Consider the following 576,716-nt stretch of genomic DNA (forward strand, 5'->3'; position numbering starts at 1 on the left):
TTCTTCGGGCGCGGGGTTCAGGCGCGACCCCAGTTCTCATGACTCTCCCAGGGAGCGGGTGCTGCTGTTTCGCAGGGAGCGCGTTCTGCGGCGACGGCCGAGCCACTCGCGCCCCGGGGCGCGCCTGGTCCCAGCCCGGCCTGCAGGCCCCACCGCGCCCGCGCTCCCAGAGACGGCGCCAGAGGGAGGCAGACGGGCCAGAGTCCTGGTCTCCGGCAGGCGGGCGAGGAGAGAGTGGGTTTTTAGATGCAAAAGCAGGAAACAAAGCAAACTTGTAGAAGCCCCAGATCCTGGAGCGCGCCAGCCACGCCTGGGGCCGCGGGAAGAGGGACCCGCGGCTCCGGGGTCACGCCCTGCCTTCCGGGGAAGGAGCCCTGTGCTCCTAGGTTCAGCTCCTCCCGAAATGCCCTCGTCAGCGATTCTCCGCCCGCCCGGGGCCCTCTGCCCGCCGCCACTTTTCGCTCAGTTTCCTCCCTTAGCTCAGCCCGACCTGGCGCTGCGGCGCCGTCCTCGCGGCCCTCCGGCGCGGCCTCTCCTAGAGCTGGGCTGCGGGTGGGCCCCGGGCCTCGGCACTCGGCGGGTGGCGGTGTCGCCGCTGCGGGACTGTGGGGCTCCCAGCCCGGGCCGTGTGGCCGCCCTTCCTCGCCCCGCTTCCTGGCCGCCTCAGGCTCCCCAGGCCCCCGAAGCCCGGCGCTGGCAGACGCGGAGGCGCGGCGCCGCCTCTCCCGGGGAGGAGAGAACACAAAGAAAAGCTCTCTCCAATCCGGTGAGAGCCGTGGCGGCGCAGGCGGGCGACAGTAATCCACCTCCTGTTTGCTTAAAAAGTCGAGCAGGCTGGTGAGAAAGGAACAATCGGGCCTGCGATCCGCCCGCAGGGGGTGGGAGATTAAAATTGTTGCTTCGTGGCCGAGCCCGCGTCCCGAGAATCGCCGGCAGCTCGCGCTTTCTCAACTTTGAAATTTCTCATTGGAGAAAAAACAAAGCAAAACAAAGCAAAAAACAACCACAAAACAAAAGCACAGCACACACGACTCCCCGGAGGCCGCCAGGAAGCCTGGCACCCCCGCGTGCGCAGCCCCCGGCCCCTCTGCGGCCCTCGGCGCCTTTGAAGCTGCAGGTTTCTGACCTCTCTCCCTTCCCTTCTTTCCCTTTGTCCCGCCCGGCGCCCTCCGGGGCTCGGGAGGCGACGGCCAGGGCTGGAGGCCCCCACATCCCTAGTCCGGCCCGGGCAGCCCCTGCCCTGACCCCAGCGCTCGCAGCCCCCTCGCCAGAGCACTCTCCGGGCCCTGGCGGCCGGGCGCTCGCTTTGCAGGCCGGGCTCGGGGCTTGGAAGCCGAGCTATTTGTTAGACCCTGGAAGAGAGCTGGCGATCCCCAGAGGGAAGGGAGCCCCAAACGCCTTTGTATGTAGTTGCCAGACAAAGAGAACTCTTTGTGTAGACCCATTTATTTACAATGCAAAAGCTCTCCGAATAAATATTTAAAAAGCTTATCAGCTGAGCAAATATGTATTCACTTAATACATTATGTTTTCGGTTATAGATTAAATCAGACACAAAATAGTCTGCAAATAAGACGTTTTAGAACCCGAATCATAAAATATCGCAATTTAAAAAGGTATTCAGTAGATGGAAAACATCTTAATCGCTTTGTTGTCATGGTGGGATGGTTACAAAAACACAAGGTTTTCTGCAAAGTTCCTAATTAGGAATATCAAGCCTATCCATCTCCCTCTTGTTGGAGGTGATAAACATTAAAACAATACGTGTTTAGAAGATGAGGAGTAATATGTGAAGTGCGTCCAGGGAGCGCCTTCGGGGGGACGCCTGGGAGCACGGTGGTGCACGCAGCTTCTATCACTGGCTCCGACCCTCCGCACCCAGAGTCTGAAATTGTCCCCACTTTCGCCCGAGTGGATGCTCCGCGTTGGGTGGGGGTGGAAGAAAATGGAGGTGAGGGTCATTTTTGGTGGCCCTGCCGGAGGTCCGGGCGGGGTCTGCTGGCAGAAGGTTGTGCTGGGCCGGACCCACCTTCCCTGGCTAGAGGGCCGAGCTGGGCGCCGCAGACCCCGCGTACTCAGGCCGCCCGGCCATGCAGAGACCGGCCTCTGCTCGCGGTCCCCGGCAGGCGCTGAAGGAAGAAATCCCAGGGCCGATTTGGGCCGTTGAGAGAGAGCATTCTGACTCTGAAAGCATCTCTCCCCCCACCCCCAAGCCCCCAATCCGCAGAGGAAGATCCTGGGCGAATTTGATTGGGGGGCGGGGTGATTGTTACAGCCTCAACAGGAAGCTCCCGGCTTCGGGCCAGCAGGCCGGGCACTGCGGCGTGGCGGCCCAGGTGATGCCGGTGGCGGTTGCGGGGCGCCCGTGGCTCTTAGGAGCCGGCCGGGGGTCCTAGCGCAATGCGGGGGACAGGAGCGGGTCCCGCTGGGGCTGGGGAGAGGGGACGACGGCGGATTCAGAAGAATGGGCCGAAAGATGCATGAGGGGGATGGGAGTGGGGAGAAAAGAAAGGTTATTAAAAAAAAAAAAAAAAAACTCTTGAGTTACAATCAATAAAATTACTCTCTTAATTAGCATGGTTATTCGGTTAAGCGGAATGCAGTAAAAGCTGGACCTCGGCATGAGGTGGGGAGAGGTAGAGAGCGAGTATGGACCCCAGGCCTTTTCCTCCGAGACACCTTTGGGCAGCGGGGGAGGGGAGAGGGTGTGCGTGTGAGTGTGTGCGAGTGTGCGTGATGGCTTCGCAGATTTGGGTTTTTATCACCCAGCAGAGCCAGCAGCCTCGTCGCCGCGGCGCCCTAGCTGCAGGGACCGGCGGGGGCGAGAACGGGAGGCGGCGAGCAGTGCGGCTGGGTTCCCCCGGCTGCCTCGGGCCAAGCGTGGCCGGGACGGTGCATGCGCGCGCGGGGCCCCGGTGCTGGGCTGCACGCGCGTGCGGCGGGGAGACACCGAGCGCCCCGGCCCCGCCACCCGGCCTGGCCGCCGCTCGCTCGGGCCGGCGGGAGTGGGGGGTGGGGGAGAGTGGGCGAGCGGGCAGGGCGGGGACCCCCGGGAGAGCCAAGCCCCCCAGTGACCCGTGTCTCCTCTGCTTTTGCCTCCACAGACCATGGGCCCGCACAGCGGCCGCCGGCTGGGTGCGCAGCCACCCGCCGAGAAGCCCAGTCCCCCGCGTGCTGACCGGCCCCGCCACCACCACCCCTGTGACCCCGGACGCCGCCGCCTCTGCGCCGCCCGCGCGCCGAGTCGCCCCCGGGCCCCGGCCGCGCTGCTCCGAGGAAGCGGCGGCGGACCGGTGCCGGGGCCCGGCATGGATTGCCGCGACTTTGCGCCGCCGCCGCATTTGCTGTCGGAGCGCGGGAGCCTGGGCCAGGTGCCGCCTGGGCAGGGCTCCTGCCTGCAGACCAGACCCAGAGCTGGCCAGTCCACTTTGGGAGAGTCAGGGTCGGGGAAGCAGGAGGGGGATCCGCAAGCTGGAAGGGTCTCGGGGCTGGCCAGGCTGAGGTCGCGCAGCCTGTGATGAAGGGGGCCGTGAGGGGCTCTCTTCTCCTGAAAGAATTCTAGAACCAATGGGTGCCTCAGGCCTTGAGGCTGGGTATACTGGGGTGTGTCCATCTGGGACCCAACATGGCAGCCTCCCAGGCCTCAGGAGCTCTCTGGCCTGTGCCACGTGTCCCCAGTGCCCTGGTGGCCTCTGCCCTTACACAGCAGCTTCTTGGGTGGTGGGTGGGCTGCAAAGGGATGTCTGAGTTGGGGGTCAGGGGCTGCAGCGACTTGAGCTCAGCCCAGGTGCATGGCGTGAGGAAGCTGTCCCTCTAGACGGTTTGGGGCCCTGAGCTCAGTGCTCCAGGCCTGTCCCCATGGTCCCTAGAGGGAGGCAGGCGGACAGGACAGAGCCTGGGCTGGCAAACACGGAGGGAGCTGGGGCTCCCGCCTGCCTTTCTCCAGCACCGTCTCAGCACAGGCGAGCAGAGAAACCAGACCCTCCCCCTCAGCCTGTTGGAGGGCAGAAGTGAACACCCTTGTCCCCCAAATCCCTGTCATGCTTTTTTGAGCCCCAGGAGTAGACACGGCATTGTCCTGGAGTCATAGCATTGGTCTGACTCTGACTCGCATTCGATGATGGTGGAACCGTGGGCAGGTCACGCTCCTCCCTGGGCCTCAGGAGCCGCCCAGTGGCAGAGCCGGGGGCACAGCATGGCAAATGTCATTCCCAGCCTGCCTGGCTGCCTGGCAGCTCTTGAGAGAAGCCCACAGGCCCGCTCCTGTCTCCCTGCTTCAAGTGAGGCCTGGCCTGGTCCTCTGCCGTGTTCAGGGTACCAGCACTGGCTGCACAGCCAGCGCCCACCAGAGTTCACTCCTTCGGCCTCCGAGCACCTTCCCACTGCCTGGAGTGGCCGGCTGACCAGTGTCCATGCACTGCTTTCCCCACCCGGAGGCATCTCTCTGTCATTGTTGAGTGCGCAGTTCCCAGCTAGCAATCACCTCCCCATCCTCACGTGTGCTGGGCATGGTCCCGTGACTACAACCTGAGCAACATAAGCAGAAGGGCTGGGCCGACTTCCTGACTTGCCAAAAGACCCTCCCCCTCCCCCTCCTCCTTCTCTTTCTCTTTCCCCTTTCCCTTCCCCTTCTCCTCCCCTTCCCCTCCTCTTCCCCTCCCCTTCCCCTTCTCCTCCCCTTCCACTCCTCTTCCCCTCCCCTTCCCCTCCCCTTCCCCTTCCCTTTCTTCTCCCCCTTCCCCTTCCCCTTCCCCTCCCCCTTCTCTGAATCAGGGTCTCTGTCACCCAGGCTGAGGTACAGTGGTGAGATCATACCTGGGACCACAGGTGCACATGGCTAATTTTTGTATTTTTTGTAGAGACAGGGTTTCACCATGTTGGCCAGGCTGGTCTCAGACTCCTGGGCTCAAGTGATCCACCAGCCTCGGCTTCCCAAAGTGTTGGGATTACAGGTGTGAGCTACCATGCCCGGCCCCAGCTGAAAGCTTTTCAATAGCCTTTACCTTCCCTCCTTTCTCCTTCCTGCTGCCTGGAATGCAGATGCAATAGCTGGAGCTCCTGCCACTGCTACGGAACCATCTTTGACGTCTCCCTTTCAGTCACACCCCTCATCCAATCTGTCAGGAAATTCTGTTGAGTCCATGTTCAGATATCCACAGCTTGGACCACTTCTCCCCACTTCCTGTGTCTCCACTGAGATCCGGGTTATCTCACCTCTCTCCGGGATTGTGATGTTCTCCTCACTTCCGCCCTGGCCTCCCCATGGTCTGTTCCCACCCAGCAGCCAGAGGGTGAGACCATGTCAGCCTCTGCTCAAACCCACCCTCAGCCCAGGTCCTCACAGGCACCCTGCAGAATGCGCCCTGCCTCCCCTCGGGCCCTCCCAGCACCCCCTAGCTCACTGCCTGGCAGCCCCACTCCTGCTGGTGGGCCTACAAAAGCTCTGTAGCATTTGCTGAGGAACAAATGAAACCTGGACCCCAGGGATGGAGGCCGTGTTGGGGGAGCACCATGGAGAGGGGGAGGCACCGTAGAGGGGGAGGCACTGTAGAGGTGGGGGCACCGTGGAGGGGGGAGGCACTGTCCCAGCCTGACTGCCTGCCCACCACCCATTGAGCAAGCCTCTGGTATTTAAGCCACTGTTTGGTTTAGGGCCCAATGAACGAAGCCAGCCAATAGCAATCTCTCATGTTACCCTCTCCATTTTATAAATGGAGAAACCGAGGCTCAGAGAGGCAACGCAGTATGCTCAAGGCCACAAGACTTCTAGGTGTGGGCCTGGGCTGCATGCAGGGTGAAGATCCCCAAGCTCAGGGCACCCCAGGGATGTAGCTCTGACCCCTGCCCTGAGGATGGAACACCCCAACTCTTACTTTTTTTTTTTTTTTTTGAGACGGAGTCTCGCTTTGTTACCCAGGCTGGAATGCAATGGCAAGATCTCGGCTCACTGCAAACTCCACCATCCGGGTTCAAGTGATTCTCCTGCTTCAGCCTCCTGAGTAGCTGGGATTACCGGCGCCCACCACCACACCCAGCTAATGTTTGTATTTTTAGTAAAGATGGGGTTTTGCCATGTTGACCAGGCTGGTCTCCAACTCCTGACCTCAGGTGATCCACCCGCCTCAGCCTCCCAAAGTTCTGGGATTACAGGCGTGAGCCACCGCGCCAGGGCGGGGCCCCTGAGAGCTGGGGTGGTTCAGACCCCGTCCCCACTCCTGGAGCAACGTCAGAGCGGGGTGGGGCTGGACAGACAATGTGACCTTTGCGATGTCCCAGAACAAGAACTGCAGATGATAATCACGGCCACCTAGAGGAAACTTCCTTTGAATCTTCCACCACCGTGGTGTAGCGAGTGAGGGTGTTGGAGCATTCAACGAGATAAAAAGCCGGCTTTCGTCTACATTTTTTCCCTTTTCTAAAAATTCCAGACACAAGGGGAGAGCTGCCCAAACACAGAGGTGGAGAGGAGCCTGTCCGGACCCAGGGACACAGGCAACGCCGGCAGTGACCACTTGGGCCCCAGAGAAACTCACAGGTGGCCACCCCTCCTGTTTGGAGCTGGAGGCAGATCATCTGGGAAGCCTTGGGGTAGGGAGGGGTCCGGTGGGCAGCACCCCCCACTTCTTCCCCAGCCTCTCCAGGGGGAGCTGCCATTCCGCAGCTGGTCCACCCAGCCCCAGGAAGGGGGAGGCGCCCCAGGAAGGGGGAGGCTCTCCAGGACAGTAGCCCAAAGAGCAGAGGGTCTCCCCGAGAAGGTGCACCCCAGACAGGGCTTGTCCAGATACCACTAGGCTGGGGGCCCTGCTCCAGGGGGTTGGGGTCACTGGAACCTTAGATGGTCCCATCCTGTGGGGGGCTTCCTGGGCCACTTCGCTGCTCCCAACTGTGGAAGGTTCCCTCTTGCCTTCCCTTCCCTGCTGTTAGAAGCACCCGAGCCCCTCCAGGCACCCCCAGGGTCCGAGTGATGAATCACTGACTTCTTGCCAGGCTCCGGTGATGATGCAAGGTGGCAGAGGGATGTGGGCAATGCAGCTGGGAGTCCCGGGGCACAGCCGGGCTCTCACCAGGCTCCCCATCCAGCAGCTGTGCACCCCCCTCCTGCCGCACACACACCGGGCTCCCTGCACCCCGAGGCTGCCCGCAACAGGCAGGGCAGGTCGGTGGGCCCCGGGAAGGAATGCAGGAATGCTGCGTGCCCAGGCAAGGGGCCCTGCACCTGCCCAAGAGGCTCTCCAGCTGCGCAGGGGCGGGGGCGGATGGAGCCGGGGTAATTAAAGCTGGTGACAGCTGAGGAGGGATAGAGACAGGAACACAGTTGGGGTCCCAGGCCCCTCCGCTTGCTCCCCAGGCAGAGGGCTGGAGCGGCCCCCAGGAGAGTGCCACCTTCGTGGGGGCAGGAAGAGAAGGCTGCAGGGGCATTGGGTGTCAGTGGACAGCAAGGTCTAGGAGAGGCCAGCTCTCAGCTGCAAAGGGCAGGCAGAGCCACCATGTGCTGGGCCTGGCCCGGCCCTCCCATTTCCCACCCAGACACCCAGACGCTGGTCTCGTCCAGGCCATCACATGGTCAGGAATGGTGTCTGCCTTTGACAGGTGAGGACGTGGGTGCTGTAGGATCTGCTGCTCTAAATGAAGGCAGGCGGTGCTGCCCCGGCAGGAGGACAGCAGCTCCAGGCCTGACAAGGCTCTAGACCTCAGCTTCTTCATCTCTCCCTAGCCCAGGTTGACATCCCTTCCCCACCTTCCACAGCCAGAGGACTGGACAAGTGTCTTCACCAGAGCCTCGTTTCCTTATCTGAAATACAGCGCTAACCACCCCTCCCTCCCGTGGCTGTGGCAATAAATTAAATGAAGCCCACAAAGGACCTAGCACACAGTAGGCACTTAATCAATACAGAACCCCTCCTCCAGCACTGCCCGCCCTTCCCCTGGAAGCAGCCACGCTTACCTCCACCACCTCCTCTTCATGGTCATCAAACACTCGTGACAGGCCGGCCTCCCACTGCTGAGACCCTTAGAGGTCCAGGCCTCTGCTCCTCGTCCCCGTCTCTGCCACGCCTGGTGTCATGACGGTGAAATAGGCCCTGGGGGGCAGCAGGCATGTTCAGACTGGCTTCCTGTGATGGCCGCCAGCATTAGTAGCGTTGTTACTGTTGCCTGGACACACACAGACACCTCACAGAGCGATGCAACATGTGGGTGAAGTTTTCAGATAAAATCGGAGATTTAATAGAATTTCCGTGGGGTGCTGAGCTCCAAATCCAGGGTCAAGGAGATCCAAGGGCCCTCCAGCTCTCTCCCAGCCTCCTGATGTGGAGGGGAGGGAACTCCTGCTCACCTCCAGAGAGAAGGGAGTCCACACACACTGCATCTGAGCTGGCAGTGGGCAGGGTACCCACCTCGGTGAGCAGCCTGGGGTGGGCCTGGGGTCAGGCTGAGGTCCCAGTGACAAAGGCTGGGTAGGTGGATGCAGGCAGCCTCCACTTTCACTGTGGCCTCCTTGCTCTGAGGCCAGGCCTGGGATGCTTCTGCCCCATGGCTCCGGCCCACCTGCCAGGCCTGTCCGTCCTTGGATGAGGGCAGGGAGAGGTGGGGTGGCCACTGGCAAGTAGAGGCTTCAAAAGTGCATGGTGGCCCTTCCATGCCCTTTGCTTCTTAGCCCCCAACCCTCTGCCAGGCTTTCTCCCTTTCCCACGCCCTGCACAGACAAGTATCCTGCTCTCAGCATCTCACAGGGGTGGGTGGCAGCCAGGAGCAGCAGCAGATGCCTGGGGGGAGATGAGATGCCCTCAGCTCCCATGCCCCGCTCCTGGGGAAGAACAGAGCCCCAGGAAGCTGCTCCAACCCTTCTTGGGGGCCCTAGCCCCGAACAGGGAGTCTTGAAAGGGACCTGTTGTGTGGTGAGTGCCCCCTGAGGGCTGAGCCACATGGTCACCTTGATTTCTCAGCAGACGGAGGCTGAGCTGGCTAGGGTTCCAGGCTGGGTGTGGGAGGGTCACCCCAACAGGCGATGCCCAAGAGGTGACCAGGCCTGGCTTTCCACAAGGAAGAATCAGTCCCCTGTGCCATCTGCAGGGCCTGCCACACAATCTGGGGAGCCAGTGCAGGAGGAGAATTCCTGGCCACTTGTTTAGAAGGCAGGAAAAGGGCCGGGCCTGGTGGCTCACGCCTGTAATCCCAGCACTTTGGGAGGCCGAGGTGGGTGGATCACTTGAGGTCAGGAGTTCTAGACCGGCCCAAACAACATGGAGAAACCTGGTCTCTACTAAAAATCCAAAAAAAAAAAAAAAAATTAGCTGGGTGTGGTGGCACATGCCTGTAATCCCAGCTACTCGGGAGGCTGAGGCAGGAGAATCGCTGGAGCCCAGATCGCACCATTGCACTCCAGCCTGGGCAACAAGAGCGAAACAGGGCAGGAAAAGGCTCCGTGAAGGTGCTGGCAGGGGAGGCGCTTCCTTTTCTTTCACAGCCACACGAATTGCCACGGTGTTTATTTACTATTAAATGTCCTTCTAAAATAAAGAAAAATGTTAAATTTTAAATTATTGGCCGGGCACGGTGGCTCACACCTGTAATCCCAGTGCTTTGAAAGGCCGAGGCGGGTGGATCAGGAGTTTGAGATCAGCCTGGCCGACATGGTGAAACCCCGTCTCTACTAAACATACAAAAATTGGCCGTGTGTGGTGGTGCACTCCTGTAATCCCAGCTTCTCAGGAGGCTGAGGCAGGAGAATCGCTTGAACCTGGGAGTCGGAAGTTGCAGTGATCCGAGATCGTGCCACTGCACTCCAGCCTGGGTGACAGAGTGAGACTCTGCCTCAGAAAACAACAAAAACCCGCAAGTTCAGGGGTAAAATGATTAAGAATTTCAGGACAGCCTTAGCCACAGGCCCCTCTGATTCCAGGCCCTGGCCAACTGCACTCCTCGCCACCCATGCAGCTGGTCCATTTCTCGGTAAAGACTTTTCTAGATGTGTCAGCTATGGGTCAAGGCTTGGGAGAGGGGCCAAGAGAAGACCTAGGGGATGGCAGGAAGAGGCACCTGCAGGGAGAGGTGGGGTGGCCACTGGCAAGTAGAAGCTTCAAAAGTGCATGGTGGCTCTTCCATGCCCTTTGCTTCTTAGCCCCTACCCTCTGCCAGGCTTTCTCCCTTTCCCACGCCCCACACAGACAGGTATCTTGCTCTCAGCATAAGGGAACTTTGGGAAGTTCCCTTAGGGCTGATGTGGGGGCTTCCCTGCTGGGCAGCAGAGACCACATAGCTGTGCAGGTCCTTCTTCAGCCAAGAATCATGCATGGCTCCTGCCACTGTGTGGGACAGAACCCCGTGACCGGGAGTGGGGTCTCCTGGCAGGCAGCGCACCCCACGATGCCCCCTAGGAAGCCGAGTTTGTAACCCCTCCTGTCAAGGGAGCCCTGTGGTCAGGGCCAGGACCCTCTCTCTTCTTGAAGATGCCAGCAGAGCCCTGGCTTGCAAGAACTTGATGTGTGCGTTCGCCTGACCGGGAGTCAGGCGACTGGTGTGTCCTGGGCACCAGCGAACCAGGCAGACGCTTCTTCACCCGGAGCTCCGGCCCCAGTGGGGCTGGGGCTGGGGCTGGGGCTGGCCTCCCACCTGTTTTGTAGTGGTAGCATCATCTCAGCCAGCACTCAAGTACATGACAAAGTCGTGCAGAGCTGGCAGGGGAGGCACAGGAAGACCCTGTGGTCCCAGGTTCCCAGAATTCTGTTTGAGGGATATGGGGTCGCTCCTGGCAGAGGTAGGGGGCACGGGAAGCTGAGCTGTTTTCCCTCGAACGTCTGCTGAAAGTTTTCTGAACACTTCCATACCTCGTTATAAGATCAGAGCTTGTCAGCTGAAAACAAAGGACATTCACTATTTCAGGAGGTGGCCAGGATGGCTGCCGAGGCCTCCAGCCTCCCTCCTGCAGAGGCCACAGGCTGAGTGGGTCCCCACACTGGCCCTGTCTGGCCCTGTCTGCACCGGTGATCTGAGGACCCCGCCACCGTCAGAAGAGGACTCTGAGTCCGAGAAACCAAAGTTGACTTAACAGGTGAAAAACACGATGAGGAGGAAGAGATGGCAGTCACCTCCTTCTAATCCCTGCCCCCCCGGCCCCACAGCGCCTTCATCCTCACCACCCCGCAGGCTGCTGGCAAGAGGGAGGAGGGAGCCAGGGGCAGCCCCTCTGCGAGAAAGCCAGACTGCCCCCAGGCAGGCCTTTCATGTCTTCACCTTCTTATCGTCATCACAGTCCCCCGAAGGAGATCGAGGTGGGGACCCCTGGGGAGACGTCCTCGGGCCCTGCAGCAGGGTGGGGGGCCAGAGCTAGGCTGTGAACAAAGACCAGGCAAGGAGATAAATCAGCTGACCGATCACATTTCCTGCCCTGAAAGCTACTGTAAAACACTGGAGAAAATCGACCTGTCAGGGGGATGGATGGGCCCAGATAGTGGCCGCCTGTCCGGGGCCAGCTTCCCTCCACCCATCCCACCTGCACAGAGCACCCCTGCCTGGCCTGGGCAACCCCAGAGGGAACCCAGGCTCGGGAAGAGGTGGTCCCCATCCAGACCTCCTGCGGGGGTTCTGCTCCCAGCCCCCGCCCTTTGCACACCCCTGACGGACGAGGCCCAGCTGCTCAAGCCGGTCAGGCTCTAAAACGGATGGAGACCAGGGGCGGTGTCAGCAGACAGCTAGAGTACCTTTTAAAAAATGTAATCTCTTTTTTTTTTTTTTTTTTTTGAGACAGAGTCTCGCTCTGTCGCCCAGGCTGGAGTGCAGTGGCGCAATCTCGGCTCACTGCAAGCTCCGCCTCCCGGGTTCACGCCATTCTCCTAACTCAGCCTCTGCGAGTAGCTGGGACTACAGGCGCCCGCCACCACGCCCGGCTAATTTTTTTGTATTTTTAGTAGAGACGGGGTTTCACCGTGGTCTCGATCTCCTGACCTCGTGATCCACCCGCCTCGGCTTCCCAAAGTGCTGGGATTACAAGCGTGAGCCACCGCGCCCGGCCTGTAATCTCTTTTTATTTCCCTCCCCTGCCCTCCCTCCTCCCTCCGGACCATAACCTCCCCGCCACCCCTCCCCTCTTCCTGCGCAGCCATGACCTTGGTGCACAGACCTTGGTGTGGGGCGACCGGAGGCTTCAAGGACGCCCTCCTCACCTTGAGAAGCGCCGGGCTCAGCCAAGCCAGCCTGTGGGGGCAGGGAGAGAGGGAAGCAGAGCTGATGTGGACGGGCTGCACCCCCTCCAAGGTGACCCCACCACCTGCAACTCCCCCACCACCAGGGTGGCCTGGGAATGCCAGACGGGGCCCCTGCCTGAGGAACAGGATGGGAGGCCTCTGCAGTCGGCTCCTCCAGATGACGGAGGGGCACCTCTGGCCTCCCGGGGCCGCGCAGAGACAGGCTGGCCTCTGGCTCAAATGTTCCTCACCCAATCCTGCCGCAGAGCCTCCGCTCTCTCTCAGCCCATCTTATGGCTGAGGCCAGGGAGGCCGGCAGGCTCGGGAGACTACCTGGTGTCCTGCTAGTGGACAGCATGCAGGGCCTGGGACCCCAGCTCTGCCTGGCCCCCATGCCCAGGCTCTGCCAGCCCCACAGCACTGCGTTAGAGCCCCGGCCTGCAGGGCCCATGTTGTGCCGGCGGCTCCTCAAGCACAGGGCTCCCAGCAGCCATCAGCCAGAGGCATCAGGCTGCCTCAGGGAAGTCCCTTCTCCAGTGCCTCTTTGGCCGCACAGGAAGCCCCCGTGTGTCCCCCGTCCCCCAGGGTCTCTGCTGGACAAGAGGCTGCAGCAGCTGACCAGGGCAAAATGCATCTTCTTCAGCCTCCCTCAGGCTCAGCTGGGAAGGAAGGTGCTGAGAGGAGGGGAGGTGGCCTCTGAGCTCACTCAGGCCTCCCCAGCAGCCCGACACTGCCTCCAGGTCCCATGGGCTGCCCAGCTGGCTCCAGGGGACAGCCGAGTCCATCCACTGGCACACTCTGGAGTCTGACTGGTACCCAGGCCTGACCAGCCGGCCCTTCCCCTCCATCCCCTCCTGAACAATGGCTCTTTCAGCACATGGGCAAGAGGCCACTGGCCGGCAGGAGCAGGCAGATGACTGACAGGGCCTGAGGGAGTCGGAAAGAGGCTGGAGCTCCAGCCCAGGTGTGGCGGGCAGCCAGGGAGGGCAGCCACACGCCATCCTTAGGGCTGGGGGCTGAGAGGGGGTCCCTGAGGGTTGGGAGAGTAGGGAGGACCCGGAGCCTGGGGTGGTGACAAGGCACGGGTTGAGAAGCATTGCTCAGGCAGGGCTGGGTTGCACCCACACTCTCCCTAGCACCTGGCAGCTCCCCCAGGCTGAGGCCTCTGGGGCCCCAGAGCTGCCCAGGTCTCCTTGGCTTCCCGGCCTCAGCCTCCCCTCACCCTGCCCTGCCCTGCCCCGGGCATCACTCCCTCTCCTGGGACCTCCCAGACCTTCCTCTGGGCCCCACACATGGCACCGACTCTCCCGCCCAGGATCCTCCCCAGGCATTGCTTGGAGTTAGGACTGTTCTAAGCAGCCTCGCCATCCACCTGGGAGCACAGGCTGGGGTCCGGAGCCTCCCCTGAGGGTCTGGTGCGGGGGACAGTAAGAGTTGAGGGTATATCCTTGTCTCTTACATGTGTGTGTAGACATATACACAAACGTACTCACGTGCACACATCATGCATGTGGTCTTTTCCCACCTGCCCCCATCAGTCTGCTGTCCCAGACCCTCACACTGAGTCTGAGGGTGTGCCTGGCTGCGAGGGGAAGGGGGGACTGTCTGGCAGCTGCATGGGCTCTGCCAGTCTGGGGCGCTGTGCGAGGGATGGAGGCTACAGGGGCTGGAGGACAGGCAAGTGGCAACGCAGAGCCATAGCCCTGCAGGAGCTGGCCGGAGGGGGTCCCTCTGCCTCGGCTGCCTTCTCCGTCCTCCCTCACTGCTGCTCCCACAGCCCCTGGCAGGGCCAGCGGCCTAGGGACCCTGAAGGGCAGCCCCGCAGGACTGGTCTGCACACTCTGCCCGGGGCAGCCCCACCCCCTGAGTCCTGTCCTGTGCAGCCCCCTTGCCGCGTGGGTGAGACTTCCCGGAAGGCAGAATGGGGCAGATTTGCTTTCTTCTGTTTTGTGGTTTAAGCTTCATCATGCCAGCCCTGGCTCCCTGGCCCTGAGCCCTGGAGGGGCCCTGGCTCCTGCCTCAGGGTCCCCCCAGCCCCACTGCTCAGCCCAATTCTGTACCCTCTGTTTGCCCATCGCCGTTGGGTTTATAGTCTCTGGTCGCTGACCCTGGCCAGGTGGCCCTTGGCATTCTGCCCAGGACACCTGTCTGAGGGTCCCCTCCACACCCCAGCCCTTCCTCCACCTCCACTCTGCCTGAAATCCATGATATTAACTGCTCAGTCCCGTGCAGCCCAGGTGCAGACTTATGTAGGGCAGGCCTGGGCTCCCCAGGGCCCGGCTGACGGGGAAAAGCAGGTTACAGTCACCACGCCTCAGGGCTGGGCACATTTATAGAAGCAGCCAGGAGCTGTGCATGGACTCTGGGATTTCAAGGCCTCCCCGGCATGGGCAGGGTGATCCACGCTTGAATAAGTGAGTCATGCCCAGTGTCACTTCAAAGACCCGAGTTCCAGGGACTCACTCTATGCCTGCAAAGGGTGGTATGAAGAATAGGCATCAGGCCGGGCGTGGTGGCTCACGCCTGTAATCCCAGCACTTTGGGAGGCTGAGGCAGGTAGATCACCTGAGGTCAAGAGTTTGAAACCAGCCTGGCCAACATGGTGAAACCCTGTCTCTACTAAAAATAAAAAATTAGCCAGGCATGGTGGTGGGCGCCTGTAATCCCAGCTACTTGGGAAGCACGAGAATGGTTTGAACCCAGGAGGCGGAGTTTGCAGTGAGCCGCAACTGTGCTACTGCACTCCAGCCTGGGCGACAGAGTGAGACTCCGTCTCAAAAAAAAAGAAAAAAAAAAAAAGGATAGGCTTCAAACATCCCCTAGTTAGTCCCCCATTCTGATGTGTTTTCATACAACTTTATTTTTCCATATCTCCAAAAAATTATGTTTTCTAACTCTAATGGAACAAAGAGAAACTCATGAAGCCAGCAAGGTTAGGCGCCCACATGTGGACTGGCATATTCGGGGCCACCCGTCTGGGGGTGTGGATGGAGTAGGGAACCATCTGGAGATGAATATGTCATGGGGACTTAGGAGCTTGGGAACAACCAAATCCCTTGCTGTCCCTGGCTGGGCCCTGGTCTTGCCACACCTGGGAGATCCCATGGCTCCTCTTCCTCTCACCCCTCAGGACTGGCTTGCCGGAGCCCGCCCCTGGACCGACCCTCGTGGGGGCTCCCTGCCTGCCTACCCCTGAACCCCATCCCCCGAGTGGAGCTGGACAGGGCTGCCTGCAGCTCTGTCTTCCGAAACACACCTCTCTCTCCCACAAAATAATTTAATGCAATTTAATGGCTTGAAGTTGATGTAAAAATTACAGGCATGTGCGGGTGGGGTGGGGTGGGGGCCTCGTAAGAAATCCTTTTGAAAATATAATTGAGTTAATGGAGCCATAACTATGTCTCATTTTGGGGGTAATTGGCCTGCTTTTTGTCACCCTGTTCATTTACATACTCCTGTTTTCTTTTTGCTATTGATTTTTTCTTTATAAAGTGGGCCACTTTACTGCAATTTTTTTTTTTTTTTGAGACGGAGTCTCGCTCTGTCACCCAGGCTGGAGTGCAGTGGCGCGATCTCGGCTCACTGCAAGCTCCGCCTCCCAGGTTCACGCCATTCTCCTGCCTCAGCCTCTCCGAGTAGCTGGGACTACAGGCGCCCGCCACCACGCCCAGCTAATTTTCTGTATTTTTAGTAGAGACGGGGTTTCACCATGGTCTCGATCTCCTGACCTCGTGATCCACCCGCCTCGGCCTCCCAAAGTGCTGGGATTACAAGCGTGAGCCACCGCGCCCGGCCCTTTACTGCAATTTTTAAAGGCCCAGTGATGAATAAAACCTCATCTTCCCACTCATTAAGACACAAGAATTAGCCGGGCTCAGGGTCCAGCCAGTTAATTTGTTTAACAATCCCAGGCTGACCGTGTTTTGGTGGAGACCAGGGGCTGCTTGCCACAAGAGGGGCTAGAGCCTCTGCCAGAAGGTGGCCCCAGGCGAGGGGTCTCGCTCAGGGGAGGAGTCTGCTGCCTCTGCCTGCCCCGGGACCTTGACCTTGGGACACCCCTCCCTCTCCCCATCTCCCTCCCTTGCTAAAGGCTTCAGCAGCCTTGGACCCCGCGGAGTTGGCCTTACTGCGGCTGTGATCCAGAGGCCCCACCCACCTGCCTTTCAATGCAGATCAAGGTCACACTTCCTATAGAAAATATTTTTTTAATTATAAAATCCATGCACACACAAAGTAAATGAAGCCAATGGCACAATGCGATTTAAAGCAAAAAGTAGCAAACCCCTCCCACGGCAGGCTCCAGAGAGACGTGTATGAATGGCTGGCTCCTTGTTCCCCTCCCAGGCACTGTGCATGCGGAGAGGTCCATTCTACACACATCAAATCCTCACACAATTCAAATCCTGCCATACCTGCCACTCGCAACTTGGCATTCAGTTTAATTTCACTTACTGTCACATGGACATCTTCCATAGTAGTACCGAGACCCATAGGCCATTTTTCATGACTATGTAGTATTTCTCTGCCTGTCCACACTGTAGTGTATTTGGAGCCACCAGCTGCCTGAGGGCTCTAGGGGATTAAAGAGTTTCCCAGTGCCAGCTGGGCACAGTGGTGGGTGCCTGTAGTCCCAGCTACTCGGGAGGCTGAGGCGGGAGAATGGCGTGAACTCGGGAGGCGGAGCTTGCAGTGAGCCGAGATCACGCCACTGCACTCCAGCCTGGGTGACAGAGCGAGACTCCATCTCAAAAAAAAAGAAAAAGAAAAAGAAAAAAAGTTTCCCAGGGCCTAGGGTTTTCAGTACTAATACCGGGATCGCCCTGGGCAAACTGGGATGGTTGACAGTTTATATGTATTTGGCCAGTTGTACTGTTGGACATTTAGGTTGCTTCTAATTTTTCAACGTAACAAAATGTCACTGCAACGCACATCTCTGTTCATGTAGTTTTGTGACCTTATGCAAGTATATCTGGAAGATGAAATTCCTAGAAGAACAAATTACCAGGTGAAAGTTATGCGGATTTCAAATTGTGATTGATATTGCCAAATGGCCCAGCAAATGTGTGCCAATGTGCACATCCCTCCTGCCCAGGGATGAGAACCTGCCTGTTTCCCTGCATCTATGGCAAAGCAGTATATTGTTGGTCATTTCGATCCTTGTCATCTGATAGGTAACAAATAGAATCTTGGATTTTAATTTTAATCGGCTTTATTGAGATATACTTTATTTTTTAATTTTTAAATTTATTTTTATTTTTATTTTTTGACACAGAGTCTCGCTCTGTCACCCAAGCTGGAGTGCAATGATGCAACCGTTGCCTCCCGGGTTCAAGCAATTCTCCCTGCCTCAGCCTCCTGAGTAGCTGGGATTACAAGTGCCTGCCACCATGCCCAGCTAATTTTTTGTATTTTTAGTAGAGATGGGGTTTTGCCATGTTGGCCAGGGTGGTCTCGAACTCCTGACCTCAGGTAATCCACCCCACCCCAGCCGCCGAAAGTGCTGGGATGACAGGCGTGAGCCACTGTGCCCAGCCAAGATGACATTTTAGATACAAGAAAATGCACCCATTTTAAGTGTACAGTTGGATGAGTTTTGACGAATGTTTACATTTGTGGAACCACCACCACAATCAAGACATAGAACACTAGCTACTTGGGAGGCTGAGGGGGGAGAATCACTTGAGCCCAGGAGTTTGAGGCTGCAGTGAGCTGTGATCGCACCATTGCACTCCAGCCTGGGTAACAGAGCAAGATCCCATCTCTAAAAAAGAAAAGAAAAGAAAAGAAAAGTAAAACACACAGAACATACTCAGCACCTCAGAAACTCAGAAAGTTCCTCCAGGCTCCTTTTCAATCTCCCACCTAATTTCAGTTCCAGGCAACCATGGGTCTACTTTCTGTTACTATAGGTTCGTTTTGCCCTTTCTAGAATTTCATAGAAATGGAGTTAGGCAGCACGCTCTGGCTTCATTGGCTCAGCATGGCGATTTGAGATTCACCCGTGCTGTTTCATGCACCGACAGTTCTACCTCCTAGCTGCCAAGCAGCCCCCACAGTCTGGGTGCCCCGCATGTGGCAGCCCCCGCAGTCTGGGTGCCCAGCATGTGGCAGCCCCCACAGTCTGGGTGCCCAGCATGTGCACCCCTCACCTGCTGGTGGGCATTTGGCTTGTTTCTTCCAGTTCATAACGTAGAGCTGTTATGAACACTTGTGTATAAGGCTTTGTGTGAATCGTGTTTTCACTTTGGGGTAAACACCTAGGAGTGGAGTGGCTGGGTCACACGGTAGGTGGATGTTTAATTTTTTCTCTCACTGCCAAACTGCCTTCCAAAGTGGTTGCACCACTTACATTCCCACCGTAGTATGAGAGTTCCAGTTCTTCCACATTCTCGCTAACAGACAGTGTCTGCCCTACCGATGTTAGTTACACTGGAAGGGGTGTGGTGGTATCTCTCTGTGATTCTAATTTGCATTTCCCTGATCAGTGTGTTGTGTTTTGACATTTGCTAAGAGTGATCTCTTTTGGCAGGGTGTGGTGGCTCACACCTGTAATTCCAGCTCTTTGGGAGGCCGAGGTGGGCAGATCACCCGAGGTCAGGAGTTTGAGACCAGCCTGACCAACATGGTGAAACCCCATCTCGACTAACAATACAAAAAAATTAGCTGGGCATGGTGGCATGCACCTGTAATCCCAGCTACTCAGGAGGCTGAGGCAGGAGAATCCCTTGAACCCGGGAGGCGGAGGTTGCTGTGAGCCGAGATCACACCACTGCACTCCAGCCTGGGCAACAGAGCAAGACTCTGTTTCAAAAAATAAAATAAAGGATGATGTCTTTATCATGCAGAAATGTCAAACATTTTGTGTAATACATTTATTTCTGGTTATGGCTTTTGGATTTCATCACAGTTTCCTTTAGTACCCCAGTGATGGCCGGGTGTGGTGGCTCATGCCTGTAATCCCAGCACTGTGGGAGGCCAAGGCGGGCAGATCATGAGGTCAGGAGATCGAGACCATCCTGGCTAACACGGTGAAACCTCGTCTCTACTAAAAATACAAAAAAAAAAAAAATTAGCCGGACATGGTGGCTGGCGTCTGTAGCCCCAGCTACTCGGGAGGCTGAGGCAGGAGAATGGCGTGAACCTGGGAGGCGGAGCTTGCAGTGAGCCAAGTGAGACTTGGAGAGAGTGAGACTCCGTCTCAAAAAAAAAAAAAATACCCCAGTGACACTGGCTTAAGTCCCCCATTTACTTTTAGGAGTTTCCAATGTGATGGAACTGGTGCCCAGGCTCACAACCCCCACCCCAGCTTTCTTCACTCTGGCCACATGGCTTGTCTTCAGAGCTTTGTGGAAAGCTGTGCAGACAGACACTTCTGTCCACCTGGGTCACTGATGCCATGCCAGGGCCTGTCCTGCAGCTAACTGGGGTCACAGCCCTCCAGGAGTCTGGGCCGAAGACAGTGTTTATGCTGCACCTGAAACCGTTTTGCCTGTTTCTCACTCTCAGAGCTCCCCTCCAGTCAAAAGCTCTGGAACCCAAGGCAGGAGCCCACATGCAGGAAGCTAGGGCCCAAAGGGGAGAGAGCTGGCTGCAGGGAGAGGCCAAGGCCGCCCAGCAGGGAGGCAGAGCGGCGTCTCACCCTGACCAGTGAGCCCAAGCTACCTGTCCCACCGGGACTCAGGGAACCCCATTCATTGTCCTTCTTCCTGGGCACAGGGCTGCGTTTCCCAGCACCCCCTGTGGCCCAGTGCCTAAGTTATGGACGGCTGATTGCAAACCAGTGTGGTGGGAAAGGGGACCACAGGAGCCATCTTGGAGGCTGCTTGAGCCCCCGGCCAGCCTGGACACCCAGGAACTGACAAAAGTGAGGGAAGGGCACCAGCAAAGCCAGGACACTATGGGCTTCTTAGAAATGATTTGATATTTGATGGTTCCAAACAGCATCAAAGTAATCAATGTGGGAGCAGCTCAGACCTGTGCCGAGGGGGTGGGCACCAGTCGGCACTCCCCACCACCCTTGCTGGGACCACTCCCCGCAGCCTGGCTCCCGGTGCCCACCTGCCTTCTGGAGGCCCCAGTCCCGCCTCGCTTCTGCCCATCGCTCTCACCACAACTCTCCCCGCCCCGGTGTCTCAACTCATGCTTCACACCTGGACTCCCCAGTGGGGCACACCTTAGAGGGTCTCACGTGGGAAGCCCCATGGCGGGCCCAGCCCGAGTTCCGCACGTGGGCCTCCTGGGAGCAGCCCCACACCTGCGCTTCTCAGGGGCGCCCGCTGTGGGTCCTGCCGTGGGTCTGCAGACCACACTTGGAGAGCGGGATCCCCGGGTGGTGGCCGACGCCTGTCACCTGTGGCCCCGCTTAACCTACCCTTCACCGGCACTGAGTCCCCCGGCACAGACCCCAGGATCCAACCCCCACTACGCAGAAAGGGAAGCTGCACTTGGGGTGACAGGAGCAGGTCAGGGGCCCTGCACCAGCTGCTGCCACCGGCCCCTCCGCCTCATCCTAGCTGCCCATGGCGGGAATCCCCCGAGTCCGGCCCTGACTCTGACCCCCATCCTCACCCCCATCCCCATCCCCATCCCCACTGGACTCCCCAAAGACCACAGCGCCCTCTGCTGACACCAGAGTCCCACTGCTGAGAAGGCTGATTGGCTCAGCTCTGTCAAACCCAATCACGTGATCAGAGCAGGTCCTCCTCTGATTGGCCATCCTGGGGGCACTGTGAGTGGCAGCCTGCCAGGCCTTGTTTTGGGTGGCAGCCGGGTTCCTTCAGCCCCTGCATGCCAGGTGCAAGCCCCGATTCCCGCTGCAGGGGATTCCGGGTGGCGCTGGCGCCGGGCCTCCCGGGAGCCCTGGACCGAGCCCTCTGTGGTTGAGCTGGGCCCAGAACACCTGGCCTTAGCTGTCCCCTCTCACTCTGAGGTCATTGGGCCAGGCTCTCCCTTCTACAGGATGCAGTGGACGCAGAGGGGGCTGTTGGCTGAGGAGGGGGTACTTGAGGGACTCTTCCTTGAGGGTAGAGACAGAGACGTGCTGAGACTATCTTGAGGGTCGTCCATCCTCAAAATCCCACATGGGCCCCCCAGGTCGCCCCCTCCCCACCTGCCCCGGGAAATCTCCCAGCAGCTGTTTTCTGGAACAACTGACAGCTGAGGTCAGCTGGAGGTCAGAAGGAGGGTTTGGAGCCCGGGTGGGGGTGAGGATGGGGAGGGGTGGAGGTGGCCCGGCCAGCCGGGAGCCACAAAGGGCAGAGAGAGTGCAGCGCCGCGGCCAGCCGCCAACGAGGCTGCGAGCAAAAAAGCTTTCAATGCTGAACCCTGTTCCACATGTGGCTGGACCACGACTTGTGTGTCTGTCCACTCATGGGTCAACGGCACTTGGGTGCTTCCACCTCCTGCTGGCTGTGACCAGGGCTGCTGTGGACTCTGGTGCTCTCGTGTCTGCACCAGGCGCTGCCTTCAGTTCTCTGGGGTCTGTAGCCGGAGTGGCATCGTTGAGTCATGTGGGAATCCTGTGCTCTGCTCTTTTTTTTTTTTTTTTTTTGATACAGAGTCTTGCTCTGTCGCCCAGGCTGGAGTGCAGTGGCATGATCTTGGCTCACTGCAACCTCCACCTCCCGGGTTCAAGCAACTCTCCTGCCTCAGCCTCCCGAGTAGCTGGGATTACAGGTGCCCGCCACCATGCCCAGCTAACTTTTGTCTTTTTAGTAGAGATGGGGTTTCACCATATTGGCCAGGCTGGTCTCAAACTTCTGACCTCAGGCGATCCGCCCACCTTGACCTCCCAAAGTGCTGGCGTTACAGGCGTGAGCCACCGCACCCAGCCTATGCTCCACTTTTTGAGAGGCCGTCAAACCTCACTTGCTTTTTCAATCCAGATTTTAACCTTTGGGGGAAAAGAAAGATTTTTTTTGTTACAGGCATGAGCCACCGCGCCCGGCCAACTCCGTCTCTTAAAAAAAAAAAAACTGTGATAAGGTCGGGCGTGGTGGCTCACGCCTGTAATCCCAGCACTTTGGGAGGCAGAGGTGGGCGGATCACGAGGTCAGGAGATCGAGACCATCCTGGCTAACACGGTGAAACCCCGTCTCTACTAAAAATACAAAAAATTAGCCGGGGATGGTTGTGGGCACCTGTAGTCCCAGCTACTGGGGAGGCTGAGGCAGGAGAATGGCGTGAACCCGGGAGGCGGAACTTGCAGTGGGCGGAGATCGTGCCACTGCACTCCAGCCTGGGCGACGAGCGAGACTCTGTCTCAAAAAAAAAAAAAAAAGAAAAAGAAAAAGAAAAATACAAAAATTAGCCAGGCATGATGGCAAGTGCCTGTAATACCAGCTACTCCGGAGGCTGAGGCATCAGAATAGCTTGAATCCGGGAGGCGGAGCTTGCAGTGAGCCGAGATCACACCACTGCACTCCAGCCTGAGGGACAAAGTGAGACTCAGTCTCAAAAAAATAAAAAAAAAAGGAAGCAAGCTGGGTATGTGCGTTTAGAGGTGCTGTACATTTTCAGCATTATAAATGAATAGAGATGAGTGGCAACAGTTACTTTGGTCCATAGATTTTCGGTATCTTAACCAGTTTTGGATCTCTTCCACTAAAGGGATTGCCTGTTGAACGTTGTTAGGAATGTAAGTACTGAAGGCAAACTGCCTGGGTTTGAATTTTGTTCTGTCCCTTGCACCCTGCCTGGGTTCAAATCCTAGCTCTGCTTATTAAGTTCTTTTAAGGTGATGATCTTTGAGCAAATGTCTTAGCTTCTGCTTTCCCAAGTAAATGGACACAATAGTTGCTACCTTGTGAAAGATTCGTGTAATTGACCAGCATTTACCAAGTAGCATCAGTGTTTAGTTTTAGTCATTGGTGATTCTGTAGTTGGACTGTGAGGTGGTGCTGGGGTGGGAGGTGGTGTGTGTGTGTAGCACTTAATTGCATGCAGAAAGGAAAAGATACTTTTGATAACCGAGAGGCAGCTTTTCTCTGCTTTTGTGTCAAAAGGGAAGAAGGGAGTTTGGAGAGGGAAACCAATTCTCTTTAATACTAAGCTCTCTTCCTCAAAATCAGAGGTAGATAGAATGTGCAATAATTTACAGAATTTCTAGACTTCAACAATCTGATTTTTTAAATGTATTTTTATTTTTTCAGGTTGAGACTGAGCTAAAGTTAATCCGTGGCAATGTGCTGGATGCACTGGACAAACACCTCATTCCAGCAGCTAACACTGGCAAGTCCAAGGTTTTCTATTATGAAATGTAGGTTCTATACTAGAAAGGAAAATGTAAGATTAAAAGTTGGCCTTTTTAGAATCATGACTTTCTTCTATATAGGTTTCCAATTTTTATTTAAAAATAATTGTTTAATGTTAGAAGGACAATGTTGGAATAAAAAGATGATCAGGCTATTATAAAAATGCATTAGCTTTTGCTTTACTTATTTATATTCTTTTGCTTTCATGGGACCTATCTCATTCCCCTCCCCTAAACGGCCACACATTTCACAGTGCTGGCTGAATGTTTCATGTAGAAATTTTATTTTACGATTAATACACTTGTGCCATTTCTTGGAACCACTTGCTTGTTTAATTCTAGTCTATCAAGTGATAATTTTGTTGATATTTAGAGGCTCCTCAGTTAATTTCTGTGGGATTTTTGGTTATATTTAATAAGGAAAATAATAGGAAATATCTAATAAAAAAAGAAACAAAGGAAATTATTCCTGAGCGTGTTTAAAATTATTGAAGTACACTTGTTAATTTTTAGTATAGAACCTACATTTCATAATAGAAAACCTTGGACTTGCCAGTGTTAGCTGCTGGAATGAGGTGTTTGTCCAGTACATCCAGAATGTCGCCACAGCTTAGCTTTAGCTCAATCTCAACCTGAAAAAACAAAAATACATTTAAAAAAATTCAGATTATTGAAGTCTAGAAATTCTGTAAGTTATTACACATTCTATGTACCTCTGATTTGAGGAAGAGAGCTTAGTATTGAACAGATTGTTTCCCTCTCCAAACTCCCTTCTTCCCTTTTGACACAAAAGCAGAGAAAAGCTGCCTCTTAGTTATCAAAAATATCTTTTCCTTTCTGCATGCAATTAAGTGCTACACACACACCATCCCCCACCCCAGCACCCCCTCACAGTCCAACTGCAGAATCACCAATGACTGAAACTGACCACTGATGCTACTTGGTAAATGCTGGTCAATTACACGAATCTTTCACAAGGTAGCAACTATTGTGTTCATTTACTTGGGAAAACAGAAGCTAAGACATTTGCTCAAAGATCATCACCTTAAAAGAACTTAATAATAAGCAGAGCTAGGATTTGAACCCAGGCAGGGTGCAAGGGACAGAACAAAATTCAAACCCAGGCAGTTTGCCTTCAGTACTTACATTCCTAACAACGTTCAACAGGCAATTCCTTTAGTGGAAGAGATCCAAAACCAGTTAAGATACCAAAAATCTGTGGACCAAAGTAAATATTGCCACATACCCAGTTTACTTCTTTTTTTTTTTTTTGAGAGGGGGTCTCGCTTTGTCACCCAGGCTGGAGTGCAGTGGTGTGATCTCAGCTCACTGCAATCTCCACCTCCCGGGTTCACGCCATTTTCCTGCCTCAGCCTCCCGAGGAGCTGGGACCGCAGGCGCCTGCCACCATGCCCAGCTAATTTTTTGTATTTTTAGTAGAGATGGGTTTCACCATGTTAGCCAGGATGGTCTCGATCTCCTGACCTTGTGATCTGCCCACCTTGGCCTCCCAAAGTGCTGGGATTACAGGCATGAGCCACCCCGCCCAGCCTATTTTTTGGTTTTTAGACAGAGTCTTGCCCTGTCACCCAGGCTGGAGTGCAGTAGCCCTATCTCGGCTCACTGCAGCCTCTGCCTTCCAGGTTCAAGCAGTTCTCATGCCTCAGCTCCCTGAATAGCTGGGATTACAGGGGCGTGGCATTATATCTGGTTAATTTTTGTATTTTTAGTAGAGATGGGATTTCACCACGTTGGCTATGCTGGTCTTGAATTCCTGGCCTCAAGAGATCCACCTACCTCGGCCTCCCAAACTGCTGGATTATAGGTGTGGGCCACAGGTTCAAGCAATTCTCCCTGCCTCAGCCTCCTGAGTAGCTGGTCATCACTGACCAAATAATAACTCAAAGTTTTAAATGTGCAGAATATAAAAAGGAAAAACCCTCATTCCTAAAAAAAAAAAAAAAGCCTCATTTCCTCAGAAACAACAGTTAGCTATTTGATGTGTATCTTTCCAAATATTTGCCTATGTAAATATATATGTGTATATGGCTTTTAAAAATAAGAACAAAATAATATCCTTTACAGATAGTTCTGTAGCATATGTAGAGAATATATATGCATATACTGAATGTAAATAGATATGCCTTTTACATATAATATTATGGACACTTTCCACAGATACAGATGTGTGCTGCTTTTTTTACTGACTGCAGAATATTCCATTGATGGACATCTTAATCCTCTGCTGATTTATCCTCTACTAATGACGGTTTGCATTTGTTTGCTCTTTATCAACCATACTGCAAAGAATATCCTCATGTCTACATAGTCTTATCTTTTGGCAGTGTTTCTATTAAGCAGATTCCTAGAAATGGGATCAGGTCAAATGGGATGTAGGTCACATAGTATGTGCATTTTAATATTTGCTAAGTAGTAGTGTTTAATTACACTTTAAAGAGTTTGAACACTACAATTCTAAACATGTTTGGACAGAAAAATTAGATTATTTTAAACAAAATGAAATAAGCATATCTCATAAAAATTAACACGTTTGATTTTCACACAAACATTTTGAATTTCTCTTTCTTCTGCAAAAAGGGCCCTACCTTAGTATGCACTTCTTATACATATAATGCAAGCAATCCATCTATTAAAGAACTTACCTTTCACAGTAAACCTATAGACAGCATCCTGCTCCACACAGAAGCTGGTTGTCTTTTCCTTCTCTGACATTAGCTATTTATTTTGTAGAGTGTAGATTCTAGAGAAATAATGTATAATACACCTGTTGCCATATGAAGATACTCACCACATTTAGAAAACAGTGGTGAATTCTATTGACAGTGGCTCTCAGTCATTAACAGGCTGTGGAACACCTCATGAGCTTGATAAAAATATCAGTTCCCAGTTCTACACCTAAAGATCCTGATGTAAGTGGCTTAAACAATCACTGCTCAAATACTCTACGTCAACTCAGAATCCTGATCAGAAAGTGGTTGCAATGGATGAAATATCATCTGTTAAAGAATAGGGTAAGATTTGAGTATAGGTGGATCATGTTTTGGGAAATACCTTGGTCAGTGGTTAAGAGTATAGTCTGTAGTTCAATAAAAGTCCAGTTTTGGAACGCAATTGACCATTTACATGCTGTGTAACCTCAGCAAAGTTGCCTAACCTTTCTGAGCTCTGGGTTACTTTTCTGTCAAATGGAGATATTAATAGTACCTAAGCTGTACTGTTGCATTGGTAAGATTAAACAAACAATGTATAAAAAGCACTCAGTAGGAGTAAGCCTCAACAATGTAAGTAATTGCTATTAACAGCTTGATTCATCATGAATATGCACTACAGAATACTCTGCTTAATGGTGTCCATTCAAGTAGTGAATTATCCTAGAGCATGCATATTATGATTTGAGTTATAACATATTCGTAGTTTCAGTGTTCCAGAACTGTGTCTCCGTTGTAAAGTGGTTAACTCTGTGGTAGTCCTCCCGATCTCCCCCAATTTCCCTCCATTTCACCTCTTCCTAATCTTTGCCTATGATTCCTCTTAACCAGTGATTTTGATTTGCCAGAAAAACAAAACCAAACTCAATACTGGTTTACCTTTTAAAAGAGCATCTTTATTATTTCCCCAGGCCGATCACAGTCCTGAACAAAAGCAGCCGATATACATTTGTTGGTCTGGTGGCTTTGGTACCATGACTGTCTACAGCAGGCCAATGACAGCCACTCGGTTGTCACCAAACACAGTGTGAGGGAAGGCGGAGGGGACAGGGGGAACTCTCAGAGCAAACAATCACAAACACACTGTGAAATCCAAAATAAATTACAAAAACTAAATAGTATAAATAAATTAAAATTTAAGTTAAGGAGAGTCCCACAGTGTGGCTGTTTGGCAACAACCAGTCCATAGAAGAGGTGGCTGTGGAGGTCACAGGGATGTTCCCAAGGCTCAGGCTCCTACTCCCCACTGGGCCCACCGAGGTCACTGGGCCTCGAAGCTTCTGGACCCCTCAGGCACTCAGCTCCAGGTCGCTGATGTATTTCTGGACCCACTCCTCACTGGGGTCAGCATGGACCTGCCGGCCTCTCTTGGTTAGGAAGCTGTGGAGAAGGGAGGAAGGGTTAAGCACTGGGGAATCCAGCAGGGGAACCCTGGGCCCACCATGGCCCCACCATCCCACTGTCTGTGCTGGGCAGCTCAGGGCCTGCTCCTCTCTCAGGGGCCCCCTGCCTATCTCCGTCTAGAGAGCTTCTCTCAGGGACTCGGGGGAGTGGCCCTGCTGCCTCCTTCTTCCTGTCCCTTTCCTCTGGGCTGGTGCAACCCTTCCTGACTCTGTAACACCTGCCCCACTCCAGCCCCAAGTCAGGTCACACCTCAGAGCCCTGGCTCTGGAAGACTGAGCCTTTCCAGGATGGCCTTCTGGCCTGTCTCTGCCCCCACCCCAACCCTCCCTACCTCCCTAGAGGTGGGCAGGAAGACTGGCACTTACATGACACTGGGCTTGGAGCACTGGCTGCTGGTCTCAAAGTAGTCAGCTATGAAATTCTGTGGAATCTGCCGGGAGATGTAGCTGAAGCAGCAGGCGGTCGGCGTGTCGGCAGCAACTGCGGAGAAAGGAGAGAATGAGCCCGAGTCACAGCTCAGAAGAAAAGGCCAGTCAGCTTCTGATCCCCGAGCAGGTGAGGAAGGCAGCCTTGCTCAGACCAAGTAACTGGGAGGCATTTGGGCGTTTTTGCCGAGAAATGTCTCTTTGTTTCTGTCTATATCCTTCTTTCTCCTTGACTCTACATGGTGGGTTCTCTGTTTCTCTGTGTGATCCAGATACCTGGACGGACTGTTCTCTTATCTCAGCTCTCTTCAGGGAATTTTGTCTGGTTCAAGAAGTCATACCCCAGCCCAAGAGAAGTCTTGGACATCTCTCATAAGACATCCAAGGGACAGACCTAGGGTGAGCTGGAGAGTGAACAACAGATCCCACTGGGAAGTAACCAGCCCTGGATTCTGCCTCTTGCCAACTGATTTGTTTTGAACCCTGTTTTTCTATCTGTACAAGGGACTGTAACTCCCCTGCCCCTACCTAGCTTCTCATACCTGGAGACTAGGAGGGATAAGACCCCTTCTAGAGATAAAAATAAAAGTCTTGAAGAGAAAGACCAAGATGTTTGGCAGCCCTTTAAGAAGTTCTCTTTTTTCTCTTGGGGGCTCCCAGGCCACAAGAAAAGACTGATGTGGTCTAACCATGGCCAGAGAGTGGTGATACCCACAATGACAACTCGGACTCACGTGGTACAGAGAAGACCTGGTTGCAGAGAGCCACGGTGCAGAGGAGGACAGCAAGGGCAGCAGTGGAGACCTGAATGATTCTGAGCAGGTGATGGAATCTGGGCTCGAGTGTCGGCAGAGCCAAGAAGGGACTGACCACTCTGTGTTGCCTGTGTCCTTCTGAAGTCTGAAGCCATCTTTCCTTCTCTTTATAGGCAGCCCTGGAGGATGGGGAAATGGAATCTTGGGGTGAGGAGGGAAATTGTTAAGCATAGTGATGCTGTCATGCTGAGTGGTCCCTGGTGACCACGGGGGCTCAGGATATCCAAGAATAGCATCTCTGAGCTATTCTAGCTTCATGGGGAAATGGTTTCATCTCTAGCTTCATGGGGAAATGGTTTCTCCTGTGAGTGTGAAGAGGCGTGTGTGTCGACCCAAGGCTGTTCTTAGCTGATCCCTTCTCATAAGAACTGGTCTATGTGGCTGGGGCAGGATGGTTCATGCCAGTAATCCCAGCACTTTGGGAGGCCGAGGTGGCAGATCACCTGAGGTCAGGAGTTCAAGACCAACCTGACCAAGATGGAAAAACCCACTCTACTAAAAATACAAAATTAGCCGGGCATTGTGGCACATGCCTGTAATCCCAGCTACTCGGGAGGCTGAGGCAGGAGAATTGCTTGAACCCAGGAGACGGAAGTTGTGGTGAGCCGAGATCATGCCATTGCACTCCAACCTGGACAACAAGAGTGAAACTCCGTCCCCCCACCAAATAATAAAGTAAAATAAATAAATAAATAAATAAATAAAAATAAAAAACTGGTCTATGCATGAACTCTCCAGCCCCATTCCTTTCCACAGAGCTGCAGTTCTGCTTCCTCAACCGCTCTAACCACAGGGATAGGGTCGATGGGCTGCTTCTGTGGAGGGCTGGACAACACCCACTGCTCCCAGAGGAAAGGAACTCAATGAAAGCTGGAGGAATAGAAAGCATGAGGTCACGTTTCAGTCATTCGTCTATTTATTAGTCACGGAGCGAGTAGGGTGCTGTGTTAAATGCTAGTTGTGGATGATAAAAATGCTTTAGAAGTGGGTGTCAGTATGTCAAGTGCCTAGAAATATTTGTAGCCATTAACCTAGAAAAAACATTTCTAGGAAAGAGTTCCGTGGAAGCAACCAAAATATGGAGCCATCTTCAAACATAAAGATACCTGACCCAGCATCATTTATAACTCTAAAATAAGCAAAGCTAAATTTTTCTCTATCAAGGAATGATAAATTATGATATATCCACTAGATCATTTACTATTAAGTCCCTAAAATGAATGAAGTAGCATAAATATGCTTATAACATCAGTGGTTAAAAAAAAAAGCAAGATACAGGCCGGGCGCGGTGGCTCACGCTTGTAATCCCAGCACTTTGGGAGGCCGAGGCAGGCGGATCACAAGGTCAGGAGATCGAGACCACGGTGAAACCCTGTCTCTACTAAAAATACAAAAAATTAGCTGGGCGTGGTGGCGGGCGCCTGTAGTCCCAGCTACTCGGAGAGGCTGAGGCAGGAGAATGGTGTGAACCCGGGAGGCGGAGCTTGCAGTGAGCCGAGATTGTGCCACTGCACTCCAGCCTGGGCGACAGAGCGAGACTCCGTCTCAAAAAAAAAAAAAAAAAGCAAGATACAACATTATACAAATTCTACAAAATTTGAAGAATTGTACAAATATATATATATATTCCATGCCAACCCTAGGCATGGAAAAAATAAAAATGCTTGGAAATATATGCTTTAAAGAATGAATAGTGCTTATATTTGTGTAATAGGTCCATGGGTGATTTATTATTTTTTTCTTTTTCTGAATTTTTCTCATTTTATTTAGTGAGATTTTATTATCTTCTTGGTCAGCCCACAAATTTATGAACTAATTTTGTTTTAATTTAATTTTTTTAATTTAACTTAGAACATCACTGGTTGAAAAGTGGGTTGTGGTCAGTTGTTTAATCTGAAAGAAATTATTGATAAATATGCTAAAGTTTCTGTTCAATGGCCTTTGCCAAAAAATGAAGTCTGATTTTCCATTTCTTTGAACTATTTTAGGGATCCTATACTATACTTACATAAATCATGCCAACTGATGCAGTTTTTTCCTTGTTCTTTTCAATACATAATTTCAGTGGTGTGGAAGGGGCTCTATCTTCTCTGCCAGATCTATATGCTTTTTAAAAATTTTCCATACTTTATTATTTTATTCTATCACAGTCAATCAGCATACCTCATTTTATAATGAGAAATAGATTTAGTTGGTTTTAATGATCTTTGTTTCTGAGATGCCCCTGGTCTTGTGGGGGCAGGTACAGTATGTGAACAGGTAATTGTAGCATTTAGCAGAAAGCGCTAAGACTCTTAGTAGAGAAAGAAATGAAAGCTCAGAACCCCACGAGGGGAAGAAGTGACCTTCCACCAGAGGGTTGGGGAAGGGTTCATGGAAGGGATGGAACTTTAGTTGTGTCTGCATAACTACCCGGCATTTAGGCATCTATAGAGGGGTGGGTAGTGGAGGCCCAGCTGAGGCAGAATCCTGGGTATGCCACTGTGGGCTCAGAGGAAAGAGGGGGTGCTTCAGTGGAGCTGCAGAGCAGTGGGGGCAAATATGGATGATAAAGCTAAATTGGGACCAAACTAGGACTGGCCTTGAAATCCCCCCAATGGCGTTACAGTTGACACGCTTGATGCTGGAGAACAGCGGAGGACAGAAGCAAGTGCGACCATGCCTTTGGAACTCTGTCCTTCCTAAATGTCTGCAGAATTAGGTCTTTTAATACACATGGGCTCTGTTTCCATCCCACCCCAATGATGGCTAGTGCCAGTCTTGAGGGAGGAGAAGCAGAGACAAGATCAGGGGCTATGGTAGGTTTCACCAGAGCTTTGGCATCCACGTATCTTCCCATATTGCTACCAATTCCAAATAAAGGTATCTCTGCCACTTGTTTTGTTAGAAACCTACATCACAGGCAATGACTCCTTCTTACCCCACCCTCTGCCTCCCAGCTCTCATTGATACCCCGAATTGCATTCCCTCACTCACTTCTTAGGGGAACCCCCTCCATACTCGTGATTCCGTTTCTGAGAGCTGGCTTCTGTGAGTTGCGGATGGCAAGAAAAGGAAATGGAAACTGCCGAATCAGTCAGTGTTCTGATAAGGGGCATCCTCTACCTCTGTGATTACAGCGCAGTATGTTATGATTAGTTATCTATGTAATTTGCTCTTCAAAAATCTAGACCATGTCCTGTTGATTTTATTTTAGTTTCTTGTTCTCAAGAAATTTATAGTTTAGGCCGGGCGCGGTGGCTCACGCTTGTAATCCCAGCACTGTGGGAGGCCGAGGCGGGCGGATCACGAGGTCAGGAGATCGAGACCACGGTGAAACCCCATCTCTACTAAAAATACAAAAAAAAATTAGCCGGGCGTGGTGGCGGGCGCCTGTAGTCCCAGCTACTCGGAGAGGCTGAGGCAGGAGAATGGCGTGAACCCTGGGGGACGGAGCCTGCAGTGAGCCAAGATCGCGCCACTGCACTCCAGCCTGGGTGAAAGAGCGAGACTCCTTCTCAAAAAAAAAAAAAAAAAAAGAAAAAGAAAATTTATAGTTTAATAAAGGCAATGTGGGAGTTTGAAAACAAACTTTTATTTCATGCTAATGATAGATTAGCAACTACACAAATTTTAGTTCACAATAAGTAATATTTATTGAGTGGTCACCATGTGCCAATTTCCATAACAGGGATTTACATGTTTGGACTGTTACTCTTCAAAACAGCCCTAGGATTTAGTTACCACTATACTTTCTCAGTAGAACAGGTGAAGAAACCAAAGTAAATAGAGGTTAAGCAATTTTCCTAAGGCCATAAAGCTGATGACTACCAGAGCAGGGATTCAAATCCAGGTAGTCTGACTCTAGGTATCACACACGACACGTCCTGTACCCCAACTTATATTTGATCCCCACAACAATCCTATCATGGCAGATTTTTTAGAGTGTCTTCTCAGATTGTAAACCAACTTCACACCATGTCTTGTTGGTTGATTTAAACCAAATCCTAGCAAATGATGATTATAACATGATGAGCCTCCTGACCTAGTCTGTATTTCTTAACATTGTGTTCTTTTTAATAAAGATGATTTCTTGAATATATAATTCTATCTCAGTGTTTATATATTTGTAAGACTTTCTCTATCAATCGGTTGAGTTGGGAGGGTCTTAGACATTTCCTAGGTGGTAAATTGATGTTCCCAGTTGAAATGACGTGCCCAGGGTCATGCAGATGGAATTGGTCAGTTTTATATTCCACTGTCTGTGTTAGTTACCAGTGTGTCTCCAGTGATAATCACAATGCCTGACATATAGTGAAGCATAATCTCTATTTGATGAATAAATAAATCACTGATTTGACTAACAATATGTGTTATGCCTGAACTCTCACTATGCAGTCGAAATACTAATGGGAAGGGTAGGATAAGAAAGGCCATGGTGAGTGGGAGGATCAGGAAAAATAACTAATGGGTACTAGGCTTAATACCCGGGTGATGAAATCATTAGTGCACCAAACCCCCCATGACACGAGTTTACCTATGTAACAAATATGTTAACCCCCCCCCACACACACACACAAAGAGAATCAGGAGAATCAGGAGTGTGACAGGTCTCCAGAGCCAAGGAAGAATCTTTAAATAAAATGAGAATTGAAGCCAGTCACAGTGGCTCATGCCTGTAATCCCAGCACTTTGGGAGGCGAGACAGGTGGATCACCAGAGGCCAGGAGTTTGAGACCAGCTTGGACAACATGGTGAAACCTTGTCTCTACTAAAAATACAAAAAATTATCCAGGCATGGTGGCACATGTCTGGAGTCCCAGCTACTCGGGAGGCTGAGGCAAGAGAATCGCCTGAACCCAGGAGGTTGCAGTGAGCCGAGATCACACTACGGCACTCCAGCCTAGGTGACAGAGAGAGACTCTGTCTCAGAAAAAAAAAAAAAGAATTGATGGTCCCAATAAAGACACAATTTGAAAGAGAAGTGTAAATTAAACTTGCATAAAGAAGTTTTCAGTAACTTGGATCTAAAAGGTTATGCTTTGCTTTAAAAAGAAAGGAAAGAAAGAAGAAAGAATCTTTAGGATGTCTCTGCCTTACGCAGTCAGACCCAGGGAGAGCCACCCTGGCCAGGTGATCTCGGCTTTCAGTGAAGACACCTTCCTTGTGTCACCAGATTGTTGGGAGCCTTTAGGATGTCTCTCCTGAGGGTCCCACAGGAGCCCAGGGCTGACCCCCAGAACCCAAGTCAGACACCTTTCATCTTCACCAGCAGAGGGCATCGCATCCTCCCCGTGGCCGCCCTCGGTATCATGGAGCCACGCCCTCCGGCTCTGATTCTGTGCAGCTGACTCTCCCCTCCCTGAGAGTCCTCCTGCCCTTCAGCTGCCCAGGCTCTAGCTTCCCTTGGTACCCACAAACGGGCCAGCCAAGCCCAGATGGCAGCATCTCCCCATCCCGTGTCCCTTGGCCCCACGCCACTTGCAGGAGATGACCATGAAGCCCAGCACCCACCCTGTTCTGGCCGCCCCCTGTCATGGCCTCAAAGTCAGGCTTGCCCTTTTTGCACCCTGGCCCAGGAGACCTTCAGGAGAACCTCCAGCCAGGCTCCAGGGGATGTTCCCACCCCTCCTCCCCAGTGCCAAGGCCACATGGTGGGGTTACCAGATGGAAGGGTGGGAGGCCTTGGGGTTTGGGGGGCTCTGCAGCTGCCCAGCTCTTCCAGCTGATGGCTCCACAACTTGGGAGAGGGCTCTGATTTCATGATGGGCTGAGGGCTTCTCAGGGTTCCACAGCCCAAATGGTGGGACAGTCTAGGGGCTCCAAGACCATCAGGAGCATGTGGTACCCACGTCACAACCCGAGACCATGTGGCATCTGGTGAGTTTATGGTCCCCTCGGCTCTTCCCCAGAGGCCCTGCATCCTGGGGGGCTGGAGGAGCAGCGGGGGCTGGAGCCCCTCGTGGGGCTGGTGACAGGCTGGGTCCCAGCCAGGGCCTGACCTGGGATGTCGGGTTCCTCATGGGCTGGGAGTTGGGTTTCCTTTCCAGCCCTGGAGGAGACAGAGGCACAGGGATGGGGTCCCAGCTCCCGCAGAGCAGGGCTAAGAGCAGTGTGTCCACCAGGAGTGCCGGAAGGGGAAGATGTTGGGGGGAGCCTGGGACACTGCCCAGTGTTCTGCACTTGGGGAAGGATCTTCAGAGGGCCCTGGAAGAGGGAGGTTTTTAGGGCAGCCCAGGGGGCCCTGAGCACCTCTGTTCCTCCCATTAGGACAAGGAAGGTCTATGCACACAGGGTTCCTCATTCAGCTGGCTTCTCCGGATGCTGAATGATGGGGTAAGAAGGCACAGGGAGACCCTGGCTCAGGGACCCTCCTTGCCCTGCAGTGTCCTGCTTCCCCAGCCCAGGGGTCCAACTCACCTCCAGCCCACAGGAGGCTCAGGCAGATCCCCACAGGACACACGAGCAAGACCCTCTGCCCTGAGATGGCTCATCTCAGGGCAGGGGGGGGCGCTCAGGCCCAGCCTCATGGACAGACTGGGTCAGGACCGACTTGGGAGGGCTCAGGGGAGCCTCAAGTCCAGGGGCCCCTGGGGAAGCCCCTCTCTCCACTGAAATGAGTGCCCCCCACAAGAAGCTGCAAGACCTTGTCTGACCCAGCCTCCTGGAGGGGTCGGGTGACCCTCATGGGGAGGGTCACTGAAGCCCCAACGGGCTAGCTCGAGCCACCAGCCCCAGCCTGGAAGGGCCAGGTCATCCCATGCCTACTTTCCCCACAGATCTGTCTCGGGCTCACCCTGCGCCTGTGGGACATGTATTTGCTGGAAGGGGAACAGATGTTGATGCCGATAACAAGCACTGCCTTTAAGGTTCAGAGGAGTAAGTCCACGTGTGCCCAGTGGGGCCTGGGGATCACTGGGGTCAAACCCCGACTAGCCTAAGGGCAGCTTCCTCACACTGTCCTCATGATCCTCTGTTCTGGCCCACAGGGAGGTCTGGCCAGGTGGGCTGGGCAGGGCACAGTGACACCGACCCCATCCCTCACATGACCCAGATGAAAGTCAGGAGTGTGGTGAGCACTTCCCTGCCCAGGCTGCACCCCCAGCCACAGCGTTCTGTGCACATCTGGACCCCCGGGGTGGCCACAAAAGGATCTGGCACTGCCCAGTGGGAGACTGAAGTGGCCATGGGGTGTAGGCTCTGACTCTTCCCAGGGAACTCTCCTGGCCTGATGCCCACTTTGTCCCTAGAGCACCACATGAAGATGTCCAGGTCTGGCCTGTGGGCACGTTTTCAAGACCAGTTCTTCCATACCTGGGCCCTGGATGATGACACTGTTCTTTTTTTCTTTTTTTTTATACTTTAAGTTCTAGGGTACATGTGCACAACATGCAGGTTTGTTACATATGTATACATGTGTCATGTTGGTGTGCTGCACCCATTAACTCATCATTTACATTAGGTATATCTCCTAAGGCTATCCCTCCCCCCTCCCCCCACCCCACAACAGGCCCGGGTGTGTGATGTCCCTCACCCTGTGTCCAAGTGTTCTCATTGTTCAATTCCCACCTATGAGTGAGAACATGTGGTGTTTGGTTTTTTGTCCTTGCAATAGTTTGCTGAGAATGATGGTTTCCAGCTTCATCCATGTCCCTACAAAGGACATGAACTCATCATTTTTTATGGCTGCATAGTATTCCATGGTGTATATGTGCCACATTTTCTTAATTCAGTCTATCGTTGATGGACATTTGGGTTGGTTCCAAGTCTTTGCTATTGTGAATAGTGCCGCAGTAAACATACGTGTGCATGTGTCTTTATAACAGCATGATTTATAATCTTTTGGGTATATACCCAGTAATGGGATGGCTGGGTCAAATGGTATTTCTAGTTCTAGATCCCTGAGGAATCGCCACACTGACTTCCACAATGGTTGAACTAGTTTACAGTCCCACCAACAGTGTTAAAGTGTTCCTATTTCTCCACATCCTCTCCAGCACCTGTTGTTTCCTGATTTTTTAATGATGGCCATTCTAACTGGTGTGAGATGGTATCTCATTGAGGTTTTGATTTGCATTTCTCTGATGGCCAGTGATGATGAGCATTTTTTCATGTGTCTTTGGCTGCATAAATGTCTTCTTTTGAGAAGTGTCTGTTCATATCCTTCACCCACTTGTTGATGGGGTTGTTTGGTTTTTTCTTGTAAATTTGTTTGAGTTCTTTGTAGATTCTGGATATTAGCCCTTTGTCGGTGAGTAGATTGCAAAAATTTTCTCCCATTCTGTAGGTTGCCTGTTCACTCTGATGGTAGTTTCTTTTGCTGTGCAGAAGCCCTTTAGTTTAATTAGATCCCATTTGTCAATTTTGGCTTTTGTTGCCATTGCTTTTGGTGTTTTAGACATGAAGTCCTTGCCCATGCCTATGTCCTGAATGGTATTGCCTAGGTTTTCTTCTAGGGTTTTTATGGTTTTAGGTCTAATGTTTAAGTCTTTAATCCATCTTGAATTAATTTTTGTATAAGGTGTAAGGAAGGGATCCAGTTTCAGCTTTCTACATATGGCTAGCCAGTTTTCCCAGCACCATTTATTAAATATGGAATCCTTTCCCCATTTCTTGTTTTTGTCAGGTTTGTCAAAGATCAGATGGTTGTAGATGTGTGGTGTTATTTCTGAGGGCTCTGTTCTGTTCCATTGGTCTATATCTCTGTTTTGGTACCAGTACCATGCTGTTTGGTTACTACAGCCTTGTAGTATAGTTTGAAGTCAGGTAGCGTGATGCCTCCAGCTTTGTTCTTTTGGCTTAGGATTGTCTTGGAACCATTTTGATTCCATATGGACTTTAAAGTAGTTTTTTCCAATTCTGTGAAGAAAGTCATTGGTAGCTTGATGGGGATGGCATTGAATCTATAAATTACCTCGCGCAGTATGGCCATTTTCATGATATTGATTCTTCCTGTCCATATGCATGGAATGTTCTTCCATTTGTTTGTGGATGACACTGTTCTTAATCATCTTCGGGCCTCTAGGAAGAAACTAACAAGGAAGCATTGGGACCTGCCACCCCCAGGTGGGCTCCAGTACCAGGTCCCCTCCTGAGTCACCCTGTGGGGCAGTCAATACTGGGGGAGTGCCCAGGACCCCTAACCCTACTACCTGGGTCTTCCTCTTCACCTTTTCTTCCTCCTCTTCCTCCTGGACTCTAAGAAAGTACAGGAGGCCCACCATTCCTCAGGGCAGGCGCTCAGTGCGTGTGTACTGGACGTGCTGTGCACACAGGAGGGGGATGTGGGCAGGACCCTCCAACGAGCCCCCTCCCACTTTCCACAGTAGCCTGTTCTCCCCCTCACAGGGCCCTCAAGGGCACTGGAGGAGCCAGACCCATTTGTGAGAGCCTCCGCTCCTCCCTGCAAGTACTGACCGCCTCAGAGAGCAGCAGAGGCCCCTCACTCCTGCAGATTCCTCCAAGGATGCCAGGACAACAAGCCTTGAGCCAGGGAGACAAGGGAATCAGTGTCTCATTATCTCTACCATCTCTACCATCTGGGAGAGGGGGATGTGGCAGGACAGTAGGGTAATAGTGGGGAGAGGGTCAGCAGGAAAACATGTGAACAAATGTCTCTGTGTCATAAACAAGGTTAAGGAAAAGGTGCTGTGCTTTGATGTGCACATACATAAATATCCCCGTGCATTAAAGAGCAGTATTGCCTCCAGCATGTCTCACCTCCCGCCCTAAGGCGGTTTTCTCCTATCTCAGTAGATGGAATATACAATCCGGTTTTACACTGAGACATTCCATTGCCCAGAGATGAGCGGGAGAGAGATGCCTTCCTCTTATCTCAACTGCAAAGAGGCCTTCCTCTTTTACTAATCCTCGTCAGCACAGATCCTTTACGGGTGTCGGGCTAGGGGAGGGTCAGGTCTCTCCCTTCCCACGAGGCCATATTTCAGACTGTCACATGGGGAGAAACCTTGGACAATTCCTGGCTTTCCTAGGCAGAGGTCCCTGCGGCCTTCCGAAGTGTTTTGTGTCTCTGGGTACTTGAGATTAGGGAGTGGTGATGAGTTTTAACAAGCATGCTGCCTTCAAGCATTTGTTTAACAAAGCACATACTGCATAGCCCTAAAGCCATTAAACCTTGAGTGGACACAGCACATGTTTCTGCGAGCAGAGGGTTGGGGTAGGGTTACAGATTAACAGCATCTCAAGGCAGAAGAATTTTTCTTAGTACAGAACAAAATGGAGTCTCTTATGTCTACTTCTTTCTATATAGACACAGTAATAGTCTGATCTCTCTTTCTTTTCCCCACACCCACCCCCACCCCAAAGAGGGGCAAAGGGGACCCCGGAATCTTGGACAAAAACCTCAGTGTTCAGGTGTCAGGGTGGGCCTGGAGTTCCAGTCCAACCACAGACCCATCACCCTCAGAACTGAAAATGGTCTTCAAGGTCACCAAAGGCTATCAATACCCCAACCGGAGAGGGCAAAAGCCTTATCCAGGTTAAGCAGCACAAAAGTGAGAGGGCAGAGACTCGAGCCAGCTCTAACTCCCAAGCCAGGATTCACACCGACTCTCGCAGTGGAGTCTCTGAGAACTCTTCACTCTCTGCCCCCACCGTGTGTGCGTGCACACACACCCCTTTCTCATTGGCTCACTGCCCCCCGCCAAGTTCCCCATACCAGGAGGTGTCAGGGCGAGATTATACACAAGCCCAGATACCTGAGGATCTGCGTGGGCTGAGAAGCTGCAGGAAGTTGCTGACCAACGCGCCAAACTGCTCAGCCAACTCCATAGATCATGCCCCTGCCTGCCGTGTGCACAGCTCTCGGGGTCTGGGGGTGAAGAGGGAGGTGATGACATAGTCTCTGACCTTAGAAGAACTTATCATTTGACCCTGGAGGGAAAACTAACGCTGGAAAATACAGAACCTGGCTAGAAACCCTGGGATGCTGGGCTTGTCTGCCATGCCCACACCACAGGAGGCAGCTGGGGTAAGCATTGCCCCGCTGAGCCTCAGCAGTAGAGGAGGGGGCTGCCCTCCTGGCCTTGATCCCTGAAAGGGTCCTAGCAGAGGGAGGCACCAGCAGGACCTCAGAGGATCTGAGTTGACAGAGGAGAAGGAGGCGTTATCTCTGGACCAGTGATTGCACACCTGCCCCAAGGTGGCCAAGAGCCAGGCCCACTAAGCCTGGTGAGCACAGAGAAGCCCAGTGGGCATCCTCCAGGCAGAGGATTCCTCCCCGCACCCTGCCTCCTTCCTCCCTCCTTCGTCCTGCCCATGTCAAGCACGAGGCATGAGATCACGGCATGCCTGAGGCAGCCGGGAAACACCATTGGCCAATGCCACCCCTTGGCTTGCAGTGATTCTCCAACCAGACAAATCATCAGAGTCCCCAGGAAGATTCGCAGCCCTGCTCCAACTCCCACATCAGCACCGCTCAGGACAAGCCTGTTGGTGGGGCTGTTTTACAAGCTCCCCAGCCAACTCAGGCTGGGAAGGCAGGAGGCAGTTTAGGGGGCTGAGGAGGGGGGCAGAGAAGCTGAGGGGAGAGAGGGGGCTGCTGCAGGGCCCCCAGCCCCGAGGGGACCAGCCAGAGCCACAGGCTTCAGGGCAGGAGGAAGGAAAAGTAGAGCCCCACTGAGCCAGGACAGAGCAGCCTGGAATCGGGGCAAGCAGGGGCAAAACCTTGGGCACGACGTTCAGCCTCTCTGAGCCTCAGTTTCCTTCTCTGGGAAATGAGAATAACAGCCCTGCCTCACAGGCATATTAGGGGATTAGAGGCCAAATAAATAAAGCACCTGGCAAAGGCTGGTGGCTAGCGTTATGTTTATGAGCAGGTGTTTATAAAGCACCTACTATGTGCCTGGCACTGTGCTGGGCACTCAGACTCAAAGAACAAGACAGAGAAGCCCTGGAGACATAGTCTTCTGGGGGAGAAGGTGGCAAAGACAATCCCAATACACTAAAGCCAGGCCACGATGGGGTACTGGGGCCCTGCAGAGAAACAGAGGGAGCAAGGTTCCTGGGGGAAAACGATTATCCAGGCCCAGGCTCTGCTCCTGTGATGGCTTCCGGGACCTGGGGAAATCTGTGAGTGCGAGGCCCACCTTTGGGGGTCCTCTCCCCTCCTGCATGTTTGACACCCCCTTCTGAAGGTGGGGCTGTCATAGCCCTTCACAATCCAACCACAGATCTGCAGCTTCTGCCTTGATGACGGAGGTGAACCATTCTGTGCAGTGGGCAGGGTGGGTGTGGACGAACTGTGAGTCCCTCCATGAGTCCCATAGCTGGGTCCCCAGTCCAGCCCAGGCACATGTCCCCAGCATCCTGGGCCCACTTGGGGTCCTTGCACAAAGTCACTCAAGTCTCCCCACCAGCCCCTGGCAGCCACTGCCTCTACTGGCTCAGCTCTCTGGGCACACTGGGGGCTCCCCCTCTTCTGGCCTCCTGAGCCTCCCACCCACTCACTTTGTGGAGAAGGGCTTCTTCCCCAGCAGAGGGACACAGTCTGGGGCTGTCACTGGTTCTTCCCACACTCTGACCCCTCCTCACTCTTGCCATCAGTAATTGTGGACGCCAGGCTCTACAGGAGGGAGAGATAGCACTGCCTGGAGCCTGAGGTGAGGGAGGAGGGGGGGCTTGGCTCCTCTTCCTAGCACGGAAGCAGGGCCCACTCACCTCCCGTGCCCGTCTCCGCTACTGACCCCTCAGGCTCTGGGACAAGGGCTGAGTCACTGCTCCTTGGAGCCTCAGTGTCCCCATCCACACAACAAGGCGCCTTCCCCCAGACCCTCCCTGCTTCCGGGGACTATTCAGACAAATGAAGTCACCCTCCAGAATGAGGCATCTGCAGCCCAGGGCTGGTTCTTCTGGTTGTGGCAGGATGTGTGGTGGGGCCTGGTGCAAACAGTGCCTTCCTCCTGCCCTCCATGGCACCACCTTTGCTGCCAGACAGCAGGGAGACGTCAGCCTCCGATGGAGCAGAGCCTGCCTTTGCTTTGAGTCGTGCAGATGCCGCTGCAGGTGAAAGTCCCCGACTCCAGGCAGCCATCTCCCCTGCAGAGAGAAACACTTTCCCAGGATGTCATAGCTCTGAGGTCCAGGGAGGGCCTGTGACCAGCCCAAAGTCACCCATACCCCAGTGGTCAGTACCCATCCCCATCCCTGGCCTCTGCCAGTCCCAAACCCCCACCAACCCAGGCTCAGAGGGCTCTGGTCACTCCCATTTTCCTCGGGCCTGGGCACCACCCCCAGCCTCCAGGCACCAGGAGAGAGAGGGTGTTTGGGGGCCCTGGTCTGATTCTGCAGCAGCAGAGACACCACAGTTCCAGCAGTGATGAGGTGGAGGCACCCTCCTCCCACAAACCCCTGCTTGAAGAAAACCAGGAAAGCAGGCCAACCCGCCTGGCAGTTTCCGGATTTACTAGAAGGAAGATTTCCAGGTGTCAGGCTCACCTCCCACAGACTGCTCCCCACAGCCACATTTGCTGCCACCAGCAAGAGCTGGGGCTGGTGCTCAGAGGGTGCCGAGAGTGGCTGGAGCAGGACTGTTCCTTCTCATTTTCCTAGGAGGCAGTTTCTACCCTCCCTCACGCCACACCTGTCCCTAGTGGGGAACCAAAGAGGATCCAGACCACCAGGGAGAGTGGCACTGCTCCCTGGGCACAGCCACCCTATCTGCAGTGCCCTCACTCCACCCCATCCGCATCCTGAGCAACAGCCGAGCATGTGAGGAAACATCCCTGAGAGAGGCCCCACCCTTTCTCCCATACCTGCCTGGGGTCCGTAGCCTTCACTGAAAACACCAGCCTCCTGCTCACATTCCCAGGGCGGAGGCAATGGGAGCCCCTCTTGGGGATTTCCTGAGACTCACACAGGAGTCGGGGCCCCAACCACCCAGCCTGCTTCCCCCACCCACCCTCCCTTTGTGCTTATCCCAGCCCTTGACCACCTTGTGCCCCATCTAGGGGGAGGGCACAGCCCACAAGACCTGGAGGAGCAACTGATTGAGTGAGTCATCTCTGCGGATTCGGGCTCGCACACCTGAGATCTTCGCATCCATTTATGGATGGGAAAGCAAGGCTCAGTGAGGGGAAGTGACTGCCTAACTTCCCGAGGTCACAGAGCTACTCACAGGGCAAGCAGTGGCGACCTAGGACCACACCTGATACACCGACTCCACCCCGGGTCTAGTGCAGCCTGGACCACCCCCTGAAAATCTCCAGCCCTTGGGAGATGTGAGCGCCCCCCTCCAAACTCTCCCCAGACTTACCCTTTATGCTAGTCTAAGCTGCCCCCTGACCTGCCAGTCAACAACAGGGGGTATCCAAGCACCATCTCCCCTCACCCTCACTCCTTCCCATTTCACCCTTTTGTCCCTAGTGCCCACTTCAGGGGCCAGAACAAGGACACATTTCATAGCTGAGTCAACGAGCTTTATTGTCATCAGGCAGGGAAGCATGGGGAAGGGACTGAAGCAGGGCGCTGAGGCTGGAGAGGCCGAAGACTGCGGGGCAGATGGGGCAGCTGCCTCCCTGCCTCTTGGGGGACTGGCCGGGGAAGCTGAGTCCTCAGCGGGTGGTCTGGTGGACCTGCTCACGGGAGGAGATGACCTTGCCATCCTGGACCTCTTCCACAATGCTACACACCTGACGGGTGGTAACCGCTGCAGAAGAAGCAGGCACTTTAAAGTGGGTAGGGGCCAGGAGACCCTCGCTTGCCCCCTAGCCCTCATGGACAGGAGCCGGCTCTCTCCCTCGTCCTCCCCCAGGTGCTGTGAGTGCCTCCACTGGCACCTCGACATCACACTGCACACAAATCCCTCCTGTCCCTGCCACCGCCTCCCTTCCATCCCATCCCTCTGTCGGTGGCCCTGTGTGAGTCTTGCCTCCCCAGATGGGTTATTTGATTCTGACCCAGTGTGTCCTGCCAGAAGGAGCCATGTAGACTCCACGAAATCCGTCTCCATTTCTCTGCAGTCTCCAGGACATAGACTTGCTCCCATCTCCCCCATCAGACTGCGATCACCAAGACAAAAACCAGGCCCCTATCTCCTCCGTTAGACTAGGAACCCTGGGGCTAGGATCATATCTTCTCCATCAGACTGGAATTTGGAGGACAAGGAACCATGTCCCTATTTCCCATCAGGCTAGAGTCCCCAGAGACAGGACTGCTTTTGCTCATCCAAAAGCTGTCAAGAGGAAAGATCATGAGACCGTGTACCTATCTTCCCATCAGATGACAATCTCCAGAGCTGGGACTTGTCTCCTCCATCAGACTAGGCTCTCCAAGGTAAGGACCAGTTCCCTGGCCCACCCCCATCAGACCAGACAGTGTCTCTCTCATTTGATCTTTTTCTGAGTATCAATCCTCAGTGCTAATAGGTCACTTCTCCCACCCCAGCTGAGGGACAGCCATCAACTCCTGGAGCTCCTGGGGACCCTGCCACAGCAATGTGCAGGTGGGCTGCCTGTCCCATGCACCCAATCCCCAAGGCCTCAGCCACGAAGATGCTTATGTTCTTTCTTGTACTGGGTCAAGCTGAAAGAAAGAAAGAAAAAAAAACAGAGTAAATTAGATGTGAGTCTGAGAGCCCCACCCCTGCCAAGAGGCCCCCAGCTCTGACCCCAGGCTCCCCCCACTCACTGGGCATCCTCGCCCTCCAGCAGGTGGCGGTAGGTGGCAATCTCCTGCTCCAGCCGCGTCTTCACGTCCAGCAGGATCTTGTATTCCTGGTTCTGCTGCTCCATATCGCAGCAAAGCTGGGCCAGCTGCTCCTCCATGCTGCCGATCAGCCCCTGGATCTGGGACAGCTGCAGGCAGTAGCGGTTCCCTGTCTCCACCAGGTTGCCCTCCAGGGATGCTTTCTGCAGGACGGCAGGAAGACCAGGGGTCAGTGAGGGTTGTCAGGGTCCTCTTCTGGGCCCACCCCCATGCACAGGACTGTTCCTACCATGCTGAGCTGGGACTGCAGCTCGATCTCCAAGGCCTGCATGGTGCGCCGGAGCTCCAAAATCTCGCTCTTGCCACTCTGCACCAGCTCGCTATTGGTAGCCACCTTGCAGTTCAGCTCCTCTGTCTGCAGACAGGACACAGGACAGGGTGGTGTGAGCCTGGATCCCTCTCCCAAGTCAGGCCTCCTCCCAAATCTAACTGTGGAGAGAGTGGTGCCTTCTCACCAGCTTCCCACGTCCCAAAGCCCAGAAACATGCCATTTGAAATGTTAACTTGTTATGGTTAATCCCTGCGTGTGGGAGGCACAGACTGGAAACTTGAGAACCAGCCAGAACATGTAGCCTGGCTCTTGGTGCTAGTTCCTGACTTCTTGAGAGAGAGGTGGGGACTCCCAAGGTCTTTATCCTCTGCCTTTATTCTGTGGAGGCTCCCTACCTCCCTACCCACCCCCCAGATTCCAGCTTGAGCTCAGCTCCAGGTCTGTTGATGCAGCGGGTGACCCTGTGGTCCATGCAGCTTGCTGAGGAGGGGCACCTCCAAGACACCTGGCTGTGGGCTTACTGTCAGTGCTAAGGCCCCTGAGCCCCAGCCCCTAAGAGAGACCTCTGGCCTGCAGCAGCCCCCACCTTGCTGAAGAACCAATCCTCGGCAACCTTGTGGTTCTTCTCTGCCATCTTCTCATACTGGTCACGCATCTCATTCAGGATGTGGCTGAGGTCCACGCCTGGGGCAGCGTCCATCTCCACATTGATCTCACCGCCCACCTGGCCTCACAGGGCGTTCATCTCCTGTGGAAAAAGGGGATGTGGATGTGCGCATCTGGACCCATCCTGACCTCTCACTCCCAAGCCTTCCCCCACGAGGGGACCCCACTCCCCACAAGGACCCCTCCTTTGTTCTCCCTCTGCTCTATCTGACCCTCTAAATGATTTTTATTCATCTGCTTGTATTGCCTCCACCATCAGACTCTATCTCCCCCATTAGACCAAGGGCTCTCCAAAATAAAATCTAATTATTAGGCCTATGCCCCAAAAATTTCCCCTCTAATTTCCAAGCTTCTGTGTAGATGTTGAGCTTTGAGAGTTTGAAATGGGACAAGAAGGAGGCTTCCTTACTTATCCCCGCCCTTGTGAGGGAGGCCAGGGCAGGTAGAGGGAATCTCTGCCGGACCCTGGGAGGTTCCTTGGGTACAGAGAAGCAGTGTGGGACAAAGAGGAGTCTGCCCTGCACGCTGGACCCCAAGGATCAGGGCTCTGTAGACAGGGAAGCCCTCTAAGGTGACTAATCCCAGTGCACCTGCTCTGCTCTCTCCCATGGCCTCAGCCATGGCCCAGCCCCAGGGCTCTGCCACCCACTCCTCAGCATCTTTCACCTTCTGCCCCAGCCACCTCACCTCCTCATGGTTCTTCTTCAGGTAGGCCAGCTCCTCCTTGAGGTTCTCAATGTGCATCTCCAGGTCGGCTCTGGCCAGGGTCAGCTCATCCAGCACCCTGCGCAGGCCATTGATGTCGGCCTCCACACTCAGGCGCAGGGCCTGCTCTGTCTCAAACCTGCCGTGGGAATCAGGGACTTCAGCCCAGGCTGCTTGGACCTGCAGGTCCAGGTCCTGGCTGCTCACCTGCCTTCATTTTGCCAGGACTCTAAGGGGTTGGAACGGCTGACGAGAGGGTTGAGTGGAGACAAATTCCAGCCCCGGGCCCTGGGACCATCACAAGGCCAGATCCCATGCCCACCAGCTTCCTTACTTCTCTCTGCCTCCCGCCTCCCCTCCCTCTCTTCTATTCCCCGCCTAAGCCCAGCAACCTTCAGAACTGGCTGCCTTTACTGCATCCTGGACTAAGGAGTGGGGCTCCTAGGACTGCCCCACCCTGAGCTCCTGGGCCTTGCCACAAGCAACCAAGGAGTCCTGGGGTCAGGAGGGGTACCCTGAGATCCTCCCCCAGCTGGCCCAAGGCTGCCCAAGCTCACAGCTAGGACTCACTTGGGGCGGAAGTCAGCAGCAGCCAGATGGGCATTGTCAATCTGTTGCAGGATGTTGGCATTGTCCACGGTGGCTGTGAGGATCTGAGGAGATGGGAGAGTAGTCAGGTCACTGGATGGGGGTGGCTGAGCCCACACCAGGGTTCTGAGCAGATCTTCCTGCCTGGGGGCCTCTCTTCCCGCCCAGCCCCTCCCTTGCCCCGTGCTGTATTATTGGCAGAGGAGGAGCCAGCAGGAGTCTGAAGGGCTGAAATGTGCCTCTTCTTCCCCTGCTACTCAGTACCCCACCAGACCCCCATGCCAGGCTCATCCTTAAAGGAGAAGAGACAGCTGGCTGGGAGTATGAGGCAACCAGAAAATAAAGGGAAAATGTCCCCAGGGCAGAAGCTGTCCCAGAATTCTGGAACAAGGGAGGGGATGTGGGCAACCCCCTCATTTTACAGTCAGCTAGAGGGTGCCCCTGATAGGCTCCCCCAAAAGGAGGCTAAAGGAGCCCTCACCAAAGAGTGGTTCCAAATCAGAATCCTCCCAATCCCTAACCATGGGCTCCAGCCAGCAGCCCCGCCCCCTGGGGTTTGCTGAGCCCGTCTTAAGGGACAGCAGGAGGAAAGGAGAAACCAGAAAAGTCCCCAAATAAGGCACATCAGAGGCCTTCCCCACCCTGAGGTCCCACCCCCTCCTTTCTGCCTCCCCCCGAAGCAGGTGCTATGGGGAGCTCACTCAGACACCCCCACTCCACATCTCCCCAAATCCCCTCCTGCTGACCCCTGCTCCAAAGGAGCAAGACACCACGCATCCAGCGGCCCACGGGCCCAGCCCTCCATCTGCATCCTCCTGCCTCATCCTATAACCTCTCCAGGTGGAGGAGCTCCACGAGGGAGAAACTGAGGCTCCAAGGGGCTCCACGAGGCCTGTTTGTTCCTGACTCAGCCTGCTGCCCCCAGAAAAGGGGTATGTGGGCCACACAGGGGCCCCAAGGCAGGTTCCCAGAAGCTAAGCCACAGCCAAACCACCCTTGGCTCCCTGAGACCCTATGGCTGGACTCCAGGCCTTTGGCCAGGGCAGGAGTTGGGGGGAAGAAGTCATGCCCCCCAGAGACCCCTCCCACCAGCAGGACCTACCTTGTTCTGCAGCTCCTGGATTGTCCTGTAGTACTGGCTGTAGTCATGGGCGGGCCCCGGGGCCTGCCTCTGGTACCAGTCACGGATCTTCACCTCCAGCTCAGTGTTGGCTCCTCCAGGGCGCGCACCTTGTCCAGGTAGGAGGCCAGGCGGTCATTGAGGTTCTGCATGGTGGCCTTCTCACCTCCGGCCAGCAGCCCATCAACGCCCCCAAAGCTGCTGCCATAGCAACCGCCAGAGCCAAAGCTGTAGCAGCTGGAGTAGCTGCTACCCCCGAGGGCGCTGCCCAGGCTGCCAGCAGATCCCAGCCTACAGGAGCCGGCACCCAGGCTGCCAGACAGCCGGCAGGAGGTGTGGGACGCGCCGCCCCCCGGGCTGGAGGAGCCCTTGATGGAGCTGGAGGAGGTGAACTGGCAGATGGTGGTGGTCATGGTGGCGGCGGCAGGAGGTAGGCACACAGGAGAAGGGCTGGAGAGGAGCTAGGGGCCCCAAGTTGTGTAGGGCTGCCAGGGTTCACACGCTTTTTATAGGCCACCAAGTGGGTGTAGCGATTACAACAGGCTTGCTCCTCTGTTTCCATTCCCCTGGGCTTTCATCACCATGGGCCACCTGCCAACTCCCAGGTGGCTGGGGACCCCCTCCCCACCCATCATCAGGAATTTGCCTCATTTCTCCAAATCCTCGTGCTGGGTGCCGTGCGTGTGCGTGTGCATGCCACTGCTCTCAGGCCCGTCACCTGTGATTCGGGTGGGCCTTCCAGCTATGCTTTCCCATGACCTAATATGGAGAACAGGAGAAGGCAGAACTTCACCGTCCCCAGGCCCTCCCAGGCAGCCACCACCCCAGCCCGGCCTGCCTCAACCCTGTCTGGTGGGGAAATGGGTTGCAGTGTCAGGTGACCCCCCCGAAGTCGCTGTCTTTCACCCCACACTGCTCAACCCATGGTGCTGGCCCGGAGCTGGGTGCTGAAGAGAAAGAGGGGACCAAGAGCCTATCCTGCCTTGGAAACTGAGCCCAAACCCACCAGGCCCACCTCACAGCACAGAAATGCCATCAAGCCTCAGAGGCCAACCCACGTGGCAGATAAAGAAATTGGGGCTCCAGAGGGGTGCAGTGTCCACACTGGCCCCTTCTGCAGAGCCTGACACCCAGGAATGCACTCTAGGGGCTACAGTTCCATCCAGTCAGCTTCTGTCCCTGCCCCATCCCTAGAAGCCCTTGATAATCCAGTCTCCTCGTGTAAACCTTTGCCCAGGTTTACACTCCAGGCTGGGGTGGGCAAACAGGGGTTCAGCTATAGGATGGGGAAATGGTGGTCTGTGCTAAGAGAGGATCTAAACCAACTGAGAGGGGGATGCCCCCTTCCACTCCTCTCACCCTTCTGTACCCCAAGAGACCTCAGGGTCAGGTGAGGGGCATTTATCTCAGGTTTCAGCCCACAGGAAACCTAAAGGACATTGCCTAAGAAGAGGCTTTTACAGAGACCCCAGCCAGCCCCCTCCCCACTCCAGGCTCCCCAAGAAGTGGCTCCTCGGGTGGGCCATGTGCCCCACCACACAGCCCCACCCTGCCCTGCCCACCACCCCAAGCCCGGCCCTGGGTCCCTGGCCGGCATCTCCCTTGCACTGGAGCAGGGGTGCCTGGTGAAACGGGCAACCTGGTGCTCTCTGGGCCCTGCCCACGTTCCCCTTCCATCCACCCTCCTTTGCATCTTTCTGTGCCTGGGGCCCCCATAGGAAGCGGTCACATCCAGACTCACCAGGCCTGAGATGCTGGAGGATGGAGAAGTGCTTGCCACGGGAAAAATCCTCCAGGAACACATGAACAAAACTTTGCCTGCACCTGGGACATTCTTCTCTACGGCTGGCCTACGAGGCAAGTGTTCTGCACACGCTCCTTGGCTAACTCCAATGCAGAGGAGCACATGAGCCCAACCTCCACGGCAGGTGCAGAGCTTTGCCTCCCTTTTATAATGTCTGTATTCAAAGGACATATCCTGGAAGCCTCTTTCTGATACGATGAGAGCAGACTCTGTACTCCAACACAGATTGGATAAGTCTCCAACTCTGATTAGTTAAGATTATCCAGTCAGAGATGGAGACTATTATCCAATAAGAGTTGTCGAAAAAAGTTCCTTCTCACCCAATCAGAACCAAGCTTCCAAGATGCAGCGGTTGAGTACAGCCATGATAAAAGGGGGGCGAAGGCCCATTCCGCCATTTTCTCTTCGTGGAGGCTGGGTTCGCGTGCTCCTCTGTGGTGTGGTCGTCATGGACCGGAAGCGTGTGCGGTGCACCTGCCTTGAGGCCAGCATCAGGGAAGGGTGTCCCAGGTGCAGGCGAAGCTTCCTTCAGGTGTTCCTGGAGGACTTTCGGCTCGCAAGCGCTTCTCCATTCTCCCAGCGTCTCGGGCCTGGTGAGTCTGGATGTGAGCGCATCCCACGGGGCCCAAGGCACAGAGAGAGAGAGAGGAACGGGGTGGAGGGAGGGAAACGTGTGCAGGGGCCAGGAGCGCCAGGCTGCTCAGGCTTCCCGGCCCCGGCAGCCCGCCCGGAGCTGTGGCCTGGCTGGGGCCAAGGCAGAGGCCCCACCTCCTGCTGCTGGCGCTGTCACCTCCCTGTGGTCCTGCCTCCTGGGTCCCTGAGGGCCTCCTGTCATCTGGAACTGGAAATAAGTTAGTGAAGTGACGTTTCGTGAATATTTATTGGCCTTTGCGTCTTTGTCTTCATTTTCAGTGCTGGCTTTTCTGTTGGGTCATTTGTGTTCTTACGTTGATTTGAAGAATTTAAAAAGGTATTCTATAAATTAATCCTTTATGGGGTCATTTCTAGTGCAGATAGTTGTTTCTTAGTCTGGTCATTGTACCTTAATTTTATTTCACATTTCTTTCTTGCTGGTAAATCAGAAACTAATTGATTTTATAGATTGATTTTGTATCGTGTTACCTGGTTTAATTCACATATTCATAGTCGTCATTTTTGGATTGTGGTGGGTTTTTCATGTACTTATGTACATGTAGTTATGTACTTACGTACTTACGTACTTACTTATGTACTTAGTGTCAGCCACGTATGATAACAGCTATATTGCTTAAATGTTGGTTCTTACACCTTTATTTTTCTTTATTTTCTTCTTTTATTGTCCCGATCGCACCTCCTGAGCACGGTGTGTCTGGTTCTGATTCCAGGGAAAAGGTTTCAGTGATCCTGTATTCCTTATGTAATTTGCTATAATTTCATTTTAGACAAACTTAATCGGATTAAGGAAGCTGCCTTCTTTTACATATGCTAAGAGTTAGTTATGACTAATTGTTGAATTTGAATAAATGCTTTTTTTACATATACTGTAAATAATCATATGTTTTTCTCCTATTTTTCTGAAAATAGGATATTTTACGCGAACTATTTTTGGATGTTAAGCAATCCTGCATTTTTTAGTATATCTCACTTGGTATCCATGTGTTACGTATCCATGTGTTACATATCCATATGTGGTTTAATTCATATGATATGATTGTTTTAGAATATTTGTATTTCTGTTAATGAAAGAGAGGACCTATAATTTTTTTTTCTAATGTCCTATTCAGATTGTGGTGTCGACGTAATGCTGGCTTCACAAAAAAAAGGCACTGAAAAATATTTCCTATATTTCTTCTGTTTGGAAGAGTCTGAGAAATTTAGGTGTTTTCTTCCTTAAATATTTGGAATATTTCTTTAGGTGTGGAATTTTCCATGTGGAACAGTATTTTTGTTGGCTGGTTTGACTTCTAATAATTCAAATCCTTTGGTATATGTAGGAGTTTTTTTGTTTTATGTTATTTCTGTGTCCATTTTAGTAAGTTTATTTTTATTTTTATTTTTTGGGAGACAGAGTCTCGTTCTGTCTCCCAGGCTAGAATGCAGTGGCGGCGCGATCTTGGCTCACTGTAACTTCCGCCTCCCGGATTCAAGCAATTCTCCAGCCTCAGCCTCCTGAGTAGCTGGAATTACAGGTGTGTGCCACCACGCCCGGCTAATTTTTGTGTTTCTAGTAGACACGGGGTTTCACTGTGTTGGCCAGGCTGGTCTCGAACTTCTGACCTCGTGATCCACCTGCCTCGGCCTCCCAAAGTGCTGGGATTACAGGTGTGAGCCACAGTGCCCAGCTGTATTTTTTAGTAGAGACGGGTTTTCGGCATGTTGGCTAGGCTTGGTCTCGAACTCCTGGCCTCAGGCGATCCACCTGCCTCGACCTCCCAAAGTGCTGGGATTACAGGCATGAGCCACCATGTCCAGCCTAGTAAGTTTATTTTTCAGTGTGATGTTATTTGAATCTCTGTTGTCAAACTTGTAGTCCTAAGTATTTCACAGAACCCTCCTAGTGTCTTAATACATTACTCTATAGAGCAGGCTTCTGTTTTGATTCCTGATACTGTTTTTTTGTGTCTTTTCTCTTTGCCTTAGTTAGTTTCACTAGTGATTTATTAAGTGTATTAATATTTATAAACCAACTTTTTTTTTTGAGACGGAGTCTCACTCTGTCGCCCATGCTGGAGTGCAGTGGTGCCATCTCGGCTCACTGCAAGTTCCGCCTCCCAGGTTCAGGCCATTCTCCTGCCTCAGCCTCCCGAGTAGCTGGGACTACAGGTACCCTCCACCCTGCCTGGCTAATTTTTTGTATTTTTTAGTAGAGACGGGGTTTCACTGTGTTAGCCAGGGTGGTCTTGATCTCCTGACCTCGTGATCCGCCCGCCTCGGCCTCTCAAAGTGCTGGGATTACAGGTGTGAGCCACCGCTCCGACCGTATAAACCAACTTTTATCCTTGATTTGTTTCTGTTGCATTTTTTTTCCTATTTCATTGATGTCTGCTCTTTATTACTTTAATTCTGCATTCTTTCATTTTGATTGTTTTTAATTCTTGAGAAGGGAGTTTATATGATTGATTGTCAATCTTTTTTTCTATTCTAACACATTCCTTTAAGGCTGTAAATTTCTCTCTAAGCAGGGATTTATCTGACAGCCCACATTTTCTGTCAGGTGTTTCCAAACCCTGTGTCTGCAGCCACGTTGACCTCCCAGTGTCTCCACCCTGTATTGCCTACAGCCATGCCAGGCCTTGTGTGTCTCCATCCTTGCACCTGAAGCCTGTATCTTCTCGCCAATATCACCATCCTGTAATGACTGAAGCCCACGTCTGCCCTTGTGCATTGTCACCTGGTCTGTCCTCTGCCTGCACTTTATGCCACCTGCCAGAAGTCTCCATTTCTTGCTCCTGCAGCCCATGCCAGCCATGTGAGTCTCCATCCTGTGTGCTTGCAGGACATTGCTTGCCTTGAATGTTGCCATCTCCTTAGCCTTCAGGCAGTAGCAGTCCTCCAGTGCCTCAATCCCTGTGTTTGCAGCCCATTCTGATGTTTTTGTCTGTCTGTCCCCTGAGCTTCTGCCCATGCCAGCTTATGTTTGCTACATTCTCTGTCCCCCTAATCCATGTTCACAGTCAGTGTTTTCATCCATGCTTTTTGGGCCATCATTCTCCCAGGAGACTGTGCCCAAAACTCCTATCCCCAGTGTTTGTACCTGCAGCCAGTCTCTTTCGTTGAGTGTCTCCATCTGTTGTTACTGCAGCAGAGGCCTGTCATTGAGTGTGCCTGCTTCCCATGCTTGTCTTCCTGTGTCTCCAGCCCTTGTCCATGCAGCCCACATTAGGACTCTTGTGACTCCACCCTTCAGCCTACAGCCACATCTACCTTTGGGTGTCTTTATCTCTGTGCCCCCTGCCCACGCCAACCTTCACCTACTCCTCTGTCCTGCACCTCTACCAATGTCTGTCCCTGGTGTGCCTCTCTGCCGTGCAGCTGTAGCCAGCGAGCTCCCTTTTTGTCTGGATCCCCTGTGACTGTAGTCCAGGTCTTCTCTCCTGTGCCTACAGTCCGTGTCTGCCCTTGAATGTCCCCATCCTCTGTGATTGTCACCTGTCGGCCAGGCCTAGCATGTTTCCACTCTGTGCCTATACCCATGTCTGCCTCCAGGGTCTCCACTCATGGTGCCACAGTTTGGTTCCCAGTCCCTATCCTCCTGGGGTGGATTCTGGCATTGTGTTGGGAGGGAGAAGGTGACCCATGAAAGGGAAGCCTGGAATGATGTAATGGGCAAGGAGGCTGCCATTCAGCAGGCTGCACAGTGGCAGAGAAGACATGGCCAGTCAGAATCCTCCCTGCATCGGGGCACTCACGTGGGGCTGTGCCTGGTGTGGGGAGTAAGGGGAGGCTGCAGCAGGAGGTCTGGAGCCACCTGGCCTTCTTGGGCCTGAGACCCTCCCCACTGCAAGGGCTCCATCACTTCCCCGGTGGTCCTGCCTCCTGGGATCCTGCCCTGCAGTGTTTCTGCAGGGATCCTCTTACCTGGAACTTGCAGTGGCGGGTTTCATGTGAGGTAGAGTTTAGCAAATGTTTATTGGCTTCTGTGCCTTTTCTTCATATGCTTTGCTCATTTTGTGCATGTTTTTGTAGGGCCCTTTTTTTATATTGATGGATTTATCTTAAATCTGCAAATTGATCCTTTATTGGCTCGTTTTGTCATAGATACTTGTTCTCTAGTTTGATCATTATTTTCTATTGGTTTCATACTAGTATATAGTAATCTGATTGTAACAATAATGTATCCAATAAGTTATTAATTGTAACAGTTTTGGGGTTTTCAGGGATTGTCCAGGCGTGTAATAGTGTCATATACACATAATGACAATTTTTTTGGCTTAAAAATTAATCCTAATGCCTTTTTCTTACTGTATTGTTTCTCCACTACAATGCTGATTAAAGAGTGATAGCAGGCATCCTCATCTGGTCCTGCACTGGGGGAAAAGCTTCCCATAATTCTCTGTTGATTATGTTATTTGTTATTGGCTAGTATTAGACTTTATCAGATTTCATCAAATTAAGGAAGTTTTTTTTTTTTTTTTTTTTTTTTTGAGATGGAGTCTTGCTCTTGTTGCCCTGGCTGGAGTGCAATGGCTTGATCTCAGCTCACTGTAACCTCCACCTCCCAGGTTCAAGCGATTCTCCTGCCTCAGCCTCCCGAGTAGCTGGGATTACAGGCATGTGCCACAACGCCCAGCTAATTTTGTATTTTTAGTAGAGATGGGGTTTCACCATGTTGGCCAGGGTGGTCTCGAACTCCCGACCTCAAGTGATCCGCCTGCTTCGACCTCCCAAGGTGCTGGGATTACAGGTCTGAGCCACCGCGCCTGGCCTGTCCTCTTTTTATATTTTACTCAAGTTTTTTTTTGTGTGTTTGTGGTTCAATTTTAAATTTTATTAAATGCTTTGAAAAACTTTTCAGCTAAATGATCTTACTATTTTCACCTGTATTTTTCTGCTAATGGGATGACTACATGATTTATTTTGAATGTTAAGGACCTTGCATTTTGGTGTATATTCCATTTAGTATTGATCTACTGTGTTTTCATAGGTGGCTTCATTCATATAATATTTTGCTTAGAATATTTGTAGCTCTGTTTATTTATTTATTTTTATTTATTTATTTTTTTTGAGATGAACTCTTGCTCTGTTGCCCAGGCTGGAGAGCAGTGGTGTGATCTTGGCTCACGGCAAGCTCTGCCTCCCAGGTTCATGCCATTCTCCTGCCTCAGCATCCCAAGTAGCTGGGACTATAGGCGCCCGCCACCACGGCCGGGTAGTTTTTTTTTTTTTGTATTTTTAGTAGAGACGAGGTTTCATTTGTTAGCCAGGATGGTCTCGATCTCCTGACCGCGTGATCCGCCCACCTCGGCCTCCTGAAGTGCTGGGATTACAGGCGTGAGCCACTGCGCCCGGCCCCAGCTCTGTTTATTAAAAAGGAGATACATACTGTTTATGAAAGAAGTGACATAATTTTATTCATTTGTGTTCCATAATGCATCCTGGTCCAATTGTGTCCTCAATGTAATGCCAGCTACACAAAAAATTTTAAAAATATTATCTTTATTTTCATTTTAGTGTTTTTCTTTGTATGGACTGTTCCATAATTATGAGCTGTGAGTTTTACTTGTGGAACCTTTTTGTTTCTTGGTTTGATTTTTTTTTTTCCAAGAATGTATTCAATTTGTTTAGTAGACTAGGAGTTTTTCTGTTTCATGTTATGTTTGGGTCAGTTTGGGTAAGTTGGTTTTTAAATGTGGTGCATTTTGTTCTCTGTTGAATTTTTAGACCCACATATTTCACAAAGTCCTCTTAAGTTCTTGTTAAGGTCCACAGGCGCAGTGAAGAATGTGTCTGTGTTGATTTCTGATACTGATGGTTTGTGTTAACTTCTCTTTTTCTTAATCACATTGACTAATGGTTTATTGATGTTATTTGTTGATTTGTTTTTTTGTTTTGTTTTGTTTTTTGAGACGGAGTCTTGCTCTGTCACCCAGGCTGGAGTGCAGTGGCGCGATCTCGGCTCACTGCAAGCTCTGCCTCCCGGGTTCACGCCATTCTCCTGCCTCAGGCTCTCCGAGTAGCTGGGACTACAGGCGCCCGCCACCACGCCCGGTTAATTTTTTTGTATTTTTAGTAGAGATGGGGTTTCACCGTGGTCTCGATCTCCTGACCTCGTGATCCGCCCGCCTCGGCCTCCCAAAGTGCTGGAATTACAAGCATGAGCCACCGCACCCGGCCTGTTGATTTTTTGTTGTGCTTTATTTTTTATGTATTTATTGATGTCTGCTGTTATGTTTTTTATTGCCTTTATTCGGTATACCTCCAGTTTGATTGTTCCTTAGCTTTGATCCCTGAGAAGGAGCTGAGATGATTGATTTTCAGTCTCTCTCTGTTCTGACATCCTCACTTAGGGTGTACGTTTCCACTAAGCTCTGATCTAAGCATCTCCTGTATGCACTCAGCTGTTTCCAACCCCTGTGCCTGCAGCACTGTCTGTCTCCCAATGTCTTCACCCCTGTGCCCCTGCAAACATGCCATGCTTTGTGCATCTCCATCCCAGTGCCTGAATTCTGCAGGTTCTCTCCATGTCTGCCCTTGTGTGTTGTCAGGTTTTGCCGTCCTCTCAGCCTGCAGTACAGATCTTGCCTAGATTGTCTCCTTCCCCCGCGCCTGCCTCCCATGCCAGTCTTCATTTGTCTTTGGTCCCTCTGCACGTAGCCCATGTCTTCCCTCACATGTATCCATTCCTTGTCCATATGGCCCATGTCAGGATACCTGGGTCTTCACTCATCACCTAGAGGTCCATATCCATCCTCACGTGTCTTCATTCCCCAGCTGCCCTGTGCCTGCAGACATATCTGTCCTCGAGTGCTGCCATACCATGTGCCTGTGGTCAGTGTCTTCCTTTTGTATCTGAAATCCTTGTGGCTGCAGTGCTGCCTTCTCATGTGTCTGTCCCCATTTCCTCTGCTGCACCCTAAAGGTCTCGTGTCTCCATCACCTGTTCCTGCCTCGGGTTACAAGCGACACAGTTTGGTTATGTGTTCGCTGAAGGACGATTTGATTCCTTCCAGGTTTTCGTCATTGTGAATAAAGCTGCTGTGTGTATCCTCTTGTTGGTTTGTATGTGGATGTGTTTTCACACCAGTTGGGTAGATGTGTAGGGGCACGGTTGCTGCATACTATGTGATGCTGCAGTTTCCTTTGCAATAACATGCCATGCTATCTTGTGAAGTGGCTATGCCATTACGCAGTCTCCCCAGTAATGAAGGAGAGTTCCTGTTCTGTATTCTCGCCAAGGATTGGTAGTGCTGGCTTTTGCTTGTTTGTTGTTTATGTAACTGTCTTAATCGATGTATAGGCTTTCTATCTCGTTGCTGTTTTACTTTGCTTTCCTTAGTGTGCAGTGCATTACTTTTTTCTCCTAATTCCCTAGTGTTCACCATGTCTTCATATGCTTATTTTCCATCAGAATATCTACTATTGGGAGGTATGGCTACATATATTTGTCCATTTGTTAAATGTAGTTTATTTTCTTACTTTTGAATTTCGCAAGTTTTTGGTATATTTTGCATGCAAGTTCTTCTTCAGATATGTGTTTTGTAAATACTTTCTTTAAAGATAAGTCTGGCGAGGATGCCCTCTCTCACTACCCCTATTTAACATAGTATTGGAAGTTCTGGCCAGGGCAATCAGGCAAAAGAAAGAAACAAAGGGTATTCAAATAGGAAGAGCGGAAGTCAGAGTGTCTCTGTTTGCAGATGACATGATTCTGTATTTAGAAAACCCCATCATCTCAGCCCCAAAACTCCTTAAGCTGATAAGCAACTTCAGCAAAGTGTCAGGATACAACATCAATGTGCAGCAATCACAGGCATTCCTATACACCAACAATAGACGAGCGGAGAGCCAAATCATGAATGAACTCCCATTCACAATTGCTACAAAGAGAATAAAATACCCAGGAATACAACTTACAAGGGACTTGAAGGACCTCCTCAATGAGAACTACAAACCACTGCTCGAGGAAATAAGAGAAGACACAAACAAATGGAAAAACATTCCATCATAGATAGGAAGAATCAATATCGTGAAACTGGTCATACATTGGACATAAATCCCAAGAAAAAAACTACTTTAAATTTCATATGGAACCAAAAAAGAACCTGTATAGCCAAGACAATCCTAAGCAAAAAGAACAAAGCTGGAGGCATCATGCTACCTGACTTCAAACTATACTACAAGGCTACAGTAGCCAAAACAGCATGACACTGGTATCAAAACTGAGATACAGACCAATGGAACAGAACAGAGACCTCAAAAATAACAAGACACATCTATAAAAATCTGATCTTCAACAAACCTGGCAAAAACAAGCAATGGGGAAAGGATTCCCTCTTTAATAAATGGTGCTGGGAAAACTGGCTAGCCATATGCAGAAAACTGAAACTGCACCGCTTCCTTACACCTTATAAAAAAATTAACTCAAGATGGATTAAAGACTTAAATGTAAAACCCCAAACCACAAAAACCCTAGAAGAAAACCTAGGCAATACCATTCAGGACATAGGCATGGGCAAAGACTTCGTGACTAAAACACCAAAAGCAATTTCTACAGAAGCCAAAATTGACAAATGGGATCCAATTAAACTGAAGAGCTTCTGCACAGCAAAAGAAACTACCGTCAGAGTGAACAGGCAACCTACAGAATGGGAGAAAATTTTTGCAATCCATTCATCTGACAAAGGTCTAATTTCCAGACTCTACAAGAAACTTAAACAAATTTACAAGACAAAACAACCCCATCAAAAAGTGGGCAAAGGATACGAACAGACACTTCTCAAAAGAAGACATTTATGTGTCCAAAAAACATATGAGAAAAAGCTCAACATCACTGATAGTTAGAGAAATGCACATCAAAACCTCAGTGAGATAACGTCTCACACCAGTGACAATGACAATTATTAAAAAGTCAAGAAACAATAGATGCTGATGAGGCTGTGGAGAAATAGGAATGCTTTTACACTGTTGGTGGGAATGTAAATTAGTTCAACCATTGTGGAAGACAGTGTGGTGATTCCTCAAGGATCTAGAACCAGAAACACCATTTGACCCAGCAATCTCATTACTGGGTATATACCCAAAGGAATATAAATCATTCTACTATAGAGACACATGTACCTGTATGTTTATTACAGCACTATTTACAATAGCAAAGACATAGAACCAACCCAAATGCCCATCAATGATAGACTCACTGCAGCTTTGATTTCCCAGGCTCAAGTGATCCTACTGCCTCAGCCTCCTAAGTAGATGGGACTACAGGTGCATGCCATCACACCAGCTACTTTTTAGTTTTTGTAGAGATAGGGTCTCGCCATGTTGCCCAGGCTGATCTTGAACTCCTGGGCTCTCATGATCCTCCCGCCTTGGCCTCCCGAAGTGTTGGGATTACAGGTGTGAGCCACCACGCCTGGCTGAGAAAAGTATTTTTAAGAAGAGGGAGTGATCAGCCAGGTCAAATTCTGCTGAAACACTGATGAATAAAATTAAGAACTGAACATTGACCATTGGATGTGGCAGTGCAGAGGTCATTTCATGGAGTGACTGGGGAGAGAGTCTGTGGGAAGGACTCAGCAGAGAACGGGAGAAGATAAATGGAGTCAGCACATAGACACAACGCTTTGAGAAGTTTTGCAGAGAATGGAAAGAAACAAATAGGATAGTAGCTGGGGGAGGAGTGAGGCTAAGTGACTTTACCACATGGGAGAAACATCACTAAATTTATATATTGTTGGGAGTGACCCAGTGAGGGGAGGGACTGATGGTGCAAGGGAGCAGGGGAGCTGCTGGGGCCCTGCCTGAGAAGCTGCGGGTGGTGGATCCAGAGTTCCAGGGGAGGCCTGGCTTTGGCTCGGAGCCTGGACTGTCCATCCATGTTGAGAGGAGAGGACACAGAATTGGGACACAAACATAGGGAGGTGGGTGGTTTTGCCCATGTGGGGAGGCGGAGGTTCACTCTTAAATGCTTCTCCTGGTTTCTCAATGATGAGAAGTGAGGTCAGCAGCCGAGGCTAAGAATGGAGGAGGAAGTGTTGGAGGTTTGAGGAAAGAGGAGAAAGTCTGAATAGCTTTTCTGGAGAGAAAGCAAGAGAGAGAAAGAGGGAGAATGGTCAACAGCAACATAGTAGGATTTTTAGGAAGCATAAAGGGCTGCATGATCATGAATTTTGAAGCGAGATTGTTTTTTCTGCAGACACACTGAGCTGAATGGGTGCAGGCTCCAGCTTGTAAACGTTTGCTCTTTTTATTGACCTTTTGCACAGAACCAATATTCTGCTTTAGGCCAGGCGCGGTGGCGCCTGCCTGTAATCCCAGCACTTTGGGAGGCCGAGGTGGGTGGATCACCTGAGATTAGGAGTTTGAGACCAGCCTAACCAATATGGTGAAACCCCGTCTCTAATAAAAATACAAAAATTAGCTGGGCCTGGTGGTGTGCACCTGTAGTACCAGCTACTCAGGAGGCTGAGGCAGGAGAATTGCCTGAACCCCGGAGGCAGAAGTTGCAGTGAGCTGAGATCGCATCACACTGCGCTCCAGCCTGGGCGACAGAGCAATACTCCATCTCAAAAAAAAACAACAACAACAAAAATTGCTTTATTGACCAGGTCAAACATCCTCCCTTTAACTTCTGCCTTTATTAATTATTTCTTTAAAGTCTCCCAGCTTTGAGAGTTGAACATTTGGTTTATTATCAGGGGTTTCTTTTCTTTTTTTTTTCTTTTTTTTGAGACGGAGTCTTGCTCTGTCACCCAGGCTGGAGTGCAGTGGCGCGATCTCAGCTCACTGCAAGCTCTGCTGCCTGGGTTCAAGCGATTCTCCTGTGTAAGCCTCCCGAGTAGCTGGGACTACAGGCGCAGGCCGCCACACTCAGCCAATTTTTTTGTATTTTTTTTTTTTTTTGAGATGGAGTCTCACTGTGTCACCCAGGCTGTTGTCCAGGCTGGAGTGCAGTGGTACGATCTCGGCTCACCGCAACCTCCGCGTCGCAGGTTCAAGCGATTCTCCTGCCTCAGCCTCTGAGTAGCTGGGATTATAGGTGCCCACCAACACGCCCAGCTAATTTTTGTATTTGTAGAAGAGACGAGGTTTCACCATGTAGGCCAGGCTGGTCTTGAACCCCTGACCTCAGGTGATCCATCTGCCTAGGCCTCCCAAAGTGCTGGGATTACATGCATGAGCCACTGTGCCTAGCCAATTTTTTGTATTTTTAGTAGAGACAGGGTTTCACCATGTTAGCCAGGATGGTCTCGATCTCCTGACCTCGTGATCCACTTGCTTCGGACTCCCAAAGGGTCGGGATTACAGGTGTTAGCCACCACACCCAGCCTCTTTCTTATTTTCAAGTAAATTCACATACAGTAATACATTTTCCTTTGAGTCACTTTTTGCCAACATCTCGAAGGGTTTGAGAGATACTTTTCATGTTGAAATTTCTTTCTTTTTTTTTTAAATAGAGACAGGGTCTGTCTCTGTCACCCATGCTGGTCCTGAACTCCTGGGCCCAAGTGATCCTCCCATGCCTCAGCCTCCTGAAGTGCTGAGATTATAGGCGTGAGCCATTGTGCCCAGCCTCATGTTGAAATTTCTATCTAGGTGGGGTACAGTGGCTCACGCCTGTAATCTGAGCACTTTGGGAGGCTGAGGCAGGTGGATCACCTGAGGTCAGGAGTTTGAGACCAGCCTGGCCAACATGTTGAAACATCATCTCTACTAAAAATATAAAAACTAGCTGGGTCTGGTGGTGGGCGCCTGTAATCCTAGCTACTTGGGAGGCTGAGGCACGAGAATTGCTTGAATCCAGGAGACAGACGGAGGTTGCAGAGAGCTGACACAGTCCCACTGCACTCCAGCCTTGGCGACAGAGTGAGACTCCATCTCAAAAAAACCCACGAACTTTCTATCTAAAGAGTTTGTAATTTTTTTTTTTTTTGAAATGGAGTCTCGCTTTGTCACCCAGGCTGAAGTGCAGTGACACGATTTTGGCTCACTGCAATCTTCGTCTCCCTGGGTTCAGCGATTCTCCTGCCTCAGCCTCCCAAGTGGCTGGATTACATAGCACACGTCACCATGCCTGGCTAATTTTTGTATTTTTAGTGGAAACGGGGTTTCACCATGTTGGCCAGGCTGATCTCGAACTCCTGACCTTGTGATCCGCCCGCCTTGGCCTCCCAAAGTGCTGGGATTACAGGTGTGAGCCACCACCTAGACTTTGTAATTTTGATGTTTATTTCCTCTTTCCTCTCTGACTTGAGTACTTTATTTTGTTAAGTTGTGGTTAATTTCTAATTTTATTTTATTGGGGGTCAGTGAGTATGGTCTGTGAGATTGTTGCTTTTTGGTATTTTTTGAGATTTTTTGGATTTTCTTTCTAATTTTTTGGAGATTTTTTGGTCTAATATTTTGGAATGCATATTGCACTGTAAACTTATCCTCTAAACATATAGGAATGAAATATAAAAAGAGCAAAATTGGCTGGGCACAGTGGCTCACACCTGTAATCTCAGCACTTTGGGAGGCCGAGGCGGGCAGATCGCGAGGTCAGGAGTTCGAGACCAGCCTGGCCAACATGGTGAAACCCTGTCTCTACTAAAAGATACAAAAAATTAGCTGGGCCTGGTGGTGCCTGTCTGTAATCCCAGCTACTTGGGAGGCTGAGGCAGATGAATCGCTTGAACCCAGGAGACGGAGGTTGCAGTGAGCCAAGATGGCATCATTGCACTACAGCCTGGGTGACAGGGCAAGACTCCATCTCAAAAAAAAATTAAAAAATTAAAAAAAGTTAAAAAAGAGCAAAATTTACTTTGTAAGTAGACTCAAAGACATGAAATGTATCTCCATGGACTAAGATACAGGGACAGAAACGCAAAGTGAGGAGTTGGCATGAAGAGGTTAAAGCTCTGGACTCCAAGTCTGGAATCAGGTAGGGAATGCTGGGAGTTTGACTCTGGGTAATAGGAACTAAAACATCCCACAGAAGACAGCAGTAGACCTGAGGCAGGATTCCTGGTTAGGCTTTTGGGGAGTGGGAGGATGGGGAACTGAGCTAAGTATAGTGACTGAAGGGGTCCCAGAGACCTGGTGAAGAGAACGGTAGCATTGCTGGGCAGGGTGGATCAAGGCTGCCCAGTTGAAATAAGCCTGCAAATAGAAACTCCAAATTCAACAATCCAAAGATAAGCACACTATAAGTAGGGTGACCATATCTCCTGCTTTCCCAGAAATAATCTCAGTACACAATGCTAGTCCCAGCATCGTACTACTGTCAGCCTCTTTCATTCTTACAGTATCCTGGTTTGGATGATCAATTACATGGTCACCTAACATATGAAATTAAAATAGTAGAACAAGGCTGGGCATGGTGGTTCACGCTTATAATCCTAGTACTTTGGGAGGCTGAGGTGGGAGGATTACTTGAGGCCAGGAGTAGGAGGCCAGCCTGGGCAACATATGGAGACCCTGTCTCTACAAAAAAATTAAAATTAACCGGGCGTGGTGGCATGTGCCTGTAGTCCCAGCTACTCAGGAGGCTGAGGCAGGAGGATCACTTGAGCCCAGGAGTTGGAGGCTATAGTCAGCCATGATTGCACCACTGTACTCCAGCCTGGTCAACAAAGCGAGACTCTGTCTCTAAAAAAATTAAAAAGTGGCAGGTGCCTGTAATCCCAGCTACTCGGGAGGCTGAGGCAGGAGAACTGCTTGAACCCAGGAGATGGAGGTTGCAGTGACCTGAGATCACGCCACTGCACTCCAGCCTCCAGAAGTGACACAGCAAGACTCCATCTCAAACATAAAAATAAAATAAAATAAAATAAAATAAACAGCCTGAAGAAAAGAATTGAAAATGGACTTCTTGTGTAGATGCGGGGATCTTACAAATTACCCAAGAGTACCAAGAAATACAAGAAACATAAACATAAGCACTATCTTTATTAAAACTAAAGATTAAAACTCCAAACCATGCCAGGCATGGTAGCTCACGCCTGTAATCCCAGCACTTTGGGAGGCTGAGGCAGGTGGGTTACCTGAGGTCAGGAGTTCGAGACCACCCTAGCCAACATGGTGAAACCCCATCTCTACTAAAAATACAAAAATTAGCCGGGTGTGGTGGCATGCCCCTGTAATCCCAGCTACTCAGTAGGCTGAGGCAGGAGAATCGCTTGAACCTGGGAGACAGAGGTTGCAGTGAGCTGAGATGATGCCACTGCACTCCAGCCTGGGTGACAGAGCAAGACTGTCAAAAACAAAAAACAAAAAAACTCCAAATCATAAACCAGGTGGAGGCTGACAGAGGCACTTGAGATTAAGCAGGAGAAAACCAGAGATCTTGTGAAGAGCCAGCTGAGCTCACTAGCAAGGTGGGGGCCAACCTGGGAATAGGGTGCTTTATGCATCTTAGAAGAACACTGAAATAACATATTAGAACAAATGTTTTTAACTTACGAAAAATTACCAGATAGAAAGAGGAATTGAGGCTGGGCATGGTGGCTCACGCCTGTAATCCCAGCACTTTGGGAGGCTGAGGCGGGTGGATCACTTGAGGTTAGGTGTTCAAGACCAGCCTGGCCAACATGGTGAAAACCCGTCTCTACTAAAAATACAAAAATTAGCCAGGCATGGTGCCACGCGCCTGTAGTCCCAGCTACTTGGGAGGCTGAGGCAGGAGAATTGCTTGAACCCAGGAGGCAGAGGTTGCAGTAAGCTGAGATTGCAGTGAGACTCTCTCTCAAAAAAAAAAAAAAAAAAGAATTAAATCTATAGAGTCAATCTATTGTGTCCCAGGAAATATTGGCCCAGAATCATAATTCCAAAATGTATAACAGTGAGATTTCTGGATTTCATAGACAAAGAGATAATTCTTGGAGCATCATGGCAATTACTTCACTTCTTTTTTTGTTTTTTTTTTTTTTGAGATGGAGTCTTGCTCTGTCGCCCAGGCTGGAGTGCAGTGGCGTGATCTCGGCTCACTGCTAGCTCCTCCTCCCGGGTTCACGCCATTCTCCTGCCTCAGCCTCCCGGGTAGCTGGGACTACAGTCATCTGCCACCAGCCCGGCTAATTTTTTGTACTTTTAGTAGAGCTGGGGTTTCACCATGTTAGCCAGGATGATCTCGATCTCCTAACCTCGTGATCCACCCGTCTCGGCCTCCCAAAGTGTTGGGATTACAGGCATGAGCCATGGTGCCCAGCTGGCAATTACTTCACTTCTAAGGAAAAATAAACCAGGCTGACTTCTGGTTTCATTACAGCAACACTCAATTCTAGAAGACAATACTTATACGTTCTTTAATAAATAAAGTATAACCCAAGAATTTATACTCAAACTTTTACAGGGTGAAGGCAATAAATATTTTTAAACATGAAAAACTCAGGGAATATAATTTTCATAAGTTATTATTGTTATTTTAAAGAGATAGGGTCTCACTTTCTTGCCCAGACTGGAGTGCAGTGGCACAATCAGAGCTCACTGCAGCCTCAAACTTCTGGGCTTTAGCAATCCTCCTGCCTCAGCCTCCTGAGTAGCTGGGACTATAGGCACACGCCACTACGTCTGGCTAAATTTTAAAATTTTTTAGAGACAAGGTCTCACTATGTTGCTCTGGGTGGTCTTGAACTGCTGACTTCAAGCGATCCTTCTACCTCTTGTCTCCCAAAGTGCTGGGATTACAAGCATGAGCCACCACACTCTGCTCTACAAATTATTCTTAAAGAAACTAAAGCAGGATCATAACTTACCACAAAATGGGTTGGGGAAAAAACTGTGGCAAAGTAACTGTTAATAATACTTCTGAATCTGTTTAACTGTAGGAGTGGAACTAAAACAAATGTGGGATTATGGTTACACAGCAGAATCTATGGTTTTATAAACCTACTAATGTGGAAATGGTATAATTAACATCTTTTATATCTAGGAATCCAAATATCTCATCCAAAGCTGATTTAAAAATCAGGTGATAAAGATATTTATAAATGTAGTTAATTAAAAAAGCAAATACTAAAGAAGGATAAAATCATTTACATTAGGTGAGGAGAAGAAAAGGGGTAAAGAAAAAAGAGGGAAATTATAATGTCATTTTTATTCAGAATAGGGAGTTAACAGACAGTCTGAAGAAACTGAGGATGATGTGTATTGCAGATTATGATTATAAGGCAACTCCTTGAATAAAAATACAAACCTTCCAAATTATCAGAAGAAACAGAAAACACAATAAACACAAACTATGCAATGCAAGAGTGAAAAAAGAACCAAAAGGGCTATGAAACAGCATAATATAGCTGTCACATGAATAAGGCTCAACTCATCTATGGCAAGATACAGATTTTCAGATTTAATCACAAAGCAAAACTTAGCGCTCTAATTCAAGGGATTACCTAAAATAAAGGGTTCAGAAAAGATGAAAACAGCAAAGGTTGTTTGGGGTAACAAACAAAATTCAGCAGGGTTGTTATAATATCGGACAAAGTTAAATTCAGGGCAAAGCTTGAATACATTAAATGAGACAAGGAAGGTCATTTTATGATGAAATGGGAAAATTCCCAAGAATATAAGACAAATGAATATTTATGCACAAGTAACATGCTATTTATAAAGCAGGACTTCAGAGAAATAAGGAGAAATAAAAACACAATAGTAACAAAAGATTCTAATTTACTTTCTTCAGATTATGTTAGATCAAAATACGTCTAAGGTCACAGAAGACATAAATAATATAATTGACAAATTATATCTCATTGATACATATCAAAATCTGTATGTTGAAAACAAAGAGTACATATTACTCTTGAGTGCCCATCAAACATTCACAAAAATTGACCCCATTTTATGTCGCAAAGAAAACTCAAGTATTTCAAAAGTAAAAAGTGTTACAGGCTGGGCACAGTGGCTCATGCCTGTAATGCCAGTGCTTTTGGAGGCCAAGTTGGGAGGATCACGAGATCAGAAGTTGAAGACCAGCCTGGGTGACATAGTGAGACACTGTCTCTATAAAAAATTTACAAAAATAAAAAAAATTAGCCTTACATGGTGATTCACACCTGTAGTCCCAGCTGTTTGGAAGGCTGAGGCAGGAGAATCACTTGGGCCCAGGAGGTCGAGGCTGCAGTGAGCTATAATGGTGCCACTGCACCTCAGCCTGGGTAACAGAGCAAGACTCTATCTCTTGGAAAAAAAAAAAAAAGTGGTACCGAAAACACCGATCTCTGATCACAATGAAATAAAACTAAAAATTAATAACCAGAAACAAAAGCCTCTACCACCTGGATATTTTAAAACTCTGGGCCGGGTGCGGTGTCTCATGCCTGTAATCCCAGCACCTTTGGAGGCCAAGATGGGCAGATAATGAGGTCAGGAGTTCGAGACAAGCCTGGCCAACATGGTGAAACCCCATTTCTACTAAGAGTACAAACATTAACCGGGTGTGGTGGCACGTGCCTGTAATCCCAGCCACTCAGGAAGCTGAGGCAGGAGTATTGCTTGAACCTGGGAGGCAGAGGTTGCAGTGAGCTGAGATTGAGCCACCACTGCACTCCAGCCTGGGTGACAAAGCAAGACTCCATCTTGGGGGAAAAAATAAAATAAATAAATAAATATATAAAACTCTCGTACTTCCACTTCAAATTTTAAAACTACATTAAGACAAATCAAAACCAAAATTTTAGAATATCTATAAAAATAGTGAACATGCTTTATGTCAAATTATGAGCTATATCTAAAGCAGTACATACCTAATCTACATCTAAATGCTAAGTCAGCCCGCACCTCTTGGTTTTTTTTTGAGACAGGGCCTCCCTCTGTCATCCTGGCATGATCTCAGTTCACGGCAGCCTCGATCTCCTCTACTCAAGCAATCCTCACGCCTCAGTCCTGAGTGGCTGGGATTACAGGTGTGCACTGCCATGCCCAGTTAATTTTTTTATTTAGAAGTCAGCCTTAAATACTTATATTTACCAAGAAACTCAAGAAGTTAGAAAAAAAAAAAAAACCAACAAAAATACCCTGAAAGAAAGGAATACCCTGAAATACCCTGAAAAAAGGAATAAACATAAAAGCAGAAATTAATAATTAGAAATGTTAAATTAAGTTTAGCCTAAAGCTGCCTTCATAGTTGTTTTAAGTTCACCCTCTAGGTTCCTCCATACATAGTGAACTGTAACCTAACAATGTGCAAACAGATCGCATGTAACCTACTCTTCTGCCAGTCACTGAGTTTCAGCCAATCACAGGCATCAACTGTTTAAACCCTGTTCAAATAAGGCAAAAGCTGAGCTGTAACCCATCTGGCTGTTTCTGCACCTCACTTCCATTTTCTGTATGTACTTTCTTTTTTCTGTCCATAAATCCTCTCTGACCACGTGACAGTGCTGGAGTCATTCTTAATCTGTTCCGCTTAGGGCAGCTACCAGATTTAGGAATCAAATCATTCTATGTTCAAACTGTGTCTTAAGTTTTTCTTTTAACAAGGAACAACAACAACAAAAATAGTAGATGAGCTTCAAGTTAGGCTAAAAAGAGGAAAAAAAGAAAAAATAAAGGAGAAAAAATATTTTAAAAAGAAGAAAAAAGCTCCAGTATAACCAAAAACATAAACCTAAGAGCTGGTTCTTTTAAAAAAAAAATACAATTTTAAAACTTAACAAAATAAAGAAGCAAAAATACACAAAATAAGATATTTGGGAGAAGTTAAAAGATTCACAAAAGACTACTTTCCTCAACTTTATGGAAATACACTTGAAAATCTGGAAAAAAAGGATAATTTGTTTTAAGAAATACATGCGTTATCAAAATTAACTCTAGAATAATTTTTAAAATGTTATAAAATTGCCACAGAAGAAACGTTTCTAGCCTTAAAAGATTTACCCTCCCCAAAGAAAGCATCAGGCTGGGAGGGACATTTTTAACTGGGAAATGATCAAACCTCAAAGAATAGATAATTTTAATGCTCCTTAAATTGTTCAGAGTAAAAGGAAAAAGCAAACACGCCCAATTTTTTTCTTTTTCTTTTTCTTTTTTTTTGGTAGAGATGGGGGGTCTGACTGTGTTTCCTAGACTGGTCTCAAACTTCTGGCCTCAAGCACTCCTCCTGCCTGAGTTCCAAATTCTTTATGATGTGAGCATAACATCGATTCTGAAACCAAACAACATTAGATATTCAAAAAGAAAATTATTGCCCATCTCATTTTTGCATATCAACGCAAAGCTTATAAATAAAATATTAGCAAACAGAATCAAGCTGTATATTTTAAAAAATATGACAAGTTTATTGCACGGACAAACTGGGTTTTTATTAGGAATTTATTATAACTAGGACTCATTACTTCAATATGAGGAAATCCGCTGTCACCCGGTTTGCTCGTCCTTACAGACATCTCCCTCCTCTTCCTCTCTTCCTTTCCAGTGAAAATGTCTTCAAGTTACCTCTACCAAACCAAAACTTCACCCCTCTTCTTTTATTCTTTCCTCCTCTCTTCTCAGAACAAAGGGGTTGTTGCTGACAAGCCCAGGGCTTCTTATTTGGGGCCAGATCATTCTTCCTTGTGGGGCAGTCTTGTCCTTCAAGTACGATGTTGAGGAGCACCCTCGTGTCTACCCACTTAGGTAACAGTAGCATCTCCCGCATCTTGACAACCAAAAATGTCTCCAGAGCTCCCCAGATGTCCGCAGGGCGGCGAGGAGGGGCAACACCGGCCCTGGTCGAGAACCACTGGTCTAGGCTCGCCCCTCTCTACCTGGGCACCGCCACTTGCCAGGGTTGGTTATTCTCCCTGGATCCTTTCCTTCCTCCTCATTTGATCTTCACGCCCTCAAATATGACCAAAGGTCCTGTCATTCCACTCCTGCAGCTTTCACTAAGGTCTTAGGCCGCTTCCATGTCAAGAAACACAGTGGCTCTTTCTAACCCCTGGCCATGAGGCACCCTGGAGGAGGAGCGGTGAGGGTAGGGAAGATGCTGAGTGGGATGTTGACCTTGCCGACTTCCAGGCGCCTCCACGGCATCCCAGAGGAGGCATTGGGCGGTGAGGGTGCAGCGGGTGGGGGGTGGGCGGGCCCCGCAGGATGAGGTGTCCGTGTGCGGCTAGCGCCACAGGCAAGACTGGGCCCCTTGCGGGGCGGAGGTGAGGCCGTGAGCATAGCTCTCAAACTGGAGGGCGCCTCAGAATCACTTGACGGGCTTGCGAGAATGTGGACTGCTGGGCCCCACCTTCATGGTTTTAGTGCAGGAAAAACCGAATAGCCTCGGTGGGACGGAGAATCTGCATTTTCTCGAGTTCCCAGATGAGGCTGAAGCTGCTGGTCCGGGCACCACCCTTAGAAAACCGCCAGTCTAGAGTGCGGAAATGGGGCCCATATCTGGCTTGGGGCGCCCAAACATCGATTATCTGCGACCAGAGGATGAGCAGATAGGGAGATGAGACACTGCGATCCGGGAGAGAGGGGGGCCCCCGGCCGCCGGCTGAAGGAGGACGGCGCAGGCGGCGGTCCGGGGACTACATCTCCCAGCGAGCCCCGCGCGGCTCGCGCTCGCTCCCCTGGCGGCGCTGGCGGGAGGCGCCGGCGGAGCGCGGGTCCCTCTCCTGAGCATCAGTGAGCGCCGGGAGCCGCGGCCGCTGCGGGCTGCGGCGGCGCTGAGCCAGCGGGGCAGGTGAGTAGGAGCCGCTCAGCCAGCGCTTCCGCCGGCCGGCTCTCTGCGCCTCAGCCGCGTGGTCTGAAGGGATGGGTGGGCGAGCGCGGGGGTCCGGCAGTCCGTCGCGGGGGCGCGGGATTGCCTTTCTGGGAAGGCGTGCTGCGTCTTCGCCGCGGGGGCCCCGGTCCCCTCGGCGCGTGTTCTTTCCCCAGCTCAGGAGGGACGTCCTGCCCTGTCCTGCCCGGCCCGGAGCGGCGGGACCGGTGCCGCAGGTGGCAGCGGTAGGTGGCCGCCTCCTCCCCTCCGGGCCCGAGGGTTGTCGCAGGGACCCGGCACTGAGAGCCAGGTGGCTCCCGACAGCTGCGGCCCTGGAGGCGACCCCAGCCCTCGCCGCGGTGGGACAGGTGCGCGGGCATGCCCGGCCCCGGCTCCTGGGTCTCGGGAGCCTCCCCCACCCTCCTTGTTGTGCCTTGGGGGTGCTGCGTGGTGCAGAGGACCGAGAAGCCCTTGGCCCTCGGCGTCCGCCGCGCTCCCGCCCCTTCCTGGCCGGGCTGACAGGGGAAAGGTTAGGGCTGCGCATCCCGGGTCAGCTGGGGCGCCGCGGCGCAGTGCACCTGGAAGGCTCGTGGGGAGCGCGCGGTGCCCGTGGGTGTCCCGGTGGTGCGGACCTGGCGGGCGTGCGGCAGTAACGACCTCCTTCCCCAGTGCCCGTGCAAGGAAATTAGTGTTATGTGCTTGCTTTTTTTTTTTTTCTAAGGAAGTTTGACTCTGAATATCTTATTTTACTGGAGCTCCATTTGCCAGCACGTAAGTTTATGTAATAAACGGCATACAGTTCGGAAAAAAATCTTCCTGTGAAGGTGCTCTTCCTTGCCCTCTGCAGGAAGAATTACGCAAAGCTGGTTGACAGGCTTATCCACCAGCAACTGTAGGAGCTGCAGGCAGCAGATAAAGTGTTTTTTGAGTAGGGGCACAAGTCAGCCCTTCAGGACAATTTTTGTTTTTGGAAGATTCTGTTATCCAGTTCCAAACACCGTGTTATTTCAGTGTTGAAGATGGGGGAGGAGGGAGGAGCAAAGGCTTGTCAATCCTAATACCTCAACAGAAATTAGCTTTGCAGGATTAACTCTCCAAGCAAGCGAGTTGAATTTGGTAGCCCAAACTACAGCTGAAGCTGAGCCTTCATACTAAAGCCTGTCTCAGTTTTAATAGTTTTTCGGTTGATTCGTTTGCCTCTTCCAAGTAGGTGATCTTAGTGGCTGTTAAACAACAGGTGTTTGTACTTTTAAACAAACTCGTGTTTGTACTTTTTTTCTTGTCTTCCATAGATTACTCTCGCTGCAGTGTTGACTATTAAGGTTAAATAGGAATCTTTGTCTTGGGCTTGGTTTTAGGGAGCATTCCCTCTGTATCTTCACCGAGTGTATTCTATCACATTAAGTACATTTCTATTTATGCCTAATTACTAAGAGTTTAAAAAGTCAAGGGTGGGTGTTGGGTTTTTTGCCCAAATGCTTTTGTGTAGCATGCATTGATATAATCATGTAGATTTTCGTCTTAAAATTGTTAACATAAGTGGTCACATTGCTAGATTTTCTTTCTCTAAAACCCTGGGCTAATTTAAAATGCACTTTTGGATTGTTCACATCAGTAAGCTAGCATCTTATTTAGGGTTTTGGTATGTGAGATTGGCATATAGTTTACCCCATTTTTGTCTGTGTTCGTAATAAGGATCAGGCTGTCCTCTCTGATTAAATTGGGAAGCTTTCCATCATTTTCTATGCTCTGAAATAGAAGAATTATCTGTTCCCTCAAGTTTGGCAGAACTTGACTGCAGACTGCCTGGGCTGCTGCTGGTGTTTTTTTCGGAAGTGAATATCAGTATTTAATTACCTTTTCATTTTTTTTTCACGATCATTTATGTTTCTGTTTTTCTGTTTCTTCAAAGTAAATTTAATATTTTCTATTTTCCTAGAAAATCATTAACATTATTGAAATTAATATATGCTAGCATAATGTTGTATATAGTATTCTGTTGTAAGAAAACAGACTCTTACATATCTGTATGTATCTGTATGTTCTCTTTCTGATACAGTACTTTTTTGGGTACCTTTTATCTTTTTTATTGATCAGACTTGCTTAATGATTATTTTATTAATCCTTTCAAAGAACCAGCTTTTATTAACCATAATTTATTGATTAATTCTATTATTTTTTATTTTTCTATGACATTAATTTCTGTTTTTTATCTTTCTACTTGAGTTTATTTTGTTCAAGTTTTAACTGTTTGAATGGAAAACTTGGCTCATTTATTTAATCAGTTAGTCCTGTGAACAAGGCAAGGACTTCTAATTCTTTCATTCCACTTACCTCACATTTGGCCTTAATTGTATTTTTACTTTAACCCTTCCAATGAGACATTATTGCTATTGTTTTTGTGATTTTCTAGGTCAACATTTATTAGCTTTATCTACCTGTTTACCATTTCTTCACTTTCCATTCCTTCTTGTATCACAGATATTTTTCTTTGGAACATTTTACTTCTCCCTCAAGTACATTCTTTAGAAATTACTTCAGTGATGATCAATTCTGTTTTTGTAATATCTGAAAATGACTTTATTCTCCCTGTATTCTAGAATTTTGGTTTCACCGTGTGTCTTCTGTTGATTTCAGGGTTATTTTTATATTTTTTATATTTTTAAAAAGATGTTTTGTAGCTGGAAGGTTTTTGGGATCTCTATTCTGCCACAGTGCTGAAAGAAAAACAAAGATTAAAAACAGATTAATTTGTAGTCCACAGTCAGTCACGACTGTTCCCTGAACTCTTAGTATATTGGGTATACAGTTCTATATTAATCTCAAGTTTATTGATTATAATTCAGGTTTTCTGCATCCTTAACTTATTTTTTTTCTCTGTTTGACCTGTTGATTTGGAGAGTTGTATTGATTCTTGTAGGGGTTTTTGTCTGCAGCTTCACTCCTGAAGCCAGCGAGACCACGAACCCATCGGGAGGAACGAACAACTCCGGACGCGCCGCCTTAAGAGCCGTAACACTCACCGCGAAGGTCTGCAGCTTCACTCCTGAGCCAGCGAGACCGCAAACTCACCAGAAGGAAGAAACTCCGAACACATCCAGACATCGGAAGGAACAAACTCCGGACACACCGCCTTTAAGAACTGTAACGCTCACCGCGAGGGTCCACGGCTTCATTCTTGAAGTCAGTGAGACCAAGAACCCACCGATTCCAGACACAAAAGGTGTCCCCACCATTCCTATCCTCTTACTTCTCTCGCCTTACAAGCAGGTAAACATTGTTATTAGTTTCTTATGTACCTTCCAAAGTTTCTTCATGCGAATACAAGCAAATATGAAACAGATTCTCCATTTCTCCTTTTTTGCACAAATAGTAGCATTATTCTCTATCTGGCCTCCACCCTGTGTTTTTATTTCACAGTATATCATAAACATTGTCACATACCAACTGCTTGCTCTTCATAGATATAATGTTCCCTCAGATCTTCCCAAGAATATCTAATAATTTCTTTTATGTGCTCTAGTAATTATCTTTGCTTGGGTGTGTGTTCTGTTGATTCAGTGTCCCTGTTTCATGATATTGAATAAAAACTTCATGATTCTTTATGTGTTCATCTTCGAAGTTTGAGAATTTCTTTTTTCCTGTCTCACTAGGCGTAGCCTGCCTCCTGTGATTGTTGAAGAGCTGTGGTGTGCTGCTGAGTGGCGTGTGTATTCCATGTGAGGGGAAGGGTCCAACAGTCCTGGCCATTCCGACTGCAGTTCCCCAGTTAATCACCTTGTCAGATTCTACCTCTGCTCTTCTGTCTGCTGTTAGAAGCCTGTTCCTGGAAAGCTGTTACCATTCCCTCTGCATAACAGCCTCCTCCCAAGCTTGTATCGGGCTATGGTTTGTTCAGGTAATCTGGTTCTGAGTACTTTTTACTTTTCAGAAATTTCCTAGACATTTTAGTTGGCCATGGGCACTCTTTCTTGTTTTCCAGGTTTCTTTTGATTTAGTGTTTTAAAAATATTTCTACCATTCCATTGAATTTTAAGACACTTGGAAGGCAGAAGTATGTGTTTTAATTTTAAGACACTTGGAAGGCAGAAGTATGTGTTTAGTTTATTATTTTGGAGACAGGGTCTTGCTGTGTCTCCCAGGTTGGAGTGCATTGGTGCAATCATAGGTAACTGTAACTTTGAACTTTTGGGCTTAACTGGTCCTCCTGCCTTGGCCTCCCAAAGCACTGAGATTACCGGCATAGGCCACCATGCCCAGTCCTTTCTTTTATAATTTATTTCTGTGTTGGGGGCCCCCAGGACCATGCTCAGATCAGGTGGTTCACTTGGAAGACTCAGCATGTGGTGTACTCGTGGCTGTAATTTATTACAGTGAAAGGATACAAAGCACAATCAGCAAAGGGAAAGGTGCGTGGGGCCAATCCTAAGAAAGCCAGGCACAAGCTTCCAAGCATCCCCTCCCAGTGCAGTCACACAGGATGTGCCTAACTCCCCCAGGAAGGAGCTGTGGCAACACATGTGAAATGCTGCCTACCAGGGAAACTCACTAGAGACCCAACACCCAGGGTTTTTATTGGGGGCTGGTCATGCAGGCCCCCTCTGCCCAGCACATACCACATTCCATGCTACCTGAAGAAAAGCAGGAGTTCAGCATAAACCACACAATAATTTAGGCACAGTGAGTCCCTCTTTCCAGCTTGGATGGTGGGAAGGAACTCTTCTGAAATCTAAGTTCCTGGGTGCCAACCAAGGGTTAACCATGCTTTTTATGAGACTTTTTAAGAATAACAGTCTTGGGCCAGGCACAATGGCTCATGTCTATAATCCCAACACTGTGGGAGGCCAAGGTGGGAGGATCTCGTGAAGCCAGGAATTTGAGACCAGCCTGGCCAACACAGGAAGACCCTATCTTTATCTATCTATCTATCTATTTATTTATTTATTTATTTATTTATTTTAAATAAATAGTGGGTTACCTTGTTTTCAAATGTTGAACCAGCCTTGCATTTCTGGAATAAGTCCCACTTGATCATGGTGTATAATTATTTTTATATATTGCTTCTACTTGCTAATATTTTGTTAAGGAATTTAAGGAGTTTTGTGTCTGTATTCATGAAGGATATTGGTCTGCAGTTGATTTTTGTTTTTTTCTTTTCATTTTCTCCACCACTCTGCCTGGCTAATTTTTGTATTTTAGTAGAGACAGGGTTTCACCATGTTGGCCAGGGTAGTCTCAAACTCCTGACCTCAGGTGATCCACTAACCTCAGCCTCCCAAAGTGCTGAGATTACAGGTGTGAGCCACTGCACCCGGCACAGTTTTCTTTTTTTATACTGCCCTTGTCCAGTTCTTCTTTATTTTTTCTGACTGCTCCTGCAGAGCAGAGCTACCCATAAGCAGTGTGTTGAGAGTAGCTGTCCTTATACGGTTCTAGTATCAGAGTAACACCAACTTCATAGAATGAACTGGGAGATGTTCCCTTCTCTTCAGTTTTCTCAAAGATGCTATGTAGAGTTGGTGGTAATTCTTCATTGAACATTTGGTAGAATTCTCCAGTGAAACCATCTGGGCCCAGATATTTGCTTCTTGAGAGTTAAAAACATTTTTAAAATCGTTATTTTCCAAACAAAGTTCTGTTTTTCTGAAGATATTTTTCACAGTACATACATCTCTTTAGCTGCAAAATAATTTGTCATTGTTTTTGTCAGGGAAGGGTATAATTTACCTTATCTAATATATATAACATTTTAAGTTTAGTGTTTCTGTTTTAAGAGTTTTCAAATTACAAATTCAGTTTTCTCAGTAGTTTTCAGGGTATCCCAATTATCTATTTCATATTGGGTGAGTTGTGGTAATTTGTGTTTTTTCAGTAATTAGTCCATTTCATCTACATTGTCAAATTTATAATGTGTAGAGTTGTTGGTAATTATGCTTTCATTCTAATAACTGGTAATCTGTGTCTTCTCTTTTTTCTTTGTTAGCCTTGCTAGAGGTTTGTCAGTTTTATTAATCTTTCGAAGAATCAGTACTTTGTTTCACTGATTTTCTTTATTGTGTTTCTGTTTTCAGTTTTACTGATTTATTTTTATAGTTTCTTTCTTTTGCTTGCTTTGGGTTTATTTTGCTCTTCGTCTTCTGTGTTCTTGAGTTGGGAGTGGAGACTATTGATTTGAAACTTTTTCTCTTTTCTAATGTGAACATTTAGTGTTATAAATTTCCCTCTCAGCATTGCTTTAACTATGTCCCACAAATTTTGATATTCTTTTTTTTTTGAAGCAGTCTCTGTCTGTTGTCCAGGCTGGAGTGCAATGGCGCAATCTCGGCCCACTGCAACCTCTGCCACCTGTGTTTAAGCAATTCTCCTGCCTCAGCCTCCTGAGTAGCTGGGACCACAGGCTCCCACCACCGCGCCTGGCTAATTTTTGTAGTTTTTTAGTTGAGACGGGGTTTCACCATCTTGGCCAGGCTGGTCTCGAACTCCTGACCTCATGATCCACCCGCCTCAGCCTCCCAAAGTGCTGGGATCACAGGCATGAGCCACCACATCCGGCCATATTCATTTTTATTCAGTTTATTTCCCTAAATAAATTTTAAAAAGTACATTAAACTAAATAAAAATGAATATCAGAAATGAGTATCTTTGACCCATGGATGATTTTAGAAATGTGTTGTCCAGTTTTCAAGTATTTGGAGACTTTTCTCGTTATCCTCCAGTTACTTCTTTCTAGTCTAATTCCAGTAGAGCACACTCTGTATGACTTCTATTCTTTCAAATGTGTTAAGTTTTTAAAGAGTGTTATTGAGATATAATCCACATACCATATGTTTCACCCACTTAAAACGTACAATTCAATGGCCTTTTTTATATTTGTAGAGTTGCGCAAACATCACCACAATCAATTTTGGAATATTTTCATTATCTCAAAAGGAAATCCTACACTCTTTAGCTGTCACCTTCTCCCTCCATCCAAGCCTTCGGCAATCACTGATGAGCTTTGTTTTATGGCCCAGGGAAGGGTCTAAGGATATGTTCAGTGAATACTTGAAAAGAATGTTTATTTTGCTATTGTTGGGTAGAGTGTTCTGTAAATGTCTATTAGATCCTGTTGTTCAGTGGTATTAAGTTCTTCTCAACTCCATGTTGATTTTTTTTGTCTAGTAGTTCTATCAGTTGTGAAGAGAGGGTGTTGAATCTCCAGGTAGAATGATTGATTTGCCTGTTTTTCTTTCAGGATCTTTTCTTGATCCTTTTATTCCTCTCTCTTGAAATTTTCTTTTCTCTGAAGTCTATTTTATGTGCTAATATAGCCACTCCTTTCTTTGATTAATGTTTTCATGATATATTTTATTCTTTTAATTTCAACCAACATATATTGGTATATTTAAAGCAGGTTTCTTTTTTGTTTTTCAACTGAGATGGAGTCTCACTCTGTGGTTCAGGCTGGAGTGGTACAATCTTGGCCCACTGCAACCTCTGCTGCCCGGGTTCAAGCAATTCTCGTGCCTCAGCCTCCTGAGTAGCTGGGACTACAGGCGTGTGCCACCATGCCTGGCTAATTTTTTTGTATTTTTAGTAGAGATGGGGTTTTACCATGTTGCCCAGGCTGGTCTGGAACTCCTGACCTCAGGTGATCCACCTGCCTCGGCCTCCCAAAGTGCTGGGATTACAGGCGTGAGTCACTGCGCCCGGTCTAAAGCAGGTTTCTTATAGCTATGTTTTTAAATTAACTCTGCTATCTCTGTCTTTTAATTGATATAATTAGAACATTTACATTTATGTAATTATTGATAGGTTAGGGCTTAAGTCTAACATTTTATTTATGTTTTTAAAAAATTTAGTTTGTCCTCCCTCTTTTTTTCGCTTTTTTTCTTGTCTTCCTATAGATTATTTGAATACTTTTTAGAATTCCATTTTGATTTATCTAAATTGTTTTGGTTATTCCCTTGTATAGTGTTGTTAGTGGTTGCTGTATTACATTATATGCGTATATATATACACACACACATACACATATATTTATATATATATATACACATATACACATATATTTATATATACTTATATGTGTGTATGTGTGTGTGTATACGTAACTTTTCACAGTGTTGTCATTTTACCACTTCAATGAAGTGTAGAAACCTATACTTTCCCCATTTATAATTCTCTACATACATTTAGAAGCACTTCAGACAGTTATAATTTTTGCTTCAACCATCAATATAATTTAGAAGTCTTAAGAGGAGATAGAAATTTTATTGTAATTACATGTATTTTTGCTTACTATGTTATTTCTTTCTTCCTGATGTTTCTGGATTCCTTCTTTCATCATTTTTCGGTCTGTGCTATGATCTTCCTTTTGCCATTCCTTTAGGGTAGATCTGCTGGCAACACGTTATCTTATTTTCCTTTATCTGAGAATGTCTTGATTTCCCATTGATTCTTGAAGGATATTTTTACTGAATCTAGAATTTTGTGTTGACACTTCTTTTCTTTCAGCACTTGAAAACTGTTGTGTCATTTCCTTCTGGCTTCCTTAATTTCTGATAAGAAATCTGTTATTTGAATTGTTCTTCCCTTATACATGAAGTGTTGTTTCACTTACTGCTTTCAAGACTTTTTGTCTTTTCGTCTTTTCAGAAGTTTGACTATGATGTATTTTGGTGTGGATTTTATTGGGCTTTTTATTTGGGGTTCAGCATTTCGAATCCGTAGGTTTATGTCTCTTGCCAAATTTGGAGAGTTTTCAGCTATTATTTTTTGAATACTTTTCCAGCTGTGCCCTCTTTGTCTCTTTCCTGGACCCTGATGACAAGAGTGTTAGATCTTTTATTTTAGTCTCAGAGGTCTTTGAGACTTTCTCCCTCACTCCTTCCCTCCCTCCTTCCCTCCCTCCTTCCCTTCCTTCCTTCCTTTCTCTTTTTCCATCATTCCTCCTGTTGCTCCTCTTTTTTCTTGTTTATTTTTTGGCCAGTCTATTTTCTTTCTGTTCTTCATATTGGGTAATTTCTATTGTTTTCTGTTGAAGTTCACTGATTATTTTGTCTGCTCCCTCCATTCTATGTTAAGTCTATCCATCCAATTTGGTTACTGTATTTTTCAATTCTAAAATTTCCATTAAAATATGTGTCTTTTTTTTTGAGAAGGAGTTTCGCTCTTGTTGCCCAGGCTGGAGTGCAATGTGCAGTAGCGGGATCTTGGCTCACTGCAACCTCTGCCTCTTGGGTTCAAGTGATTCTCCTGCCTCAGCCTCCTGAGTAACTGGGATTACAGGCATGCGCCACCATGCCTGGCTAATTTTGTATTTTTAGTAGAGACGGGGTTTCTCCATGTTGGTCAGGCTGGTCTCGAACTCTTGACCTCAGGTGATCTGCCTGCCTCAGCCTCCCAAAGTGCTGGGATTACAGGCCGTGAGCCACTGAACCCGGCCGAAATATATATCTTTTATTTCTTTGCCAAGATTTTTTTTTTCATTTGCTTGAAGCACATTTGTAGTTGTTTGTTGAGGCTTTTTTTTTTTTTTTTTTTTTTTTTGAAGACGAAGTCTTGCTTTGTCGCCGAGGCTGGAGTGCAGTGGCACCATCTCGGCTCACTGCAAGCTCCGCCTCCTGGGTTCACACCATTCTCCTGCCTCAGCCTCTCGAGTAGCTGGGACTACAGGCACCCACCACCATGCCTGGCTAATTTTTTTGTATTTTTAGTAGGGACAGGGTTTCACCATGTTAGCCAGGATGGTCTCCATCTCCTGACCTCATGATCTGCCCACCTCGGCCTCCTGAAGTGCTGGGATTACAGGCATGAGCCACTGCGCCCAGCCCATTGAGGCTTATGATATGTGCTTTAAAATCCTTTCAGGTAATTCTAATATCTGTGCTCTCTTAGTGCTAGTGTCTGTCAATTGTCTTTTCTCTTTCACTTTGGGATCTTCCTGGCTCTTAGTATAAGTGATCCTCAATGGAAACTTCAATGATTTCGATATTATGTTATCAGACTCTAGACCTTATTTAAACCTCCTGTTTTGGCAGGCTGTTTTGGACACCATTGTAGTAGAAGAAGGGGGACATCAGCTTGTTACTTCTAGATGGGGGTAAATATCCACGCTTTCTGCTCTGCTTCCATTGACACCCAATGGAGTGGGGGACCCCTGTTGCTGCTGAGTGGTTGTGGGTATTCTGGTTCCCTACTTGGTCTCCCTGATACCTCCCTGGCTGGGAGGGGTAGCAGTGCCTTGTGACTGCTTGCCACAGTGATTTCACTATTACCTTGGGGGAAGAGGGAGGAAAGGTGGCCTCGTTATCTCTGGGAAAAGGTTAAGTCACTGAATCTTCACTAGGTCTCCTCTGACATGACCCCAGCAGGGAGGGGAAGGAGGGCCTCATCACTCCTGGGTGGGAGTGGAAGTCCAGGTTCCCCTGACACTGCTGGGGGGTGAGGGATGGGCTCCTTATTACTGCCATGCAGGGGTAAAAGTCGCAGTCCTTACTCAGCCTTGGTGGGGGTGTTGGGTACCTTGGTATGTCCTCACAAGACTGGAAGTCTAGGCTCCCCGCTCAAGTTATTGCTGGTAAATGGGCAGTTACTGTCTAAATGTGTTCCATCTCATTAGACTGTCTCCTTCCTGGTCCTTTGGCTAGAGAGGGCAGGCTTTTCTTGGGGCTTTTCAGTCTGTGCCCCTTGGTGTTTTGAAGTTGCCTGCTTCTTCAGCTCCAAGTCTGAGATAATGAAGCAAAAAGAAGACCCAGTGAACCCATCACTGGGTTGTTCTGTGGGCCTCAAGGCACCTGGATAGTCTGCCTCCTCTTCTCCTTCCAAAACCTTCTTATATTTGTTTTATTTTTTGAGACGGAGTCTCGCTCTGTCGCCCAGGCTGGAGTGCAGTGGCGCAATCTCGGCTCACTGCAAGCTCCGCCTCCCAGGTTCACGCCATTCTCCTGCCTCAGCCTCTCCGAGTAGCTGGGACTACAGGCGTTCGCCACCGTGCCCGGCTAACTTTTTGTATTTTTTAGTAGAGACGGGGTTTCACCGTGGTCTCGATCTCCTGACCTCGTGATCCGCCCGCCTCGGCCTCTCAAAGTGCTGGGATTACAAGCGTGAGCCACCGCGCCCGGCCGTTATATTTGTTTTATATCTAGTGTTGAGGGTTTTTATCACCACTTAGTGGGAAGAACAGGGAAAAGTATGTCTGCTCTGTCCCTGGAGCTCAGGTCCACATCTTGCTTTTCGTTTGTTGTTTTTAAATAATTAGTTTTGTTTTTAAATGAAACTGAGTTTTCTTTGGAGAGGCCAAGCAGGTTGTCTGGTGGAGCGTCTCATGGTCAGAAGCTGTCCAGTTCTTCCCTTGTGATTAGCATCAAACAGTTTTGGCGAGAAGCTGTGTGGGTGATGCTGTATAGCTCCCACATCACAAGGAGGCATATAGTGTCAGGGGGCCCAGCTGGGGGTCACAGGAAGCGTGATCACATCTTCCTTCCTATATCTAATAAATTATCTGTGGTGTGAAACTCTGAGATCATGTGAGCATCCTCTTCCCAAGCAGCCTTTTACTCAGTGGTTTTAGCATGTCTAGTTGAACATATTAAGGTTTACAAAATAATTTTTCTAATTCTGTCGTTTCCTTTACATTTATTAGCTGGTATTCTTCCATGAAGAAGAGCTTTATCCAAAGCCACATCCTTTTATTCTCTTTTTAGTACCAATATGTATTTTAATTCATGTTTTATAATAATTACTGTCATATTTTTCTTGAAATTGTTCCACACAGGGCAAAGTGAGCTCCTTCTGGTTCACTCTTAGGTCCATTTAACATGACTTAATATTTGGGCAGTTCCTTGATTTCTGGGCAACATGAGATGTCCTAGACTCACCATGTTCATTTCATAGTCCACACCTAGAATCAGCTATTTCCCCAAGGAGCCCTGCTTCCTTTTAGTAAGGAATGGTATTGAGAAATGTAAATAAATTTCCAAGGGAGAAGAGTTTTCTAAGGGAAGATAAAGTATTGAATTATAGTAGTTACTCATAGTCACAACTGCTACTGTATTCTTGGTGACTTAGGCCCTCGTTTGAAGTTAGGGAGGTAGAGCTTCATGTGACAGTGATTTTTGTGCTTGTGTCTCTTCTACCTGGCTGACTTTCTTGGGAGCCAGGAGAGTATCTTTTCCATTTTTATATTCACAGTATTTAACACTGTTTCTGGAACAGAGGAGAATTTAGTAACTATTTGGACTTAAATTGTGCTAAACAGACTCCTAAGCTGTGCATCATAGAATCCAAGAATTTTTCTAATGTTCTGCCTGTGTGGAGAAGAGTAAGGATCTGGAAAGAAGTCACAGTGGAAATGTTCATAGGCTGTGGGCAAATTATTCAGTGTTTCAGAACTTGTTTCTCTTGCTGAATGGGAAGCATTTTACTGGCTTCAGCATGCTGAAAAAAAAAAAGGCTATAACAAGATCTGAGGCTGTTCTTACGAGGTAGTGGTAAAGTATAGGTACGGGATTTAGTTTGAACATTTAGGGAAGGTGACTTTCTAAGCTGTATATAGCTCACCCTAGAGGTGAATGGTACTGGATTTCAGCCTCTACTTGGGAGACGTGTGTTTCTTCTTTTGCTGACTCTGCTACTATATAGTTTTATGACCTTTAAGTCAGTCAGTTGCTCAATTTCTTTTCCTTATTTTCACCTGGAAAAGAGTGTGATGATGTTTTGAATTAAGACATAATAAGAAAAACATATAAAACCCTTTGATATGTAGCAATAAAATGAAAGAAGATGTATTATAAGCACAGAACTTGGCCATTATAAGTAGCAACAAAGGAAGCCTGGCGTCAGGTCCTAGGGTTTGTTTTTATTTGAAGGAGCTGTATGTCACATTTTAATAAGAGTTCCAAATGGTAGTTCCAGGCTGAGTCTAGCTTTGAGACTATAATGATAATGGGACTGTAAAGTTATGTTAAAATGGGTTTAGGCAGAAGGCACATGAAAAGTACATTTATTTATAACCGCATTTTGAGTGAAGGGATAGAACCTAAAAGGAAAGACTAAAATATTCAACGTGGTATTTATCAACTAAAGGGTGTGCTCACGCACGTGTGTGCATGTGTGCTGTGTGTGTTTATGATGAATAAGAACTCTTTTATTTCATCACCATTTGTTTAAACATGAAGTTTAAAGAAATTCTTTATTTCCTGAATTTTCTTTTTTCAAAAAGTAATTCTTGCTTGGGGTAAAAATTGCAAATAATATAGATACACAACTTAGTAAAACGTCTCAATATTCTGCTGACAGTTTTGTTTCTGTTCTTTCAGATGTTTTCTGTGCATACACTAGTCTTTTTTTTTTTTTTTTTTTGAGACGGAGTCTCGCTCTGTCACCCAGGCACCCAGGCTGGAGTGCAGTAGCGCGATCTCGGCTCACTGCAAGCTCTGCCTCCCGGGGTCACGCCATTCTCCTGCCTCAGCCTCTCCAAGTAGCTGGGACTACAGGTGCCTGCCACCACGCCCGGCTAATTTTTTGTATTTTTAGTAGAGACAGGGTTTCACCGTGGTCTCGATCTCCTGACCTCGTGATCCACCCGCCTCGGCCTCCCAAAGTGCTGGGATTACAAGCGTGAGCCACCGCGCCCGGCCTTAGATTTTTTTTTCCAGAAATTAGCTCATACTAACTATCATAAGCCCACCCTGCTGTTGCTTGAGTTTGTTTTCACGTAACACACAGCTTTTTATGTCCATCTGTGGACATCTGTATCACTCTTTTTGATGGTTGAATTCCTTGTATGTACCCTCATGTACCCAGTATCCTATTGAGAGGCATATTGATTATTTCTTGTTTTTTGCTATTATAAACAGTGCTGCAGTAAATATCATTTTGTGTGTATATCTGCTGTCTAATGTACTTTGGATTGATATCTAGGAGTGGAATTACTGAGACAAAAGTTGTGGATATTTATGTTTTGCCAGTTGTTCTAAAGAGTTGGTTAATTTGTAGGGCTGCGGATTCCTCATCTCAGATGACATAAGGTCCTTGTTACATTCTCTAGGTGCCCTGAGTTTCTCTCTCACATATGGTGGCTGTAATCAGTGGGCATTACAGGTGCCTTTGAGATGGTGTGACCCTTCCAGGGACATCTGTATCTTGCAGAATGTCTAAGTTGGTACATCCTAGCTCTCAGCACGTTCCTCTGACTGAGTCCAGACTTGGCAGGGTTGGCCAGGTGTGTGCTCATAGTTTGTGGTTTGAGACTGTGGCAGTTTTTCCTACTTTATCTGAGATGATGCTTTTATACCATGTTTATCAGTAATGTTTTTTGGGCTGGGGGTCACAGGTGAGGTGATGCAAAATAACTCCTACTCTCTTATTTTCAACTGGAAACTAATTTGTATCTTATTTTGTTTTGTCTGGCTTTTCCTCCCCTCCCTTAATTGGAAGATATGCTTATCTTTCTCAATTTATTGACTTGAGAAAGAAATCTTTTAGTTATACCTTTCTAAAAAAAAAAAACCATTAGCATAGTAATATTAATATCTTCACACTTCCTGTACCTTAATCTCCAGTTTTTGTGATGCTCTGAGAATTCTTTTTTTTTTTTTTAATTTTTTTTTTTTTGCACCCAAAAACAATAAACATTTTCTAAAAATACATACAAACAAAAAGATGCGTATCAAACATATTAGGAAGGTTACACATGGGAAGTCGGGGAATAGAAATGGGGGGTGGGAGTTAAAATAAGGTAGAGAGGGACTTTATGTGGATCAGTGATAATAACTCAATCCTCTATTTGACAAAGAAGAGGGAGAAGGAAGAGGAAGAAAAAGAAAGTGGGATAAAGGATCAGAAAGGGAGGAAAATAGAAAAAATTAGAGTATGACTCCAGGGTAGACCTGTTTTGTTGTCACTGAGTTGGTTGGTTGGTTTGTCTGTTGTATTTTTCATGTTTCGCCAAGTTGGCCAGACTGGTCTCGAACTCCTAGCCCGAAGTGATCAACCCACCTCGCCCCCCAGAGTGCCGGGACCACAGGCGTGAGCCACCACGTCCAGCCCCCACATTGCTTCTGGCCTCCATTGTAGACCTCCCAGACGGAGCGGCCGGGCAGAGGCGCTCCTCACTTCTTCCCAGACACGGGGCGGCCGGGCAGAGGCGCTCCTCACTTCCCAGACGGGGCAGCCAGGCAGAGACGCTCCTCACTTCTTCCCAGACGATAGGTGGCCGGGCAGAGGCGCCCCTCACTTCCCAGACAATGGGTGGCCGGGCAGAGGCGCTCCTCACTTCCCAGACGATGGGTGGCCGGGCAGAGGCGCTCCTCACTTCCCAGGCTATGGGTGGCCGGGCAGAGGCGCTCCTCACTTCCCAGGCGATGGGTGGCCGGGCAGAGGGGCTCCTCCCTTCCCGGACGGGGTGGCCGGGCAGAGGCGCTCCTCACTTCTTCCCGGATGGGGCGGCCAGGCAGAGGCGTTCCTCACTTCTTCCCGGATGGGGCGGCCGGGCAGAGGCGCTCCTCACTTCTTCCCGGACGTGGCGGCCGGGCAGAGGCGCTCCTCACTTCCCAGACGGGGCGGCCGGGCAGAGGCGCTCCTCACTTCTTCCCGGACGGGGCGGCCGGGCAGAGGCGCTCCTCACTTCCCGGACGGGGCGGCCGGGCAGAGGCGCTCCTCACTTCTTCCCGGACGTGGCGGCCGGGCAGAGGCGCTCCTCACTTCCCAGACGGGGCGGCCGGGCAGAGGCGCTCCTCACTTCTTCCCGGACGGGGCGGCCGGGCAGAGGCGCTCCTCACTTCTTCCCGGACGGGGCGGCCGGGCAGAGGCGCTCCTCACTTCTTCCCGGACGGGGCGGCCGGGCAGAGGCGCTCCTCACCTCCCAGACGATAGGTGGCCGGGCAGAGGCGCTCCTCATTTCACAGATGGGGCGGCCGGGCAGAGGCGCTCCTCACTTCCCAGACGGGGTGGCCGGGCAGAGGCGCTCCTCACTTCCCAGACGGTGGGTGGCCGGGCAGAGGCGCTCCTCACTTCCCAGAGGGGCGGCCGGGCAGAGGCGCTCCTCACTTCTTCCCGGATGGGGCGGCCGGGCAGAGGCGCTCCTCACTTCTTCCCGGACGGGGCGGCCGGGCAGAGGCGCCCCTCACTTCCCAGACGGGGCGGCCGGGCAGAGGCGCTCCTCACTTCTTCCCAGACGGGGCGGCCGGGCAGAGGCGCTCCTCACTTCTTCCCGGACGGGGCGGCCGGGCAGAGGCGCTCCTCACTTCTTCCCGGACGGGGCGGCCGGGCAGAGGCGCTCCTCACCTCCCAGACGATAGGTGGCTGGGCAGAGGCGCTCCTCATTTCACAGATGAGGTGGCCGGGCAGAGGCGCTCCTCACCTCCCAGACGGGGTGGCCGGGCAGAGGCGCTCCTCACTTCCCAGACGGTGGGTGGCCGGGCAGAGGCGCTCCTCACTTCCCTGACGGGGCGGCCGGGCAGAGGCGCTCCTCACTTCCCAGACGGTGGGTGGCCGGGCAGAGGCGCTCCTCACTTCTTCCCGGATGGGGCGGCCGGGCAGAGGCGCTCCTCACTTCTTCCCGGACGGGGCGGCTGGGCAGAGGCGCTCCTCACTTCCCAGACGGGGCGGCCGGGCAGAGGCGCTCCTCACTTCTTCCCGGATGGGGCGGCCGGGCAGAGGCGCTCCTCACTTCTTCCCGGACGGGGCGGCCGGGCAGAGGCGCTCCTCACTTCCCAGACGGGGCGGCCGGGCAGAGGCGCTCCTCACTTCTTCCCGGATGGGGCGGCCGGGCAGAGGCGCTCCTCACTTCTTCCCGGACGGGGCGGCCGGGCAGAGGCGCTCCTCTCTTCTTCCTGGACGGGGCGGCCGGGCAGAGGCGCTCCTCACCTCCCAGACGATAGGTGGCCGGGCAGAGGTGCTCCTCATTTCACAGATGAGGTGGCCGGGCAGAGGCGCTCCTCATTTCCCAGACGGGGTGGCCAGGCAGAGGCGCTCCTCACTTCCCAGACGGTGGGTGGCCGGGCAGAGGCGCTCCTCACTTCCCAGACGGTGGGTGGCGGGCAGAGGCTCTCCTCACTTCCCAGACGGGGTGGCCGGGCAGAGGCGCTCCTCACTTCCCAGACGGGGTGGCCGGGCAGAGGCGCTCCTCACTTCCCAGACGGTGGGTGGCCGGGCAGAGGCGCTCCTCACTTCCCAGACGGTGGGTGGCCGGGCAGAGGCGCTCCTCACTTCCCAGACGGTGGGTGGCCGGGCAGAGGCGCTCCTCACTTCCCAGACGGTGGGTGGCCGGGCAGAGGCGCTCCCCACTTCCCAGACAGGACGGCCGGGCAGAGGCGCTCCTCACTTCCCAGACGGGGCGGCCGGGCAGAGGCGCTCCTCACTTCCCAGACGGGGCGGCCGGGCAGAGGCGCTCCTCACTTCCCAGACGCGGCGGCCGGGCAGAGGCGCTCCTCACCTCCCAGACGATGGGTGGCCGGGCAGAGGTTCTCCTCACCTCCCAGACGGGGCAGCCGGGCAGAGGCGCTCCTCACTTCCCAGACGGGACGGCCGGGCAGAGGCGCTCCTCACTTCCCAGACGGGGCAGCCGGGCAGAGGCGCTCCTCACTTCTTCCCGGACGGGGCGGCCGGGCAGAGGCGCTCCTCACTTCTTCCCGGACGGGGCGGCCGGGCGGAGGCGCTCCTCACTTCTTCCCGGACGGGGCGGCCGGGCGGAGCTGCTCCTCACTTCCCAGACGGGGCGGCCGGGCAGAGGTGCTCCTCACTTCCCAGACGGGGCGGCCGGGCAGAGGTACCCCTCACCTCTTCCCAGACGGGGCGGCCAGGCAGAGGCGCTCCTCACTTCTTCCCGGACGGGGCGGCCGGGCAGAGGCGCTCCTCACTTCTTCCCGGACGGGGCGGCCGGGCAGAGGCGCTCCTCACTTCTTCCCGGACGGGGCGGCCGGGCAGAGGCGCTCCTCACTTCTTCCCGGACGGGGCGGCCGGGCAGAGGCGCTCCCCACGTCCCAGACGGGGCGGTGGCCGGGCAGGGGCTCGGGAGGCCGAGGCGGGCAGAGCACTTGGCGTCAGGAGCCGGCGAGCAGCGTGGCCAACATGGCGACCCTGCGCCTGCAGGCAAACGAGAAAAAGCAGGCAGCGGTGGCGTGCGGCGGCAGTCCCAGGCAGTCCGCGGCGTGGGCAGTAGCGAGCTGAGTAGATTGCAGCCTGGGCCACAGAGGGAAAGAAAGAAAGAAAGAAAGAAAGAAAGAAAGAGAGGAAGGGAGGAAGGGAGGAAGGGAGGAGAGAATTCTTTTTTAAAAATTTAAATTTAAATTTTTTTTTAGGGACAGTTTCTTGCCGTGTTGCCTAGGCTGGGTCTTGAACTCCGGTCTCCAGTGATCCTCCCACCTCAGCCTCCTGAGTAGCTGGGATTGCAGATTCGAGCCTCAGTGCCTGGCAGAATTTTTGTTATTGTTACGAATTAATATTATTTTTACATTGTTAATTTTTTCTTTCTAGGCTTCTTAAAATTATATCTAATTTTCTATCCATAGTTAACCCAGGCCATGAGATTTAATTCTGTGCCTAACTGGAACTGGTACTACTGTTAGTTCATTCATTGATAACATTGAATACCCTGAACTATGCACTGTTCTATGTGCTTGGGATAAAGAAATGAATAAATAGACAGAAATCCCTGCCCCTCTAGAGTTTATGTACTAGAGGGGATGGCAAACAATGAATGTAATGAATGAGTAAGTCTTACAATATGTTATAAGAGAACAAGTGCTAAATTGTAAGCATAAAAGTGGAATAGGGTGAGTGAGGTCCATGGGGTCAAGGGGAGTATGTAGAATTTAAATAGGGTGGTCAGGGAGGGCCCCATTGAGATGCTGACATTTGAGCAGTGACCTAGAGTAGGTAAGGGAGTTAACTCACTGCAGGTGAAGGAGGCAGCCAGAGCCAAGACTCAAGGAGTCGCCTTCCTGATGTGTAGGAGGGGCAGTGAGGAGGCCAGGGCTGGTAGGGTATGCAGGAGACATGTCACAAGGACCCAGAGGGCACGTGGGATGGGGGTTGGGAAGGGCTTTGTAGACCATTGTGCACTGGAGGGCTCTGACTTGGGTGTCGATGTGGTCACTCTGCCATGCTGAGAGCAGACTCCAGGAGACAAGACTGGGAGGAGGAAAAGGAGCTGACTATTGCAGGAAAGCCAGGCAAGAGATGTTGGTAGATGGGACCAGGCTGATTTGAAGTTGTGAAGTTCCCATTGATGAGCACATTAAGTACGTTTAACTTTCGGTCGGCTGGGTTAGGACTACATTTTTCTCAAGGATTCTTGAGTGTGAGAATGCTTGCGTTCTTTCATGTCATAAATGCTTGTGTTCTTTCATGTCTTTCATGGCTTTTGCTGCCTTTAAATAATGCATGACATTCTAACTTGGTAAAGATGTGTTGGGTCACTTCTCTCCCTTCTGGCTCAGTAGGCAGAAGTCTTTTGTCTTCAGACTCCAGTGTTCTGGAGAAGACTGCAGATGGTCTACCTTTTTCCGCGTTATGGGCCACCCACCTCTTTCTCTGTGTTGGTAGAATCTCCAGCCTTGCTAGATGTGTCTTGCCCTGGTTGGACTCTACTTATTTTTCTTGGCATATGCTGAACCCTTTCAAGCTATAGATTCAGTTACTCAATTTCAGGAAAGTTTTCCTGTATTATATCTTAAATTTTCTTTTCCTGTCCCATTTGTTTTGTTCTCTTCGGAATTAGCAGTTTTGTGTCTGTTGGATCTTTATCTCTTGTATCTAACATTTTTTTTTTTTTTTGAGATAGAGTCTCACTCTGTTGCCCAGGCTGGAGTGCGTGGCGTGATCTCGGCTCACTGCAAGCTCTGTCTCCCGGGTTCACGTCATTCTCCTGCCTAATCTCCCGAGTAGCTGGGACTACAGGTACCTGCCACCACGCCCATCTAACTTTTTGTATTTTTAGTAGAGATGGGGTTTCACCATGTTAGCCAGGATGGTCTCGATCTCCTGACCCTGTGGTCCCCCCGCCTCAACCTCTAACATCTTTTTAATCACTTTCATGGATTTCCTATATTCCATTTCCCCAAATGAATCTCCGCTTTCTCTGACTTCTTCAGCAATTCCACTTCACTTCTTACCCTTCTTCATGTAATGTTCTTCAGATAATGGTGTTAGTGCTTTTCTCCATTGGTGTCCTTGACTCATCCCTTATTTTCCTTCAGTAAGGAGCAGGGCCCACAGGGCAGGATATTCCTTGCTTTAACCTCTCACTAAGCTGAGATAAATTTGAAAACGGCTCAAGATCTAGAGAAGTGAGTCTTGATTCTTGTAGTCTTCCCTCAATTTTGTTCAGCAAATTCCTGTCTCAGAAATAGCCTTTGTGTCTGTTGCTCAGGGTTGAGGCCATTCTCTACTTTCATTATAGGTTGAATTTCCTTCTCTGTTTTGACTTTAACAGAAGGGGAGAGTAGATATTTTTTCTTTTGTAAGAATTCCCAGGGCCGGGCGTGGTGGCTCATGCCTGTAATCCCAGCACTTTGGAGCCTGAGGTTTGTGGATTGCTTGAGCCTGGAGTTTGAGATTAGCCTAGGCAACATAGTGAGACCCTGTATACACAAAAATACAAAAATTAGCATGATGGCATGTGCCTGTAGTCCCAGCTACTCAGGAGGCTGAGGTGGGAGGATTGCTTGAACCCAGGAGGTCGAGGCTGCAGTGAGCTGAGATCATACCACGGCATTCCAGCCTGGATGACAGAGTGAGACCCTGTCTCAGAAAAGAAAAAAAAAAAAAGAATTCCCAGACACATCGCTTAAAAACTATCTTTTGTGAAAAATAATATATTATAGTATTTAAAATTCAACATGTTTAACAGGAGGAAGGAGGGAAAAGAAGATTTTCTTCTGCCCCTGTCCCTTGGCTCCCAGTTCCCAGCCCTGGGAAGCGCAACCATATAGAACACATTCCTAGAGTGGAATTGCTTTGTCAAAGGATATATGCGTTTGTACATTTGATAGACACTGCCAAATTGCTGTCCATAGAAGCCATCAGTATATATATGCTATCAGCAAAAAATGAGAGTGCCAATTTCCTCACATTCTCACCAACATGATGACATTCGAAGCTTTTCAGATTTTTGCCATTCTAATAGGTAAAATAGATTTGAAAGTTTTATTTTGCATTTCCTGTTAATACAGGTGGTTGAGGAGCCAGGCGCGGTGGAGCACACCTGTAGTCCTGGTACTATCATTTGAGCCCAGGAGTTTGAGCCCAACCTGGGCAACATAGTGAGACCCCATCTCTCAAAAAATAAATAAGTAAAAGTCAGTCTGAGCATCTTATGTGCTGAAGAGCCATTTGTATTCTCTGTGAACTACCTGTTCATTACCTATCACATGTTTATTTTTGGTTAGTGGTGGTTTTTTTCTTTGGGTTTATATAGGTACTCTTTATATGTAGGAAAATTAACTCTGTCTGGATATGAGTCAGATTTTGTTTTCCCAGTTCGTTCAGCTATGATTATTTAGCTGTGTTTGTGCTATGTTTTAGGCATGTAGAAAGATTTGGTTTGTATGTAGGTGATTTTCTCTTTTATAACTTCGGGGTTTTTATATTATAGGCATCCTAAGAGTCCGAGGATTCTATGGTGTTTTCTTCTGCTAATTGTACTATTTTCATTTTTTTTCTTTTCTTTCTGTATTTTTATTTATTTATTTGTTTTGAGTTGGAGTTTTGCTCTTGTCGCCCAGGTTGGAGTGCAATATCTCAGCTCACCGCAACCTGTGCCTCCCTGATTCAAGCTATTCTCCTGCCTCAGCCCCCCGAGTAGCTGGCATTACAGGCATGTGCCACCATGCCTGGCTAATTTTGTATTTTTAGTAGAGATAGGGTTTCTCCATGTTGGTCAGGCTGGTCTCGAACTCCTGACCTCAGGTGATCTGCCCACCTTGGCCTCCCAAAGTGCTGGAATTACAGGTGTGAGCCACCGCGCCCAGCCAGTTTTTTTCTTTTAAATATTTGGTGCTCCTCACCAACATGGCACATGTATACATATGTAATAAACCTGCACATTGTGCACACGTACCCTAGAACTTAAAGTATAACTTAAAAATAAATAAATATTTGGTGCTCCTTCAGTTACTCCTGGTGTTAGGAGTAAAGTAGGGTGCCCGACTGTGTTTTTCCAGATGCCTATCCTGCTGTCTGAACACCATTTGTTGGTTCCTTTGGAACACCAGCTTTATCATATATTAAATTCCTGTATATGTTTGAACCTAATTCTTGGTCTAGTGCATGTCTGTCTACTCATGTACCAATATCAAACCTTCACTTACCTACTTTGAATTGATTTTGCTGAAAGAAGTAAGGATTCTTGGGTGGTCCTTCTATATTCTCCTACCCTGGCTCCTTGGTAATGTGGAAAATGAATTTTCAGGTAAAATTGGCAGAGGACAGTAGGATGGTTTTTGTTCTGGAGTATATTAACATGAACTGGCCCAACTTAGGCTCACATTTGATAGCTTCATCTTAGTAAGCATCCTCTTTTGGTTATATAAACTGGCTGTGGATATTCTCCAGGGAAAAAGTTACTACTAATTCTTAGAAAAGTAATGTATACATGAGCTGGTAAAGAGGAACTTCTTTAAGCACAGTTTTAGAGTTATAGAAGCATATATTTGTAGTTATAATCTTGCAAGTTTGCTAACTGCTTTACTGAAAATAGCGTGCATGGAAAAACATAGCACATTATGTCCCAAATAAGCATTTGGTTCTTTCTTTCTTTTTTTTTTTTTTCTTCAGACAGAGTCTTGCTTTGTTACTCAGGCTGGAGTGCAGTGGTGCAATCTTGGCCCACCGCAACCTCTGCCTTCTGGGTTTAAGCAGTTCTCCTGCCTCAGCTTCCTGAGTAGCTGGGGTTACAGGGACCTGCCACCATGCCTGGATAATTTCTGTATTTTCAGTAAAGACAGGTTTCACCATGTTGGCCAGGCTGGTCTTGAACCCATGACCTCAAGTGATCTGCCCGCCTCGGCCTCCCAAAGTGCTAGGATTACAGGTGTGAGCCACTGTGCCCAGCTAGCACTTGGTTATTTCTTTAAAAAATGTATTTGAATTCTGTCCTGAATTTGTTATATGCTTTCTTTTAAAATATATGTTTAGGTAAACATCTGTTTTAGTGCTTTTTCTTCCTTTGAATTTTTTTCATTTATTTGTTCATTCAACAAATATTTATTAATTACTTGCTCTGTGCTAGACAGCATTTTAGGTACTGATATTCAGCAGACAAGGATCTTGCTTTTATTGAGTTTATAATCTAGTGGGGGAGATCAGCAATAAATAAGTTGTCAGGATGTGATTAGTTTTATGGAGAAAATCAAGTAGGGTGGGGTGAAAGTGACTCACTTTGGGGGCAGCATCCAGTAGGAGGTCAATATAGTTATACTTAGCATTAGTTACCTTTTATTAGAAAGGCGGCATGGGAAAATAGGCGAATCATGGACTTCAGAGTTTGATATGCTCCTGGACAAATCTCAGATTTTCTACATGCAGGTTGTGTGGCCCTGAGGAAATTACCTAACCTCTCTGACCCCCATTTCCCCAACTGTCCAAAGGCAAAAAAAGAATACTTGACTCATAGTGGGTTATTAAGGATTAAATGTGACAACTTCAACAAAAAACCCTAGAAGAATGTTTGACCCGTAATAGTCACTTTATAAATAGCAGCTAAAATATTATCACTTCATCACTTTATTCATTAAAAGTTTTTAAAAAGTTTCCCCATTATTTCATTAGTTTTAATATCATGTGCCTAATAAGATGGTAGGTTTTAACAAAAGCACCGTTAAATAGCCATTTGTGCCAAATGTTGCCATGGTAACTGCTAAAATGGGGGAACTGCTGGTATTAGTGTATTCATTTCCATGAATTGTCATAGTTTAATGTTCATCTACAGTTGGTCATGTTTTGTTGAGGTCATAACAGAAAAGGAACTACATTTGTATTGAACATTGTATTAGAACAAATTTTAGTACCTCTGAAAAGTCATACATCAAAGAATCTAGACAAAAAACCAGAGTTCTAGCTCAGAAACACCAGCACTACCACTGTTTCATCTGTCCCACGTTGAGGAATATGACAGACTCTGGTTCAAAGATACTTTAACGCCTTATCCATACTACCAGAGGCCCAGGCTGAGATTCTACTAGACCACAGGCTGGGAGCAGTGACATCTCCAAGATACCAAGTCTGTCAGAGTCACTGATAGAGATTTCCATAGAGGAGGTTCTCAGGCCTAACTGAAGGCATCACTTCTTAGATAGGTGGCCCAATCAAACACTACCCAAGGAAGGAGCATGGGCTCTAGAGAGGTTTGGGAACAGGGTAGCAGATATGCCAGAATGCTGAAACCTGGAACAGGCCAGGAAGACAAAACAGCAGTCTGCACGTAGCAAAAAGAGAAGGTAGGAAGGTACAGGTAACAACAAAATGGATTTGAGATGAGAATCTCAATGTGAGGTCACATCTGTATTCCTGACACACACAGTTTGTTACCTATCCGTTTGCCGTAGAGACAGGGCCATACTAAATAGCACCCATTCTTATTTTCCTTATCCCTCAAACAAAGAAGTGTCCCTCCCTTGGCCCCAAGTCCATGGGTAAGGGATTCTGCCAAGACCTTTGTCAACTATCCCCTATCATTTATGTTTTTTACTTCTCCCTGTTTACTGATTTATTCTCCCTCTACCTCAAAACATGCTCATATGCTTCCTTTCTTTAAAAAAGAATTCCACCGAAATCTCCTACTCTGACCTCTAACTCAATAGTTAAAGTTCCTTTCATGGCTCACTTTTCAGGGGGAATCTGACTCCACTTCTTTTACCTTTCAATTCCTCCTTAATTCTGTGATCTCCTTAATTCCGTGATCTTCCTCTATTCTTGCTAAAGTCATGACCATCTACGGGTATGTTCCTTGCCTGTTGGACATTTGAATGTCTCAGGCATTTCAAGTTCAGCATTAATTGAACCCACTATCCACTTCCATAGTGTGATGATTTTTAAATATATCCACAAATTCTTTGACACTTCTTATTTCAAGAGGTGGAGCTTAGTTCCTTTTCTAATTAATAGAATAAGGCAGAAGTGAGAGTGTTAGGAGTAGGTCCATAGTGTTAGGAGTAGGAGTAGGAAGAACACTGTGGCTTCCTCCTTGCTGTCTCTCAGATCACTCGTGCTGAGAGAAGCCAGCTACCAGATGGGGAGGATGTTCCAGCAATGCTATAGAGAGGCTCACTTGGCAATGAATTGAGATCTCTTGCCAACAACCAGCACTGCCTTGTCAGGCAGGTGAGTGAACTCCTTGGAAGTGGACCCCCCAGCCCCAGTTGAGCCTTCAGATGATGCACCCCCAGCTGACATCTTGATTGCAACCTCATGAGAAACTCTGAGCCAGAACCAGCCAGCTAAGCCTATCTTAGATTCCTGACCCACAGAAACTGGGAGATAAGCCTTTGTGTTTTAAGCTGCTAAATGGTTGTCAGTGATTTGCTACACACCACTATATAACCAGTACACATGGCAAACCTTCCGTATTCCCAGTCCTAGGGAAAACAAGGAAACAACTCCTTCCTCTCCAAGATATAACTGGTGATCAAGTTCTGTTATTTTCATCTAGGTATCTGTTGATTCAGCCTGTTCTGATTTTCCTGGTCACTTTCTCAGTTCATTATTTATCATCTAGACTGTTTCAGTTGCCTCTTAACAAGTTTCTTGCCTCCAGCTTCACTCCCTTTTAATCTATTCCCCATACTGCCATAAAAAATCATTCTAAAATGTGAATTTGAGCATCTTTCTTCTTTGATCGAATTGTCCCCATTGACTAGAGTTAATCAAGCCCAGTCATCTTAAGCAATGCAGGCAAAGCTGTTTGAGGTTTGATCCCACCGTGCTTTCCAGCTCCTGTCTCTCCTGCAGCAGGGAGTTCAGCCATCAGAAATGGCCGGTGGGTCCCAGAATCTCCCAAGGCTTTTCTTCTTTCTGTGATTTGGCGTGTGCAGTTCTCTCTAGTTTTGGAAGGCTTTCACCGACTCTTTGATGCTTTCTCTATTTTCTGAAAGTTAGGCATTCTTCCTTTCTTCTGCAGTCCCCAGTGGATACCTGTGTAATTGCTGTGATCACATCACTGTCATTGTTTGTCTCCCGATGTCTGTTTTTCAGTTAGACCAAGAATCCCACTAGATGAGGGTTGATGCTCTGTTCATCTCTTTTTTGTTGGTGTTCTTGCATGTCTGATCTTTTAAAATGTTTTATATTCTTTACTTTTTCTTTTTTTTTGCGGGGGCGGGTGGTGGTGTCTTACTCTGTCATCTGGGCTGGAGTACAGTGGCGTAATCACGGCTCACTGCAGCCTTGACCTCCTGGGCTCAAGCAATCCTCCCACCTCAGCCTCCCTAGGAGCACACCTCCACAGCTGGCTAATTTTTGTATTTTCTGTAGAGACAGGGTTTCACCATGTTACTCAGGCTAGTCTTGAACTCCTGGGCTTGATATTCTTTTTTTATTTTACTGTGGTAAGAACACTTAACCACATTTGTGGATCTACTACATTTGTTGATCTACTCTCAATACATTTTTAAGTGTATAATACATTATTGTTGACTCTAGGTACAGTGTTGTACAGCTGATCTTGAGAGCTTATTCATCTTGCTTAACTGCAACGTTATGTTCGTTGATTAGTAACTCTGCGTTTCCCTCCCTGCAGCTCCAGGTAACCTCCATTGTACTCTTTGATTCTATGAATTTGTCTATTTTTGGTATCTCATATAAGTGGAATCGTGCAGTGTTTGTCTTTCTATGACTGCCTTATTTCATTAGCAAAATGTCCTCAAGATTCATCCATGCTGTTGCATGTTATAGAATTTCCTTTTTTTTTTAGAGGCTGAATAGTACTCCATGGTATGTATATACCACCTATTGTCTACCCCTTCATCCACTGATGGGCATTTAGTTGTTTCCACATCTTAGTTTTACTTCTTTGAGGAACCTGCATACTCTTTTCCACAGCAGCTGCTCCATTTTACATTCTCATAAACACTGCACAAAAGTTCCAGTTTCTCTACATCCTCACCAATACTTGTTGTCTTTTGATTTTTTGGTAATAGTCATCCTGGCAATGTGTGTTCTGTTCATTTTAAGTCTCTAGCAACTAATGGGATATTTGAACAGGGTGTCTGAAACTTTTAGTCTAGCAGATAGGGAATTTCACATTAGCAGAGTCAGAATATAAAAATGTGACTTTACCTCTCTATACATGATCATTACTTCACTCTCTAGCCATTGTTTTTCACTAAAGGCAGTGAAGATCTTTGGGGATGAGGGTTCTGGCCCCGTCACTGATGCTTTCATTGGCCATGAAGGCTTTGCTGGTTTTTGGTGCCATCCATTCCTCTGTGTTCCCTTTTCTCTTTATGTTAATCCCACTGGGCCCCCTTCCTTTCTGACTGTGAGAGTTCTCCAGGCTTGCAGGCTTGTGCTCAGCTGTTTCAGTGCCTCTCTGGGGCATGCACCCTGGGAAGTGCTGTGTGGGTCTCAGACCCACCCTCCTGGTGCGTGGGCCTGCTTAAGGCTGAGCCTCTTTAGGAGGACTGCACTCTGGGAGGTACCAGTGATGTGTCTGGGATTTCTGTTAGCTAGATCTCTCATAAATTGCAAGTCTTAGTTTGGGATGGAAAGAGGTAGAGGATCTGGACTTTTCAGAGACTTAGCAGCATCTTTAAAAGAAAAATACTTAGTTCTTCCAGTGGAAAGCTGTGGGTTCCAAGAGCTATCTGCTGTGCATTTATGGGCCTATTTTAGAGCAGAATACCAAAATATTCACCATAATTTTAAAAATAAATATTAAATAAGTACAAAATTGGTACAGCCTGCCAGGAGCTCAGTGTGCAATGGTGACATCCAGCCTGTGAGGCCACCTGGTGCGGCTTGGGAACCTGCAGAAGCCTGCACTGAAGCCCAGCAAATCCCTCGTCCTAGCTAACTGCAGCAAGGACTGGCGTCCGGAGAAGGGCGAGGCCGCTTGTATCACGGAGTGTCAGCTTGCTGGAAGCCGAATGAATTCCGCGATGATATGTGCGGAAAAGAGATCCAGGACTTTTTCGACGGTGCTTCAAGGACTTAGGAAGCCCAAAAAATGAGATCAATACAGGAGACCCTGGGAGAGTCTGGGAGTTTACCTCCCAATAAATTGAATAAGTTGTCACAGAGGTTTCCTAACAGACCTCACCTAAGCTTAAAATGGAGAAGCATTTTCGATGGTTTCTGGACTATAGCTTCTGACAATTATGCAGAGGCATTTTACAGACATTTGCATTGCTATGACCTCTTTGAAGGATAAGATGAGGAAAAACACTTTTTCTAACCTTTGGAATCATAGTATGGGTAGAAGTTATGTTTTATCTTGAAATAAAATCCTCTGAAGAGAAAAAAATAATTAAAAAATTAATTATACTTGTTTTATATTTATAGGAGAGATCACATTGTTTGTGATCTTTGATAGTATCTGTAGCCCAGGACAAATTTCCAAAGCCCTTCCATTTCTTTTCTTACTCTGTTTGCATTGAAATAGAAAGCCGAAACCAGAATTAGAGGTCATCAGGAATGATGGATGAGTGTTTTGACTCTAACGGATCAATCTGGATATGTGTTCAGATTACATATGGATGTAGAGATTATAGTGAAATTTTTTTTACTGAAGGCCACGTTCAGCATTCTTTCAGCTGCTGAGTTAACAAGCATGTCAAACTTAAAAACAGGAAGGTTGGTCGGGTGCGGTGGCTCATGCCTGTAATCCCAGCACCTTGGGAGGCTGAGGCAGGTGGATCACGAGGTCAGGAGATCGAGACCATCCTGGCTAACACGGTGAAACCCCATCTCTACTAAATTAGCTGGGCGTGGTGGCGGGCGCCTGTAGTACCAGCTGCTCAGGAGGCTGAGGCAGGAGAATGGCGTGAACCCGGGAGGCAGAGCTTGCAGTGAGCCGAGATCGTGCCACTGCACTCCAGCCTGGGCGAAAGTGTGAGACTCCATCTCAAAACAAACAACAACAACGAAAAAAAGGTTAAGAGTTTTTTGTTTGTTTTTGTTTTTGAGACAGGGTCTCTCTGTGTCACTCAGGCTGTAGTGCAGCATGACCACGGCTCACTGCAGCCTTGATCTCCTGGGCTCAAGCAGTCCTTCTACTTCAGCTTCCAGAGTAGCTGGGATTACAAGCAACTGCCACCATGCCTGGTTAATTAAATTTTTTTTTTTTTTTTTTTGGTAGAGACAGGGTCTTGCAGTGTTACTCAGGCTGGTCTCGCGCTCCTGGCCTCAACCGATCCACCTGCCTTGGCCTCCCAAAGTGCTGAGATTACAGATGTGAGCCACCACACCCAGTCCAAGTGTTTCTATTTAGTTGATAATGGTGAGTAGATTCCTAATCTACTCTTTGATTGCATTTGATTCTGGAAAATGTTTCTTTATATCATTTTGCAGCATTTCAGTGTAGTTTTTAAATATGCCAATCATGTATCAAAAAATGTATTTCTTTAATTTGTGAAGAAAACTGTCAACTCTCGGGGAAGTCAGACTCGTGGAGATTAGCTGCCTACATTGCAGTTTGGTCATATCATCAAGATATCATAACAGCATTAAAAAATCATGGTGTTTTGGCTAAGTTTCAGGCTGTTCCAGATAATGATTACTGAAATATACTACTTGAGTGAATTACCTGAGATCACAGAAACGGTCTTTATCAGCCTTATCAAAGTCATGAAGAAATAGTTTTTTCCTCATTTTAAATATTCCTCATTTTAAATATCCTTGCGAGCACCTTTCTCCTTAGCATCCCATGTATTTCAGTATGGAAAAGCAGACCGTGGAACTCACCGTCCATACTGCGTGTTGAAAAGGCTGATTGTCCGTGACTGTAGTGCGACTTAAAATGTTTATCCAGCTGGGTACAGTGGCTCATGCTTGTAATCCCAGCACTTTGGGAGGCCAAGGAGGGAGGATCACTTGAGTCCAGGAGTTTGAGGGAGGATCACTTGAGACCAGGGTTCAAGATCAGTCTGGGCAACATGGTGAGACCCCCATCTCTATAAAAAATTTAAAAATTAGCTGGGCATGGTGGTGCGTACCTGTAGTCCCAGCTACTCAGGAAGTTTAGGTGGGAGGATCGCTGGGGCCTGGGTGATTGAGGCTACAGTGAGCTGTGATCATGCCACTGTACTCCAGCCTGGGCAACAAAGTGAGACTGTGTATTTAAAAAAGTTTATTCATTTTGTAGCATTGAATGAAGATTAGATTATTTAGATTAGTGGTCCCCAACCTTTTTGGCACCAGGGACTGGTTTTGTGGGATAATTTTTCCATGGACTGGGGTAGGGGGATGGTTTTGGGGTGATTCAGCCACATTACATTTATTGTTCACTTTATTTCTTTTTTTTTTGAGACAGAGTATTGCTCTGTCGCCCAGGCTGGAGTGCAGTGGCACGATCTCGGCTTACCACAAGCTCTGCCTCCCAGGTTCACGCCATTCTCCTGCCTCAGCCTCTTGAGTAGCTGGGACTACAGGTGCCCGCCACCACACCCAGCTAATTTTTTTTTTTGTATTTTTAGTAGAGACGGGGTTTCACCGTTTTAGCTAGGATAGTCTCGATCTCCTGACCTTGTGATCTGCCTGCCTTGGCCTCCCAAAGTGCTGTGATTACAGGTGTGAGCCACCACGCCCAGCCTATTGTGCCTTTATTTCCATTATTATTACATTGTAATATAGAATGAAATAATGGTGCAACTCACCGTAATGTAGAATCAATGGGAGCCCTGAGGTTGTTTTGCTGCAACTAGGTGTTCCCATCTTAGGGTGATGGAAGACAGTGACAGATCATCTGGCATTAGATTCTCATAAAGAGCAGACAACCTACATCCCTTGCATGCTCAGTTCACAATAGGGTTCTTGTTCCTATAAGAATCTGATGACACCACTGATCTGACAGGAGGTGAAGCTCAGGTGGTAATGCTCGCTTGCCTATTGCTCACCTCTTGCTGTGTGGCCCGGTTCCTAACAGGCTATGAACTGGGGGTTGCAGACCCCTGATTTAGATCATCAACTCTGCTCTGAGGAAAACAGCAGTGTTGTATACTGGCATGAAGTGCAACTTCTTCTACTCTATGTAGCAACCCCTTTTCTTTCTGGTCCTCCTTCAGTTTAGATCCCTGAGACCCTTTTCCACATTGTACCTTGGTCATTGTATATGAACATCAAACATGAAAGGTGCTAGTGAGATCCCATCTCTACAGAAAATTTTAAAAATTAGCTGGTCATGGTGGGCCTGTAGTCCCAGCTACTTGGGAGGCTAAGGCAGGAGGATCCCTTGAGCCCAGGAGTTTGAGGTTGCAGTGAGCTCTGATGGTGCCACTGCACTCCAGCCTGTGTGACAGAGCAAGGGCCTGTCTCTAAAAACAGAACAAAACAAAGCAAAACAAACATGAAAAGTGCTGATTCATACCCTGCAAAGAGGTTTCGTTCGGCAGCAAGTTGAAATTATCTACTGGTTTGTACATGAGCTAGCACTTCCTCTTCCACATGGCATGCCATTGATGTTCCTTGATGTTCGGTGTTATTTGATAGAGGAATTTGCTAATACCTTGTTCTCTTTTCTCTTTGATGAAAACGTTTATCATTCACTTTGGGGCTGTTCTAAAGAATGTTCCATTAGTTTGTGTTTTGTACCTTTTTTTTTTTTTTTTTTTTTTTTTGGCCTCTGAAGAGTGCAGCTTTCAATGATGCCTCTATAGTTGTGGTCTTTTCCTTTTGGTAATGAAATGCATCAGTTTTGCACTGAGAAACGTTATTTTGCCCTTGAGGAATAACTTGGTTGGTTTACTAAAGAGACCATCAAACTTTGAAAGTGACATGGAAAGCTCATGCGGTTTGTGCAACTATTTCAGAAGCTTCATAAACGATAGAGTCTGGGCTGAGCGCAGTGGCTCATGTCTGTAATCCCAACGCTTTGGGAAGCTGAGGCAGGAGGTTTGTTTGAGGCCAGGAGTTCTAGACCAGCCCCGGTAACATAGTGAGACTCCGACTCTACAAAAAATAAAAAAAAAAAAAACCCACAAAAACAAACAAAAAAACAATAAAGGACTCTGGCTTTAGGAGCAGATGAATCCAGGGTCTGATAAATTCCAATTTTTTATTATTCACCATTGTGCTTTCTGTGTGCACTTCCCTTCTTTAACTGCCTGGGTGGTACATCACTGGACACATAGGACATGTGTCTTTCTAGCTTGCAGTTTAGTTCTAGTCAATAGTGAGCCTCCTAATTGTTCAGAGTTGTATTTATGCCACTCACCATGTGACTTTTATACTTCATCAAATCATTTTGCTCTATCAATCCTTCTGAACTGATGTGATGCTACAAAATAGAAACAGATGGAAACTGCTAATTTTAACAGATATAAACATAAACAGGTATATAAACACCAGTGCATACATACTATGAAAATATATTGTGTAAAAGCAGTAACTTGTAGGACTAAGATTAACTACAGTGTTAGTAGTGCAAGTATGCGTTTCAAACTTAATGATTATATAAAGAATGAAACAGGATATCAGTGACATAATACCTTTAACATTTCAAATTTGTGAAATATATGTGAACAAAATTGTTTCATTTGTTTCTTTGTTTCTTTTTGAGACAGAGTCTCACTCTGCCACCCAGGCTGGAGAGCAGTGACTCGATCTTGCCTCACTGCAACCTCCACCTCCCAGGTTCAAGCAATTCTCCTGCCTCAGCCTCCTGAGTAGCTGGGATTACAGGTGCCTGCCACCATGCCTGGCTAATTTTTGTATTTTTAGTAGAGACAGTGTTTCACCATGTTGGCCAGACTGGCCTGGAACTCCTGACCTCAAGGGACCCACCCACCTCGGCCTCCCAAAGTGCTGGGATTACAGGTATGAGCCACCACGCCCGGCCCATTTGTTTCTTTTGAAATAGGAATTCCCAGTGTAGCTTTTGATGAACTTCCATGGGCCTCCACATGTCCTCCATCTGCAGGTTGTGTGTGCATTAGGCTGTAGCCATTTGGTGACAAGGACCATGGTAGAGGCCAGTCTGAGAGTGCACCTGGTAGATCCTTAAAGATGGTAGATCCTTAAAGATGCAGCCTTTGGGAACCTTGAACCTTTGATTGCTATAAACAAGTAAATCCCCTAGTTGACCATCACTCAGGAATCTTGGCTAAGCAAGGCCTATGAGGAAATTGATTTCTTGACAGATACATTTGGAAGGTCTTTAAGTTATTCCCCTTACCAATCACATAAATTTTTTATTGTTTTCTGTATCTTACTGACTTCAGTCCCATTTTTCTTTCATTTATTCAACAAATATGTATTAAGGACTTGCTGTGTGCTAGGCACTCTGAAAGACAAGAAAGCACTTTTGCCCTCATGGAACTAATGCTTTGTATATATTATTTTCTCCTGTATCATATCCAGTCTATACTTTGCTACTTATTTTTCTATTTTTCCTTTTTCTTACCTATTGTGTTTCAGATCCATAAACTATTTTGTCTATATCCTTACTTCAAATTATTTTGTGGCTGGGCGCGGTGGCTCACGCCTGTAATCCCAGCAGTTTGGGAGGCTGAGGCGGGTGGATCACGAGGTCAGGAGATCGAGACCATCCTGGCTAGCACGGTGAAACCCCGTCTCTACTAAAAAAATACAAAAAATTAGCTGGGCATGGTGGTGGGCACCTGTAGTCCCAGCTACTCGGGAGGCTGAGGCAGGAGAATGGCATGAACCCAGGAGGTGGAGCTTGCAGTGAGCTGAGACCATGCCACTGCACTCCAGCCTGGGCGACAGAGCGAGACTTTGTCGCCAAAAAAAAAAAAAAAAAAAAAAATTATTTTGTTCTCCAGTCTAAACATACCGTAATAGTCGTAGCATTAACCTTTGTGCATTAAAAGGCTTAACATTTCCATCCAAAAAATTTCAGGTATTTTTATTTTAAAATTAAACAGGGTCTCCCTCTTTCATCCAGGCTGAAGTGTAGTGGTGTGATCATGGCTCACCACAGCCTTGAACTCCTGTGCTCACGTGATCCTCCCACCTCAGCCTCCCAAGTAGTTGGGATTACAGGCATGTGCCACTGTGCCCGGCTAATTTTTAAAAATTTTTTGTAGAGATGGGGCCTTGCTATGATGCCCAGGCTAGTTTCAAGCTCCTGAGCTCAAGTGATCCTCCTGCCTCAGCTTCCCAAAGTGCTTCCCCACTGGCATGAGCCACCATGCCAGGCCAAAATTTCAGGTATAACACAAGAAATACATTTTTTTTTTTTTTTTTTTTTTTTGAGACATAGTCTCACTGTGTCACCCAGGCTGGAGTGCAGTGGTGCGATCTCGGCTTACTGCAACCTCCGCCACCCGGGTTCAAGTGAGCCTCCTGCCTCAGCCTCCCAAGTAGCTGGGATTACAGGTGCACGCTACCATCTCGGCTAATTTTTGTATTTTTAGTGGGGACAGGGTTTCGTCATGTTGGCCAGGCTGGTCTCGAACTCCTGACCTCAAGTGATCTGCCCACCTCAGCCTCCTAAAGTGCTGGAATTACAGGCATAAGCCACTGTGCCCGGCCAAGAAACTAATTCTTATAAAAAGCCAAATATATAGATATAGAGTAAAAATGAAGTCACTCCTTATAATTCCCATCCCAACTGCCTCTCAAGAGCCATGAAAGAGCCTATTTTCTATATTTTTGCTAATAGTCTTATGTCTTTTTAAAATATTAGTCTGCAAGATGGGTTTAAAAATACCTCATTGCTTTAGCTCATATTTGTTGCTATTAGATGGGTTAAGCATCTTTTCTTATGTTTAGCAGTCATTTGTATTTTTCTTTTTGTGAATTGCCTTTTCATATCCTTTGCCTTTTTTCTGTTGGACTGTTTGTTTCTTCTTAATTTTGGTAACCTATGTTTTCCTAGAAAATGATCTGCTTTGCCTAGTTTACAAATCCTTATATGTAATTACGTCCTCTTTCTTGTTCCTAATTTGGGTACCTTCCTTTTTTCTTTCTTGATTAGATTTGCCAGAGGTTCTATCTTGTTAGTCCTTTCAAAACATCAGCTTTTCATTTTATTAATCTTCAAGGTCATTTAAAAAATGTTTTCTGTTTAATTAATTGCCTTTTTTATCTTTATTCATTTCTTCATCCTGCTTTCTGTGGACTCAGAGAAGACCCCTTCATGTAGAGGAAGGTGGGAACAAAGGTTCAAAGATAGTTGTCGAGGGTCAGGAAGACAATTGTTGGCATCATTCTCCTTCACCTCTTCACTCCCAACTGCCATCACAAATACAGGCAGTTCAGAATCCATCAAGAAATGAGTCAGGAATCAGGCAGACTGAATCAGACTATCAGCTTTGTTAATAAGGCTAAAGTAGAGAGTAGTGCTTGACCTAAGATCACAGTCGGGCTAGTAACCCTTCTCTCTGAGTTAAACTTAACCAACAGAATAAGGCATTTAGAATAAACGCTTTGAGAGGTTTGATAAGAAGACAGTTGGAAATGAATAAAACAATCACTTAGAGGTGCTGAGGGCCAAATGGCCTCAGGGCAGTTCAGTTTTTCAGTTCTGTTTGGAGACCTAGATCAGGAACAAAGAAAAATGAGTTGGCAGTCTCTGGCTGGTGGCTGAATAAGCAGGGCCAGAGTTGGCAGAAGGAGGTGATCTTGGGGTTTCAGACTAGTCAACGAGGCAAGTGAGACCAGCAGGGCATGGAAAAAACCAGGAAGAGGCAGGAGTCGGGGCTTCAGCTTCTTGTGAGCATGCTAACCCAGCTCGGAGGGAGTGTGATGCTGGCACAGCCAAAAGAGGAGCAGCTGGGGGCCAGAGAAGGGCATTGCACATCCAGAACCCTGATGGCAGGAGAGTCAGAGAACAGGCACACCACCAAGTGTGATGAAACTTGTGGGGGATTGACGATGAGTCATTCTTCAGACTCTCTGGGACTCTTGTTCTTTCCCCAAATTAGTTTAACATCTGCTTTGGAATCAAAAGGGTAACTGCTTTTCTCTTTCTGGCTAATTAAACAAATGCAAATGTATGCATAGCCGTACTGTATCCTCACACAGCCTGGGAGGGAAGCACAGTGTGGGTGGCAGGTACATGACGCTAGAAGCAGAGGATGTTTAGTGCTGGGGTGGGAGGACAGCAGGAGGATCTGTCCCGGCGCCAGACATCTTCCATCCCTACGGGACCTCTCAAGGTCATGCTACATGACCTTTGGCATATGAATTCACCTGGCATCACAGTATTGTTTTTAAAACTGAAAATGTACCAGCGTATTGTAACTTGTAAGCCCACAAACTTCTTGTTTCTAGCCATGTACTTAACAGAAAGCCCTTGTGTTTATGTTTTCACAGGGAGGGCATGATGAACCTTGTCTTACAGCTCATGAGAAGGCCAACTTCACTAACCACTCCTTGCCGGGTGTGGTATGTTTCCCTCTGTAATTAGTTCTCCCTGTGTACTTTCTTATGGTAAAATTTCATGCTTCAGAACAAAATTAAAAAGTCATCTAAAGAGATGGTTTGGTTATCATGGAAGTCAAGTTCCTCTTAGTAGAAATGAGCAGTTATAGTCAGACTTTATAGATATTACAAAGAAGAGCAATATATTTCTAAACTACTTGCTTGTGTCAAATTTCAGATTTTGTTTAACAATTTGTATATTAATTATGATCTGCTAACCCACCTGTTTTGGAAAAACCCTCTCAAACTGGGTTTTTCCTCTGCTCTCACACCACAACAACAGTCATCAACACGGAACAAGACTTCTGTGACCATATGTGTGGGGGTTTCTCTCCAGAAGCAGTGGACACCAGCTAGGTGTTCTCCAGTTCAACTCTGACGCTGTCTACCTGGAGAGAGCATCAGATCCCACATGGCGAGACTCAGGTCCTAAGGCTGCCCCCTCCTCCAGACACCAGTCTCAAGTCTGGGCCTCTGGAACTTCTGACCAACTGGCTTCAAGTTGGGGTTCCCATGACTCCTTCTTTGGGTTCAACTAATTTGCTGGAGCAGCTCACAAAACTCAGGGCAACGTAACTTCCATCGATCAGTTTATTATAAAGGATATCGCAAAGGATACAGATGAAGAGAAGCGTAGGACAAAGGCTGGGGAAGGGCATAGAGCTTCCACGTCCTCCCTGGGTGCACTACCCTCCAGAAACTTCCAGGTGTTCAGCTGTCCAGATGCTCTCTGAACTGTGACCTTTTGGGTTTTTATGGAGGCTTCATTGCATAGGCACCGCAACCATGTAGAAATGTGATTGGACAAAAAGTACATGATCTAAACCCAGCATGCTTGTCTCTTCAAGACTTTTCTTGGCCTCTGTGTAGCATTCCTTCCTTTAGGGTATGGGTAGGACTCTCTAGATTGAGGGACTTCTGACCCATAATTAGAGTAGGGTCCTGTCTTGGGCAGGTGAAAGGACGGGAGAAGTTCAGAGAGAGAGAGATTCTGAGGCCTAAAGTACCCTGAAATTATAAGAAGGACTATAGGCGTCAGGAGCCAGGAACCGGTTCCTAATGCCCACAGTCCTTGTTACAATTTGTTATCTATATCTGTATCTATCTATATCTGTATATCTATATATCTATATCTATATGTATATATCTATATATCTGTATCTATATCTGTCCGTCAATCAATCAATCATAACACCATACCATCAGATAAACAATTTCCATACCCATTTTCTGGTAATAAAAACTGGATCTGTTGCTGGCTAGGTGAAACTCAGAAACCCATGAAGCTTTTTACCTTTTTTACCCCTGGGTGTGTGCCCTTTCACCCAGAATCATTAGAGTCTCCTGGGTACCCCTCTCTGAGGACTCTTATTCTAACAGCCTTTGCAAAAATTAGCCAAACATCTGTTTGAAACTCACTCAGAATCATTTTCATCTTTGCCTTTCTCCTAGTTATTTTTAGGGTTGATAAATTTGTTTTCCAAGAGCAAACAGAGCATTTTTAAGCTTTGATTTTTGGCTAGCATTTAGGAATTCTTGTTCTGTGGAGAGCTGGCTGGATGCCCACTTAGGAACTTAGCCTGCACGGAGATTCCTTCAGCGGAAGAGCATTGGTCTGGAGTCATCCATCCGGCTCCTGGAGCTTGGCTACCCTGATACTGCCCGGTCTCCCTGCAAATGAACACCTCAACATGCCATTATAGTTGGTCATCTTACTCTGTTCTTACAGAATCCAGGAGGAGAGTCCCTGCAAAGGATGACTTGTGCAGGGTTTAATTATTTTCTACAATTAAGAAAGCCTTCCTCAGGTTGAATTGAATTTACTTTCTGCAATATAAGCCATGAATTTACAAATAGAGTCTGATACTCTCAGGATACGTAATTGTTGTTATGCTTAAGTAGAATTTTTTTTTTTTTTTTTTTTTTGAGATAGAGTTTTGCCCAGGCTGGAGTGCAGTGGCACAGTCACTGCTCACTGTAGCTTCAACCTCCTGGGCTCAAGCAGTTCTCCCATCTCAGCCTCCCAAGTAGGTGGGTCTGCAGGTGCCATACCACCACACCTGGCTAATCAAATTTTTTTTTTTTTTGGTAGAGATAAGGGCTTTTATGTTGCCCAGGCTGGTCTTGAGCTCTTGGACGCAAGTAATCTTCCTGCCTTGCCCTCCCAAAGTGCTGAGATTCCAGGTGTGAACCACTATGCCCAGCCTTAAATAGATTTTAAAAAATTACAAAACTGTTACATGTTCATAGCAGACAGTGTAGAAAAATTTAAAAAGCATAAAGAAAATTAAAATTTCCTATTATTCCACCACCTAGATAACCATTCTTTCTTTCTTCTTTTTTTTGGAGATGGAATCTCGCTTTGTTGCCCAGGCTGGAGTACAATGGTGTGATCTCACTGAAACCTCCACCTCCCAGGTTCAAGTGATCCTCCTGCCTCGGCCTCCCAAGTAGCTGGGACTACAGGTGCACACCACCACGCCCAGCTGATTTTTGTATTTTTAGTAGAGACAGGATTTCACCATGTTAACCAGACTGGTCTTGAACTCCTGACCTAAGGTGATCCATCCTCCTCGGCCTCCCAAAGTGCTGGGATTTCAGGTGTGAACTACCACGCCCAACCTAACCATTTTTTTTTTTTTTTTTTTTTTTGAGACGGAGTCTCGCTCTGTCACCCAGCCTGGAGTGCAGTGGCGCGATCTTGGCTCACTGCAAGCTCCACCTCCCGGGTTCACGCCATTCTCCTGCCTCAGCCTCCCGAGTAGCTGGGACTACAGGCACCCGCCACCATGCCCGGCTAATTTATTATAACCATTCTTAATATATAGATTTTTTTTTCAGTCTTTTTATGTGCCTAAATGTAAATATGAGCTCCTACTGTATACACTTTACAATTTGTATTTTCCACCAAAATATATTGTCATCATTGTTCCATATCACTGGATATTTTGTAGTGTCACTTTCTATATTAAGATGCCATAAATTCACATGTATTTACATTTATATGTTTACATATTTATAATATTTTTAACATATTTATAGTATATATCATATTTCTGTAGAGAGAACATGTATTCACTTATATTCACTGCCATAAAATTCATACTTTTAAAAGTGAACAATATGGTGATTTGTTTGTATCTTCACAAAGTTATACAATAGTCACTACTGTCAAATTCTAGAACATTACCCCCTGCCCCGAAAACCCAGGGCAATTACCACCCTTCCATCGCCCCTTCCCTCATCCTATGGCAGCCACTCAAGTACTTTCTGTTTGTGTGAATTCCCCTCTTCTGGACATTTTGTAGAAGTGGAATTGTACAATGGATGGTCTTCTGTGTGTGGCTTCTCTTTTTTTTTGAGACAGGTTCTTGCTCTGTCACCCAGGCTGGAGTGCAGTGCTGTAATCTCAGCTCACTGCAACCTCTGCGATCCTCCCACCTCAGCCTCCCAAGTAGGTGGGACCACAGATGTACACCACCACACCTGGTTTGTATTTTTGGTAGAGACAGGATTTTGCCATGTTGGCCAGGCTGGTTTCAAACTTCTGGGCTAAAGTGATCTGCCTGCTTCAGCCTCCCAAAGTGCTGGGATTATAGGCATGAGCTACCGTGCCCAGCCTGTGTGGCTTCTTTTGTTCAACATAAGGTTTTCAGGGTTCATCCATGTTTTGGTACATTATTCCTTTTTACTGATGGATAATATTTCACTGTGTGGATGTACACTTTATATTTATTCATTCATCAGCTGATGGCCACTGGGTTTTTTCTGCTTTATGGCTACTGTGAATAGTGCTATTGTGAACATTTGTCTGCAAGTTCTTGTTTGAACTTCTGTTTTCAATTCTTTTGGATATATAACAAGGACTGGAGTTACTGGGTCATAATGATAACTGTGTGTAACTTTTTGAGGGACTCCCCAAACTGTTTTTCACAGTGGCTGTACTTTTTCACATTTACATAAGCGATGTATGAGGGTTCCAGTGTCACCACATCCTCACCAGCACTTGTTAATGTCTGTCCTTTTGGCTAGAACCATCCCAGTTGATGTGGAGTGCTATCTCCCAGTGGCTTTGGTTTGCATAATGCCTAATGATTGATTTTTCTAATGTGGAGCTTCTTTTCACGTGCTTGTTGGCCACTTGTATAGTCTATTTGGAGAAATATCTGTTCAGATCCTTTGCAACCACTTTTCATTTGGGTTATTTTTCTTTTTTTTTTATTGAGTTTTAAGAGATCTTTACACATTCTAGATAGTAGACCCTTATCATATATAGGATTTGCAAATGATTTCTCCCATTCTGTGGGTTATCTTTTCATTTTCTTTTTTTAGCTTATTTTAGGTTCAGGGGTACATGTGAAGGTTTATCACATAAGTAAACTCATGTCACAGGGGTTTGTTATACAGATTATTTCATCACCCAGGAATTAAGCCCAGTACCCAATAGTTATCTTTTCTGCTCCCTCCTCCAAGCCTCCACCCTCAAGTGTCTGTTGTTTCTTTCTTTGTGTTTATGAGTTCTCATCATTTAGCTCTCACTAATAAGTGAGAACATGCAGTATTCGGTTTTCTGTTCCTGCATTAGCTGAAGGCTGAGGATAATGGACTCCAGCTCCATCCATGTCCCTGTAAAGGACATGATCTTGTTCTTTTTTATGGCTGCATGTCCTTTCATTTTCTTGATAGTATCTTTTGAAGCAAAAGGTTTTTAATTTTTATGAAGTCCACTTTATCTAGTTTGTCTTTGCTTACTTCTGCTTTTGATGTCATCTCTAAGAAAATACTGTCTAATATAGTCATGAAGTTTTACAGCTATGTTTTCTTCCAAGAGTTGTAAAGTTTTAGCTCTTGTACTTTGAGGTGATTTTTGTATATAGTATGAGGTAGGAGTCTAACTTTGTTCTTTTATATGTGGATATCCAGTTATTCCAGCATAAGTTGTTGAAAAGACTGTCTCCCACTGAATTGTGCTAGCATCCTAGTTGAAAATCAACTGCCCATAAATTTATGGGTTCACTTCTGGACTGCCAATTCTATTCCATTGGTCTATGTGACTGTCTTACATGAACATGGGATGTCTGTCTATTTACTTGACTTCTTTAGTTTTTTCAATGACATTTTGTAGTTTTCAGTGTGTAGATCTTCCACTTACTTATTCATACATATTTATAAATACTTTATAATTAAACATTTATAAATATTTTATAATTAAACATAAATATTTTATTCTTTTTGATGCTATTATAAATGGAATTGGTTTCTGAGTATATTTGGATTATTCACTGCAAGTAGATAGCAATACAATTGATTTTTGTAAGATCTTGTATTCTGTGGCCTTCCTGAACTCCTTTATTAGCCCTAAGAGGTTTTTTTGTTATAAATTCCTTATGATTTTATATATATAAGAGCATGTCATTTGTGATTAGAGATAGTTTTACTTTCTTACCAATCTGGATGCATTTTCTTTTTCTTGCCTAATTGCCCAGACTAAAACCTCTGGCGTAATGTTGATGAGAAGTGGTGAGAGCAGAGACACCCTTGTCTAGTTTCTGATCTTAGGAGAAAGCTATCAGATTTTCACATTAAGTACGATGTTAGTTGTGAGTGTTTTGAACTTGCCCTTTATCAAGTTGAGGAAGTTCCCGTTTATGTCTAGTTGTTCAGTGTTTATATTATGAAAATCTGTTGGATTTTATCTAATGCTTTTTCTGCATCTATTGAGATGATCATGTGGTTTTGTCCTTTATTCTATTACTAGGGCAAATTACATTGATTGATTTTGACCAACTTTGAATTTCTGGGATAAATTCCATTTGGTCATGGTATATAATCCTTTATATATGTTTTTAGGTTTGGTTTGCTAGTATTTTGTTGAGGATTTTTCTATATCTTATCTATATATTTTATCTGTACCACATCTATTATCACTTTTAATGGCTGCATAAGGCTTAATTATGTGGATATACCATAATCTAACCAATTAGACTTTAAATTATTTCTTTTCTTGCCATTGTTGTTATAATCAAGGATAAGCTCATCACTCTTGCTTAGATAGCTGTGTATTCAGGCTGGCTCTGAACTGCTCCTTACTGCACTCTGTCCATTCATGATTATTTTTGTAGGATACATTCCTACAAATGGAATAACGGAACCAAAGGTTATGCACAGATGTTTGTCTCATCTTGTCATTATTTTCAAGTTGTTTATAGTGGGGGTTTTTTTTCAGAGGTTTTTAATTTTCAAGTAAGTCACATCTGTTTTTTCTTTATGTATTCTGCCTTTGCCCATAGGCTCAGACAGGCCTCTCCTACCTTATTCAGGATAATCTCCTATATTTTCTTTCTTTTTTCTTTTTTAATTTTTCGAGACAAAATTTCACTACGTCACCCAGGTTGAAGTGTGGTCTTTTTTCTTTTTTAGTTTTTTGAGACAGGGCCTCACTGTGTTGCCCAGGCTAGAGTTCAGTGGCTATTTGCAAGCACAATCAGAGTGCACTACAGCCTTGATCTCCTGGGCTCAAGCAGTCCTCCCTCCTCAGTCTCCCAAGTAGCTGAGACTACAAGCTCACACCAGCTACTGTGCTCAGCTAAAACAATCCATTCTTTATCCTAGATTAGTCATGCCATCTTTGTCATAATCTAAATTCTTATTTCTGGGCTTTGCCATGATCCAGCGCTCTTCTTTCTATTCCTGAACCATGCCATTGTAATTTTTTATTTTTCTGATCTATTTTACTATCTGGTAGTACAAGTGGTTTGTGTGTGTGTGTGTGTGTGTGTGTGTGTGTGTGTGTATAATTTTCTCCTTTAGAGAAGAATCAAGTTATTTGATAGCTTCTATAGAGAATAATCAATTATTCTACCAGATGAATTTTAGGATAATTTTATAAATAATTTTCTTCATATTTTTAATCTGATTAGAATTTTTATTGGAATTACAACACATTTATAAAATTGCTTGCAGAAAATGAATATCCATTGGGAGAGCATGGTATGCTTTTCATCCAGTCTTCTTTTTTGTCATTCATTAAAGCATGAATTTTGGGGGGCGACTGTAACTTTCTTACTAGGTTTATTTATAGATGCTATTGTAAGTAGGATTTTTTTAACATGTGATAACTTACTTAGGTGTATTATTTTATTATATAGTTTAATACATACTTATTTTAGAAAATTTAGAACTACAATGTGAATTTAAAAAGTAAATGACCTTCAGTCTGAGAGATAAGCACTGTTAACATTTTGTGTGTATCTATTTATAGATTTACAGTCTAATGAGGGAAGTAAGACATGATCACATGAAAGGCTTAATAATCCGAGGCACTATTGAGTGACTAGCTTGTACTTTTTTTCTGCCTAGCCTTTTTTCTCCTTTTGGAAACTGCTTTTCCCATAACTAGTGGAGCTGCCAATCATCCAGGTCCCTCTCCACGGCCAATAGGTTGGACAATGTATCACCTCAGGCTCTTTTCTGGGAGAGACTCTCTAACCTGGAATCTCAAATGCTAAAGACCTCTAGTCCTGCAGTACTGCTGGGCAAGGCCTTCCTATTCTCAGAGCACCCGTGTTTGAATGACACCAGCTTAGGCGAGTGAAGCTAGGAGGTGATTCAAAACCATTCCTGATGACATCATCGGACCTCAAGGTCTAGCTGGCTTAAAGCCAGCCTGAATTCATCCTAGACTTTGCTAAATCAGTAAAGCCAACCAACTCACTATTTTGCTTAAGCAAAATTGAGTTAGGTGTCTGTCATTTGCAGAGTCCCAACCACTACCAACTCCTGTGTCTGTGCCATGGTGCCACATGGGGAATCACCAAGATGAGTTAGGACCCTGTATGCCCCTTGCCCCCCAGGAGAGTGGGTGTTCCTCAGTAAGAGCAGGTTCAGTGCATTGTGCCTGTTGTCTCCTTCAAGGCAAAGCTGGATGGCCATGAGAGACAGCCTTGGCCACGGGGGGCATGGGCTGCCGTGCCAAGCCAGGCTGGCTCTGAACTGCTCCTTACTGCACTCTGTCCATTAGAATGACAGAGTCTGAGTATGGAGGTTAGAATTATTGTGAACATGGGGGATTCTGTGTCACAGAGGCTCTGCAAACCCATGCCACCTGCTATATAAGAGCTCTCTGCCATGCAAGAGCAGACTGGCTGCCCTCCACACCTATTATCCAGTAAAATAGCAATTAAAATGCAGCTTGTGGCAATGACTAAGCTTAGCCCAGGCCCACTGATAGAGTTCTTGGTGCCTGTGGATGTAACACATGTTGCTTGTTTACCTTCACAACATTTCTTCGGTGTTTTTTTTCTGGGCAGTGTATTTGCTCCCTGTTGCAGTAGATCCCATTGTCACTGGGGCTTACTCTAGGTCATCTGTAGTAGCAGGGAATGTGGACCCCAGGCTTTGTGAGGATGCTCATATCATTTTGGAGCTCCCTGAATTCAAAATTAAGTATGAAAAGATTTATTTAGAATGAAAAAAAATTGCAACAAATTATTGGAGCCTAGGAGTTTCAGATGCCTACCTCTGAGATCCCTTTAGTTGGCTCACCAGAAGCCCCTGCTGCGATATGCTTCCTGGTTGTAGCCCGACTTCCCCTTCCCACCTAGAACTCAGTGCTCACAGGATCATGGCAAGGTGGTGGGGCGCGGCTGAAGCTTCAGGGTAAATCCATTTGTGAAGAGCAGACTGAGTTTTTGTTTTTGTTTTTAAATCTGATATCTCAGCAGTCAGCAGCTAGCCAGCCTACATCTTGAAACCCTTACATTTTGGAGAGGTACAAATTAAGCATTGAGGACCAAGTAGGATGGAAATATGATTTTGCACTTTGTGCATGTATGCGTGTAAGAAAGAGAAGAGAGAGAGAGATTGTGAGAGGCAGGAGAGAGAGGGGGAGAGGCCATCATAACTTGGGGAGAGCAGAGCCCGCCTGCTTCCTGAGTGAAGTGTTGCTCAAGTGGTCTCTGCCCGGCCCCCTCCGAGTGTGGTTTTCCTCCCAGGCCAGCACCAAACCCAGAATAGAGTAGCTGACTTGCTGATTGAGGTCGGCAGCTCCCGAGAAGCAGGAGAAGCAGAGTTTTGCAGTAAGTACATTGTTGGTTATTATTTAAGACGGAGATGGAAAATCTTACGATAGCTGGGGAAGAGGTGCTTCTGCTTTAGGTACAATGTCTTACAGACCCAGGGGATCTTGGTGTGACTAAGGCAGTGTGAATACATTCTCCCATGTTGCATGGACTGGATAAGTTAATGCCACATGCATGATTTTGGGGGGCTGAAAAAGGATTTGAAACCCATCTTTTGACGTGTTGAAGGAAAATGATCTTTTCTCACTGCTTGTCACTTGTTTCGTCTTGCAAGGAAAGGATGATTAATGCCAACTTCAAGTTAATATATGACGTTCTTTAGAAAAGAAGCCCTGTGGGTACTAATTAGTAGCAGTGTGGAGATTATTTTCCCATCCAGGGTGAATAGGGCTGCTTCTGTGCATTCTTTTTGCCAAGTGTGGGATGTCTAAGGTCCTGTGGAGAGAACCGCCCACTCGACTAGTGCTTAGCCCCTGGAACGTTCTCGAGTCATCTCCCCTTGGAGGAGATCAGCACTGTAGTGGGCCTTGTCATCTGGCAGAGGGTCTGACAATGTGCCAGTGTTCAACATCTGGGCAATACATAACATTGTGTTAGGGTCTGAAATGAGATGCTTGTGAAGCCCAGATGGCAGAGTTTCAAGCAATAATATGATAAAGTTGGTGGCTTTTCTGGGAAGTTATTTATTATATGGTTACTTGACACTATTTTCCCCCACACCCCATCACAGGGCTGAAGATACCTTAAAATGTCTCTTACGCACTCTATTTTCTAGAAATTAAGTTTCTGCTTTTTATTTCCTTGTCCCACTGACCCTAATTTCCTATTGGAATAAAATGTTTAGCTCAGCGGTGCAGGAGGTCCACACTAAGTTTTCTTGGGAAATGTGGCTTCCACCCCTTCTTGATAGAATGCAAAGGTGCTGCTCTTGCTGCAGAACTCACGGGTGTGGCTGCTTCTCCTCCTTTATAGCTCAGCTCTATGGACTCTGTGTCTCTGTGATTCTGTTTTAGAGTAGCCGTGTTTCACTTCCTTTAACCTTTCCTTTACCAAGTGAGTTAACATGGAAGCCTGTCTAAACAGAGGAGCCCCCAAGGCAGGAGAGGGGGTGCAAAATAAGCAGTACTAAACTTTCATTTGAAAACCTGGAATTTGAATTTGAAATAAACCACCACCTGTGAAGTATCATTCCTGATTCCAATTTTATTTTTCCAATATGTTAACTTTTTTTTTTTTTTTTTTTTTTTTTCCGGACGGAGCCTTGCTGTTGTCACCCAGGCTGGAGTGCAGTGGGTTGATCTTGGCTTACTGCAACCTCTGCCTCCTGGGTTCAAGTGATTCTCCTGTCATAGCCTCCCAAGTAGCTGGGACTACAGGCGCATGCCACCACACCCAGCTAATTTTTGTATTTTTAGTAAAGACAGGGTTTCACCATGTTGTCCAGGCTGGTCTCAAACTCCTGACCTCAGGTGATCCACCTGCCTTGGCCTCCCAAAGTGCTGGGATTATAGGCGTGAGCCCCCGCACCTGGCCCCAATACGTTAACATTTTTTTTTAAATGATCAAAGTAATTTTGAGCTCTCACTGTACAACATCTCATTTGATTCTCCCAGCAGCTCCATGAGGTAGCTACCTTTTTGGTCTTCACTTTATAGAAGAGGATGTGGAGGCCTAGAGAGGTCAGAGAGATGGGTGGACAGGTAGGTGAGTGGTGCAGCCAGGATGGGAACTCTAGTCTGTCTCAATCCAGAGCTCATGCTCTGATATGGCATTTCAGTAAATTCAGAAATTGGAGAAAACAGTGACTTAATCCCACACCCTGAAGCAACTGTTAAAATTTCTGTATTTTTTGCTGAGTGTGGTGGCTTGCACCTGAAATCCCAGCTACTTGGGAGGAGAAGAAGGAGGATTGCTTGAGACCAGGAGTTTGAGAACAGCCTGGGAAACATAGCAAGGCCACTGTCTCCAAAATTTTGTAAAAAAACTTAGCCAGGTCTGGGCGTGGTAGGTCATGCCTGTAATCCCAGCATTTTGAGAGGCTGAAGCAGGTGGATCGTTTGAGCTCAGGAGTTCAAGACCAGCCTGGGCAACATAGTGATACCCCATCTCTACAAAACAATCAAAACACAAGCTGGATATGGTGATGTGCACCTGTAGCACCAGCTACTCAGGAGGCTGATGTAAGAGGATCGCTTGAAATCAGGAGGTTGAGGCTGCAGTGAGCTGTGATCATGCCACTGCATTTCACCTTGGGCAACAGAGCAAGACCCTGTCTCAAAAAAATAAAAATTAAAATAAGTAAATAAATAATTAGCCAGGTGTGGTGTTGCATGCCTGTAGTCCCATCTACTCCAGAGGATCACTCGTGCCTAGGAATTCAAGGTTACAACGAACTATGATCTCACTACTGCATTTCATTCTGAGTGACAGAGTATGACCCTGTCTCTAAAAAAATTATGTATTTCTTTCTACCTGTACAACTAGATATTATAGCATAAGGCTTTAAAAATGTTATATAGTTTCACAATTATTACTATATTATTCTTTTGAGACAGAGTCTCGCTCTGTTGCCCAGGCTGGAGTGCAGTAGCGTGATCTCAGCTCACTGTGACTTCTGCCTCCCAGCCTCAAGCTATCCTCCCACCTCAGCCTCCCAGGTAGCTGGGATGACAGGCGTGTGCCACCATGCCCAGCTAATTTTCGTATTTTTGGTGAGATGGAGTTTCACTGTGGTTCCCAGGCTGGTCTTGAACTCCTGAGCTGAAGCGATCTGCCTGCCTTGGCCTCCTAAAGTGCTGGGGTTACAGGGATGAGCCACTGCACCCAGCCTGGTTTGACAATTATTTAATGGCATAAAATATTTTATTAAGTGATTGGTCCATAAGTTATTTAACTATTCCCTGTTTTTTAAAATTAGGTTGCTTTTCTTTTTTTGTTTTTTTGCTGTTATAAGTAATAGATTAGTAACTGTCTTTGTCCATGGAACTTTCCTTATGTTTTTGGGTTGTATCTGTAGGATAGATTTTCAGATGTGGGATTGCTGGGTAAAAGGGCATGACCATTTTAATGGTGCTTGGTATGTGTGGCTACATTACTTTCTGTCAACACAGTGTGTGGGAGCATTCGTTTAATTTCATCCATTCCACCAGCCGACAGTATCATGGGGAAAAAAGAGTAAGAAAAACAGAACCAGCTGACAGTATGACGGGGAAAAAAGTAAGAAAAACAGAACCTCTTTATGGTATTTTGCATTTCTTTTAATACAGCTAGGCTGAACATTTTTTACGTGCTTGTTTACAAGTTGTACTTTCTCTTTTGATCATTTTATGGGATCATAATGCTGGCTTTTTGGGGCTGATTTATATGGGTAAGGTTTATTTGCCATATTTTTGTCAGTTATTTTCCCCAGTCTATTGTTTACCTTTTTAAAATTTTTTAAAAACATGCAGTCATTTAACATTTTTATATAGTCAAATCGGTTCATTTTTTTCATAAGTCTTCTATGTTACAGATCTAAGTTCTCTGCTTTTAAGGCATTTATGTTCTTCTAGTATTTTCTTTCATGGATGATGTGAAAGTAAATTTAAACTGACTTTAAAAAATGCTAACCAGTTTTTCCAATATCATTGACAAGCAACTCTTATGTTTTCTAATATTTTATGATTTTTTCTTTTTATACCTCCAGCTTTTCTATTATATGATTTTTCTGGATTATTTGATTATTTATAGGAGCAATCTATTTCTACGCCATTATCGTACTGTGATAACTTTTGTGGCTTTTGTTTTGTTTTGTTTTTGAGATGGAGTTTTGCTCTGTGGCCCAGGCTGAAGTGCAGTGGTGCAATCTCGTCTCACCACAACCTCTGCCTCCCAGGTTCAAGCGATTCTCCTGCCTCAGCGTCTCGAGTAGCTGGGATTATAGGCGCCCGCCACCACACCTGGCTAAGTTTTGTATTTTTAGTAGAGGTGGGGTTTTGCCATGTTGGCCAGGCTGGTCTTGGACTCCTGACCTCAGGTGATCCACCTGTTTCGGCCTCCCAAAGTGCTGGGGTTACAAGCGTGAGCCACCGCACCTAGCCTGTTACTTTTATGATATGTAGAGAGAATGAGTTGTGTGGAGTAATACTGAGTCAACATAAGATTCTGGTCAAGCCCATGGGCACTGGAGGCAGATTGCTCAGCCTTATCTCTGTCCCTTAGTCTTATTATCTGTAAAATGGGGATAATATTAATAATAGTTTCTATTCCATAGGGTTGTTGGAGTGAGGAAACAAAAGCTAAATTAAAACGCACACACTGAAAAAGTATTTGATGTAGGTAGATGTGTAGAGAAAGTATTTGAAGCATATATAGATGACTTTATATACATGAGTATGGATTATATTACATATATACATAAAAATACGTATGTATTTTTATAGAGTCAAACATGTCATTCTTTCCTATGGCTTTTTTTTTTTTTTTTTTTTTTTTTTTTTTGAGACAGAGTCTCGCTCTGTCGCCCAGGCTGGAGTGCAGTGGTGCAATCTGGGCTCACTGCAAGCTCTGCCTCCCGGGTTCGTGCCATTCTCCTGCCTCAGCCTCTCCGAGTAGCTGGGACTACAGGCGCCCGCCACCACGCCCGGCTAGTTTTTTGTATTTTTAGTAGAGACGGGGTTTCACCGTGGTCTCGATCTCCTGACCTTGTGATCCGCCCGCCTCGGCCTACCAAAGTGCTGGGATTACAAGCGTGAGCCACCGCGCCCGGCGTATTGATTTATTATTTATGTATTTATTTTTAGAGACAGGGTCTCTTCTGTCACCCAGGCTGGAGTGCAGTGATGAGATTATAGCTCACTGCAGCCTCAACCTCCTGTGCTCAAGAGATCTTCCCACTTCAGCCTCCTGAGTAGCTGGGACTACAGGTGTGCACTACCATGCCTGGCTAATTTATTTATTTGTAGGTATAGAGGCTTACTACAGGCTGTTCTTGAGCTCCTGGGCTCAAGTGATCCTCCCACCTTGGCCTCTCAAAGTGCTGGAATTACAGGTGTGAACCACTGTGCCCGGCCTCTCTAGTTTAAAAAATTGTCACCTGAGGTTCAAAATAAGCCCTTCATCCATTATCCACCCAGCAGACATCCAGCACCCAGTCTGAGCTGGCAGTGTGCTAGGCCCTAGGGAGACAAGGGTGAGCAAGAGAGAACATGGCAGCCTCCAGGGACCTACGCATGGGTTGGGGAGGAGGGACAGTGAACACTGATGAATTATATCACTGACTGTGATGGTGGCTGCGAAGCTGCCACTGGGGGCTGTGGTGGAGAGTCACAGAGGAGGGATCCTTTCCCTGGGTGGGCAGGAGGTGCAAGGAAACTAGGGTCTTCTGAGGAGAGCCTGCATTGCTCCAGTCTCTCCCATTCCATCCCTTTCTCTGCACCCCTACCGCCATGTCTTCATTACTTTCGCTGGGACCACTGTTTCCCAGATTTTAGTTCTTTAATGCCTCTTTTCACAGTTGTTGGCGTTGTCAACTACCATTACTTATTACAGTTCCTAAAATTGACTTAACATTATTAATGTATCTTGAAAGGATTTAACCGTGAGAAACAATGAAAATGAAATGATGCTAAATTTAAAAGTTAGGATGATAAGTAATGAAGGCAGAACTCTTGAATGTGGTCTAGAAGGCATGCATGAGGTTGCTTTGATCACAAAGGGATGCTATTTATATGGGAGAAAGGGAATGTATTAGGATTAGATATTTAGCTGGTAGAGGGGGACTTTCTTGTCAGTTAACTCAGGGAGGACACTGTAGGAAAGAGATGACAGAAAGAGGGAGAGACTGCAGAGCATTTATTTATTTTCTTTAATTACAAGAGTGAGATAAGCCAGCAACACATTACAACCTGGGGGATTAGAGGGTCCCTCTGAGACAGACTGTGGGAGCCACATCTGGTTGCTACAGTAACGGGCCTCCTTATAATGAGAAGAGCCACAAGTGCCCAAAATAAATGGCTTGGGGCAGAGGAGCAACAAGCGGCCTACCTCGCTGCCTCTTAGGGAAGGCAGACTCGGGGAGGTTTCGCAGCAGGTAAAGAATGAGACCCTTGGGGGAGGGGGTCTTGGGTTGTCTTGAGTCTAGGAGCTTGAGGGCCTCTCCAGGTCTTACTGATGAGGTCTGAACATAGGGAAAGGAAGTCCTCCTGGCTTCACCTGTGCTGCCTGCGAGCCCTTGCTGCATGGGTGGAGCCTCAGGACAAGAAGCGGTACAACAGCTTTTGTGAACTGGCTTGGGATGCTGAGAGATTTGGGCATCCCCTTGGCCATCCTGAGGATGGCCAGGCCCACATGATGGGATCAGTGCAGGTGGGGGTGGTCACTGGGGCCCTCCTGTGGTCCTGCTTGCCGGCCTCACCCCTGTAGCTGCAGGAATTTGAAACCCCTGCCTCACACTTGCATTCTCCTTCCTGCCCCAGTATCCCTCCTCCTTGCTTTGCTGTTCCCTGTGCCTGTGGGTTTCTCTCCCTCTTGTCATCTAGTTCATGCTTATTATCCTGGAAGGGTCATCAAAGGGTCTTTTCCTCCCCGCTGGGTCATGTGCCCCTTGAATAAGCTCTTCTGTCACTATGTGACTTTTTAGTAGTGTTTTCCCAGTTGATATCTTGTATTTTCAAGGCCATTTGATAGTTCCCTACACTGGATGGTGAGCCCCAGGTGGGGAGGGGTGGTGTTTGGTTTTGCCCATCCTGTGTCCTGGTGCCTACTGCAGTGCCTAGATACAGGAGGTGCTCCCAGAATGATTCTTGAGCAAACAAATGAATGAGAAAGTCCCCAGCTGTTTGTGTAAATGAGTGAATTCCCACGACTCATTTTGGGCCTGGTTTTTCTTTCTCAGTGCAGCAGAGCACAGGGAATGAAGGGGAGAGGAGGGCCTGGGGAGCGGGGATGTGGGGTGTGCATGTGAACCATGGTAGGAAGCCTGGGTTTTATTCCAAGGGACACAGGGACCGACTGGAGGGCTTTGAGCAGAGGAGTGATGGGATCTGACCTACATTTCGAAAGGATCACTGTGGTTAGTGTGGAAAGATTAGCCAGGTGGAGGGAGAGGGCTGAGGAGAGGATGGAGGTGAATTAGAGGGGTGGTGGCATCTGGAAGATTGGGGTGGACTGGAATCTGTCCAGAATGTAGAGCCCACAGGTGCAGCGTTCTGGGCGTCAGGATCCCGTGATGTGTTTGTTGCTCTGATCCGTGCTCTAACTTTTCACAGGTGAGCCATGCTGTGGCCCTGAGTTTCCCACATTCCAACACACACACAACTTTTCTTTTTCTTTTTTTTTTTTGAGATGGAGTCTCGCTCTGTCTCTCAGGCTGGAGTGCAGTGGCGTGATTCACACACACAACTTTTCAATCAACAAATGTTTGCGGCCCCCAAAGCCGCCCCCAAAGCCACCCCAGGAGCCCCTGGGGCCCATGTGTGCCAGTTTAGGCCGCGGTGGCCCCACCTGCAGCTGGCCGGCCATTCAGACTCCTGCTGCTGCGCCTGCTGCCTCCCTCCATCACAGATGATACTGAGTTGCCACCAGTAAAAGGCACCCTCAAAGCCTCAGCTCTAATACCTGCCGTTCTGGGTCTCTGGCTTCCACTGCCACTCTGTTTTCCAGCGCCATTTTGCACAACTTCCACCGTGCTCGCGCGCTGTGGCCAAACAGCACTGCTCCTTGCCTGCTTTTGGGGGTGCTCCTTTTCTCACCCGGAATGCCCTCTCCTCCAGTTTTCACATGTCAACCTCCTACCCATCCTTCAGTGTTGTATTAGTCTGCTTGGTCGCTCACAACAAAGTACCACAGACTGTAGGTCTTAAACGAAAGACATTAATTTTCTCACAGTACTGGAAGCAGACATTGGAGTCAAAATCAAGGTGTTATTTTGGGAGGCTGAGGCAGGAGAATTGCTTCATCCCAGGAGTTTGAGACCAGCCTGGGCAGCACAGTGAGACCCCATTTCTCAAAAAAGAAAAAAATTAGCCAGGCGTGGTGGTGTGCACCTTGTCCCAGCTACTCAAGAGGCTGAGGTGGGAGGATTGCTTGAGTGTTGAGTTTCAGGCTTCAGTGAGGTATGATCATGCCACTGCTCTCCAGTCTTGGCAACAGAGCAAGACCCTGTCTCAAATATATATATATTCACCTTGTATCTTCACATGGTTATCTCTCTGTGTGTGCCTGTGTCCTAATCTTTTCTTATATGGACATCAGTCATATTGGATTAGGGCCCAACCATATGACCTCATTGCACCTTAATTACCAGTTTAAAGACATCTCTCCAAATACAGTTACATTCTGAGACATTAGGGGTTAGGGCTTCACCATAGGAAGGGGGTGGCAGGGAGGAACACAATTCAGCCCATGACTAGAGGCTCACTCAGATGCCACTTTACAGCACCCACTGTGCTCACGCACCATAGCCTGTTAGTGGGCTTCTTTCTAGCACTGGTTGCTGTGTCCTTTGGTGTTCGTTCGTTCATTCATTCATTCATTCATTCATTCATCTAAAATAGTACTAAGAGACATCTAGTCCAGACTACTGGGCTGTATTATTCTTTCTGAGTCCTGACCACACCAACTATATCTGACACAGGTCACCTGGGACATTTAATTTTTTGTTAATTCATCAAACAGAAAATTTCTGAACACTTCTCATATGTAAGGCATTGATCCAGATGCTAGGCAGCAGGCACAGCAGAAGGGGTCTGAATGCTGGCCAGCTGCTGGTGGGGCAACTGATTTGCCTTTGCTTTTAATGCAAAGGCGAATCAGAGTTGGCACTTCCAGTTAGTTGGAGAGACATGATAACTGTCATATACAGTCATACAAGAGAGGACATAGACAAAATGCTTGGAATTTAGAGCAACACCAAATCATGTTTGTCTTTTTGTAGGTGTGGGGAGATGGCAGATAAGACTACAAGGGAGAACTGACATTTGATCTGGGACTTAAGGATGGATAAGATTTGTGTAGATAGTAGGTAGCCTTTTGAGTTTAGGCTTTTCACTTAGCATAGTGCATTTGAAATATATCCTTTTTGTGTGTGTGCTATCCATTCACTTTTATTGCTGAGTTCATTCTTTCTATTGCTGAGTACTAGTCTAATGTGAGGATGCATCAGTTTATGTATCCACTCACTGTTGAGGGAGAGTTAGGTTGCTTGACTTTTGCTGTTAGAATCAAGCTGCCATGAACATTAGCGTTACAGATGTTTGTGTGAACACAAATTTTATTTCTCTTGGATAAATACTGAAGAGTGGGATTAATGGATTGTATATGTTTAATTTTTAAGAAACTTCATCACTCCAAAGTGGCAGTACCATTTTGCATTTCTGCCAGCAATGTATTAGAGTTCCAGTTGCTCCATATGCTTGCCAGCACTTGATACTGTTTCGTTTTGTTTTTAAATTTTTAGCCATTCTAGTAGGTGTGTAGCGATAGCTCTTATGGTTTCAATTTGCATTTTCTTAATGACTAATGATGTCAAGCATTTTTTCATGTGCTTATTTGCCATCCAAGTATCTTCTGTGGTGAAGTTTTTATTTAAATCTTTGGTCATTTTTTTATTGCCTTGTGCATTTTATTATTATTATTTGTTATTAATATGGACATCATTTGTTATTTTTAACAAAAATACCAAAGAGGCCAGGCACTATGGCTCATGCCTGTAATCCCAGCACTTTGGGAGGCCGAGGCGGGCAGATCACCTGAGGTCAGGAGTATGAGACCAACCTGACCAACATGGTGAAACCCTGTCTCTACTAAAAATACAAAAATTAGTTGGGCACGGTGGCGGGCACTTGTAATCCCAGCTACTCGGGAGGCTGAGGCAGGAGAATTGCTTGAACCTGGGAGGCAGAGGTTGCAGTGAGCCAAGACTGTGCCATTGCCATTGCACTCCAGCCTGGGCGACAAGAGGAAGACTCCGTCTCAATAAATAAATAAATAACAAATAAAAGTAACAAATAATAACAAAAATGATTATTATTCAAGAATTCAAGATTCAAGTCCTTTATCAGTTTTGTGTTTTGCAGATACAAAACTTCCAGTTGATGGCTTGTCTTTTCATTTTGTTGACAATGTCTTTTGAAGACCCTAAGTTTTAAATTTTGACAATATCCCATTAATCAGGTGGGTTTTTTTGTTTTTTTATCTTAGTTATTTTGTTGCTCATATTTTTGGTGGTGTAACTAAGAAATCTTTGCCTTACTCAAGGTCACAACAGTTTTCTCGTGTTTTCTTCTAGAGGTTTTCTAGTTTCAGGTTTTACCTTTAGGTCAATGAGCTATCTTTAATGTGGACCAGACACTGGGCTCACAGGTGTGGAACCACAGAGGAATGAGACAGACCCCTTCACTCAGGGACCGTCTGGGCAAGGGAGGTGGGGGTAGGAGTCACACAGGGAAACAGTCTTTGTCTGGTGTAAGGCCTGCTGATAAGCCTGGGTCCAAGGGTGCTGTGGACACACTGTGGTGTGGAAGGAGGTCTGTGCCCCAGACAGGGGCTGTGAACTGAGGTTTACCAGATAGTAGAGGGTAAGTAAAAAGCAGGAGTCCAGGCTGGGAAGCCTGTTTTGGGCTTGGCGTGGCCTTGGGCAGGCCTGGAGGCTGGATGATAGAACTCAGCATCCCTGCAGCTGCTGGTCATTTGCTGTGCCTGGGGTCAAAGTGCAAGACAGCTGGCAAGAGTGGGCAGAAGGGAGCAGGGGCCTGAGCACTCGGTGTGCCTTATCCTCAAACAAAGAGGAGGTGGAGTTGGCTTCATGGCATGGCTCAGGCTGTGCTCTTTGAGGGTCGGAGGTAACTGTCGCTCATTTTGAAAGTCAGATGTTTCTGTGTCATAAAGGGCCCATCCATAGGGGGCAGCGGAAGTGCTGTTACATAACCATTTCTGTCCCCCACGCTGGAAACAGATCACACAGCAGTTGCTGTACTTGCTGTTCCTTGTAGACTTACTCCTGTGCAAGGAACGTGTAATGAGAAGGTAATCCCAGGAGCAGCCTGCAAAATTATCCCTTGTATTTGTGGTTCCTGTGTATATTTAAAACACAATGCTAGAAGCAATTGATGCTGACGAAGGATAGGACATATTCCAAGCACTGAATAAATTAACCCTGCAAAGCACAGCAGTTGCTTTCATTAGCCAGCTGGCACTGCAGGAATATAGCTAAAGCCTGTGGGTTAGAAAAGAAAATCTCAGGAATGTGAGAACAAAAAGGAAATCAGCAGCATTCAGTGATTTAACTTAATCTGGCAACAATAAGGAAATCCAGAACTTCACGGTGCTTTGAGCAATAGTGGACTCCCACTGCATGTGCGAGTGGACGGACGTTCCCTGTTCAGTGGAGGGGATATCCACCACGACTCTGGGTATCCATGGCGGGATGCAGATATGAGTTAGGGCCATGCAGCGATGATCCAGGTTTTGTTCCTGCATCCTCTGCAACTGCAGAAGCTCCAGCAAAATTCTCTGTTCCCCTCCTTTGTTCCTGATGTCCCCAAGGAGTGAAGCAAATGAATAGACTTAGCTAATGTGCTGTCTCTCCCTTCTCTACCTGGCCAGGCACTTTCCGGGATGGCTGCTGCCATCATGTCCATGACACTGAAGGCCTCTGCTGCCTGCAGTCCCACTGCTGCCTCCGCCACCCTGGGCATCACTGCTGCCATGTTGCCCTGTGGCTGTGAGGTGCCATAGTGCCAAGTCTTCAGCACACCCAAGAAGGCCATGATGACTATGGTGGAAGCCTCAGAATTTCTTGGGGAAGTAGCTCTTTCTATGTTGCCTTGATGGCCCTGTTCCCACCTCCTCTCTGTCCCCCTAGGCCGAGCGTTATCCCAGGAGACCCTTCACTTCCACAGACAGACAGACAGACTGCCAGGGGCCCTCCTCAGCCAGCCTCATCACATGCCGAGGCCACAGCACTCAATGTGGTTGGGTCCAGTTGAGACCCTGCTGCTCATGACTTAAGGCTTCTGTGCATTGAATTAAGCCACTAGGGGACTTATGAGATCACCCTCTGGCTTCTTTTGTTGGGTCCCATACAGCCAGTATGTGTCACCAGGGGCATGTGGCATGTGTAGCCTGCCTCTCCTGAATTTGCAGAGCCGGGCTGGCTCCTCCTTGCTTTTATCTTCCTCTGGTCAGAAGGCCAGAGTGGCTGAAGTATAGTGAGCGGAGGGAGGGAGGGGCAGTGGACGTGGTGAGGGGCCAGACCTCTCCATCCATGGGTGGGGGCTCTCACTATGGAGGGTCCCTTTCTTGCATCTGTGCTCAGCAGTGCTGGGGAAGAGGGTTTGTCCCCTTCCTTCCAGGCCCTCATCATTCAGATGCACAGAAGCATGTTGGTAGAGCACACAGAGGTTTGCTGGGTGGGTGGGGCAGCATGCCCTGCAGTTCTTGTATTGTTTCTAGAGGAAATAGAACAGAATGAAACAGAACTGGCCTGCCTGTTGCCTGGGAAGCTGTTCCCCTGACATCACAGGGCTGTGCCCATATCCCCACTTGGCTTAGGGGCCCCTAGGTTAGGAACAAAGAAGCAGAAAAGGTTGGATAAAAGATAAGGTACTCAGACTTGATACTTTAAATTATCAGGTTCCTAAGTCTATGGTTACCATCAGTTCCTACTTTACAAAGCATTTACTAACATAAATTCATTTATTATGTTTCTGTGAAGATGCCTGGTTAAATCTGAAACCATAGAAATGTAAAGTGTTGTTTACTATTTCTGTGAAACTAGGATGTAAACCAAAAGTTTTAAAAGCCATCCCTTAGGAATAAATGTAGGAACTATTTCTCAAGCATGACTGTGAGTTAACAAGATTAAGTTTTATAACACGATGCTTACACATCAACATGAATGTTTTCAAGGTAGTAGTGCTGGAAGGCTCTATATCATATCCATGGGGCTCTCATCCTGAAAGCAGTCTGGGGACTTTATTATTTTTTTTCAACCATTGAGAGATATTTATAAGTGTTATGGGAGAAGGATTGTCATTGCCTTCCAGTTCTCTTTTGTGCTTGCCCGTTAATTCAACACCTATTTAGTGAGTGGCTCCTGCCTGCTGGGACCTGTGTACCTTTGTATGAGCTTCCTGGCTGGTGGGGCAGGGCCAGGGAGACACCCATATGCATGTCTTCAGTGAAAGCCAGAATCTAAGTATTCATTAACTAATATTTGTTGAGCACCTATTATGTGCCAGGAACTCAACAGTGAACAAGGGAAGTAAGGCCCTGCTATCACGGACCTTCCCTAGTAGCACAGGAAGGCAGATAACCCATGACAGATAATCAATGGCAGATAATCGATGGCAGTGAGAGTCTTCATTTGGTGATAAAGGCTCTGAAGAAATAAACCAGGGGCTGTTTGGTGGGGTGGGAGAGCTACTCTAGAGAGTGCAAGAAAGACGCCTCCTAGAGGAAGTACCTTGTAGCAGAGACTGACGGAGGAGAAAGGAGCCCACTGTGTGAGGAGCTGGGGAACATTCTGGGCAGAGGGAACAGCAGGGGCAGAGCTCCTCCTTGGGAACTAGCTGCACATGCTCAGGGAGCTGGGAGCGGCCCACATGAAGCGTAGTGAGCAGGGGAGAGTGATCAGAGCCAGGCGAGGAGGTGGGCAGGGCCAGGAAGCCTAGGAGCTTGAGGCCGGGACAAAGACCTTGGGCTTTCACTCCCAATGCAGTGAGAAGCCACTGGGGGCGGTTCTGTGTAGGGAGTGATGTGATCTGATTTTTGTATACATGTCTTAATTTTGAAACTTTAATTTTGGTGAAAAAAGGTCACATAACATGAAATTTACCATCTTAACCATTTTTTTTTTTTTTTTTTTTGAGACAGAGTCGCGCTCTGTCGCCCAGGCTAGAGTGCAATGGCACAATCTCGGCTCACTGCAAGCTCCGCCTCCCGGGTTCACGCCATTCTCCTGCCTCAGCCTCTCTGAGTAGCTAGGACTACAGGCGCCCGCCACCACGCTTGGCTAATTTTTTGTATTTTTAGTAGAGACAGGGTTTCACCGTGGTCTCGATCTCCTGACCACATGATCCGCCCGCCTCGGCCTCCCAAAGTGCTGGGATTACAAGCGTGAGCCACCGCGCCTGGCCCCATCTTAACCATTTTTAAGTGGACAGTTCATGATTTGTGTTTTGAAAAGACTCCTGTAGCTGCTGAGTGGGCATTAAATGGTGGGCTAGAAGGGGCAGGAGCAGAGGCCAAGAGCCGGTGAGGGGAGACTGCAGCACCCGGGTGAGAGGCAGGGCTGGCCCAAGGGGTGGGCAGTGGTCACAGACCTAGGAGTTCCAGAAGAGAGACGATTTTCTGGAGGTTTAGAGGTGGGAGTATCAGAAAGGTTTTTGCAAGAAAGTCTTGATTGGCATAAGCCTAAAAGGAGGGGATAAAACATTCATACAGGGAGGCCCTCAGATTGGTGAATACCCAAGATGAGAACCGCAAGTTTCATCGGAAGTGCAGAGAAGAGTCCTCTTTGGCTACGCTGCAGGGTGAGGGGTCAGTGTGGCTCAGCCGAGCTCAGGCAAGCTGTCATTTAATTTGGTGGATGCTATTGTCTGAATGTTGATGTACCCCCCCAAAATTTATCTGTTGGAAACTAAAACCCCATGTGATAGGATTAAGAGGTGGGGCCTTTGGGAAGTAGGCCATGAGGGTGGAGCCCTCATGAATGGGATTGTGCTTTTGCAAAACAGGCTTGAGGAGCTCCCTTGCCTCTTCTGCCATGTGAGGCGCAGCAGGAAGGCACCATCTGTGCAGCAGAGTGAGCCCTCACCAGACACTGAATCTGCTGGTGCCTTGCCTTGGACTTCCCAGCCTCCAAAACTGTAAGCAATGAGTTCACCTTGTTTATAAATTACCCAGTCTACGGTTTTTTGTTGTAGGAGCCCAAATGGCCTCAGACGGTGTGTAAGGGGAGCAGTAGGCCAGGGTTAGGCACACAGCCTGAAGTGGCATTGCCGAGGGTCCCGCTGGGGGAGTTAGCAAACCCCTTGACATTTCCTTGTTGCTGAACTGTAAAAGGGGATGACAGCAGCTACCTCACAGGGTAGTCAGAAACATGAAAAGATGAAGGAAAATGCTGAACATGGTGCCGGGCTCTTAGTTGGTGCTGCTAAATGTTAGCTTAAAAATACAGTAAAATGGGCTGAGTGCAGTGGCTCATGCCAGTAATCCCAGCACTTTGGGAGGCTTGAGGTGGGAGGATCACTTGAGCCCACGAGTTTGAGACCAGCCTAGGCAACAAGGTGAGATTTCGCCTCTTAAAAAAGCCAGGCGTGGTGATACGTCTGTTGTCCCAGCTACTTGGGAGGCTGAGGCAGGAGGATCCCTTAAGCCCAGGAGTTCGAGGCTGTAGTGAATTGTCATCATGCCACAGCAGTCCAGCTTGGGCAATGGAATAAGACCCCATCTCTAAAAAAATAAATGAGTAAGATAAAATGCAGGATTTTGAGCAGAAAATGACTGACCCCTGCTGAATTTTCAGAAATCTGTCTTGAATATGTGGAACGGATGAGCCCAGGAGGGCCTTAATGCCAATCTGTGCTGGAGAAAAAGGCAGGGCTCCTACAGGAAACATTGCAGGCATCTGATCTGCTGGCCTGGACAGCCGTGAATTTGAGAAATGGGAGCCCTAGAGAGGAGTCCAAGAAGACTGAGGTTTTGAGTCTGGAAGAGCAAGAGAAAGGCTGTGCCGATGACAGAAATAGGGAAGTCAGGGCTGAAGCTGGTTATTCAGGGTTCTGTGCCCCAGGCTGAGGCTGGCTGTACACAGGCAGATGCCAGGAGGCTGCCCCTGGGAAGGGCTTACCAACAAGGAGAGGCATACTTATGAGACCCTCTCAGACTAGGAGAAGATTTTCTGGAGGGGAGAGACTTGAGCACACTTTGGAAGGTGGTGTTGAAGTTAGCTGGGCCATGGGAGCTGAGCGGGCGTCCCGGGCCTCCTGTTTGCCGCGCCATATCTCTGTCTTCTTCCTCCAGCTCTGCACCAGGGCAGGCGACCATAGACACTGTACTCGTGTCCCATGCCTTCCCTGAGCCTTTGGGCAGCACTGGCTGTGAGGTTGGAGGGAGGGAGAGGATGTGTGTGAGGTGTTTCCTAGCTCTGGGGTGCTGCACTTTCCCTTTTGCTTCTCCCTTTTGTTACAAGCCCTGCCCACACCTTTGTAAACACTTCCTTTCTCAGCTCACCTCAGTTTCCCAGCTGGCGTCCCAGGCAGAGGCAGTTGCATGTGCAAAGACCTGGAGCCAGGACTTGATAAAGATGGCTCAAGATGCTGCAGCCTAGATAGATATGAAAGTCTCTGGTTCCCTCCTATACTGTAGTTTTTATTCTGTTTACACTAGACCATTTTACACTATTCCTAAAAAAAGGGCTCTTATTTTATTTCCATCTCCTTTTCCTACTGCCTTGGCTCATTCACTTTAATCCTTTGATGTGAAGCCATGTTATAGGTAAGGGAATAACTACTTGTTAGTGGTCATTTAGCTCTTTGGGATGCTGGTTGCTTGAGGCAGCTTTGGAGACGGAAGGACGTCACAGACCAGTGATTCTGAGCTCTTGGTCTCAATATAGCTGCCAGATTATAGCCTCTCTCTTGGGTCTGCATTTCATATTTTGGACCTGCCTCAGCCTCTGTTTCTTATTCCATATTACACCCTATTCCTTATGGGTCTCCAGATTACACCCTATTCTTTATGGGTCTCCGCCTTCTGGCAGGAGTCCATAGTTTCTTTCTCCACTATCAGAGTTTGTTTTCAGGTTTGAGGTGGTGTGGTTAGTGATGCACAAATGTTCTTTTCCATTTAGTTTTTGTTTTTATCACTTCTTTTTTTCCAGTGACTTCTGCTGATGGGATCAATGAATTTTAGTTTGGAATTTTTCTTCTGATGCTGTATGGAAATCTGTTCTTTTCCTTATTTACCGGGAAGGAATCTGAGGCTATTGGGATGATTTTTCATCTCAAGACTGTGGGAAATAATCAGCTTTGAAGCATTTCCTGTGGCCATTTGCTGAAGTCTGGGATTCCATCAGCTGCGCCCCAACCAGATTTTCAGTGTTAACGTTTACATATTAGGTGGGAGGCTAACCAGATACATCACGTGCCGGCTGGTCTAGGAGCCAGTGTCCGAGGGCTCTCATTCTTCTCTGGAAGTCTCTCCACCGTGGCACTGCTGACATTGTAGGCCAGATGCTTCCTTGTTGTGGGGCTCCCCTTTGGGTTACAGATGTCTAGCAGCATCTCTGGGCTCTGTCCAGTAGCACACCAAGTTGTGACACCATAAATGCCTCTGCACATTGCCATGTGCCCCTTGGGCTTAGAACTACTGCTGTAGAAGAGGTCAGGAGCAAATTCGACCCAAGTTCCAAAAAGCTCCAGCTCAGTATTTTCAACATGTGGTTCACTTACGTTCTATTTCCTGCTGAGTCCCCTGGCAATTGAGCTATGTGCACATTCTTATTTTGTTGGTTCTCAGACTTGAATGCTTTGGCCTCTTCCGCTTCCCAGTGCTTATTGTGCTTGTAGCCGAGCCCTGAATGCCCTCTCCCACTCCCGGAGACTCGTCATTATTTTCTGATCGTCCAGAATGGTTTCCCAATCGCCTTTCTGTTTCTTGCCTTAAAAGGATAATGAAGCTGAGGCCCGAGATAACCCCTCCAACGCAGGCTCCGAAGGCAGCGATTTAGTGGCAGAACAGCGTGTTTTCAGGGAGCAGGAGACGTGTGGAGTCTGACTTTTCCTGGTGCCCAGCACCTAATTGTATCCCTTAAATAGCGGTTCCCTCTCTCCTTTTCTCCCTCCCTCCTTTCTCTTATACTTTACACTGTGAAATTTAAGAGTTGCAGTTTAAGTCCTACACTGTTCTGGAGAGGAGAGAAACTTGGTAAGAAAATAAAATGTTTGACAAATTTAAAGAAAACACCCCTGGAACGACATCCCCCACCCCACCATGGGTGTGGGGTCCTAGATTTAACTGTAATTCCTTGATCGATGTGATCCTTTGTGGTGTTCATGAGGATTTTAGGAAATCATGAGATTAATAATAGAAACCTTTTTTTCACTGTCTTGTACTTGGTTGGAGCCTGTTTATTTTGTATGACTAATTCACATCCATAAGAGAACGATTACTCAGCTAGCATTCCCACCTGTGTTTATCTTTCAGCAGCCAGGATTTGTTAAGCCCTGGGCAATTTTAATTGCTGTGAAATGTCTTCCCTGCAGGTGTGTTTCCCTCGCTTCTTTCTCTCTTTCATATTTCCAAGTGAAAATAGTCTTCTCTGTGTAGAAGAGCATGTTCCTTGGATCTGATATGTCTCTCTCTGCCTCCTGCCCTGAACACATATTTAATTGACCCATCACTGTGTGCTGCTGAGTCAGAAGGCAGAGCAGTGCTCCGTTGAACACCATCAACAGTTTTTGTCGAGAGGGCGGCTCTTAGTTGTCAACAGCCTTCTGTGTGCCTGGCACCTGATGGACTTGTTCTCCTTTCGTCTCTACAGTTTTATGAAGTTGGCACTGGATAACTCCATCTTATTGGGTGAAGATATAGAGAATCATGTTCAAAAAGCATGGCCGAGTTCACAATGTCAACAGTGGAGCTGAATTTGGACCAGGTGCATTTGATCTACAGCCTTGGTGCTCTCCAGGGAGCAAAGATTATTCAGAGAGGCCATCCGTCCCTGGTGTTTAGGCATGTAGGTTTTGGGACCAATTTAAACTGTATCTGAATCTTGGCTCCATGATAAACTCTGAGATTTGGACAAGTTGCTTAACCTCCCTTGGGGAAATGAAGTTTCCCCACCTGTGAAATGGATATGTCTTAGTCTGTTCAGGCTGCTATAAGAGACGTACCATAAACTGGGTGGCTTATAAACAACAGAAATTTATTGCTCACAGTTCTGGAGGCTGCATAGTCCAAGATCAAGGTGCCACTAGATTTGGTGTCTGGCAAGGGCCTGCTGTCTGGTCCATAGATGGAGTCCTCTTGCAGTGCCCTCACTCAGTGGAAGGGGCAAACAAGCTCCCTCAGGCACTAATTGCATTGATGAGGGCTCCGCCTCCCAGATGCCATACCTCCTAATACCACAATGGGGGTTAGGTTCCAACATGTACATTCTGGGAGGACATTCAGATCATAGCAGGAGGTGACCCTTACCTCGTAGGGTTACTGAGCTATTTACATAGAGCATTTAGCAGTGCCTTGCCAGGCTCAGAATGAAATAGGATAGCTGCTCTCAGCTCATGACAGCGTTTATGTAAATGAACTGGTTTCAGAGAGCCAGGCTGAGGGGCTGGGATGACAGGAGGGTAGTAGAAATGGTGGGAAGTGGATTGGGAGGAAGCCTGAAGAAACTAGGAGTGGGCCTAGGGGTGCACCTACTCCCCTTCTGGTAGGAGTCCTTCCTGCAAGTGGACGGAGGGCACCATATTGTGGTTTTTTTTTTTTTTTTGGAGATGGAGTCTCCCTCTGTCACCCAGGCTGAAGTGCAGTAGCTCAATCTTGGTTCACTACAACCTCTGCCTCCTGGGTTCAAGCGATTCTCATGCCTCAGCTCCCCAGGTAGCTGGGGCTACAGGTGTGTGTCACCACGTCCGGCTAATTTTTTGTAGTTTTAGTGAGACAGGGTCTCACCATGTTGCCCAGGCTGGTCTCGAACTCCTGAGCGCAGGCAATCCACCCACCTTGGCCTCCCTAAAGTGCTAGGATTACAGGCGTGAGCCACTCCCAGCCTATATTGTGTATTTTAAATTTGAGAAGAAGTTGGGATTTGAGGAGCAGTGTATGGCTGATGGATGGGTACAAAATGGAAGGCCTTGCCCAGGAAAACAATGATGGGAGTGAAGCCGAAGATGCTCAGGAAAGGGAGTGTGGGCAGCAGGAGGGGGACGGATGAGGAGCATTTTCTGGGTGCAGTCATGTGGGAATAGTTGGGTTGAATTCAGAGGGTCCAAGAGAATAGGGAAAGAGGCCTGATGCAACAAACATGGGCCTGGAGAGCACTGCCTCAGAGCGGGCCACCCGCCAACCCTGGAAAGGCGGCTGCATGTTCGTCAGGGGCACTATCCACAGGATCGACACATTTGTTGCCAGAGATCAAGAGAGAAGTTTAGATATTTGAATTTTGACTGAGGTGGCTTTTCCTTCTTTTCTTTAACCGAGGACTTAGACTCCTGAAATGTTGGGGAAAAGGTTGACAGGGAAAACATCCACCCTCTTCCTGCTGCTTTTCATCTCTATATTTTTCTCTTTTGTGGTGGAGGTGGGCAGTAAATAAAAGGCATTTCATTTCAGGGGTAACCTGGGCAGATTTTGGAAAATGTAGACAGATTGCAAAATCATCCTATGTTTTCATAAAGTAAGCCCTGTAATATCCAGTCGTTTATTTTTTTTATTTAGAGAGAGGGTTTCACTCTGTCACCCAGGCTGGAGTGAAGTGGCACAATCACAGCTCACTGCAGCCTTGACCTCCTTAACTCATGCCATCTTCCCAGCTCAGCCTCCCGAGTAGCTGGGACTATAGGTGTGCACCACCATGCCTGGCTGTTTTTTGTAGAGACAGAGTCTTGCTGTGTTGCCCAGGCTGGTCTCAAACTCCTGGACTCAAGTGATCCTCCCACTTTGGCCTCCCAAAATATTGGAATTACAGGCATGAGCCACTGTGCCTGGCCTGTAATAGTCATTTCTAAGTAATTCTAATCATAACATAAAAGGGTGTCTTGATTAAACATATACTTTATTAAGTCATCTCCATGAGTCAGACTGACAGGTTGCTGGTTGATTCTGTAGTAATTGGTAAAATTCATCAGTAATTCTCTTCAAGAGTCACTCCAGCTCTGTTCATTCATTTTATATTGGGAGGAGGTCCTCATGAAATTAGTTACTGTATAGGTCTCAACCTATGCATTCTTTCATTGTTGCTGTGGAAACCAGCAATAAAAATCGTGGGTTGAAGAAGAAAAATAATCGGTGCCGAATAGCTGTAAAATACACGATAATTAAGTTGCTTTTTGTAATCCAGAATTTCAAAAAAATCATCCTACTTGGAACAAAGCTGAGACTCATAAGGTTCTGAACTAATTATGTAACTGAATCATTAATGGTTTTCCTTGGAAACACTATGGAAAACAAATTACGCCGCCTTTAAAGGAGTGTTTCCACCGGTGGCAGCATTCACAGAGCCGCTGCCATCAGCTCTGCAGCATGAGCTCAGTCAGGTGCATGCCTGGACACATGCCACCAGCTGGTCACTGTTTCAATAGGGTCGGGAAGTAGATGGCCTCGCAGAGAGACATTGTCAGGAGAAACACGGTCACAGACTGAGCAGGATGCTGCCTGTGGTTCTTCTCATGGCTGGCTAACAGGCCGTGAGGGGAGAGGCAGCCAGGGACGCTAGCACTGGCCGCCATCCCCCAGGGGCAGTTAATGAGACCCTCCCCCCACACTGTGCCCTGTGAGAGTGGCAGTTAGAAGTGGTTGTCACTTGTGGGTGTTTTGTAAAGTGCATTTCTGATGTTCTTTGAAAGGACAGAACATCATGGGTTTGGCGCCCTGTGTCACACCCTGAGTCCATGGGGACAGGCGGAGTCAGGGTTGGGGCTGGAAGAGAACCAAGAGGGCGTTTAATCCAGTCCTGTTATGTTATTGACAGAAGAAACAGAGGCTCTGAGAGGGTGAGGGATGGGCCAGGCCGCTCCTCGCTCAAGAATCACAGCGCCAGTCCCTGCTGGCCAGTCTCGGGCGGCCTTCCACATCTCTGTGTGGATTTTCCCCTGATGTCTTCAGCTGCATCTTGCTGGTTTGAACAATTTTCCTTTCATAAAATATTATAGTTAGGGCAGTCACTCTGCCCAACAATGTTGGGTCTGACCAATTAAAATATGCTTCATTAATTTTTTATGATACCCATTTTTATCCAAAAGAAGAAGAAGTCATTTTGTGCTTCTGTGAATTCTTTCAAGTAATTCATTTATATTTTAAAAATAAGTATATTGTTCCTTTGTCAACCCTAAAGCCACAAAGCTTATGGGCATTTTATTTGTTGACTCTGGCTGACCTGTTTTATCTGGATGTGAGATACAGATACATAATGTATGGGTATTTGGTGGAATGCTGTGCCAGGTCATTCTGCTGAAAAGTGATGTCACGACATCAGTAATGTGGATATGTTTCAGTAGTTTGGTAAAAGCTGTTGTGGAGTTGTAAAAATTAGCCTAGTATAAAGCCTATAAACCCATCTTAGAAATATTCTATTTCCAGCCAAATCATAGGTGCTCCTACTCTGTGATAGTCCATGGTAACGTGGTATGTGGGGTAAAGTGTGATGATGTCATGCAGCAGGTTCAAGTGATGGAGACATGTTTTTCTTTTCTGCTCTTTTGCAGGACAGACCCACGAAGTCAAACATGCGGAGTGCAGCCAAGCCCTGGAACCCAGCCATCAGAGCAGGGGGCCACGGCCCAGACCGGGTTCGGCCTCTGCCTGCAGCCTCTTGCGGCATGAAGAGTTCTAAGTCTTCAACTTCCTTGGCTTTTGAGTCCCGACTCAGCAGGGTATGGACCAAAATGCACAGGGCCAGGCAGGGCGCCTGGATACCCTGGGTTGGGAGGATTGAAGAGGGCAGTAGGCAAACCAGTGGCCTCTTGGGGCAGGGAAGGAGGCTGCCAAGGAAGGGTCGCAGGAGGACCAGCATGCCTGGACATGAAGGAATGGAGCTAGCGGGTGGGAGTGGGGGCCCTCTGGGGTCCAGAAAGGAGGTCTGCAAAGTGTTTAACACAGTAATTAAGGTCCTCTGCCCTGGGTTGCATGGATGTCCTGGCAGTTTTGCCCCAAGCACCACCCTGGATAGGGGTCGAGGTCATGCACGATCTTCACAGCCCCCCACAATCCAGTTGTAGTTCTTCAAGCCCCTCTTGCCGGACCCTGCAGCAGCATGGACACTGTTGATTACACCCTTCATCAGGGAGTGCGTTCTCCTCTGGTTTTCTCCTCCCCCCATCCCTTTGGTCTCTAAGGTTGGGTGGGCCCATGCCACGTTCCTAGACTCATCTCTTTTCTAGCTGCATTCATTTCTTTACATGAGAGGCTCTCACCATGCAACGCCTAGCGCCTCCTTAGCTGCCCTGAGATGAATTCATAGACAGTAGCACCTACCTCATGCAGTACTTCAGAAAAATTAATATGATCTTCTAATTCAGAAGGGAAGTATTAGATAGCATGCATTTTCATCTGCGCAGCTGTGCTAAAGGCCTTGAGATGCTCCTTAAAGCACCATGGGCGTGACAGCCACAATGCAGATGGATTTGAGATGCAGACTGATTTGAGTTGGGTTGATGACTCAACTATGGTGAAGGCTGCTGCAGAAGGAGTGATGGGATTGTTTTGAAATAGCAGACACTCTTGGTGAAGTTCTGAACCAAGCATGGTGCCGGCTCCCTTTGTTTTATGTATTTTTGGAAAGTTCAGGGTACCTTACAGCTAGGCAAGGGGCACATTGTTTTTATGAGTCAAATGGAGGGAGGCTCTAGGCTCAGATAATAATAAAAGGTGTTCCACCTGTGTCAGTGCCTGCGGCATATGTGAAAAGTGTGTGGGTCGTGGAGCAGTTCTTTGTGTAAGGTTGTCATGAGCATTTTAGGACATCTGAATTTCCTGTCTTCCTACCTGTTAAATATTAGTAACACATCCAGTCATAGTGACAACCAAAAATGTGCCCTCAGATTTTCAACACATTCCCTGAGGGACAGTCCTGTCCCCATCGAGAACCATTGTTCCAGGTGACAGGGTCCATTCTCATGGCTTTTAACACTCTTAAGTGGATAACGTCCAGATTTGCATCTCCAGCTGGGACCCCTCTAACTGCCTTTGTGACATCACCCTTGGATGTCCGAAAGCCCCCTCCAATGTAACATGTCCAAAACTGAATCTCAATGCCTTCCTCTCCATCTCTCTCACCACCCCCTAACCTGCTCCCCCGAATCTTCCCGTTTGTGTAAACAGCAACTCCATCCTTTTGGTTGCTCAGGCCACAGCCAGTGGCATCACCCTTAAACCCTCCTTTTCTCACGTCTCACAGTCCATCAGTGAAATGCCATCACTTCTACCTTAAAAACGTGTCAACTCCAATCAATTCCCACCGCCTCCCTTGTGACCAGTTGGGTCATGTCCCCACCCTTCTGTGCCCTGGTCCTGGTCCTTGGAACACCTGAGTCATGTCACTTCTCTGCGTCAACCCTCTAGTGGCTCTCCCCATTCACTCAGAGTGAAAAGCAAAGTCCTTGAAATGGCCAGCGATGCCCTCAGGTCCCATCCCTGTCCCCTCCCTCTCAGATGTGGTCTCGTTCCTCTGTGCCCTGGCTCCTGGAGCTCCAGCTGCACGGTCTGCTGGTGTCTGGTGACAGCTGTCCCTCAGATTGCCAGGAGCACTCCTGCGGCAGTGTGTTTGTGTTTGTATTTGCTGCTTCCTCTGCCTGGAAAGCACTTGGTGCCGCTATAGGAAGTGCCCTTGACCTCCATCCTCCTCCTCCTGCTGCCTTGTTTTCCTTCTCAGCTCTTGGTGCCATTGCACACACCTGCTGGTTTAAGGTCTGTCTTCTCATGGCTGGAAAGTAAGCCCCCTGGGGGCAGGGACTGTATGCTTTCTTTTTTGTCCTCAGCTCTGTCCCTAGTGCTTAGAAGAGGACCTGCTACCTGGTAGGCACTCAGTATTTATTGAAAGATGAGCACACCTGTTTTCTGGCGGTCTGATGGAACAGGAGGAGCTTGGGGGTATGGGGCCGGCCTGAGTTAGAATCCTGGCTCTGCCACTTCCCCACTGTGAAGCTGCAGGCAAGCTGTGTAGCTCCCCTGAGCTTGTGCTTCCTTGTCTTTCAGATGAAGGTAACACCTTTGCCATAAGGAGTAAATGTGGGTAAAGCATCCTATGTGTAATTTTGTTTATTATTCTATTATCCTGGATTCAAACATCATTTCCATTATTTTTGTTTTTATTATCTTCAACCCAATAGCACACTTTAAACTTAGATTTTTATGTTTATTATTATTTTTTCTATATCCAATAAGCCACATATAAACTTAGATTTTTAAATGAATACATACATTCCACAATAACAGACCATTAGAGCTGCTGGAATATGGAAATATTTTTAAAAGCAGTATTTAAAATAAGGCCTCGGCCGGGCAGGGTGGCTTATGCCACTTTGGGAGGCTGAGGTGGGTGGGTCACCTGAGGTCGGGAGTTCAAGACCAGCCTGACCAACATGGTGAAATCCTGTCTCTACCGAAAATAAATAAATAAATAAATAAAAATTAGCCTTAGCTGGGCGTGGTGGCATAGTCCTGTAGTCCCAGCTACTTGGGAGGCTGAGACAGGAGAATTGCTTGAACCCGGGAGGCAGAGGTTGCAGTCAGCCAAGATCGCACCACTGCACTCCAGCCTGGGTGACAGAGTGAGACTCTGTCTCAAAAAAATAATAAAAACAAAATATATAAAATAAGGCCGGAAGCATAGGAATGTTTCTAAAGGACAATGAATGAGATGCTGGGCACTTCTCCCATCGATAGGTTCATGTTTTGGAAACTTGTTCCACAGACAAAATGTCAGAAAAGCAAATACAGTCATTCCTTGGTATCCTTGGGGGATTGGTTCCAGGACCCACTGTGGATACCAAAATCCATGGATGCTCAAGTCCCTGATATAAAGGTGTTTGCATATAACCTACACACATCCTCCCATATACTTTAAGTCATCTCTAGATTACTTATGATACCTCATGCAATGTAACTGCCACATACATAGTTGTTATACTGTATCGTTTTACTTTTTTTATTGTATTGTTAATTTTTAAAATTAATGTTTTGAATAACTTTTTCTGCACTTGGTACCATGCGCATGTTAGGGGCCTTTTGCTCTCCTTCCTGATTCCTGTCCTCTCCAGGCCTGATTCTGTGCAGGAAAATGATAGGGCTTGAGGGAAGGAGCAGCAGAAAGAAATGTAGCCCGCTTGGCCTTTCCAGCCCTGGTTCTGTTCCTCTGATTTGACTTTAATCTTTCCACCTATGGTATGGGAAGAAGAAAAAGACTAAAAAGGAAGTCAGAGAACAGAAGAGAAAAAGAGGAAATGGTGGTGGACAAAAAAGCAAGTAATTTTCCCTCCCAATATTTTACTGTGACAATTTGTAAGCACACGGGGAGGTTCTACGGTAGTACCGGGGATCCCACAGCAGACACCATAGACCACCACCTAGGTCCTAGAGTTAGCATCTCACTATATTTGCTTTATAGTAAATGGATAGATAGAGTTTCACTGGTCAAAACAGGAACACTGAGACAAATCCACCCAAAGTAGAACTAAATACCTGACTTTCTTTTTTTAAATTTTAATTTGAATTATTATTATTTTTTATTTTACTTTAAGTTCTGGGATACATGTACAGAACATGCAGGTTTGTCACATAGGTATACATGTGCCATGGTGGTTTGCTGTGCCTATCAACCCGTCATCTAGGTTTTAAGCCCCACATGCGTTAGGTATTTGTCCTAATGTTCTCCCTCCCCTTGCCACCTACCCACCAACAGACCCGGGTGTGTGATGTTCCCCTCCATGTGTCCATGTGTTCTCATTGTTCAGCTCCCACTTACGAGTGAGAACATGCAGTGTCTGGTTTTCTGTTCCTGTGTTAGTTTGCTGAGAATGATGGCTTCCAGCTTCATCCATGTCCCTGCAGAGGACATGAGCTCATTCTTTTTTATGGCTGCATAGTATTCCATGGTGTATGTGTGACACATTTTCTTTATCCAGTCTATCATTGACGGACATTTAGGTTGGTTCCAAGTTATTGCTGTTGAGAATAGTGCTGCAGTAAACATACACGCGCATGTGTCTTTTTAGTGGAATGATTTATATTCCTTTGGGTATATATCCAGTAATGAGATTGCTGGGTCAAATGGTATTTCTGGTTCTAGATCCTTGAGGAATCACCACACTGTCTTCCACAATGGTTGAACTAATTTACACTCCCACCAACAGTGTAAAAGCATTCCTGTTTCTCCACAGCCTCGCCAGCATCTGTTGTTTCCTGACTTTTTAATGATCGCCATTCTAACTGGTGTGAGATGGTATCTCATTATGGTTTTGATTTGCATTTCTCTAATGACCAGTGATGATGAGCTTTTTTTCGTATGTTTGTTGGCTGCATAAATGTCTTCTTTTGAGAAGTGTCTAAATACCTGACTTTCAATATTGGCCTGAACTGAAGGAGCAGTGAAAGAAAGCAGGGCGCAGAGGCTGGGGACATGGGTGCCCAGGGAGGGTGCAGACACTCCTGTAAATCCTCCTTGTGGTATCTGAGCACAGCCCAGAAAGAAGAGAACCTGCAGTGCCATTTGCGAGGCCCAGGTCTATTAATTGGGGCCCTCTTGGTTGCAAATGATGAAACATTGGCTTAAGCTTGCTTCAGCAGAAAAGGAATGTGCTGAGCAGATCCTGAGGCTCCCATGTCACTATGAGCGGGACAAAGGTGCATTTTAACAAACCCTTCCTGTGACTCTGATGTCTGCTCAAATTTGAGAAGCAGTGTCCAACCATAACATGTTATCCACCAGTAATGACCAGATTATGTTAAATCTGACGATTTTAGGGCTATGGATTCTTTTCTGCATCTTTGTGGAATTGAGAGGAATTACTTAGTTATTTTAATCTGTGAGGTATTTAAACTTTTTGCTTTTATACGCTTTCTTATACAGGTGGTTGGCAGCTTAAATATCAGTGAAGCTGTTAGTGAAGATACATACTAAATAGCAAAGCAGCACCGAAATGCACACCTTCATAGAATCTTCTGGAGCAAGCCAGAAGTTTCAAGTGGTGCTGTGGCCAGGAAACAAAGCCAAAAATGCAGTGGTGAATAGAGAGGGAGCAAGAATTAGTAACTGAGACTGGTAGCTTTCCCTTTGATGTTGCATCCAAAAAGCAGTGACGAAGTAAGAGTAGCTACCTTCAGCTGTTTGTTTTGAAGGACACGTGGGATCAGTTTTTTGTCTTTATGTCCTACCCCCAGGAAACCTTTTAAGCTACCAGTCTTTTTCAAATGGAATTCCTTGTGGAAGGTGCAGGGGAAATGAAGTGCTCCCCTTTAAAGCTTTGCTGCTACCCAAACTCCATGCCCTATGGGAGCGAGGTGGCACAGCACTGGCCTGCAGCACATCATACTTATCCTGTTGCCTGGGAAGGACAGAACCACATCTACCCACAGTGCAGCGTAAAATCCCCCAGTCCAAGAGGAGACAGAGTCAGCTGGGTGTGGCCGGCTCACAAAATGGAACACAATAGCTGATATGTGTTATCCCTAGCTGTGCCTGGTGCATCACAGGGAGGCACACTATACATTTTTACTGAATATTGTTCTTGGATGGATTTACCAGAAGAAGAGCCTGAGGTTCAGAGAGGCTGATGACTTGCTTCATGTTCTATTGTACCCTCTGGAATCCCCGTTGCATTGCATTCATGTTTTCCTGAAAACTCTCCCCTCCTTCCTCCTCCTCCTTGCCTTAATTTGAATTTAGTTTTTACAGGATAACAATAGTAAAAACAATAATGATGATTTTCATTTCTTATTGTTATAGTTGGTGTTTGTTGAATGCATACTGTGTCAGACACTATTATCCTAAGCACACTGCATGGCTAACTTGTTTAATCCTCAGAGCAACACTGAAGTGGGTACCATGATTATACTTACTTTCTCGGTGAAGAAACCAAAGCACAGAGAGGTGATGTGATTTGCCCAAGGTCACACAGCTAAGCATTGGCAGAGCCAGGATTCAGACCCACGTGGTCTGTATTTGCAGCCCTTGGCCATTAAACTGTGCTGCCACATGACATGGCTTTTGTGCCAAACCCTGTGATGTGGGATGGGGGCCTCCTGGCTCCTGTTGGTCATTTCAGCCTGGTGGTGCTGTGGAAAACACCCGCCCCTCCAGAATGCCTCACTGCCCTCTCTGCCTGAGAAAAACCGAATCATGGCCTCTTCTGTGAGGTCTTGGGACTCCCCCAGCCCCTCCTGGGCTTTCTCCACATTTGTTTCTCTGCAGCTTAGTGCTGTCCTCAGTGTGTTCTGCGTGGTTGTATGGGAACCTCCTCTGTAGGTGGTTAACTCTGATCGGCAGGGCCTCCTGATTCACTTTGACATTCATGCCATATACAAAGCATACAGATCTTCTAAGTGGACATAGGCTAAAGATGTACGTCCAGCCTCTAGTGGGTTTTTGGTAAAGCTTAGCTGAGTTACAGTGTTCAGGATGGGGGAGGGACAGGAATGGAGAAGCCACAAGCCCGACAGAAGCAGCCCTAGCCCAGTGACAAGAAGGGAGGGAGGTTTTTGGAGCTGTTTCTCCTACCAATCATCCCCTCCCTCTCCCACATACATGTGGAGGGCCGCTGCAGTCTCCCTAGGAGCATGGCATCCCAGGAGGAGTGCCCCCCTCTCTCCCCAGGACGTCCGCATCCCCCGCCCGCTTCCTTCTGGCACTGAAATCTGGGCTTTATCTCACTGCAGGATTCATTGAAAGGCTGTTGGATGGCTGGAATCCCCTTCAGCCTTTACAGCTAACAGACTAGGTGGCCCCATATTCTAAGGGCTCTTTCGCTGTGGGTGAACTGGCTGGAGGAGAAGGGGAGAGGAGAAGGGGGGCGAGGAAGGGAGCCCCACCCTCTGCTCAGGACCCATTGTTCACATTCTTTCCCGTGTGAAATGTTGCTGCAGCCAGGCCCTAGGCTATGAGTAGTGGCATTTCCATGTTTGTGGAATGAATATAAAGACTGTTTTAGGATCAGTGGTCAAAAATCAGCATGTTTGAAGTGGAGGTTACAATCAGTTGGTTAGTATGATATTTGACATTTACCACGGGCCCTTGATGGTGCAGTTTTTCTGATGTAAGGAGGGTGAAAAAGCAGCCACTACTTGTACAAAACAGAAGGCGTGATGAGTACAGTCAGTGCAGGATCGTGAAGGCATCAGCACATTCCTTCTTCAGTTAATCAGCCCAGACAGCGTGGGGTATTTTTATTTTTGTATTCTCTGCTATTTGTGTTCTGAGTACATGTGCACAATATGCAGTGACACTGATCAATAAATTGTTTAAGCCTAATAAGCATATGCAGTCTCATAGCAATGAGGACATAAACAGGGAGAAGGATCTTAGGTGATTCAAATTCTTCTCTTTTGTGGCCAGGCACAGTGGCTCATGCCTGTAATCCCGCCACTTTGGGAGGCCGAGGCGGGTGGATCACCTGAGGTCAGGAGTTTGAGACCAGCCTGGCCAACATGGTGAAACCCCGTCTCTGCTAAAAATACAAAAATTAGCTGGGTGTGGGGGCACGTGCCTGTATTCCCAGCTACTCAGGAGGCTGAGACAGGAGAATCATTTAAATCTGGGAGGCAGAGGTTGCAGTGAGCTGAGATTGCGCCACTGCACTCCAGCTTGGGTGAAAGAGTGAGACTGTCTCAGAAAAAAAAAAAAAAATTCTTTTTTGGAGGTGAGTAAACTGAGCCACTAGATCCAGACTTTCCCAGGGCTCCATGGCTCACAAGTTGCCCAATTCCTAATACAGCATGATACTTCATGCCCTCCTTCCGAAGTTTTGTTTGTAAATCTAAAGATGCTTCCGTTGCTACCAGCCTGGAGAACCACCATGGAGGGGCACTAGGAAAATGGCTGCAATGACGATGATGAAGATGATGATAAGAGCCTCCAACGTTTATGTTCTTAATAAAATGCTTTAAGGGCACAACTCTAGAGATACACCAACTGCTTTCTCTCTTCTTTTTTTTTTTTTTTGGCGAGGGGAGCGGGAGACAGGGTCTTGCTCTGTTGCCCATACTGGAGTGCAATGGTGCGATCATGGCTCCCTGCAGTCTCGAACTCAAGTGATCCTCCCACCTCAGCCTCCTGAGTAGCTAGGACTACAGACACGCAGTGCCACGCCCCACTAATTTTTGAAAAATATTATTTGTAGAAATGGAGTCTTACTATGTTGCTTAGGCTAGTCTTGAACTCCTGGCCTCAAGTGATTCTCTTGCCTTGGCCTTGAAATGTTTTCTCCATTTTAGAATTGAGGAACTGCGACATCAGTCCCTGGGTCATATAGGTAGGAAGAAGGAGCACCGCTGTCTTCACCACCCCCTGGGCTGCCTCCTTCTTGTGTGATTGCTGGGAACCTCCTATATAGAGATCCCAGATCCCAAGTCTTCTTTCGCATTTCCCACTCCCTCCCCACCCTTGAAAACAAAAACAAACCCTGCGATGCAGCACTTACTGCTAACTCCCCACCAGAGACCCTCCAGCCCTGAGCGTGGTGCTGCAGCTACCTGTGCTTTCCCCCGGTCACGGCTACTGCTTCACCCCTGTTCTTACCATGACTGGCGCCACCTCTGTTGTCATGCCAGGTCCTCTTGCAGTGCCCCAAAGGCAAAACTCCCACTGCTTGCCCAATGCTGTCCTGTGTTGCCTCCAGCTGTCATCTCACCAAGACCTTGAGTCCCAGGAACCAACCCCTTATGGAAGGGGGCAGGGCAAGCTCTACCTCTGCTGCTCTGGGGTGGTGGCTGGGGACGGAGGCTGTGGTGGGATCTCTGAGGGGGTTTCACTTCTGTTCTAAGTAGGAGTGCTGTGATTTGTTGGATTTTATGGTTTATTGTGGGTTTCAAGAGAGCCTTTCCTCTCTTGGCCTTTGCTGTAGAGTTTGAAAATTCTGTACTTTGAGTCAGACTTGCAGATTTTAGAAATGTCAGAGAATCAGATAGGGGAAAAGCAGAATCCAGCATATATGGCTTGCATTATTGCATTAAGAATTCCCTTAACCACTGTGATTTCCCTTTTTCATTTGAGCTGTCATCTAGGGAGTTTTCAGAGTTTCAAACCAGCATTGATTTTCCTTTGGGGACCAGGGAGGCACCTGAGTGTGCTTCTTGGAAGTGTGAGTAATTGTTTTTCTCTATTGAGAAAAAGCTGCCGACATTATAGACTATGGTCGTTTAATATTAAACATGTATTATACAGGTGACCTGATGGATGGTTTGAGAGGTTGGAGAGCTTGAGTGAAGGGATGGTTTTTACTCTGAAATGGGAAGTGGAAAGACCATTACAGAGTTCCTCTAAGAAGGGCAGTAGTGTAACTTCTGGATTAACTCGAGTGTCATGTTTGGCCCATGATATGGTTTGGCTGTGTCCCCAACCAAAATTCATCTTGAATTTTAGCTCCCATAATCCCCACGTGTCACAGGAGGGATCTGGTGGGAGGTAATTGAATCATGCTGTTCTCATGATAGTGAATAAGTCTCAGGAGGTCTGATGGTTTTATAAAGGGGAGTTCCCCTGCACATGCTCTCTCTTGCCTACCAAGAGCAAAGTGAGATGTGACTTTGCTTCTCCTTTGCTTTCCACCATGGTTGTGAGGCCTCCCTAGCCATGTGGAACTGTGAGTCAACTAAACCTCTTTCCTTTGTAAATTACACAGCCTTGGGTATGTCTTTATTAGCAGCATGAGAACAGACTAATACAGTCCAGTTGCTAAATTAGGGGACTGTGCTGTTGTTCAGAAAACGTGATCATGGGCCAGGTGTGGTGGCCCACGCCTGTAATCCTAGCACTTTGGGAGGCTGAGGCAGGTGGATCACCCGAGATCAGGAGTTCGAGACCAGCCTGGGCAACATGATGAAACCTCCTCTCTACTAAAAATACAAAAATCAGCCAGGTGTGGAGGCACACACCTGTAGCCCCAACCACTTGGGAGGATGAGAATCACTTGAACCAGGAAGGCAGAGATTGCAGTGGGCTGAGATCGCATCATGGCACTCCAGCCTGGACGACAGAGTGAGACTCTGAAAAAAAAAAAAAAAAGAAAAGAAGAAGAAAGAAAATGTGATTATGCTGACATCTAGTAACTGGAGTTGCACACAAATCATCCTTTTAATGTGAATTATTTGTTTTTAAAGTTAATAATTTGTTTTAAAATCTTGACCAAGATTGCATGGCTAATATTAAGACATCTACCATCAGGCTGGGAGTGGTGGCTCATACCTATAATACCAGCATTTGGGAGGCTGAGGTGGAGGATTGCTTGAGGCCAGGAGTTCAAGACCAGCCTGGGCAACATAGTGAGATCCTGTCTCTTTTTCTTTTCCTTTTTTTTTTTTTTTTTTTTGAGATGGAGTCTTGCTCTGTCTGCCAGTCTAGAGTGCAGTGGCACCATCTCGGCTCACTGTAACCTCCACCTCCTGGGTTCAAGTGATTCTCCTGCCTCAGCCTCCCGAGTAGCTGGGATTACAGGCATGTGTCACCACACCTGGCTAATTTTTGTATTCTTAGCAGAGATGGGGTTTCACCATGTTGACCAGGCTCATCTCGAACTCACCTGGCTAATTTTTGTATTTTTAGTAGAGATAGAGTTTCACCATGTTGACAAGGTTTGTCTCAAACTCCTGACCTCAGGTGATCTGCCTGTCTTGGCCTCCCAAAGTGCTAGGATTATAGGCATGAGCCACTGCGCTCGGCCATGTGATCCCACCTCTCCAAAAATATTTTTAAAAAATTAGCCAGGCGTAGTGTTGTGCACCTGTAGTTCTAGCTACTTGGGAGGCTGAGGCAGGAAAGCCCAGGAATTCAAGGCTGCAGTGAGCCATGTTTGAACTACTACACTCCTGCCTGCGTAACAGAGCAAGACCTTGTCTCTAAAAAAATAAAAAGACTTCTACCATCATCCCTCTTGTTAAAAGGCAATGGTGAGTTACTGTTTAATGAGTAGACTTTATTTGTGATGGTAAAAATTTCTGGAGATGGATGGTGGTGATGGTTGTACAACATGGTGAATGTATTTAATACCACTGAATTGTGCACTTAAAATGGTGAATTTTATATTATGCTTATTTTAGCACAGTAAAATTTTAAAAATTACAAAAAAAAGAAAAAAAAAACCAGACGGCTAGTATTTGCAGGAGTGGAACTAGGACTTTGCCTAAATTGCAAACTTCTTTCACTCCAATTTTCTTTTTCTGTTTTAATGAAGCACAGCATATTTACAATAAAGTCCATAAAGTACACTAATCTTAGCTATAAAGCTCATTGCATGTTTATATTTTTTTATACTTGTGTAACCACCACCCTGTCAATATGTCGAACGTTCCGGCACCCCAGAAGGTTTCTTTTCGGTTGTAACTCCCCGAGAGGTAACCACCATTCTGACTTATATTACCATCATTTGATTGTGCAGCTTTTAAACTTAATACAAGTGGAATCAGGCAGTATATACTCTTTTGTGTCTGCTTTTTTCACTTAGCATAATACCTGGGACAGCCACCCATTTATTAGTATATCAGTAATTCATTTTTTTCCTATTTGCTGTGTAGTTCTCATTGCATTTATTCTTTCTGTTGAAGGACATTTGGGTTGTCCAGTTTTGGGCTGCTATAAAAAAGGTGCTATGAACATTCTTTTGAGGGACCTATATACTTGCTTCTCTTGGGTATGCATCTAGGAATGGGATTGCTGAGTCACAGGGGACTGTGCTGTGCTCACTTAGGAGTCTCCCTTCTTCGACTTAGTGCCTTTCAGCAAATGTTTGTCCTACCCATTTCATGACAGGGAAGAAAGCAAAGCAAGAGCAGAGGGTGTTGCTTTCTTCTATTTTCTAGCCTTAGCATTAGTAGATACTGCCACTTTCCAAAGCAGTTATGCTAGTTTACACTTCCACTCACAGGGCATGAGCATTCCAGTTGCTTCACAGCCTCACCAACACTTGGTATTGGTGTTTATTCACTTTCAAGCTATGATGGGGTGAGGGTAGTTACACCCTGAAATGTAAATGATGCAAAGATGGAAACTTTAAAAAATTGTGCAAATATTTAAACAACTAACTCTCAGTAAATGACCCCAAAGCCAGTGGAGTAGGATGGAGCAGGGCTTTTCCCTTCAGCCTGTGTGATGGGCGGGGCTCGCCCACCGCATGTCCACATTGATTTAAGGGCTTTTCCATACTGTGTGCTCTGGATGTCAGATACATTAGACAGCTCTGGACAGCTGCCTTCTCCAGTCTTCTGGCACTGTTCCTCTCCAGAGCCTTCTTTGATGAAGACTCAACAGTGGTTGAGAGAATTTAGTTGTGGTTTTTCTCATTAACATCGAATGTAATCTATCTGGGCCTGAAGTGTGGATCACTTAGGAGTCTCCTTTCTTAGACTTCAGCACCTTTTAGCAAATGTTTGTCCCATGACAGGGAAGAAAGCAAAGCCAGAACAGAGGGCGCTGCTTTCTTCTGTCTTCCAGCCTCCAAGAAAGTTCCTTTCTCACCTTTGAACACATTTTCTGTGTGAGATAATCTGCAGAATGCTTGGTGGTGAGGCCACAGCAGATACTCAGATTGTTTCTCTCCCTCCATCTCCTCCTGGCCTATGTCATGAGCCTTTTTTTGTTGTCCTTGAATTTCTTGTGCATTGCCCTATCCTGCCTTTTGCGCATCTCCCAGTTCTTTTTTAATTGGTTCCCATTCTTTTTTTCCCCCACCAGGAGAGCAGATTTTTTATTTAAAATTTTTGTTGAGAGACAAGGTTTCGCTTTGTCACCCAGGCTGGAGTGCAATGGCACAATCATAGCTTACTGCATCCTTGAACTTCTGGGCTCAAGCAGTCCTCTCACCTCAGCCTCCTGGGTGTCACCATGCCCAGCTAATTAAAAAAAAAACTAGTGAGACAGTCTCACTGTTGCCCAGGCTGGTCTTGAACTCCTGAGCTCCAGCAGTCCTCCCACCTCAGCCTCCCAAAGTTCTGGGACTACAGTCATGAGTCACTGTGCCCAGCCACATTTTTTTAGGCTCATTACTTGAAGTGTGACCTGATGGTATTCTTCACGCAGTCTTACACTGCTCTTTGAAACAGTCATGGGAGAGCATACTTGGACCTGTAATGACAGAAACAGGTTTGTGTAGCTTTGCATTTTTTCACTTCACTCTATCATGCTACTCAAAGTGCTGTTATTGTATCTTGACTGCTGGGCACATAGCCCAGCTCCCATGCTCTGCTTGTTTATAGCGCTCCTTCCTGAAAACCACCTCTTAATCCTCTCTGTTTTCCTCCAACTCTCTCAGCTCAAGAGGGCCAGCAGTGAGGACACGCTCAACAAGCCAGGAAGTAGCGCCGCATCGGGGGTGGTTCGCCTGAAGAAGACCGCCACTGCTGGAGCCATCTCGGAGCTCACGGAGAGCCGCCTGAGGAGCGGCACAGGTAGGAGGGACCGGGCAGGTGGGCTCGGCAGGTCATCAGTCCTGGCCGCATGGAAGCACTTCAGTGACCCATGACCCATTCATTCCTTCCCTTGTGAGATACTTCTTGACCACTTACCCTGGGCCGGAACTGTTTTAGGCAGACGATGTGCGCTGCCCACAGGAAGTTTACATCTAGAGTGGGGAGACCGATGAGAAACAAAAGGTAACGGGCATGCTGTGGTTTCTTTGGTCCCTTCAGAGGTCCATTTGTCACCATGCATGTGTGAAATCCTTCTGACATCCAGGCAGGGCGGCGTATGTTCTGGGGCTGTCTTGATACAGAATGCATTAGAGGAATGAATGAACCCTGTCGATCCCTTGCAGAGGTGGGTGTCTAATATTTGTACTGAACCCTATGGAAAGCTGGGAAGAGCCTCGCCCAGCAGCTGTGGAAGGCTGCTCAGAGTGGCTTGGATGGCAGTGGCAGCTGGAAGCTGTGAACCTTCTCAGTGTTACTCATTTTTTGAGAATCAGAAAAGCGTTTTTCAATCATTATATTTGAGTTCAGAGCATGTGAAACATGAAATATCAAAGAACTTATTTAATTTTCTCTGTGTGCATATAGATAATAACTCTAAGCTTTCATGGTCTAACTCTTACAGTGCAGCCCTCAGTGTATTGCTAAATTGTCTAAGATGGGAAAAATAACTGAAATACATCGTTATTAATTTTTAATGTGTTGAAGGGTAGTACACTTATAATTTTTGTGCTCTTAAAAGTTACATTCAGGCTAGATCTCAAAAGGTATATTTTAATTTATCGGTTTTCAAAAAGTTGAATCTGTGAAGACCATATGTGGCTTTCTTTTCTTGGATATAAGGGGAATGGCCTGGTTTTTCTATATAATGGCTTTACCATTGTAAATACTGATATTGTACTAAACGTACACACACACTTGGTTTTTAAAATACAATAAACAAAAGTACCATTTATTTTTATGAAGCCAGCCTAACAGTGATTCCAAAAGTTAATAAAGCCCCACTCAAAAAAAGACAGACTGGGGGGAGGAGCCTAGGGGCAGAGTGGGAATGAGGACCCCCTGAGTCCCGGGTGTGGGACAAGTTGCGTGTGTGTGGTGTGTCCCCAAAAGGAAGGTGGTGAAAGGAGGTGAATCCCAGTGGGTGGAGGGAGGGGAAGGGTGGAAGGAGAAAAAGGTGGGAGGAGGACCAGGTGGGAGGGTGGTGGCTCACTCAGGACCCAGTGGGGGCAGCACGATGAGGTGGGTGGCCCTGTTCCTGAACCGCAGCCCCAAGAACGGAAAGGTGGTTGCTGTATGTGGAACTTTATCTGATTTGCTTTCTGTGGCCAGCAGTAAACTCGGCGTAAAAGCCACCAGTGTGTATGATGGGAAAGGTGGACTGATTGATGATCTTGCTTTGATCAGGGATGATGATGTTTTGTTTGTGTGTGGAGAGCCATTTATTGATACTCAGACAGATTCTAAGTCACCTGAGGGATTGTCAGGATTCCACACAGACTGGCTAACATTAAATGTTGGAGGGCGGTACTTTACAACAACACAGAGCACTTTAGTGAATAAAGAACCTGATAGTATGCTGGCCCACATGTTTAAGGACAAAGATGTCTGGGAAATAAGATCACAGAGGAGATTTCTTAATTGACCAAAGTCCTGAGTACTTTGAACCCATTTTGAACTACTTGTGTCATGGACAGCTTGTTGTAAATGATGGCATTAATTTATTGGATATGTTAGAAGCAGCAAGATTTTTTGGTATTGACTCATTGATTGAACACCTAGAAGTGGCAATAAAGAATTCTAAACCACCGGAGGATCATTCACCAATATCCTGAAAGGAATTTGTCTGATTTTTGCTAGCAACTCCAATCAAGTCAGAACTGCGACGCCAAGGTTTGAACTTCAGTGGTGCTGATCTTTCTCATTTGGACCTTTGATACATTAACTTCAAAATGGCCAGTTTAAACCGCTGCAATCTTGCACATGCAAATCTTTGCTGTGCAAATCTTAAACAAGCTGATCTCTCTGGATCAGTGCTTGACTGCAAATCTCCAGGGAGTCAAGATGCTCTGTTCTAATATAGAAGGAGCATCCCTGAAACTGTAATTTTGAGGATCCTTCTGGTCTTAAAGCCAATTCAGAAGGTGCTAACCTGAAAGGTGTGGATATGGAAGGAAGTCAGATAACAGGAATTAACCTGAGAGTGACTACCTTAAAAAATGCAAAGTTGAAGAACTGTAACCTCAGAGGAGCAACTCTGGCAGGAACTGATTTAGGGAATTGTGATCTGTCTGGGTGTGATCTTCAAGAAGCCAACCTGAGAGGGTCCAACATGAAGGGAGCTAGATTTGAAGAGATGCTGACACGACTACACATGTCACAAAGTGTTAGATGAGAATTTTAGGGGCTGGAGGAAGATGTACAAGATGAAAATGTTTTCCTTATCACTTTTCTTTCTCCACCCACTCAGTTGTCCAGAAGAAATAACACTGTAAGAAAATTAAAAAAAAAAAAATCTAGGGGATTATGCTTGTTCTCAGTGGTGTATAAGGGAAAAAATTGACTTTTTTTTCCATATTCTGATTTTTAACAGAAAAGCACCCATTTAATAGATATAGGGAAACTAGATATTGCTGCCTTTTGAACAGGGTAGGGGGGTTTACCTGGTTTTATGACCAGGAATAGTATCTATTATATTTGCTTTTAAATAGGCATGATGTAGAAATACCATCTTGGTTTGAGATGCATTTGAGGATTTTAATTTATGGAAAGCACAGCATACGCAATTATATTTATTGAATACTAGATGCAGTGTGGATATTTAAATTGTAAAAACTTTATAAAAACTTGGAAAAGGTTGTTCAGGTTTATAAATAGCTTTAGTGATGCCTCCGTCTTAAATACTTGTCACACCATATGAATATGGTAAGATCACACTCCCTAAGACTCTTCAGGTTCATTTTTATAATGTTTACTTTTTAGAACAAAACAGTAGCTAAATTAAAGTAATATCCAGTTCTTACTGATTGAGACAGAGTGGAAAGAAAGACATCGTTGTACAACACTGTTATTCCAAAGGTACAGTGGAACTCCAGATGGAGGAAGAACTTACCTTATCACTACAACACTTATAAATGAGCATTTCTCAGAATTTCATTCTAGGCAAGTTCCACTCAACACCAGACCAAGCAATTCTGTCTATTCATACTATTAGCCTAGTTTTCTCATACAATCAGCACAAGCATAGGAAGATATTTCAAAACCAAAAAACCAAGGTGCATCATTAATATTCATTTAATTCAAATACCAAATAGTTTACATAGGGCCATCTTAGAAATAGATGTTAAATCCAGATCTACTGCAATCAAATCTTACACAATATGAATGAATATGGTAGAGTTGCCTGTCAAAAGGCAATGTAATATAATTGCAGCTAGAACCCTACAGTGGGGAATGAGGAATTTTAAACATACATTTGATTACAGCCACCAAAAAAAATATATAAAGTAAAAATAAAGGCATTTGGCTGGTCCAAGATGTAACACCAATCAGTCAGCACCTATGATTCTTTTACTTACATTTGTTACTTTTTGTTTTTTTTGAGACAGAGTATCAGTCTGTCGCCAGGCTGGAGTACAGTGGCGCAATCTTGGCTCACTGCAACCTCCGCTTCCCGGGTTCAAGCGATTCTCCTGCCTCAGCCTCCCAAGTAGCTGGGACTACAGGTGCACACCACCACGCCCAGCTAATTTTTGTATTTTTAGTAGAGACGGGGTTTCACCATGTTAGCCTGGATGGTCTTGATCTACTGACCTCGTGATCCACCCGCCTTGGCCTCCGAAAGTGCTGAGATTACAGGTATGAGTCATGGCGCCCAGCCTTTTTTTTTTTTTTTTTTTTTAAAATAAAATTTAGCCCAATTTTCTTGAGTCATTTTCTCCTGCAACAGTAGAGGAAGGGCCTGTACCTCCCTACCAATGACCTGGTGTCCTTACATCTACCCCAAGAGCAGGGATATTAGCTGTGTCCACAGGGTTCTGAATTCTACAGACTCATCAACATGAGGCAAGGCATCATTGAAAATCACTTTTGTCTCCTTTGGGAGAATAACACATCTTTAGTATTTATGTAGCCTATTCTTCTGTATCTACATATGGAAAGCTTTCCTTAACAGTAAAGGGCACATATGCATAGTGAGAGGAGATCACACCTTTACAAGTGAAGGAAAGCAACTTCAGAAATGAATTATTTTCTTTGCTTTATTATTTTTACCAAGACAGAGAAGTATTATATTGAGAGATTATCTATTTTCATAATCAACATGTGCCTAAATCATATTTAAATCATTTCACTCTGTACTAGATTTTCAGGAATTATAGGATATGTTATTCACTCACTTAAAGGTACCTCTGTAGAAATAACCTAAAACTGCAGAAGGATCTGAAAGATTTAACATGGTGTGTTTAGAAACTGCAGATTTTAGATCTAATGTATACTGCATTAATAAATGATATAAAGTATGGAAAAAGAAAAAAAGACTGATCCCATGATCAAATATTAATATAAAAATTTGAGATCAGCCGGGTGCAGTGGCTCACACCTGTAATCCCAGCACTTTGGGAGGCCAAGGCAGGTGGATCATGAGGTCAGGAGATCAAGACTAGCCTGGCCAATATGGTGAAAACCCATCTCTACTAAAAGTACAAAAATTAGCTGGGCACGGTGGTGGGTGCCTGTAATCCCAGCTACTCAGGAGGCTGAGGCAGGAGAATCACTTGAACCCGGGAAGTAGAGGTTGCAGTGAGCCCAGATCGTGTGACTACACTCCAGCCTGAGTGACAAAGGAAGATTCTGTCTCAAATAAATAAATAAATAAAAATAAAAAAATTAGAGATCAAAATATTAGCACATAGGATTCAACAATAAATTAAAAGAACAGTAGTGTACATCACAACTAAGTGAATTTATGCCACCCAAGAATGGATGAATATTAAGAAATTTCAGAATATAATCTATCATACCATATTAACAGGCCAAAGAAGAAAAACTGTACAGTTATCTCTAAAAATACAGAACATACACATGACACGATTAACAATCTTTCTGATGTAACAACAAACTCTTGATAGACTATACATGTGCGGAGACTTCTTTAATGATGTGTATGTGTCAACAAACAAAAGCCAGTGATTCCCATTAAAGTTAAAGATAATTCAAGGTTGCTTACTATCACCAGTCATCTAAAATTTTCTGTAGATACTAACCAAGGCAGTAAGATAAGAGAGATGTAGAAGTACATAAATATTGGAAATGAGGGAACAAAATGATGACTGTAATCAGATAATAACATTGTATGCTTTGAATTTCCTGAAAATTGTATCTTAGAATTTTCTGAAATTCTATTAGAGACAATAAGAGTTCTGTATGTGGCTAGCTGTAGTCTATAATATATCAATAGCTTTCTTTTTTTTATTTTATTTTTTATTTTTTGAGATGGAGTCTTGCTCTGTCGCCCAGGCTGGAGTGCAGTGGCGCGATCTCGGCTCACTGCAAGCTCCACCTCCCGGGTTCACGCCATTCTCCTGCCTCAGCCTCCCGAGTAGCTGGGACTACAGGTGCCCGCCACCACGCCCAGCTAATTTTTTGTATTTTGAGTAGAGATGGGGTTTCACCATGTTAGCCAGGATGGTCTCGATCTCCTGACCTCATGATCCACCCACCTTGGCCTCCCAAAGTGCTGGGATTACAGGCGTGAGCCACTGCGCCTGGCCATCAATAGCTTTCTTACCAGTGTCTAGAAAAGATAATAATGTAAGAAACAGTTCTATTTATAAAGGAATGAAAGGGCAAAATATTTAGAAATAAATAGTGTGAGCATCTATATAAAAATATCTTAAAACTCTCTTGAAGGAGAAGTCTTACGTCCTTCAAAGAAGACATAAATAAGTGAAAGCATATATGTGATTCTTAGATAGGAAGATTAAATAGAATTAAGATTAAACTTAATTAGTACAACATATAAAATGTAATAAGGATGTCTGAATTATTCTGAGAATTCATTTTCATCTTGATTATAATATCAGTGGGAATTTGGGAGTGGAAACATGAATAAAATAACTGGAATTGATCTAAAACCCGTTGTTCTCAATGGGGGACGATTTTGCGCCCCCAGTTCCAACCCAGGGAACGATTGGCAATGTCTGGAGACATTTTTTTTTTTTTTTTTTGGCTGTCATGACTTGGGGCTGCTACTGCCATCTAGTGGGTAGAAGCCAGAGATACTAAACATTCTAGGATGCACGGGACCGTCCCTGCAGCAGAGAGTGTCCTGCCCAAAAATGTCAACAATACTGCTGCTGAAAAATCCTGACCTAGCAGAATAAATATTCTAGAGTAACCAGGAAAATTCTGAAAGTAGTAATCAGGGGATTAACCTTAGGCATTCTGGAACTGAAGAGGCGCTAGGCAGCTCAGTGGAACGGTGGACAAAGTGCAGAATACACTGGAAGATTTAGTACAGGGGAAAGGTGGCATTTCATATCACAGTGGATAATTCACTCAAAAATGTGACCGAGTAAGTATTTAGGAAGGAATAAAGCTGGATCCCTATCTCATTCCTCCCATCAAAATAAATTCTAAGAGGATTAAATATTTAAATATTAAAAAATGAAACTGCAAACTACAAAGAGAAAGCATCAGAGAATTAATTTGTAGTCTTGGCCTTGGAGGAACCTTTCTAAGTAGGAACAAACACAGAAGCCATAAAGGAAAATATGAAAAATGTACTTACATAAATACAAGAAACTTCTTTGCAAAAAGAAGAAATTATTTGCAATACATGTAACAAAATGCTTATTTACAAAGAGTTTATACAAATCAATAAGAAAAAGAAAAATAGGCCAGATGTGGTGGCTCATGCCTATAATCCCAGCAATTTGGGAGGCCGAAGTGGGAGGACTGCTTGAGCCCAGGAGTTCAAGACCAGCCTGAGCAACATAGTGAGACCTCATCTCTACAAAAATAAATAAATAAAAATTAGCTGGGTGTGTGCCTGTAGTCCCAGCTACTTGGGAGGCTGAGGTGGGAAGATTGTCTCAAAAAAAAAAAAAAAAAAAAAAGAAAAGGAAAAATAATATAATAGAAATATATATAGCGCCCATGAAAAATACAGATGGCCAGTGGAAAGATACTAAGCCTTACTTAAGAAATGTAAAGCAAGGCTGGGTGCGGTGGCTCACGCCTGTAATCCTAGCACTTTGGGAGGCTGAGGCAGGCAGATCGCTTGAGCCCAGGAGTTCGAGACCAATCTGGGCAACATGGTGAAACCCCGTCTGTACAAAAAATACAAAAATTAGCCAAGCATGGAAGCGTGCACCTGTAGTCCCAGCAACTTGGGAGACAGAGGTGGGAGGATCACTTGAACCTGGGAAGTGAAGGTTGCAGTGAACTGAAATCGCGCCACTGCACTCTGGCCTGGGCAACAGTGAGACCCTGTCTCACAATAAATAAATAATAAATGAAAGCAAAGCAACAATTAGATATATAATTTCCCCTAATACATTAGCAAAAATTAAAACAGTTTATCATTTCTGGTGTCATTAAGGGTATAAGGAGCCACATATGGTTGATGCACAAGGACAATTTGGTAATATCTGTCTAAATCTTAATATAATCTTTGACTAAGCATTTCTATTATTTAGCACTTAACGGTTACTGATATTCTTGGAAAAGGATGCCAACATGTATGATCAAGTTCAGTTGCATGATTATTTATAATAGTATAATATGGGAAACAACCTAAGTATGTATTCATACAGGGCTGGTTGAACAATGTGATTTTGGTGCAGTAGAATAGTATACAGGCATGAAAATGAATACACTAGATTTGCGTGTACTGATAGGGAAAGATCTCCAAGATACATTACTAAGTGGGGAAAATAATATGGTGCATATGGTATAACCTTAATTTGGTTTTGGTTTTAGAAGTATATATTAATTATTAAAATCAACTTTTTTTTCCTGGAAGGATGTCAGAATGATTATCTTTGAGGAGAGTTACCAGAATTGGAAGTGGCAGAGGAAAATTTTTTCATTTTAGATTTTCCTGTGCTGTTTGAACATTTTAAACATATGCATACATTGCTATACAAAATTAAAAACAAGGTAAATACAACATAAATTTAGACAATATAAATATAAACTAAACTTTTTTTTCGCCTTCACAAAATCCTTCCTCTTCTACTTACCTTTTGTAGTGTTCTTTAGCCATTTGTTGGTGGATTTTTTTTTTTATTGTTTGCTTATAGCATCTGCTCCTTTGCCCAGGATTCTAGGAAAAGACCTTGGTTTCATATTGACTCCTACAGTAGACAAGTTCCCATGCCCCAGGGGGCATTGGCATCCTTTATTTGTCAAAGGAAGAAAATAACTACATATCTACTACACAGTGATGTTGGGAAAAAGTTCTGTGAATATATATATAGACTGTAATGAAATAAGTGACAGTTATTATTCTCCTAGTTATACAAATTGTTTGTCAATTCATTTAAGTGAAATTAAATTATTTGACTTAATAGGGTTGAATTTGAAAATTACATTTTGTTTCTGAAGCTTTTATTTTTTTAAATTTGTTTTATTTTTTGAGACTTAGTTTCGCTCTTGTTGCCCATGCTGGAGTGCAATGGCGCTCCACAACCTCCGCCTCCTGGGTTCAAGCGATTCTCCTGCCTCAGCCTCCTGAGTAGCTGGGATTACAGGCTTGCGCCACCACGCCCAGCTAATTTTGTACTTTTAGTAGAGATGGGGTTTCTCCATGTTGGTCAGGCTGGTCTCAAACTCCCGACCTCAGGTGATCCACCCGCCTCAGCCTCCCAAAGTGCTGGGATTACAGGCATGAGCCACCACACCCAGCCGAGAGCTTTTATTTTTAAATGTCAGTAGTCCTCAACATTTTTGTAGCACCTTTGGACAGCTGATACTTTTCTACGTTGTCATGCTGTCCCCAGACTGCCTCATTTGGAATAGGTGAATTCCAGTCTATTAGGATGGACCATTAGGAACAGTGGTATGCAGCGCCTCTCTGTTGTAGAGGTTATCACCTCTGCAGTTGTATAGTATTGTTTCGGTAATCATTTCAATATTTGATTGCATTTTGTCTATTTTACATGCGTGAAAACCAGGAAAATGAAAGTGCTGGTTGGGACTACAGCAACCAGTTGTACAGGTTGAACATCCCAAATCCAAAAATTCAAAATCCCAAATGCTGCAAAATCTGAAATGTTTTGAGCACTGACATGATGCTCAAAGGAAATGCTCACTGGGGCATTTTGGATTTTGGATTTTCGGATTAGAGATGCTCAGCTGGTAAGTATAATGCAAATATTCAAAAATAAAAAATCAGAAATCCAGAACACTTATGGCCCTGAGCATTTTGGATAAGGGATACTCACCCTGTAGTAATAAGCTTGGGTTTTAAAATCTCAATACTGCCGGGTGGGGTGGCTTATGCCTGTAATCCCAGCACTCTGGGAGGCCGAGGCAGGCAGATCACCTGAGATATTTGGAGACCAGCCTGGCCAACATGGCGAAACTCCTTCTTTACTAAAAATACAAAAAAATTAGCCAAATGTGGTGGTGGGTGCCTGTAATCCCAGTTACTTGGGAGGCTGAGGCAGGAGAATCTCTTGAACCTGGGAGGTGGAGGCTACAGTGAACCGAGATCGTACCACCGCACTCGAGCCTGGGCGACACAGTGAGACTCAGTCTCAAAAAAAAAAAAAAAATACAGTTGATACAAAGATGGAAATTATTTAATGTGTTAGAAATTATGATGCTCACTGGACTTAAAGCAATTTTCTATAGACTCAGCTGTGAAGAAAAAGAATAAAATTAAAGGAATTTGGGGGACTTTTGGCAATATATAGTTGATTTCCTTTCAGAGGAAATTTCCTTTCACAGGAAATTTCCTTTCAGAGGAAATCAACTATATATTAGACTTGTAGGGGGCAGAATTCTTTTTATGCCATGCAATACTTAGTTTTTGTACTTTTGACTAGGGGACAAGTTTTCTACGATGCATAGTATGGTATTATCTGTATTTTATTTCAATTGTATTAATTTTGAGAAAGATTTTTGTCATGAAATTTTAATACAGTATTGTGATTTTGAACTCACAAGAATTAAACCTATAGTCAGCCTGTATTTTATTGCACCCTTTCCTGGGAGCTGATCTGTCCTCAGGGAGAATCCCTGAAATCTACTCCAGGAGAAAACGTGTAATCTTTTGGTCGTAATAATTATATTATTGTCTCAGCCTTGCCTAGGGCGCCAACTTGCCATCTGTCATGGGTGGTATTGGAACTGCTTGAATAGGGAGGCGTGAGCTTCTTCATTCTTTTCAAGACTATTTCCAGTTTCTGGTTTCCAGGCTTTATGCTGTTCTCTGGGGCTATGCCAAAGTTTGTTCCAACAATAGCAAGAACACAGCAAAAATCACAAAAGGGACTACTATTTTTGAGCCCTGCCACCTGCCTGCACTGTGCCAGCTTCTCTGAGCTGCTGTCTCTATTCATGCTCACAATAGCCATAGGAAGAGCATGGTTATTTTATCTAGACCAGGAACCTTGGCTTTGGAAAGGTCAAACTAGTTTGACTTTTTCTCTCCCGTGCCCACCCCAGGTTTCCATATGGAACATCCACTTTTTCTAATTGGTTTTCTTTCATTAATATTATTCACTTATCTGAATTCCAAAAAAGAATTCTGAATTCTTTTTTTTTTTTTTTTTTTTTTTTTCCCTAGAGACAGAGTTTTGCTCTGTTGTCCAGGCTGGAGTGCAGTGGTGCAATCATAGCTCATTGCAGCCTCCAACTTCTGGGCTCAAGCAATCCTGCCCCAGCTCTCGAGTAGCTGGGACTACAGGTACACACCACCGGGGTCTCGCCCTGTTGCCCAGGCTGGTCTTGAACTCCTGGGCTCCTCCTGCCTTGGCCTCCCAAAGTGCTGGGATTACAGGCACGAGCCACTGCGCCTGGCCTGGATTCCAGTTCTTATTCTTCTTTTTCTCCCCGAGGTGTCCTTTGTGTATATCTCATGTTACACAGTGATGTGGCTTTTAGAGAATGAGGAGGTTCCTTGTGTGCAGGTGGTAGTCCTCCCTGCCTGCTCCAGGGTCAAGTGAAAGGTTATGGAACCCCCAGAAGGCTGTCAAGGAATGTAGCTACTAGGTGGCAGCCTTGTCAAAAGCACCCACCTGCTTTTGTTCTGCTACAAGTTCTAGTTCTGACAAATGTTTCTGACTTTAGAAACAATCCTTCTATTTATTGATTAATTCAACAAATATCTTTGAATGGCTACCATGTGCCTGGCACTGTTCTAGGCAAAAGGACTATATGAGTGAGCAGGACAAACATCCCTGCTTTCATAAAGGTACCTGAGCAAGATGTGGGAGAGATGAGAAAGCCAAGTGGACAGCTGGAGTGGTGGACATTCCAGGCAGAGATGACCTCTGGCCCGTGTCCCCCATGTCACGGGAGTGGTAGAAAGACCAGTGGGGCCGCAGCAGAGTGAACAAGCAGCTGGGGAGGAGGACAGAAAGATGGGGGAGCTTGCGAGTCACTGTCAGGACTTTGGATTTTTTACTCTGACTCCACCGGGGAACTTTCGCAAGTTTTTGCACAGAGCAGTGATATGACCCAACCTCATTTTAAAAGGCCTGCTATGGGATGCTTGTTGAGAGTAGACAGATGGAGTAAGCAGACCAGCTTGGAGGCTAGGGCTGTGGTCTAGGAAAGAAGTGACCTGGGCTGGGCTGGCAGCTGTGGCACCGGGGAACAGCAGCTGTGTCTGGATATATTCTGAAGGGGAGAGCCAGCTGGCTCTCAACTTTCCTGGTTTTTGAATTGTTGAAAAATACATATAATCATTTTTAAGTGTACAGTTCAGTGGCATTAAGTTCATTCACATTGTTGTACAACCATCACTGGTCTTCCATTTCCAGAACTGTTTCATCTTCCCGAAGTGAAACTCTGTCCCCATTAAACACTTGCTTCCCATTCCCCTTCCCTCAGCTCCCGGCAAGCACCATTCTGTTCTTTGTCTCTGAATCTGACTGCTCTCGATTCCTCATAGGAGTGGCATCATACAGTGTTTGTCCTTTTGCAACTGGCTTATTTCACTCAGCATAATATCCTCAAGGTACATCCACGCTGTAGCACGTGTCAGAATTTCCTTCCTTTTTGAGGCTAAATAATATTTCCTTGTATGGATATACCATATCTTATTTATCCATTCACCTGTTGAAGGACCCTTGGCCTATTTCTACCTTTTGGCTATTGTGAATAATGCTGCTCTGTACCCAGGTGTACAAATATCTCCTTGAGACACTGCTTTGACTTTTTGAGGGTATATATCTGGAAGTGGGATTGCTGGATTCTCCTGATAGATTGTAAAGTTGGTGTAGGGTAAGATTTCTGCTCATGTTAGTAGTGGGATGAGTGAGATGAAATCCGATGGGCCTTCCCAAGGGATGAGGAGTGAACATAGATCTCTTCTGGAGACAGCAGTCAGCTAAAAGGAGGTTCACATAGCCACATTTAAAACATTTTTAAAACGACGAGACATGGAAGTGCCCATTTAGGTGTTTCTTTATATAGCACACATGGGATCCAAAGACATGCACTATTTTAAACTGATATCAGTGTTTTCTAAAAGGCAAAATAAATGTGAAGGGCTAGTTTTACTGTGGCCAAACTCTAATGCTTGCAGAATCTCAGACATCTCAGATGGTGATCAGTAATAAGGGCAAGCAGTCGTGATTGGCTCACTGCCAAGAAGCTGTCTGTGTCCTCGCTGATACCTGGACCCCGGCATGCTCCCAGTTACCTGCATCACAGCCCGGTAATGCCTGAGGCTCCAACCTGAGACATCTGTCTTCTCTGACACAGGGAGGGAATAACTCTGGGCTCCTATCAGGGGAACTCGTCTAACATGGAAGGTAAGTATTCTTATCCCCATCTGACATGTGAAGAAGCCAAGGCTCCAGGATAGGTAGTGTTCCCAAATTCAAACCCAGGGTCCGACTCCAGAGTTCTTTTTTCTGCTACTCTGTTTGTCTCAGATAGGGAGACTTGTTTTCTTCCCCCATCATCTTTACCTGTTGTAGAATTACTATTACCAGTGACTAGCATTCTTTGCTCAGTATGTGCTAACCACTGTTCTCATATGCAATGAATATAGTCTCCTTTAGTCTTTACTACAACCCTATGAAGTAGTATCCTTATTATCATTCCCATTTATAGATCAGGAGACTGAGGCATAAAGAGATTAAGCAGACTGTCCAAGTCCATGCGAGATAAATATTGGTACCAGGATTTGCAGATTAGGAAACAGGGACTGAAAGAAAACCATGGATGGGTTGGCCTGCTGGGGTGAGAGTGGAGGAAGGGGATTTTGGAAGTCTTGGAACTGAGAGGCCAAAAGGTGGGTGGGTCAGTTTCTTGGATGCCAGAGAAGGAGGAGCGCCATGAGCCAGGGATGTCAGGGAATGGGGAGAATGGGGTGGGGGTGTGTAGATGGCAACAGGGAGGGGAAGAGGATGCCAGGTCGTGCTGTGTGAACTGCAGAAATGGAAGGTGTCTGTTTACAGTAGGGAGGGGAACAGACCGGGGAAGCAACAGTCGTAGGTATGAGGTACAGCGAGACCTTCAGTTTGGGAAATGTGAGAAAATGAACAGACTGGCTTGGGAAGGCAGTGGTGGGATTCATCCAGCTGTGGCAGTGAGGGGACATTCAGAGAGCTCAGCCTATGGGAAGTGTTGATTTCACTGTGAGTTCTGAAGGGCCATGAAGAAGTGTTGGGGACTCAAGGGAGGGGCCTGGGGCAGGTGGGGCCGAGTCTCTTTGGAGATGAGAACCTGCAAAATCACAGAATGCCAGGAATGAGTTTGTTCTTGTTTTCATAATTTTAGAGAGGTCATTTATCAATGAATATATTTTGTGATAAAAAAAAATTTCAGATTCAGTACAGATGCTCCTCCACTTACTTCATCGGTTACTTCCAGATAAACTCATCATAAGCTGAAAATATGCCAAGCTGAAAACACATTTAATGTGCCTAACCTTTTGAACATCATAGCTGAGCCCAGCCTGCCTTAAATGGGCTCCAAACACTCATATTAGCCTACATTTGGGCAAAATCATCTAACACAGAGCCTATTTTATGATAAAGTGTTGAATATCTTATATAATTTATTGTATTAGATTGGTGCAAAAAAGTAATTGTGATTTTTGCCATTTTAAAAATTGCAGGCCAGGCGCGGTGGCTCACGCCTGTAATCCCAGCACTTCGGGAGGCCGAGGTGGGCAGATCATGAGGTGAGAAGATCGAGACCATCCTGGCTAACATGGTAAAACCCTGTCTCTACTAAAAATACAAAAAACTAGCTGGGTGTAGTGGTGGGTGCCTGTAGTCCCAGCTACTTGGGAGGCTGAGGCAGGAGAATGGCATGAACCCGGGAGGCAGGAGAATGGCATGAACCCGGGAGGCAGAGCTTGCAGTGAGCCAAGATCACACCACTGCACTCCAGCCTGGGCGACAGAGCGAGACTCCGTCTCAAAAAAAAAAAAAAAACAAAAAAAAACTGCAATTACTTTTCCACCAACCTAATTTACTGGAAGTGAAAAGCAGAATGGTTGTCTGGGCACTTGAAGTACAGCTTCTACTGAATGCGTGTCATGTTTGCATCACCTTAAGGTCAAAAAGGGTAAGTCACACCATCGTAAGTTTGGAACTGTCTGTATTTTCATTTTCTTCTATTTTATTCTACATTTAATTCATTTTCACATTGTGGTAGGAGATCTACCCTCTGAACACATTTTTAAGTGTGTAATTCAGGGGAATGCTACATAGCAGGTCCCTCAAGCTTACGCATCTGTACCCACTGAACAACTCCCTGTCACCCTGTTCGCAGCCCTTGGCAGCCACCACTCGGCTTTCTGTTTCTGTGAGTTTGTTTGAGATTCTGCATCCAGGTGAGATCATACGGTATCCTTTTGTGACTGGCTCATTTCCCTTAGCATAGTATCCTTCAGGTTCATCCACAATGGGGCATGTGTCAGAATTTCCTTCCTTTTAAAGGCTGAATAATATTCCATCGTCTGGATAGCCATACTTTGTTTATCCATCATACGTGGATGGACCAGGAATGGCTTTCAGCTTCTGGTGGTGTCTGAGGTAAACCCAGTTGTGAGGATGTTATGAACTCCACACTAGTTAAGGTGCTGAATTCTAAGCTTGAGGACACACATGGTGGTGTCATGGCCCTGCGTTTCCCGGGAGTACATGATTTAGTCAGGGCTTTGGAGTGGGGCCAAGGGTTTTCTGTGACTTTCTGTGTTGGCACAAGGTGCAGTGCTGGTTTGGGGATGGCAGCTTTCCTGCGTCCTCCCTGGGTGCCTGTGGTATAGACAGCGGGGAGCTCTTCCTGCACCTCCCCCAAGAATACTGACATCTTTGCCAACTCTTTCCATCCAGGTCCTGGCAGTCTCTCCAGTTCTCCATGTCCTCTCTTCCTTTTATTTGGGCTCTTCCCCTAAAGTTTGCTATTTCCTTTCTCCCTCCTTCCCCGCTCTCCTCTCCTCCTTTCCTGTTTGTTGAGTTTATACCTTTGTTTATGCCTTCCCTCCCTCCCTCTGTTCTTCCCTCCCTTCATTCCTTCCTTCCTTTTTGTCGAGTTTCTGCCTTTGTTTTATACTTCTATTCCTATTGTGAATGGGATTCTTTATTCATTGTACTTTTTTCTTGTTTTTTAACATATGGACTATTTCACGACTTTGAATGTCATCCTTACACAGGAACCATGCTAATCTTCTCTGCATCATTCCAGTTTTGGTATTAGCACTGTCACTGACTATATTTTCTAATTCGATACTTTAAAAATATTTAGTTTGGAACTGGCTCCCTCCCTTACCATCCTCTCTTCTTAGCACTAATGGTTTTCAGTTGATTCTCAGGTGTCTTCCAAGCAGACAGTCATATCAGCTGCAGATAATAATGCCTTTGTCTCCTCCATTCCAGGAGTTATTCTTTTATTTCTGGTTCTTGCTGTTTTGTGCGTGTGTGATCCCAGTTGTGTTAAATGCTAATGACATCTCGACTTGCTCTCACTTTACTGTGGGTGATTTTGGTGTTTTCTGATTAAATATGATGCAGAAAGTTGGCTTGGGGCTTTGTTTTACATGTTAAGTCTTCTCCTCCTATATTCCTTTGAGTTATTAGGATTTGGTGATGGGTTTTATTAAATGTCTTCTAGGCATGCTGTTATTACTTTGATTATTGCTTCTCTTTTTACCCTGGAGTCTCCTCCAGGAAATTAAAGTATATGTGTATTTGGTCTCCTGGGTATTTCTTCCATGTCACATATGTTATCTCTGATTCTTGTGATCACTTTCATTCATGCTCTGATTTTTCAAAGTTTATCATCTAATGTGCCTTGCTTTGTATGCTTCTTTTCTTCAACTATTGTGTTTTTAATCTTTAGTCTGATTTCTCTGCTTTCAGATTATTTCTTCTTCATGACTTCTTGCTCAACTTTCATAGCTATCAAATCTTGAATTTCAAATGAGAATGCAAATTGCAGATTTTTTTGAAATCTCCCATTTCTACCAGTAACTTTGTTTCATAGGTGTGTATTTACTTGGAATCCTCAGCTGGTCCCCCTTTTGTGATCTGCCAGAGCTTTCCAGATAGATCTAGAGAGTTTTCTGTGATCACCTGTCTTTACAGAGGGAAGCTAGTGTTTGTCCAAAAATCAGAAATTGAAAGGAATACTACTGGAGAATGTGTGGTTATCAGGTCATTTTTTTTTTGAGACAGGTCTCACTCTTTTGCCCAGGCTGAAGTGTAGTGGCGTGATTATAGCTCACTGTAGCCTGGAGCTCCCGGGCTCCAGCAATCCTCTTGCCTCAGCCTCTCAAAGTGATGGGATTATAGGCGTAAGCCACAGCGCCCAGCCAGGTCATATCATTTACTCTCTGTTGAAGGAAGAGGAAAAATTTTTGCATTATCTGGGGTGAAAGTAAGGAGGGCACTAAAGCCTGATGTGCAATTTTGCCATTTTTTTCTTTTCTATGTATTTTGTTTTTGTTGTTCTCATTGTTACTTTAGTGCCTGCTAGAAGGTGGCCTTGTCCTCCCCTTCTGCTTGCATAATAGCCCCTGTTCTTATCAGCTGGCCATGGCTGTTTCCCTTGTGTGGCCTTCTGTGCATGCAGGCAAGGAGAAGGGAGCACTAGCAGGCCTTCTGAAGCTGTTCATGGCAGAGGCCTCAACTTAGTAGTCCAGTTACCCTTTTAAATGATGATTATTCTGTAATGTGCCCTTTAATATCCTAAAATGAAATTCACCAGTCCATATACATTACTGAAAAAAATCAATATAATGCTGTACCTATAATGTAGAGAAGAAATAAAAGGCAAATAATTTCTAATGAAGTGACATATCAGTGTGTAAATGCTGGAGCCTGACTCCACTAGAAGACAGTTAGATGCTTGTACATTAGTGGAGATTGCTGCCTTAAGCTTGAATGCTACAAATGAGACTGACTCATGGGTGCAATGTTGAGAATTCAAATACCAGGCAGTGTTGACATCAGTGACTTTGAAATGCTGACAGCTCAGGGTAAACATTTTGAATAAAGCAAAGTACTGTCTTTCCTTAAGTTACATGTTAGTTGCATTCCTAGAAAATTCGGTGTATAATAGCAATGCTGTGTGAAACTGTTTTGTGTTTCTTTGTAAAACAGAGTTAGATTCTGGGTGTAGGTATTTATAACAGTGTTCTCCCATTCAGGAGTGCTGTCAGATCACAAGGAGGGAGCGGGGAAGCAGGAAGCAGGCATGCCCCTCATATTTGCAAGGCTTGGGGCAAGAGTGCAGCGGGAGCCATCTGTTTATTCACAATATTCTGATATAATTAAATATGCTAGTAAAGGAGATCAAGTGTCAGGGATTTCAGATGATCTGGTAGCTTGTAGATCTAATGACAATAATTTTCTTACTCATTTTCATCTTTTTTTTTTATCAGTAATGGGTGAATTTTGTGTGGTGAATTTTAGTTTTTCTTCCCAGCTTCCCCCAAATTCTACTTCAGTATTTTCTCATTTTTATCACTTTGCAATTTGTAATTCTTCTCAAAGGTTAAAAAAATTAATGATATTCAAATATAATTTTAAAATAATTTTTCTTCAAAATATAAAGTCAATATAAAGGGTGAAATATATTTTATGTTTTTTAATTTTTTAATTTAATTTTTTATTTTTAGAGACAGCATCACACTTTGTCACACAGGCTGGAGTGCAATGGCATGATCATGGCTCACTGCAGCCTCAAACTCCTGGCCTCAAACGATCCTCCTGCCTCAGCCTCCAGAGTTGCTGGGACTACAGCCGTGCGCCACCATGCCTGGTTAATTTTTTAAATTTTTTTGTAGAGACAGGTGCTCACTATGTTCCTGGGCTGAAGCCATCCTTCCATCCTGGCCTCCCAAAGTGCTGGGATTATGGGTGTGAGCCACTGTGCCTGGCCTGTTTTTTTTGTTTTTGAGATGGAGTCTCACTCTGTCACCAGGCTGGAGTGCAGTGGCACGATCTCGGCCCACTGCAAGCTCTGCCTCCCGGGTTCAAGCCATTCTCCTGCCTCAGCCTCCCGAGTAGCTGGGACTACAGGTGCCTGCCACCACGCCCAGCTAATTTTTTTGTATTTTTAGTAGAGACGGGGTTTCACCCCGTGTTAGCCAGGATGGTCTCAATCTCCTGACCTCGTGACACACCTCCGCCTCCCAAAGTGCTGGGATTACAGGCGTGAACCACCGTGCCCGGCCAGATTTCTTTTTTTTTTTTAACTGTTGAATTCTGTGGGTTCTTTATATGTACTAGAAACTAGTTCTTTATTGCATATGTGGTCTGCAAATATGTTCTTCCAGTCTCTTATCTTTTCAACCTTATAACATGGGCTTTCACAGACCAAAAGTTTTAAATTTTGATGAAGTACAACTTATTAATTTTCCCTTATATAGATTGTGCTTTTGATGTCAAAATTCTTTGCCTAGAGCCGGTTTTTTGTTGTTGTTGTTTGTTTGTTTGTTTTGTTTTGAGACGGAGTCTAACTCTGTTGCCCAGGCTGGAGTGCAATGGCACAATCTTGGCTCACTGCAACCTCTGCCTCCTGGGTTCAAGCGATTCTCCTGCCTCAGCCTCCCAAGAAGCTGGGATTATAGGCACGTGCCACTGCACCCAGCTAATTTTTGTATTTTTAGTAGAAACTGGGTTTCACTATGTTGCCCAGGCTGGTTTTGAACTCCTGACCTCAGGTGATCCACCTGCCTCGGCCTCTCAAAGTACTGGGATTACAGGTGTGAGCCACTGCGCCCACCTGCCTAGAGCCAGTTCTTTAAGATTTTCTCTTATATTTTTCCCAAAAGTCTTATAGTTTTACATTTACATTTAAATGTGTGATCCATTTTGAGTTAATTTTTGCAAAAGTTGTGAGACTTGGTCAAGGTTACTTTTGTTGTGGATGTCCAGTTGCTCCATTGTTGGAAAGGGTATCCTTTCTCTATTGAATTGCTTTTCTACTTTTGTGAAAATCAGTTGGGGCTGGGCGTGGTGGCTCACACCTGTAAGCCCTACACTTTGGGAGGCTGAGGCCAGAGGATGGCAGCCTGGACAACATGGCAAGATCCCATCTCTACAAGAAATACAAAAATTAGCTGGGTATGGTGGTGCACACTTGTGGTCCCAGCTACTTGAGATGCTGAGGTGGGAGGATTGTTTGAGCCTGAGAGGTCAAGTCTGCAGTGATCTATAATAACGCCATTGCACTCCAGCCTAGGTGACAGAGCGAGACCCTGTCTCTATTAAAAAAGAAAACATCAGTTGGGCATACTTGTATTCTGGGTTGTCCATTTTGTGTTGTTGATCTATATGTCTCTCCCTCTGACAATGCCTCATACTGTTGATTATGGTAGCTTTGTAATGTCTTGAAATCAGGTAGACTGATTCTTCCTACTTTATTATTCTTTTTCAAAATTGTTTTAGCTAGTCTAGTTCCTTTGACTTCCCATATAAATACAACTACAAAGAAATCTTCTGGGATTTAATAGGAATTGTGTTAAACCTGTAAATCAATTTGGGGAGAATTGACATGTTTTTGTTGAATCTTCTAATCCATAAACATGGTATGGCTCTCCATTTATTTAGATCTTTGATTTATTTCATCAGCATTTTGTAGTTTGCAGCATACAAATCCTATACCTGTTTTGTTAGATTTGCACCTAAGTATTTATTTTTTATTTTTGAGCAATTGTAAATGATACTGTATTTTTAATTTTGGTGTTTGTATGTTCATTGCTAGTATATTGAAATGCAATTGATTTTCATATGTTTGCCTTATACCTTGCAACTTTGCTAAACTCATTTATTAGTTCTAGGAGGATTTTTTGTTTGTTTTAGATTCCTTGGGATTTTTCAATGTGAACAATCATGTCATCTACAAAAAGGGACAGTTTTATTTCTTTTTCTTTTGAGTCGTTGTCTTCCTCTGTTGCCCAGGCTGGAGTGCAGTGGCATGATCTCGGCTCACTGTAACCTCTGCCTCCCAGATTCAAGCGATTCTCCTGCCTTAGCCTCCTGAGTAGGTGGGATTACAGGCATGCTAATTTTTTTGTATTTTTAGTAGAGACGGGGTTTCACCATGTTGGCCAGGCTGGTTTTGAACAGCTGACCTCAAGTGATCCACCCACCTTGGCCTCCCAGAGTGCCAGGATTACAGGCGTGAGCCACTGTGCCCAGCCAGGACAGTTTTATTTCTTCATTTCTGATCTGTATGCCTTTTATTTCCTTTTCATGTCTTATTACACTGGCTAGAAATTCTAACACTATATTGAATAAAAGTGCTAAGAGTAGACATCTTTGCCTTGTTCCTGATCCTAGGTGGAAAACATTCAGTCTTTTTTTTTTTTTTTTTCCTTTTTTGAAGATGGAGTCTCACTCTGTCACCCAGGCTGGAGTGCAGTGGCACAATTTCGGCTCACTGCAACCTCCTCCTCCGGAGTTCAAGCAATTCTCCTGCCTCAGCCTCCCAAGTAGCTGGGATTACAGGTGCACACCGCCACGCCCGGCTAATTTTTTGTATTTTAGTAGAGATGGGGTTTCACTGTGTTGCCCAGGCTGGTCTTGAACTCCTGAGCTCAGGCAATCCTCCTGCCTCGGCCTCTCAAAGCACTAGGATTATAGGCGTGAGCCACTGCGCCTGGCCAAGCATTCAGCCTTTAACCATTAATTATATAATGTTAGCTTTCGGGAGTTTTTGTAGATGCTCTTTAGCAAGTTGAGGAATTTCTCCTCTATTCCAGTTTTTCTAAGATTTTTTTTCCTGAGAAATGTCCCTCTATTCCAATCTTTACCATGAGTGGATTTTGAATTTGTCTAATGTTTTCTCTGCATTGATAGATGTGATTATGTGACTTTTCTTAGCCTGTTAATATGGTAGATTACATTGACTGATTTTTCAGATCTTGAACCTGCCTTGTACCCTCTAAAGTCAACTTGGTCATGGTATATGATTATTTTTATATATTACTGAATTCTATTTGCTAGTATTTTGTTAAGAATTTAAAAATCTGTATTCATGAAGGTCTGTAGTTTGCATTTTTTGTACTGACATTTTCTGGTTTTGGTATCAGGATAATACTACTTCATAAATTGGGAAGTATTCCTAACTTTTCTTTTTTTCTGGAAGAAATTAGGTAAAGTTTGTGTTAATTCTTCATTAAATAATTGGTAGAATTCTGAGTGAAATATTCTCTACTTAGAAGTTTGTTTTTTTTTTCTTTTTTTTGGCTTTTTTTTTTGATGTGAAAGGGTGAGTTTAAAAAAATTTGAAATTCAAATTTCCCTAATTGTTATAGGGCTGCTCATATTACCTGCTTAATATTGAGTGAGTTGTATTTTTCAAGCAGTTGGTCCATGTCTTCTAAACTGTCAAATTTTATGTGTGTATAGTTATTTTTTTTTTTTATTTTTTTTGAGACGGAGTCTTGCTCCGTCACCCAGGCTGGAGTGCAGTGGCGCGATCTCGGCTCACTGCAAGCTCCACCTCCTGGGTTCAAGCCATTCTCCTGCCTCAGCCTCGCGAGTAGCTGGGACTACAGGCGCCCGCCACCACGCCCAGCTAATTTTTTATATTTTTAGTAGAGATGGGGTTTCACTGTGTTAGCCAGGATGGTCTCGATCTCCTCACCTCGTGATCAGCCCGCCTCAGCCTCCCAAAGTTCTGGGATTACAGGCGTGAGCCATCGTGCCTGGCCATGTGTATAATTATTCATAGTATATTCCCTTTTATCCTTTTTGAGTCTGTGGAGTCTGTAGTGATATCCCCAGTTTCATTCCTGCCATTGGTAATCTGTATATTCTTTCTCTTTTTTTGTCAGAAGTTTGTCAATTTTATAATTTTTTTTCCGAACCAGCTATTTGTCTTACTCATTTTTCTCTATTTTTTTTTCCCATTTCACTGAGTTCTGCTCTTATTATTTCCTTATCTGAAAAACAGAGCTAGTCTTACCCATCTCCTACAGTGTGAGAATTAAGTGAAATGACAAATACACGTACCTAGGACAGAAGTGGGTAGATTATTTTGTAAAATGTGATTTTTTTTCCCCCTCGAACTATCTCCCTTAATAGAATCTCCTACTTAGGAATCATGGCAGTTAAAAGAATCTACCTGCCTTACTGTGGAGTACTTTGCCCAGTGTTTCAGGCTTTGCATAAGATTTTTCTTTTTTTTCAAAATCACACTTGACTCATGTTATGTCTAGATTTACATATACTTAAATTTGAGAGGAATAAGAATAGTTTAGTATTGCAAACTACTGCTCGGCCACCATGGCTCCTGTTGCAAACACTGCAGGGATTCATGAATATTCCAGAACCACCTGCTGGGATGGAAAGAAAAAGAAAATGGAAAATGGAATTTGGCACCTCTGGCAAAGTGTAAGAATGTATTGTATTCATCCTATCTGAAACCAGTTTAACAGACTGAATCTTTTGTGTGATCTGTTATCAAAGCCCCTCCCGGCTTTGCACTCCATATTCCCAACCAGGCCAGTCTCCACTGTGGGCAGTGGTACAACCCACAAACCCTCACAGCGTTCAGATGCACTCTCTTTTGTTCCAAGGACAAGGAAAAGAGATGTGAAGTGTTTCTTGGGGCCCAGATGGTGTTATTCATAACAGTTGATGGTTAGAGTTACAAGATTATATATTCCCATATAGAATATTCACACATTATATGTAAGTATTACTTCATATACTGTTTATATGTTTAAATATAAACATATTACAAACATACATATATATTTATGTAATATAAGTATAACAAAATATATTATAAAATATATATTATATATTACCTGTGTATATATAATAAAGCCACACCTCCAGTTTCAATCCAACCACTCAGGGTTCTTTCTAGCCTTGCCCCTTTCTCTGTTTGTAACCATCATCTCTGGTAGTAGTGAGAAACATGGCTGTCATTATCCTCAATTTATGTGCCTATTTGCACAATATAGCCAGTCTCTCAAATCCTTCTGCCACCTGCCACCTGCACCCAACTCGCCATTCCCCACCCTCCAGCCTCACTGACCAACCCACCCCTCTGCATGACTCCATAACATCCTTTCACTGCCCCATACTCAGCTACCATGCTGACCCCTTGCCCTGGGAAGGGAAAAAAATTGGGCACAGGAGCTTTTTAAAAATGGTATATTATAAAGCCAATTAAATGTGGTTCTTCTAGTTGTTTGCATTACCAAATTTAATTGAGAAAGGTACTTCTTATTGCTTAGGAAAGTTGTGTTTTATTTTTTTGAGACAGGGTCTCACTATGTTGCTCAGGCTAGTCTCCAACTCCTGGGTTCAAGCCATCTTCCTGCCTCTGCCTCCAGAGTAGCTGGGAATATAGGTGTGAGCCACTGCACCTGGCATGTTGTCTAGAAATGCTAAAGTGGGAGCAAATGAGAAATGCTGTCTCTGCAGGTAACTTGGGCAGGTTCCAGTATCCCATACTCCCTTATGGAAGAGGAGAAAAGGGAAAGAATTGTAGGATCCCACCATATAACAAGTTTTATGTTCCAGAAGAAAGTTCTGCTTTTCTGGTTCTGTGTAATCATCACATTGGATGGAAGGGAAGCTGGAGGTCTTTCCACTGAATTCATGGAATATTAAAGTTCCAGTCCTTGAACTTGGGTGTGACCCTCTGAAATGTTCAAGTTTGTCAGTGGAAAACATGATCAGATCTCTTATGCTGCTTTTCCTGGCTGCTGACACACAGTAGATTCTCAGTGTTGTGTGTTCTCTTTTCCTGAAAGTTTGTACATGTTACTGAGTTTGCCATTGAATTGTCTTTGTTTGCATATTGATTTCCACTTCAAAAAGTAGTTTAATACTGTGAAAGTACTGTTCCTAAGCAAATTTCAGTACAGATGGTCAGAGTAGAAGTATGTACTCTTGATACTTCCCTCTTCCTCCTCAACAGTGGAATCTTGCTGGGATTTTCTCAGTGCTGTTTGGATGGGACATTTATCCTTATTTGATCAATACCAAAAGGCAGCCCCTTTGTGGTAGTTTTATGCTGTGGAAATTAGTTTTGGAACATTAAACCAAGAAGTTTACAATAAAATCAAATTTGTTTACGTATTCATTTGAGACAGGGTCTTGCTGTGTCACCCAGGATGCAGTGCAGTGGTATGATCATGGCCCACTGCAGCCTTGACCTCCTGGTCCCAAGTGATCCTCCCACCTCAGCCTCTTGAATAGTCTGGATGGACCACAGGCATGCACCACCATGCCTGGATAATTTCTTATTTTTGTAGAGACAGAGTCTTACTATGTTGCTCAGGCTGGTCTTGAACTCCTGGGCTCAAGCGATCCTCCTGCCTTGGCCTCCTAAAGTGCTGGGACTACAGGTGTGAGCCACTGTGCCCGATCCCAACATATATTTAATAATCTACATTGCAGGGAATTACATTAGGAACCATGTGTGGGGGACCAGAAGATAAGACTTGCACATAGTCAATGCAGTAATGAGAAGACCATAAGAAAAGTCTGTATAAGAGAGGGCATAGGCATGACTTTGTTCTGTCCTCTCGGCCACATCCTGGCTGTGTGACCTTAAGCAAATTAACCCACCAACTACAACCATTCCTTCTGTTGGGAGGAGCCAAGTCTGTGGGAATGGAAAAATCACTGAGAAGAAGCCAAACTCTAGGATGTTGCTGTAGAAAGGGCCTACACACTCTGCTGTAGAAAGGGTCCTAGAGTTTGGCTTATTTTGTGTCCTGGGGATCACTATGTCTCCTTGCAAACCATTGCGCTGGGCGCGGTGGCTCACATTTGTAATCCCTGCACTTTGGGAGGCCGAGGCGGGCAGATCATGAGGTCAGGAGTTCAAGACCATCCTGACCAATATAGTGAAACTCCGTCTCTACTGAAAATACAAAAATTAGCCGGGTGTAGTGGCGCACGTCTGTAATCCCAGCTACTCAGGAGGCTGAGGCAGGAGAATTGCTTGAACACGGGAGGCGGAGGTTGCAGTGAGCCAAGATCATGCCGCTGCACTCCAGCCTGGGTGGCAGAGCTAGACTCCATCTAAAAAAAAAAAAAATCTGTTTTTTCAAACTCTAGTCTTTTATCAGGTAAACATTTTCTAAGTTTTATTCATTTTTTTTTGGGAACAAGTAAGACAGTTTACTTATTCAAAATGTAAAGGGTTACAGTGAAAAGTTTTGCTCCTGCCCCTTTGCCCAACCACCAAGTTCACCCACCAGTGGCGGGGAATGTGGTATCTTTCTAGAGCTATTCAGTGTGTCTGGAAGCAAAGTGATATCCTCTTACCTTTCTGTACGCAAATAGTAACATAAATGGACACACCATTCTGCACGTGCGCATTTTCTCTTTTCAGTGTATTTTGGAGATCATTCCTATCATTCCATAAAGAGCCTCCTCGTTCTGGTCCCCATCTCTCTGGCACTTGTTTTATGATTTCTCAGTGGTTACTGATAGCAGTTCACAGCCTCATCCCCAAGTTATCTCAGTGTTTGGGGTTTAATTTCCCTGGGCCAGGATATTTACATTCATGAGATGGTTTCCTTGGGCTTTAGTTTCCTCCCACTAAGGTTTGAGCTACACTTTGCAAATGGGCAAAGACCATTTTTGGGTGTATATGCCTGAGGGAAGACAGAAAAACAAAGCTGAAAGAGCATCCAGAGGGTTTGCCTTCACCATCGGAAACCACCCAGCTCCTTTTCAGGGCTAGCTTTTCAGACTGCTTTCCGAGGTTTCTGCCCACTCCTGTTTGGCCATGGCCGTGTGTCCTATTTTCAGTTTCTATATGTGCCCTCATGTTTTCCTGAGCACATCAAGAACGCCTGCACAGTTACGCTGGCTTATTTAGGAACCGTTCCCTTTCTTCTTCAGTCTGTCAGTTACTCATTTGGGGTCAGACTCACAATTCTGCAAATGTCTTAGCCTCTTGGAGGAGCATCGTGTGTGACGTTGGGCAAGCTGCTTAGTGTCTCTCAGCTGGTTTCCTCATCCATAAGGTAGAGTTAATCGTGCCCATTACAGAGAATTGTGACAAGCAAATGAAATGACACATCTGAGGAACTAAGAGCAGAAACTGAAATATAGATATTTTTATGAAATGTGATTTTTCCCTCAAATCATCTTCCTTAACAGAATATCCTACTTAGGAATTATGGCAAAATAAAAACAAACTTAAAAAAATCCACCTGCCTTAGACTCTTGGGCATCTTCTAAGATTCTTCAAGTTTTACTTTCTTTTTTTATTTCCTTTAAAAGGTTTTCTTTTTTAATTCTTTATTTTATTTATTTATTATTTTGTTTTTTGAGACAGAGTCTCACTCCATTGCCCAGGCTGGAGTGCAGTGGCACAATCTTGGCTCACTGCAACCTCTGCCTCCCGGGTTCAAGCGATTCTCATACCTCAGCCTCCTGAGTATCTGGGATTACAGGTCCATGCCACCAAGCCCAGCTAATTTTTCTATTTTTTACTAGAGATGGGTTTTCGGCATGTTGACCAGGCTGGTCTCGAACTCCTGACCTCAAATAATCCGCCCTTCCACCTCCCAAAGTACTAGGATTACAGGCGTGAGCCACCGCACCCAGCCCTTTATTTTATCTGATTTTTCTGCAACAGGGTCTCACTCTGTCGCTCAGGCTTGAGTGCAGTGGTGCAATCATGGCTCACTGCAGCCTTGAACGCCTGGGCTCAAGCAGCCCTCCCACCCCAGCCTCCTGAGTAGCTGGGACTACAGGTGGGCAACTTCATGCCCAGCTAAATTTTGTTTGTAGAGATGGGGTGTCACTATGTTGCCCAGGGTGGTCTTGAACTCATGTTCAATCAGTCTTCCTGCTGTAGCCTCCCAAAGTGCTGGGATTACAGGTATGAGCCAGCAGGCCTAGCCTGAGTCTTTTTTTTTTTTTTTTTTTTTTTTCGAGACGGAGTCTCGCTCTGTCACCCAGGCTGGAGTGCAGTGGCGCAATCTCGGCTCACTGCAAGCTCCGCCTCCCGGGTTCCCGCCATTCTCCTGCCTCAGCCTCTCCGAGTAGCTGGGACTACAGGCGCCTGCCACTGCGCCCGGCTAATTTTTTGTATTTTTAGTAGAGACAGGGTTTCACCGTGGTCTCGATCTCCTGACCTCGTGATCCGCCCACCTCGGCCTCCCAAAGTGCTGGGATTACAGGCGTGAGCCACCGCGCCCGGCCCCTAGCCTGAGTCTTAATTTCTTTTTGGAGTTTCCATACACCCCCTGCCCCCACACATGTACAGCCTCTCCCATTATCAACATCCCCCACCAGAGTGGTACATTGACATGACAGATCATTATCACCCAAAATCCATAGTTTAAGTTTGGGTTCACTTTTGGTGGTGTACATTCTGTGGGTTTGAATGAATGTATAATGCCACGTATTGGCAATTGTGATATCACACAGAGTAGTTTCACTGCCCCCAAAATCCTCTGTGCTCTGCCCGTTCATCCCTCCCTCATCCCTAGTCCCTGGAAACCACTGATCTTTTTACTGTCCCATAGTTTTGCCTTTCCTAGAATGTCATATAGTTGGAATCATACAGTATGTCGCCCTTTATATTGGCTTATTTCACTTAGTAATACACATTTAAGGTTCTTCCATGTCTTTTCACGGCTTGATAGTTCATTTCTTTTTAGCACTGAATAATATTCCATTTTCTGGATGTACAACAGTTTATCCATTCTCCTACTGAAGGACATCTTGGTTGCTTCCAAGTCTTGGCAATTATGAATAAAGCTGCTATAAATATTCGTGAAGCTTTGCTTTAAGATGACATGTTTTTTTCTACCCAAGTTACCATCACTTATCAACCAGTTCTTTTTTGGTCAATATTAAATTTTTTCATTTTTGGCTCCAACTAGTAAAAATAGGGCCAGATTTTGACTTAATAGAAGAATATTCTGGTTAGCTGCAGAAGTTCAGAGACAAGCATGTTGCTCCAGGAAGTAAGGAACTCCATGTGATTGCTAGAGCGGTACTCATTCTCTACAAGTGGAGGAGCTATGGAGTGACAGGATTGGAAGATTTTCATCAAAGTCCTTTCCAACCCTGAAGGGGCTGCTATTAAGGTCAAAGATCTGTTCTTGGGTACATTTTCTTGTATCCTCCCATGTGGGAGGCTCTATTCCAGGCCTTTGGGTTACAAGATAGAGTCCCTGACGATTCCCAAACCTGCATCTGGGGTCCCAACTTGCCCCTTGTACTCCAGAAACACTTCTCCCAATGTTTGCTGAAAATGTCTGCGGAATATTCTGCATGTGTATTCATTCATTCCTTCAATACATATTTAGTGTCTACTATGTTCCAGGCATCTTTCTGGGTGCTAGGGATGCAGCAGTTAATGACAACAAAAAAAGTCCCTGCTCTCATGGATCTTACATTTCATTCTCAACATGTCTTAACCAAACCCATCATCCTCATTTCATTATGGAGTTCTTTAACTGCTTCCTCTAGCATCTGGATTTGTCCTAACTGAAGTGGCATTTCTCAGTCCTCCAGATACATTCTAGTGTTATCTTTATTAACTTCCTTTCTCTCAACATGTAATTGTCATCTACACTTGCATCTTACACTTCTTTTTCTTTCTTTCTTTCTTTTTTTTTTGAGATGAAATCTCGCTCTTGTCTCCCAGGCTGGGGTGCAATGGCGCAATCTCGGCTCACTGCAACCTCCGCCTCCCCGGTTGAAGCAATTCTCCTGCCTCAGCCTACCGAGTAGGTGGGATGACAGGTGCCCGTCACCACGCCTGGCTAATTTTTTGTATTTTTAGTAGAGACGGGGTTTCACTATGTTGGCCAGGCTGGTCTTGAACTCCTAACGTTGCAGTCCGCCTGCCTCGGCCTCCCAAAGTGCTGGGATTACAGGCGTGAGCCACCGCACCCAGCCCACTTCTTTTTATTTCTTTTGCATTCCCCTGACTTCACCCAACACAAGCATCTCTTACCTAAAGCACAGTGGCTTCCTGACTTGAGTTGCTGCTGGTGGTTAATGCTTACTCTCTCATCCTATGTTGAGTAGGATCATTTTTGGCCAATCAATTGAAAAAGTTGGCTAAACCAGGGAAACCTAAAAAAATTAAACATATACTTTTAAACATTTTATTTCCACCCAAAGCATATAACTGCACATTCGTTCACTCTTTAGTTATAGAGCCAAGACATTGTCTTACAGTGGTCTTGTTGATTGAAGTTTTTTTAAACATCTTTCCATTCTTATATCTCCTATGATTTCCAGTTTTAGTTTTTTTAAACATGAGAAAGAACAAAAATACTTAAGAGGAAGATTGGATACTGAATCCTTTCACGTGTTTGCAAATATTCACCTAAACTTTTATAATGGCTTCAGCCATTTTTAGTGACTCATCTTCAGTGAGTCTTTTCAAACCATTCAGCATGGCTTTTGAGGAAGCGATATCTCTCCCTCTTTGTACTCATATTTCATTAGTTTATGTACAAAGTTACGGAAATAAAATTGCAAGTACCACTAGCATAAATAGGTTTGGGAACAAATATGCCTGACTCTTACTACGAAGACAACCCACATGATGGGAGTAGAAGTGCCCAGGTGTCCCAGAGAGGATACTACCAGCCAAAAGTGTTCATCTTGCCAAGGGTGTGAGTCAGTGTGTCCTGTAAACATGGGGTGCATTGGTTATTTTGGTGAATTGATTATCTGTAAAATGTTCAGTAGAGGGTGCGTAAGAGAGCAACTTCTGTGTTACCAGAGTAATCTTCCTAAGCCACAGCTGTCATGAGATCACTTCTCTGCTCAAAAACCTTCAAGCACTCCTCACTGGTTGAGGGGCCAAGGGCAATGTCTTGCCTTGTGATTCAGTGTGATCTATGGCTGTCTTACCTCCCTGCCCCGTTGGTGCCCTGACTGTGACCTTTTCACAATCACTCTGGTGAACAACGACAGGGCCTGCTGCTGGGGCCTTGCTTGTCTAGGCTGTGCATGTCCAAGCCAAGCCCCTCCCTCCCTGCTGCCCCCTCCCCTCCTCCTGCCACTGCAGACCTTGATGGATATGCTGTTCACCTGGAAAAGACTGGCTCGTAGTAGCACCTCCTTCAAAAAGCCTTTCTTGAGCTGCTTTCAACAGGGCGTGCTTTTTCCTTTAAAAACCCTTCTGCAGCACCCCGTGTGTATTTCTGTTAAGTCACCCCCATATCCCACCTATACTGCTTCTCCTGCCTAATAACTCTGTTGCCGTGAGTTGAACCCAGCTCAGTGGACCTGCTCGCTGCTCATTCGGCAAGCAGGCAACTCCTGAGTATGCGCGATGCTGTCCCCTTTATCTCCTCTTCTTCAAAGACTGTGTCTTTGCGAGCTCACCAGGCTCCCCCAGGCTTCAGTCATGCTAACTGATGCAGAGCGAGGACATGGCTCTTTTGAGGTAAATAATACATCAAGTCTTGAAGGCTTATCTGCTTGTCTCCCTTGACTTCTCAAGAAACAGCTTTATTGATAATAATTTACATACCATAAAATTCACCCGTTTACAGTGTGCAATCCAGCGAATTTTAGTGAATTGACTGAGTTACAACCATCACCACAGATGAGTTTTAAGATATTCCTGTCACTCCAGAAATACACCGTGCTGCTGTTTCCAGTCACTATCTGTTTCTACCACCAGCTCCAGGCAACCACTAATTTCCTTTTTATCTGTGTAGCTCCTCCCTTGACTCTCCCTGCCACTTCCTCAGAATTGGAGTATTTTCTGGACTAATGTGTGTGCTATTTGCCTAAGGAACTTTTCTTCCGATTCAGTTACATTAGCTTTGTGATCTTCTCTTTCACTCATTCTCCCCATGTTCAAGTTTCTCTTGGTTTTCTTTGTTGTGTGAACCTAGTCTCTGTTCACCGAGTTGGCCTTTGGCTTATTAAGAAAACTGAGCTTTTTCCCCTCCTTTAGAATATGGAAAACTTGAATAGTGTCATGTAGAAATATTGTAGTGTCATGTACAAACCAGATGCTGAACATTATTTACCGAATGAAGGAATCTGAGCCCTGCTAAGGCATGGGAAATCTTGTCTTCTGTTATATTCAGCAGAGTGCATGTAAAGTCACTAAATTATTATTTTGGTTAATAAATAATTTTTATTTTTTGGTAAGGAAAATGACATTGTTTTTATTAAGATGATTCGTGTTTGATAGCTTAAAGAGTACAAACAAAGTAATACCTTAAAAAGAAAAGTATAATATGATCTAGTATTTCCACTTCTGGTTATATACCCAAAATAATTGAAAGCAGGGACTTGAAAAGACATTTGTGCGCCCATGTTTTTAGCAGCATTGTTTGCAGTAACTAAAAGGTGGAAGCAACCCAAGTGTCCATCAGCAGATGCATGGATCAACAAAAATGTGGTATATACATACAACAGAATGTTAGGCAGCCTTAAAAAGAAAGAATTTCTGACACGTGCTACAGCATGTGCTACCTCAAAGACATCATGCTGAGTAAAAGGACTGTGTGATCGTTCCTATGAGGGACCTAGAGTCACCAAATCCATAGAGACAGAAAGTTGAATGGTGATTGCCAGCGGCTGCGGGAGGAGGGAGTAGAGAGTTATTCTTTTATGGGTACCAAGTTTCGGTTGTGCAAGTTGAAAAGAGTTCTGGACATGGGGGTGGTGATGGTTGTACAACAATGTGAATGTACTTAACACCTCTGGACTGTACACTAAAAATAGTTGAGATGCAAGCCTGGCTGACACAGTGAAATCCTATCTTTACCAAAAAAGAACCAACAAAAATTAGCCAGGCATGGTGGCGTGTGCCTGTAGTCACAGCTACGCGAGAGGCTAAGGCAGGAGAATCACTTGAACCTGGGAGATGGAGGTTTCAGTGAGCTGAGATCGCGCCACTGTACTCTAGCCTTGGTTGACAGAGTGAGACCCTGTCTCAAAAAAATAATAATTATTGAGATGGTGAGTTTTATGTTATATATATTTTACCACAATTAAAAAATAAAAATAATAAAGGGAATAAAAAAAGAACAGAGAAGAAAGTTAAAGTACTATCTGAAACACCACGTCTTAGAAACAACCAGTGTTTGCCACAAGAATATTCTTTATAGGAAAAAAAAAAAAAGCCTGGGCAACGTGGCAAAACCCCATCTCTACCAAAAATACAAAACTTTAGCCAACTGTGGTGGTATGTGCCTGTGGTCCCGGCTACTCAGGAGGCTGAGGCAGGAGGATTGCTTGAGCCCAGGAAGTTGAGGCTGTAGTGACCTCTGATGGCACTACTGCACGCCAGCCTGGGTGACAGAGCAAGACCAAGTTTCAAAAAAAAAAAAAAAAGTCCGGGTGTGGTGGCTCATGCCTGTAATCCCAGCACTTTGGCAGGCCGAGGCGGGCAGATCACTTGAGGTGAGGTGTTTGAAACCAGCCTGGCCAACATGGTAAAACCCTGCCTCTACTAAAAATACAAAATTTAGCTGGGCATGATGGCGCGTGCCTGTAATCCCAGCTACTCGGGAGGCTGAGGCACGAGAATAGCTTGAACCTGGGAGGCGGAGATTGAGCCACTGCACTCCAGCCTGGGCAACAGAGTAAGACTCTGTCTCAAAAAAACCACAAAAAAACAACCAGTATTAAACTATGGGGATGGTTTTCTAAGCATCTCTTTCAGCGGTGATACCTTTGTAACGACAAATACCAGTACAGGTTCAGACTAGGGGGAATCCAGCCAGAGTCCTTGAGAGGAGGCCTGCAGCAGGGGTGGGGGGCTGATCACCCAAGGCAGGAAAGCTGTCCCTACCTGCAGCAGTGAGTGCCTGATAGGTCTGTGGGGCGGCTTCAGTGCCCACCACAGGGCGTGGGGGAGCCCAGGCAACAGGGAGCCTCCTTCTGCCATTGAGTGGAGGGAGGGGCCTAGGCTGCTGAGGTTGAGCTTCCCAAGGGGGTTCTGTAGAGGAGAGAATAAAGAGCACACGATGTGAGTTCACTGAGTCCTCGCTTTGAGAAAAGGTGACACACTACTGGGAATTCCAGAAATACTGGGGGAACTTTGCAGTGGGGACAATGGTTAGTTAAGTAAATGACTAGGGCCAGAAAAATATTATTTAATACTGTTTTTTTCTTTTTCTTTTTTCTTTTCCTTTTCCCTTTTCTTTTCTTTTTCTTTTTCTTTTTTTTTTTTTTTGAGGCAGGGTCTCTGTCTGTCACCCAGGCTGGAGTGTAGTGGTGCAATCACAGCTCACTGCTGCCTTGACCTCCTGGGCTCAAGCTCAAGTGATTCTCCTGCCTCAGCCTCCCAAGTAGCTGGGACTACAGGTGCATACCCTCATGCTCGGCTAATTTTTTTGCTTTTTGTAGAGATCGGGTCTCCCTGTGTTGCCCAGGCTGGTCTCGAACTACTGAGCTCAAGTGATCCTCCTGCCTTGGCCTCCCAAAGTGCTGGGATTGCAGGTGTGAGCCACTGTGCCCAGCCAGTACTGTTAACATGACCCCATTTGTACGCCTAGACTTGTTGGTCTAGGAAAACATGAGACACACAAAATACATAGGAAGGTGTTCAGCCTATGCTTTTCCTTTATATATAAGTGAACTTCAAAATCTTGAAGGCCAGTGATTACTTTGATTTTTCTGTTTTAGCAATAGGGTCTTGCTATGTTGCTCAGGCTAGACTGGAGCTCCTGGGCTCAGGCAATCCTCCTGCCTCAGCCTCCCAAATAGCTGGGGCTACTGGCATGCATTACTATGCCTGGCTCAGTGAAGATTTTTTATATTTGTACCAAGCTCTCAAAGAAGGCAGTGGGCAGATAATAGAGGTATCACAGGCTAGGAGGATGGATCACCTAATGAATCAGTGGCTGAGACAAGTACAGAGGTTTTTTTTGTGTGTATAGTTTTATAGTGATTGATATCAATCTTCTTTCATTTAGATTATAGCAAGGTTATTCATATTTAAGTTAAGCCCTATTAAGGCTAAAAACATTCTAATTCAAGAAGGATGCTCAAGATTCTCTCCTTAAAGTTATTCCATATTTTATAGTTTCCTGTTTTAAGAAACTGTTTTCTCTGAATCCTGAAATGTTGATATGTCTTTGAAGATTCTGTGTCCAGCTTCTACTGGAGACAAAGTGGTTTAGTGTAGGAAGAACGAGTGCTTCAGAGGCAACAGGCCTGCATTAAATTTCAGCTCCCTACTTTTAATCTATATGACCTTGGGCAAGATAGCATAATCTCTCTGAATCTCGGTCTCTTGCTTGTAAGTAGAGAAAAAGAATGGCTGCTGGGTCAGACCACACCTGATTCGCTGGATTGTAACACTGAGGAAGTGTGCCATCTGCATAACAGAACGGAAAGTAGGTAACTCAGAGGGTGTTTAATTCAGGGGTTCGGCATGCCAAAAAGGGTGCAGGTTCTTTCCATCTTTTTGGTTGGCCACCCTGAGTGTGCTGGCTTGGCCCTCTGGCCCGCTGCCCTCGTCATCACGAGATAACCACAAGAGTTCTGGCAACCTCAAACAGATGACAGAGTCCCATGGAAGAAAAAGGTTTCAGCATCTCTTTAAGAACAAGAGAACTTTCCCCAGCCCTCCTCCCAGCAGACCTCCCTTCAAATGTTTTTGGTCAGAACTGGGTCTCATAGTATCCTTGACCTAGTCACTAGCAAGGAAAATGGAATCACCAGGATTAACGTGGGCTGTGCATGAAGGATCTACTACTCAGCTAAGAACAGGCAACCTTCTCTCAGGGCCAGCTCCCTGGCAGGAAGGAAGGAAAGAAGATGTGGGAAATGGCTGATATGTAGATAGTCCACAGAGACTGCCACACCTGTTTTGTGGTGTTAATTTAAGCTCAAGTTTATTATTTGGATCAGGAATGTTTAAAAAATTAATGGGCTTTATCTTTTAGAGGTATTGTAGGTTTATAGAAAAATTAGTGGAAAGTATAGAAAGTTTCCATATATACCCACTCACCATCACCTCCAGATTCCCAGGTTACTAACTTCTTGTATTAGGGTGGTACATTTCTTGGAATTGATGAGCCAGTGTAGGTACATTGTTACTAACTGAAGTCCATAGTTTATGTTAGGGTTCACTTTTGGTGGTGTACATTTTATGGGTTTTGACACGTATCCACCATTACAGAGTCATACAGAGTAGTTTCCCTGCCCTAAAAATCCCCTGTGCTTCACCCATTCATCCTTCCTCCTAAGTACCTGGCAACCACTGATCTTACTGTCTCTACAGTTTTGCCTTTTTGTCAGATAGCTGGAATGATGTAGTGTGTGGCCTTTTCAGACTGGCTTCTTTCACTTAGTAGTATGCATTTAAGGTTCATCCATGTCTTTTTGTGTCTTGATCATTTCTTTTTAGTGCTGAATAATATTCCATTATATGGATGTACCACAGTTTATCATTCAACTATTGAAGGATATTTTGTTGCTTCCAAGTTTTGGCAATTATGAATAAAACTGCTATAAACATTCATGTGCAGGTTTTTGTGTAGACCTAAGTTTTCAGCTCATTTGGGTACATATCAAGAAGCTCAACTGCTGGATCTTATGATAAGAATATGTTTAGCTTTGTAAGAAACTGACGCTGGGCATGGTGGTTCACGCCTGTAATCCCGGAACTTTGGGAGGCTGAGGCGGGCAGAACACGAGGTCAGGAGTCCAAGACCAGCCTGGCCAACATGGCGAAACCCTGTCTCTACTAAAAATACAAAAAATTAGCTGGGCATGGTGGCGGGTGCCTATAATCCCAGCTACTTGGGAGGCTGAGGCAGGAGAATTGCTTGAACCCAGGAGGTGGAGGTTGCAATGAGCTGAGATTGCACAACTGCACTCCAGCCTGGGCAATAAGAGCGAAACTCCGTCTCAAAAAACAAAACAAAACTGACAAACTGTCTTTCAAAGTGGTTGTGCCATTTTGCATTTCCACCAGCAATGAATGAGAGTTTCTGTTGTTCTACATCCTTGCCAGCATTTGGTGTTGTTAGTCTTTTGGATTTTCACCATTCTAATAGGTGCATAATGGTATGGATCGTGATTTTTTTTTTTTTTTTGAGACAGAGTTTAGCTCGTTTCCCAGGCTGGAGTGCTCGGCTCACCGCAAGCTCTGCCTCCTGGGTTCAAGTGATTCTCCTGCCTCAGCCTCCTGAGTAGCTGGGATTACAGATAGCACCACCATGCCCGGCTAGTTTTGTATTTTTAGTAAAGACAGGGTTTCTCCGTGTTGGTCAGGCTGGTCTCGATCTCACAACCTCAGGTGATCTGCCTGCCTCGGCCTCCCATAGTGCTGGGATTACAGGTGTGAGCCATCACGTCCAGCCATGGATCATGATTTAAAAAAAAAAAAAAAAACTGGCACAAGGAAATTTGAACTCTGGCTATTTGGTAAAAAATTATTGTTAATATTTTTTAGTTGAGATAGTGGAATTGTGTGTTTTTTTTTTTTAAAGAGTTCTTATCTTTAGAAATCCATGCTGAAATATTTACCAATGAAATAGGATGTCTTGGATTTGCTTCAAAATAATTGAAGCTAGAGGAAGAAGTGGGTGATAGATGAAAAAAATTGGCTCTGAGTTGGAAACTATTAAAACTGAGTTGAGAGGCATATAGAGGGCCATTATATTAGTTCTCTTTAGTTTTGTATATGTTGCAGTTTTTCATAAAAGGTTTTTACTAATTAAAGTTTAATCATGTATTATTTAAAAATGATAGAGACAGGGTGCAATGGCTTATGCCTATAATCCCAACACTTCAGGAAACACTTCAAGTGGGGAAAATTGCTGGAGGCCTGGAGTTCAAGGCCAGTCTGGGCAACATAGTGAGATCCCATCTCTACAAAACATTTAAAAAAATTAGCTGGGTGTGATGACATGAGGCTATAATCCTGGCTACTTGGGAGGGAGGCTGAGGTGGGAGGATCATTTGAGTCCAGGAATTCGAGACTGCAGTGAGCTCTAATTGTGCCACTGTATTCAAGCCTGGGCAACAGAGCAAGACTTTGTCTCAAAATAAGAAAAAAGATGGACACTTTGGTGTTTAGTAAAAATTAGCAACTATCTTCTGGTCCTACCTTTGCTTAAGTTTAGTTCTTAACAGTATTATGAGGAATAAATAAATATTTGTTGAATATATATGTATTAGAGTTTATTATTCAAGGAATCTTCCTAGAAACTGAAGATTTTTGGTAATATGATAAATTTCACTTGAAATTATTATTTTTAGAGATAGGGTCTCACTCTGTGGCCCAGGCTGGAGTGTGGTAGTGCAATCATAGCTCACTGCAACCTTGAACTCCTGGGCTCAAGTGGGTCTCCCACCTCAGCCTCCCGAGTAACTGGGACTACAGGTGCACACTACCATACTTGGCTAATTTTTTATTTTTTCTAGAGATAGGGTTTTGTGCTGTTTCCCAGGCTGAATTTTACTTTAAATTATTTTAACATTTATGTATTTTTCCAAATAAATGTATTTTTAACTCATAAGCAAAAAGCAGTATGTGTGCACTAGAAAAAAATAAAAATATGGGCAAGCAATAAAAGAACTTATATAAAGGACATCATAATCTTGCCTACTCAGAGAGGGCCACTCTCAGTCAGCGCCTTGAGGTATAATTGTTGAAACCCTTTCCATCTTATCCGGGTATCTGTGTCTATATAGTTTTTGTTTATGTACAAAAATTTAGAATTGTATTCTTTTTTTTTTTTTTTTTGAGACAGAGTTTCGCTCTTGTTGCCCAGGCTGGAGAGCAATGGTGCGATCTCAGCTCACTGCAACCTCTGCCTCCCAGGTTCAAGCGATTCTCCTGCCTCAGGCTCCTGAGTAGCTGAGATTACAGGTGCCTGCCACCGCACCCAGCTATTTTTTTGTATTTTTAGTAGAGACGGGGTTTCACCATGTTGGCCAGGCTAGTCTCAAACTCCCGACCTCAGGCAATCCCACCTGCCTCGGCCTCCCAAAGTGCTGGGATTACAGGGGTAGGCCACCACCCCTAGCCCAGTGAATTACATTCTTAACGTATGTATTGTTTTGCTTTGTAACTTAGTATCTCTGACACATTGCTTTAGAGACTGTATAGGAAGCCATCATATAGCTGTATTATATTTTATTAAACTTGGACAATTGTGTTGAACATTGTAGGTTTTTCCAGCTTTTTGCTATTACAAACAGAAAGGAGGCAATGTGCAGTTGTTAAGAACACAAACTCGGGCCGGGCGCGGTGGCTCACGCCTGTAATCCCAGCACTTTGGGAGGCCGAGGCCAGTGGATCACGAGGTCAGGAGATCGAGACCATCCTGGCTAACACGGTGAAACCCCGACTCTACTAAAAATACAAAAAATTAGCCTGGTGCAGTAGCGGGCGCCTGTAGTCCCAGCTACTCGGGAGGCTGAGGCAGGAGAATGACGTGAACCCGGGAGGTGGAGCTTGCAGTGAGCCGAAATCACACCACTGCACTTCAGCCTGGGCTACAGAGTGAGACTCTGTCTCAAAAAAAAAAAAAAAAAAAAAAAAAGAACACAAACTCTGGAGTTAAATGGCATGGTTTCTCTGCAGAAAAGGGTGAATGTAGCAGGTCTGGGACTGCTGTCTTTAGATAGGCTGCTTCCAAGGTTGGCCCTTGGCTCGTGTCAGGGAACTTGGATTTTGGAAGGGTTCCTACCAGCCTAATTGGTAAGAGTGGCTCACTGCATAAACTGTGCAAACACTGTAGTTTATGCTGAACTCCTGTTTTCCTTCCAGGAGCCTACGTGATCCCCTGGTAAAAACCCTGGATGCTAAGTCTGTAGTGAATTTCCCTGGCAGACAACATTTCTCACGTGTTGTCACAGCTCATTGCTTGAAGAATTAAGCACACCCCGAATGACTACACTGGGAGGAAATTCATGGAAGCTTGCACCTAGTTTCCTCTGGACTTGGTCTTGTAGACCTTTTCCCTTTCTTTGTATCCTTTTGCTGTAACATATCATAGCTCTGAGTGCAACTGTGTGCTGAGTCTTGTGAGTCCTTCCAGTGAATCACCAAACCTTGGGGTGGACTTGGGGACACAGGATTAAATCCTGGCTCTGCTGTTTGCTGCTTTCTAGCAGAGTAAACTTAGGCAAGTTACCCTCTCAGTCATTTTCTAATCTTTGAGTTAAAAAACAGTTTTGTTTTATAAATCGAAATGTATAATATACTTAGAATAGTGCTGGCATGTAATTATTTCTCAACAAATGTTAAGAGTTATCTTGCAAGCTAGATGTTTGTGGATAGTTGTAACTATTTCTTATTTCTTTTCTTTTTTTTTTTTTTTTTTGAGACGGAGTCTCACTGTGTCTCCCAGCTCACTGCAAGCTCCACCTCCCGGCTTCACGCCATTCTCTTGCCTTAGCCTCCCGAGTAGCTGGGACTACAGGCGCCCGCCACCATGCCTGGCTAATTTTTTTGTATTTTATTTAGTATAGTAGAGACGGGGTTTCACCGTGTTAGCCAGGATGGTCTCGATCTCCTGACCTGGTGATCTGCCTGCCTCGGCTCCCAAAGTGCTGGGACTACAGGCGTGAGCCACCGTGCCTGGTCTTTTTTCTTTTTTTTTTTCCTCTGAGACGGAGTCTCAGCTCATCACAACCTCTGCCTCACAGGTTCAAGTGATTTTTCTGCCTCAGCCTCCCAAGTAGCTGGGATCATCCCTGCACTTTGGGAGGCCGAGGCGGGCGGATCACCTGAGGTTGGGAGTTCGAGACCAGCCTGACCAACATGGAGAAATCCCATCTCTACTAAAAATACGAAATTAGCCATTTGTGGTGGTGCATGCCTGTAATCCCAGCTACTCGGGAGGCTGAGGCAGGAGAATCGCTTGAACCTGGGAGGCGGAGCTTGCGGTGAGCCGAGATCGTGCCACTGCACTCCAGCCTGGGCAACAAGAGTGAAATTATGTCTCAAAAAAAAAAAAAAAAAAAAAGTGCTGGGATTATAGGTTTGAGCCACTGTGCCTGGCCTGTAACTATTTCTTTTGAATAAATTTCTGTAAGAATAACTGCTGAGCTTAAGAATATGTACTTTTTTTTATGTGTTCTGGTTATAGTAGTAAAATATATTTATTAAGACAGAGATATTTGGTATAGAAAAAAAGTCTTTCCTAATTCTGTATTTCAGATATAGTTATTTCTAATAATTTGCTATATATATGTCAAAATTTATTTCTACACATATTAATATGGACAGAATATAGAAATTTTTAATAAAAATGGGACCACATAAATATTATATTATTTTATTGTTTATGTCTGTATATAAGGGATCTTTATATTCAATGAAGTTCCATAAAAACATTTTTGTCTTCCTTAAAACACTTAGATTATAGGACAGTAATTTAGAAATTGCAGACAGTCCCTGACTTATGATGGTTTGACTTAGGATTTTTTGATTTTGTGATGGTACAAAAGCTATACTGTACTTCAAATTTTGAATTTTGATCTTTTACCAGGCTAGTGATATGTGGAGCTACACTTTTTTGTGATGCTGGGCAGTGGTTGTGAGACGCAGCTCCTAGTCAGCCCTGCAATCATAGGGGTAAACCTTCACAGTACTGCATTGTCAGCATTTTTTTGAATATTGTTTGCCAGCGTTTTTGCATCCATCCTGTCTACAAAGCCCATCTGGACTTAGGATATTTTCAGTTTACAATGGGTTATTGGGATGTAACCCATCATAAGTTGAGGAGTGTCTGTACACTGTTGCTTTTTTTATAGCCATCACAGGCATCTTTGACATGTCACCCTGTCACCATGATCATCAGAGCCACTTTTAAGGTTTACACCAGATACACAGCACATCAGCTTCACTTCCACCTGTTGCTTGATTCCACTGGACTCTTTGATTCCACAGGAAATTTTATCCTATTCATATAACATTCAGGCCGTTTGGTTTTTCATTTGCCCAGGATGTGTGACTGCCACAACCTGACTAATCCCTGAACTGCTTCTTAAAATTATCCATGGCTGGGCATGGTGGCTCATGCCTGTAATCCCAGCACTTTGGGAGGCTGAGGCAGGCAGATCACCTGAGGTTGTGAGATCGAGACCAGCCTGACCAACATGGTGAAACCCTGTCTGTACTAAAAATACAAAAATTAGCTGAGCATGGTGGCAGGCACCTGTAATCCCAGCTACTTGGGAGGCTGAGGCAGGAGAATCGCTTGAACCTGGGAGGCTCTTGTCTTTGACATGCTAGTTTTGTGGGAGAAACCCCAGCTGGGCCTGGTGGCTCATGCCTGTAATCCCAGCTACTCGGGAGGCAGAGGGAGGTGGATCACTTGAGGTCAGGAGTTTGAGACCAGCCTGGCCAACATGGTGAAACCCCATCTCCACAAAAATACAAAAATTAGCCAGGCATGGTAGCATGCACCTGTAATCCCAGCTACTCGGGAGGCTGAGGCATGAGAATCACCTAAACCCAGGAGGCGGAGATTGCAGTGAGCTGAGATCGCGCTATTGCACTCCAGCCTGGGCAACAGAGCAAGACTCTGTCTCAAAAAATAAAATAAAATAATACAAGCATTGACAGGGTACAGAAGTACCATGAGGAAGACAGCATTGAATTCTGTCTGAGATGTGCAGGCCCACCAAAGAGGGGTGATAACAGAGCAAGAATTTAAAAGATGATATATATTACTCTGCTTGGGCTGCCATAACCAAATAGCACAGACTGGATGGCTTAAACAGCAGAAATTTATTTCTTGGAGTGTTGGAGGCTGGAAGTCTGAGTTCAGAGTGCCAGCATGGCTGGGTTCTGGTGAGGAGTCTTCTTGGCTTATACATGCCACCGTCTCACTGTGACCTCACATAACAGAAAGAGAGAGAGAGAGAAAGATCTCTTCCTCTTCTTTTTTTATTTTTATTTTTATTTGTTTTATTTTGTTTTGTTTTTTGAGACGGAGTCTTGCTGTGTTGCCAGGCTGGAGTACAATGGTGCGATCTCGGCTCACTGCAACCTCTGCCTCCTGTAGAGAGAAGATCAAGTGATTTTCCTGCCTCAGCTGAGTAGCTGGGACTAGAGGCACGTGGTACCACGCCTAGCTAATTTTTGTATTTTTGGTAGAGATGGGGTTTCACCATGTTGGCCAGATGGTCTTGATCTCTTGACCTCATGATATGCCTACCTCAGCCTCCCAAAGTGCTGGGATTACAGGCGTGACCCTCGGCGCCAGCCTCTTCCTCTTCTTATAAGGCCACCTATCCTGCTAGATTAGGGCCTCACCCTTATGACCTCATTTAACCTTAATTACCTCCTAAAGGCCCTGTCTCCAAATACTATCACATTGTGGGGTAGGGCTTCAACATGAATTTAGGAAGGACACGACTCAGTTCACAGCAGATGAATAAGCATTTGCCAGGCAGCTCAGTTATGGAAGGGGTGTTGAAACCGAGGGAATATAGCAGATATGAAAGCATAGAGGCCTGAAACAATAGGGTGTGTTCAGGGAGCTACAGCTGGCTCAACATTGCTGTAATACAAGGTGGGAGGGAGAACTTCTGAAAGCTGAGGCTAGAACGATAGGGGTGGAGGTGGAGCACATGATTATGAAGGACCTTCGTATACTAAGCTTAGAAGGACTTCATCTTAAGGGTAGAGGGGAGCCACAGGAACTTCTAGGCAGAGGCATGGTGCAGTCAGATTTGCATTTTTGATAATTCAGGTGGAGGAGCAATTTGAGCAGCAGCAAAAGTGGAAGTAGTAAGTTAGTTGGGAAGCTAATGCAGTAGCCCTTGTGAATGAAAGATGCAGCAGAGAGGCAAAGTCTGGAAAATGTTAAGGTGATGAAATGTGCAGGACTTGACTGCATATTTTAAATGTGGGAGGTGAGAGAGCCACAGGAGTCCAGGTTGGGTTGGGGTCTTACTTGTCCAGTTTCCATAAAGAGACATGTTAATTACTTGACATGTTACAGAATTAGTAAATTGACTCATTGATTTCCAAAACTCTTTGAATAAGTATGTAACTGTTCTGTAAATTGAAATTGCGTCACTCTTACCATGATCACAAACTCAGGCTCTGCCTATCATTTTGGAACTATTTGGGGAAGTCGACCATCTTTTCTGGGCTAATTACCTTTTTAAAAGGGGAGGGAGTTGCACTTGGTGTCATATGCATTTCTGCTCTAACATTGTTTCCTGCTATTTATTTTCCTTAGTATATTTGCTTGTACATGCTCAATATTGTGCTATGTTTTATAGATTACAGAAATAAAACTGTGACTCTTGTCTTTGACACGCTAGTTTTGTGGGAGAAACCAACTCAGGGTACTATACTACCACTAAAAAGAAGTAATGTGTATTTAAGGGCTAATTTGTGTCTGCTGCCTGCAGCCTATACATTGGTTCATTCATTTGTTTTCATTCATTCGTTCTGAGTCTCCGTGTTTATAAAGTTTACACTCTAGTGGAAGAACAATAATTAGTAAACATGTAGTATATGGAATGGCGATCAGTGTCACAGAGGCCAGCAAAGTAGGAGAGGGTGTGTGCTGAGGGTCTGGCTTACTATTTAATGTGGTGTGATCAGAGAAGCCCCCTTAGTAGGGTGACATTTGAGCAAAGGCCCAGGGAGTGAGAGAGGGTGAGACATACGGTCTATGCAGTGTAGGTGTCGGGGGGGGAAGAATGTTGCAGGCGGGGGGGAAGAATGTTGCAGGCAGAGGGAACACCAAGTGCAAAGGCCCTGAGATGGGAACGTGCCCCGCTTATTTGAGGAACAGTGAGGAGGCCGGTGTAGCAAGAGCAATGTGAGAAGGGGAAGGTGAGTTCACTGATGGGGGGAGAGGAGGATTATTCAGGGCCTTGGAGGCCATTGTAAGGGCTTTGACTTTTCCTCCAAGTGAGACAGAAAGACACTGGAGCGTTCGTTGCAAGTGGAGGTGTGACATGATTTGACCTAGGCTTTAGAAGCATCACTCTCACTGTATGTGCAGAATGGACTATAAAGAGGCAAGGGCAGGAGAAGTGAAACTGGTTAGGAGGCAGTTGCAGTAATCCTGGCAGGAGATGACAGCAGCTTGGATCAGGGGGTAGCAGTGGAGGAGGTGAGAAGTGCTGAGATGTAGGGCTATTTATGATATACATATGACAGGCGTTGTTGAGGGACGAGATGTGGCGTGTGAAAGGAGTCGAGGTTTCTGGCCTGAGTCACTGGAAGAACGGAACTGCCACTTATGGAGATGGAGAGGACTATTAAAAAATCTAAGTGGAGGTGTCAAGAAAAGGTGTCAAGAAGGTAGTTGGATAAATGAGTCTGGAGTTGGAAGAGGGAACCAGCCTGGAGATATGTAGATGGCATTTAAAAGCCACAAGTTGGTAAATCAAAGACCAAGAGAGTATATAGGAAAGAGGTCTGTGGGCTGAGCTTTAGTACCCAGGCTGGGTCAAGATGAGGAGCAACCAACAAAGGGGACTGGGAAGAGGCTTCTAGGGGAGTGAGCAGAAAACTAGGAGAGTGTAGCATCCTGGAACCAAGTGAACACACTGTTTTGAGGCGTTAGGAGTAATCAGTGGTGTCCTACGATGTTGATGCATGACACCTGAGAATGGACCGTAGTGTTCAAGTGATGCACGAGATAGAACCAGTCATATCACTAATGGTTTTATTAGTCCTAAATATTTTTACTGCAAGATTTAGTTGTTCTAAGTGTTTTCACTGTCAGATGAAGGATGAAAGTCTTCAGGGTAATTTCCATTTTAGTAATTTCCGACAGCGGCAGAACAGTTTCTATTTATGATTGGTATGCATTTTTATTATTAGCCATAGTATTCATTTTGGATGAGTATGTCTTTGTTAGCGTTATTTTTCACCTCCTCCTCGAGTTGTTCATCCATTCATTCATTCACCCAAAAAAATGCTTATTAAGTGCCTGTCCTGCGCTAGTCCTAGGTTTCTCTTGTCCTGATAGGTCTAGCTTCACACGAGCAGGATTTTGCCTTTCCGGAGGCACTAGGCTCCCGCCTCCCCGCCGTGGGGTTTTTCCAGCCTACCTCGTGCAGCTGCGGTTCTCAGCGTCCGCGGGCGGAGGCCTGCAGCCGGTCAGCCGGTGCGTCCCACCCACGGCGCGGGGCCCTCTGGCAGCTGGGAAGGAAATGCAGATGAGGTGGGCGGACAGTATGCAGATGAGGGGGGCAGGCCGCGCCTGGCGGGCGGCGTGCAGTTGAGGTGGTTGGGCAGGATGCAGATGAAGGGGGCGGGCCGCATGCAGACGAGGGGGCGGGGCCCACGGGCGCGGGAGAGGAGCGGCTCCGCCGGCAACTGCTGGGAACTGGAAGGCGCCCGGCCCTTTCTTTGACTGGAGCGGACCCGCCGGACGCAACCGCCTCGCCAGCCGGAGCCGGCGCGAGCTAGGCACGGTGGACACCCCGTCCGAGGCCGGCAAGCCTGCCGCTGCCCGAGTCGACCAAGCATGGGCAACCACTCAGGACGGCCCGAAGATACGGAATCAGGTCTGTGCAGCTGGCGGGGGTCGCGCCGCACCCCGCCCCCGCCATCCGCCGGCCAGGCGCCCTTCCCCCACCGCCTCCGGCCCGCGGCGCCGACTGGGGCGAGCGAAAAGGCTAAGGTCCTGGGGTGTGATTCTTGCCATTGGAATGCGGCGCATGGGATTGTGAAATTACCTGTGCCCGCGCCGCGACCAGGAAACGCTGCTCGTCCTGAACGCGCACCTGGGAGCCGGGGCCGCCTGGCAGGCACCGCTGGGTCCCGGCCGCGGGGTTCCCCACTGCGCGCCTAGCCTGCGCCTAGACCAGGTCTCCTGAGCGCGCAGGCCGCCCGCAGACTTTCCGGGCGTTTGCGGGGAGGGCGTGCCCCGTGGCTGCTCCCTGTCGGCCGCCGGCCCGCACTTTGTGGCGCCTGCGGCTCTGCCCCTCATACTCACGCCGGGGCTGCCCGGCGACTGTTCCTAACCCAGAATAGTCCGTGCTTGTTCTGGGGTGTGGGGCGCGCCCCTGGTTCTCCCGTTTTTACTTCCTCAGTCCTGAGTGAGCTTCGTGGAGTCAGCTGGGCCGTTGTTTTCGTCCTCTGGTAGCTCATGCCGCCCCCAGCAGAGTTAGATGCCGATAAGCAGGGTTGCTTTTAAAAACAAAACGAAACATTTCTGGACTGTCACGTGAAGCAAAAGGGATTTAGTTTTGCCTGAAAAATGGTATCTTGGCTGATAGGAAAGAGGTGGTTGATCTGACTCTGGAGTCCTTGTGGGGGGCGGGGGGCAGGTGACAGGTATGTGTTTCTGTGGGAGAGTCAGAACTGTCAACATTTTCCAAAGGCGTAATATTTGAATTTTAATTTAAATGAGGACTTTGAGGCTCTGAGAGGTGAAGCGACTTGTCCGAGTGACCTTTTCCGGAGCTGGGTGCCAGGCTATAGGACGCTGGGTCGTCTTGGCCTGTGCGCATTGCTCCTCCTTCACCTCCCAGCTCCCCAGCCGCCCCTCCCTCGGCCCTATCCTCGGGGCGGGGTGGAGGCGGGTGCCTCCCTGACACTTGGGGTACATTGGACTGGTACCACAGCCAAGGTGGAAAACTTGGACAGCCACACAGGAATACTGTGAAGAAAAATTTCAGGGGCCAGCTTACTGCACAGAGGTGACTTTAATTACACAGCACTTGTTCAGACTATTTTTTGGGCAGAATAACCAATAATATGCATATTCATAAAATGAAATATGCATAAAATAAAAATAATATACTTGTTATAAATAACCATGTTGGTAAACTGTTCCGTAAAGGATTGGTAACAGTTACATGCCTGTCCAGGTATTGTGAAAAGACTTACTCTGGTTAGAGCTTTTAAGAGTGATTTGGGTGCCTGTGTTCCAATTTTTTTAGTGACCTTACTTTTTAAAGCACTCTGATGGATAGGACATAAAAAGAATATGTTTATGCTAGTGACTTATTTTATTGTATTTTTCAAAGAATTCATATCATTTCAGAATGGGAACTCTGATTTGCTGCAAATGAAGATACTGGATTAGGGCATTTTTAAGAGATGGTGTCTCACTGTGTTGCCCAGACTGGCCTTGAACTCCTGGGCTCCAGCAACTCTCCTCCCTCAGCCTCCCAAGTAGCTGAGACTACAGGCACATGCCACCTTGCCTGGCTAGCAATTCATGGTAAAAACTTTAAATGCTGGACTACTGGCTGAAAGTCTAATTTTAACTGGCCTTCTAATGCTGTGATGAAATGCTGTAGAGTTCATCACTGAGATCCTGGAAATTAGAGCTTTGTTAAAGATGCGTGGGTTTTCAGTTGGCTTTACCACAGGGACTGGGATGAGGTCGCATGGCCCCAACTGGCAGTTGTGGTACATTGGACTAGAATCTCAACAAGTGCTTCCAAGGGTCATCGGAGCAAGGAGACCAAAAGGATATAAAGGGGAAGCAGAAGGGAGGCTGGACGAGTGATAGCAGCACGCAAGCCTGAGTGTTGCGTGGTTCCCGTATTGTGTCAGTTTTGTCCGTGGAGAGCAGACATTTAGAATTAAGAATGTATCCAAGACAGACAGTAGGGATAGGAAGCAGAATTTGAGGAGTTCGAGACCAGCCTGAGCAAGGAAAGCTTTTGATCATGATGCAGACCCAACACCTATGAAAGGGAAGCGGGAGGCAGCAGGTTTGGGCTGGGAGAGCCTCAGATAATGACGCAGACCTGAAGTCTTGGCCACTTGATGGGGGAGCTCCAGAGCAAAGCCCACCCATTAGAGGGGTCTCAGGTTGGGCAGAAAGGACAGTCCCTAGTCTTTCTGTGGGTCAGTCATTGGCCAGAGGCTACTTTTGGAAGAATATGCCTTTAGCTCAGGAGCTAACACGAGTCCTAGGATCCTCGTGGTGCCAACAGCTGGAGGCTGTCAGCCCTCTGCAGTCCTTGCAGATGAATAGCAAGTTCATTTTTTTTTTTCTTTTTTGAGACAAGGTCTGACTCTGTCACCTGGGGGTGGAGTGCAGTGCTGTGATCATGGCTCACTGCAGCCTTGACCTTCCAAGCTCAGGCAGTCCTCCCACTTCAGCCACCCAAGTAGCTGGGACGACAGGCCCAGCTGTTTTGTTTTGTTTTGTTTTGTAGAGATGGGATTTTTTTTTTTTTTTTTTTTTTTTTGAGATGGAGGCTTGTTCTGCCACCCAGGCTAGAGTGCAATGGTGTGATCTTGGCTCACTGCAACCTCTGCCTCCTGATTTAAAGCGATCCTCCCGAGTAGCTGAGACTACAGGTGTGCACCACTATGCCCGGCTAATTTTTGTATTTTTAGTAGAGGTGGGATTTCACCATGTTGGCCAAGCTGGTCTTGAACTCCTGACCTCAAGTGATCTGCCTGACTCAGCCTCCCACAGTGCTGGGATTACAGGTGTGAGCCACCATGCCCGGCGTAGAGATGGGATCTTGCCATGTTGCCCAGGCTGGTCCCAAACTCCTGGGCTCAGGTGATCCTCCTGCTTCAGCCTCCCAAAGTGCTGGGATTACAGGTGTAAGCCACTGTACCTGGTCAAGTTCTTTCTTGAAAAAGAGATCCCAGTGGAACACCTCCATGGTTGACTGCCACAGGACCTCAGTTGGTTGGACAGGGAGAGTCTCTTGAAAGAGGTAAAATCCCCATCTGAGACCCACTCTAAGGGTTGAGATTGCACCCTCTTTTCCAGATGGAAGCTCCTCATCCCTTCTGGGGTGTTTCTAAGGCAGAAGGCAGCTTCTCAGCTGCTGCTGCTTTTCTAGCCCTGGAATTGGCTGTGGTGGCAGCAGGATTCCTCTGTTGTGGTATCTGCAATCCTCCGAGTTGGGACATCATGACTTAACATGGTATTACAGAATGGATAAGATAACTAGATCCAGTAAAAGATATGAAAATTTCATATCTGAAATTTTCAGCCTGGGCAGAGAAAGTTGGCGACCACATCTCATGCTTCCTAAAAGGTCCTAGTTAACAGTCCTTCAGTTTCCATCCAAGTCGTCATCACCTCATTGTCAGGGCTGCTGGGCATGGTTGTGCAATTTGTGTACTGTTCAAAGGCATCTGCTTAGAGAGCTGAGTGGGCCCAGCAGGGTTGTAGCAATGCAGAGGAAGGGGTGCCATTTTGCAATTTTGCCTTTTTGTATTCACACAAAGGTGCCCAAAGTGCTAAAGAAGTCTTAGAAAGTGAGTTTAGAAGGTTTTCCCCAGTCCCAGTACCAGCTTATTATTTGTTTTAAATTTGAATGTATGAATTTAAAAAGTTAATGCAAATTACATGAAATAAAAGCTCCTCAGGTGCACTCTGTATTAGTTATAGTTAATGCTAACTGTGGTTACAGATAAATTCCAAAAGAGCCACTTAAGACAGTGAAAGTTGATTTCTGCCTCATGTCACATCTAGTGTGAGTTGGGGGCCATCAGCAGGTGGTTGTTAGAGACTCAGGCTGGTGGATGCTCCTCTTCAACCTATGGCTCCCCAGTTGCCTCAATCTGCCAGCAGTCGGGAGAGGAGAAGGCATGTGGAGGACCCTGCCCAAGGTTTTAGGGGCCAGGCCTAGAAGTGGTGCACATCATTTCTACTTACGTTCCACTGGCCAGACTCAGTCACACAGCCCCACTGACATGCCAGGGGACTGTGCCAAGCAGAGAGCGGCATGCATATTGGTAAACATTAGTGTCTCTTTGTAGACATGATGACCATTCTCAACCACATTTGCATCAGTATTTTATTAAAAAAATTTTAATCCGAAAAATTAAGACTTACATAGTAAACACCCATGTACCAACCACCTAGATTCTAAATTAATATTTTGCTGTATTTGCTTTATTTGTACATCTCTATATTCATCCCTCTACCCACCCATTAGTCTGTCTTATTTTTTGATGCATTTCAATGAAATGGTAGTTATCTCTATAATTCTACATGCTATACTATACCCTTATTGTTTCTTGATTTGTTAGTTTTCAAGCCTCTCTACTACTAACTTGCAGTATGAAAGTTGAGGAATTAAGCACATTTTCCCTACTATATATTTCCCTCACCCCCCATTTCTGCAAGTCATACTTAAATTTTCCAAATCCATTGTTAGTATAAAAATGCTAATGGTAGAATACAAGTAGTGGTATACAGAAGTTTACTGTAAAATTCTTTCCACTTTGCTATATGAAATTTTCATTTTGAGACCAGCCTGGCCAACATGGTGAAACTCCATCTCTACTAAAAATACAAAAATTAGTCGGGTGCAGTGGTGGGCACCTGTAATCTGAGCTACTCGGGAGGCTGAGGCAGGAGAATCGCTTGAGCCCGGGAGGCGGAGGTTGCAATGAGCTGAGATCGTGCTACTGCATTCCAACCTGGGTGACAGAGTAAGACTGTCTCAAAAAAGAAAAAACTTTAAAATTCTAAGCCAATCTATTGTTTTCCACTTGTATTTCTTGACTCACCAGCTTTAAATAGTGTCCTAGGTTTCGTCACAGGTAAATGAGGATGTAGGGCCCCTAAACGTCTTCTGCCTTATTCTCAAGAGTCCCCCTCCTGCACTTATTCCCAGTCTGCCTCTGGACCTTTCATATGGCTAGAACATTTACATTCTGTTCCATAATTAGTATTAGTAAGTCTTCTGTGCATCATTTATAGGTTAATTCTAAAAATGGAAGGCCGATCAGCATTTAAAATATCAGGATCTCATGTATTATTTACTGGAGAACCAGGTAGTATGTTTAGATTTATAGAGAAGACAGTGGCATCTTAAATTGCATAACGCGTGATCTGTGAAGACAGGAGGAAGGAGTAAGGAGAATGGAAAGGAGTTGGTATGAGTATGCTCTTTACTTTTAAAATTAATATGCTTTTATTATTTTTAATATTCTTTCTTTTGCAGACTGTTAGAGGGAATTTCTTTTTTCTTAAAAACAAGAAGCACAGTGGTTAAGAGTTTGGGCTCTGGAGCTAGTCTGCCTTTTCATACTCAGTTCTGTCACTTCTTTTTTTCTTTTTTTTTTGAGACAGAGTCGTATTCTGTTGCTTAGGCTGGAGTGCAGTGGAGTGATCTCAGCTCACTGCAACGTCTGCCTCCCAGGTTCAAGAGATTCTCCTGCCTCAGCCTCCTGAGTACCTGGGACTACAGGTGCGTGCCACCACGCCTGGCTAATTTTTATATTTTTAGTAGAGACGGGGTTTCGCCATATTGGCCAGGTTGGTCTCCAATTCCTGACCTCAGGTGATCCGCCCACCTGGGCCTTCCAAATTGCTGGGATTACAGGCATGAGCCACCGTACCCTGCTCTCTTTTCTGTCACTTCTGCCCTCAGACTTCGGGCAAATAATTTTTTATTTTTATATATATATTTTTTGAGACAGAGTCTCGCTCTGTCATCCAGGCTGGAGTGCAGTGGCGCGATCTCGGCTCACTGCAAGCTCCACCTCCCAGGTTCACGCCATTCTCCTGCCTCAGCCTCCCGAGTAGCTGGGACTACGGGCACCCGCCACTGCGCCCGGCTACTTTTTTGTATTTTTTAGTAGAGATGGGGTTTCACTGTGTTAGCCAGGCTGGTCTCCATCTCCTGACATTGTGATCCGCCCGCCTCAGACTCCCAAAGTGCTGGGATTACAGACGTGAGCCACCGCGCCCGGCCCAGGCAAATAATTTTTCTTCGAGCTTCAAATTCTTTATGTAGGAAGGGGAAGAGTAATATAACCTACATTGTAGGATTGTTGTGGTGATTCATAGGTTAAAAGATATGAAAGCTTAAAATAGACACACACAGAAAGCACCTGATAAGCTTTAGCTGTTAATTCTTCTTAACCCTCCAACCTAATACTTTGGTTTGGACTGGTTGCTTTCTAGTCCTATCTCATTCTCAGGTTAGTTCATTACTTCTTGGATCCTTTTTCTCTTTTTTGGATTCTCTTTGCTTTTGTAAAAGTGAAGATGTGGCTGGGTGCAGTGGCTCACGCCTGTAATCGCAGCACTTTGGGAGGCCGACGTGGGCGGATCACCTGAAGTTGGGAGTTCGAGACCAGCCTGACCAACATGGAGAAACCTTGTCTCCACTGAAAAATACAAAATTAGCCAGGCGTGGTGGCACATGCCTGTAATCCCAGCTACTCGGGAGGCTGAGGCAGGAGAATCGCTTGAACCTGGGAGCGGAGGTTGCGGTGAGCCAAGATTGCACCATTGCACTCCAGCCTGGGCAACAAGAGCAAAACTCCATCTCAAAAACAAAAAACAAAGTGAAGATGCATACATCAAATATCAATGATAATACATAGTAAAAAATCTAAGAAGTAATGTCAAATATATCTGTTACTGTAATAAATGTCAATGGGTTAAGCTCTCCATTAAAGAGCTTCCCCTAATTAAGACAGAAAATCAAATATATATACTGCAGAAAAGCTTGTTTATGTAGTTACTTTGATTTTTAAAATTAAGTCATTTAAAGTTGTGGATAATAAAAAAGTAGCTCTTGAAACTTTCAAGTTCAATGTCTTATTCCATATATTCTATTTATAAATGCAGTAAAATTTAATAAGCACTCTTTAAGAGCATCTGGTTAAATTGAGTTCTGTTTACAAACTCTGCTAATAAAGTTAACATTTTAATTTGTGTTTATTAATTTAGTATATTTAGGTTCTTGTTAAAGTCTGACAAAAAATCCAGTTGTTAAAGTCTTATAAATTTAATAATTATTCTAATGAACTTAGTGATTCTTAAGTCCTCTTATACATTCCAAAAAATTTATATTCTCTCTCTCTCTCTTTTTTTTTTTTTTGAGACAGTTTCTGTCTCTGTCACACAGGCTGGAGTGCAGTGGCAGGGTCATAGCTCACTGCAGCCTTGACCTCCTGGGTGCAAGTGGTCCTCTCACCTCAGCCTCCCGAGTAGCTGCGACTACAGGAGCATGTCACCATACCTGGCTAATTTTTGTATTTTTTATAGAGATGGGGTCTTGCTATATTGCCCAGGCTAGTCTTGAACTCCTGGGCTCAAGCTTTCCTCCCACCTTGGCCTCCCAAAGTGCTGAGATTATAGGTGTGAGCCACAGTGCCCAGCCTATATTCTCTCTTTATATGTGTGTATATGTAGATGCACGCTTTCCAATTTAAAATTACAAATTAATTACTCAGTTACATATTTTGAATTGGAATCACAAGGTTGACCTGTAACTCTTTAATAGGTCTAATTCTCATAAACATTAAAAGTATAATTCTATAATGCAGATATTTCTTAATACGGAATTCTATTACTACTTGTCTGATTCTTTTGATTATTTCCCCACTTGTTCTAAATCTTTCTAGGATTAAAAGATGTTTACATAAGTGTTTTATTCCAAATAATATTGGGATTTCTTCCCATATAACCTTTTTTTTTTTTAAAGAGACAAGGTTTTGCTGTTGGCCAGGCTGGAGTGCAGTGGTGCGATGCTGGCTCACTGCAGCCTTGACCTTCCTCTCTGCCCCAGCCTCCTGAAGTAGCTGGGACTACAGGCAGTGCCACCATGCCCAGCTAATTAAAAAAACATTTTTTTTGTACAGATGGGGTCTCACTGTGTTGCCCAGGCTAGTCTCCAGCTCCTGGCCTTAAGCGGTCCTCTCACCTCAGCCTCCCAAAGTGTTGACATTTGCCACCATGCCTGACCCCATATAATTTTTGGGGTTGTCTTCTCAGTTTGCTGAGGTTTTTTTTTTTAATAAACAGAGATCTCTGACAGGGACAAGGTTGGGATTCTTACCCTACCCAGACTTCAGATATCAGCTTGAGCCACTTTTGCTTTGGTTGGAACATATTCTTGAACATATTTGGTTTGAGCACATTCAGGGATATTCTGTGCTTTTAAGTTTTCTCAACCTTCATCTGAGGATAGTGTTTTGCCCTTACCCTTTATATACTTTGCCTGGGTATAGAATTCTTATTCACCACCTTTGTAATCTTTATGTAGCATGGACTTCAAAATTTGAAGAAAGAGGTGTCATCATACTCGTGTGTCTTAGATTCAAGTCATATTTGATTTGCGTAGCTTCTAATAGGAGCCTGAGACCCCTATTCAAACGGCCATATCACTTGATTAGAGTTTGCACTTAAAATATATAAATATTTTCCCATTTAACTCCAAAGAACTTTGACTTGATAGAATACTGCCTGGTTTTTTTATACTTTCTGTCTCTTAAAGCAGTATCTTTTTAAAAAAAAAAAAATTTTATTTTAAGTAAAATTTATTTTATTTTAAGGATACATGTGCAGGACGTGCAGGTTTGTTACATAAGTAAACGTGTGCCATGGTGGTTTGCTGCACCGATCAACCCATCACCTAGGTATTAAAGCCCCACGTGCATTAGCTGTTTATCCTGATGCTCTCCCTCCTACCGCCCCCCCGCTGGCAGGCCACAGTGTGTGTTGTTCCCCCCATCCCCCGCACCGTTTCCGTGTGTTCTCATTGTTAAGCTCCCATTTATAAGCAAGAATGCGTGGTGTTTGGCTTTCTGTTCCTGTGTTAGTTTGCTGAGGATAATGGCTTCCAGCTCCATCCGTGTCTCTGCAGAGGACATGATCTTGTTCCTTTTTATGGCTGCATTCTATTCCATGGTGTATATGTACCACATTTTATTTATCCACTCTGTCATTGATGGACATTTGGATTGATTCCATGTCTTTGCTATTGTGAACAGTGCTGCAGTGAACATACAGGTGCATGTATCTTTATAACAGAATGATTTATATTCCTTTGGGTGTATATTCAGTAATGGAATTGCTGGGTCAAATGGCATTTCTGGTTCTAGGTCTTTGAGGAATCGCTGCACTGTCTTCCACAATGGTTGAACTAATTTGCATTCCCACCAACAGTGTATTTCTCCACAGCCTCACCAGCGTCTGTTGTTTCTTGACTTTTCGATAGTGGTCATTCTGACTGGCATGAGATGGTATCTCATTCTGGTTTTGATGCGCATTTCTCTAATAATCAGTGATGTTGACCTTTTTTTCATATGTTTGTTGGCTGCATAAATGTCTTCTTTAGAAAAGTATCTGTTCATGTCCTTTGCCCACTTTTTAATGGGGTAGTTTTTTTCTTGTAAATTTGTTTAAGTTCCTTGTAGATTCTGGATATTAGACCTTTGTCAAATGGATAGCTTGCAAAAATATTCTCCCATTCTGTAGGTAGCAGCGTCTTTCTTGACAGTAAAACAAAATGTGATTTAATTGTGGATATCTTTCTTGGCTTTGTCTATCTTACAAGATAATTCTACTGAAACAATAGTATCAGTTAAAGACACAATTCACCACAAAGTATCTTAAATGAGATAGGACCTTTTATATTGATAAAAGTACAATTCAAGAAGAAAAAATAGCAGTTACAAAGTACACTCACTAAATAGCAAAACACTGGAAATAACTGAAGCAAAACCTATTTGAAACACATGGAAAAACTCACAAGTAAAGTGGGAGAATTTAACTGTGTCTTACACAAACCATTTTTTCAAAATGATCATGGAATGGTTAATATATTGATCTATTCTAAGGCCAGAAAGAAAACCTCATTACTGTCATTCAAGGGAAATTTTACTGGTCACTCTGTGATCGTAATGCAATAAAACTGTAATGAAAGTTGACATTTTAAAAACTTAATCTATTTGGAAATTTTGACTCAAATAGGAATCGAAAACTACAATTATAGATCATTTAGAAAAATAATTATGACATACTAATAAAGTTACAAATAATAAGCAAATTTATTCCTCTGAAAGCTTTTATTATCAAAAAATAAAGAAGGAAAATAAAGTAAGTTCCACACAAAGGACATTCAAAAGAAAAGAAACAACAAAAGAAATCTGGGATAACCGGAGGGAGTTTTTAAAAGCGGCAGAAATTAATGAAGTAAGTTACGACCGTGTCTGTTTCACTCTTCCCTTTCCTCAGTACCTAGCCCAACCTTGTCCCTGTCAGAGATCTTTGTTTATTAAAAAAACCTCAGCAAACTGAGAAGACAACCCCAAAAATTATATGCAGCCAGGCATGGTGGCAAATGTCAACACTTTGGGAGGCTGAGGTGAGAGGACCGCTTGAGGCCAGGAGTTGGAGACTAGCCTGGGCAACACAGTGAGACCCCATCTGTACAAAAAAAATTTTTTAAATTAGCTGGGCATGGTGGCACTGCTTGTAGTCCCAGCTACTCAGGAGGCTGGGGCAGAAAAATCCTAAGAGTATGTTCTTTGTTAAACAATGAAGTAAAGTTTTAGTTAGACTCATCAAGAAATAAGATAACACAAATACCCCAAGTTAGCTATATATATAATATATAATATATATACAATGTATATATATTATATAACATATAGTGTATATTATAGATATGTTAGCTATATATATGTGTGTATATATATACTATATATATAATGTATGTAATCAGGGATGTTGGATATTTTTTAAAAACTAGAATAAAAAGTAGAAAATCTCAATGAAATTAGGAAAACAAAATTACCAAAATCAATTCATAAAGAAATGAAACACTTGGACAGAAAAATATTCTTGGAAGATGTCACAAAGTGACTTAAGAAAATAGCTCCCGGCTGGGCGCAGTGGCTCACGCCTGTAATCCTAGCACTTTGGGAGGCCGAGGCGGGCGGATCACCAAGGTCGGGAGTTCGAGACCAGCCTGACCAACGTGGAGAAACCCTGTCTCTACTAAAAACACAAAATTAGCCGGGCGTAGCGGTGCATGCCTGTAATCCCAGTTACTCGGGAGGCTGAGGCAGGAGAATCACTTGAAAACCCGGGAGGTGGAGGTTGCAGTGAGCTGAGATCGTGCCATTGCACTCCAGCCTGGGCAACGTGAGTGAAACTACGTCTCAAAAAAAAAAAAAAAAAAAAAACACCTCCCCAAATAATCCTGAATCCAGATGGTGTTATAGGTAAAGTTTTTCAAATATGAGAAAAATACAATTTCTGTGCTATTTAAAGTTATGTGGTATGTTTCCCAAAGATATTAGATATTACATATTACAGAGGATATAATGATATAAGATATGTACAGATGATTATTTCTTAATTTAATAATTAAAATATGCTAGAAAAACTGTAACTTGTACATTTAGTCTATGTCTGTTGCTTAGGACCAGGTTAAGTCAAAGAAGAAATTAGTCAATATTAAGTTTATGCAGAAAAATATTAAACACATAAGACAGCCAAATGCAAATATAGCCAAAATTATGAAGGTGATATTCAAATAATAGAAACTTGAATAATATTCCAAAGTACAGAAAAGATGGAAAGGATTCCGATTTGTTTTGATAAAAGTAGTACTAATACTGTTAATACTATTTCTGATACCAAAGCTTTTCAAAGATGGTATGAACAACGAAAGCCACAGTATATTCTTACTAATGTAGATGCTCTCCTTAACTGAAATTTCAGCCACATTTAATCCAACCATACATTTAAAAAAATATTACATCATTGGCTAAAAAGTGGCTTATTCTAAGAATGCAAAAATATTATTATATAAGCAGAATTGGAAATATCAGTACATTTAAAGATAAAAATTACTATCATACTGTATGTCAATAATGCATTTAATAAAATTTAACATCTACCTCATAAACATTTAATTCCTGTTGGAATAGTCTGGATCTTTTCTTAAGATAAATACTCTAAAAGCAGCACATACCATGCTTAACAGGAAACTAAAAACATCCCCATAAAGGTCAGGGAGGAAACAGTGGTGCCCATACAGGACTTTATGACACTGTTTTCAAATATGCTAGCCAAAGCAGTAAGATTTTTAAAAAAATGGTTATTAAAAAACGAGACAAAATTAGCATTATTTGTACATACTAGAATTTTCATGTTAGAATAGCCAAGGAGATCAACTGAAAAACCATGAGAACTTATGGCAATTTAGTAAGGTAACCAGCTTGGAAATGAGTATATAAATTCAGATATGTATGTGTGTGCATATATATGCTTATATGATGTAGATGTATATATAACATTAGTTTTATGTTAGTAATCAGAAACAATGGTTTATTTTATTTTATTTTTTTGAGGCAGGGTCTTGCTCTGTCACCCAGGCTGGAGTACAGTGGTGCTATCTCGACTCACTGCAACCTGTGCCTTCCAGGCCCAGGCAATCCTCCTACCTCAGCCTCCTGAGTAACTGGGACTACAGGCACGCGCTACCACACCCAGCTAATTTTTGTATTTTTTGTAGAGACGGGGTTTCACCATGTTGCCCAGGCTGGTCTTGAACTCCTGAGCTCAAGTGATCCACCCACCTCAGCCTCTCAAAGTACTGAGATTATAGGCATGAGCCACTGTGCCTGGCCACAGTAGTGTATTAAAAGTTTTCATTCACACTGTGAACAAAATGTATAAAACCTGAGGAAGAAATAAGAAATGTGCAAGGCCTCTGTGGGAGCTATAAACTATCTACTCAGAGGCATAGATATAAACTATCTCCTCAGAGGCACTAGTGATGATGTGGTAGGTGTCCTCTGAAAATCAGAAATAGCTGCTGAATTTTGTAAAATGCCTTTTGGGCATTCACAGAGATCTTACTATTTTTCTTTTTAGATATAACGATTTGATGGATTTAAATATCTTCACCTTATAATAAACTTTAAGTCAGGTTTTTCTAAATCTTCCTTTTGGAATTTTTTTTTTAACATGAAAGGTGAATTAATAGCATAAATTTTTCTTGTTCCCTTATTGTGTTATATATAAAATAAGGGTATGTGTGCATGGTTAGTTCTAAAGTTCCTGGTAACTTTAACATTCTGTGATTTTATGGTTTTAGACATTTTTTCCCAAGAGACAGGGGCTTGCTCTGTTGTTCAGGCTGGTCTCAAACTCCTGGCCTCAAGGGATCCTCCTGCCCTGGCCTCCCAAAATGCTGGTGTAACAGGCATGAGCCACCGCTCATGGCCAGACTTTTAAACATTTCTAACTCAGAGAAGTGTTTGGATTTTACCTCTTGAATATGTTGTGCAAATTTGCTTTAGGTATGGGATTTCTAGTTTGTTGAATTCTATTTTACTTAAAAAAATTTTTTATATGGCTCCAATCAGATCAAACCAGCCTATGTAGTATCATAGAAGTAACATTAAAATATTGAGAATTTTGAAGGGTTCCAGGTATCCTGAAGACTTTACTGTCACAGGATAAAAACACTTCTAGGGCTGTCCTTCACCAGACCCAGCCTCTGCTATTCCATTGCCCTTGCTGCCCTCCTCTGTCCGGTTTGTCTGCTACCTTTTTGCTTAGCCAGGGTGCGTGTTGTTTGGCATCTGCCTTCACATGGACGTTGTGCTGCAGTTGGTTGCTTCTCCAGCTAAGTAAGAACTGTCTGAGGATCCATGTTTATCTTTGTCATCTCCATGGTCTCCAACACTCTGCAGAGTCCTTAGCAAAATGTATGGTTTTAGTGAATTGATGGCAGCTGTCCCTTGTATTTCCAGGAAAGTTTTGAATTCTCAGGAGAAAGTAGGTTTGATATTTCAAAACGAATGTGGTTGGCCAAATGTTTTATATTGGGATTAAAGAAATTATTTTAGTGGCACAAACTTCCAGAAAGCTTGTGCATAAGAGTTTTTCCTCACCCCACACCACTACGAAGGTGACCCACAAATCCTGAGCCAGTGGAACTCCCAGGGGGGTGCAGGTATCACAGGGACCTTGCCCATGCCACTGTCTCCTTTCGTGTCTGTCCCAGAGACCTAACATCACCATGGTCTCCTTTCCCTCAGTCTTTCATAAGTATTTGTAAATATTCTTTTACCAATATCATTCTTTCTCTGTTCTTTTTCCTTTTTAACCCTTGCTCTTTTGCTTCAGAAAAATTTTTCTTTTTTCTTTTATGCTCTCCTCATTTCCAACTTCCTGTTCCAAATTAAGCCTAATTATGGTTGAGTGTTAAGATCAGGGTTTATGATAAACCTAGAAAGATAAAGTAATACATTTTGATGTGAAACTATATCTAGTAAAGAACTGGTGCCAGCCACCTCCAAAGCCCTTGAAAATCCCCTTTGTTTTATCTGCCAGAGAATTCATCTCTTTCTCTAATTGGTCCTGCTTTTCTCTCTAGCACAAGCAGCCAAATTTAAAAAAAAATCTTGGAAGGTTACATTATAAGCAGTCTAACCTTTTGATCTGTAAGCAGATAAACAAAGAGTCTATTCATAGTGGTAAAAAACTATTATGAAAATTATCTGTTTATAGTTATATTTTGGCCTCTTTTGCTCTCCCCTCAGTAGTACGTTATAGTATGCTGAAGTTACATGGAATTAATATGCTTCCAAACTGGACCAAAAATGTGATATAACAGCCTGTATTTGCAGGTTAACAAAATATGAGAGAGAGGGGTATATGGCTCTGAGTGCTTTGTTTGCCCATGCGTATTTGTGTTTCTGTGTTCCTCCTGCACAACTTCCCTGACAGCCTGTGCTTTATGCTTTCATAGGGATTTTGAATCATAAGGGAAAGAAGAAAGATTGCAAATCAAGAGATAACAGTAATCAGATCAATGATGAAATTTTAGTGTAAACTATACATTAAAATGACCTCTTCTGTAAATTTTGGTATCCAGAACCTTATGCTAACACTTTCATATAGAAAACAGGGCTTGAAGTATCACAAGCATGCCTTTTTCATTTACTGTTTTCTCATTACTCAAGTTATTCCTATTTTTTTTGAGACAGAGTCTTGTGTTGTCACCCAGGCTGGAGAGCAGTGGTGTAATCATGGCTCACTGCAGCCTTGACCCCCCCAGGCTCAAGTGATCCTCCTGCCTCAACCTCTCGAGTAGCTGGGACCACAGACGTGTGCCACCTCGCTTGGCTAATTTTTTAAATTTTTAGTAGAGGTGGGGTCTTGCTATGTTGCTCAGGCTTGTCTCATCCCTATTAATGTGAATTCTGGTACCAGCTTCGACTCTGGAGACGCTCTGGGGCTTCTTGATGGCTGTGGTCAGCCCACACCATGGTCATGTGCTTGCCAGCATTCTGGTCATTCCTCTCTTATCTGCTGCCTCTAATCTGTTCCTGTGTGCCTGGAGACTGGTAGCCAAACCTGCCAGAACTGTATACAGACCAGAAGTGCTTCTCCTAGTAGTATGCAGGTGTGGAGTTTAGGGCACAGTCATTTTGAGCTTCTCTGGAGCTCTCTTCCTTTTCCCACTGATGACATCTTCTCAGGTAGCTGAGTGGCCATAGAAATGAGTCTTAGATAAAGTGTCACTGCACAAGCATGTGGTCAGGTGCTGTTCCTGTGCCCTGGCACCTGTGGAAGATGCGTGGGCCTGCTTTCTTTCTTTTTTTTTTTTTTTTTTTTTTTTTTGAGACGGAGTCTCGCTCTATCGCCCAGGCTGGAGTGCAGTGGCGCAATCTCGGCTCACTGCAAGCTCTGCCTCCCGGGTTCACGCCATTCTCCTGCCTCAGCCTCTCCGAGTAGCTGGGACTACAGGCGCCCGCCACCACGCCCGGCTAATTTTTTGTATTTTTAGTAGAGACGGGGTTTCACTGTGGTCTCGATCTCCTGACCTCGTGATCCGCCCGCCTCGGCCTCCCAAAGTGCTGGGATTACAAGCGTGAGCCACTGCGCCTGGCCACGTGGGCCTGCTTTCTGTTGCTTTCTTGTACCATATCACACCCCTCCTGGCCTCAGGGCTCCTGCATGGGCTTCCCTGTGCCTGGATGCTCCTCTCTCAGCATGTTACGGCTGATCCTCCATGGGTTGACTGCAAGGCCCAGTTTGCACAGGATACTTCCAGTTAACACCTAATTGTGGATCAGTTTACTCCTGTTATTTTTACTCTCGAAAAGTGCCCTAATTTGGAAGATAAAATATACCATCTCCTACTTACCATTTCAGGTCTCAGTCCAGTGTCACCTCTTCAGATAGACCTTTCCCTTTCTCTCTCAGGGGGCAAGTTTCCTGGTTTGCTGTGGCTGCAGAATAAACCCCAGGGCTTGGTTGGGCTGAGCCAGGGTTTGCCAGCAGACAAATTCAGGCTTCTTTCTATGTGAGGGCCCATGGCAGGCCAGCATGGGAGGATGTGAGATGGGAGGGGCAGCCAGGTGCTGGGAGGGTTGGGAGAGACATGGGGAGGAAGAGTGAGGACTGAAGCCAGGGGGAAGAAACATGGAAGTGTGCTGTAAGCTTTGTGCACACCAGCCCTTGATGAGTTTTAATCTGCTTTACCCCTCAAGGCTGTAAGAGTCAGATCTGAGTGTTTTGAAAATGAGACGGTGTGTGCGATTACCTTGAAGAGAACTGATACAGGAGAGATCTCTGTTGAGGCCTGATTATAAGTGGATGACATTAAATAAACAAGCTTCATTTTTCCTAGGTGATAGGTTGGACTGTTAGACAAAAGTTTGGATTCAGAGAAAAGGCACTCTAGGTGCATTTCGCCACCTTTCTTTACCTTGATGGATTTTCATGTTGGTCAAATGAAGACTTGGGCTACATCTATGAAATCCCTTCCAATTTTTAGAAGTATATAATTCTGTTGTATGCTCTAGTGAGTCCAGACTATAAAGCATTTTCCCCTAATTGTGGGCCAGAAAGGAAAATTTCCAAATAAGGATGCACAATCCACTCTGGGAAAGACAGGGAAACAATAACTAGAATACACGTCTAGCCTTTGCCCTGGCATGAAAAGAATGTAGACTGTTAGCTGACCTAAAGGTTTCTGTTTTATTTCAAGTTTAGGTGAAATGGTCAGCTTCGACCATTACTCCCAAAGAAGTTTCTCTCCAGACTTTTAAGATATTTGTGCAATATTAAGATGGTTTTATTATCTGTGAGACAGCTGTGGTCACTTTTATTTATGAAACTGCCATGTTTATTGTATATGTATCAGGAGCAGTGCTGGAAAGCTAAATTTAGAGAAATAAACTTGGGCTCACAAATGATTATGGTGACATTCAGTATACCCCCCAGTGACACTATCACTAACATTGCTAGGTCGCCTCCCAGCAGTTTAGCCATCTCAACCATAAAGGAATGGCGAAGTAATGATGGCAACTTGCCTCATTGGAGAGTGTGCAGACCGCCGTTTTAAACTGTAATTGTCAGGATTAGACCTCGACCGTGGTGAAATGTTGGACATAAAGGTACGTGAACAAAGCTAAGTGCAAAGTTGTGTGAATGCTGATTCAATCTTTGTGAAAGTACTGTCCACAGGACACAAATTGGCAAAATTCATTTGCCTTACAGTGTTTAAAGTTTTTTGAATTATAACACTTTGGGCCTGAGTTCTCCACTTGCTGCAGTTTCTGCCAGCCCCTTTGTTCTTTACTTGGCTCTCGCAGACATTTATTTACCTATTTAGCTCTACAGACAGTTGAAGTTTTTGGTGTGTGTGTGTTTTTTTTTTTTTTTTTTGGTGGAGACGGAGTTTTGCTTTTGTTGCCCATGCTGGAGTGCAGTGGTGCGATCTCGGCTCACTGCACTCTCCACCTCCCAGATTGAAGCGATTCTCCTGCTCAGCCTCCCAAGTAGCTGGGATTTACAGGCATGTGCCACCATATTTGTCTAATTTGGTATTTTTAGTAGAGACAGGGTTTCACCACGTTGGTCAGGCTGGTTTTGAACTCCTGACCTCAGTTGATCCACCTGCCTCAGCCTCCAAAAGTGCTGGGTTTACATGCCTAAGCCACTATACCCGGCTGGCAGTTGAAGTTTTGACCCCTGATTAAAAAAAGAAAAGACTATTATAATATTGGAATTTAATTTAAATTACAATAAAGATGATTTTTAAATAAAATAAATTTTAAAAATTAAATTGATATACTGTAAATATGCAGTGAGGAGATAATTGATCTTCCTGGTTACTTCCCAGGGAAGCAGGACTCAAGACCAGATTTGTGTGCAGAATTTGTGGGGGCTGCCTTGGGAACAGTACCAATGAGGGGGTGAGGGAAGCCGGTTGGGCAGAGGGAGAAGCTCAGATGGATGTAGCTGCGACAGCTGCCTCTTCAGTCCCAGGGATTGAGCTGGAATGGGCCTTCACAGTGTCCCAAATGGAGACGAGGTAGTCACATCACTCTCTCCCCCTCATCAGTCTTGGAGGGGAGTCTGCAGAGAATCTGTTTCTTTGCCTTTTCCAGCAGTCTTGCCCTTCATTTCCTTTATACATCTCAAACACTCACTGAGTATTTTCTTCTTTCAAAAGTTTATTCTCGGGGAGGTGGCTCCCTGGCTGACCACAGGTCCCGCCTGCATTCAGCCTGGCTGACTCAGGAGGTCAGCGCCCAGACCTGACTCATTTTCTTCCACTCCTTGCTGACCTCACCAGGGCCTGCTTCCTGGCACCTCATTTGACCAAGCCCTCTGCCCACCTCCTCTTTGCCTGTGGTGGGTGGGCAGGCCAGGACAGGCTCACCCTGCAGTGTGGAGGGCGGGGTCAGAGGCCCCTGGACAGCCTGGGGCCGCCTCTGTGCTCCGCAGCTCAGTTTTGGCGGGAGAGCCCTGGGCAGTTGTCAAGAAAGTGCGCCTCTGTTTCCGGGGTAATGCTGTGGGCCCAGCACCTTCAGCCTGCAGCCCCCAGAGGGGATGTAGTCATGCCAAAGCTCCTGATGCCATCATCATCCCGTTAGAACCCCTCACCTCCTCCTCCACTCATAAGTCATTTGCCCTAAGCCAGCACAGCACTTCGAATTCAGACAGTTGATCATCATCTAAGTGTGAATCCCATTTCATTAATTTTTGCCTAGAAATTGGCAGTCCCTTTAAAATCTTTTAATGCTTTTGTTTACTGCAAGTTTTCTTCCATTACTTTTTCTTCTGTGTGTGCCCTCTCCTGGCTCTCTGGCTTTCCTGTTATACTTGTATTGGATCTTTTCAATACTCTATGTCTCTTAAATTTTTAAAACTTCTATTCATTTCAGTATTCTTTTATTCACAACTCTGAGTGAATTTTCTTAGTCTTCTCATTCATTGATTGGATTTTCTGTAGTATTCAGTATTGCTAGTGATCATTATTTTGCAAGTGACAGCAATATTTTCTGATGTGACATTTTCCCTTTTAACAAATATATTTTTCTTTAAAAATCTTACTGAAAATTGGATGACTTTCTGAAGGACTATTACTACACTGGCCTTGCTGGGTATGTGGGTACCCATGACTGTTCTGCTCCTGGAGATTAAGTACTGGGACTTCCGTAGCTCAGGTCCCAGGGGGCCTGGGCCTCTGTTGGGTGGGGCAGTGGGCTGGATGCACATTTAGGGTAGGCTTTAGTGCAGCATTCCTAGTTTGTGAACTTCTCCTGTGTCATGCCAAGGGATTTGAATCCAGGTGTGAATTCAACTACTCAGAAAAGAGAACCATACTGACTTATGGCACATTGAGTAGAGAGTATTTTTTAAATGAATTTGGCCTGATTTAAACTATATTCAGCCGCCTTGGCTTATGTAAATGCACAAATTTCTGCAGATTCTCTGCATAGAAGATTTTTTCTTCATGCTTTCTGGAGCGAAAATTCTTATCCTGGCTTCCTTTATTTACTAGCTGTAGGATCGCAGGCTAGTTTATTTCTTGCTTGCTTCATTCCTCTCCTGTGTAAAATGGGGCTGATAGTATTTCCTTAGGGAGTTCTTTGAACAAAGCCCAGAAGTTAATAAGTTCTCAATGAATGTTAATAAATGTTAAATAAATTAGCAGAAAATGTTAGTTTCAAAAAATCTTAACCCCTTCTCTTTTTCTTTTGTCTCCTCTGCCTCGTTTTCCTACTTTTCAGTCATTTTCCTTGAGGGTAGGCAACATTTCATTTCTCACCAAATGCAGACAGGTGCTTCTCCCTACTTCCGTGTCCCTCTCCTTCTTCCAGTACCCTTCTTGCCTTCTCTAAGTTATTCTTTATGTAGTCAGGGAGTGTATTGGTTCCTGTTGCTGTGATAACAAATAACTACAAATTTGGTGGCTTCAAAACCAATGCAGAATTATTTCCTGGCAGTTCTAGAGGTTAGAATTCTAAAGTCAAGGTACTGGCAGGGCTGTGTTCCTTCTGGAGGCTTCAGGGGAATATCAGTTTCCTTGCCTTCCCAGCTTCTAGAGGCCACAAGCATTCCTCAGCTTGTGGCCCCTTCTTCCCTCTTCAGAGTATATTGCTTCAACCTCTTGGGCTGTCATCACATCTCCTTTTTCCATCCCTGATTGTCCTGCATCCCTGTTGTAAAACCCTGGTGATTATATTGAGCCCAGCAGAGAATTCAGGATAAACTCTTTATCTCAATATCCTTAAGCACAACTGCAAAATCCCTTTGTTGTGTGACAAACTCACAGGTTCTAGGAATTAGGATGTGGACATATTTGGGGGATTGTTATTCAGTGTGCTGCAGAAAGGTAGATGTGTAAACCTTTCATCATAGCACAGTGCAGGTGGGACCTGCACACTGGTGCCCTGAGCAAAAGGTGTGGACCTCAGACAAGGAAGCAGTTATTTCTGAGGACATTGGGAAAAGTTTGACAGAAGAGAGATGTTTGAGCTGAGTCTTAAAGGATGAAGAGGCCAGGGAAGTTTGGAAGGCTTTTAGGCTGAGGAAACAACACTTGCTAAGAAATAGACTTGTAAAAAAAATCCAGCAATTTTGAAGAATAGTGAAATCTTTGATGTTGCTAAGACACAGGGTATATTGAGGAGAGTGGTAGGCAAAGAAAATTGTAGGTTAAAACTAGAATGTGCTGTGATAATGAGCTTCCAGTGTATCCTGTGAAGAGAGGGGAGCCAGTGGAGTTGTTTTGGTGGCTTTTCAAATATAAATTTTTGTCTGATTGTGTAAGTAGTTTTCTTCTTCTAGAAAATGAAGAAACCAAATAAATATATCAAGAAAATAAAATAGTTCAAAGCCCTGCCACTCAGAGATAATGACTGTTGACATTTCTGTGTAGTGTCATTATTGAGCCATTTGTGTGTCTGTTTACCCAGTTGAAACGTCACTGTATATTAAATTTCATATCTTGAATTCTTAATGGCATATCAACATTTCTTCATGTAATTAAATACTCTCAACTATCCTTAACATCTCCATAATATCCTATTGTATATATTACCATAACTTATTTAATTCTTCATTGTTAGATTCAATATTTTTCTATTTTATTTTATTTATTATTATTATTTTTTGAGACAGAGTCTCTCTCTGTCGCCCAGGCTGTAGTGCAGTGGTGCGATCTTGGCTCACCACAACCTCCGCCTCCTGGGTTTAAGCAATTCTTCTGCCTCAGCCTCCTGAGCAGCTGGGACCACAGGCATGTGCCACCATGCCCGGCTAATTTTTGTATTTTTACTAGAGACGGGGTTTCACCATGTTGGCCAGGATGGTCTTGAACTCCTGACCTCGTGATCCGCCTGCCTCGGCCTCCCAGAGTGCTGGGATTAACAGGCATGAGCCACCTCACCCAGCCATATTTTATTTCGACTTTATTTATTTTTGAGGCAGAGTCTGTCTTGCCCTATCACCCTGGCTGGGGTGCAGTGGTATGATCACTGCTCACTGCAGCCTTGACTTCTCAGGCTCAAGCAATCCTTCCACCTCAGTCTCCCTAGTAGCTGGGACTGCGGGCATGAGCCACCACTCCTGACTCCTCTCTGTTTTAAGTAATACTAACACATAGATCTGTGTTTAAGTTTTTGAGTGTTTCCTCAGGGCAGGAGTGCTTCTCCTCTGTTTATTCTCTTGAGACATGAGATCAGGTAGAAATGTTCCCGTGTCTAGGTGGAGGAGACCCCAGTGTGCCCTTTCATTCACTCCTGGGCTCTAGAGTGGAAACTTCTGTGTCTTTCTCTGTGTGATGATTTGTGTGGGTGCCAAGGGCCAAACCCATATTTAGCAAAGAAATAGTGTGATCCACTTAAAAGGGGATTTAATAACTTGAGATGGAGATATCAAGTTGAACATTCACAACAAGCATAACTAAATCAGAGAGGCAGAAGAAAGCATTAACCAGAAAAATAAGTACTAACTTTTAAAGAGTGATTACTCCTGATTTAAAACTTTTACTAGATGAAATACAAAGGGTAACAGTCTCTGTTGAGAACTGAATTAATTTTCTGGAAGGAGTGTCTTGTAAAACAAAGATATTGTGAGGTGAAAAATGTAAGATGCTTAAGGGATCTATGTAGGAGGCCTAATAATTGAACAATAGGATTCTTAGAAGGGGACAAAGTAACAGATGGAAAATACATATTATAAAAGAAGAAACCCGTCTGAGCTGAATAAAATTTTAGACTTCAGATTGAAAGGACTCATGGAATTCTTTTTTAAAAGACATAATTGCTGGACTGCAGCAATAAAGATAGAAATCCTGTCAACTTCTAGACAGGGAGATAGGTCAGTTTTGAGGGGAATTGGGTTGCCATTGGAATTCTTATCCACTTCACAAAGAAGCTACAATAGAGTCTGTATGGATTATTGACTCTAAAGAACTAATATAAATCTTCTGTATTCAACCATATCAGCCTAGGTTTTTACTTGCATGCCACAGAAGTTGATTTTGGTTGGCTTAGGAAGAAAAATAAATTTTTAAGGATGTTGAGTTGCTATGAAATTGTTAGAAGGGCTAGAGAGAGATGCCTGCAGGCACTGCAGCCAGGGACAGTGCATCAAATCTTACACAGATTTGGCCCAGGCCAGATGCTGCTGCTGTGTTCCTGGGCGTAGACAGTGTAGCTTGCACCAGATGCTGCAGGCACTAAAGTCTGCAGTGAGCACCTTGGCCACTGCTTTCCGGGATCTTGATCTTGCTGCAGCTACCGTTGCAGTGAGCATTTTCCATCATAGTCCTTGCTTTGCAGCATTAGTTCCTGAATCAAAGTCTGGGACAGGTGTAAATAATGGCAGGTTCAAGGGGCCTCCTAGCTGCAAGGGGGCACTGAGAAGGCAGGCAGCTGGCATTTTTAGCTTATTTAATGGGAGGTAGACCCTACCTTTTACTGGGACTAATAAGGTGGGAAAGTCCCCAGGCTTAGGAAAGAAGGGTTCAAAAGCTAGGTAGTCAGATAGAATGTCAGAGATCAAGTACTCTCGCCCAGTTATAATTCGGTGAACCAGGGCAAAAGAAGAATATTTTTAGCCATGAGGGATTCATCCATCTCATTTGAACAAAAAATTCAAATGTCCAATTGGATGCTGGTAATTGGCTCAGAATAGAAATATGAAGATAGAAGAAAATGAATAATATAAGAAACAGTAGAGAACAGTGAATGTTGCAGCAGGAGACACTGCATGCATAAATGGAAGATATTAACATGGCTGAAGATTCAGAATGTAAGTGTAAAGTACGAATTCTTGAAAGGAAGGATCGTACTGCCTTGGAACATCTAGGAAATAGCATGGAACTAAAAATTCTAGACCATATCAGCAAAATCCTGGACTAGGATTGCAGGCATTCAGATATAAAATTCCTCTAAAAATTTCATCTTTGTTGGTGAGGGACTGGGGGGCATGGTTATTTAGTTGGGATGAAGGTTTAATTAAGAGTGTTAGAAATGGCAGGTAACTACTAACCGAGTAGTAAAACATAGTATTCCCAAAATAACAGGGATCAAGGATGATAGTGAGCGCAGAGGTAAGCAGGCCAGGAAGGAATAAAGAGAAGTAATATCAAATTAGCAAAAGCGAGGAGAGGAAAAAGATGAAATGAGTTAACAAATAGTAAACAAAATCAAGTGGAAACAGTAAAGCCAAATGAGCAGCCCCACAAATACTCGTCAGCTAAATTCACCTATTAAAAAACAAAGGTCCAGAATATTAGTGTCAGAGCAAGATGCAAGAACAAAAGCATTGAACAGGACTAAGACGTACTATATATTGGTAGAAACCAAAAATATAAAGTATAACTGCCTTTAAGCGGCAAAATGCATAGAACAAACACCAGGAACAAAAGAATTTGATAAGAAACATACTATACTAAGAGATGTTAATTACGTCTCTTTTCTAATTTGATGGGTCAGCTAAGCGAAATTGCCAACTTGGATGCTCACAGGGGCCGGTGGGTAGCCTGAATATGTGAATTATATGGTGGGAGACCAGGGATGGTGGGAATTGCACAGTGAACTGGATAATGCATGTCTTGCCTAAAGGCATTGAAATTCATACATTTTAAAGCACTTTGCCAGCTAAACAAAATATATTTGTAGCTTGCTTGCAGCCTGCCAGTTTTCAACCTTTGAAACAAAAAAGCAAAAGTATAGAGGTTAGAAACAACATATGCAACAAATTTATTGCATATGTTGCAAACATATTTATTGCAAAAATGTACAGGGAATGTACATTTTTCCCTAGGTCTAGGGAGTATTTACAGAAGTTGATCATGTCCTTATCACAAAACAAAATGAAATATGAAAATTTTGATTTTTATACGCAATAATCTGTCCTGTCAGTCCAGTGAAATCAGTGGTAAAAAAAGATGATTCTAACAACAACAACAATAAAAACTACCTTGGAGTTAAGAGCCACTGTTGTAAAATAATCTCTGCACCAAAAGAAAATCTAGACAAATTATAAGTCATCTAGAAATAAAAGAAATAGAAGCATTTTGGTATCAAAATTTGTAGAATAGAACTGAATCTACAGTCAGGAAAAAGTATAATCGTAGATGCTTTCATTAGTATAAGAAAGACTGAAAATATAAGAGTGAAATATTCAACTTATGAAACTAGAAAAAAGTACAAAATAAAGAGAAATAAAGGTAAAAGCTGAAATGAATGAAATAGAAAATAAAATGGTAGAGAAGATAAAATAAGAACACTAGTTCTTTGAAAAGGCAAATAATGGAAATTATTCTTGATTAAAGGAAAAAGGAAAAAGTATTAACAAAGGAGAATCTATTGTTATAGGTATGGAATAAATGAAAAATTAAATCTCCAACAATACTTGTGAAGCCCTGGAGGAAGTGGGTAATTTCCCCTCAAAATATAAACTCACAAATTGTTTTCTGGAAAAAATATAAAACCTGAAGTATTATTGCTACTATTTAACGTTGTTTTGGTATTGATGCAATAAGGCAAAAACATTTTTTGTTTTAAATACTGAGAAAGAGAAAAATAAACTTGACCCTAAGAATAAGAGAGTTTGTGATTATATATAAGATAAATATAAAAACAAAATACCTTTTTTCTATGCCATCGATAACTGGTTAGCATTGAAACGTCAAAACAAAATTCAATTCACACATACCATAAAATATCTAGGAGTAATTTAAACTAGAAAATTATAGGACATAAAGTGAATAAATATTAAATCTTACTGTGGTTCATACAACAAGACCTGAAATAATGGAGAAACTGCACTATGTTTCAGGATGGGTAGACGTAATGTTATAAAATTATCCTTCCCAAGTAGCCTGGTTAAGAGTCTAATTCTCCCCAGAATTTTTCATTGGGAAAAAAGGAAGCTCCTTACATTTAAGTCTTAGAAAGAGTCTTTTTAAACTTGGCATGTTCTTAATAACTTTATTTTTGAATAACGAAGTAATACTTCAGAAAACCTCAATTTTTTTCTTTTTCTTTCTTTCTTTCTTTCTTTTTTTTTTTTTTTTGGAGACAGGGCCTCACTCCACTTTCCCAGGCTGGAGTGCAGTGGCATGACCTGCAACCTCTGTAGCCTCAACCTCCAGGGCCCAGGTGATTCTTTTACCTCAGCCTCCCAAGTAGCTAGAACTACAGGTGTGCACCACCATGTCCCGCTAAACTTTTTGTATTTTTAGTAGAGACAAGGTTTTGCCGTGTTGCTCAGGCTAGCTGCAAACTCTTGGACTCAAGTAATCCGCCTTCATTGGCCTCACAAAGTGCTAGGATTACAGGCATGAGCCACCACGCCCGACCTCTTCAATTTGTTTTAAATTGAGTTTTATAGAGGCCACCTGACAGAATTGGTTTAAAAAAAGGATAGACAATTTTTTTTATTTAGTACTTATTCCATTGGGTATGATCTCATAGTTACAAGTATTGTTGAATTGAGGCTTTGAAAGACTATATAACAGTGCAATAATTGGTTAGGTTGTAGAGATCACAAATGTATACTACAGGAAGAATGTTTTTAAAAAAACTGACCTAATGTCTTATAAATACGTATTTGTGACTTAGTATAACATTTTCAATGACAGCATAATACTATCACGGGATTCAGAAAGTACTGAGTCTCAAGTAGCTTAGAGGATAGAGGAAAGGGGTGAGGAAAGAGAGAACCAAGGTGACGCATGATACCTGCACTGCCTGTTAAAGAGAGCTTCCAGAAAATGCTTCATCCGCTTGGCCAGAACCTAGCCATCTGGCCACACCCAGCTGCAAAAGAGGTTGGAAGTGTTCTGGAACCACCAAGTGCCCAACCAAAAGTTGAGTTACTGAGGAAGAAAAGAGAAGAAATAATGGGGCACAACTAGCCTCTACTTGGACATACGTAGTATTCTGGGGGAAAACATTATAAAATATGCTGAAATATTAGTATGCTTGTAAACAAATAAAAGTAAATGCCAAAAGAGGTGGTGGTGGAGGTCAGTAGGTATAGGGTGATGAGCAATCAAGTGGCAAAAAAGAAAAGCAAAGGTGTTCAACATCAGTAGTAATCAGGAAATGCATATCAAAAGAAATCAGTTTTCAACCTTCAAAAATAATAACTTCCAGGGGTGGTAAGTGTACAGAGAAACAATTACTCCTATATCCCAGTGGTGTGTGAATGATTGCAATCTTTTTTTATAAAGCAATCCGGCAACAGTTTTGAGATTGAAAATATGTTTCTCTTGAGGAATCTAGGAATTCTGTCTTGTAGACATAAAAGCACAAGTACATACTTACATTGCAAATATAGGAAAAGTTTGTTAATTGCAGTACTTTTTTTGTTCTGGCCTGAATCTAGGAATACTGAATGTCCCTCAGTAGGAATTGGTTAAATAAATTATAGTACAGTCATCCTCAGTATCCTTGGGAGATTAATTCCAGGATCTCCTATGGATACTAAAATCCGCAGATACTCAAATCCCTGATATAAAATGCTATAAAATGGTATAGTATTTGCATTTAAACTACACACATTCTCCCATATAGTTTAAATCATCTCCAGATTACTTATACTACCTAATACAATGTAAATGCCATGTAATTTGTTGTTATACTGTATTGTTTAGGGAATAATAACAAGAAAAACGTGTCTATATACATTCAGATGTACCCATCCCTTTTTTCCCCAAATATTTTCTATCTGTGGTTGGTAGAATTCTGGGTGGGGAACCCACAAATAATGGAAGGCCGACTATATCATTCTTACGAAATTTTATTACGTAAGAATGTCGTTGACCAGGCGCGGTGGCTCACGCTTGTAATCCTAGTACTTTGGGAGGCCAAGGCAGGCGAATTGTCTGAGCTCAGGAGTTCAAGACCAGCCTGGGCAACATGGCAAAACCCCATCTCTCTACTAAAAAAAAAAAGACAAAAAATTAGCTGGGTGTGGTGGCACGTGCCTATCGTCCCAGCTACTCGGGAGGCTGAGGCATGAGAATCGCTTGAACCCGGGAAATGGAGGTTGCAGTGAGCTGAGATTGTGCCACTGCACTCCGGCCTGGGTGACAGAGCAAGACTCTTGTCTCAAAAAAAAAAAAAAAAAAGATGTAGACGTAAGAAATATTATTAAAAACGACAAGTGAGAGCTATTTCCTGGAAGCTATGACCAGGATATATTCTAAGGTGACAAGTATAACTCACAAGAGAGTGTTTACACCTTTATGTCATAGTGCCTATGCATGTTTGTGTCAACATGGGGAGAGTCTTGGAAGAATACATTCTTTCCAGGCTGTTCATAATAATTATCCCAGGCAAGTAGGGGATTTTGATTATTTTGCTCTTAGAAAGAGCATGTATTGTTTTTATATGTGAGGGCTTAGGGGAGTTTAGTGATTAAAAGTATGAACTTTGGAGCCCGCATTTCCTGAGTGTGAATTCCAGCTCAAGCTGTGTGATCTTGGGCAAGTTATCTCTACTGTGCCTCCGTTTCCTCCTTGGTAAAATATATGTAGAAACAGGACTTACTGTATATAGTTTCAAACAAGTCAATATATGTAAAGTATTTGATACCGTAGAAGTTCTACATAAGAGTTCTATATAAGAGAGGGCCGGCTTTATTATTTTTAAACATTTTAAGTATTATTATTAAAGTAAGTCAAGGGTAGAGGAAAGGTCATTGTATTCTTTCCGTGGTAAAGTGCTGAACATATTTTCATCAGTCCTAGAGCTTGATTTTGAAGAACATGGTGATGCAGCAAAATATTTCTTAATTATGCCTTTGCCTCGTTTTCAGTGGAGTGAAGAAACAGGATCAGCTGGCCTGAGAAAGTGCGAAGCATCTAGTTTTGTATTTAACAGAGAGTGGGCTTTATAGCTGTCTTCACTGTGTTTTTGGAATTGGCTGATTGTCCACAGAATTCACAATGGTTCAATGTCTGAACACTTCAGTGATGCAAAAATCAGTTTGGGAAATAGAGACGCTTGAATGAATGGGTTTTGAGATAAAAATCTGTCTTGTCATCCTCCTGAGGTGGAGCAGATTGCATTTTCCTGCTGAGGCTGTGACTCTCCCTTGTCCCACATGCCCTCCTATGGTGTGACTCTGCCACTTCCTCTGTCAAGGGATCTACATCTTGAATTTAGGCAGGCCTGGAACTGCTTCAGCTGGTAGAAGAGGGTGTAAGTGCTCCTCTGACTGCTGAGGCTAGATTATAAAAGGCCGTACAGGCCCCTCTTGTTTGCGGGGGCACTTGTGCTTGGAGCCATGAGCCATTCTGCAATAATTCCAACCACTCTGAGGCCACCATGCTGGGGAGACTACCACATGGTGCTCCAACCCACAGTCTGTGGAGCTCTCATCTCAGCCAGGGTTTTGGATGGCTGGAGCCACCTCCTAGTGTCTATGTGAGAATGGCCCAGCCAAGCTCTTCCCAAATTCCTGACCCGCAAAATGATCAGAAAATAAAATGGTTGTGTTAAATGATGAGGTTATGGGGAAATTTGCTCTGAAACAGTGGTGGCAGGAATGTAAGGGTTAGTAAACAGCAGCAACTCTGTGATGAAGGAATTCATTCGTTCATATTGGAAAGACCTTTGCAGAGCCAACCTCCACTGCTCCTTGCACCCAGATGGATGGTCCCATGAACCAGAAACATTTGTCTAGTGATAATCACAGGAGTCTTCAAGTGTGGTGTCCTGTTTTGTATTTTTATTTATTTATTTATTTTGAGGCACAGTCTCTCTCTGTTGCCCAGGCTGGAGTGCAATGGCGTGATCTTGGCTCACTGCAACCTCTGCCTCCTGGGTTCAAGTGATTCTTCTGCCTCAGCCTCCTGAGTAGCTGGGACTACAGGCGTGTGCCACCACACCCAGCTAATTTTGGTATTTTTAGTAGAGGCGGGGTTTCACCATGTTGGTCAGGCTGGTCTCGAACTCCTGACCTCAGGTGATCCACCCTCCTTGGCCTCCCAAAGTACTGGGATTACAGGCATGAGCCACTGCACCCAGCTTGTGTTTTGTATTTTTTATTTCACGTTGCATTTTAACTACAGACACACCTTGGTGATACTGTGATTTCAGTTTCAGACCACCACAATAAGATGAATTAACATGAGGTTTTTGGTTTCCTGGTGCATACAAAAATTATGTTTACACTATATTGTAGTCTAAGTGTGCAATAGCATTATGTCTTAATAAAAGCAATGTACATGCCTTAATTTAAAAAATATTGCTAAAAAATGCTCACAAAGTAAGCACATTCTGTTGGAGAAATGGTGCTGATAGACTTGCTTGATGCAGGGTTGCCACAAGCCTTCAATTTGTAGGAAATGTATTATCTGCAAAGCACAACAAAGCAAAGCTCAATAAAGCAAGTGCTTGTATTGTGTCTCATGTATACTAAAAGTATGCCAAATGATTTACGTGATTTTTGTATGTATGTATCTGCTTATGAGACAGGGTCTCACTCCCATTGCTCAGGCTGAAGTGCAGTGGTATAATCACAGCTTACTGCAGCCTTGACTTCCCAGGCTCAGGTGATCCTCCCACCTCAGCCTCCTGAGTAGCTAGAGCTGCAGGCACACACCACCACACCTGGTTATTTTTTTGTATTTTCAGTAGAGATGGGTGTCTCACTATGTTGCCCAGGCTGGTCTCAAACTTCTGGGCTCAAGCAGTCCTGCCTTGGCCTCCCAAAGTGCTGGGATTATAGATTATAGGTGTGAGCCACTGAGCCTGGCCAATTTTTGTTTTTAGTTGTTGCCTGATGTCCCCTGCTGGGGCCTGAAGTCTTTTGGGTTGGTTTGTTTTCAACTGGCACACTACACCAGTTCTGTGTGCTATATTAATTATACAGGTTTGAGTATCCCTTATCTGAAATGCTTGGGACCAGATGTGTTTTGGACTTTGGATTTTTTTTTGTATTTTGGAATACTTGCATTATACTTACCAATTGAGCATCCCTAATCTGGAAATCTGAAATACTCCAATGAGTGTTTCCTTTTATGGTCATGTCAGCACTCAGAATGTTTAGGGTTTTGGATTTTTTTCTTAATTAGGGATGCTCAACCCATACCAGTGTATACTACACCAGGGAACTGACTTGCATTGGTCAGACCACATTTTGAACACTTTTTCGTTGGCTTCCCAGCATTTAACCCTGTCTTCTCCCAGGAATTCTCTTTAGCTAATTCCCACTTTCAAGTGAGTCAGCATATCACCCTGGTCTCAGTGAGTCAAGGATGGCAGAGACTCAATCAGAATGAGTGTTGAGGAGACGTTTGTTGGGGTGCCTGGGAGAGAGTCCCCGCTCTTTGCTGGATTTGATGGTGTGCAGATATGAGCCCTGGAGCTGCCAGTACCGTCACATTGCCATGAGGGCAGGCAGCTTATTGATGAAAGTGATCTGTGGAGGAAGGGAGGAGCAGAAGATGGAGAGAAATTGACCTTGAGAGAGAACATCTTTCAATTGAGCCAGACCTGAAGTTGGACTTGATCCTAGACTTTCAGTTATGTGAGCCAAAACCTCTTTTTATTGTTGTAAGCTTGAGTTGGGTTTTCTGTTGCAACCAAGAGATTTTTAACTCACAGAAACCCACAGCTGCAGTGTTTCTGAGATTCTGGATAATATTTCAGAGGTACCTTGGTAAATCAGAAGCTCTCTTAGGCAGTTTATCCAGTGAATGGACCCCGGGACCTATGAGGCCTGGTCGGAAGTATTAGGAATGTTTTGAGTGAAGATTTAGAAGACCAATGGGGAAACAAAGCTGCCTGCAGACATTCAGATGTCACGTGGAAGAGGCAATAAATTTGTTCTTTGTGGTTCCAGAGTGTTTCAGAACTGGAACCAGTGTGTGCCATGTTAATGAAGATATAGAATTCAGCCTCATATAAAGAAGGATTGTCCAACTATTTGAGCTGCTCAACAGTGGAAGGGGAAGGGGCTGTCTAGTGGTGGGTTTCCTTTCACTGAAAATATTCAATGGTAACGGAACATGAGAGTTTAGTAGATGGCAACAGAAGTTGGATGCTATTGATGCCACTTTGAATGAAAAATTAGGTTATATGATTTCTGTTTCTTCCAGTTCTGAAATAACATGATTTTGTACTTCCTTAGGTATCAAAAGACATCCTTTTTTTTTTTTTTTTTTTTTTTTTTTGAGACAGAGTCTCACTTTGTCACCCAGGCTGGAGTGCAGTGGTATGATCTCAGCTCGCTGCAGCCTCTGCCTCCTGGGTTCAGGTGATTCTCCTGTCTCAGCCTTCAGAGTAGCTGGGATACAGGTGCACACCACCACGCCTGGCTAATTTTTGTATTTTTAGTAGAGACGGGGTTTCACCGTGTTGGCCAGGCTGATCTCGAATTCCTGACCTCAGGTGATCTGCCTGCCTTGGCCTCCCAAAGTGCTGAGATTACAGGTGTGAGCCACCGTGCCCAGCTTGTATTAGAAGACATACTTATGATGTGACCATTGGGCAAATTATGAAGTCTCTCAGACTTTGTTTCTTTATCTGTAAAATAACAATAATAATACTTTTATGAACTGAGTTTTGTGAGCCTCAAGTTAATGTATGTGAAAGTGCTTACAAAACCAAAGTGCTACACAAAGGTAAAGTGCTATTATCCTTCCTACATAGTAAACTCCGATTCAAAGGATATGGACGATTCCTTAAAGTTCTTCGTGTATTTTGACCCATGGGTGGTTTTAAAAAACAACTCCCACCCCCAAAGTGATATTAATGGAAATAAATAGGATTTTCATGCCCAGTCCATCTAATTCTCTAATTTCTCCAGTTACAAATTCAGATGAATTTATTATGTTTTCCTGGTGGAACTTGGAAGTTTCTCAGTGATCTCTGTGAGGTATAACTGAGGTACATCTGAGCCATAACTGTAGGAAGTCAGGGCCTGATTATGATCTAGACTAGACTAGGTGGTTCTCACTTGCATCGAGCCTCACTAACCTGGAAGTTAGCTTTTCCCATCTGTCCTGGAAGTAAGGCTGCACGTGAATATGTCAGATCTTTTAGTTCACTAAAGCCCGCACCCTCAGCTCCTCCTCATTCTCAGTGTTTGGTGCCTGGAGACTGTGGGCTTTATTTTCCCACAGTGCTGCTGGGAGATTTTTGTTCAGAGGTGCCAAGCTCTCTAGTTAGGCAATGAGATTTCATTTGGCCCACACAATGGGCAAGGAAGCTAAGGCAGTGTGCAGAGAGAATTCTGGGACCAAGCGCTCTTCCAGCCACTTCAGTTTCAATGGAAATTTGATGTCCCTGCCTGCTTTGCACTTTTCAAATGGCCTGTCAGGAGCTGCCCTCCCAGAGCTGCTTGGCATTCTGGCTTCTCCTGGAGATGACTAATGGCAGCCGGTTGTGTGGGCCGCCTGCTAGAAGCTAGTCAGACCATACCATTATCTCTCCTCAGAAACACTGAGGCTTTGTCTGCTGCCCTATCTCCCCTGCATCCTGACACAGAGCGGTCACTGTGTCCTCTCCAGGCCTGAGCCCCTTCTTAGTGTTAGGGGGGCTTTTGTTCAGAAGCTTTATTGTCCCCTCTTTCTGGAGTGCTGTTCATAGTGGCCGTGGTACAGCATGAGTATTTGGGAAACAGGAGGAGCAGATTTACAAGCATTTTGAATTCTAATCCAATTTGCTGAACAAGTGGAGTGTGAGGAAAATTAATTTTGCATTCTTCCAAAAAAAAGTAAAATGGAGATGAGATAGAAAATGTTTATCCCTTTACAAAAATCATCTTTACACATTGACACTGCTGTTTGCTTTTAACAAAGGAAGTAAAATGGGTGAGTAATTTGGTTCATTTGCATGAGTGTAGGACTCTTTTGTGTTTTTTTCCCTCCATTTGATTTGCAAAGACAATTTCTATTGACTTTTAATACAAGTTAGGTATGAATCTCTAGAAAGCACACCATTGAGATGACCCAAAAGACAGTCCAGCTGTGGAAAAAACTACTTTTCTGTAACAGTCAAGGTGGGGCCCCAAGATTTGATAACAGACTTAGTTCCTTATGGCTGTGCATCTGCTTTCTGAATTGCCTCAAACTTCTTTTATCTCATTTGTTCTAAGTCCAAAGGATCAGTGCTGCCTATAAAACCAACGGATTGCTAATTGCCTGTTTCCACACTGTGCTCATAAACATTCATATTTCTTTTTCCTAATTTTCATTATCAAAGTAGTATATACAAGGGTTAAAATAATGAACCAGGACAAGGAGCTTATTATGAAAAGCAAGACTGCTGCTGCCCTACCCCTTCCCATTTCTTGTCCCTCTTCTCAAAGGTAACCACTTTATTATGCTTTTACTGCCTTCTAAAAAAATAAACACTCTTTTTTAAAGAGCAGTTTTAGGCACAGCAAAATTGAGTGAAAAGTACAAGTTTTCCTATAGTGTACTCCTGTTCCCAAACACACTCAGCCTCCTCATTATCAACATCTCCCCCCAGAGTGGCACATTGTTACAATCAGTGAACCCACACGGATGTATAATGATACATGCTCAGAGTCCATGGTTTACATTGAGGTTGACTCTCGGCATTGTGCATTCTGTAGGTTTGGATAAATGTATAATGCCATGTATCCAAGTTCTTTGTAGAGACAGGGCCTTGCTGTCTTGCCCAGCCTGGTCTGGAACTCTTGGCCTCAAGCGATTCTCCCACCTTGCCTCCCTCCCTTGGGGGTGGGGGATGAATGGGCAGGCACAGTTGGCTCACCTGTGCCTGGCTCTACCTATTCATCTCTCCTTCCCCCCAACCCCTGGCAGCCATTGATCTTTTTGCTTTAGCAAGCAAAAGGACCATAGTTTTAGAAAACTACAGTCTCTCTAGTGTTGTCTTTTCCAGAATGTCATAGTTGGAATCATACTGTGTGTAGCTTTTTCAGACTGCTTCTTTAACTTAGTAAATGCTTCATTTAAGGTTCCTCCATGTCTTTTCATGGCTTGATAGTTATTTCATTTTAAGGCGTGGATGATACTAATATTCCATTGTCTGGGTGTACCACAGTTAGTTGCTTCCAAGTTTTGGCAGTTATGAGTAAAGCTGCTGTAAAGATCCATGTGCAGGTTTTTGTGTGGACATATGTTTTTGACTCATTTGGCTAAATACCAAGGAGTGCTATTGCTGGATCATAGAGAACAAGTATGTTTACTTTTCTAAGAAACTGCCAAACTGTCTTCCAACGTGGCTGAATTATTTTGCATTCCTACCAGCAATGAGAGTCCCTGTTGCTTCACATCCTCACCAGTATTTGCTGTTCTTACTGTTTTGGATTTTAGCCATTCTAATAGTTGTGTAGTGATATCTCACTCTTGTGTTAATTTGAAATTCCCTAGAGATGTATGATGTGGAGCAGCTTTTTTTTTTTTTTTAAATTGTACTTTAAGTTCTGTGGTACATGTGCAGAATGTGCAGGTTTGTTATGGAGGTATACACATACCATGATGGTTTGCTGCACCCATCATCAACCCGTCATCTACATTAGGTATTTCTCCTAATGCTATCCCTTCCCTAGCCCCCCACCCACTGACAGGCCCCAGTGTGTGATGTTCCCCTCCCTGTGTCCATGTGTTCTCATTGTTCAGCTTCCACTTATGAGAAAGAACATGCGGTGTTTGGTTTTCTGTTCTTGTGTTAGTTTGCTGAGAATGATGGTTTCCAGCTCCATCCATGTCCCTGCAAAGGACATGAACTCATCCTTTTTTATGGCTGCATAGTATTCCATGTGTATATGTGCCACATTTTCTTTACCCAGTCTATCATTGATGGGCATTTGGGTTCGTTCCAAGTCTTTGCTATTGTGAACAGTGCTGCAGTAAACATACATCTGCATGAGTCTTTATAGTAGAATGATTTATCATTCTTTGGGTATATACCCCTTAATGGGATTGCTGGGTCAAATGGTATTTCTAGTTCTAGATCCATGAGGAATTGCCACACTGTCTGATGTGGAGCAGCTTTTCATATGCTCATTTTCCATCCGTATTTCTTCTTTGGTGAGTTGTCTATTCAGATGTTTTTCCATTTTTAGTCAGGTGTTTCATTTTCCATTTTTTTTCTTTATTGAGACAGTGTCTCACTCTGTTGCACAGGCTGGAGCGCAGTGGTGCAATTATGACTCACTGCAGCCTTCACCTCCTGGGCTCAAGTGGTCCTTCTTCCTCAGTCTCCTGAGTAGCTGGGACTACAAATATAACCCACCATGCCCAACTAATTTTTGATTTTTTTGATGAGACAAGTCTCACTATGCAGGGAGACCCCTTGAGACAGGGGTCTCAAGACTGCCCAGACTGGTCTTGAACTCCTAGACACAGGTGATCCTCCCGCCCTGGCCTCCCAAAGTGCTGTGCTGGGATTACAGGTGTGAGCCACTGCACCCAGCCCTCATTTTCTTATTGTTGATTTTTGAGAATTCTTTGTATATTTTGGATAACAGTCCTTTATCAGATACGTCTTTTGCACATATTTTCTCCCAGCCCGTGGCTTGTGTTCTCATTCTTTTGATGTTGCTATTTTTTTCCCCAATTTTGTTGATTCCTCTTATGATAGATGAGGATTTAACACATAGCCCTGCAACCCCCTCCCAGTGTCGTAATATCACTGTTTTTAGTTTCTTTCTTGGTTATTGCTTTTATTTTAGTAATGTATTTCATCTTTATTTCTTGTCTTGTCAACTGTATATAGTATCTCTGACACCCTATTTGTAAGGTGAGGGTGGATATTATTGCTGCCATCCTTTTTGCCCACTCTCTCTGCTTTCTCTTCTACCTCCCAGTTTCTTTCATCTGTACTTTACCTTTTTCACTAGCAAGGATGACAGTATTCATATGTTCTAGAAAATAGTCTTGCATGTTCTGTGTGTAGTATGGATATTATTGTGACTACATATATGTTGTGCCCTGCAGAGAGAAGTTATGTGCTATGATTTTGTTATCTGTCTTATACAGCTTATTTTTATGAAGTTTCTTGTTTTGTGACTATTTTTGTTACAGGAAAGGGGGCCCGATCCAGACCTTAAGAGAGGATTCTTGAATCTCGCACAAGAAAGAATTCAGGGCAAGTCCACAGTGCAAAGTGAAAGCAAGTTTAGTAAGAAAGTAAAGGAATAAAAGAATAGCTACTCCATAGAGCAGCCCTGAGGGCTGCTGGTTGCCCATTTTTATGGTTATTTCTTGGTAATATGCTAAACAAGGGGTGGATTATTCATGCCTCCCCTTTTTAGACCATGTAGGGTAATTTCCTGACGTTGCCATGACATTTGTAAACTGTCATGGCGCTGGCAGGAGCGTAGTAGTGAGGACGACCAGAGGTCACTCTTGTGGCCATCTTGGTTTTGGTAGGATTTAGCCAGCTTCTTTACTGCAGCCTGTTTTATCAGCAAGGTCTTTATGACCTGTATCTTGTGTCAACCTCTTATCTCATCCTGTGACTTAGAATGTCTTAACTGGGAATGCAGCCCAGTAGGTTTCAGCCTCATTTTACCCAGCTCCTATTCAAGATGGAGTTGTTCTGGTTCACATGCCTCTGACATTTCCCCCCTCCCTTTTATAAGAGAACCCTTAATCCTAAGGGTTGCAGAGGGATGAAGATTCATCTTCTGTAACTCCTTCAGGCTGAATAGAGGTGATGATATTCCTACCTAACTATTAGGGTCTCTTACATTCAGAGTAGAGAGGAGCATAGTCAGAAAGCATCAGTATGTAAGGTCCATTCATAACTCTTGAGTTTCCACAAAGGGTGATATGTGGAAGATGAATAAGAGTTTAAGAAAACATTCAGTAAGCTTGTCCTGTATTCCTACACAAAAAGTATAACAGCAATATGTTCTACAAGAGTAAAGCAAAATAAGTAAAGTTATTCCAAGTAAACTAAATTAGAAGACTTTCCATGAACTGGGCAACTGTTGGAATTAAGCTGATACAGGGTTGTTAGCTGATTGCGATGTGCCCAGAAGTAGAATACTAATCCAGATTTTTACATTATCCATTCCTCTTGTTTCTTCTGAGCAGCAGTCAGAGATCACTGGTAGGTTCACAGGAATAAGCAGGTATAGACTAAATTGCAGAAGCAAACTTAAAAACAACAGATGAGACTAGAATTTAGTAACAGGTGTACCATAGTTCTTGAAACATACTTCTCTCTCTAGTTTTCTGTTTTTATGAAAGACAAATTATGGTAAGACTGATTCGTTTTATTATACTTGGCCTGATTATTTGTATAAAGTACAGCAAGAATAATTATTTTTCACATAGGCTTTTTTATTTATTTATTTTTTTTTCTTGAGACGGAGTCTCGCTCTGTCGCCCAGGCTGGAGTGCAGTGGCGCAATCTCGGCTCACTGCAAGCTCCGCCTCCCAGGTTCACGCCATTCTCCTGCCTCAGCCTCTCCGAGTAGCTGGGACTACAGGCGCCCGCCACCACGCCCGGCTAATTTTTTGTATTTTTTAGTAGAGACGAGGTTTCACCGCGGTCTCGATCTCCTGACCTCGTGATCCGCCCGCCTCAGCCTCCCAAAGTGCTGGGATTACAAGCGTGAGCCACCGTGCCCGGCCCACATAGGCTTTTTAATTGGCTTTAATGGAACTCTGTTTTGTAAGGGATCTCAGATAAGACTTTTTAAAAGCTGAGCGCCATCATGGGTTTGTACCCTCAAATACCTATGAGTTGGGTAAATTCCTTTCTTTTTGAGGTCCCAGGGTAACTTGGGGCTCTTGGACCTGTGAGAAAGTGACATTCTTTACTTACCCCAAGTCAGAAACCTTGAACAGGGACTGTTGTAGACAAGGTATGAGGCCAGTTCCACACAGGCTTTTATTGGCTCTGTAAGTCAAGTTTAATTCCTTAAAGGAAAACACACCATTCCAGTCAAAACCTTGGTAAAATAACCAATTTCTCCAATTGTGTTCTATTACAAAAGAAAACGTATTTTTTTTTTTTTTTTGAGACAGAGTCTTGCTTTGTCGCCAGGCTAGAGTGCAGTGACATGGTCTTGGCTCACTGCAACCTCTGCCTCCCAGGTTCAAGCGATTCCCCTGCCTCAGCCCCCTGAGTAGCTGGGACTACAGGCGGTGCCACCACGCCCAGCTAATTTTTTGTATTTTAGTAGAGATGAGGTTTCACCATGTTGGCTAGGATGGTCTCGATCTCCTGACCACGTTATGCACCCGCCTCGGCCTCCCAAAGTGCTGGGATTACAGATGTGAGCCACCGTGCCCAGCCAAGAAAACAGATTCTAATTGCACCTATGCAAATAACTATATTGCTGTAAATTAAGAATACTCACAACTAGTTGCCAGATTCTGGAGAAATCAGAGAGAAACAAATATGCTCTGAATTTTGTGCATAGGAGTATATACTCAACTGTTAAGAGCTATAATATAAATAGCTCAAAAGGAAAGTTTTCTTGGCTCTGAAAAACAAAGAATCAGCAGTGTTTTATGCAAAGTTTAAAATATTACTTTAGTTTTTTATTGGTTCAGTGAATTTAGGTAACTCCTGTTTTGCTTGATATTCATGAACGTTTCATCTCTCCATGAGAGTCCTGAAAGTTTTTCCTCTATTCTGTTGTTACACTCTCCAAAGTTACAAGAAAACCTGCATTGAAGAACACCTGTTAGAGTTCTATAATTGATTATAAACCACCTTCTAAAGAGGATTAAAACAAGACAGTCATCTCTGGATGATAAAAAGCTTTAGGACAGCCACTGTTAAAGCCACAATTGATAAGGAAATTTGGTTACTTCTGTGATACACAGAATTTTACATAACAATTATAATTATTAACAACTAAATAATATTAGAATTATAGGACTTTCCCATAACTTTAGAATATACCAATAACACATTTATGTAAATATAGTCCAAAGAAAGCAAAACACCATTTCACATTTGATAATGCTTCCTGTATGATTTTTATATCAAATAAGCCAAATGTCACTGTTGTATTAGTGCATTATAGATTTAAAACCCAATTTTTTTTTTTTTTCTTTGAGACGGAGTCTTGCTCTGTCACCCAGTCTGGAGTGCAGTGACGCTATCTTGGTTCATTGCAACCTCTGCCTCCCTGATTCAAACAATTCTCCTGCCTCAACCTCCTGAGTAGCTGAGACTGCAGGCACAAGCCACCACACCCGGCTAATTTTTTGTATTTTTAGTAGAGATAGGGTTTTGCCAATTCTTAATAAAACCTTATAAATAAATAAATCTTTCCAATCTTAATCAGTTTGAACATAAGGTAAGATTCTCATAAACCTTTTATAACCCTTTACAAGTTTTTGTTAAAGAGCAGGTCATAAGCAGGTTTTTGCTCTAAGAAAAACCTGTTGTGCTTTTATTCCAATGTTTAATTTATAGAAAAACTGAATAATACCCCTTTAATTTAGCCAGTGTTCACACACAGAATCTCTTTTACAATTAATTTTTTACAAACCTTACACAACTGTTCAAACCTTTAGCTTTATTCTAACTTAAAACAATTCTTTAACCCTTTAGGCAAAAAACCCATATTCCCATGCCTTCTTATAATCTTTTATCAAAAATATATTCTACTTTCCTTACACACCTTACAGGTAAAACTATTTCTTCAATAGTCTCAATTACATGTTACAATATTAACTTTTAGCAACTTTTACTTTTGGTGAAAACCCTGGTTAGTAAGCAATTTTAATTGTGTACTAGGTGTGGAGCCTAGCCTAGGACACACCAGGCAGAAGTGCAGGTAAGGGCTGACTCTCCAGCATAGCTAGGGGGCATGGCTAACTCCCCATGTCCCCAGGCCTTGCCTTACTTAAGCAGGCAAGTTATACAGTAAGAGTCATAGTGGCATTTTATGACGCATTTAGGAGGCCTAACAACCTTTGAATTGTGCAACATTTCTTGCATAAATTCTTTCAAAAATCCTTTCACGACTTACACAGACCATCTGAGACATTCTTGGACTTTCTGACTTGCCCTAAACATCCCCCCATTTAAACAACCATTTTATTTTAGGAGAAGAATTTACCATACCAAGATCTTTTCTTATATAAAATCTTTTTTTATAATCATCTTTGTATAGCTAGGGGGCATGGCCAATTCCACATGTCCCCAGGCCTTATCTATAATCTAATGGCTTTAAGGCAGGTAAATTGAACAATTTTTAAAAGTTAAACAGTTTATGACCTTAAAGCATTTAACAAACTTAATATCTGACCTCCATAATTTAGACTAAATGTTTTTATTTTATCAGTAATTTTTAAAGCTGTTTGTATTTCCCAAAGATTACTAAGATTACATGAACTAAAAGGCATTACAGTTTTTATTTTGCTTTCAAAATATTTGATTTAAGGACTTATTTTTTTCAGCCAATTAATTAGACTTCTTTTATATAAACATTACACATAATATGTATATAGCTACACAGAAAGAATAAGATTACTACAGTAGTTGTAAGATTTTTCATTTGCCAGTTTTTAAGTTTCTTAATTGGATTACTGGCTTGAAGGTGGAGCCCTTGGAAGAACAAGGCCAGGAAAGGGGGTCTCTGGTGCCTCCTGTTTTTCCCAAGGAGTTCAGGCTGTTAGAGCTTGAATATCTGCTTTTAATTAAACTGATTTTAACCATAGCACTCTTTAATAAAGTCTTTTTAGAATTTCTTATGCCAAACAGCCGATATTTCTGGCTTGCTTGCAAAGGCTTTTAACTAATATGATTTTTAGATCGAACTATGACATGAACCCTAAAATTCCTGTTCCCTGGAAGGCAGAGACCAAAAGTACTGCCACATGGTTACAAGGTCAAGCTCCCAAGGACATAAACAAGGTGTAGACTTCATCCAATTTTTGTTTGTTTCAGGGACCTGCAGCCAAGTTTGTTACTGACCAGCTTCCTGGCTCATCTTGAAAAGTGGGCCTGCAGGTATTCTAAGCCCGTGTTTTATCCTAAAGCACCCCTTGACACAGAAAAACAAATTCATAGCACAAAATACACCAGCTTAAGACTAGTCTTAGAATTTTTTTTGCATTAATCAAAACATTACAGAGGAGATAAATACTGATTTTTTTTCCCCATTCATTCAACTGTTTGCACAGAGAGTGAGAAGCCAGAAATCTGACTGGTAAGAAATTCTTACCCTTTTGCCAGCATCCCAGGCTTCTGGGTTCCCTTTCCCTGAGTGGCACTAGTGATCTAGCTTGCAGCACCATTGCCCTGGGGGCCAAGCCTCATCATAAAGGAAAATTACTTTTTTTTGTTCTGGCCAGAGCAAAATACATGTGATAAAACATAGACATTAGCCATTCTGCTTGACACCCAATATCAAACTGCTGAGGCTTAAATTTGCCCCCAGATGGGCCCTGTCATCTTTAATCCAGCCTCAGACTTACGTGGCCTCTGGGCAAGATGGTTGCCCTGAGTAACAGAAAAGATAGGAAAGGAAAAGGAGAGAGAGAAAAGCATTGCATGTAGCAGGGCGGGGAAAGTGAAATGATCAGGGAGGTCAGAGAAAGACCCACACATTGCAATGACATTGAAAAGTTCAGATGGCTGCTTCTCAGTAGCAAAGGGATCTTTTCCAGCCATCCCATCAGCTCTTAAATTTCCCCTTTTAGGGAAGAAAAAGTTCCCCATGTCCCATAGTCCCGTACATGCCTAACTCTGTCACCCACAGCCATTAGCAAAGAGTGCAAGGCAGATTAATCCAAAGAGAATAGCAGTTAACATCCCATAGTGCCAAACCTGTTCTTACCCAAGAAGGCCTTTACTGAGATGGGCCTCTAACCCCCTAAATCTTAGAAGGGACTCTATCTCTCATAAGTTGGACCTCTAACCCTTACCTTTTATTAAGAGGGGCACTTTGTCCTCTTGAATCAGAGACTAATTTTTCAGACTTCTTTCATGGATGTCATCTTGAGACTTCTCTTGACTGGTTTCTTGTAATAGAGCCACTGCTTCCTATTCCTCTTCGGTTTCCTCCCTTGTTTTTCTGGAACACATCCTCAAATAACTTCCTTAGAAAGAGTATTAGCAGTTTAATTTTCTCAGTTTTTGCATGCTTTAAAATGTGTTCTACCTCTGTGATTGATTTATAGTTCATCTGGGTAGAGAAATCTAGGTTGAAAATCATTTTCCCTCCAAACTTTGAAGGCATTTGCTTTGTTGCCTTCTAGGCTACATATGTGGTAATGGGATTGCAGGATCTTATGGTAGCTCTTTTTTTTTTTTTTTGAAACGGAGTCTTGCTCTGTTGCCCAGGCTGGAGAGCAGTAGTGTGATTTCGGCTCACTGCAACCTTTGCCTCCTGGGTTCAAGCAATTCTCCTGCCTCAGCCTCCCAAGTACCTGGGGTTACAGGCATGAGCCACCTTGCTGGTTTTTTTTTTTTTAAATAGAGACAGGGTCTTTCTCTGGTCACCCAAGCTGGAGTACAGTGGTGTAATCTCAGCTCACTGCAGTCTCAAACTCCTGGGCTCGGGTGATCCTCCTACCTCATCCTTCCAAGTGGCTGGGACCACAGGTGCATGCCCCCATTCCCAGGCTAATGTTTAAATATTTTTGTGTAGAGATAGGGTCTCACCATGTTGCCCAGGCTGTTCTTGAACTCCTAGTCTCTAGTGATCCTATTGCCTTGGCCTTATTTTTAATTTTTTGAGGAACCTCCATACTGTTCTCCATAATGGTTGTACTGACTGACATTCTCACCAACAGTATACAGGGGTTCCCTTTTCTCCACATCCTCACCAATACTTGTCATCTTGTGTGTTATGTTATGTTATGTTATGTTATGTTATGTTATGTTATGTTATGTTATGAGACAGAGTCTCGCTCTGTTGCCCAGGCTGGAGTGCAGTGGCGTGATCTTGGCTCACTGCAACCTCCGCCTCCCAGCTTTAAGTGATTCTCTTGCCTCAGCCTCCTGAGTAGCTGGGACTACAGGCGTGTATGGCACCACTGCCCGGCTAATTTTTGCATTTTTAGTAGAAACGGGGTTTCACCACATTGGCCAGGATGATCTCGATTTCCTGACCTTGTGATCCACCCGCCTCGACCTCCCAAATGTAATACCCATTCTAACAGGTGTGAAGCGATATCTCATTGTGGTTTTAATTTGCATTTCCCTGATGATTAGTGCATTTTTTTCATATACAGTTTGGCTAACTCCTGTTTTCTAATTTATTGCGCAAATGTAATCATCATAAAAGAGAAACAGGAACATTACTCACAGACCAACCAGCTTAATACTCAACTGTTCTCAGTATTATGTGTTCTGTTATAGTTTGTGAATGCTTATTTTATATGAATTCTATGAATGCTTAGTTTGATGTACTCGTGATTGACCACAGTATAATTTTTCATTGGCATTTGAAAAATGTCACACTTCAAACATGTTTCTTCTTTATGATTGTGTTAATCTTCATAGTCATGAGATGAAGCTTGCTTTTATGTTAACTTCTTGGAGTCAGCCAGCCTCACGAGGATGGTACGCATAAGTGATGACGGGGTGGGAGCAGCACAAAAGATCCAATGGTGCTGGCTGAGCCAATCACTGTTCCACTGGCCCTTCTCTCCAGTGCCCCTGATGTGGTGCTGTGTAAGGAAGCATGGCCAGTCTCAGGACTTCAGAGTGCTTTGGTTAGCAGTGAGGTCTGACTCCCACTGCTTGAAGGAGGTGTCGTAAGCTGTAGGGCTGTTGCTCTTTACTTTTCCCTGTCAGTACCCATGAGGAGGTGTGTTTGGGCTGGAGGCCTGGGCTCACATGGCAGGTGCGCAGCCAAGACCATCATCATTGGTCTGATGATGAATTTTTAGCAACTCTGAACCTAACCTGTGCTCTGTAGCAGTTTCTGAAATGAGGTGTACAGAGATGGGAAGAATCTTTTGGAAAACAGAGACAGACATAGTAAAAAAAAGAAAAATAGGAAAAAGAATAGATATAACAAAAATATGGCTGCATTGTACATTTCATAATACACATCCATTCATAAATAGAGTTTCATGGTTTTTAAAAATTCCTAGTAGTATAGATAAGGCAGAAGTAACACTTATGGGGAGAACAGACTACAATTTGGCAGCAAAAAGAAGGTGTTAAACTGTAGCTGGAAATAACAACAGAGTTGATCTGTTCTATATTAGTTCTTCCAGCTTCAAAACCAACAAACGATTGAAGGTTTAAAAAAAAGAAAGTGGCTGGGCACGGTGGCTCACGACTGTCATCCTAGCACTTGGGAGGCCGAGGCGAGGAGATCACCTGAGGTCAGGAGTTTGAGACCAGCCTGGCCAACATGGTGAAACCCCATCTCTACTTAAAAAAAAAAAAAAAAAAAAAATACAGTAAATTAGCCGAGCATGGTGGCTCGCGCCTGTAGTTCCAGCTATTCAGGAGGCTGAGGCAGGAGAATCACTTAAACTTGGGAGGCAGAGGTTGCAGTGAGCTGAGATCGCACATTGCATTCCAGCCTGGGCAAGAAGAGCAAAACTCCATCTCAAAATAATAAAAAGAAAAGAAAGAAAGAAAAAGGCAGCCTTAATTTAGTGATGTTATTAAGAACAACAAATGCCTGTGTGATGATCAGTCCTGGACTCTCAGGTTTGCCTGTTCTGACTAGAGTTATGGTGAAACTTTAGTTATCTTCCAGTTTTTAATACGGTCCTTGCTGCAATGACTTTATTCTAGAGAACTAGCATTACTAAAACATTTTAGTGCTTAGTGGTTTTAATACTTATTTCACAAGAATAATTAAATAAATCTTTTCCTCGTTGAGTGTGTAGTATGATGCAGGTTAGCTATCTGACACCTAAAAATAAGGCTGACCCATGAACAACACTGGCTTGAACTGTGTGGGTCCATTTATATGGAGACTTAATAAATACATTGGCAAATTATTAGGAGAGTTTGAAAAAATTCAGATGAACTGGGTAGTCTAGAAATATGGAAAAAATTGAGAAAAAGTTACATATGTCATGAATGCATAAAATATATGTAGATACTAATCAGTTTTATCATTTACTACCATAAAATATACACAAATCTATTATAAAAAGTTAAAATTTGTCTAAACTTATGCACACACAGACTGTACATGGTGCTATTCATAGTTGAGAGAAATGTAAACAAATATAAAGATGCAGTATTATAACTGTATACAATTAACTGTAGTACATACAGTACTCCTGTAATAATTCTATAGCTACTTCCTGATGTTGTTGCAGTGCGCTCAAGCATTGGGGGTAGCCGCTTGGAAGGCACTGTGATGCTAATCATCTCTGTGGGAGCAGTTTCTCTCTCCAGTACACCTCAGATCGCGGTAAAAAGTGACCTCTTGAGGTTCTTGAGTATGTTTTATTGTGTTTAGTGCAGTACCACAAACCTTGAATAACACTATGGGACCCATATGAAGTGCCACTAGTGATGCTGGCAGTGCTCCCTAGAAGCCAATAAAAGCCCTGACAGCATTGAATTGTTTGCTAGATTGAGGAATGGTTGCCTATCGCTTCAGACAGATGATTCATTTTGCAAACAGACGATGTAAACTTATGGTATTGATAAATACAGTATGGTACTGCAAATGTATTTTCTCTTATGGTTTTCTGAGTAACATTTTCTTTTTTCTATCTCATTTTATCTTAAGAATACAGTATATAATACATAATACATACAACACAAAATATGTGTTAACTGTTTATGTTATCAGTCAGGTTTCTGGTCAGCAATAGGCTATTAGTAGTTAAGTTTCTGGGGAGCCAAAAGTTATACACAGAGTTTTGACTGCATGAAAGGTTGGCACCCCTAACTCCCAAGTTGTTCAGGGGTCAACTGTATTAAAAGTCTATGATATACTCTTGGCTTTCCAGAAACTTAATTTGAAGAAGTTAATTTAAAAACCATAGTTTTCTATGTATTAATTTGACAGTTCAGCCTTTATTAGGTCAAAGTTTCAAAAGAGCTCAGTTGTCAGATGTTTAGTAATGAATGCCATCAGCCTTTATGTCATCAGGATCCAGGATGTTTAGGTGTGTGTTTGCTCAGGGCTCAGAAACAGTCTTGGTGGTGGGTTTACAGCTGCCCATCTTGTTAGGTGTGGAACCTGCCTTAGCGCTGGGGCTGCTGCCAGTCTATGGGAACATTCCCTCTCGTGCCCTTCCTACGCTGTAGAGGCCTACAGGTTGATGACCGCTTCTGGGACTCTTCGTTACACCTCTCACTGAAAGCATGTAGAGTTTTTTTAAGTGACAGCAGCCAGCCTTAACTCATCAAATAGTCTTTGAGTTTGTAAAAAAAAAAAAAAAAAAAGAGTCCAGGATTTTAATTTACACTGTAACATCTGAGATGGGTTTCAATTCTAGAGCACAATGCAGACTGATGTCTGGGTTTCACTCCTAGAATTGTTTTTACATTGTCTATGATATAGTACAGATGAAAATAAAAGATAATTATTTACACCTTACATTTCCTGTTACAAGTATTCTGTATTATGTCTATATCATGTCAAGTACCATAGGTATGTTCTTATTTCATTTATTCTTGTTTCTCCATGTACACAAATGAGTACATCATTTCCACTTATGGCAAAAGTGATATGTCATTGTATCAGATCCATCTCTCAGTATTATCTGTATCTTCTGATTTCTAATCAAATTTATGCTGTCAAAATATGTTAATGATGTTTTTTAAAGTGTTTATTGAGAAATTCACAAAGAACTTGTATTTTGTCAAAAGGCCGTTGTTTAGTTGCCAACATTATCAGTGCAGATGTACTCAATTGCAAGTTACAGAAAACCCAGCTCAAGGTGACTTATAGGAAGGATATTTACTGGCTTGCCTAACTGAAAGGCCAGCTATAGGCCAAACTTCAGAGTTGATTTGATTTAGCAACTCAACAATGCTATTGAGAGTTTAGTTTCCTTCTTCCTTCTCTGCCATCTGCATTCCCACCTTCCTCTTGAGAGGGCAGAGTGGTTGCCAGCCATTCCCACACCTACACATTTTCTCACTCTGGTCCCATGATGTTTAATAGCTTGCCCGGAAAACCTTCTCTTTGTCACATTGATCTTAATTGAGTTGTGTGCACATGCGTGAACCAGCAACTGGCTGGGGATGGGGTCATCCTGAGTAGCTCAGGCTTGGAATCAGCCTCACTCAAAGTATAGGGCTGTGGGGAGGAAGCACAGAAACCCCAGTCAGAACTGGGTAATTAGCTAGAGGAGGAGGAAATCGATGAAGAGCGACAGCCACTGTCCACTGTGCCATGTGATTTACAGTCATTTGGGTTTTGTTTATAAGAGTGCTTGCTTCATTTTTTCATTTTTTTTTTTCCTTCTTCTGTCTTTAAGGGGCCTTTACAACAACCAAACGGACAGGCATTCCAGCACCACGGGAATTTTCAGTAACTGTCTCAAGAGAGAGGTCTGTGCCACGTGGTCCCTCCAACCCCAGGAAATCAGTGTCCAGTCCAACTTCTTCCAACACTCCCACTCCTGCCAAACACCTGAGGACCCCTTCCACAAAGCCCAGGCAAGAGAATGAAGGTGGAGAAAAGGCTGCGCTTGAGTCCCGAGTTCAGGAACTTTTGGCAGAAGCCAAAGCAAAAGATAGTGAAATTAACAGGCTTCAAAGTGAACTAAAGAAATGCAAAGAGAAAAGGACTCTGAGCGCTGAGGGGACTGATGCTTTGGGCCCAAATATAGATGGAACATCAGTCTCCCCAGGTGACACAGAACCCATGATAAGAGCTCTTGAGGAGAAGAACAAGAACTTTCAGAAAGAGCTTTCCGATCTAGAGGAAGAAAACCGGGGCCTGAAGGAGAAACTGATCTATCTTGAGCACTCCCCAAATTCAGAAGGGGCAGCAAGTCACACTGGCGACAGCAGCTGCCCAACATCCGTAACTCAAGAGTCAAGCTTCAGAAGCCCAACTGGAAATCAGTTGTCCAGTGACATTGACGAGTATAAAAAAAACATATGTGGAAATGCATTACGGACATCAGGCTCCTCAAGTAGCGATGTTACCAAAGCTTCTTTGTCGCCAGATGCTTCCGACTTTGAGCACATTACAGCAGAGACACCCTCAAGGCCCCTGTCCTCCACCAGTAACCCCTTTAAGAGTTCAAAGTGTTCTACTGCTGGGAGTTCCCCAAACAACATAAGTGAATTGTCCCTGGCTTCCCTCACAGAGAAGATACAAAAGATGGAAGAAAACCACCATAGCACTGCAGAAGAACTACAGGCTACTCTACAAGAATTATCAGACCAGCAACAAATGGTGCAGGAATTGACAGCTGAAAATGAGAAGCTGGTGGATGAAAAGACGATTTTAGAGACATCCTTTCATCAGCATCGAGAGAGGGCAGAGCAGCTAAGTCAAGAAAATGAGAAGCTGATGAATCTTTTACAAGAGCGAGTAAAGAATGAAGAGCCCACCACTCAGGAAGGAAAAATCTTTGAACTGGAGCAGAAGTGCACAGGTATTCTTGAACAGGGCCGCTTTGAAAGAGAGAAGCTGCTCAACATTCAGCAGCAGTTGACCTGTAGCTTGCGGAAGGTTGAGGAAGAAAACCAAGGAGCTTTAGAAATGATTAAACGTCTGAAGGAAGAAAATGAAAAACTGAATGAGTTTCTAGAACTGGAACGGCATAATAATAACATGATGGCCAAAACTTTGGAAGAGTGTAGAGTTACCTTGGAAAGGCTGAAAACAGAGAATGGATCTTTGAAGTCTCATTTGCAAGGTGAGAAGCAGAAAGCCACACAGGCCAGTGCTGTGGAGCAGACGGCAGAGAGCTGCGAAGTTCAAGAAATGTTGAAAGTAGCCCGAGCGGAGAAAGATCTACTGGAACTGTCTTGCAGTGAGCTCAGACAAGAATTACTAAAGGCAAATGGTGAAATTAAACATGTTTCCAGTCTGCTGGCCAAGGTGAGAAGAGACAGCTCTTTACTGGTATTTGCTCATCCCTGTTCACATTTCTGCCCTTAATCTCTAAATTCACAGAGCAAAGAGAAGCATTTGCTTAGTCTGTTTCATTCATGAAGCCAGCATTCCAGCTTGAAGGCCTGTTAGATTGCAGACAGGTTGGGATTGGGGGATACAAAAAGGAAACACCCAAATTTCTGATTATGGGCGGTTCAAAGTGTAGTGGGGATGTAGAGTCAAATCAGAGTATGATGCAGTGATAAAGAATATCATAGAGCCTATGCCCAGGCTCTAGTCTAGTGCAAAGGAGGGGTACCTGGTATAACATGGGGGTTGGGGGTAGCACAGAAGGACTTCCTGGAAGAAATAGCAACTGAGCTGAGTTCTGAAGATTGAGTGGGAGTTTGCCAGTCTGTCAGCATGCTTTTAGCTGCCAGTAACAGACAATGAAATCACTCCCAATTTTCCACCAAAATATTACCACTATTTTGGTGTTTTCTTCCAGATATATGTGTGTGTATGTGTGTCATACAAGTTAAACAAATTTATAATTTGTTTAATCCTGTACATGTTATTAACTTTCTTTTTGCATTTAACATTTTAGAAATATTAAAATTTTTCTCAGCATATTCCTATCATTAAATATTCAAACATTATTTTAAAGGCCAGATACTAGTTTAATATAAATATTTCATATTTATTAGGTTCCTGTTGTTGAACATATATGTATTTTCAAACATTTGTGGCCTTTCCAGCCTTTCAATATTATACTTTTTTATATGTTACTGTTTATTTAGGAAAAATTCCTAGACGATGACTTACCAAGTCAAAGAGTGTCAACATTTTAAAGACTTTCAACACATTCAGCCAGATTGCCCTTCAGAAATATTATGCCAGTTTATTCATCTTAGCAGTCATGAGATCATGTGCTACCCTGAGCCTTTGCCAACACTTGGTATTACATTGTTATATCATTTAAATCTCTTAATCATTTCATTTTTTTAACCTTTTTTGCTTGGGAAGATCTTCCATAGCCCAAGAGCAAATAAATAACTTTTCTCATTTTTAAAAAATAACACTTTAATCAGCCTGTAATTTTGTTTTTTGATGCAAGAATTGTGGTGATTATATGATATTCTGCCCACCTCCCAGAGCAGTGCTGGAGAGGTGCAGAGAGATGGCCTCCTATTTCTTGTTTCCTCCAAGTTCTGGGTCTGATTTAGGAATCTACTGGCAAGAGGGATTCAAAACGTCTTCCTACCTTAGTTTAGGGGTTGTCATTGTTTCAAGGAGCAAATTATGCCATGAGCTCTCAGGGAGATTTTTCTCCACTGCTTCATCTGTCTTAAGATGAGTCTGTTGCAGCCTGATTCTACATTTGGCCATCTGATGAGCTTAGTGGTGGGTCATGTTAAGGAGTTTCTCTCTTTGTCTGTATTCTAAATTTTTTTGTCTGTATTCTAAATATTTTATTGAAAGTATGGAAGTAATTCCATTAGAGGTTACTAGTCAGGCTTTGCATTGGGTTTTAATATCTTGTGGAGTAAGATTATTCTTTTTTTGCTTTAAGATTACTCACTACTCTCTGGCAAAATGTTTTGTCTCCCATGTGCACCTTCTTGAAGTTCTTTATCAGTCCCTCTGTATTTTTGGTAGTTTGGCATTACGTTAAATGTATATAACAATGAGAAATAATTTGACATCTTAAAAATAGCTTTTTTTCTGATCATAAAATATTTTTATTACAGAGGATTTAAAAAATACAGAAAAGTACAAAAAAGAAAAGTATTACCTTTAATTTCACCACTTGGAGAAAAACTGCTAACATTTTGCTATATGTCCTTTCAGGCCTTTTCTCAGTTTATACATGTTTGAGCATGCATAAAAACTTGCATTGATATGATTGTGATATTTTGTCTTCCTATCCAGAAGAGTAGAGTATGTCTGTCCACATTCCATTACAAAGAACCAGTTGGATTAGTTTATCTATTCCACTGTTAATCTGTTTCTGATTAACTTGTTTCTGCTTTTATCTTTATTAATTTTTTTGTCTTATTTTTTGTACATTTTGGTTTCTAGAGTAAAATTCTTTGTTCATTTAACTTTTTTTATCCTTGGTTGATAGTGAAAGCATTTAAAGTTATTATAGCTTTGGTAAATAGAGGCAATAAAATCTGGAATCTTCTGGAATAAACTAAATCTAATTTAAAGGGAAGTGTGTGCATTTTCTGTAGAGTGCAAAGCACAACATATATGTTTAAAATCAAACTGTTATTATTCATGTATCCTACATCTTACTGCATGCTAACTAGAATTATCAAATACTGATAGTAAGAGGGGAAAAGGTCGTAGCTAGTATTTTTAGGTGAGAGTTTGAGGTAAAGATGGGGGCATGCTATCACATAGGGTTTCTTGTATATCTATCAAGACCCTAGGTCTGTGATTTTGTGCTGTCTTATGTGCACATTGACTGATTTGTAATTGCAGTGGACTTGTAACATACTAATCTTCCTACCCTTTTACATTACTGTAGAAAAAGCAAAACACAGACCTCCTAAATGGACTAATACTTATTGTATCTCTACCACAGACTATCAACTAATCTGCCAACAACCATGAATTTAAATGATAATACTTAAGAGACTCATGCCCAAAGGACAACAGGAGAAGTTTTAGCACAAAACTATGATGAAGGGTCTAACATGCTGGACTGGGTCCTCTTGACTTACCCAGTGAGCAATGATATGACCTTGGGCAGGCCCCTTTACATTGTGCAGTGTAGAATAGAAGCGTGACGGTGGATGGATCCTGGTTTCGTATCTAATTCCAAGGGAAGCATTTAACATTTAATCATGATGTATGTTTTTTGTAGGCATTTGGTACATACCTTTTATTATGCAAGTATTTTGCTAAGAGATGTTTTGTTTGGTGGTTTTATTTTTAGAGACAGGTTCTCGTTTTGTCACTTAGGCTGGAGTGTAGTGGTGATTATAGCTCACTGCAGCCTTGAACTGCTGGGCTCAAGCGATCCTCCCACCTCAGCCTTCTGGGTAGCTGGGACTGCAGCCAGGCACCACCATGCCTGACTACTTGTCTTGTTTTTAAAGGATGAGGATTGAATTTTTTCTACAGCTAATGACGTGATCTGATAGTTTTTATGTAATCAAGTTTTTTTCTCCTTTAACTTGTTAATGAGGCAAGTTATAACAACAGATTTTCTAAGGTGCTCTAGTGTAAAATCATGCTTGCATTCCTGGGGTAAATCCTAATTCTTCAGTTTTCAATGGTTTCACTTGACTTTTTGCTGAGAACTTCCAAATATAGCTGCCTTCACCAGGTATCAGAGTAACTGTCCTGTTAATCACCAAGCAACAACGTATACTCCATGAGCAGTGCATTCATCCACTCTAATGCTTGGCAGAAGGTGAATATTATGAAAAAGGATACAATAAGCTATTTACAAAGGGGGAAAGTAGTGCCAAACCATCCTATGATCTAATAGATTCTGTAAATCTATGTAAGTTTCCAGTTAAGATTACCCAAGTGACCCAGATACCATCAAAAGAACCTATAAAAAGCCTTCAAAAGTACTTTTTTAAAAATAGGAGGTAGGTTTCTTCCTCAAACAATAAATGGAAAATTGGTAGGATTTCTACAATATTTTGTAGGCTTTTTTTCTTCTCATTTCTTTTTCTTCATTGTTTTGCTGATCTCTTTATTTTTTTCAACTTCTCTGATGTACCCCTTAGGCATTTTGATGGCCGCTTAATCTGTAGTCACATGACATACTTCTGTACAACTTTGAGGACGGGTCTGATTTCCACAGAACCCAAAGCCACCACTCCTATCCCTGCCCTAGCTAGCAAGCAGCATGGAGTTGTATGGGATTGTTGTTTTTCCAGAAAATAACATGACCCAGCTTTAATTTACTTTTTTACTTTTTCAGTTGTTTGGGATCTTGGTTTCAAGTTAGAATGTCTTTTCTAGGCTTGAAACCTAGAAGTTTTAAAAGAAAATTATCTATTTATTCCCGTGAGGTTGAAGCTTATAGGTTGGTATCCTTAGTTCTTTCTGCAGAAACTTCAGTCCACTTCCAGAAGAGTAAGGAGATTATAAATAACCACTTGGGATGAGTGGTCTGGGGGAGTCAGCAGAGGTGAAATGACTAGTGTGCTGCCTGTGTGGGTCCTAGAGCCAAACTGATTTAGAGTGGCCACTGGTCAGAGATGGCAGAACCAGAATTTGAGGGAAATATGTGGCAAATAGATGATCCTGTAGCTGTGACATTGGAATAAGACACCTTAAAGGACTTAAGAGATCTGGAAACCTGGTTTAAACAGTCAGGTGGGTTGGAAGAGTATCCAGGTGATGTATTGGTATATGAGAAACTGCCCTCCTGTCAGTGGCTTGAGCCAGGGGACACTCCCTCCACCCCAGACCCTAAGGGTGGGAGATGGGCTGTGGCTGCCCATGATGCAGGCCCAGGCTGTGTCTGGCAGTGCTGTGGTTCTGGACCTCCTGCCAGGGGTACAGGACAGCTCAGCATTGCCAAGCATCTTGGTCCACCTGTTGGCGACTTGGGGCAGGCATGTCACCTGGCCATCTGGGTCCTATGGGGAGAGGGTTTCCCAGAGCCTCCCAGAGCTTTCCCTTTACATCTGATTGGTGAGAACTGGGTCACACAGCGCCCCCAGGCCACCTCTCTTGGAATCACAGTTGCAGCCTGATTCTGGAACAAAATTGGTATTCTGTTAGGAAGAAACAAGGTGGGGGTGGCTTTTGGTGGGGAATGGGCATTTGCCCCACCAGGCTTCTACTCCCTCACCTTTCCCCACAAAGTACTCACAGTGATCTGATCATGTAGCGCCTTCCGGTGCTGCCTGGGGCACCACACGCTTCGCCCAGTGCCCAGCTCCCACCACACCTCCACTCGCAGTCGCACCCCACATCCAGCCATATTCCCACCCCTCCCTCCATGCCAGGCCTGGCTGGGCCAGTGCCTGTCTGGCAGTCATGTTTACTCAGGGAGCTTTCTCGGCCTGAAGAGACCCCACCCCATTCACCATTACCTGGTCCCTCCTGAAGCTTTCCGCCTCAGTTATGGGGTCTTCAGTGAGGCATTCAGCTCTGCGAGGCCCTGTCCCGTGGAACTTCAGGCCCTGTTCCCGTGGAACATCTCAGTAAATGACATTATTGTCACTCAGCCAAGGTCACTCATGGGAATGCCCTGACCCACCCTGGCCCTCAGAGGATTCAGATGTGCTGGCAAAACTATTTGGGACCCTGCAGGAAAGCTGAGGGAACCTTCTGCCTGAGTAGACACTGGCTGCTGCTGGAGACGTGGGAAGGTTACTGAGCTGAAAACATGGAGATTTCAGTCATCTTCAGCTCACACATAAGGCATCCCACTCTCTGGCACCAAACATCAACTCTGGTGAGCAGAGGTCTGTGACTTTATGCTGGGAAGGAGGCCCGTCGGCAGCTCCTGTCAACAGAGCCTGTTTTCCAGCTCCCCTGGGCAAGCCATGAGGATGTGGAAGTCGAGGAGCCCTGTGGAGGCCGTTGGGGAGAGCCCCGCAGATGTTGCACCAGTAAGCCTCTGCTCAAGGGGCTGTGGCCTGGGAAAATTGCCACAGGCCTCAGCCTGGCTGTGCAGAGCCAGTTGAGCACCAGGAGCAGAATCTTCTGGAGATTAAACTACAAAGCCAGAATGCCCGTGCAGCCTTTATTATGTGGGATGTGACAGGCATGTGGCCTGGAGCTCATGGCATGTCTGCCAGGTCCTCCCCCGACACCCCCAGGTCTCTGTTCTTGTAGCCCCTTGAAAAGGGGCAGAAGTTTGGTGGAGACAGTCAGATAGTTTGAGGAAGGGTGGTCTTGCCAGTTGGGCAGATCCACAGAACCTGCGGCTCCGACCCCTTGCTCTTACCTGGGACTCCACAGGGAGCTGCTTCCCAACCCTGCCTGACCCTGCTTTCCCCCGAGGGACTTGTTTTCTCCTGGTCACGTTAATGCCTTTTGTGAGGTGAGGCCTAAGCAGTCTCTTCCTTTCACATGGCCTCGGGACTCGTCTGTGAGCCTGGTGTTGCCCAGCACTTCTCTCTCCAGTGCGAGTTCTCGCGTGGGGCCTTGCTGCTTCGAAAGGTCCCTACCAGGGTGCAGCCCCTGCTTCTGAAGCTTGCCTCTGAGTTCCTAAAGGTGAAATACAGATGTTTACCCTCATCTTTGAGTTTTCCAACAGCCTTTTTCCACTATACCTGAAGTGTAAATAAACTAACATTTCCTCCTCTCCCTTGGTGGAGCAGCATTGGCCAAAATAATAATAATTCAACTTTAGGCCAATAAGAATGAACTATGGATGATTATCAGCAGTGTCTATTCACAACAGGGCTAAGAACTGAGCAGAGGGAGTTTTGCAGTACCCAAGCTAGATGCCAGAACAGAAACACCCCACTTTCTTACTCATTGTATTAGCCCGTTTTCATGCTGCTGATAAAGACATACCTGAGACTGGAAAGAAAAAAAGGATTAATGAGCTTACAGTTCCACTTGGCTGGGGATGCCTCACAATCATGGTGGAAGGTGAAAGGCACATCTCACATGGCAGCAGACAAGATAAGAGAGCTTGTGCAGGGAAACTCCCCCTTATATAATCATCAGATCTCTTGAGACTTATGCTATCAGGAGAACAGCACAGGAAAGACCTGCCTCCTTGATTCAATTGCCTCCCACTGGGTCCCCCCAACAACATGTGGGAATACAGGATGAGATTTAGGTGGGGAGACAGCCAGTCTGTATCACTCATGGTAAATTTACTCAAGCTGTCATTCCAAGTTTATTTCCTTTTATACTATATGTAATTTTAGCATTGCAGTTTCTTCCATCTATTAGGTGTTCAGTAAATACTTTTCAGATGAATGAATGAATGAATGTCAGAGAAACTTGCAACAGAATTGAGAGGCTGCTATAATATGTTTAAAAAGTAAAGTTTATTATATTTTAATAACAGCAACTAATATTTTGGGCTATTTATATGTGCTAAGCACTCTCAGAGCTTTTCCGTCATTTAATCTTATTTATCTTAATTGTATGCTGTTGATTCTGTTGTCTAATATTTTTTCATTTGAGCAAACAGAATGATTAAGTTATTAGCCTAATGGATTGATGAAATGAAGCCGGGATTCAAAGTTGGGTCTGACGTTAGAGCTCTTACTCTTTGTTTTTCTTTTCTTTCTTTTCTTTTTTTTTTTTTTTTTGAGACATGGTCTTGCTCTGTTGCCCAGGCTGGAGTATAGTGGTGCGATCATAGCTCTCTGCAGTCTCAAATTCCTGGGCTCAAGTGATCCTCCCACCTCAGCTTCCCAAGTAGCTGGAATTACAGGTGTGCAACACCACGCCCAGTTAGTTTTTTATTTTTATTTTCATAGAGACAGGATTTTGCTTTGTTGACAAGGCTGATCTCAAACTTAAGATGATCCTCCCACACCTCAGTGCCTCCCAAAGTGCTGGGATTACAGGGGTAAGCCAGCGTACCCAGAGCTCTTATTATAATCACTGATTTAGACTGCTGCCCAGTTACCTGAAAGCAAAGAAGAGACAGAAAAACCCTTAAAGCAGACCTAAGACTCTAATTAATAGTTGTCACTGTTGTCTTAAGGCCAAAGCCCTTTGAAGAAAACCACCTTTGAAAGCCTTGTTGAACTAGGAGAGTTTTACCTGATTGTAATACAATAGAGAAATTCACAGTGAAAACCTGAGTCATCAAGAAATGTTATTTTGTTTGACCTCTAACTTGAGTCTTGAGGGAAGAGGGGGTGAGTTGACCCCTGAGTGTATGGGATGGGGACTCTGGGAATGCTGCCAGAAGAGAATAGCAGGTCCTAAGGCCAGAAAGCCTGGCCACCAAGGAAGTGATGCAGGTAGTTTGTCCTTGTTGGAGTGCACAGGGTGGTTAGTGGAAGTGGCCCAGAGGAGACACCAGCCAAGCAGTTAACGATTTTATCCTTAAGACAGTAGGAGTCTCTGAAGAATTTTTTTTTTTAAATAGCAACTTTTATTGAGATATAATCCATTTAAATCACATAAGTCTGTGGGTTTTAGTATATTCACACCATTGTGCAACCACCACTACAATCAATTTTAGAACATTTTTATCATCCCATAAAGAAATCTTGACCCACAGCAGTCACCCTCCAAGACCACCTCCCTCCCAGCCCCTGGCAACCACAAATCTATGTTTTGGCTCTGTGGACTTGCATCTTCTGGATGTTTTATACACATGGAACCCACGCCCTGCGGCCTCAAGCAGCCCTCCCACTTTAGCCTCCCAGAGTGCTGGAGAGTTCTTTCTATGCCCTGGATATAAATCCTTTACCAGATAAATGATTTGCAAATATTTCCTCTCATTCTGTGGGTTATCTTTTCATTGTCTTGATAATGCCCTTTATGGCACAAAATTCTTTAATTTTTATTTTTATGAAGTCGAATTTAGTTATTTTTCTTTGGTGGTTTGTGCTTTTGGTTGGAGGAATTTTAAGAGAGTTATGGAATCACATTTACTGTTGAGAAAGATGACTTGGGCCACAGTTAGGTGAGAAAGAATGAAGGACAGAACAGGGAGCGAGTTGGGTGGGAAGATGAGGGCTGGAAAGATATGCATTTTATTTATTTATTTATTTTTGAGACGGAGTCTTGCTGTTATCCAGCCTGAGTGCAGTGGTGCATCTCTTCGCGCACTGCAGCCTCTGCCTCCTGGGTTCAAGTGATTCTCCTGCCTCAGCCTCCTGAGTAGCTGGGATTACAGGCACCTGCCACCGCACCTGGCTAACTTTCCTATTTTTGGTAGAGACGAGGTTTCATCATGTTGGCCAGGCTCGTCTCAAACCCCTGACCTTAAGTGATCCACCCACCTCAACCTCCCAAAGTGCTGGGATTGCAGGCGTGAGCTACTACACCCAGCCTGGAAAGACATTTAGATGTTAGATGTGTAGAAGGGAGGCTCAGTAGGGTCAGGTGACTGATTCGATGTCAGGGACGGGCAGGAGGAAGGCATTTCAGCCTATTCATAGATCTCCAGCTTGTAGGATTGAATGTGTGGTTGTGCTGCTTCCTGGGAGCGGAAACACAGAATGTGGGGCAGGCTTGAGAAGGGAGAGTTATCTGCTGGAGTCAACAAGGATACCCAGGCCTGCAAGCCCAGGCTGCTGTCAGCACCTGCCGATCAGCCACAGAGGAGATCCGGGAGCCTCTGCCCTTGCAGGCCAAGAGTCCTCCAAGGCCGGGACCTCGTGCCTGTGGTCTCTCTTTGCCCCTCCAGTCCTTTAGAAGCTGTAGAAACATGTCTAGACAGGATGTTCCATGAATGAATTTCACATATGCTGAGGTTTGTGAGGAGTCTCCACAGTGTCAGAGGAGGTTGCGACTCTGAAGATGATGAGGTGCGATTCTGAATTCTTGACCATTCTCTGCCCTGGTAGATGATCTCTTTTTAAGCACTGGAGATAACTTGATTGAATGGACTGTATAATCACTATATAATAAACAGATTAAGTCAAAAGCCAAGTGAAATGACAGACTTACACAAGAGGCAGTTATGGGGGGTTTATGAGTCAGGTATCTTCTCCACTTTTCTGTTTTCTAGTAAAACTATCTGTACAACTTTAATGTCACTGGAATTTACTCAGAATTTATTATAATGATCTCATTCTGTCCATGTCTCTATAGTACCATGTTTTTGGCATGTGACTATTTGAATGAAAGATTAAATGATTTCTCGTAGCCAGGGCATAATTCTTCAAGATACTGTCTTTGCTATAAAAATTTACTAAAAATAACTAACACTGAAATGTTTGAGCCGCATTTTGTCTTACAGAATGCTTTTACTTGAATGTACTGTTTTCTTTGTTCTTTATATATTGATAATGTTGTTGGGTTATCTATAAACCTAATTCCTTATTCTCTTTAGTCTACAGTCTCTATTCTTATGGCTGCTTTGTGTAGGAGAAGAGCTTGGTTCTTAAATATCTAGCTTGAGTTCCTTTCTGCTTTTGTTCATCACGCTAAAGAAAGCTACGTAGATGCCCTGATAGAGATCTTTTTTCAGTATTGTCAAATTATCTGGTATCAAAAAACAGAAACCCTTAAGTAACTTTGCAACTTCTCACAAGGGCTTGCTACATAATAACAGGCAGATATTTTTATATTCACTTTACAGATTAACATATGAAGAGAGGGAGAAATTAAATCACTTGAAAAGAATAATCCGGCATGTATCGAGTGGCTGAGACCAAACCCTACCCTTGGTCAAACCATCACAAACAGTTGTTTACCCCTCTGAGAGAGGAGAATCTAGATGTGTGTGTTGCCACCAGCATAGGAGTGCTCTTAATATTTGCAGTCGGGGAGAGCATCCCCCCCACCCCCAAGCACTTCCTCTTTGCAGGAGCACTCATCTGGAGATGCCTGAAGCCCATCGCCTTTCCTTAGGGTGCTGGTTAATGTCTAATCTAATGCTTTGACCCAAGCTTGTGAAGTGACTGATTCTTTTGGGGAGAGGATGGCAAGTAGCATGACTCAGCCTCCAGGCTTAACTTTATCTTCCGAGTAAGGAGTTTGGGGGTCCTGAGACTTTATTTTCCTTTACATGTGTCTGACAAGCATGGTGTGGGGTTGGGGTAGGTGGAGGAGGTGACCCTTGCTAGGATTCTAGAGGGGTCTGACTTAAGAGCTGCCTGCCTATCCTCTGGGCCCTGCCTAGGAACCTCTGCTGCCATATGCCTTGGGCACCTGGTGGAAAGGAGTGGCTTTCACTGTCCTCTCTGCAGGAACCCTTCCTGGGAAGTTTGTTTGACTCTATTTATAGTGCAATTCCACTGGCTCCATATCTACAGAAAGTTGATCTTTGAAATTGAGAGATGCATGAGAGTAATTCCTTTTTTCAAGGGAAATGTTGAAAATCACATTGCTGGGTGTCTAAGAGTGTGATTCTTGACATAGAGAAATTAAACTCTAAGGAGCTGGCCAGTCAGGCATGTTGGGTGGTCTCCCTGTAGTTCCAGCTTCAGAGGGCTGAGGCAGGAGGATCACTTGAGCCCCAGCGTTCAGCCTAAGCAACATAGCGAGACCCCATGTCTTAAAAAAAAGAAAAAAAAAAATCTCAAGCAAGGGAAATGCAAAGGAGCTGGCCAGCAGAGAGACCAGCAATGTGAATAGGGCCTGGATCCTCTGTAGTCGTGGAAGGGTAGGCTTTGGTCTCAACCACTTGATACATGCTGGATTACTCTTTTCAAGTGATTTAATTTCTCCCTCTCTTCATATGTTAATCTGTAAAATGAATATAAAAATATCTGCCTGTTATTATGTAGCAAGCCCTTGTGAGAAGTTGTGAAATTACTTAAGGGTTTCTGTCTTTTTATTGTGTGTGTGTGTGTGTGTTTTTTTTTTTTTTTTGTAAATAAAAGAGCTTTCTGGAATATATTGTTAAACTTGAGATAATTATTCCAACATCCAAGAAGGATGTAGTGATGTGTGCATGTGAAACAAATGCTGATTTGCAGGTGCCCTCCCCCGTGCCGAGTTACCTAGCTCGTGGGAGGTAGAGGGCGCAGAGCCTTTGAGGGACAGCAGCCTCACCTGCATGCAGAGGCCTTGCTCAGGGTGCTCCACCTCTAGGCTGCCTTGTTACATCCTTAGTTTAATTCCTGGCCCACAGTTGTCCCAGCCAAATCACATGCATGTTTCTGGACTCCAGGTGACCTGCCGTTAGCCTGAGGACTTTACAACATGCAGCCAGCTAGTTATGCAGAAGGCCACAGTTTGCCCCAGGATGCAAGACTCAAAAGCCACCTTCTGTTGCTGCTTTTCAAATGATTTCAGACATCAGCCTTCCAGGATCTAAAATGCATTACCTCTTTTCTCCTTAAGTTCATCTTTTGGCCAGGCACAGCGGCTCAGGCCTGTAATCCCAGAACTTGGGAGGCCAAGATGGGAGGATCACTTAAGACCGGGAGCCTGGGCAACATAGCAAGACCCCACCTATAAAAAAAATTAACTGGGCATTGTGATGCACACCTATAGTACTGGCTCTGAGGGAGGCCGAGGTGGGGAGAATGGCTTGAGCCAGGAGGTAGAGGCTGCAATGACCTGTGATCGTGCCATTGTGCTCCAGCCTGGCCAACAGAGCAAGACCTTGTCCCTTGACTCCAAAAAAACTAAAAAATAGTAAAGTCAGCTTCTGTTTAATAAAGTAGCTATTGCTAAGTATATATATATATATAAGACTTTTGGTCTTTCATGTATTGTGATTTTTCTTGGTCAAATTGACCTGTATTACATTACTACCTAGTATTGTATATATAATATATAAGGCAATTGTGAGAGAAAGAATGACTTTTACTATTATATGTTCCAGGCACTATGATAAACTCTCCAAGTCATTTCACTTAACTGCCCACCCCCCAACCCTGCATTGTTAGATTATGAAACAGAGACAGAGGGATTAAGGAATACAAGGCTTGATTCACTAGAATTGGGGTTTAAACCCTGGTGGTCTGGCTCCAGAATGTATGTCCTTAGTCATCCTGATGCACTTAAGCAGCTTTCAAGCTTTGGGGCACAACTGCAATGATCTATTTTATGTTACAATCCAGAGTCTCATGCCTTTATAATTAAAACACAAGCTTCACAGAGCAGTGCTGACTCCCTCAGCACAGGCAGGGCTCTCTGGCTCTTTCCCAGGCTGTTTCTCTCTCTCTTCTCCTTTCCTTTCCCTCTGTCCCTTCCTCCCCTCTCTCTTATTCTTTTTTCTAATTTTTAATTGTTATGGGTACATAGTAGGTATATATATTTATGGGGTACCTGAGATATTTTGACACAGGCATGCAATGCTGTAGTCACCCTGTTGTGCTGTCAAATAATAGGTTTTATTAACTATATTGTATCCATTAACCATCCCTGTTTGCACCCCTGCCCCACCACCCTTCCCAGCCTCTAGTAATCATGCTTCTCTCTATCTTCATGAGTTCAATTGTTTTAATTTTTAACTCCCACAAATGAGTGAGAATATATGAATTTATCTTTCTGTGTCTGGCTTATTTCACTTAACGTAATGATTTCCAGTTCCATCCATGTTGTTGCAAATGGCAGGATCTCATTCTTTTTTATGGCTGAATACTCTGTTGTGTATATGGACTATATTTTCTTTATCCATTTGTCTGTTGATGGACACTTAGGTTGATTCCAAGTCTTGGCTATTGTAAATAGTACTGCAATAAACATGGTGAGTGCAGATATCTCTTTGATAGACTAATTTCCTTTCTTTTGGGTGTATACCCAGCAGTGTGATTGCTGGATCATATGGTAGTTCTATTTTTAGTTTTTTTGAGGGACCTCTGTACTGTTTTCCATAGTGGCTGTACTAATTTACTTTCCCGCCAACAGTGTACAAGGGTCTACTTTTGTCTACATCTTCCCCAGCATTTGTCATTCATGACTTTTGAATAAAAGCCATGACTTTTGAATAAAAGCCATTTTAATTGGGGTGTGATGGTATCTCATTGTAGTTTTGACTTGCATTTGTGTTTCTCCGATGATCAGTGACATTCAGTATGTTTTCATGTTCCTGTTTGCCATTTGTGTGTCTTTAAGGAATGTCTAGTAAGATCTTTTGCCCACTTTTTAATGAGATTACTAGATTTTTTTCCCCCCATTGAATTGTTTAACCTCCTTATATATCCTGGTTATTAATTCCTTATCAGATGGGTAGTTTGCAAGTATTTTCTCCCATTCTGTGGGCTGTCTCTTCACTTTGTTGATTGTTTCCTTTGCTGTGCAGAAGCTTTTTAACTTGATGTGATCTCATAGGTTCATTTTTATTTTGGTATTCTGTGCTTTTGAGCTATTACTCAAGAAATCATTGCCCAGATCAATGTCCTAGAGAGTTTCCCCAATGTTGTTGGTTTTTTAGTAGTTTTCATAGTTTGAGGTCTTAGATGTAAGTCTTTAATCCTTTTGATACGATTTTTCTATATGGGGGGGGTGTCTAGTTTCATTCTTCTGCTCATGGATATCCAGTTTTCCCAGCACCATTTACTGAAGAGATTGTCTTTTCCTCAATGTATGTTCTTGGCACCTTTGTCAAAAATGGGTTCATGTAGATGTATGGATTTATTCCTGGATTCTCTATTCTATTTCATTATTCTATGTGTCTGTTTTTATGCCAGTACCATGCTGTTTGGGTTACTATGGCTCTGTAGTATAATTTGAAGTCAGATAATGTGATTCTTCCAGTTTTGTTCTTTTTGCTTGGGATGGCTTTGGCTATTCTGGGTCTTTTGTGGTTCCATGTAACCTTTAGGATTTAAAAAAAATTATAAAGAATGTCATTGGTATTTTGATAGGGATTGCATTGACTGTGTAGATTGCTTTGGGTACTGTGGACATTTTAACATATTGACTTATCCAGTCTCTACACAGAGTGTCTTTATTTTTGTGTGTCTGTTTTCTTCCATTTCCGGTGTCAGTGTTTTATAGTTTTCATTGTAGAGATCTTTCACTTTGATTAAGTTTATTCCTAGTTACTTTATTCATAGCTACTATAAATGGGATTACTTTCTTGATTCCTTTTTCAGATTGTTCACTGTTGGCATATAAAAATGCTACTGATTTTTGCATGTTGATTTTGTATCCTGCAACTTTACTGAATTTATCAGTTCTTAATAGTTTTTTTGTTTGTTTGTTTTTTGTTTTTTTTTTTTTTTTGTGGAGGCTAGTTTTTTCCGGATATAAAGTCATATCATTTGCAAACCAGGATAATTTGACTTCTTCCTTTCCAATTTGATGCCCTTTATTTCTTTCTCTTGTCTGATTGCTTTAGCTAGGACTTCCAGTACTGTGTTGAATAACAGTGGTGACAGTGGGCATCCTTATTGTGTTCCAGATCTTAGAGGAAAAGCTTTCAGTTTTTCTCCGTTCATATGATACTAGGTGTGGGTCTGTTGTATATGGCTTTTATTATGTTGAGATATGTTCCTTCTGTACCCAGTTTATTGACAGTTTTTATCATGAAGGGATGTTGAATTTTATCAAATGTTTTTTCAGCATCAGTTGAAATGACCATATGGTTTTTATCTTTCATTTGGTTGATAACACGTTGCATATGCCAAACCACCTTTGCATCCCTAGGATAAATCCCACTTGGTCATGATGAATAATCTTTTAAATGTTTTGTTGAATTTGGTTTGCTAGGATTTTGTTGAGGATTTTTACATCAGTGTTCACCAGGGATATTGGCTTGTAGTGTTCTTTTTTTGATGTATCTTTATTTGTCTGGTGTTTTTATCAGGATAATACTGTCTTCAGAATTGGTTTGGAAACATTCCCTTCTCTTCTATTTCTTGGAATAGTTTGAATAGGATTGGTATTTTTCTTTAAATGTTTGGTAAATTTCAGCAGTGAAACCATTGGGTCCTGGGCATTTCTTTGCTGGGAGACTTTTTATTATGGCTTTTATCTCGTTACTTGTTACTTGTCTGTTCGGGTTTTGGATTTCTTCATGGTTCAATCTTGGTAGGTTGTATATGTCTAGGAATTTATCCATTTCTTCTAGGTTTTCCAATTTATTGGCATATAGTTGCTCATAGTAGTCTCTAATGATCCTTTGAATTTCGGTAGTGTTGGTTGCAATATCTCCTTTTTTATCTTTGATTTTATTTATTTGGGTCTTCTCTTTTTCATAGTCTGGCCAAAGTTTTGTCAATTTTGTTTATCTTTTCAAAAACCAACTTTTTGTTTGTTGATCTTTTGTATTTTTTTCACTAAAATTTCGTTTATTTCTGCTCTGATCGTTATTGTTCTAATTTTGGGTTTCATTTGCTCTTGCTTTTCTGGTTATTTAAGATGCATTGTTAGTTTGTTTATTTGAAGTTTTTCTATGTTTTTGATGTAGGCACTTATTGCTGTAAGATTTCCTCTTAGTACTGCTTTTGCTCTATCTCATAGGCTTTGGTATGTTGTGTTTCCATTTTCATTTGTTTTAAGACATTTTAATTTTTTCTTCTTAATTCCTTCATTGACCCACTGGTCATTCAGGAGTGTATTACTTAATTTCCATGTATTTGTAGAATTTCCGAAGTTCGTCTTTGTGATTTCTAGTTTTATTCCATGGTGGTCAGAGAAGATACCTGATATGATTTCAGTTTTTTGTTTTTTTTTTAAGTTTTAGGAGTTACAGGGCCAGGCGTGGTGGTTCATGCCTGTAATCCCAGCACTTTGGGAGGCCAAGGCGGGCACATCACCTGAGGTCAGGAGTTTGAGACCAGCTTGGTCAACATGGAGAAACCCTGTCTCTACTAAAAATACAAAATTAGCTGGGTGTGGTGGCATGCACCTGTAGTCCCAGCTACTCGGGAGACTGAGACAGGAAAATTGCTTGAACCCGGGAGGCGGAGGTTGCAAGTGAAGCGAGATCGCACCACCACACTCCAGCCTGGGAGACAGAGCGAGATTGTGTCTCAAAAAAAGAAAAAGAAAAAAAAAGTTTTAGGAATTATTTTGTGGCCTAACATGTGGTCTGTCCTTGAGAAGAATCCTGTGCTCAGGAAAAGAGTGTGTATTCTGCAGCCATTAGATGAAATGTTCTGTAAAGATCTGTTAGTTTCATTTGTTTTGTTTTATAGTGCAGATTAAGTCTGATATTTCTTTGTTGATTTTCTGTCTTATTAACTTTTTGTTGTTGTCTGTTGTTTCTATTTACAGCTTATTATACCATGTCTTGAAAAGTTGTAGTTATTTCTCTTGATAGATTCATCTTTTAGTCTTCCTGTTTAAGATACGAGTAGTTGACACATCACAATTACAGTGTTAAAATATTCTCTGTTTGTCTGTGTACTTGCTGTTACCAATGAGTTTTGTATGTTCAGATGATTTCTTTTTGTTTGTTAATGTCAGATCAAAGAACTCCCATTTGCATTTCTTGTCTGCTGTTGATGAAATTTCTCAGGTTTTGTTTGTCTGGGAAAGTCTGTTTCTCTGTCATGTTTGACATTTTTTCTTCAGTACTTTAAATATGGCATGCCTCTCTCTCCCTGACCTGTAAGGTTTCCACTGAGAAGTCTGCTCCTTTGTTTCTTTTTTCTTGCTGCTTCTAGGATCTTTTCATTATCTTTGCCTTTTGGGAATTGGTTTATTAAAATGTCTTACTTGGGCAAAATCTGCTTGGTGTTCTATAACCTATTGTACTTGAGTATTAATATTTTTCTCCAGATTTGGGAAGTTCTCTGTTATTATCCCTTTGAATAAACTTTCTACCCCAATCTCTCTCTCTACCTCCCCTTTAAAGCCAATAACTTATTAGATTTGCGCTTTTTTAAGACTGTTTTCTAGATCTTGTATATGTGCTTTATTTTTTTTAAATTTTGTCTCCTCTGTATATTTTCAATTAGCCTGTCTTCAAGCTCACTAATTTTTCTTCTGTTTGCTCAGTTCTGCTGTTGAGACTCTGATGCATTCTTCAGTATGTCATAAATTTTTAGCTCCATCATTTCTGCTTTATTTATAAAAAAATTATTTCAATCTCGGCCAAGCACGGTGGCTCATGCCTGTAATCCCAGCACTTCGGGAGGCCGGAGCGGGCAGATCACGAGGTCAGGAGTTCGAGACCAGCCTGACCAACATGGCGAAACCCCGTCTCTACTAAAAATACAAAAATTAGCCAGGCGTGGTAGTGCCTGCCTGTAATCTCAGCTACTCAGGAGGCTGAGGCAGGAGAATCGCTTGAACCTGGGAGGCAGAGGTTGCAGTGAGCTGAGATCATGTCACTGCACTCCAGCCTGGGCGACAGAGTGAGAGTTTGTCTCAAAAAAAAAAAATTATTTCAATCTCTTTATTAAATATATCGAAAGGATTCTAAATTCTTTCTCTGAGTTATCTTGAATTTCATTGAGCTTCCTCAAAACAGCTATTTTGAATTTTCTGTCTGAAAGATCACATCTCTGTCACTCTGGGATTGGTCACTGGTGTCTTATTTACTCGATTTGATGAGGTCATGTTTTCCTGGATTGTCTTGATGCTTGTGGATGTTCATAGACGTCTGGGCATGGAAGAGTGCGGTATTTATTCAATCTTCTCAGTCTGGGCTCGTTTGTACTTGTCTTTCTTGAGAAGACTTTCCAGATATTCAAAGGGAATTGAGTGTTAGGATCTAAGCCTTTGGTCACTGCAGCTGTGTCTGCATTAGGGGGCACCACAAGCCCAGTAATGCTGTGATTCTTGCAGACTCATTGAGGTATCACCTTGGTGGTCCTAGATAAGATCTAGGAGAATTTCCCGGTTTATGAGGCAGAGTCTCTTGTTCCTTTTCCTTACTTTCCCCTAAACACACAGAGTCTCTCTCTTCATGCTGAGCTGCCTGGAGTTGGAGCAGGGGTGAAGCACTCCTGTGGCTACCACTACTGAGACTATGCTGGGTCAGACCTGAAGCCAGCCCAGCACTGGGTCTCAGTCAAAACTTGTAGTGACTATTGCCTGGCTACTGCTGATGTTTATTCAAGGCCCAAGGGCCCTTTAGTCAGCAGATGGGGAATCTAGCCAGGCTTGTGTCTTTCCCTTCAGGGTGATGGGTTCCCTTCTAGCCCAGAGTAGGTCTAGAAATGCTACTTGGGAGCTAGGGCCTGGAGTCGGCAACTTTAGCAGTCTGCTTGGTGCTTTATTTTACTGTGGCTGAGCTGGTATCCAAGTTGCAAGACAAAGTCCTCTTTACTCTTCCCTCTCCTCCCAGAGCTGTGAGCTGTGCTGCCTGGGGTTGGGGTAAGAGTGGTGCAAGCACTTCCTTGGCTGCTCCAGCTGGTGTCTCACTGGGTCATGTGCACCCCAAGTCCACTGTCTCTGAGCCCAGCACAGCACCAGGATTTGCGCAGAAATTGCAGCCCTTGTGGCCTAGACTCTTCCAGATTTACTTAGGACTCTAAAGTGCTTTAGCCCATAGAGGTAGGGCTTGCCAGAACTCAGAGTCTCACTGGAATGGAAGATTCCCCTCTGGCTAGGGCTAGTCTAAATGCTCCTTCTATGGGTGCTGGCTGAATTCTGTCCTGTGTTGCTTTATGCTGTGATGGGACAGCACCAAATTCCAATGCAATCTCACAATCATTGTGCTTTCCCTCCCCCTGGGTGCACAGCTGCTGTCTCTGTACCATGTGGTTCCTGCCAAGGGATGAGGGAGAGGGGATGTTGGAGAGTCAAGACGGTCTTTCCTCCCCTCTCCGGTGCGTCTTTCCTTGATATGATGTGTTAAAACCAGGCACTGTGATCGTTCATCTGATTTTTGGTTCTTATGAAGTTGCTTTCTTGTGTGGATAGCAGTTCCATTTGGTGTTCCTGCAGGGAAGCCATTGCTGGAGGATTCTTTTTGGCCATGTTGTTCTGTCTCCAGGTCTCTCCTCCTTTCCTTATCCTTTGTCACAATTTCCCAGTGAATGACCCTGCAGTGCTGCCTCCCAGTGTTCAATCATTCATCAAATATTCATTAAATGCCTCCTGTGTGTGATGCTGTGTAGACACTAGGGGTGCAATGGTGAATTAAACAGACAAGGTTCCTATTGCCATAGAGCTTATCAGGTTTTGCACATGAAATGTAATTGGAAAAAAATTTCATTGCATACAAAGAAACCCCACCCCCACCACCAGATTACCTGCTAAATATACAGCTATTTAGTAATGTTAAAGGACTGTAGAGAAGGGACAATGATGTTTATTGCAGCATTTTTGTAATAATAAAATAATGAATATAGCCAGACAGTGGAATACTATGCACCAATTAAAGTAATGACCTAGCATGATGTATATCAGTGTGGATGCATTTCAAAAACACAGTTAAAATGCAAGAGCATAATAAGCATAGTATTGTAGAGGACAAAGCATATTACCATGTTATAAATGCAGAAGAATACAGATACAGTATAATCCACTGCAAAAGCACAATATAATATAACATTGTGTAAAAGGACAATACTACGTATTATCATGGACACATGCATATATAGTAAAAGTGAAAAGCCATTCAAGGGATGACCACATACCAATTTTAGGATAATGCTTATTACTCTCTGAGGTAGGAGGGAAGATTGAGGGTTTAAAAAATTCTTATTAAAGTAAAAAGATTTTGCAAATGTGACAACATTTAACCGTTGTTAAGTCTGTTTGGTGCATGATTATTATTTTTGGTGCTTTTCTGTATATTTAAAATGTTTAACAATTAAAAAATTGAACAGATGAAGTGATCATGCCCTGCCACTTTTCTGCTTCTGTGTGTGTACGTTTTTGTGTGCCTTCCGCTGGCATTCTCTATCACATTTTTGCTGTGATAGAACATGAATGTGAAAGAGAATCTTTAGAGATTCCTCTCAAGAAGCATTGTAGCCACAAGTATCTTATCTCTAAGGGAACCTGGGGGTGTGCAGATTAGCCTGGCTTCAGGGGCGTTGTTCACAGCTCAGCAGCAGAGGGTGCTGCTCCATAGCAGATGTGCGGTGGGGGTGGCCACACCAGGCGGCTCTCTTGGTGCAGGGCCAGTGCCTCCCAGGGAAGCACTGCTCTCCCCAGCTGCGGGAAAGAGGAATATTTAAGTGCATGCAGATTCCCTCCTGCTTGTAGGAAGGGGCACAGAATCCAGCCATTTGGAAGCACACATCGTGTTTCTCTGACTATTCACAGCCTTGGCTGTTTCTGAGGCTAAGAATGCAAGAAACAGCACATGCCAAAGGCATCTTTGCTACTATGTCCATGAGCCTGCTGCTGACTTGTGGGGAGCTTTTCGTAATGTTTTATTTTAGATTGAAGAGGTTCATGTTCAGGTTTGTTACATGGGTATATTGCATCATGGTGGGGCTTGGCCTTCTAGTGTACAGATCACTGTGAGAATTTTGTTGTTGTTAAACTGACCAAGGAACCTTCCTTTTATTTTAGGTGGAAAAGGATTATTCATACCTGAAGGAGATATGTGATCACCAAGCCGAACAGCTGAGCAGAACCAGCCTAAAGCTGCAAGAAAAAGCATCAGAGAGTGATGCAGAGATCAAAGACATGAAAGAAACCATATTTGAATTGGAAGATCAGGTGGAACAGCACCGGGCTGTCAAGTTACACAATAATCAACTCATTAGTGAGCTAGAAAGTAAGTGGGTTCTGCCAGGCATGGTGGCTCACACCTATAATCCCAGCAATTTGGGAGGCTGGGGCAGGAGGATCACCTGAGGTCAGGAGTTCGAGACCCAGCCTGACCAACATGGTGAAACCCTGTCTCTACTAAAAATACAAAATTAGTCGGGCGTGGTGGTGGGCGCCTGTAATCCCAGCTACTCAGGAGGCTGAGGCAGGAGAATCGCTTGAACACAGGAGGTGGAGGTTGCAGTGAGCTGAGATTGCGCCACTGCAAAAGAAAGTAAATGAGGTCAAGCCCAGGAGAAATGTGGAATGGAGCTGAGTAGGACACTAAAGAAACCAGCAGAAGTGGGTGACTGGGGGGGTGGGTTTGACTGTATGTTGGCTGGGGTTTACGAAGTGTCTCATTTGAGTGCGCTGTAATCTCCTAGGAAGAAGGTCGCCTAAGAAACAATCATTAATCTCTAGTTTAAAAACTAGAGATTAAGAGATCAATGATTACAGCAGTTGAAAACTGGGATGACAGAAGACTGTTGAACATGAGTCAGCAGTGTGTAGGTGACTGTGAAAAATAGAAATGCTTTTTTCATTTTGTTTTTTTAGAGGTCTCGCTCTATCACCCAGGCTGGAGTGCAGTGGTGCAGTTGTAGCTCACTGCAGCAATCAGAGCTCACTGCAGCCTCAAACCCCTGGGCTCAGGTGATCCTCCTGGCCTCTCAAAGCACTGGGATTATAGGTGTGAGCCACCGTACTCAGCTGCAAATGTTTTTTGGCTATGCTGGATGTGCTGTGTGTGAGCCATGCTACTGCTGCTGTCTCCAGGCAGCCTGATCAGCTTGAAGGCCACATGTTAGGATACTTCAGCTGTGACTGTGAGAGTTCACAGGGACCCTTCCTAAGGATATTCTGCAGGGTAGGAGAAAGTTATTCAGAAGAAATTGCTTGCCAGTCATCAAGTACTGACACTGTGTTATCTCTTGTATCTGATAGAGATGGATGATAGGTGTCAGAGTGGGTGAACAATGTGCGCTCTTGGTCTAAGGGAGAAAACAGTTCCTGCATGTGTCCCATTGGTGGTAGGATATCAAGTAACTTCTAGATGTTTGCCACTTAGTTGCTGAAGAGACATCAGCATATGGCTTATTTATGAACTCATTGTTTGCTTTGAATTGGGAAAGAAATTTTTAAAAGAGATTAAACATTACCTTCTTTGTCCAAATAAGCCTTACCAAATTATCGCATCTAATGTGTTTTCTTTGGTAACAAAAGATTTAATGCACAAAGCATTTAGTCACACCAGCCATTACTAAGAATAGCTTGGTCAGTTGCCTGAGAAGTTCTCTACCCCGTGCAGTCGATCCTCCTTATTCACAGATTTCACATTTGTGAATTCACCTGCTTGATAAAACGTATTTTAACCCCAAAACCAATACACAGAGCACTTCCACAGTCATTTTCAGACATGCACAGAGAAGTGAAAAGGTTGTGTCATCCAGTGCTTATGTTCCCAACTCAGGTCAGACAGACACACTTGGCCTTCTCATACTGTACATGTGTCTTTTTTACAGTCTGCTTAATACCATGCTTTTAACATTTTTGTGCTTTTGTTTTTGGTGACTTTGCTGTTTAAAATGGCCCTGAGTGCAGTGCTGCAGTGCTGTCCACTATCCCCAAGCACAGTGAGGTTGAGATGCACCTACAGAGAAAACAGGTGTATTAGGGAAGCTTCATGCAGATGCAAGCTCTTGTCCCATTGCGCGTGAGTTCAGTGTTATTGAATCAACAGTACAGGGCATCAGGCCAAGTGCAGTGACCTCATCCCTGTAATCTCAGCACTTTGGGAGACTGAGGCGGGAGGATCGATTGAGTCCAGGAGTTCGAGACCAGCCTGGGCAACATAGTGAGACTCTGTCTTGACAAAAAAATAAATAAATAAATAAAAACTAGCCACGTGTGGTGGTGCATGTCTTTAGTCCCAGCTTCTCTGGAGGCTGAGGTGGGAGGATCCCTTGAGCCTGAAAGGCAGAGACTGCAGTGAACCAAGATTATGCCACTGCACTCCAGCCTAGGCAATAGAGCAAGACTGCATCTCTAAAAAATAAAAAAGAAAAACAAACAAAAAAACCCAATACAGTGCATCAGAGAAAGGAAGAAGAAGTTTGACAATATGTATATACGGCTGCCCTGAGACATGCTAAAGTGATGTGCTAGAGCAGCCAAATTCATGGATTTGTGAGATGACAGCCAGTTTTAAAAAGCTGTGGGCAATATTGTTGTGTGGCTGAAAACCAAAGCAATGTTTGTTCACATCACCCAGGGTCAGGAAAATGTTAACCCCTTCTTGGCTAGTGCTGGTTGGCTCCCAAGTTTCAAAAGGCCGTAAGGTGTGAGAAAGGTTAACCTTGCAGGCAAGGCAGGTTCTGCAGATCAAGAAGCTGAAGAATTTAAAAATACTTGCTAAGTGTTATTCAGGAAGAGGAAAAAAGGAAAGAGTGGGTTTCCATGGTTGATGAGCCTGGCTTGTTTATAGAGACATTGGCAGATAAGTCTACATAATGCAAATGGCATTTTAGTTGATGAGAATGTTGTGACTAGAGGCTTGCAGGAACCTAACCTGTATTTTTCCTAGAGACAGTAGTTCAATGTTTTCTGATTTGGTGTGCATGGCAACTCTCTGCAACTACCATGATTATTAGAATTGACTATGTATTTCAGACATTGATTAGTTGGTTAGAGTGAGAGTTGACAGCACCTGCCCCATTTCTCCTTGAACATGACATGCACTAGAACTGTGGAACCTCAGCGTTCAGTGTCGGTGCCATCCAGGCTGTTCTCAGGATACAACTGAAAACCTGGACGCCATCATCATCAGTGTATCCTTCCAAACCCAGCACCATGATTGAGAAGAAAAGTCAAAGAAGACAAGTTCTGTTTTGTTTTGTTTTTGTTTTTGTGATATTTTGCTATTGAAAATAGGGTTGTATTGTCCTAAATCCTTAAAAGTCAGCACAGATACACTAAGAAAACCAGTGTTTAATTAATGTCCACAGCAAAATTTAGACACACCCCTGTGGTTATATCATCATATATCCAAGACTGACAATAATACAAGCCATCCTTTGAAAAACTTTTAAACTTTTTAAAAGGATATTGAGGTATTGTTAAGATATGTTTTTGCACAGAGACCTAGGAACACATAAATCCAGCCTAGACCAATCACTTCTTCCTATAAGATCCTGATGGGAAAGGAATGGACTGGAAAATAAAAGGAAGTTAGGGAGTGTTTTCTGCTGTGCAGCATTGATTCCAGACACAAACTCTCAGTCCCACTAGAACTAGAACTGCTGGGGTAGGACCTGTCCACAGCATCTTTTTAGCCTACTCTGGTGATTCTGATTTGCATCCTTCATAGAAAACTAATGCTCTAGGTTAGAGCATGAGGACCTATTGAGGAATTTCAGCTCGGTGACTGACACCATCAGATTTAAATTTGAATGACTCTGATAGCTATATGGAAAGAATTGGAGGCAAGGAGAACAAGGGGCTGCAGGTGTCCTTAAGTAGGGAGAGGCAGGCAAGCCACCTGGGGAAGATGTTAAATGCACACATCCCCAGGTTGTGTCTGTCCTTGGAGATTCTGCCTCCAGGTGTCTGGAGTGTGGGACTAGAACATCGGTGCTTTTGAAAAGCTTCACCAGTGATTCAGAGGCTTAACTGTGGTTGAGACCCACGACTCTAGAAAGTGCTTTACAAATCACAGGAGGAATAAGCATTCATTTGCTCTGTTATGTGAAAGCCTCTATCTCACAGCAATAAAGGACACTTAGGACGATTGTGTGTGAGTGCGAGGGAGGCCAGACTCAGTGTGCAAGTGTGCGTGGCCATGGCCTCTTCCCGTAGTGCTGCTATTTGGTTGTGCATTCTGTCTGCTGAGACAGTAACCTCAATACACATCACATATTTTCCAGATCATCCTGTTCTCTATCTCAGAGGAGGCTCTTGTGTCCATTCCCTGGTTTACAGGGTAAATTGAAATTGCTAAAAGTTGCATTTAGAGTAGAATGGATGGATTTGGATGCCTGTTGTGGCATCTGGAGCTGCCCGTTTCTTTGCTACCTAGCTTATCTTCTCTTGAGTCTCACAGCTTTTCCAAGCCCTGTCTGAATTATTTATTTCTAGGTAATGTGATCAAGCTGGAGGAACAGAAGTCAGACCTGGAGAGGCAGCTAAAGACTCTGACCAAGCAGATGAAGGTGAGATGTGGGTGGGAGCCTTCACCACCATCTTCCTATAAATTATCCCCTCCAAGGTGTGGATCACTCTCTCTATCCTGCTTTCTTTTGGAACGTTTCCACGGCATGGTGGGCCCTGGAACTGTAAATTCTTGTTGGCAGGAAGTAAAATCAAAGCAGTCATTTGGTGTCAGGATGGAGAACTCTCATAACCTGAAGGTGTAATTCCACCAGTGCCTTTTCCTAGCAGTGAGCCACCGTGAAAGCAGGGCCTCACCAAACACTGCTGGCATTTTTTTCTTGGTGACCAACACGGGGACTCTGGGGTCCCTGCCCAGGCACCGGCCCTGGCAGGTGTCTGACATAGGGATGGGCTCTGGCGTTTTTAGGAGGAGACCGAGGAATGGAGGCGGTTCCAGGCGGATCTGCAGACCGCAGTGGTGGTGGCCAATGACATCAAGTGTGAGGCCCAGCAGGAGCTGCGCACTGTGAAGAGGAAACTGCTGGAGGAGGAGGAGAAGAATGCCCGGTTGCAGAAGGAGCTGGGGGATGTGCAGGGCCACGGCAGGGTGGTCACCAGCAGAGCTGCCCCTCCGTGAGTCTGGTGGGCACCAGGGCCATGCTTGCTTCTCAGTCACTATGTATGGGGCTCCCTGGTGGGGATTGGACTCTTCATGTCTGTGCCAGGCTCTGCTATTTCCTTTCTGAGATCACCCTGAATTACTAGCACCACCTTACCACTAGGAACATTCTGTACAGTACCCAGTCCCTGCCATGCTGCAGCATGAGAGGCTGCTAAGCTTCTCACTTACATATGAAGGGCCAGTTCTAGCCAAGTATCCTGCTAGGCTTAAAGAATAGAAGTCCTGTCTAGAATGCTCCTTGAATCTTAGTATTTATTAATGCAGGGGAGTGCACACTAATAAATACAAATCCACCACCTTGCACAGGTCACTCCCATGCAGTGGGAGAAGCTGGAATCACTCCTGAGGGGAGGAGCCGCCAGAGAAGGACACATTTCTCCGGGCCCAAGGATGTGCCTGCTTATTGAGAACACCCATGAGCTACATCAAAAGGCCTTGACATAACCTACTTTATTAAAAAAGGGTGAGAGTGGAAAACATGCATTTGGCTGATGTGTGACATTCCCTTCTGCTCTTGATGGGGAGAAGCACACAGTGTATCAGCCCAGGGAGCTCTACTAACAGTGACATTTAAGAGGAAGGTATTCCCAAAGTGAATGCAGTGTTAATTATTATCTGAAATTTAGATGGTTTACAGACAAATTTATAAACAGCATTTTTTGCTTTAGCTAATATTATATTTACCCAATGAGGAATCAGTGTCCTTAATTTTGAGATTCTTGGATATTAGGAAATGATTTTGAATTTTTAGGTGTCTCTCAAATATCAAACATAGTCTTTTTAGATCATATTTCCTGGGTTTTGAATGTTGATCAGTTGGCCCTAGTGTTTACATATTTCCAAGATCAGTGGCTAGCTCTTGAGCCTTTTGATCTGATGTTCGGTTATCATGAATTTCATGACACTGGAAAGAGATTTTTCAGAATTCAGCTGTGATTCTCCTGTCAATTCTGCTCCAAGTAATTCCTTATTTCTTTGTTTATAACTTTTACATAAAATGGCCTTTGGGGAAGGATGAAGATCAGATGTAGCTAGCTCCACAATTCACTGTTGAAAAATTAATATCAAGATCATTATTTTATTTAGTTATTTATTTTTAGAGATGGGGTCTCACTATGTTGCCCAGGCTGGACTTGAACTACTGAGCCCAGGAGATTCTTCTGCCTCAGCCTCCTGACTAACTAGGACTACACATGCGCCAGACAAGGTCATTACTTTATAGACAGAGCTTTACCCTCTGGACACCAAAGGATGTGAATTTTAAGTGGAGGTAGAGGGAGAATAGGAAAACTAGATTTCACAGTGTTCCCTACTGAAACAGTAGTGAGGCCGTTCTGGGTGGCCTCTGTGTCTGCTTTTGTTTGTTTGCCTCTGTCTTGCTTCCCTATTGTCTGTCATTGGAAGAAAATCCAAGTCAGAACTTGTGTTGCTTCACATGGACATTATTTTAATGATAAATAGTAAAAGACAAGTCCTGAGTTTCTATGGTGGCCCCGAATAGGTTCTTGTATGAGATACTGTGTTTCTTACGGATATTCTGAGACACAGGCCAGGTTCTTGTATGAGATGCCATGTTTCTTACATATATTCTGAGACACAGGCCAGACTGTGCAGTGTGAACCCTGATATTCTAGGAAATGTCCGCATATGTCCTGGCAGTTGAGGACTCCCTATGCTGCATCCTGCATCTTCAATCTTAACGTCACCTTTTTTTTTTTTAAGCACAGAATGTTTCTTTTTTGATTTTCCAGTGATTTGCAAACCTACCTCCCAATCGAACAGTTTAATCCCTTATCAAAAAACATTTCGAAATTTTAGAATGGACACCAATGAGAACATGTCACAGTACTGAAATCAGGCATCAGAACGTTTCTGTCAACGCATTTGGCAGGAAGTCAGACAAGTGCCGATGATGCTGATTTTGCACTTCTCTGGCAAGCTGCCCCCTCTAAAGAGTTGACTATATGGCAGTTAGTCGCTGATGGTTCAGCCACTTCCAGCACCTACCCCATGAGCAAGACTTGAAACCAACTCACACCCTCAAAGCTCCGGAAGCCACCTAGTGTTTCCATCTTGGCTGAAGGAGTTCTTGATTGAAACTCAATTTGACTTTGACAGTCATCTAGTGAGAACTCAAAAGTCATTCTTGGTTCAGCCACAGCCAAAGAACTTGCAGAGCATTCTCTGACGAGGTCCTCAAGGACGGCTGAGAGAAGGTAAGATCACCCAAAAAGCACCTGGATCCCGACATGAGATTACCTGGTTCTTAAGCTCTGTTTGTGTCCATGGGCACTCACAGGGTTGGTTGCAGCCAGGCTGATAAGCACGAGATGAAGCACCCGGGCAGAAATGCAAACCAGCATTCATTGCTGGAACTCAGTAACTAAACAGTGGGACATTATCTAACTCATCCATGTAACAGGACTGAAGTCCTGTTACCCTTTCACATATATTTTTATTTCAGAGTCAGAATAACTGATGTTAAGGTATGTGGGGAAGGAAGGCGGTAGCCTCATCTTTGCAGTCAACCAGCAATATCTCATTCCCAGTGTCAGGTTTGCAGCCAACCGGTAACATCTCATTCTCAGCCCTGCATCTTGCCTCTGTTAAAAGAGGTGGGAAGAGGGGGTCGTTTTTGAGGTCTTTTTAAGCTCTGCTGTTCTCTGGACTGGTTGGTTAGCTGACCTTTCCCTGGTGGGAGAGTAAGAAACTCCAGTGCCAGCCTTAGAGTTATTCTGGTGCAATACTTTGAACCTCTTTGACACAGTGGCGTCTCCATATCTTAGTTGTGGCTTGTGAGCCTGCTCTTTCTCTTCCAGAAATGTGAACAAGCCATTGTGTTTTTAGGGACCTAAAACTGATCTGTTTCATTGGACACATATAATGTAATAGATGAAAAGATAATAACTTTTTCAGCTCTGGCTCCTCCCAGTTTTGAAAACTACCAATTGAGAAAAAGGCTTTGAAATGAAAACTCTCACTGAAATGAACCCATCACATCTTTTTCCTGAAAAGTTGAGTCCTGGGGCCTGGCAAAATCAGAAAAAACACAGGCAGCTCAATGTAATGATATATTGTGCCACATACAAGCTTTCTAATGAAAGACATGGTTCATGAGCAGCGCATGGCACAGGCTTCTCAAGCAGCATCAGGGAAAGACCTCTGTGTTTGTGGCATTTGTTTCTCTTGTTCTGAAACAGCAAATGCCATTACTTTTAGGGTGACTTACTCTTACTGTGTTTGTCATATAACACCAATAAACATCCATGGAAAAAATCTTTAGAAGAGATAATTAAACACACTTAACATCTGTGCCTAATTAATGCTCTTGGTTTCTAAATAGAATGTCTGTGATTCGAATGTGTTTTGTTTTGCCTGCACCACAAGTTCTTGCATTGTCACCTCTTGGAGGTGAGCAGTGTGGCAGCGCAGCACGTGCAGACTCCACTGGAATTGGCTTAACTCCATGTGTGCACATCCGTGTCAGCCCAAGTGTCACTGTGTGTGCCTGTGCTGCCTTCTGTGTTGCTCTGATGGCTGTAATGGGTCACAGCCGCTCAGCATGTGTTCTCCAGCTACCATGGAGAGGGGCGGGGCGGAAGTTGGAGGTATAGATTCTTTAAGGTCCCTTTTCCAGCTGTCTTGCCACAGATGCTCTGATACTGAGCCCCTCTCCCAGGTGGAGGGGGGCTGTTCTCCTGAGGATTCTTTAGCAGTTTCTGAACAGACCTCACCTTAGCACCCATGACGGCATGATGGACAGGGGTCTCCAGCATTTAATTTGGCCTTTGATGCAGAACCTGGTCCTCTCAGTGTGCTCTTATTCCAGCCAGCATTATCTGTTCACTCACCTAGTACTCTTTTTTCATAGTTTAAATGTACGTTTATGACATTAGACACACAGTTTGTAATTCTAAAGAGCTGTGTCTGCCTCCATGTTCTCTGACCCCCGATTTTACAGATTTCAACAATGTGGACATAAGCTTCTCTTAGGCCTTCAGGATTTTTAGGTTGCAGTTATAAAAGCAAGAAGGTTTTTTGGCCTTGACAGTAGAGAGAAGCATGAGCCTCTGTAAATTCTGGAGGGGCCTGTGGTGTTCATCCTGGACATCTCTGCTTCACCACACAGTTCTTTGCTGGAGAAGTTCTGGTGGAAAGAGCCTAGTACAGGCATTTGCAGTCTGGCTTTTTTTTTATTTTATTTTTTATGTCTGAAAAGCTTTGGCTTCCAAAAAATTGGAATAGTAGGAATTAAAATCTGTTGGCCTATCCTGGAGATTAGCTTTTCCCTGTGGGATAGTGTAAGCTGGAAATTCTTGCGTTTGTGAACTAAGACTGTATTGCCTTAGGTAACTCCTTTACAGCCTCTCCCTCCCATTTCTATTTTCACAGCTCCCTGGGCTCTGTCAGATAGCAGAGCATTTGGTGGAAGAAAGACAGCCCAGCTCTTGCCATGATTGGGAGCCGCAGCCATCTCTAGATGAAAGGGGGAATGTGTAGAGGAGAAATTGCCTCTTTATAAAGAGCCCAGTTGTCTCCTTGTGACATTCTCTCTTTCTCAGAGTCATTGCCGTCAAGTTTCTGCTTTTTGTCCACATTTTGGGATCAGCTCACTGCATGATCAAAGATGATGTTTCCCTCTTTTTACTTTTCCTCAGAAGATTGAGCCATCTTTTATTTGGAGAATAAAATGAAGTTGTTCTGAAAAAAACAAAGTACAAGTCTTATGAAAAGCTATTTGCAGCTGGAGTACTGAAAGGGTGCAGTGGCAGAGCAGATGCAGAGCTGGGTATGGTGCAGGCCCGAGTTCTTTTGTGTTTGTGTGTGTGTGTGTTTTTTTTTCTTTTTTTTTTTTTGAGACAGAGTTTTACTCTTGTTGCCCAGGCTGGAGCGCAATGATGCGATCTCAGCTCACTGCAACCTCTGCCTCCTGGGTTCAAGTGATTCTCTTGCCTCAGCCTTCCAAGCAGCTGGAATTACAGGCGCCTGCCACCACGCCCAGCCAATTTTTGTATTGTTAGTAGAGATGGGGTTTCATCATGTTGGCCAGGGTGGTCTCGAACCCCTGACCTCAGGTGATCCCCACCTCAGCTTCCCAAAGTGCTGGGATTACAGACATGAGCCACCGTGCCCAGACCCTAAGGCTCAAGTTCTACTTTTTGGTGTTCATTTCTCTGCTTCCTTTTGATTGTGGTGTCTGATCATCTTGGAATTCACATTACTCAAGGCAAAATAGAAAGCCATCTGCGTGATGTCATATTCCGAAGAAGTCAGAAGGTTCGGCGAGTTGGAGCTTTACTCTTGTTGCCCTGGCTAGAGTGCAGTGGTGTGATCTTGGCTCATTGCAAGCTCCACTTCCTGGGTTTAAGCTATTCTCCTGCCCTGGCCTCCCAAGTAGCTGGGATTACAGGCATGTGCCGTCATGCCCGGCTAATTTTGTATTTTTAGTAGAGACGCAGTTTCACCATGTTGGTCAGGCTGGTCTCGAACTCCTGACCTCGAGTGATCTGGCCGCCTCGGCCTCCCAAAGTGCTGGGATTACAGGCTTGAGACCCCATGCCCAGCCCCTTCTGTGGGGTCTTGATTGAGCCCCTTCACTCGGAGTCTGACTTCATTACCTCGTCTGAAACAAGGTGCCTCCAAGCTTTGGGTTGATTTCCAGAATCTTGCTGGGTTAAACATAAATAGAAGTTTGCTCATAAAGGATGTTATTAAGCCGGATAGGTAAGCACGGTGACAATGGCAATAGAAATCTAATGGAAAACGATTGAATGACAACTGCACCAAAGTTTCATGGATGAAACTCACCCCAGAAACTTAGTGTTCAAATCAGAGTGATACACAATTCAAAATGTGATTTTAAACTTCTGGAAATATGTGTGTTTGTGAAGATCGAAATCCAATTCAGCAACCTCCATCAGGCAGAAACCTCCTGCAATTCTCACGTGAGGAACTGGTTCACAGTGTACACAGCATGGAGCCATTAGTGACATTATCCAAAGGATGAGACAAGACAAGAGTTACTGTCTAATAAAAGAAAAATTAGGAACAAGAATGCTCTTTAAACTCAGGAAGATCTTTTGGGTTGTCAAATAGGACAGCACAGAATCACTAGAAAAATTGTCGTGAGAAGAGACATTGAGGTCTTCTCTGTAAAAATAACTTAGATACTTGTGAATAGGACTGAAATTTATATTTTGGGAGCTCTTTACCTCAGATTCAGAGTTCTTAGGATTATTTAAAATTCATTTGCTGGGTGTTTTCAAATATAAACAATAAGAAAACTGCAACTTCAACTTAAAAGGCACTGCTGTATTTGCATCCCATATTTTGACCTGTCATTAGGTACTGTTGAATGTTTTTATCTGTAAGCATTTATGAAGTGCAAAATAAACATGTTATTATATAGAAGCGTCTGCTGCTTAGTTTTAATCACCAGCTACGTTTCTGCAGGGCCTTTATGTCGTTTTGTTCTACATTTTTTTCTGAATACAGTTTCAGAACTTCAGAGTCACATCAAGTAACTAGAATTTGAGGTAGAAAAAAGCTGGACTGTAAGTTGTAAATAGGAGGTTGACATGGAATATGAACAATTTCATTAGCAGAACAAAAGGGCATGGAGTAAAAATGCTAATTTTGCATAAATTTTTAAAACTAGGGTCTCAGAAAATATAGTATGGACTTAAAGTCTAGATGTGTTTTGTTGACATTTAAATATGAATAGATTGATGATTTAATGTATTGGAGTTTTTCTTAATTATGAAGTATTATTTAGGTATACTAATAACAAAATGGAGACGTGTGAAGAAAAATATTACTCTTTCTTCTCCCTCAGTACCACCTGCGAGGAAATCAGTGTTAATAGCATGTACATTTTTCTTTACTCATGAATATGTATAGGGTTCATTTTTATATTTTTAATAAAAATTGGATTATATTCTATTCAGTACTCTGCACCTTTACTTTTTATTTTATTATATCATAGGCATCCTTCCAGATCAATACATAGAAATCTAGCTTATTTTAAGAACAACATGACCTTCCATAGGAAGGACATGTCCTGGAATATTAAAATATTGTCTTACTAATGCACAACAAGGTTATAATTTTTTTCTTTATGAGTAATGCTATGATAGCAGTCCTTATTCATATAGTCCTATGTAGTTGTGGTTTTAGTTTTATAGAATGGGTTTTTCAAAATACTATTGCTGCTCTAAAGTATATGCACATTTTTATTTTAATAGATGTCTCCAGTTACTCACCTGAGTGCTGTGACATTTCACTCTTGAACATGCCCATCTCTGTACAGCCTGAGCAGTAGTGGAGAGCTTTGATCTTATTTTTGCCAATAGGATAATCAAAAAATACTATCTTATTAGCACTTTAATTTGCATTTTGCTGAGCTTTTTTTTTTTTTTTTTTTTTTTTTTTAAAGACAGGGCCTCACTCTGTCACCTAGGCTGGAGTGCAGTGGTACAATCATGGCTCACTGCAGCCTCAACCTCCTGGACTTGAGCAGTCCTCCCACCCCAGCCTCCTGAGTAGCTGGGACTACAGGGACACACCACCATGTCCAGCCAATTTTTTTTTTTTTTGTAGACACAAGGTCTCACTATGTTGCCCAGAGAGACTGGTATCGAACTCCTGGGCTCAAGTGATCCTCCCAATTCAGCCTCCCAAAGTGCAGGGATTACAGCCATGAGCTACCATGCCCAGCCCCTTCTAAGCACATCTTTGTATATACAGTTTACTAACCACTGCATTTTCTCTTCCAAGAATTACTAGTTTTGCAACTTTTCCCTGCTTTTTCACTGAGCTGATTGCTTTTTTCTCATCAGCCTATAAGTCAGTATTTTATTAGGGATGTGGTTTTATCCCCTGTATTATGAGCCTTTATCATCTTTATCATATTTTTCATGTGATGTGGCTTTATCTTCATCATAGAAAATTTTATATTTTTATGTAATGTAAACTGTTAGTGTTTTCCTTCATTCTTTAAGATTCCTTCTCCCTAGTATTATACAAATGTGCTATTAAATGTCTTCATCTACTTGATGCACACACATATGCAGGCCATTTGATCCGCCTCTCTTTATTTAATCTGATGTGAGGTGTGGTTCTTTTTCTCCCACTGGGTAGCACTATTTATTGCCAGAGTCATCCTTTGTCCGCTGAATTGAAATCCCACCTTTACACGGTTTATGTCATCCACATTCAGAGAGACCTGCCCTAGATGTGCTCCCATTTCTTTCTGAGTTAGCTCTGCTTTAAAATATTCATAGATTATTAGATTGCTTATATTACTTTTAACTTATCCTTTCATTTAAAATTTTTATTTTATTGAATTTTAAGGCAGACAGTATCAGTGTTGAACTCTGTTTCCAGTTATGAATTTACAAATGCCAGTCCTCTCTTGAGTGCAGTTTCCCCTTCACTTTGTATTATGAACTGTTTGCATTGAGCAGGGCATGATTTTGCCTGTCACCTTCTCTTGATGAAGCAGATCCAGGTGTGGCAGGGTCTGACGTTTGCCCCAGGTCCGTGTCTGGATTCTGCTCAGATCCACTGCCTTTGCCTGACAATGCTTCTGATCTTCTTCTCATGACTTAAACGTGTTGGGAGGCTCTTGAAGGTACATTTATATTACATACTTGGAGGTACAGAAGCCCAGGTAGAGTAGAGAAGGGTGAGTGCCTAGTGGGAAATTCACCTGTACCCAGTTTCTTCTCTGCCTGGTGAGCCTGGAACGCACAGCCAGCTCTCTGGGTCTGTTTGCGTGCCCCTCATCCATTTTAGGTGCACACTGTGGCTCTTCCTGTCCTGCCCCTTGTCACTACTGCCCTTTATGCCTGGGGTAAACCAACCTTGGCCTTCTCGGATGTAAATTCCTCTTGTTCCTGATCCTTTGCCAAAATGCCCTGCATCTCTCTGGGCTTCTTGTGCTCCTCTCCAGCCCTGGCCCTCTAGGTTGGGGGACATTAGTTGGGGTTTTCCCATATCTCTGTTCTCTTTGGAAGGGGATTGGGGGAAAGCCCTTGGTATTGTATTTTCATTCCCCCGACCATGTACTCTCTATTAGCAGAAATTCTTCAAAATCTAAGCCACGTCAATGATACTCGACTACAGGACTTTTACTATTTGATTCTTATTGTTGGGATTTGTAGATTAAGATGCTGGTGTTCAAATTACTTTCTTATCCTGTTCGTTTTTATTGTTATATATGCTTTTATTGAAATTTGAAAGTGAAATTTAGAAGATATTGTTTGACACCTAAGAGACAAAGTACTTCATAATTTCTGTCTTCAAATAGGGTGAAAAACTTCTGTTAGATTTGTTTTAAGCAAAATAAGTATTTAGAGAAAATTACATTCCAGGCAAGGGCATAGAATGAGCAAAGGCACAGAGGCAGGACATAAAAGTAAAAAACTTCAGGTGAATAGTCCAAAACTAGATGGGCAGAGGGGAGTCTTGGGAGATTAACCAAAAGGCCTGGGGTTGGGCTTTGTTCAGGTGTTCAGGAAAGAGACCGGCAGGCGTGAGCATGTGGTTGACACGCCACCTGCCCTCTTCGCAAATATTAATCTGCCAACTGTGAAGGTAGCAGTGGTGCCATACAACATTACCCAAATGGAGTTAACCTTTGAATACCTTAAAAATCATCACGTACGGGAGCTCACCTGTTCCTGGATCAGAATGAACAATGACATAAAGTGGTGTTTTTAGGAAGTAAATGCTGTAGACCATCACTGATATTTGAAAACTCTGTTCTCTAACGTAACGAGGAAAGCAGCAAATTAGAGAGGTTAAATAAAAGTTTTAAAGGGAAATAATTACAGACATATATGTATATGTACTTAAATGACAAGGTGAGGCATAGAAGGCAGACCGACATTCAGTGAGGAGGGCCATGCGCCTTGCTGTGCTCCATGGAGACACTGCCTGCTTACGGAGTGTGCATCACCTGCTGTGTGTGACACAGCATCAGGCGGTCTGGCCTGCAACTGTCGTTCTGTAGTATGGGTTGCCGCCTTTTAAGAGCAGATTATTGTATAAAGATAGGAGCACTGAAATAACTTGGTAGTATTTTTTAAATGTACTTAAATTTTAGGAAGAAATACCATCAGTATTATTTCTAGAACCTTGTATACCTCTCACAGAACATTTATGCATTATAGAAAATTTGAGAAAGGCATGGCCAGAGCTGGATTTGCATCCCAGATTCACCATTCATGAATCATGTGACCATGGTCAAATTTTCCTCTAAAATAAGGGATAATAATATCTAGGAGTTTTGTTGAAAATTAAATTAGATAATGTTTTTAAGACACATGGTACTGTGCTTGGCATATACAGTGGAGTTATACACATATTTGTTTTACCGAAATTATTGATTATTATCATAGTTTTATATGCTGGGAGCAGGTAGAATACATGCTTCATTTTTGTTGTTTTAAGCGTGACCCTTAAACACTAAGCAGCTATTTAATCTGTGATGTAACTGAAGAAAGAGCCAACCAGGAAATGCTGGAGGGAATGCAAGTATGTGAGACTTCTGGAGAGTTGGTGTGTTTGTAAACAGTCGTGTTTACAAAAGCATGTACTTTTGAGTGACTCAAGTTATTTTCATGGCTTATTTGACTACATGTGTGACTGTTATTTTACAGGTTGACTTTAGAACCTAACATCAGCCTTAGAGGCAGTAGCAAGCCTTGAACAAGTGTTTCTCCCATAGTGGTACCTTGCAGTTTTTCTTTTATTTAATGCTAAGACATACCTGGCTGTATGCTTAAATATTTTTTAATATTCATTATAGAATACAGAGTTTTTATTCTTCCTTGGAACAGAGGAAATGTAATACTTCATTTGTGGCTGAGCTGTTACTAATTAATCCCAGCCAATTCTAAAATAGGCTGGTGTAAGGATTTTCAACCTCATTTATGATTATAGTACATACTAATATGCCAATAGCATTCTTAATAACCATTTTCTTTGGTTATTCAATTCAGGCTTTGTTTTGTGAATCCCTCACACACAGAGAGACACACAGACACACATACACACACACACACACACACACACACACACACCACTGTTATATAACACAATGGGTATTTCTCTTCTCAAATTATACAGGGTTTTCTCATACTGACTCTTACTGTTCTAGCCAAGTAGACTGAGTGTTTGAAATATTGTCTTTGGATTCCTGAAGGCAGAGGTAATTGATTCTTGTGGCCTTGCTTTTGAAATTTATCATTTGATATTTTGAATTGCAGATAAATTTAGATAACTGAAAGGAACAACCTCAGCAGAATGTAGGCTTCTCCATTTTGTTCTTATTAAATTATCAAAGAATGAAATGTAAAATGAATTATTTAAAATGATTGTCCTTGGAGGCCTTTGGTACTGAGTCATTTTAATGGACTGGTAAGAAGGTGGCCAGGCGCAGTGGCTCATGCTGTAATCCTGGCACTTTGGGAGGCCAAGGCAGGCAGATTGTCTGAGCTCAGGAGGTTGAGACCAGCCTGGGCAACATGGCGAAACCCCATCTCTACTAAAAAAAAAAAAATACGAAGGATTAGCCACGTGTGGTGGTGCTCGCCTGTAGTCCCAGCTACTCAGGAGGCTGAGGCATTAGAATCGCTTGAACCTGGGAGGTAGAGGTTGCAGTAAACCAAGATTGCACCACTGCACTCCAGCCTGGGCGACAGAGCGAGACTCTGTCTCAGAAAAAAAAAAGGTGGCTCATTTCGTTTGTTGATGATCTTCATGAGAATGGCTAGCACAGACAGAGGAAATTATTTTCTGCTCAAACCTGACCTGATTTCTTTTTCTTTCTGCATTTCTGCCACCTGATTTTATTGTATGGGAAAGTATGAAAACCAGTTCCTCTCAATAAACCTTTAAAAATTATTTTAAAAACCCAACCTCCTGCAATTTCTGAAGTGCCTGATAGTTTCTTCCAATAAAGTTTTCAGTTTACTGATTTTTTTTTCATTCGTAAGAAGGGACTGTGGAGTGAAGATTGTAAGGCAGTGTGGTTTAACTGTTTTAAGTTTTGTTTCTCTTAAATTTATTCTATTCATGTTATTTATAGAGCAACAGAAGAAAGCTTAGAGAATTAAGGACAAATAAATTCAACAGCAGAAGCTTATGAGTAGCTAGATTAATTTCAAAATGATCAGTAAGTAACTATTTTATTTACTGATTTATTTTAAACTTCCACCGACCTTATTGAAATATACTTCCAGAAACATTGTTTGAACTATTCTCATAAATTAGTCATCTTGCAAAACAGCTGTGGCAATATGATACAGTGAAGACAGCAGTGATTTAGCAATGAGAAGGTTGGGAGTTCTTGTCTTGGCTCGGTCACAGGGAGATCACATGACATGCCAAAGTCCCCTAGATGTGGAAGCCATGCATGAGAGGATTGAGGATTGGGTCAGTGATCTATGATAGAATACTTTCTATGAGTCTAGAAGCCTCATGAAGAACACACCAGGAAACTTGGGTGAGAGCAGGAGCTTCACCTTATGCAGAATTGCAGTGTGATTTTAGAGTGCTGTTACCATTCTTATGCTTAGAAGGCAGAGTGTCTGAATCAGGATTCTGTTGTGTATAATGGATTGCACTCTCGTTGGCTTAGGCAGAAAGGTGTTAAATGGTTTGCAGAATTGTTGGGAAGGCTGAGCTTCCAGGAGCAGCTCCCAAAGTCTCCACACAGAACTGGACCACCAGGGAACCTACTCCCTCCACCAGGACAGGAGCCTTAGCTTCAGAAAGCTGCCCACCCAGTTGGAAAGCTGCCACCACAGTTTCCAGCACCATAGCATCTTGTCTCTGCTACAGTCTCTGTCTACATCGTGAATGCCCGGTGCCCTGCCTCTCTTCCTCTGATTCAGGTCCCACTCCAGGTCTTGCCCAAGTCTTTCTGATTGGTGGAACTTAAATCACACCCAAAATCCCATCTGTAGGAGAGCTGTGAGATTTCATCTTTCCAAACTCTGTGTACTGCATGGGGGTTGGAGCACATGTCGGCAGCCAGTCCACTGCATTCACCATTGACAGTAGGTGAAATATTTACGATCAATAATATTTGCATTTTTTCACAAAAAATGCACAATTTGCAGAGTAGCCATACACACTTTTTATTTACAGCTAATACCAAGTCACTCTACATATAAAAATAATTATTTCTGACCATTTCCCAAGAAAACAGCTCTTCTAAAAATTGAGAGCAGTGCCTACATTATTTCCTAAAGATGCAAACTGGTAGAGAAAACAGGATGTTAAATTCAGAATTTCCCTTCCAGCTTTGTTTATTTTCTCCAGTTCTGTTTTCCTCTGTGTCTTTTTATCCCATGGGGATGTCCTCCACCTTTTCAATCTGATTTGCTCTTTGCCATGCAGACCTGTGGATGAAGAGCCAGAGTCCTCTGAGGTCGATGCTACTGGTCGGTGGCCTGGTGTCTGTGTTAGCAGAACATCTCCAACACCCCCAGAGTCAGCAACCACCGTTAAGTCACTTATCAAGTCATTTGACTTGGGACGCCCAGGTATTTAATCATTTTTTCTATAAGCAAAGCTCCAAATTCAAACTTTGGCCCGACATTTGATATGTCTACTATCTCTACTCCACCCTGGCCCTATGTTGTTACAACCACAAGGGCGCTTTCCAGGTCCTACCACGTGAAGCCACTGCATGCAGGAGCCTGGCTGAGGCTCCAGGGAGGCACTGATGGAGAGCCTGGCTCATGAATAACACAAATGCAGCCTCTTCCTCTCTACCGCTTCCTTCTATCCAGTTCCCGCCTTGCTACTTTTCTTTTCTGCCTCTCATTGCCGTTAAATTCAGGTCACTACTATTTGCCTTTTTGTCATCTCATGAGAATTATGAGGGTCAGCTGGAGACTTCATCTGCTAGGAAACGAGACACCACATCTGTGCACCTAGCCCTCTTGTAGGCACCCCTGGCCATCCCCATCTTGCAACCTGCTAGACATTTTTCTACCTGGTCTTGTACGTGAGCACCTGTGCTAATCTGTCACTCCTGATATAGGTGTGTTCCCAGCTTTTCCTGGTATTGTCTGATGGTCTCACAATTCCCCTTTAGTCATGCTTATCTTTCTATATGAGAAAGATGTGTAGCTATACTTCATACATATACTGTACACATAAACATAGCAAATAGAAGAAACAGAATGTGCATCTCCCTACAGTAACAATATCTTTCTTCCCCAGACTGCAACAAACATGCCATTGTATTGGGAGACTGTAGTAAAAGTTAATCCTAGGATGTACCTGGTTGTCTCTGCTAAAATTGTTTGCACCTAAATTAGATTAAGACTAGACTCTACATACTGTGAAGACAAAATGAATTAACAATTCATACAAGAACTTTTCTGTTCCTTCTTTCTCTAGGCACCTCATTATTTATACAGTTTCTTTTTGCTCAGCTATCCTTCATCTAAGACTGACCTCCACTCAGCTAAATCTTCCCTTGTTTCCCCAATGCAGCTCTAGTCCAGAGAAGAAAAGGATAATAGAGTAAATATTACACTAAACACGTATACTGCTTAAGCCACCAAAAAAAGTAACCAGAAATCAGGAACAACTATATGCTATTTTGAAGTGGAACAACATATAAATGTTCCCATGTTTTTTCTTGGCAGGTGGAGCTGGACAGAATATTTCTGTCCATAAGGCCCCCAGAAGTCCCCTAAGTGGGATACCAGTGAGGACTGCTCCAGCAGCTGCTGTCTCTCCAATGCAGGTAGATGAGCCCCAGAAATAACCACTGCTTATGGTTTGCTGTGTATCCCTCTAGATGTTTTTCCTTACACGTATTAGTGTCCGTGTGTCTATGTGTGTGTGTGTAGAGTATGTGTTTTGTAAATTGGATTACACTATGCATTATTCCAATACTTATTTCACCTTATCATCGGAATGTAAGCTTCATGAGGTCAGATGTTTTTGTTCATTTTGCTTGCTGTTTTATCTCTTGTCTGTAACACTGGCTGGCACATGGCCACATTATAGTAGAAGTTCAATAAATATTTGTTGAACGAATGAAGGAATATGTCTTCAAATTTTAATATTTGCAGAAACTATTCTTTTTATAAAAGATTACATAATTTGTGGTGATTTATTTAGCCACTCTTCTACCGATAGAAGTTAGGTTTTTTTGGATTTAACTTATTACAAAAAATAATACAGTGAAGATACTGATAGAAATTTTTGACCACTTAAGGGGTTACTTTTTAAATAAGGGTATATCAAGATTCATTTGTAAATATCAGAGATCACTGTAGTTAAGCAGAAAGGAATTTAATACAGGGATTTTGGTACTGAGGGCTGGAGAAAGGTCTAGGCTGCACTGAGCTTCCAGGAAAGGTTCCCACAGCATCTGAAAGTTGGCCCATTAAAGGAGCTTCTGTTTCTGCCAGAATTGGGAAGTCTTTCTCTAGGTGCTTACCGAGGACCACCACTGTTACCAAGATCTAGGATCAGCCTCGTGACTACACTGCCACAGGTGCAGTCCATGCCAGAAAAGCACGCTCTGTGCCTGCCCAATACTGACCAGAAAACGAAGGAACAGACCCCGGAACCTCTGCTCCCCTGCCACAGAACAGCGAATGCCTTCTCAGCCATGTTTACCAGGAGAAGCTGCAGAAGGGAAGCCTTATGCTCCCTTGCACCTTCCAGATCCTCTGAGAGGGGGCCTGTTTGACAGAAGCTAGGCCACTTGATGAGCCAAGCTTTAAAGGAGTTTGCCAAGTACACCCTTTAGCTTCCCAGTCCCTTATAGTTCAATAAGTCACCCTACAAAGAGATGAGGATGGAGTTGAGTGAGCCCATCTTGAGATCTTCTACAAATTGATTCCTAGTAAAGGAAAATGGAGTCCTAGAAAAGGAAGTGTATTTGGCCTTTCCCAGCATGTTGAAAAACTTGATAGACACATTGCCCTTCAGTTTGCCCTCCCGCTCACAGTACTATTTTCCAAGAATTTTGACACTGTCTATAAATTTTGAAGATCAAGTAAATGAACAGTATCTTGTTTTACTTTGTCAGTAAGGTGGTATGATTCATATGATTATAGGCCATTTATCTTTTGTGTGTCTGTATGGAAACTTACATACTTTGCCTACTTTTCTTTTGAAGTGTTAGTCTTTTTACGTTTTGTAAGAAGTATTGATATATTGTGCTTTTTAACGTTTTTTTCATATGTAATTGTATTACCTTTGTTATCTTTTTATTTTTTATTTTATTGTACTTTAAGTTTTAGGGTACATGTGCACAATGTGCAGGTTTGTTACGTATGTGTCTGTGTGCCATGTTGGTGTGCTGCACTCATTAACTCATCATTTAGCATTAGGTGTATCTCCTAATGCTATCCCTCCCCCCTCCCCCCTACCCCACAACAGTCCCCAGTGTGTGATGTTCCCCTTCCTGTGTCCATGTGTTCTCATTGTTCAGTTCCCACCTATGAGTGAGAACATGCAGTGTTTGGGTTTTTGTCCTTGAGATAGTTTACTGAGAATGATGGTTTCCAGTTTCATCCATGTCCCTACAAAGGACATGAACTCATCATTTTTTATGGCTGCATAGTATTCCATGGTGTATATGTGCCACATTTTCTTAATCCAGTCTATCGTTGTTGGACATTTGGGTTGGTTCCAAGTCTTTGCTATTGTGAATAGTGCCGCAATAAACATATGTGTGCATGTGTCCTTATAGCAGCATGATTTATAATCCTTTGGGTATATACCCAGTAATGGGATGGCTGGGTCAAATGGTATTTCTAGTTCTAGATCCCTGAGGAATTGCCACACTGACTTCCACAATGGTTGAACTAGTTTACAGTCCCACCAACAGTGTAAAAGTTTCCTATTTCTCCACATCCTCTCCAGCACCTGTTTCCTGACTTTTTAATGATGGCCATTCTAACTGGTATGAGATGATGTCTCATTGTGGGTTTGATTTGCATTTCTCTGATGGCCAGTGATGATGAGCATTTTTTCATGTGTTTTTTGGCTGCATAAATGTCTTCTTTTGAGAAGTGTCTGTTCATATCCTTTGCCCACTTTTTGATAGGGTTGTTCATTTTTTTCTTGTAAATTTGTTTGAGTTCATTGTAGATTCTGGATATTAGCCCTTTGTCAGATGAGTAGGTTGCAAAAATTCTCCCATTTTGTAGGTTGCCTGTTCAGTCTGATGATAGTTTCTTTTGCGTGCAGAAGCTCTTTAGTTTAATTAGATCCCATTCATCAATTTTGGCTTTTGTTGCCATTGCTTTTGGTGTTTTAGACATGAAGTCCTTGCCCACGCCTATGTCCTGAATGGTATTGCCTAGGTTTTCTTCTAGGGTTTTTATGGTTTTAGGTCTAACATGTACGTCTTTAATCCATCTTGAATTAATTTTTGTGTAAGGTGTAAGGAAGGGATCCAGTTTCAGATTTCTACATATGGCTAGCCAGTTTTCCCAGCACCATTTATTAAATAGGGAATCCTTTCCCCATTGCTTCTTTTTGTCAAGTTTGTCAAAGATCAGATAGTTGTAGATATGTGGCATTATTTCTGAGGGCTCTGTTCTGTTCCATTGATCTATATCTCTGTTTTGGTACCAGTACCATGCTGTTTTGGTTACTGTAGCCTTGTAGTATAGTTTGAAGTCAGGTAGCGTGATGCCTCCAGCTTTGTTCTTTTGGGTTAGGATTGACTTGGTGATGTGGGCTCTTTTTTGGTTCCATATGAACTTTAAAGTAGTTTTTTCCAATTCTGTGAAGAAAGTCATTGGTAGCTTGATGGGGATGGCATTGAATCTATAAATTACCTTGGGCAGTATGGCCATTTTCAGGATATTGATTCTTCCTACCCATGAGCATGGAATGTTCTTCCATTTGTTTGTATCCTCTTTTATTTCATTGAGCAGTGGTTTGTAGTTCTCCTTGAAGAGGTCCTTCACGTCCCTTGTAAGTTGGATTCCTAGGTATTTTATTCTCTTTGAAGCAATTGTGAATGGGAGTTCACTCATGCTTTGTCTCTCTGTTTGTCTGTTATTGGTGTATAAGAATGCTTGTGATTTTTGTACATTGATTTTGTATCCTAAGACTTTGCTGAAGTTGCTTATCAGCTTAAGGAGATTTTGGGCTGAGACAATGGGGTTTTCTAGATATACAATCATGTCATCTGCAAACAGGGACAATTTGACTTCCTGTTTTCCTAATTGAATACCCTTTATTTCCTTCTCCTGCCTAATTGCCCTGGCCAGAACTTCCAACACTATGTTGAATAGGAGTGGTGAGAGAGGGCATCCCTGTCTTGTGCCAGTTTTCAAAGGGAATGCTTCCAGTTTTTGCCCATTCAGTATGATATTGGCTGTGGGTTTGTCCTAGATAGCTCTTATTATTTTGAGATACGTCCCATCAATACCTAATTTATTGAGAGTTTTTAACATGAAGGGTTGTTGAATTTTGTCAAAGGCCTTTTCTGCATCTATGGAGATAATCATGTGGTTTTTGTCTTTGGTTCTGTTTATATGCTGGATTACATTTATTGATTTGCGTATGTTGAACCAGCCTTGCATCCCAGGGATGAAGCCCACTTGATCATACCAGAGGTACAAGGAGGAACTGGTACCATTCCTTCTGAAACTATTCCAATCAATAGAAAAAGAGAGAATCCTCCCTAACTCATTTTATGAGGCCAGCATCATCCTGATACCAAAGCCCTGGCAGAGACACAACCAAAAGAAGAATTTTAGACCAATATCCTTGATGAACATTGATGCAAAAATCCTCAATAAAATACTGGCAAACTGAATCCAGCAGCACAGCAAAAAGTTTATCCACCTTTGTTATCTTTTAATGTCATATTAATAGTTATCTTTTACTGAAGAGAAATTTTACATTTTTGTGTTGTGTTTTAAGATTTTGTTTTGTTTCCTGCCTTAAAATGTCATTTCTAACTATTAGATGATTAAAATATTCTCCCTAAATATCTTTAGGAAGTCTTTTATTTGTTCAGTCTTAAAACCCATAGAAACATGGGTTTGGATTTAGATGTTCTTCCCCTATCTTAACTGCCTTCTGGAAGCAGAACTAAATACTCTCTGGAGGACAATTACATCATCTAGATCCTTAAATTATAGCTACATTTTAAAAAGTACAATGTCATATAGTAACTTTAAACAATACCAGGCATGGTCAGGTGCAGTGGCTCATGCCTGTAATCCTAGCATTTTGGGAGGCTGAAGCAGGCAGATCACGAGGTCAGGAGTTTGAGACCAGCCTGGCCAACATAGTGAAACCCTGTCTCTACTAAAAATACAAAAATCAACTGGGCATGGTAGTGTGTGCCTGTTGTCCCAGCCACTCAGGAGGCTGAGGCAGGAGAATCACTTGAACCCAGGAGGCGGAGGTTGTGGTGAGCTGAGATCACACCACTGCATTCCAGCCTGGGCAACAGAGGAAGACTCCATCTTAAAATAAAATAAAACAAAAAACCAGGCATACAAATAGATAATACCAAATGATGAAAAGCCAAGAGAAAAAATAGACAACAGAAACAGAGACAGAAGATTTAGATATTGATATTAGTAGACATAGATCCTAAAACAACTGAGATTAATGCTGTCAGTAAAATAAGTGACAAGGTAGACAATTTCAGCAGAAAACCGCAATGTATGAAAAAGAATCTGTTAGAAATTTTATAACTTAAAAATAAAATACCTGAATTAAAGACTTAATAAAGTTTAGCTGCAGCTTAAACAGTTTAGGAGAGGCTTAAAGAACTGAAGACAAGTCAGTATAAATATCTGAACTGAAGCACAGAGAAAAAGGATAGGAAATAGAGAAAAGGACATAAGAAACATATGGGATGGAATAAAAAGATCTCATATGTAATTGGAGTCCCCAAAAAGGGAGAAAAAGGGCAGAAGCAATATTGGAAGGGATAATAATCAAGAATTCCCGAAACCGATAAAAGATGTCAAGTCCAGATTCAAGAAACAATAAGAACCCTAAGTGAGATAAGTACAAAGAAAACCACCCAGACACATGAGGTTAAAACTGCTGGAAATGAAAGAGAAAGCATCCTAAAAGCACCCAAAAGAAAAAAGGCACCTTAATGTCCAAGGAGCAAGAGCAAAACTGGCATCTTTCTTCTCAAGAAAAATGATGGAAACCCTGAAGACAATGCAATGGCATCTGCAAAATGCTGAAAGAAAACACCTGCTTTCCTTTACCTCATGAAAATACGCTTCAAAGTTCTGTACCTAGTGAAAATACCCTGCAAAGGTGAACACAAAAGAAAGATGCTTTCAGTCCAACAAAATCAGATGTTTTTTCCTAGGATACTTGCAGTGAAAAGACTATTTAAAGGAGCTCTGCGTGTAGTTTGTTCTTTTAAAAGACTATTAAAATTCAAAACCTCTGACAAGAAAAGCTAATGCAAAATTACCTGTATCAGGAATTTGTAAATGGGTACATCACTAAAGGTTTCATAATTATTAAAGCAATAGTAAGAGAATATCATATATTACTACTTTGTGCTATAAATTAGAAAATATTGATGAAATGGTCAAAATCTTAGAAAAATTTAACGTGCTAAACTTACGTAGGAGAGAGTAGTAGAAAATCTCAATCACCTATAGTTTATATCTTTTCCTTAAAAGAAATGCCAGGCCCTTGTGGCTTCACCATGAAACCTCCCAAACATTTAAGGAAGAAGTAATGTCAATCTTACGTAAATTCAGAGACTAGGAAAGAGGTCAGCATAGCTTTGATCCCTAATGCTTACAAGAACATTAATAGACAAGAAAATTAAAAGGTCTTTCTCACGAACCTCTTTGCAAAAATCCTGAACAAAATCTTGGAGAACCTTATTCAGAGATACATGAAAAAGATCATGTCATGTTGGGTTTATTCCAGGAATGGAAGGTGGTTTTAACTATTGAAGCCAACCAGAGTAATTCACCACATTAACAAAGGTATAAAAAGAATATGGTCAGCAGGGTGCAGTGGCTTATGCCTGTAATCCCAGCACTTTGGGAGGCCAAGGTAGGTGGATCACTGGAGGCCAGGAGTTCAAAACCACTCTGGTCACCATGGCAAAACCCCATCTCTACTAAAAATACAAAAATTAGCTGGGCGTGGTGGTGCATGCCTGTAACCCCCAGCTACTTGGGAGGCTGAGGCACAAGAATGGCTTAAACCCAGGAGGCGGAGGTTGCAGTGACCTGAGATCATTGCCATTCCACTCCTGGGCGACAGAGCAAGACTCTATCTCAAAAAAAAAAAAAAAAAAAAAAAAGAATATGGTCATCTTAGTAGGTGGCAGGAAAATGTAGTTGATAAAGATTAATATCTTTCTTGATGGAAATTCTTAGAAAACTAGGAATAGAAGGGAAAGTCTTTAATCTGATAAAGGGTCTGTGTTAGATATCTACGGCAAACATCAAACTTAATGGTGAAATATTGGATGCTTTCCCACAGGATTGTGAATGGGATAGTAATGCCCCATATTGTCACTTTTGTTCAGCCAACTTCAAAAGCAAGATTTAAAACTACTTTTGAAAACTGTATACCATGACCATTATATTTTTGTGGGATGTGGATACATGGAATTGTGTTTAATATGCTATGAAGTAGAGCCTCTAAGAGAAAATAATGTTCTGGAAAGCCTCAGAATGGCCCTGCACAGGCAAATGTACCAGGTTGTTCATTGCAGCATTGTTCCTAATATCAATATCAATATCAATAGAGAATCAGTAAAATAAATTATGGTAATGAAAACTAAGATCTACTGAATGCTTACCATCTGCTGGGCTGTGTTTTAATTGTTCTAACTGGATTTAACTCATTTAATCCTCCCATAACCGTCTGAGGTAAGTACCTTTAGTATCGTTGCCATTTTATAGATAAAGAAAATAAGGCACAGAAAATTAAGTAACCCAGAGTCTCACAGGTGGGTGGTGCCATCTGGCCCCAGAGCCACTTGCTTGGCCTCTTGTGACACTTCTCATAGGAAGCTGCCAAGATGGTAGGTGATGGTGGGTGTAGAATGACCTCTAAGATACAGTAAGTGAAAGAAGCAAAATAGTGTACAAAACAATGTAATGCTATGATAACAGCTGTGTTTTTAGAAAAACAGAGGGTGTTTTTCAAGGTTTTTCCTTGAATAATATCATGCTTACTTGCATTCTGAAATGCTTTTTTAAATGGCAGTAAAAAAATACACCATGAAATCTACCCTATTAACAAATTTTTAAGTATTGTTAACTAGAAGCACAATATTGTATGGCAGGTCTCTAGAAAAATTTTTTTTTAATTTCAAATTTTATTTCAGATTCAGGGTGTACATGTACAGATTTGTTACATGGATATATTGTGGGATGCTGAGGTTTGGGGTATGATTGATCCCATCACCCAAGTAGTGAGCATAGTACCCAACAGGTTTTCAGTGCTTGCTTCTCCGACCTCTAGCACTCCCCAGTGTCTCTTGTTGCCATCTTTCTGTCCTCTAGAACTGTTTTATCTTGCCTGACTGAAACTCTGTATCCACGGAACAATTCCCCACTTCCCCTCCCTGAGGCCTCTGGGAGCCACCACCCTGCTGTCTGCTTCTGTGATTTTGACTACTTTAGATTCCTCATGTACATAGAGTTATGCCGCTCTTGTCCTTCAGTGACTGGTGTATTTGACTTAGCATAATGTCTCCAAGACTCATTTATGTTGTAGCATGGGACAGGATTTCCTTCTTTTTAAAGGCTGAATAATATTCCATTGTATATTCTATGCCACATTTGCTTTATCCATTCATCTCGTGGTGGACACTGGGGTTGCTTCCACGTCTTGGCTGTTGTGAATTATGCTGCAATGAACAAGAGAGTGCAAGTATCTCTTTGAGATCCTGTTTTCAGTTTTCTTGGGTAAATACCTAGAAGTGGCATTGCTGGAGCATTTGGTAGTACTATTTTTAATTTTTTGAGGAACTTCTATAATGTTCTCCGCAATGGCTGCACCATTGTACATTCCCACCAAGAGTACACAGGAGTTTCATTTTCTCTACCTCCTCACCAACACTTGTTCTTTTTCAGTTTTTTTTTTGATGATGGTCTTCCTAATAAACGTGAGGTGGCGTGTCACTGCGGTTTTGGTTTGCATTTCCCTGATGATTAGTGATGTTGAGCATCTTTTCATATACCTATTAACCATTAAAAATAGAATACTTATACACACATCCTTGAATATACATAGAACATTCCAGGAAAGATATTCACAAAGCCAATTAATAATGATTGCCCTTGGAGAGAAGAACTAGGAGGTGGGAAGGAAAAGGAGACTTTCTCTTCATTATTTGCCTTTTTTATTGCTTTTGAGGATGGTGTCTATTTCATGTATTACCTATTCAAATAAGTGAGTTAATTAAAAACTCCCCTGGTTATTCCACTGTGTTTAAGAACTATTGCACACACACGCATGCACACACACACATCTGTGTTTGTGCTATTCTTGATGTTATGAGCTCACCATGCTGGTGTCCCCTTGGTTTTTACAGAGGCATTCGACTTACAGCAGTGTGCGGCCAGCCAGCAGAGGGGTGACTCAACGCTTGGACCTTCCTGACCTCCCTCTCTCAGGTAAATTATGTCAACATAAAGAACTTTTGACTTATCTTTCTGTGCAGTTAACTTTTCTTCATTTCTTTGCATGAAGCTGAGCTTGGAAAAATAATCAGTAGCATTTCTTGCAAGTGATTTCAACCCCAGAATAATGTACATATCATGGATGTTAGATGGAGCAGTGCAGCTGACAGAAGGAAAAGGTGTCTGTCTCCTGCCAGCTGCACTTCTCAGTGCCCTTGTGCTGGGGAGACAGGCCCAATTTTTTTTTTTCTTTTTCTTTTTTTAGAGACATGGTCTTGCTTTGTTTCCCAGGCTGGTCTCAAACTCCTGGTCTCAAGTGATCCTCTTGCCTCAGCCTCCCACAGTGCTGGGATTATAGGTGTGAGCCACTGTGCCTGGCATATTGTTTTTTAACTGAATCTCAAGAGCCTATTTTCTAATCTTTAAATAAAGTAACTAAGGGAAAAAAATCTTACCTGATTTTGAATTTGTCTGCTACTTCCGCAATTCTTAAAATTTACCTCTTTAAAGGTATTTGTCTTTTGGTGCAATCCTCTTCCTGTTGTTACACCGTGTGTGTGTGTGTGTGTGTGTGTGTGTGTGTATTTGTTTTGTTTGAACTCAAATCCTGGTTGTAAAGTGGAGGTTGCATTCAGCAGTCCCCACCCATCACATTTGCATTGCACCACATCTCCTGTGTCACAGGCTGCTGTGAAGCAGCCCTCAAGAAGGGACACGTGGGCTTGAGTCTCGGCACTGCTGCTCAGCCTGGCTTTGGCCCCATCACCCCACTTCTCTGTGCTTTAGTCTCCTCATCTCTAAAATGAAAATAATCCGGTCCACTTCCTAGGATTGTATCAAGGATTGAGTTAGCACATTAAAGCGCCTTGAACATGCTGGGTGTGTGTGGCAAGTGCTGTGGAAGTGTTTACTGTGCACATCTCACCTGCTGTTCCCTGCTGACCCAGTTCACCTGCCCAGAACTAAAAGGACAGCAGTGCTCGAGCCTAGTGGGAAGTTAAGGTTGTCCAGAATATGGGGCTTAGAACCTATGTATGTGTCTATGTGGTCACTGTTAGGAAATAAAAAAGGCAAAAACAACACTGATTGGACTGTTTACTGGTCCCTGTAGGAAGGATAGAAAGCCAAAAGTCTATATCACATGGACAGAAATCCTTTTGTTTCTAAGCATAAAATAAAATTTCTACAGCTGTACTTCCTTTAGATCTTGGTCAAACACAATCAGGCTTGCTCTTAAAATAGTTGTTTCTGTGAGGGAACTTTCCCCTCTGAATCTTCTTTGCTTTTTCATGGAATTAAATAAGGATTTTAGAGTTGGATAAACACTGACAATTGAGAATTTGAAGATGATCTCAGCCCGTTCCTCAAATTTTACATGGGAAAGATTCAAGCCCTACAGAAATTGAGTGACTTATAAAGGCTGCAGCGATTTTGAATGACTCTGGGGCCAGGAAGTCTCCTGATTCTTTCTACCGTGTACATCTTGGTGCTGAGGCTGGTGATTGCTCTGAGTAACAGCTTTCTAAAGAAGTGATGAAAGTTTACATGGGACTCCAAGTCATGATAATGACTTCCCAGCAGAAGGAAATGAAGACCAAAGGCCAGTGTAAAGTCAAGAGTGTAAGAACAAACAGAGACAGAGTTCAGTGGAGGTAGAGAAATGAGAGAGTCCATGCTCCAGGAGACCAGGCCTGAGTGTCCCATACTAGGAGGGGAGTGTAGGAGACCAGAGCACAGCAGGAAGCCCACTTGGCTCATGGTCTCCGTGCTTGCTTTGTAGCACAAAAGAGGGAATAATTTGATGACACGCATAGTGCTAGGTGTGGGGTTTTTGAAAAATTGTGGTAAAAGACACATAATATAAAATTTACCGTATCAACTGTTTTTAAGTGTACTAGGTAAGCCTTTGGTAGATAAATTTGTGTCTTCTCTCTGTTCCACTAGCCTTAAAGTTTCCTATTGTGTAGAGACACCATTCTTTTTGGTTTTCTTTGAAAGAGAGTCTTGCTGTCACACAGGCAGGAGTGCAGTGGCATTATCATAGCTCACTACAGCCTCAAACATCTGGCCTCAAATGATCCTCCTGCTTCAGCCTTCAAGTGGCTGGGACTAGAGGTGCATGTCACCATGCCTGGCTAATTAAAAAAATTTTGTGGGGGGATAGAGACAGGGTCTCACTAAGTTGCCCAGGCTGGTCTTGAACTCCTGGCCTCAAGCAGTCCTCCTGCCTTGGCCTCCCAAAGCGCTGGGATTGCAGTTATGAGCCATCATGCCTGGCCAAGAAACCATTCTTTTTTTTTTTTTGATATGGAGTCTCGCTCTGTCACCCAGGCTGGTGCAGTGGCGTGATCTCGGCTCACTGCAATCTGCGCCTCCCAGGTTCACACCATTCTCCTGCCTCAGCCTCCCGACTAGCTGGGACTACAGGCGCCTGCCACCATGCCTGGCTAATTTTTTGTATTTTTAGTAGAGATGGGTTTCACCGTGTTAGCCAGGATGGTCTCCATCTCCTGACCTCATAATCCACCCGCCTCGGCCTCCCAAAGTGCTGGGATTACAGACATGAGCCACCACACCCAGCCGAAACCATTCTTTTAGGTGACAAGATACATACTGAACTTGAGGCCACAATAGCTTATTGCTCTGAAGTTAATACCTCATTGACAGCCCTCCCTACTTAGCCCCCACCAGGCACCTGTCTGCTTGGATGATTCTATTTACTGTTATTACAGCAAAGGATTACAGTGACAGTTACTTGCTTCCAGGAATCCCCAGCAATTGCTTGTCAACATTGAGGTCATTGGAAGCTGCAGAAACCAAAGATTAATGTGCTGTTCTTGTTGTTCTCTTGGATGTAAATACTATTTTTCTCTGCTATTTAGAGCTGACTAGCCTCACTCCCAACTTTACTGCCCCTAGTTGGTGGCAGTGAGCTGTAGAAGGATTATTTTCTTCTGTGACTATTCACAGGTCATGGGCGGCAACTGTGGGCTCATCCTGGTCCCTGGTCTGCTCTGTAGCTTTGAACAAGGCACTTAGTTCTCTGAGCTCCAGTTTCCTCTATAAATGTAAACTAGACAATCTCGAAAAATTTCTCCTGTTCCACACTTTTATGGTCCTTTAAGAAATATCATCTGGCTAGACATGGTGGTGCACTTTCCTGTAGTCCCAGCTACTTGGGAGGCTGAGGCAGAGGATCGTTAGGAGGTCAAGTCCAAATCCAGCCTGGGCAACACAGCAAGACCCTGTCTCTAGAAGAGAAAAAGAAAAATAAGTATCATCTGGAGGATTCAGTTCATTTCATTACCTGTTTTGACTCAGACTAATATGACAGCAGAAAGGAGCCTTGAAAGAGTGATTTCTACTTCTTTTTTAGCAAGCCAGGCCCTATGGCTAGAACGGCCTTTTCTCTTGTAAAGTAGCTCTTGGTTCCCAGCTTCTTGTTTACTGCTGCCTGTGATCTGATGATCACATGAGGCATTTTCCTGCCGCTGTCTCTCAGATGTCTGTCAGTTAAAACAAAAGATACTACCTGGGGACAGGGCTGGCTTCATTGTCGCTTGCACAAGGCCCTTAGAAGGACACATGCTTGGTGTGTCCTTCTGATGCTCTGATGACATCACCTTGAAATTCACAGTGATTTTTGAACAAGAGGTTGATTTGGCGCTAGATGGTATAAATGATGTAGTGGTCCTGCCTGTAGAATCCACATCCCTATTGCATTTTTATTACTTCAGAAACTATATATGTTTGCACGTGAGGATAAAATGAGAACTGTATTGTATTTGAGAATGAAGTATGATGGCAGTCAAGAGCTGCTTCTTTGGGAATGGGTGATTATGTGGTTGTTCCCACAGATATTCTAAAGGGAAGGACTGAGACCCTGAAGCCGGACCCCCACCTCCGTAAGAGTCCCTCACTGGAGTCACTGAGCAGACCCCCATCTCTGGGCTTTGGGGACACAAGACTGCTGAGTGCTTCCACCCGGGCATGGAAACCACAAAGCAAACTCAGGTATCGTGTTTCAAGCAATAAGAAATCAGAAAATCATCGGGCTAATCACCTTTTATTCTTCCTTCTGTTTTGTCCCTGTGGCCAATTTACTTCTACAAATATTTCCTGCATGAAAATGACTGAGACACTATGTCTGCCCTTGGTGAGTCTAAAAGGAGGACAGTGGGTAGTGGTAGTGTGCAAAATGGAATTAAGGGCTGTAAAAAACAATACTGCATAAGCAAAGTCTTGAGAGGTTGTTAGTTGGATCAAGAAGTCTAGAGAGAAGTGGCATTTCTGTCAAGGGCTCTCAAAGTACCATTACAAGCACACTGTGGAATAGTGATCAGGGAATGTGGGTGGTGTCATGTGTCTGGACTAGTCTATGGGCTTCCTGAGAGCTGGGACTCTGCTGTACATATGCATAACAAGCTCTCTGTCAGTATTTGTTGGGTGGATGGATAGGTGACTAGGACATTCCATCTGGAAGGCATACTGTAAGTAGTCTTCATTGCTAAGGAAGAGGTTTGTGCATTATTTTGGTAAAGCACTGGAGTACCACCAAGTTTGTGGGATTTTGTTTTGGATTTTGAGGTTGTGCAGTGAGATTGGACCTGCATTTTAAGGAGGATTCATCAGAAAACAGTGGTATATAAGGATTGGAGAGGCATTTTGAAATCAGTGTTTAAGAAGGACTTTCACAGGGATGTAAAGGAGGGGTTGGCAGAGGGAGAGGATGGCAAGACCAGCAGGGTGGTCACTAAGAGCTTGTCTTTGTTCCCACACCTCTGTCACTTCCTCCCTTTCCAGTGCCCCTGGTCGCCCAGGCCACAGCAAACCTCTTTCAGCTGCTTCCTCTCTCCCTAGTGACTTCCCTGCTTCTCTGTGTTGGTTAATTTTCTGAAGCACTGAGCATGTCCTGCTGCAGACCTTGCAGAAATCTCACGTGACTGTCATCTGTACTCCTCATCCTGGTCTTCTAGATGCCCCATGACTTAGCACCACCCCACCCACCTGCCAGAATGGCCCTGTTCCTCTCTCCACCTGAGCCTGTTTTAGTTTTGTAATAGAACATGACCATTTCTGATTGCAAGTCTTTATGTATAAGGTTCTAGCCTGAATCATTTTTCTTTTCTCCTTTCATACTCCAAATACTGCTTCTCCTTCAAGGTCAAACCTTTCATGAAATTGTACCTAACACCTGGCACATTGACATATCCCTTTTCTGACTTTGGCATCTTACACTTTTTTGGGTGTTTTGTTATTGTACTGCTTTGTAGTGTGGAACACTGTTGCACAGTACATGCCATTGTCTCCATTTATGCTATAATTTAGTGGACAGTAAAGGTTCAACTTACATTTTGGTATCTCTTCCAGCCCTTTGCATTGTGCAACACACATAGCATTTCACTTAGTAAAACTTATGAGTGAGTACATGAATTAATATACAAAATTGGCTAGTTTAGGAGTAATAGCTTTTTAATAAATTTTATAATCACAAATATGGGTATTATAGAACGATTTATAAAAGTCTGAATAAATTCAGGTCTTGTTACAGCTTTGCGTATAGCATATATTTGGACCCAAATAGATGAAGTCATGTGTTTCAGAGGTTTAATGTAAAGCCCCAGATACTACATATTGTCCTGTTTATGTGCAAGAGATTTAAATAATCAAAAGAGGTTTTAGGGACCAGAATTAGTGCTGTTCTGAAATTGCCCTTTTCTTTATGCTAGAAATGCATACAAAAAGGCTATATGTATATGAATATGCTATTGATATTTTACCTTTTTTAATGAAAAGTTAAATTAGTAAAATTCTTATTTCAATTTTACATTTATGTTATTGAGATAAACAATGGCAGGATATTTGGTGTTTTTAATATGCCCTTCCAATGCACCTTTAAAATTTATTTTATTTTATTTTATTTTTTGGAGATGGGGTCTTGCTCTGTTGCCCGGGCTATAGTGAGGTGGCACAGTCATAGTGCACTACAATCCTGAACTCCTGGCCTCAAGCAATCCTCCCACCTCAGCCTCCTGAGTAGCTGGGATTATAGGTGCACACCATCATGTCCAGCTAATTTTTTTACTTTTATTTTTATTTTTTTAAAGATGGGGTCTCGTTATGTTGCCCAGGCTGGTCTTGAACTCCTGGGCTCAAGAGATCTTCCTGCCTTGGCTCCTAAAGTTCTGGGATTATAGATGTGGGCCACTGCACCCAGCCAATGGACCTTTTACATGTTATTTAGATATTGGTTTAGTCTTGAAACATGTAGGGTGTGTTTTGTTTACGTATCTTTAATTCAAATGATATTGTACTTAAGTAAACAAATGAAAGACTAGATGGATGAGCAGCAGATGGATTTTAAAACAAAATGTAACAAAACTCTCCCCAGGTTTATGATAGTCAGGAAGCACAATTTAATTTTTGTTGTTGTTGTTGTTGTAGAGATGGGAATCTCACTACGTTACCCAGGCTGGTCTGGAACTCTGGGCCTCAAGCAGTCCTCACATCTCAGCCTCCCAAAGTGCTGAGATTAACAGGCCTGAGTCACCACACCCAGCCAATTAAGTCTTTTTGTTTTTTTGTTTTTTTTTATTAATTTTTTTTGCACACAAAACAAACATTTTCTAAAAATACATACAAACAAAAAGATGCGTATCAAACGTATTAGGAAGGTTGCACATGGGAAGTCGGGGAATAGAAATGGGGGGTGGGAATTAAATGAGAGAGGGACTTTATATGGATCAGTGACGATAACTCAATCCTCTGTTTGACAAAGAAGAAGGAGAAGGAAGAGGAAGAAAAAGAAAGTGGGATAAAGGATCAGAAAGGGAGGAAAATAGAAAAAAATTAGAGTATGACTCCAGGGTAGACCTGTTTTGTTGTCACTGAGTTGGTCGGTTGGTTTGTCTGTTGTATTTTTCATGTTTCGCCATGTTGGCCAGACTGGTCCCGAACTCCTAGCCTGAAGTGATCAACCCGCCTCGGCCCCCCAGAGTGCCGGGACCACAGGCGTGAGCCACCACGTCCAGCCCCCACATTGTTTCTGGCCTCCGTGGTAGACCTCCCAGACGGGGCGGTCGGGCAGAGGCGCTCCCCACATCCCAGATGGGGCGGCCGGGCAGAGGCGCTCCTCACTTCTTCCCAGATGGGGCGGCCGGGCAGAGGCGCTCCTCACTTCTTCCCAGATGGGGCGGCCGGGCAGAGGTGCTCCTCACTTCTTCCCAGACGGGGCGGCCGGGCAGAGGTGCTCCTCATTTTTTCCTAGACGGGGCGGCCGGGCAGAGGCGCTCCTCACTTCCCAGACAGGGTGACCGGGTAGACTCGTTGCTCATTTCTTCCCAGACGGGGCGGCCGGGCAGAGATGCTCCTCACTTCTTCCCAGACGGGGCGGCCGGGCAGAGGCGCTCCTCCCGGCGGCGGGCAGAGGCGCTCCTCACTTCCCAGACGGGGCGGCCGGGCAGAGGCGCTCCTCACTTCCCAGACGGGGCGGCCGGGCAGAGGCGCTCCTCCTTCCCAGACGGGCGGCCGGGCCGAGGCGCTCCTCTCTTCCCAGACGGGCGGCCGGGCCGAGGCGCTCCTCACTTCCCAGACGGGGCGGCCGGGCCGAGGCCTCCTCACTTCTTCCCAGACGGGGCGGCCAGGCAGAGGCGCTCCTCACTTCTTCCCAGACGGGGCGGCCGGGCAGAGGCGCTCCTCACTTCCCAGACGATGGGTGGCCGGGCAGAGGCGCTCCTCACTTCCCAGACGATGGGTGGCCAGGCAGAGGCGCTCCTCACTTCTTCCCGGGCGGGGCGGCCGGGCAGAGGCGCTCCTCACTTCCCAGACGATGGGTGGCCGGGTAGAGGTGCTCCTCACTTCCCAGACGGGGCAGCCGGGCAGAGGCGCTCCTCACTTCCCAGACGGGGCGGCCGGGCAGAGGCGCTCCTCACTTCCCGGACGGGGCGGCCGGGCAGAGGCGCTCCTCACTTCCCGGACGGGGCGGCCGGGCAGAGGCGCTCCTCACTTCTTCCCGGACGGGGCGGCCAGGCAGAGGTGCTCCTCACTTCCCAGATGGGGCGGCCGGGCAGAGGCGCTCCTCACTTCTTCCCGGACGGGGCGGCCAGGCAGAGGCGCTCCTCACTTCCCAGACGGGGCGGCCAGGCAGAGGTGCTCCTCACTTCCCAGATGGGGCGGCCAGGCAGAGGCGCTCCTCACTTCTTCCCAGACGGCGGCCGGGCAGAGGCGCTCCTCACTTCCCAGACGGGGCGGCCGGGCAGAGGCGCTCCTCACTTCTTCCCGGACGGGGCGGCCGGGCAGAGGCGCTCCTCTCTTCCCAGACGGGGCGGCCGGGCAGAGGCGCTCCTCACTTCTTCCCAGACGGGGCGGCCGGGCAGAGGCGCTCTTCACTGCTTCCCAGACGATGGGTGGCCGGGCAGAGGCGCTCCTCACTTCCCAGACGATGCGTGGCCGGGCAGAGGCGCTCCTCACTTCCCAGATGATGGGTCGCCAGGCAGAGGCGCTCCTCACTTCCCAGGCGATGGGTGGCCGGGCAGAGGCGCTCCTCACTTCCCAGGCTATGGGTGGCCGGGCAGAGGCGCTCCTCACTTCCCAGGCGATGGGTGGCCGGGCAGAGGGGCTCCTCCCTTCCCGGACGGGGTGGCCGGGCAGAGGCGCTCCTCACTTCCCGGACGGGGCGGCCGGGCAGAGGCGCTCCTCACTTCTTCCCGGACGGGGCGGCCGAGCACAATTTAATTTTTATTTTATACTGTGAGATATCACAAAATAGTAATGTGACTAATTCGGCTATTTCTTTAGAGTCTTGCTGGATAAACTAGACTTTTGCTTTTCTAAAGTAGGTATTTATTTCTTGTGTATTTGAGGATTCTAAGTATTAGCATCTTCTCCTTATCATGTGCTCTTCTTTCTAACCAGTGTGGAAAGAAAAGACCCTCTGGCGGCCTTGGCCCGGGAATACGGTGGTTCCAAGCGCAATGCTCTACTGAAATGGTGCCAGAAGAAGACACAAGGTTATGCGGTAAGGGACAACGTCAGCCAACTTCCAGCTGGCCCTGGGCAGTAGTAGTCCTGCGCCAGTACATGTTGTGTGCCTGTGCTTGATGGGCCAATATGCATGTAATTATCATCTTTCTATTCTCCTAGGCAGGGCTGCCAGGGAGCATTTGATATTTGTGCACTGCCCAAAGGCACCCTGACAGAGGCAAATGCAACTGAAAAACAGTCTGCACTCCACCCACCAAATGTATGGCTGCATGCAGAGCTGCATTTCCCGAGGGAAGGGGACCTTTTTCTTTGGTCAGAGTGTTACTGGCCACAGGTTCTTGGGCTGTCAATGCGATAGAAATTGTCATGAGGCCAAAAGAGTTTTCCCAACAAGGCTTTATTGGAGCTTATGCCCTTATCCCTCAGGCATGAGGGAGGAAGCATGGGAGAGGGAGGATTCTCTGGCTGACTCCTTGAAATGAGCTGGTAGGGATTTTTTTATTAAGCAAATTGCAGGAATTGATATCAACATAGAGAATGTGGGCTGGGCTGGGTAGAGCATTTGAGGGGTAGGGGATGTGGGTCAGTTTATCTGCTGGCAATGGTTGTCTTGAGTCATGGGCCACATAGTGTTCTGGTCGGTGGCAGCAAGGCTGTAAATCAGTTGTTTAGCATTCCTCCCTGAGGTGAGGACATTCGCAACTTTGGTTGGATATGTTGGATTTCCCAGGGCCAGTTTCTGGAATTATTTAAGTAAAATAATTAAACATTCTTTATTCTTTTAAACATTATGACAGTGCGGAAAAACAGTATGGCTATTTTCTTTGCATGACTGTTAGCAGGTATGTCAGTGAAGTAGTAGTGTGGGTTTTGTGATCAGTGGGAATGCATGAAAGAATGCTGTAGTGGGGATGAGCTGAAGCCAAGTCCTGTCCCTGCTGTCTCAGAAGCAGACACAAGCTCCAGTGGCTCACACCTGTAATCCCAGCACTTTGGGAGGCCGAGGTGGGTAGATCACGAGGTCAGGAGATCGAGGCCATCCTGGTTAACACAGTGAAACCCCGTCTACTAAAAACACAAAGAATTAGCCGGGCGTGGTGGTGGGCGCCTGTAGTCACAGCTACTCGGGAGGCTGAGGCAGGAGAATGGCGTGAACCCGGGAGGCGAAGCTTGCAGTGAGCCAAGATCGCGCCACTGCACTCCAGGCTGGGCGACAGAGCGAGACTCCATCTCAAAAAAAAAAAAGCTGACACAAGCTCCCCGAGCAGTGATGCCTCCACCCAAGAACACAGCTTTTGCTGAATTACCCTCCCGAAGAAGAATGTTTTGCCTAATTCACATAAAGGTCCTATATAGTCGGGCCTCCAAAACTTCTCCAAACATTTTCTTTCTATTGCTTTGAGAATTGTTTGCATTTAGTTTAAGAGTTTTTGTTTTCTAGGACAGTATCTGTTTTCTGTGAAAATCAGAAAAGGAAGTAATACCTGATGTAAGTTTAAGTTTTTTTCTTGTGAAATACACAAAGATAAAATGCACAAAATATAAATCATAATTTCTTGAACTGTGAGGAAGTGAAAAGTCATGCAGTCACCACTCCCATCCAGAAGAGGAGCATCACCAGCTCCCACAGACCCTTCCTGTGACTTTCCCATCATAACCCTCAGTACTCCCTAAGATAACCATTGTCCTCAGTTCTCCTTCCAGATTTTTACAAAAGTATGCATCCCTAAGTACTATGTTAGTATTGCTTGCATTTGAATTTTCTTACAAATAGAATAAAAAACTATGTAATGTTTGCATCTAGCTTTTTTTACACGGTATTGAGTCAGTGAGATTTATCCTCATTGTTGCATATAGCTGTAATTTGTTCATTTTCTTCACCATTTGGTAACCCATTGTAGGATTATACCATTATTTATCCATTTGATTATTGATGGACAGTTGAGTCATTTCCAGTTTGGAGCTATTATGAATAGCGCTGTTACGTTCTTGTGCATATTTCCTGAAACACATACGTGCTCATTCCTGCTGGGTACATGCTTAAGAATGGAATTCCTGGGCCATAGGGTATGCATACAATCTAGTGGATAGTGCCAAACAGATGACTGAAGTAATTGTATAATTTATGTTCCTCCAGCAATTTATGAGAGGTTTATTTCTCTGCATTCTCATCAACACTTGGTATTGTCAGTCTTTTTACTCAAGGTCATGTGGGTAATGTGTAGTACTGTCTCACTGTGGTTTTGATTTGCATTTTCCTGTTGGCTGGGGAGGCCGAACACCTTTTCATATGCAAATAGATACCTTCTTTAAAATTGGCAATTCCTACTGCATTCTTACAATATTTTGCTAAAACTTTGGAAGATTCCAGCACCATAATACTCCCTTCCCAGGCTGAAGCTTTTTTTTTTTTTTATTTTATTACTATTATACTTTAAGTTTTAGGATACATGTGCACAATGTGCAGATTTGTTACATATGTATACATGTGCCATGTATACATGTGCTGCACCCATTAACTCGTCATTTAGCATTAGGTATATCTCCTAATGCTATCCCTCCCCGCTCCCCCAACCCCACAACAGTCCCCAGAGTGTGATGTTCTGCTTCCTCTGTCCGTGTGTTCTCATTGTTCAGTTCCCACCTATGAGTGAGAACATGCGGTGTTTGGGTTTTTGTCCTTGCTATAGTTTACTGAGAATGACGGTTTCCAGTTTCATCCATGTCCCTACAAAGGACATGAACTCATCATTTTTTATGGCTGCATAGTATTCCATGGTGTATATGTGCCACATTTTCTTAATCCAGTCTATCGTTGTTGGACATTTGGGTTGGTTCTAAGTCTTTGCTATTGTGAATAGTGCCGCAGTAAACATATGTGTGCATGTGTCTTTATAGCAGCATGATTTATAATCCTTTGGGTATATACCCAGTAATGGGATGGCTGGGTCAAATGGTATTTCTAGTTCTAGATCCCTGAGGAATCGCCACACTGACTTCCACAATGGTTGAACTAGTTTACAGTCCCACCGACAGTATAAAAGTGTTCCTGTTTCTCCACATCCTCTCCAGCACTTGTTGTTTCCTGACTTTTTAATGATGGCCATTCTAACTGGTGTGAGATGGTATCTCATTGTGGTTTTGATTTGCATTTCTCTGATGGCCAGTGATGATGGGCATTTTTTCATGTGTTTTTTGGCTGCATAAATGTCTTCTTTTGAGAAGTGTCTGTTCATATCCTTCACCCACTTGTTGATGGGGTTGTTTGTTTTTTTCTTGTAAATTTGTTTGAGTTCATTGTAGATTCTGGATATTAGCCCTTTGTCAGATGAGTAGGTTGCAAAAATTTTTTCCCATTTTGTAGGTTGCCTGTTCAGTCTGATGGTAGTTTCTCTTTGCTGTGCAGAAGCTCTTTAGTTTAATTAGATCCCATTTGTCAATTTTGGCTTTTGTTGCCATTGCTTTTGGTGTTTTAGACATGAAGTCCTTGCCCACGCCTGTGTCCTGAATGGTATTGCCTAGCTTTTCTTCTAGGATTTTTATGGTTTTAGGTCTAACATGTACGTCTTTAATCCATCTTGAATTAATTTTTGTATAAAGTGTAAGGAAGGGATCCAGTTTCAGCTTTCTATATATGGCTAGCCAGTTTTCCCAGCATCATTTATTAAATATGGAATCCTTTCCCCATTTCTTGTTTTTGTCAAGTTTGTCAAAGATCAGATGGTTGTAGATATGCGGCATTATTTCTGAGGGCTCTGTTCTGTTCCATTGATCTATATCTCTGTTTTGGTACCAGTACCATGCTGTTTTTTGTTACTGTAGCCTTGTAGTATAGTTTGAAGCCAGGTAGCCTGATGCCTCTGGCTTTGTTCTTTTGGCTTAGGATTGACTTGGTGATGTGGGCTCTTTTTTGGTTCCATATGAACTTTAAAGTAGTTTTTTCCAATTCTGTGAAGAAAGTCATTGGTAGCTTGATGGGGATGGCATTGAATCTATAAATTACCTTGGGCAGTATGGCCATTTTCAGGATATTGATTCTTCCTACCCATGAGCATGGAATGTTCTTCCATTTGTTTGTATCCTCTTTTATTTCATTGAGCAGTGGTTTGTAGTTCTCCTTGAAGAGGTCCTTCACGTCCCTTGTAAGTTGGATTCCTAGGTATTTTATTCTCTTTGAAGCAATTGTGAATGGGAGTTCACTCATGCTTTGTCTCTCTGTCTGTTATTGGTGTATAAGAATGCTTGTGATTTTTGTACATTGATTTTGTATCCTAAGACTTTGCTGAAGTTGCTTATCAGCTTAAGGAGATTTTGGGCTGAGACAAGGCTGAAGCTTTTGAGGGAGATGGGGATGGAAAATGAAAGAAGCTAGCAAGAAAAACCCAGCCTCAGCGAAGATCCATCCCAGATAGTAAATTAGCAGGGCTGGGAGTCTCTGTCATGTCAGCAGTCAGATGTCTTAAAACCAGAATCTACCCAGAGTATATGTATCCTGTATCTTTGCCATTACCTTCTTTTCACTTTATGTTAAAAAAGAAAAATAATCCCAGCACTTCGAGAGGCCGAGGGGGCAGGATTGTTTGTGCCCAGGAGTTTGAGGCTGCAGTGAGCTGAGATAGCACCACTGTACTGCAGTGTGGGTTGGAAAAAACAAAAAAGAAAAGAAAAACGTGTCATGCTACTGACCAATAATAGAGGCTCCCAAAGTATAAACTCGCCTCAGACCCTTGTTTGTTCTTCCTGCTACCCTGTCCACTCTGCCTCCGCCCTGTTTCAAGGATGGACCATGCCATGAAGGAAGGCCCCTTGGTTACAGCCTCCCCCAGCCCGTCAGCCACCCTGCCGAGGACACGGGAAAGAATAAGAAGCCATAAGAACCAACAGCTATGGCTTCTTACTCTTTCCTGTGTCCTCGGCAGCGTGGCTGACGGGCTGGGGAGGCTGTAACCAAGGGACCTTCCTTCATGGCAGTTGAACAATGTGAACACTTGGACACAGGAAGAGGAACATCACACACGGGGGCCCGTTGTGGGGTGGGGGAAGGGGGAAGGATAGCATTAGGAGATACACCTAATGTAAATAACGAGCTAATGGGTGCAGCACACCAACATGGCACATATATACATATGTAACAAACCTACACGTTGTGCACATGTACCATAGAACTTAAAGTATAATAAAAGTATATAAAAAAATAAATAAATATCAGGAAGCAGAAAGAAAGAAAAAAAAAGAATAAGAAGTCAGAGGGAGGCGGCTGCCTGCAGGAGGTTTAGCGTAAAGAAAATAGGAATGGTAATGGGAAATTGAAGAAAACATTTAAAAAGAGCTGTCATTCAAGAATGACACCACTGATGCCGCCTGTGCTGTCCCCCACCTGACAGAAATGGACCGAGGCAGCTGCCAGAGTGGATATGAAAAGACAATTCACATTTTTAGAAGGAGTGGCCTTCTATGATGTAACCTTGTTGTAATGCAGGGAAGAGACAGACAATAAGATGTTTCCAGTCACGATCACAAGAACAGTATTTACTGCTGGAGTGATTTTTTTTTTGTTTTTGTGAACATTTTGGATTAGTTTTCAAAACATTTTACGTTTGATGAAACCCAAAACTCATTCTGCCTGTAGTACTTTTCATTCATCATGAAATCTCTGTAAAATTAGAAATATGAACATGTGTCTGCTTTATTTACCCTTCACAAAATATGTCTAGACCTGTTTGCCTGAGACACCTCATAGTCTTGTTCTCTCAGAATAAGGAAGCCAAAAATAACTGGTGAAAACTTTTTGAAAACCAGGAACCATGTGTACTTGACTTAGAGTAACTTTCCTTTTATTTCATCAAAGTATAGCGTGAAAGGTTATGTTACATCCCTCCATATATATATATTTTTTTATTTCAACTTTAGTTATAGATTCAGGGGGTGAGTGGGCAGGTTTGTTACAATGGTATATTGCGCGATGCTGAGGCTTGAATTATAGGTCCCATCACCCAGGTAGTAAGCATAGTACTCTGTAGGTAGGTTTTCAACCCACGCCTTCTTCCCTTCCTCCCTTGTCTAGTAGTCCCCAGTATCTATTGTTGCCATCCATGTGGCTTTTTTTGGAGACGGATTTTTTTTTTTTTTTTTTTTTGAGACAGAGTCTCACTCTGTCACCCAGGCTGGAGTGCAGTGGCACAATCTCAGCTCACTGCAACCTCAGCCTCCCAGGCTCTAGCAATTCTCCTGCCTTAGCCTCCCAAGTAGCTGGGACTACAGGCACACCCCACCACATCTGGCTAATTTTTGTATTTTTAGTAGAGACAGGGTTTCGCCATGTTGGCTAGGCTGGTCTGGAATTCCTGACCTCAGGTGATCCGCCCACCTCGACCTCCCAAAGTGCTGGGATTACAGGTTCGCACCTGTAATATATATAAAGGGCCACTGCATACATATATATAAAAAGGGCCACCACACCTGGCCCTTTATATCCATATGTACTCAATGTTTAGCTCCCACTTGTAAGTGAGATGTGGTATTTGGTTTTCTGTTCCTGCATTAGTTTGCTTAGAATAATGGCCTCCAGCTGCATCCATGTTTTTGTTCTTTTATATGTACATGATTTTTGTTCTTTTTTATGGCCGTGTAGTATTTCATGGTGTATATTTACCACATTTTCTTTATCCAACCCACTGCTGATGGGTACTTAGGTTGATTTTATGTTTTTTTATTTTTTGAGACGGAGTCTCGCTCTGTCGCCCAGGCTGGAGTGCAGTGGCGCAATCTCGGCTCACTGCAAGCTCCGCCTCCCGGGTTCACGCCATTCTCCTGCCTCAGCCTCTCCGAGTAGCTGGGACTACAGGCGCCCGCCACCACGCCTGGCTAATTTTTTTTTGTATTTTTAGTAGAGACGGGGTTTCACCGTGGTCTCGATCTCCTGACCTCGTGATCCGCCCGCCTCGGCCTCCCAAAGTGCTGGGATTACAAGCGTGAGCCACCGCGCCCGGCAATTTTATGTTTTTTCTACTGTGAATAGTTCTGCAATGAACATATGAGTGGTAGAATGATTTATTTTTCTTTGGGTATATACCTAGTCATGGGATTGCTGGGTCAAATGTTAGTGCTATTTTTAGTACTTTGAGAAATCTCCAAATTGCTTTCCACAGGGGCTGAACTAATTTTATTCTCACCAGCAGTGTATAAGCATTTCTTTTTCTCCGTGGCCTCGCTAGCATCTGCTATTTTTTGACTTTTTAATAATAGCCTCCTGGCTAGTGTTAGATGGTATCTCATTGTGGTTTTGATTTGTATTTCTTTGAAGATTAGGGATGATGAGCATGTTTTCATGTTTATTGAATGTGTATGTCTTCTTTTCAGAGGTGGCTGTTCATTTACTTTGCCTATTTTTTAATGGGGTTATTTGGTTTTTGCTTGTGGATTTGTTTAAGTTCTTATAGATTCTGGATATTAGATGCATAGTTTGTGAATATTTCTTCCCATTCTGTAGGTTGTCTGTTTACTCTGTTGACAGTCTTTTGCTGTGAAGGAGCTCTTTAGTTTAGTTAGATCCCACTTGTCAATTTTTTATTTTGCTGCACTTGCTTTTGGGGACTTAGCCACAAATTCTTTGCCAAGGCCAATGTCGAAAAAGCTATTTCCTAGGTTTTCTTCTAGGATTTTTATAGTTTGAAGTCTTATATTTAAATCTGTAATCCATTTTAGTTAATTTTTATATGTAGTGACAGGTAGAGGTCTAGTTTCTATCTTCCGCATATGGTCAGCCAGTCATCCCAGCAGCATTTGCTGAATAGGGAATTCTCTTCCCATTGCTTGTTTTTGTCAAAGATCAGATGATTATAGGTTTGCAGCTTTATTTCTGGATTCTAACTTGTTCCACTGGTGTATGTGTCTGGTTTTATACCAGTATCATGCTATTTTGGTTACTGTAGCCTTAGAATATAACATGAACTCAGGCAATGCGAGTCTCCAGCTTTGAGCTTCTTACTTAGGATTGCTTTGGCTATTCACACTCTGTTTTGGTTCCATATGAATTTTAGAATACTTTTTTCTAATTCTTTGAAAAATGACATTTGTAGTTTGATAGGAATACCATTGAATCTGTAAAGTGCTTTGGGCAGTATGGCCATTTGCATGATGCTGATTTTTCCAATCCATGAGCATGGAATGTTTTTCCATTTATTTGTGTCATAGCTGGTTTCTTTCAGCCTCCTTCCATATATTGTTCAGCTCCAGGTAATATTGTAGGTGCTGGGGGCCGGGCGCGGTGGCTCACGCCTGTAATCCCAGCACTTTGGGAGGCCGAGGTGGGGGGATCATGAGGTCGGGAGATTGAGACCATCCTGGCTAACACGGTGAAACCCCGTCTCTACTAAAAAATACAAAAAATTAGCCGGGTGTGGTGGTATGCGCCTGTGGTCCCAGCTGCTTGGGAGGCTGAGGTAGGGGCATGGCGTGAACCCGGGAGGCGGAGCTTGCAGTGAGCCAAGATCACGCCACTGCACCCCAGCCTGGGCGACAGAGCAAGACTCCATTTCAAAAAAAAAATATGTATTGTAGGTGCTGGGGATTCCACAGTGAATGAAACAGGCAACAGTCCCTGCTCTCATGGAACTTACATCCTCATGGGGTCTGGCAGTTAACTGAAATAAAAGGTAACATATGTACCGTATTTGAAGGTTGTATTGCTGTGGAGAGAAATAAAGCAGGCAAGGAGAATTGGGAATGTTGAGTGAATGGTACAATTTATACACAGTGGTCAGGGAGATGGCATTCGAGCACTTGCTCCCCTCTCTTCAAGGGCTTTGGTGTCTGCATGAAGGTTTATTTCCCACCAAGGACTAGGTTTGGAGGGTCAGAGTAAGGAGGTCATCACTGTCGTGACTGTGCCCAAAGAAGCTGTAGTGGCACACAGTGGCCGACCCAGGTCAGCAGCACTGGGAAGTGAGCATTGCAGCCAGACCCACCTGCCGAGCCCTGGGCCATCTGCCTGACATCTCGAGTGGCCCATGATTGAGACCCAGTGAAAGGATGTGAGTTTGCCCCTGCTACAAAGTGAGGCCCAGTTCACTAAGCTCAAAATGGCGCTCCTAGGAGACCCTTCCACACATTCTGCTCAACTCATACATACTGGTGTCGTTTTGGAATAAGTCACTCCTGAAAAGGCCCTCTAAATTACTCTCAGTTCTCAAATTTCATACTCCTGATGTGTGTTGGCTGTTTTCCAAGTCAAGGGTAGGCCTGACTCAGATAATTCCTACCCCTCCCTTTCTTTCATCTGAAAGTCTAGTTTAAGCTCCTAGTTTTCTATTACGATGGAGAGATTTCCATTTGTAATTTCCAGTAAGAATTCTGAAGGGACAGAAAGTCGGGAGGGTAGGTGTGACAGGAAGAATTCTAAAAATAACCCCCATGACTCTCCCTGGTAGAATGTCCTCCCCTTTATATGACACAGGGAGATGGTCTGGATGTGCCCAACTAATCACAAAGCCCTGTAGAAGCCAAGTGATATCTCTGGCTTGTTGCAAAAGTTGGGGAAATTCAAAGCATGAGAAGGACTCTGATTGTTCTTGGTGGTTTGAAGGGAGGGGGGGCACATGAGGAGGAGCCGAGAAGGGCCCCTGGCTGACAGCCAGCAGGAAACAGGGACTTTCTAGCACTAAAGCATTAGTGCTGAGGACCTAGCCATGCCCAGAAATTGCCATGTGGGTGCTCTGGAGTTTTGAGGTTGACAACTGCAAGTTGTGTGTGGTGCCACCGGGTCCTTTGTTCTCTCTCCCTGTCCTGATGCCCTCAGACCTCAGCCAGGCCAAGGATGCTCAGTTTGCTTTGCCTTTTGCTTTCCCTCAGCTGGGGGATCTTGGGCTGGAAGTCACTCTGATGAACATGTGGAATTCAGCTCTAAGTCTCTCCTAAGTCCTCTGTTACCTCCCAGGAGGCATGATGAGGCATAGCTACCCTTCACCTCCATGAGTGGCATGAAGATACATGCAAGTATCTTTTAGATGAAAATATATACCGGTATTTACTGTTATTTGAATTCCTATTTGGTTCTTGCATTTCAGATCAAAAGAAGGAAGAGTTTAGATAGGGATTTGCTTGAAAATGTATTTATATCTGTTCCACTTTTGAAATTGTATGGCAAGAATTCAGATAGCAAGGGATACCTACACTATCATTAAAGGACAGATGACGTCTTTGAACCAGGTTTTAACCCGTTAGCTCAGACCTATATCTTCTTTTCTTTTGGAGAAAAAAATAATCAGTCTTTGTGTGTCCACACTGAATTTTGCTTTGAATCTGGAAAGAACACCCACATTGCAGGCAACTTCTGTCGTTCTGAGTTCCCACAAACAAGCACTAAAATCTGCTTAGCCAATAGCAAAGCAGCCTCTAAAATATCAGGTCACTTGGGGCTCTGTTTCTTATTTCCTTTTTTGAGGCAGATCTCTTGAAGGCTACACGCACAATTCAAAGAACATAAAGCCTTTGATTTATTTATTGCCATCAGAGTGGTCCTTTCCCTGACTTAGATGATAGAGTCTCAATAGCAGATGTGCGGCACTGTGGGCTTCCACTCTATTGAGGCCTTTTCTACCCACTTTCTCTGCTTCTGTACCATTTCTGACACAGTGGTTTGTGAAGACATTTTCAGTGGCACAGGTGTTGTCCTACAACCTGAGACAACAGTGGAGTTTGTTTGCAAAATAAAGATGCAAGGCTTTCCCATGTTGTGGGAGACACAGTCCTCTCCTGGTGGCCGTGTTTCTGGTTGGTTTTTTCTCATGAGCCAGTGTGCTGTGGGGCATCCGCTCCCACTCTCAGTGGTGTGTGCATCCCCAGAGGTATGAAACTTCAAGGAATAAAAGTGGCTGAACAAAAATATCGAAGTGTGTAGACACCTGTCAGACTGTTTGCACAGCAGATGGGGAGGGACACAATTCTCCCACCTTAGTCTGCACAAACACCAAAGAAGCAGCCCTGACAAGTCTAAGCTGGGCCCATCCCCAATTCTTGGGAATTTTGGAAATAAAACTGAGATTACTCTAAAATATAAAGCCCAAATGCTATTGGCAGCCATGTTTTTGCCTCTGTGCAGAAAAGAGTTAACCCAGTAGGCCTGGGATGGCTCTCTTTAGCAAGGCTGCTTGCAAGGCTGGCCCTTGGCTGGCATCTGGGAACTGGCATTACAGGAGGGTTCCGATTGTTTCCAGAACTGATGAGAGGGGCTCACGGTGCTGAAACTGTTTGTGCAAACACATGTTATGTGCTGAACAGCAGCTTTCCTTTGGGGAGTCTGGAATGTAGTATGTGCTGGGCAGAAGGGGATCGATGATGAGTCCCTAGTGAGCTTCCCTCGTTGGCAGCATTTTCTTCTGAGATGGAGTTTCACTCTTGTTGCCCAGGCTGGAGTGCAATGGCACCGTCTCGGCTCACCACAACCTCCGCTCCCGGGTTCAAGTTTCTCCTGCCTCAGTCTCCCGATTAGCTGGGATTACAGGCATGTGCCACCACACCCAGCTGGTCTCAAACTCCCGACCTCAGGTGATCTGCCTGCCTCGGCCTTCCAAAGTGCTGGGATTACAGGCGTGAGCCCCTGCGCCCGGCCGGTTGGCAGCATTTCACACGTGTTGTCATGGCTTGTTGCCAGGGGAATTAAACGTGTCCATGACTGCTGGAGAGGATTCTTGGAAGTGCATGCCTGGTTTCCTGGGGACTGCATGCCCCACACCTTTTTCCTTTGCTGATCTGGCTTTGTGTCCTTTCGCAGTAATAAATCTGTGAATAGCTGTGGCCATGACTCCATGCTGTGTCCTGTGGGTCCTTCCCCTGATCATTGAACACAGGCTTTTTATTGAGCCTTAAAAAGGAGTAAGGCACTGACACAGGCTGCAGTATGAATGTTCCCCAAAGACGTGTTGCCAGGTGAAAGAGCTGGGTGCAAGATCTACATCTTGTACGAGTCCATTTATAAGAAATTTCCAGAATAGGCAAATTCACAGAAACAGAAAGCGGATGAGTGGTTGCCAGAGGCTGAAGAGAGAGGGGAATAGGGAGTGGAGTGGCTGCTGAGTGGGTACAGGGTTTTCTGTTGTGTGATGAAAATGTTCTGGAACTAGGTAGTGGTGATGGTTACACAACATTGGGAATGTACTAAAAGCCACTGAACTATACACTTTAAACTGGTTTAAAATGGTGAAAGTGATATATTAATTTTACCTTAATTTTTTTAAAAAAAAAACAGTGTTATGAACAGACACGATGGCTCATGCCTGTAATCCCAACACTTTGGGGGGCCAAGGCAGGAGGACCACTGAGACCAGGAGTTCAACACCAGCCTGGGCAACATAGCAAGGCCCTGTCCTTACCAAAAAAAAAAAAAAAAAAAAAAAAAAAAAAAAAAAAAAAAAAAAAAAAATTAGCCAGCTATGGTGGTGTACACCTGTGGTTCCAGCTATTCAGGAGGCTGAAGACAGAGACTTACTTGAGCCCAGAAGTTCAAGGCCTCTGTGAGCTATGATCGCACCACTGCACTCCAGGAGCCTGGGCAACAGAGAGAGACCCTGTCTCTGGGAAAAAAAAAGTGTGCCATGATGATGAGTATCACTTACCATGCATTTTTATGCTTATGCTAAATAGTTGTGAAATAGTGCCAAATTTTGTAAAGTAAGTTCCTAGAAGTGAATTTGTTTTTGCAAAAGGGTGTGTTACACTTTCCATTTTAATATATGCTCTCAAATTGCCTTCATTAAGGTTATTTAGTTTACACTTCACTATACAGTGTACAAGATTATACATTCCCAATACTGGATACACCTACTCTTTTTATCTTTTTCAGCCTAAGAGGAGAAAAAGGCATTTCTTTTAATTTTTCATTGCAGATGAAGGTGAAGCACTTTTTATCAACTTGTTAGTCATTTATATCTTTCTTCTGCGAATTACTAGTACAGTTGCTTTGCTTGCTTTTCTATTTGTATGTTCATCTTTTTTCCTCAAAATTTGTGATAGCTCTTTTTGGTTTTCTTTTGGTGTTATTTTTATCAAAGTTCTGCATGCCCATAATCAGGTATTCAGAGATCCTGATGAGCAAAGCAGTCAGCCCGGCCTGAGAGCTCTGCTTCCTGCTCCCCAGAGTCAAGCATTTTCAAGTCACCTTGCTGATTTTTTTTTGTCATTTACCTCTACGTTGCTAACTAGCACATTTATCAACTGCTATTTCTAGTTTTTCATTTTAGATGTTGTATTTTGATCTCCTACTGTGAAAGATGAGGGTTTATTTCTTTTTCACTCCCACCCCCCATGCTTCTTGTCTTTGCATTCTCTCATGATTGTGCATATCTGTATTTCACATTAAGATGCTGTGAGTGTCATTCATAGATTAGCCATGTAGTAGTATACACTGCTGCAGCTTTTTCTTTTACACAGCCTGTTACTTGCCCTACACTTAAAATCATCTTGTTTTTGTCTGTTTACTTAGTTTTATATGTAAATGACACTCATTCAACCGTAACTCTTTGTGAGATGTCCCCACACATCACAGGGGTCAGGGATTGCAGCAGTGTTATCCTGAGGAGATCTCTCTGGAGCCTCTGACCTCTTCCATCATGGCCGCCCTCTATGCCTGGTGCACAGAGTCCCTGTTAGTTCTTTGCCTCTCTCTTTTTTGATCTTCGGTATCCTACATCCTATTCTTTTTTTTTCCCTTTTTTTTTTCCTTTCAGTATCTCCCTGAGAATGGGTTCATAGAAGGTAAAATTTTATGACCTCACATCTTTGTTTTACCCTGATGCTTGATGGTTTCCTTAGGTATAAGATTTTAGGTCAGAAACTATTTTCATTCATAATTTTGTGGGCATTGCTCCATTGTCTTCTATTTGCCAATGTTGCAGCAAGAACAAAATGATTACAATCCTTTGTGATTTTTTTCCTCTGCAAAAGCTCATAGGAGGTTCTGGTTGTCCCCAGGATTCTAAAATTTCAGGGTGATGTGCCTTGCTCTATAGCTTAAGTTTTGTCTTTTCTATCATGCTAGGCACTCACTGCACCCTTTCAATATGGTAATTCATGACTTTATTTTCTGGAATTATTTCATTGGTAATTTCTTCTACTCTGTTTTGTTTTTCTGGAAGTCCCCCTGGCCTGGCCCTCTAATTATCATATTCTTTTTTCCCCCTATTTCTATCTTTTTGCATTACAGTTTTGTTTTCTAGGAGGCTTCCCTAACTTTAACCTTCCAAATTCTATTAAATGCTTAATTTTGCATTTTTTTTTGCTTTTGCATCATTTTGATTGTTTTTTAATTGTGAAGTATACAAAGGATAAAATTTACCATCTTAACTATTCTTAAATGTACAGTTCAGTATCGTTGAGTATATTCTCATTATTGTGTAACCAATCTCTAGAACATTTTCATTTTGCAAAACTTAAATTCTATACCCATTAAACACTAATCTGACATTCCCCTCTTCCCCCAGCCTCTGGCAGCAGCCATTCTACTTTGTATCACTATGAATTTAACCACTTTAGGTACCCCATATAAATGGAATCATGCAGTATTTGTCCTTTTGTGTCTGGTATATTTTACTTAGCATGATGTCCTCAAGGTTCATCCATGTTATAGCGTGTGTCAAAATTTCCTTCCTTTTTAAGACTGAATAAAATTCCATTGATTATATTTGCTATCATATTTTTAACTTCTAGGATTTCTTTTTTATTCCCTGAAATTTTTTATAGCATCCTGTTCTTGTTTCACAGATACAATGTTACATATGAATTTCACTGAGGATTGTAGGTTGATTTTATCACTAAATCTCTCTACACAGATTGTTTCCTACAGTCTCTTTGTTCCATTGGTATCTTTAGGTCTCTATCTTTATGCTTGGGGTTTGACTGCTCATGTTTAGGTGGAGGCTCTGCAAAGCTGACCCCTTCCCTGGCCTGTGTATGAGGCCTGCGACTATGGTCTTCATAGTAGAGAGCTGTTCCTGTGGCATATCCATGACGAACTTCTGATGTCAGTGTCTTTAGGTGGTCCTTCCTCTTGGGCACATCCATTCTCCAGAGAAAGGCCTTCCAGTCTCCTGCAGGAGGACATCAACCTGGCAACCAGAATTGTGGGACCTAATCAGAAAAGAGGCCTGGGGGCCAGGCACAGTGGCTCACCCCTGTAGTCCCAGCACTTTGGGAGTCAGAGGTGGGTGGATTGCTTGAGGCCAGGAGTTCAAGACCAGGCTGGCCAACATGGTGAAACCTCATCTCTACTAAAAACATTAGTGGGGCATGGTGGTGCACACCTGTAGTCCCAACTGCTTGGGAGGCTGAGGCATGAGAATCTCTTGAACCAGGGAGGTGGAGGTTGCAGTAAGCCGAGATCGTGCCACTGCACTCCAGCCTGGGTGACACAGCGAGACTCTGTCAAAAAAAAAAAAAAAAAAAAAAAGAAGAGGCCTGGGGGTGGAGAGTGACTACCTCAGCCCTCACCGTGTAAATTCACTTAATTCCCTTGTTTTCACTGCATCACTCATGCCTCAACTGCTCACTGTCCTCTGGGTGTGCACAGAAGAGAGAGCATTTGGAGCTTTGGCTGCTCTGTAAACAGATCTCCAACCCAGTCTTCCTGTTTTTAACCACCTTCATTCCCCCACCTGAAGCACCTCTTGCCACCAATTTCCTGTGTCTTTGAGGGATTTTGCACCATAAATCAGGTTGGGTCTTTGCCCTTCCCCACTGCTGGCTTGGGATTTAGTTTGCTTATGTCTGTTATGTTAGTTATCTCTTGTCCATCGACTTTTCAGCTGCCAATGTTTTGTCTTTTTGTTTTCTTTCATGTTCCCTTTTTCCTTGTCAGTTAATGCCTTTGGAGGAAAAATTCCTTTCTGTGGTTTTCTGGGGCTTCACAAGGGAGTGAGATTGTGAGTGCATGCGTTTCATTGCCATCTGCCTGGAGGCCTCAGAGAGCTTTACTCCTTTCTCCTTAAGGATATTAACCATTATCTGTCATAGAGGTTCCAGGTACCCTTTACATATATACTATATTATATACAAATACACACACTCTTTTGTTCCTTCTGGAGTGCATGTGTGTTTATTAGGTCGAGTTTTATTTTTCCCCTAGATGGAAGGCTGTTTATTTCAGCATCACTTATTTCATCATCTCTCTTGAACTACCTGGTAGGCCTAGGTATGAATGGGAACTGAGTGGTGTCTGGACTTGCTGTTCCCTTCTGTGGCTCTGTGGGTCTGGCCTCTGCCACAGGTTGCTGCCGAGCAGAGAAATGAGAGCATGACCTGAGTGCAGCGCAGAGCCCTGGGCCTCAGCCAGGGTCCTGTGAGTGTCAGTCAGTGCTGTGGCATGCATTGTTTTGATGAATTTAATGCCCTGGCATTTTTCATTATTTGATTATACTTGTTGGTTTTCTAGGTAAACTATTACAAATAACGATAGTTTTGTCTTTTTTTTTTTTTTTTTTTGAGAGGTAGTCTCAAAAAAGTCTCGGCTCTCTGCAACCTCCGCCTCCCAGGTTCAAGTGATTCTCTTGCCTCAGCCTCCCTAGTAGCTGGGATTACAAGCATGTGCCACCACACCTGGCTAATTTTTTGTGTTTTTAGTAGAGACAAGGTTTCACCACATTAGCCAGGAGGGTCTTGATCTCCTGACCTTGTGATCCACCTGCCTTGGCCTCCCAAAGCACTAGGATTACACACATGAGCCACCGTGCCCAGCCTTGTTTCTTCTAATATTTATACCTCTTGTAGTTTTTTTGGTTTATTGCATTCATGAAAGTCCAGGTCACTGTTGAATAATGCTATTGATGGTGGATATTCTTGTTTTATTTTCTGTTAGTAATAACAGAAATAAGATTTAATAATATTATTAAATAATTTAATAATAAATTAATAATCACCTAAATGAGATTCTTGTATTGTTTTGTGATAAATACTCTATCAACTAAAGGAAGCTCGCGTCTGTTTTGAGCTTACCGAGGGATGTTTTAAATCCAGAAATAGATAAGAATTATATCAAATTCCTTTTTAGCATTTAATAAGCTATTCATATGGTTTCTTCTCTTTTGACCCATTTATGTAATTAATAACATAAATACATTTACTAGTAGGGGAACATTTGTACATATCTGGGGGCAAAATTCCAACTTGGTCACGGTATATTATTCCTGGAGGAAACTCTACTTGATTATGGTTATTCTTTAGTGTGAAACATACGATTTTTTGTACTCTATTATTGATGAAGAGACATTTGGCTTCTTGTTGGTTGCTTTGGTATAAATAAAGTTTTGTGTCAATAAGGCCTGTTTTTGTTTTTGTTATGATGTTAGTGAGCTCTAAAACCCTGTATCATCTGTATATAGTAAAAAGTGCAATAGGTATTTATTTTACCACCTTCTGTAGTAGGATTAATGACAGAATTAATTCTTAGCCAAAGAGAATGTTTTATACTCTAGGTGCAAAACTGTCTAGTCTGACAAATGAAAACCTGAAAACCCCAAAAATGTTGGGTAGAAGTTGGGAAACCTTTCATTTAAGCTTCAGACAATTTTTGTGAAAAGTTTAAAAGTGAAGACTTACATTTTTCCTGGAACTGATGCTCTTTTGTTTTGGCGAAAGTCCTCTGAAAGGACCTGTTAGTTGCATAGAGGTAAGGCTAGGCCCCTGCCTGTTCTCAAGGCTCAAGGCCTGAGCAGCCGAAGGCCCATCAATGGTCCCAGTTACCTCAGTGGGAGCTCAAGTGTCCCCTGTCCCCATGTGGCCACTTGATCTGCTGGATTCTGAGTCAGATGTGTTGAAATCTCTTACTCTGATTGTGGTTTGTATCAAAAGCTTTGATTGCTGAGAGATTATGTTTCAGATATTTTGAACCCTACGTAAAGGTTCCTTGCTCTGTCTTCTTGGTGGTTTTTACCTTTTACTTCAGTTAATCCTTTTGATCTAGAAGCTTACATTTTATATACCAGTATTGCTATTTCCATTTATGTTTTCTGTGCATTTTATGTTTTGCATTTATGTTATTTGCATGATAAATCTTTGTACTTTCTTTCTTTTCTTCCCTTTCTTTTTCCCCCAGAGTTGGAGTCTTGCTCTGTTGCCCAGGCTAGAGTGTAGTGGCACAATCATAGCTCACTGCGGCCTCCACCTCCTGGGCTCAAGCCATCCTCTTTTCTTAGCCTCCTAAGTAGCTGAGTCTACAGGTACATGACACCACACCTGGCTAATTCTTTAAAAAAATTTTTTTAGAGACAGGGTCTTGCTATGTTTCCCAGGCTGGTTTTGAACTCCTGGGCTCAAGAGATGCTCCCACATTAGTCTCCCCACTTAGCTGGGATTACAGGTGTGGAGCCACTTTGCCCAGCTCCTTTATTTTCAGCCTTTCTTAGTTGCTTGTTTCAGGGTTATGTCTTATAAATAGTTTGGCTTTACGTGTAATCTGAAAATTCCTTTAACAGGGCAGCTTAGCCTGTTCACATTTTCTTGTGGCTGTATGTGTTTTATCTCCTTCCTCTGTCTCACTTTCTATTTTTAGTAGACTTCTCTTGTTGGCTTCCTTCTTACTGATTCCCAAGCACCTAGCAGCGTGATAAGGTGTGTGAGTTGAAGAGGTGGAAAAACCCAGGCCTGAGTTTCTGAGGGGTAATCACAGTGGAATAAAGTTTAAAGCTAGAGTCTGTTTTTGTTAAACTGGAGCAGAATCATAGGTCTTTTCCAATCAAACACATTTTAAAAAATGCGGAGCTACAGAGCCAGCTGCATTAGTGAGAAACAGCCCCGTCGGCCCCTTTGGGGTCAGAAGTGAGAATTGGAGGCAGGGCCTGGGCCCAGGTGCTCTTGCCAGGCCTGCTTTCTGGGGTAGAATGGAGGAAGAGCTGTGGGCAAGGGCCAAGTCCACTGGCCACTGTCACCAGGGGAGCAGCCCAAAGTCAGGGCCGTACCTGGGAGCAAGAAGGACTCCAAAGACCTGTAGCAGATCTGGAGCACTGTGAGCTGGAAGAGTCAGGCTCGGATAGCAGCCTACAAGGGTGAGGGTGGTGAGAAAGCAAGGTGGACAGAGAGGGACAGATGTGGCCCATTCAGGGATCCAGACCAGTGTCTCATGGCATCTGATGCCTAGCCACCAGCATGCGTGGGGACATGCCTGGACACGTGGGCTGATGCTTCTGCACGACTGAGCCTCGCAGCAGCAGGGTGCCCCTGGACCGAAACAACCACATGACCAAGCAGAACTCCTTAGCAGCCGTTTAAAAGGATAACTGGAAACTCTCCAACCTAATTGGGTAAGATGGCTTACCAATTTGCTAAGTAGGGCATATGCTTAAAGTACTTTTTAAACTTTTTTTTTTAAATGATGCTGCTAAATGAAAGTATGTTTAATTTCACAGGGAGGATCTGTTTTTGCCAAATGAAGTTCACTTAGCTCTTTTTATTGGTGCTTTGGGGAAGAGGGGGCGTGGTCTGTCCCTTTAGCCTTATAGTTCTTGATCTGGTTTTTTTTTTTTTATTTTTTATTGTAAAATACACATAACATGAAATTTATCATTTTAACTATTTTAAGTGTACAGTTCAGGGGCATGAAGCACGTTCACATGGTTGCGCAGCCATCACTACTCTCTATTTCCAAAATGTTTTCATCATCCCAAACTGATCTCTGTATGCTTTAAATACGGGGTAGTGGACTCCCTATTCCCCGCCCTCAGCCCCTAACCACTGTTCTGCTTCGTCTCTGAATTTACCCATTCTAACCACCTTGTAGACGTGGACTCACACAGAATGTGCCTTTTGATGAGGGGCTGATTTCACTCAGCACAGCATCCTCAGGCCCACTTGTGTTGCGGCGTGTGTCAGCCACGCTGCTTCTGCATCCATCTGTCCACCTTCTTCTCTCCATAGCCCCCACCCCATCATGGGTCAGGAGTTGTGATTTTTCCTTGTGTCTTCCAGAACCAAAGCTGGGAGATCGCCTGCTACCATGGCTTGAAAACCCTTACTGACTCTGCAGCCAGCAGAGTTAGACCCATATTCCTGGCCTGTGTGGAAAGACCAGCTTTTTTTAATGGGACTACTTAGCTGTATTATTTGTCCTCCCTTTTCTCAGAGGTATGGAACATAGCTCCCCTCCCCACCCTCACCACACCTACCTAAAAAACGGGAAGATTAGATCCTCCATGTCCTTAAGGAAAAGAAGAGAGTGTTTTGGTTGCCTATAATTTGGGCTCCAGGCTTCTGTAAGTCATCAAGGTCCATGTTGGAGAATTAGAAGCAAGAGGGTAACAGAGGCAGAGGATGAGAGCAGAGGCTTAGGTCGAGGGAGAGCAGAGGCCAGCGCCCTTGGATGTGGTGGCCGGGGGCTGAGAGGTGCAACTGGGAAGACTGGAAACTCAGCCACCCTGCAGGCTAAGGGCCCACATCCTCCCTCTTTTGACCTGCCAAATTCCTACAACATGCAGGAGAAAGTGAGGGAACTAATAAGGTGAGTTTATTAATCTGGCTAAAGGTTCTTGGCTGGGCACAGTAGCTCATACCTGTAATCTCAACACTTTCGAAGGCTGATACGGGAAGATCACTTGAGGCTAGAAGTTTGAGGCTGCAGTGAGCTATGATTGTGCCACTGCACTCCAGCCTGGGTGACAGAGCGAGACCCTGTCTCTCTCTCTCTCTCTTTTTTTTTTTTAAAGGTTCTTACCATGAGTTAGCCTCATCTTCTGACTTTCCAGGGTCATTTGAAGGAAGCATCTGCATCGAAACTGCCAATTTACACTTTAAAAAAATTATATATAAATGTTAGATGTCTTGCCAGCTTCAGGAAGGAAAAACAGGATTTTCAAAATAAAATGTTAGAAGAATGTGTCGTCCTCCTGGGGACTGAGGGTGATTTAAGTCCCTTGGTCTTCTTTCCTCCCATGGGCCATTTGTCCCCAGCTGAGGGCCTCCGTGGGTCAAGTATGCCAGCAGCTGCTGCTGCAGCATAACACCGCCTAACACCAAAGCCATCATCTTGTCACCATTCAGAAAAATGAGGCCTTGATTTTTGCTGCTGTTCCTTCTCCATCCCCCAGGACAGCATGTGAGTCTGTTTAGATAATCACAGTCCCAGGTGAATCTGCACTGAGCATTTTTTCCATTCTCTTACTCATGAAATGTTCATTTGGGAAAAAGAAGTAATTTCATGGCAAGACACTTACAATTTCACAGGCTGAATTCAGTCTTTCTGAGGGTAGGAGGTTAACGGAGTTGAGGGTTACTTTTCTTTCTTTTTTTTTTCTGAGATGGAGTTTCTCCCTTGTTGCCCAGGCTGGAGTGCAGTGGTGCGATCTCAGCTCACTGCATCCTCCGCCCTCTGGGTTCAAGTGATTCTCCTGCCTCAGCCTCCCGAGTAGCTGGGATTACAGGCATGCGCCACCATGCCTGGCTAATTTTGTATTTTTAGTAGAGAAGGGGTTTCTCCATGTTGGTCAGGCTGATCTCGAACTCCCGACCTCAGGTGATCGCCTGCCTTGGCCTCCCAAAGTGTTGGGATTACAGGTATGAGCCACCGCGCCCAGCCTTGAAGGTTACTTTTCTAGTATAAACTAAACTTGATCTTGGAACAAAATTCCTTATAATTAATTTTTCAGTTATTGCATATTGTTTTCTTAGTACGGTTCTAATTCTGCTGACTACAGAGTCAGAAAGGGTTTAAAAACCATGGTGACAGGTGATCTCCCAGCCAGAGCTGAAGTTCTGGAAGACATGAGGAGGACCACAACTCCTGAACTAGGATGGGGGTTGGGATGTGGAGAGGAGAAGGTAGACAGATGGATGCAGAAGCAGAGTGACTGACACACGCTGCAACACAGATGGGTCTGAGGATGCTGCACTGAGTGAAATCAGCCCATCACCAAAGGGCACGTGCTGTGTGGTGGAGGAGCATAGTCGCATGTGTGTCATTGGGAGATGGAGTTTAAGGTGGAAGAACCTCTTTGAGGGCAATTTGGCAGAATCCGTCAAAATGGATTCTACCTGTGTACAGAGAGGTGCATGGGAGGACAATTATCACAGTACTGTTTGTGATAACAGGAAACTGGAAACAACCTAAACGGGCTGCTGTTTCCATCCATGTGATGGACCTGCATGTGTCGTCAGAGAACGAAGTAGCGAATGGTGATGGAAGTAAAGCTAGCAGTGACAAAATATTTACCACGTGACCGACATTGTCTGAGTGTATCTAATCTTGACCACAATCCCATGAGTTAGGCATTTTGTATCCATTTTACAAATACAAAACTAAGGCAGCAAGAGGCTCCATGACTGCTCAGAGTCACACTCTAGTAAGGGATAGAGCTGGGACTGAACTCCTGCTGTTAGGCCCAGCATCCAGTCCCTTGGTCTCTACACTGAAACTGTTCCTCCAGATGTCATGAAGGACCTAGCTCTATATATCTTGGTAAGGGTGCAGAGCATGCCACCATCTGCATAAAAGGGGGAAATACACATGCATGTTTGCAAAAGTGCAGGGCAGTGCTGTCCTGTAGAACCCTCTGTGATGATGGGAATGTTCTAGATCTGTGCTGGCCAATCCTGTAGCCACAGGTGGTTGCTGAGCACTTAAAATATGCCTAATGTGACCGAGAAATGGAATTTTGATATTATTTAATTTTAACTAATTTAAACAGCCACATGTGGCTGGTGGCTGTCATATGGGGCAATGCAAGGTAGAATATAGACAGACGGATGTTAAAGAAAAGATCACCAGATTTTGTGGTTTGCAAACCCTACTTTTAAAAAAGCTTCTGCAGAAGCATCATTGGAAGAACAGGTTTCATAACTATTTTAGAACCACTAATTTAATCTAGCCACTTCATTTGAGAGATGAGGAAACTTCAGGCAGAAAAGTTGAGTCACTTTCCTAAAGTCATATTCAGCTGCTTTAGTGTGAGGAAGAAGGAGCTGGTCACAATTTGGCTTGGTTTGTTCCTCTTTAGAGCAATGGACATTCTAGTTTGCCAGGGGCTTCATTCAATCTGATATAAGTTCAGTTCTTAGCATGGCCAGTCGGTTCCTGGAAATGGCAGCTTTGGGTGAAACCACGTGCCATAAGCCATGGGAACTCAACTCTGGCCCATATCAATTAGCCTACGGTGAAACTGGTTTTGTCATACAGCGTGTCACCATTTCACTTAATGTTACAGTGTCCAAGAATCTCTTGACATTAAGTGAGGACTTACTATGAAAGAAAGAAAGAACCAGACTTTTGTCTCCTGGGCTCCCAGAACTCCATGAGGAATCTTGCAGTGGCTCGCCCTTTCCTGAAGCCCCAGAGTTCATCCTGCCTCCTGCCCACCCCAGGCTCAGGCTGTCCTGTCTCCCTGCACCACAGCAAGGGTGAACCATGGTAGGACCATGCTTCCCTGCAGTGTACTCCTCAGCGCCTCATGCATGGAGGGCTTTGGAAATGTTTGTTTGGACTCTACTCCCAACCTCGAGGGCTGAACCGCTAGTGAGTTGTGCAGGTGGCTCCTGAGGAGATTTCTCCAGCATTTCCTTGAGGGAGCTGCTGGACACAGGTAAACACTCAGCAAGGAGCAGGATGGGACTTCAGGGGGCTGCCAGTCCACTGAGCCTGGGTAACTCCAGGAGGAGAGGAGCCAGCAGAGCTGTGCATAACCATGACCTTTTTTAGAAGCAGCAAGCAAGGAGGAAGAGTGGAATCAATGAAAATGAGGTAGCCAACTTAACAGAAAGGCAGAAGAGGAAAGGAGAGGAAGAAAATTCCAGGGAAGTGTATCCCCAGAGGCCTGAGCATGGTCATAGGGGACAGAAGATGGCAGGGAATCATCTGGGATCCGAGCTGAGGGCACAGAGAAGACCTGTTCTCAGGATGCCGAGGAAGAACTGGGAGGCCCCTGCTGAGCCGCAGGGCTTCGCCTGCCTTCGGGTGCTGTGTGAGGCTAGCACTGCCGGTGGAACTGCTGGTGGGCTGGAGGAAGTGGACCCAGCCAGGGGGCAGGAGGTGTCGGCCGCAGGTCCGTGCTTGCAAGGCAACCAGACCCTGTGTCACAATGCCAAAGCCAGTTAACCTCGGGGAAGAAACGCCGTGGGTGGGGACTTGAGTGTTTGTCAAGTGAAAATGGAGGAAGCAAGAAAGACAGGGCCCCAGCCGCTCCTGAGATGTGTATCTTCTGTGATTCTGTCTCCAGGGAGAGACTGTGCAGCATCTGCCTGAACATCTCTGGGACACAGCCATCGTCTTGCCATAGGAAGGCTTTTGCCCACAGAGGAGTAAAGGGAAGGGTGCTGCTTCCTGCACCAGCTCATCGTCGCTGCTGTCTCCATTTTCCCAGTCTCAAACCCTCAGTGCTTTCAGTGTGGATAAAAGAGTGAGAGGAACATTTAAAAAGCGAATTACTCCAAATTAGTCTCTAAATTTAATGCAATTCCGATTAAAATCTCAACAGACTTTCTTTATTCTTGAACTTAACAAAATAATTAAAAATTCACCTGGAAGAATAAGCGAGTAAGAAGAGCCAAAAAAGTTTAGAGAAAGAGTGCTGATGAAAGTGGGTTGCCCTGCCTGACTGGAAAGGTGCTATGAAGCCACGGCAGAGGAGACCCCCTTCACACGTCATTTTGCCCACCGTAGCGTTGCAGAAGCAAAGACACAGTGGAAACAGCCATGAGCATGGCCCCTGCAGCTCATGTTTCAGAGTAGTAATGACATTGAATTGAACGGGTTGAGGAGGTCTGCATTTTTTTAAATCTTGAAAAATAAGTAGAAGTTGTCAGATTTGATTTGGGAGATAATGAGCCATATAAAATCTAAAGTAGAAAAATAAATAATTGGCTGGATGTGTGCAGTGGCTTATGCCTGTAATTTCAGCACTTTCAGAGGCTGAGGCAGAAGGATTGCTTGACCTCGGGAGTTCAAGACCAGCCTGGACAACATAGTGAGACCCCATCTCTAAGAAAAGATGAAAAAAAAATTAGCCAGGCATGGTGGCTTCCACCTGTAGTCCCAGCTACTCGGGAGGCTGAGGTGGGAGGATCACTTGAGCACAGGAGATTGAGGCTACAGTGAGCCCTGATCACACTATTGCACTCCAACCTGGACAGCAGAGCCAGACCCTATCTCAGAAAAACAAATAAACAAAAATGATTAAAGCAATAATATGAACAGGAGCAGAAATGGAAAGGCATTCGAAGGAATCCCAGAGTTATTTGCTTGAGGGACAAAAGGTAGCTTTCCGCTGCCAGAGATGTGACTCGCCCTTTGCAGCAAATATAAAAGGAGTCACTTCAGGTGTTCTGATTGTCTGTAGCTGTAGAGCAAACCACCCCGAAACAGTGGATTACAATAACATCTTCATTAACCTTATGAATTAATAGTCTTTAATTTTTGCCAGTTTGATGAGTGAAAATGATATTTTACCGTTTTTATTTTCTGGTGATACTGAACATCTTTTCATACATTTCAGACTATTTGTATTTCCTCTTCAGTATGTTACAAGTTCATTTCTCTGCCAATTTTTACTTGGGTTGTCTTTCTTTTGAGACAGAGTCTTGCTCTGTCACCCTGGCTGGAGTGCAGTGGCGCGATCTTGGCTCACCTCAACCTCTGCCTCCTGAGCTCAAGCAGTCCTCCCACCTCAGCCTCCCAAGTAGCTGGGACTGTAGGTGCATGCCACCACATTTGGCTAATTTTTGTATTTTTTTGGTAGAGATGAGGTTTCGCCATGTTTCCCAGGCTGTTCTCAAACTCCTGGCCTCAAGCGATCCACTTGCCTCAACCTCTCAAAGTGCTAGGATTATAGGCATGAGCTACCATGTCTGTCCTCTTTTTTATTGCTTACAGGAATATATTTTGAGTATTAGTCATTTGCTGTACATATATTGTTTTTAATTTTGTCATACAGAAACTTTTTTTAAGTCAGATTTCTCAATTCTTTCCTTTATACTTTTTGCATTTTGTGCCTTAGATGGCTTTCTTTCCCCAGGATTATAAGCCTGTTTTTCTATATTTTTCTTTTTATAATGTTATAATTTTGGTTTTTAAGCTTAGCCATCTGGAACTCATCTCTAGGAAACAAGCAATGCGGGACTAATCCCTGTGAGAAGGGAAACTCCTGCAGTGATGGCCAGCTCACCAGCTCTCTGCCTGGGAACAATATCCACCTCCCAATGCAGGGAGCTGGCCTCTGAGCAGAGCACAGCAGCCCCACTGGCTGAGGAGGTGGTGATCAGAGAGGGCAGCCAAAGCCGCACATTTTATGGAATGGGGCATCAGAAAGGAGGATGCTATGAAGATAGGGGGCCCAGGAGTCTATGTGCAGGTCTCCACAAGTCATGGCCAAGGGTTGTGCTGTCCGTGTGCAGGACAAGGCCACTCGAGGTTTACCAGCTAGTCTGAGATCAGAACAGAGGTACTAAAACTGGATGTGTGTGTACACTTGTTCCAGGCAAGGACCGAACACTGAATGCACAGCGGGGAAGGAGCACAGGCTGCATTTGCTGAGATTTCACATGAAATCTTATGTGTGGATTTGCTTTGTATCCTCTCTCACCAGACCTTCAAAGTAAGTGTGATCCTCCCTGGGCTTTTATTGCACATGCTGAGCTCCAGTGAGGAATGAGCTGCTTTTGTCCTCTGTGATCTGTAAACTGTTACACTTTCCCAAAAGTAAAAAAACAATCTGATTCCACAGCTGCGATAATAAAGACCGATTGGGAAAACCCCAGAGAGATTCAGGGAGTGAGACTGTTTAGATTACCATGAGCCTGAGACAGATGGTTCCTGCAAGAATGAACGTACAGCATTTTCTAATCAGTCTCCTGCCTTTTTCCCAAGAAGCTTTGCTTTTTTCTTTTTGACTTTTGCAGTTAGTGTTCACAGAGTCTGTTCATTCATAGACACCTCATGGAGGCACCTAGAGGTCCTTGGTGAAGGTAAAGAAGTACTGGGAATGCAGCCACGGAATCTAGCTGTGTCCTCAGTTGGATTTAGCACAGTACACAATTCAGTGTGTACCCTGCAGCTTGTCCCCCCAGTGACTGATGTTTTTACCAAATGTTAATAACCAAGGCAAGGCAAGTAACCAGGCAACCAAGGCAAGTGAAAGCATCTTCTAGAAGCAAATGCGCAGGCTGTGCGGTTTTGCTTTGCCCTGTCCTGCTGCGTTATTCACGAGTGCTGTCTCTACATTCGCCCGTCTGGAACTTTAGTACAACCTCAACACTCTGGGAAGATATTCTTGGATATGCACTAAAATTAGAATTTTACCTTCCCGTGTGTAATTCAATGTCTTCATTTTTCTCAAATGACTTTTGCTTCATTGAGGTGGACAAAATTCAGTATCTTACTTTTTTTTTTCTAAACCCTCCTAGAGACCTATAACCAGTTTTGGAGATGGTTGGACTGTTACTCTTTTATTAAACATCTAAGACTTTCATCAGAAAGTTCCATGTTCCACTCAGAAATATTGCTAAAGTATTTATATCCTAGGAAAAGTTAATTTGCAATTAGTAACTAGCATTTCCCTGGGTAAAAATAATCAGCAAGTTTCTTTCTGTTTTTGCTCCACTTTTTCCTCCCCAAAAATCTTGTACATAAATTCCAAATGTTAGTGTTCAGAGTGGACACCACGCTCTAGCCCCTTAAGATAATCAGGGTCCTTCCCTCCTTGTTTCCTCCCTCCCTCCCTGCCCTCCCTCCTTCTCTCTCCCCTTCCCTCCCTCCCTCCCTCCCTTTCTTCCTTCCTTTTTTTTTTTTTGATAGGATCTCGCTCTACCACCCAGGCTGGAGTGAAGTGATTTGATCATGGCTCACTGCAGCCCCAACCTCCCCAGGCTCAAGTGATTCTCATGCCTCAGCCTTCCCAGTAGCTGGGATTATAGGCGTGCACTATCATGCCTGGCTAATTTTTATATGTTTTGTAGAGACAGGGTCCTGCCATGTTGCCCGGGTTAGTCTTGAACTCTTGGGCTCAAGCAACTCCTGCCTCGGCCTTCCAAAGTGCTGGGATTTGTGAGCCATCGCACATGACCTCCTTTTTAATTGAGGTATAACATACACATGTGCATGGGGGATGTTCACGAAGTGACCCAGGTCTAGAAGGCACAGCATTCAGCCCCCCAGAATCCTCTTCATATTCCCCTGGTTACCAGCTTCCACTCAAGGATAACAATGATCCTAGTCCATTTTATTCAGGGACGAATATCAAGGAAAATACATGAAGATACAGCCTACAGAATGCCTGCTTGGCTGCTTTTCATTTTCTTCTCATTGTTCTTTTGGTGAACCCCTGAGTCTCAGATGAGTGGTCCTTGGGAAGAGACCTTACCATACTAACATCCCTGGGGTGGTCTGTGTTTCTTCTTAGTTTAGGCTGCTTCTGTGAGCATTGAGGACTGTTGCCCAGCAGCTCAGCCAGATTTCACTTCTCTCTACTTGAAGGCCTATGCCACCTCTAGTCATCCCCTCGCCAAAAATGAGACTTTTCACCTCCATCCAGGGGTAGGTCCTGGAGTCAGTTCTCAGCTTGCTCCCTGGGGTGCCTAGGACTTGCCCAGCCACCCATGTCCCACAAACTGCTGTTTTTCTGCCTGGTGCCCAGTATATTGGCCCTGCCCACATGAGTACCTTGCTGCCATGGCTTCCTTGACCTCTCTGGTCACTGCAGTGGGACTGGATCTTAACCCACCTACCTGGGACCCACAGACCCTGCCTAGCTCCTGGCTGCCGGGGCTAGATGCTTTTCTAGTCCGGGAAACCAGCCCCCAAGAGACTGGTGAATGATGGCATGATCCCATCACTGCTGGCTGCCTCTTCCCTCCAACCCCCACGAACTGGCCCCCAGGGTCCAGGCTGCAGGAGCTCCTGGAAACTGCTAGCCCCAAGGAAGTCCTGGCTCCTGGAGGACTGAACCCCTTCCACTCTATTAGGCCATCGGCTGCCGTCCTCAGCCTCCCCTGCCTCCGCTGGGCTCTGCTGATGAGGGTGCAACACACTGCATAGCTCATAGCCTCTGTACGTGGTCTGCAAGGGAACAGTAATTTAAATGACATGGCTTTGAATGAACTGAGAGCTCTGATAAGGCATAACTCAATACATCTCTTTTCTTCAAGTCATCTTCCATCCATGTGGAAAGTGTGAATGACATCAGTTGTGCCACACTGATATTGACCCCCTCGTTCCTGAAAATACACCTTAGAGCTCGTGAAAGCACACCCCAGTGACTGGAAAGGAAGCCACTTTTGTTGTAAGAACAGCAGCGGAGCAGCCGCTGAGATGCACAGGGCTCTGCAGGTTGCTGCTCGGCCTGATGTCTGAGTAAGGCCTAAGTACACACAGCTTTTTTTGTTGTTTTATTTCTGAGAAATTTAATTATTTTAGTTCTTTTTTTAAATCAACTTTTATTTTAAAGTTTCAGGGTACATGTGCAGGATGTGCAGGTTTGTTACATAGGTGTGCCATGGTGGTTTGCTACATAGATCAACCCATCACCTAGGTATTAAGCTCAACATACATTAGCGATTCTTCCTGATGCTCTCCCTCCCCCACCCCCAACAGGCCTCAGTGTATGTTTTTTCCCTCCACGTGTCCATGTGTTCTTATTTGTTCACCTTCCACTTATAAATGAGAACATACTTTGTTTGGTTTTCTGTTTCTGCACTAGTTTGCTGAGGAAAGGGGCTTCCAGCTCCATCCATGTCCCTGCAAAGGACATGATCTTGTTTTCTTATGGCTGCATAGTATGGTGTATATGTACCACATTTTCCTTATTCAGTCTATCACTGATGGGCATCTGGGTTGATTCCTTGACTTTGCTATTGTGAATGGTGCTGCAGTGGACATAACGTGTGCATGTATCTTTATAATAGAAGGATTTATATTCATTTGGGTATATACCCACTAATAGGATTGCTGGGTCAAATGGTTTTTCTTCTTCTAGATCTTTGTGGACTACTAGGAACTTAAATTTAGAAGAAAAAAACAACATCCCCATTAAAAAGTGGGCAAAGGACATGAACAGACACTTCTCAAAAGAAGACATTTATGTAGCCAACAAATATATGAAAAAAGTGTCAACATCACTGATGATTAGAGAAATGCAAAGCAAAACCACAGTGAGATACCATCTCACACCAGCCAGAATGGCAATTATTATTATTGTTTGTTTGTTTGTTTGTTTTTTTATGAATCAATTTGTCATTTTATTCCAAAATGTTAACGGTATAGCAATGTCTAAAATTATTTCTCTCATTTTTCAGCTGAAAAACAGTATTTTGAGCTAGACTTTCAAATATCTAATTTAACTGTTTTCTTTAAAATTCTTCATATGAATGGCATGTATTCAAATGTTTGTTAAAATCCCATGCAAAGTCATAAGTACATTATGAAAGAAGTGGCATATACCAATATGATCCTGAGTGATGCATGATAGATTAATAAGCACTGGTTTAGTCAAATATACTTGAGATTTATTTCAATTCCATTATAATGCTTGTAAGTGTTTAAATAAACAATCTCAAAAAAAAAGCAAAGGTATATCTACATCTAGGTTTGGACAAGAGGCATTGGCATCTCTTCTGAGAATATAACAAAATGCATATTATTTGTAAGTATCTTACTCAGATCTTTTTTTTTTATTATTATACTTTAGGTTTTAGGGTACATGTGCACAATGTGCATGTTTGTTACATATGTATCCATGTGCCATGTTGATTTCCTGCACCCATTAACTCGTCATTTACCATTAGGTATATCTCCAAATGCTGTCCCTCCCCCCTCCCCCAACCCCACAACAGTCCCCGGAGTGTGATGTTCCCCTTTAATTCAAGATGGATTAAAGACTTAAATGTTAGACCTAAAACCATTAAAATCCTACAAGAAAACCTAGGCAATACCATTCAGGACATAGGTGTGGGCAAGGACTTCATGTCTAAAACACCAAAAGCAATGGCAACGAAAGCCAAAATTGACAAATGGGATCTAATTAAACTAAAGAGCTTCTGCACAGCAAAAGAAACTACCATCAGAGTGAACAGGCAACCTACAGAATGGGAGAAGATTTTTGCAACCTACTCATCTGACAAAGGGCCAATATCCAGAATCTACAATGAACTCAAACAAATTTACAAGAAAAAAGCAAACAACCCCATCAAAAAGTGGGCAAAGGACATGAACAGACACTTCTCAAAAGAAGACATTTATGCAGCCAAAAAACACATGAAGAAATGCTCATCATCACTGGCCATCAGAGAAATGCAAATCAAAACCACAGTGAGATACCATCTCACACCAGTCAGAATGGCAATTATTAAAAAGTCAAGAAACAACAGATGCTGGCGAGGTTGCAGAGAAAAATGAACACTTTTTTTTCTTTTTTGAGATGATGTATTAGTCCATTTTCATGCTGTTGATACCTGAGACATACCTGAGACTGGAAAGAAAAAGAGGATTAGTTGGACTTACAGTTTCACATTGCTGGGGAGGCCTCAGAATCATGGCAGGAGGTGAAAGGCACTTCCTCCACCCCCCCCCCCCAAGACGGGGTCTCACTCTGTTGCCCAGGCTGGAGTGCAGTGGTGCAATCTCGTCTCTCACTGCAGCCTCTGCCACGCCCCCCCCCCGGATTCAAGTGATTCTCCTGCCTCAGCCTCCTGAGTAGCTGGGATTATAGGCACCTGCCACAGTGCGTGGCTAATTTTTGTATTTTTAGTAGAGACGGGGTTTCACCATCTTGGCCAGGCTGGTCTTGAACTCCTGACCTCGTGATCCACCCACCTCAACCTCCCAAAGTGCTGGGATTACGGGCATGAGCCACCATGCCCGGCCGAAAGGCACTTCTTACATGGCGGTGGCGGTAAGAGAAAAAGAGGACAGAAACAAAAGTGGAAACCCCTGATAAACTCACGAAATTTTGTGAGACTTACTCACTATCACGAGAATAGCATGGGAAAGACTGGCCCCCATGATTCAGTTACCTCCCCCTGGGTCCCTCCCACAACACTTGGGAATTCTGGGAAATTCAAGTTGAGATTTGGGTGGGGACACAGCCAGACCATATCAGATGGAGTCTTGCTCTGATGTCCAGGCTAGAGTGCAGGGGCGCGATCTCAGCTCACTGCAACCTCTGCCTCCCGGGTTCAAGTGATTCTCCTGCCTCAGCCTCCCAAGTAGCTGGGACTATAGGTGCACACCACCATGCCTGGCTAATTTTTTGTATTTTTAGTAGAGACGGGGTTTCACCATGTTGGCCAGGCTGGTCTCAAACTCCTGGTCTCAAGTGACCCATCTGCGTAGGCCTCCCAAAAAGTGCTGGGATTACAGGTGTGAGCTACTGTGCCTGGCCAAAAAGGGAACACTTTTATACTGTTGGTGGGAATGTAAATTAGTTCAGCCATTGTGGATGACAGGGCACACGGCTTTGAATTGTCCCCCAGCTGCACTGGACTGGGAGTTGCTGGCACTCCTGATGCTCAGCTAGAATTAGAGATAATTTCAGATGGCAGCTAGGGGACTCGGTTGGGGTTGTTCCACTCTGAGATGAAAGGGAACGTCTTTATTTAGGAGTATAACGTTCTTGGAGCGAGTGTTATGTCACAAACCATAGTTGGGTGGCCTCTACCTCTGCCAACGTCAGCAATAAAAAGAAGGAAGAAGAGTGTTTCCTGACCATTGGCTTGGGCTTGTCTACCTGACTAGATTTGGACTTTTTATAATAATTCTTTTTTAAGGTGTTACACGTTCTCCTTTTTCCTGTGTTGTTTCTGTGTGGTCTCACTGCTGCAGTGCCAGGGTCTGCATTCAAATACGGCTGAGCCCCCAGAGTACCACCAGTGCAGTCTGTCCTGAGGCACTGGACTCTCAGAGCTCTCCTGTGGGTTTCAGTCATTTTGTTTGGTTTTTCAACCATGGCTTTGATCTTGCCAGACTTTAATCTCAACTTATGACCTATTTATAGTTACAGATGAAGAACTAGTGGTCACTTTGGCAACATACATACCAACATGGGAATGATACAGAAAAGACTGGCAGGGCCCCTACACAAGGAAAACAAAAAAATAACTTTTTTTTTTTCTTTTTTTTAAGAGAGTCTCACTCTGTCACCCAGGCTGGTGTGATCATGGCTCACTGCCACCTTGAATTCCTGGGCTCCAGTGATTCTCCCACCTCAACTTCCCAAGTAGCTGCAACTACAGATATGCACCACCACACTTGCCTGATGTTTATTTTTATGTATTTTATATTTATTTTGTTTTGAGACAGGGTCTCACTCTGTTGCCCTGGCTGGAGTGTAGTGGCATGATCTCTGTTCACTGCAACCTCTGCCTCCTGAGTTCAAGCAATTCTTCCCCTTCAGCCTCCTGAATAGCTGGGATTACAGGCACACACCACCTTGCCTGGCTAATTTTTTTATTTTTTTGGTAGACATGAGGTTTCACCATGTTGGCCAGGCTGGTCTCGAACTCCTAACCTCAAGTGATCTGCCCACCTTGGCCTCCCAAAGTTCTGGGCCACCACTCTGAGCCCAAAAACTATTCCTGACAGTGTTCAATGAACTAGCATATGGGCGCCTTCTTGGTTGTGGGAGATGGTGGCATTGAGCTTCCGGATCCATCTGACCTCTCAAATGCTTCTGAAGATTTTGCAGATGAAGAAAAACACTGTTTTGTATCAGAAATGATAGAAGATGTAAGTGTGTATATAATGTTCTCATGTTTTTGGAAAAGAAGGATTTAGCAAGTGTTAAAGTGAATCTGGGAAGGGAGGGAGGAAGGGTGAGAAGGAGAACCTGGCCCGTTTGGATGCACAAGTTACTTGGGGCGGTAGCATTCACCAGTGCAGAGAGCAATGCCATCCACCCCAGAGTCTCTTCCTGGTGGGCCTGGCCTGGCCTCAGAAAATGGGGTTCTAGTTTCTTTAATTGACAAGAAGGAACCAAAGTTTCACCACTCAACTCCTGTAGAATCTGCCCTCTCCCACCCTCAGCCTTTCCTTTCACTCTTGTCGAAGACGTGAATTGAGCAAGCTGCAGGGCCTCTTTCAGCAGGGTCTGCTTTCAGTGCTGCCAACAGTGCTGACATCCATGCCTCAGCCACCCTGCCTGGTGTCCTCTCCTCTCCTCACCCTTCTCTGTTGGCAGTGTCCACTGCAAACGGGACATGTGCTTCAGAGGCAAATGGAGCTGGCGTTCTGGCCCTGACTCTGGCACTAGAAATATTTCTTTTTGTTCTGGCTTTCTTATCTGTAAAATGGGTATAACACTAGTCACCGTGCATGGCTGTAAATGAGAAAATGCACAGTGACAGGCTTATCACAGGCACTCAGCAAATGCCACTGCCCTTCCCAGCCCACCATTTTTTTTTTTTTTTTTTAAAGACGGTTTTGCTCTGTCATGCAGGCGGGAGTGCAGTGGCATGATCTTGGCTCACTGCAAGCTCCACATCCTGGGCTCAAACGATCTTCCTGCTTCAGCCTCCCAGGTAGCTGGGACTACAGGCATGTGCCACCACACCCAGCTAATTTTTGTATTTTTAGTAGAGATGGGATTTCACCATGTTAGCCAGTCTGGTCTCAAACTCCTGAGCTCAAGTGATCCGCCTGCCTTGGCCTCCCAAAGTGCTGGGGTTACAGCGTGAGCTACCGCACCCAGCCAAGGGACTCAAAGGACTTTGGTCTTGCTCATTGAACATTTGGTTTTCTATTTAAAATGTGGCCTTTCTCTTGGAAACGATCTTGTATCCGTCAGCATTGCTCTTGGGAAAGAACACTTCCAGGCAGGGCAAGCGCTTGCCTTGTGTACACAGATGCCTTGAGATCAGCATAATGTAAACGTCAAAACGGGTTTCTGGATATAAAGCCTGGCTTTCCTTCCTCCAGGTCGGCACTGCAAGAGATGGGTTTGGAGATAGGGTCTCAGCCAGCCTATGCGTGGCAGAGGAAGGAAGGGGGAGCTCAGGACTGGCAAGGGCCACAGTGCTCTCTGCCTTTCCCCAGAGGAAAACAGAAACCAGACCCTCTGAGGCCCTCCTTGTTTTCACCTTCCCAGGGTTTGATGTCCATAACATCTGGTTTGAATGATTTCAGTGAACTGGATGGGGCAACCCACCGCCCCACTACTGCCTGTTGTTTTTTCTTTTTTTCTTTTTTTTTTTTTGAGACGGAGTCTCTCTGTGTCACCCCACCTGGAGTGCAGTGGTGCGATCTCAGCTGACTGCAATCTCCACTTCCCAGGTTCAAGCAATTCTCCTGCCTCAGCCTCCTGAGTAGCTGGGATTACAGGCGCCTGCCCCCATGCCCAGCTAATTTTGTATTTTTAGTAGAGTTGAGGTTTCACTACATTGGCCAGGCTGGTCTCGAACTCCTGACCTCAGGTGATCCACTCACCTCAGCCTCCGTAACCTACAAACCTCTTCAGAAAGTGTAAAATGAACGCATTCCCCATTTCTAAAGCAGTGTCCAGGTTTCATCAGGTAGCTGTTGAACCCAAAGAGACTTTGAAGCCAAAAGTCCACAGGATCAGCTTCCCAGTGGCCCCAGAATTTACAAGATGGGGCCCTCCCAACAAAAGGCATTCTCAGGCTTTTACGTAATGCTGATGTGCTTAGCGACTGCTGAAAGTTGGTTGTGCTTGAGTCGTGAAAGCCAAGATGAAGAGACGTTATTATGGTTGTGTGTTGCTTTCAGCCAGATACTCCTCGCTGGGGAAACGTAACTGCAAAGCAGACTCCAGAACACTGTCTTCCTGAAAGCCAGTGCTTTTGGGGGACATTCTGGGGCCCACCAGGGTCATCCTGGATGCTGACTGGAACTGAGAAGAGGTTTACTGGGAAGACAGGGACAGATTCTTTGTATCTATGTCATTCAGGTAAACCCTCCATGTGACATGTGACACCATCTCTTTTGACCTCAGTTTCAAATGAGATATTTGACCAACCTTACTGCTAAGGGTCAGGCTAGCTTGAAATAACCCTCAAAAAATCTAGATAAAAAGCTAAATGAGATTATAGGCTTTTTTTTTTTTGCCTAAGATTATTTGCTTCCAGAACCCTAAGGAAACTTCACAGGAAACATGGTACCATATTTTAGTACACATCTCCACCCTATGCATGTTCTCCAGAACCTCTTCACACACACTTTGAGGAGAGTTCCATCAAACCTCCTTCTCTTATTCCATCTTAATGTCATGCATTATTCCTCTCCACCCTGCCTCTCCTTTTCAGTTACAAATTGATTGTGATAGAAACATCCTAAATGACCTTCCCAGGGCAGTCAGAGAGTTAACTTGTAGGGTTGCATTTGGCCATCTGGGCAGAGGGAGGGAACAGTGGTCAGTGTCCACCCTGTGGGAGGGAGCCAGCACCCACCACAGCTTTCCAACTTTGCTGGCTTCACATTTCCCAGGACAGGGCAAGAAGAGGAAGAGCTCCTCAGTGGCTGTGGGGAAAGTGCAGGAAGGAACCCTAGACTTGCCCAATTCTTCTTGTCCCAAAACCCAACACAGACCTAAAACTCAGCCAAGCCCAAGCTATGCCCCGCTTCTGCAATCTCTTGCAAGGCCCCTGCTTAAACAACCTGAGCTCCCAGCTTTAGCAGGCTTGGGAACCTGATGCTTCATTTGGGACAAACTTCGTGGATCCAGGGAAGAAAACCTTGTTGGGGTGAGCAGGTGGCTGACAGGACTGAGGATGTAAGAGGTGGGCATGCACTGGAGTCCCCAGCTGGCCTAAGGGACCTGTACGGGAGTCTTCAGAAGCCACCATCTTGATGGGCAGGGACTTAGAATTGAGGTTTTTTTTGTTTTTGTTTTTTTGAGACAGAATGTCACCTAGGCTGGAGTGTAGTGGTGCAATCTCAGCTCACTGCAACCTCTGCCTCCCAGGTTCAAGGCATTTGCCTGCCTCAGCCTCCCAAGTAGCTGGGATTACAGGTGTCTGCCACCACACCTGGCTCATTTTTGTATTTTTAGTAGAGACAGGGTTTAACCATGTTGGCTAAGCTGGTCTCAAACTCTTGACCTCAGGTGATCCACTTGCCTCGGCCTTCCAAAGTGTTGGGAATAGAGGCGTGAGCCACCATGCCCAGCTAGAGTTGGATTTTAGTTTCCTTATCACTGTGTACCAAGCAGCTGCTGGGGGCTGTACCTATCCCGAAGGAGGAGCTTCTTTCTCCTCATGCAGCCTCATGCACCCTGCTTGTTTGGTGTGCTGACGGGGCTGCTGAGCAGGACGGGTTTTCTTTTCCCCCTGAGAAGCCTCCTACATTGTGGGGAGAAGAGTGTGGTAGGAAGAGCAATCCAGAGACAGCCTTGTAGGTCTTTAAGACCTTCTCATCTTGGTCTGCTTGTTGTGAATTGGGGTTATACAGAGATGGTGATGGTGGTAGTGAAGGTAGTGATGTGACGGTGGTGGGGATGATGGTAATGGTTATGAAGGTAGTGATGATGGTGGTGGGGATGATGGTAATGGTTATGAAGGTAGTGATGACGGTGGTGGGGATGATGGTAATGGTTATGAAGGTAGTGATGACGGTGGTGGGGATGATGGTAATGGTTATGAAGGTAGTGATGACGGTGGTGGGGATGATGGTAATGGTTATGAAGGTAGTGATGACGGTGGTGGGGATGATGGTAATGGTTATGAAGGTAGTGATGATGGTGGTGGGGATGATGGTAATGGTTATGAAGGTACTGATGATGGTGGTGGTGGTAGTGATTCCTCCTTGACCAAATAAGTCTGGGAAATGCTGGCATGTACAAAACTAATCGGTGGGTTAATTTGAGAATAAGATATCTTTGAGCCTTTAATGACTCTCCTGAGGGATGGACAGAAATCCTCTACTGTTTAGAGCACTGAAGGCTTTTCCTCAGTGCTATTCTGTGAATGGATTTGGGCAACACCAGGCCATTCCTGGTACCAAAACGAGATATACTCTGAGCAAATTTGGGAAGTTTATTCTTATGTTGCCTGACTGAAAAATCCAAAGGTAGATTCCCATCTTTTATTATTATTATACTTTTAAGTTCTAGGGTACGTGTGCACAACGTGCAGGTTTGTTACATATGTATACATGTGCCATGTTGGTGTCCTGCACCCGTTAACTCGTCATTTACATTAGGTATATCTCCTAATGCTATCCCTCCCCCTTCCCCCCACCCCATGACAGGCCCCGGTGTGTGGTGTTCCCTACCCTGTGTCCAAGTGTTCTCATTGTTCAATTCCCACCTATGAGTGAGAACGTGTGGTGTTTGGTTTTCTGTCCTTGCGATAGTTTGCTCAGTATGATGGTTTCCAGCTTCATCCATGTCCCTGCAAAGGACATGAACTCATCCTTTTTTATGGCTGTATAGTATTCCATGGTGTATATGTGCCACATTTTCTTAATCTGGTCTGTCATTGATGGACATTTGGGTTAGTTCCAAGTCTTTGCTATTGTGATTAGTGCCACAATAAACATATGTGTGCATGTGTCTTTATAGCAGCATGATTTATAATCTTTTTGATATATGCCCAGTAATGGAATGGCTGGGTCAAATGGTATTTCTAGTTCTAGATCCTTGAGGAATCACCACACTGTCTTCCACAATGGTTGAACTAATTTACAGTCCCACCAACAGTGTAAAAGTGTTCCGATTTCTCCACGTCCTCTCCAGCACCTTTTATTTCCTGACTTTTTAATGATCACCATTCTAACTGCTGTGAGATGGTATCTCATTGAGGTTTTGATTTGCATTTCTCTGATGGCCAGTGATGACGAGTATTGTTTCATGTGTCTGTTGACTGCATAAATGTCTTCTTTTGAGAAGTATCTGTTCATATCCTTTGCCCACTTTTTCATGGGGTTGTTTGATTTTTTCTTGTAAATTTGTTTAAGTTCTTTGTAGATTCTGGATATTAGCCCTTTGTCAGATGGGTAGATTGTAAAATTTTTCTCCCATTTTGTAGGTTGCCTGTTCACTCTGATGGTAGTTTCTTTTGCTGTGCAGAAACTCTAGTTTAGTTAGATCCCATTTGTCTATTTTGACTTTTGTTGCCATTGCTTTTGGTGTTTTAGACATGAAGTCCTTGCCCATGCCTATGTCCTGGATGGTATTGCCTAGGTTTTCTTCTAGGTTTTTTATGGTTTTAGGTCTAACATTTAAGTCTTTAATCCATCTTGAATTAATTTTTGTCTAAGGTGTAAGGAAGAGATCCAGTTTCATCTTTCTGCATATGGCTAGCCAGTTTTCCCAGCACCATTTATTAAGTAGGGAATCCTTTCCCCATTTCTTGTTTTTGTCAGGTTTGTCAAAGATCAGATGGTTGTAGATGTGTGGTATTATTTCTGAGGGCTCTGTTCTGTTCCATTAGTCTATATCTCTGTTTTGGTACCAGTACCATGCTGTTTTGGTTGCTGTAGCCTTGGAGTATAGTTTGAAGTCAGGCAGCGTGATGCCTCCAGCTTTGTGCTTTTTGCTTAGGATTGTCTTGGCAATGCAGGCTGGTTTTTGGTTCCATATGAACTTTAAAGTAGTTTTTTACAAATTCTGTGAAGAAAGTCACTGGTAGCTTGATGGGGATGGCATTGAATCTGTAAATTACCTTGGGTAGTATGGCCATTTTCACGATATTGATTCTTCCTATCCATGAACATGGAATGTTCTTCCATTTGTTTGTGTCCTCTTTTATTTCGTTGAGCAGTGGTTTGTAGTTCTCCTTGAAGAGGTCCTTCACATCCCTTGTAAATTGGTTTCCTAGGTATTTTATTCTCTTTGTAGCAATTGTGAATGGGAGTTCACTCATGATTTGGCTCTGTGTTTGTCTGTTATTGGTGTATAGGAATGCTTGTGATTTTTGCACATTGATTTTGTGTAGATTCCCATCTTATCACAATCTCCCTCATCTGTGATACTGCACAGTTTGCAATAGTATTTGTTTATTACTACTTTTCTCTCCTGCAGAACATTGACATCACCAATTTCAGCAGCAGCTGGAGCGATGGCCTGGCTTTCTGTGCTCTGCTTCACACCTACCTGCCTGCCCACATCCCCTACCAGGAGCTGAATAGTCAGGAGAAAGTAAGTCATGGCCCTGTCACCTTGGTTATCCTCTAGGAAATGCAGGAGGATTCCTAATTGATAAACCCCACTGTGGGAGGGGCTTACAGGCCTGAAGTAGAGGTTGGGATATTGATACCAGGTACAGATAATTCCTGAATGTTTGCACCGTGGAATCCCATCCTCAGCAAATCTTCCTCAGTTTCCCTTCTCAGGAATCTCACCTTCATGGTTTCAAGACCTTGGCCAGCATTTTTCAAAGCCTGTTCCAAAGAACCAGCAAGCACCAACAAAAAGAATTCCCTGTTCAAATAAGTCTGGGACACTGTATATTGCATCACATTTTCAGAGAGCATGGTGCCTATTAACACATTAAAGACTTCAAGAAGTCCTACATTAAGAAATCTATGTGACTGTTTAACCCAACATAGATCAGATCCACTTAACCTCTTTACTTATATTTGTTTATTTTACTACAATCACATAACAAGGGTTGGCAAATTTTCCCTGTTAAGGGCCACGTAATAGACTCAGTGGGTCAGGTGGTCCCGTCACAGCTATTCAACTCTACCATTGGGCTAAAGAGGCCATTGATCACTTTGTAAATGAATGTGCATGGCTGTGTCCCAACAAAACTTTATTTACAAAAACAGGCTATGAGCCAGATTTGGGACAGCAGTTTGCCAACCCCTGACCTAGAACCTCTTACAAAATGTCCCACAGAGCATACTTTGGAAAATACTGTGCTGGGTCCTGCTGTTGGTCACTCAAGTATTTCTTGTCAAGCATTGGGCACTATCATAAGAAAACAATCAACAGTAGAGATGTTCTATGCCCTCATGAGCTAGACAGACAATAAGCAAGCAAGTAGACTTAGAACAAGTAAAATTATAAATTAACAAGGATAAGTGGTGCAAGAGCCCAGAGAGAAACTCAGTGCTGTGAGACTGAGTGACGGGGATCACATTTAGACCAGGGAGACTGCAGCGGTGATGTCAAAACTGGCGTTGGGGCTGGGCATAGTGGCTCCCGCCTGTAATCCCAGTACTTTGGGAGGCCGAAGCGGGCAGATCACCTGAGTTCAGGAGTTCAAGACCAGCCTGCCCAACATGGTGAAACCCTATCTCTACTAAAAATACAAAAATTAGCTGGGTGTGGTGGTGTGCACCTGTAATCCCAGCTACTTGGGAGGCTGAGGCAGGAGAATTGCTTGAACCTGGGAGGCGGAGGTTGCAGTGAGCCAAGATCACGCCGCTGTACTTCAGCCTGGGCAACAGAGCAAGACTCCTTCTCAAAAAAAAAAAAAAAAAAAAAAGAAAGAAAAAAAGGAAAAAGAAACTGGCATTGGAAGGTAGAGGAGGCAGCAATGCAGAGCCAGGGCTATGGAGCAGCTGCAGCTAGGGAACACCTTGGTGTTGTCCAGGCCGTGGAAGAAGGCTGGTTGGCTGGATGCAGTTGGTGGGGCCAGAGAGGCTGTGCTGATCCAGGGAAGTCGAGGGGGCAGACCCCTGTAGCTGGGCTGATCTGGGGAGTCTGGGGCAGGAGAGGCCGCAGAGCTTCCCCACAGCTCTGGTTTGGCCTCACCCACTAACCACGAGGGTGGTAGCAATGCAGACGGAAAGACATAGAAGGATTCGAAATATGTCTCAGACAGAATCAACTGGACTTAGTGACAGTTTGGTTGTAGGGGAGGAGGAGAGGAAGGAGTCAAAGATGACGCCCTGGTGTCTAGTTTGAAAGGGCCATTGTCTGAGATGGGGAGGGCATAGATATGCTTAAAAGCTCTGTTTCGATTATCCCACATCAGGATTTAAATAAAGTACAAAGGAGGGTCATAGCAATGACAGTAACTGAGCAAAGTAATTTAATTTTTAAGGTGTTAGAATTCTCTAAAAAAGCAGAACCAAAAAAGAGAGAGAGAGAGAGTGTGCATGTTCGTGTGTGTGTAGAGAGAGAGAGAAAGAGGTGGGGGCTGGGGAGAGAGATTTATTCTAAGGAACTAGTTTGAGATTATAGAAGCTAGCAAGTCCAGCATCTGCAGGGTAAGCCAGCAGGCTGGAGACTCAGGGAAGAGCTGATACTACAGTCCCAATGCGAAGGCCATTTGCTGGTGGAATTCCCTCTTCTTGGGTGAGGTTAGCCTTTGCTATTAAGGCCTTCACCTGATTAGATGAGGCCCACCCACACTAAGTGGGGTCATTTACTTTGCCCAAAGTCTCCTGCTTTAAATGTTAAACTCGGGCCATGTGTGGGGGCTCATATTTGTAATCCCAGCACTTTGGGAGGCCGAGACAGGAGGACCACTTGAGCCCAGGAGTTTAAGACCAGCCTAGGCAACATAGGGAGACCCCCATTTCTACAAAAAAAAATTTTTTTTAATTAGCTGGGCTTGGTGGCACACATCTGAGGTCCCAGCTACTCAGGAGGCTGAGGTGGGAGAATCACTTGACTCTGGGAGTTTGAGGCTGTAGCAAGCCATGATTGTACCACTGCTCTCCAGCCTGGGTGACGGAGACCCTGTCTCAAAAAAAAGAAAAAAAAAAAAAAAAACAGGAAAAAAAAAAACCTTCACAGAAACATCTAGAATAATATTTGGCCAAGTATCTGGGTACCATGCCTATCCAAGTTGACACATACAATTAACCATCACGGAATGTATTAAAATCTTTAAATTACTTTTCTGTGGGGTGCTTTGTTTGTGAAGCAGGCTGGACAGGATTATTAAACATTCTGGGGGAAAGGTTGTGTGTAAATCATGTGAAGTCTGAGGTGCTGTGAAATATGCAGGTGGCGATGGCAGGCAGGCGAGTGCACAGCAAATCCGGAGCCGGATGGGAGAGCAGAGCTCGAAACACAGATCTGGGGGTCGTCCATGAAGAGATCCATGCTGTCTAATGCAGGTTCCTGAGATGATGGGAATGTTCTGTATCTGTACTGCCCACAGGGCAACCACCAACCACACCTGCTTTTGAGCACTTGAAATGTGGCAGATGTGACTGAAGACTGAATTTTTAATTTCAATTTTCATGTTAATTTAAATAGCCACATCATGTGTGGCTGCCATGTTGGACAGCATGGACACAAATGGAATTTAAAGCCATCAGAGTGGAGGATAGCACCCAGCCCCTTGGTCTTAGGGAAACATAGAGAGGGAGGACCGAGGAACACACCTGGGAACCCCAGTGTTTGTTGTGGAGGTAGAGAAGGAGGACACAGCAAAGGGGACCAGGAAGGAGCAGCCAGAGAGGTGGTCTGAGCTGGGGACACAGCCTGCAGTGGCCTCATGGGTCACAGGTGTGATCTACGCATTCATTCCCTCCCTGCCCTCTTGATGTCTTAGTGTCTGCTTTTCTGATATGATGTTGTGGAGATAACTGAGGAAATGGGCATAAAAGCACTGAAAATAGAAGGCCTTCCTAACACTGTGCTGGGTGAAGCCCACACAGGCACACACTCATGTCCTCCTGACTGTGTGTGTGCGTCACTCCCTGCAGTCATCCAGACGGGCAGACTGCCTTGTCCTTGAATCAGCATGGCTCTGTTGGAAAATTATGGACCTAAAAGTGTTTGTTCTCAGGCTCCAAATTGTGAGCCTTGCCTCCTGGGCCAGAGCCCCTGTGTCTGGCACTAGTCTCTGCGATTCTGAGTGCAGAGGCTTCGCCAGCTGCCCAGGCCTCCCGCAGCTGTGGCAGCACGCAGTGGGGGCAGGCTGAGGCCATGGCATAGGCCCCTGTTCCCTACATGCAGGGTTGAATTTTTCCCCAGACCAATCACCCGACCACCAGGAACTGTGTAAGGCAGCGTGTGGAAGACTGTGGGTCTGTGATGAGAGTCCGAGTCAGCTCTGGATGTCTGGAATTTTTCATTTTAGGATCTATTTGGCCTCACAGTAATCTTGAATTGGGTTGTGTCCCAGAGCCTAGGATTTTATTTGCTAATTACATCCCGTTTGCCACTCTCTGAAGGAACAACCAGCCTCCTGTTTCCTAAATGCCCCATCCTGGCCATACTCTGGAGGAGCCACAGTGGCTGCAATGACATTTCACCACTTCTTGGTGTGTGGCTTGCCCTGGGGGATGCTGGCGTTCTTTTTGGTGAGAGAGGCCATATCTATCACAGTTACGGGTGTGGGTTTTCAAAGTAACGTATCCCAACAGGCAGACTCATACTGTATGAAACTGAGCACATGGGGGGAATCTTACTAGAGCAGAGAGGGGAAGGAGCAGGGAAGATTTCCTAAAAGTGTGTTAGAAGCTGGGTTTCACAGGGAGCAAGTGGATGTGAATACAGCACATACCTTGGGTCATCAGGATGACAGGCACGTGTGTCCAGCCCCAGCCTGGAGCCATGTTCCCCTATGTGCTTAGTGCCAGGGCATTTTTAAAAAAATTTACACATACATCAGAAAGGGTACCAAGAGAAGCCTTTAATGTTTGTAAAACTATTAAAATCAAAATCTAAAAAGTATATGATAGAGTTGTTGATAGCCCAGAATGTATAGAAATACATTAGCTGTCCCCACGTGGATGAAAGCAATTAAACTATGTCTGACATTGGTATTAAGTAGGGAATCTCTGATAAAAACTAACAAGCATATCTTCTATGATAGTAAAGAGATATATGATCACAGGGTGCGATTTACAGTCCATGAAAGATTTTGTCATTTTGTTGTTGTTGCTGTTTTGAGACAGTCTCACTCTGTCACCCAGGCTGGAGTGCAGTGGTACCATCTCAGCTCACTGCAACCTCCGCCTCCCGAGTTCAAGTGAGTCTCCTGCCTCAATCTCTCAAGTAGCTGGGACTACAGGCACATGGCACTGCACCTGGCTAGGTTTTATATTTTTAGTAGAGATGGGGTTTCATCATGTTGGTCAGGCTGGTCTCAAACTCCTGACTTCAGGTGATCCACCCGCTTGGGCCTCCCAATAGTTCTGAGATTACAGTTGTGAATCACTGTGCCCAGCCACTTTTGTTTTTATTGTTTTCAATAAAAAGGGCATTCACTTGTCCACCTGTGCAACTCTCTGCTTAGTCCAGATGGACTCAGGTGGTGGACTGGAGCATGCTTATGTCAGTGTCTGAAATGAATGAAGTGTGACCCTGAGAGGGGGAACTCTAGGATTGTCATCTTTCTCCTGTCGGTTTTGAGTGTGAGGCCCAATGAGCCCAACCCCTCAATCCCTGCTCCCCTCAATCCCTGCTGGTGACTAAGAGTTTTGCCACAGGTTGGGCACTTAGGCTGTCGTGGAACTGGAAGGTCCCAGGCCTGCACCATCCTCCCCCGACCAGGGCACACTGAAGCAGTGATGGCGTCACCCTGCCCGGCCCTTGTGGGCTGAGCTGCATCTGAAGCTTACAGCCCGTGGGGGAAGTAAGGCCCTTCGGAGCTGCTGCTTGTCTGTGGCTTCTGCCTCCCAGGTGGCCTCTGCACAGTGATGGTGACAGTGATCAAATGAAAGAGCATTGGGATAATAACACTTGGTCACAGATGTTCTGCTGCTGCAAAAATGAATAAAAGTTACTGTTGTGAATAAAAAACCACCCCCTCTTCTATATTCCATGTCACCCTGTATACTATTTCAGGGTATTTTGAGACAGTTTTTCATCAAGGGATCCTCCCACCTCAGGCTTCAGAGTAGCTGGGATTACAGGCATGTGCCACCACGCCTGGCTCCGCTTGTGTTTTCACAACAGATATTGAACACAGAAGAACAGCATGCAGCACCCTGTGAAAACACAAGCGGTGCCAGACGTGGTGGCACGCACCTGTAATCCCAGCTACTCCAGAGCCTGAAGCTGGGGGAATCCCTTGAGCCCAGGATTTTGAGGCTGCAGTAGTGAGCCCATCTAAAAAAAAAAAAAAAAAGAAACAAAGAAAACATAGTGGTTTTGTTAGAATCAAACTAGAAGGTTTTGCATAAAACCTTGAGTTTAAAAATGCTTTCTCGTTAGACCTTACTAGTAATCAATGAATACAAATTAAAACAATAAAATATTTTTAGCCTGACACATTTGGCAGAGACAGTACAGGAAAATAGCCACTTATACACTGTTGCTGGAACCAAAAATTGGGGTAACGCTCTAGAAAGCAATGTTTGGAATTACATATTAAAAGCCATAAAATATTTGACTTCTGGAATAATGGTGGCCTAAAAACTGGCTAAACACCAAAAGGACTGAAGTAAAGACAGAGACCTCAATAGCACCAAAATAGGAGATTGCTGCCATTAATTTGGGCTAAATGGAAGGAAGCCAGGAGTTCACAGATCCCCTCTCAGCAGAACAGAGTAGTGTTAGGGAAACAAGTGTGCAGTTTCCAGCCCATGCCCGCTCCTTTCCTTTAATTTCAAGGAAGGGTCATGGCAGCTTGGGCAGGATCACCACAGATCAACAAGCTTTCCAAGGCATGGGCCACAGACTGGAAGAAAATGTAGTGGCCACATCTTTCTGTTTTTTGGTGACCTGGTGCCTAGAGTTTGCTTCAGTGTCAGGGAAAACCCGTCGCTTCAGGCTGTAGATGTTCATGCAAGGGCAGAGAGTGAGAGCCGTGGGGGAAATGGAAAAGGGTATAAAATGATGTATGAAATCTAAAATACGTAATTATGTATAAAATCTAAACATATAAAATTAAGAAATTTGGACAGGTGCTGTGGCTCACGTCTGTAATCCCAGCAGTTCGGAAGGCCTTGACAGGCGGATCACCTGAGGTCAGGAGTTCAAGACCAGCCTGGCCAATATGGTGAAACCCTGTCTCTACTAAAACACACAAATTAGCCAGGCATGGTAGTGGGCGCGTGTAGTCCCAGCTACTAGGGAGGCTGTGGCAAGAAACTGGTTGAACCAGAGAGGTGGAGTTTGCAGTGAGCCGAGATCGTGCCACTGCACTCCAGCCTGGGTGACACAGTGAGACTCCATCTCAAAAAAAAAAAAAAAAAAAATTAAGAAATTCTACTGAGGAACATAATGGCCAGGTGCTGTAGCTCACACCTGTAATCCCAGCACTTTGGGAGGCTGAGGTAGGCAGGTCGCTTGAGCCCAGGAGTTTGAGACTAGCCTGGTCAACATGACGAAACCCCTTCTCTACTAAAAAAAAAAAAAAAAAAAAAAAAAAAAAATTAGCCGGGTGTGGTGGTGCATGTCTATAATCTCAGCTACTGAGGTGACTGAGAAACAAGGATCACGTGAACCTGGGAGGCAGAGGTTGCAGTGAGCTGAGCTCAAGCCACTACACTCCAGCCTGGGTGACAGGGCGAGATTCCATCTCAAAAAAAAGAAATTCCACTGAGGAACTTAAAACTGAATATGTAGAGAAACATTTATCTCTCAATTATACTTAATATAACAATTTAATTTTAATATAATCCTAATAATTTTGAAATGAATTTTGGAATGGAAGAAGCATGAACAAATGATTCTTAAGTTCATCTAGATGAACGAACATCAGAGAATAGCCAGGGAGAGTCCCCAAAAGAAGCCACACACTAGGGCTGAGTGATTGTGGAGCGCTACCATTAACATTCTAAGGGGAAATTATTTTCAGCCTCAAATTCCCTGTCCAGCCAGCCTGTTAACTGAACGTGATGGTAGAAAGGGGAAATTTTCATACATCCAGAAAATGTGTCTCCCCATATTCTTTCTTAAGAAGGAAACCTAGGCAATAGAATGGGAGTAAAATCCAAAAATCAGTGAGGTTCTGGAGGGCTTGGGGCTGTAGGGTTTCATAGAATGATGAGATGATTAAGAGCTCTAGGCTGATAATGGAGAAGATGAGAAGCTGTGCGAGGAAGCCAGGGTCCAACTATGAGGCAGGCCCTCTGTGTCAGAATAGAATGGCGTCAGCCACGAGGAGAATGTTAGGACTTAAAAGCAACAGTCAGAATGGGCGAGAGGCCAGATGAGAAGGAGGCACAAAGTCCTCCTCCCAGTAAGGAAAACCCCAAACAAGCAGAAACTGCAGGAAAAAAACAAACTTTTGAAGAAAGGCAGGGTCCAAATCTGGGGCACACTAAAATGTGGGGTGATTTTGGACGACTGGTAGAGTAACAGAGGAACTCCAGAATGATGCTTTGAGTGGCGCAGGTCATGATGGTGGAGCTGTAGAGGACACATGCCCAGAGCTGGCTTCTGTGATGCTGCTTGTGGTTTTCAGCTTCCAGAATCATTCTAGTCAGAGAGCACAGAGGACTTAAATGTGCTTCCAGGGAAGGAAGCAAATGTTCTCAGCTGTGACAATGTACAACTTGACCAGGTGGAGGGAAGAAAGGGGAATTTACTCCTGACATACAAAGTAGAGTCAGGAAGTGTTGTCCATACCCAATGGGACAAAAAATAGAAGTTCAAGGATATTATTTAAGGTCACAAACATAGCTAATGTTAATACGGGCACTAAAATTAGCTATGTGTCTACAGTGTAAGGAGGAGGCAGATGCATGGTGCCTAAGTCCTCATTTGTCCTGGAGGAAGTCAGTAGAAAATGCCTTCATTTTAGAAATCAAGTAGTAGTCGTGTAAGCATATTACAGAGATACGGAAATAATCCATAACTAAACAGAAATTGAAAGGTAGTTGTCTGAAGAACCAGGATTGAAAAAAGGAACAGGTTCTCATTTGATTTAAATACAACCTATATATACTATAATATATGCATTTATTACTTTGATAATTTTTTTGATATAGCATCATGATTAAGCAACTTTGTTATGCAACAGAATGTTTATGCCATAAATCTTGCGAAGTATAAATTACCTAAATCTTGACAAAGGTAAACAAAAATTTATCTTTGATAGGTGTCAATCAGTAATGTTAGTTTTGGTACAGTTGCAACCTGTTGATGTTTTTTCTTAAACTGAGACCATATATTGTACACTTGACTTACTATTCTTTGTTTTATAATAGTGAATAATCTATATGGGAATATCAGTTGATATTCTTTCCTGGCAAAAGCTATATATTTTAAATTACTGATTCCAGTCTCTGTCTTTTTAACTTAGAAGAGGAATCTCTTGTTGGCATTTGAAGCAGCTGAAAGTGTAGGCATCAAACCCAGCCTGGTAAGTATCCTATTTTGTATCCTTGTGATACTTTATTTTAATTGTATGAGAAATAACTTTATGCCATCTGATAAACAATTTCTTGTAGAACATTGACATCTGTTTGCCGAAAGTCTGTTGCTCTCAATACCTAATATAGAGGTATCCAGTTGATATAATCACATATCAACATATGATTTATAGATTTTCAACTCTAAGAGATTTTCAGTCGCATAAGATTTCATATGGACAAATTTCAGTTCTGGAAACACAGTGGACTGAATTATTATTAAAGCCCTCTTGTTCAGAGCACAAGAAATCTGAATAAAATGCTATGTTAAAAAATATCAACACATAGCTAAGCTCTCAAGAAAGAATGGGAAATACCCAGATGCCAGAAATGTAAAACAAAGCAGAAACCAGGCACAACTGAGCCTGCAAAACTTGGCAGGGGTGGGTGGGGGGTGGTGGGCCAAGCAAGCACCAAGCCTGCATAAAGCCAAGGCTCACAACATGCTGATCTTCTTAGTGAAAGCAGAAATCTCTAAAACTCCACCAGCCAGCCCAGGGAGGTGATAAGCTGGTCCCCACCTGAGATTGTATGCGCACACATGCGCAGAGAGAGGAAAAGGAGAGAGAGAAAAGAGAGACAGTCTCTTGCAAGGAAAGGAAGCAGGGCCAGATGAGGTTTAGAGTCCAAATTTATAATATCTGTGCTTCATGAAGCCCTTAGTATACTCTTAGATGCAGGAAGCCCCTGGGCTGATACTACAATGGCTGCTAAAAAGTAACAGAACACTTGAGAAAATGATCTACTTGACCTAGTCAGCAGATACAGCAAACAAAAGGATTATCTACCAGAACTTGAGATGATAAATAATAAGAGACTACAAAAAGACTATTTAAACATATGAAAGAGATAAAAGGAGGAATAGAAAACACAAGGAAAGAATGATTCTATTTAAAAAAGAGATTTGTAAAAAGAATCAAATAACACTTCTAGAAATGAAAATTTGGAATTAAGACCACAGTGTGTGTTGCCAAACTCATTAGATACAGCAGAAGAGAGAAATACTAAATTGGAAAATAAATATAGGGAAATCACCCAAAATATAAAAGAGACATTAAAAATATAAAATATAATGGTAAGGTTGAATTAGTATGTGTTCAGCTTCAAGAAATGGAAAACCCAACCAGCAGTTGCTTAAACCATAAAAATGTTAATTTTCTTAACAATAGTAGTTTTAGAACTGGTTCACCACTCAGTACTGTAATCAAAGCCCCGGAGTGTCTCCTCTCCATTCTCACCATCTTTAATCTGTTCCTTTTGTCCCCATGTTTGTTCCTTTGTGGTTGAAGGTGGCTGCCAAACTTCAGACATCACTTCCACCTACAGGGCAGGAAGAAGGGGAAGAGATAGAGCAAGTGCCTCCTATCTTTCCCTTTAAAGAATGAAAGTAAAAGGCTCCCTGGGTTTCTCCAGCTCATTGGCAGTACTCTGTTACATGGTCCCCAGCTGCAAGGGCATTTGAAGAAGTGAGCATGTGAACAGCTTTCAGTTTCTTTAGTGGGAAGCCTGCAAGGGAGAGAGCTTGGGAATGACTGTTGGGCTATCTAAATAATAGTGTCTGTCTCAGAGTTTAAGAGACATGGACAAAAAAAATCAGATGATGGCCATGTCCCATGCCCAGAGGGAATTCCAGATGAAAAGGATAGAAAGAATGGAATGGAGACAGTATTTGAAGATACAATGCCTGAAAATTTTCCAGAATGATGAAAGGATAATGAAAGAGTCCACAGATTCTTTATTTATCTCAAGCAGGATGAATAAAACAAAATATCCACCCAGACATATTGTAATGAGACTACAGAAAAAGCAAAGACAGATAATCTATTAAAACTTTCTGCTCACCAGTAATAAAAATACAACCTAGTAGGAAATTATCAAAGACTAGAAGAGAAAATTCACAGAAGATCATGAATGGTCAATGAGGATTTTTAAAGATGTTCAATCTTATTAGGGATTGGGAAAATCTAAGTTGAAATAAAAATGAGATACAATTCCAGCTGGGTGCAGTGGCCCACACCTGTAATCCCAGCACTTTGGGAGGCTGAGGTGGGTGGATCACCTGGGGTCCGGAGTTTGAGACCAGCCTGGCCAGCATTACAAAAGCCTGTATCTACTAAAAATACACAAAATTAGCTGGGTGTGGTGGCAGGCGCCTGTAATCCCAGCTACTTGGGAGGCTGAGGCAGGAGAATTGCTTGAACCCAGGAGGCGGAGGTTGCAGTGAGCCAAGATTGCCCCATTGCACTCCAGTCTGGGCGACAAGAGTGAAACTCCATCTCAAAAAAAAAAAAAAAAAAAAAAAAAATTACAATTCCATAACCCTCAAAGCATGTGGGGAATCTGAGAAATGAAAAAGTGAATGTACATCTATTGTGAAATCTCATCACCATGAACAGTGCTATGCCAGTATAATTTTGAAACAGAATGGACAGTTTTCTAGAAAATTACAAGTATATTTCTTCAAATATTAAATGTAAATATTCCTACAAAACTTAAGAAGAAATAAAACTTTAACCATTAAAGAGGTTGAATTTATGCTTTAAAATGTAGTCATACACACAAAGAAAAAATATCCCCATCAGCCCAGATTTTGCTAAATCTTTAAGACACAGATATCCCTATTGTGTATTTACAAGTCTGGGAAATTTAAAAAGGAGTGAGGAAACTTACACATCTGACCAGGGTGGAGTAGCAGGGATCTCCCTTCAGAAACAACAAAACTAAGGAGTACCAACAGAGAGATCAGGTAAGGATAAAGATACAATGAGACCTTGTTGGAAGATTATATTTTACACAGAATACATTTTTCTTTGTAGTGTTGTAATTAATATTTACTTCTGTTTAAATTTAATATCTTTTTCTTAATTTTCATCTAATGTGCTATAGAAGTTAGTGAGCTGGGAAGTGAATGAGGTTATTTTGTTGTCCTAACTGTCAGAGCCAGGGGTTTCATTTGTGTGGATGGTCTGTGAGGAGCTGCTGACACACATGATAATCTCAAAGTGTGAGCACTTTCCCAGCTTATTCTACCAACAAAATAGAAATTTCCTACATTCTTAAATTTGCTTTTCAATACCTTGATGTGGATTGGAAAATCCAGTATGTTGAATTACACATGACACTTTAAAACTACACCCAGTCAGAAGTGACAGCAGTAATCCCCAAATCTTCAGTCAAATTCTGTTGTTAGATTATGCCAGGAAAATTGTCTTATATGTTTATATTCAAGTAAATATAAGTTTCTGGGGCATAACATTAGGATAAGATCTTTATTTTTATAATTTTATTTTAGTTATTTTATAACTTTTATTTTAGATTCAAGGAGTACATGTACAGGTTTGTTACATGGGTACACTGGATGATGCTGAGGTTTGGGGTATGAGTGATCCTGTCACCCAGATAGTGCACATAGTAGCCAATAGTTTTTCAGCCCTTGCCTCCCTCCCTCCCTTCTCCCTCTTGTGGTCCCCAGTGTCTGCTGTCCCCGTCTTTATGTCCACGACTACCCAATGTTGATCTCCCACTTACAAGTGAGAACATGTCTTATTTGGTTTTCTGTTTGTGCATTATTTTGCTGAGGATAATGGACCCTAGCTGAATCCACGCTGCTGCAAAGGACATGATTTTGTTCTTTTTATGGCTGCGTAGTATTCCATGGTATATATGTACCACATTTTCTTTATCCAGTCTACTGGTTTTCTTTTTTCTTTTCTTTTTTTTTTTTTTTTTTTTTTTTTGAGATGGAATTTCGCTCTTGTTGCCCAAGCTAGAGTGCAATGGTGCAATCTTGGCTCACTGCAACCTCCGACTCCCGGGTTCAAGCAATTCTCCTGCCTCAGCCTCCTGAGTAGCTGGGATTATAGGTGTGCACCACCACACCCAGCTATTTTTTTGTATTTTTTTAGTAGAAATGGGGTTTCACCATGTTAGCCAGGCTGATCTCGAACTCCTGACCTCAGGTGATCCACCCACCTCAGCCTCCCAAAGGGCTGGGATTACAGGCATGAGCCACTGTGCCCGGCCCTTTATCCAGTCTACTGTTGATGGACACCTAGGTTGATTTCGTGTCTTTGCTATTGTGACTAGCACTGTGATGAACAGTGTGCATGTGTTTTGGTAGAACGATTTCTTTTCTTCTGGATATATACCCAGTAATGGTATTGATGGGTCAAATGGTAGTTCTGTTTTAAGTTCTTTGAGAAATCTCCAAATTGCCTTCCACAGTAACTGAACTAATTTACATTTCCACCAAGAGTGTATTCCTTTTTCTCCACAGCCTTGTCAGCATCTGTTACTTTTTGACTTTTTATCAATAGCCATTCTGACTGGTGTGAGATGATGAGATCTTTAAAAATGACGCTCTATAGTGTTCCCCAGATATTAGCAACTGTTCTTCCTCAGCCACCGTGTAAGGAGAGCATCTTAGCCAGCCCAATTACAGGTGCGAGCAACTCCCCAGAAAAGGAATTAGGCAAGGGACGATATGTGATGTCACTGTCATAAAAACAGCCAAAACATGTGTCCCAGGGCTGCTGTGTCTTTACCAGGCCATGTAGTCCATGAGGGCTGTTGCTCACTGAGTGCTAGCATGCCCACCAGGACAGCCGCTGCAAGACTAGGTGCTGGCATGCCCCCGTGGAGGGAGGTCACCACGCAGCAATTCCTGAGGCATGGCTGGGCCTACTCTGCAAGTGTAAACTTAATGAGCTGTGCTGAAATAGTTAATTTGTGCGACAAGCATTTTTTTTTTCATATTTACTGTATGTATTTACCATTCTGGGCATTTTTCATGCAAGGACTTGTTGGACCCTCACGGAGGTCCTGCGAGGTGGATGAACTCTACAGGAGGAAACTGAGGCACATGGCTTATGAGCAGGAAAGGCAAGAGGCAAGGCCAGGCAGGCAGCTCCAGAGCCCATGCCCTCAACCACCCTGACAGCTGTGTCTGCCTTCTGCACATACCTTGTTAGATTTAGACCTTAGCAGGTTTTTTCTTTTGGTGCTATTGTAAATGATACTGTTTTTCTTATTACAAAATCCAGTTGTTCAATCGGTATATAGGACAGCAATGGACTTTTGTATACTGACTTTGTATCCTGAGACTTAGCTAAACCTGCATGTAAATGCTTTGGGATGTTCTAAACAATCATGTCATCTGCAAATAAAGGCAGTTTTATGTCTCCCTTTCCAATCTGCGTGCCATTTGTTTCTTTTTCATGCCGTTTTGCACTAGCTAGAACTTCCAGTACATTTTTTTTTTGTTTTTGTTTTTGTTTTTGAGATGGAGTCTTGCGCTGTCACCCAGGCTGGAGTGCAATGGCATGGTCTCAGCTCACTGCAACCTCTGCCTCCTGGGTTCAAGTGATTCTCCTGCCTCAGCCTCCTGAGTAACTGGGATTACAGGCACCTGTCACCATGCCGGGCTAATGTTTTTGTATTTTTAGTAGAGGCGGAGTTTCAACGTGTTTGCCAGGCCTGTCTTGAACTCCTGACCTCAGGTGATCCACCCACCTCGGCCTCCCAAAGTGCTGGGATTACAGTCCAGTGCAGTTTTAAATAGGACAGATGAGAATGGGCATCCTTGCCTTGTTCATGATTTTACGGGGGGAGTGTTCGAGTCTTTCACCATTAAGTATGATGTCAGCTGTTGGTTTTTTGTACATATCCTTTGCTAGGTAAAAGAGGTTCCCTTCTCTTCCTAGTTTGTTGAGAGTTACCACGTATAAAAACTATCTTGGTTGTGGAATTTTGTGTAATGCTTTTTCTTCATCTGTTGATTTGATCATGTGGTTTTTCTCGTTCAGTTAGTTAATGTGATGAATTACATCAGTTTACAAATGTTGAACCAGCCTTGTGTTCCTGGGATGAACCTCACTTGATCATGATGTATTATACTTTTATAGGTTAATAGATTGTGTACTCATGAGAAATTGGTGTATAGATTTCCTGTAATGTTTATGTCTAGTTTTGGTATCAGGATAATGTTGGGATCCTAGGATGAGTTGGGAATTATTCTCTCCTCTTCCATTTTTTGAAGAGATTGTGTAGAATTGGTATTATTTCTTCCTTAAGTATTTGATGGAATTCACAAGTGAAATCATCTGGGTCTGGTATCTTTTGGAGGGTCTTAACTACTAATTCAAACAAATGTCATGCACTATAAGATTGTTACTAATGCAGCATACTCTGTCTTCTGAAATGTATAGCATATCTTTTCACAAATTCTCAAATATGATAACAATGTACTAAATATTTTTAGTTCAGTTATGAAGTTCAAGCATGTAAGACTGCTCAAAACTGTGAATATTGATTGGACTTCTGAGTCCTCTCTGAGATTAAAGACACACCCTTTCCATCATACAGAGGAAAGTGTGCAATGTGCCATCTCTCTTGCGTTTGTAGGTATCCCTTCTTTTCCCAGAGCTCATCTGTCTCCCAAATTGCATGCTCAATTCTTCATCACTTCCTTTCTTTAAGTCATGTTAGCAACACTCCTTGGTAAGGATTTTAGCTTGCCAGGCCTCAGTCTGTGTGCAGTCATGACTACAGCAGTGTAGGTAGAAGGAGACATTCTATCCTTGTATTCTGTGAAAGTTTGTTTTTCTTTTAAAATTGTTCTAGGTGTACCTGCATGGAATATTCTACCAACTCCTCTTCCACTCCTTTCCCATGACTAATGATAGGCTGATAATTTTTTAGCATCACCAGGGAGCAGAATAAGTGAAGTCTGTTCAGATTTTGAATCAGGGGATGAATGGCTCATTAACAGCCTCAGCCAGCTCTGTCAATGCCCAGGAACTGATGTGCTAAGTTCAGCCTTACTTTTCCATGGCATCTCTGCTTCTGGCTTTACATCAGGGTCCTTTCCTACTATTCTCTTTTAACCACACAGGAATCCAAATTCAGTCCCAAAGTTAATTATTAAGTATGTCTAGTGGCACAAATTTCAGAAAACTTTGAGTGCCTGACAGGATGCCCACCCTCTTGCCCCTCCCTTTCTGGCCTGGATCTTATGCATGCTCATTACAAGCCTACTTGCAAAATGAACAAAAATAAATCAGTCAGTAAAAACCAGCAAGTTAGCAAAAGTAAAAATAAAAATAAGCCAGAAAAATCACCAAACTATATTAAATAACAAATAAACAAAAAAACACTTTAAATGGTAACACTTAATGCTGGTAAAATAAATGGTTGCATTTGAAATTGGTTCAAGGCTTTTGTGATAATCCCACTGTTAGTAATTTATCTTGAGGGACTAGTTCAACAGAAGGAAACAACACTGCACAAAGATGCTGATTGCAAAGTCTGTGGTGGTGACGAGGTGAGCGTACACTGGATGCCACATCCCTTGTGGACAGCAGTTTCCCTGGTCAGTGCACATTCACTAGAATGGCAGCCCGCACAATGGCACAGCAGCACGGGGACCCGGGTGTGAAATGCTCAGCCCACGTAATGGCACAGCCCATGTAATAGCACATGCAGTGTGCTGGGAGCCTGGGGAATTAGAGGTGGATTCAAGTGTAATTTAGAAACTTGGAAATCATTTTAATAGTGAAATTATGGGTGATTTTTGCTTTTTAAAACTTGTTTAAATGCTGTCATATGGTTAAAAGATAAAAGCAGTGGGAGGTCATGTTTTCCATTTTTGGAAAGGGACAGTATCTTCTGAATAAGTGGGAGGAAAAGGCCTTTAACCCATCGCTTTCAGCACCACCTGTGCTGGCCTTCACGTTCTGTGTAAGTGGAGGGTTTCCAGGCAGTATAAGCCCTAACCTGGATTGAAGTCCTTGAGGGGAAGGGGTCTGTGATGTCCTGCCTTGTGATCTGTCCCCTATTCCCTTCCCCTGCAGGAACTCAGCGAGATGCTGTACACGGACCGGCCCGACTGGCAGAGCGTGATGCAGTACGTGGCCCAAATCTACAAGTACTTTGAGACGTAACCCTGGAGGGCCTGGGGCAGCCACCATTGCCACCTACTGCAGCTTTTCTTGGAAGCGCCTGATCACTGTCCACTGACCCTGCTCTACCCACCACCCAGCTGCCTAGACTTCAAAGACAGGCTCAATCCAAGTGGACCAACACCCAAATAAGAAACAGAGTAGGTCCCACCGTGTACCTGTCTCAAATGCAAATGCAGTTGGATGGTAAATTGGGGACTCTTTGATCTCCTGTGGGATGCTTCTAAAGAGGGCAGCCTCCCTCCTTCCAGACCAAGACCCCACACCCATGCTTGTTTTGCTGATTACGTTGGGTGGCCGAACACATCATCTACAGAAATTCAGACAAAGAGCATCTCCAAATCAGTCTTTTGGTTGCTGTTGTTAAAAATATCCAGGCTTTGCCTTTATGAAACCTTTGCCCTTGGCTGGGTTTGGTAGCTTGTGGCTGTAATCCCAGCACTTTAGGAAGCCAAGGCAGTAGGATCGTTTGAGCCCAGGAGTTCAAGGTTGCAGTGAGCTATGAGCATACCACTGCACTCCAGCCTGTGCGAAAGAGCCAGACCCTGTCTCGAAAAAACGATAAACAAAACCCAAAACTTTGCCCTTGTGAACCCTCCCTTTTCCCCACCAAAAAAACCCAACGAAACACAAAAAATAAACTCTTGTTCCAGGGCAACCTGGAAATGTGCGCACTCAGCCTTTTGGGGAAAGATGGGAGTTCTAGGTAACAATGTTAACACCTGGAACTTGATTCACTTTTAGCTCTCACCATCCCTTATTTGATTCATTGTAGCAAAAGGAAAGCCTGTGAGAATGCAAGGGAGCCTCAGGCTGCTTTGCTGGAGTCCCTGGGAGGTGCCCCACACCTCTGCCACCACAGTCTGTGTGCTCCTGAGCAGCCGGCGGCTTTCACACTAGGGAAACCGCAGTCCTCGTCACCCGCGCCTTTGTCCTCCCATTTGTTTACCCTCCCATTCACATCCACACAGGCTTGTCCCCCACAGAACTTGACAGGAGGTCACGTGTGAATGGCCTGTGTCTGCTTTACAGGGTTGAGCAGGCTGAGGGTGGGTGCCTCTGGGGATGCTGGGCTGACAGCAAATCCCAACAGTGTTTCGGCTCTGGACTGATTTGGCCTTTAGTGCTTCCCCAGGCCTCTCATAGGCATGGGAAAAAGAAGCCCTTAGGGGTGGGCGGTGAGGGCACATTTATAATTAACAAAGAAGAATGCAGTTGCCCCAGCACCCTACTGGTCACCTCAAGTGGCAGCAGAGCCCTCCCCAGAGCCGTCCTAGTCCCTCAGAAGTGCTCGGTCCGGCCCAGGTGCCCATCTGGTGGCTCTGTGGCATTCTTCTGGGCAGATCTGTGTGCACTACACAGTGAGGGCATGGCTCACACGGTGGTTGAGGGAAATGGGTAATGCCCATCCCTTGCTGTTCTAAGTGCCAAATAGCCTGTTAGCGCCCTTCCAACAAAGGATCATCCAGTGAGTCACCAAGAATGACAGTGACTGCCATTACTACTCAAAGTACATCTCTGATAGCTGATCTGAGCCAGTGGTTCAGAGCCAGGTTCTAGAGGCGGCAGGTCCAGCCCCTGACCATTCCTGGAGAGGTAGGAGCTCAGTCCCCTCCTCCAAGCCAGACCTTTGCAGAGGTGGCAGCTGGGCTGCACGGGTCAGCGGATCCCTGATTCTCAAGCCACCTTGAGATAAGGACTCCGCCCCAGCCCTGTTAGTGCATCCCAGCTGCAGCTCTGCATCAGAACCTCCAGTGGACCCTTTTGAAAACACTCTTGGCTGCCCTCGTTGGTTAACTTCAGAATGTCTGGAATGGGACCAGAGATGCAGTCTACATGTTTTGTAAGTTCTTTAGGCGACTGAAGCACAGCTGCTTGGAGAACCACTGAGGGGTGGACACCTTTCCCTGGCAGCCACAAGGCAGGCAGCCCGCAGGAGCTCCTGAGCAGCTGTTTGGCGATGGTCATTACATCATCCATGCCTTTGTATTTAAATGAAACTCGACACATAGAACCAATTCAACCTGAAAGTTATTACGTCTGCTGATTCAGGCACTTGTTTGAAGCATTTTTTTTTTTTTTTCAATTAACCCTGTACTTCTACTTTGCCCACCATTAAAGTGGGGGAAAGTAATATCCCAAGTAGTTGAGTTGAGCTGTTGGTTGTTAGATTTAAGCTGGAATTACTCCAGGGTTTTATGTGGGGAGGCAGTTGCTGTCTTGGGATACCCAGAGTGGGAGTGGGTGCTTTCTGTGATTGGTTCTGTTTTTTATTTTTATTTTTACTTACTTACTTTGGGACGGAGTTTCATTCTTATTGCCCAGGCTGGAGGGCAATAGCACCATCTCAGCTCACTGCAACCTCCGCCTCCTGTGTTTAAGCGATTCTCCTGCCTCAGCCTCCCATGTGGCTGGGATTACAGGTGCCCACCACCACACCCAGCCAATGTTTTTGTATTTTTAGTAGAGAGGGGGTTTCACCATGTTGGCCCGGCTGGTCTCAAACTCCTGACATCAGGTGATCCACCTGCCTCGGCCTCCCAAAATGCTGGGATTATGGGCATGAGCCACTGAGCCCGGCTGTTTGTGTGTGTGTGTGTGTGTGTGTGTGTGTGTTTTTGAGACAGAGTCTTGCTCTGTCGCCCAGGCTGGAGTGCCAGTGGCATGATTTCAGCTCACTCAGGGGTGAGCCACCACCCCTGGCCTGTGATTGGCTCTATTTTGAGTGATTACATGTAAACCACCTAGAACCAGCTCTGAGCAATGGTGTTGCGGTTTCCCTCCCTCCCCGCTGGGGCCATACCAGCCCCTCTCCAATGGGAGCCCAAGTTGCCAATGACTGTGGCCAAACTCCCCCATTTTTGTCTGTATCCTGCTCTCTTTAGGTTAAAAAGAAGGAAAGAAACATGAAAGGCCATGTACAATTTATTTTTACAACTCCAGGAGTTTCCCCGACTACCTTTTTTTTTTTTTCGCCAGTGGTGTGCATGTAGAAGAGGAATGTGATGTCCTGTCCTCTAGAAATACACATGGTGGTCAGGCATGGTGGCTCATGCCTATAATCCAAGCACTTTGGGAGGCTGAGGTGGGAGGATTGCTTGAGCCCAGGAGTTTGAGACCAGCCTGGGCAACATGGCAAGACCTCTGACTCTATAAAGAAATTTTTTTTTTTTTTTTTTTGAGAGAGCGTCTCACTTTCTGTCACCTAGGCTACAGTGGTGTGATCTTGGCTCATTACAACCTCCGCCTCCCAGGTTCAAGAGATTCTCCTGCCTCAGCCTCCTGAGTAGCTGGGATTATAGGCACATGCCACCATGCCTGGCATATTTTTGTATTTTTAGTAGAAACAGTTTCACCATGTTGGCCAGGCTGGTCTTGAACTCCTGACCTTAAGTGATAAGCCTGCCTCAACCTCCCAAAGTGCTGGGACTACGGGGGTGGGCCACCACGCCTGGCCCAAAATTTTGTTTTTTTAATTAGCTGGGTACAATGATAGGCACCTGTAATCTCAGCTGCTTGGGAGGCTGAGGTGGGAGCATCACTTGAGTCCAGGAGTTCGAGGCTTCAGTAAGCTGTGTTTGTGCCACTGCACTCTGGCCTGGGCAAAAGAGTGAGACCCTGTCACACACACACAAAAAGAAAAGAAATATAGGTGGTGTTTTGGGGAAGGGAAGGTTTTGCTGGGGTCCTGGAACTGTGACTGGCCTCAGGAGTCCAGGAATAGGCCTTCTAGCACAGCAGCTAGTAGGGCTCCCCCAAGCCATCCGTTGGCGTGTGGAGGTGCAGGACCTGGGGGAGGCAGTCCCCAACCCAGCTAGGTCGAGGGGTAGGGTTTTTAGGTCTGTTTTTAACAGAGCTCAGAGCACCCGGTGAAGGTGGAAAGTTGGTAAACTGGGAAAACAAGGTCAGCATCTTACTTTTTCTATACTCAGCAGAGTGTGCCATTCCCAGTTTCTGTCCTGAGGCTTTCAAAGGCCACAGGAGCCACGTTTCTTTCCATCTTCCCTCAGCCAGTAGTCATTTAAAATTCTTCAGTTGTTCAGAAGATCCTTTTTTTAATGTATCATTTTTGCATGAAAGACAGCTGCAAAATGCAAGCCCCAGTAGAGTTGGAGAGTTTTTCAAGGTGAGAAGTCACTGTTCTCTGCATTGAACATGGATTGAATTTTCCTTGTCTGATGGTAGCCCGTGGCCCCCGTGCTGTGGAGATAACATTCTCAGGAACTTCTCTTGTCCTAGCCCCTTCACATTTCAAAAATATTAGTCTTTTATTTTCCTTTTTCATTCAGTTGTTGTTTTACAGCTTTTGTAGAGACCAACCCAAGTAGATGCCAGTGGGTGTTAGATAAAAACACACATCCCCAGGGGACAAGCCATCCAGCGGTGAGGAATCTCTGCCATGTTCTCTTCCCTGCCGTCCACAAACGTTTCGGAGACTCCCTTAGCCTCCCCCTTCTCTTCCCCACTGAGGGGCGGCTTGTGGAGATGGAGGACTGGGGTCCATAGATACAGACCCCCTACCAAATCTAGCAATAGTTCTCAGCCTTCCAAAGCTCGAGTGCCATTTTGAGATGACCTACCAATGACATGCAGTAAAGGACATAACCTCACAGCCTTTTTAGAAGCATTTTGAATATCTATAGTTGCCTCAATTCATGGGGCATTTCACTCCTCTAATCCAGGTTACAATTTTGCTAAATCTGTAGCATCCTGAGTAGCACAACTAATTTTAACTACATTAGTTGAATGTAGTTGATACATCTGTGGCCTCATGTCTGTAAAGAGCACACTAGATTATACTCAGCAGTGTTAGGATATGACATGCGAATTAGATGTATTTAACTATTCACAGGAAAGTATGATAAATGACTATAATATTTCTAATAAATATATTTTGTTTCTGATTTTTTGTCAGTGACATCATTAATATTTTTTCAAAGTGCCACACTTACACTGAGTCGGTTTTCAAACCAGCATCTTCATGCATATATTCCTTGTCGGGTCACAATCTCCACTGCAGCTGCTCTTGCGGGTGGTCCTGGAATTTTCCGCAGAGGACTGGGCCCCTGCTGGCTCCTCCGCTTCCCGTGTGCAGCTTTCTTGCTGAGGCCATAGGCCCATGTCAGGCCCTTCAAGGCCTAACCAGGATGCTGCTGAGCTGTGCAGATGTGCACACGATATGTGCAATGCCATATGTGAGACTAAATGCCAACTGAGACCCCGGAAACCACTCGCAGGGGGAATTATGCCAAGATTGAGGAGGAAAGGTGAAGATACTTTTTTTTTTTTTTTTGAGACGGAGTCTAGCCCTGTCGCCAGGCTGGAGTGCAGTGGCACGATCTCGGCTCACTGAAACCTCCGCCTCCCTGATTCAAGTGATTCTTTTGCCTCAGCCTCCCGAGTAGCTGGGACTACAGACATGTGCCACCACACCCAACTAATTTTTGTATTTTTAGTAGAGAGCAGGGGGTCACCATGTTGGCCAGGATGGTCTCGATCTCTTGATCTCATTATCTGCCCGTCTCGGCCTCCCAAAGTGCTGGGATTACAGGCCGCAGCCACCTAGCCCGGCCGAAGATACTTTTTTAAACGATTGCTTCCTGATCCTTCCCTATTTCATGTTTTCTTATACATAGTTACATTTCTTCCTTGCTATACTACAAATCCCTAATTTTAGTTGGTCAGAGAGATGGATTTGAGACTGAGCTCCCATCTCCACGGCTGCAGCACCTGATTAAAGCTTTCTTCCTTGGCAATCCTCATCTCAGTGATTGGCTTTCTGAGCAGCGCAGGATCTAGGCTGAAGCCCTGAGGCTTCAGTGACAAAATCTGTTTTTTGTAATGCGATCTGTCTTAATTGTTCTCAAGAATTAGTACTTGAGTGCTCTCTAGATTCTCCTTTGTCACTTTTCTTTTTCTTTCTCTTTTTTTTTTTTTGACAGAGTCTTGCTCTGTCGCCCAGGCTGGAGTTTGGTGGCGCGATCTCGGCTCACTGCAAACCTCGGAAAACCTCTGCCTCCCGGGTTCAAGTGATTCACCTGTCTCAGCCTCCCGAGTAGCTGGGACTACAGGCGCGTGCCACCACGCCCAGCTAATTTTTGTATTTTTAGTAGAGACAGGGTTTCACCATGTTGGCCAGGCTGGCCTGGAACTCCTGACCTCAAGCGAAGAGCTTTGACATGTCAGGCTGTCCCTCTCCCTCGCCTGGTGCGCACACGCCTCCTGCATGCAGCCTCACCCCTGGGAGTCATGAGGACCAAAGCTCCCGCTCAGGGTGGCATGAGTGGCTCCAAACCTGACAGCAAGGCACAGCACCCACAGGACGGGGATGTGAGGAGCACCCAACTCCAGAGCCTTTCTGGAGGGCACGGAGGATGCGGTTGCAAAGGAACAGGGCTCTGCAGGAGCTAAAATATTGATGAAGTCACTGCAGAGCTCGGACCCGACAGTGGCCGCTGGACTGATGAGCCCAGCAGCTGAGGGAGAGATTTCTCTTTCCCATGCTAGGATGGCTTCCCTCCATTCATTCATGGTTTAGGGTTAGGCTTAGTCTCTGGACTTTCCACAGACAGACCCTGCAGGAAGAAAAGAAGGGCTTGGTAGGAGATGGTAGGGAGCTGCCCTGTGCCCAGACAGACTCTAAAAACAGGAGTGTGTCTGTGTGTGGGGCGGAGGAGCTTCTACATGATTGGGCCAAGCTAACTGCTTTACAGGTGAGGAAGGAAAGGCCCAAAGAGGGGAAGAAACTCGATCACAGTCACAAAGTGGCAGAGCCACCAGGACGAGGACCCAGGGCTCCAAACCTTGGCCCGAGCCCCTTTCGCCACGTCCAGGTGTGTCTGGCTGGGGGCAGGGACACTGCGGGGAGGAGGAGGAAGTTTTTCCACATGGACTGGAAACAGTGAGTTGTGCTGGAGACAGACAGAACGAGGTCTGAGCTTGGCACGGTCACTTGCTCTGAGACTTAGTTGTATCCTCTGTGAAATGGGAAGAGGGCTAGCGTGAGAAGTCGCATGAGACGGAGGATGTGAAATCGCCCACGCGGAGTCTGGCTCTCAGGAGGCGCGGGGTCTAGGTCAGTTCCTGACTCCTCACCCTGTTTGTTCAGATACAGTTCTACAGCTGGCCTCTAAGAGCTGGGTTTCAGCAGGACCTCTCCCCGACAGGGACAGGAAGAGGGTGCACTGGAGAGAGGATCCAAGGCTGCCCCAGAAGTGGGTGGAGACGGGGAAATTGAGGTCCGTCAAATTTTTTTTATTTTTTTTTTGAGACAGGGACCCAGTCTGATGCCCAGGCTGGAGTGCAATGGTGGAATCACAGCTCATACAGCCCCGACCTCTGTGGTACAGGTGATTCTTCCACCTCAGCCTCCCAAGTAGCTGAGACTACAGGCACGCACCACCATGCCCGGCTAATTTTATATATATATTTTTTGTAGAGGCAGGATTTCGCCCTATTTCCCAGGCTGGTCCCGAACTCCTGGGCTCAAGCCATCTGCTTGCCTTGGCCTCTCAAGGTGCTGGGATTACAAGCCTGAGCCACCGTGCCCAGCCTCCGTCAAGTTTATTTTGACTAGTACTGTTAGAATATGAAACCTGGAGTTAGGAAATAATTACTGAAAATAGGATTTCTCACCTGTATTTTGCCTTTGTTTTTAGTTACTGACTAGCAGTCACCACCGGTCTATGAAGGAATTTTGTTTGTTCCTCTCTTGGACTGAAGTCAAGAAGGTAGAGAGTCCTGGGGGCCAATCTGGAGAGCAGCCAGCTCAGCGAGAGCATCCCAGGGCTGGGGAAACAGGCAGGACCCCTCCTCCCCCTGAGGGCCACCTGCTGGAGCTCTTCACTGCTCAGGCCTTGGAGGGTTTTGTGTTAAGGCACAGCCCTTTCTTCACAGTGTGTCTGTACATTTACACACATGTGCAGCCTGACAGATGTATGTGCACCTATCGTGTCTGTATGGGGCACGGGGGAAATCTTGTTTTGAGACAGTCTTACTCTGTCACCCAGTCTGAAGTGCAGTGGCGTGATCTGAGCTCACTGCAACCTTCGCCTCCTGGGTTCAAGTGATTCTCCTGCCTCAGCCTCCCAAGTAGCTGGGATTACAGGTGTGCACCACCACGCCTGGCTAATTTTTCTATTTTTAGTAGAGACGGGGTTTCACCATGTTGGCCAGGCTGGTCTTGAACTCCTGACCTCAAGTGATCCGCCCGCCTCAGCCTCTCAAAGTGCTGGGATTACAGGTGTGAGGCACCGCGCCCGGCCCACATGGGGAAATCTTTGGCTTAAGCGTCCACATGCTCCTCTCCATGATCAGTCCCCTTGGTCCCTGGAGGTCTTGTGTGGTGGCCCTGGGATATACAGGCGAATGACCCTTTTGTCCCAGTCTCTTGGTTCTGGGCTGCTGCAGCTACAAGTCTGTGCCTGTGGAAAGGGGGTGATCATTTCCTGGGGTTGCACTTCCCATTCAGAGTGGGGAGAGAAGCAGCACTGAACAGGGCAGAGGGGCAGCAGGTAGCACACGTCCTACACGGATCACGTGCCTCAGTGGTGTGACTAATTGCTGGGATAATGAGTCATTCACTTCCCCACCTTCCCTAGGTGACCGCAAATGCAGCCAGGCCAGGGGGAACTGGCGAGTGGCTGACCCCAGCACTCCCATCGGGGTGGCCTCGCCTGCCTTCCTGGCCAGCATCTGAGCACAGCCATGGGGTTCTTTCGGGTGAGAGGAGGTATTCCTAAGCAATTACCACAACTAAGGAATACTGAGAGAAGCCAGGCATCACGCTCAGTCCCCCCTTTACCCCACGGTCCCTAATTTCCTTCTGTGCAACCCAGGCAAGGTGCCAGGCAGTGTCTGGGGAAGGAGAAATCTCTCTCATGCATCAACTTTCCAAGCTAAGACCGGTTAGGCCATTAGGCCAGGCATTACCGACTCAGCTCTGTGGGCTCCCGGCCAGTAACTGTTCACACTGCACTTGTCCTGTGCCATGCCCACAAGGTGTCCTCCACCGAGAGTGTGCACGTGTGATGAATATGTTATCGCGTGCAGTGTGCAGGCAAAATAATAACACCACTACTTGAGAACTATGACCTGAGAGGACTTTGTGGATGGGATTCTGTGGCTCCAAAAACTCCCTCCATGGGGCCAGGCGTGGTGGCTCACGCCTGAAATCCTAGCACTTTGGGAGGCCGAGGCGGGCGGATCACGAGATCAGGAGATCGAGACCATCCTGGCTAACACGGTGAAACCCTGTCTCTACTAAAAATACAAAAAATTAGCCAGGCATGGTGGCGGGAGCCTGTAGTCCCAGCTACCCAGGAGGCTGAAGCAAGAGAATCGCTTGAACCTGGGAGGCAGAGGTTGCAGTGAGCTGAGATCGTGCCACTGCACTCCAGCCTGAGTGACAGAGTGAGACTCCGTCCCAAAAATAAACAAACTAAAAAAACAAAAAACAACAAAAAAGAGCCCCTCCCTGAAATTGGGAATAATTTGAAACGCAAATTGTTGATGTGCTCTAGAATGATCAGGAGAGTGCTTTTTTTCCTGGATAGTGGGTATATGGTTCTCAGCTTCTGACCCAAAAAAGATTAAGAAGCTGTTTTTTTTTTGAGACCGGGTCTCACTCTATTGTCTGGGCTGGCGTGCAACGGTGCAACCACAGCTCACTGCAGTCTCAGCCTCCTGGGTTCAAGCCATCCTCCCACCTCAGCCTCTCAAGCAGCTGGGACTACAGGCTTGGGTCACTAAGCTTGGCTAATTTTTAAAAATTTTTTGTAGAGACTGGGGTCTCACTATGTCACCTAGGCTGGTCTCTAACACCTGGGCTCAAGTGATCCTCCCACCTCAGCCTTCCAAAGCGCTGGCATTACAGGCACGAGCCACTGAGCCCGGCTCTGAGACTTCTGAGTCGAGCAGAAACCCGGGCATTGTCACTAATCGAAACATACATGGAGACATAAACACACACCATCCCGTATCTAGTGAATACCACACTCAGAACTGCCTGCAAAGCCAGCAGCAACAGTGTCCTCCTTCCCTGGGGACGTGTCTCACAGACAGACCGAGTCGGGACACTGAAGGACCCTTCCCCAGGGAGAGTCCACATGACGGCCCAAGCTTATCCCCCATCCTGACTGGAGGCCCAGAGCACCAAGCAGAACTCCAGGGCCTTACTCCCCTTACTCCTTCCTTCCCCAGGCCCCCACTATGACCCCACCTCCCAGGGTGGAGGGTGGTGGCAGCAGATACTTGTAGGGCTAAAGCACCAGGTTAGCTGAACCCACCTGCCTGCTGACTGAGCTGTCCGGGCCCTGGGCTCCCACCTGTGAAGGCTTCAGGACCCCTAATCCAGTGGGTCCCCGCACCACCTATGGCCACCCTGGGCGCACCACAAGGTGACAACCCTGACATCATTTGGCTCATTTCATATGAGAAAAAATGTGAACTAATTAATAAAAACCAACACTGGTTGGCATGGAAAGGTTTGGGCAAATGAATCAAAATGGAGAAGAGAGAAACATGACTTTAGTGGCCAGGCGTGGTGGCTCATGCCTGTAATCCCAGCACTTTGGGAGGCCAAGGCGGGCGGATCACCTGAGGTCAGGAGTGTGAGACCAGCCTGGCCAATATGGTGAAACTCCGTCTCTGCTAAAAATACAAAAATCAGCCGGGTGTGGTGGTGGGCACCTGTAGTCCCAGCTACTCGGGAGGCTGAGGCAGAAGAATTGCTCGAACCTGGGAAGCAGAGGTTGCAGTGAGTTGAGATCGCGCCATTGCACTCCAGCCTGGGTGACGAGCAAAAACTCCATCTCAAGAAAATAAAATAAAATAATAAAATAAAATAAAATAAAAAGAATAATAGTCTCCAATCCCATCCAGGTTGCTGTGAATGCCATGAATGTATTCCTTTTTATGGCTGAGTAGTATTCCACTGTATGTATATATCAGTTTCTTTATCCACTCGTTGAATGATGGGCATTTGCCACCCTGGTTTTCTGGTGGCCTTTGGAGTCTGGGCCAGCTGAGCCCAGGTACATTCTCTACCCTGTCAGCCCATCCCATCCTGCTGACAGCAAGGCTCAAGGAACTGCAACTCTGAGTGGGCAGGAGCATAACTGCATTTAACTCCAGCACACTGTTGGACACCCCTACAAAGGTCTGGAGCCATCTTCCCAGGGAAAGGCCAGGAACTACAGACTCAGACTAGCCCTGGGGCTCCCTTCACCAGCCCCTGGTGTGACATGCGGCTGGAGACCACAAATGCTGATGGAATCCTATGGGCGCCCCAACCCTTACACCCCGATCTCGCCATTCTAAGATATGGGGCCCCTTCTCCCAACCCTTACACCCCGATCTCACCATTCTAAGATATGGGGCCCCTGTCCCCAACGCTTATACCCCGATCTCACCATTCTAAGATATGGAGCCCCTGCCCACAACCCTTACACCCTGATCTCACCATTCTAAGATATGGGGCCCCTGCCCCCAACCCTTACACCCCGATTCCACCATTCCAAGAGGCCCAATTTAGAGTAGAGGAGACGCCAGGAAGACAGAGATGGAAGCGATGTGGGGAGCTGCTGAATCCATTCGTATATTGCTGGTGGGCAGGCGAAATGCTACAACCCGTATAGACGCAATATGGCACTCTCCATTAATGTTACAAATAACCTCTGATCCAGTAACCCCTCTTCTGAGAATGCGTCCTACAGATATAACTGCATGATTATTTAGTTATAACAGCAAAAGACTGGAAGCCATCCACATGCCCATCAATAGGGGACAGGTTAAGCAAATATGGTACATCTCTAGCAGAATATCATGCAACTCTGAAAAAGAATGAAGATGCTCTCTAGGAATGAATAATGGAAAGCTCACCAATAGCAAGATGCAGAATGGTATAATTGCATGACACCTTTTAATTACAAAAAGGGAGGTGTGAACAAAGAATACAATCTTTTTTATTAGTATAAAAAACTTGGCTGGGTGCGGTGGCTCACGCCTGTAATCCTAGTACTTTGGGAGGCCAAGGCAGGTGGATCACGAGGTCAGGAGATGGAGACCATCCTGGGTAACATAGTGAAACCCCGTCTCTACTAAAAAACAAACAAAAAACTCTAGGCCGGGTGCAGTGGCTCACATCTATAATCCCAACACTTTGGGAGGCCAAGGTGGGAAGATCACTTGAGCCAAGAAGTTTGAGATCAGCCTAGGCAACATAGGGAGACCCCATCTCTACAAAAATTTCAAAAATTAGCTGGGTGTGGTGACATGAGCCTGTATCCTAGCTACTCAAGAGGCGGAGGTGGGAGCCCAGCACACGGAGGTTGCAGTGAGCTGAGATTGCACCACTGCACTCCAGCCTGGGTGAAAGAATGAAACCCTGTCTCAAAAAACAGAAAACCAAACAGACAAACAAAAAACCAACAAAAGAAAACCTCTAGAGGGACGCATGGAAACAAAAGTGGTTGCCTGTGTGGGACTTGTACATAGACAGGAAGTGGGTGAATAAGAGCAGAGAAAGGAGTGAGACTTTGCACTGCACACTTCTTTTTTTTTTAAAGACAGAGTCTCACTCTGTCACCCCGGCTGGAGTGCAGCGGGCACGATCTCTGCTCACTGTAACCTCTGCCTCCCAGGCTCAAGTGATCCTCCTACCTCAGCCTGCCGAGTAGCTAGGACTGCAGGCGTGCACTACCATGCCTGGCTAATTTTTAAAAATTTTTAGTAGAGACAGGGTTTCACCATGTTGCCCAGGCTGGTCTCGAACTCCTGAGCTCAAGCAATCTGCCCGTCTCAGCCTCCCAAGGTGCTGGGATTACAGGTGTGAGCCACTGTGCCCGGCCCCACTGTATCCTTTTTATATGGTTTTGATTTTTGAACCAGTTAAATATATTATGAACGCAAAATTAATTATAATAACTGAGTGGGTGACCAGCACTAGGGTTCCCATCATGAGACGATGCCAGAGAGTCTCTCCAAAGTAGATGTGAATCAGAATTCACAAAACCCAGGAAGGCTGGGTCGCCCGTGGGCATCCCATTTCACCTCCTCCCTCAACAAACAGGATCTGCGGAATCGTTTGGTTTCCCACCACAAGGGGGCGCATGTGGGCTCTGCTTAGGGCAGCAGCAGGTGACCTGAGCGGGGCAGGGATTAGAGAAACGATCCAGCGGGCTGAGACAAGCTAAGGTGTCTCAGGAGCTCACAGAAATGAACTATAGCTCGGCTGCTAGAAAATGCAGCAGTGGGCCAGCCGCGGTGGCTCACGCCTGTAATCCCAGCACTTTGGGAGCCTGAGGCGGGTGGATCACGAGGTCAGGAGATCCAGACCATCCTGGCTAACATGGTGAAACCCTGTCTCTACTAAAAATACAAAAAATTAGCCGGGCATGGTGGTGGGCGCCTGTAGTCCCAGCTACTCGGGAGGCTGAGGCAAGAGAATGGCGTGAACCCGGGAGGCGGAGCTTGCAGTGAGCCGAGATCGCGCCACTGCACTCCAGCCTGGGCGACAGAGAGAGACTCCGTCTCAAAAAACAAAAACAAAAACAAAAACAAACAAAACAAAAGAAAACAAACAAAAACAGAGAGGAAATTAGATGTGAGTCTGAGAGCCCCACCCCTGCCAAGAGGCCCCCAGCCCTGACCCCAGGCTCCCCCGGTCACTGGGTATCCTCGCCCTCCAGCAGGTGGCAGTAGGTGGCGATCTCCTGCTCCAGCCACGTATTCACGACCAGGAGGATCTTGTACTCCTGGTTCTGCTGCTCCATCTCGCAGCGAAGCTGGGCCAGCTGCTCCTCCACGCTGCCGATCAGCCCCTGGATCTGGGACAGCTGCATGCAGTAGCGGTTCCCTGTCTCCGCCAGGTTGCCCTCCAGGGATGCTTTCTGCAGGACGGCAGGAAGACCAGGGGTCAGTGAGGGTTGTCAGTGTCCTCTTCTGGGCCCACCCCCATGCACAGGACTGTTCCTACCATGCTGAGCTGGGACTGCAGCTCGATCTCCAAGGCCTGCATGGTGCGCCGGAGCTCCAAAATCTCGCTCTTGCCGCTCTGCACCAGTTCGCTGTTGGTAGCCACCTTGCAGTTCAGCTCCTCTGTCTGCAGACAGGACACAGGACAGGGTGGTGTGAGCCTGGATCCCTCTCCCAAGTCAGGCCTCCTCCCAAATCTAACTGTGGAGAGAGTGGTGCCTTCTCACCAGCTTCCCACGTCCCAAAGCCCAGAAACATCCCATTTGAAATGTTAACTTTTTATGGTTAATCCCTGCATGTGGGAGGCACAGACCGGAAACTTGAGAACCAGCCAGAACATGTAGCCTGGCTCTTGGTGCTAGTTCCTGACTTCTTGAGAGAGAGGTGGGGACTCCCAAGGTCTTTACCCTTTGCCTTTATTCTGTGGGGGCTCCCTACCTCCCCACCCACCCCCCAGATCCCAGCTTGAGCTCAGCTCCAGGTCTGTTGATGCAGCGGGTGACCCTGTGGTCCATGCAGCTTGCTGAGGAGGGGGCACCTCCAAGACACCTGGCTGTGGGCTTACTGTCAGTGCTAAGGCCCCTGAGCCCCAGCCCCTAAGAGAGACCTCTGGCCTGCAGCAGCCCCCACCTTGCTGAAGAACCAATCCTCGGCATCCTTGCGTTTCTTCTCTGCCATCTCCTCATACTGATCACGCATCTCATTCAGGATGCGGCTCAGGTCCACGCCTGGGGCAGCGTCCATCTCCACATTGATCTCACCGCCCACCTGGCCTCACAGGGTGTTCATCTCCTATGGAAAAAGGGGATGTGGATGTGCGCATCTGGACCCATCCTGACCTCTCACTCCCAAGCCTTCCCCAACGAGGGGACCCCACTCCCCACAAGGACCCCTCCTTTGTTCTCCCTCTGCTCTATCTGACCCTCTAAATGATTTTTATTCATCTGCTCAGTATTGCCTCCACCATCAGACTCCATCTCCCCCATTAGACCAAGGGCTTTCCAAAATAAAATCTAATTATTAGGCCTATGCCCCAAAAATTTCCCCTCTAATTTCCAAGCTTCTATGTAGACATTCAGCTTTGAGAGTGTGAAATGGGACAAGAAGGAGACTTCCTTACTTATCCCCCGCCCTCGTGAGGGAGGCCAGGGCAGGTAGAGGGAGCCTCTGTGGGCCCCTGGAAGGTTCCTTGGGTACAGAGAAGCAGTGTGGTACAAAGAGGAGTCTGCCCTGCACGCTGGACCCCAAGGATGAGGGCTCTGTAGACAGGGAAGCCCTCTAAGGTGACTAATCCCAGTGCACCTGCTCTGCTCTCTCCCATGGCCTCAGCCATGGCCCAGCCCCAGGGCTCTGCCACCCACTCCTCAGCATCTTTCACCTTCTGCCCCAGCCACCTCACCTCCTCGTGGTTCTTCTTCAGGTAGGCCAGCTCCTCCTTGAGGTTCTCAATGTGCATCTCCAGGTCGGCTCTGGCCAGGGTCAGCTCATCCAGCACCCTGCGCAAGCCATTGATGTCGGCCTCCACACTCAGGCGCAGGGCCTGCTCTGTCTCAAACCTGCGGTGGGAATCAGGGACTTCAGCCCAGGCCTGGTCCAGGTCCTGGCTGCTCACCTGCCTTCATTTTGCCAGGACTCTAAGGGGTTGGAAGGGCTGATGAGAGGGTCCAGTGGAGACAAATTCCAGCCCCGGGGCCCTGGGACCATCACAAGGCCAGATCCCACGCCCACCAGCTTCCTTACTTCTCTCTGCCTCCCACCTCCCCTCCCTCTCTTCTATTCCCTGCCTAAGCTCAGCAACCTTCAGAACTGGCTGCCTTTACTGCATCCTGGACTAAGGAGTGGGGCTCCTAGGACTGCCCCACCCTGAGCTCCTGGGCCTTGCCACAAGCAACCAAGGAGTCCTGGGGTCAGGAGGGGTACCCTGAGATCCTCCCCCAGCTGGCCCAAGCTGCCCAAGCTCACAGCTAGGACTCACTTGGGGCGAAGTCAGCAGCAGCCAGATGGGCATTGTCAATCTGTTGCAGGATGTTGGCATTGTCCACGGTGGCTGTGAGGATCTGAGGAGATGGGAGAGTAGTCAGGTCACTGGATGGGGGTGGCTGAGCCCACACCAGGGTTCTGAGCAGATCTTCCTGCCTGGGGGCCTCTCTTCCCGCCCAGCCCCTCCCTTGCCCCGTGCTGTATTATTGGCAGAGGAGGGGCAAGCAGGAGTCTGAAGGGCTGAAAGGTGCCTCTTCTTCCCCCGCTACTCAGTACCCCACCAGACCCCCATGCCAGGCTCATCCTTAAAGGAGAAGAGACAGCTGGCTGGGAGTATGAGGCAACCAGAAAATAAAGGGAAAATGTCCCCAGGGCAGAAGCTGTCCCAGAATTCTAGAACAAGGGAGGGGATGTGGGCAACCCCCTCCTTTTACAGTCAGCTAGAGGGTGCCCCTGACAGGCTCCCCCAAAAGGAGGCTAAAGGAGCCCTGACCAAAGAGTGGTTCCAAATCACAAGTCAGGACCCCTCCTAATCCCTTAACCCTGGGCTCCAGCCAGCAGCCCTGCCCCCTGGGGTTTGCTGAGCCCATCTTAAGGGACAGCAGGAGGAAAGGAGAAGCCAGAAAAATCCCCAAATAAGGGACATCAGAGGCCTTCCCCACCCTGAGGTCCCGCCCCCTCCCTTCTGCCTCCCCCCGAAGCAGGTGCTATGGGGAGCTCACTCAGACACCCCCACTCCACATCTCCCCAAATCCCCTCCTGCTGACCCCTGCTCCAAAGGAGCAAGATACCACGCATCCAGCGGCCCACGGGCCCAGCCCTCCATCTGCATCCTCCTGCCTCATCCTATAACCTCTCCAGGTGGAGGAGCTCCACGAGGGAGAAACTGAGGCTGCAAGGGGCTCCACGAGGCCTGTTTGTTCCTGACTCAGCCTGCTGCCCCCAGAAAAGGGGTATGTGGGCCACACAGGGGCCCCAAGGCAGGTTCCCAGAAGCTAAGCCACAGCCAAACCACCCTTGGCTCCCTGAGACCCTATGGCTGGACTCCAGGCCTTTGGCCGAGGCAGGAGTTGGGGGGAAGAAGTCATGCCCCCCAGAGACCCCTCCCACCAGCAGGCCCTACCTTGTTCTGCAGCTCGATCGTCCTGTAGTACTGGCTGTAGTCATGGGCGGGCCCCGGGGCCTGCCTCTGGTACCAGTCGCGGATCTTCACCTCCAGCTCAGTGTTGGCCTCCTCCAGGGCGCGCACCTTGTCCAGGTAGGAGGCCAGGCGGTCACTGAGGTTCTGCATGGTGGCCTTCTCACCTCCGGCCAGCAGCCCATCAACGCCCCCAAAGCTGCTGCCATAGCAACCGCCAGAGCCAAAGCTGTAGCAGCTGGAGTAGCTGCTACCCCCAAGGGCGCTGCCCAGGCCTCCAGCAGATCCCGGCCTACAGGAGCCGGCACCCAGGCTGCCAGACAGCCGGCAGGAGGTGTGGGAGAAGCCGTCCCCCAGGCCGGAGGAGCCCTTGATGGAGCTGGAGGAGGTGAACTGGCAGATGGTGGTGGTCATGGTGGTGGCGGCAGGAGGCAGGCACACAGAAGGGCTGGAGAGGAGAGGGGCCCCAAGTTGTGTAGGGCTGCCGGGGTTCACACGCTTCCCTGGGCTTTCATCACCATGGGCCACCTGCCAGCTCCCAGGTGGCTGGGGACCCCCTCCCCACCCATCATCAGGAATTTGCCTAATTTCTCCAGATCCTCGTGCTGAGTGCCTTGCATGTGCGTGTGCGTGTGCGTGCCACTGCTCTCAGGCTGTCACCTGTGATTCGGGCGGGCCCTCCAGCTATGATTTCCCATGACCTAATATGGAGAAGAGAAGAAGGCAGGACTGCACCATCCCCAGGCCCTCCAGGCAGCCACCACCCCAGCCCGGCCTGCCTCAACCCTGTCTGGTGGGGAAATGGGTTGCAGTGTCAGGTGACCCCCCCCCCCGAAGTCGCTGTCTTTCACCCCACACTGCTCCACCCATGGTGCTGGCCCGGGGCTAGATGCTGAAGAGGAAGAGGGGACCGAGAGCCTATCCTGCCTTGGAAACTGAGCCCAAACCCACCAGGCCCACCTCACAGCACAGAAATGCCATCAAGCCTTGGAGGCCAACCCACATGGCAGATGAAGAAATTGGGGCTCCAGAGGGGTGCAGTGTCCACACTGGCCCCTTCTGCAGAGCCGGACACCCAGGAATGCACTCTAGGGGCTACAGTTCCATCCAGTCAGCTTCTGACCCTGCCGCATCCCTAGAAGCCCTTGCTAACCCAGTCTCCTCGTATAAACCTTTCCCCAGGTTTACACTCCAGGCTGGGGTGGGCAAACAGGGGCTCAGCTATAGGATGGGGAAACGGTGGGCTGTGCTAAGAGAGGATCTAAACCAACCGAGAGGTGGATGCCCCCTTCCACTCCTCTCACCCTTCTGTACCCCAAGAGACCTCAGGGTCAGGTGAGGGGCATTTATCTCAGGTCTCAGCCCACAGGAAACCTAAAGGACATTGCCCAAGAAGAGGCTGTTACAGAGACCCCAGCCAGCCTCCTCCCCACTCCAGGCTCCCCAAGATGTGGCTCCTCGGGTGGGCCATGTGCCCCACCCCACAGCCCCACCCTGCCCTGCCCACCACCCCAAGCCCGGCCCTGGGTCCCTGGCTGGCCTCTGTCTTGCACTGGAGCAGGGGTGCCTGGTGAAATGGGCAACTTGATGCTCTCTGGGCCCTGCCCACGTTCCCCTTCCATCCACCCTCCTTTGCATCTTTCTGTGCCTGGGGCCCCCATAGGAAGCGGTCACATCCAGACTCACCAGGCCTGAGATGCTGGAGGATGGAGAAGCGCTTGCCACGGGAAAAATCCTCCAGGAACACATGAACAAAACTTTGCCTGCACCTGGGACATTCTTCTCTACGGCTGGCCTACGAGGCAAGTGTTCTGCACACGCTCCTTGGCTAACTCCAATGCAGAGGAGCACATGAGCCCAACCTCCACGGCAGGTGCAGATCTTTGCCTCCCTTTTATAATGTCTGTATTCAAAGGACATATCCTGGAAGCCTCTTTCTGATACGATGAGGGCAGACTCTGTACTACAACACAGATTGGATAAGTCTCCAACTCTGATTAGTTAAGATTATCCAGTCAGAGATGGAGACTATTATCCAATAAGAGTTGTCGAAAAAAGTTCCTTCTCACCCAATCAGAACCAAGCTTCCAAGATGCAGCGGTTGAGTACAGCCATGATAAAAGGGAAGCGAAGGCCCATTCCGCCATTTTCTCTTCGTGGAGGCTGGGTTCGCGTGCTCCTCTGTGGTGTGGTCGTCATGGACCGGAAGCGTGTGCGGTGCACCTGTCTTGAGGCCAGCATCAGGGAAGGGTGTCCCAGGTGCAGGCGAAGCTTCCTTCAGGTGTTCCTGGAGGACTTTCGGCTCGCAAGCGCTTCTCCATTCTCCCGCGTCTCGGGCCTGGTGAGTCTGGATGTGAGCGCATCCCACGGGGCCCAAGGCACAGAGAGAGAGAGAGGAACGGGGTGGAGGGAGGGAAGCGTGTGCAGGGGCCAGGAGCGCCAGGCTGCTCGGGCTTCCCGGCTCCCGCAGCCCTCCCGGAGCTGTGGCCTGGCTGGGGCCAAGGCAGAGGCCCACCTCCTGCTGCTGGCGCTGTCACCTCCCTGTGGTCCTGCCTCCTGGGTCCCTGAGGGCCTCCTGTCATCTGGAACTGGAAATAAGTTAGTGAAGTGACGTTTCGTGAATATTTATTGGCCTTTGCGTCTTTGTCTTCATTTTCAGTGCTGGCTTTTCTGTTGGGTCATTTGTGTTCTTACATTGATTTGAAGAATTTAAAAAGGTATTCTATAAATTAATCCTTTATGGGGTCATTTCTAGTGCAGATAGTTGTTTCTTAGTCTGGTCATTGTACCTTAATTTTATTTCACATTTCTTTCTTGCTGGTAAATCAGAAACTAATTGATTTTATAGATTGATTTTGTCTCGTGTTACCTGGTTTAATTCACATATTCATAGTCGTCATTTTTGGATTGTGGTGGGTTTTTCATGTACTTATGTACATGTAGTTATGTACTTACGTACTTACTTATGTACTTAGTGTCAGCCACGTATGATAACAGCTATATTGCTTAAATGTTGGTTCTTACACCTTTATTTTTCTTTATTTTCTTCTTTTATTGTCCCGATCGCACCTCCTGAGCACGGTGTGTCTGGTTCTGATTCCAGGGAAAAGGTTTCAGTGATCCTGTATTCCTTATGTAATTTGCTGTAATTTCATTTTAGACAAACTTAATCGGATTAAGGAAGCTGCCTTCTTTTACATATGCTAAGAGTTAGTTATGACTAATTGTTGAATTTGAATAAATGCTTTTTTTTTTACACATGCTGTAAATAATCATATGTTTTTCTCCTATTTTTCTGAAAATAGGATATTTTACATGAACTATTTTTGGATGTTAACCGATCCCGCGTTTTTTAGTACCATGTGTTACATTTCCATATGTGGTTTAATTCATATGATATGATTGTTTTAGAATATTTGTATTTCTGTTAATGAAAGAGAGGGCCTATAATTTTTTTTTCTAATGTCCTGTTCAGATTGTGGTGTCAACGTAATGCTGACTTCACAAAAAAAAAGCACTGAAAAATATTTCCTATATTTCTTCTGTTTGGAAGAGTCTGAGAAATTTAGGTGTTTTCTTCCTTAAATATTTGGAATATTTCTTTAGGTATGGAATTTTCCATGTGGAACAGTATTTTTGTTGGCTGGTTTGACTTCTAATAATTCAATCCTTTGGTATATGTAGGAGTTTTCTTGTTTTATGTTATTTCTGTGTCCATTTTAGTAAGTTTATTTTTATTTTTATTTTTATTTTTCGGGGGACAGAGTCTCGCTCTGTCTCCCAGGCTAGAGTGCAGTGGTGCAATCTTGGCTCACTGCAACTTCCACCTCCCGGATTCAAGCAATTCTCCAGCCTCAGCCTCCTGAGTAGCTGGAATTACAGGTGTGTGCCACCACGCCCGGCTAATTTTTGTGTTCCTAGTAGACACGGGGTTTCACTATGTTGTCCAGGCTGATCTCGAACTTCTGACCTCGTGATCCACCTGCCTCAGCCTCCCAAAGTGCTGGGATTACAGGTGTGAGCCACAGTGCCCGGCTGTATTTTTTAGTAGAGACAGGTTTTTGGCATGTTGGCTAGGCTGGTCTCGAACTCCTGGCCTCAGGCAATCCACCTGCCTTGACCTCCCAAAGTGCTGGGATTATAGGTGTAAGCCACCATGTCCGGCCTAGTAAGTTTATTTTTCAATGTGATGTTATTTGAATCTCTGTTGTCAAACTTGTAGTCCTAAGTATTTCACAGAACCCTCCTAGTGTCTTAATATGCTGCTCTATAGAGCAGGCTTCTGTTTTGATTCCTGATATTGGTTTTTTGTGTTTTTTCTCTTTGCCTTAGTTAGTTTCACTAGTGGTTTATTAAGTGTATTAATATTTATAAACCAACTTTTTTTTTTTTTTTGAGACAGAGTCTCACTCTGTCGCCCATGCTGGAGTGCAGTGGTGTGATCTCGGCTCACTGCAAGTTCCGCCTCCCAGGTTCAGGCCATTCTCCTGCCTCAGCCTCCCAAGTAGCTGGGACTACAGGCGCCCGCCACCCTGCCCGGCTAATTTTTTGTATTTTTTAGTAGAGACGGGGTTTCACTGTGTTAGCCAGGATGGTCTTGATCTCCTGACCTCGTGATCCGCCCACCTTGGCCTCTCAAAGTGCTGGGATTACTGGCTTGAGCCACCGCACCCGACCCTGTAAACCAACTTTTATCCTTGATTTGTTTCTGTTGCATTTTTTTCCTATTTCGTTGATGTCTGCTCTTTATTACTTTAATTCCACATTCTTTCATTTTGATCGTTTTTAATTCTTGAGAAGGGAGTTTATGATTGATTGTCAATCTTTTTTCTATTCTTTCTATTCTAACACATTCCTGTAAGGCTGTAAATTTCTCTCTGAGCAGGGGTTTATCTGACAGCCCACATTTTCCATCAGGTGTTTCCTGTGTCTGCAGCCGCGTTGACCTCCCAGTGTCTCCACCCTGTATTGCCTACAGCCATGCCAGGCCTTGTGTGTCTCCATCCTTGTGCCTGAAGCCTGTATCTTCTCGCCAGTATCACCATCCCATAATGACTGAAGCCCATGTCTGCCCTTGTGTATTGTCACCTGGTCTGTCCTCTGCCTGCACTTTATGCCCCCTGTCAGAAGTCTCCATTTCTTGCTCCTGCAGCCGGTGCCAGCCATGTGAGTCTCCATCCTGTGTGCTTGCAGGACATTGCTTGCCTTGAATGTTGCCATCTCCTTAGCCTTCAGGCAGTAGCAGTCCTCCAGTGCCTCAATCCCTGTGTTTGCAGCCCGTTCTGATGTTTTTGTCCATTTGTCCCCTGAGCTTCTGCCCATGCCAGCTTATGTTTGCTACATTCTCTGTCCCTCTAATCCATGTCCACATGCTTTTTGGGCCATGTCTGCACGCGTGTGTCTCCTTCCCCTGTGCCTTCAGCCCATTTCTGTCCTTTTTCTGGATCATTTCTCCCAGGAGACTGTGCCCAAAACTCCTATCCCCAGTGTTTGTACCTGCAGCCAGTCTCTTTCGTTGAGTGTCTCCGTCTGTTGTTACTGCAGCAGAGGCCTGTCATTGAGTGTGCCAGCTTCCCATGCCTGTCTTCCTGTGTCTCCAGCCCTTGTCCATGCAGCCCACATTAGGACTCTTGTGACTCCACCCTTCAGCCTACAGCCACATCTACCTTTGGGTGTCTTTATCTCTGTGCCCCCTGCCCACGCCAACCTTCACCTACTCCTCTGTCCTGCACCTGTATCCATGTCTGTCCCTGGTGTGCCTCTCTGCCATGCAGCTGTAGCCAGCGAGCTCCCTTTTTGTCTGGATCCCCTGTGACTGTAGTCCAGGTCTTCTCTGCTGTGCCTGCAGCCCGTGTCTGCCCTTGAATGTCCCCATCCTCTGTGATTGTCACCCGTCAGCCAGGCCTACCATGTTTCCACTCTGTGTCTACACCCATGTCTGCCTCCAGGGTCTCCACTCATGGTGCCACAGTTTGGTTCCCGGTCCCTATCCTCCTGGGGTGGATTCTGGCATTGTGTTGGGAGGGAGAAGGTGACCCATGAAAGGGAAGCCTGGAATGATGTAATGGGCAAGGAGGCTGCCATTCAGCAGGCTGCACAGTGGCAGAGAAGACATGGCCAGTCAGAATCCTCCCTGCATCGGGGCACTCACGTGGGGCTGTGCCTGGTGTGGGGAGTAAGGGGAAGCTGGAGCAGGAGGTCTGGAGCCACCTGGCCCTCTTGGGCCTGAGACCCTCCCCACTGCAGGGGCTCCATCACTTCCCCGGTGGTCCTGCCTCCTGGGATCCTGCCCTGCGGTGTTTCTGCAGGGATCCTCTGACCTGGAACTTGCAGTGGCGGGTTTCATGTGAGGTAGAGTTTAGCAAATGTTTATTGGCTTCTGTGCCTTACTTGTCTTCATATGCTTTGCTCATTTTGTGCATGTTTTTGTAGGGTCCTTTTTTATATATTGATTGGAAGGATTTATCTTAAATCTGTAAATTGATCCTTTATTGGCTTGTTTTGTCATAGATACTTGTTCTCTAGTTTGATCATTATTTTCTGTTGGTTTCATACTAGTATATAGTAATCTGGTTGTAACAATAATGTATCCAGTAAGTTATTAATTGTAACAGTTTTGGGGTTTTCAGGGATTGTCTAGGCATGTAGTAGTGTCATATACACATAATGACAATTTTTTTGGTTTAAAAATTAATCCTGATGCCTTTTTATTTCTTACTGTATTGTTTCTTCACTACAATGCTGATTAAAGAGTGATAGCAGGCATCCTCGTCTGGTCCTGCACTGGGGGAAAAAGCTTCCCATAATTCTCTGTTGATTATGTTATTTGTTATTGGCTAGTATTAGACTTTATCAGATTTCATCAAATTAAGGAAGTTGCTTTTTTTTTTTTTTTTGAGATGGAGTCTCGCTCTTGTCGCCCTGGCTGGAGTGCAATGGCTCGATCTCAGCTCACTGTAACCTCTGCCTCCTGGGTTCAAGCGATTCTCCTGCCTCAGCCTCCCGAGTAGCTGGGATTACAGGCATGTGCCACAACGCCCAGCTAGTTTTGTATTTTTAGTAGAGATGGGGTTTCTCCATGTTGGTCAGGCTGGTCTCGAACTCCTGACCTCAGGTGATCCGCCCACCTCGGCCTCCCAAAGTGCTGGGATTACAGGTGTGAGCCACCGCACCTGCCCATCCTCTTTTTATATTTTACTCAAGTTTTTTTTTGTGTGTTTGTGGTTCAATTTTAAATTTTATTAAATGCTTTAAAAAACTTTTCAGCTGAATGATCTTACTATTTTCTCCTGTATTTTTCTGCTAATGGGATGACTTACATGATTTATTTTGAATGGTAAGGACCTTGGATTTTGGTGTGTATTCCATTTAGTATTGATCTGCTGTGTTTTCATAGGTGGCTTCATTCATGTAATATTTTGCTTAGAATATTTGTAGCTCTGTTTATTTATTTATTTTTATTTATTTATTTTTTTGAGATGGACTGTCACTCTGTTGCCCAGGCTGGAGAGCAGTGGTGTGATCTTGGCTCACTTCAAGCTCTGCCTCCCAGGTTCATGCCATTTTCCTGCCTCAGCCTCCCAAGTAGCTGGGACTACAGGCGCCCATCACCACGCCCAGGCAGTTTTTTTTGTTTTTTGTATTTTTAGTAGAGACGAGGTTTCATTTGTTAGCCAGGATGATCTCCATCTCCTGACCTCGTGATCCGCCCACCTCGGCCTCCTAAAGTGCTGGGATTACAGGCGTGAGCCACTGCGCCCGGCCCCAGCTCTGTTTATTAAAAAGGAGATACATACTGTTTATGAAAGAGGTGACATAATTTTATTCATTTGTGTTCCATAATGTGTCCTGGTCCAATTGTGTCCTCAATGTAATGCCAGCTACACAAAAAATTTTAAAAATATTATCTTTATTTTCATTTTAGTGTTTTTCTTTGTATGGACTATTCCATAATTATGAGCTGGGAGTTTTACTTGTGGAACATTTTTGTTTCTTGGTTTGATTTTTTTTTTCCAAGAATGTATTCAATTTGTTTAGTAGACTAGGAGTTTTTCTATTTCATGTTATGTTTGGGTCAGTTTGGGTAAGTTGGTTTTTAAATGTGGTGCATTTTGTTCTCTTGAATTTTTAGACCCACATATTTCACAAAGTCCTCTTAAGTTCTTGTTAAGGTCCACAGGCGCAGTGAAGAATGTGTCTGTGTTGATTTCTGATACTGATGGTTTGTGTTAACTTCTCTTTTTCTTAATCACATTGACTAATGGTTTATTGATGTTATTTGTTGATTTGTTTTTGTTGTGCTTTATTTTTTACGTATTTATTGAGGTCTGCTGTTATGTTTTTTATTGCCTTTATGCGGTATACTTCCAATTGGATTGTTCCTTAGCTTTGATCCCTGAGAAGGAGCTGAGATGATTGATTTTCAGTCTCTCTCTGTTCTGACATCCTCACTTAGGGTGTACGTTCCCACTAAGCTCTGATCTAAGCAACTCCTGTATGCACTCAGCTGTTTCCAACCCCTGTGCCTGCAGCACTGTCTGTCTCCCAATGTCTTCACCCCTGTGCTTCTGCAAACATGCCATGCTTTGTGCATCTCCATCCCAGTGCCTGAATTCTGCAGGTTCTCTCCATGTCTGCCCTTGTGTGTTGTCAGGTTTTGCCGTCCTCTCAGCCTGCAGTACAGATCTTGCCTAGATTGTCTCCTTCCCCCGCACCTGCCTCCCATGCCAGTCTTCATTTGTCTTTGGTCCCTCTGCACGTAGCCCATGTCTTCCCTCATGTGTATCCATTCCTTGTCCATATGGCCCATGTCAGGATACCTGGGCCTTCACTCATCACCTAGAGGTCCATATCCATCCTCAAGTGTCTTCATTCCCCAGCTGCCCTGTGCCTGCAGACATATCTGTCCTCGAGTGCTGCCATACCATGTGCCTGTGGTCAGTGTCTTCCTTTTGTATCTGAAATCCTTGTGGCTGCAGTGCTGCCTTCTCATGTGTCTGTCCCCATTTCCTCTGCTGCACCCTAAAGGTCTCGTGTCTCCATCACTTGTTCCTGTCTCGGGTTACAAGCGACACAGTTTGGTTATGTGTTCGCTGAAGGACGATTTGATTCCTTCCAGGTTTTCGTCATTGTGAATAAAGCTGCTGTGTGTATTCTCTTGTTGGTTTGTATGTGGATGTGTTTTCACACCGGTTGGGTAGATGTGTAGGGGCATGGTTGCTGCATACTATGTGATGCTGCAGTTTCCTTTGCAATAACATGCCATGCTATCTTGTGAAGTGGCTATGCCATTACGCAGTCTCCCCAGTAATGAAGGAGAGTTCCTGTTCTGTATTCTCGCCAAGGATTGGTAGTGCTGGCTTTTGCTTGTTTGTTGTTTATGTAACTGTCTTAATCGATGTATAGGCTATCTATCTCGTTGCTGTTTTACTTTGCTTTCCTTAGTGTACAGTGCATTACTTTTTTCTCCTAATTCCCTAGTGTTCACCATGTCTTCATATGCTTATTTTCCATCAGAATATCTACTATTGGGAGGTATTGTTACATATATTTGTCCATTTGTTCAATGTGGTTTATTTTCTTACTTTTGAATTTCCCAAGTTCTTGGTATATTTTGCATGCAAGTTCTTCTTCAGATATGTGTTTTGTAAATACTTTCTTTAAAGATAAGTCTGGCAAGGATGCCCTCTCTCACTACTCCTGTTCAACATAGTATTGGAAGTTCTGGCCAGGGCAATCAGGCAAAAGAAATAAATAAAGGGTATTCAAATAGGAAGGGAGGAAATCGGATTGTCTCTGTTTGCAGACGACATGATTCTGTATTTAGAAAACCCCATCATCTCAGCCCCAAAACTCCTTAAGCTGATAAGCAACTTGAGCAAAGTCTCAGGATACAACATCAATGTGCAGCAATCACAGGCATTCCTATACACCAACAACAGACAAGCGGAGAGCCAAATCATGAATGAACTCCCATTCACAATTGCTACAGAGAATAAAATACCCAGGAATACAACTTACAAGGGACTTGAAGGACCTCCTCAATGAGAACTACAAACCACTGCTTGAGGAAATAAGAGAAGACACAAACAAATGGAAAAACATTCCATCCTCATAGGAAGAATCAATATCGTGAAACTGGTCATACATTGGACATAAATCCAAAGAAAAAAACTACTTTAAATTTCATATGGAACCAAAAAAGAGCCTGTATAGCCACGACAATCCTAAGCAAAAAGAACAAAGCCGGGAGGCATCATGCTACCTGAATTCAAACTATACTACCAGCCTACAGTAGCCAAAACGGCATGATACTGGTACCAAAACAGAGATATAGACCAATGGAACAGAACAGAGACCTCAAAAACAAGACACATCTATAACAATCTGATCTTCAACAAACCTGGCAAAAACCAGCAATGGGGAAAGGATTCCCTCTTTAATAAATGGTGCTGGGAAAACTGGCTAGCCATATGCAGAAAACTGAAACTGGATCCCTTCCTTACACCTTATAAAAAAATTAACTCAAGATGGATTAAAGACTTAAATGTAAAACCCCAAAGCACAAAAACCCTAGAAGAAAACCTAGGCAATACCATTCAGGACATAGGCATGGGCAAAGACTTCATGACTAAAACACCAAAAGCAATTTCCACAAAAGCCAAAATTGACAAATGGGATCCACTAGAAGCTAAAGAGCTTCTGCACAGCAAAAGAAACTACCGTCAGAGTGAACAGGCAACCTACAGAATGGGAGAAAATTTTTGCAATCCATTCATCTGAGAAAGGTCTAATTTCCAGACTCTACAAGGAACTTAAACAAATTTACAAGACAAAACAACTCCATCAAAAACTGGGCAAAGGATATGAACAGACACTTCTCAAAAGAAGACATTTACGTGTCCAAAAACCATATGAGAAAAGCTGAACATCACTGATAGAGAAATGCACATCAAAACCACAGTGAGATACCGTCTCACACCAGTGAGAATGACAATTATTAAAAAGTCAAGAAACAATAGATGCTGATGAGGCTGTGGAGAAATAGGAATGCTTTTACACTGTTGGTGGGAATGTAAATTAGTTCAACCATTGTGGAAGACAGTGTGGTGATTCCTCAAGGATCTAGAACCAGAAACACCATTTGACCCAGCAATCTCATTACTGGGTATATACCCAAAGGAATATAAATCATTCTACTATAGAGACACATGTACCCGTATATTTATTACAGCACTATTTACAATAGCAAAGACATAGAACCAACCCAAATGTCCATCAGTGATAGACTGGATAACGAAAATGTGGTACATATACACCATGGAATACTATGCAGCCATAAAAAAGGATGAGTTCATGTCCTTTGCAGGGACATGGATGAAGCTGGAAACCATCATCCTTGTTTGGGGGGTGAGATTTATTGGCCCTGTAATCAGAACATGAACTTTTGCCCGTTTATAAAATCAAGTGGTCGGCTGGAAGCACTGGTTCGTGCCTATAATCCCAGCACTTTGGGAAGCCGAGGTTGGCGGATAGCCTGAGATCAGGAGTTCGAGACTAGGCTGGCCAACATGGTGAACCCCTGTCTCTACTAAAAATACAAAAATTAGCCAGGCGTAATGGTGGGCGCCTGTGATCCCACCTACTTGGGAGGCTGAGGCAGGAGAATCTCTTGAACCTGGGAGGTGGAGGTTGCAGTGAGCCGAGATTGTGCCACTGCACTCCAGCCTGGGCGACAGAGAGAGACTCTGTCTCAAAAAAAAAAACAAAAAAAAAAACCAGATTGTCATTATCTTCCTTATTGCTTTTAAGAGTTCTTTCTGTATTCTTGATATAAGTCCCTTGTCAAATAATTGTGTGGCAAATACCTTCATCCAGTGTGCTTTAAATGTTCATCTTTTGATGAACAAAGTTCTTAAGTCTAATTCATCAATCTTTTCTCTAACGGTTAATGCTTTTTGTATTCTGTGTAAGACATTGTTTATTCCAAGATCATGAAGATACTGTCCTATGTTTTGCTGCAAAAGCTTTATTGTTGTATTTTTCACACTAAATAGAAAGCCTCTTTAAAATCACCAACTCCTACCGCATTCTCAAAATATTTTGCTAAACCTTTCGAAGATTCTGGCACCACAACACTCCCTTCCCAGCCTCAAGCCTTTTGGGGAGATGGGGACAGAGAAAGAAAGAAGCTGGCAGGGAAAACCCAGCCTTAGCCAAGACCTCGCCCAGATAGTAAATTAGCAGGGCTGGGAGTCTCCATCATATCAGCAGTCATGTGTCTTAAAACTAGAATCTACCCAGATTATATATATATCTTGTATCTGCCACTGTCATTACCTTCTTTTCACTTTATGTCAAAAAAAAAAAAGAATCCCAGCACTGAGGCAGGAGGATTGCTTGAGCCCAGGAGTTTAAGTCTGCAGTGAGCTGTGATAGCACCACTCCACTCCAGCCTGGGTGACAGAGGGAAACCCTGTCTGAAAAAAAGAAAAGAAAATCTGTCATGTTACTGACCAATAATAGGGGCTCCCAAAGTATAAACTCGCCTCGGACCCCTGTTTGTTCTTCCTGCTACCCCGTCCATTCTGCCTCCACCCCGTTCTGAGGCTGGATCATACCATGAAGGAAGGCCCCTTGGTTACAGCCTCCCCAGCCCATCAGCCATGCTGCCAAGAACACTGGAAAGAATAAAAAGCTAGAGGGAGGCAGCTGCCTGCAGGAGGTTTAGCATAAAGGAAATAGGAATGGTAACAGGAAATTGAAGAAAACAGTTAAAAAGAGCAGTCATTCAAGAATGACTCCACTGATGCCACCTGTGCTGTCCCCCACCTGACAGAAATGGACCGAGGCAGCTGCCAGAGTGGATATGCAAAGACAATTCACATGTTCATTAGTGCCCTTTTATGATGTAACCTAGTCATAATGAGATTGCAGGGAAGAGATAGAAAATAAGATGTTTCCAATCTTGATCATAAGAATAGTATTTCCTGCTGGTGTGATTGTGTGTGTGTGTGTGTGTGTGTGTGTGTGTGAATATTTTGGATTAGTTTTCAAAACATTTTACATTTGATGAAACCCAAAACTCATTTTGCCTGGAGTAATTTTTATTCATTGTTAAATCTCTGTAAAATTAGAAATATAAATATGTGTCTGCTTTATTTACTCTTCACAAAATATGGTGTCTAGACCTGTTTGTCTATGATGCCTCATAGGCTTGTTCTCTCAGAATTAGGAAGCCAAAAAAAAGTGGTGAAAGTTAGATGGTTCATAGTCTTTTTGAAAACCAGTAGCCATGTGCATTTTACTTAAAATAACTTCCTTTTTACCTCACCAAAGCACAGCATGATAGGTTATGTTCAGTCCCTCTCTCTCTCCGTGTGTGTACATATATATGTATTTTATTTTAGATTGAGGGGGTACATGTGCAGGTTTGTTACATTGCTATATTGTGTGATGCTGAGGTTTGGGGTACAGTTGATCCCATCACTCAAGTAGTGAGCACAGTATACAATGGTTAGCTTTTCAGGCCTTGTCCCTCACCTGCCTCACCCCTTTCAGAGTCCCCAGTGTCTGTTGTTCCCATCTTTGTGTCTCTGTGTACTCTATGTTTAGCTCCCATTTATAAGTGAGAACATACAGTATTTGGTTTTCTGTTCCTGCCTTAGTTTGCTTAAGATAATGGCCTCCAGCTGCATCCATCTTGCTGCCAAGGACATGGTTTCCTTCTTCTTTATGGCTGTGTAGTATTTCATGGTGTATAGGTACCGTATTTTCTTTATCCAGTCTATCATTGATGGGTATTTAGGTTCATTCCATGTCTTTGTTGTTATGACTAGTGTTGGAGTGAACATATGAGTGCCCATGTCTTTTTGGTACAATGATTTGTTTTCTTTTGGGTACATATCCAGTAATGAGATAGCTGGGTCGAATGGTAGCTCTGTTTGAAGATCTTTGAGAAATCTCCAAACTGCTTTCTACACTGGCTAAACTAATTTACATTTCCACCAGCAGTGTATAAGTGCTCCCTTTTCTCTACAGCCTCACCACCATCTGTTATTTGTTTGACTTTTCAGTAGCCATTCTCACTAATGTGAGAAGGCATCTCATCGTGGTTTTGATTTGCATTTCTCTGATGATGAGTGATGATCAGCATTTTTTCATATGTTTGTTGGCCACTTGTATGTCTTCTTTTGAGAAGTGTCTATTCACGTCCTTTGCCCATTTTTTAATGGGGCTATTTGTTTTTTGCTTGTTGATTTAAGTTTTTCTTGTAGATTCTGGATATTAGATACATCATTTGTGAATATTTCTCCCATTCTGTAAGTTGTCTACTCTGTTGATAGTTTTCTTTGCTGTGGAGAAGCTCTTTAGTTTAATTAGATTCCACCTATTTTGGTTGTTACTGCAATTGCTTTTGGGGACTTAAGCCAAAAATTCTTTGCCAAGGCCAATGTTGAGAAGGGTATTTCCTAGGTTTTCTTCTGTAATTTTAATAGTTTGAGGTCTTAACTTTTTTTTTTCTTTTTTTTTTGGGACGTAGTCTCGCTCTGTTGCCCAGGCTGGAGTGCAGTGGTGCGATCTCGGCTCACTGCAAGCTCTGCCTCGTGGATTCACACCATTCTCCTGCCTCAGCCTCCCGAGTAGCTGGGACTACAGGCACCCACCACCATGCCTGGCTAATTTTTTGTATTTTTAGTAGAGATGGAGTTTCACATATTAGCCAGGATGATCTTGATCTCCTGACCTCGTGATCCGCCCACCTCGGCCTCCCAAACTGCTGGGATTACAGGCGTGAGACAGCGCACCCAGCCAGTAAGAGTTTTTGGAAACAGAAATCAGTATGTATTTTATCAAATGATTTAGAGTACAAAATTTTCCTCTCTTAATGTGTTACAACAACAGAGAAGGACCTTGAAAAAGTTTCTAATGTAGAACCAGTCCTGCATTTCTGGGATTAATTCATTCAATAATTCATTCATTCAACAAATATTTATTGAATGCTTATTATGTACAAGTAGTGTTCTCAGCACTAGGAGGAGGAACAAAAGAGAATCAACAGAACAGCAATGAATAAAACAATCAAAATTCCTGGGCCATACCACCCGGAACAGGCCTGATCTCCCCTGCTCTCAGAAGCTAAGAGGGTTGAGCCTGGTTAGTACTTGGATGGGAGGACTAGAGTGCCTACCTGCAGGAAGTACCCATTCTAGTTGAGGGGAAACAGAGAACTTCTGTTAAAACAATGTAAAGTATTCTGGAGAAAAATAAAACTTGGAAAGGGAATATGAAGAGAAGTGTGTTTGTGTGATTTTTTTTTTTTTTTTTTTTTGAGATGGGGTCTTGCTCTGTCACCCAGGCTGGAGTGCAGTGGCGTGATCTTGGCTCACTGCACCTCCTCCACCTTCTGGGTTCAAGCGATTCTCCTGCCTCAGCCTCCTGAGTAGCTGGGATTACCGGTATGTGCCACTACACCCGGCTAATATTTGTATTTGTAGTAGAGACGAGGTTTCACCATGTTGGCCAGGCTGGTCTCGAACTCCTGACCTCAGGTGATCCACCCACCTCGGCCTCCCAAAGTGCTGGGATTACAGGCATGAGCCACCATGTCCGGCCTTGAAGTGTGTTTGCGTGATTTTTAAACATGGTGGTCAGGAAGTGCAGAAGAGAGCCAGGTGACTTCCTGGAAAAACATTCCAGACAGAGGGGACAGCAAATGCAAAGGTTCTAAAGAAGCAAAATCTGGGCTGTTCAGGAAACAAAGGACAGCTGCAGAGCTGGAGTGGAGTGAGCAAGGGGAAAGAAGTGGGAGGTGATAATAGGCAGATCATGTAGATCACTGGAAAAACTCTGGCTTTTAATCTGACAGATTAAAACGGGAATCACGACAGGGTTTTGAACAGAGCAGGGACAGGATGGGAATTACACTTTAAAAGAATCCCTCTGACTGCTCTGTGGAGACTATGCTAAGGTGGAGTGAAAACAGAACCAAAGAGACCAGTGAGGAGAATGCTGCAGTGATTCAGGTGAGAGAGGAAGATGGCCTGGACCAGGGGTTAACAGGGGAGATGATGAGAGCTAACTGGATTTGGGGGTCGACTGGATCTGCAGAAAGATTGGATAGGGTGTGTAATAGAGAAGAGTCAAGAATGACTTCAAAGTTTTTGCCTCCAGGTTAGATTGGACATTAAGATGGTGGAGACTGCAGGAAAGCAAGTTTAGGGAGAAAAGTAGGAATTGACTTTTGAGCATATTGCCCATTTGAGATACTATTTATGAGAGTTGGATTTATGAGTATGGAGTTCTGAGGAGAACTCCCACCCAGCAAGAGATAGAAATATGGGAGTCATCGGCTGGGCGCGGTGGCTCACACCTATAATCCCAGCACTTTGGCAGGCCGAGATGTGCGGATCACGAGGTCAGGAGATCGAGAGCATCCTGGCTAACATGGTGAAACCCCATCTCTACTAAAAATACAAAAAAATTAGCCAGGCATGGTGGCGGGTGCCTGTAGTCCCAGCTACTTGAGAGGCTGAGGCAGGAGAATGGCGTGAACCCGGGAGGTGGAGCTTGCAGTGAGCCGAGATCGCGCCACTGCACTCCAGCCTGGGGGACTGAGCGAGACTCCGTCTCCAAAAAAAAAAAAAAAAGAAATATGGGAGTCATCAGTGTACAGATGGTATTTAAAGCCATGAGGCAGGAGGAGTTTATGAGGGGAGCGAGTATAGGTAGAGAGGCCATCTAAAGACTGTACTCTGGGCCGGGCATGGTGGCTCATGCCTGTAATCCCAGCACTTTGGGAGGCCGAGGTGGGCGGTTCACGAGGTCAGGAGTTTGAGACCAGCGTGGCCAATATAGTAAAACCCTGTCTCTACTAAAAATACAACAATTTGCTGGGCATGGTGGCGTGTGCCTGTAGTCCCGGCTACTTGGGAGGCTGAGGCAGGAGAATCACTTGAACCCAGAAGGCGGAGGTTGCATGAGCTGAGACCTCACCATTGCACTCCAGCTTGGGTGACAGACGAGACTGCATCTCAAAAAAAAAAAAAAAAGACTGTACTCTGGGGCACTTCAAGGTCAAGAGATCAGGAGGATGAGGAAGAACCAGCAAAGGAGACTGAGCCTGTGCAGCCAGAAGCAGCAGCAGAATCAGAGGAATGTGCTGAGAAAAGTTTCTATTTTGTCTTTTTGAGACAGGGTCTCGCTGTCACTCAGGCTGGAGTGCAGTGGTACAATCATGGCTCACTGCAGCCTTGATTTCCCAGGCTCAAGTGATCCTACTGCCTCAGCCTCCCGATGGGACTACAGGTACATGCCATCACACTGGCTACTTTTTAGTTTTTGTAGAGATAGGGTCTCGCCATGTTGCCCAGGCTGATCTTGAACTCCTGGGCTCTCATGATCCTCCTGCCTTGGCCTCCCAAAGTGTTGGGATAACAGGTGTGAGCCACCACACCTGGCTGAGAAAAGTATTTTTAAGAAGAGGGAGTGATCGGCCAGGTCAAATTCTGCTGAAACACTGATGAATAAAATTAAGAACTGAACATTGACCATTGGATGTGGCAGTGCAGGGGTCATTTCATGGAGTGACTGGGGTGAGAGTCTGTGGGAAGGACTCAGCAGAGAATGAGAGAAGACAAATGGAGTCAGCACATAGACACAACGCTTTGAGAAGTTTTGCAGAGAATGGAAAGAAACAAATAGGATAGGAAAGAAACAAATAGTGGCTGGGGCAGGAGTGAGGCTAAGTGACTTTACCACATGGGAGAAACATCACTAAATTTATATATTGTTGGGAGTGACCCAGTGAGGGGAGGGACTGATGGTGCAAGGGAGCAGGGGAGCTGCTGGGGCCCTGCCTGAGAAGCTGCGGGTGGTGGATCCAGAGTTCCAGGGGAGGCCTGGCTTTGGCTTGGAGCCTGGACCATCCATCCATGGTGAGAGGAGAGGACACAGAATTGGGACACAAACATAGGGAGGTGGGTGGTTTTGCCCATGCCAGGAGGCGGAGGTTCACTCTTAAATGCTTCTCTTGGTTTCTCAGTGATCAGAAGTGAGGTCAGCAGCTGAGGCTAAGGATGGAGGAGGAAGTGTTGGAGGTTTGAGGAAAGAGGAGAAAGTCTGAATAGCTTTTCTGGAGAGAAAGCAAGAGAGAGAAAGAGGGAGAATGGCCAACAGCAACATAGTAGGATTTTTAGGAAGCAAAAAGGGCTGCGTGATCATGAATTTTGAAGCGAGATTGTTTTTTCTGCAGACACACTGAGCTGAATGGGTGCAGGCTCCAGCTTGTAAACGTTTGCTCTTTTTATTGACCTTTTGCACAGAACCAATATTCTGCTTTAGGCCAGGTGCGGTGGCGTCTGCCTGTAATCCCAGCACTTGGGGAGGCCGAGGTGGGCGGATCACCTGAGATCAGGAGTTTGAGACCAGCCTGACCAATATGGTGAGACCCCCGTCTCTAATAAAAATACAAAAATTAGCTGGGCCTGGTGGTGTGCACCTGTAGTACCAGCTACTCAGGAGGCTGAGGCAGGAGAATCGCTTGAACCTGGGAGGCAGAGGTTGCAGTGAGCCGAGATCGCATCACTGCGCTCCAGCCTGGGCGACAGAGCAAGACTCCATCTCAAAAAAAACAAAAAATTGCTTTATTGACCAGGTCAAACATCCTCCCTTTAACTTCTGCCTTTATTAATTATTTCTTTGAAGTCTCCCATCTTTGAGAGTTGAACATTTGGTTTATTTATTATCAGGGTTTTTATCTTCTTTTTTTTGAGACATAGTCTTGCTCTGTCGCCCAGGCTGGAGTGCAGTGGTGCGATCTCGGCTCACTGCAAGCTCTGCCGCCTGGGTTCAAGCAATTCTCCTGCCTAAGCCTCCCGAGTAGCTGGGACTACAGGCACAGGCCACCATGCCCAGCTAACTTTTTGAATTTTTTTTTTTTTAGACCTTAATTTTTTTTTCTTTTTTTTTTATTATTATACTATAGGTTTTAGGGTGCATGTGCACAATGTGCGGGTTTGTTACATATGTATCCATGTGCCATGTTGTTTTGCTGCACCCATTAACTCGTCATTTAGCATTAAGTATATCTCCTAATGCTCTCCCTCCCCCCTCCCCCCACCCCACAACAGTCCCCGGAGTGTGATGTTCCCCTTCCTGTGTCCATGAGTTCTCATTGTTCAATTCCCACCTATGAGTGAGAACATGCGGTGTTTGGCTTTTTGTCCTTGCGATAGTTTACTGAGAATGATGTTTTCCAGTTTCATCCATGTCCCTACAAAGGACAGGAACTCATCATTTTTTATGGCTGCATAGTATTCCATGGTGTATATGTGCCACATTTTCTTAATCCAGTCTATCGTTGTTGGACATTTGGGTTGGTTCCAACTCTTTGCTATTGTGAATAGTGCCGCAATAAACATACGTGTGCATGTGTCTTTATAGCAGCATGATTTATAGTCCTTTGGGTATATACCCAGTAATGGGATGGCTGGGTCAAATGGTATTTCTGGTTCTAGATCCCTGAGGAATTGCCACACTGACTTCCACAATGGTTGAACTAGTTTACAGTCCCACCAACAGTGTAAAAGTGTTCCTATTTCTCCACATCCTCTCCAGCACCTTTCAGCAGAATTTTCAAGGCAATCATTTATTCACTTGTCCACTTAAATAATTACCAAATGTCTTTTAGATACTAAGCATTTTTTTCTAATGTTACAGAATACAAACATTTAAAAATACCGTTGGGGCCAGCCACAGTGGCGCATGCCTGTAATCTCAGTACTTTGGGTGGCTGAGATGGGAGGATCACTTGAGCCCAGGAGTTTGAGATCATCCCGGGCAACATGATAAGACCTCATCTCTACTAAATTTGTTTTTAAATAGTAAAACGTTAGCAGGGCATGGTGGCAGGTGCCTGTACTTCCAGCTACTTGGGAGGCTGAGGTGGGAGGGTTGCTTGAGCCTGGGTATTTGAGGCTACAGTGAGCTATGATCATGCCACTGCACTCCTGTCTGGGTAACAGAGTGAGACCCTGTCTCAAAAAAGAAAAAAACAAACAAACAAAACCCAGGAGCTTGTTATTATCATTGTCATTTTAATTATTTGCTGAATTATTTATTCATTGCCTACTACTGTGTGCTAGATGCCCTCTGGAAGCGTATAGTGATCATTTATTATGTTCAATATGTGCCAGACACTTTATGTGAGGAATGAAAGCTGTAAAAAAATGATAGGATTTAAGGTAAGTATGCAGAGTGAGTAGAACTTTTCCAGGTAAAGAGGCAGAAGGATGATGTGGGCAGAAGATTGTGTGTTTGGCAGAAGGAGCAGCGAGTGCAAAAGTAAGATGCTTGAGTGAAATTTGCAGGGTTTATGAGCAGTTCAATTTTGCTAGTGCAAAACGTATGAGATGCGAATGGTTGGGAATGAAGAGAATACCTAAGGTAAGCTTATGACAGACTTTGTTTTTTGAGACAAAGTCTCACTCTGTCACCCAAGCTGGAGTGCAGTGGCATTCTCTTGGCTCACTGCAACCTCCACCTCCTGGGTTCAAGTGATTCTAATGCCTCAGCCTCCCAAGTAGCTGGGATTATAGTCATGAGCCACAATTCCCAGCTAATTTTTGTATTTTTAGTAGACACAGGGTTTCAGCATGTTTGACAGGTTGGTCTCGAATTCCTGACCTGAAGTGATCCACATGCCTTGGCCTCCCAAGTGCTGGGATTACAGGCATGAGCCACCAGTCCCTGCCCAGACTTTTTAATACTATAGAAATGAGTAGATCTCAGGCTAGGTGCGGTGGGTCATGCCTGTAATCCCAGCACTTTGGGAGGCCAAGGCAGGCAGATCACGAGGTCAGGAGATCGAGAACATCCTGGCCAACATGGTGAAACCCATCTCTACTAAAAATAAAAAAAAAATAAAAAAAAAATTAGCCGGGCATGGTGGCATATGCCTGTAGTCCCAGCTACTCAAGAGGTTGACGCAGGAGAATCGCTTGAACCTGGGAGGTGGAGGCTGCAGCGAGCTGAGATTGTGCCACTGCACTCCAGCCTGGGTGACAGAGCAAGACTCTGTCTCAGAAAAAAAAAGAAGACAAAAAAAAGAAACAAGTAGATCTTTTCCTGTAGGCCATGGGAAATTTACCAGATGGAATGCTTTGGGCTGAAAATACTAGATGACCTAACTAACAGTGGCTAAAACAGTAGGGACCAGAGTTGTTTTGACCGTTCAGTGATATCACAGTGTTTTGTTCATGTCAGTTTTCATGGATGACTAATTAGCAATGGCTCCAAACATCCTGGTCTCACCGACAATATCTGAAGGCTGAAAGGGTGGCTTTTCTTTACATGTTTCTTTTAGTTAGGGAGAAGACTCAGAAGCGTGCAGTTGACTTCCTGTAATATTTTATTGGCTGGGTCCTACCACATGCTAATTCCTAAACCAGGCACTGGGAAAGCAAATGTAATTACTGTGATGAGCTTAGAATAATCATTTCTTCTTTTGGAGTTGGGAGGGCTGTTGGCATGATAAATATCCAAATAGACATGTGTTCCTCCACCAAGACAGAACAGGGAATCACTATTGGGTAGGGAGACAGCAATGTTTACTGTAGGGATTCATTGGAGTGGGGAGTCACATGATTAGATTTGAGTATTAGGACATTCTGGTTATGGTATAAAGCAGGGATTGGCAAGCATCTTCTGTACAGGGCTTTTTCATGTGGTCTGTCATTCCTATTCAACCCTGCCATTGAAGTATGAAAACAGTCATAGATAAGAGGTAAGCAAATACACATGACTGAGCTCCAGTAAAACTTTATTTACAAAACTATAAGGCTGATTGGATTTGCCCCACAGTCTATAGTTTGCTGACCCCTCATATGGAGGGTAGCTGGAAGATAACCACATAAAGAGACAGGGAAACAAAGGAAACATTTGCAGTTATCAGAGCTATAGTTTCCTTGTCCTGTCCTCACACTAGTATCAGTCTGTTGTGAGGTTTTCATCCATCCATGGTGAAATGAATAAGGTTAAGGAGCTCAGTTATTCATTTAAAAATGTTGATCTTTTTCTTGGCATGATGCCTTTTTCATTTATTTTACTTAAGCTTTTTTTTTAAAGAAATAACATTAATAGTTGTTTTTTCCCTATAAAAGCCACTACTTAAAAGCCCATGTTTAACTAGGAAATATAAACATAAAATAAATGTGTGGCAGTGGAAATATAAAGCAGATGCAGAAAAGAGGTACATTAATATGATTTAGTGATTGTTGAATGTAAAAACATAGGGGATAGGGAGAAATTCCAGATGATTCTCAGGTTTCTGGCTTGTGCCCTAGCATTTAACCTGGACACGAGGAAGTAGGCAGTTTTCAGGTGTATAGAGGAGAGCGTGGGTCAGCAGCCACGACTAACAGTTTTCCTGCATTGCTGAGTTTACTGGAATGTCCATGTAGGATATTTTCAGTAGGTAATCGGATAAAATTTTTATGGCTGGAGATGGAACTTGGAGGTTGGAGTTGCACACTTGGAATAATGGAGGCAAAGTTGTAGATCTGAGTGAGCTTGTCCACGATGGGAAAGGTATGGAATGAGCAGAGGGCCAGTGACAGAACCCTGGGAATATCAGCATTTCCCAGAGAAGTTAGGAAAGAAGCCTGAGTAGTGGCTAAAGAAAAAGGAGAGGAATCAGAAAGCGATGCTGCAAAAATGTATGAAGGTGAGAATTTCAAGGAGGGAGCATCAATTCTAACCAGTAAGGTTACTAAAAAGTAAAGTGAGTTAACTTTTGAAAAGCTCTTCAGTGGCACTCTCTTCTAAAGAAAAATCATAGAGTTGTGGGGTTCGCTGTTGATGTGATCAGTACTTCTGGTGTTCAAATGTGGAAGAATACACCTACCAAGATCCTGCGTAACTTTTGTAACTGCAGCAGCTCCCTACCACCATTTTCCTAGAATTGTCTAAACCTAAGGTCATTTGTGAGGAAAAATGTAGTCTTTCTTACCTGCTTTTTTGTGGAAATGCTTGTTTTGTACTCAAGTCCTTGATAAGCTCTTCTGAATGCATTCCCAAACAAACACCTGACAGCAACAACTGGAAGCCACTACCAGATGCATGTATATATCCTTCCTCTGACATGGAATCGTAATACAGCCATGTTGTGACACAGTTTCAGGTTTTGATTAGAAGTAGTTTACAGGCCAGCAGTTTAGACAAACCGACATTGTAAAAATATTTTATTGCAGGAAACTAATATAATGTCCTGGAGAAAAAGATAAAGTGAAATGCTGAATATAGTAGTTCTCAGTACTTGGGGAATACTGGTCACATCAGTAGAAAAGTCAGTGCCTGACTCTTTTTATTAGTGCAATTCCCTTTTCATTTACCCCCTTGTCATATTTCTGCTCTTACTGCTTCCTTTTGAATTTCATCCCTAAAGAAAATACTATTAAAACACATTTCAAATGCACTTCTTTATATCTGCACCACAATGACACAATGATGATGGTCTGCCAAGATTTTAAGTGTCTTCTGGGTTGTCAAATACAAATTGTTTTATCTGACATAGTTTAAATGTGAGGTGCTTTTCTGGTATTACATTTCTTCAGAAATTGGTAATCTGTGATTTAACTAGAATATGTGGTCAATTGGATTGCCACACTTTTAACCATCTATATATAAGATAAGACTCTTCTCCCTGCCAGATAAGTTAAAAGTCCTATTGATCCTTACTGATCAGTTCCACTATTTGCAGGGTTCTTTTGGACTTTTTTTTGAACAGGTGTGATTATAGCACACTGCAGCTTTAGTTCCTGGCCTCAAGCAATCCTTCTGCCTCAGCCTTCAGAGTAGGTGGAGCTACAGATGTGTGTCACTGCACGTGGCCTGCTGCACAATTATTATAAAAATGTATTAAACCTTACCGAGTGGGAGAAAACTGACGGTGATCTTTTAATTTTTTGTTCCAGAAACTTTTATACTGTAGAACATATTGTCAATCATCAAGATTTTCTGTTTTTTAATTGGGTTAAAATAGGATTGTTGATTTTTAAAATTACTTTCTGACATCATCGTTTCATGCATTTTTAATGCTGTTAGTCCAGTGGATATAGAAGTACAGGAATCTCCAAAGCAAACGTCAAAAAATAAATAATAAGCAGATTAGGGAAGGGTATTCTGTGAAATAACCTTCTGATTGTAGTCACATGTAACACATCAACTTAAACAATAAAAAAATTGTATAATGCAATTGTACCAGGGGTTCCCAAGACCACTCTAGGTTTGGTAATTCACTGAGAAGGACTCACAGGACTCAGCGGACAGTCATACTCGGGGCTTTGATTTATTACATTTAATACAGTGAAAAGACACAAAGCAAAATTCGAGAAGGGAAAAGGTGCACGTGTCAAAGTCTGGAGGAAGCCAGGCACAAGCTACAGGAGTCATCTCCTGTGTAGTTAGCAGGATGCGCTTAATTCCCCCAGCCTCAAATTTTGACGACACATGTGCAATGTTGTCTACCTTACTAGAGTTTCATTAGAGACTCAGCACCCATGTTTTCAATAGAGGCTAGTCACATAGGCCACCTCTTCTCTCCCTCACATGTAACAAAATTCTAGACTCCCAGGAGGAAATTAACTGTTCATAGTAAACCACATTTGCACAAACAGTTTAGGCACAGTGAGCCATTCCCTTCTTCTAAGTTAGGGAATGGTGGGAACCCTCTCAAATTCGAGGTCCCAAACACCAGCCAAGGACTAGCCTTGCAAGCAAGCCTTTCTAAGGATGGATGTCTTGTCCCTGCTATATGAAATCTTTGCTGCCCAGCAGCTATGGCTCTGACTAAATTTTTGATGTTATCTTAAAATTTTACATAATAGCAAATAATATGATAGACCATAACATGGTACTGGTTTCAGTTGCATCATTCATATTAAGTAGCAAGGCTGCTTACAGTTTTGACATTTGGTGAATACTTAACAGGTATTTATACATAAGTTACTATGGCAATATTAAGTAATTATAATCTGTCCTTCTTACCTGATTAACTTTTCAGTAAAATTGTGGGATAAAATAGGCATAATAAGTTCTGATTTAAAATTAGAATAAAAATTCTTTCATTTTATTTACATGGATGGGCCATTTTTGATTCATATTGTATTAAATCCCTATTTATAATTATGAAATAAGATTAGATATTCAATCATTTTTATCAATTTTTTGGCCTAAGTATGCAATTAAAATTAATTGCTTTATGTGTTTTTATATGCTTCAATTTGGGAGATAGTACTCATATTCTGTTACCTTGATCTTTAGTGATTTGCAGTTTTCAAGGTGACTCTGTCTTTTTATAATTTAGGGTAATAGCAAGTTTAGTGAGTAATTTTTTAAAATTAATAACATTATTTTCCGAGCAGTCTTAGATTCACAGCAAAATTGAGAAGGTACAGAGATTTTTCATATTCCCCATGACCCCTGACATATGAATAGCCTCCCTCATTATCAGTACCCCCCATCAGAGTTCATCAGGGTTACAGTTGAGGAATCTACCTTGACAGGCACGTCACTCCCAAGGTCCACAGTTTACGTTAGGGTTCACTCTTGGTGTTGTATATTCTATGATGTTGGACAAATGTGTAATGGCGTGTATATACCCTTGTAGTACCATAGACAAAATAGTTTCACTGCCCTAAATATCGTCTGTCCTCTGCCATTATGTTTCTTCCTCTCCACTGGCCTCTGGCAACCATTGTTCTTTTTGGCGTCTCCATAGTTTTGCTTTTTCCAGACTAGTCATATAGTTGGAATACAACAGTGGATATCTTTTTGAATATTTAAACAATAAAGTTCCATAGTAATTGGATTCTGTCATTTTAGATGTTCTTAGTCCTTGCCTTTGTTTTCCTCTTGTTTTGTTCATCAGAATAGGATCTGATGACATATGACTTGACATGCCGAGAAAGCATGATTTCTGTAGACATTTGCCACGTAATGGGGAGGGTGGGGAAAAATGGCACCATGCAGTACTCTCCAGCACTAACTGGACCATCATGCTCTAGGAGATGGGTCCAGATAGACTCTAGTGATGGGACAGGATAATCTCAAGAGCTGGACTTTATAAAACTGGAATCACAAAGTCTTGCGTACTTACCTTGCACTTAAAAAGAAGATCAGGCAGTGAATATTACTGGTGAATAAATATGTTCCTCACTGGTTCTCTTCTTTTTAGGGATGAGCTTGAAAACAGTCTATATTATTATAATATGGCTCATCTACAACTAGATGCTCTGTCATAAGAAATACCAGTGTTTTGCTTTACAAGAAGTGAAAAATAATTCTGTTTTCACCAGAGAGAGTTAACAACTGTTGGCACATTCTGGCAGCTTGATTGAGCTGATAGTTCTGTTCATATATATTTTTCATATCAGGTAGTACTCCCTGGCAACCTGCCACCACTGTGGCAGTGTTCTCCTTAAGCTTCTCTCTGAATGAATGGTATGGTTCAGAGTGAATAAGCTCTTTATGGGAGTGACCTTTCCAGTGGTTCTTTCCATGGGAGGTAAAATGGGAGGTGAATTTGAGCCTTGTTTGTGTTAGAGAAAATAGCTAGAACTAAGTAAATATAATCAGCATCTGCCTCGGAAGAGGATTAGTGAGAGTGAGTACATTGATCTCCCTTGAGCTCTTCTCCACTGGCAGCTCAAAAGTCTTTGCAAAGATCCTTGTCCCTGGTCTCTTCCCTATGTTTTGCCATATAACATAGCGCAGCACCCATAGACCTACACAACAAAATGTACAGTTTTCCCCCATTATCCATGGGGATATGTTCCAAGACCCCCAGTGAATGCCTGGAACTGTGGATAGTACTGAACCCTAGATACGCAGTGTCAGGATAGAAGGAAGAGGATAAGAGTAAAAGGCGGAATAAAGAATGTGGAAGGCAGAGAGTATAGGGAGTAAATGAAGGGAAAAGAATCAGGTGGATATGATGGAAGGTGGTAAAATGAGATAATACTTCAGAAAAAGGAAGAGTGGGGTATTAGGAAGGTGGAAAGAATATAAGGTCAACATGGAGCACCAAAGCTTACAAGACAAACTTTACTTGCCAACATGTGAGTTGTGCTTTAAGTCTAATTATTTCATCATAGTGTGGCTATACTGATGATTTTAAGCCAGTCAGATATTCTGGTTAGCAGACCATGTGTGTGTGTATTGTGGGGGTATCTTTGATTATCAAAAATGGGGAAAGCAATTAATCACTCCTTAATAACTATATGGTGGACACAGTCTTTTAAAACACTGATTCTGAAACTTTTTGGGCTGGGGCTCCTTTTATATGATTAAATATTATTGCCTAGAGGTAACCGACACCCTGAATTAATCATTTGTCATGTCCATTCCCTTATAAAACATTTTATTACATATGTGTATGGTCATAAATAATAAGTAGAATTTGTTTTCATGTCCTAAAAGTGTATATAACTTGTACACTCTACATATTTTGCATATTTGTAGTCTGGACACACTACATTTTTGAGGTCAGTCCTTATTGACACAAGAAGCTCTGGTTTTCTATCAAATGACTGGATCTCAGTTAAACTTTCTTCATAATGATAAATAAATAAATAAAATAAATAAAAATGATTGCAGATTCCAAAGAGCTTTTAAGTCGGTTGTATCTATTGATATTTACTATTTTTTATTATACTTTAAGTTCTAGGATACATGTGCACAATATGCAGGTTTGTTACATATGTATACATGTGCCATGTTGGTGTGCTGCACCCATTAACTCATCATTTACATTAGATATATCTCCTAATGCTAACCCTCCCCCCTTCCCCCACCCCACGACAGGCCCTGGTGTGTGATGTTTCCCCTTCCTGTGTTCAAGTGTTCTCATTGTTCAATTCCCACCTATGAGTGAGAACATGCAGTCAGTGTTTGGTTTTTTGTCCCTGCCATAGTTTGCTGAGAATGATGGTTTCCAGCTTCATCCATGTCCCTACAAAAGACATGAACTCATCCTGTTTATGGCTGCATAGTATTCCACGGTGTATATGTGCCACATTTTCTTAATCCAGTCTATCATTGATGGACATTTGGGTTGGTTCCAAGTCTTTGCTATTGTGAATAGTGCTGCAGTAAACATATGTGTGCATGTGTCTTTATAGTAGCATGATTTAAAATCCTTTGGGTATATATCCAGTAATGGGATGGCTGGGTCAAATGGTTTTCTAGTTCTAGGTCCTTGAGGAATCGCCACACTTTCTTCCACCATGGTTGACCCAGTTTACAGTCCCACCAACAGTGTAAAAGTGTTCCTATTTCTCCACATCCTTTATTTATTTATTTATTTATTTATTTATTTATTTATTTATTTATTTTGGAGACGGAGTCTCGCTCTGTCACCCAGGCTGGAGTGCAGTGGCACGATCTCAGCTCACTGCAAGCTCCGCCTCCCGAGTTCACGCCATTCTCCTGCCTCAGCCTCTCCGAGTAGCTGGGACTACAGGCGCCTGCCACCACGCCCGGCTAATTTTTTGTATTTTTAGTAGAAACGGGGTTTCACCGTGGTCTCGATCTCCTGACCTCGTGATCTGCCTGCCTTGGCCTCCCAAAGTGCTGGGATTACAAGCGTGAGCCACCGCACCCGGCCTCTCCACATCCTTTACAGCACCTGTTGTTTCCTGACTTTTTAATGATCACCATTCTAACTGGTGTGAGATGGTATCTCATTGAGGTTTTGATTTGCATTTCTCTGATGGCCAGTGATGATGAGCATTTTTTCATGTGTCTGTTGGCTGCATAAATGTCTTCTTTTGAGAAGCATCTGTTCATATCCTTTGCCCACTTTTTGATGGGGTTGTTTGTGTTTTTCTTGTAAATTTGTTTGAGTTCTTTGTAGATTCTGGATATTAGCCCTTTGTCAGATGAGTAGATTGCACAAATTTTCTCCCATTCTGTAGGTTGCCCATTCACTCTGATGGTAGTTTCTTTTGCTGTGCAGAAGCTCTTTAGTTTAATTAGATCCCATTTGTCTATTTTGGCTTTTGTTGCCATTGCTTTTGGTGTTTTAGACATGAAGTCCTTGCCCATGCCTATGTCCTAAATGGTATTGCCTAGGTTTTCTTCTAGGGTTTTTATGGTTTTAGGTTTAACATTTAAGTCTTTAATCCATCTTGAATTAATTTTTGTCTAAGGTTTAAGGAAGGGATCCAGCTTCAGCTTTCTACACGTGGCTAACCAGTTTTCCCAGCGCCATTTATTAAATAGGGAATCCTTTCCCCATTTCTTGTTTTTGTCAGGTTTGTCAAAGATCAGATGGTTGTAGATATGTGGTATTATTTCTGAGGGCTCTGTTCTGTTCCATTGGTCTATATCTCTGTTTTGGTACCAGTACCATGCTATTTTGGTTACTGTAGCCTTGTAGTATAGTTTGAAGTCAGGTAGTGTGATGCCTCCAGCTTTGTTCTTTTGTCTTAGGATTGTCTTGGCAATGCAGGCTCTTTTTTGGTTCCATATAAACTTTAAAGTAGCTTTTTCCAATTCTGTGAAGAAAGTCATTGGTAGCTTGATGGGGATGACATTAAATCTATAAATTACCTTGGGCAGTATGGCTGTTTTCATTATATTGATTCTTCCTATCCATGAGCATGGAATGTTCTTCTATTTGTTTGTGTCCTCTTTTATTTCATTGAGCAGTGGTTTGTAATTCTCCTTGAAGAGGTCCTTCACTATTTTAGAAATAAAAACTAAAATATTTAAAAAAACAAGCATGCACAGCCATACATTCCAATAGCCTTTAGAAATATGACCCATTCACCATTAGAGCTATGATGTTATGACACATCATGTCTATGAAAAGCTCCGCTGTACATTTGAAAGAGAATGAGAGTGCAAATGGCAAATAACATTTTGTATTATTTGATGTCTTTTACCCCCTGCCTGGATCTTAACTCCAGGGATTCTCAGATCACAATTTAGAGCCAACATTTTAAACCACATATGTGGTTGTGGATAAATGGGCCCTTGATGAAATGGACTTCAAAGTTTCCCTTCTGTGTTTTTGGCTTTTTTCTTTCACTTGTCTTAAAAAATTTAAATCCCAACAATTTTGTTTATATAGAAAAAAGGAAAATATTTTGTTATATATTATATATCATATATATATGTATTCCTTTCTTATCTCATGGCACTATGTGCTCTTTGGATCTAGTGTGGTCCTAGACTGATCCTGTTTTTACATGAGAACAGTTAGGGCCCTTACAGCTCTCATTTTGCAAATAAATGTATGAAGTTTATCCAAGTATTTGAAAGTAAATTCTGAAGATAGTGGTACATTGAGGAAAGACCATCTCATTATAATTAAATAGTTTTAAAAGTATATTTATTATGAGTTTTTGTAAATCCTGTGTCTCTACAATACATACACACAATGCTGTCATGTATATTTAAGCTTGAAATGGTTAGACATAAATTCTGTATATAAAAAATTTATATCCATGAAGAATCTTAATGGAAAGCAAAATATGTAATAGAGACTGCTGAGTGAATAAAAGTAAGTAATAGTAAACAGTAAACATGTAGAAAAGTGAGAGATGATAGTTAATTAAGCTTTTCTGAATGAATTGCAAGCATAGGACATGTAAAATATAATCAGCCCGAATGCATAGTATGTTTGTGGGAGACAGCAGGACGCGGGAGTGTTTCTGTGAAGAAAACATGTATACAGGTTAGTCAAATTATTGTGTTATTTATATTCTAATAAATGAAGGCTTCATTTTTGGATTTTTCAGATTGGCATCCTACTAATTTGACCCTTAGTGATAAGACTTGTCAGAGATCCAGGATTCTGAAAGTTGATGATAAATGTCCGTCTGTATCACCATCAATGCCTGAAAAATCAGTCAGCAACCAAAGAATTGGGACAGATGAACTTAACAGAACAAGAAAAGATGAACATTGGAGTTGTACCTTTCTCAGGGAAAGATACTCTCCATGACCTGTGCCAATCACAGCTACCAGAAAACAAAGAGAGCAAAGAAGGTAACAAAGAAGCATAGAGAATTCAGTCCTAGAGTGCGTCTGCTTGGCTGCATAGTGCTACGATTCTGACTTTAAGAAAACCATTTTTTGGTAAAATGTGCATTGTGTTTACTCTCCTTTTGCACTGAACAGAATACCTTTTGGCAGATCATTTGTAAACTTCCTTTAACCAAAGCAGCATCTAGGTAACAGAGAATTAGGGGAAAGCATGACTTTCTTTAGGAAGTAGGATTATATTTAGAATGTAGGGACTAAGTATGTTTAGGGACTAACATAGGATTATATTTAGGATAACTCAGTAGAGACCTAAAGATTGCTGACTCAAACACAATGTGGTTTCTTTGCTTTATTTTTATAGCTCTGAATTAACAGCTGTTAGTTATGACTATATGCGCTATAACTTAAAAGGCACCTTCCTACACCTGTAATCCCAGCACTTTGGGAGGCTGAGGCAGGTAGATCACAAAGTCAGGAGTTCAAGACCAGCCTGGCCGATATAATGAAAATGCAATACTAAAAATACAAAAAAACTAGCTGGGCGTGGTGGTGCACACCTGTAGTCCCAGCTACTTGGGAGTCTGAGGCAGGAGAATCACTTGAACCCAGGCAGCGGAGGTTGCAGTGAGCTGAGATTGTGCCACTGCACTCCAGCCTGGGCAATAGAGGGAGACTCTGTCTCAAAAAAAAAAAAAAAAATAAATAAATAAAAACACACACAAAAAACAAACAAAACAAAAACAAAAAAAACCCTTCCAAAAGCAAATATTAAGGGACTTCCTATCATTTCTATGACTTTATGTATTATAGAATCGACTTTTCAAGTCAGTAATTAATGAGACTCATTGAGAATTTGCTTCATAGTATCTCATTGGCTGTGTCCACATGAGCTACCACCTTGTGTTAATAAATGTGTTCACTAGGGATGTTGGTTTTGGCATTGAGAGTGTTCTATCACCAATGCACATAGGACCAGGGAACACTCTTGAGAACGTTAATGTCCAAGCATCTTAAAATTATACATAAGGCTTTCATAATGTGACTTCTGCTCAGCTCTCCATCTTTAGCCCTTTCCTCCGTGTGCCCTTTCTCTGGCCTTACTGAACTGCTGGTCTGGTCCTGCTCACCCATCCCTTGATTGTAGGCAAATACATATATGCTTTCAGGCCTCTCTCTGCCATTTGTTGCTGCCTGTCATGCTCTCACTCTTTCCTGCCCCCTACCCCTTCTAATTTAGCTAGCCTCACTATTTAAGTCTTAGCTTGGGCAGGATCTCTAGAAAAGTCATCTCTGACATGCTTTCTTTTCACTCTTTAAACCCTAGTGCCTAGTGCCGTGAGACCAGCTCGGTCAGGGAGACCATAACCCAGTGGTGCTAGAGGAATTAAAGATGCACACACAGAAATATAGAGGTGTGAAGTGGGAAATCAGGGGTCTCACAGCCTTCAGAGCTGAGAGCCCCGAACAGAGATTTACTCACATATTTATTAACAACAAACCAGTCATTAGCATGGTTTCTATAGATATTAAATTAACTAAAAGTATCCCTTATGGGAAATGAAGGGATGCGCTGAATTAATTGCAGCAGGAACATGCCCTTAAGACACAGATCGCTCATGCTTTTGTTTGTGGCTTAAGAATGCCTTTAAGCGGTTTTCCACTCTGGGCGGGCCAGGTGTTCCTTGCCCTCATTCCCATAAACCCACAACCTTCCAGCTTGGGTTAGGGCCATTATGGACATGTTACAGTGCTGCAGAGATTTTATTTATGGCCAGTTTTAGGGCCAGTTTATGGCCAGATTTTGGGGGGCTTTCTCCCAACACCTAGGACATAGCAAGACTCAATACATAATTGCTGAGTAAAATAGATAATGACTCCTTGCACAAAGATGATTTTCAACATTGTTCCCTACAGTCAAGGAGCAAAGGGAATAGATGTGTAAAGCAATAATTGACAGTTCGTGTGGTGGAGATGCAGTAGAAAAATGAGTAAAGTTCTAGGGCAGCCCCAAGGAAGGAGATACCTAGATACCTGTTTACCAGGGGAAAGATAGCCAGGATGAGGGTCAACTTCACCTAGCAGTCTGTTTTCTATTTTATTGTATTTTATTTATTTATTTTTAGTGGTCTGTTTTAAAAGATGAAAATATTAATACATTTGTCAGAATAATACAGGAAAACATTTCAGATGTTAGGAAGAGGGTGTACACCGATAAAGTTGTCCACAGTCATTTTGGAAGTCATTAATCAGGTACTGTTAGGAAGTGGAGAACAGTATGCAGCATTGCCTAATAATATTGCTACTGCATTCCAAAATTTTGTTTTGTTTGTGATGGCTTTGTTCATTGATGCTGGGTGGATGAATCTGTCAGTCAGTCTTCGACATGATTGTATTTCTTTAACCTGGTGGCATCTAGTGTTTCCGAGAAAGTGGTTTGTTGAAGTTTTAGAGAATTAGAAGTATTTCTTAAAGAAGTAAGTATTCCACTAAAGATCAAGCTTCATTTAAACTCTCAATTTATGAAATAAAATGAAATGTAATTTAAAATCTATTTTTATAAAGACTATGTCTTTTATCTAGCTGTTCTAAGTAGTTTAGCTGAACATTTGGATTTCACAGCAGAACAAGACTTGCAGCTGACATCAGAGGAAGAGCAAGAAAGACTAAAAGGATTTGAAAATAAGCAGCCACAGGTGTGGAAACATTTAAATTAAAATCTAAATTTCTGGTTTAATACTGTTTTCTTTGCTTTAATAATGTAAGATAGCCCAAATGAAATTACCTCTCAGACTAGCCTTTGAGAATCAATAGATCCTTACTTAATATTTAATTTTAAATACATTTAAACTAGTTATAAAACACAATATTGTTAGAATCTATCATAACTTATAATCTTTACCCTTGGAGTTGAGGCAACCATTCCAGAAGTTTGTTTGCTCTTCCATTCTTACAATATCCTTACAGGATAAAGAAAGTAAACATCAATTATCGAATCATATTATGTAGCAACAGAAATTTGAACAATTTAACAGTGATGGCCACTGAGTTGGATTCATGGTTAAAGAGTAATCATGGCCAGTGGCTCAGATTTTGCAGTTTTATATTGCCAATTACTAATGCCAAGGTTAAAGATGTATCCTGCCTTGTGGCCTTTCATTGACTTCAGGGTCTACGTTCAGTGAGAGTGGGGTTACGAAATCAACCCAACTGCCTATGAAGGGAATCATACTTTGCAGAATGGGATCTTTGGTGTTGGGGTACAAACAATAAGTTTCTAACTTTTTAGATGCAGAAACTTAGTAAATACTACCTTTAAAGTTTTAGTTAGTGTTATTAGGTGACCATAGTATATATTAGAACTGAGCGGAAGAAGATAGTCTAGATATATAACCCTATGATGTTACAGTATGTAATTTGAATTAAAACTTAAGAATTTGCTTTTCTTTCTGATTGGTGTTCATTCAGGCTCCTAATAATTTACAGATTGCCTACACTCCAGTTAGTAATCTATAGAAAGAGTACCTAAATGTACTGTAGGGGCTCACTTTCAAGTGAGGAAGCCTTTGTTAACACTAGAAATCATCTGCTAATTCATTTTTGGTAGATTTAACACATAATGAATTCAGTTTATTCCAAACAGACAGTGGCAAAGTTAAGTTTGCTGGTTCATATTTTTCTCCTCCTTTCAATAAGACAGTTTTTTTTTAACTTCTTAGTTACAAGCCAGTGATTTGGGAGTAGCTAAACCTAGATTAAGAAGTTTAACAGTTAAATTTTCATTTTAATTATTTGTGAATTTTTCTTTGTTCATACCTGTTACTTAAGGACAAAGCTATTTTTAAAACATGTAGCCCAACAGAGATACCCAAGAAACAAAACATGCAAATTAATCTTCCACTTTTGCATCTGCAGAAAATGTCTCAAGAACAAGAAATGGCTAAGGATTGTGATAGAGAGGATATACTTGTATATTCAATACTTCCTCGTGTGCAAAAGTCTGAGGAAATGTGGATTGCACAAGGCAAATTAGAGTGGAAAAACAAATTAAAACTCATTCTCTTTAATTTGACAAATAACATACCTGGTTGTGAGGAAGAAGATGCATCTGAAGTATCTGACTCTGTGGTATTCAAGACATTTCCTGAACAAAAAGAACCCAGTCTCAAAAATATCATCCATCCATACTGTCATCCATACTCTGGGTCCCTGGAACATGCTTGCCAGTCATCTTCTAAGCTTCATTTACATAAAAATAACTTAGACTGTGACAGTGATAACAAACCAGGCATTGAACATATTTTTAGTACGGATGAGAACTTTCGTAATGATGCAGGCATTAAGAAAGCAAGGAACCCAGAAGCAGTTGAAATGAAAGAAGGCCAAGAGTTTGATTTGCAAATGACAAAAAATATGAACCAAAATAGTGACAGTTGCAGTACAAATAACTATAAAAGCCTGAAACCTAAATTAGAAAATCTGAGTTCTTTACCACCAGATTCTGACAGAAAATCAGAAGTATATCTACATGAAGAAATACAGCAAGACATGCAAAAGCTTAAGAAGGAAGTCGACAGGTTAGAAGAGTTCCTGGCTTTGAAGAAAGAAAACGTTCAACTTCTGAAAGAGGTAGGGTTTTACTTGCTGCCACTCTTTGTTTTTTCTCTGTCAATTATCTGGTCCATTCTGATTTTCCACTTAGGAATAGCTTATGAAAAGCATACAGTTCGGTTCTCTAAATCTGTAATTGTGTGTAGAATCAGATGATTTCTAAGTATTGGGAGTTTAGGAAAACTTTCTCATAATCTTTGTTTCTTAATCCACCTAAGTCTCTCTGTCAGTCTTCCAAGTGGCATATGGATGTGAAACTCATGTAACCATATATCATGTGACCTTCAGAACCAGGAGAGGCATCAAGACAATCGCTAAAGGAAATGCGATAAGGTTGAGGGCTTTTTCCTTTTACTGACTTAAAGATGAGATGCAGCTAACAGTAAGACCGGAATACAGTAGAAAGGAAGCAATGACTAAGAAGAGATATAAAAATGTATCTGGCGGGCATAATGGCAAACACCTGTAGTCTCAGCTACTAAGGAGCATGAGGCAGGAGGATGGCTTGAGCCCAGGAGTTCTGGGCCATAGTGTGCTATGCCGATCAGGTGTTCACACCAAGTTCGGCATCAATATGGTGACCTCCTGGGAGCAGGGCACCACCACATTGGCTAAGGAAGGGTGAACTGGCCCAGGTCGGAAATGGAGCAGGTCATAAGTAACTCCTGTGCTGATCAGTAGTGGGATCATGCCTATGAACAGCTACTGTATTCCAGCCTGGGCAACATAGCGAGACCTCATCTCTTACTTAAAAAAAAAAAAAAAAAAAAAAGAAAAAAAGAAAAAAAGTGTCCAGACCTGAGAGCTGCAGCAAATATTCCTGGCCAATGAATCTGTTTATTGTGCTTTCATGTTTTCAGGTTTATCTGTTTAACTGAAACTGTTGGAACAATTCCATCGTGACCACTTTAAATATTTTTCAACAACAAGTATATACACTTTAATATATGTACTTTACTGTATGTGGAATCATGATGTTTTATTTCTTTTTAAAGAAAACCCAAAGAGGTAGCAAGTCAGAGTCTTCCTTACAATCAGAGGATGCAGAAACAGATGACCTTTTAAGAGTCCTGAGCACAGAACTTGAATTTCTTGATTTGGATCAAATGAGTCCTGAGGAAGAACAGATTAGTTCCCCTGTAAGCCAGCCCTCAGAAGAGCTTGAGGAGAAAACCAACCGGATGCCCCAAGATGAACTGGGATGAGAAAGAGGGGACTTGGAGTCTGAAAACAGAGAGGAGGGACAAGAAAGGAGAGTATCCGACATCCAGTCCAAAGCAGGGATCTCCAGGCAGTTGCTGGTGTCCAGCACCACAGAGGACATTCTGTTTCAAAAGGATAAAAGTGCCCCAGTGTATCCCTTGGTAAGCGTAATGCTTTTAAATCTCCCCCAGCGCTTTGAGAGTATTGTGCAATAGGGGAATTTTATGCATGTGGGGGGAAAAATACTACCAGAAGGTTACATTTCAAACTAATAATAGACTCGTGTCTTTTTTACTTTTTGTATGGAGTCTCGCTCTGTTGCCCAGGCTGGAGTGCAGTGGCACAATCTTGGCTCACTGCAGCCTCCACCTCCCAGGTTCAAGCGATTTTTGTGCCTCAGTTTCCAGAGTAGCTGGGATTAGGGGCATGAGCCACCATGCCTGGCTAATTTTTGTTTTTTTAGTAGAGATGGGGTCTTGGCATGTTCGCCAGGTTGGTCTTGAACTCCTGACCTCAGGTGATCCACCTGCCTCGGCCTCCCAAAGTGCTGGGATTACAGGCATGTGCCACCGCTTCTGGCCTAGACTTGTGTCTTTTACAGTTCAGTTAAGAGCTCTGACTGGAACATGTGTGACTGAACATGAACTTGAGAGCTGTATCTGGGTTCAGTGTTATTGCTCAGCAGGCAGGAAATTCCAGACATAGTTTGTCTGTTGCATAGGATGCTATGTCACGTGTGAGATTCAAACTCCATTCTGCACCTCTCCCCAGCTTCCTCCTCCCCCTTTCCTTCTCACTTCCTCTCCCTCTTCTTCCCCTGCCCTCCCCTTTCCCTTTTCTCTCCTCCCCTCCTGTCCCCTCTCCTTTTCCTCTATCACATTATAAAATGTGCCACCAATTCCACTCCTTCCCCTTTTTACCTCACCTCTTCTGCCTGGATATCTTCTTTTACTTATTTATTTATTATTATTTTTTAAGTTCTAGGGTACATGTGCACAACATGCAGGTTTGTGACATAGGTATACATGTGCCATGTTGGTTTGCTGCACCCATTAACTCATCATTTACATTAGGTGTTTCTCCTAATGCTATCCCTCCCCCTGCCCCCCACCCCATGACAGGCCCCAGTGTGTGACTTTCCCCACCCTGTGTCCAAGTGTTCTCATTGTTCAATTCCCACCTATGAGTGAGAACATGCGGTGTTTGGTTTTCTGTCCTTGTGATAGTTGGCTCAGAATGATGGTTTCCAGCTTCATTCATGTCCCTGCAAGGGACATGAACTCATCCTTTTTTATGGCTGTATAGTATTCCATGGTGTATATGTGCCACATTTTCTTAATCCAGTCTATCATTGATGGACATTTGAGTTGGTTCCCAGTCTTTGCCATTGTGAACAGTGCCACAATAAACATACATGTGCGTGTGTCTTTATAGTAGCATGATTTATAATCCTTTGGGTGTATACCCAATAATGAGATCACTGGGTCAAATGGTATTTCTAATTCTAGATCCTTGAGGAATCATCACACTGTCTTTCACAATGGTTGAACTAGTTTACACTCCCACCAACAGTGTAAAAGCATTCCTGTTTCTCCACATCCTCTCCAGCACCTGTTGTTTCCTGACTTGTTAATGATTGCCATTCTAACTGGTGTGAGATGGTATCTCACTGTGGTTTTGATTTGCATTTCGCTGATGACCAGTGATGATGAGCATGTTTTCATATGTCTGTTGGCTGCATAAATATCTTCTTTTGAGAAGCATCTGTTCATATCCTTTGCCCACTTTTTCATGGGGTTGTTTGTGTTTTTCTTATAAATTTAAGTTCTTTGTAGACTCTGGATATTAGCCCTTTGTCAGATGGGTAGATTGCACAAATTTTCTCCCATTCTGTAGGTTGCCCGTTCACTCTGATGGTAGTTTCTTTTGCTGTGCAGAAGTTCTTTAGTTTAATTAGATCCCATTTGTCTATTTTGGCTTTTGTTGCCATTGCTTTTGGTGTTTTAGACATGAAGTCCTTGCCCATGCCTATGTCCTGAATGGTATTGCCTAGGTTTTCTTCTAGGATTTTTATGGTTTTAGGCCTAACATTTAAGTCTTTAATCCATCTTGAATTAATTTTTGTCTAAGGTGTAAGGAAGGGATCCAGTTTCAGCTTTCTACATATGGCTAACCAGTTTTCCCAGCACCATTTATTAAATAGGGAATCTTTTCCCCATTTCTTGTTTTTGTCAGGGTTGTCAAAGATCAGATGGTTGTAGATGTGTGGTATTATTTCTGAGGCCTCTGTTCTGTTCCATTGGTCTATATCTCTGTTTTGGTATCAGTACCATGCTGTTTTGGTTACTGTAGCCTTGTAGTGTAGTTTGAAGTCAGGTAGCGTGATGCCTCCAGCTTTGTGCTTTTTGCTTAGGATTGTCTTGGCAATGCAGGCTCTTTTTTGGTTCCATATGAACTTTAAAGTAGTTTTTTACAATTCTGTGAAGACAGTCATTAGTAGCTTGATGGGGATGGCATTGAATCTATAAAATACCTTGGGTAGTATGGCCATTTTCACGATATTGATTCTTCCTATCCATGAGCATGGAATGTTCTTCCATTTGTTTGTGTCCTCCTTTACTTTGTTGAGCAGTGGTTTGTAGTTCTCCTTGAAGAGGTCCTTCACATCCCCTTTAAGTTGGATTCCTAGGTATTTTATTCTCCTTGTAGCAATTGTTTTGCTCTCTGTTTGTCTGTTATTGGTGTATAGGAATGCTTGTGATTTTTGCACTTTGATTTTGTATACTGAGACTTTGTTCAAGTTGCTCATCAGCTTAAGGAGATTTTGGGCTGAGACGATGGGGTTTTCTAAATATACAATCACGTTATCTGCAAACAGGGACAATTTGACTTCCTCTTTTCCTAACTGAATACACTGTCTTTCTTTTTTTTTTTTTTTTTTTTTTTTTTTTTTGAGACGGAGTCTCGCTCTGTCGCCCAGGCTGGAGTGCAGTGGCGCTATCTCGGCTCACTGCGAGCTCCGCCTCCCGGGTTCACGCCATTCTCCTGCCTCAGCCTCTCTGAGTAGCTGGGACTACAGGCGCCCGCCACCACGCCCGGCTAATTTTTTGTATTTTTAGTAGAGACGGGGTTTCACCGTGGTCTCGATCTCCTGACCTCGTGATCCACCCGCCTCGGCCTCCCAAAGTGCTGGGATTACAAGCGTGAGCCACCGCGCCCGGCTACACTGTCTTTCTTTCTCTTGCCTGATTGTCCTGGCTAGAGCTTCCAACACTATGTTGAATAGGAGTGGTGAGAGAGGGCATCCCTGTCTTGTGCCAGTTTTCAAAGGGAATGCTTCTAGCTTTTGCCCATTCAGTATGATATTGGCTGTGGGTTTGTCATAAATAGCTCTTATTATTTTGAGATATGTTCCATCAATACCTAGTTTATTGAAAGTTTTTAGCATGAAGGGCTGTTGAATTTTGTCGAAGGCCTTTTCTGCATCGATTTGAGATAATCATGTGGTTTCTGTCGTTGGTTCTGTTTATGTCATGGATTATGTTTATTGATTTGTGTATGTTGAACCAGCCTTGCATCCCAGGGATGAAGCCGACTTGATCGTGCTGGATAAGCTTTTTGATGTGTGGCTGGATTCGGTTTGCCAGTATTTTATTGAGGATTTTCGCATCGATGTTCATCAGAGGTATTGGTCTAAAATTCTGTTTTTATTTTGTTGTGTCTCTGCCAGGCTTTGGTATCAGGATGATGCTGGCCTCCTAAAATGAGTTAGGGAGGATTCCCTCTTTTTCTATTGATTGGAATAGTTTCAGAAGGATTGGGACCAGCTCCTCTTTGTACCTCTGGTAGAATTTGGCTGTGAATTCATCTGGTCCTGGACTTTTTTTGGTTGGTAGGCTGTTGATTATTGCCTCAATTTCAGAGCCTATTATTGATCTATTCAGAGATTCAGCTTCTTCCTGGTTTAGTCTTGGGAGAGTGTATGTGTCCAGGAATTTATCCATTTCTTCTAGATTTTCTGGTTTATTTTCGTAGAAGTGTTTATAGTATTCTTTGATGGTAGTTTGTATTTCTGTGTGATCGGTGGTGATATCCCCTTCATCGTTTTTTATTGCATCTGTTTGATTCTTCTCTCTTTTCTTTATTAGTCTTGCTAGCATTCTATCAATTTTGTTGATCTTTTCAGAAAACCAGCTCCTGGATTCATTGATTTTTTTTTGAAGGGTTTTTTTGTGTCTCTATCTCCTTCAGTACTGCTCTGATCTTAGTTATTTCTTGCCTTCTGCTAGCTTTTGAATTTGTTTGTTCTTGCTTCTCTAGTTCTTTTAATTGTGATGTTAGGGTGTCAATTTTAGATCTTTCCTGCTTTCTCTTGTGGGCATTTAGTGCTATAAATTTCCCTCTACACACTGCTTTAAATGTGTCCCAGAGATTCTGGTACTTTGTGTCTTTGTTCTCATTGGTTTCAAAGAACATCTTTATATTGGCCTTCATTTTGTTATTTACCCAGTAGTCATTCAGGAGCAGGTTGTTCACTTTATATGTAGTTCTGTGGTTTGGAGTGAGTTTCTTAATCCCAATTCTAATTTCATTGCACCATGGTCTGAGAGACAGTTTGTTGTGATTTCTGTTCTTTTACATTTGCTGAGGAGTGCTTTACTTCCAGCTATTTGGTCAATTTTGGAGTAAGTGTGATGTGGTGCTGAGAAGAATGTATATTCTGTTGATTTTGGGTGGAGATTTCTGTAGATGTCTATTAGGTCTGCTTGGTGCAGAGCTGAGTTCAAGTCCTGGATATCCTTGTTAACCTTCTGTCTCTTTGATCTGTCTAATACTGACAGTGGGGTGTTAAAGTCTCCCATTATTATTGTGTGGGAGTCTAAGTCTCTGTGTAGGTCTCTAAGGACTTGCTTTATGAATCTGGGTGCTCCTGTATTGGGTGCATATATATGTAGGGTAGTTAACTCTTCTTATTGAATTGATCCCTTTACCATTATGTAATGGCCTTCTTTGTCCCTTTTGATCTTTGTTGGTTTAAAGTCTGTTTTATTAGAGACTAGGATTGCAACCCCTGCTCTTTTTTGCTTTCTGTTTGCTTGGCAGATCTTCCTCCTTCCCTTTATTTTCAGCCTATGTGTGTCTCTGCACATGAGATGGGTCTCCTGAATGCAGCACACTGATGGGTCTTGACTATTTTTCGAATTTGCCAGTCTGTGTCTTTTAATTGGGGCATTTAGCCCATTTAGATTTCAGGTTAATATTGTTATGTGTGAATTTGATCCTGTCATTATGATGTTAACTGGTTATTTTGCCCATTAGTTGATGCAGTTTTTTCCTAGCATTGATGGTCATTACAATTTGTCATGTTTTTGCAGTGGCTGGTACTGGTTGTTCCTTTCCATGTTTAGTGCTTCCTTCAGGAGCTCTTGTAAGTCAAGGCAGGCCTGGTGGTGACAAAATCTCTCAGCATTTGCTTGTCTGTAAAGGATTTTATTTCTCCTTCACTGATGAAGCTTAGTTTGGCTGGATATGAAATTCTGGGTTGAAAATTCTTTCCTTTAAGAATATTGAATATTGGCCCCCACTCTCTTCTGGCTTGTAGAGTTTCTGTGGAAAGATCTACTGTTAGTCCGATGGGCTTCCCTTTGTGGGTAACCCGACCTTTCTCTCTGGCTGCCCTTAACACTTTTTTCTTCATTTCAACCTTGGTGAGTCTGAGAATTATGTGTCTTGGGGTTGCTCTTCTCGAGGAGTAACTTTGTAGTGGTGTCTCTCTTTCCTGAATTTGAATGTTGGCCTGCCTTGCCAGGTTGGGGACATCATCCTGGATAATGTGCTGAGGAGTGTTTTCCAAATGGGTTCCATTCTCCCCGTCACTTTCAGGTACACCCGTCAAACATAGCTTTGGTCTTTTCACATAGTCCCATATTTCTTGGAGGCTTTGTTCCTTTCTTTTTCCTCTTTTTTCTCTAAACTTCTCTTCTCACTTTATTTCATTAAGTTGATCTTCAATCACTGATACCCTTTCTTCCACGCGATGGAATTCGCTATTGAAGCTTGTGCATGCATCATGTAGTTCTCATGCCATGGTTTTCAGCTCCATCCGGTCATTTAAGTCTTCTCTACACTGTTTATTCTAGTTAGCCATTCATCTAATCTTTTTTCAAGGTTTTTAGCTTCCTCACGATGGGTTCGAACATCCTCCTTATGCTCAGAGAAGTTTGTTATTACCAACCTTCTGAAGGCTACTTCTGTCAGCTCGTCAAAGTCATTCTCTGTCCAGCTTTGTTCCATTGCTGGCGATGAGCTGTGATCCTTTGGAGGAGAAGAGGCACTCTGGTTTTTAGAATTTTCAGCTTTTGTGCTCTGGTTTCTCCCCATCTTTGTGGTTTTATCTACCTTTGGTCTTTGATGTTGGTGACCTACAGATGGGGTTTTGGTGTGTATGTCCTTATTGTTGATGCTGATGCTATTCCTTTCTGTTTGCTGGTTTTCCTTCTAACGGTCAGGTCCCTGAGCTGCAGGTCTGTTGGAGTTTACTGGAGGTCCACTCCAGACGCTGTTTGCCTGGGTATCACCAGCGGAGGCTGCAGAACAGCAAATATTGCAGAACAGCAAATATTGCTGCCTGATCCTTCCTCTAGAAGCTTCATCCCAGAGGGGCACCAGCCCGTATGAGGTGTCAGTCAGCCCGTACTGGGAGGGGTCTTCCAGATAGGCTATATGGGGGCCAGGGACCCACTGAGGAGGCAGTCTGTCTGTTCTCCCAGCTCAAATACTGTGCTGGGAGAACCACTGCTCTCTTCAGAGCTGTCAGACAGGGAGGTTTAAGTCTGCAGAAGTTCCTGCTGCCTTTTGTTCAGCTATGCCCTGTCCCCAGAGATGGAGTCTAGAGGCAGTAGGCCTTGTTGAGCTGCGGTTGGCTCCACCCAGTTTGAGCTTCTCCAGCTTCTTTGTTTACCTACCCAAGCCTCAGCAATGGCAGACACCCCTTTCCCTGCCAGGCTGCTGCCCAGCAGGTCGATCTCAGACTGCTGCGCTAGCAGTGAGTAAGGCTCCGTGGGCATGGGACTAGCTGAACCATGAGTGAGATATAATCTCCTGGTGTGCCGTTGGCTAAGACCATTGGAAAAGCACAGTATTTGGGTGAGACTGTCCCGTTTTTCCAGTACAGTCTGTCACGGCTTCCCTTGGCTAGGAACGGGAAATCCTCTGACCCCTTGCACTTCCCGGGTGAGGCGAAGCCCTGCCCTGCTTCAGTTTGCCCTCCATGGGCTGCACCCACTTTCCAACCAGTCCTGGTGAGATGAACCAGGTAACTCAGTTGGAAACCCAGAAATCCCTGGTCTTCTGCGTCTGTCACGCTGGGAGCTGCAGACCAAAGCTGTTCGTATTCATGCATCTTGGAACGGAATTTATTTCTTCTCTGTCAATTATCTGGTCCATTCTGATTTTCCACGTAGGAATAGCTCATGGAAAGCATACAGTTCGGTTCTCTAAATCTGTAATTGTGTGTAGAATCAGATGATTTCTAAGTATTGGGAGTTTAGGAAAACTTTCTCATAATCTTTGTTTCTTAATCCACCTAAGTCTCTCTGTCAGTCTTCCAAGTGGCATATGGATGTGAAACTCATTTAGCCATATATCATTGATCTTCAGAACCAGGAGAGGCATCAAGACAATCGCTAAAGGAAATGCGATGAGCTTGAGGGCTTTTTCCTTTTACTGACTTAAAGATGAGATGCAGCTAACAATAAGATGGGAATACAGTAGAAAGGAAGCAATGACTAAGAAGAGATATAAAAATGTATCTGGCAGGTGTGGTGGCAAACACCTGTAGTCTCAGCTACTCGGGAGCCTGAGGCAAGAGGATGGCTTGAGCCCAGGAGTTCTGGGCCATAGGGTGCTATGCCGATCAGGTGTTCACACTAAGTTCATCATCAATATGGTGACCTCCTGGGTGTGGGGCTCCACCAGATGGGCTAAGGAAGGGTGAACTGGTCCAGGTTGGAAATGGAGCAGGTCATAAGTAACTCCTGTGCTGATCAGTAGTGGGATTGTGCCTGTGAACAGCTACTGTATTCCAGCCTGGGCAACAGAGCAAGACCTCTTCTCTTACAAAAAAAAAAAAAAAAAAAGAAAAGGAAAATAAAAAGAAAAAAAAAGTGTCCAGACCTGAGAGCTGCAGCAAATATTCCTGGCCAATGAATCCGTTTATTGTGCTTTCATATTTTCAGGTTTATCTGTTTAACTGAAACTGTTGGAACTTACAATTCCATCGTGACCACTTTAAATATTTTCAACAAGTATATACACTTTAATATATGTGTTTTACTATATGTGGAATCATGATCTTTTATTTCTTTTTAAAGAAAACCCAAAGAGGTAGCAAGTCAGAGTCTTCCTTACAATCAGAGGATGTGGAGGATGCAGATGAGCTTTTAAGAATCCTGAGCACAGAACTTGAATTTCTTGATTTGGATCAAATGAGTCCTGAGGAGAAACAGATTAGTTCCCTTGTAAGCCAGCCCTCAGAAGAGCTTGAGGAGAAAACTGACCCGATGCCCCAAGATGAACTGGGATGAGAAAGAGGGGACTTGGAGTCAGAAAACAGAGAGGAGGGACAAGAAAGGAGAGTATCTGACATCCAGTCCAAAGCAGGGATCTCCAGGCAGTTGCTGGTGTCCAGCACCACAGAGGACATTCTGTTTCAAAAGGATAAAAGTGCCCCAGTGTATCCCTTGGTAAGCGTAATGCTTTTAAATCTCCCCCAGCGCTTTGAGAGTATTGTGCAATAGGGGAATTTTATGCATGTGGGGGGAAAAATACTACCAGAAGGTTACATTTTAAACTAATAATAGACTCGTGTCTTTTTTACTTTTTGGATGGAGTCTCGCTCTGTTGCCCAGGCTGGAGTGCAGTGGCACGATCTTGGCTCACTGCAGCCTCCACCTCCCAGGTTCAAGCGATTCTTGTGCCTCAGTCTCCCAAGTAGCTGGGATTAGGGGCATAAGCCACCATGCCTGGCTAATTTTTGTATTTTTAGTAAAGATGGGGTCTCGCCATGTTGGCCAGCTTGGTCTTGAACTCTTGACCTCAGGTGATCCACCTGCTTCGGCCCCCCAAAGTGTTGGGATTACAGGCATGAGCCACCACTCCTGGCCTACACTTGTGTCTTTTGCAGTGCAGTTAAGAGCTCTGACTGAAACATGTGTGACTGAACATGAACTTGAGAGCTGCATCTGGGTTCAGTGTTATTGCTCAGCAGGCAGGAAATTCCAGACATAGTTTGTCTATTGCATAGGATGCTATGTCACATGTGAGATTCAAACTCCATTCTGCACCTCTCCCCAGCTTCCTCCTCCCCCTTTCCTTCTCACTTCCTCTCCCTCTTCTTCCCCTCCCCTCCGCTTTTATTTTTCTCTCCTGTTCCCTCTCCTTTTCCTCTCTCACGTTATAAAATTCCTCCTTCATGTCACCAATTGCACCCCTTCCCCTTCTTGCTTCACCTCTTCTGCCTTCATATCTTTTTAAATTTTTTGATTCATTTTTTATTATACTTTAAGTTCTAGGATACATGTGTACAACGTACAGGTTTGTGACATAGGTATACATGTGCCATATTGGTTTGCTGCACCCATTAACTCGTGATTTACATTAGGTGTTTCTGCTAATGCTATCCATCCCCCTGCCCCCCACCCCATGACAGGCCCTGCCCTGTGTCCAAGTGTTCTCATTGTTCAATTCCCACCTATGAGTGAGAACATGCAGTGTTTGGTTTTCTGTCCTTGTGATAGTTTACTCAGAAAGATGGTTTCCAGCTTCATCCGTGTCCCTGCAAAGGACATGAACTCATCCTTTTTAATGGCTGCATAGTATTCCCTGGTGTTTATGTGCCACATTTTCTTAATCCAGTCTATCATTGGTGGATATTTGGGTTGGTTCCTAGTCTTTGCCATTGTGAATAGTGCTGCAATAAACATACGTGTGTGTGTGTGTCTTTATAGTAGCATGATTTATAATCCTTTGGGTATATACCCAGTGGGGATCACTGGGTCAAATGGTATTTCTAGTTCTAGATCCTTGAGGAATCGCCACACTGTCTTTCACAATGGTTGAACTAGTTTACACTCCCACCAACAGTGTAAAAGTGTTCCTGTTTCTCCACATCCTCTCCAGCACCTATTGTTTCCTGACTTTTTAATAATTGCCATTCTGACTGGTGTGAGATGGTATCTCACTGTGGTTTTGATTTGCATTTCTCTGATGACCAGTGATGATGAGCATGTTTTCATGTGTTTGTTGGCTGAATAAATGTCTTCTTTTGAGCAGTTTCTGTTCATATCCTTTGCCCACTTTTTGATGGGGTTGTTTGTGTTTTTCTTGTAAATTTGTTTAAGTTCTTTCTTTATTAGCCCTTTGTCAGATGGGTAGATTGCACAAATTTTCTCCCATTCTGTAGGTTGCCTGTTCACTCCGATGGTAGTTTCTTTTGCTGTGCAGAAGCTCTTTAGTTTAATTAGATCCCATTTTTCTATTTTGGCTTTTGTTGCCATTGCTTTTGGTGTTTTAGTCATGAAGTCCTTGCCCACGCCTATGTCCTGAATGGTATTGCCTAGGTTTTCTTGTAGGGTTTTTGTGGTTTTAGGTCTAACATTTAAGTCTTTAATCCATCTTGAATTAATTTTTGTCTAAGGTGTAAGGAAGGGGTCCAGTTTCAGCTTTCTGCATATGGCTAACCAGTTTTCCCAGCACCATCTATTAAATAGGGAATCCTTTCCCCATTTCTTGTTTTTGTCAGGTTTGTCAAAGATCAGATGGTTGTAGATGTGTGGTGTTATTTCTGAGCTCAAACACCGTGCTGGGAGAACCACTGTTCTCTTCAGAGCTGTCAGACAGGGAGGTTTAAGTCTGCAGACTTTTTTTCAACTATGCCCTGCCCCCAGAGATGGAGTCTAGAGGCAGTAGGCCTTGCTGAGCTTTGGTGGGCTCTGCCCATTTTGAGCTTCCCCGGCTTCTTTGTTTACCTACCCAAGCCTCAGCAATGGCAGATGCCCCTTTCCCTGCCAGGCTGCTTCCTGGCAGGTCGATCTCAGACTGCTGTGCTAGCAGTGAGCAAGGCTCTGTAGGTGTGGAACCTGCGGAGCCAGGTATAGGATATAATATCCTGGTGTGCCATTTCCTAAGACCATTGGAAAAGTGCAGTATTTGGGCGGGAGTGTCCCGTTTTTCCAGGTACTGTCTCTCACGGCTTCCCTTGGCTAGGAAAGGGAAATCCTCTGACCCCTTGCACTTCTCGGGAGAGGTGATGCCCCACCCTGCTTCTTCTCACCCTCTTAGTCTGCACCCACTGTCTAACCAGTCCCAGTGAGGTGAACAAGGTACCTCAGTTGGAAATGCAGACATCACCCATCTTCTGCGTTGATCACGCTTGGTGCTGCAGACCGGAGCTCTTCCTATTCGGCTGTCTTAGAATGGAAGCCCAATATATTTGTTAATATAACCACCACTCTCCACTGTTTCTTTTGAAATGCACCTTTATGTTATGTTGCTTATTAAAGCACAGTTAAGTTTTGCCATATATATTTTCCCATATAAATTGCATAAATGCTCATCAAAAACTTAATATATGATGCCAAAGTGAAAAGCTGAGTCTTCTACATTCATTAGGGCAGTTCTCCCACCCTTTGCTAAGACATTGAATTATTTTACCTAAGTCACACTTTTTACCTATCTGATTAATTTGCAGAATTTGTCTGATTCAGCATTATGGAATTGTATCATCTCTTTTGGTGCCACAAAATGCTAGGTAATGGCACTTTAGGTGCTTTGGATCGATCATTTACTCTTTTTTGGCTTTAGCCCAGTTATCAATAGACAGTGGGCTATAGTAGATTCTTATACTATATATCCTCCAGCTATAGACTTTTATGGCTATTGAATGTGAAATTTGGGAAGCATGTCATTTTCAGAATTCCACACTAGCTCAGCAGTTTCACTCTGCTTTTTGTGTTGTGGCAGACTTGTATTTCAGTAAGCTTCTTCACCTTTTGATATCCCAGGATTCAAATGAAAAAAAAAAAAAGGCAAAAATTAGTAGGGGAAAAGAATAGCTTAGTGCAGAGAAGGGAAATCTTCCTTTCTGTTCCTAAAGCCCCACAGTGTCACATCCTCTCATTCTGGCTGTTTAATTTGAAATCCAAGTGGCAAAGACAGAAGAAGACATGCTTTATGTCTTTGTCTTCTTATTTCTGTGTTTGTGCCCGTCAAGTGAGGTAAAAATTCATAATACATAGTGAAGGGTGGTTGGGAATAAAAGCACAAAATTAAGGGCCTTGTTGAAATTTTGGAAAATTCTGTCTCATTCATTGAAACAGAAATGAAGCTGACTTTACAAAAATGTTGATGATAAAATTATAATAATTACAGTTATATGATAATAGTTCCAGATATGATAAAATTAAAGTAAGCACCAAATATTTTAATGACTATAATTTTGATAATTAAACTGAGTCAAGTGATGAAATCAATGAAAACAGAAAAAAGTTATTTGCACTGAATAACTTTTGCTGTAATCCCAGCTACTCAGGAGCCTGAGGCAGGAGAATCGCTTGAAACCAGGAGGCGGAGATTGCGGTGAGCCGTGATCACCCCATTGCACTCCAGCCTGGGCAACAAGAAGAAAACTCTGTCTCAAAACAACAACAACAACAACAACAAAACAGGAGACAATTTTATGTGCTATGAAATGAATCTGAATTTGGGCTAATATTCATGATGAACAAATTTTATATTTCATGAGGATATTCAGCCTTCCTTTGTTATCAGAAAAATGTAAACTAAAAATGAGATACCATGTTTTCCAATCATATTGATATTTTACTTAAAAAATAGCAAGTATTGGCAAATGTGAAGATGGCATTTTCATACACTTCTGTTAAATGAAATTGATGAATCCTTTTTGCAGGGTGATTTGGTAGAATGTATCAAAATTTCAAATACGTCACTTCTTTAACCTAACAACTTCACTTTTGGGATGTGATCCTACAGGAAAATATGACTTGTGTAAACACATACACATATGTGTTAAGAACATTTATTACATATAGTATATAACATACAATGGGCTAATAGGTTAAATATATATAATATTAAGTATATATATTTATGTTAAGGATTATTATATATATGTTACATATATATTTATGTATAAGGATGTTTATTATAGCATTGTAATATCAAAAAGTTGGAGATGGCCTGAATCCTTAGCAATAAAGAAATAGTACAGTTGTCATACCCAGAAAATAATGTAGTATGCAATCATTTTAATAAATGAAGTTGTTAGACCTGAACTGTACTGATTATTTCACAATTAAAGTATATTTAAAGCCTTTAGTTTGATGACACATCTTAAGCCAGTTTTGTTGGAATTCTTGTAACATCTGCTAAGTTACAAAAGGAAGCTAGCTACATGCTACATTGACACCGTACCTTGTTAGCAACAGAATTGCTAGTTATTAAATTTTTTTGTTTTTTGTTCTCAATGTATGAGTGCTAAAATACCAGATCCTCAAACTAATCTGAATATTGCCAAGAGATTGCACATGGGGATTCATATTCTGTATAAGCATTTTGATATATTGGGTAAAACTTACTAAAATACATCAGAGGATCTTAGATCTACTGAACCAAGAGTTTGACAGCTCTTTTTGTAAAGAGCCAGTTAGTAAATATTTTAGGCTTTGTGAATTATAAAGTGAATAAGTATGGCTGGGTTTCAAGGAAATTTCCTTATGAAAATAGGCAGTGGGATGGATTTGGCCCACAACCACCAAATCCATTTGCTCATGCTTGTGCTAAAACCAAGGTGCTGTTATGCAGTGAATCCTCTTTTTAAAGGTACCCTCCATGCATGCCATTATCTTCCTTTTAAAAGATAATGTAGTTCAGTAGGAAGCACACCATATTTTTCAACAGTGGCTTCATATAATTTCAACAAATTTGGTTTACAAAATAAGGTTATTTTCTGCACTTGTCCCCTTTTATTCTTGTTATAGAATTCCATATTTTGACTATTACTTTGTACATTTGATGTATATAAAATATTCTAGAGTTAGATGATTTTTATCAAGCAAGAAATACTTCTTCTGAAACTTATAGTCTTCCTTGGTCTTTATGTATAAGCAGGAGCAAAATGATAATCAGCTTATATAATCTAGAAATGTTCAAGAGGCCTTTTGGTTTTATAAGTTAATGAATTTTTTATTTAATATCTTCGTCTGGCATTTCAAAAATGCCATATAGATACCATTTTAAAAACTTTTAAAGGGTAAAAATATAGTATGTAGTTATATAAGAATTGAAAAATACAGCTAAACAAGAAGAAAATTAGATCATCTACAGTCATGCCCCTAGGTATGTTGGCCTTGAAAGAATGGTTTATACTCACGGATTCAGATTTCCTGTCCATTCAGTCTTGAGCTGACACCAGTAATTTTCACTCCCACCACTCTTCCAAGATTGTTGTTCTGAAGTTTACCACTGATTTGTAAATCTAGACATTGTTTCTTAGACCTCATTTTATTTAACCTGTCAGCAATATTGGACCCAATGGAAAACTCTCTCTTCCATAACAGTGTCGTCACTTGGCTTTCAGGATCTCACTCGCTCACCTGGCTTTTCTTCCTGCCTTTCTAGTCCATCCGTCACGGTCTGTTTTGCTTTCTTCCCATATCCCACCTTTTACACATTGATATGTCCCAGGACTCATATGTCCCAGGACTCAGTCCTCAATCTTCTTTCTCATGACTTTTACTACCTTGTGTGTGCTATTGATTTTCAAATGCATGTCTCCAGCCTAGATCTCTCTCCTTAATTCTAGACTTCTATACCAGTCTGCCTACTTGACATCTCTGTTTGATTGGTCACAAACTGTTGGGTATCACAAACTTACCAGGTCCAAGACTGGAGTACTGATATTCCTTCTCATACCTACCCCTCACATAGTCTTTCCTACTTGCATTAATGGCAACTCTTGCAGTTGCTCTGCTAGAAACCAAGGTGTCGTCCTTGACTCACCTCTCTCTCTGACATCTCACATCTAGTCTGTCAGCAGATCTTGTCAGGAGTACCTGAAGAATATATCCAGAAGCCAGTCATATCTTTCATGTCCAAGCCACCACCATCTGTTGTCTAGATGCATGTAATAGACTGTTAATTGGTATTTCTGTTTTTTAAAAAGAATCTTCTTTTCGTCAATCCTTAACTCAGTGGCTGTATTTAAAACATAAGTCAGATGATGTCATTCCTTTGCTCAGACCCGTCTGATTGCTTCCCATTTCACTCTAGTGTCAGGGTTCCTCCTCATACCTAGAAGGCAACACATGATATGCCCTGTTCTCTCTCTCACTTAAACTTCTGTTTCTTATTCCCTTTGCTCTGCTTCAGCCACGCTGAACTTCTTGCTCTTTGTTATCCATCACAGTTGCTTAAACACCCAGGCATACCTCTGTACTGGGCAGTTCCCTGTGTCTGGGATGCCTTTTCCTCAGATAGCCTCCTGGCTTTCTCTTTCCATTCCTTCAGTTCTTTACTGAAAAGCCCCTTTCTCAGTAAGGACTTTTCTGGCCATCCTAAAATTCCCACCACCCCTCCTCTCAAACCTGTAAACATTTCATTTTCCTGCTTTAGTTTTTCTCCCCTAACACTGTATATGTTGCCTAATCTACTGTTATTGTGTTTATTTCACTCCCACAAGTAGGAGTAGGGCCTAGCATGCAATAAGTAGCTACTCAATAAATATGTATTAAATGAGCAAGTGGAGTTTACCTTTCGGTGTATTGTTTTACACATTAGACTGATTCTCATGTAAAAAAAAAAGAAAAAAAAAGGCTTGACATGGGCTCATTCTAACACTTTTGCCTAGTGATTATATTCATTTTTGGATTTTTTGGCTCTTTGTAGTAAGCTACTTTCTTTATGTTAATAGTTTTCCATTTAGAGAGAAAAGCTCAACATTGTGGTTACTCACTATTTATTCTTTTACTAATGATCATGATAGTTTTACTTCTGATAAAATGGATCAAAGGAGTTACAGACTTCACTGGTAATTTATAAAGAAAATTAAAATATAAGGGTGGTAAATTCAATGGACTTAAAAATTGTTTCCAAGTGATTATGAACCTTCGGTATTTGAAGTTAAAAGACAAAGTTGGAATGTGTTGCCTTCTATAAGAGAGCTATGCTCATCAGGCAATCTGTATTCTGACAGAGCAGCTGTTGATCTTACATAGGGTTGTGGGAGCAGCAGACTTGAAGGACTGGCAGACTCTCAGCAGCATAAGAGGGTTGACATCATCTGGAGAAACATGGCTGTCTGAGTGAGGCTGCTGTGGGTTAGTTAACACTCCCAGGCTTGTGGATTGGAGTGAGTTTGTGTTTGATTGGCTGTCTTTCAGAAGCAGCTGGCCCACATTGATACTGGTTGGTGAGAGAGGCCAATGGTCACTGATTGATTGACTGTATTTAGAACTGGCTGTGGGTGGTTGCTTGTTACTACCATGGCTACAGGTCAGTTCTTTCCTAAGTTTGAGGCAACTTTAAACTGCAATTTTCTGTTTAAAAGTTGCCTTCCATCAACTATGTTTAAAATGAAAATGGTTTCATATTCCAGAACTATAGACTTAATTTGGAAGTGTGGGTCAAGAGGAATTGTTTAATAATTGCTCTCAGGAAGATCTCATTTTTTTGATGCTTAGTCTTAACCAGAAGAATTCTCTACATAGTTAAAAACAAACAAAAAGCAATTATTAGTTTTGTTTCAGTTTTTGTTATTTTCAGAGACTTCTGCTAAACTCCTAATATAATCTCCAGTGGGAAATGTTTGTCTCTTTGTTAATGTATGTATTTATATGATAGTGATACTCTTTTTTTTATTCCTTAATCTTTTTTTGTTCACTTTCTGTTCCATGCAATGATAGTGATATAATGTGTGTTTACTTCATAAAAAAAAAAAATTCAATTTTCTGCTGGCAAATCCAGCTTTTTATATTAAGACTAAATACTAGACTAAACATGTAGGAAATTTACCAAATTATTTTATTTTCAAACAAACTTATATAACTAATCAGAATGTTGCTATTTTTGAACTATATATAATGACTATAATGACATTTAGGAATTTTAACAGTAAGATTTTTTTCTTCCCAAGACATTTTCCTGATTTCTTTCACGTAATATGTGCCTGTTATTTTTAAAACTTTGTTTAAACTGTTTAAACATTATTATATTTAAAAATAAACCCAAAACATAGCACAGATCTAAATATGAGTTTCATGTGTAAGAGTCATTGCCTGTATGCAGTGGACTCCAGCTTTTTTTTTTTTTCTTTGTGATAGAGTCTCACTCTTTCACAGGGCTGGAGTGCAGTGGCAATCTCAGCTCACTGCAACCTCTGGCTCCTGGGTTCAAGCGATTCTCCTGCCTCAGCCTCCCGAGTAGCTAGGACTACAGGCATGCCACCAATCCCAGCTAATTTGCGTATTTTTAGTAGAGACGGGGTTTCTCCGTGTTGGCCAGGATGGTCTTGATCTACTGACCTCGTGATCCGCCCGTCTCAGCCTCCCAAAGTGCTGGGATTACAGGCATGAGCCACTGCACCCTGCTGACTCCAACTTTTTAGTGTAGCATTCATCTTCCATTCTTAGTTTCCTTGTGTTTTACACTTTTCCTTTCAAGTTCCTAGGAAACACCTAGACTCCATGGGACTAATCTTTGTGCTCTCATTCCATTCTCCAAGTAGAGTAGTTTTCTCTGTTTTTCCCTGGTGAGCTCCTCTTATATTTTGCCTCTTCTGTAATGCCTTCCTTGTGCTAAAATATAACTTTTCGTATATCAACTTTTAAACTACACATTGTATCATAATTGCATATTACCTGGTTTTTGAGGCAGGAAATATATATTTATATGTTGTTGGTAATTCATAACTGTGTTTTTTAAATTAATGAATTGAGATGGGGAAGAGTTGGAATTTTACAAAATTTTTTTTATTCATTATCAGTAGAATTATTATAAAACATTGGCTTTTTATAGTTTTTTTAACTTCTGGTACTGCATTACATATCAAGGAAGGAAAGAAATATGAAAATAAAAAATGGACCACAAAATAGTCTGTGATTACACCAGTGTTTGAGAAGGCTAATTTAGTAACTCATGGTCTGCTACAAGGAGATGATGACAGTAGCTTAAGTGAAATAGATGAGGATGAAAGAAGTTAAGATGTATAAGTTCTTTATTTCTCTGAGAAAGAACATTTGCAGTGGTTACTTTTCCTGGAAATAGAATAATGTAGTCTACCAAAGCTGGAGAATACTCAACTATATCAACGCTGAAAGACTGATTACAGTGAGGGCTGGTGACTTTGACAAGGAGCAGTTTCAATAAATAATTGCTGTGGAATCCTGACTATAGTGGATAAGCATAGACACCCCTTGAGGGAACCGTTATTGGGAAAGGCAATAGAGAAATGAGTGATAAATGAAGAAGAATGTGGGATTCAAGGGAATTTTCTTTTTTATTTTAAAATAGAAGCTTTTAGAATGTATTAGTATGCTGCTGGGAACGATATGGACAAGAAGAACATGTTTATGAGATTTAATTTTGTTCGTATGTCTAAGTGTTTGAAAGCTCGATTCATTATCTTTTATAGATTTTTAGCAAACTAATTGTCCTTAAAGTGCTTATTCATGTAGAGTTTTATGGTAAGAGTTTGTTCCTTCAGCATTGGTTCAGAAAGGTAACATTAGTGTAACTGAACATGTAAATGGTGACTTGAAATTTAAACTATCATATGCAGAGTATTTAAAATTGTGAAATAATAAACATGCAAACACTTAGGCCATACTGAATATAATTTAAACATCCCTTGATGAATAGGTATGATCTGCTAAGGTACTCTAAAATGTCAGGTGTATCAACTTTATAGTTGTTTAGATTCTGGGGAGAAGGGGAAGGTTTTGTTCAAGTACTTTAGAAAAGCTAACTGTTGACAATCTATCACAGATTATTACTTCTGGATTATAAAGTTGTTTTTGGGTTTTTGTTTGTTTGTTTGTTTGTTTGTTTTTGTTTTTTTGAGACAGAGTCTTGCTCTGTCACCCAGGCTAGAGTGCAGTGGTGTGATCTCGGCTCACTGCAACCTCCACCTTCCAGGTTCAAGCGATTCTCCTGCCTCAGTCTCCTGAGTAGCCAGGATTATAGACGCCCGCCACCACGCCCAGCTAATTTTTGTATTTTTAGTAGAGATGGGGTTTCACCATCTTGGCCAGGCTGGTCTTGAACTCCCAACCTTGTGATCCACCTGCCTCAGCCTCCCAAGGTGCTGAGATTACAGGCTTGAGCCACTGCGCCCGGCCTATAAAGTTTTTTTTTAAAATATTTAATCAGGTTGACCCACAATGGATTATAATGTTCTAAAGTATCAAAACCATGTTTCCCTGTACCAACATTGCCATCAGCCTGTATTGTGTGCTCAATGAGTATTTATTTGTTGAATGCATGAATAAATGGGTGAATACATGAATGAACACCTGTTGATGGATTTCATTAAAAATAATTTTTAGTTTTTTGAAAATAGGTTTCCGAACTTGCCTCTGTATAAAGTTTTTTTATTAGAAAAAAATTGCAAGATTCTGAAATTATTATTTATAGTTGTAGTCAGAAATGGAATGACAATGTGGTTTCATCTGCTATCATCTCTCTTTAAAACACTTGAAAACAAATGTTACCTTCACAGCATATCATGAAACACATGTTTCTAAGGCAGAATTCTTGGGTTTGAGTGCTGGGTCTGCTACTGGCCAGCTATATGGGCTGAGGAAAGTCATGTGGCCCTTCTGTGCCTATGTTCTTTCTTTATAAAATACTTAATATGTTACTGACTTCACAGAATTGTTATGAGGTTTACATGAGTTTGACACATGGACAGTGCTCAGAATGATGCATAGTACCTGCATAGCAAGTCCAGAAAAAGCTAACTAATACCATCATTAAAAAGGGGTTTCTCTTATATAAGAATGTGAGTAATATTTTCCAAATAGGTTTTAGTGCCCGTAAAAGCTTGTTTTTATTGAAAAGGATAACAATGAGAAAACCCTGGTATATTTGTTTTTATCACATAATGCAGGTAACACATATTTTTTCTTTTGGTTTTACTATCAGAAATCTTGACCTAAATTTAATTCTTTGCAATGATATTAGTAGTAGCAAATTTCTTTATCCCTTAATGTTGCTGTTTCTGTTTATAGTTTAATGTCCATTGTAGAAAATTACTATATTTTACATTACCTGTAAAAAAAATTACCTGTACACTTGATGAATAGAAGTAATACAAATGCAGATATTTTATATGATAAAACAATATTATTAGATATTCTTTGTATTTTACATCTTTGCTATTTTTCTAAAGGAATTGTTTCTTTTTTCAGGCCTGCAGATAAAACATCTAATGAAAAGAACAAGGTATTGTAAAATAGTAAATGATCTAAAATATTATTTAAAAAAAAATTCTAAAAGGTAAAATGAAAAAAAACAGGATGTTTTGTCGTAAAACTGTTTGCTTAGAAAAAGTGATTAGGAAACAGTAGCCATTGATAATAGTACAGTTTAAGAACAATCTGTTGCTTTAAAGAAGTACCTGTGTTTTTGCTCATCAAAAAAAAAAAAGGAGAAATACCACTTCTGTACATTTAGCATATGCTATAAATCTTTCAAGGACATTTTGAAACAGTATTATTTATCTTACAGGTCAAAAACCAAATACATCGTGGGGCTGACTTTGCTGACTCAATGGGGCCATCTGAAACAGCCTCAGAGGTTTGTGAGTTGTCTCACTCTATTCATGAGAATTTTATATTGCTGATTGAACAACTTGGAATGGAGTGTAAAGGTAGGACCATTGCATAAATGCAAGGTCTTTTGATGTATCCTGCAGTAGTGTGTGTATACATTGCTGAGAACTGACATGTGATAGTGAAGCGCATCTCAGAAATATGCTCAGTGTTAAAATAGAGAACTAACTTATACTCTACACCAAAGAGCTATGATAACTCCACTGTACTTTTCTTAGTGTGAGTGGCACTCCCAGTCTTTTTGTTGACTCTGTTTCTCTCCTATTCCTTCCCCCAATGTCAGGTTACCATTTTTTCTCCACCTGGAATGCTGCAGAAATCTTAGGAATCTTAGAACTGTTTTCCTGAATACCCCACCTCCTAAAACCATGGTCTACTCTGCATTCATAATGATATATTTTTAAAAATTCAGATCTGATCATGTTACTCCTTTGCTTATAACTCAGCTACTACTTCTCATTGCCATAAGGTTAGAGATCTGAATCCTCTAGCTTTATCCTACATCGTTTTTACACTTCTCTTTCTGTGTCCCACCCAGTATCTTAGATGTTTGTTCGAGCAGTTGATAGCTTCAGTGAGGTATAACTGATATATGATAGACTGCAAGTATATAAAATATACAATCATATGCACATGTGAAACCATCACCATAATCAAGAGAGTTAACATGTTCATCATGGCCGGGCGCGGTGGCTCACGCTTGTAATCCCAGCACTTTGGGAGGCCGAAGCGGACGGATCACGAGGTCAGGAGATCGAGACCACGGTGAAACCCCGTCTCTACTAAAAATACAAAAAATGAGCCGGGCGTGGTGGCGGGCGCCTGTAGTCCCAGCCACTTGGAGAGGCTGAGGCAGGAGAATGGCCTGAACCCAGGAGGCGGAGCTTGCAGTGAGCCGAGATTGCGCAACTGCACTCCAGCCTGGGCGACAGAGCGATACTCTGTCTCAAAAAAAAAAAAAACATGTTCATCATCCATAAAAGTCTCTTCCTGTCCCTTTGTATTTCTTTATTAAGAAACTGCTAAATTGTTTTCCAAAGTATTTGTATTGATTTTCCATTCCAACCAGTAGTATACAACATTTCTTGTTGTTCTGTATCATCACAAGCTTTTATTATTGCTGTTTTCTAATTCTGAAATTTTAGCCATTCTGATGGGTGTGTATTATGCATATTATTATGGTTTTAATGTGCATTACCCTAAAGATTAATAATGTTGAGCATCCTGTATGTGCTTATTTGCCACCTGTGTATCTTCTTTGGTGAACTGTCTTTTCCAATCTCTGTAGCTTATGAACATTTAAAATTGAGATTCGATTCAGTAAGCTTTTTTACATACACCAAAGGTAGTCAAACCTTTTTCATTTTCAAAGTATTATCTTACTAAACATAGTAAATATTTTAAACTTGCGACAAAATGGTCTCTGTCACAGCCATTCAACTCTGCCATTGTAGTATGAGACCAGCCGTAGACAATACATATGTTAAAAAACACAGCTGCGTTCCAATAAAACTTTATCTGCAAAAATAAGAAGCTGCCCCACAGGTTGGATTTTACCTATCCCTATTATGTGATCATGATTGTGAATAAAGACAGTTTTACTTCTTCCTTTCAACTCAGGTAGCTTTTATTTTCTTTTCTTTCCTAACTGCACTGGCTTCAGTACAGTGCTGACTAAAATAGTGAAAGGAGACATTCCTGTATTGTTCCTGATCTTACAGGGAAAGCACTTAGTTTTTCATCATGACACATGTTAGCTGAGGTTTATCAGAGATGCTCTTTGTCATGCTGATGGCATTCCCTTGTATTCTTTGGTTACTGAGAAGGATTTTTCTTTTTAAATCAGGAATGAATGTTGTATTTTATCAAATGCCTCTATATACCAAGATGATCATATGGTTCTTCTCTTTTAGTTTTTTAGTGTGGTGAATAACTGATACTTTAATGTCAAACCAACCCTGTATTTGGGGATAAACCCCACTTGTTTATGATGTATCATCCTTATATCATTGGATTTGATTTGCCAAGGTTTTATTTAGAAAGTTTTAAAAGGCGATTTTTTAGAGTAGTTTTAGCTTCACAGCAAAACTGAAAGTAAGGCACAGAGATTATCCCTGTACTCCCTGCCCCCACACGTGCATAGCCTCCACAATTATCAATATCCTCACCAGAGTGGTACACTTGATCTCATTGATGATCCTGAATTGATAATCATAATCACCCAAAGTCCATAGTTTATATTAGGGCTCAGTCTCGGTGTCTTACATTCTGTGAATCTGGACAAAGGTATAAGGACATGTATTTATCATTGAAGTATTATCCAATTACCTCATGTATTTTGAAGCTGTTATTAGGTGCACACACATTTAAGATTACATGTTCTTGATTAACTGAACTTTTTAAAGTCATTAGGAAATGACTGTTTATAGCTGGTAATTTTTTTTTTTTTTCTATGAAATCTACTTTGGTATTAATGTAGCCATTTCTTCTCAGGCTTCTTTTGTTAACTTTTAGCCTGGTATATCTTTTTCCATCCTTTTGAACAATTTATGTTTTTACATTTAAAGTACTTTTGTTAATAGGAAACATGGAGTAGCTTCTTGCATTTTTATCCAGTCTGACAATCTGTCTTTTAATTGAGATTTTTAGGCCAGTTCCATTTATAATGTGCTTATTGATACAGTGAGGTTTGTCTGTCATCAAGCTGTTTGATTTCCATTGGTCCCCGCAGTTCTTTGTTCTCTTTTCTTCTTTTTCTGCTTTCTTCTCAATTAGTCCAGTAATTTTTATGATTTATTTTTATCTCCCTTTTATGGCTTATTAGCAATAACTATTTTTTTTCTATCTTAGTGGTTGCACTACAATTTATAGTATATGATTTTAACTTATCACTGTCCGTCTTCCAAAAATATTATGGCATATCATGTTTGGCATAAGAAAATTATGAATTAAAACCCAAACATTGTCTGTTCTCACTTGTAAGTGGGAGCTATGCTGTGAGGATGCAGGGGCATAAGAATGATACAATAGAGGTTGGGGACTTGCGGGGAAAGGGGGAGGGGGAGAGGGATAAAAGACTATGGACTGGGTACAGTGTATGCTGCTTGGGTGATGGGTACACCAAAATCTCAGAAACCACCACTAAAGAACTTATTCATGTAACCAAAGACCACCTGTTCCCCAAAAACCTACTGAAATTTTTTAAAAAGGAAAATTAGAATAGTATACTTTCATTTCCTCTCTCCCAGCCAGATACTTCTGGATTTGTAGGATTATAGTTTTCTTTAAATTTAGAAAGTTTTGGCCATTCTTTTTTTATTTTTCTGTCTCTCTTTTTCCCTGTTTGGGGACTTATTCCTGCTTGAAGTTTTCTCATAGTTCACTGATGTCTCAAATTTATGAATCTTCTCTTTGGTGGTGTCTAATCTGTGTTCACTTCCATCCATTGTAGCTTTCATTCTTGACATTGTAATTTAAATCTCTACAAGTGTAGTTTGCTTAAAAAAAAATCTTCCATGTCTCTGCCTATCTGCTTGAGCTTAATTTTAATATACAGTTGAGTTCCATATGAACAGCTTGATCTTTCTGATCTTGCTTTTATGATTTGGTCTAATTTCCTGCTCCTGAGGCAAGAGCTTTGTGATGACTCTATTCGTTGCCATGCAAATTCTGAGTTTTCCCAGTGTCACTCATGGAAATGAACACTCTTTGGCACATTGTGAGCACCAGACATGTTTCTTTCCAATTTTTTTGAGATTTATTTTTCCCCTTGGTCTGGGGCAGTTTTCTGGCACACGTGGGCTGTTTGTTACTCTGCTAGATACCCAGGAGGTATTTTTGCAGATCTTCAGTGTTCTTTCCCTGTACTCTGTCTCCTTTCTGGTGTTCTGTTTTGTGATCTCTGTCTGCCTTGGCTTTACCAGACTCTCGGCTTCATCATCTCATCTCAGGTAATCTGGTGGACTCTGTCAGTTTGTTCTGTCTGTGCGGTAGCCTGGAAACTCCGTGAAGGCAGGGAGCTGGAATGTTGGATGAATTTCGTTTGTTTCCTGTCTTATGGGGGTAATTGTCTTCATTACCTGAAGTCCACTGCCTGGTAAATCATTGTACAATATATTTTGTCTGTTTTATTTTTGGTTGTTTCAGGCAAGAAGGTAAATCAGTACTTGCTGTCCATCATGGCCAGAAGCAGATTGCAGCAGAGCTTCAGCACCTGCTGTCGACTGCCTAGGATGCTTTTCCACCCCTTTGCTTAACTGCTTCCTTCTCACTCTTCATTTCTCAGTGTAGTCATCTCTTCCTCAGGGAAATCTTCCCTGGGCCCAGTATAGATAAAATTCTCCTATGTGATCATAGAACTGTGTTTTCTTACACCATCTATCTGAATTTATAATTGTCACATTTGTTGTCTTTGCTCCTCACTACTCTTAAGGCTAAATGAGAGCAGAGGTCTTGTCTGTTTTATCTGCAGAGCTTGGTAGAATGTCTGCCACATTGTAGGCACTCAGTGCATATTTGTTCAATGTGTGAAGGAGACAATGTTAAAACGCAGTCCTTTATACCTAAAAAGTACTCATATACTTTATTTCCACCTTGTTTTCTCCCTGACACTGATTCTCTTAGCCTATCAAGAATCCAAGACACATTTTGTTTATATGAACACCTACTGGAACTTAAGAATAATGACTATGAACGACTTACAGAAAAAATTAAGCAAATGGAAAATATGGTCAGTGTACTACAAAAGGAGCTACCTGAAACGAAAAAGACAAAATTACAGTTAGAGCTTCAAAAAATTGAATGGGAGAAAGAGGTGTACAGTTTGACGTATGATATTCTAGTTCTAAATAAATATACTAAAGATAATATATCAGAATTTTTGTAATTGCTGACTTACCTTCTGGGGATTAATGGGGGAGAAATCTTGGTCTTGTGGAATATGAAATTCTTGGAAATAATAAAACAAATGATTAACTGTGAACTCTTCTAATAAATAAATGCATATTCTTTGCAATCTTAGTGGCCATATAGCTGTCCATCATGTGAAATCTTGTTATTCATTTAACAAATCGTAATTTGGGTTTTAAAATTATTTTGTATTTATAATTAATGATGTAAGGAACATCTTTTATCATTATTATTATTTGTAGACATGGTCTCACTCTGTGCCTGAGGCTGGAGTTCACTGGTGTGATCATACCTCCCTGCAGCCTTGAACTCCATCCTCCTGCCTCAGCGTCCTAAGTAGTTGGGACTCCAGGTGCACGTTCCCATGCTTGGCTAACTTTGTAAGCGTTTTGTAGAGACAGGGTCTCACTATGTTGCTCAGGATCATCTCCAACTCCCGACCTCAAGCATTCCTTCTGCCTTGGCCTCCCAAATCGTTAGTATTACAGGAGTGAGCCATCATGCCCAGCCCAGAGCATTTTTTTATATAAATCTTTTTCTACATTCCTAAACTGTTTACTTTGAATAAATTCTGCAATATAGAATTATTTGGTTGAAACGTAGGAACTTTTTAAAAAGATCTTTGATCAATATTTCTCAATTTTTCACAAGAATGTTTGTGTTAATTTACAGTTCAACCAACAGAGCATGAACTGGTCACTTTTCTAAACCCAAAGTAATTTTTTAAATATTTATACAGTCTTATTCTTTTTGAAAACTTTTTTTTTAATTTCATAGATTTAGGGTTCCAGGGGTGGAGCCAAGATGGCCGAATAGGAACAGCTCCAGTCTCCAGCTCCCAGCCCCAGCGACACAGAAGACGGGTGATTTCTGCATTTCTGCTTGAGGTACTGGTTTCATCTCACTAGGGAGTGCCTAACAGTGGGTGCAGGACAGTCGGTGAAGCGCACTGTGCGCGAGCCGAAGCAGGGCAAGGCATTGACTCACTCGGGAAGCGCAAGGGGTCAGGGAGTTCCCTTTCCTAGTCAAAGAAAGGGGAAGCAGACGGCACCTGGAATATCGGGTCAGTCCCACCCTAACTGCGCTTTTCCAACGGGCCTGGAAAACGGCACACTAGGAGATTGTGTCCCGCACCTGGCTTGGAGGGTCCTATGCCCACGGAGTCTCGCTAATTGCTAGCACAGCAGTCTGAGATCAAGCTGCGAGGCGGCAGCGAGGCTGGGGGAGGGGCGCCCGCCATTGCCCAGGCTTGCTTAGGTAAACCAAGCAGCCAGGAAGCTCGAACTGGGTGGAGCCCACCACAGCTCAAGGAGGCCTGCCTGCCTCTGTAGGCTCCACCTCTGGGGGCAGGGCACAGACAAACAAAAACTCTGCAAGAACTTCCACAGACTTAAATGTCCCTGTCTGACTGACAGCTTTGAAGAGAGTAGTGGTTCTCCCAGCACGCAGCTGGAGATCTGAGAACGGTCAGACTGCCTCCTAAAGTGGGTCCCTCACCCCTGAGCAGCCTAACTGGGAGGCACCCCCCCAGTAGGGACAGACTGACACCTCATTCAACCCGGTACTTCTCTGAGACAAAACTTTCAGAGGAACTATCAGACAGCTGAATTTGTGGTCTCACAAAAATCCGCTGTTCTACAGCCACCGCTGCTGACACCCAGCCAAACAGGGTCTGGAGTGCACCTCTAGTAAACTCCAACAGACCTGCAGCTGAGGGTCCTGTCTGGTAGAAGGAAAACTAACAAACAGAAAGGACATCCACACCAAAAACCCATCTGTACATCACCATCATCAAAGACAAAAAGTAGATAAAACCACAAAGATGGGGAAAAAACAGACCAAAAAAACTGGAAACTCTAAAAAACAGAGCACCTCTCCTCCTCCAAAGGAACGCAGTTCCTCACCAGCAACAGAACAAAGCTGGATGGAGGATGACTTTGATGAGTTGAGAGAAGAAGGCTTCAGACGATCAAACTACTCTGAGCTACGAGAGGAAATTCAAAACAACAGCAAAGAAGTTAAAAACTTTGAAAAAAGATTAGAAGAATGGATAACTAGAATAACCAATGGAGAGAAGGGCTTCAAGGAGCCGATGGAGCTGAAAGCCAAGTTTCGAGAACTACGCGAAGATTGCAGAAGCCTCAGTAGCAGATGCGATCAACTGGAAGAAAGGGTATCGCTGATGGAAGATGAAATGAAAAGAGAAGGGAAGTTTAGAGAAAAAAGGATAAAAAGAAATGAACAAAGCCTCCAAGAAATTTGGGACTATGTGAAAAGACCAAACCTACGTCTGATTGGTGTACCTGAAAATGATGGGGAGAATGGAACCAAGTTGGAAAACACTCTGCAAGATATTATCCAGGAGAACTTCCCAATCTAGCAAGGCAGGCCAGCATTCAGATTCAGGAAATACAGAGAACGCCACAAAGATACTCCTCGCGACGGGCAACTCCAAGACACATTATTGTCAGATTCACCAAAGTTGAAATGAAGGAAAAAATGTTAAGGGCAGCCAGAGAGAAAGGTCGGGTTACACACAAAGGGAAGCCCATCAGACTAACAGCTGATCTCTCAGCAGAAACTCTACAAGCCAGAAGAGAGTGGGGGCCGATATTCAACATTCTTAAAGAAAAGAATTTTCAACCCAGAATCTCCTATCCAGCCAAACTAAGCTTCATAAGTGAAGGAGAAATAAAACACTTTACAGACAAGCAAATGCTGAGTGATTTTGTCACCACCAGGCCTGCCCTAAAAGAGCTCCTGAAGGAAGCACTAAACATGGAAAGGAACAACCGGTACCAGCCACTGCAAAAACATGCCAAATTGTAAAGACCATCGAGACTAGGAAGAAACTATAGCAACTAACGAGCAAAATAACCAACTAACATCATAATGACAGGATCAGATTCACACATAACAATATTAACGTTAAATGTAAATGGGCTAAATGCTCCAATCAAAAGACACAGACTGGCAAACTGGATAAGGAGTCAGGACCCATCAGTGTGCTGTATTCAGGAAACCCATCTCACGTGCAGAGACACACATAGTCTCAAAATAAAGGGATGGAGGAAGATCTATCAAGCAACTGGAAAACAAAAAAAGGCAGGGGTTGCAATCCTAGTCTCTGATAAAATAGACTTTAAACCAACAAAGATCAAAAGAGACAAAGAAGGCCATTACATAATGGTAAAGGGATCAATTCATCAAGAAGAGCTAACTATCCTAAATATATATGCACCCAACACAGGAGCACCCAGATTCATAAAGCAAGTCCTGAGTGACCTACTAAGGGACTTAAACTCCCACACAATAATAATGGGAGATTTTAACACCCCACTGTCAGCATTAGACAGATCAACGAGACAGAAAGTTAACAAAGATACCCAGGAATTGAACTCAGCTCTACATAAAGTGGACCTAATAGACATCTACAGAACTCTCCACCCCAAGTCAACAGAATATACATTTTTTTCAGCACCACACCACACCTATTCCAAAATTGACCACATAGTTGGAAGTAAAGCTCTCCTCAGCAAATGTAAAAGAACAGAAATTATAACAAACTGTCTCTCAGACCACAGTGCAATCAAACTAGAACTCAGGATTGAGAAACTCACTCAAAACCGCTCTACTACATGGAAACTGAACAACCTGCTCCTGAATGACTATTGGGTACATAATGAAACGAAGGCAGAAATAAAGATGTTCTTTGAAACCAACGAGAACAAAGACACAACATACCAGAATCTCTGGGACACATTCAAAGCAGTGTGTAGAGGGAAATTTATAGCACTAAATGCCCACAAGAGAAAGCAGGAAAGATCCAAAATTGACTCCCTAACATCACAATTAAAAGAACTAGAAAAGCAAGAGCAAACACATTCAAAAGCTAGCAGAAGGCTAGAAATAACTAAAATCAGAGCAGAACTGAAGGAAATAGAGACACAAAAAACCCTTCAAAAAATTAATGAATCCAGGAGCTGGTTTTTTGAAAAGATCAACAAAATTGATGGACCGCTAGCAAGACTAATAAAGAAGAAAAGAGAGAAGAATCAAATAGATGCAATAAAAAACGAAAAAGGGGATATCACAACCGATCCCACAGAAATACAATCTACCATCAGAGAATACTACAAACACCTCTATGCAAATAAACTAGAAAATCTAGAAGAAATGGATAAATTCCTCGACAAATACACCCTCCCAAGACTAAACCAGGAAGAAGTCGAATCTCTGAATAGACCAATAACAGGTTCTGAAATTGTGGCAATAATCAATAGCTTACCAACCAAAAAGAGTCCAGGACCTGATGGATTCACAGCCGAATTCTACCAGAGGTACAAGGAGGAACTGGTACCATTCCTTCTGAAACTATTCCAATCGATAGAAAAAGAGGGAATCCTCCCTAACACATTTTATGAAGCCAGCATCGTCCTGATACCAAAACCTGGCAGAGACATAACCAAAAAAGAGAATTTCAGACCAATATCCTTGATGAACATTGATGCAAAAATCCTCAATAAAATACTGGCAAACCGAATCCAGCAACACATCAAAAAGCTTATCCACCATGATCAAGTGGGCTTCATCCCTGGGATGCAAGGCTGGTTCAACATACGCAAATCAATAAATGTAATCCAACATATAAACAGAACCAAAGACAAAAACCACATGATTATCTCAATAGATGCAGAAAAGGCCTTTGACAAAATTCAACAACCCTTCATGCTAAAAACTCTCAATAAATTAGGTATTGATGGGACGTATCTCAAAATAATAAGAGCTATCTATGACAAACCCACAGCCAATATCATACTGAATGGGCAAAAACTGGAAGCATTCCCTCTGAAAACTGGCACAAGACAGGGATGCCCTCTCTCACCGCTCCTGTTCAACATAGTGCTGGAAGTTCTGGCCAGAGCAATCAGGCAGGAGAAGGAAATAAAAGGTATTCAATTAGGAAAAGAGGAAGTCAAATTGTCCCTGTTTGCAGATGACATGATTGTATATCTAGAAAACCCCATTGTCTCAGCCCAAAATCTCCTTAAGCTGATTAGCAACTTCAGCGAAGTCTCAGGATACAAAATTAATGTACAAAAATCACAAGCATTCTTGTACACCAATCACAGACAAACAGAGAGCCAAATCATGAGTGAACTCCCATTCACAATTGCTTCAAAGAGAATAAAATACCTAGGAATCCAACTTACAAGGGATGTGAAGGACCTCTTCAAGGAGAACTACAAACCACTGCTCAATGAAATAAAAGAGGATACAAACAAATGGAAGAACATTCCATGCTCATGGGTTGGAAGAATCAATATCGTGAAAATGGCCATACTGCCCAAGGTAATTTATAGATTCAATGCCATCCCCATCAAGCTACCAATGACTTTCTTCACAGAATTGGAAAAAACTACTTTAAAGTTCATATGGAACCAAAAAAGAGCCCGCATCGCCAAGTCAATCCTAAGCCAAAAGAACAAAGCTGGAGGCATCACGCTACCTGACTTTAAACTATACTACAAGGCTACAGTAAACAAAACAGCATGGTACTGGTACCACAACAGAGACATAGATCAATGGAACAGAACAGAGCCCTCAGAAATGATGCCGCATAGCTACAACTATCTGATCTTTGACAAACCTGACAAAAACAAGAAATGGGGAAAGGATTCCCTATTTAATAAATGGTGCTGGGAAAACTGGCTAGCCATATGTAGAAAGCTGCAACTGGATCCCTTCCTTACACCTTATACAAAAATTAATTCAAGATGGATTAAAGACTTAAATGTTAGACCTAAAACCATTAAAATCCTACAAGAAAACCTAGGCAATACCATTCAGGACATAGGCGTGGGCAAGGACTTCATGTCTAAAACACCAAAAGCAACGGCAACAAAAGCCAAAATCGACAAATGGGATCTAATTAAACTAAAGAGCTTCTGCACAGCAAAAGAAACTATCATCAGAATGAACAGGCAACCTACAGAATGGGAGAAAATTTTTGCAACCTACTCATCTGACAAAGGGCTAATATCCAGAATCTATAATGAACTCAAACAAATTTACAAGAAAAAAACAAACAACCCCATCAAAAAGTGGGCAAAGGACATGAACAGACGCTTCTCAAAAGAAGACATTTATGCAGCCAGAAAACACATGAAGAAATGCTCATCATCACTGGCCATCAGAGAAATGCAAATCAAAACCACAGTGAGATACCATCTCACACCAGTTAGAATGGCCATCATTAAAAAATCAGGAAACAACAGGTGCTGGAGAGGATGTGGAGAAATAGGAACACTTTTACACTGTTGGTGGGACTGTAAACTAGTTCAACCATTGTGGAAGTCAGTGTGGCGATTCCTCAGGGATCTAGAACTAGAAATACCATTTGACTCAGCCATCCCATTACTGGGTATATACCCAAAGGACTATAAATCATGCTGCTATAAAGACCCATGCACACGTATGTTTATTGCGGCGCTATTCACAATAGCAAAGAGCTGGAACCAACCCAAATGTCCAACAACGATAGACTGGATTAAGAAAATGTGGCACATATACACCATGAAATACTATGCAGCCATAAAAAATGATGAGTTCGTGTCCTTTGTAGGGACATGGATGAAACTGGAAAACATCATTCTCAGTAAACTATCGCAAGGACAAAAAACCAAACACCGCATGTTCTCACTCATAGGTGGGAATTGAACAATGAGAACTCATGGACACAGGAAGGGGAACATCACACTCCGGGGACTGTTGTGGGGTGGGGGGAGGGGGGAGGGACAGCATTAGGAGATACACCTAATGCTAAATGACGAGTTAATGGGTGCAGGAAATCAACATGGCACATGGATACATATGTAACAAACCTGCACATTGTGCACATGTACCCTAAAACCCTAAAGTATAATAAAAAAAAAAAGAAAAAAAAAAAAAAAAAAAAAAAAAAAAAAAAAAAAAGATTTAGGGTTCCAAGCGGTTTTTGGTTAAATAGATGAATTGTATGGTGGTGAAGTGTGGGATTTTAGTGCGCCCATCACCCGAGTAGTACACATTGTACCTCAGTAGGTAGTTTCTCATCCCTCACCCTCCTCCCACACTCCCCGACTTCTGATTCTCCGATGTCCATTATACCACTCTGTCGGCATTTGTGCACCCATAGCTTAACAGTGCCAGTGCCAAGGAGGTGACCCAGCTCTGGCACGGTGTCCAGGAGTTGGAGATTGAGCTGCAGTCTCAGCTCAGCAAGGTTGGTAGTTCTGCTGTAGACCCTTTGCCAAGGTGGGGCACAGGAAGGCTTTGCAGCCCAGGAGTGGGAAGAAGAGGAGTTACAATGTTGCATCCCTCTTAAAGCCTTCTCCTGACCCTTAGAAAGCAGCCCTGGAGACGAGCTTGGAAGACACGAAGAATCACTACTGTGGCCAGCTGCAGATGATCCAGGAGCAGATCAGTAACTTGGAGGCCCAGATCACTGAGGTCTGGCAAGAGATCGAGTGCCAGAATCAGGAATACAGCCTTCTGCTCAGCATTAAAATGCAGCTGGAGCAGGAAATCGAGACCTACTGCAACCTCCTTGAGGGAGGCCAGGAAGACTTGTAGGTGCCCCAGGATTCAGTGGAACCCCTGGGGGTCCTTAGGCCTCTGATACTACTTCTGTCCCTCTGGATAGAGGCAGCTGGGGGAAGTTCTTAACCACAGGGTCTTATGGGTTGAGGACTTCTTCATCCTGAGGGCGGGAGGGACCTCAGTGCATTTGGGCTTTGGGGAAGGAGGATGGTGACACTGAGAAGGGGCTGCCTCCCTGCTCCAGGGAGGGGAGGGCTCCACAGTCCCAGCTGGAGGCTCTCCCCTCCCAGCTATGGTGCCAGCCTAGACTCTGTCCTCTGCCTCCCAGGAAGGAAAACAGAAAGATTCATGTTTGGGTTCTGACTCTGTCCAGGTCCATCCTCATATATGGGCCTGGTGGGCCCATAGTGTGTGGGGGCCACTAACTTTTTTTTTTTCTTTTTTTTTTTTTAATTATACTTTAGGGATTTAGGGTACATGTGCACAATGTGCAGGTTTGTTACATATGTATCCATGTGCCATGTTGATTTCCTGCACCCATTAACTCGTCATTTAGCATTAGGTATATCTCCTAATGCTGTCCCTCCCCCCTCCCCCCACCCCACAACAGTCCCCGGAATGTGATGTTCCCCTTCCTGTGTCCATGAGTTCTCATTGTTCAATTCCCACCTATGAGTGAGAACATGCGGTGTTTGGTTTTTTGTCCTTGCGATAGTTTACTGAGAATGATGTTTTCCAGTTTCATCCATGTCCCTACAAAGGACACGAACTCATCATTTTTTATGGCTGCATAGTATTTCATGGTGTATATGTGCCACATTTTCTTAATCCAGTCTATTGTTGTTGGACATTTGGGTTGGTTCCAGCTCTTTGCTATTGTGAATAGTGCCGCAATAAACATACGTGTGCATGTGTCTTTATAGCAGCATGATTTATAGTCCTTTGGGCATATACCCAGTAATGGGATGGCTGGGTCAAATGGTATTTCTAGTTCTAGATCCCTGAGGAATCGCCACACTGACTTCCACAATGGTTTACAGTCCCACCAACAGTGTAAAAGTGTTCCTATTTCTCCACATCCTCTCCAGCACCTGTTGTTTCCTGATTTTTTAATGATGGCCATTCTAACTGGTGTGAGATGGTATCTCACTGTGGTTTTGATTTGCATTTCTCTGATGGCCAGTGATGATGAGCATTTCTTCATGTGTTTTTTGGCTGCATAAATGTCTTCTTTTGACAAGTGTCTGTTCATGTCCTTTGCCCACTTTTTGATGGGGTTGTTTGTTTTTTTCTTGTAAATTTGTTTGAGTTCATTGTAGATTCTGGATATTAGCCCTTTGTCAGATGAGTAGGTTGCAAATATTTTCTCCCATTCTGTAGGTTGCCTGTTCACTCTGCTGGTAGTTTCTTTTGCTGTGCAGAAGCTCTTTAGTTTAATTAGATCCCATTTGTCAATTTTGGCTTTTGTTGCCATTGCTTTTGGTGTTTTAGACATGAAGTCCTTGCCCACGCCTATGTCCTGAATGGTATTGCCTAGGTTTTCTTGTAGGATTTTAATGGTTTTAGGTCTAACATTTAAGTCTTTAATCCATCTTGAATTAATTTTTGTATAAGGTGTAAGGAAGGGATCGAGTTTCAGCTTTCTACATATGGCTAGCCAGTTTTCCCAGCACCATTTATTAAATAGGGAATCCTTTCCCCATTTCTTGTTTTTGTCAGGTTTGTCAAAGATCAGATAGTTGTAGATATGTGGCATCATTTCTGAGGGCTCTGTTCTGTTCCATTGATCTATATCTCTGTTGTGGTACCAGTACCATGCTGTTTTGGTTACTGTAGCCTTGTAGTATAGTTTGAAGTCAGGTAGCGTGATGCCTCCAGCTTTGTTCTTTTGGCTTAGGATTGACTTGGCGATGCGGGCTCTTTTTTGGTTCCATATGAACTTTAAAGTAGTTTTTTCCAATTCTGTGAAGAAAGTCATTGGTAGCTTGATGGGGATGGCATTGAATCTATAAATTACCTTGGGCAGTATGGCCATTTTCACGATATTGATTCTTCCAACCCATGAGCATGGAATGTTCTTCCATTTGTTCGTACCCTCTTTTATTTCATTGAGCAGTGGTTTGTAGTTCTCCTTGAAGAGGTCCTTCACATCCCTTGTAAGTTGGATTCCTAGGTATTTTATTCTCTTTGAAGCAATTGTGAATGGGAGTTCACTCATGATTTGGCTCTCTGTTTGTCTGTGATTGGTGTACAAGAATGCTTGTGATTTTTGTACATTGATTTTGTATCCTGAGACTTTGCTGAAGTTGCTAATCAGCTTAAGGAGATTTTGGGCTGAGACAATGGGATTTTCTAGATATACAATCATGTCATCTGCAAACAGGGACAGATTGACTTCCTCTTTTCCTAATTGAATACCCTTTATTTCCTTCTCCTGCCTGATTGCTCTGGCCAGAACTTCCAGCACTATGTTGAATAGGAGCGGTGAGAGAGGGCATCCCTGTCTTGTGCCAGTTTTCAGAGGGAATGCTTCCAGTTTTTGCCCATTCAGTATGATATTGGCTGTGGGTTTGTCATATATAGCTCTTATTATTTTGAGATACGTCCCATCAATACCTAATTTATTGAGAGTTTTTAGCATGAAGGGTTGTTGAATTTTGTCAAAGGCCTTTTCTGCATCTATTGAGATAATCATGTGGTTTTTGTCTTTGGTTCTGTTTATATGCTGGATTACATTTATTGATTTTCATATGTTGAACCAGCCTTGCATCCCAGGGATGAAGCCCACTTGATCATGGTGTATAAGCTTTTTGATGTGTTGCTGGATTCGGTTTGCCAGTATTTTATTGAGGATTTTTGCATCAATGTTCATCAAGGATATTGGTCTAAAATTCTCTTTTTTGGTTGTGTCTCTGCCTGGCTTTGGTATCAGGACGATGCTGGCTTCATAAAATGTGTTAGGGAGGATTCCCTCTTTTTCTATCGATTGGAATAGTTTCAGAAGGAATGGTACCAGTTCCTCCTTGTACCTCTGGTAGAATTCAGCTGTGAATCCATCAGGTCCTGGACTCTTTTTGGTTGGTAAGCTATTGATTATTGCCACAATTTCAGAACCTGTTATTGGTCTATTCAGAGATTCGACTTCTTCCTGATTTAGTCTTGGGAGGGTGTATTTGTCGAGGAATTTATCCATTTCTTCTAGATTTTCTAGTTTATTTGCATAGAGGTGTTTGTAGTATTCTCTGATGGTAGATTGTATTTCTATGGGATTGGTGGTGATATCCCCTTTTTCATTTTTTATTGCATCTATTTGATTCTTCTCTCTTTTCTTCTTTATTAGTCTTGCTAGTGGTCTATCAATTTTGTTGATCTTCTCAAAAAACCAGCTCCTGGATTCATTAATTTTTTGAAGGGTTTTTTGTGTCCCTATTTCCTTCAGTTCTGCTCTGATTTTAGTTATTTCTAGCCTTCTGCTAGCTTTTGAATGTGTTTGCTCTTGCTTTTCTAGTTCTTTTAATTGTGATGTTAGGGTGTCAATTTTGGATCTTTCCTGCTTTCTCTTGTGGGCATTTAGTGCTATAAATTTCCCTCTACACACTGCTTTGAATGTGTCCCAGAGATTCTGGTATGTTGTGTCTTTGTTCTCGTTGGTTTCAAAGAACATCTTTATTTCTGCCTTCGTTTCATTATGTACCCAATAGTCATTCAGGAGCAGGTTGTTCAGTTTCCATGTAGTTGAGCGGTTTTGAGTGAGTTTTTTAATCCTGAGTTCTAGTTTGATTGCACTGTGGTCTGAGAGACAGTTTGTTATAATTTCTGTTCTTTTACATTTGCTGAGGAGAGCTTTACTTCCAACTATGTGGTCAATTTTGGAATAGGTGTGGTGTGGTGCTGAAAAAAATGTATATTCTGTTGATTTGGGGTGGAGAGTTCTGTAGATGTCTATTAGGTCCACTTTGTGTAGAGCTGAGTTCAATTCCTGGATATCCTTGTTAACTTTCTGTCTTGATGATCTGTCTAATGTTGACAGTGGGGTGTTAAAATCTCCCATTATTATTGTGTGGGAGTTTAAGTCCCTTTGTAGGTCACTCAGGACTTGCTTTATGAATCTGGGTGCTCCTGTGTTGGGTGCATATATATTTAGGATAGTTAGCTCTTCTTGTTGAATTGATCCCTTTACCATTATGTAATGGCCTTCTTTGTCTCTTTTGATCTTTGTTGGTTTAAAGTCTATTTTATCAGAGACTAGGATTGCAACCCCTGCCTTTTTTTGTTTTCCATTTGCTTGATAGATCTTCCTCCATCCCTTTATTTTGAGTTTATGTGTGTCTCTGCACGTGAGATGGGTTTCCTGAATACAGCACACTGATGGGTCCTGACTCCTTATCCAGTTTGCCAGTCTGTGTCTTTTAATTGGAGCATTTAGCCCATTTATATTTAACGTTAATATTGTTATGTGTGAATCTGATCCTGTCATTATGATGTTAATTGGTTATTTTGCTCATTAGTTGATGCAGTTTCTTCCTAGCCTCGATGGTCTTTACAATTTGGCATGTTTTTGCAGTGGCTGGTACCGGTTGTTCCTTTCCATGTTTAGTGCTTCCTTCAGGAGCTCTTTTAGGGCAGGCCTGGTGGTGACAAAATCACTCAGCGTTTGCTTGTTTGTAAAGTATTTTATTTCTTCTTCACTTATGAAGCTTAGTTTGGCTGGATAGGAAATTCTGGGTTGAAAATTCTTTTCTTTAAGAATGTTGAATATCGGCCCCCACTCTCTTCTGGCTTGTAGAGTTTCTGCCGAGAGATCAGCTGTTAGTCTGATGGGCTTCCCTTTGTGGGTAACCCGACCTTTCTCTCTGGCTGCCCTTAACATTTTTTCCTTCATTTCAACTTTGGTGAATCTGACAATTATGTGTCTTGGAGTTGCTCTTTTCGAGGAGTATCTTGGTGGCGTTCTCTGTATTTCCTGAATCTGAATGTTGGCCTGCCTTGCTAGATTGGGGAAGTTCTCCTGGATAATATCTTGCAGAGTGTTTTCCAACTTGGTTCCATTCTCCCCGTCATTTTCAGGTATACCAATCAGACGTAGGTTTGGTCGTTTCACATAGTCCCAAATTTCTTGGAGGCTTTGTTCATTTCTTTTTATTCTTTTTTCTCTAGACTTCCCTTCTCGCTTCATTTCATTCATTTCATCTTCCATCAGCGATACCCTTTCTTCCAGTTGATCGCATCTGCTACTGAGGCTTCTGCAATCTTCATGTAGTTCTCGAAACTTGGCTTTCAGCTCCATCATCTCCTTTAAGCCCTTCTCTCCATTGGTTATTCTAGTTATCCATTCTTCTAATTTTTTTTCAAAGTTTTTAACTTCTTTGCTATTGTTTTGAATTTCCTCCCGTAGCTCAGAGTAGTTTGATCGTCTGAAGCCTTCTTCTTTCAACTCGTCAAAGTCATCCTCCATCCAGCTTTGTTCCGTTGCTGGTGAGGAACTGCGTTCCTTTGGAGGAGGAGAGGTGCTCTGCTTTTTAGAGTTTCCAGTTTTTCTGCTCTGTTTTTTCCCCATCTTTGTGGTTTTATCTACTTTTGGTCTTTGATAATGGTGATGTACAGATGGGTTTTTGGTGTGGATGTCCTTTCTGTTTGTTAGTTTTCCTTCTACCAGACAGGACCCTCAGCTGCAGGTCTGTTGGAGTTTACTAGAGGTCCACTCCAGACCCTGTTTGGCTGGGTGTCAGCAGCGGTGGCTGCAGAACAGCAGATTTTCGTGAGACCACAAATTCAGCTGTCTGATAGTTCCTCTGGAAGTTTTGTCTCAGAGGAGTACCCGGCCGAGTGAGGTGTCAGTCTGTCCCTACTGGGGGGGTGCCTCCCAGTTAGGCTGCTCAGGGGTGAGGGACCCACTTTAGGAGGCAGTCTGTCCGTTCTCAGATCTCCAGCTGTGTGCTGGGAGAACCACTACTCTCTTCAAAGCTGTCAGTCAGACAGGGACATTTAAGTCTCTGGAGTTTCCTGCTGACTTTTTGTTTGTCTGTGCCCTGCCCCCAGAGGTGGAGCCTACAGAGGCAGACAGGCCTCCTTGAGCTGTGGTGGGCTCCACCCAGTTCGAGCTTCCTGGCTGCTTTGTTTACCTAAGCAAGCCTGGGCAATGGCGGGCGCCCCTCCCCCAGCCTCGCTGCCGCCTTGCAGCTTGATCTCAGACTGCTGTGCTAGCAATCAGCGGGACTCCGTGGGCATAGGACCCTCCGAGCCAGGAGCGGGACACAATCTCCTAGTGTGCCGTTTTCCAGGCCCGTTGGGAAAGCGCAGTATGAGGGTGGGACTGACCCGATTTTCCAGGTGCTGTCTGTTACTCCTTTCTTTGACTAGGAAAGGGAACTCCCTGACCCCTTGCGCTTCCCGAGTGAGGCAGTGCCTCGCCCTGCTTCGGCTTGCACACAGTGCGCTTCACCGACTGTCCTACACCCACTGTTTGGCACTCCCTAGAGAGATGAAACCGGTACCTCAAGCAGAAATGCAGAAATCACCAGTCTTCTGTGTCACTGGGGCTGGGAGCTGGAGACCGGAGCTGTTCCTATTCGGCCATCTTGGCTCCACCCCGCTAGTCTTTTTTTTTTTTTTTAAGACGGAGTTTCGCTCTGTCACCCAGGCTGGAGTGCAGTGGTGTGATCTCAGCTCACTGCAGCCTCTGCCTCCCAGGTTCAAGCAATTCTCCTGCCTCAATCTCCCGAGTAGCTGGGACTACAGGTGCGTGCCATCATGCCCAGCTAATATTTGTATTTTTAGTAGAGGTGGAGTTTCACCGTGTTGGGCAGGCTGGTCTCAAACTCCTGGCCTCAAGTGATCTACCTGCCTTGATCTCCCAAAGTGCTGGGATTACAGGCGTGAGTCACCACGCCTGGCCCAGTCCCATACTTTTAAAGCCTGCCCGAGGTCTGTTGGTCTGTTGGTCTGTTGTGGCTGTGATCGTGGTTTCTTTACTTTTTTTTTTTTTTTTTTTTTTGAGTGGAGTCTCACTCTGTCACCCAGGCTGGAGTGCAGTGGCGCAATCTCGGCTCACTCTACCTCCCAGGTTCAAGCAATTCTCCTGCCTCAGCCTCCCGAGTAGCTGGGATTACAGGTGGCCACCACCACACCCAGCTAATTTTTGTATTTTTAGTAGAGATGGGGGTTTCACCATTTTGGCCAGGCTGGTCTCAAACTCCTGACCTCATGATCTACCCACCTCAGCCTCCCAAAGTGCTGGGATTACAGGCATGAGCCACCACATCTGGCCTTTTTTTTTTTTTTTTTTTTGAGATGGAGTCTGACAATGTCGCCCAGGCTGGAGTGCAGTGGCGTGATCTCGGCTGACTGCAACCTCCGCCTCCCATTCAAGCAATTCTCCTGCCTCAGCCTTCCAGGTAGCTGGGATTACAGGCATGCACCATCACGCCTAGCTAATTTTTTGTATTTTTAGTAGAGATGGGGTTTTACTATGTTGGCCAGGTTGGTCTCAAATGCCTGACCTTGTGATCCACCCACCTCGGCCTCCCAAAGTGCTGGGGTTACAGGCGTGAGCAACCACGCCTGGCCTATGTGATCATGGTTTCTATTCTTTGTTCCAGGCAAGCCCCACCAGGCCTGCTGGGTGAGGGTCAGGAGCGCAAGGTAGCTGAGGATGGCACTGGCCTTCGCTGCTGGGTCTCCTGGCCTGTTCCTCTCTTCCCGAATGTTGTTTGGATGTGCTGTCGCCTCTCTGGTTTTACATTAAATCAGTGAGAACTCTTGGATTCCCTCTTTGAAATGAAATGGTGCCAGGCTTGGTTCCGACCCCTTCCCCTGGTGGCAACCTGAGCCTGTCACCACGACCACAAGATGACAGCCTGTGATGACAGGGCACCCTCAACCCATAGTGGCCCTGGGCCAGAGCCAGGACTTTCCTCCCAAAAGCCGAGGCAGAGGCTTCACCCCTCTAGGAGAGGAAGGCCGACACCAAGGGCTTTGAGGGTGGGACTGTGCTCTGTTCACTGTCATCGCTGTGGCAGTGCTAATTTTTCACATACGAGGTGTCGTTAGTCACACACAAAAAAGCTAACTGATCACAGAATTCTAAACCGCAATTCTGTCTGCAGCCTTGAAAAGCCTGGGACATTTAGAGGTCTAGGAAAATATCCAAAGATAGCAAAAATATGTGTTGGTTCTAATTTTTTGTTTGAAGACACTTGTTGCTACAGAGGAGATGGAAAGCAGATTTAGCTGTAAAATTTATCAATGTTCCAAAGCAAAGAGAATAAATTGGAAATTGCCTGCATCCCGACAACACCAGCTGGAAGAATCCGACCTGTTATTCTGTTAGATGTTAGAGACACTTCGGAGCAGGACCTGGGAGGGGCCGTGGCTGGGGGCACTGCCCAGGGCCAGCTGGGGTGGCAGGCTGTGCAGGTTGCACACATTAGATAGGCCCTGGCCTCTGGTCCACCCTCTGCTCTAAGCACCATCTGGCACAGAGTGAGGGGCTCTACAAGCGTCCACTAGAGGTTTTATTATTATTATTCCGAGATGAGGTTTCACTCCTGTTGCCCAGGCTGGAGTGCAATGGCACGATCTCGGCTCACCACATCCTCCACCTCCTGGGTTCAAGTGATTCTCCTGCCTCAGCCTGCTGAGTAGCTGGGATTACAGGCATGTGCCACCACGCCCAGCTAATTTTTGTAATTTTAGTAGAGACGAGGTTTCACCATGTTGGATGGGCTGGTCTCAAACTCCTGACCTCAGGTAATCTGCAGCCTTGGCCTCCCAAAGTGCTTCCCCAGGGATCTTCTGACCTAGCAATCCAGCTATGACGGGCAGGTACCTGGGCCAGTGGAAGCTGAGTAACGTTAGCTGCAGCTCATCTGTGGAATGGAGACGGGTGTGGCTGTGCAAAGGCCTCACCAGGCAGTGTCTCCCATCCTGCCTAAGAAGAGATGTGAGGCAGAGACAGCAGGTGCCCAGGGTCCTCCGAGCTGGTGGATCCCTGCCCCGCACTTATTAGTCCATTGCCTCTGAGCACGCTGCAGCTCCTGTACAACAGGGGCAGCTGCATCTCAAAGTTGCTGGGAGGAGACAGTGAGGAGGTTCCCCCAAAATGTTCTGGGCCCAGACCCCAAGACAGAGTGGGCTGCTGTACCCTGAGTTGATGGGCACACATAGCTGACAGAGCCTTCCACTCAGCCAGCTTGCGTCCTTGTCTTCCCCTTCCCAGGAAGTCCTCCTAAGTCTATGCAATGCCATTCAGACAATAGTTTGGGTCTGACGAGCTGCTGTCTGTGCTGGGCGGTTTAACCTGCCGTTTCCAGCTTCCTGACAATAAAGAGAAATCAGGCAGCTATAAGAACTGCTTGTTCCTTCGTTTTAATGTTTGTCTGTTTTATAAACCTTTTTTTCCCTCTGACCAGTGAGCAGTGCCAGATGCCACCAGATCCCTGCTGCTGTGGTGCAGCCGGTGGAACATTTTCTCAAGCAGCCACACGGGTCGTTATCTTGGCATGGACAGTTAGCTGGCTGCCTCCGTCACATCTGCACTTCTCCAAAATAGGGCTACAGGTCCCCAGACCTAGCTAGTAAGGATAGCTATTATCTTAAAGGTGGCAGAGAGGCCTAGAGCCCTTGGGCCTACCAGTTCCTGAGTAAGACTGGCTGGGCTGCAGACTTCTGGAATGCAGGGATGGCTCATGCACCAGGTGGCTGCAGGGGCTGGGGAGTGGGCTGCACCAGCACCAGTCCTACAGCTGAACTGGGGCTGGTGCTGTGGGTCCCCTTTCTCCCAGGGAAAGGGGATGGTTCAGAGGGAGGGACAGATACCCTAAGGCAGCCTTGGTTTTGAGGATTCCAGGGGTTCCCTCTATATTCTCTTTCTTGCCATTTAGTATGAGGAATCCTGCCTGCTTTCTTAACACACACAAGATTTGGTTGTTTTCTGTTTTTTGGAGTTTTTATAGTTGCTTCCTCTAAACCCTCCCCGTAAAAGTCTCAAAAGGAATCACTAGCACCTGCTCCTCCCCACTCTTGTCTGGTTAAGCAAGCTGTGCCACCTTTTGCTTCTCTCTAGGCTGACCTTGGCATTTCAGTTCTTTTTATTGGACTTGCTAGGCAGACTCACAGCCAAAAGAGCCTCCTCCCGGTGGCCCTGCAGATTCCTGGGCCACAGCCTCTACCCCCCAACCCTATACCTGCAGACAATGGAAGGACGCTGGTCCCTTGAACCCCCAGTCCACCAGACTGTGCTCCTCTAGGCCCAGCTGGAGGAGGGTGCCTCTGCTTTGCTCAGCGGGCCAAGGGAGTGAAGGGAAGAGGTCATCACTCAACTTCGGTCCAAGGGTCTGGCAGCGGAGCTTTTGTACAAACGGCAATTTCCTGAGATGACAAAGCCTCGCCTCATCAGGAACACATGGGCACCTGGTAGCTTACGGTCCCCGGGGCAAAGGAGGCAATTACCACCATCTGCCTCAGCAGGTGGAAGAATGCCTCCCCACAGGAGCCCCGGAGCTGGAGGAGAGAGTGGACACCAGAGGGCTTAACTGCTGGCACACTTGCCAAGTGGCCACCCCTGGCTGGGCTGCACATGTACCCAGCTGTGTCTGGCAGTCTTGGAGCTAAGAGTCTCACTGTTTTTGGTCTGATCAGGCCTCTTGCTCAGGTCCCAGGCCACGTGAGCTTCCAGCTGCCCACATCAGCGTGGACCTCCAGGCGCAAGGAGTGAGTAAGCTGCCACGCAAAGTCATGGCTGGCAGAGGGTTGAGCAGCCCCAGGGATCATTTCACCTCTAACCTCTCAATCCACCAAGGAACAAGACAGGGCCAGGCGAGGGGAAGGACTCACCAGGCCCTTCAAAGTGGGGAGATGCTATCTTTGTATGCATGCCTTTAAAAAAATTTGTTTTTGGTGTTTTTTTTTTTTGAGCCGGAGTCTCGCTCTGTCACCCAGGCTGGAGTTCAGTGATGAGATTTCGGTTCACTGCAACTTCCACCTCCCGGGTTCAAGCGATTCTCCTGCCTCAGCCTCCTGAGTAGCTGGGATTACAGGTGCGTGCCACCAAGCCCAGCTAATTTTTGTATTTTCAGTAGAGACGAGGTTTCACCATGTTGGTCAGGCTGGTCTCGAACTCTTGACCTCATGATCCGCCCACCTTGGCCTCCCAAAGTGCTGGGATTATAAGCATGAGCCACCATGCCTGGCCAAAAAACATTTTTTTTTTTTGAGATGGAGTCTCACTTCTGTCATCCAGGCTGGAGTGCAGTGACTCAATCTTGGCTCACTGCAACCTCCCTCCACCTCCTAGGTTCAAGTGATCCTCCTGCCTCAGCCTCCCGAGTAGCTGGGACTACAGGCACCCACCACAACACCTGGCTAATTTGTTTGTTTTTGTATTTTTAGTAGAGATGGGGTTTTGCTTTTTTTTTTTGAGACGAAGTCTCACTCTGTCACCCACGTCATCCAGGCTAGAGTGTAGTGGCGCAATTTCGACTCACTGCAGCCTCCACCTACTGGATTCAAGCAATTCTACTGCCTTAGCCTCCCAGGTAGCTGGGATTACAGGCATCCACCACAATGCCTGGCTAATTTTTGTATTTTTAGTAGAAATGGGGTTTCACCATGTTGGCCAGGCTGGTCTCGAACCCCTGACTTCAAGTGATCCGCCCTCCTCGGCCTCCCAAAGTGCTGGGATTACAAGCATGAGCCACTGTGCCCGGCCAAAATATATATATATATATATATATTATATATATATTTTTATTTTTTTTTTTTTTTTTTTTTTTTTTTTTTTTGAGATGGAGTTTCGCTCTTGTTGCCCAGGCTGGAGTGCAGTGGCGCGATCTCAGGTCACCGCAACCTCCACCTCCTGGGTTCAAGCGATTCTCCTGCCTCAGCCTCACAAGTAGCTGGGATTACAGGCATGCACCACCACGCCCATGCCTGGTTTTGTTATTTTGTATTTTTAGTAGAGACGGGGTTTCTCCATGTTGGTCAGGCTGGTCTCAAACTCCTGACCTCAGGTGGTCTGCCCGCCTTGACCTCCCAAAGTGCTGGGATTACAGGCATGAGCCACCCCACCTGGCCAAAAAAAATTTTTTTTTAACTGCAAGCAAAGAGACATGACAGAAGCCAGGGCTTAGGAGGGTTGAAGGTCGGGGCATCCTATCTAACTTCCAGGCCAGAGCTGTCTGAATGAATCCTGATAAGCCCCAAATGCAAGCCTCATTTGTCACTTTAGATTTATCGGTAGCCACATTTTAAAGAGTAAAAAGCAACAGGTCAAAATTTAAAATATGCCTCTAATGCCAGATCATGAGGTCAGGAGTTCGAGACCAGCCTGACCAACATGGTGAAACCTCGTCTCTACTGAAAATACAAAAATTAGCCGGGCGTGGTGGTGCCAGCCTGCAGTCCCAGCTACTCAGGAGGCTGAGGTAGGAGAATCGCTTGAACCCAGGAGGTGGAGGTTGCAGTGAGCCGAGATTGTGCCACTGCACTCCAGCCTGGGCGACAGAGCAAGACTGTCTCAAAAAAATAAATAAATAAAACTAAAAATACATTTCATTTAATTCAACATATCCAAAATATTTCAATATGTAATCAACGGAAAATTAATGAATTAATGAGATGCTTTACATTCTTTTTTTTTTTTTTTTTGAGACTGAGTTTCGCTGTGTCTCCTAGGCTGGAGTGCAGTGACACAATCTCAGCTCACTGCAATCTCCGCCTCCCAGATTCAAGTGATTCTTCTGCCTCAGCCTCCCGAGTAGCTGGGACTACAGGCATGTGCCACCACGCCCAGCTAATTTTTTTATTTTTAGTAGAGACAAGGTTTCACCATGTTGGTCAGGCTGGTCTCGAACTCCTGACCTCATGATCCACCCATCTCGGCCTCCCAAAGTGCTGGGATTACAGGCATGAGCCACCGCAGCCGGCCGTTTTACATTCTTTTTCCATAGTACGTCTTTGAAATCTGGTGTGAATTTTGCACGTATAACACATCTCACTTCGGTCCGGGCACCTTCAAATGCACTACAGCCACACACAGCAGGACTTGTGCTTGCAGAAACGGATGCTGAGGGTCTTGATCCAGGCAGTCAGCCCCATCTTGATCTTTTAGATAAAGGGCTCCTTTCTCTCCAAAGTGTGAGGCCAGAGGTGAAGCACAAAGACAGACATGCTCCACTCTGTGTCCCGGTCCTTTCTCCTGTTTTCTTCTGGGGCCAGGGTTGCTGCCATCAGACAGGAGTATCACACGTGAGAGACCACCTCAGGGCTCCAGGTGTTCCTGCCTGCCACCTGGCAGCCCTTATCAGAGGAGCTCGGCCTGATTTGATCTGGCATGAGAAGATCATGCCAGGAAGTCAGCTCTTGTTTTTCTTGCAGTGAATCAGTTAGCCGTTAATCTCCGGGGCTCATTTCCTTCCTGGAGGGCTTCTGCAGAGGGGAGGAAGCTCGAGTGTTCCAGACCCCAGACTCGCTGCCCTCCGCCCCAGGCACCTCCCCCTGCACAGCTCAGGTGCCTTGCCTGGCTGCTCTCTGTCCAGAGTCTGGACACCTCTCCCCAGGGCCCCACTTCCAATGACTGCCACCTCCCAGGGAGGGGCCAAACTCAAAGGTGAAGCAGCCGGGCTTGGTGGCTGACACCTGTAATCCCAGCACGTTGGGAAGCTGAGGCGGACGAATCACCTGAGGTCAGGAGTTCAAGACCAGCCTGGCCAACATGGTGAAACCCCTTCTCTGCTAAAAATGCAAAAATTTTCTGGGCGTGGTGATGGGCACCTGTAATCCCTGCTATTCGGAAGGCTGAGGCAGGAGAATCGCTTGAACCCAGGAGGCAGAGGTTGCAGTGAGCCGAGATCGTGCCATTGCACTCCAGCCTGGGTGACAGAGCGAGACTTTGTCTCCCAAAAAAAAAAAAAAAAAAAAAACGGACCTTGTGCCAGTTATCTGGAGTGAACGTCCCCTGGCTGCCCCATCATGTCAGTAGAGAACAGAGAGCCAGGCCCTGGGCTAGCAGGACACCCCCTCCTCTCCTAGGGGATTGAGAGCCATGGGTGGGGGCCTGCCTGGCAGCAGGGCCTCTGAGCTGGCTGGAGGTGTTTATTAATCCTGAGCTCCGGGGCTGGGGCCTCTCCGCTGAGCCTGCGCCTGCATGTGCACGTCTATTTCCAGCCCCGTCTGTCCTGGCCCAGCTCCTTCCCTGTCTGGGTGTGATCACCGCTGCGCTCCCCTGGGCACATAGGTGTAACAAGTCCAAACCTTCTGTGGGAGTCGGGCAGGCTCGGCCCCGCCCTCAAGGCTGTGCCCTTTCCTCCCAGACTGCTTATGCAAGAACAGGCATGAGTGTGGCCGTTGTGGGTGCATGAGCGGCAGCCATGGGGCCTGGCTGCCTGCTGCCTCACCTGCAAGGAGGGGCATCCCAGAAACTCCCTTCCCCAGTGCCCAGCCACCCCACCTTGCCAGACTTAGCTGACCAGCCAGCAAGGACGCCTGCTGCCTCCTACCTGCCCTCCTGCCCTCCTTCTCCAGCCAAGCCCAGCCTGAGCCAACACCTGCCTTTACGACCATGTTCAAGGGACTGAGCAAAGGCTCCCAGGGGAAGGGGTCCCCCAAGGGCTCCCCCAGCAAGCACAGTCGGTGAGTGGGACTGGGGGATGGGAAGCCGGGTAGCTGGGGTGGGGGTGGTGCCAGGCCCAGGTCCTTGAGCCACTTGGCGGCGTCCCAGAGCCCAGGACCAGCCCTGTGCTGGCATTTGGTGTCCCAAGGCCAAAGGGCCCGGGGTGGACTCTCTCCCTGCCTTGGGAGCCGCACACTCAGGCCGAACTTCAGCCCTGGCGGGAGGCAGGGGATGACCTGGGGCTCCCTACATCCTCTAAGGGGGCTCGCGGTCCACGGATTGAGGCCGCTCAGCGGGAGAAGTGCTGGACAGAAGCCAGCACCGATGCCCTCCTCTGCCAAAGGCTGGGAGAGAGGAGAGCCTGGCTGCCTGACTCCAGCTCTGCCCCAAGGCTCTACTTGGCTGGGATGACCCCTGGAGCCTGGGTGCAGGGCATGAGGACTGAGGGGGCAGGGTGGGATCCCTGGGGTAGGGACGCAGGGGCTGTGCTGCCTCCTGCCAAAGCCAGAGCCCTCCCCAGAGTTCTCACCCAGGGCCTTGTTGTATTGAAGAGTTAGGGGTTCATGGCCGGGCGTAGTAGCTCATGCCTATAATCCCCAAACTTCAGGAGGCCAATGCGGGAGGATTCCTTGAGCCCAGGAGTTCGAGATGGTGAAGATGGGACAGATGACCTTTGTCCTGCACTGCCCATCCCCTAACACACGGTAGGAGAGAGGGCTCAGCTTCCTTCTTTGCTGGGCTCCCCTGTGTCCTTGTCACCTGCCCTACGGACGCCCTGGGCCTGACCCTGTGCCTGGCATGGGCCTCGAGGTTGGCCAGCATAGCTGGGGTCCCAAAGGTGGGGCTCAGGCCCACAGTGATGGGCAGCAGGGGTGTGGGGGCTCTGGGCCCCGGCGAGTCTGCCCATCCCCTGCCCACAGGACTGGCTGAACAGTGAGCAGAGCCAGGCCCTGCAGCACCAACAGGAGACGGGCCGCAGCCTGAAGAAGGCCGAGGTGCTGCTCAAGGACCTCTTCCTGAACGTGGACAAGGCCCCACGGCTCAAGCACCCGCAGGCTGAGGAGATTGAGAAGGAGTGAGTGGGGCTGCGGCAGGGCTGGGGGTCCCTGGGGAAGACCCAGGCCTAGCCCTGACCTGCTGGCCACCTTCTTGACAACATCGAGCAGCTGCACAAGCGGTTGACCCAGGAGTGTGCGGAGTACCGTGCCCTGTATGAGAAGATGGTGCTGCCCCCACAACGTGGGACCCAGGGTCGACTGGGCACGCGTGCTGGAGCAGAGACAGGTCAGGAGCTCAAAGTCACACCCCAGTGTGATCAGAGGGCAATGCGGAACTGCATTTAACCCAGGGCCTGACTGTAGGCTTGAACAGTCAGGGTGTAGGGGTGGCTCAGGGGTCTGGGCAGGGAGACAGCAGAGCAGACAGTGCAGTCAGGGAAGACTTCCTGCAGGAGGAAGCACATGAAGAGACCTCAGAGGGGTGAGAGGGCTGTGTTGGGTCAGGGTGAAGTAGTGAGGAGAGGGCAATTCCAGAAAGAAGGAGCAAAGGCTCCTGCCAGGAGGAAGCCTGGGGTTCGACGGGAAGTGGGGATTTCTGGGCAGGTGGGCAGAGCCAGGTCATGGGGCATTCTGATCCCTGGAGTTGTGCTTTGATGCCACACAGAAGGGGTGTCATCTTGACAATAGAGGGACAGTGGGGAAGGGCCCGGGTGGAGCAGGGCGTTCTGAGGGCCCTAGAACTTGGCTGGAGGTGTCCAGGCAGGAGGCACGGAGGCTGGGTCACAGATGAGGCAGGACGGAGCTGGAGACTCCTCAGAGGCTGAGCCCAGCGTCTGGGAACCAGTGGGACTCAGGGGCCACTGCAGAATGGCCTCGCCTCTGGGTGAGCTGCAGGGCGTGCACCCGGGCTGCTCCCAGGCTCGTCCACGCTCTGCCCAAATGACCAAGTCCACTTCTCCGGGCGGGAGGCGTGTGGGGTTCTCTGGCTCCCCACCGCGGTCCTGTGGTGACTGAGCCACCGGCTCTCCTGCAGAAGCAGGTCTGCGCAGGCCAGTACCGGCCGGGCATGGCGGAGCTGGAGCAACAGATCGCCGAGCACAACGTCCTGCAGAAGGAGATCGACGACCAAGGAGAGCAGCTGCGGAGCCTCGTGGGGCCGGTGGGTGAGCCGGCAGGATGTCACCTCCGGGGCCAGCCCCAACCCCTGTTTGTCCAGTCACAGCCGGAGCTAGATCGGCTGGGCCCTGGGGATAGGGGTGGGTGGGGTATGGCTGGCCCAGATCTTAGGGGGCCATCTCCCTGCACCGCACCTCCCACGGGCTTGTTTCTCCCCTTGGTCGAGGCAGGATGCAGCCACCATCCGGAGCCAATACCGAGACCTACTGGTGAGCAGGAGGGAGGGTCGGGCAGGGTGGCTGCAGGTGGGCCTGGGTGGCCGCCCGGACCCTGCCCGGGGCCAGTGTTCCTGAGCGCCGCCCAATGGCGCCTTTTGCCCCCCACTTTCTCTCTCCCCACCCTGCTGCTGGCGGCGGGTCCTAAGCACAGAAGGCGGCGTCGTGGCGCGGGCAGAGCCTGGGCAGCCTGTACACGCACCTGCAGGGCTGCACGCGGCAGCTGAGCGCCCTGGCGGAGCAGCAGCGCCGCATCCTGCAGCGGGACTGGAGCGACCTCATGGCCGACCCTGCGGGCGTGCGGCGGGAGTACGAGGTCGGCTGGCAGAGGTTGGGGCCAGGTGGAGGCGGCCAGGGCCATCCTGGTCCTCACCGCCGCTCCCCACCCGACTGGCCCCCAGCACTTCAAGCAGCACGAGCTGTTGAGCCAGGAGCAGAGCGTAAACCAGCTGGAGGACGACGGTGAGCGCATGGTGGAGGTGCGGCACCCCGCGGTGTGGCCCATCCAGGTGCGCTGGGGGCAGGGCGAGAGTGAGAAGGGACGTGGTGGGCGGGGAAGGGGGGGAGGTGGGGTGGACATGGGTGGGGGGACGGGGCGTGGTCCGAGGGCTCCGTGCTGCCGTACCCAGGCCCACCAGGAGGCCCTGAAGATGGAGTGGCAGAACTTCCTGAACCTGTGCATCTGCCAGGAGACCCAGCTGCAGCACGTGGAGGACTACAGCCGGGTGAGCCCTCAGGCAGGCGGCAGGGGCGGCAGGGGCGGCAGGGGCGGCAGGGGCGGCAGGGGCGGCAGGTCCCACAGCACACCTGCACACAGGACAGGCACTGCACCTCTCAACTAAACAGAGCTGGCAGGGCACGGTGGCTCACACCTGTAATCCCAGCACTTTGGGAGGCCGAGGCTGGCGGATCACTTGAGGTCAGGAGTTCGAGATCAGCCTGGCCAACATGGTGAAACCCTGTCTCTACTAAAAATACCAAAATTAGCCAGACGTGGTGGCGCATGCCTGTAATCCCAGCTACTCAGGAGGCTGAGGCAGGAGAATCGCTTGAACCCAGGAGGCGGAGGTTGCCGTGGGCCGAGATTGGTCCACAGCACTCCAGCCTGGGTGACAAAGAGAGACTCCACCTCAAAAATAAAATAAAATAGAGCTGTGTGGTTGCCACTCGGTCCCAGAGGGAAAGAAAGGCATGGGCACATTCTCAACAGAGTGAAGCGGTTCCCACGGGTGTGAAAATTGGTTCTTAATGGCAGAAAAATACCTTAATTTTTTTTATGCATGAAGTACAGATCCACATACAGCACCTAAGCTGTATAAGCATATCTGTGGTATTAAAATTTCATGGGGGCCAGGTGTAGTGGCTCACACCTGTAATTCCAGCACTTTGGGAGGCCCAGACAGGAGAATTGCTTGACCCCAGTAGTTCCAGACCAGCCTGGGCAACATAGCGAGACCCTGTCTCTATACAAACAGATAAATCTCTATCAAAATAAATAAATTAAAAAAAAATTATGGGGATGAGGTGGGGGGAAGATAAAGAAAAGATTTCTTAAAAGGCTCTTTAGGAGAATAATAATGAAAAAAAATGGTTGAGAAACCCCGATATAATATACAACTGGGATTTGGGGGCAGATAATGTTTCATACATTTTCCTATAGAACCACAAGACTATGATCACACACATTGACAAAAATTCCGTAAAAGCACCTGGAATGCTTCTTTAAAGCACAGCTTCTTCTCCGGGGCTGGGACAAGTGCAGCTCCAATACCCTCTGTCCCAGCAAGAAAGACTTCAGGTGCTGGAGGGAGGCAGGTGATGGTGCCCTTCATTTGTGCAGGAAGGATGAAGACCAAGTGTTTTATGACCCACTTAAAAAAATTAAGTTTAGTGCACGAATAAGACCCCATTTGCAACAGCACACCAGTGATAAAAGGTCCTGCCGCCTGGGTAGGAAAAAGAAAGACCGACCAGAGTAGGGGAGAGTGACAGTTTAGGTTAAGCTGGTTTAAGTTTAGCTGGTTTAGGTTTATCTGGTTTAGGTTTATTTGGTTTGTGTTTGGCTGGTTTAGGTTTAGGTGGTTTCGGTTTAGGTGGTTTGTGTTTAGCTGGTTTAGATTTAGCTGGTTTAAGTTTAGCTGGTTTAGGTTTACCTGGTTTAGGTTTTTCTGGTTTAGGTTTAGCTGATTTGTGTTTAGTTGGTTTAGTTTTAGCTAGCTTAGGGGTTACTGGTTTAGTTTAGCTGGTTCACATTTATCTGGTTTGTGTTTAGCTGCTTTGTATTTAGCTGGTTTAGGTTTATCTGGTTTGTGTTTAGCTGGTTTAGGTTTAGCTGGCTTAGGTTCAGCTGGTTTGTAGAGTCAGTGGGCAGCAGGTTGCCCCAGGCTCTGCTCTTGACTACCCAGTGAACTCAGTTCCAGGAAGAGGCTGACTCAGTCAGCCAGACCCTGGTGAAGCTCAACTCCAACTTGGATGCCAAGTATAGCCCTGCACCTGGGGGCCCCCCTGGCACCCCCACAGAGCTGCTGCAACAGCTGGAGGTGAGACAACCCCACCAGGACATCTGCACCCTACTTCTGGGAATTGGTCCTGTCCATCTTTCTGGGCCTCACCCCTTCTGCCTCGGTACCTAGTCCTATCCCAAGCCCTGGCCTGGGTGCTGGTGGGGGGTCTGCTCTAGCAGGAGGCTGGCCAGGTACCAGCAAGCTCCTCCCACCTCTGGATGTCAGTTTCCTCATTTGCAGTGGGACAAGGGCAGCCTGGGAGAGCTCTGAGGCCCGTCTAGCTTCTGCTTGGAGGCCTGGGTGATGCTGTGCCATCCCCCTCCCTGCAACTAGCAGATCCCAGGATCCTAGGCCCCCAGAGAGAGGCTCCTTTTACTTTGCTGACTTAGAGACCCCTGCCTTCATGAAGGCCAGCCTCTAGTCCTTTTGAAGGACGGGTATGGTGTGGCCAGCCTCCAATGCAGCCTGGCCTGAGTCCCCACTGCCTGGGTCCCCGGCAGGCAGAGGAGAAACAGCTGGCCGTCACCGAGAGGGCCACTGGGGACCTGCAGCGGCGAAGCCGGGATGTGGCCCCTCTGCCACAGCGAAGAAACCTGCCTCAGCAGCCCCTGCACATGGACAGCATCTGCGACTGGGACTCAGGAGAAGTGCGAACTCCCCCACCTCACCCCTGCCACCATCCAGCCCCACCCAGCCCATCCCCTGCCCCTGCCCAAGCCCATCCCTGCTCCATCCCCAGCTGTCTCCTGCACTGTTTTGCCCTACTCCTTCCCTTGACCCAGACCCTCCTCTCTCCAAGTCCTGCCCTGCCTCTTTTCTACCCCAGCACCTCCCACCTTACTCTTGTCCCTGTTCCAGCTGCTGTCCCCATCTGTCTCTGTCCCCAGCCCCTACTCTGCCCTGGCCTTGGCCCCCTACCCCTGAGCCTGCAGAAGCCGCTCCCTTTCTGTGCCCCCAGGTGCAGCTGCTGCAGGGTGAGGGGTATAAGCTGATAGATAACACTGACCCGCACACCTGGGTCATGCAGGGCCCTGGTGGGGAGACCAACCGTGCTCCCGCCGCCTGCTTCTGCATCCCAGCCCCAGACCCTGATGCCGTGGCCAGGGCCTCCCGGTAGGTCTGTGTAGGGATACTCAGGGGCAGGCTGTGGGCAGAGCAGGCTGGTCCTGTGCTGTCCAAGGCCATGGCCCGGCAGACCCCTGCTCAAAGGCCGGCCTTCACCTGAAGCTGCGTCTACTGGGGCTGGGGAGGGAGAGAGGCAGAGTGGGGACCTCCTTCTCTGACCCCTCCTTTGTTCTAGGCTGGCCTCGGAGCTGCAGGCCCTGAAGCAGAAATTGGCCACAGTCCAGAGCCACCTGAAGGCCAGCGCTGTGGAGTCTGTTCGGCCCAGCCAGCACGGTACCCAGGGTGGCCCGGGGAGGGGTGGCTGTGGGGCTGGAAGGAGTAGATTCTGACTTCCGACTGGTCTGTGATGGGCAGGGTTCGCCTTGGGTTAGGGACCATCACTCTGGGGATTTCATCTCTGGGGTGGCCCTGCCCATCCCCTCCACCCTCCCCTGACAGGACCCTCTGTGTGCACCTGGTGGGGGCACCCATCTGGCAGTCTGGAGATAGGCCCTGGGCCCTCACCAGCACCTCTGCCCCCAGCTCCATCTGGCTCGGCCCTGGCCAACCCACAGGCCCAGAAGCTCCTGACACAGATGACCCGGCTGGATGGAGACCTGGGACAGATAGAGAGGCAGGTGCTGGCCTGGGCACGGGCCCTGCTGAGCCGCACCACGCCCCTGGAGGACCTGGTGGGCCGCATCCACAGCCACGAGGTGGGTGAGCAGCGGAAAGGGGCAGCTGGGATGAGAAGCGGCCCCGCCCTGGTGCTCACACTTGAGGGAGGTGAGGCAAGTGCAGGAGCAGTGGCTGGGACGGAGGTGGAGAAGGGTGTGGACAGACCCGGGCTCAGACAAGCTGGTTCCCCTCCCGGCTCCTCCACTGACCAGCTCCATGATCTCAGACCACATAACCTTCTGGGCCTTGGTTTCCTCACCCCTGAAGCAGATGTAATAACGCCCAGCTCACCTGATCATTCAGGAAGGTTCCAGTAGGGCCCAATGTCAACACGCCCAGGAGGTATTCTGGTAAAGCTCCTGAAATAGCAAGGAAGCCTGGAGAATCTTAGGAAGAGATGTTCCCTGGCTGCAAGGGGGAGCCTTCCTGGGGAGGTTGCAGCATTGTGTAAACTCCTTACCCAAGAACAGCAAGCTCTCTGCCACGTGGACTCAACACTCCCAAAAGTGCTCAAAGTGAAACCCACACCGGGCCATAGTCTGGGTTAGCCTTCCAAACCAGTTTCTTTTCTTTTCTTCAGACAAAGTCTCTGCATCACCCAGGCTGGAGTGCAGTGGCGCGATCTCGGCTCACTGCAACTTCTGCCTCCCAGGTTCAAACAATTCTCCTGCCTCAACCTCCGGAGTAGCTGGGATTACAGGTGCACACCACCATGCCCAACTAATTTTTGTATTTTTAGTAGAGGCGGGGTTTCACCATGTTGGCCAGATTGATGTTGAACTCCTGACCTCAAGTGACCCACCCATCTCAGCCTCCCTGAGTGCTGGGATTACAGGCGTGAGCCACCGCGCCTGGTCTGTTTTTTGAGATGGGGTCTCACTTTGTCACCCAGGCTGGAGTGCAGTGGTGTGCAGTGGTATAATCTCAGCTCACTGCAACCTCCACCTCCCAGGCTTGAGTGATCCTCCCACCTCAGCCTCCCAAGTAGTTGGGGCCACAGGTACAACACTGAGCCCAGCTAATTTTTTGGTGGAGATGGGGTTTTGCCATGTTGCCCAGCTCATGTGACAGTGAACTGTAGATGAATGTTTGGAGTCATTGGATGATTACTAGAAAATGAGCCATGAAATGGGATGAGAACATGAGACAGTGTAGAAATTGGGAACATAAATGGCTGCAGGTCTAAGAATGTAACATGACATTATTGGGTAGAGGCAGAACATTCTAGGAGAACACTGAGAATGGGAGTTCAGGGTGTGGGAAATCCAGGGGAGTTCACTCAGGGCTCCAGTAATTGGTTTTGTGTCCTGAAGGGGCAGTCACCCAGCTGAATCAGAGTCAGGCTGACACTGACCCAGATCCTGTGACCAGGACTCTCAGCAATGACACAGAGGTGACCTGGGGGAGCAGTCATCTTAGAATGGGAGAAGGAAGAGCTCCCATGTGGGGCATGTGGACACAGGAAGAGGTGCAGGTGCTGGCCTGTGAACCTGGTCTTCTGAACCCACCTAAGGGAGGGGCAAGTGGAGGGCAGGTACCCAGACGATGGTGGACAGTGGCCACTCTCGTAACTCCTTGAACTTCTTTTCCTTTCTTTCCCCTCTGGGATGAGAAGGCCATCACAAAGCTATTTTTTCCCTTGTTTCCCAAGACTGCCTGAATTTCAGATTGATGTTTTGTAAATGGGAGTGGCTGTGTCTTGACCTGGTTGCTGTTGAAGAAATATTGGAAAGGTCATGAAGCCAGAACTGTAACTTTCTGTGATAGAAACAGCCTGGCCTGTGTCCCTTCCCACGTCCCAGCATACACAGGACAACACTCATCATGAGCTAAGGGGGCAGGTGTGGGCCACAGTGATACACATACTGGGCCACTTAGGCAAACCTTCTGTTGTTTTCCTCTCCTGTCAGGACCACAAATCACCCAGCCACGTGGTTAGCATATGACTAACCCCAGCTGCAGCTCCAGGGACAGGCCATGTATTATCCAACCAATCTGAGTGTCCACTCCCAGTCACTATGATGGTGTCAGGGGAGACAGTGTGAGTGATCTAGACAAGTTGTCCTGAAGGCCAGGATTCCTGATCAGTAGGTCAGGGACTCCAGGTCTTAATCATTCTGGAGGGTTTGTATCCAAATGTGATTCCCAGGACGGCAGAGGTATTTTGTTCCCATGGGAATTCAGCCAGGGAACAGGGAAGGACATGGAGAAGGGACAACTCAGATTAAGTCTCAGAGGGAGATTCTGCTTTTGCCATCTAAAAAGAAAAGTTCCTGTGACACCTTTGAATGATGTTAGGAGGCAGTTTTCAATGTTTCCATTGGGTCGATGAGCTTAGGGCCTCCCCAACTCCCCTTGCCCATGAAGGCTTCCCAGCAGGAGGCTCAGTATGCCCCATCCTGGTCCTAAGGCAGCCAGCCTTGAGCCCTCTCTCCTCACCCTGGCTTCAGTCCCTCCTCCCTCCCCCAAACACATGCTGAATCCCACCATTCTCTCCAGTGACCTAAGCTGGTCCCACAGCCTTCACACTTCCCACTTCCTTGTCCATCTTCTCTGAGGCATCTAAACTTTTCTGCACAAATTGAAGTCAGATCTTGTGTCATCCCAGTCCAACCCTCTAATGGCTCCTCTCCCCTGCCCCCTGCCCACCGAGTGCTCCTCTCCTCACAGGTAATTTTCTCTAACTGCATTGACATATACACCTGTTAGTCTTACCTCTTCTACCAGATGATGTAAGCTTCTTGGCTAACCCTTGGCCAAGAAGAACAGTGAGCCTTCCTGTTTTGTTCGTCTTGTGTCCTGAGCCCCTTGACTTGAAGCTGGCACACAGTAGGTGCTCAGACCTCTGGGAATAAACTATCCTGGGTCACTCTGTGGACAGTGGACTCTGTCTTTGGTTTTGTCCTGAGCCATCAGATTCTCAGGGCAGCCTGACCCTGGTATTGAGAAATATTTATTAATATGAGACAATATGACAATGTGTTCCTGTCAGGGCTGGATGTGTGGGTAGAATTGAGAGGAAGGAGACACAGTTTCTAGACCATATTCACTGCAGTGGGTATAAATCTCTAAACTTTGAGCAAAAAAACAAAAAAGAGAAAGAAAGAACCCACCAGGGCTGAGCCGCTGACTTGGCCGAGGGCTGGGAGCTGCACAGGGAGAACATCTCACTGCGTGTGCCATATGTTTTGGTCTCACAGTGCCTGCAGCACTGCATGAGCTTGATGTCCCTGTCCCAAGCTGAGCAGGGATAATCAGCTTCATCCTTGGGATGAGGAGACCAGAAATGCTCAGGAAGGCAGTGCTCACCTGCTGTGGGCCGACGACTGCTATCATAGATGAGGAGTTTGGAGGCCCCACTGGGAACTTCTGGTATCAGGACCATGCCCTTGCCCAGTGTTGCTGCTGCTTCCAGCGCAGGTGCTGGTGTTCGTCTCCCCACAGACTCGGGCGCTGCAGACTCGGGTGCTAAGTCAGCACGGATTGGGCCCTGGGTCCCAGACATTAGGACGAACACAGGGTGAGAGAGGCAGGACGGTGGGCACAGACACGTGCACAATCCTTGGTCCTTTTATCTACAGCCCTGATGCCTGGCCCCAGCCACCTGTGTAGTAAATAAGAAGAGGGAGAAGGGGAGAATCCCAGGCCATGGTGGGTACCCCCACACAGCTCTGCATCCTGAGGACCCTCAGCTGGGCCTGAGCTGCCCAAGTCCCTCCTACTACCTCCAGCAGCCCAGGGCAAGGGGGGACACTTCATACAAACAAGTCTCCTCCTCTGGGCTGTCTAAGCCCCACCATGGGACCTGACTCTTACCTCTGCCTGGAAAGCTGACCCTGGGGGTGTGGACTTAGGTGGGGCTGTTCTGTGGCTCCACAGGGACCTGTGAGGACACAGCTGCTGGCCCCAGTGGGTGGGGGCACTGAACTCCAGCGCAGGGCCAGGGGCGGGTCTCCCAGCTGAGATCCACAGCACAGGCCTCAGTGTCCCCTGCTGCCCAAGGCCCAGATGCACCCATGTATGCTGTCCCTTCCAGTGCCCATTTTGTCCTCCCCAAAAAGGATGGAGCTGGGCAGTGTCCCGTGTGCCACTAAGTACCTGAGTCTCAGGTTTCCACACATCCCTCCTCCCCCTGTACTCACCTGCCCAGCTCACTGTGTGGTTTACAGGACAGTCCTGGAGCTCTTCCTCCCTGAGGAGCCTCCACTGGGGGCAGCAGAGAAAAAAACCCAGCAAGGACAGGGCAGCACCTCCTTCCAGGGCACCTGAAGCTGCTCCCTCCTCCTTCTTCCTGGCTGACCAGAGCCACACATGAGAATGAGTGTCTCTCTTTGGGACACAGTCAGTGAGGGCTCCTGAGTCACCACAGCCTGAGAACTGAACCAAGAAACAAAAACAGATACATGTTAGGAATGAGGAAGAGAAGCAGAAGGATACCTCCAAAGGCCTGTCTCTGAAATCTCCATGAACCCAGACAGAGTGAGGAGAAAGCAGAGGTGGAAGAGAAGCATTCAGGCCATGGTGTGGACTTTCCAAAGATCCCCAGGACCCTCAGCCTGCTGGAATCTTGGACAGTTCCTCTAGCTCTTCATCAGCTCCCTGAGTGAAGATGTGTGTTTGGGTGCGGCATTATGCAACTATGGGTTATTTACCAAAACCACCAGCTCCATGGGTTCTGAGTGCTCAGCCAGGGAGCAGCTGCTCTGTCGGGGAGGCTGGGCTGCTGGGAGCTCTGAATTTGCCCTTTGGTAGAAAGCACCTGCTCTAACCCCCAACTCGGGCCAGTGAGTATGGGCCCGGGAGCCATAAATGAGAGCCCTGGGAGTTAATTTCAGGCCTTGCTCACCTCTGAGAAGATCCATAGCGCCCCCTGCTGGGATTAGATGACTATTGTTTGTACTTCTCTATGGTAAATAATTCCTCTAATGCTTGCTTGATTTTTAATTTTGTTGTTACCTGTTCCAGAGTCCCTCCAGACTATCGTTTTTAATTTAATTTATTGTATGTTTCAGTTTTCTAATTTCAGTTTGGTTTGTTTTTATGACTTCTTTTTCTTTTCTGGGATTTGCTTCTTTTCCACTTGTTTCAAGAATGTTCTCGTGACCCACATTTACCTATGTAACACACCTGCACATGTACCCCTGGGCCTAAAATAAAACTTCAAAAAATAATGTCTAAAATTGCTCACTGAAGGAATTGTATAATTGCTGCTTAAATAATCTCAGTTACATAACATCAGCACCTAAATTATTTCAGTATTGGTGTCTGTTTTTTCTTATTTAAGTTGTGTTCTTCTGGTTCTTCATATGGAAAGTTAATTTTTTACTGTATCCTAGATATTCTGGATATTATAAGATTTTCTAGAGTTTTGTCAATAGATCTGAAATAGTACTTGCTTTTGTTTTATTGTTTTTTCCTTTTTTTAACTTTGTCAGTATCAGGAGAAACGAGATACATTCCCCTTTGTATGTATTTAACTTCAGATTTTTTAATCAATCAAATCATATTGGAAATGAATCACTCTGTAGCCTGCTTTCTATCTGCTGAAATGTTTCTGAAGCCTCTTATCTCTCCCATCCTCTACCTTAGTCTTTTAAATTGAAGTTCACCAAATATGTCACAGTGTTACCTATAACTTAGGTAGGAGGAAGCACACCTTTAATCTGAAATGACTGCCATGATTGATAGAAAAAGTGATTGTGGTGAACCACTGGGGGCCTGAGGAACTAACGACCTGAGTCTACAGTAGTTGGAAACCAGCCTTCAAAAACAAAAAATGTGCTTCAGAAGTACAGGACTGAGGCTTGATCCAAGGTGTTAGAGTCTAGCTTCCCACCTGTATTTGTCCCTGTGCTGATGTTGCAGATGCCACTGATCATGTAATACTGGGCCTCATTTTTGTTCTGTCCCCCTTTATAATCAGGGTGAATTTTTCTTTATGCAGAGAACTAGTAGATTGTGCAGGGGTCCCAGGACCTGATTGCTTGTATCCACCATTGACCCCGAAGACATTCACAGATGTTCTGTTGGACCCAGCTGTCATGAGATGCCCTGATGACAGCCCCAATTTTGGAGCCATAGGTGAATGTCACTGTCCCTCTAGGAGGTGTGGACAGTGAAAGTTCCTGTGTCACCACAACCTGGGAAGTGACTCCTGAACCCAGAGAAAGAAAAAAGATATCATCAGGACAGGAGACAAAACCCTAGAGAATATAGACACCTAGTAGTTTCTAAGTAATTTTTTTAACTATTAAAAGAATCATTGAGCAAATAAAGAAAAAACATACAAATATCTACCTTCCTAATTTGTGAGTTAAAAATAAAATAAAGTATGATTTCAATGTTCTTTGTTTTTTTTAAATTCAATTTTAATTTTTAAATTTTGTGGGTACATAGTAGATATATATATTTATATATACTTATTTTTATATATTATACATTTTTATATATTTGTATTTATATATACTTATATGTATATTTATACATATAAGTATATATTTATGAATATATATAAGTATATATATAAATATACATGTAAGTATATATATTTATTGGGTACATATTTTGATACAGACGTGCAATGTGTAATAATTACATCAGGGTAAATGGGGTATCCATCACCTCAAGCATTATCCTTTGTGTTACAAACAATCCAATTATACTCTTTTAGCTATTTTAAAATGTACAATTACATTATTTTTTTACTATTGTCACCTGTTGTGCTAGCAAATACTAGGCCTTACTCATTCTTTCTGTTTTTTATACCCATTAACCATCCCCAGTTCCCTCCCCTCTACCCCCAACTACCCTTCCTAGCCTCTACTAACCATCCTTCTATTTGCTATCTCCATAAGTTCAATTGTTTTAATTTTTAGATTCCACATATAAGTGAGAACATGTGATGTTTGTCTTTCTGTGCCTGGCTTATTTCACCTAACATAATGACCTTAAGTTCCATCTACGTTGTTGCGAATGACAGGATCTCATTCTTTTTTATGGCTGAATAGTACTCCATTGTGTATATGTACCACATTTTCTTTATCCATTCATGTGCTGACGGACAACTGGGTTGCTTCCAAATCTTGGCTAGTGGTTCGATAAACATGAGAGTGCAGATATAGCTTCATTATATGATTTCCTTTCTTTTAGATAACATACTTAGGAGTGTGATTGCTGGATTATATAATAGCTCTATTTTTAGTTTTCTGAGGAAGCTCCAAACTGTTCTCCATAGTAGTTGTACTAATTTACATTCCTACCAACAGTGTACAAGGGTTCCCTTTTCTTCACATCCTCAAAAGCATTTGTTATTGCCTATCTTTTGGACAAAATCCACTTTAACTGGGATGAGATAGTATCTCATTGTAGTTCTGATCTGCATTTATCTGATGATCAATTATGTTGGGCACCTCTTCATAAACCTGTTTGCCGTTTATATGTCTTTCCTTTATAAATATCTATCCAGATCTTTTGCCCATTTTAAATCAGATTATTAGACTTTTTCCTATAGAGTTATTTGAGCTTCTTATATATTCTGGTTATTAGTCCTTTGTCAGACAGATAGTTTGCAAAGAGACAACCCACAGAATGGGGTTCATTCAATGGGATTGTCTCTCTGTTGACTGTTTCCTTTGTTGTGGAGAAGCTTTCTAACTTGATGTGATCCCATTTGTTCATTTTTGCTTTGGTTGCCTGTGCTTGTGGGGTATTACTCAAGAAATCTTTGCCCACTTCAATGTTCTGGAGAGTTTTCCCAATATTTTCTTTTAATAGTTTCATAGTTTGAGGTCTTAGATTTAAGTCTTTAATCCATTTTGATTTGATTTCTTTTTTTTAATTTTTTTTTCCACACAAAACAATAAACATTTTCTAAAAGTACATACAAACAAAAAGATGCATATCAAACATATTAGGAAGGTTGCACATGGGAAGACGGGGAATAGAAATGGGGGGAGGCAATTAAAGAAAATTGAGAGAGGGACTTTGTATGGATCAATGATAATAACTCAATCCTCTATTTGACAAAGAAGAAGGAGAAGGAAGAGGAAGAAAAAGAAAGTGGGATAAAGGATCAGAAAGGGAGGAAAATAGAAAAAATTAGAGTATGACTCCAGGGTAGACCTGTTTTGTTGTCGCTTGGTTGGTTGGTTTGTCAGTTGTATTTTTCTTTTCTTTTTTTTTTTTTTTTTTGAAACGGAGTCTCGCTCTGTCGCCCTGGCTGGAGTGCAGTGGCGCAATCTCGGCTCACTGCAAGCTCCGCCTCCCGGGTTCACGCCATTCTCCTGCCTCAGCCTCTCCGAGTAGCTGGGACTACAGGCGCCCACCACCACGCCCGGCTAATTTTTTTTTTTTTGTATTTTTAGTAGAGACGGGGTTTCACCGTGGTCTCGATCTCCTGACCTCGTGATCCACCCGCCTCGGCCTCCCAAAGTGCTGGGATTACAAGCGTGAGCCACCGCGCCCGGCCTTGTCAGTTGTATTTTTCAAATGTTTCGCCATGTTGGCCAGGCTGGTCTCGAACTCCTAGCCTCAAGTGATCAACCTGCCTCGGCCTCCCAGAGTACTGGGACTACAGGCGTGAGCCACCACGTCCAGCCCCCACATTGCTTCTGGCCTCTGTGGTAGACCTCCCAGACGGGGCTGCCGGGCAGAGGCGCTCCCCACATCCCTGACGGGGCGGCCGGGCAGAGGAGCTCCTCATAACCCAGACGATGGGCGGCAGGCAGAGACGCTCCCCACCTCCCAGACGGGGGCCGGGCAGAGGAGCCTCATAACCCAGACGATGGGCGGCTGGGCAGAGACGCTCCCCACCTCCCAGACGGGGCGGCGGCCGGGCAGAGGCTGCAATCCCAGCACCCTGGGAGGCCAAGGCAGGCGGCTGGGAGACGGAGGCTGCAGCGAGCCAAGACCACGCCACCGCACTCCAGCCCGGGCAACACGGAGCACCGAGTGAGCGAGCCTCCGTCTGCAGTCCCAGCACCTCTAGAGGCCGAGGCGGGCAGACCACTCGAGGTCAGGAGCTGGAGACCAGCCTGGCCGACATGGCGAAACCGCGCCTCCAGCCAAAGGAGAAAAACCAGGCAGGGGTGGTGGCGCGCGCCGGCAATCCCAGGCAGCCCGCAGGCCAGGGCAGGAGAATCACCGGAGCCGGACGCAGGGAGTCCGCAGCCAGCCGAGTGTACTCCAGCCTGGGCCACAGAGGGAAGAAAGAAAGAAAGAAAGAGAGAAAGAGAGAAGGAGAGAAGAAAAGGGGAGAAGGAAGGAAGGAAGGAAGGAAGGCAGGCAGGCAGGCAGGCAGGCAGGCAGGCTCAATGTTCTTTGTTTCTTTGGACTATAGTCACTATCCAAATTCTCAGCCAGAAACATGGGAGTCAGCCTAGAAGCATCTATATCGTTCATGCACAAAGTCCAAGCCCTCTTATGTCTTCCTGTGATATAAAGACATCACAAAGCTGCTTTATGCTCTTCATCCCCACTCTAACTAACCTAGAACCACCCACCACCATCTCGCCAGGATGCCACCAGCATCCCCAGCCTCTCTCCCTGTCCCAGATCTTCTCCATTTTATTCTTATTGCAACTGGAGGGTCACTAACCAAAGGTCCATGTGAGCTTGTCCCTGCCACCTCACAGTCCTTCAGTGACTCTGTGAGCCCTTCTTGGGGGGTCATCATGCTGATCTGCCTCAACCTACCTCTCAGGCTCTGCAGCCTCCCTTCAAGGAGCTCCTCCTGGCCCCTTCCCTGATCCAATGACCTTAGGTTCAGGCCAAAGTCACTTTTCTCATTGACTGGAATGGTCATTAGTAATGGTCATTAGTTGAGGCATCTTTGGATCCGCAGAAGCTTCTGGAGACTCCAGAGCCCTGTTGCTTAACTGAGTCTGAGTAGGAGCTCAGGAGATACCAGGGGTTGCTCCCTGACTTATGCTGGTACCAGTATGCAACTTTTTCCCACTGACATTGAGGTCACAGCTCAGGGTGCAGGTGTCTGGCAGATGCTCCCAGGGATGCGGAGAGGGAGGGTGGCTGAGTCAGCACAGGCTGGGAGATGGAACCTGCAAACACAGACACACTTTGGTGATGGAGCTGTTAAGTGTTAAACTCCTTGGGGCTCAAAGCCAGAGATGCTGACACAGACTGGTGGCTGCCCCAGGTCTCAGAAAACTGGCCTCACCTGTGCAGTGGGAGAGACGCACAAGAAGAAGAGATGTCCAGGCCATGGTGGGCACAGCTGACACGCCAGTCTCAGCTCTGTCACCTGAGGCTGCTTTTATCTTCTTCACTGGCCTGACAGAGGAGGGGCTGTTCCCACACATTTGTTTCTCTTCCTGGTGACCTCAGCCCCACCCTGAGAAGCAGCTGCAGTCTGAGCTTGGTTCTTGGTATGGAGACGACTAACATGTGAGACTCAGAATTGGCCCCATGGGAAGGACCAGGGAGGAAGCAGCTGCTGAGACCTTCCACAGTTCTGTGCGCAGGAGACGCTGCCCTGGGGAGTCTGGGGGTGGCACAGCTGTGAGTTCCCTCTGTGCAGACCCTGAGACAGACCCACAGTGCCACCTGCTGCTCACTGGTTAGATTGCAGTCTCTCAGTGGGAATCATGTGAGTGGTCACCTGAGAGCCTGGTCCCCGTCGGTCCACAGCATCCATGGGTCACACACTCGCTCTGTCCTGAGTTACTGATATTAATAAAGAGCTTTTCCATAAGGATTTCTTAGTTACTAGAAGAAGGGCATGTAAGGAATACGAGGACCATCCAATGTGAGGAGGCTGCAGTGAGGGGAGAATGCAGAGGGCTGTGGGGGCAGAGGCCTGAGCAGCTCCTTCCACAGGGAATGGATTGGTTCATTCTCTAGGGTTGTAGACAGGAGACAGGATGGATGAAACAGACACTTTAGAAATACATCTTTGGTGTCACTTTCAACAAAGAGCCTGAAGGCAGCAGAGCAGGTGAGGATGTGTCAGGAGGGCAGAGGGCTGGTCCCTGGGAGCTGGAGGAGGCTCAGGAGGCAGAACCCATGGGTGACTGTGACCCTTGACACAAAGTGAGGGAGGAGTGGGGATGGGGATGAGGCTGATGGCTGCAGTTGGGTTGATTGGTTTTTGTCTTCATTTGCTGTTATTGCAGGATGAGAGAGAAAGAGTGTGCGCAATATGAAGAGAAGCAAATTTGTTTTATGTCCTTTTTGTAAAATCAAGGTCTGTAGGACACAGTCACGTTTTAGTCCACTTTGTGCTGCTACAACAAAATCCCACAGACTGGGTAGTTAATAGAGAACAGATATTCATTTTCTCACAGGTTTTTTTTTTGTTTTGTTTTGTTTACTTATTTTATTTTATTTTTTTACAGAGTCTCGCTCTGTCACCAGGCTGGATTGCAGTGGCACGATCTCGGCTCACTGCAACCTCCACCTCCCAGGTTCTAGCAATTCTTCTGCCTCAGCCTCCTGAGTAGCTGGGACTACAGGTGTGCACCACCATGCCCGGCTAATTTTTTGTATTTTTAGTAGAGACGGAGTTTCATGATGTTGATCAGGCTGGTCTCAAACTCCTGATCTCATGATTCCCCCGCCTCGGCCTCCCCACATGCTAGGATTACAGGCATGAGCCACCGTGCCTGGCCTTCTCACAGTTTTTGAGGCTGGGAAGTTCAGGATCAAGGCACTGTCATCTGATAAGTGTCTTCTTTCTGTGTCCTCACATGGCAGATGGTGGAAAGAAGAGAGAGAGCACACCGCTACCTCCAGCCTTTGTATAAGAGGCCTGACCCCAACCACGAGGTCTCCATATTCAAGACTGTATCTCCTTTTGAAGGCCCACACCTCTTAGTACTATCACACTGGCAATTAAGTATAAATCCTTTTGGAAGGGAGACATTCAAACCAGAGCACAATGAAAACAGCAGCACTGGAAGACAAGTCTCCTCATGTCAGTCATTTACTCCAGGGGGATGGGAGCCACCCTGCAGAATGCAGCTCAGTCTTGGGGAGAGAGAGGAGGGGATAAGAACGGGGGACTAGGAATAGACACGGGAGTGCCCCCTGCTCACAGGACAGAGAGGAGAAGCATCAAATCGGGTAGAAATAATGAATACCTCATTTATTTCTTCTTGCACTTATTCAATCGTTTCAGTAATACATATTCATCAGCCAACTACTCCTCAGGTTTGGGCTCCTGGTGTCAGTGGGTGAATTTGGTTTATCAGGTTGTTCACATATTGTTACGTGCAATTTTTTTTCTGCTGATTCACTCAGTTAATAAAAGTGTGTGCCATTATTTATAACTATAATTGTGAATTGATTCTTTTCCTTAGTCCTGCTAATTTATATTTTATATAGATCGTATTATTAGGGACATGTTTTTTGTTTTTTTGTGTGTGTGTGCTTTTTTGTTTTGTTTGTTTCTTTGTTGTTGTTTGAGACGGGATCCCCCTCTGACACCCTGGCAGGAGTGCAGTGGTGCTATCTTGGCTCACTGCAACCTCCACCTCTCAGGCTCAAGGGTTCCTCCCACCTCAGGCTCCCAAGTATCTTGGACTACAGACACATACGCCACTGTGCCTGGCTAATTTTTTTTTTCTGTCCTTTTTAGAGATGAAATTTTTCCATGCTGCCCAGGCTGGTCTAGAACTCCTGAGCTCAAGCAATCCACCCGCCTTGGCCTCCCAAAGTGCTGGGATTACAGGCATGAGCCACCACGCATGGACTGATGTTTATTTTATAATTGTTATGTGTTCTTGTTGAATATTTCATTTCGTACACATAAAATGTCCCACATTTCCTGATGTAAATAATGTTCATTAAAATTATTTGGTCTGATACCAAGATAACCACAAGAGCTTTCTGCAGGTAAATGTTTGCATAGTGTATTTTTAGCATCCTTTAAAATTTAACACACAAGTAACTTTATTTTAAGGAAATGTATTTTTATCTGGTTCATCAATATATTTACATTGAATATAATTGCTGATATTGTGTGTGAGTTCACCTTTCTCTTTATTTGGGCTTTTTGCTTTATTTCTTTTTGCTCACTTTTTATTTTTCATGAATCAAGTGTTTCTAATGGTATCATTTTACATTAGTACCTATTTAGTTTTACATTCTATAAGTTCAATAGGAACCCTAGATATTGCAACATATAACTTCACCTTATTAGTGCCCACATTATTTATACATTTTGTGTAATTATTTTATAACACAGAACCTCATAAAAGTTTACACAATGCCTGTTCTTTGTGGTAATTATGGTTGCTAGAGGTTGTATATGCACCTAAGTATGAATGATGAAAACCATTATCGGTGGTGGAGGTGGTGTTTTCAACATCAAAGTCATCTTACGTATCCAACACATTCCCTTCCCTGTGCTGTGACCCTGCAGGATTTTTCAAGTGAGTGCCTGGCAGGTGCCTGTCTCTTAAGCACCAAGAAACTGCAGAAATCCCCTCCACCTGTCTTTCAGAGATTTTGCCTCATCTTTTTAGCCTCTTAATGTGGGTTGGAATTCAGCATCTGTTTGCACAAGGACCTAATGGGGGTTTGAAGCGCTCAATCTCCAGTTTGTTTTTAATCCTCAAGGACACTGAATTACCTCAGTATTCTTTGGCATGATCAAGTGCACACTCGCTGTTTAGCCCTTGCTGGCATCTGTACCCTCATCCTGTCTTGTCTTTTTGTCCCAGTCATCCATTCTATGGGATGTTTCCTCTCCATTTATGGAGAATCTCAGAAACCTGCAGGCTTCCGGAGGCTGCCTCAGGTACGGGGAAAGGCAAGAAGGTGGACAAATTTTATCTTTGACAACAGAAACCTCAGCACATTTTTCCTGGACCATGTGGTGACCACTCTCACTCCTAACCCCAAACCTGACCTTAGTCACGGACACAAACACACGCCAAGTCCACGTGCCCAGAGATCTGGAATCACCAAGAGTATTTTCCTTCTGAGCTACCTGCCTGTGTGGCAATGCCCAGGCTGGGAATGTTTTATCCTAAAAGCCTAGTATATAGGTTGACTGGATATGAGGCGACAGACAAATGGAAAGGCCTCAGTCTGTCAGTCCTGGAGGAAAAAATGACTATAGGAATGTCCTGAGTCAGGTGACAGTCATGCAAAATGAAAGTGAGTCTGTAGGCCAGGCTGTGGGATCAGATGGGAGGATTGTGCCTCATGTCCCCATGAGACAGTGTCCTGGGTTAACACTGAGCTCTTTCCACATCCTGAACAGTGATTATCACCCGTATCCTCAGACAGGATCCCAGAGTATTGCAGGAGCTCAAGTGGCCAGCCCTAGAACAAGAGCCGGAAATCAGAACCCTGCAAGCTGGAGACCAGCAGGCATTACCATCTGGTGCTGGCCAATATGGTGAAACCCTGTCTCTACAAAAAATATAAAAAATTAGCCAGGTGTGGTAGCATGCTCCTGTCATCCCAGTTATTCGGGCGGCTGAGGCAGGAGAATTGCTTGAACCCAGGAGGCGGAGGTTGCAGTGAGCCTAGGTTGTACCACCGCACTCCAGCCTGAGCGACAGAGCAAAATACTGTCTCAAAAAAAAAAAAAAAAAAAAGGAAGAAGTTTCTCCCTATAACCCACTCTATTCCCTGGATCGGGGTCCCCAACCCCGAGGACCATGGGCCGCACAGCAGGAGGTGAGCGGCAGCCAAGCCATCATTACTGCCTGAGCTCCACCTCCTGTAAGATCAGTGGCAGCATTAGATCTTCATAGGAGCAAGAACCCTATTGGGAACTGTGCATGCGAGGGATCCAGGTTGCGCCCTCCTTATGAGAATCTAATGCTTGATATCTGAGGTGGAGCAGTTTCATCCCCAAACTATCCCCAACCCCTTGCTCCAATCTGTGGAAAAGTTGTCTTCCATAAAACCAGCCCCTGGTGCCAAAAAGGTTGGGGACCACTGCCCTGGATAACTACACATCAGCTACATGTCTATCTACTTATCCCCTGGTAACTACATGTCTGCTTTCTGTTTTTATGGATTTGGCTATTCTGGATATTTTATATAAATGGAATCACACAATATGTGACCTTCTGTGTCAGGTTAATTTCACTTAGCATAATGTTTTAGAGGCTTACGCACATTGTAACTCATACAGTAATCTATTCCTTTTTATTCTATGTAAATACTAAGTTTTTTTTTTTTTTTTTTTTTGAGACAGGGTCTCACTCTGTTGTTGCTCAGGCTGGAGTGCAGTGGTGCTATCTTGGCTCACTGCAACCTCCATCTCCCAGGTTCAAGTGATTCTCCCATGTCAGCCTCCCAAGTAGCTGGAACTACAGGTTGGTGCCACCACACCTGGCTAATTTTTTTTTTTGGGTAGAGATGAGGTTTCAACTGCCTTGTCTAGGCTGGTTTCGAACTCCTGACCTCAAGTGATCTGCCCGTGTTGGCCTGTCAGACTACTAGGATTACAGGCATTAAATACTAAGATTTGTTTATTCATCCATTGATGGACATTTGGGATTCCACAATTTGGTGATTGTGAATAGTGCATCTGAACATGTATGTCCATGTACTTATTTGGGTATCTGTTTGTAATTGTTTTTGGAATATACCCAAGAGCAGAATTGCTGGGTCATCTGGTAATTTTATGTTTAACTTTTTGAGGAACCACCAGACTGTTTTCCACAGGATCTGCATCATTTTACCTTTCCACCAGCAGTGTATGTACGAGGGCTCCAAGTTTTCCATATTGTTGCCAATACTTGTTTTCGTTTGTTTGTTTTACAAGGCAGGGTCTCACTATGTTGCCCAGGCTGGTCTCAGACTCCTGGGCTCAAGTGATCCTCCCACCTCAGCCTCTCGAGTAGTTGGGACTACAGGACTACCTGTAGTCTAGCCAAATCCTAGACACGGCAACTGGTGCCAACACTTGTTATTTCTGATTTTGTTTTGCAGTATAACCATTCAAATGGGTATCAAGTGGTATCTCATTGTGGTTTTTGTTTGTATTACCTATAGTGACCAATGATGTTGAGCATCTTTGCATTTAGATATATTTTTTGTATGAATGCTTGTATTTCTTTTTGTTATTATTATTATTTTTTGAGACTGAGTCTCACTCTGTTGTCATGTCTCGGCATAATCTCGGCTCACTACAACCTCCGCCTCCTGGGTTCAAGTGATTCTTGTGTCTCAGCCATTGAGTAGCTTGAATTACAGGTGTGCACCACCATGCTTGGCTAATTTTTGTGTTTTTAGCAGAGACGGGGCTTTTCCACGTTGGCCAGTTGGTCTCGAATTCTGGGCGTCAAGTGATGCACCCATAGCCTCTCAAAATGCTGGGGTTACAGGCGTGAGCCACCGCGCCCGGCCTGTGTATCTTTTTGTATATCTTTCTTTGTGGGAATGCCTATTCAAATCCCATTTAAAAAATGTTTTCGGGCCGGGTGCGGTGGCTCATGCCTGTAATCCCAGCACTTTGGGAGGCCGAGGCTGGCGGATGACAAGGTCAGGAGTTCGAGACCAGCCTGACCAACATGGTGAAACCCTGTTGCTGCAAAAAATACAGAAAATTGCTGGGCATGGTGGCACATGCCTGTAGTCCCAGCTCCTCAGGACGCTGAGGTGGGAGGATTGCTTGAACCCAGGAGGTCGAGACTGCAGTGAGCTTAGATCATGCCACTGCACTCCAGCCTGGGTGACAGAGCCAAACCTTGTCTCAAAAAATAAATTTTTTTTTATCTGTTTGTTGTAGAATTGTACATTTATATATCCTGAATAAGACCTTTATCAGATATATAATTTGAAAATATTTTCTTCTACTTTTAGATTGTCTTTACACTATGTTGATAGTGTCCTTTGATGCCCAAAAGTTTTAATTTGATGAAGTCCAGTTTATCTGTTATTTATTTTGTTGTTTGTGCTTTTGGTGTCATATCTAAGAATCCTTTGCCAACCCCAAGGTCATGAAGATTTATCCCTGTGTTTTATTCTAAAAGTTTTATAGTTTTAGCCCTTCATTCTTTGTGTATGGATTTTTAGTTGTCCTAGTACCATTTGTTAAAAACACCATTCTTGGCTGGGTGCAGTGGCTCACACCTGTAATTCCAGCACTTTGGGAGGCTGAGCGGGGTGGATCACTTGAGGTCAGGATTTCGAGACCAGCCTGGCCAACATGGCAAAACCCCGTCTTTACTGAAAATACAAAAATTAGCCAGGCATGGTGCTGCATGCCTGTAGTCCCAGCTACTCGGAAGGCTGAGGTACAAGAATTGCTTGAACCCCGGAGGTAGAGGTTGCAGTGAGCCGAGATAGTGCCAGTGAGTCAAAATCGCGCCACTGCACTCCAGCCTGGGCAACAGAGTGAGACTCTGTCTCAAAACAAAACAAAACAAAACAAAACAAAGAACGAAAAAGAACCCCCCAAAATCACCATTCTTTTTCCTGCTGAGAGATCTTGGCACCTTTGTTGAAAATCAATTGACTATAGATATAGTGTTTATTTCTGAACTCTTTTTTTTTTTTTGAGACGGAGTCTCGCTGTCGCCCAGGCTGGAGTGCAGTGGCGCAATCTCGGCTCACTGCAGGCTCCACTCCCCGGGTTTCACGCCATTCTCCTGCCTCAGCCTCCCGAGTAGCTGGGACTACAGGCATCCGCCACCTCGCCCGGCTAATTTTTTGTATTTTTAGTAGAGAAGGGGGTTTCACCGTGTTAGCCAGGATGGTCTCGATCTCCTGACCTCGTGATCTGCGCGCCTCGGCCTCCCAAAGTGCTGGGATTACAGCTGTGAGCCACTGCGCCCGGCCTATTTCTGAACTCTTGATTCTACTTCATTGGCTTAGATGCCTCTCCTTATGCCAGAACTACACTATTTTTGATTGGTACAGCTTTGTAGTTAAGTTCTGAAATCAAGAAGTCCAAGTCCTCAAACTTGTTCTTTTTCAAGACTGATTTGGCTATTTGAGGTCCTCGGTGATTCCATATGAATTTTAGGATGGGCTTTTCTATAGCTGCCAAAAAATGCCATTGGGATTTTGATAGATATTCACACTGAATCTGTAGATTGCTTTGGAGTATTGCATCTTAATGATATTAAGACTTCCAACCTGTGATCGTGGGATGTCTTCCTATTTAGGTCTTCTTTAATTTCTTCCAAGAATGTTTTATAAAGTACACAATACACACAACATAAAATTTAGCATTTCAGCCTTTTTTTTTGTCTTGAGACAGAGTCTCACTCTGTTACCAGCATGGAGTACAGTGGTGTGATCTCTTTCCTTATTGATCTTTTGTCTGGTTGATCTGTTAGAAGTAGGTGTTGAATTCTACAACTTTTTTTTGAGATGGGGTCTTGCTCTGTTGCCCAGGTTGGAGTGCAGTGGCACGATCTCAGCTCACTGCAACCTCCATCTCCCAGGTTCAAGCAATCCTCCCTCCTCAGCCTTAGAGGTAAAAAACAGTGAGAGCCAAAAGATTAATGCCCCTGGCACGCAGTGTGGTGGAACTGGTATGTGTCCATCCACTCATGCCCTTTAGTGGCATCCTGTGTTCTTGATGCCTCGAGAGCATTGCTTTAACCATGAGTCTGTCAAGTGATGACGTCACAGTCAGAACTGGAAACGATTAGCCTGTTTTCTGTCATAGAATTTCTGGGTTCACTTCCCCATTATCTCTGGCCACAGAGACTGTCTCTGTCTCTAGCAAACACAGTAGTCTAGAGGGTTAATGGCTTCTCTGGCCAAAGAAAAGCCTACAATACATGGAGAAACTGTATCTGGGGCCTCCTCTAGACAGGGAAGAGGACGGCTGAGGGGTTTGGGTGTCCTTACTGGGCACTCCTGAAGCCCTCAGAGTCCCCCAGCACTCCCCACACCACAGAACCTGACTTGCCCCTTGAGGGCCTCCATCCTCCTGCCCCAGCCCGGCGGGCCAGGACGTGGCACCCCACTCTCCTCCACCATCATCTGCCAATTGTCTTTCCTGGGCCTCAGCCCTCTGTCAGCCATCCCCTGGCACATGCCCCGCCCATGGCTCCTCCCGGCACTCATCTTCACGTTCTTCCAGAGCCAACTCAGAGCAGATCTTCGAGTCTGTGGGTGTGAAGGATCCTAGCTTTAGCCAAGTTCATTACCCAGAGGAAAACACTCCCATAAAACATCTGTTTCCATTCACTTCTGTAAATATGACTTTTCTTCGTGAAGGATGACACGCCAGGAAAAACCACGGAGGTCAAAGCTCACTGGACACAGTGGCAGGAGGAAACCTCCCACTGAAGGAGCTTGAGAGCCCACTGCATCTCCCAGGAACCCAGAGCAGAACCTGTCCTCCCTGCTAGTGCAGCACCACCATTCCCAACCCATGGGAGGGCCACTGTGCTAACACAGCCACCCCAGGGGATGCCCCATGGCTGTTCAAGAAGTGCCTGTCACTTGCTATAAAGCCAAACCACATGGAAACTTCAGCCGTCATCTATAGTAGCAAATGGTTAGACAGCATCCAAAGGGCAGAAGGTAGGAAAAAACCCAAACCCAGCAGAGGCCGGAGCTGTGAGATTTACTGAAGCCTCTTCAGCTCATTTCACAGCAACAGGGGGAGGTCCTGGCACCACAGGCAGGCTCCACTCTCATGGGTGGTGACACCTTGCTCCCAAAGCTCTTCTTCCAAATGTGGAAACTGGGTGGAGGTCTCCAGCCTGCAACTGACAGAGCTGCACTGGCAAAGAAGCCGCCAGCTAACATCCCATGCCCTAAGCCAATTCATTCCGAAGATCGAGAGGCCCCATTTCTAGGGACAGGTTCACAGAAAGCAAGGACACTTTTTCAAAGTAAATAGCTCTATCATTAACTGGATTTGAAAACTTGGGGAGAGAACGAACACCTTTCCCCCAAAGCTGTTTCCTCAGAAGTAAACTAGGTGTGAGGGGTGGCACTGCTGGGTGTGCAAGAGCCCACGGAACACTTGGGCAGCTTCCAGAAGCAGAGCCCTTGGTGCTTCTGCACAAACAAGGCCCTGGCCTACTGGGGCAAGCCCTCGGGCCACGCTGCTCTCTATGGAGCATAGGGAAGGCCAGCATGGCTGGTGACTGATCTTAATTTTGTGCTAAATTAACTATTTTATTCCAGATTCTAACACAGACAAGCAGAAAGCAAAGGTTTAAAGTGTTTGAGGAGGAAGAAAAATTAGTTTTTATGAGCAAGTCTACATATTCCTCCATAAGTCAGGCTGAGTGGGAGGACAGGGGGCTGTAACCCCCAGTGCCAGTGCTCCAGGGGAGGCCAGTCCATTGGACTCTGTGGGGAAGTTCAGGGTCCTAAACTCTAAAGTCAGATGATATTAGACCCTTGACAGCAACAAGGGTCATGTCACTTGCCCTTTGGGGTGCATCCCCCAGCATCTCATCTCCCTAGAGCATGACGGAGAACAGCCAGCCATGGAAGAGAGGCAAAGCCACACCAAGACCAATGGCAGATGATGCCCACTGGCTCCCTTGCTGCCTGTGGCCTTGCATGCTGAGATTCCAGCTCCTCCCCCTCCTCAGTCAATTGACTACACGTCGGGAACTTTCAGGGCCTTGGACAAATGGTCAGAACAGAGGATATCACATCTCTGAGAGGCTACTGCATCCCCCACAAAGCTGCAGAAGAGAAAACAAGCTGATGAACATTTCAACATTCACAGTGTGTAGATTTAGCTTTTATTTTATTTTAGTTATAAAACGATTGCCAAAACACAAAGTTTTAGAAAAACACACAAACACAAGTTTTTATTCCTTTTTTAGTTGCAGAAAATAAATACAATCACATATTCCATATGCTTGTCTACAAAAGCATCTCTAAAAATGTCATTTGCTGGACTTGACAGTATAACCTTTTTGGCTTTTCAATTGCAGGTATCATACAGATCATTTTATTAATGAGGTTATCAAATCTTATTTATTTATTTTAAGCACTTGGCTCAAGCAACTTTGGAAAAAGACTCTGTGAGCTTACAAATCTTATTCCAAGTGTTATTTTTTAAACAGTTAAAACTAAAACAAGGTCTTACCTTTTCAAAAGAGGAGAATAAAGTTTTTCTTTTATAAAAATTGCTCCCCAAACTCACAAACACCCAAACTGACCTAAAAAGTTGGTCTATCTTCTTAGGAATCAACAAGAAGTGAGGTTACAGGGGAGACGGAGGAACAAACATGACGGTTCCTGTGAAATCTATCCCACCGAGCAGTCACTCTTATGTTTCCAGTTTGGCCCTTGGGAGTTTTCCTAAAGGAAAGCTGTTCAGTCATCTAAGCCTATGTTTCTGAAAAGGTAGGACATGGACTCCCCATTGTGGATCCGACGGATCGCCTCTGAAAGGATCATGCTGATATCCACAGTTTTAATCTTGGGGCACTGGAGCTTCTGGACTTCATGTGGAATTGTATTGGTGACCACCACCTGTGAAGCAAGAGAAAAAAAAACCAGAGCATCAGAAAGCCAAGTAGCTTCATGGTTTGATCTGGAAATGTGACAGCTTCTCAAATCTGAGGCTCGCCATGACAGGAAAACAGTGGATCTATGTCTCAAGTCAATGTTTCAATTATTTATTTATTTATTTATTTTTAGACGGAGTCTTGCTCTGTCGCTCAGGCTGGAGTCCAGTGGCGCCATCTCAGCTCACTGCAAGCTCTGCCTCCCGGGTTCACGCCATTCTCCTGCCTCAGCCTCCCAAGTAGCTGGGACTACAGGCGCCTACCACCATGCTCAACTCATTTTTTTATATTTTTAGTAGAGACGGGGTTTCACTGCATTAGCCAGGATGGTCTCGACCTCCTGACCTCATGATCCGCCTGCCTCAGCCTCCCAAAGTGCTGGGATTACAGGCGTGAGCCACCGCGCCCAGCCTGTGTTTCTTAGGTTAAGATTTGATAACCGCACACCCACTAGGACAGGTACGGCAAAAAAAGATATTAACATGTATTGGAGGGATGCAGAGAAACTGGAGCCCCCCCACTCACGTCTGTGGAAATGTAAAATGGTGCAGCTGCTTTGAAAAACAGTCTGGCAGCTCCTTGAAAGTTTAAACATGAAGTTACTTACTGTATGACCTGGCAGTTCTAAACGTAGGTACGTATCCAAGAGAATGGAAAACACATGTCCACACAAAAACTTGTACACAAATGTTTACTGCAGCACCATTCATAAGTTAAAAAGTAGAAAACAAATTTTTCTATCAACATGAAATACGAAGAGAGAGACAAAATGTGGACTATCCATGTAACAGTATTATTTGATCATAAAATGGAATGAAGTATTGATTCATGCTCCAACATGGATGAACCTTGAAAATATTATGTTGAGTGAAGAAAGCCAGACACAAAAGACCACACATTGTATAATCTCATTTATAGGAAATGTCCAGAACAGGCAAATCTAGAGAGACAGAAAGCAGATTAGTGGTTCCCAGGGACTAATGGCAGTGAGAGAAAATGTGAAGTGACAGCTAATGGGTATGGGGTTCCTTTCTAGGGAGAAGAAAATGTTCTAAAATCAACTAAGGTAATGACTGCACAACTCTGAACATTCTAAAAACCAATGAGTTGTATACATTATTATTATTATTATTATTTTTTTTTGAGACAAGAGTCTCGTTCTGTCACCCAGGCTGGAATGCAGTGGCACAATCTCGGCTCACTGCAGCCACTGCCCCCTGGGTTCCAGTGATTCTCTTGCCTCAGCCTCCCAAGTAGCTGGGATTACAGGCGTGTGCCACCACGCCCACCTAATTTTTGTATTTTTAGTAGAGACGGGGTTTCACCCTGTTGGCCAGGCTGGTCTCCAACTCCTGACCTCAGGTAATCCACCTGCCTCGGCCTCCCAAAGTGCTGGGATTATAGGCGTGAACCACTGCATCCAGCCCTTGAATCCTTTCTCAGCCACAAAAGATCTCAGTCTTGTCCTGACTCTCTGTAACTAAAGATCAAGATGTGCCAAAAGCCCAGGCAGCTGTACCCACACACACCCAGACCCTGTTACCTCATCAATGGCAGACTCTTCAATCAGCCGGGGGGCATCAGAAGACAACAAGCCATGAGTTGCCATCACAAAGATCTTATATGCACCTCTTTCCTTCAGGGTCTCTGCTGCAGCAAGAAAGCTGTCAACATCATCAATGATGTCATCCTGCCAAAGCACAGATGGAAAAGAATGTATATGAGCACTTCTACAATAATAGGTTAGACAACCAGGAAAAAAAAAAGGGTCTGCCTACATTTATTGTGAAAAATCTGCTCTTCCATTTGGCCTTGTGCAGACGGCACGGCCCCACGTTCCCATCACCGTGCCCCATGGCAGCCCTCCAGGACTTTCACATGAGCCTCTTCCTGCACAGCACCTGCCACTATTGGGGCTATCTCCCACCACACTCCAGGCTCCCAGGGGTAGCACTGTTTTCTGCACCGTAACTGGCCAACACTGTGCTGTCATAATGCAGGTCACACCAGAAATGATGGAGGTATGATTTTCTTTTTTTGTTTTTAATGCACAGAAAAAGTGTTAAAAGATGTTTTTGACTCTGGGTAATAGAATTATGGGTGCCTCTTTCCCCCGCTGCTTCTTCTTGCTACTTTCCTTTTTTCCAAATTTTCTCCACTGAGCATATGGGAAATATGTTTTTTTACATGTTATTACAATGGAAAAAATAATAATGATTATTGTTTTTAATAATAAAATACCCAGTTCAGTGGTTTCCAATCTAGAGACTAGATTCCCAGGCTCCCAAGAGTTATTTTAAACCCATTATGGCATCAAACGTTGTCTAGAGTTGAATAAATATTCATGTATTTATTTTACATACATATTATTACTCTTTAATTGCATACTGAAGTTACTATGATCAAAAATATACATAAAAAGGCCAGGCGTGATGGCTCATGCCTATAGTCCCAGCACTTTGGGAGGCTGAGGTGGAAGGATTGCTTGAGCTCAGGAGTTCAAGACCAGCCTGAGCAACATGATGAAACCCAGTCTCTACAAAAACAGAAAACAAAAATTAGCCATGCATGCTGGTACACACCTGTAGTCCTAGCTACTTGGGAGGCTGAGGCAGGAGGATTGCTTTAGCCAGGAGGTAGAAGTTGCAGTGATCTGTGATCAAGCCACTGCACTCCAACCTGGGCAGCAGACCCAGACCATACCTCAAAAAAAAATACACACACACACACACACACACACACACCACACACGCTACTTAAAAAGTCCTACTAGTAAAATGGTACAGCCACTTTGGAAAACAGTTTGACAGTCTCTTATAAGACTATATTTGCAACTACCATGCAAACCAACAACTGCATTTATAAGTGCAATTATCCCAGAGAAATTAAAACTCTGTTCACACAAAAACCTATACATGAATGTACATGGCGAGTTTTATGTATAATAGCCCCAACCTGGAAATCATCCAAATGTCCTTCAACAAATAAACTCTGGTACCTCTATACCATGGGATACTGCCCAGCAATGAAAAGGAATAAAATATTAATATACAAAACAACCTGGATGGATCTCAGGGGAATCATGGTAGGTTAAACAAAACTCAGAAGGTTATATACCATAGATTCCATTTATATGACATTCTTGAAATAATAATTAGAAAGAGGACAGATCAGTGGTTGCCAGTGCTGTGGCTTAAATGTTTTTGTCCCTCCAAAATTCATGTGTTGGAAACTTATTCCCCAGTGCAACAGTGTTGGGTGGTGGGGTCTTTGGGAAAGTGTTTAGGTTGTGAGGGCTCCACCGTCAGGAATGAATTCATGTCGCTATAAAAAGGCTTGTGGGAATGGGTTTGCCTCTTTCCTGGCCTTCTGAAGGAAAGTTCATTCCTTTTTGTCCTTCTGCCTTATGCCATGTGAGGACACAGCAAGGCGGCCCTCACCAGACCAAATGCTGGTGCCATGATTTGGACTTACAGCCTCTAGAGCTATTAGAGAATAAATTTCTTCTATTCTTTATAAACAACCTAGCCTCAGGTGTTACAGCAGCACAAAGTGGACAAAGACACAAGGGGTTGCAGATTGGGTGGGAAGGATGTCAGTGTAGCTATGAAAGGAAGCATGAGGGTGCCTTGCAGTGAAGGAGCAATTCTGTGTCCTGACTGTGGTGGTGGTTCCACAAAGCTACCCATGGTAAGACTGCATTCACACACACACACTACATACACAACTGGTGCTGTCTGAAGGACCTCTGTGGCTGTGGCACTGAGAATTTTCAGGCTGTGTTATATTGTACTATAGTTAAGCAAGATGGAGCATGCTGGGTAATGAATACACAGGATGTCCCTGTGTATTTCCCCCTACTTCCTGTGGATTTATAATTACTTCAAAATAAAAACGTTTTTTAAAAAAATGCACTGGCAGCCGGGTGCAGTGGCTCGCGCCTGTAATCCCAGCACTTTGGAAGGCCAAGGTGGGCAGATCACGAGGTCAGGAGTTCGAAACCAGCCTGGCGAATATGGTGAAACCCCGTCTCTACAAAAAAAATACAAAAATTAGCCAGACGTGGTGGCGTGCACCTGTAGTCCCAGCTACTTGGGAGGCTGAGGCAGGAGAATCGCTGGAACCCAGGAGGTAGAGGTTGCAGTGAGCTGAGATCACGCCACTGCACTCCAGCCTGGGCGACACAGTGAGACTCTGTCTCAAAAAAATAAAAATAAACAAACAAATAAAAATGCAGCAGCACTAGAACAGGGGGGAAAGGTGCTACTGAATCCACAGCAACTTGTTACTATAGACTTTGCCAACTAAGGAATAAGTAAGGGACAGCTATTACCCTGGAGGGTGATGTGAGAGATTTTTTTTTTTTTTTTTTTTTTGAGACAGAGTCTTGCTCAGTCACCCAGGCTGGAGTGTAGTGGCACGATCTCAGCTCACTGCAAGCTCCGCCTCCCAGGTTCATGCCATTCTGCCTCAGCCTCCCGAGTAGCTGGGACTACAGGAGCCCACCACTACGCCCGGCTAATTTTTTGTATTTTTAGTAGAGACGAGGTTTCACCGTGTTAGCCAGGATAGTCTTGATCTCCTGACCTACACCCGTCTTGGCCTCCCAAAGTGCTGGGATTACAGGCGTGAGCCACCACGCCCGGCCCCAGAGAGATGTTCTAACCTGAAAAGGGTGCGTACAAAATTATCAAGCACTAGGGATAATGTGAGGCACCCACTACAGAACTTGGGAGATGGGTGTGACCACTTTGGAAACAATTTGGCAGCACCTTGTAAAGTTAAAAATGTGCATACCTTCAGACCCAACAACTCCACTCCCAGGCACCTTGAAACTCTCACATTTTTGCATCAGAAAATAGGCACAAGGATGTTCAAAGCAGTACCATTGCCTCAGTCAGTTGTGTAGCAATTATACCAAAGACACAACACATAGCAGTGAAAAAGAATGAAGTACAACTTCCTGCCACTACGCAGGTAAATTTCAATAACAGTGTTGAGCAAGAAAGTCCCAAAGTACACAAAGACATCATTTACATAAACATCAAAGACAAGAAAAAAAGACAGCATTTAAGGCCACAAACCCTCATGGCTGACTACAGGATCAAGATGGGCAGCTTTCACATCAGTGACAACCTCTGAGGCAAAGAGACCAGGGTAAGCCCAGAGGAGGCCTCTAGGTACCTGGTGATAGTCTATGCCTCAAGTGAGCTAGCGGGTACCCAGTGTTCATTCTATTCTTTAAAATATACAGGCATTAAGTGCACTCTTTTTGTGCACTGGTCTTATGATGTGTGAAAGGATGCATGTTGCGAACAGTTATAATCAACTTTGTACTTTACTTTTTTTTTTGAGATGGAATCTCACTCTTTCTCCCAGGCTAGAGTGCGGTGGCAAAATCTTGGCTCACTGCAACCTCCGCCTCCCAGGTTCAAGCGATTCTCCATGATCAGCCTCCCAAGTAGCTGGGATTACAGGTGTGCGCCAACATGTCCAGCTAATTTTTGTACTTTTAGTAGAGATGGGGTTTCACCATGTTGGCCAGGCTGGTCTTGAACTCCTGACCTCAGGTGATCCGTCTGCCTCGGCCTCCCAAAGTGCTGGGATTACAGACATGAGCCACTGTGCCTGGCCTGTACTTTACTTTTATCACAGAATAATATCTCATGTTATGACAGGATGACTTTTTTTTTTTTTTTTTCTGAGACACAGCCTCACCCTGTCACCCAGGCTGGAGTGCAGTGGCATGATCTCGGCTCACTGCAACCTCTGAGCCCCAGGCTCAAGGGATCCTCCTGCCTCAGCCTCTCAAGTAGCTGGGACTACAGGTATGTGCCACCAAGTTCAGCTAATTTTTGTATTTTTTGTAGAGACGGGGTTTCGCCATGTTGCCCAGGCTGGTCTTGAACTCCTGAGCCCAAGCGATTGGCCTGTCTTGGCGTCCCAAAGTGCTGGGATTACAGGCATGAGCCAACGCGCCCAGCCAGTAGTTAGCAATTTTAAAATAAACAATAGCATTTTCCAATTTCTGGGCCAAAGCAAACATTTAGCACAAGGCACCAATTTAATAAGAATTATCTGGCCATACTACTATCCTTAGGCCTTTATATGCCGAGAATTAACAAATAAATTGGCCAGGTGCAGTGGCTCACGCCTGTAATCCCAACACTTTGGGAGGCCGAGGCAGGTGGATCACTTAAGTTCAGGAGCTTGAGACCAGCCTGGCCAACATGGTGAAACCCCATCTCTACTAAAAATACAAAAAATTACCTAGGTGTGGTGGCAGGCACCTGTAATTCCAGCTACTTGGGAGGCTGAGGCAGGAGAATCGTTTGAACCTGGGAGGCAGAGGTTGCAGTGAGCCGAGATTGTGCCACTGCACTCCAGCCTGGGCGACAGTGAGTCTCTGTCACAAAATCAATCAATCAATCAATCAACAGAATAACAATGGCAAATACTAGAATTAATAATAAAAGAGGTCTACATACCACGATGATGGCAATCCTTCCTCCAACATCACCCACAACAGTGATTGGGGGCTTTTCTTTAGGAATCAGCACTGGTTGGAATAAAACACACACACCAAAATTTTTATATTAAAAAGTAAAACAAAACTTTAAAGAAGTTAGTATCTCAAGATAAAAACATTCAACCAACTAGGAATAGAAGGGAATTTCCTCAATCTGATTAAGGGCAACTACAAAAACCCACGGCTAACTTGTACTTTATGGCCAAAGGCCAAAAGCTTTCCCCTAAGATCAGGAACAAGACAAGGATGCCCACTGCACCACTGCCATTCACCATCATACTGGATACTCTAGCAAGGGAAATGAAAGGCATCCAGATCAGAAAGGAAAAGTAAAACTATCTCTATTAGCAGATGACATGTTCCTACATATTGAAAATGCCCAAGAATCCACAAATCCACCTACCAAAGCTAATATACGAATTCAGCCAAGTTGCCAAGTACAAAATCAACACACACAATCAGCTGCTACACAGCAGCACTGAACAATCAAAAGAGGGAATTGAGAGCAATTCCAGGCCGGGCACAGTGGCTCACGCCTGTAATCCCAGCCCTTTGGGAGGCTGAGGCGGGCGGATCACGAGGTCAGGAGATCGAGACCATCCTGGCTAACATGGTGAAACCCCATCTCTACTAAAAATACAAAAAAAAAAAAAAAAAAAAAAAAAAATTAGCCAGGTGTGCTGGTGGGCGCCTGTAGTCCCAGCTACTTGGGAGGCTGAGGCAGGAGAATGGCGTGAACCTGGGAGGCGGAGCTTGCAGTGAGCCAAGATCGCACCACTGTACTCCAGCCTGGGTGACAGAGCGAGACTAAAAAAACAGAAAGCAATTCCATTTACAAAAGGAGGCAAAAGAATAAAATACCAGGAATAAATTTAACCAAGGACTTGTGAAAACTACAAATCATTATTGAAAGAAATTTAAGAATAGGATTCTTGGCCAGGAGCAGTGGTTCACACCTGTAATCCCAGCACTTTGGGAGGCCGAGCTGGGTGGATTTCTTGAGCCCAGGAGTTTGAGACCAGCCTGGGCAACACAGTGAAACACCATCTCTACAAAAAAAATAAAAAATTAGCCAGGTTTGGTGGTAGCACATGCCTGTAGTCCCAGCTACTCAGAGGGCTGAGGTGGGAGGATCACTCGATTCCGGGAGGTGGGGGTTGCACTGAGCCAAGATCATGCCACTGCACCCCAGCCTGGGCAACAGGGCAAGACCTTATCTCAAAAAAATAAGAAAAAAAAAAAAAAAAGAAAGAAAACAGAATTCTTAGATATTATACTGAAAGACAAGCAACAAAAATATAAATTGGACTTAATCAAAATTAAAATCTTTTGTGGCTGGGCGTGGTGGCTTGCACCTATAATTCCACACTTTGGGAGGCTGAGGAGACAGGATTGCTTGGGCTCAGGAGTTCAAAACCATCCTGGGCAACACAGTGAGACCCCATCTCTACAATTTTTTTTTTTTTTTTTTTGATTACCCAGGCATGGTGATGTGCACCTGTACTCACAGCTACCCAGAAGGCTGAGGCAAGAGGATCACTTGAGCCTGGGAGGTTCCGAGACTGCACTGAGCCATGATCATGCTACTGCACACTCCAGCCGGAATGACACAGTGAGACCCTGTCTCAATAAAAAATAAATAAAAAAGAGGGCCAGGCACAGTGGCTCATGGCTGTAATCTCAGCACTCTGGGAGGCTGAGGTGGGTGGATCACGAGGTCAGGAATTCAAGACCAGCCTGGCCAACATGGTGAAACCCCCATCTCTACTAGAAATGCAAAAAATTAGCTAGGCATGGTGGCGCGCACTTATAATCCCAGCTACTAGGGAGGCTGAGGCAGGAGAATTGCTTGAACCCAGGAGGTGGAGGTTGCAGTGAGCGGAGATGCACCATTGCATTCTGGCCTGAATGACAGAGCAAGACTCCGTCTCAAAATAAATAAATAAATAAATAAATAAATAAATAAATAAATAGGGCGAGGCATGGTGGTTCATGCCTGTAATCCCAGCACTTTGGGAGGCCGAGGCGGGCGGATTATGAGGTCAGAAGATCGAGACCATCCTGGCTAACACGGTGAAACCCCGTCTCTACTAAAAATACAAAAAATTCGCTGGCGTGGTGGCAGGCGCCTGTAGTCCCAGCTACTTGGGAGGCTGAGGCAGGAGAATGGCGTGAACCTGGGAGATGGAGCCTGCAGTGAGCCGAGATCACGCCACTGCACTCCAGTCTGGGTGACAGAGCAAGACTCCGTCTCAAAAAATTAATTAATTAATTAATTAATTAAATAAAAAAAAAAAAATAAATAGATAAAAATAAAAAAGTAAAAAAAAAAATCCTACAGAATGGCAGAAAATATTTGCATTTCATGTATCTGGTAAGAGTCTAGTATCCAAAATATATAAAGTAGGCTGGGCATGGTGGCTCACGCCTGTAATCCCAGCACTTTGGGAGGCCGAGGTGGATAGATTGCCTGCCTGAGTTCAGGAGTTTGAGACCAGCCTGAGCAACATGGTGAAACCCTGTCTCTATAAAAAAAATACAAAAATTAGCAGGGTGTGGTGGTGCATGTCAGTAGTCACAGCTACTTAGGGGGCTGAGGTGAGAGGATCACTTGGGCCTGGGAGGTCAAGGCTCCAGTGAGCCACGACTGCACCACTGCACTCCAGCCTGGGTGAGACAGTGAGGCCCTGTCGCACAAAAAAAAAAAAAAAAAAAAAAAAAACATATATATATATATATATATGCCATATGCCAAAATACATAAAGAACTTTTATAATTCAACAATAAAAAGACAAACCGAGTTCAAAAATGGCCAAAGGATTTCAATAGATATTTCTCCAAAGATATACAAATGAAGTCATTAGCCATTAGGGAAATGTTTACCAAAATCACAATGAGATGCCACTTTATGCCCACTGGGCTGGCTACAATAAAAAAGTAGAAAATAAGTGCTGATGAGGATGTGGAGAAACTGGAATCTTTGTACATTACTGGTAGGAATATAAAATGGTGCAGCTGCTGTGAAAAAAGAGTCTGGCAGTTCCTCAAAAAGTTAAACATACACCAAATGACCCAGCAATTCCGATCCCAGATATAGACCATGAGAAATGAATCATCTATCCACACAGAAAACTCATACATGAATATACAGAGCAGCATAGCCAGAAGTGGAAACAACCCAAATTCCTTTCAAATGCTGACAATGAAACATTATCCAGCCATCAAAAGCAATGAAGTACTGACAAGTGCTATCACACGGATGAACCTCAAAAACATGCTCAAAGAAAGAAGCCAGATACAAAAGCCCACATATTATATGATTCCATTTATAGGAAGTGTCCAGATTAGGCAAACATCCACAGAAACAGAAAGGAGATAAGTGGTTGCCAGGGGCTGGGGGATGGCGGCATGGTGAAACTACTTAATGGGTGCAGGGTGTTCTTCTGGGGCAATGAGAAGTTTTGAAACTAGAAAGAAATGCTAACTGCACAAAACTGTGAATATACTGAAAGCCAGTAAATTTTATACTTTTAAATGGTTAATTCTATGTTATGTGACTTTGACTTCAATTTTCTTTTAAGGCGATGTCACAAAAAGAAAAAGTGAAAGTACTGTTCTAGATTGGGGCTTTTCAACGGCTGAGATCTTGGGCCAGACACGTTTATGCTGTAAGGGACCACCCTGTGTACTGTGAGAAGTTTAGCAGCATGCTTGGCCTCTACTCACTAGATGCCAGTAGCCACCCCCTTGATTGTGACAATCAAAACTATCTCCAGACATTTCCAAATGACCTCTAGGAGACAATGTCCACTCCCTAATTGAGAACCACTACTCTAGATTGAAAGAGATGAAAGACATACGACAACCAGAGGCAATGTGCGACTTTAGGTGAGCATCAGAAGAGGACAAAAAAGTATAACAAAACAAAGCAACGCAAGATAAATTCCAGAACTGAAGTGACTTTTTACATTTTCAACAGTCTTACTCCCAGGACACTTGACCTCAATGCCGGTGAAAAAGTATAATGAATCACCCTTTAGGAAATCAATTTGACAAAAAGCCTTATATTCATACCTTCTGACTCATCAATCTCACTTTTGGAAGCTTGAAATGAAATAAGCCAAAGTATGGGAAAAGTGTTTTATCCACATATATTCACTGCCACATTATAAGGGCAAAGAACAGAAGAAAACATAAAAACCCCAAATTAGGCTGTGGTTGGGTGGTCTAAGCCACATTCATACGATGGGGTATTAGCCATAAAAATGCTGTTTACAAGAGGCTGAGGTGGACAAATCGCTTGAGCCTGGGAGGTCAAGGCTGCAGTGAGCCGTGACTGTCACTGCACTCCAGCCTGGGTGACAAAGTGAGACCCAGCCTCAAAGAAAAAAAAAAGAAATTGCTGTTTCTTTTGAAAGTTTCTGGTGACCTGAGACGACACGTCGGGCAGCTGGGAGAAGGAGGCAGCGACATGCACAACTATGTATTAAGCATGCATCGCAGCTCTATGAAAATAAGGGTGAAAAACTAAAAAGAGGCTCACCAAATTAAAGTGGTGTGTCCTTGAATAGTGGGATCAAGCACTAATTATTATTTTCTTCTTTTATGGATAATATTTTCAAATATTATATATAGTGCTTATATTCTGAAAAAGTATTTTCATTGTTTTTTAGTAGGCATATTTTCATCTATAAGAAATCAGAGGATATAAAACAATTTTTAAAATCTAATACTAAATAACAAAATCTTTATAATCGAGACGCTACAGGAAGAATGCTTTCTTTTCCCTTCATAATATATGAAGTACCTTAAAAAAGTATTCTATGTAAGGTGTCCAATCATCAAATGTATAAAAACAATCCAATATTTAGGATCTGTGAAACTAAAATTCTACTGCATTCCCAAAGACAGCCTGTAGTGATCACTACTTGAGTCAAAACATAGAAACATTAAAATTATGAATGAAACATAAAGATCACATGAGTAAAGAAATATTAGAAAGAACATAGAGATCATCCAGTCCCATGACCTCATTTCCAGATGGGAAACTGTAGTTCAGTGTCTGCAGTCCAGAGTCCACTCCCAAAGGCCACACCGAAAGCTAACACCCGGCAAGTTCCAAAGAAGCAGCGCTCATCTAAAGACTGCCAGCGCGTTCCTCATCACAGCCCATGCGCTTACAGGACTGAAGAGGAACATATATTCTTTCATGCTCCCAGGCATGGCTCATCTCACCAATGGTCCCAGCCAGCCCTTGCAGGGTTCTGCTGAGGTTCCTAGATACAAGCCCCTCCGAGGCCAGGCAAGGATTCTGAAAGGGAGCAGCAGCCCCAGGCCTACGCCCCAGCACCAACGGCCTGGGCACGTGAGGCTGTGGGAAATGCACACACAAGCAAAAGGCTTTGAGGTCCTGAGCCAAACACTTTATTAACACCCTCCCAGCCCCAAATCCTGAACCCTGGCTCTGTCTCCTGCCTTCCTCCTCCTTAAATCCCCATCACTAAGTCCAAGAGACCCAAGAGCACAGTAGAAAAAGCACAGGTTTTAGTCAGACATGTCCAGCTCGTCACTATGTGACTGCAGGGAAGTCGCTTTCTCTTTCTGATCCTGTTTATCTATAAAGTGGAAAATCATCACGCAGTTAAAAGGGCTGTACTGGAGACTAATACACTAAAAATGTTCATTCCCTCCTGCTATCTTTTTTAGAGACAGGGTCTCACTCTGTCACACAGGCTGGAGTGCAGTGGCACCATCATGGCTCACTGCAGCCTCGACTTCCTGGGTTCAAGTGATCCTTTCACCTCAGACTCTCAAGTAGCTGGGATTACAGGTACACCACCATGCCTGGCTAATTTTTTTTTTTTTTTTTTTGAGAGGTAGTCTCACTGTGTTGCCCAGGCTGGAGTGCAGTGGCACAATCTCAGCTCACTGCAACCTCTGCCTCCTGGGTTCAAGTGATTCTCCTGCCTCAGCCTCCTGAGTAGCTGGGATTACAGGCACGCGCCACCACACCTGGCTAATTTTTATATTTTTAGTAGAGACAGGGGTTTCACCGTGTTGGTCAAGTGGATCTTGAACTCCTGACCTCATGATCCACCCACCTCGGCCTCCCAAAGTGCTGGGATTCCCAAAGACAGCCTGTAGCGATCACTACTTGAGTCAAAACATAGAAACATTAAAATTATGAATGAAACATAAAGCCCAGCCGCCTGGCTAATTTTTAAACTTTTTGTAGAAACGGGGTTGTGCTATGTCACCCAGGCTGGCCTCAAACTCCTGGGCTCAAGCAAACCTTCCACCTCAGCCTTCCAAAGTGCTGGGATTAAAGGAGTGCGCCAAAGTACCTGGCCTCCTTCCCATCATCTTTTTAACATTTCTCAATGTGCTCTGTCACTTTCATTCCCATTGTTACCAACCCCTAGAGCAACAACGCACAACAGAAATACAAAGTGACAAATGAAAGCCACATATGCAATTTCAGATTTTCTAGTAGCCACATTACAAAAGCACAAAAAAAGGTAAAATTAATTTTAATAACATGTTTGATTTGATTCAATATATCAAAATATTACCATTTTAACACAGAATCAATAAAACTTCACTAATGAGATATTTACATTAAAGTTTTCAGATTAGGGGTGTGTGTCCTTCACACTCCCACTGCTCCCCACCCCATTCCCAGTGCGCAGGAGCCACACATAGCTGGTGGCCACCCGACTGGACAGCACAGCCCAAGAGATCAAGCTCTCCTCCCATGTGCCTGCTCAACTTCATCAGCCTCCCGGATGTGGCCTCTGCACTTCCAGTTTCTCTTCCATGCAACCTATCTCAAACACAGATGCAGGCCTGGCCTGCTGAACACTAAATGGCCCGGATCGAGAGCCTTCGTGGGCCGCCTTCTAGGATGCGAGTGTATTTACTGGTATTCAAAGTCTTCCTCGGTTGGCTTCCCACAGATACTGCTACCTTAGTCCGTCTCTTCCCTCCAGGGGCCTCCTGGTAGTCAGGCTAGTGTCCTCCTGGCCACACCATGGCCCATCACTGAACGTCTCATCACTGCAGTGTCCTATCTCACTCACATAAGGCAGGCAGCACTGGGCCCTGAGGGCTCGTCCTGGGCTTTCCACCGTCTTGGCCTATCATATGGGTCAACTCTGAGGATGGCCTCTTGTTGCTCTTTTTCAGAACAACAACAGGCCCAAGAACACACAGCTGATAAGTGATGGTGCCAGATGCAAACTCCAGCTCAGTCCCCCACCCCTCAGGAGATTTAACACCTGCCCAGATGGCCTTCCATTTCCACCTCAGCTGGGATCTACAAAGTATAGCTGGAATCCCAGCTGTGTGCACGGCTATCCCAACCACACTAGTTCCTTCTCTGTTTTTTTCCCTCTATTTATAAATGAGCAAACTCCTAGGCAAGGCAAAAACCTAACAGTCCAGAATATACCTCTGTGACCTAAAAATTATTTTGAGCTGAAAGCATTTGAGTTCCTGAAGTCCCTTATATGCTGAAAAGCAGAGCCTCACAAAATAACTCAAAAGAACTCAACTGTGATAAATCTCCTCCCTGGGAACACCAGGGAAGACTGACTCTTATCGCTTAAGATTAGAAGTCCAGACCACACCTAAACAGACGCTGTCAAAAACTAGCCTCTCTCCCATCTTTTCTCCTCAGCGCCCACTTCCCATCAGTCCCCTCCCTCCTCCTCTTCCCCTATTAAGAAGTCATCTCAGCCAGGTGCCTGTAATCCCAGCACATTGGGAGGCCAAGATGGGCGAATCACTTGTGGTCAGGAGTTCGAGACCAGCCTGGCCAACATGGCGAAACCCTGTCTCTACTAAAAAAAAAAAAATACAAAAATTACCTGGGCATGGTGGCATGTACCGGTAGTCCCAGCTACCCAGGAGGCTGAGGCAGGAGAATGGCCTGAACCTGGGAGGCAGAGGTTGCAGTGAGCCATGATTGCACCACTGCACTCCAGGCTGGGCAAAAGAGCATTTCAAAAAAAAAAAAAAAAATCAACTGTTTTCCCACAGGGACCTTTTCTGCCCCTCCTGTTCCCCTATTAAGATGCTACATAAGCCCCAAATTCTAACCACTTCAAGTCACATTTTTGTGACTCACACAAGAGTTTAATTACACACATCTGTATGTATGTGATTAAACTGTCTTTCCTCTTCCTCACCTGTCTTTTGCCAGTTTAGTCCATATGCCACCAAACACTGAATCTATGAGGGCAGGGGGTTAGGGTTCTTCCCCAACAACTCGAAGGTGGCATTTTTTTTTTAATTAAGAAGATGTTATTAAGGCATGGGGAAGTTTCTTAAACACAAAAACAAATTCATGTATAACTCTACCACCCCAACCCAACTACATTCATTCTTCATATTCCCTCCTGGTCCTTGCATAGACAAAGAGAGTGCTGTGGTCTGAAGATGGTGTCCTCTCAAAATGCTATGTTGGAACTTAATACCCAATGTGATAGTATTAACAGCTGGGGCCTTTGGGAAATGATTAAGTCTCAAGGCCTCTGCCTTCATGAACAGGATTAGTGCCCTTACAGAGAGCTGCCTCGCTCCTTCCACCATCTGAGGACACAGTAACAAGGTGCCACCTCAGGAGCAGAGTGAGCCCTCACAGACACCAATCTGCTGGTGCCTTGATCCAGGACTTCCCAACCTCCAGAACTGTGAGCAATGAATTTCTGTTGTTTATAAATTACCCGGTCTGGCCGGGTGCGGTGGCTCATGCCTGTAATTCCAGCACTTTGGGAGGCTGAGGTGGACGGATCACCTGAAGTCGGGGGTTCGCGACCAGCCTGACCATCATGGAGAAACTCTGTCTCTCCTAAAAATACAAAAATTAGCCAGTCGTGGTGGTGTGCGCCTATAATCCCAGCTACGCGGGAGGCTGAGGCAGGAGAATCGCTTGAACCCGGGAGGTGGAGGTGGAAGTTGCAGTGAGCCAAGATCGCGTCATTGCACTCCAGCCTGGGCAACAAGAGTGAAACTCTGTCTCAAAAAAAAGAAAAATTACCAAGTCTAAGGTATTTTGTTATAGTAGCCTTAACAAACTAAGACAGAAATTGGTACTGAGAAGTGAGTTGCTGCTGTATCAAATACCCACCAATGCAGGAGTGGCTTTGGAACTGGGTAATGGGCAGAGGCTGGAAGAGGAAAAGGCTAGAAAAAGACTGTATTGCTACGTACAGACTGTAAAGGGGAGCTCTGTTTGAGGGTTCTGCTTTGGTTTGGATGTAGTTTGTCTCCACCAAAACTTATGTTAAAAATTTGGGCCAGGCGCGGTGGCTCACACCTGTAATCTCAGCACTTTGGGAGGCCGAGGTAGGCGGATTGCCTGAGCTCAGGAGTTCAACCAGCCTGGGCAACAAGGTGAAACCCCATCTCTACTAAAATACAAAAAATTAGCTGGGCGTGGCGGCATGCACCTGTAGTCCCAGCTACTGAGGAGGCTGAGGCAGAAGAACTGCTTGAACCCGGGAGGTGGAGGTTGCAGTGAGCCAAAATCACGCCACTGCACTCCAGACTGGGCGACAGAGCAAGACTCCGTCTCAAAAAAAAAAAAAAAATTGATCCCCAGTGTGCACTATTGAGAGGTGGGGCATAGTGGGAGATGTTTGGGTCACAGAGGTAGATCCTTCATGAATGGATTAATGCCTTCCTATAGGGGCGAGTGAGTTCTTGCTCTCAGGGCACTTAGTTCCCGTCAGAGTAGGTTGTTATAAAAATGAGTTTGGCTTCCCAGACTCTCTCGTTTCCTCTCTTGCCATGTGATCTCTCTGCACCCGCCTGCTCACTTTTCTTCTCCACCATGTTTCAACCCAGTGTGTGGCCCTCACCAGAAACTGCCAGATGTGATGCTATGCTCTTTAACTTCCCACCCTGAAGAACTGTGAGCTAAATAAATGTGTCTTCTTTATGGAATACCCAGTCTTATGTAGTCTGTTACAGCAACACAAAACAGACTAAGACAGGCTCAGAAGAAAACAGCTGTAAAGAAAGCCTCAATCTTCTTAGAAATGATCTAAGTGGTCAGGATCACAATGCTAGTAGAAAAACAGACAGTAGACTGGTCATGGTGGCTCACACCTGTAATTTCAGCACTTTGGGAGGCTGAGGTGGAAGGATCGCTTTGAGCCCAAGAGTTCAAAACTAACCTGGACAACATGGCAAAACTCCATCTCTACATAAAATACAAAAATTAGCCAGACATGGTGGCACATGCCTGCAGTCCTAGCTACTTGGGAGGCTGAGGTGGGAGGATCGATTGAGCCCAGGAGGTCAAGGCTGCTGTGAGCTGTGATCACACCACTGCACTCCAGCCTGGGCAAGAGTGAAACACTGTCTTGAAAAAAAAAAAAAAAAAAAAAATGGTAGGGTGCGGTGGCTCATGTCTGTAATCCCAGCACTTTGGGAGGCTAAGGCAGGCGGACCACTTGAGGTCAGGAGTTTTGAGACCAACCAGGCCAACATGGTGAAATGCCATCTCTATTAAAAATACAAAAATGAGCCAGGAGTGGTGGTGTGCACCTGTAGTCCCAGCTACTCGGGAGGCCGAGGCACGAGAATTGCTTGAACCTGGGAGCTGGAGGTTGCAGTGAGCCGAGATTGCACCACTGCATTCCAGCCTGGGTGACAGAGTGAGATTCCATCTCAAGAAAAAAAGGGCAGTGAAATAGAATCTCTGGCAAAAGAGGGTGCATGGCTGCTCTTGACTGCTTATACTAAAATCCAAGAAGATGAATTAAAGATGAGATTTATCATCAAAAGGGAGGTAGAATTTAAATATTTGGAAAATTATCAGCCTGGCCATTTTGTAAAGAATGTAAAAGCAAGGCTGGATGCAATGGCTCAGGCCTATAAGCCCAACAGTTTGGGAGGCCGAGGAGGGAGGATTGCTTGAGCCCAAGAGTTTGTGACCAGCCTAGGCAACAAAGCAAGACCCCGTCTCTACCAAAAAAAAAAAAAATTAGCCAGGCCTGGTGCACACACCTATAGTCCCAGCTACTTGGGAGGCTGAGGTAGGAGAATGGCTTGGGCCTGGGAGGTCGAGGCTGCAGTGAGCTCTGATCGCACCACTGTACTCCAGCCTGGAAAACAGATCAAGACTCTGTCTCAAAAAAAAAAAAAAGGCAAAAACATGTTCAGGACAGAACTCCAGGGGTGTAGCCAAGCAAACTTTTCTTTTTTCTGTTTTTTTTTTTGAGATGGAGGCTCACTCTGTTGCCATGCTGGAGTACAGTGGCACAGTCTTGGATCTCGGCTCACTGCAACCTCCGACTCCCTGGTTCAAGCGATTCTCCTGCCTCAGCCTCCCGAGTAGTTGGGATTTAAGGCACGAACCACCATGCCCAGCTAATTTTTGTATTTTTTGTAGAGACGGGGTTTCATCATGTTGGCCAGGCTGGTCTTGATCTCCTGACCTGGTGATCCACCTGCCTCGGCCTCCCAAAGTGCTGGGATTACAGGTGTGAGCCACCATGCCCAGTCACCAAGCAAACATTTGATAAGGAGATTAGTATGGATAGAAAGAAGCCAGATGGCCAGGAGTGGTGGCTCACACCTGTAAGCACTTCGGGAGGCTAAGGTGAGTGGATCACTTGAGCTCAGGAGTTCAAGACCAGCCTGCGCAACATGGTAAAACTTTGTCTCTACAAAAAAATACAAAAATTAGCCAGGTGTGGTGGCAAGTGCCTGTAGTTCCAGCTACTCATGAGGCTGAAGTGGGAGGACTGCTTGGGCTCAGGAGGTGAGGCTGCAATGAGCCATGATCGCACAACTGCACTCTAGCCTGGGTGACAGAGACCTTGTCTCAAAAAAAAAGAACCAGATGCTGTTCATCAAGACAGTGACTCAATGACCCCAAAGGCATTTCTGAGATCTTTGTGACTGCCCATCTCATCATAAGCCTAGAATGCCAGGGTCTTAGGGGCAGAACGATTTCAAGGCTCCACTTCCCACATTCCAGAGTACTCCTTACCCACTCCAGCTATAGCTCAAGCAGGCCCAACTATGGCTCGGGCCACCCCTCTGGAAGGCACAGGCAACAAACCACAGTAGTGTCTGTGCAGTGCCATCTCCATAGGGCACAGAGTGAATGAGCTGTGGGGGCACACCTACCTCTACCCAGACTTCAAAGGGTGCCCCAAAGAGTGCCAGGGCCCAAGCAGAGAACTGTCACAGGGGCAGGGCCACCAGAGAGCCCCCACTAGGGCAATGCCCAGTGGAGTCGTGGGGGCAAGACCACCCCAAGACCCAAGACTGGTAGAACCACTAGCGTCCAACTCCAGCCCGAGAGATGCAGGCATGAGACTCCAATGACTGAGAGCTGCTGCATGGGCTGCTCCCAGCAAAGCTGTGGGAGTGGGGCCATCCAGAGCTTTGCAGGACTAACCCCTGCCCCAGTTTCTGTGGAAGGCGGGGCTTTGAGTCAACTTAAGCCTTAAGATTTAATGTTGTTTGTCTGGTTGGGTTTCAGACTTGGTCAGGACTTGTCACTCCTTTCTTCCTTCCTACTTCTCCCTTTTGGTCTCAAACTCCTGGCCTCAAGCAACCCTCCCACCTTGGCCACCCAAAACGCTGGGATTACAAGCGTGAACCACCACACTGGGACTCACTTCTCCTTTTTGGAATGGGAATGTCTATCCAATGTCTGTCCCACCATTGCATTTTGGAAGCATACAACCTGTTTGATTTCACAGGCTCACAGCTGGAGAGAAATGTGCCTCAGAGTGAATCCCAGAGCTGGAGTCTTACCCATATTTGATTTAGATGATATTTAGATGGGACTTTGGACTTCAGACTTTTGAGGTGATGCTGAAATTAAGTTAAGACTTACACGGAGTTAACATTTTGGGGGTTATTAGGATAGAATGAATGTATTTTGCATGTAAGATGAACATGAATTTTGAGGGGCCGGGGCAAAATGCTATGGTCTGAATTTTTGTGTTCTTCCAAATTCATGCTGGAACCCACTGTGGTGGTATTAAGAGGTAGGGCTTTTAGGAGGTGACTAGTTTGTTAGGACTCTGCTCTACGAAGGGGGTCAGTGCCCTTGTCAGACAGGCTTGAGGGAGTCTTCCACCTTTCTCCACCATACGAGGATGCAGTAAGAAGGTACTATCTACGAGGAACAGGCCCTCAACAGACACCAAATCTGCTGGCGCCTTTATCTTTTTTTTTTTGAGATGGAGTTTCACTCTTGTTGCCCAGGCTGGAGTGCAATGGCGTGATCTCGGCTCACCACAACCTCTGTCTCCCAGGTTCAAGCGATTCTCCTGCCTCAGCCTCCCGAGAAGTTGGGATTACAGGCATGCACCACCACGCTTGGCTAATTTTGTATTTTTAGTAGAGAGGGGGTTTCTCCATGTTGATGAGGCTGGTCTCGAACTCCTGACCCTCAGGTGATCCACCCACCTCGGCCTCCCAAAATGCTGGGATTACAGGTGTGAGCCACCGTGCCCGGCCCATCACGAGGTCAGTGCTGGTGCCTTTATCTCGACCTTCACAGCCTCTAGAACTGTGAGCAATAAATTTCTGTTGTTTATATTACCCTGTCTAAGGTATTTCATCATAGCAGCCTGAACTAAGACAAATAGGTATACAATCTTGTATTCTGCCTTGTTCATATATATTCCACAGATTTTTCTCGTTTCCAGATAGTCTTGATTATTTCAAAGGGCTGCACAATTAATTAACTGTACTGACACAATATAATTTACCAAGCCCTACCCTCTGGTAAACCATTTAAACCTTTCTAATATTTTGCATTAAAAACAACATCACAGTCAATAACTTTGTATATAAAAAGCTTTTTGCTTATGTTAAACTACACTCTAGTATATATTGCTGAATGAATGAATGGACTTCCCTGAAGCATCCCAACTGTCTCAATAGTCCAAACATTTTCACAGGTCTTGCAAAGAAGGACAGACTGCTTCTAAACGGCCCTACAATTTACAAGGTAATCAGAAATGCATTCGCTATTATCTGGCCAAGAAAAGTGTTAATGAGTTTTTGCCAACTTAAAAAGAAACAAAGAATGAGGAAAAAAACCACACATACAACAGTGTAGTCAGCCTTAAAATCAGAGGAAAGTGGGAAAAAGGCAGTAGCACACTTACTGGGGATCTCCAGGCTGGGGTGGATAGCAGCCACACTTCTGACCATGGGTGGGGAATGCCGTCCATCCACCAAGTCCGACTCGGCATCCTGCGCCTCTCCATGAATCACGGCAATTCCCAGGCGCAGGCGCTCAGCAAAAGACTGTGCCCTGAGGGAAAACACCAGACACAAGCTCAAAACTCATGCAGCCCTTGGTTCTGCTAATGCCTAGGGGACAAAACATTAAGAGAACATAAGTAGAATGTTGTCTCCCAAAGGACTAATGAAAAGAGAGAATAAAACAGCCTTAGACTCTTAGAAACCAGGACTAACTGTAGAGACCCCACATGCCAAACACTTCCCTCTGCAGCAGCACCAAAGAACGGCAGCGGCCTGGCCTGGTCTGCAAGCCACTGGCCGGGAGAGCCTGACTGAGTGAAGGAACCTCCGCTCAGCTCTCTCTCACCTGAAGCTGCTAATTCTACCTGCCTGCCTACCTACCAGTGAGAACCAACTACATGGGGCAAAGGGCATAAAATGCTCACCAAAGTATCAAGCACAAATTTCTTAATAGTTTTAGGGGGGTAAAACTGAGATACAAGAAACTGTGCATATCTAAAGTATATAATTTCATGAGCTCTGAAGGCTGTATGTGCCCATATAAGCATTAGCACAATCAAGACAAGGAACGTTATCACCTCAAGCATCTCCTTCTGCCCCTTAGTGATTTTTCCTTCTGGCCCCAGGCAACGGCTGATCTGCTTTCTGTCACCATAGTTTCACCCATCTAGAATTTCATGTAAGTGAAATCATAAAGTTGCTTTTTTTTGTCTGATCTTTTTTTTTGAGATGGAGTCTTGCTCTGTCGCCCAGACTGAAGTGTGGTGGCAGGATTTCTCAGCTCACTGCAACCTCTGCCTCCCGGGTTCAAGTGATTCTCCTGCCTCAGCCTCTCATATAGCTGGAACGACAGTCATGCATCACCACATCTGGCTAATTTTTTTGTATTTTTAGTAGAGATGGGGTTTTATCATGTTGGCCAGACTGGTCTCGAACCCCTGACCTCAAATGATCCACCCACCTTGACCTCCCAAAGTGCTGGGATTACAGGTGTGAGCCACTGCGCCTGGCCATTTTGTCTTATTTTACGCAGCACATGTTTTGGAGATTCATCCATGGAATAACAGATCAATAGTTCATTCCCTTTCATTGCTGAGTAATATTCTGCTGGGTGAATATATCACAGTGTATCCATTTATGTATTGCTGAGCTTTCTGGTTGTTTCTAGTTTTTGGCTGTCACAAAGCTGCTGTGAACATTCATACACAGATCTCTGTATGGGCACATGCTTTCTTTCCTTCTTTCTTTTTCTTTTGAGACAGTCTCACTCTGTTGCCCAGGCTGGAGTGCAGTGGTGTGAACCTCCACCTCCCAGGTTCAAGCTATTCTCCTGCCTCAGCCTCCCAAGTAGCTGGGATTACAGGCACGTGCCACCACGCCTGGCTAATTTTTGTATTTTTTGTAGAGACGGGGTTTTGTCATGTTGGCCAGGCTGGTCTTCAACTCCTGACCTCAGGTGATCTGCCCACCTCGGCCTCCCAAAGTGCTGGAATTACGCGCCCAGCCACATGCTTTCTTATCTCCTGATAAATTCCTAAGAGTGGAATGGCTGGATCATATAGTAGGTGTATATTTAACTCTTTATAAAAAGGCCACACAGGCCGGGTGCGGTGGCTCACGCCTGTAATCCCAGCACTTTGGGAGGCCGAGGTGGGTGGATCACAAGGTCAGGAGATCGAGACCATCCTGGCTAACACGGTGAAACCCTGTCGCTACTAAAAAAATACAAAAAAATTAGCCGGGTTGGGTGGCGGGCACCTGTAAACCCAGCTACTCAGGAGGCTGAGGCAGGAGAATGGTGTGAACCTGGAAGGCGGAGCTCGCAGTGAGTGGAGATAGTGCCACTGCACTCCAGCCTGGGCGACACAGCAAGACTCCGTCTCAAAAAAAAAAAAGCCACACTGTTTTCCAAAGTGGTTATACCATATGACAGTCCCATGAGCAGAGCATGAGAGACCCAGTTCCTCCACATCTTCACCAACACTTGGTACGGTAGGTAATTTGTGTCTTGTTTTCTCCTGACCAGTCTGGATAAAGGTTTATCAACTGCACTGATTTTCTCAAAGAATCAGCTTTTTAGCTTTTTTCTGGTTTTTGTTTTCTATTTCATTGATTTATGCTGTAATCTTTTTTTTTGAAGGTTGAATTTAGTTCTTTATATAACATCCCTTGTAAAAACAAAACAGAATAAAAACAAACCGAAAAGGAGGGGCAGGGTAAAATTTGAAAAGGAAAGGAAACGGAGGAAAAGGAAATAAAATAAGACGATTTATTGCTTCTCCTCAGCATCCTCCTTGGTCTCCTCCTCCACCAAAAGAGCTTCTAGCTTTTCCGCCACTTTTTTGGCATGATCACTTTTGCCCGATCCTTTCTTTTCTCTCCGATCTCTTTCTTCCATTCTTCAAACTTTGTTTTGAACTTCTGTGCATTCTCAACATTCAGGAAGTGGATGGCCAGCAACTCTGGCTTGGGGCACTCGTTGGCGAAGTCAGCGTGGGTGTTCCAGACCCAGGCATGGTCACTACCCACGTTGGGCTTCAGCTGCATTATCAGCGTGAAGTAGTGGTTAGCTCAGATATTCAGGGTCTTGTTCCTCCGCATGAGGAGGCGGATGATCCCTTTCTCCTTGTGTTTCAGGAGCTTGATGTTGCCGGTGCCTCACTCCTTCCATTCTGGGAGATCCTTCTCTGAGGCAAATCAGAGCAGTTTCATCTGCATTTTTAAATGTTCTTCATCTTCCTCCAGCGTTTTAATTTCTTGCTCAGGAAAAGAAACTATTGGCTCAAACTGAGGGTCATGGTTGGACTCATCTGCATTCTCAGTGGAAGTACCATGGTCCTCATGAGTGCCCTTGGCATGCTACGAAAGCGGCAGCTCAGCTGAGTGGGTCATCGCTGGCTTCAAGGCCTCCCGTCGCTGGCTCCGTGGCCTCTTGCGGGAACTTCTTCCCTCTGCATCTGGCTTTTTTTTTGTTGAGATGGAGTCTTGCTCTGTCGCCCAGGCTGGAGTGCAGTGGCATAATCTTGGCTAGTGTGGTGGCATGATCTCAGCTCACTGCAGCCTCCGCCTCTGTATCAAGTGATTCTCCTGTCTCAGCCTCCCGAGTAGCTGGGACTACAGGCGTGTGCCACCACGGCCGGCTAATTTTTTATTTTTAGTAGAGATGGTGTTTCATCACGTTGGCCAGGCTGGTCTCGAACTCCCAACCTTAAGTAATCTGCCGGCCTTGGCCTCCCACAGTGTTGGGAATACAGGCATGAGCCACCGCGCCTGGCCTGTGTCTTCATTTTCATTTGGTTCTAAATACTTTGTAATTTCACTGTTGACTTCTTCTTTCACCTATGGGTTATCTAAAAGTATGTTATTTAGTTACTAAATATTCAGGACATTTCCAAAGATACGTCTGTTATTAGAATTATTCTTAATTCCAGTGTGGTCAGAGAATATATTTTGTATGGCTTGCATAATTATAAATTTGGGGCTTATTTTATGACTCTCAAGAATATGATCTATCTTTGTAAGTGTTTATACTAAAAAAGAACTACATTCTGCTCTCCCTGGATGGTGTGCTATGACTGTCAGTCAGATCCAGCAGGCTGAAGGGGTTGTTCAAGTCTCCTGCATCCTTACTGATTTTCAGTCTCCTTATTCTATCAATTACTAAGAGAAGAATAATGGAATCACTGTCATTATGGATATATCTATTTCTCCTTGCAGTTATCAGTGTTTGCTTCACATACTTTGAAACACTGTCATTTAGTTTATAAATGTTTAGAACTGTTTTGTCCTCTTGAAGAACTGACCCCTTTATCATTAGGAAAATACCTTCTTCAACCGTGGCAAAATTATTTGCCTTGATTTGTCTGATATTAATACAGCCACTCCTGATTCCTGAGGGCCATGCTGAGTCTTACTCTTTTTTCCATCCTCAGCAGCTAATGCATGGTAAATGTTCAAGTGTTTAAGAATCCAACAAGTTCTCGCAGTCTTGGCTTACCAGCACCAAAAATTCAAAACAAGTTCTTAACTAACTGCTCATAAGAATTACTAAAAACAAACAAAAAAATTAAGCATTATACTGAATCTTACTAGTACTATCTATACTAGACACAGCCAAGGCATTTACATGACATATGAAGAGCAGGGCACTAGAAAATACTAAATACTATTAGTATGTAGACTCTTATGAGCTGTTAGAAATTTCACATCAACCGGGTTTCCTATATGCACTACACAACGAAGGAAAGCTTTGCTACAGTGTTAGCAATTATTTCAAGAAATTTAAATTTGGCTGGGCATAGCAGCTCACGCCTGTAATCCCAGCACTTTGGGAGGCTGAGGCGGGCAGATCACTTGGGACAAGGAGTTCAAGACCAGCCTGGCCAACATGGTGAAACTCCATCTCTACTGAAAAACGAACAAACAAACAAAAAATTCATGCTTAAATCATCTTATTTTCAATATACTTTTTAAAGCTGGGTAACGGCTCACACCTGTAATCCCAGCACTTTGAGACGAAGGCAGAATGGCTTGGGCCCAGGGGTTTGAGACCAGCCTGGGCAACATAGGGAGACCTCGTCTCTACAAAAATAAAAAAAAATTAGCTGGCCCAGGCACAGTGACTCACGCCTGTAATCCCAGCACTTTGGGAGGCTGAGGCGGGTAGATTGCAAGGTCAAGAGATCGAGACTATCCTGGCCAACATGATGAAACCCTGTCTCTACTAAAAATACAAAAAATAGCTGGGTGTGGTGGCACGTGCCTGTAGTCCCAGCTACTTGGGAGGCTGAGGCAGGAGAACGGCTTGAACCTGGGAGGCAGAAGTTGCAGTAGGCCAAGACTGGATTGTGCCACCAAACTCCAGGCTGGGAGACACAGCAAGACTCCGTCTCAAAAAAAAAAAAATTAGCTGGGTATGGTAGTGCATGCCTGTTGTCCCAGCTACTTGGGAGGAGGCTGAGGTGGGAGAATCACTTGAGCCCAGAAGGTCAAGGCTGCAGTGAGCTATAATTGCACCACTGCACTCCTGCCGGGGCAACAGAGAAAGACCCTGTCTCAAATAAACAAACAAACAAACAATCTCAGACACACGTAAGTAAACATTTATTGGTCTGGTCCTGTCTATAAGGAATGTAATTTATATTTCCAAGGAAAAGATGATAAACCTTCACAGGAGCAAGACTGTTCAGGTCAAAAACAGTGAAGTCAGTAAAATATATTTATCTATGTGTGTGTAAGACAGAATATTTGTCCTTAGGGAAAAGAGGGAGCATCATAAACACGGAATATATATATATATATTATTATTTTTTTTTTTTTTTTTTTTTTGAGACGGAGTCTCTCTCTGTCGCCCAGGCTGGAGTGCAGTGGCGCAATCTCGGCTCACTGCAAGCTCCGCCTCCCGGGTTCACGCCATTCTCCTGCCTCAGCCTCTCCGAGTAGCTGGGACTACAGGCGCCCGCCACCACGCCTGGCTCATTTTTGTATTTTTTAGTAGAGACGGGGTTTCACCGTGGTCTCGATCTCCTGACCTCGTGATCTGCCCGCCTCAGCCTCCCAAAGTGCTAGGATTACAAGCATGAGCCACCGCGCCCGGCCAACACGGAATATTTTAATAACATTTGATAAATATCCCAAGATGTAAGATTTAGTATTCATATAACTTTGAATTCATCCTTACCAAAAAAATCAAAATAGTTTTTAAAAAATTATCAAGAGAGTGGCCAGGAGCAGTGGCTCACGCCTGTAATCCCAGCACTTTGGAGGCCGAGGCGGGCAGATCACCTGACGTTGGGAGTTTGGGGCCAGCCTGACCAACATGGAGAAACCCTGTCTCTACTAAAAACACAAACAAATTAGCCAGGTGTGGTAGCGCATGCCTGTAATCCCCAGCTACTCGGGAGGCTCAGGCGGGAGAATCACTTGAACCTGGGAGGCGGAGGTTGCGGTGAGCCGAGATCGCGCCATTGCACTCTAGCTTGGGCAACAAGAGAGAAACTCCGTCTCAAAAAAAAAAAAAATTCTCAAGAGAAAAAAATTTCAGACAGAACAATGGGGCAGAGTCTTCAAAAGAGTTGGCATCACACAGATTATTAGTTCCTCCTTGAAATTCAAGATTGGCTTTGCAAACAAAATTGGTACCAAATGACTGACCTATTAGTTATCCTCTAAGGAAGTCTTTTCCATCTGGGATCTGTGGAGGTTTGCCAATTCCTAGAATAATATTTCAATTATACCAACCTCTACCAAACACAATGCTCTTAAGATAAATAAAATCATGGCCGGGTGCGGTGGCTCACACTTGTAATCCCAGCACTTTGGGAGGCCAAGGCAGGTGGATCACCTGAGGTCAGGAGTTCAAGACCAGCCTGGCCAACGTGGTGAAACCCCGTCTCTACTAAAAATACAAAAAAATTAGCCAGGCATGGTGGCAGGCACCTGTAATCTCAGCTAATCGGGAGGCTAAGACAGGATAATTGCTAAAACCTGGGAGGTGAAGGTTGCAGTGAGCAGAGATCGTGCCATTGCACGCTAGCCCAGGCGACAACAGCAAGACTCTGTCTCAAAAAAAAAAAATAAGTAAAATAAAAAATAAATAAAATCATTACCTGCACAACAATGGGAGTTTCTGGATACTCCATATAACTTAATCAGATACTCTGCATTCCCATCTGATTCCAAAATCAATCAAGATGGTTTCTCTGTGTCATTTTGTTTCATGCACTGACAGTCAGAGAGGAAGTCTAAAGCAACTTGATTCTGATTGTAGGATAATGAGAGTTAATTTACATCATGGGTGAGAAAGAGCAAGACACAGGGCCTCAGCTATCCTTTTGTTTCGTATTCACTCAGTTATTCAGAGAAAACAATTTCAATTTCAAACAACTCATTCAAGCAAGTTCTGTTCCTTACAAAAGCAACACTTTCTCTGATGATCCCTTTTAGTCAAAACAACTGCTCATTGTCAAACAACTCTAAAACAATAGCTCTGCACTTAGACCTATTCATCAATAATTTCAGGATTCTAAAGGCACTAACCATTAAACGCAGTGGCTCACACCTGTAATCCCAACACTTTGTTTGGGAGGCCGAGGCGGGCAGATCACTTGAGGTCAGGAGTTCGAGACCAGCCTTACCAGCATGGTGAAACCCCATGTCTACCCAAAATATAAAAATTAGCTGGGCATGGTGGCGCATGTCTGTAATCCCAGCTACTTGGGAGGCTGAGGCAAGAGAATCACTTGAATCCAGGAGGTGGAGGTTGTAGTGAGCTGAGATCACACCACTGCACTCCAGACTGGGCGACAGAGGGAGATCCTGTCTCAAAAAATAAATAAATAAAGGCACTAACCACCACCATTCTACATAATGGTATTTAATTTATAAAGTCCTTCAGTAAGTTCTTTGATGCTTATTAACTCTGTAAGATAAGCCAAGTAGGTGTTATCCCCAGGAAACTGAGGCTTGGAGAGACAGCCTTGACCAAGGTTCTCACAAAGACTGGCTAAGGCATAAGTGGAAGCCCATGTCTTGGACTGCTAATTTAATACCTTCCTGACTGATAAAAGTCAGCCCCAGTCTGACTTCTACATTGATTACAGCTATTTTCTAAGGTTGGCTGCCAAATGAAAAACTTGGAGGAGGGAAGTAGAAATAATCAAATCAGAATTGGCATGTGCTGAGCCAGAAAGTGCCATCTCCTGCTTGAAGTCTGGATGAATGTGTTTATCAGGACATTAGAACATAAGAAAATCACCACCACATAGCTACGGGATATGAGACAGCTAGAACTGACTTTACTGTGTTGATGCCATGTCAACAGAGCTCTTGCTCACAATACCTTTTTATTTTATTTTGTTTTTTTGAGACAGGGTCTGGCTGTCACCCAGGCTGGAGTGCAGTGGTGTGATCTCACCTCACTGCAACCTCCACCTACCGGGCTGAAGTGATCCTCCCACCTCAGCCTCCTGAGTAGCTGGGACTACAGGCACACGCCACCACACCCGGCTAATTTTCGTATTTTTGGTAGAGACAGGGTTTCACCTGTTGCCCAGGCTGTTCTTGAACTCCTGGACTCAAACGATCTTCCAACCTCAGCCTCCCAAAGTGCTGGGATTACAGGCGTGAGCCATCGAGCCTGGCCCACTCACAATACCTTAAACTCACAGACCAAACTCCTAAGCCTTGACTGTGTTATTTTACTACCTGTTCCATATAAAACTGAGCCTTTTGTAGCACTCATCTCCATACTAAAACACACATTCATTCATTCATTTATTTATTTGATGGAGTTTTGCTCTTGTTGCCTAGGCTGGAGTGCAATGGCACCATCTGGGCTCACTGCAACCTCCGCCTCCTGGGTTCAAGCAATTCTCCTGACCTCAGGAGATCCACCCACCTTGGCCTCCCAAAGTGCTGGGATTACAGGCGTGAGCCAATGCGTCCAGCCTCTAAAACATTCATTTAATGTAGTATGATCTATGTGGATTCAATTACTGAAACTGGGAGAAAAAGAGACTGGGTCTTTCGTTCCAATCTACCCAACTGACCTACCAGACAAAGAGCACATGAGGGCAGTCTGCAAGTGCCATGGGAACACAGCCCTGCCTGCACTGGTCACCACCACATCCACAATGGCTGGCACAGCAGCACTCAAATATGTACTCGGTAAAGACTGAGTGGAGAGGGGCAAGTCAATTTCTTTCTTTTTTTTTTTTTTTTTTTTTGAGATGGAGTTTTGTTCTTGTTGCCCAGGCTGCAGTACAATGGTGCCATTCTGACTAATTGCAACCTCTGCCACCGGGTTCAAGCAATTCTCCTGCCTCAGCCTCCCAAGTAGCTGGGATTACAGGCGTGCGCCACCATGCCCCACTAATTTTGTATTTTTTTAGTAGAGACAGGGCTTCACTAAGTTGGTCAGGCTGGTCTCAAACTCCTGACCTCAAGTGATCCACTCACCTTGGCCTCCCAAAGTGCTGGGATTACAGGTGTGACACCACACCTGGCCCAATTTCAATCATATTTGGCCAACACTCAAGTCCCCTAATCACTGGTATAGAAAACATTCTTGGAAGTAAATAGGTGCACCACCACCTTCAAGGAAACAACATTTGGTGGAACTACCTTGGTTCCTTCATCTCTGTGGGTCTGTTTCCTCATCTATGAGAGATTATAACTGCTGACTTCCAAAGTTGCAAAGATCAAATAACATAACATAGATAAAAAACACCTGATGCTACACATGCACTCCTACAGGGCATCTTCCTAGGCCTCATCAGCCCCAGCACAACAGCTTCTCAATAAACATCTGAACAGATGAATGACAAACATCACTGACAAAAGCCAAAGAAACTGAGCAAAAGGCTACCACATCCATCCCCCTGTGAACACGTGGCTGACAGAAGTAAACTGAGGATTCTAGAGGTTACTAAAATCCACCCAGATGGGAAAGCCAACAGAAAATTCATCATGTTCTTCTGGTATTTAGTGGGAAAGCAAAAAAAATGTATCAAGGCTGGATGCAGTGGCTCATGCCTATAATCCCAGAACTTTAGGAGGACAAGGCAGGAGGATTACTTGTACCCTAGAGTTAGAGACCAGACCTGGCAACATAGGGAGATCCCGCTGCTATAAAAATAAGGAAAAAAACAGCTGGGCATGGTGGCACATGCCTGCAGTCCCAGCTACTCAGGAGGCTAAGGCAGGAGGATCTCTTGAGCCCAGGAGATGGAGGCTACAGTGAGCCATGGTTGCACCACTGCACTCCAGCCTGGATGACAGAGCAATACCCTGTCTCAAGGAAAAAAAAGTATCAAAACATATTGTCACTTCTGCTTCCACTAGGAAGGATTATTAATACTCCTTCTACCACTCACAGCTAAAATCCCTGGATGTTACATACAAACAAAAATGAGAAGACTGGCCAGGCACAGTGGCTCACGCCTGTTATCTTAGCACTCTGGGAGGCTGAGGCGGGAAGATCACGAGGTCAGGAGATAGAGACCATCCTGGCTAACACGGTGAAACCGTCTCTACTAAAAATACAAAAAATTAGCCAGGCATGGTGGCAGACGCCTGTAGTCCCAGCTACTTGGGAGGCTGAGGCAGGAGAATGGCATGAACCCGGGAGGCGGAGTTTGCAGTGAGCCAAGATCGTGCCACTGCACTCTAGCCTGGGTGACGGAGCGAGATTCCGTCTCAAAAGAAAATGAGAAGACACTAAAAGGTAGAGAGAAGGCAGACTAGTAGGGGACCTCAGGACCTGAGCAACGTCACGGTGGTGGCTTCCTTGGGCATTCCTTTTGCCTTATTATCCCAGATTTGTAGCTGGAGAAGAAGCGACCCAAAAATGCCAGTGGGCAAAGACAAAAAAAGCTCCAACAAAGGTCAGCTCTCCCTAGTCAAAGGACTAAGAAAAGGGCAACCTAGTGAGTGAGAAAATATTTAGACAATAACTGCCTTACTCTAGCCACACAGGCAGGAAAGCCACAGCCCACGTTTCCGCCACATTTCCGCCGCAGGAGTAAAGGTTGAGGGGTGAGCCTGTACTTCCTGGCTTGCCAGGCTATAATGAGGTACCCCAAACCTGATGGGGTGGTTTCACTGAAGGCCAAATAGGGAGCTGGGACTTTTACCCTCACTCAGCAGTAAGGAGCAACTGCCAGTCAGTGGAGAGTGAAATCTGGACTTCTACACCCAACTCAGCAGTAAAGAGGTGCCCCTCCCCTCTCCATTGCAGTGGTATCAGAGGCAGCCTGGTGGAGTCAGGAATTTCACCACCACCCAATGAGAATGATGCTACTTTTCCTTGGCGTCAGTGGAGGACATGGAGGGAGCATTTCCACCCATGGGTAACAAGGACCACCTTAGGTGGTCCATACAGGCCTGGTGGTGAATCTAGACTTCTACCCTTACCTAGCAGAAACGAGCCCCAACACCACCACTTTCCCTGCCAGAGTCCTGAGAAGCCAGCAAAATCAGAAGGCCTAAATGAGACCCAGAGTCTCACACACAATCTCCAGAAGTCCAGATTCCAATCAGAAGCCACTCGCCACACTAAAGGCCAATGAAATCTCAATATGAATGAAAAAAGACAATTAACAGATGCCAACACCAAGATGACAGACATGCTGAAACTGTATAACAAAGATTTTAGAGCAGCCATCAGAAAAGTGCTACAGCAGCAATTATGAGCATGTGTGAAATAAAAAACAAGAAGTCTAAACAAAGAAAGTATTGACAAAAAAATAGAAGGTATAAAAAAAGACCCAAGGCCAGGCGTAGTGTCTCATGACTGTAATTCCAGTACTTTGGGAGGCCGAGGCAGGCAGATCACTTGAGGCCAGGAGTTTGAAACCAGCCTGGCCAACATGGCAAAACCCCATCTCTACTAAAAATACAAAATTAGCAGCCAGGCGCGGTGGCTCATGCCTGTAATCCCAGCACTTTGGGAGGCTGACGCGGGCAGATCACGAGGTCAGAAGTTCAAGACCAGCCTGACCAACATGGTGAAACCCCGTCTCTACTAAAAATACAAAAATTAGCCGGGCGTGGTGGCTCACGCCTGTAATCCCAGCTATTCAGGAGGCTGAGGCAGGAGAATTGCTTGAACCCGGGAGGCAGAGGTTGCAGTGAGTCGAGATCACGCCACTGCACTCCAGCCTGGGTGACAGAGCGAGACTCCATCTCAAAAAAAAAAAAAAAAAAATTAGCCTGGCATGGTGGCAGATGCCTGTAATCCCAGCTCCTCAGGAGGCTGAGACATAAGGATCACTTGAACCCAGGGAGCGGAGGTTGCAGTGAGCTGTGATAACACCACTGTACTCCAGCCTGGGCAACAGAGAGAGACTCTGTCTCAAAAAAAAAAAAGAACCAAAAACTTATTTTAGAACTTAAAAAATACAATAACCAAATTAAAAAGCTCAGTTGGGCTGGGGGTGGTGGCTCACACCTGTAATCCCAGCACTTTAGAGAAGCTGAGGTGGGCAGATCACTTGAGCTCAGGAGTTCAAGACCAGCCTGGGCAACATGGTAAAACCCCCATCTCTACCAAAAGTACAAAAAATAAATTCACAAGACACAGTGGCATGCGCCTGTAGTCCCAGCTACTCGGGAGGCAGATGTGGGAGGATTGCTTGAGCCTGGGTGGCAGAGGTTGCAGTGAGCTGTGATCGTACCACTAGACTCCAGCCTGGGCAAGAGAGGTGAGACCCTGTCTCAAAAAAGAAAAAAAAAAAAAAAAACTCAGCTGGATATACTCAACAGCAGAATGGAAGTTACAGTGAAAATAATAATGGAGGTCAAGGAAAGAATCAGTGAACTGGAAGATAGATAACAGAAATTAGCCAATTTGGACAACAGAGAGAAAAATGACTGTGGCAGGGCATGGTGGCATGTGCCTGTAGTCTCAGCTACTCTGGAGGCTAAGGTGGGAGAATCACTTGAGCCCATGGGTTCAAGACCAGCCTGAGTAACATAGTGAGACCCTCTAAAAAATAAAAATATAAAAGACTAGAAAATAAAAATAAACAGAATCCCATGGACCTGTAACAAAAGATCAGCTGGGCACGGTGGCTCACACCTGTAATCCCAGCACTTTGGGAGGCCAAGGTGGGTGGATCACCTGAGGTTGGAAGTTCGAGACTAGCCTGACCAACATGGAGAAACCCCGTCTCTACTAAATATGCAAAATTAGCTGGGTGTGGTGGTGCATGCCTGTAATCCCAGCTACTTGGGAGGCTGAGGCAGGAGAATCGCTTGAACTCAAGAGGTAGAGGTTGCAGTGAGCCAAGATCATGCCATTATACTCCAGCCTGGGCAACAAGAATGAAACTCCAACTCAAAAAAAAAAACAAAAAACCTGACATTTATGTTATAAGAGTCCCAGAAAAAGAGGAGAAAGACAGTAGGACTAAAAAAGTACTCAAAAAGACAATGGCTAAAAACTTCCTAAATTGGTCAGAGACATAAACCCACAGCTTCAAGAAGTCCAGCAAACACCAAACAGGATAAACCCAAAGCAATCTCAAGATATATCATAATTAAACTTTTGAAAACTAAAGACAAAGAAATAATCTTGAAAAATAATTCAGATGACAACCAACTTCTCATCAGAAACCACAGTGACCAGAAGAAAGTGACACAAAAACTTTTCAGGTGCTGAGAGAAAAGAACCGTTACTCCGGAATCCTATACCCAGCAATAATATTCTTCAAGAATGAAAAGGAACTCTAGACATTCTCAAATGAAGGAAAACCAGCAAAATGTGTTACCAACAGAACCATATTTAAAAGGGGCAAAAGGAGGTACTCTAAACAGAAAGGAAACAATAAACTAAACTTTGGAATATCAGCAAGGAAGAAGGAACCAAAAATACTTGTAAATATAATAAGCTTTCCTTCATTTCTTGACTTTTCTAAATTATGTTTGATGTTTAAAACCAAAAATTCTGGCTGGGCGCGGTGGCTCACACCTGTAATCCCAGTACTTTAGGAGGCCGCAGTGGGCAGATCGCGAGGTCAAGAGATGGAGACCATTCTGGCCGACACAGTGAAACCCCATCTCTACTAAAAATATAAAAATTAGCTGGGTGTGGTGGTGCTCGCCTGCAGTCCCAGCTACTCGGGAGGCTGAGACAGGAGAATCACTTTAACCCGGGAGGCGGAGGTTACTGTGAGCTGAGATTGCACCACTGCACTCCAGCCTGGTGACAGAGCGAGACACCGCATCAAAAAAAAAAAAAAAGCGAAAATTCTAACAGCCTGATACTGCTATAAATGTATGTATAGGAAATATTTAAGACAAATATATTAAAAACAGGGAGAGTAAAGAGACAGAGAGAGAGAGGTATGGCTTCTATATTTCACTCAAGCTGATAAAATGACATCAGTATATTGCAATATGTTTTGTATATGTAATAAAATACTTAGAACTATTAAAACAGCTATATAAGGAGATATTTAAAACACTACAGAGGGCCGGGCGTGGTGGCTCACGCCTGTAATCCCAGCATTTTGGGAGGCCGAGGCAGGCAGATTACCTGAGGTCAGGAGTTCCAGACCAGCCTGGCCAACATAATGAAAACTCCATCTCTACTAAGAATACAAAAATTAGCTGGGTGTGATGACGGGAGCCTGTAATCCCAGCTACTCAGGAGGCTGAGACAGGAGAATCGCTTGAACCCAGGAGGTGGAGGCTGCAGTGAGCCAGGATGGCACCACTGCACTCCAGCCTGGGTGACAAGTATAAAAATCCGTCTAAAAAACAACAACAACAACAACACTATAGAGAAGCACCACTCTAGAATGGCAGAATAAGGACCCTAAAAAATCTGCTCCTCCATGAAAGAAAGAAAAACTCTAAAAAATTTTGCAAAAATTAACTTTTACATAACTGTGGAAGTTAACCAATAGCTTGCAACAATCTGAGGAATGTTTAAGAAAAACAGCTGAATCTTGTTAAAGATCCAACTTTGGGCTGGGCATGCTGGTTCACAACTATTATCCCAACATTTCGGGAGGCTGAGATGGGCAGATCACTTGAGGCCAGGAGTTGGAGACCTGTCTAGAAACACAGCAAGGTCTTGTTTCTGTATTCTTTTTTAAAGTAAGAAGTTTTGGCCAGGCACAGTGGCTCACACCTGTAATCCCAGCATTTTGGGAGGCCAAGATGGGTGGATCACCTGAGGTCAGGAGTTTTGAGACCAGCCCAGCTAACATGGTGAAACCCTGTCTCTACTAAAAATACAAAAATTAGCTGGGCTTGGTGGCACACACCTGTAATCCCAGCTACTCAGGAGGTGAGGCAGAGAATTACTTAAACCCAGGAGGTGGAGGTTGCAGTGAGCCGAGATTGCGCCACTGCACTCCAGCCTGGGCAACAGAGCGAGACTGTCTCAAAAAAAAAAAAAAAAAAAAAAAAAAAACTACTGAAGAGCTATAGAGGGCCGGGCATGGTGGCTCATGCCTATAATCCCAACACTTTGGGAGGCCAAGGCAGGCAGATCACCTGAGGTCGGGAGTTCGAGACCAGCCTGACCAACATGGAGAAACCCCGTCTCTACTAAAAACACAAAATTAGGCGTGGTGGTGCATGCCTGTAATCCCAGCTAGTCAGAAGGCTGACGCAGGAGAATCACTTGAACCGGAGAGGTGGAGGTTGCAGGGTGAGCTGAGATCATGCCATTGTACCCCACCCTGGGCAACAAGAGCAAAACTCCATCTCAAAAGAAAAAAAAGCTATAGAGGGCCGAGCATGGTGGCTCCCACCTGTAATCCCAGCACTTTGGGAGTCCGAGGTGGGTGGATCACCTGAGGTCAGGAGATCAGGCTGGTCACCAGCCTGACCAATATAGTGAAACCCCATCTCTACTAATTAGCCAAGTGAAGTGGTGCACACCTGTAATCCCAGCTACTTGGGAGGCTGAGGCAATAGTTGCTTGAACCTGGGAGGCAGAGGTTGCAGTGAGCCAAGATTGTGCAGCCCGGGCAACAAGAGTGAAACTCCATCTCAAAAAAATTAAAAAGCTATGGTGGCTGGGTGCAGTGGCTCATGCCTGTAATCCCAATACTTTGGGAGGATCACTTGAGGTCAAGATCACTCGAGGTCAGGAGTTGGAGACCAGTCTGGCCAACATGGCAAAACCCCATCTCTACTAAAAACACAAAAATTAGCCAGGCACAGTGGTGCACACCTGTAAGCCCAGCTGCTCGGAAGGCTGAGGCACAAGAATCACTTGAACCCAGGAGGTGGAGGCTGCAGTGAGCTGAGATCAAGCAATTGTACTCCAGCCTAGGTAACAGAGACTCAGTCTTAAAAAAAAAAAAAAAAAAAAAAAAAAAAAGCTATAGTATCAAGACACTGTGGGATTGGTGAAAGAACAGACAAATATATAAATGGAACAAAACAGGGAGCTCAGAAATAGACCTCCATAAATATTGTCAACTGATCTTTGATGAAAGAGCAAAGGCAATATAATGGAGAAAAGTTAGTCTTTCAACAAATGGTGCTGGAATAACTGCATCTCCACATGCTCAGGGTGAAGCTGGATGCCCATCTTACTCCATATACACATATTAACTCAAAATGATCAAAGACCAGCCAGGCACGGTGGCTCACGCCTGTAATCTCAGCATTTTGGGAGGCCAAGGCAGGCAGATCACTTGAGGTCAGGAGTTCGAGACCAGCCTGACGAACATGGTGAAACCCTGTCTCTACTAAAAGTACAAAAATTAGCCAGGCGTGGTGGCGCATGCCTGTAATCCCAGCTACTGAAGAGGCTGAGGCAGGAGAATCGCTTGAACCCAGGAGGCGGAGGTTGCAGTGAGCTGAGATCGTGCCACTGCACTCCAGCCTCGGCAACAGAGTAAGATTTTGTCTCGAACAACAACAACGACAACAAAACACTGAGATACTACATGCTACACCATAGATGAACCTTGAAAACTGCTAAGTGAAAGAAACCAGACACAAAGGGCCACATACTGTGTGGCTGCCAAGGGACAGAAAGTGAAGGGATAAGGAATGATTGCTGAATGGGTACTAGATGTTCTTCTGGGATGACGAAAATGTTCTGAAAATAGAGACAGGTGGTGGTTACACAACATTGTGAATGCACTAAATGCCAGTGAATTCTATACTTTAAAATGATTGTATATTATGTGATTTTTCACCTAAATTTTTTTAAAGCATGTATATCAGAGAAAAATTATTAAGTAAAATTAATTCAGCCTTTGAAGAAATGTTTGGAAAAGCTATTTGAAATGCTTACATTCTAAAATTCAGTCTGTTTCTTACAATTTAATCAAATGGTCAAGAGGAGACCAGGTGATACAACTTCTTGAAGGACACGTGGGTGAACACAGGCCTGGCTGGTCTGGGAAAGTCAGCCACAAGAACACAGCCATGTAAATGGTTTTATCTCAAATGCCAATTTATTTTATTTAATATACTACGTCTACATATTAAAGTGCTATTCTTAATTTATAATGTCAATGACCTATGTGAAATACTTTTGAAATCAATGGCTTACTGTGTGCAAGTTCTCCTCCATCCCTCAATACTGCCAGCCCATGGGCCCAGGGTGGAGGCACCCTACACTTTCTTTCATTCCACAGGACTCAATAACAATCCAGTGATCAAAGGTATTCAACTGGAAAATAACTTTAAAAGGGCTTTTTTAGGAAAAAGGCTTTATTCCTACAAGTAATTTTGTTCTTTCCCTCTCCAGTAGAGTGGCTTCTCCACAAAACACTGGTATATGAAATCCTCTCAACCGACATACAATTTTAAGTATGCATTACTGACACATCAGTTACTCCAGGTTACATGTAACTCACTCTACTGACTCTCAAGGCTGCCCCTTTGATACACCTCAGGTTGTGTCAATTTTGTAAAATGTCACCTTTAACATATACAAATAACTGGCCTCTCAGCTGTATAAAATTCTGTTAATCGGCTGGGTGCAGTGGCTCACGCTTGTAATCCCAGCACTTTGGGAGGCCGAGGCGGGCGGATCACGAGGTCAGGAGATGGAGACCACGGTGAAACCCCGTCTCTACTAAAAATATAAAAAATTAGCCAGGCGTGGTGGCGGGCGCCTGTAGTCCCAGCTACTCGGAGAGGCTGAGGCAGGAGAATGGCGTGAACCCGGGAGGCGGAGCTTGCAGTGAGCCGAGATTGCGCCACTGCACTCCAGCCTGGGTGACAGAGCAAGACTCTGTCTCAAAAAAAAAAAAAAAAAAAAATTCTGTTAATCAATTTCTGAGTTCCTCAAATAAGGGGCAGTAAACAACAACAAAGTTGTCTGCTAGTACTGTAAATATTCACCAGTACTGTAAATGCCAGACTCGAAGATTGACATGTGATTGTCAATCTGGGTCTGGGGAAAACACTAGATCGTATTCCCCAGAACTGGATTGCTTTGGTCAAGAAATATGATTGAGGTCAGGCGCAGTGGCTCATGCCTGTAATCCCGGCACTTTGGGAGGCTAAGGCGGGTGGGTGGATCATTTGAACCTCAGTAGTTCAAGACCGGCCTGGACAACATGGCGAAACTCTGTTTCTACTATTAAAAATAAAAATAAGGCCCAGTGTGGTGGCTCATGCCTGTAATCCCAGCACCCTGGGAGGCCGAGGCAGGTGGATCACCTGAAGTCAGGAGTTGGAGACCAGCCTGACCAACATGGTGAAACCTCATCTCTACTAAAAATACAAAAATTAGCCAGGCGTGGTGGTACATGCCTGTAATCCCAGCTACTTGGGAGGCTGACGCAGGATAATCACTTGAACCCAGGAGGTGGAGGTTGTGGTGAGCCGAGATCGTGCCACTGCACTCCAGCTTGGGCAACAAGAGCAAAACTCCATCTCAAAAAATAAAGAAATAAAATAAAATAAATAATAATAATAATAAAAAGAAATAAAAGCGTAAGAAGATAACTTAAAAAAAGAAGTATGTCTGGCAATCATAGAGTGGGATTGGAAAAAAAAGAGAGGAAATTAAAATGTTTACTTAATAAATGGAGTTGACAGAACAATCTTAAAATACCAGTCCACGGAAGAAAAATAAGAGATATCGCTGGGAACCACTGAAGTTCAAATTAGAATGCCTGGAACTCATCACGGATACAATCCTTAGAAGTAGATCCAGAAAGAGGTTGTGAGATTCCCACCTACCTCTTCGCCGAGGCTGGAGACTTGGCCACGATTACTGCATTCCTGTAATCTGGGATCTGTGACAGACAAGAAGTCAGGTATTACTGCGTGTCAACAAAAAGGAAAATTCCAACAGACCCAAAAATGCTTGGTTAGTTGAAAGTTTTCCAAAAAAAGAAAAAGTTCAAAGTAAAATTCTCCTTTGGAAAATGAAGAAAGGAATCTGCCTATGAAAAAATATTACTAACTTGTGAGCCACACAGACTTCTTTTAGGAAAAAAGTAGGGATAATTGGTGATTAGCTCTTATCTCTGCCAGCAAATACTAATAATGCAGTGTTAAGATGCTTCTATATATCTCGTCAACAAGAATCCTAATTACATGTAATTTCAGAGTACAAGGATATCCAATTCAATCTGAATAAAAGCTGACTGTCAAATTCCAAATTACTGCAGTACAAACAAATGGCTATTTAACATATCGCAGTCATAACATGTTGAAGCAACCAATTTGTTAAAAGATAATCGGCCCAGCACTATTTAAAAAAAAATATATTAACTATATTCTCATTCCTTTTTTCTCACAATTGCACCAATGAATTTTAATATAAGCAGTTAATAACACCCAGCACCATGTATAAAACAATGCCTACCATACAACAAGCACTAAATAATAACTACTTAGCAAATGAACAAAAAAAAATGATTAATTTGAAGAATTTAGTACAGTTGCCTCCGGCATAATCACATGGCTCAGCTGTATCTACAGGAAAGCCTAATTTATCCAACACTCTCAGGAAGTAAGGCAGTAAAATATATTTCCATTTGGGCACCTTCATTATTTTTGCTGGCAGTCTTTCTAAACTTTTTCATGTACTTCCTTGTCTCATCAAACGTTACCAAACCCAGCCAAGAAAAGATAGAACCAAGAAAACAGTTAATAACAATTAAAAGACCTAAAAGAAAGGACTCTAACAAAAACAAGTCTATTGTCTCTACGGAGGTTAAAATGGGAAATTATATACAACAAGAAAGAACAAGTTATTATGAAAAAGAACCAAAAATAAATCTAGGAGGAGGAAGTTATTATGGTCTAAAGAAACCCAGTAGCTGGCTGGCTTAACAGCAGAATAAACACAAACAAAAAGAACAAACCAGGGAAGATCAAGCCAAGGAATTTCCCCAGAATGCTATATATAAGTATGCAAAAAGTAAAATAAGTTTTTAAAAGTTATAGAGACTAGATCCAAAATTTTCAGGATCTAATAGTTCCCAAAGGAAAATAATAAAAGAAATAGAAGGGATGAAATACTTAACAGATTGAAAAACATTCCCAAAGATGGCCAGGTGCGGTGGCTCATGCCCATAATCCCAGTACTTTGGGAGGCCAAGGTGGGCAGAACATCTGAGCCAAGACCAGCCTGGCTAGCATGGTGAAACCCCCTTTCTATTAAAAATGCAAAAAAAACTTAGCCGGGCGTGGTGGTGCACACCTGCAATCCAGCTACTCAGGAGGCTGAGGCAGGAGAATTGTTTGAACCCATTTAAGATGTCTCCAGAAAGAATTACTATGATTCTTTTCATTAAAATTTTTCATTAAAATGAAAAATTATCAAGCTGGGCATGGTGGCTTCACGCTTGTAATCCCAGCACTCTGGGAGGTTGAGGCGGGTGGATAACCTGAGGTTGGGAGTTCAAGACCAGCCTGACCAACATGGAGAAACCCCCTTTCTACTAAAAATACAAAATTAGACGGGTATGGTGGCCCATGCCTGTAATCCCAGCTACTCAGGAGGCTGGGGCAGGAGAATCGCTTGAACCTGGGAGGTGGAGGTTGTGGTGAGCTGAGATTGCGCCACTGCACTCCAGCCTGGGCAACAGAGCGAGACTCCGTCTCAAAAAAAAAAAAAAGAATAGATGGCAAAAGTTTCAAGGCAATGAGCATCCTAGTACCAGAATGTTCCTTCTGACTCTGGCAGAAGGTGCTTAAATTCTAGTGACAAACACAAGAGATGGAGAAAGTGTCAGCATCAAAACCTGCAGAATAGGATCACTAAGTGACAAGAAGGCATGATGCCACAGTATAATTAGCAGTGTTTTCTTCTTTCTTGGTGACATAAAATAATGTAAGCCTGGACTGATAGCACCTTAGATTCAGTGAAACATGAATATCTATCCCCTGCTTTAAGAGGCTCTAACACATGAAAACAAAAGAGACAAGATACGTATACTATAAAAAGGCAGTACAGGCCAGGTGTAGTAGCTCATGCCTGTAATACCAGTACTCTGGGAAGCTGAGGCAGGCAGATCACTGGAGTTCAGAAGTTCAAGACCAGCCTGGCCAACACGGTGAAACCCTATCTCTACTAAAAAAACAAAAATTAGGCCAAGCACGGTGGCTCACACCTGTAATCCCAGCACTTTGGGAGGCCAAGGTGGGCAGATCACCTGAGGTCAGGAGTTCGAGACTAGCCTGACCAACAAGGAGAAACCCTGTCTCTACTAAAAATACAAAATTAGCCGGGTGTGGTGGCACATGCCTGTAACCCCAGCTACTCGGGAGGCTGAGGCAGGACAATCACTTGAACCTAGGAGGCAGGGGTTGCTGTGAGCCGAGATCATGCCATTGCACTCTAGCCTGGGCAACAAGAGCGAAACTCCGTCTCAAAAAAAAAAACAGAAAACAAAAATTAGCCAGATATGCTTGCTTGAACCCAGGAGACGGAGGCTGCAGTAAGCCAAAATCGCACTCCAGCCTGAGTGACAGAGAGAGACTCTGTCTCCAAAAAAAAAAAAGCAATACACAAAAATTCCTTTTTAACACCGAGTTCCCACATATTAAATTTTTTTTTTTTGAGACGGAATCTCACTCTGTCACCCAGATCACGGCTCAATGCAGCCTCGACCACCCTGTCACCCAGATCACGGCTCAATGCAGCCTCGACCACCTGGGCAACTTCAACCTCCCCCACTTCTCATCCTCTCAAGTAGCTGGGACCACAGGCATGCACCACCACACCTGGTTAATTTTTGTATTTTTTGTAGAGACAGGGTTTTGCCATATTGCCGAGGATAGTCTTGAACTCCTGGACTCAACTGATCCAACCTCCTCAGCCTCTCAAAGTGCTGGGATTATAGGTGTGGGCCACCACACCCAGCCCTGACTTCTTCTCAACAATGAAACTAAAATGGGAATTTTTTCAAGTAGAAGGCAGTGTCATCCTCAGGTAGAAGCCTGCACTACAGGCAATGACTAGCGTTAGGCTTCCACCCTGACCTTGCAACCAGCACAAGGGTGCCCCAGCCTTCGTTCTTTAGGCTCACCCACTGGGCATCCCTTAAGAGGTGCAATCGCCATTTGTGCCTTGAGACGTTGGCACACAACATGCCTGTGTCTTGAATGGAAACATCCCCTAAAACCACAAGATGTCGACAGCAACCCATATAAGTCTATAGCTACTGCTCTATTTCTTCCAAAATGACAGGTTTCTCCACGCGGCTGGTTGCTAACTGAACCACGTTCAATGCTCACCCTCTCACTCTCTCTCTGCCTAAACCTCTTCATCCTTCCCTATCAAGACATTTGCCAATTTTATCTCACCTTCTCTCTCAACTGAGAATAATATTCAGGTAAAATTAGGCCAGGCACAGTGGCTCACACCTGTAATCACACTGCTTTGGGAGGCTGAGGCAGGAGGATCACTTGAGGCCAGGAGTTTGAGACCACCCTGGGTAACATAGCAAGATTCTGACTCTGGAAATATTTTTTAAAAATTAGCTAGGTGTGGTGGCACACCTCTAGTCTCAGCTACTCAGGAGGTGGCACACCTCTAGTCTCAGCTACTCAGGAGGTGGGAGAAATCTCTTGAGCCCAGGAGCTCAAGGTTGCAGTGAACTATCATGGCACTACAGCACTCCAACCTGGGTGACAGAGAAAGACCCTGTCTCAAAAAACAACGAAAAATTTTTCAGGTAAAATTAAAGTCTCTATTATTTTTTGAATTTGTTAGAGTATTTTTGTTTTCTTTTTTGTCTTTTTGAGACAGTCTCGCTCTGTCACCCAGGCAGGAGTGCCGTGGCACAATCCTGGCTCACTGTAACCACCACCTCCCAGGTTCAAGCAATTCTCCTGCCTCAGCCTCCCAAGTAACTGGGATTACAGGCACGCGCCACCACATCCAGCTAATTATGTATTTTTAGTAGAGATGGGGTTTCACTATGTTGGCTAGGCTGGTCTGAACTCCTGACCTCAAGTGATCCACCCGCCTCAGACTCCCAAAGTGCTGGGATTATAGGCGTGAGCCACTGCACCTGGCCTAGAGTTTTTATGTTTCTTATGTGTAACTTTAAAGAAAAAAAAAGCAGAATATTTTACATTTTTCTCTTTCAAAAATACTTAAATTCATTTTCTGTATAAGGACTTATATCAATTGCTGGAGAATGGGGAAGCCCTGTACTCTTACCAGAAAGAAGTTCCTCAGAAACCTATAAACTGCCATCTTTTAAATACAGTACTGTAAAAAGAAGTTATCTTCTTTTAAATACAGTACTGTAAAAAGAAGTTATCTAGAAAAGTTATTAAAGAGAAATAATTTATATAAGAAAAACAGCTAAGGCCAGGTGCAGTGGCTCATGCCTGTAATCCCAGCACTTTGGGAGGCCGAGGCGGGCAGATCACGAGGTCAGCGTTCGAGATCCGCCTGGCCAACGCGGTGAAACCCCACCTCTACTAAAGATACAAAAATTAGCCAGGCGTGGTGGGGCATGCCTGTAATCCCAGCTACTCGGGAGGCTGAGGCAGGAGAATTGCTTGAACCCGGGAAGTGGAGGTTTCAGTGGGCCGAGATTGCACCATTACACTCCAGCCTGAGAGTGACTCCATCCCAAAAAAAAAAAAAAAAAGAAAGAAAAACAGCTAAAAGCAAAATAGCTAAGTACAGTATAAATTAACATTTTAAAAGCTTTCTTAAATAGTAAGTCACAAAAATGCTAACTCATATCAAAGAAAAACAAATGTAGCTATATTGAAATTAAACGTCTGATTTATCCCAGGTTGCAAGGGTGGTAATAAACCACATTAATAGAATGAAGGAAAAAAACATGATCATCTCCACTGATACAGAAAAAGCATTTGACAGATTCAACACCGCTTCAGAACAGTGGTTCCCTAGGGTGGAAGGAGGCAGGGAGACAGGACAGAGAAGGAGCCCATGAGCAGCTCTAAGTTATGATGATGACTCTAGTTTTCTTGCTGGGAGGGGGGATCATGGACGCTGACTATTATAACTGGACGGACAGAGAGGATGGATAGATGGATACATAAAACAGAACCAGGATCAAGCATAGACTAGTAATGAGAGTGAATTACTCATTACAATCATATCTAGTCCAATTCTAGGTACTTGAGGTCCAAAAGAAAAAGCAATTTTAAGAGCTTAACTAAAGAAACAAACTGCAGATTCAGAATTCTAAAATGCGTTGGATTATAGCTATAAAGCATAACGGTATTTTAAGTAGAACACATCAAGTTTTAATCCTTTAAGGGTATCCTAAGGAAGCGGAAATACATCTTTCAACCTTAATCAGAATGTTAAAATAAAAAAGTTTGAGCTAGCTCACCTCTTCTTGAATATACTGTAATAAGAAGGGAGATGCTCTTAAATTGTCAACAGGAATATTGAAGAAGCCCTGAATTTCCTTCTGGTGTAAATCCATAGTAATAAGATGAGTTAGACCTTTGAAAATAAAGCAGACGCAAGCAATAAATAGTTTTGTTTTTTGCTTTTTTTTAAGATGGGATCCCAGTCTGTCACCCAGGCTGGAGTGCAGTGGCATGACCATAGCTAACTGCAGCCTTGAACTCCTAGGCTGAAGCAATCCTCTCACCTCAGCCTTGAAAGTAGCTGGGAATACAGGTGCATGCCACCACGCCCAGATAATTCTGTATTTTTAGTAGAGAAAGGGTTTCACCATATTGGCTAGGTTGGTCTTGAACTCCTGACCTCAAGTAATCCTCCTGCCTCAGCCTCCCAAAGTGCTGGGAATACAGGCATGAGCCACTGCACCCAACCTATAAATAGTTTAAAAACAAGTTGCACTGTATGAAATAGGTACTACATAAAATACTATATACAATAAGTTACTATTAAAAAATTGCTCTCCAGCCGGATGCGGTGGCTCACGACTGTAATCCCAGCACTTTGGGAGGGTGAGGTGGGCGGATCACAAGGTCAGGAGTTCAACACTAGCCTGACCAATATGATGAAACCCCATCTCTACTAAAAATACAAAAATTAGCTGGGCGTGGTGGCATGCACCTGTAGTCCCAGCTACTTGGGAGGCTGAGGCAGAAGAATTGCTTGAATCCGGGAGGCGGAGGTTGCAGTGAGCCAAGATCTTGCCACTGCACTCTAGCCTGGGTGACAGAGCAAGACTCTGTCTCAAAAAAAAAAAAAAAAAAAATTGCTCTCATGGCCGGGCACAGTGGCTCACGCCTATAATCCCAGCATTTTGAAGGCCAAGGCTGACAAACTGCTTGAGCTCAGGAGTTTGAGATCAGCCTGGGGAACATCGCAAAATCCCGTCTCTACAAAGCAAAAATTAGCCAGGCATGGTGGTGCACATCTGTAGTCCCAGATACTCAGGAGGCTAAGGTGGGAGAATCGCTTCAGTGCAGGTCAAGGCTGCAAGTGAGCTGAGACTGAGCCACTGCATTCCAGTCTGGGTGACAGTGAGATCGTGCTTCAAAAAAATAAAAAATAAGGCCGGACACAGTGGCTCACGCCTGTAATCCCAGCACTTTGGAAGGCCGAGGCGGGTGGATCACCTGAGGTCAGGAGTTGGAGACCAGCCTGGCCAACATGGTGAAACCTCATCTCTACTAAAAACACAAAAATTAGCCAGGCATGGTGGCACGTGCCCATAACCCCAGCTACTCGGGAGGCTGAGGCAGGAGAATTCGCTTGAACCTGGGGCGGGGGGGCAGAGGTTGCAGTGAGCCAAGATCACACCACTTCACTCCGGCCTGGGTGAAAGGGGGAAACTTGGTCTCAAAAAAAAAAAAGACAAAACTGCTCTACCATCAAAAAAACTCAGCACTTGTATTTTTCAAAAAAAATTTTTTTTTTTTTTAGTACTGTGAGATGCCTGATTTTCACATCAATTTAAAGTCTTGGCCAGGTGCGATGGCTCACAGCTGTAATCCCAGAACTTTGGGAGGCCGAGGCAGGCGGATCGCCTGAGGTCAGGAGTTTGAGACCAGGCTGGCTAACACGGTGAAACCCCATCTCTACTAAAAATACAAAAATTAGCCAAGTGCGGTGGCGTGTGCCTGTAATCTCAGCTACTAGGGAGGCTGAGGCAGGAGAATCACTTGAACCCAGGAGGTGGAGGCTGCAGTGAGCTGAGATCATGCCACTGCACTCCAGCCTGGGCGACAGAGCGAGACTCCATCTCAAAAAAATAAATAAAAAATAGTCATAACATAGCAAAGATAATAGTAATATGGAAGAGTCTTTAAAAATTATATTACAGCAGATCATATCTTCTTGAAGTTTAACAGGCATGGCAAAGCCCAGTCTTAAGATAACAAGTTAGCCAGGTGTGGTGGCTCATGCCTGTAAACCCAGCACTTTGGGAGGCCGAGGCAGGAGTATCACTTGAGCCCAGGTGTTTGAAAATGGCCTGGGCAACATGGTGAGACTCCATTTCTACCAAAAATACAAAAAACTAGTCAGGTATGGTGATGCATGCCTGTAGTCCCTAGTTACTCTGGAAGCTAAGGTAGGAGGATCACTTGAACCCAGGAGGTCAAGGCTATCTCCTGGTAGTGAGCAGTGATCACACCACTGCACCCCAGCCCAGGCAACAGGACTGAGACCCGCGGGGAAAAAAAAGGTATCAAGACAAACTGCACCAGCCTGGAAATTGGAGAAAACAGAAAACCTTCACCACCTTTGTAACGATCACCAGAAAAGTGTAAGGAAAATTCAGTATGAAAAATTGTTTAAAGCATTACTTGCCCAAAAGAACAGGAAAGTAAGTCTGGAGGCCCATCAAGCAAGGCTGGTAGAGAAGATGGGCCCTTTCCTAAAGATCAGCAGGCAAGCCTGCTCCCCTCACCAGCTGCCTGTCATAGTGTTTACAATGGGGTAGGCTCCTGAGATTGCTTCGGGTTGAGTTTTTAAAAAATTTTTTTTTTTTTGAGATGGAGTTTTGCTCTTGTTGCCCACGCTGGAGTGCAATGGCGCAATCTTGGCTCACCGCAACCTCCGCCTCCCGGGTTCAAGCAATTCTCCTGCCTCAGACTCCCAAGTAGCTGGTATTATAGGCATGTGTCACCACACCTGGCTAATTTTGTATTGTTAGTAGAGACGGGGTTTTTCCATGTTGGTCTGGCTGCTTTCGAACTCCCAACCTCAGGTGATCTGCCCACCTTGGCCTCCCAAAGTGCTGGGATTACAGGCGTGAGCCACCGCACCCTGCCTAGTTTTTAAATGTTTTACATTTGCCTTTATTGAAAAACTATCTTAGAAAGTTTATTCTGGGCTGGGCATGGTGGCTCACGCCTGTAATCTCAACACTTTGGGAGGCTGAGGAAGGTGGATCACCTGAGGTCAAGAGTTCAAGACCAGCGGCCTGGTGCAGTGGCTCACGCCTGTAATCCCAGCAGTTTGGGAGGCTGAGGTGGGTGGATCACAAGGTCAGGAGTTTGAGACCATCCTGGCTAACACGGTGAAACCCCGTCTCTACTAAAAATACAAAAAATTAGCCGGGCGTGGTGGCAGGCGCCCGTAGTCCCAGCTACTCAGGAGGCTGAGGCAGGAGAATGGCGTGAACCTGGGAGGTGGAGGTTGCAGTGAGCCGAGATTGCGCCATTGCACTCCAGCTCGGGCCACAGAGCGAGACTCCATCTAAAAAAAAAAAAAAAAAAAAAAAAAGAGTTCAAGACAAGCATGGCCAACATGGTGAAACCTCGTCTCTACTAAAAATACAAAAATTTGCCAGGCGTGGTGGCAGGCGCCAGTAATCCCAGCTACTCATGAGGCTGAGGGAGGTGAATCACTTGAACCCAGGAAGTGGAGGTTGTGGTGAGCCGAGATCGCGCTACTGCACTCCAGCCTGGATGACAGAGTGAGACTGACTCAAAAATAAAAAATAAAAATAATAATAATTAGTTGGGCATGGTGGTGTGTGCCTGCAATCCCAGCTACTCCGGGGGCTGAGGCAGGAGAATTGCTTGAATCCGGGTGGTGGAGGCTGCAGTGAGCCAAGATCATGCCACTGCACTCCAGACTGGGCAACAGAGCAAGACTCCATCTCAAAAAACAAACAAACAAAAAGTTTTATTCTACAATAAGTACCTGTCTTAAAATGCAGTGATATGGGGACTTTTATTCTATTCACTCTATGCAAATGCTCCATGATACATACCTTCTAAAATCATATACATTCAGACTGGGTGTGGTGGCTCATGTCTGTAATCCCAGAATTTTAGGAGCACAAGGCAGGTGGATCACTTGAGGTCAGGAGTTCGAGACCAGCCTGGCCAACATGGCAAAACCCCATCTCTACTAAAAATACAAAAATTAGCCAAGTGTGGTGGCAGGCACCTGTAGTCCCAGCTACTAGAGAAGCTAGGGTACAAGAATTGCTTGAACCCAGGAGGCAGTGGTTGCAGTGAGCCGAGGTGCCACCCCTGCACTCCAGCCTGGGCAACAGAGCAAGACTCCGTCTCAAAAAAAATAAATACAATAGAATAAAAGTTAAAATAAAAAATAAAATCATAGGCCGGGTACAGTGGCTCATGCCTGTAACCCCAGCACTTTGGGAGTCCGAGGTGGGCAGATCCCTGAGGTCAGGAGTTTGAGACCAGCCTGACCAACATGGAGAAACCCTGTCTCTACTAAAAATACAAAACTAGCCAGGTGTGGTGGCGCATGTCTGTAATCCCAGCTACTTGGGAGGCTGAGGCAGGAGAATCGCTTGAACCGGGGAGGTGGAGGTTGTGGTGAGCCAAGATCATGCCATTGCACTCCAGCCTGGGCAACAGGAGCGAAACTCCATCTCAAAATAAATAAATAAAATAAAATCATATACACTTATACAAGTGCGCACACAAACAAACACAAATATATCGACACACATAGCCAATAACAACTATGAAGGTTATTTAGAAACACAGGAAAAATACTTAGGTTGTTACCTGAAAATGCCTAACACAGAATAGTATGTATCTTTTCCAATATATGCCTATCTAGGCAGACACGGTGGTATATGCCCATAGTTCCAACTGAGTACTCAGGAGGATCACTTGAGCCCAGGAGTTCAAAGATCATCCCACATAGCTTCCCAAAGCATTGGGATTGCAGGCGTGAGCTGCTGCGCCCAGCCATTACTTTGATATTTCTAAGGTAAAAATAAAACTCCAGCAGGGTATGGTGGTTCATGACTATAATCTCAGCACTCTGGGAGGCCGGAGCAGAAACATGCCTTGAGGCCAGCAGTTCAAAACCAGCCTGAACAACATAGTAAGACCCAGTATCTACAAAAAATTTAAAAATTAGCAGGCAGGGTGGTGTGTGCCTATAGTCCTAGCTACTTGGGAGGCTCTGGTGGACCGCTTGACTGTAGGAGTTCAAGTTGCAGTGAGCTATGATCACGCCACTACACTCCAGACTAGGTGACAGGGCAAGACCCTGTCTTAAAAAAGAGAGAATAAATAAATAAAACTCTCAGGCCCCCAATTAATTGTGAAACATCTGCCATTCTTACCAGCTTTGCACATCATGGAAGCCAGCAATTTAGAGACAATGGAGCCTCTTTTTCTCATCTTGCACTGCTTGCTATAAGGAAAGTAGGGTATCACGCCAATGATGCTCTTGGCACAAGAGGTCTTACATGCATACACCATGATCAGGAGCTCCATGATGGTGGTGTTCACATCCCTGTAACAAAGACACAGCAAATCTCGTCAAGGGATCTACAACACAGTATTCCCTGTTCCAAAAAGTGTCAGCAGTGTGTTACTCATGCCTTGATACAACCTAAGGTGCAAGGCAGAAAAAAACCAACCAATAAATTCCTCTTTTCTCAGGCCTCCATAAGATGCCCCACCATCTGCTCTCAACTGACCACCCTACTTAAGTACTCTCAGAGGAGCGTGTCCACAAGCTCCCACTATGTGCATCTGTGCCCCAGGAGTCGGCCTGCCCTCAGTCATCAGTCAGAGGAAATTTCCATGCCAGTGGCCCTAAAATTAATGCCTCCAAATGGCACACCTATGTGAGCAATTCTCTCTCCTCTCCTGCCTCCACCACTGACTACCCATCGGCCACAAACATTCTGTTACTTCCATTAACACGACTCATAACCACTCTCCCCTCTGCTTCCCTTTGCTGTACATCTTAAGAGAGTCGTCTAAACTATCTCCAATTTATCTACTCTCATTCTCTCCCAAATAGTCCAGTGAAGCTTTGTTTTCATAAAGGTCATCAGTGGCCTCCATGCGGCCATGTCCACGGTCACTTGGCTTCCGGAATGCCCCTCTCTGGTGTCCTCCTTCCACCCTTGGTTTCTTTTGCTGGTTCCTCTTCTCCCCAGCCTGATGTCCCAGGACTTGCTCATGTGTCCTCTCTTTCTGTTTCCTCTCATCCTTTGGGCTTCTCATCTAATTTCACAGCTTCATAGATGGTGGCAACTCTCAAATTTACAACTCCAGTCCAAACTTGAGGATCCGCCCCTCCCCTCCTGCCTGGCCACACCTGACCCTGTTCAGTCCTCCCACAGGCAGCTCACACCACTAAGGGCCTTGCTCTAGGCGTTCTCACTGCCTGCAATACTTTTCACCCCACCTAGTCACCTGACTCTCCCTCACCTTCTCTAGTCTCTGTTCAAATATCACCTCCACAATGAGGCTTACCCTGTCTGCCTCTCTCTGCCCTCTCGCCACTACCATCTCACCATGCTGTCTTATTTTTTTCCAAACCATTCATCACCTTCTAGATAATCTATTTCTTTATTATGCTCACTTTATGTCTTCCTCCACTGGAATATAAACTCCACAAGGACAAGGATCTTTCTCTGTTTTAATCATGGAGGCATCTCGCATACGTGTAACTAACTGTAATTCACATATTGTAGACATTCAGAATAAGTATTTGTTAATGAAAGGAGTGAATGGGAACACAGAACATTCAGGTGAGTAGGTTCTCTGTCACCATCCAACAAGTCTGACATCTGATGAGTTAAAAGAGACTTTCACCCTATTAGGAACAAAAAAAAAAGATTTTCAGAAAAGCATTCTATGGGAAGGATAAGAGTGGAGGAACAAGGCTTTCCATTACTGAACTCAAATAAGGAGAGTCTTGTTTGAAATACAGGAAAACTTGAGTTAATAGATGGAATTTTCTTAATTTTAAATTTCTCTTTTATTTTTAGTGCTACCACTAATCTGTAGTAAAATGAAGTATAAGATATATCTAACAACACTAAATCATTTTTTTGTTCGTTTGTTTTTGAGATGGAGTTTTGCTCTTGTTGCCCAGGCTGGAGTGCAATAGCACGATCTCGCCTCACTGCAACCTCCACCTCCCAGGCTCAAGAAATTCTCCTGTCTCAGCCTCCCGAGTAGCTGGGATCACAGGCATGCGCCACCACACCCGGCTAATTTCGCATTTTTAGCAGAGAGAGGGTTTCTCCATGCTGGTCAGGCTGGTCTTGAACTCCCGACCTCAGGTGATCTGCATGCCTGGGGCCTCCCAAAATGGTGGGATTACAGGCTTTTTTTTTTTTTTTTAAGACGTTGTCTCACTCTATCACCCAGCCTGGAGTATAGTGGCGCAATCTCGGCTCACTGCACCCTCCGTCTCCTGGGTTCAAGCGATTCTCATGCCTCAGCCTCCCAAGTAGCTGGAATTAGAAGCGCTTATCACCATGCCCAGCTAATTTTTGTATTTTCAGTAGAGACAGGGTTTCACCATGTTGGCCAGGCTGGTCTTGAACTCCTGATCTGCCCGCCTCGGGCTCCCAAAGCACTGGGATTATAGGTGTAAGCCACCTCGCCCGGCCTTTTTTTTTTTTTTTACTTTGAGATGGAGCCTTGTTCTATTACCCAGGCTGGAATCCAGTGGCGTGATCTCAGCTCACTACAACCTCTGCCTCCTGGGTTCAAGCAATTCTCGTGCCTCAGCCACCTGAGTAGCTGGGACTACAGGTGCTTATGACCATGCCCGGCTAATTTTTTGTATTTTTAGTAGAGACAGGGTTTCACCGTGTTGGCCTGGCTGGTCTCAAACTCTTGGCCTCAACTGATACGCCCACCTCGACCTCCCAAAGTGCTAGGATTACAGGCATGAGCCACCACATCTGGCCCTCAACACTAAATGTTATTTCATGGTATTTCACAAAGAAGACCATGACGTCCAGACTCTGCAACATGGACAAGACTGAGAACCCGAGCTAACACAAGCTTACGTCAGGTATGGAACAATGCAAAATGAGACACGGAGAGAAAATGAAAGGGGTGCTGAGTGGTTCCGATTAGAGGAATATGAAACTGACAAAAGACAGGGGCACAGGATAAGTATTGAAACGTACAAAAATAAAGAACCAGAAGGACTTGAAAATGAGAAGGATCAGCAGTCACCCTTCTGAAGTCCTAAATTCTAAGTCCGGGGGAGCCCTCAATGCCTACCCATCCCCTTGGGTAATCCACACAACCTCTGTGCATTTATCCAATGGAATCACACTTGTCTGTAAGGAGATAAAAGTACCACAGACACAGAAACCAAGGAGCCAGAAGCCGTGTAAGTTGTTCTGTGCCCGCCCCTTCCCTACCCCGATGCTGGAGGTAAAGGGTTAAGATGTGGGCACAGGTGAGTCCTCTACTTCCACCCTGGTTTGGTGGCAGACCTGGGAAAGAGGACAGCAGCAGCAGGGGCAGTTGGTGCTCCGTGCCCCCACCTCCAGCTCTGCTGAGAATCCTGGGTGTCACAGCAGAAGGTGAAGCCAGGGCACCGTGGCAAAGGCCCTCCACACTCTCCCTCCTTCAGAGCACACCCGTTTGCCAGGGCTATAGGATGCAAGGACAGGTCTCCCCTGCCACTTCTCTTCCTAGAAGAGATGGGGGTTTTGTGACTTCATCCCAATAAACCAAAGACCAGGAGAGAAAATGTTCAAAATTTAGGTGAAAAAATGTGTGTTCCAAGACTAAAGTCTCCAGAAATGTCCTCCTTCTCCCCTTTCGTTGGTATTATATATGTATATACACAAATTAAGCATGCAGCAACTTTCAGACTCTGTAAGCTAAAAAATAATGCACTAGACAAACTGATTTCTAGACATTAAAATTAAAAATTGTTCTGAGCGAAGAACTTCATACACAGAAGCATTTGGGGACATTTGTGGACAAACACACAATGGAAAGTGGGGCTTTAAGGCCAGGTGTGATAGGCTCACCTTCTATATTGCCGGAATCTCAGCAATATAGGAGGTCGAGGCAGGAGGATCATTTGAGGCCAAAAGTTTGAGACCAGCTGGGCTATATAGTGAGACCTCCATCTCTACAAAAAATGAAAAAATTAGGTGAGCATGCTAGTGCATGCCTGTAGTCCCAGCTACTTGGGAGGCTGAGGGAGGAGGATAGTTTGAGCCCAGGAGTTTGAGGTTGTAGTGAGTTATGATCTCACCACTGCACTCCAGCCTGGACAACAGAGCAAGACCCTACCTCTAAGAAAAAAGAAAAAGAAAAAAAAAAGTAGGGCTCCAGGTGATCACCCTCCCTTCCAGAGTGCCAGAGACAGCCTCATGCACTGAATCTTCTATACCCAGCTTAAGCATATGTGACCAATTTCAAGAACACAGGTATGTCAAAGGTCACACCAGACAGGAATACAAATTCCTTCAGTACAGTCTTTTATCCTCTCAGCTAATTTAATTTATGTAACAAAACAGTAAATAATGATCACTTTTATATGCAATAAAAGCTTAAAGAACCCCAACTAAGAAAGCTCTCCTCCCCTAGCCTCTGTTTCTTTTGGGGAGAGGAGGGAACTAGAAATGCTTCCCTGCAAGTTTTACAAAATTCTGGCTGTCAATTGTTAGGAAACTTAATGTATACTACTATCATTAACAGCCTCTACTCCAGGCCGGGCGCAGTGGCTCACGCCTGTAATCCCAGCACTTTGGGAGGCTGAGGCAGGCAGATCACCTGAGGTCGGGAGTTCGAGACCAGCCTGACCAACATGGAGAAACCCTGTCTCTACTAAAAACACAAAATTAGCCGGGCGTGGTAACACATGCCTATAATCCCAGCTACTCAGGAGGCTGAGGCAGAATTGCTTGAACCTGGGAAGCAGAGGTTGCGGTAAGCTGAGGTTGCAGTGAGCCAAGATCGCGTCATTGCACTCCAGCCTGGGCAACAAGAGTGAAACTCCGTCTCAAAAAAAAAAAAAAAAAGAGCCTCTACTCCAATACTTGGTTATTTCCACCCATTAAGAACACTGAGTGGCTGGACACGGTGGCTCACACCTGTAATCCCACCACTTTGGGAGGCCGAGGCAGGCAGATTGCCTGAGGTCAGGAGTTCAAGACCAGTCTGGCCAACATGGTGAAACCCTGTCTCTACTAAAAATAAAAAAATTAGCCAGGCATGGTGGCGCCAACTGTAGTACCAGCTACTCGGGAGGCTGAGGCAAGAGAATCACTTGAACCTGGGAGGAGGTGGTTACGGTGAGCTAAGATCGCACCACTGCACTCCAGCCTGGGTGAAGGAGTGGGACTTTGTCTCAAAAAAAAGAAAGAAAGAAAGAAGGAAAAACACTGAAAGAACATGTAAAAGTCAGCAGTTATGTCAGAAAACTTAGTTTTCTAAATTCTAAATTGGTAAGATATACTAATTTTAAGACTATTATAACTCTTCCTGGCTAGCCATCTATCATTATTTTAAACACTCATGCCTAAACTGAAACCCAGAAAGCAACACTTCTGCTGGATACTCACTTTGAAACGGTTTGGATGATGAAAACATCTTTTCCCCTCACAGACTCTTGAATTTGTACTCTCGTTTCTGGCAGGAAAAGGAAAAAGAAGAGAGGGAAAGGCATATAGTTCAAATTTTTCAAAATACACAAAAAAATCTGTATCATTCCCTAATGTAATAAAATATGGTAACTCAAACTGTTATAAGACTCAGTAGGCTTTAGATGTTACAAGGGATAATACACATATGCCATTAATCACTTTTTAAAACACAGCTTTAAGAGGGAATTGCATTTCTGACTTGAAATAAGTAAACGTATAATTCTCACCCCTTATATATACAAACAGTGAGTGCTGTACCACTCCCAGCATGGTATCTTTTTTTTTTTTTTTTTTGAGACGGAGTCTTGCTCTGTCGCCCAGGCTGGAATGCAGTGGTGCGATCTTGGCACATTGCAAGCTCTGCCTCCCGGGTTCATGCCATTCTCCTGCCTCAGCCTCCCGAGTGGCTGGAACTACAGGCGCCCGCCACCACGCCCAGCTAATTGTTTTGTATTTTTTTAGTAGAGACAGGGTTTCACCATGTTAGGCAGGATGGTCTGGATCTCCTGACCTCGTGATCCGCCCACCTCAGCCTCCCAAAGTGCTGGAATTACAGGCGTGAGCCACCACGCTCAGCCTGAGCATAGTATCTTTATAGAAAATTGTAGGCCAGGCACAGTGGCTCATGCCTGTAATCCCAGCACTTTGGGAGGCCAAGGCAGGCAAATCACCTGAGGTTAGGAGTTCGAGACCAGCCTGACCAACATAGAGAAACCCCATCTCTACTAAAAATACAAAATTAGCCAGGCATGGTGGCGCATGCCTATAATCCGAGCTACTTGGGAGGCTGAGGCAGAAGAATCGCTTGAACCCGGGAGGCAGAGGTTGTGGTGAGCTGAGATTGTGCCATTGCACTCCAGCCTGGGCAACAAGAGCGAAACTCTGTCTCAAAAAAAAAAAGAAAAAAAGAAAAAGAAAATTATATATTCATTCAATCAGCATCAACTGAGAATGTATTAGGTACAAAACATTGTATGTTGTGAGAAACAAAGATAAATAAGACCTAATATCCCTACTCTCAAAATATGTGTGATCAGCCATAAAGAAACAATTAGACAAATCCATAATGGGACATTCTACAAGACAACCTCTTCAACAAGTCACTGTCACAGGAAGAAAAAGGAAGAGGTGAGGGGATTGTTCCAAAATACAAGAGACTAAAGAGATATTTTTTAAAAAAAATCCCTTGAACTAAGAATCCTGGTTTGGGGTGGAGGTGTTGGAAAAAAACTATAAAAGACTCTTTAGGCTTGGCACGGTGGCTCACACCTGTAATCCCAGCACTTTCGGAGGCCCAGGCAGGCGGATAATCTGAGGTTAGGTGTTTAAGGCTAGCCTGGCCAACACGGTGAAACCTCGTCTGTACTAAAAATACAAACATTAGCTGGGCTTGGTGGCGCACACCTATAATCCCAGCTACTCAGGAGGCTGAGGCAGGAGAACTGCTTGAACCTGGGAGGCAGAGGTTGCAGTAAGCCAGGATTGCACCACTGCACTCCAGCCTGGGTGACAAAGCCAGATTCCATCTCAAAAAAATAAAAAATAAAAAATAAAAGACCCTTTAGGACAACTAGGGAAATGTGAATATAGGCCATATATCAGATGATTAAAGAATCGTTGTTGGGCCAGGTGCGGTGTCTCACACCTGTAATCCCAGCACTTTGGGAGGCCAAGGCGGGCAGATCACTTGAGGCCACAGAAAAAAAAAGAATTGTCCTTAATTGTTAAGTTAATTTTCTTTTCCTTTTTTTTTTTTTTTTAAGACAAGGTCTTGCTCTGTTGCCCGGCGGGCTGGAGTGCAGTGGCATGATCCCAGCTCACTGCAACCTCCACCTCCTGGACTCAAGTGATCTTCCTGCCTTAGCCTCCCAAGTAGCTAGGATTACAAGTGCACGCCACCAACCCTGACTAATTTCTTTATCTTTGGTAAAGATGGGGTTTTGCCATGTTGCCCAGGTTGGTCTCCAACTTCTGGTCTCAAGTGATCCACCCACCTTGACCCCCACAAAGTGCTGGGATTACAGGTGTGAGCTGCCATGACCTGCCCGTAGTTAATTTCTTTAAATGTGATAATGGTATCATATTTATTTAGGTGAAAGTAATTATTCCTAGAGGATGCATGGTCAAGTATTCAAGGATTAAGTGTCTGCAACTTACATTTTTTTTCTTTTTTTGGGACACATCTCACCCTGTTGCCTAGGCTGGGGTACAGTGGTGCAAATATGGCTCACTGCAGTCTTGACCTCCTGGGCTCAAGAGATCCACCCACCTCAGCATCCCAATGTGCTGGGATTATAGGTGTCAGCCACCGCACCCAGCCTGCAACTTAATTTCAAATGGTTCGCCGCATACATATTCATATGGCAAAATGTTAACTGTTCAAGCTAGGTGGTAGTTCACTGTACTATTCTTTCAACTTTTTTATATGCTTGAACATTTTCATTAAAAATGTAGGAAAATAGTTTGGGAGGGTGAGGTGGATGGATCACTTGAGGTCAGAAGTTTGAGATCAACCTGGCCAACATGGTGAAAGCCCGTCTCCACCAACAACATAAAAAATTAGCCAGGCGTGGTGGCACACACCTGTAAGCCCACCTATTTGGGAGGCTGAGGCAGAGAATCGCTTGAACGTGAGAGGCGGATGTTGCAGTGAGCCAAGATTGTGCCACTGCACTCCAGCCTGGGCAATGGAGCAAGACTCTGTCTCAAAAAAAAAAAAAAAAAAAAGTAGCAAAATGGGAACAGATTGTGAGGAAAAGTAGAAAAAAAATGTTGGAAAAAACAGAATACAAGTTTACAAAAGAATGTGGTATGATGTTAAGAAAATGAGCTTTACCAGCCTGGGCAACATGGCAAAGCCCCGTATCAAAAAACAAAACAAAACAAAAAAAATTATGGCTGGGTGTGTGTGTGGCTCACACCTGTAATCCCAGCACTTTGGGAGGCTGAGGCACGAGAATCACTCAAACCTGGGAGGTGGAGGTGGCAGTGAGCCGAGATTGCCCCACTGCACTCCAGCCTGGGTGACAGAGCAAGACTCCATATTTAAAAAAAAAAAAAAAAAAAAAAAAAGCCTGGCAGCATGGTGCCCACCAGTAGTACCAGCTACTGGGGAGGCTAAGGTGGGAGGAGCACATGAGCCCAGGAGGCAGAGGCTACAGTGAGCCCTGATCATGCCACTACACTCCAGCCTGAGTGACACAGAAAGACCCTGTCTCAAAAAAAAAAAAAAAAGAAAAAAAAAGAAAATGAGCTTTAGAGTTAGGGAGATCTGGATTCAAACTGGACCTCGTACCTAACATCAATCCCTGAACTCCTGAACTCAGTTTTTCAGTATCTGGTAACAGTAAGAAATCCACAAATATTCTTTCCTTCCTTCCCAATAAACACCAAGTATTTTCCCTCCCTTTATTCAGAAACCTGGAGAGTGGACCAGCCTCCTGGAGTCTTACGCCACTGCTTCTCCCTTTCACCTTCCCTCCTAGACTACAGAACACAAAGAAATCTTCCAATTCCTTCAATTTTTACTTTTCCCTCTAGGGGGGAAGGAATCTTCTAACCAAACTTCTCCCTTGCAGAAATTTAAATTATACTTTTTCCGCCTTTCTTTCTTTCTTTTTCCTTTCCTTTTTTTTTTTCCCTGGAGACAAAAGTTCTCGCTCCTTGTTTCCCCCCCCAGGGCTTGGAGGTGGCAAATGGGCCACCAAATCTCCCGGCTCCTCACTGGCAAACCCTCCACCCCTCCTGGGTTCAAGTGATTCTCCTGCCTCAGCCTTCCGAGGAGCTGGGATTATAGGCGCCTGCCACCACACCCGGCTAATTTTTATATTTTTAGTAGAGACGGGGTTTCACCATGTTGGCCAGGCTGGTCTACACACTCCTGACCTCAGGTGATCCACCCGCCTCGGCCTCCCAAAGTGCTGGGATTACAGGCATGAGCCACCACGCCTGGCCTAAAATAATTTCAAATATCCACCATTGCTAAAGAAATTACAAAGATCTCTTTCTATTTATTTATTTATTTATTTTTGAGACAGGGTCTCACTCTGTCACCCAGGCTGGAGTGCAATGGTATGATCACGCCTCACTGCAGCCTCCACCTCCTGAGCTCAAGCGATCCTTCCACCTCAGCCTCCCTAGTAGCTGGGACTACAAGTGCAAACCACCACTCCCGGCTAATTTTTGTATTTTTAGTAGAGACAGGGTTTTGCCGTGTTGCCCAGGCTGGTCTCAACTCTTGAGCTCAAGGAATCTGCCTGCCTCAGCCTCCCAAAGTGCTGGGATTAGACGCATGAGCCACCACACCTGGCCCAACAAAGATTAAATAACACTTTTTTTTACAACTTGGGAGAATTATGTAATGACATATATCAATTAGCAAAAAGTATTTCTTAACGATATTTTATGAAATCTAACCCAAGGCAGCTTAGGTGCAGATAAAGACTAACTAAAACTGCGGTCACACAGGATTTACTCATCCTGCCTAAGGTGACATAAATTTAAGCAACAGTTGAACTCATGTTCATTCAGTTGACCAGCTGGTTCAAATATGTCTGCAGCTTTTACTGAATGAAGTCTCAGAACTGGAGTTCAAGCCCCAGAAATGACTTGCACCAGGGTACATATCTAGCTGGTATTAGTGAGAGCTAAAAAACCACTCTGTTCTACCTTGCCTGCCTGACTTCTTGCTAATGGAAATGTACAACTGAATCAAATCGTTTCAATAGTAAAGGATGAAGGACTAAGCCAATATGCCACATTTCACAAAAAGGTCAATGTTCCACATGCCCAAGATAGCTCACCTCTGTTAGGTTCCTGGTAAACCTGCACTTTGCCCATCTCCACCCCCAGCCGCCTAGAAAAGAGAAAGGGGGAAAAAGCTGAAAAAGTAATAGAAGAAACCCAGTATCTTTACTATTTAAGGAGACTGGTAAATCGATGAGTAAAATAAAATAAAGTTATTCTTCTTATAAAATTTAAAGTCAACATAAAATTGTTACGTCAATCCATTACCTAGCCCCTCACCCCAACCCCATGTCTCCCCAGGAAGGACTATGCAGTGCCGCTCTGCCTGCCTCACCAGCCATCTTCTTTGGACACTCTGTACTCCAGCCCATGTTCCTAAGACACACCAAGAACTCCTCCTGCATGCTGCAGAGCCTTGGAATCTGCTGTTCCCTCTGCTTGGTGGGCTCCGCCTCCAGACCTTCACTTGGTGGCTCATTCAGGTTTCTCAACTCACATACCATCCCCTCAGTTTAAAGGCACTTCAGCACACATGCTAAAGCAGAACAACCTGCCCCATCATTACTTTCACAGTTTTCTTCATAGCATTGATCATCATCTGAAATTACCTTGTTTGTTTTTCTGACTTGATTTCTGTTTGGCTCCCATACTAAAATGCAAATTTCATAAAAACGATGGATCTTGATTCACTGATAATCCCCAACATCTAGATCAAGGTCTAGTGCACAGTAGTAGGGGTACAATATTTGTTTAATAAATATCTAAAATTATACTCAACTATAAGCTATAAGTTATTTCATATAATATACATGTTAATTTTTTTTTTTTTTTTTTTTGAGACAGAGTTCTCACTCTGTTGCCCAGGCTGGAGTGCAGTGGTGCAATCTCAGCTCACTGCAACCCTCCTGCGTTCAAGCTATTCTCCTGCCTCAGCCTCCCAAGTAGCTGGGACTACAGGCGCCTGCCACCACGCCCAGCTAATTTTTTGTATTTTTAGTAGACGCAGGGTTTCACTGTGTTAACTAGGATGGTCTCAATCTCCTGACCTCGTGATACACCCGCCTTGGCCTCCCAAAGTGCTGGGATTACAGGCATGAGCCACCGCACCCAGCCCCAGTGTGATTTGTACTCAAATAATTTTATATATATATATATATATATATAGCACCTAATACAATCCCTGGCACTTATAAGGCACTCAATAAATGTCTGCTGAAAGAATATGTAGGAAGATGGGATAGTTTACAAAAAGAATAGCCCTTAATATATACAGATGAGACATATTACATGAACATCTTGCATGATGAAAAAAAGATACACACATAATTATAAAATATCTGCTTTCAAGTTTAACAATAACTGCTAATCAGATTATCAAATTTAAAGCATCACATAATGACTATAGATTTTAATAGCACAATTATAACTCACTCTGCAATTTTCTTTGAGAGCTCCATACATGATGAATTCGAGTTTGCTGAAAACAACACCAGACCACCTTTGGTTATGTTCATCTTGGTTTCTAATTCAGGTGGCGTCACACAAAACATCAAAACCTTCTTGGTTTTCCAATTTTCAGAGCCTAGAAGGATACAATACTTATTAAAAACTGCCATATGATATGAAATATACCTGAATGGATTTTTTTTAAAGGAAATGACTTCAGCTGAAGGAAATTAGTTTCCATCCTAATAGTATTGTTAAAATATTAGATATATATGGACAAACAGAAAGTTCACTTGGATTTCAGGGTCCTAAATTTATGGAAATACATTATCACATGATGTTCACAACCACTAAGAAGAAATGATAAACTTACAGGAAAGGCGGAGCTGAAGAGCTCAATGTTTTACTGATTGCTGCTTAAAGTCAATTATGGACAACCTCCTTTTATTCTCTGACAACAAAATTCCTCCTGGATTAACACACAGAAAAATGGCAGAGCCATTAGCAAGAACAGGGACTGATCAATCCTTAAACAAAGAATAAATGACCCATCTACACCCAGCTTTTCCTGTAATCCTTGTTTACCATAAAACCTTTCCCGGCCTTTCAGCTGCCCTGTGTCATGTCTAAAACTGACCTCTCATCTTCATTTTCCTCAAGTGGAACACGGGCTGACTAGATAATCACCTTGAAGGACACTTAAGTGACCACCCAAATGACAGGCAGTGGGCCAAAAATAAAAAGGTCCCTGGCTTAGAAGTCATCAGTGCTGGCCGGGTGTGGTGACTCACGCCTGTAATCCCAGCACTTTGGGAAGCCAAGGCAGGTGGATCACGAGATCAAGAGATCGAGACCATCCTGGCCAACATGGTGAAACCCTATCTCTACTAAAAATACAAAAAATAGCTGGGCGTGGTGGCACGTGCCTGTAGTCCCAGCTACTCGGGAGGCTGAGGTAGGAGAATGACGTGAACGTGGGAGGCAGAGGTTGCAGTGAGCTGAGATCGTGCCACTGCACTTCCAGCCTGGCGACACAGCAAGACTCCATCTCAAAAAAAAAAAAAAAAAAGAAAAAAAAAGTCGTCATCAGTGCTGAGTGTCCTCATCACGTAATGGAGGTGCTAGATGGGAGGAACAGCAACAATCCAGCAGGCTGTGGGCAGAGGGGCCCTTTCTCAGCAAGCCCACTGCATTTCCACAGTTGTATGTTCACCTGGGACCTCTGGGAAGGCTGGTGGAGATCATCAATGAGCTGAAACTAAGCTAATCTTTTTCATTATTCTCAAATTTTAATTATACAAGTAAAACACAAACTCATCCTCCCTATAAAAACCTGAAACATGGCTGGGCGCAGTGGCTCACACCTGTAATCCCAGCACTTTGGGAGGCCAAGGCAGGCAGATCACAAGGTCAGGAGTTCAAGACCAGCCTGGTCAAAAGGGTGAAATCCGTCTCTACTAAAAATACAAAAATGAGCTGGCATGGTGGCGGGTGCCTATAGTCCCAGCTGCTCTAGGGGCTGAGGCTTGAGAATTGCTTGAACTCAGGAGGCAGAGGTTGCAGTGAGCCGAGATTGCACCACTGCACTCCAGCCTGGGGACAGAGTGCGAGACTCCGTCTCAAAAAAAAAAAAAAACCAAACCTGAAACATGATAGTTAAGGATAAAGTCACCAGCCTCGATCCCAGGTCCTCCCCAGAAGTGAGGGTTCTTATCAGTTTGGTAGGGACAACATCAGACCTTTTCTATGCATTTATACATGTGACCTCCATAAAAATTATATACGGCTGGGCGCAGTGGCTCACGCCTGTAATCCTAGCACTTTGGGAGGCTGAGGCGGGCAGATCACTTGAGGCCAGGAGTTCGAGACCAGCCTGACCAATATGGTGAAACCCCATCTCTACTAAAAATACAATAAAAATAAAAATAAGTCAGGCATGGTGGTACCTGTCTGTAATCCCAGCTACTCATGAGGCTGAGGAAGGAGAATCGCCTAAACCTAGGAGGCAGAAGTTGCAGTGAGCTGAGATTGCGCCATTGCACTCCAACCTGGGTGATGAGAGCAAAACTCCATCTAAAAAATTAAAAAAAAAAAAAAAAAAAAGGCCAGGCGCAGTGGCTTACGCCTGTAATCCCAGCACTTTGGGAGGCCGAGGTGGGTGGATCACCTGAGGTTAGGGGTTCGAGACCAGCCTGGCCAACATGGGGAAACCCTGTCTCCACTAAAAATACAAAAAATTAGCCAGATGTGGTGGCGCACCTGTAGTCCCAGCTACTTGGGAGGCTGAAGCAGGAGAATTGCTTGAACCTGGGAGGCAGAGATTGCAGTGAGCTGAGATAACGCCACTGCATTCCAGCCTGGGTGACAGAGTGAGACTCTGTCTCCCAAAAAAAAATTAATTAATTAAAAAAAATACATATCTACGTGTGGCGTGTGTGTGTGTGTGTGTGTGTGTGTGTGTGTGTATATAAAATGTTTCAAACACAAAAAGATGTAATTGGGCAACTGTATCTATAATTTGCTTTTTCACTAATCAGTCCATTTTGGCAAACTGGGTTAGAAGATACAGACTTGGCCAGGCATAGTGGCTCATGCCTGTATCCCCAGCACTTTGGGAGGCCAAGGCCAGAGGATCGCTTGAGCCCAAGAGTTTGCGACCAGCCTGGGTAATGTAGTGAGACATTACCACCTCTACAAAAAATTTTAAAATTAGCCAAGCATGGTAGTGCATGCCTATTATCTCACCTACTTGGGAGGCTGAAGTGGGAGTATGACTTGAGCCCTGGAGGACAAAGCTGCAGACAACTATGTTCACACTACTGCACTCCAGCCTGGGGGACAGACTGAGACCCAGTATCCAAAACAAACAAACAACAACAACAACAAAAAAAACACAAGAAGATATTATAATAGAGACCTATTTTGCACAGTCCCACTAGCACTTCCTGCAGAGGCATTCCAGCTGGCACAACCCAGGAATCTGCAATGGGAAATATGGCAGACTACAATGCAATTTACCTTAAATTTGCCTATGACTTATAAACAGAAATGTATACACAACTAACCAAAGCCCCAAAGTGACCAGGGTGAACAGTGGCATCTATACCATGGAAGTGGCTTTGGGGCAGAGATCAGCAAATTACAGCCTACAGGCCAAATCAGGTCCCTTGAAAGCCTATTTCTGTAATACAGGCAGTAACATAGCCACACTCATTTGTTTACAAATTGTCTCTAGATAACAACAATAGCACCAAGTATGCCCCACAAGGCCTGAAATATTTATTATCTAGTCCTTTACAGAAAAAGTTTGCTAAGGCCTTTTACAGGACAACGTAGCATCTGCAAAGGCTACTAGCAGAGTGGCTGGTATAAATGAAAGAAATTGGCTGGGCGCAGTGGCTCATGCCTGTAATCCCAGCACTTTGGGAGGCCGAGGCGGGTGGATCACGAGGTCAGGAGATCAGGACCATCCTGGCTAACACGGTGAAACCCCGTCTCTACTAAAAAATACAAAAAATTAGCCGGGTGTGATGGCGGGTGCCTGTAGTCCCAGCTAATCGGGAGGCTGAGGCAGGAGAATGGTGTGAACCCAGGAGGCAGAGCTTGCAGTGAGCCAAGATTGCGCCACTGCACTCCAGCCTGGGCAACAGAGCAAGACTCCGTTTCAAATAAATAAAAGAAAAGAAAGAAAAGAAAAGAAACGAAGGAAAGAAAGGAAAGAAAGAAAAAGAAAGAAAGAAAGAAAAAGAAAGAAAGAAAGAAAAGAAAGAAAGAAAGAACGAAAAAAAGAAAAGAAAGAATACGTTTAATCATCAACATTCTGGAAGGGATCTTAAATACTTCTAAAGCCATCTCTCAACCAATAAACATGTGTGTTTAAGAACAAAAGGTATGGCCAGGCACAGCAACTCACACCGCTAATCCCAGCACTTTGTGAACCCAAGAGTTTGAGACCAGCCTCAGCTACACAGTGAGACCTAGTCTCCACAAAAAAATCAAAAAATGAGGTGGGAGGATCACTTGAGCCCAGGTGGTCAGGGCTGAAATGAGCCATGACTGCACCACTTCACTGCACTTCTGCCTGGACGATGGGAGTGCGACCTTGTCTCAATAAATAAATAAATAAATAAATAAATAAAAAATTGCTGGGTGCAGTGGCTCATGCCTGTAATCCCAGCACTTTGGGAGGCCGAGGCGGGCGGATCACGAGGTCAGGAGATCGAGACCATCCTGGCTAACACAGCGAAACCCCGTCTCTACTAAAAATACAAAACATTAGGTGGGCATGGTGGTGGGCGCCTGTAGTCCCAGCTACTCGGGAGGCTGAGGCAGGAAAATGGTGTGAACCTGGGAGGCGAAGTGTGCAGTGAGCTGAGATCATGCCACTGCACTCCAGCCTGGGAGACAGAGCGAGACTCCGTCTCAAAAAATAAATAAATAAATAAAATAAATAAATAAATAATAGGGTGTTACAGGTCCAGGAAAAGAAACAAAAACAAACTAATTTTCCTGTAGTTGTAAATACAGGATTTAGAGTCAAACTCATGTTTGCATCTTGAAATACTTCCCCTAAACTCACAGTGAGGACTTGCATAAGTTATCTAATACTCAAAATCTCTTAGCCTCAGTTCTGCCATCCATACAACTGTGAAAACTGACCCCACAGGTGACTGTAAAATTTCTGCAAGGCACTTAACACAGTGCCCTGCATATCGGACATGCTACTTATGAACTGACTTCTAATACCTTGATTATCTACCATATAAGTACAGTAATAGCCATGGGGGGAGGGGCATTTCTTTTTACACCCCTTAACCTTCAAATAAGAAGCTCCTTAAAGTACAGTAAGATTCCTGATAGGAGTCGGAACACTTAGAATGAAAGTATTTTAGAGGTAGGAAGAGATCTTAGAGGTAGTTCAGCCCATCCCTCCTAAATCTTTTGTTCAAAGCCCATCTGTAGGAATCCTGCCAAAGAACCACTCAACAGAAGCTTGAACAGCTCCAGCGTCTGATGCCCACATCCGCTGAGGGCCTATCATTCCAAATTCTTCCTTAGAACATGCTGTGGCCAGGCGCAGTGGCTCACGCCTATAATCCCAGCAAATTGGGAGAGCGAGGCAGGAGGATTACCTGAGGTCAGAAGTTCAACACCAGTCTGGCCAACGTGGTGAAACCTCATTTCTACTAAAAATGCAAAAATTAGCTAGGCCTGGTGGCACACGCCTGTAGTCCCAGCTACTCAGGAGGCTGAGGCAAGTAAATCGCTTGAACCTGGGAGGCAGAGGCTGCAGTGAGTGGAGACTGCACTACTGCACACCAGCCTGGGTGACAGAGCAAGACCGTCTCAAAACAAACAAACAACGAACATGCTGAGATTCCTCTTCCTGCAGCTTCTGCCCACTGGTTCTTGTCCTCTCCTTAGAGATTTATGGGAAACATCAAATTCCTTTTCCACAGGACAGCCTCCAAACTATTTCAAGACAGCTCTCCTGCCTTTGTATATTTTTTCCAGGATATTTCCTGAAGTCTTTCCTTATCTCTCATGGTTTAAAATGGCCTGCAACACCCTGCATGTGGTCTCTAACGTTCTAGGCTTCCAATATAGGCTTCTATATTAGAATCCTAACCTAAGACCACCCTCAAAATGACATGGTGGAGTGGACTGGGGAGCATCCACTTGGAAATGACTATCAACATAGTCATGTTTTGTGACTATTCATTTCACGAGTTATTCAAACATAAGGGCTGTTTCTTTTTCTTTTTTTCTTTTCTTTTTTTTTTTTTTTTTTTTTTAAGATGGAGTTTCACTCTTGTTGCCCAGGCTGGAGTGCAATGGTGCAATTTTGGCTCACTACGACCTCCGCCTCCCCGGTTCAAGCGATTCTCCTGCCTCAGCCTCCTGAGTAGCTGGGATTACAGGCATGCGCCACCATGCCCGTCTAATTTTGTATTTTTAGTAGAGACAGGGTTTCTCCATGTTGGTCAGGCTGGTCTCAAACTCCCAAGCTCAGGTAATCCACCCGCCTCAGCCTCCTAAAATGCTGGGATTACAGGTGTGAGCCACTGCGCCCGGCCAAAATGCCTGTTTGTAGTTTTAGTTCTCCTTTCTCCTGTTGGTAACTAAGGCTGTGTTCTTTACCAAGCTTCAAGAAAAGAGTTATAAAGACTATCTTCAAAAACATGATAATCACCGAGATGGGGCTGGCAGGAGGCTTGTTAGCACAAGGTTTTAGTGTGAAATGAGAACACTCCCTTATTTTCCCCACGAGCTATAACTGCTTTATGTTTATTCTAAATTTACTCTAGAATGTGTGAGATTTATAACATGTATGAAAACACACCATTTTCAGAGAATCTTAGCACCTTTTGAAGAGCAAATCATACTCCTCTTTTGAATAAGATTTGAGAATCTGTCAAGTCTCATGAATGAAGAAACCACACTGGGAGATCATTTCCTTTGGACAGACTAGCAGTCATTTCAAAACCACTCACCCACATTTCAGATGAGAAAGACTCACATTGAAGTGTGTTGTCTTTCCGCTAAAGCATCTACTGTGTAAAATACCTTCTACTTAAAGATGGCTGAAGTAGGAGTGTGAAGAGTTGGGTTTGCCTTCCAGCTACTAGGCCATGTGGACATCACTTGTCCTTGCTGGGCCTCAGCCTTTACCTTCCAGACAAGAGATATAACCTTGGTAAAAAGCTTTCCCCATCAGAATTTAAGGTCCAGGCAGCAGAGATTATTTTTTACCATTATATTCTCTGCTGTATACCCTGTGCAGCTGCCACACTACCGGTAGAGGCTAAACAAATGATTGCTGAATAATGCCTGACCTCAATGAGTCACAATGATTAACAAATGAAATTGAAAGATGAACTAAAAGGCATCATAAAGTATAAAAACCGGCCAGGCACAGTGACTCACGCCTGTAATCCCAGCACTTTGGGAGGCCAAGGTGGACGGATCACCTGAGGTCAGGAGTTCGAGACCAGCCTGGTCAACGTGGCGAAACCCCTACTAAAAAATACAAAAATGAGCCGGGTATGGTGGCATGCACCTGTAACCCCAGCTACTCGGGCAGCTGAGGCAGGAGAATCGCTTGAACTTGGGAGGCAGAGGTTGCAGTGAGCGGAGATCGTGCCACTGCACTCCAGCCTGGGCAACAGAGCAAGACTCTGTCTCAAAAAATAAAAAAGTATAAAAACTTATGTTTATTGGCCGGGCATTGTGGCTCACACTTGTAATCACAGCACTTTGGGAAGCCAAGGCAGGCAGATCATGAGGGGTCAGGAGTTTGAGACCAACCTGACAAACATGGTGACACCCTGTCTCTACTAAAAGTGCAAAAAATTAGCCGGGCGTGGTGGCATGTGCCTGTAATCCCAGCTACTCAGGAGGCTGAGGCAGGAGGATCGCTTGAACCCGGGAGGCAGAAGTTGCAGTGAGCTGAGATCACGCCAGTGCATTCCAGCCTGGAAGACAGAGCAAGACTCTGCATAAAAAATAAAAATAAAAAAACTTATTATGTATGTTTATTAGTGATGTGCCTCACTCTGAGGAAATCTGTTTTTAATATCAATATTGATGAGAATTTGAAGGGCAAATTCTAAACCGAATTACTCTTCCACTCCTCTATGATCCCAGGCTCTGCTTCTCTCTCCAACGGAATGTTAACTCATGCCTAACATCTGAGTGTTCACAATGCTTATGACAACCCAGTGAAGCAAGTACTAGAATGAGACCCATTTTAGACAGGGAAAGCTAGGTTTCCAGATGAAGAAACTTACTCAAGGCTGCAAAGCCTCTAAGCAGCAAAAATAGCTCGGTCTCAGCATGATTTGTAGTAGTTAGTCGTATGCAACAGTGGGCTGCACAGCCTGTCTCTCAACCCACACAGAAAACGACTTGGCACCCCGCTGAATTCTGCATACAGAGAGCAAAATCGGACAAATACCCAGATTTTGAAAAATGTCTATTGTAAACATGTCTTGTTTGGAAAACAATTTATATAATAGTGCCAAAGAAAGAAAACAGAAGTTTGATTCAGTATTTCCACTTCTGGTAATTATCCCAAGGAAATAAGGAAAAAGCTATATGCTCAGTGACGATGGTCAACATAAGACTTTTTAAAGAGCAAGTACACCAGACCTGTGTAAAGGTTCCATAAGAAAGTAATTAAGTAAAACACAGAATAGAAATTCAATAAATATTCAACACGACGCAAAATACCTATGAATGACTTTAAGTGGAACGAGCTCAAATCACAACTGAGTAATAATAGTACACACCAGGGCAGCAGGAAAGGAATAAGGACAAAAAGGACATGCTTTAGTGGGGTTCAATAATGTGGGTGAATTATTTCTATTTGTGCAATTAAATTTTTTAAACACTAGAGATCACACCTCCTCAAGCCCCAAAGCCCCATTCCGCATTTTCATACCCCTTTCAAAAGCTAAACACCCAAACGGAGCCAACATTAACATAAGAGAAAAATTATTATCAACAAGCAGAATACTTAAAAATTTCATCACAGTTCCCCCTCAATCTCTGCTGGGGTGAGTTCTGAGTTGGATAAAATCATCCTTTAAGAGGTGAGAGATATATGCGTGACTAGCAAGGCCAGGTAAATTAAAATCAGGGGCTCCGTGTCAGCTTAGGGACGGAGAATGGCTGGGTCTGGGCTTGCTTTCAGAGCTGCTCACCACAGGTCCCATCATCAGGGTTCGACTCCCCAGCGGCGCCTCAGGAGCGGAGAGAGCCCGGGCACCAGACGCCCGGCCCCCTCCCCCGCCGACCCCTGGCGGGAGAGGAAGAACGGAGGGAAAAATGGAAGGGCCGCGGGCGCGAGGTCGCCCCCATGAGCCCCCAAGCAGCCACCACCCAGGGACCCCGACCCGTCCGCCCGCCGGCGCCGCGGGCTCCCCGCCCCTTGCACCTGCGCCCAGCAATGCCGGAGTCAGCCAGCCCTCGCCGCCGCTCGCCACTGGCTCCCGCCCGCCTACCTGGCCCCGACCCCAGCCCCGGCCCCGCCGCAGCCTCGGCTGCAGAAGGAAGAAAGCGCCGGGTCTCCTGGCGGCGTCTCTAGGAGCAAAATGGCGACTCCATGCCCAAGATTGGCGTCCGCGGTGACTGCGAGTCCGGTGGGCGGGGCGGGGAGGGGGCGGGACTAGAGCCCGGACAGCGGAGGCACCTGGCTGGGGGCTGTGGGCGTGGCCCACCAGTGGGAAGGCGCGAGGCAGTGGGTGTAGCCACAGGGGTGGAGTCGGGCTGGCACGATGGGCGGGGCGGTGGGCGGGGATGCGCCTGTTCTGGTCCCTGCGGAGCTGCTAGCCCCACACCAACTATGACAGTCCGGGCAGGTTACAAGGAATGAATGTGGACAGAGTATTACATTTGGAATTACAAATACATGGGTTCAAGCCTCCACTGGCCTGTAACCTTGGACAAGTCATTTCACCTCTCTGAGCTTGTTTCCTCATCTGAAAAACAAAGATAGCAGCACCCATTCCGTAAGACCGTTGTGAGGATTAAATGAGACAACACGGCCAGGGGCGGTGGTTCACGCCTGTAATTCCAGCACTTTGCGAGGCTGAGGCGGGCAGATCACGAGGTCAGGAGTTCGAGACCAGCCTGACCAACATGGTGAAACCCCCGTCTCTACTAAAAGTACAAAAAAAAAAAAAAAAAAATTAGCCGGGCGTGGTGGTGCGCGCCTGTAATCCCAGCTACTCAGGAGGCTGAGGCAGGAGAAACGCTTGAACCCGGGAGGCAGAGGTTGCAGTGAGCCGAGATCGCGCCACTGCACTCCAGCCTGGGTGACAGAGCAAGACTCCATCTCAAAAAAAAAAAAAAAGACAGTGCTTTTAGCACAGTTCTGGGTGTATAAAAAAATGATCAGTTTTTTGTTTGTTTGTTAGTTTTTCGTTTTGAGACGGAGTTTCGCTCTGTTGTCCAGGCTAGAGTGCAGTGGCGTGATCTCAGCTCACTGCAAACTTCGTCTCCCAGGTTCAAGTGATTCTCCTGTCTCAGCCTCCCTAGTAGCTGGGATTACAGGTGTGCGCCACCACGCCCGGCTAATTTTTTGTATTTTTAGTAGAGACAGGGTTTCACCACGTTGGCCAGGCTGTTTTCAAACTCCTGACCTCAAGTGATCCGCCCGCCTCGGCCTCCCAAAGTGCTGGGGTTACAGGCGTGAGCCATCGCGCCCAGGCATTATCAGTTAGTATCGTTATTTTCCTTGTTGCCTTTTTTCTTTTATTATAAAGGAATTGGTGCCTTTGGTATCCATTGCCTAAGTTCTTTATAACTTAGGTAATGTTTACTCTTTATTGTATGGATAACATAATAATAGCAAACACATGGGTCCTCTTTTAAGTGCTTTACATATATTAACGGTAACTTATTTAATCCTCACAAGAGCATAAGGTAGGTGTTGTTATCCTCTCCATTTTAATAGTTGTGGAACTGAGACGACGACGTTAAATAACTTTTCCAATGACAAAGCAGTGGACAGAATTTCGACCCAGGAGGCTTTGCATCAGTCTTCACTTACCTAATCCCTATACCACATCTTCTCTCCAATTCTGCTTTGGATTTTTCACAATAATGAGGCATGAAATATTCATCAGAGGTTGCAGAGCTAGCTAGAGTCTTTATAGTCCAACGTCTTATTTTAGAAACGAAGAATACAAGCATCTCAACTAACGAATTATAAATTAGGTGAGACTTCGTGAAATGGAGTCGTTTGAAACATTTCCTTTGCCTGACAACTTTACAGGGACACACCTCTTTATAAAGAGCAAGGCCCATGAGCCCAGTGATTATCTGCATACCAAAATTGATTCCTCTTCAGCGGTACCTCGGCTGGGCTCACGTCCCTTCTGCGCTGGCATCTAACTCCGGTCACAACCCCCACCCCTCTGCTGTGGCTGGCGCAGATTCCACGCGTCACATGTTGGCATGTGACTGGATCTGGCCAGTCAGAGAAGTTCATCCCTCTCCGCTCGCTGATTCGCTCCAAAGATAGGCTAGTGAGCCAATCGGAGCCCACGAAACCCGGTCTCCATCCCTGCGCCGGGACTGGAGAGGCTCGCTCTCTCCTGCTGATGCTGCAGCTGTTGGGATGCCAGGAGGGGAACCGCCTGAGGAAAGTGCTGAGAGAAAAGAGAGGGAGGGATACAGACCGGGCCCAGATGAGTTTGCGCTGAATCTGAAGTCAGTAGGTCCCTGGACATTTCTATTATGGAAGCCAAGAAGAACCTCCCCTCCACCCTCTGAAGCCAGTGTGGATGGGGTTTCTGGCACTTGCAGTGTCTGCACGGTCTCCTCTGCTTCCGTCTCCATTGCCCTTTCTCACCCGCCTGGGCCCCTCACCCTGAACTACTGGGACACATGCTCTTCCTGCCTCCAGGCGTGCACTTCTTCCTGCAGCCGCCTCCCCCACTAACTCCTTCTTGAACTTGATAGCTCCATTGTCACTTTCGAGTCTTCCCTAAACCACCCCCTTCCCAAATAAAACTGTTTCATGTACTTTTCTTTCATCGGGCTTATCACGATTTCTAATTAAGTGTTTGGGTGGTTATTTGACAAATATCACTGCCTCAGCCCCTGTACACTGTAAGCCCCATGAGGGTAGTTAGGCTCTTCGTCCCTCCTGCTGATCACTGTTTCCCGGGGCCTGGCACAAGTATGGTACTCAAGAAATGTCTGGAAAATTGAGTGCCTTTTCCTTGCTGGAAAGAAAATGGGCAGTAGCACAGCATTATATAGTGTTTGCACCATACAAGGATAATATTACTGGAAAAAAAAACTTTTCTAAGAGACAGAGTCTTGCTCTGTTGCCCAGGCTGGAGTGCAGTGGTGCAATCATAGCTCATTGCCGCCTCGAACTGGGCTCAAGTGATCCTCCCACCTCGACCTCCAAAGCGCTGGGATTACAGTCATGAGCCACCACACCCGGCCTTGAATTTTTTTAAAAATCCACTCTCATTAACCAGAATGAGCTAGCTCCAGTGTATCACCGCGTCCAGGGTTCTGCAGTGGGGTGGCTTGCTCCTCAATAGTTTCCCGCACTGCAGGCACTTAGTTTGTAGTTTCGTTTGTTCTGTTATAGCAATACCACTCTTCCATCCGCCATCTATTCTCCAAGGACTATTGAAATCCCTTGTAGGCTGATGTCAAAACTCATTCTCTTTATCCTTGGGGTTTAGGCCATAGGAGTGTGCCATGGTAGATGTTCAGCCAAGATGACCCACCAGGGGACTGCAGCCCCAGCCACCACCTGACTGCAACTTTATGAAAGACCCCAAGCAAGAGCCACCTAGCTAAGACCAATCAAATCACAAAAAATTGAGAGCTAAGAAATTTTTTATTAAAGCCCAAGTTTGGGCATATTTTGTTATACAATGGGTAATGAGCAAGAAAGGAGCAAAAGCATAATGTAAAGCCTGTGGTCAGTTCCACACGAATGCGGTTTTTGGTTAGTCCGTTGCTAAACTTGATAATCCCTTGCCCACTTGGATGTTTGCAGTCAGAGTCTTTGCATGTAATAGAAGTGCTCAGCTTGCTGCAACACGTCATTGGCCATATTCAAGGGCTAAACTGCTGCATATCGACTATAAATCAAGATGCTCAAGTCTAAGACATTTCCCTTCAACATTTTTTAAAGGAAGGAAAGGAATCTTTGCTATAGTTTGATAGAAATTTTTCAGCAGTATGGCGTAACAAAAAACACAGGATTCTCCTTCAAATGGTTGTGCAAATGAAAAAACAGGGACTTAGCTGTCCATCACTAGGATGGAGCCTGCTTCCTGTCTCCTCTCCTCATTGTGGAAATGACCTTGGACAGATCCCTCCACCTCTCTAAGTTTCTGTTTCCTCAGTGGAAAAATGAGCACTAATATTAGGAGCCATATGATGGCTAGGGGTGAGGAGTTACTTTTAGATGGAGTCCATGAGTATGAGGCACTGAGGAAGTTTTTGCGGCTGCCTCTCTGCCCTCGCCTGTCTGGCCATCAGGGAAGAAAAACAAGGCACCCCTTTTTCCCCAGTGGAAGAGGACAGCAGCTGGCCTGGCTGTAGGAAGCAGCAGAGGCCAAGGCCAGGTCACCAGCCAAGGAGGCCTTGGAAGTTCCTATAGAGTCCTTTCCCACATCCTCCAGCTTTTCTCCTTTTTCTTTTCTTTTTTCTTTTTTTGAGATGGAGTCTTGCTCTGTTGTCCAGACTGAAGTATAGTGGTGCAATCTCGACTCACTGCAACCTCCACCTCCTGGGTTCAAGCTGTTCTCCTGCCTCAGCCTCCCAAGTAGCTGGGACTACAGGTGCACGCCACCACACCCAGCTAATTTTTGTAATTTTACTAGAGACGGAGTTTTGCCATGTTGGCCAGGCTGGTCTTGAACTCCTGACCTCAAATGATCCACCCATCTTGGCCTCCCAGAGTGCTGGGAATACAGGCGTGAGCCACTGTGCCCGTCCTCTTTTCTCCTTTTTCTATCTTCCCCCAAAATGAAAAGAACTTCATTGTCTTTTTTTTTTTTTTTTTTTCCCGAGGCTGAGTCTCACTCTGTTATCCAGGCTTGAGTGCCGTGGCGCCATCTCGGATCACTGCAACCTCTGCCTCCTGGGTTCAAGCGGTTATCTTGCTTCAGCTCCCCAGCAGCTGGGACTAAGAACTTTATTGTCTTTTGTAAGCATAATAATATTTATACATTGTAAGAAAAATTCAAATGAGAAAGAAGAAAAAATTAAAAAGATATTTGCCATTATCCCATGTGGAGAGGTAGCCACTCTTGGAATTTTCCAATATGCCTTTTCCCTGTAACAATTTATTGCAGGCATGATTCCATGTTGATGAATTCAGGTCGGCATCATCATGATATGAGCTGTGAATGAAAGACTGTAGTCTTAGGAACCAGCACCTAGGTCCAAATTCCTTCTCTCCTCACCAGCTGTGTGACCTCAACAAGTTTCTTAACCTCTCTATACCTGTTTCCTCATCTACAAAATAGGAATAATAACAGCATCTATGTCATAGAGGAATCTTGATGACTACTTGAGTTATCTGGCACACAGTTGACTACCACTTTCTATTAACCACAGCGATTATGAGCTATTGTGAAATGGATGAACCATTATTTTCTCTTAACTAATCCCTCATTCTGGGCACTTTTTACTATTGATACATAACCTTGTCTTTCTACCTTTGCCCAAGTATTTCCTCATGTTAAATTTCTAGAAGTAAACTTGTTTGGTCAATGGATATGCCGTTTTAAAATTTTGTTCCCTGAAATTTTGTACCAATTTACAGTCTCACCAGAAAGGTGGAAGAGCATCCATGTCTCTTCATCTTCACCAACACCAGGCACCATCCATTATTTTTAGCTTGTCCAAGTGAATAGTCAATGTTTTCTGGGCTTTTAAAATTACTTGTCCACAGGCCAGGTGTGGTGGCTCACACCTGTAATCCCAGCACTTTGGGAGGCCGAGGCAGGCAGATCACCTGGGGTCAGGAGTTCAAGACCAGCCTGGCTGACATGGGGAAACCCCATCTCTACTAAAAATACAAAAAAATTAGCCAGGCGTGGTGGCAGGCACCTGTATTCCCAGCTACTGAGGAGGCTGAGGCAGGAGAATCGCTTGAACCCAAGAGGCAGAGGTTGCACTGAGCCAAGATCACACCATTGCACTCCAGCCTGGGTGACAAAAGTGAAACTCTTTGAGGTTCAAAATAAATAAATAAAATAAAAATAAAATAAAATTACTTGTCCAAATCAGGCTGCCTGTAGCTACCCTGGCTGCCTTGCTAGCTGACTTTCACCTCCATTCATTCACTCAACAAATATCAATAAAGTACTTAACTCATGCCAGGCCCAGTGCTGAGGGTTGGGGCTACAGCTGGGAATGGCAAAGCACCCACCTCATACAGTGACCACAGTAGATGATCCACTGCATGCTAAGAGTTTAACAAAGTCCTGCTTTAGTATCCAATAAGCTATACTAGGTAGGTTAAATATTTATAATATATATGCTCTCTGGATATATAAGAAGGAGTTTTGGGCTGGGCACGGTGGCTCACGCCTGTAATCTCAGCACTTTGGGAGGCTGAGGAGGGTGGATCACCTCAGGTCAGGAGTTCGAGACCAGCCTGACCAACATGGAGAAACCTCATCTCTACTAAAAATACGAAATTAGCCAGTCGTGGTGGCACATGCCTGTAATCCCAGCTACTCAGGAGGCTGAGGCAGGAGAATTGCTTGAACCCGGGAGGTGGAGGTTGCAGTGAGCCGAGATCACGCCATTGCACTCCAGGCTGGGCAACAAGAGTGAAACTTGGTCTGAAAAAAAAAAAAAAAAAAAAAAAAGGAGTTTTGTAGACCTGGCACAGTGGCTTACGCCTATAATCCTAGCACTTTGGGAGGCTGAGGCAGGCAGATCACCTGAGGTCAGGAGTTCAAGACCACCCTGGCCAACGTGGTGAAACCCTGTTTCTACTAAAAATACAAAAATTAGCCGGGCGTGGTGGTGCATGCCTATAATCTCAGCTACCCAGGAGGCCGAGGCAGGAGAATCACTGGAACCAGGGAGGCAGAGGCTGCAATGAGCTAAGCCGAGATCCTGCCACTCCAGCCTGGGCAACAGAGTGAGACTCCATCAAAAAAAAAAAAAAAGGAGTACTGTCATATGTGATAATATCACATATTAGCATTAGCATTACCATTTTAGCTGTACAACCTTAGAAGTCATTTCTCTCTGTCAGTTTCCTCACCTGTAAATGGGCTAATGCCACCTACTTCATGTCACTGTTGAGGTGGATGGAGTAGAATAACATATTTATGGTAATGTCAATAAACCAAAGCCACAGCAAGGTTGGCACGGCCCACACACAAGCCCCCGTGGCAGCCTCCTCCTCCTGGTGGCAGCACCTAGCCAAGATCTGGGCTTTGAGCCCTTTGCCCACACTCTACTCTCAACAGCTTTCTCCTGGGCACTACTGGTGACACTGTGCTGGCTCACAGCAGCACCCCACCCACCAAGACTCTTTTTTCATTTCCATAATTGGAAAGTGCAGAATCAGGGGCTGAGGATCCCCTGGTAAAGTACCCCCAACTCAACTTTATCGGGTCTCTCCCTGCCAAAGACAGGCATCGCCAAGGCCTCTAGCCCGAATCACAACAAATACTCTCCAAACCTTGTATCTCTGGCTCAGCCTCTCTAAATCCCTCCCTTAAGCTGGAGGGAGGGGCACACTACGCCAAACTTCGGGCCCACTGATCTCCTCCCCTACCTGAACTGCCCTGCCCCAGCTGGAGAGCCCCTTTATCACCGTCCTGCAAGCAGTTTTTCTTTCCCACTTCACTGGAAGCCCCTCCTAGGGAGGCCTAAGGACTGGGGCCTGGTGGTGCTGGGCTCTGCCTTGGTGGCTTTGCTTCCTGCGGCCTCCAGGGGATAAGGCTAGTGTACCTCCTTTTGGAGCATTCAAATCTTGCATTTGCTTGAAATCTTAGTAAATGGAAGACTTTCCCCATTCACATTCTATCATAAGTGTTTGTATTAGTCAGGACTTTTGCAGTAAAACCAGCTTGAACCAGCTAAATGGAAAGGGAAAGGGGCTAACTGAGGAGGGGTGAGGCTGACTTCCACAGCTAAGAAGCCCAGGGGACAGCTTCGTATGGCTAGATCCATGCTCCACTATCTCCAGGGTTTTGTCTTTCTTTGGTGATTTTATTCTCAGGCAAGCTCTACCCAGTAATGCCAACAGGGCCACCAGCACTTGGAGGCCCCTATGGCACTTCATCCTGTGAACTCAGTAAGAAAGAGGCCCTACCCCACCAGGGTCCTTTGCAATGTCCAGTGAAGGACTCTGATGTCATATGTACAAACAGGCATCTCACACATACACGAAGACATCACTCACACTCAAATGTTCCCCATGTGGATGGCACATACATTCACGAATCACACATACTCCTACATCACACACACCCCCAGCTGTCTCTCACACAGGTGTGACTCAATATTCACACATGGCTGGGCATGGTGGCTCACGCCTGTAATCCCAGCACTGTGGGAGGCTGAGTCAGGCAGATCTCTTGAGCTCACGAGTTCAAGACTAGCCTGGGCAACGTGGTGAAACCCTATCTCTACAAAAAATATAAAAAGTTAGTCAGGTGTGGTGGCACACGCCTGTAGTTCCAGCTACTCATCTGCCCCTGATTCTGCACTTTCCAATTATGGAAATGAAAAACAAGTCCCGGTGGGCGGAGTGCTGTGGTGACTCAGCACAGTGTCACCAGTAGTGCCCAGGAGGATGGCTCGGGGAGGATGGCTTGAGCCTGAGAAGTGGAGCTTGCAGTGAGCTGAGATTGCAACACTGCACTCCAGCCTGGGTGGCAGAGCCAGACCTTGTCTCAAAAAATAAATAAATAAGTAAATAAATAAATAATAAAAATCTCTCCCCCTTAGATGTTACAGACCTGCAAATGGCCACCCTCAGAGGCCTAACTCACCCAGATTTAGTTGATATGCCACTTTTTTAAGGAACACACCTACCTCTTACCTAACACATCCCTTCTTTTTTTGTTTTGTTTTGTTTTTTGAGACAGAGTCTCGCTCTGTCACCCAGGCTGGAGTGCAGTGGCGCAATCTTAGCTCACCGGAACCTTCGCCTCCCGGGTTCAAGCTATTTCTCCTACCTCAGCCTCCCGAATAGCAGAGATTACAGGCATGCGCCACCACACCGGGCTAATTTTATATTTTTAGTAGAGACAGAGTTTCTCCATGTTGGTCAGGCTGGTCTCGAACTCCCGACCTCAGATGATCCGCCCGCTTCGGCCTCCCAAAATGCTGGGATTACAGGCGTGAGCCACCACGCCCAGCATCACGTTGCTTCTTACCTAGACGTAATTCTGTGACATATCACTCTAATTCTTTGTGGAACAGATTGAAGCCCTCTCATTCTCCCAAAATAGCGTAGCGCCTTTGAAAGGATTAAATACATTTGTTTTTTTTTTAACTGCATATATCGAAAGACACAGATTGGGAGAAAATATTCACACTACATATATCTGATGACAACGGACATATATCCAGAAGATATACATAACTCATTTTTAATTTTTTTTTTTTTTTGAGATGGAGTCTCACTCTGTCACCCAGGCTGGAGTGCGGTGGTGTGATCATAGCTCACTGCAGCCCCAGCCTCCTGGACTCCAGTGATCCTGCTGCCTCAGCCTCCCAAGTAGTTGGGACTACAGACATATGCCCCTGTACCTGGCTTAAAGTTTATTTTTTAAAATCTGCCTGCCTGAAGGACAGGTCTTCTGCCCTGCTTGCAGTCCCTGTGGACTGTCTGTCTTGACTTCCCTCCCACTCCCTCTGGGCACCTGCCCTCGGTGCAGCTGCCCTCCAGCCCCTCTGCTGCCTCTGCAGCTCTGCCTGTGCTGTTGTTCCCTTTGCTTGCGGAAATCCTGTCTCAACTGAGGCCCTGCTTGGGGAAGCTTCCACCTCCCACAGGCTTTCCCAGTGTGTGATTTCACTCCTTTGCTGGCATTTAGAGGTAGAAGCTGAGCGGCCTGGGGAAACTAACTCAAACAGTTGGTGACAGCTGAGGAGAGTCTGGAAGATGAGGGACTCAGAGCTGGGGACATGGATGGACAATGCTGTAACTGCCCTCGCAGCCCACCATCCAGGAGGAAGCTGAGGAGACAGGCCTGGGCCCAGGCTCCAGGGCTCATAACAGATCAGGTTCCTGTTGATTCTGCCTTTGAATCTAAGAGAGCGGCCCAGATCATATATCAGGAGATGGCTGCATATAACAGAAAACAAAATAACAATTACTTACAGGCCGGGTGCAGTGGCTCGTGCCTGTAATCCCAGCACTTTGGGAGGCCAAGGCAGGTGGATCACTTGAGGTCAGGCGTTTGAGACCAACCTGGCCAGTATGGCGAAACTCCATCACTACTGAAAATACAAAAATTCAGGCTGGGCGCAATGGCTCACACCTGTAATCCCAGTACTTTGGGAGGCTGAGGCAGGTGGATCACCTGAGTTTAGGAGTTCTTGACCAGCCTTGCCAGCCTGGCCAACGTGGTGAAACCTTGTCTTTTGTAAAAATACAAAAAATTAGCCAGGTGTGGTGGCGGGCACTTGTAATCCCAGCTACTCGGGAGGCTGAGGCAGGAGAATTGCTTGAAGCCGGGAGGTGGAGGTTGCAGTGAGCCGAAATCGTACCACTGCACTCCAGCCTGGGCAACAAGAGCGAAACTCTGTCTTCAAAAATAAAAATAAAATACAGGCCGGGCGTGGTGGCTCACGCCTGTAATCCCAGCACTTTGGGAGGCCAAGGTGGGAGGATCACCTGAGGTCAGGAGTTCAAGACCAGCCTGGCCAACTTGGTGAAACCCTGTCTCTACTAAAAATACAAAAATTAGCCAGGTGTGGTGGCGGGTGCCTGTAATCCCAGCTACTTGGGAGGCTGAGGGAGGAGAATCACTTGAACCTGGGAGGTGGAGGTTGCGGTGAGCCGAGATCACGCCACTGCACTCCAGCCTGGGCAACAGAGTGAGACTCTATCTCAATAAATAAATAAATAAATAAATAATTAGTTAAAAATACAAAAATTTGTCAGGCATGGTATGGATGCCTGTAATCCCAGCTACTCAGGAGGTTGAGGTGGGAGAATCGCTTGAACCTGGGAGATGGAGGGGGCAGTGAGCCAAAATTGCACCACTGCACTCAGAGTAAGGCTCTGTCTTAAAAAAAAAAAAAAAATTGCTTTCTCATTTACGGCAATGCCACGAAGTCTCGGGAACTTGGGCTTTTATTAGTTTTCCAATTCATCAACCCTCAAGATTAGGCTTCATCCTCTTGATTCAAAACAGCTGCCTAAGCTCCAGTCATTACATATTTATACTGTAGGTCAGCAGCTGGAGGACAAGGCCAAAGAAGGGCTTATTTTTATTTTATTTTATTTTATTTTTTTATTTTTGAGATGGAGTCTCGCTGTGTCGCCCAGGCTGGAGTGCAGTGGCACGATCTTGGCTCACTGCAAGCTCTGCCTCACAGGTTCATGCCATTCTCCTGCCTCAGCCTCCTGAGTAGCTGGGACTACAGGCGCCTGCCACCATGCCCAGCTAATGTTTTGTATTTTTAGTAGAGACAGGGTTTCACCATGTTAGCCAGAATGGTCTCGATCTCCTGACCTTATGATCAGCCCGCCTTGGCCTCCCAAAGTGCTGGGATTACAGGCATGAGGTACCGCATCCTGCTGAAGGGCTTCTTCATTTTAAGGCACCTTCCTGGAAGTCCCAATACATCTACTTACATCCCACTTGTCAAAACTTAGTCTAATGGCCACACCTAGCTGCAGGAGAGGCTGGAAAATGAATTATTTTGCTG

At 44.9% G+C, this 576,716-nt stretch overlaps 7 protein-coding genes, 1 long non-coding RNA gene, 2 other non-coding genes and 4 pseudogenes across 36 annotated transcripts; 8 read left to right on the plus strand and 6 right to left on the minus strand.

The window, feature by feature from the left end:
• Window positions 1-4,921: 4,921 nt before the first annotated feature.
• On the plus strand, window positions 4,922-8,067 carry LOC115838329. Of its 2 annotated transcripts, none has more exons than XR_004033334.1 (3): window positions 4,922-5,291; window positions 6,429-6,588; window positions 7,591-8,067. It is a non-coding gene; the product is annotated as an uncharacterized LOC115838329 (long non-coding RNA). The 2 variants fall into 2 exon arrangements; XR_004033333.1 differs by lacking the exon at window positions 4,922-5,291 and adding an exon at window positions 5,730-5,770.
• A 19,384-nt stretch (window positions 8,068-27,451) lies between these two features.
• On the minus strand, window positions 27,452-31,904 carry LOC115838239 (C-C motif chemokine 3-like 1). Its single transcript, XM_030827072.1, has 4 exons — window positions 31,783-31,904; window positions 28,726-28,805; window positions 27,932-28,046; window positions 27,452-27,542 (listed from the first exon to the last, which is right to left on the minus strand). Exons 1-4 carry the CDS (start codon window positions 31,902-31,904, stop codon window positions 27,452-27,454), a joined length of 408 nt encoding a protein of 135 aa, XP_030682932.1.
• Window positions 31,905-33,980: 2,076 nt separating this feature from the next.
• Window positions 33,981-38,486, plus strand: LOC100601043 (putative TBC1 domain family member 29). Its single transcript, XM_030827073.1, has 7 exons — window positions 33,981-34,092; window positions 34,698-34,756; window positions 35,056-35,121; window positions 35,565-35,664; window positions 35,775-35,857; window positions 37,811-37,851; window positions 38,134-38,486. Exons 1-7 carry the CDS (start codon window positions 33,981-33,983, stop codon window positions 38,357-38,359), a joined length of 687 nt encoding a protein of 228 aa, XP_030682933.1. The 3' UTR covers window positions 38,360-38,486.
• A 4,739-nt stretch (window positions 38,487-43,225) lies between these two features.
• LOC100600691 lies at window positions 43,226-48,271 on the minus strand (annotated as a pseudogene).
• Window positions 48,272-74,090: 25,819 nt separating this feature from the next.
• Window positions 74,091-369,467, plus strand: SPECC1 (sperm antigen with calponin homology and coiled-coil domains 1). 12 transcript variants are annotated; one of them, XM_030828445.1, is made up of 16 exons: window positions 74,091-74,177; window positions 74,608-74,852; window positions 138,969-139,136; window positions 152,715-152,850; window positions 247,254-248,833; window positions 269,786-269,993; window positions 274,160-274,233; window positions 274,602-274,807; window positions 288,267-288,412; window positions 289,529-289,629; window positions 298,417-298,498; window positions 302,362-302,518; window positions 307,418-307,520; window positions 347,410-347,526; window positions 356,495-356,554; window positions 364,454-365,231. In XM_030828445.1, exons 3-16 carry the CDS (start codon window positions 138,990-138,992, stop codon window positions 364,541-364,543), a joined length of 3,207 nt encoding a protein of 1,068 aa, XP_030684305.1. In that variant the 5' UTR covers window positions 74,091-74,177; window positions 74,608-74,852; window positions 138,969-138,989; the 3' UTR covers window positions 364,544-365,231. The 12 variants fall into 12 exon arrangements, with proteins under 12 accessions (XP_030684305.1, XP_030684304.1, XP_030684313.1 ...); XM_030828444.1 differs by having other exon boundaries at window positions 74,093-74,224; window positions 364,454-369,467; XM_030828448.1 differs by lacking the exons at window positions 74,091-74,177; window positions 74,608-74,852 and adding exons at window positions 130,702-131,072; window positions 131,277-131,408.
• LOC100599456 lies at window positions 98,689-99,305 on the plus strand (annotated as a pseudogene).
• On the plus strand, window positions 154,038-155,297 carry LOC100597752 (annotated as a pseudogene).
• On the minus strand, window positions 168,674-168,778 carry LOC115838423. Its single transcript, XR_004033452.1, has one exon. It is a non-coding gene; the product is annotated as a U6 spliceosomal RNA (small nuclear RNA).
• On the plus strand, window positions 340,449-340,555 carry LOC115838433. Its single transcript, XR_004033460.1, has one exon. It is a non-coding gene; the product is annotated as a U6 spliceosomal RNA (small nuclear RNA).
• Window positions 369,468-378,225: 8,758 nt separating the features above from the next.
• On the minus strand, window positions 378,226-382,089 carry LOC100599806 (keratin, type I cytoskeletal 17-like). The gene is given in 6 exon segments (XM_030828454.1): window positions 378,226-378,450; window positions 378,537-378,662; window positions 379,166-379,327; window positions 379,935-380,091; window positions 380,507-380,592; window positions 381,639-382,089. Coding segments are annotated over 6 exon segments (1,185 nt in total). The 5' UTR covers window positions 382,068-382,089.
• Window positions 382,090-412,325: 30,236 nt separating this feature from the next.
• LOC100600145 (coiled-coil domain-containing protein 144B) lies at window positions 412,326-460,373 on the plus strand. The gene is given in 12 exon segments (XM_030827074.1): window positions 412,326-412,392; window positions 412,457-412,560; window positions 412,562-412,706; window positions 415,323-415,396; window positions 416,616-417,329; window positions 426,887-427,258; window positions 434,972-434,996; window positions 438,979-439,031; window positions 439,317-439,458; window positions 440,731-440,740; window positions 444,044-444,247; window positions 460,316-460,373. Coding segments are annotated over 12 exon segments (1,968 nt in total).
• A 6,093-nt stretch (window positions 460,374-466,466) lies between these two features.
• Window positions 466,467-476,854, plus strand: LOC115838240 (envoplakin-like). The gene is given in 16 exon segments (XM_030827075.1): window positions 466,467-466,537; window positions 466,666-466,942; window positions 467,438-467,591; window positions 467,673-467,752; window positions 467,754-467,801; window positions 468,549-468,674; window positions 468,862-468,900; window positions 469,061-469,222; window positions 469,308-469,415; window positions 469,536-469,631; window positions 471,321-471,446; window positions 471,911-472,057; window positions 472,369-472,523; window positions 472,711-472,808; window positions 473,058-473,230; window positions 476,774-476,854. Coding segments are annotated over 16 exon segments (1,866 nt in total). The 3' UTR covers window positions 476,780-476,854.
• A 16,977-nt stretch (window positions 476,855-493,831) lies between these two features.
• PRPSAP2 (phosphoribosyl pyrophosphate synthetase associated protein 2) lies at window positions 493,832-567,282 on the minus strand. 15 transcript variants are annotated; one of them, XM_030827345.1, is made up of 13 exons: window positions 567,152-567,166; window positions 559,062-559,296; window positions 556,690-556,785; window positions 556,302-556,452; window positions 554,927-554,979; window positions 550,044-550,110; window positions 544,818-544,990; window positions 539,664-539,779; window positions 534,067-534,122; window positions 515,295-515,443; window positions 501,106-501,176; window positions 496,161-496,307; window positions 493,832-494,582 (listed from the first exon to the last, which is right to left on the minus strand). In XM_030827345.1, the coding sequence occupies exons 4-13, from the start codon at window positions 556,418-556,420 to the stop codon at window positions 494,424-494,426; spliced, it is 1,110 nt and encodes a 369-aa protein (XP_030683205.1). In that variant the 5' UTR covers window positions 556,421-556,452; window positions 556,690-556,785; window positions 559,062-559,296; window positions 567,152-567,166; the 3' UTR covers window positions 493,832-494,423. The 15 variants fall into 15 exon arrangements, with proteins under 15 accessions (XP_030683205.1, XP_030683211.1, XP_030683210.1 ...); XM_030827351.1 differs by lacking the exon at window positions 567,152-567,166 and adding an exon at window positions 565,322-565,453 and having other exon boundaries at window positions 559,062-559,159; XM_030827350.1 differs by lacking the exon at window positions 567,152-567,166 and adding an exon at window positions 565,322-565,453 and having other exon boundaries at window positions 559,234-559,296.
• Window positions 517,259-518,383, minus strand: LOC105738559 (annotated as a pseudogene).
• Window positions 567,283-576,716: the final 9,434 nt, after the last annotated feature.

Source organism: Nomascus leucogenys, chromosome 14, assembly GCF_006542625.1.
Source record: "Nomascus leucogenys isolate Asia chromosome 14, Asia_NLE_v1, whole genome shotgun sequence".
Lineage (NCBI taxonomy): Eukaryota > Metazoa > Chordata > Mammalia > Primates > Hylobatidae > Nomascus > Nomascus leucogenys.

Coding starts and splice junctions, on each gene's coding strand:
- LOC115838239 (XM_030827072.1), bottom strand. CDS start 31,904: ATGCCCCTTATCAGAACACTGACTGATTCGGCAGTTTCCATTTCCTTT. Junction 28,806..31,782: donor GGAGGGGGTTCCCCTAAGAA/GTGAGTGAGGGA, acceptor TCACCTGCTCAG/AATCATTCAGGTCTCCACTG. Junction 28,047..28,725: donor CCAGGTCTTCTCTGTACCAC/GTGAGTCCGAGT, acceptor CTTTCTCCGCAG/TTGCTGCCGACACGCCGACC.
- LOC100601043 (XM_030827073.1), top strand. CDS start 33,981: ATGTCTCTCCTGAGGGTCCCACAGGAGCCCAGGGCTGACCCCCAGAAC. Junction 35,665..35,774: donor TGCCTTTAAGGTTCAGAGGA/GTAAGTCCACGT, acceptor TCTGGCCCACAG/GGAGGTCTGGCCAGGTGGGC. Junction 37,852..38,133: donor TTGGGACCTGCCACCCCCAG/GTGGGCTCCAGT, acceptor TCCCCCTCACAG/GGCCCTCAAGGGCACTGGAG.
- SPECC1 (XM_030828445.1), top strand. CDS start 138,990: ATGCGGAGTGCAGCCAAGCCCTGGAACCCAGCCATCAGAGCAGGGGGC. Junction 152,851..247,253: donor CCGCCTGAGGAGCGGCACAG/GTAGGAGGGACC, acceptor TCTGTCTTTAAG/GGGCCTTTACAACAACCAAA. Junction 269,994..274,159: donor ACTCATTAGTGAGCTAGAAA/GTAAGTGGGTTC, acceptor ATTTATTTCTAG/GTAATGTGATCAAGCTGGAG.
- PRPSAP2 (XM_012501247.2), bottom strand. CDS start 567,211: ATGCCAGCGCAGAAGGGACGTGAGCCCAGCCGAGGTACCGCTGAAGAG. Junction 544,991..550,043: donor ATCATCCAAACCGTTTCAAA/GTGAGTATCCAG, acceptor TCTTTGTTACAG/GGATGTGAACACCACCATCA. Junction 539,780..544,817: donor TTCCATGATGTGCAAAGCTG/GTAAGAATGGCA, acceptor TTATTTTCAAAG/GTCTAACTCATCTTATTACT.